The 462,057-nt window shown below is 41.5% G+C and overlaps 76 protein-coding genes, 5 long non-coding RNA genes and 4 other non-coding genes across 143 annotated transcripts; 41 read left to right on the forward strand and 44 right to left on the reverse strand.

The window, feature by feature from the left end:
* Positions 1–5,650: 5,650 nt before the first annotated feature.
* LOC103972288 (auxin transporter-like protein 1) lies at positions 5,651–8,753 on the reverse strand. 3 transcript variants are annotated; one of them, XM_009386578.3, is made up of 8 exons: positions 8,399–8,753; positions 8,114–8,317; positions 7,833–8,018; positions 7,584–7,696; positions 7,310–7,493; positions 7,088–7,185; positions 6,270–6,735; positions 5,651–6,079 (listed from the first exon to the last, which is right to left on the reverse strand). In XM_009386578.3, the coding sequence occupies exons 2-8, from the start codon at positions 8,300–8,302 to the stop codon at positions 5,846–5,848; spliced, it is 1,470 nt and encodes a 489-aa protein (XP_009384853.2). In that variant the 5' UTR covers positions 8,303–8,317; positions 8,399–8,753; the 3' UTR covers positions 5,651–5,845. The 3 variants fall into 3 exon arrangements, with proteins under 3 accessions (XP_009384853.2, XP_009384852.2, XP_009384850.2); XM_009386577.3 differs by having other exon boundaries at positions 8,114–8,328; XM_009386575.3 differs by having other exon boundaries at positions 8,114–8,336; positions 8,399–8,752.
* Positions 8,754–13,913: 5,160 nt separating this feature from the next.
* On the reverse strand, positions 13,914–21,562 carry LOC135597732 (uncharacterized). Its single transcript, XM_065091113.1, has 3 exons — positions 21,116–21,562; positions 14,711–16,860; positions 13,914–14,390 (listed from the first exon to the last, which is right to left on the reverse strand). The coding sequence occupies exons 2-3, from the start codon at positions 16,204–16,206 to the stop codon at positions 14,144–14,146; spliced, it is 1,743 nt and encodes a 580-aa protein (XP_064947185.1). The 5' UTR covers positions 16,207–16,860; positions 21,116–21,562; the 3' UTR covers positions 13,914–14,143.
* A 399-nt stretch (positions 21,563–21,961) lies between these two features.
* Positions 21,962–24,660, reverse strand: LOC103972291 (laccase-22). Its single transcript, XM_009386581.3, has 6 exons — positions 24,510–24,660; positions 24,162–24,313; positions 23,698–23,942; positions 23,486–23,620; positions 22,474–23,397; positions 21,962–22,385 (listed from the first exon to the last, which is right to left on the reverse strand). Exons 1-6 carry the CDS (start codon positions 24,597–24,599, stop codon positions 22,255–22,257), a joined length of 1,677 nt encoding a protein of 558 aa, XP_009384856.2. The 5' UTR covers positions 24,600–24,660; the 3' UTR covers positions 21,962–22,254.
* A 3,367-nt stretch (positions 24,661–28,027) lies between these two features.
* On the forward strand, positions 28,028–28,405 carry LOC135596497 (uncharacterized). The gene has a single exon (XM_065088544.1). It carries the CDS (start codon positions 28,028–28,030, stop codon positions 28,403–28,405), a length of 378 nt encoding a protein of 125 aa, XP_064944616.1.
* Positions 28,406–33,423: 5,018 nt separating this feature from the next.
* On the forward strand, positions 33,424–36,979 carry LOC135597733 (probable anion transporter 2, chloroplastic). The gene is made up of 8 exons (XM_065091115.1): positions 33,424–33,981; positions 34,510–34,736; positions 34,818–35,166; positions 35,712–35,756; positions 35,847–35,993; positions 36,175–36,312; positions 36,464–36,497; positions 36,685–36,979. Exons 1-8 carry the CDS (start codon positions 33,496–33,498, stop codon positions 36,855–36,857), a joined length of 1,599 nt encoding a protein of 532 aa, XP_064947187.1. The 5' UTR covers positions 33,424–33,495; the 3' UTR covers positions 36,858–36,979.
* Positions 36,980–37,865: 886 nt separating this feature from the next.
* Positions 37,866–48,329, forward strand: LOC135585148 (uncharacterized). 2 transcript variants are annotated; one of them, XM_065091117.1, is made up of 2 exons: positions 37,866–38,387; positions 47,329–48,329. In XM_065091117.1, exon 1 carries the CDS (start codon positions 37,998–38,000, stop codon positions 38,328–38,330), a length of 333 nt encoding a protein of 110 aa, XP_064947189.1. In that variant the 5' UTR covers positions 37,866–37,997; the 3' UTR covers positions 38,331–38,387; positions 47,329–48,329. The 2 variants fall into 2 exon arrangements, with proteins under 2 accessions (XP_064947189.1, XP_064947188.1); XM_065091116.1 differs by lacking the exon at positions 47,329–48,329 and adding an exon at positions 38,586–39,244.
* Positions 47,615–48,160, reverse strand: LOC135596498 (O-fucosyltransferase 19-like). Its single transcript, XM_065088546.1, has one exon. It carries the CDS (start codon positions 48,158–48,160, stop codon positions 47,615–47,617), a length of 546 nt encoding a protein of 181 aa, XP_064944618.1.
* LOC135596499 (O-fucosyltransferase 28-like) lies at positions 48,185–50,228 on the reverse strand. The gene is made up of 4 exons (XM_065088547.1): positions 49,553–50,228; positions 49,129–49,220; positions 48,576–48,708; positions 48,185–48,493 (listed from the first exon to the last, which is right to left on the reverse strand). The coding sequence occupies exons 1-4, from the start codon at positions 50,003–50,005 to the stop codon at positions 48,185–48,187; spliced, it is 987 nt and encodes a 328-aa protein (XP_064944619.1). The 5' UTR covers positions 50,006–50,228.
* A 6,248-nt stretch (positions 50,229–56,476) lies between these two features.
* LOC135596672 (uncharacterized) lies at positions 56,477–59,235 on the forward strand. The gene is made up of 5 exons (XM_065088732.1): positions 56,477–56,731; positions 56,810–57,065; positions 57,928–58,161; positions 58,246–58,891; positions 58,983–59,235. Exons 2-5 carry the CDS (start codon positions 56,909–56,911, stop codon positions 59,092–59,094), a joined length of 1,149 nt encoding a protein of 382 aa, XP_064944804.1. The 5' UTR covers positions 56,477–56,731; positions 56,810–56,908; the 3' UTR covers positions 59,095–59,235.
* Positions 59,236–60,006: 771 nt separating this feature from the next.
* Positions 60,007–61,874, forward strand: LOC135596673 (uncharacterized). Its single transcript, XR_010480995.1, has 2 exons — positions 60,007–60,200; positions 60,294–61,874. It is a non-coding gene; the product is annotated as an uncharacterized LOC135596673 (long non-coding RNA).
* A 4,880-nt stretch (positions 61,875–66,754) lies between these two features.
* TRNAV-CAC (transfer RNA valine (anticodon CAC)) lies at positions 66,755–66,828 on the forward strand. The gene has a single exon. It is a non-coding gene; the product is annotated as a tRNA-Val (tRNA).
* Positions 66,829–66,908: 80 nt separating this feature from the next.
* TRNAV-CAC (transfer RNA valine (anticodon CAC)) lies at positions 66,909–66,982 on the forward strand. The gene has a single exon. It is a non-coding gene; the product is annotated as a tRNA-Val (tRNA).
* A 191-nt stretch (positions 66,983–67,173) lies between these two features.
* LOC135585763 (type 2 DNA topoisomerase 6 subunit B-like) lies at positions 67,174–78,330 on the reverse strand. 2 transcript variants are annotated; one of them, XM_065091118.1, is made up of 15 exons: positions 78,203–78,330; positions 77,969–78,077; positions 77,798–77,881; positions 75,802–75,828; positions 74,505–74,616; positions 74,309–74,390; positions 73,657–73,677; positions 72,394–72,590; positions 71,516–71,657; positions 70,436–70,632; positions 70,204–70,303; positions 68,377–68,668; positions 67,819–67,949; positions 67,638–67,723; positions 67,174–67,541 (listed from the first exon to the last, which is right to left on the reverse strand). In XM_065091118.1, the coding sequence occupies exons 1-15, from the start codon at positions 78,245–78,247 to the stop codon at positions 67,352–67,354; spliced, it is 1,815 nt and encodes a 604-aa protein (XP_064947190.1). In that variant the 5' UTR covers positions 78,248–78,330; the 3' UTR covers positions 67,174–67,351. The 2 variants fall into 2 exon arrangements, with proteins under 2 accessions (XP_064947190.1, XP_064947191.1); XM_065091119.1 differs by having other exon boundaries at positions 67,339–67,541; positions 67,652–67,723; positions 70,204–70,323; positions 70,435–70,632.
* Positions 78,331–78,543: 213 nt separating this feature from the next.
* Positions 78,544–82,679, reverse strand: LOC103972298 (probable pectin methylesterase CGR2). Of its 3 annotated transcripts, none has more exons than XM_009386589.3 (7): positions 82,542–82,679; positions 82,125–82,277; positions 82,009–82,048; positions 81,842–81,877; positions 80,992–81,363; positions 79,759–79,814; positions 78,544–78,901 (listed from the first exon to the last, which is right to left on the reverse strand). In XM_009386589.3, the coding sequence occupies exons 2-7, from the start codon at positions 82,248–82,250 to the stop codon at positions 78,755–78,757; spliced, it is 777 nt and encodes a 258-aa protein (XP_009384864.1). In that variant the 5' UTR covers positions 82,251–82,277; positions 82,542–82,679; the 3' UTR covers positions 78,544–78,754. The 3 variants fall into 3 exon arrangements, with proteins under 3 accessions (XP_009384864.1, XP_009384865.1, XP_009384863.1); XM_009386590.3 differs by having other exon boundaries at positions 79,759–79,805; positions 81,836–81,877; XM_009386588.2 differs by having other exon boundaries at positions 81,836–81,877.
* Positions 82,680–86,033: 3,354 nt separating this feature from the next.
* On the forward strand, positions 86,034–89,496 carry LOC103972299 (AT-hook motif nuclear-localized protein 23). Of its 2 annotated transcripts, none has more exons than XM_009386592.3 (2): positions 86,034–87,536; positions 89,252–89,496. In XM_009386592.3, the coding sequence occupies exon 1, from the start codon at positions 86,580–86,582 to the stop codon at positions 87,534–87,536; it is 957 nt and encodes a 318-aa protein (XP_009384867.2). In that variant the 5' UTR covers positions 86,034–86,579; the 3' UTR covers positions 89,252–89,496. The 2 variants fall into 2 exon arrangements, with proteins under 2 accessions (XP_009384867.2, XP_009384866.2); XM_009386591.3 differs by lacking the exon at positions 89,252–89,496 and adding an exon at positions 89,038–89,167.
* On the reverse strand, positions 87,456–89,717 carry LOC135597734 (uncharacterized). Its single transcript, XR_010481392.1, has 3 exons — positions 89,582–89,717; positions 89,392–89,473; positions 87,456–87,576 (listed from the first exon to the last, which is right to left on the reverse strand). It is a non-coding gene; the product is annotated as an uncharacterized LOC135597734 (long non-coding RNA).
* Positions 89,718–96,419: 6,702 nt separating this feature from the next.
* LOC103972300 (ribulose bisphosphate carboxylase/oxygenase activase 2, chloroplastic) lies at positions 96,420–98,790 on the forward strand. The gene is made up of 6 exons (XM_009386593.3): positions 96,420–96,945; positions 97,024–97,343; positions 97,426–97,531; positions 97,611–97,696; positions 97,786–98,258; positions 98,340–98,790. The coding sequence occupies exons 1-6, from the start codon at positions 96,901–96,903 to the stop codon at positions 98,624–98,626; spliced, it is 1,317 nt and encodes a 438-aa protein (XP_009384868.2). The 5' UTR covers positions 96,420–96,900; the 3' UTR covers positions 98,627–98,790.
* Positions 98,791–100,801: 2,011 nt separating this feature from the next.
* Positions 100,802–102,038, reverse strand: LOC135596500 (uncharacterized). The gene is made up of 3 exons (XM_065088548.1): positions 101,951–102,038; positions 101,604–101,864; positions 100,802–101,487 (listed from the first exon to the last, which is right to left on the reverse strand). Exons 1-3 carry the CDS (start codon positions 102,036–102,038, stop codon positions 100,802–100,804), a joined length of 1,035 nt encoding a protein of 344 aa, XP_064944620.1.
* Positions 102,039–104,278: 2,240 nt separating this feature from the next.
* On the reverse strand, positions 104,279–104,359 carry TRNAL-CAG (transfer RNA leucine (anticodon CAG)). Its single transcript has one exon. It is a non-coding gene; the product is annotated as a tRNA-Leu (tRNA).
* Positions 104,360–109,988: 5,629 nt separating this feature from the next.
* LOC103972301 (PGR5-like protein 1B, chloroplastic) lies at positions 109,989–113,906 on the reverse strand. The gene is made up of 8 exons (XM_009386596.3): positions 113,605–113,906; positions 112,807–112,869; positions 112,644–112,730; positions 112,503–112,540; positions 112,303–112,397; positions 111,381–111,454; positions 111,184–111,282; positions 109,989–110,302 (listed from the first exon to the last, which is right to left on the reverse strand). Exons 1-8 carry the CDS (start codon positions 113,836–113,838, stop codon positions 110,237–110,239), a joined length of 756 nt encoding a protein of 251 aa, XP_009384871.2. The 5' UTR covers positions 113,839–113,906; the 3' UTR covers positions 109,989–110,236.
* A 494-nt stretch (positions 113,907–114,400) lies between these two features.
* Positions 114,401–118,235, reverse strand: LOC135585168 (receptor-like cytoplasmic kinase 176). Of its 5 annotated transcripts, none has more exons than XM_018820967.2 (7): positions 117,840–118,235; positions 117,472–117,671; positions 116,528–116,874; positions 116,216–116,351; positions 115,921–116,063; positions 115,717–115,840; positions 114,401–114,995 (listed from the first exon to the last, which is right to left on the reverse strand). In XM_018820967.2, exons 2-7 carry the CDS (start codon positions 117,503–117,505, stop codon positions 114,550–114,552), a joined length of 1,230 nt encoding a protein of 409 aa, XP_018676512.2. In that variant the 5' UTR covers positions 117,506–117,671; positions 117,840–118,235; the 3' UTR covers positions 114,401–114,549. The 5 variants fall into 5 exon arrangements, with proteins under 5 accessions (XP_018676512.2, XP_064947194.1, XP_018676511.2 ...); XM_065091122.1 differs by having other exon boundaries at positions 116,528–116,853; positions 117,472–117,676; XM_018820966.2 differs by having other exon boundaries at positions 117,472–117,676.
* A 2,203-nt stretch (positions 118,236–120,438) lies between these two features.
* LOC103972304 (triosephosphate isomerase, cytosolic) lies at positions 120,439–127,662 on the reverse strand. Its single transcript, XM_009386602.3, has 9 exons — positions 127,504–127,662; positions 126,985–127,060; positions 126,162–126,285; positions 125,753–125,837; positions 125,063–125,195; positions 122,577–122,671; positions 121,582–121,660; positions 121,272–121,354; positions 120,439–120,789 (listed from the first exon to the last, which is right to left on the reverse strand). Exons 1-9 carry the CDS (start codon positions 127,540–127,542, stop codon positions 120,739–120,741), a joined length of 765 nt encoding a protein of 254 aa, XP_009384877.2. The 5' UTR covers positions 127,543–127,662; the 3' UTR covers positions 120,439–120,738.
* An 805-nt stretch (positions 127,663–128,467) lies between these two features.
* Positions 128,468–130,423, reverse strand: LOC135597735 (glucan endo-1,3-beta-glucosidase-like). Its single transcript, XM_065091123.1, has 3 exons — positions 129,307–130,423; positions 128,777–129,041; positions 128,468–128,684 (listed from the first exon to the last, which is right to left on the reverse strand). Exons 1-3 carry the CDS (start codon positions 130,372–130,374, stop codon positions 128,656–128,658), a joined length of 1,362 nt encoding a protein of 453 aa, XP_064947195.1. The 5' UTR covers positions 130,375–130,423; the 3' UTR covers positions 128,468–128,655.
* Positions 130,424–130,879: 456 nt separating this feature from the next.
* LOC135597736 (small ribosomal subunit protein uS9m-like) lies at positions 130,880–135,288 on the forward strand. The gene is made up of 5 exons (XM_065091124.1): positions 130,880–131,649; positions 133,057–133,497; positions 134,547–134,627; positions 134,859–134,953; positions 135,053–135,288. Exons 1-4 carry the CDS (start codon positions 130,980–130,982, stop codon positions 134,948–134,950), a joined length of 1,284 nt encoding a protein of 427 aa, XP_064947196.1. The 5' UTR covers positions 130,880–130,979; the 3' UTR covers positions 134,951–134,953; positions 135,053–135,288.
* Positions 135,289–135,775: 487 nt separating this feature from the next.
* On the reverse strand, positions 135,776–136,661 carry LOC135597737 (metallothionein-like protein type 2). Its single transcript, XM_065091125.1, has 3 exons — positions 136,504–136,661; positions 136,248–136,328; positions 135,776–136,164 (listed from the first exon to the last, which is right to left on the reverse strand). The coding sequence occupies exons 1-3, from the start codon at positions 136,566–136,568 to the stop codon at positions 136,071–136,073; spliced, it is 240 nt and encodes a 79-aa protein (XP_064947197.1). The 5' UTR covers positions 136,569–136,661; the 3' UTR covers positions 135,776–136,070.
* Positions 136,662–141,229: 4,568 nt separating this feature from the next.
* LOC103972308 (putative clathrin assembly protein At2g25430) lies at positions 141,230–144,578 on the reverse strand. Its single transcript, XM_009386606.3, has 2 exons — positions 144,310–144,578; positions 141,230–143,249 (listed from the first exon to the last, which is right to left on the reverse strand). Exon 2 carries the CDS (start codon positions 143,239–143,241, stop codon positions 141,394–141,396), a length of 1,848 nt encoding a protein of 615 aa, XP_009384881.2. The 5' UTR covers positions 143,242–143,249; positions 144,310–144,578; the 3' UTR covers positions 141,230–141,393.
* Positions 144,579–153,193: 8,615 nt separating this feature from the next.
* LOC103972309 (dof zinc finger protein DOF5.1-like) lies at positions 153,194–155,099 on the reverse strand. Of its 2 annotated transcripts, none has more exons than XM_018820378.2 (2): positions 154,668–155,099; positions 153,194–154,481 (listed from the first exon to the last, which is right to left on the reverse strand). In XM_018820378.2, exons 1-2 carry the CDS (start codon positions 154,716–154,718, stop codon positions 153,507–153,509), a joined length of 1,026 nt encoding a protein of 341 aa, XP_018675923.2. In that variant the 5' UTR covers positions 154,719–155,099; the 3' UTR covers positions 153,194–153,506. The 2 variants fall into 2 exon arrangements, with proteins under 2 accessions (XP_018675923.2, XP_009384882.2); XM_009386607.3 differs by having other exon boundaries at positions 153,194–154,487; positions 154,668–155,094.
* A 2,133-nt stretch (positions 155,100–157,232) lies between these two features.
* LOC135597738 (uncharacterized) lies at positions 157,233–162,595 on the forward strand. The gene is made up of 7 exons (XR_010481393.1): positions 157,233–157,445; positions 157,553–159,046; positions 159,135–159,208; positions 160,298–160,384; positions 160,543–160,970; positions 161,061–161,252; positions 162,295–162,595. It is a non-coding gene; the product is annotated as an uncharacterized LOC135597738 (long non-coding RNA).
* Positions 162,596–163,220: 625 nt separating this feature from the next.
* LOC108951740 (uncharacterized) lies at positions 163,221–167,538 on the forward strand. Of its 3 annotated transcripts, none has more exons than XR_010481395.1 (3): positions 163,263–165,546; positions 166,850–166,998; positions 167,212–167,538. XR_010481395.1 is itself a non-coding variant. In XM_065091126.1 (2 exons), the coding sequence occupies exon 2, from the start codon at positions 163,967–163,969 to the stop codon at positions 165,539–165,541; it is 1,575 nt and encodes a 524-aa protein (XP_064947198.1). In that variant the 5' UTR covers positions 163,221–163,320; positions 163,405–163,966; the 3' UTR covers positions 165,542–165,633. The 3 variants fall into 3 exon arrangements, 1 of the variants encoding a protein (XP_064947198.1); XR_010481394.1 differs by having other exon boundaries at positions 167,242–167,538; XM_065091126.1 differs by lacking the exons at positions 166,850–166,998; positions 167,212–167,538 and having other exon boundaries at positions 163,221–163,320; positions 163,405–165,633.
* A 445-nt stretch (positions 167,539–167,983) lies between these two features.
* Positions 167,984–170,130, forward strand: LOC135597739 (short-chain dehydrogenase TIC 32 B, chloroplastic-like). Of its 2 annotated transcripts, none has more exons than XM_065091128.1 (8): positions 167,984–168,404; positions 168,474–168,705; positions 168,790–168,869; positions 168,946–169,099; positions 169,176–169,245; positions 169,323–169,407; positions 169,475–169,521; positions 169,599–170,130. In XM_065091128.1, exons 1-8 carry the CDS (start codon positions 168,287–168,289, stop codon positions 169,776–169,778), a joined length of 966 nt encoding a protein of 321 aa, XP_064947200.1. In that variant the 5' UTR covers positions 167,984–168,286; the 3' UTR covers positions 169,779–170,130. The 2 variants fall into 2 exon arrangements, with proteins under 2 accessions (XP_064947200.1, XP_064947199.1); XM_065091127.1 differs by having other exon boundaries at positions 167,999–168,404; positions 169,167–169,245.
* Positions 170,131–170,478: 348 nt separating this feature from the next.
* On the forward strand, positions 170,479–173,954 carry LOC103972313 (pentatricopeptide repeat-containing protein At1g08070, chloroplastic-like). Its single transcript, XM_009386610.3, has one exon. It carries the CDS (start codon positions 170,626–170,628, stop codon positions 172,507–172,509), a length of 1,884 nt encoding a protein of 627 aa, XP_009384885.2. The 5' UTR covers positions 170,479–170,625; the 3' UTR covers positions 172,510–173,954.
* Positions 173,955–177,738: 3,784 nt separating this feature from the next.
* LOC135597741 (uncharacterized) lies at positions 177,739–182,348 on the reverse strand. Its single transcript, XM_065091129.1, has 4 exons — positions 181,871–182,348; positions 178,894–179,428; positions 178,090–178,370; positions 177,739–177,991 (listed from the first exon to the last, which is right to left on the reverse strand). Exons 2-4 carry the CDS (start codon positions 179,404–179,406, stop codon positions 177,832–177,834), a joined length of 954 nt encoding a protein of 317 aa, XP_064947201.1. The 5' UTR covers positions 179,407–179,428; positions 181,871–182,348; the 3' UTR covers positions 177,739–177,831.
* Positions 182,349–182,979: 631 nt separating this feature from the next.
* LOC103972657 (probable histone H2A.6) lies at positions 182,980–183,240 on the reverse strand. The gene has a single exon (XM_018820571.2). The coding sequence runs from the start codon at positions 183,238–183,240 to the stop codon at positions 182,980–182,982; it is 261 nt and encodes an 86-aa protein (XP_018676116.2).
* Positions 183,241–184,078: 838 nt separating this feature from the next.
* On the reverse strand, positions 184,079–184,534 carry LOC135596501 (zinc finger protein ZAT12-like). The gene has a single exon (XM_065088549.1). The coding sequence runs from the start codon at positions 184,532–184,534 to the stop codon at positions 184,079–184,081; it is 456 nt and encodes a 151-aa protein (XP_064944621.1).
* Positions 184,535–187,527: 2,993 nt separating this feature from the next.
* LOC135586573 (protein SOSEKI 5-like) lies at positions 187,528–189,861 on the reverse strand. Its single transcript, XM_065091130.1, has 5 exons — positions 189,386–189,861; positions 189,067–189,279; positions 188,912–188,981; positions 188,005–188,826; positions 187,528–187,934 (listed from the first exon to the last, which is right to left on the reverse strand). The coding sequence occupies exons 1-5, from the start codon at positions 189,573–189,575 to the stop codon at positions 187,781–187,783; spliced, it is 1,449 nt and encodes a 482-aa protein (XP_064947202.1). The 5' UTR covers positions 189,576–189,861; the 3' UTR covers positions 187,528–187,780.
* A 2,047-nt stretch (positions 189,862–191,908) lies between these two features.
* On the forward strand, positions 191,909–193,942 carry LOC103972318 (uncharacterized). 3 transcript variants are annotated; one of them, XM_009386617.3, is made up of 3 exons: positions 191,909–192,189; positions 192,279–192,541; positions 192,912–193,942. In XM_009386617.3, exon 3 carries the CDS (start codon positions 192,915–192,917, stop codon positions 193,635–193,637), a length of 723 nt encoding a protein of 240 aa, XP_009384892.2. In that variant the 5' UTR covers positions 191,909–192,189; positions 192,279–192,541; positions 192,912–192,914; the 3' UTR covers positions 193,638–193,942. The 3 variants fall into 3 exon arrangements, with proteins under 3 accessions (XP_009384892.2, XP_009384893.2, XP_009384891.2); XM_009386618.3 differs by having other exon boundaries at positions 192,283–192,541; XM_009386616.3 differs by lacking the exon at positions 192,279–192,541.
* Positions 193,943–194,528: 586 nt separating this feature from the next.
* Positions 194,529–197,897, reverse strand: LOC103972319 (probable glutathione S-transferase DHAR1, cytosolic). The gene is made up of 6 exons (XM_009386619.3): positions 197,739–197,897; positions 197,556–197,646; positions 197,322–197,468; positions 196,209–196,326; positions 195,877–196,017; positions 194,529–194,770 (listed from the first exon to the last, which is right to left on the reverse strand). The coding sequence occupies exons 1-6, from the start codon at positions 197,806–197,808 to the stop codon at positions 194,681–194,683; spliced, it is 657 nt and encodes a 218-aa protein (XP_009384894.2). The 5' UTR covers positions 197,809–197,897; the 3' UTR covers positions 194,529–194,680.
* Positions 197,898–198,382: 485 nt separating this feature from the next.
* LOC103972320 (ankyrin repeat-containing protein ITN1) lies at positions 198,383–202,908 on the reverse strand. The gene is made up of 4 exons (XM_009386620.3): positions 202,745–202,908; positions 202,074–202,670; positions 200,729–201,138; positions 198,383–199,441 (listed from the first exon to the last, which is right to left on the reverse strand). The coding sequence occupies exons 1-4, from the start codon at positions 202,767–202,769 to the stop codon at positions 198,608–198,610; spliced, it is 1,866 nt and encodes a 621-aa protein (XP_009384895.2). The 5' UTR covers positions 202,770–202,908; the 3' UTR covers positions 198,383–198,607.
* Positions 202,909–205,406: 2,498 nt separating this feature from the next.
* Positions 205,407–207,751, reverse strand: LOC103972321 (putative leucine-rich repeat receptor-like serine/threonine-protein kinase At2g19230). The gene is made up of 8 exons (XM_009386621.3): positions 207,604–207,751; positions 207,013–207,535; positions 206,438–206,922; positions 206,211–206,343; positions 206,064–206,132; positions 205,923–205,994; positions 205,753–205,824; positions 205,407–205,682 (listed from the first exon to the last, which is right to left on the reverse strand). The coding sequence occupies exons 1-8, from the start codon at positions 207,680–207,682 to the stop codon at positions 205,502–205,504; spliced, it is 1,614 nt and encodes a 537-aa protein (XP_009384896.2). The 5' UTR covers positions 207,683–207,751; the 3' UTR covers positions 205,407–205,501.
* Positions 207,752–208,398: 647 nt separating this feature from the next.
* On the reverse strand, positions 208,399–211,659 carry LOC135597743 (uncharacterized). The gene is made up of 3 exons (XR_010481397.1): positions 210,477–211,659; positions 209,048–209,888; positions 208,399–208,867 (listed from the first exon to the last, which is right to left on the reverse strand). It is a non-coding gene; the product is annotated as an uncharacterized LOC135597743 (long non-coding RNA).
* Positions 211,660–213,074: 1,415 nt separating this feature from the next.
* LOC135586683 (uncharacterized) lies at positions 213,075–224,337 on the reverse strand. 4 transcript variants are annotated; one of them, XR_010481396.1, is made up of 4 exons: positions 221,873–224,315; positions 219,016–221,783; positions 213,268–218,938; positions 213,075–213,130 (listed from the first exon to the last, which is right to left on the reverse strand). XR_010481396.1 is itself a non-coding variant. In XM_065091134.1 (4 exons), the coding sequence occupies exons 2-4, from the start codon at positions 221,888–221,890 to the stop codon at positions 217,723–217,725; spliced, it is 4,002 nt and encodes a 1,333-aa protein (XP_064947206.1). In that variant the 5' UTR covers positions 221,891–222,022; positions 224,204–224,337; the 3' UTR covers positions 213,075–217,722. The 4 variants fall into 4 exon arrangements, 3 of the variants coding, with proteins under 3 accessions (XP_064947206.1, XP_064947205.1, XP_064947204.1); XM_065091134.1 differs by having other exon boundaries at positions 213,075–218,938; positions 221,873–222,022; positions 224,204–224,337; XM_065091133.1 differs by having other exon boundaries at positions 213,075–218,938; positions 221,873–222,022; positions 223,775–224,315.
* LOC135597742 (receptor-like protein kinase HERK 1) lies at positions 213,892–216,535 on the forward strand. The gene has a single exon (XM_065091136.1). It carries the CDS (start codon positions 213,892–213,894, stop codon positions 216,391–216,393), a length of 2,502 nt encoding a protein of 833 aa, XP_064947208.1. The 3' UTR covers positions 216,394–216,535.
* Positions 224,338–228,043: 3,706 nt separating the features above from the next.
* LOC103972324 (histone H4) lies at positions 228,044–228,824 on the reverse strand. Its single transcript, XM_009386627.3, has 2 exons — positions 228,701–228,824; positions 228,044–228,586 (listed from the first exon to the last, which is right to left on the reverse strand). The coding sequence occupies exons 1-2, from the start codon at positions 228,807–228,809 to the stop codon at positions 228,243–228,245; spliced, it is 453 nt and encodes a 150-aa protein (XP_009384902.2). The 5' UTR covers positions 228,810–228,824; the 3' UTR covers positions 228,044–228,242.
* A 3,600-nt stretch (positions 228,825–232,424) lies between these two features.
* LOC135597744 (fructose-bisphosphate aldolase-lysine N-methyltransferase, chloroplastic-like) lies at positions 232,425–244,997 on the forward strand. 13 transcript variants are annotated; one of them, XM_065091137.1, is made up of 17 exons: positions 232,425–232,637; positions 233,049–233,155; positions 233,593–233,656; positions 233,741–233,851; positions 233,930–233,989; positions 234,883–234,990; positions 235,784–235,853; positions 236,179–236,253; positions 237,416–237,456; positions 237,558–237,638; positions 238,524–238,583; positions 241,019–241,102; positions 242,580–242,716; positions 243,417–243,505; positions 243,609–243,757; positions 244,403–244,555; positions 244,665–244,997. In XM_065091137.1, the coding sequence occupies exons 5-17, from the start codon at positions 233,978–233,980 to the stop codon at positions 244,680–244,682; spliced, it is 1,077 nt and encodes a 358-aa protein (XP_064947209.1). In that variant the 5' UTR covers positions 232,425–232,637; positions 233,049–233,155; positions 233,593–233,656; positions 233,741–233,851; positions 233,930–233,977; the 3' UTR covers positions 244,683–244,997. The 13 variants fall into 13 exon arrangements, with proteins under 13 accessions (XP_064947209.1, XP_064947213.1, XP_064947218.1 ...); XM_065091141.1 differs by having other exon boundaries at positions 238,524–238,559; XM_065091146.1 differs by lacking the exon at positions 241,019–241,102 and having other exon boundaries at positions 238,524–238,559.
* Positions 244,998–246,867: 1,870 nt separating this feature from the next.
* Positions 246,868–246,940, forward strand: TRNAE-CUC (transfer RNA glutamic acid (anticodon CUC)). The gene has a single exon. It is a non-coding gene; the product is annotated as a tRNA-Glu (tRNA).
* A 354-nt stretch (positions 246,941–247,294) lies between these two features.
* Positions 247,295–250,758, reverse strand: LOC103972326 (uncharacterized). The gene is made up of 3 exons (XM_009386630.3): positions 248,848–250,758; positions 248,330–248,751; positions 247,295–247,806 (listed from the first exon to the last, which is right to left on the reverse strand). Exons 1-3 carry the CDS (start codon positions 248,962–248,964, stop codon positions 247,560–247,562), a joined length of 786 nt encoding a protein of 261 aa, XP_009384905.2. The 5' UTR covers positions 248,965–250,758; the 3' UTR covers positions 247,295–247,559.
* Positions 250,634–251,825, forward strand: LOC135597746 (dof zinc finger protein PBF-like). Its single transcript, XM_065091153.1, has 2 exons — positions 250,634–250,768; positions 250,924–251,825. Exons 1-2 carry the CDS (start codon positions 250,742–250,744, stop codon positions 251,563–251,565), a joined length of 669 nt encoding a protein of 222 aa, XP_064947225.1. The 5' UTR covers positions 250,634–250,741; the 3' UTR covers positions 251,566–251,825.
* Positions 251,826–251,977: 152 nt separating this feature from the next.
* On the reverse strand, positions 251,978–254,022 carry LOC135597745 (probable RNA-binding protein ARP1). Of its 2 annotated transcripts, none has more exons than XM_065091152.1 (6): positions 253,728–254,022; positions 253,468–253,645; positions 253,220–253,367; positions 252,765–252,804; positions 252,342–252,570; positions 251,978–252,241 (listed from the first exon to the last, which is right to left on the reverse strand). In XM_065091152.1, the coding sequence occupies exons 1-6, from the start codon at positions 253,893–253,895 to the stop codon at positions 252,216–252,218; spliced, it is 789 nt and encodes a 262-aa protein (XP_064947224.1). In that variant the 5' UTR covers positions 253,896–254,022; the 3' UTR covers positions 251,978–252,215. The 2 variants fall into 2 exon arrangements, with proteins under 2 accessions (XP_064947224.1, XP_064947223.1); XM_065091151.1 differs by having other exon boundaries at positions 251,978–252,256; positions 253,728–254,015.
* A 1,719-nt stretch (positions 254,023–255,741) lies between these two features.
* LOC135597748 (nuclear transcription factor Y subunit B-like) lies at positions 255,742–260,137 on the reverse strand. Its single transcript, XM_065091156.1, has 6 exons — positions 259,805–260,137; positions 259,462–259,728; positions 259,268–259,342; positions 259,118–259,171; positions 256,362–256,429; positions 255,742–255,948 (listed from the first exon to the last, which is right to left on the reverse strand). Exons 1-2 carry the CDS (start codon positions 260,032–260,034, stop codon positions 259,563–259,565), a joined length of 396 nt encoding a protein of 131 aa, XP_064947228.1. The 5' UTR covers positions 260,035–260,137; the 3' UTR covers positions 255,742–255,948; positions 256,362–256,429; positions 259,118–259,171; positions 259,268–259,342; positions 259,462–259,562.
* A 32-nt stretch (positions 260,138–260,169) lies between these two features.
* LOC135597747 (PWWP domain-containing protein 5-like) lies at positions 260,170–264,508 on the reverse strand. Of its 3 annotated transcripts, XR_010481399.1 has the most exons (4): positions 264,398–264,508; positions 261,588–264,318; positions 260,496–260,570; positions 260,173–260,324 (listed from the first exon to the last, which is right to left on the reverse strand). XR_010481399.1 is itself a non-coding variant. In XM_065091154.1 (2 exons), exon 2 carries the CDS (start codon positions 264,257–264,259, stop codon positions 262,076–262,078), a length of 2,184 nt encoding a protein of 727 aa, XP_064947226.1. In that variant the 5' UTR covers positions 264,260–264,318; positions 264,398–264,508; the 3' UTR covers positions 261,114–262,075. The 3 variants fall into 3 exon arrangements, 1 of the variants encoding a protein (XP_064947226.1); XR_010481398.1 differs by having other exon boundaries at positions 260,170–260,570; XM_065091154.1 differs by lacking the exons at positions 260,173–260,324; positions 260,496–260,570 and having other exon boundaries at positions 261,114–264,318.
* A 1,404-nt stretch (positions 264,509–265,912) lies between these two features.
* On the forward strand, positions 265,913–268,872 carry LOC103972331 (probable beta-1,4-xylosyltransferase GT43A). The gene is made up of 3 exons (XM_009386634.3): positions 265,913–266,614; positions 267,665–267,923; positions 268,568–268,872. The coding sequence occupies exons 1-3, from the start codon at positions 265,962–265,964 to the stop codon at positions 268,694–268,696; spliced, it is 1,041 nt and encodes a 346-aa protein (XP_009384909.2). The 5' UTR covers positions 265,913–265,961; the 3' UTR covers positions 268,697–268,872.
* A 1,081-nt stretch (positions 268,873–269,953) lies between these two features.
* LOC135597749 (uncharacterized) lies at positions 269,954–272,152 on the reverse strand. The gene is made up of 2 exons (XM_065091157.1): positions 270,637–272,152; positions 269,954–270,474 (listed from the first exon to the last, which is right to left on the reverse strand). Exon 1 carries the CDS (start codon positions 271,990–271,992, stop codon positions 270,988–270,990), a length of 1,005 nt encoding a protein of 334 aa, XP_064947229.1. The 5' UTR covers positions 271,993–272,152; the 3' UTR covers positions 269,954–270,474; positions 270,637–270,987.
* A 3,038-nt stretch (positions 272,153–275,190) lies between these two features.
* On the forward strand, positions 275,191–284,975 carry LOC103972333 (RNA pseudouridine synthase 5). 3 transcript variants are annotated; one of them, XM_065091159.1, is made up of 16 exons: positions 275,191–275,360; positions 275,467–275,524; positions 275,616–275,643; positions 275,753–275,799; positions 275,982–276,072; positions 278,014–278,194; positions 278,398–278,485; positions 278,584–278,665; positions 278,824–278,899; positions 279,076–279,143; positions 279,466–279,535; positions 282,830–282,908; positions 283,242–283,335; positions 284,471–284,627; positions 284,733–284,782; positions 284,870–284,975. In XM_065091159.1, exons 1-14 carry the CDS (start codon positions 275,225–275,227, stop codon positions 284,546–284,548), a joined length of 1,176 nt encoding a protein of 391 aa, XP_064947231.1. In that variant the 5' UTR covers positions 275,191–275,224; the 3' UTR covers positions 284,549–284,627; positions 284,733–284,782; positions 284,870–284,975. The 3 variants fall into 3 exon arrangements, with proteins under 3 accessions (XP_064947231.1, XP_064947232.1, XP_064947230.1); XM_065091160.1 differs by having other exon boundaries at positions 284,884–284,975; XM_065091158.1 differs by lacking the exon at positions 284,870–284,975 and having other exon boundaries at positions 284,733–284,840.
* Positions 284,976–285,264: 289 nt separating this feature from the next.
* On the reverse strand, positions 285,265–286,912 carry LOC103972334 (uncharacterized). The gene is made up of 2 exons (XM_009386638.3): positions 286,308–286,912; positions 285,265–286,189 (listed from the first exon to the last, which is right to left on the reverse strand). Exons 1-2 carry the CDS (start codon positions 286,380–286,382, stop codon positions 285,464–285,466), a joined length of 801 nt encoding a protein of 266 aa, XP_009384913.2. The 5' UTR covers positions 286,383–286,912; the 3' UTR covers positions 285,265–285,463.
* Positions 286,913–291,942: 5,030 nt separating this feature from the next.
* On the reverse strand, positions 291,943–293,451 carry LOC103972335 (transcription factor MYB59). Of its 5 annotated transcripts, XM_065091162.1 has the most exons (4): positions 293,200–293,435; positions 292,819–293,023; positions 292,541–292,670; positions 291,943–292,477 (listed from the first exon to the last, which is right to left on the reverse strand). In XM_065091162.1, the coding sequence occupies exons 1-4, from the start codon at positions 293,263–293,265 to the stop codon at positions 292,060–292,062; spliced, it is 819 nt and encodes a 272-aa protein (XP_064947234.1). In that variant the 5' UTR covers positions 293,266–293,435; the 3' UTR covers positions 291,943–292,059. The 5 variants fall into 5 exon arrangements, with proteins under 5 accessions (XP_064947234.1, XP_064947233.1, XP_064947236.1 ...); XM_065091161.1 differs by having other exon boundaries at positions 291,943–292,670; positions 293,200–293,451; XM_065091164.1 differs by having other exon boundaries at positions 291,943–292,670; positions 292,761–292,916; positions 293,200–293,448.
* A 1,949-nt stretch (positions 293,452–295,400) lies between these two features.
* LOC103972336 (phragmoplastin interacting protein 1) lies at positions 295,401–305,478 on the forward strand. Its single transcript, XM_009386640.3, has 4 exons — positions 295,401–295,968; positions 296,090–296,252; positions 304,331–304,377; positions 304,457–305,478. The coding sequence occupies exons 1-4, from the start codon at positions 295,502–295,504 to the stop codon at positions 304,944–304,946; spliced, it is 1,167 nt and encodes a 388-aa protein (XP_009384915.2). The 5' UTR covers positions 295,401–295,501; the 3' UTR covers positions 304,947–305,478.
* A 262-nt stretch (positions 305,479–305,740) lies between these two features.
* On the forward strand, positions 305,741–309,830 carry LOC103972337 (probable glutathione S-transferase DHAR1, cytosolic). 2 transcript variants are annotated; one of them, XM_018820486.2, is made up of 6 exons: positions 305,741–306,030; positions 306,134–306,224; positions 306,314–306,460; positions 308,011–308,128; positions 308,307–308,447; positions 309,586–309,830. In XM_018820486.2, exons 1-6 carry the CDS (start codon positions 305,964–305,966, stop codon positions 309,673–309,675), a joined length of 654 nt encoding a protein of 217 aa, XP_018676031.2. In that variant the 5' UTR covers positions 305,741–305,963; the 3' UTR covers positions 309,676–309,830. The 2 variants fall into 2 exon arrangements, with proteins under 2 accessions (XP_018676031.2, XP_064947237.1); XM_065091165.1 differs by having other exon boundaries at positions 305,835–306,030; positions 309,601–309,830.
* A 2,205-nt stretch (positions 309,831–312,035) lies between these two features.
* Positions 312,036–318,203, reverse strand: LOC103972340 (omega-3 fatty acid desaturase, chloroplastic). Of its 3 annotated transcripts, none has more exons than XR_670776.3 (9): positions 317,288–318,203; positions 317,090–317,179; positions 316,926–316,992; positions 316,741–316,833; positions 316,467–316,652; positions 316,301–316,381; positions 315,785–315,922; positions 315,241–315,684; positions 312,036–314,899 (listed from the first exon to the last, which is right to left on the reverse strand). XR_670776.3 is itself a non-coding variant. In XM_009386643.3 (8 exons), exons 1-8 carry the CDS (start codon positions 317,776–317,778, stop codon positions 315,487–315,489), a joined length of 1,344 nt encoding a protein of 447 aa, XP_009384918.2. In that variant the 5' UTR covers positions 317,779–318,203; the 3' UTR covers positions 312,036–315,486. The 3 variants fall into 3 exon arrangements, 1 of the variants encoding a protein (XP_009384918.2); XR_010481400.1 differs by having other exon boundaries at positions 312,036–314,654; positions 314,758–315,684; XM_009386643.3 differs by having other exon boundaries at positions 312,036–315,684.
* On the forward strand, positions 312,304–314,390 carry LOC103972338 (zinc finger CCCH domain-containing protein 33-like). Its single transcript, XM_009386642.3, has one exon. It carries the CDS (start codon positions 312,304–312,306, stop codon positions 314,224–314,226), a length of 1,923 nt encoding a protein of 640 aa, XP_009384917.2. The 3' UTR covers positions 314,227–314,390.
* Positions 318,204–318,354: 151 nt separating the features above from the next.
* On the forward strand, positions 318,355–321,304 carry LOC135597750 (acetylornithine aminotransferase, mitochondrial-like). Its single transcript, XM_065091166.1, has 3 exons — positions 318,355–319,161; positions 319,685–320,119; positions 320,595–321,304. The coding sequence occupies exons 1-3, from the start codon at positions 318,736–318,738 to the stop codon at positions 321,135–321,137; spliced, it is 1,404 nt and encodes a 467-aa protein (XP_064947238.1). The 5' UTR covers positions 318,355–318,735; the 3' UTR covers positions 321,138–321,304.
* Positions 321,305–323,678: 2,374 nt separating this feature from the next.
* On the reverse strand, positions 323,679–324,263 carry LOC135597753 (uncharacterized). Its single transcript, XR_010481402.1, has 2 exons — positions 324,125–324,263; positions 323,679–324,039 (listed from the first exon to the last, which is right to left on the reverse strand). It is a non-coding gene; the product is annotated as an uncharacterized LOC135597753 (long non-coding RNA).
* LOC135597752 (xylan O-acetyltransferase 6-like) lies at positions 323,862–325,588 on the forward strand. The gene is made up of 5 exons (XM_065091169.1): positions 323,862–324,427; positions 324,499–324,670; positions 324,753–324,949; positions 325,030–325,170; positions 325,231–325,588. The coding sequence occupies exons 1-5, from the start codon at positions 323,862–323,864 to the stop codon at positions 325,586–325,588; spliced, it is 1,434 nt and encodes a 477-aa protein (XP_064947241.1).
* A 1,525-nt stretch (positions 325,589–327,113) lies between these two features.
* LOC135585232 (AMP deaminase-like) lies at positions 327,114–337,874 on the reverse strand. 2 transcript variants are annotated; one of them, XM_065091168.1, is made up of 20 exons: positions 337,221–337,873; positions 336,138–336,319; positions 334,346–334,553; positions 332,866–333,044; positions 332,737–332,788; positions 332,519–332,646; positions 332,189–332,368; positions 331,989–332,056; positions 331,761–331,903; positions 331,496–331,557; positions 330,940–331,053; positions 329,676–329,816; positions 329,036–329,188; positions 328,798–328,851; positions 328,610–328,720; positions 328,279–328,452; positions 328,122–328,202; positions 327,902–328,000; positions 327,701–327,798; positions 327,114–327,470 (listed from the first exon to the last, which is right to left on the reverse strand). In XM_065091168.1, exons 1-19 carry the CDS (start codon positions 337,621–337,623, stop codon positions 327,730–327,732), a joined length of 2,601 nt encoding a protein of 866 aa, XP_064947240.1. In that variant the 5' UTR covers positions 337,624–337,873; the 3' UTR covers positions 327,114–327,470; positions 327,701–327,729. The 2 variants fall into 2 exon arrangements, 1 of the variants encoding a protein (XP_064947240.1); XR_010481401.1 differs by lacking the exons at positions 327,114–327,470; positions 327,701–327,798; positions 327,902–328,000 and having other exon boundaries at positions 328,279–328,369; positions 337,221–337,874.
* A 1,270-nt stretch (positions 337,875–339,144) lies between these two features.
* LOC135597754 (pyruvate decarboxylase 1-like) lies at positions 339,145–341,864 on the reverse strand. The gene is made up of 6 exons (XM_065091170.1): positions 341,019–341,864; positions 340,754–340,917; positions 340,011–340,661; positions 339,818–339,938; positions 339,546–339,734; positions 339,145–339,461 (listed from the first exon to the last, which is right to left on the reverse strand). The coding sequence occupies exons 1-6, from the start codon at positions 341,538–341,540 to the stop codon at positions 339,291–339,293; spliced, it is 1,818 nt and encodes a 605-aa protein (XP_064947242.1). The 5' UTR covers positions 341,541–341,864; the 3' UTR covers positions 339,145–339,290.
* Positions 341,865–346,817: 4,953 nt separating this feature from the next.
* Positions 346,818–360,646, forward strand: LOC135585235 (6-phosphofructo-2-kinase/fructose-2,6-bisphosphatase-like). 4 transcript variants are annotated; one of them, XM_065091171.1, is made up of 24 exons: positions 346,818–347,065; positions 347,143–347,206; positions 347,316–347,620; positions 348,916–349,131; positions 349,523–349,732; positions 350,595–350,690; positions 351,063–351,161; positions 351,280–351,309; positions 353,977–354,030; positions 354,305–354,358; positions 354,434–354,511; positions 354,831–354,922; positions 355,008–355,065; positions 355,169–355,243; positions 356,152–356,199; positions 356,578–356,675; positions 357,170–357,245; positions 357,782–357,844; positions 357,945–358,036; positions 359,857–359,925; positions 360,050–360,113; positions 360,198–360,263; positions 360,379–360,470; positions 360,555–360,646. In XM_065091171.1, the coding sequence occupies exons 1-23, from the start codon at positions 346,904–346,906 to the stop codon at positions 360,454–360,456; spliced, it is 2,247 nt and encodes a 748-aa protein (XP_064947243.1). In that variant the 5' UTR covers positions 346,818–346,903; the 3' UTR covers positions 360,457–360,470; positions 360,555–360,646. The 4 variants fall into 4 exon arrangements, 3 of the variants coding, with proteins under 3 accessions (XP_064947243.1, XP_064947244.1, XP_064947245.1); XM_065091172.1 differs by having other exon boundaries at positions 350,598–350,690; positions 360,379–360,646; XR_010481403.1 differs by lacking the exons at positions 360,379–360,470; positions 360,555–360,646 and having other exon boundaries at positions 360,025–360,113; positions 360,198–360,246.
* Positions 360,647–360,749: 103 nt separating this feature from the next.
* Positions 360,750–362,508, forward strand: LOC135597755 (uncharacterized). The gene is made up of 4 exons (XM_065091175.1): positions 360,750–360,773; positions 360,959–361,074; positions 361,183–362,106; positions 362,181–362,508. The coding sequence occupies exons 3-4, from the start codon at positions 361,764–361,766 to the stop codon at positions 362,237–362,239; spliced, it is 402 nt and encodes a 133-aa protein (XP_064947247.1). The 5' UTR covers positions 360,750–360,773; positions 360,959–361,074; positions 361,183–361,763; the 3' UTR covers positions 362,240–362,508.
* Positions 362,509–363,088: 580 nt separating this feature from the next.
* On the forward strand, positions 363,089–366,167 carry LOC103972348 (small ribosomal subunit protein eS7). The gene is made up of 6 exons (XM_009386651.3): positions 363,089–363,195; positions 364,074–364,157; positions 364,237–364,310; positions 364,395–364,518; positions 365,177–365,359; positions 365,800–366,167. Exons 2-6 carry the CDS (start codon positions 364,083–364,085, stop codon positions 365,920–365,922), a joined length of 579 nt encoding a protein of 192 aa, XP_009384926.1. The 5' UTR covers positions 363,089–363,195; positions 364,074–364,082; the 3' UTR covers positions 365,923–366,167.
* A 4,191-nt stretch (positions 366,168–370,358) lies between these two features.
* On the forward strand, positions 370,359–374,405 carry LOC135585239 (dehydration-responsive element-binding protein 2A-like). Of its 3 annotated transcripts, none has more exons than XM_065091177.1 (3): positions 370,359–370,511; positions 372,663–372,712; positions 373,210–374,405. In XM_065091177.1, exon 3 carries the CDS (start codon positions 373,304–373,306, stop codon positions 374,141–374,143), a length of 840 nt encoding a protein of 279 aa, XP_064947249.1. In that variant the 5' UTR covers positions 370,359–370,511; positions 372,663–372,712; positions 373,210–373,303; the 3' UTR covers positions 374,144–374,405. The 3 variants fall into 3 exon arrangements, with proteins under 3 accessions (XP_064947249.1, XP_064947248.1, XP_064947250.1); XM_065091178.1 differs by having other exon boundaries at positions 370,407–370,511; positions 372,660–372,712; XM_065091176.1 differs by lacking the exon at positions 372,663–372,712 and having other exon boundaries at positions 370,371–370,511.
* A 644-nt stretch (positions 374,406–375,049) lies between these two features.
* Positions 375,050–375,481, forward strand: LOC103972659 (uncharacterized). The gene has a single exon (XM_009387002.3). It carries the CDS (start codon positions 375,050–375,052, stop codon positions 375,479–375,481), a length of 432 nt encoding a protein of 143 aa, XP_009385277.2.
* Positions 375,482–377,472: 1,991 nt separating this feature from the next.
* Positions 377,473–378,230, reverse strand: LOC135596502 (senescence associated gene 20-like; the record flags this gene model as incomplete). The annotated part of the gene is made up of 1 exon (XM_065088550.1): positions 377,473–378,230. A coding segment is annotated over one exon (585 nt), but the record flags the coding sequence as incomplete, so codon positions are not given.
* Positions 378,231–379,947: 1,717 nt separating this feature from the next.
* On the reverse strand, positions 379,948–382,752 carry LOC103972351 (uncharacterized). 2 transcript variants are annotated; one of them, XM_065091179.1, is made up of 3 exons: positions 382,400–382,752; positions 381,934–382,174; positions 379,948–381,835 (listed from the first exon to the last, which is right to left on the reverse strand). In XM_065091179.1, exons 2-3 carry the CDS (start codon positions 382,070–382,072, stop codon positions 380,187–380,189), a joined length of 1,788 nt encoding a protein of 595 aa, XP_064947251.1. In that variant the 5' UTR covers positions 382,073–382,174; positions 382,400–382,752; the 3' UTR covers positions 379,948–380,186. The 2 variants fall into 2 exon arrangements, with proteins under 2 accessions (XP_064947251.1, XP_009384930.2); XM_009386655.3 differs by lacking the exon at positions 381,934–382,174 and having other exon boundaries at positions 382,400–382,742.
* A 2,638-nt stretch (positions 382,753–385,390) lies between these two features.
* LOC103972352 (uncharacterized) lies at positions 385,391–390,091 on the reverse strand. Of its 3 annotated transcripts, none has more exons than XM_009386658.3 (7): positions 389,923–390,091; positions 388,708–388,844; positions 387,718–387,778; positions 387,421–387,583; positions 386,928–387,016; positions 386,173–386,316; positions 385,391–385,711 (listed from the first exon to the last, which is right to left on the reverse strand). In XM_009386658.3, exons 1-6 carry the CDS (start codon positions 389,972–389,974, stop codon positions 386,198–386,200), a joined length of 621 nt encoding a protein of 206 aa, XP_009384933.1. In that variant the 5' UTR covers positions 389,975–390,091; the 3' UTR covers positions 385,391–385,711; positions 386,173–386,197. The 3 variants fall into 3 exon arrangements, with proteins under 3 accessions (XP_009384933.1, XP_009384931.1, XP_009384932.1); XM_009386656.3 differs by having other exon boundaries at positions 387,421–387,586; XM_009386657.3 differs by having other exon boundaries at positions 386,163–386,316; positions 387,421–387,586.
* Positions 390,092–391,650: 1,559 nt separating this feature from the next.
* LOC103972353 (protein transport protein Sec61 subunit beta-like) lies at positions 391,651–394,234 on the forward strand. The gene is made up of 2 exons (XM_009386659.3): positions 391,651–391,766; positions 393,850–394,234. Exon 2 carries the CDS (start codon positions 393,855–393,857, stop codon positions 394,101–394,103), a length of 249 nt encoding a protein of 82 aa, XP_009384934.1. The 5' UTR covers positions 391,651–391,766; positions 393,850–393,854; the 3' UTR covers positions 394,104–394,234.
* Positions 394,235–394,653: 419 nt separating this feature from the next.
* LOC135596674 (protein LURP-one-related 15-like) lies at positions 394,654–395,924 on the forward strand. The gene is made up of 3 exons (XM_065088733.1): positions 394,654–394,914; positions 394,993–395,220; positions 395,348–395,924. The coding sequence occupies exons 1-3, from the start codon at positions 394,678–394,680 to the stop codon at positions 395,570–395,572; spliced, it is 690 nt and encodes a 229-aa protein (XP_064944805.1). The 5' UTR covers positions 394,654–394,677; the 3' UTR covers positions 395,573–395,924.
* Positions 395,925–396,285: 361 nt separating this feature from the next.
* On the forward strand, positions 396,286–396,737 carry LOC135596504 (protein LURP-one-related 15-like). The gene is made up of 2 exons (XM_065088551.1): positions 396,286–396,528; positions 396,582–396,737. Exons 1-2 carry the CDS (start codon positions 396,286–396,288, stop codon positions 396,735–396,737), a joined length of 399 nt encoding a protein of 132 aa, XP_064944623.1.
* A 3,215-nt stretch (positions 396,738–399,952) lies between these two features.
* Positions 399,953–401,282, forward strand: LOC135597757 (protein LURP-one-related 15-like). The gene is made up of 3 exons (XM_065091182.1): positions 399,953–400,270; positions 400,349–400,579; positions 400,707–401,282. Exons 1-3 carry the CDS (start codon positions 400,025–400,027, stop codon positions 400,950–400,952), a joined length of 723 nt encoding a protein of 240 aa, XP_064947254.1. The 5' UTR covers positions 399,953–400,024; the 3' UTR covers positions 400,953–401,282.
* Positions 401,283–406,762: 5,480 nt separating this feature from the next.
* LOC135597756 (protein LURP-one-related 15-like) lies at positions 406,763–408,422 on the forward strand. Its single transcript, XM_065091181.1, has 3 exons — positions 406,763–407,449; positions 407,528–407,755; positions 407,882–408,422. The coding sequence occupies exons 1-3, from the start codon at positions 407,204–407,206 to the stop codon at positions 408,248–408,250; spliced, it is 843 nt and encodes a 280-aa protein (XP_064947253.1). The 5' UTR covers positions 406,763–407,203; the 3' UTR covers positions 408,251–408,422.
* Positions 408,423–413,431: 5,009 nt separating this feature from the next.
* LOC103972663 (protein LURP-one-related 10-like) lies at positions 413,432–414,643 on the forward strand. The gene is made up of 3 exons (XM_009387005.3): positions 413,432–413,729; positions 413,808–414,035; positions 414,163–414,643. Exons 1-3 carry the CDS (start codon positions 413,484–413,486, stop codon positions 414,397–414,399), a joined length of 711 nt encoding a protein of 236 aa, XP_009385280.2. The 5' UTR covers positions 413,432–413,483; the 3' UTR covers positions 414,400–414,643.
* Positions 414,644–415,112: 469 nt separating this feature from the next.
* Positions 415,113–420,918, forward strand: LOC135596505 (protein LURP-one-related 15-like). Its single transcript, XM_065088552.1, has 3 exons — positions 415,113–415,355; positions 415,409–415,555; positions 420,718–420,918. Exons 1-3 carry the CDS (start codon positions 415,113–415,115, stop codon positions 420,916–420,918), a joined length of 591 nt encoding a protein of 196 aa, XP_064944624.1.
* A 561-nt stretch (positions 420,919–421,479) lies between these two features.
* Positions 421,480–422,990, forward strand: LOC135597758 (protein LURP-one-related 15-like). The gene is made up of 3 exons (XM_065091185.1): positions 421,480–421,888; positions 421,967–422,194; positions 422,657–422,990. The coding sequence occupies exons 1-3, from the start codon at positions 421,646–421,648 to the stop codon at positions 422,873–422,875; spliced, it is 690 nt and encodes a 229-aa protein (XP_064947257.1). The 5' UTR covers positions 421,480–421,645; the 3' UTR covers positions 422,876–422,990.
* Positions 422,991–423,152: 162 nt separating this feature from the next.
* On the reverse strand, positions 423,153–430,426 carry LOC103972356 (probable potassium transporter 9). 4 transcript variants are annotated; one of them, XM_009386661.3, is made up of 10 exons: positions 429,790–430,426; positions 428,869–428,971; positions 428,454–428,688; positions 428,128–428,373; positions 427,992–428,045; positions 426,748–427,008; positions 426,392–426,444; positions 426,178–426,301; positions 424,480–424,734; positions 423,153–424,368 (listed from the first exon to the last, which is right to left on the reverse strand). In XM_009386661.3, the coding sequence occupies exons 2-10, from the start codon at positions 428,905–428,907 to the stop codon at positions 423,326–423,328; spliced, it is 2,310 nt and encodes a 769-aa protein (XP_009384936.2). In that variant the 5' UTR covers positions 428,908–428,971; positions 429,790–430,426; the 3' UTR covers positions 423,153–423,325. The 4 variants fall into 4 exon arrangements, with proteins under 4 accessions (XP_009384936.2, XP_009384939.2, XP_009384937.2 ...); XM_009386664.3 differs by lacking the exon at positions 429,790–430,426 and adding an exon at positions 429,677–429,776; XM_009386662.3 differs by lacking the exon at positions 429,790–430,426 and adding an exon at positions 429,459–429,621.
* A 4,826-nt stretch (positions 430,427–435,252) lies between these two features.
* On the reverse strand, positions 435,253–436,417 carry LOC103972357 (pathogenesis-related genes transcriptional activator PTI6-like). Its single transcript, XM_065091184.1, has one exon. The coding sequence runs from the start codon at positions 436,220–436,222 to the stop codon at positions 435,347–435,349; it is 876 nt and encodes a 291-aa protein (XP_064947256.1). The 5' UTR covers positions 436,223–436,417; the 3' UTR covers positions 435,253–435,346.
* Positions 436,418–441,033: 4,616 nt separating this feature from the next.
* LOC103972359 (uncharacterized) lies at positions 441,034–449,229 on the forward strand. Of its 3 annotated transcripts, none has more exons than XM_009386668.3 (9): positions 441,034–441,280; positions 441,721–442,006; positions 443,157–443,240; positions 443,458–443,520; positions 443,779–443,841; positions 444,473–444,532; positions 446,899–447,042; positions 448,006–448,098; positions 448,582–449,229. In XM_009386668.3, the coding sequence occupies exons 2-9, from the start codon at positions 441,779–441,781 to the stop codon at positions 449,044–449,046; spliced, it is 1,200 nt and encodes a 399-aa protein (XP_009384943.2). In that variant the 5' UTR covers positions 441,034–441,280; positions 441,721–441,778; the 3' UTR covers positions 449,047–449,229. The 3 variants fall into 3 exon arrangements, with proteins under 3 accessions (XP_009384943.2, XP_009384947.2, XP_009384946.2); XM_009386671.3 differs by having other exon boundaries at positions 441,035–441,280; positions 443,157–443,219; XM_009386672.3 differs by lacking the exon at positions 448,006–448,098.
* A 1,545-nt stretch (positions 449,230–450,774) lies between these two features.
* Positions 450,775–455,238, forward strand: LOC135597759 (cytochrome P450 714B3-like). Its single transcript, XM_065091186.1, has 5 exons — positions 450,775–451,486; positions 452,873–453,099; positions 453,174–453,421; positions 454,253–454,613; positions 454,701–455,238. The coding sequence occupies exons 1-5, from the start codon at positions 451,204–451,206 to the stop codon at positions 455,157–455,159; spliced, it is 1,578 nt and encodes a 525-aa protein (XP_064947258.1). The 5' UTR covers positions 450,775–451,203; the 3' UTR covers positions 455,160–455,238.
* Positions 455,239–455,494: 256 nt separating this feature from the next.
* Positions 455,495–458,261, reverse strand: LOC135597761 (protein YCF54, chloroplastic-like). Its single transcript, XM_065091187.1, has 3 exons — positions 457,969–458,261; positions 457,040–457,272; positions 455,495–455,957 (listed from the first exon to the last, which is right to left on the reverse strand). Exons 1-3 carry the CDS (start codon positions 458,212–458,214, stop codon positions 455,765–455,767), a joined length of 672 nt encoding a protein of 223 aa, XP_064947259.1. The 5' UTR covers positions 458,215–458,261; the 3' UTR covers positions 455,495–455,764.
* Between the last annotated feature and the right edge of the window lie 3,796 nt (positions 458,262–462,057).

A 462,057-nucleotide genomic window follows, 5' to 3' on the forward strand; every position in this document is an offset into this window, starting at 1 on the left:
GGCGCGCCGGCCACTTGGGTACAGGAGATGTTACGCTTCAAGCAGGACGGGACCCTGCCCGACGATACAACTACAGCTCGGCGCTTGCGTCGAACGCAGGCGTGGTACACCGAGGAAGGAGGACGGCTGTACAAACGGTCTTTCTCGCGCCCCCTGTTGCGCTGCCTGGAGCCGAGCGAAGCCTGGACGGTTCTGTCCAATATGCACGGAGGGGCTTGCGGGGAACACATAGGCGAGCGAGCCCTGGCGCACAAGGTACTCCGACAGGGGTACTACTGGCCGACCATGCGCCAGGACGCAAAAGCTCTCGTGCGGCGATGCAGCTCGTGCCAGGAGCACGCCCGTACAACCCGACGGCTGGCGGTCCTGTTCACCCCCGTCGAATGTGCCTGGCCATTCGCGCAATGGGGACTGGACATACTCGGGCCTCTCCCGCCCGCCTCCGGCCAGCAGAAGTACATCATCGTGGGAGTGGACTACTTCACCAGATGGGTCGAAGCCGAGCCCCTAGCGACCATCACGGAGTCGCAAGTGAAAAGGTTCGTATGGAGAAACCTCATAACCCGTTTCGGCCTGCCCCAGTCCATCGTCGCCGACAATGGACCGCAATTCGCCGGCAGGAAATTCCAAGAGTTTTGCGCCAAGCACAAAATTCAACTGAGGTTCAGCTCGGTGGCTTACCCCCAGGCGAATGGGCTAGCTGAAGTAACCAACCGGGCCATCGTCGACGGACTCAAGAGAAGGGTATCCGCTACCCGATCGGCTTGGATCGACGAGCTCCCGAGCGTCCTGTGGGCGCTTCGCACTACCCCCAAGACCCCGACCGGGGAGTCTCCCTATAGCCTCACGTTCGGGACCGAGGCCGTGTTACCACCCGAGGTAGCCGTCCCGACTCCGCGGACGGCAGACTACAGCGAAGAAGCCTCGGGCGAAGGGCTCCGATCAAACCTGGACCTGCTCGAGGAAAGACGGGCCGACGCACACCAGAAAGCCCTTTCTTACAAAAGAGCCGTAGCGAGGGTCTACAACCGGAGCGTGCGACCCCGGTCGATAAAGTTAGAGGACCTGGTCCTGCGCAAAATCGAGGTCAGCCACCCCACCCAAGTAAGGGGGAAACTGGCCCCAAAGTGGGAGGGACCCTATCGGGTCATCGGAGTATCCCGACCGGGGACATTCAGGCTCGCAACAATGGATGGCGACCCCGTGCCCCGGACTTGGAACATACAGAACCTTAGGAAATATTTCGTCTGAAGAAATAGACAACACGCAAACACAGAAAATCGGAGGAAAAGGTCATCTTATTAAAAAGAGGGGATACAGAAGCCAAAACCCATACACAAAACCCTCACACCCTCGACCCGACATACAAAAACGACCCTCACTCCTCACCCGGAGACTTCGGGCGGTTGTCGAACGGCACGTCCTCCGGCATATCCACCTCCAGGTCCACGGGGTGAGAGGCGAACGGATCCCTTTCCACCTCGGAGCCGGGAGGGCACGAACCGAAGCGACCCAGGGCGATCCTGTATCCATACTCGTAGGATACTCGCCCCATTCGGGTCAGTCCGAGCTCAAAGTTCTCGGACTTCTTGTAAGCTTCGATCGCCTCCTTGTCCTTCGACGGGCGGAGGCGAACCTCCTCAGCCAACGCCTCGGAAGCAGCGCGGGCTTCAGCCTCGGCTTTCTCCGCCCTCTTGGAGAAACCAAGCGCCTCTGACTTCGACTGGCGGAGCTCGGCCCGATCCAAACGAAGGAACTCCTGGAGCTCCTTGACCGAATCGCCCGACCACTCGAGCTCTGCTCGTAAACGCGCCACTTCTTCCTCGGAACAGGTCGCGCGTTTTTCCGCGGCCGCTACCGCCTCGGGGCCCGACCCAGCCCGAACCTCCTCTAGCTGACGGCACAACTCGGAGTTGCGCTCGCTGAAGTCCCAGATTATCTGGCCAGCGTCGCGCACTCGGTCCATCAGCGCCGTCGAATAATGGAGGCCCTACCGCAAGAAAATAAGGGTCAGCGCACAGTCGCAGGGATACCCGGAGTTAGCGAAATGCTTACCAATGTCAGGAACCTCCCCGCCTTGCTGAGCATGGTCTCCGAGGGCAGAGAGTACAGGTCCCGAGCCAGGTCGGGGTGGAGCACGCCTCGAAGGAAGGCGGCCGAGGGATCTCCCCCGGCCCATACCCGGTCCCCTCGGGACAGCCCCTTCCATCGGGCGACCAGCGGGTCGGAAGCCTCCCCTATCGGAAGCTCGCCCATCACCGCTGCCCATAGGGGCTCGTCGGCCCCCGCGCGTAGCCCGCACAGATCATCCACCGTGGGCAGGTTCGCTCTCTTCCCGGCCGCCCCCTGGCTAGGCCCTTCAAATCGGGAAGGCCCCTCCTCCCGAGTGGTCCGCTTGGCGCCCACGACTGTTGGAGGAGCGGTCCCCGCCTTGGTTTTCCCTGGACCCGTCGTCCTCGCCTTCTTGGACGGACGTCCCGTAGGGATCTCCAATGGGGCACCTGCCGAACCGGGCACCGGGTCGGCAGGGGAACGCGGAGGGGAAGCAGCGGACTGGCGCGGGGAAGAAGCTGACGAAGAGCAACCACCACGGAGGGACAGGAGCTTCATTCCTGCGAAGAAAACAAGCGAAACCGTCACAAACTGTGGAAACAAATAAAAACGTGGAGAACACCCTCTATAAACATACCCCCGAAAGCCGGGCTAAGACCCGCCTCGGCTAGCCACTCCTCGGTCATAGCTCGGATGGCCTGAGAGCCGGGAAGGATTGCCCGAAGCCTCTTCAAATCCCGACACTCCTCGTCGTTCAAAACCGGGACGGTGTTATCTATCACCCTCACCGCCCACCGAACCCCGAAGCCCCAATCCCTCGGCCAGCTGACGTAAAAAAACCGCCCCTTCCACCCTTTATTACTCGAAGGGGCTCCCCCGACGTGGAAGCCAGCCCGGGCCGACACGAAATAGCCCCCCGACCCCTTGAGAAGGCGGAAACAGGAAAGAAAGAGTTCTCGGGTAGGGGTGATGTTAGCATAGTAACACTCCCCCAAGAACGCTACCAGGTACCGCCATGAGTTAGGCGTCACCTGGGAAGGCGAAATCCGCCAGAGAGATAGGCAGGAAACAATAAGGGGGTGAAGGGGAAGGCGCAACCCAGCCTCTAGGGCATCTTGGGTCAGCGCAAAACCTCGGGGGATCGGGTCATATGACCGCTGCCCCGGATCAGGGGCAACCAGAACAAACTCCTCCGGGATGTAATAACGCTCCCGGAGCTTTTCCAGCGACGACCCGCTCACCACCGAGTCGAGGTCGTGCGGCCACATTAGCGCCTCAAGGGCTCGCGCCGCCTCCTCATCCGGGGAAGACGGAGGCATGCTCTCCCGGACTCTGTCGAGGGATGAAGGCGAAGAGACAGGCGAGAAGGACATTCCTTACCGGCTTTTGGAACGAACAAGAGAGACGACGAGGGAGCGACTGTGGGATGGTAGCGTGGGAGAGGAGAAGGAGTGATGGCAGAAAGAAACGACGAGGCCCAAGACTCAGCAGCAGAAGTCATAAAACGGGCAGGATACGCCATTTATGTAAGGAAAAACCCGCCGAAAGAGACGTCCCTTCGTCTCCCCCTAGCGGCCGACAGCTCATCCGCACACCCGCTCGCATCAGGGAAGACCAACGGACACCCCATCATAAATGCGGACCCAAAGCCGCTGCAAGAAACAACGTGGAGAACGGCCACTACGACTTCTCAACGCCTAAAAAGAACGACGATCTTGCCACATGCTCCCCGAGACCACCTCCTCGGCGCGGCCAGCCCGCCCGAGACGTGCTCCTCGGCCACATGTTTCCCGAGACCACCTCCTCGGCGCGGCCAGCCCGCCCGAGACATGCTCCTCGGCCGCATGCTCCCCGAGACCACCTCCTCGGCGCAGCCAGCCCGCCCGAGACGTGCTCCTCGGCCGCATGCTCCCCGAGACCACCTCCTCGGCGCGGCCAGCCCGCCCGAGACGTGCTCCTCGGCCACATGTTTCCCGAGACCACCTCCTCGGCGCGGCCAGCCCGCCCGAGACGTGCTCCTCGGCCGCATGCTCCCCGAGACCACCTCCTCGGCGCGGCCAGCCCGCCCGAGACGTGCTCCTCGGCCGCATGCTCCCCGAGACCACCTCCTCGGCGCGGCCAGCCCGCCCGAGACGTGCTCCTCGGCCACATGTTTCCCGAGACCACCTCCTCGGCGCGGCCAGCCCGCCCGAGACGTGCTCCTCGGCCACATGCTCCCCGAGACCACCTCCTAGGCGCGGCCAGCCCGCCCGAGACGTGCTCCTCGGCCGCATGCTCCCCGAGACCACCTCCTCGGCGCGGCCAGCCCGCCCGAGACGTGCTCCTCGGCCACATGTTTCCCGAGACCACCTCCTCGGCGCGGCCAGCCCGCCCGAGACGTGCTCCTCGGCCGCATGCTCCCCGAGACCACCTCCTCGGCGCGGCCCGCCCGCCCGAGACGTGCTCCTCGGCCGCATGCTCCCCGAGACCACCTCCTCGGCGCGGCCAGCCCGCCCGGGACGTGCTCCTCAGCCGCATGTCTCCCGAGACCACCTCCTCGGCGCGGCCAGCCCGCCCGAGACGTGCTCCCCGACCAAAGCACCTACGCAGCGCGCCCTGCTCGCCCCGAACATGAGTCCCAATCGCGACCCACGAAAAGAACCGTCGCTTACCGATCAAAAGCCATGCCTCGAATCCCCACCGTCCGATGCCGAGTCATGGCTTCCTTTGGGGGGGGGGATATGATATGGCAAAAAATGGTAAACCCCACCCTCGGCGACTTCCCCCGCACGTGGACAGGCGCGGCGCCCCAGGGAGAGCAACGAGGGCAACAGTCTGCGTCCGGACGTTAGCCTCACGGAGCCCGCAGCCCCTTCAGTTGACCCAGCACAGTAGGACGAGACAGAAGTGGGTAGCGGTTGAAGCTCGCCCATACCCTGCGATCCCCCGTTCCCATACGCAACGTCCTCAGCGATGTCGGACGCCATCAGAGATACGGCCCCGACCGACGGGATGGCGCAGCCGAGGATGCCGAGTTCCCATATAAACGTCCCCAAGCCAGAAGGGAGAGGTAAGGGGCTGAATTCCCCGAACAACCGCCATCGCATCTCTCTAACTTGACCGTTGGAGGGGTCGGGTCGAGCGAACCCGACCATTGTGCAGGTATCAAGCCGAGGTCTCCCGCCCAGGACGTGCCGGCGATCCCCGCTCGGGAAGAGTCGCCGCATCGCCCCGAGTCCGAGGCCGCACCCAACCATCCCGGTGGAGACGAGTACCGCCCCAGGAAGATCCCCGCCATTCGGACCCCTGAACGAGCCGAGAGGACCTCCCGGGTCACGGCTAAGAAATAAATGGTGTTTATACTAACTAAAAAAAGGTGTTTACACTAACAATTTCTACCCTCCATTGTCTGATGTATCATAAAGATTTCAACTGTTAATGGTTTTAGCCCACCACCGATTGGAGCAGAGAAGGAATGAATCATCATGGGAGGAGGATGACAGCTCTACATTTATGTGGCTCGTATTCAGAAAGAAATGGATATGTATATATATATATATATATATATATATATATATATATATATATATATATATATATATATATATATATATATATATATATTCCTGCAACACGATTATTCCTGCAATTTAACGTTGAACAACCAGACAGAAGAAGTTACAACATGGGAGGAAACCATCGTGTAGTGCCAAAAGAATAGAAACGCAGGACAAAGCATTCAGCACAGCCTCTCGTCCAAGCATTCCTTCCTATGTTTCCGGTGAAACGGAGAACTAAGTAGAGGTGCATCAGTTCAAAGCTGGCGACGCTGCTGTGGCGGAAGGGCAGGGGGAGGAGGATGGGGGTTGGGGCACTGGTAGCACTTGGCGAAGAGCCCAAAGGTGTCGACTTGCCTGACGAAGTTGGTCATGCTGGCCCATCCGCCGAGTCCGAAGCCGACGACGAGCACCCATCCCACCACCAAGGCGTTCACCATGTACATTCCCGTCCAGCTCGGCAAGAAGAATGGGGGCTTCTCCGCAGCATTCTGCAGGGTTTAGGAGGAGATTTAGATCTGTCTTATTAGGCGAGGTTAAGATGACGGAAAGCAACCGCGGATCGTCGTCATGTCTCCATCCATGTCGATGAAGGACCAGATGAGTGGACTGGTATCCTTGGACGGTTCATCTTAACCACGTAGAACAACTGAGGGCAGGCAGGGTAAGAAGGACGGGTACCTGTCGTGCAGATGGTGTCCGGTAGGTGAGCATATGTGCCAGAGCGGGAATAATGTACACGGTGAAGCTGACGAGGAGAGCGCCCACCGCGGAGTTGATGGGGCCAAAGAAGGGGAAGATGATGGCCAGGAACCAGATGGGGATGACGACGGGAAGCCGGGCGAGGGCGCGCAGGCAGACGCTCTTGGCGTCATGCATTCCGATCACCTTCTCCCACACGTAGTACAGCGGGGTGCAGGCGAAGCCGAAGGTGATGAACTGGTGGATCAGCATCAGGATGACGGCGGCGTCCCTCCACCTCGACTTGGGCAGCAGCGAGAAGGCGTTGGAGTGCGTCAGAAGCTGGTCGCCGAAGGCCCAGTAGGTGGCGGCCGCCGATGGCAGCGTCAGGGTGAACACGTACACCGTGGCCAGCAGGTAGATGTGCTTGAACTTGTGCGGTTTCCACATCGCGTGCATGATCTCCCTGCAGAGATGGAGGAGTTACAGAGTAAATAAATTGAGGGATAGCATGAGCAATGCATGTTCCTGTAATCAGATCAAATTCTTCGGTGGTCCTCTGTTTTCCTTCTAAATTACGTTATCTAATTCCCAGGTAGTTCCTTTCTCTGGTCGATCACCACCCGGCAGACTTGAAAGTTCAGATTCCCACTGCGACGCCTTCCTTCTGCGATAGAGACTTGTGGACTCCGACTCCGGAGGTAAAGGATGATCGAAACTTGCATCTGACGAGTTCTGCTGCTAATTACAGCCGCCTAAGGTAAGAGTGATGAATCATCGGAGCAAGATGGGGCCGATGGAGGAAAGCGAGCACTCACACGGTCACGGCGTGGCCGCCGAAGGTGTAGAGAATGTTGGTTGCGCCGGTGAAGTAGAGCACTAGCTGCGTTGGACCCGAGTGCGTCACCCCTTCCACCTGCATCATCCATCCGGAACAGAGCATCATCGTCATCATTCCTTCTGTGAGCTTAATTAAGTGGGCAATCAAATCAGCCACCAATCAGATCCTACGCTACTGTTCTCGTTGTGGATGACGTTACCTGGCCGTGGACGGCGGCGGCAATGGTGAGGTACCAGGCGGTGTAGGTGGTCATGCCGAGGCCGAGGAAGGACCATATCCTGTAGTTGTGGAAGGAAGGTATGAACACCGTCGTGGCGCAGCAGGCGCCGAATATGTACGTCCACGTCCTCTTGTCCAACCGGTCGTTGATGTAGTATATGTTGCTGCTCCATCACCGACACCGATCAAGCAAAGCTTTCATGCGTGTATGACCTAGCGACGCATCTCGACCCGAAAGAGGGGGAAAAAGATACCTGGCACAGGCTATGAGCTGAATGACGGAGCCGAAGAGGAGGAAGGTGCAGTTGAAGGCGAGGCCGGCGGCCTTCCAGTATGGCCCCAGCAGCCCATCCAGCACCTCGAACCACTGTCACAAATAAGCACTCCTCTTAGTCAGTAGCAGGAAGAGGAACCGAGGGGTTTGTCGACTTGGAATCTTGACGAGGGAAGTGGTCGGAGAGGAGTGAGAGAGAAGGAACGGGAGAGGCAAGGGGGGACCGGACCTGGATGACGTGATTCTTGAAGCTGACGTTTTCCTTCTCCTTTCGGGCGCGGTACTCGATGTAGAGGACGCTGATGAGGTACGCCGTCCAGCTTCCGAGGAAGCCATAGAACATCTGCAGGATCACCCCGGACAGCATCCCCAGCTGCGAGAACGAGTAGGGCAGCGTCAACAGCACCTGCGCCACCTGCAATTGACACCAGCTCCACTCGTCAGCAGAGAGAGAACGGAAGAAACAAATGGAATCTTCGTCAGTTTGTGATCAGTGTGGGTATGAAGTACTTGATTGGAGGCGCAGCTGAACCAGGCGTCCCAGGCGGAGCCGCCGTGCCAGAGGAGGCTCTTCATGCTGAACACGGAGGCTGTCTCGCCGCCCCGCTCCTTGTCGCCACCTTGCGCCGTCTCATTGCTGAAGGTAGCAATGTCAGTCGCCGGGATGGCTGCTTCCTCAGCTTGCTTCGGCGGGAGCATCCTTGACAGTGATCGCTGCAGAAAACCTTCGAATCTGCTTCGAGTGACAGTTTTGCAGGACAGCAATCGAAAAAACAAGGAATCAAACTGAAGTACCTTAATTCAACTGAAGCAGAGAGACCAAATGGTGGGTCGAGTACGGGGAGGAGGTGAGGAGGTGAGTCCGGGTGGTGTTGTCAGCTCTTTAGCTGAAACGTACTGGAAATTACTCGTGTCCTCTGGTTCTCGTCATCATGGTATCAGATGGAGCTCATGGTTTTTGGGTTTGATTCCGCTGCGGGAAGCAAAGGGAATAGGGAAAGGGGAGGAGGAGAAACAAATGGTATTTGATGGCAGGATCCAGCACTCTCCCTCCACCCTTTATGGTCAGCAGCGGTGCGACTCGGCTTCCTCTGTCCCAACGTTTCTTAGGCTGCAATCATCTCTCTCTCTCTCTCTCTCTCTCTCTCTCAACTGTTCGCTTGATTGACGACTCCACTATTTAATATCTCAAAGGGTAGGAAACGAAGAATATTAGGTGTTTGAGCTTCTTCTTTCATTTGACCATTTTGATCTTTTACACACACACACACACACACACATATATATATATATATATATATATATATATAATTTTAGATTTTTTTGTTTTATTCTCACGTAGCATCATTTATTTTCTAAAAGATGATATCACATTTGTTATGTCGCGATGGTCATCGTCCGTCTATCATGCTTTTGTTCATTGGTATCGTCATGCCCTCGTCGTGATCACCTTTAGATTATTTTTTCTTGATCTATTCTTTATTGTATGAGCTCCTATGATCATGGAGATAACTCTTCAAATAAGCTCTTTATTGTAATAATAAATTTTATTATCATTAATAATTATCTTAAAGGTTTATTTTTCTCTCCTTTTATCATTTTTGCTAGTTTTTTTTAGGCTAAGCATCTTATCATAACACTTGTTGGCATAGATTTAGTCAGGCTTAGATCGATCAACGATATTGCGAAAGAAATAAATGAAACACGGAGTATGAGATGATCTTAGCTCCATTCAAGATAGGTGATACTATCTACAAGACAGATAGAAGAGACGCATATGATTGGTCGAAAACCCTCTATACTCGAATCAAAGAATATTCTATAACATTGCAAGGTTGTAAACAAAAGGAAAGAGAGAAGGATTTATATTTAAGCAAATATGCGGGTTTTTTTAATCTATTTTAAGCCCCTCAATATCTCATGTGATGTTAAGAGATACCTTCTCTTAGCCGATATCATTCTGAAGTTATCGTACTTCTAACGCCAATGATTAAGGTATCATCATTTTATTATCGTTTTAATTATGAGCTTATTGCACCAACATACATCCTAACTACTTCGAAAAGAGAGTGACATTGTTGTAAGATATTTTAATTTTTTTATTATTATTATTATTCATTAAATGAGGTATTTTTGGAACCAAATTCAAGCATTAATATTTCATCAGCGGGTGTTGTGATTTGTTTGTATTGTAATCAAAAGTTACTACCGAGGACATAAAAGAGAGTAGGATCAAATGAATTGATTCGACGGATCGAACGGGAACAATTGACCGACTGTCCTTCTCCCTAATTGGAGACTGTTGTAACCTTTGTTTTCTTGGATGAAAGCAGCTTATAGATCATTTTCTATTGTTAATAATAATACAGCCACAACACACCACAACAAGAGTACCACACCACGTTATCCTTCGGCTCCGAGCAAAGCGGCACTCGCACATCTCCTTTCTTTCTTCCTTTTTGACTCACCCGACGGTGTCATGGCCCCCATTAACTTGTCTTTTCTTACACATACTTGCTCGGTGATTGGAGACGTGAGGCCATTACTGCCTGCAATAGCTATTTAGGGAGGTGGGAGAGACTTTAATTAGGAGGTAAAGACACATCGATGGCATCGTTCGAAGAGTGATGACAATTATGTAGCAAGTCCCGGTCGTCGACAAAGGCATGTGCATGGCAACTTGATGTTGATGCTAAAGCGTGTCTTTTCTGTCGCAGTATCAAAAGTCTCTGAGGAGGATTGACTATTAGCATTTGCAAGATCGATCACATGACTTGAGGAGACGAAGCTGTGAAGGGTATGTATCGTATTTTTTTGTCGCTCGCTATGTTCGTTCATTTTGTGGTGAAGCCTTTGTTTAATTTTAGCTGAAATTTATTTTTATTTGATCATGAAAGCATCAAACCTATAAAATTTGTGTCCCATCTGATTTTTTTTATTTGATATCGGTGGGAATGTTCGTCAGAAATCCTTTTATAGTTGATTCTGAAGATCATTACTTTCGATATCGACAATGATTATAGAGAGTAATTATGTGTTGCTCGTACGAAGAATCTAAGACGTGATAACAATTGGTTTGATTTAGTTGTGATATTGAGGTGTCGGCTCGTTCAAATAACAAAATCATACGAACTCATATAAAACCAATAATTCCTTATGAATTCATCCAAAACTAATAACTTATCAATTAGTACTAGTAGGAGGGTCAATGAGACCTTGACTTATAAGCATAACTATTCCTTTCTATCGTGAAAAAAGGATTATCTAAAATGAATAATTCCTCGTGAGTCATCGTACTCTCACTTACTTACGATAAATAGTAATTTAATCGATGTAATTCAATTATTAGATCCGAAGGGTTGAAAAATTGAAATGAACCAATTTTCGATAGGTTATACAAACCGATCTAATTTTATAATATAACAAAAAAAAATACTTAATTAACTTTAACTTAAATTATTATTATTATATGTTTAAGAGGGGCATTATGTCAATGATGAAATTAGGATTGACGTGAGAAGTAAACTAAAATCGAATCGAATTAGTGTAATTATCATAATGTCTTTTTGTTGATTGATGTTATCATGTTATACAACAACAACAACAACAACAACAGCAGAAGAGTATGGGGGAGAGGTGGGCAGTACTGTAGTTGAAATCTGCAGACTCTGAACATGAACACCACCCTGAGAAAGCACCAAAGGGAAACACTGTTCTCGACAGTGGTCGTATGGGGATGCGAGGAAGGCACTAAACCGCAAGCTCATTCGCATAATAACAAGTTAATATTAATGGCCTTCGTCTGTATCGAGCTCTTACAGCTGTGCCTACTACTTGAGCTCTTCACCAGTACTGTACTGGCCGTGGTCGTGGACGTGGAACGCGGTCGATGGCCACCACCTATGCATTGTTTATAGTGTACGGATGGTGGGGGGGGGGGGGGATCTTCCTTCTTCGTTGATCTCCACATTTCCTTCTTGTCTTCCGATGAATCTAATTTCGAAGCTACGTTGTGAAGATGTCCCATGCTAGCTAGCTATAGACTCGGAGCTGAACAAGAAGAATGCGTGTTTATGGCCCCCTTGAGAACGAGGGAGAAGAGCAGTACAAGCGACAATAAATGCTTAGCCTGTGTAGATCATCGATCGATCGATGGAGCCAGCAGGGAAAGAAACCCACTCTACATTTCGAGTCTGGTGCCACAATACGACTCATGCGCACAGCACCAGTGGACGGATGCTGGCGAGGTCATCGGCCTCCTCGCAAGCAACCTCATTTAGCCTCTATGTGGATCAATCCGGAGAAGGTAGTGACGAGAGGAGGCAACAGAGAGAGGTCGTCCTCGTCCTCGTCCTCGCCATCTGTTCATGGGCGACAAGGATACGTGCCCACCATAAGCTTTTAGTGGCCGCAGATGGTCCGTTTCACTGTTGTAGCCGAAGCTGCTGGGGTCAAGCCATTGATCATCATCTACATCTGCTCCAGCCAAAACCAAAATGATGCATGCAACATGCAAGAACCAGATGAAGTGGTCCAGCCAAATACCCAATATACGAGGAAAACATGGAGTGCTTCTCCATCCTAACAAGTGCGACTTACTCGAACATTGGGCGGATTTGATCAGTCATATCGACGACTATACGCTGGGTGGGGAAAACAAGCACGAAGAACACGGAAACGGGACATCGGTCAAAGAAAGCACTCGCGTTCAATGTTCATCCAATCGGCATTCTATTCTTAATGTTCATAACCATTAGACCGACTGCTCTCTGCCTCCTACCATTATTCTTTAATTCCAAGTCGTCGTCGTCATCCATCTGAATGAGCCCAGTCGAGCTTCGTCGGTCATCGGTCAAGACATTCATGTCTCGTACCCATCACTCCCATTTCCATGTCACTCCACTCCGGCACTCATCTGGATTCCCGGACCACTGAAAAGAAAAGAAAGGCAAGGAATCCGAAAGAGGAGGATTAGTTTATGGCCTATTTGCCTAATCTCCCGTGTAATTCTTCTTGTCCCAATCTGTAGTGGTTCTGCGGCCAGTGAGTTGTTCTATGATTGGCTCAAGGAATCCGAATTCGGTGTAGGTAGTTCTTTTGCTAAAGCCTATCATTATTATGTATGACATTACTGTGGAAGCACACGTAGATTGCTCTGCTCAATAATAACCCTTCTAAAAGGGACAATAGAGGAACGTGAAGAAAAGAAAGACGACGATAGTGTGTCTAATAGTAACGACAACGATAGCAGTCAAACAACAACAGCGGTGGTGGTAAAGAGGGCAGCGACTACTCTAATTCTTAATTCAATATTTTAGATTTTTTTTTATTATTAAAGAAATAAATACTACGTTGTATCGAGCTCAACACTTTTTGAGTTGATTTAAACCTTTTGAAACGGGATGATTCACATACTCATCCATGCCTAGCCTAAATTGGTACGCACCATCCATTTCATATTATTTTAGACGATACAATAGTCCTTAAAATCCAAAGAAAATAATGAACGCATAATTTACAAGATTCAACACTCCTCACCGATAATGAAAATGAAAGGATAATTATTTTTACTATGATAATAATAAAAAAAGTATAAATATGAACTCAAATTAGAAATGAACCGCTTGTCCATCCTCTCTAGATCAACCACCCGAAGAATCTTAAAAAGTATTTTTCTCTTAGCACCACCTCCTATCACCGAAATCATAAGATAGTATATAGAACATCAAACCTTAATGTTCTTAATCCACTATCCTTGGAGCAATCTAGTTCTGGAAATCCAAAACTATAATGAATATGAAACACGGATGTAGGAGCCAAGCATTGGGCAGTGATAATACTGAGATGAGTCGGGCCTCATAAGAGGCCCATGGACATCATAATATCTATGTGCCCCAACAAGACCCACATCGAAGCCCTCTTAAATTTCAAGTAGCCGCCTCGGTTTCATGAAGTTGGAGTCGGATCATTCGATGGTCGGCGATGGAGTTCCATATCCATATGGAATTCCACTAAGGTGGTTCACCGTGGCAGGACGCAATCAGCTGCGTTCCTATGGATAGTTTCACCAAGCAGTGCCCGAGTCCACACACACACACTGGGCACTGTCAGCATTGAGAGAGATGACAGTAATGCCAGATCCAAGCTTCCCTTTCTGCCGATAACAATTTGCAGTGGCTTAATCATGATGGAAATTGTCCACAGGTCAAGGAGGAGGAACACATCACCGTCGAATAGATCACAAAGGCAGGCCACCAATTTCCTGCTCCTGATCGCAAGAAAACGATGCTGAACAGACGAGGAAAAAGAATTCTACCCAATTTGTCATTCGATTAAATCGTCATCTTATTTAATGCAATGCGCCAAAATATATGTACATATACACACTCGCTATACATCGAGATGAAAATTTGATCGATCTATCGAACATATATATCATCAGCTTATTTAATGCAATGCGCCAAACTGTATGTATATATATACACAGACACTACACGTCGAGACAGCAGTGCGTCGTTTGTTTCTTGGTATGGGTTGATGTCACTGTTGCCATGCGTCGTCGGTGTCCAAAGGATAGCAGGTGTCCTCAGCGCCCGTGCTCCACAGGAAATGGGCGTAGTTGGCGGTGTGGAAGGGGTTGCTGGGATCCGCAGCGATGGCTTGCAAGTAGGTTTCCTCCGCGGCCGCCATGTCCTTCCTCGCCAGCCACAGGAAGCTCGCGTACTGACTCAATGCCTCCGCGTCGGCCGGCTCCAACCCCGCCGCTCTCTTGAAGTAGTATTCCGCCCTGTCACATGTCCAGAAACCAGTTTTAGTCCTCTTCATTCCGGCACTCTAGCTATCGATTACTCCACCGTCCCACAACAGAAGATTCTGCACTGATGATTCTACACATCAACAGGGCTGGGTGTCACGGGAAAAGAAGCAGAATCAATAGAAGATTCTGCAACGATGCTGCCTATTCTGAGTAAAATGATTTCGGACTTATCAAACATTTAAGACTACTACTACTACTGCTTTGGCTACTCTCTGATGCAATTCGACGAATAGCTTCCGAGCGGGAAAAACAGAGGTAGTGTATGTACGTTGAGGAACTAATCAGGTTACCTGTCGTGATCGTGGAGCACCAGGTAGAGGAACTGAGCAAAGTTGGCAACCAGGAGAGCGTTCTCCGGGTCCTGCGACAGGGTCTGCTGGTACATAATCTCGGTCCGCAAGTATTCCGAGTAGTCGTCGGGCTCCGGCTCGGCCGTGACGGGCGACACGAGCCGCCACAGCGTCTCCTGGTCCATGAGCGCCTCGTCCCTCGTGCTCGCTTGTAACCTCGACACCTCCTCCAGTATTCCTCTCCAAACCCTCACCTCCTCTTCCGCCCTCGGCGCCGCCACCAACGCGCCATCACCCCTTCTTCCTTCTCCACTCTCCTCGATGTCCACCACCCTTGGAGCCGTTGAAGTGCCGTCGGCGAAACTCGTCCGATACGAGAAGCGCTCGTCATCCGACCGCCCATCGCCCGTGGCCCCCGAGACCGGCTTCGCCTTCCCACCGCCGCCCGGGCCGCTCCCTCCGATGGAAGCGGTCCTCCCGATCGAAGAGAACGTCTTGATGGAGGAGCGATCGTGATGGTTCAGGTGACGACGATCTTCCACCACGACTGTCGTCTCGACTAGTGACTGTGCCGGTGGATTGGGCGCAGCCATGGCGGCGGCGTCGAGGTGGCCCATGGAGTAGACGGTGAAGTTGGCAAGGAGGAGCATGACCGAGACCATCAGGGTCGGAGTGCAGGAGAAGATCTGCTGGAAGAGCCAGACGAAGGAAGAGTTCATCTCTCGCTGGACCCGCGCGAGGATCCCCTGGAGGTCCTCGCTGGAGATAAACTCCCGCATCTGGAGCGTGTAGCTCTGGAGCTCGCGGATCATGAACACCATGGAGGAGAAAGCCCGGTTCACGGAGCAGAAGGGCGACTCACTCGCCTCCCGGAACCAACCATCCTCCCACCGCTTCTTCCGCTTTATGATCCGCAGAGACAGCGGCAGCTCCACGCTGTTCGCGTTCTTCTCCACGATCGCCGGTACGATCTGGTCGAGCCAGTCCGGCGGTTCCGGCCAGACGGGGAGCCGCAACGGCTCGTGCTTCGTCGACACGCTCAGAGAAAAAGAACTAGGGCTCGAATCAGAGGACGACGCAGGCGAGACGAAAGCAGCTTCCTCGATACCCTCTTCATAGCCACCACCTCGTTGCTGTTGGAGTTCAATAGCGAACTCTTGGGGCTTCTGAATGAACAGCTCATCGTTCTCCTCCTGGTAGTCGTCACCTTCTGCCTCGAAGCGCTGGAGGCTGCCGCTGAAGGCTCGGCGCAGCGCTCGCTTCTCACCTCGCCTCCTGCGAATGTCCAGCAAACGGACCCTCAACAGCTTGGCAGAGACGGCCCCGAGGAAGGGCGAGGCGAGGACGCGATCGCGGACATGGACAGCCGAACCCTGCCGCTTTCTGCAGCCGAGGGACGGGCCCGCGGCAGGGAAGGCGGCGGGGGAGGGCGTCAGGGAGTTGGCGCGCGACATCCGCGACCATTGGAAGCACGTCTCGGCAGTTTGAACTGCCATCTCCGCCAGCCCTCGCCTTCCACCCCTAATGTCCCGAGTCACCCAATGGTAATTCAGACGGAACCTATTTGGCAACTACATAGGAAACAACAGACGCAGGCTGGCAACCAAATTCCTCTCTCCCACACAAGAAGAGTGCAGTTGCTCTCCGATTTCAGTCGAGGCTCATTTTGACCGCATGAGATATCTAAAGATCCTGCGCCGCCTCAAGTCAAGGGCCAGCTGTTGGCTCTCTCCTGTATAGACATACCACCAAGTTGTTTTCTCAAGACACCAAATTCACAAACAAAAGAAAATTTTCCACTAGAACACACAGCACGCGGCCTGGGCTGCGCTCGGTTTTTTGCCCCTCACGTGATCTGCATGCCCCCCTCGGTCCCTGGTCTACTGTCGACCGCTCGCTACACGCGTCTATTTCCTTTCACGGGGGTTCGGTAGTTGACAGTGAGTGGCGTGGCCGTGCCCCGGGTCGCGGTTAAAACGTGAACCTGATCCACGCGTCGCTCCCAGCACAGCCGAGCCTTCGAACCGACTTCAATGCGCGGTTGACGCGATTGCTTCGTTCCCCTCCCAACCGTGCAGCTTCGTAAAAGGAAGTGCTATTTGGCTGCAAGCGACATCCGTGCTACTTCCCACTCGTCGGAGCATGTCGACCTGTTAACACGGTCATGTTATTTAAAGGATTATACAGTAAGCATATTCAACAAATTGAAGGATTACTTTTCGCAGAAACGCGCACAATCCGACCGTCCATTTTTGTCATGATTTCCTGCTATGGATTGCTTATCATTTATTAAATTTTACATTTGGCTGAATCAATCAATATATTGTTTTCATGCGCAACAGCCAATGAGGTAAAAAAAAATATCTGATGGCCCAATGGAGAGAGAGAGAGAGAGAGAGAGGATGGAGATCAAGGTTCACTTGTACCCAGCAGCCCACTACCTGACACTAGAGTATCCAATCTTGATACTGTCCAGATAAGGATGCAGTACAAGTTGGCATTGCCTTAAAGGACGGATAAAACAATAAATTCGAATGTAATAACGTCACTGGAAAAGACACGGATGTTTATGAATTCTGACAAGACATGTGACATATACATATTCAAATTAATAGTTTGATGCATATAAATCTCCATATCGTAGGAACATATAATTAGATGAATAAGTGAGCATCTTTGATGAGAAAACGTTAAAGCACATGTAAAAAAAAGATAAAATAAATCAACATAAAAATATCAATCAAATAATAATGCTTCCTACACTAATAAAAGAATTAACCTAGCATATTTTGAATAATGAAATGTTAACTGGAGCTAAAGTCAGACTGATATTCGTGTCCAACAGATTTTGAGTACCTAAACAAGGATATAAATACCGATATCCATCTCCAACAAATTTGTGCAGATGCAATCATATCCACTTTCAGTTAATAAGAATGTTATTTGATCATCAAGTGCAAAGTCGACTTACCTTTATTGTTCGGAATAAAGAAGAAAATTCTTGTCACAATCATCAGAAATGTTAGCAACTATGGCTGCAAGGAAAAAAGAGCCTAATAACATCATCAAAAAGATTAAAGTGTTAACCATGACAAAATGAATTATTTTGCATTATTCCTTATGGTTAGTATTAATGAAATTCAAATAACTAAATGCTTAATAAATTGGGATTTGAAGCACTTATGTGCAAACATTTCCCCCCTCTTTCTCCAGTAATCGGTTTCTTTGTAAAAATATAACCTTATATCAAGCAACCAGTCAAACCATCTAATTAAGTATAAGCTTCTTTGACATCTGAATTCCAGTAGTCAACCTTATATGTGACATAAAAAATAGTTTTCATCTTTATTAAGTGGACAATGTCATGGAGTATTACAAAGTCTGCACCGCAGCTTAAAGCATTCAAATTGGTGGTTTACCTGGAATTTGTTATTCCGAGTGGCGTTACCAACAAAAACATCAAAATTAAAATGGCCATCATCAACAGTGCCGTCAGTTTGTCTGCTACCAAAGACTTGAACATTATTAACTGCAGCATCTACACTAAATTAATTTGACTTCTATGTGACACCTATTAAAATGTTCCATCTAATAGGCTAGATGAAATGCCAAAGACTAGGAGTACTAGTCTCAATCCACACCAGAAGAAACTGCCAGGACGTCCCTTTCACAAATTCATGAACCTTACAGAACCAGCTCAAACAAGCAATTGTTTCTTCAACTAGTGATATGTATACCCAGGAAACATGCATATAAACATTCGTCACTAGTCCTAGACACAGGTTGTGGTACAAGAGAATGAATAAAAAAAGGTGTGGGAATCGACCCTATATCGACTGCAGGCACTGACAAACAAGTCGATTTAGCGGAATCCAAGCAAACTATTTGGATATATCAAAAGCTACTATTCTGGAACAAAAATTCAATTTTTCCTATTAACTAATGAATTTTCTACATAAAGAAACATGCACTACCAAGAAAAAAAACATGTCAGGGGACAAATCTTTTGGCTAATTTACACATGACCCGAGCATAATAATTTGCTTTGGCATACATCAACTCCACATGCACTGTCGATGTAATAAATTTTATTACCTTAACAATGTAATTAGAGGATCTATTACACCACAAGTCCTCTAATTTTCAAAGTCAATTACCAACCATGTCCACTGATTAAATGCATGACAGCACAGATTTAGAAAGTCTTCAATTGTTAATTAATTTATAAGTTGCACAAAGTGTTTTTCCTTTCTACTCTGGGCTCTGAAAGTTGGTCTATAACTATAGATTCATCATAGAAAAGAAATAAAACATAATAAATCAAGGGAAAGACAAATAGCTTAATCGAGTAACATAATGCAAGATTATGAACAGAACTAACAGCTGGGAAACAAAATCAAAACCTGTTTCCATTGAGTAGTGATATCAATTGATACCACACAGCTGACTACTTTTTCTTAGGTTGACTAGTAGTATTAATTGATATCAGCTCATTTCAAACATCATATAGTTATATTGGTTTCTTCAATACCTTCAATAAGTAGAAGACTTCATGATTTTAAATAATATTCATTCTGCTAGAAGAAATTATCAATCCATGTTCCTTCAATCAACTATTTTCTTTCCACTAGCAACAATTTTTTGTAGTTCCAGTGTGCAAACACTCTTAAACACATGCACATACATATATTTAGAAATTATACACATGCATATTTGGTTTATCGTATAAAATGCATGTATTAATATGCATGTCTTCCAGTCTGTCTTTTTGGCCCCTGTTAACAAATTACAAAGATACACATGTATGCACTGAGAATCAACACTCAAGACCGTGTATGACACGGCAAGCAAGTTGCTTCAAATTCATGTTACTGCAGAAGTGTACTTCTTAAAACATATTAAGAATTAACAAACAGTGAATATGGTATCAATTTGCATAGAATTTACTACTAGATCAAGATGCTATTTTATGGCCAAAAAACCAAGCAAAAATATAAAGTACAACATGAAATTTGTTCCATACCCTTAAGGATATCACACACACATTACTGTCAGGTTTGCAACAAGTGAAGAAACTGCATTATCTTCAAATTTGACGAAGCATAAACCAAAAGGCAAATTGGTAAACAAAAGGAATACAAGAATATGGTACACCTGTTTTTGGTTGCATAATCTTTGGTAGATGCACCCATTTGTCAGGTGTATAAATCAATATATTTTCATAGTATTGAAAGCAGCATGATGCAGATATCCACCCACATGGACCATCAACCTCCACAGGTAAAATATTCTTTTTCAACTCAGCAAGCAAGTAGTTTCCAAGAGAAACTAGTAAGAAAAGATGGTTTTAAGTATTAGCTTCATAGGCTCCATTAATCAGACCTTCAACAAAAGAAGTAAAGAAATGCATGGACAGAGGTGTAGCCTGGATTTCATATTAAGGAGCTAAAAAATATAATGATTCCCTGGTATGTTTTTTTTTTTTAATTCCATGATGTTATGTTTCAATTGGAAAGAACAAAGACACACATATATGCGAACAAGCTGAAGAAATAAATTGAAGAGTCTAAATATAGAGGTTCTCAACCAGTTAATAATAATCGCAACAAATTTCGCTAAACCAACTACATGCCACCAAAATACCTCAAACCATGACATGAAAGCTTTGGCTAAATTGTCAGCTACATGAAAATTTCACAATGCTATATCACCCAATGTAACAACTTATCATGTACTTTCTCACTGTTCCTATTGAACTCGATTTGGTGATCTTTTTGTGGTGTATATTGTATGATTTACATAATGTTCATTAGTGGCGGACCACAATATCTTTATTGTCTATTTCTCAACCGCTTCAAGAGGCGTTTATTCCCCCCACTCGATTGTATCTCCAATTTCATGAACATGATTGACTTGTACCATCCTGATAAAGGACGACTATATCACTAAAACAAGTATATTCATGCATTTACGAGACCAGTGCAAGCAGATAATGCAGATACTTTTTCTTTCTGTGGATCCCAGTTCCTCTTAATTATCCAATCCTTAGTCCTTCAAAATTTTCCTTAGCTAATTCCTTTTAGTTCTAGGGTTTGCTATTTAATCAAGATCTTCTTAAACTTCACTCGTAGCCAATGAACAACAACACAAGTTTTGTTCGTCTCTAGATTAGTTTGTTTCCATGGTCGTTTTTCCTAATGCGAGATACTAGCCCTCAATCATCTCAATTACTTCTCAACACATAACAAATCATTTCTTGCCTACGTATTTACAAAGCATGATCCCCCATTCCCCCTCCTTGTTACCAAGAAATTTTTAGGCCTTACGTGAAACAACCGGCAAATCTTCACGACAACAAGTACACAGACAAAAGAGATGAGCATAAAGCGTGTGTGATTGCGGTACCTTCTTCATGCTTCCCATTTCTCTGTGGCATTCAGTACAACATCTTCTAATCATGGTCAAGTTTAATAATGCCCTAGATTTCTTTGGAGCCATAAGATCGAACCAGAAAACATGTATCCATCCATCACAAGTTTCATAGGATCAATTAGTACCGACAGATCTGACAAAGGCTAAAGAGGCGAGACCAAAATAGAAGTAAACGGAAGCGGGGACTAGATGAATCAAACCCTTGTCAACGAGAAACCAGCGATGCATCCGGAACTCGAGCATAAATAGAACAAGAAAGAAAGAAAGAAAGGAAGGGAAGAGGATCCACGAGGAGGTCGACAACGGAGCAGGGGGTCTGAGGCAGACTCAAGTCTCAGAGGCGCCGGCAACTTGGATCGGAGGACTCGATGATCGCGACGATGGAGGCGAAAGGGGAGGAAAGGCGGGACGGAGAGCGAGAAATATGGACTTCGCTGACGATGGCCCGGTCCACACGATCCTTAGAACGATTCCATCTTGAACCAAACCGTCTGGGCTAACTACCACTTGATCTTTTGGACCGGGTTCAAACGAGGCTGAAATTTCTAAATATATGTATTGTGACTACTAACAGTATGATTGATTCGCATATATCTTATTGATGACCGGAATTTCAACTTTACCATCGTACTTATATATGAAAATAATTATATTGTTGGTATTATATATATATATATATATATAGAGTTTTATTGTTCCAATCCATTAGATTACAACCCTTTTTTTAATTCATTTTTATCGAATAAATTATTTGGTTTAGAATTACAAAGCCGTTGTTGGCTCAGAAATAAAGCGTCAAAGAAGATGAGGAAGCAAAACTGCACAAGCCATTTTGTTGCACTTGAATTATTATTCCACAAGTTGTCTGGAGTACAATCAAAAGGGTGGGAGGATCCACAGACAAATTGACTACTTAACACACATTACCACAGAAAAATAACAAAGGTGCAAGAGATGCATACATACGTGTAGTCACACTTGCAAACACAACTACGACAAAAAGAAGAAACCCTTCTCGCTCGGAACCTGACAATCGCCGCTGTGGTCATCGGGACATGCAGCTTTCCTTGGTCACGAGAGAGGGGGAGAGAGAGCGTCCGGAAGCTACTTGCCTAACAAGCTGGAAGATCCTTGGGGGGTGGCTGAAGGGACTCGTTTGGTCCTTTGCCATCTTCCACGACGAACGCCATTTTAAGCCCCCATGTCGTGTGCACCTCGAAATGACAGTGCAGAAACCAAACACCTGCATCGACGCACCCGGTGGTCATGGAGCGTGTCCAATGTTCTCACGGAGTAGAGAGGAAGAGAGGAGGAGCAATGGTGTGAAATACCTGGGTTATCCGCCCTGAATCTTATGGCGGTCCATCCGGCGGCGGGAACGGCCATGGTGTTCCTCTCGATGGGGTCGACGAGATTGAACTTGGAGGGAGATGTTGCGGGGTCATAATTGCCGACGCCCCTTCCGACCACGAAGAAGTTGTAGCCATGTAGATGGATGGGGTGGCTCTCCGGTCCTATGATTCCGGTGTCCTGGAGAACGAGTTGCACCGATGCGTTATAAGGAAGGCGATAGAGCCTCGTGCCGTTCATGGTCTGCGTGTTGTTGGGGCCACTACCCGTGTAGTTGAAGGCTATGAGCGGCTGCCCGGGGAAGTCATTGGTGAACACCCCACTCATGTTGAAGTAATGCGCCTGGAGGAGCGCCGTCGTGGGCATCATGAAGGTCACGTTGTTCATGGCCGCCACCACCCGGCTCCCATTGGTACAGGCGGGGCACGGGTTCACTCCGAGACCCACGGTGAAGAGAAGAGAGTGATCCACGGTGGACGGCACATTCGCAGGATACTGCTTCGAGTTCAGGCTGCGGAGGGAGTCGATGAATTGGGACGCCAAGGAGGTGGAGTTCCGAGGAGGAAGCTTGGTGGTGGCGATGGCAGACGTAGAGACAGCGTCGGTGTACTGCACCGTGGCCGTCCCCGTGCTGTTATCCACCGCGACGAGCGGCGAGTCCATGAAGGGGGAGGCGGTGACCAGGTATCTGCCGGCGCCTTGGTCGGCGGTGAGGAGGACGTTGGTGGTCTGGCCAGGGGCGATGAGCAGGGTGTCGATCGTGAAGGGCTTGGTGTAGGTGGCGTCCACTTCGACCACGGTCATCAGATGGCCGGCGACCTTGAAGAAGAGGTCGTCATTGAGTGCCGCGTTGATGATCCGGAGCAGATACGTCTTGCCTTGGTCCACTCGCAACGTGAACCCATCTGCGGACACGGAAAGTTTAGCATGATCAGACCTTGACGCCTCGAGGCATGCATTCATCTGTTCAAACTACGATGGTTCGCATATCACCTCGTGCGGAAGAAGCACAACCGGAGACAGGCCCCGCGTGGCCATTGATGGTGTGGGCATCGGACACATTGGGAGCGAAACCTGACTGCAGAGCTTCGTTTATGACGGCTTCAACGTCCGATTTCCACCACTCCGCTGAGATCAAGTTCAAGCAGCAAGTTAACGTCTGCATCACGTAAATATGAAGCACCGAGTCAGAGTTCAACCGATACCCATGATGAGGACGACTTCTTTGTGAGGCGCGGGGAAGGGATAGGGAACGCCGCGTTTGGGGAGGATGACGATGGCGCCATGGACCGTAGCTCTCTGCCACATGATGTGGGCGTGCCACAGCAGCGTGCCGCGCTGGCCCGTGAGGGTGAAGTTGTACGCGTAGTTCTGGCCCGGCTGGATCGGACACTGCGTTACATAGGCTGGGCCGTCAGCCCAGCCCGTCGTGAGCTGCCTAACCCCGTGCCTGCGAACAAAAACAGTGAGAGCGTTCGACGGAGAGGAAGCGGGAAGCATTTCGTCGAACACACAACGGCATTAGGAAGGAGAGAGAGGAAGGAGAAGACAGGAAAGTCGGTACGGTTTGCTTAAACGGTGCGCAACGCAGCTAAAAAGGGAAGTTCATGTCAGGCGTTTGGTGAAGTGAGTTGGTGAGAGCTCGTTGGAAGGGATGGAGACGGCTCACCAGTGGATGGTAACGTTTTCCTGGACGTGGTTGGCGACCTTGACGACCACCGTGTCGCCTTCTCTCGCGTACAGAGTTGGCCCAGGGAATCGGCCGTTCACGGTGATGATGGACTTGGGGGAGCAGAGCCGGGTGAAGTTCTTAGCCACCACCTGCGTAGAAGCCGGACATCCATATATAAATGTAGATTATACGTTTGATAGATTATGGACCAACACGCGTTTGTATGTCCATACGGTTAAGTACTGCTTGTTTTGGTCTCCATGAACGGAATCCAACTCAAACGCAACCGAGTCCTGTTCCTGAATGAAATCAATGCCGGCGCGTTCAGAAGGAGATCATACTCACATTGAACTTGTAGTGTCGAGTCCTTCCCTGGGTCAGCAATGGGAGCAGGAAGAACACCAAGATGAGAGCCCGCCATGAACAAGGCTCCATTCTGCTGCTTCTTTCTCTCTCTCTCTCTCTCTCTCTCTACCGAGAAGGTTGGGTTTGTGTGCATGGAACGACCAGGCAAACGCAAGCCTATAAAGGGATTCGGGATTGTAGATGCCATGTCGTTTTTAATTTTAGGTGGAGGAGCCTTGATCGACAAGGTTTTGGTGGGATAACCACAGACTACATCTAGATTTCTTGAATCCCACATAAAGTTCACATACACATCTCTCTCCAGAGATATATTACTTCTGGAATCGACTTCATCGCAGCGGCAGGTCTTTTTCCATCGGACACTCTCATAGATGAACAAAAAAGTGGGTCTTTTGCCAAATAGACACAGAATATTTTCCAAGGACGCTTCTTGTCATTTATGGTTTCTTGCCAATGGAAGTAGTCGAGTACTACAGCCAAGTACGTGTGTAATCCTGTATAATGACCATGAGAGGATGCCACAAATGAACGTAGGAATATGAAGTCCCGTAAGGAGGGCAATCTATCTGTTAAAGAGAGATGATAGATGGAGATTAAGCTTTGTCGCCATTAATAATAGCTTCTTCGCAACCAGGGGAAGCGTCAACTCGCATGGTGTACACCTCGAAACGTGTTGAGCGAAGAAGAAAAGGTGAAGCTGTGGCGTGCTATTTGACGCACGAGAATGGGGGTGAAATCACAGTCATCTCGTCAGCTGATTTGCCATGCGTTCGAGGCAGTGCTCATCCGCAAGTGACATCTAACCTTTCAAGACATGGATGGGGCAATACTTTTGTCGGCTACATAAAAATGATAACAATTCCCTTCTAAACGGTATTAACTTCAGCATACTCTTTGGGAACGAGAAGAGGCTCTCTCTTGTCTCATGTTGGAGTCCTAAAGCCACTTCTTGCAGGGATGCAAACACATTACATAAACGCCCTCAATTCAACCTCTCATCCGCACACATCATATCTCGGTTTGGATGAACATTATCTTAATCCAATATAGGTCCGATTAAGTATATATTTTTATCATATTAAATGATGTACATAAGATCTATCATATCGATTGGTGCAATGCATTAACAAACACAAATGGAGATGATTAATGCTTTTTTTTTGACATATTTGGTAGGTATAGTTAATTTATAGGTTGAGATTTACAAGAGGACGAGACACATCGTTTTGTTAAGAGATTATAGCCTTTTAAAACTTGTGTCATGTCTTTATTGGAGAGCATACAATTGATATGAGATGTGTCAAGGTTTCTTAGATTATATCATCTCGAGACAGATTAAGATCATGTGAATCAACCTATTAGACACTTTGGTATACAAAGACGTTGAATCGTTTTGTTTGAAAGAGTTGATGTAGTAAGGTTTCAATCTTGTTTTTATCTAAAATATACTCCCATATCAATATCAAAATTTATTTTTTTTTCTTTAATTTTGAAGATATATTAATCTCTCTTTAATGTTTTCAATGTTAGGGTGATATGCTTTTAGTGAACAAAATGAGGAAGGCGGAGGGCTAAATGTGCCAATATAGGTTGTGGATCGTGCACTAACTCCACCTCGGGATGTTAATTGTTACTTCATCATCTGGTACTATATTTATGATCCATGGCATTGGTTAAGCGAGACCATATTAATTTTAACATGATTAATATGAAACAAATTGGTATTACGGGAAAAAGGGAGAATGGAAAAAATTGAAATGTACAGTATGAGAACTGCAAAATTAATTATAGTTGCTTCAAAAAGGAAAATAATGTATATAGTAAAAAAAGAAAGAAGGGGAAATGGAACTTAATGTCATGAACTTGAAATGATAATGGATAAGATGCATGGGATCTTTTATTCAAAGTCTATTCAATCAGTGGGTTAATGCAATAATGTTTCATTTCTTCTTCCTGTAGCTTCAAATTTTGTTCTTTTCTTGTTGTTCCTGTAAGTAGGATTGAGTTAGAGATCATGTTGAGAGTTTTGGGCCACAAAGGTGGTGCTTAGGAACATATACATTACTGCAAAAACAAAGCAGCAGGAGAGATTGTTGTTTGCTAAGATTCCAAGCAAAATCTAAATGACTTTCATTAGATTGCAAAAATAGTGGAACCATTGCATGGCAGATGATAGGGATAATAATGGCGACATGACGTGTCACGACGTCGGCCTCACCTGGGCGCCGCTCTGTCCGAGGAGGAGGGCAATAATACTGACTCAACATGCGCTGATGTCATCCGCTCTCAGACAACGACTTCATCGTTGTCTGACCCCGCGCGCTTGACCAAGGCAGAGGAGGACGACGATCGAAGCTCGCCCATACTCCGCGGCAGTTCGGTTCCCCACGCAACGTCAATGGCAATGTCAGATGCCATCAGAGGTACGATCTTGCCTCCCGCAGGCAGGCACATCAGGTAACACTAAACCGCCCTATAAATACCCTCGAGTTCTAAACTAAAGGGGGGGACACTTCTTGACTAAGAAAAACTCCTTTCACATCATCTAACTTAATCGTCGGAGGGGTCGGGCCAAGCTTCCGACCCGACCTGTGTGCAGGAACAAGGGCGAGGTTGCACCTTCCCAACGCCGCGGCGAGGCTTCACTCCCCCACGCTACATCCCACCCGGACCATCGCAACCGGCCACCACAGCTGACCCGAGGAACGCCGCGAAAGATCCCCGCGCATTCGGACCCGAACCAAGCCGTGTCGGCCCCGAGGCCACGACATACAGTTGTTTCCCGCAACATTTTGGCGCTAGAAGGAGGGCCCCGAATGTCGAGTGATCAGCAGATCCACTCTGGCGAACCCGCAGCCATGGGGTTGCGTCCGAGCGACACCCCAGAGGAACATCCCCTACGTGATGAACCCCGAGACGAACGCCCTACCACGACATCAGAGTGGCACTAGCGGCTGTTCAACGACCCGGGTTTGTCGCCACCCGATGCCCCCGTTGGCCCGTCGCCTGTTTCGCCCGAAGTCTTCCTCGACCTCGCTCGTCAAGTCTGAGCACTGGCGGGCGTGGTGCAGACTATCATCCCACTCGTCTCCCAGCCGACGCCCCCACATGTAACCCAGCCTCTGCAACAGTGAGAGCCCCCTACCCGGACTCATGCACCACCTCCCGAGCTCCCTACTTCGCCTCGAAACCGAACCGCCCGGCCCGGGAACCGAGAGACGAAAGACACGTCGAGTCGCCCAGAGCCTGAGGTGCTATCCACGGACTCGACGAACGCCCTACGAGCCCAGTTGCGCCTCGTTAGTCAATGCCTCGACGAAGTGCAACAGGAGGTTCGCAGGTCAAAAGGAGAGCACGGAGCGGACGGACACCAAGGGTCCCCGTTCGCACCCGAAATACAAGATCAAGTGATTCCACCACACTTTCGGCTCCCTTCGCTGGACGCCTATGACGGCGCCACTGACCTCGCGGACCACTTAGCCGCGTTTCGCGCCCAAATGGCGCTATATGTGGCTTCTGACGCCTTGATGTGCAGGGTGTTCCCAATGACCTTGAGGGGGCCGGCCCGCGCATGGTACAACGGCCTGAAGACCGGGACCATCACTTCCTTCGACCAGCTCGCCAGGGACTTTGAGCTCAGCTTCCTAGCCTACGCCCGACCGAAGCCGTCCATGGCGTTACTCCTCGGACTCAACCAAAAGGAGGACGAGCCCCTCTCCCTTTTTGTGAACCGTTTTACGACGCAGATCCGAGGGCTCTCGGACGCTCACCCCTCTCTGTTGGTGCAGGCATTCATGAAAGGCCTGCGACCTTCCAGATTCCTCTGGTCCCTCGCGGAGCGACCTCCCACTACGGTGCTAGAGATGCTCCAGTAGGCTAACCGGTACATCGCGGCCGAGGCCTGGGCGCCCGAGACGAGAAGGGACGACTTCCGACCACAGGCTCCATAAGAGAGGCTAAGCACTCGCGGTGGCCACCCGACATAGTCCCTGGAAAAGAAGTCTAAGCCTTGCCTCAGCCTCTTCCGAGCGAAGGTTCAGCCTCTACCTGGCTACCTCCCGGCTCAAGGTTAGCCCCGGCTTAAACCCTTCTAAACCCACACAACTCGGCCGAAGATTGTCGAGTCCCCCCTCAGGGCAACCTGTCGCCCGAGAGACACCTCTCGGTCTGATGCCCGAGACACACCTGCGCGGCCAGCCCGCTTGTGTCGTACTCCTCGACGCCATCTTCTCGAGACACGCCTCAGAGCGACCTACCCACCTAAGCAGTGTCCCTCGGTCGTAGCCTGCCTGCGCCGAGCTTCTCGGCCAAACACTGTCGAGTTCATCTTAGAGCGGCCTGCACGCCTGAGCGGTGTCCCTCGGTGCAGCCTGCCTGCGCCGAGCTTCTCGACCATACACCGTCGAGGTCACGTCAGAGCGGCCTGCACGCCTGAGCGGTGTCCCTCAGTGCAGCCTGCCTGCCCCGAGCTTCTCGACCATACACTGCCGAGTTCACCTCAGAGCGGCTTGCCTGTCTAAGTGGTGTCCCTCGACCGCAGCCTACTTACGCTGAGCCCCCCTATCGCAGTAACCGACGCACACTTGAAAGCCCTCTCTTATAAAAGAGCGGCCGCAAGGGTCTACAACCGGAAGGTACGACCTCGACCCAACGCGGCCAGCCCGCTTGCGTCGTGCTCCTCAGCCACTTTGTTCCCGAGACACACCTGCGCGGTCGGCCCGCCTGCGTCGTGCTACTCGGCCGCATGACCCTCGCGACCACACCTGCGCGGTCTGCCCGCCTGCGTCATGCTACTCGGCCGCATGACCCTCGCGACCACGCTTGCGCGGTCTGCCCGCTTGCGTCGTGATCCTCGACCGCATAATGCCCGAGACCACACCTGCGCGGCCAGCCCGCCTGCGTTGTGCTCCTTGGCCCCATGTTCCCGAGACACACCTGCGCGGTCGGCCCGCCTACGTCGTGCTCCTCGGCCACTTTGATCCCGAGACACACCCGCGCGGCCAGCCCGCCTGCGTCACGCTACTTGGTTGCATGATCCTCGCGACCATGCCTACGCAGTCTGCCCGCCTGCGTCGTGATCGTCGGCCGCATGATGCTCGAGACCACACCTGCACGGATAGCCCGCTTGCGTCATGCTCCTTGGCTCCCTGTTCCCGAGACATACCTGCGCGGCCAGCCCGCCTGCGTCGTGCTCCTCGGCTCCATGCTTGCCGAAGCCACGGATGCGCGGCCAGTCCGCCTGCGTCGTGCTCCTCGGCTCCATGCTTGCCGAAGCCACGCATGCGTGGCCAGTCCGCCTGCGTCGTGCTCCTCGGCTCTATGCTCCCGCTTGCCCGCCCGAGACGAGCTCGACCTCATGTCGCCCGAGACTACTGCGACACCAAAGGACAAAGCCATGCCTCGGACTCCCCCCAATTGCAAAACCGACGCATAGCTTCTTCGGGGTGGGGGGGAGAATATGATAGGGGTAATAATGGCGACATGACGTGTCACGACGTCGGCCTCACCTGGGCGCCACTCTGTCCAAGGAGGGCAATAATGCTGACTCGACATGCGCTAACGTCATCCGCTCTCAGACAACGACTTCATCGTTGTCTGACCCCGCGTGCTTGACCGAGGCAAAGGAGGATGACGACCGAAGCTCGCCCATATCCTGCGGCAGTTCGGTTCCCCACGCAACGTCAATGGCAATGTCAGACGCCATCAGAGGTACGATCCTGCCTCCCGCAGGCAGGCACATTAGGTAACACTAAACCGCCCTATAAATACCCCTGAGTTCTAAACGAAAGGGGGGGACACTTCTTGACTAAGGAAAACTCCTTTCACATCATCTAACTTGATCGTCGGAGGGGTTGGGCTGATCTTCCGACCCGACCTGTGTGTAGGAACAAGGGCGAGGTTGCACCTTCCCAATGCTGTGGCGAGGCTTCACTCCCCTACGCTACATCCCACCCGGACCATCGCAACCGGCCACCACAGCTGACCCGAGGAACGCCGTGCAAGATCCCCACGCATTCGAACCCGAACCAAGTCGTGTCGGCCCCGAGGGCACGGCATACAGTTGTTTCCACAACAGTGGACAAGCTGGACTTCGTAAATATTTTGAGTTGGTTAACCATACAGAAGCACAAGTTCCTACCTTAGTAACATGAATCATGATTATTGTACTGTTAGGGAAAGATTAGATATGTGGAGTTCCAAAATTATGAAAATTATAAATATCAAAAAAATTTATACGAATCTAATAAGAAATAATTTAATATCAAATATGTTATAAATAATTTATCAATGCAGGAGTGACAGAATACTAAGCAAATCATGAGATAAGATTTACGTGAAAAAACCGTCGAAAAAGATCACGAGTAAATAAGATCAATCTTTTACTATAAAATAATAGGATTACAATATTACTCTCTTTAGATTAACCAGAGGATATTAATGTCATATAAAAACTAGATACTCAAATGACTTTCAAGAAAGGAAGAAAAATTAAGCAAATTTAAAGATATACACTAATCGATTCAAAGAATATGATATCTATTTGCATATCAGAAAATCATATAAGATTAGGGTTAGGATTTTTTAATTAACTCATGAGTCTCACCATTAAGTCATAGATAAGACTACTCAACAAATCAAGCTGCTTTTCCTTCCTATGATAGTCACTTTTTAGGTCTTTGCCATCTGGACTCATATAAGATTAGGATTAGTATTTTTTAATTAACTCATGGGTCTCACCATTAAGTCATAGAAAATACTACCCAACAAATCTCTACCTCACACCCTTGTCGGAAGAGCCTCCATCTCTGCTATCTCTCTACAAGTAATTAGTATTTTTAAATACAATGATTTAGTCACTATATCTAATTTATTTTTATCAATATAGATTTTCTCAAAATGCAATAACTATATCACTAGTATATCTCAAATCTAATGATACCTAACATCTAACATCGATATGCTTAAATCTGAAATGAAAAATTAGATTTTTACTAAGATAAATAGTACTTTGACTATCAAAATATAAAATAAATTTCTCTTGCTTGACCCTTAACTCTTGTAGATATTTTTTTATTCATAAGAGTTCTTTATGAGTTTCTATTGTAACTATATACTCGGTTTTAGTAAAATATAAACTAACATATTTTTATAATTTTGAAGGTCAAGATATTACACCTCTCGAAAATGATATCAAGTAACCGAAGATAAACTTTTTATAATTAATATCACTGATCATATCTATATTTGTGTAGCCAACTACCATAAGTTTTTTAATGTCAAAGCACAAACATAATATAGAAATTCCTCTAAGATACTTAAAAATCTATTTAACTATTGCCTAGTATTTTTTTATAGGATCAAAGAGAAATCAACTAACATAGCAACTGTATGAGTAATATCCTGACCTTATGCATACCATGGCATAGATCAAACTGTTAATGACTCAAGAATATGGTACTCTGTTTATATCATCTTTATATTTATCACTTATAGGATACTTCTCATAACTTAATTTGAAATGATTTACAAGTGAATAAAAATAAAGTTTTGACTTGCTCATGTTAACTTTGTTAAGAACCTTTTCCATATATCTTTCTTTAGATAACTAAAGTTTAATATTCTTCTTGTGATAAATAATTCTTATACTAAGAGTATGTTTAGCCAGATCCAAATCTTTCATAGCAAAAGTGTTGCTCAATTCTTTTGTTAGATCTATAATTGTTTTTAGTATTATGACCAATAATTAAAATATCATCCATATGTAATAAGAAAATAATAAAATTATCATTAAAAAAATCTCATATGGACTATGAATAGAAGTAGTTATCACACCCATGATTTATTATAAAAAAATCAAATATTTTATATCGCTATCTTGATGAACTTTAATACTGTACAAACTCTTTTTCGACTTGTACATCAAATTTTGAACTCCTAAGGTTAATAGCATATATTTAACTTTGAATCCTTCGTATTGTTATATATATATATATATATATATATATATATATATATATATATATATATATATAAATATAATTTTCATACTAAGTTGTTCAATTTTTATATTTAAATTGATAGTTAACCCAATAACAACTCAAATAAAAGACATATGAATACTTATTTGTTTCTATGACGATGTATTTTGAGTTTTTCTAACTTGAATAGAATAAAAAATAATAATCTTAAGAGTTCTATCACTTGAGTCATGGATGGCATCGCCCAATTATTAAAATTATTTCTGATGATAATGTGGTTATCTAAAAATTTTTTTTTCCCTTTCTCTATTCCCTTATGCTAAAATTGGATTTCATTTTAGTTAATTCTAGATTAAATCTTTTATATTTATGTCCTCTGGAATACTCATCGAATAGAAAAGGGATAGACTTCTCGTCCCTACAAAACAGATGGTACTGCGGCCTCCAAGTAAGTCCAGTGCGCACGCTGAGCACACATCTCACGTTCGGGAAACACCATTATGCGATCCCCCAATCGATCTTCTCACCTACTCCGACGATACTATCCTTCTAACGCACTCGTTCATCGACTCCTTAACTTGGATGATGATCATATCATTCCATACGAAAACCAGCTTTGTTCTTCCGCCGTTGGTTGGTACGGCTCAGCATTAATTGTTGCGGATGATGAAACGAGGTGGACGCGTTCTGTCCTGCCAACTGTCACTCGACACGCTGGCTCTACGACTGCGCTGTTTGTTGGCGCTGCGGTACGCGTCCGTTGTTCTTGAATGCGATTTGTTAGGTAGGTGGGGTGGGTAGGTGCGGCCGAGGCGACCGGTGTGGGGGGCTAATCCTCACCGTCAATTTGACCCGCCTCTTCATCATCGGACCGTCCCGTTCTCCTGCCACCCCCCCCACTATTAAGCGGCGGCTTCTTTTCTGTTCCGAGTTCAACCCATCGGTTCCGCGGTCGCTCCCCGCCCTCTCCTCCTGCCCTCTGCGCCATGGCGGTGGCTTCCCTTACTCCATCGAAATCCTTATGTCGTTCGCATTCCCCGTCTTCTTCGAGGTCCTCACCGGCGTCGATATCGTCTTCCATCGGGTTCTCGGATGGCCGTCGTGGCTCCTGGGCGCGGATCGTCTCCGGGGGCTTGGATTTGGCAGGAAGGAGTCATGCGCCAGCGGAGATGCTTGTCGGTAGCACTTCCAAGGAGGCATCGTCGGGGATAGATGGATGGAGGAGCAGGAGGAGGAGGAGGAGAGGTGGTGTTGGGGCGATCATGTGCAGCGCCGACGGGATCGGGAGTGGGTTGGAGATTGAGCAGCAGCAGGGCCTGGCGGCGGTGGTGATCCCGGAGAGGGCGAAGGTGTTGGCGCTGGTGGCGCTGGTCATGTGCCTCTGCAACGCGGATCGGGTGGTGATGTCGGTCGCGGTGGTCCCCCTCGCCTCCCAGTACGGATGGAGCAGCTCCTTCATGGGAATCGTGCAGGTTCGTTTCCTCGGTCCTCCGCCTCCTCCTCCACCTCCCTCTCCTCTCTTTCTTTCTTTCATTTCATCCGCCATTCACTTACATAATTCGTTCGTCTGTTTCTGAATTAAAAGCGAAATAGAAATGGCTACGCCAATCCTTTTCGGTTTCGATGATCACAATGTTTCGTATCAAAAGCGTTCTCACCTGCCATGCATTTTGGGTTACAACTTAAGTCACGACCGAGTCGCTATTGGCTGATGTGGCTCATCCATAATGTAATGTTATGGTGAGATCAAACACAGTAAGTCAAAGACCTTGAAGCATAGCTATTGACCCCACGAAGCCCTCTGTGGCTGCATTCATGTGAGAGATGACGCCGCCTGAACAGTTTTCTGGGGAGATTCGTGTGGGCTTTGCCGGGGGCGAAACACGAGGAAATCATACGTTTATTAAAGGCCACTTACGCTTGCATCGTCTTTGAGTTTGACCCTCAATTGCTCCCGATATTTCAAGGAGCTCTTCTGACTTTTCTGATGTCTTTGGCAGTCGTCGTTCTTGTGGGGTTATCCGATCTCTAACATCGCCGGAGGAGCACTTGCGGACAGATACGGGAGCAAGCGAGTGATGGCGTGGGGCGTTGTGTTTTGGTCCATCGCCACCTTCCTCACTCCGTGGGCCGCCAGACACTCCACCGCCATGCTCTTGGCGATTCGCGCTCTTTTCGGCCTCGCAGAAGGCGTCGCCATTCCATCCATGAGCACACACTTGTTCCGGTGAACCACCTCTCTGTTTACGCTGACGGAAGCCAACTCCTTGGCATTGTACTGATTGACATGCTTTTGTTTTTGCTACAGATGGTTCCCGTGCAACGAGCGAGCCAGCGCCGTCGGCATTGCCATGGCTGGTTTTCATCTTGGAAACGTGATGAGCCTTCTTGTGTCGCCGATTATATTGTCAAGCGTTGGGATCAATGGCACTTTCGCCTTCTTCGCATCCCTTGGTTTTGTCTGGCTATCAGCGTGGACTGGGAGAATTCCAAACGATCCTCGCGATAGCCCTGACATCAGCCACTCTGAGCTGCAGTTGATTCGAGCTGGGAAGATCGATTCGAAGACGGAGAGTAGCCAACTTCCGCCCCTACGCCACTTGTTCTCAAAGCTACCCGCTTTGGCTGTCGTCCTTGCCAACGTCGCCAACAATTGGGTAAGCTTTTCTTTTTCTTCCCAAAAAGAAAAAAACTATATTAAGTTATATTAACTGAGATAACGAGTATACAGACACTTGTGCCCTGGAGATCGGCGCAATGGGAGAAGGCCAATGGCTAGTCTCCTCTCCAAACAAAAAGATATCCGTTTGACCTCGCATGATTTGTAAGCTAATTAACACTTTGATTAGCCTCTCTAAACTCATGGGAGATTATTATATTAGTAAACGAGTTCATCAGAAACAATGTCTCGCACTAGATTGGTATTAATTCACGGAGGGATAGACTCCTTCAAAATGTAGACTGTAACCTCAGCGTCCAAGTGGATCTAGATTTTCTGCGCCCCATCCCTAGCAGTCTGACTCACTTGTCCACACAGTCTGACTCACTTTTGATGTTAAGGATCCCCTACTGCTGAGTCTTGTCATTTTGACCCTCTATACAATAGTCTAAATCTGACTTCAATCAAGTCCTCATGCATGGAGCTAGCTTCAAAACGTAGAGAAGCAAGCTGCTTCTAACATGATCTCTGTGCGCCTTGCAGGGCTACTTTGTGCTTCTATCATGGATGCCGGTGTATTTTAAGACTGTATGTACCAGAATCCCTTCTTTATTCTGTTATAGTCTTTCTCTGCTTCCTTACTGATTATTTCCGCTCTTGCCTTTTTCCAATTCTTAGGTTTACAATGTGAATCTGAAACAAGCGGCATGGTTCAGCGCTGTTCCCTTTGGAGTGATGGCCTTATCTGGTTACCTTGCAGGAGCTTCTTCAGACCTCATGATCAAATCTGGTTCCAGTATAATACATGTTCGAAAGCTCATGCAGGTTTTACTTCCATTCTAGCTGAAATTGTACTCTGAAACAGACACTCTACTTAATGAAACAGTAAATTTTTTTTTATTGTAATTTCAACATCTACGAGGAACAAAGATAAATATGATCATAATGGCAATAAATATTGTGACGAACTGATTCAAGTATTGCTTTTTCTGTTGCCATGTTGCAGACAATCGGTTTTATTGGGCCAGCGGTGTCATTGTTGTTGTTGAGATATGCCCAAACACCAACATCAGCTGCAGTTCTCATGACCATGGCTCTGAGCTTTAGCGCTTTCAGCCAAGCTGGTTATTTTCTAAACATACAGGTATTCTTGAAACTCTGTTTCAATTACAAATTCTCAACTCAGTATGGTGATTGATCTCCATCTACTTCTGTAGAAGCTTAAATCTGTGAATTTATTTGGTCTATCATGTACTGGCAGCTCATTTGAGCTTTTCTGTTGTGTGTTTACACAGGACATTGCTCCAAAACACGCAGGATTTCTTCTCGGTAATGTCATTAAGTCCAGCACCATCTATTGATTTTTTGAGTGACATAAACATATTGGTTTAAAGTAAAATTGCCTATGCTGTTGAACAACATGGCAGTTCTTAAATCGATGAAGTGAACAAATAACAGGGATTTTTTTTTTCTATTTATACAATCTAATTACCTCTGTGTGGTTGTTGTTGATCAGGGATCACAAATTCTGTTGGCACACTGGCAGCTATAATCAGCACTGTAGGGGCAGGCTTGTTCGTGCAGTGGATGGGATCATTCCAGGCCTTCCTCACACTCACTGCAGCCATCTACTTTGTCATTGCAGTTTTCTACAACCTACATGCAACCGCAGAGCAAGTTTTCTTCTAATTCTTTAATTCTTCCTCTAGTGTTGGAACTGTTGTAGTCATCTTCATAAGCACAATAACAGTAGGTAAATGTAAGTAGAACCAACAAATATGGTTGTAAAATGAAGTTGTCTACTTGGGACATTCCTCGCGAGGTGAGCAAAATTCTTTATACACTACCAGTCCAAACAGCAAATTCCGCAGATAAATTTTGTGTAGAAAGAAAGAAAAGATCAAGTTATGATGGTCCAGAATCAGTGGGTTTTGTGAAGATGTGCAACTGATTATGATTTGAATAATGTGAATAGGAAGCCAAACATGATTTTTGATACTCAATGACACATGTACCGAGAATTAGAGCAGTTAAAAACATGAATATTTTGTTAACTTATTTCCTCTTTTTGTTTTTTTCACTCTAACCTTGTCATAGTTATTACATGTAAAATCCAAGACAGGTGAAAATGCTAGAAGATGTGTATGAATTAAGAGCATAGCTAGTCATTTATCTTTCTCATTTAAATGTCATTAAATGCATTTAAAATCGACCATATAATACTAATTGTAGATGAATCAACAATCTCCAAATTCGATTAGATTACATATTAACAAGGTGAAAATTATACTAAGATACATGACACAAGTAGTTAATGGACCCTATTGACGACGTCATTTTTTATATTTTTACACTTTTCAATAAGAAGCCAAATTATGAAGTCCAAAAAAAATGTTCAACTTATTAAAGATTTAAATTATCGTTATCTGAAGAACATCATAAACAAGAGTTTAAATTCGAAATCATCCTAATTCTATCATTGCTCATTTAGGTCTTCATTCGTGTGTGTTCGTCAGATAGCCGATCCATTTTTTTTGTGTTGTGTCTACTTTTATTAATCACATGTAGGATGTACAACGATAGAAATGTAGATGTGACTTGAAATGACTTTAGATAGATGAATATTAAATTCACAATTTATGATTATTTTACAAAATAATTCTACATTTATCGGTGAGAATTAAAACGAAATTAATAATAATTACCACGTCACCGAATTAAAGACAATGCTCAGCTCCAAGGCCCGATGACGTCTGGTAGAGAGATGAGGGTGGTTCTTTGTTTTTGATTTGTTGGTCGCTCCCGACACCCGAGTACGAGCGAGCGAGCATGAATTGCCGGAGCCTGGAGGAATACTGGGCCTTCTACGTGAGCCAGCACTCGAAGCCGTCCACGCGGCGGTGGCACTTTGGCGGCACCCTTGCCGCCCTCCTCTGTCTCCTCCTCGCCGCCCTCCGCGGCAGCTGGGGCTTCCTTCTCCTCGCCCCGCTTCTCGGCTACGGCCCCGCCTGGTACAGCCACTTCTTCGTCGAGGGCAACCCGCCCGCCGCCTTCGACCGCCCGCTCTGGTCCTTCCTCTGCGACCTCAAGATGTTCGCCCTCATGCTCGCCGGGCGGATGGACCGCGAGATCAAGCGCCTCGGCAAGAGACCCCTCCTCTAGGTCTTCTGATCCCCCATCGGATCACATCACGATCCTCCGCTTCTCTTCTCGTTGTTGGTAAACGATCGACCATCCCATCAATCATTACCTCCCTTTCTCGATTTGTGGCCCGTCTAATTAATTCCTTCTATGATCGCCGCGCACCTGATCATGATGATGATGATGAATAATGGTCTATCTCTGATTCGATTTTGCCATTACTTTCTTCTTGATTCTCCTGCTTTCTGCTCACAATGTTTTTTTATTGCTATTTAGATGATCGGGATGAGTCCAACTGGATAGTATCCTGTTTGAAGCTTGTGATTAGCACAGTACCGTTCGCCTTTATGTTGTTTTAAGTATATTAGATCACACCGCTTAGGAGAGTTGCTTGTTGGAATTGGTATGTTAATTTTGGTAAGAGTAGGGTAGCAGGATTGACGGACGAGGAGACCTGAGGAGGCGTCTGCATCTAGGGCACAATTTTGCTTATTCTTTTATTATTTTGAAGTAAGAACTTTGTGTTTTAGAGAGGAGAAGTTGTTCTTTGTATCAGATGTGTTCATTAATCTTAGTATAAAATTAGTTGCATCTAAGCATGAGAAATTGATGATTGTATTACCAATCAATGGTGCTTTGCCTCTGATGGTAAGCAATGTTCACAGTACTCTTTGATAAAGACCTCTTTGACTTTTTGGTATGCGATGGATTAGAAGCATCCTTTCTGGTTTAGGCATGAAGAAAAATCGACTTTTCACTTATGTTCCATTAATTACCTATGATAATTTATATTTCTTTTATCAGAGGAGATGCTTCGGAGTTTTCTCTTAGTTCATTTAAGTTCTTGTGAGAAGGTTACAGTAGACCTAATCAACAAATATATGACAACTTGTCAATAGATTTCTATAATGAACAACTGAAGTGATTTTTCCTTTTGTCTGCTTTACTAGATCATTCTTTGAGACTTTTACATCTTGTTGTCTCTGACTCTTACATTCATTAGGTTACTCGTCTTATATTAATTGTTCCCGAATCGTCAGTAGAGATGCTTTCTGCTTGTTTTCTCCTGGTACTTCATCCGTGGACAATAATTTTAAATGTTTATGACCACACTAATCTACATGGGCACAGATACAAGAACGTGATGGGCATCCAAATGACTAATTCGGAAGGGAGATTAAATGGAAATGCAGGGTATGTGTGAGAAGATTAATTTATTGAGAAAAAAAATATAACACTTGAATTGTAATGTTGTGAGAATGTGAAATGTTGACATTTATGTTCATAAGAAGCCTTAGACTGATAAAAGATCCAGTTTTTATCTTAGCATGTCGCATTGAGTATTGAAATAGGATAACTAGAGAGTTTGAGAAACAACTGACTCATAGATTAGCGGATACATGTCTGACATGTCTTGTGAGTTTAATCAAAAGAATCCATATGTTAATGGCCTAACAATGTTGTCGTTCGATACAGTCAGGTATTTGTATGTCTTTCAATGTAATCTCGAAATACAATCTTTTTCCAACTCTGATTCAGATTTTGTCTTGGTTAATGTGTTTTACAGGAGTTACTCTCTGTACTAATATAGTTGAGACAATCCTTTTATGGTTATACGATGACGTATTCTTCATTTTTGATTTCATATGCTAACAACGTTTTAGAAGCATCGATTGCAGCCATAATATGAGCGCCATCTGAATTGCTATGGCCTAAACAGTAATGCTGCTGATCATGAATGTTGAGGGTTGATGTTTCGAGTCGATCCACTATTGGTTCTCTGGTTCCTTCCTGTGGTCTGTACTTAATAGTTGCAGAATGCTGTATGGTTAGTCGTGCATCTTGTATAGTTAGTGTGTTTAACGTTATAGACCGTATGCTCGAGATTATATATTAAAAAAGGGTACACTCTGTCACGACCTTAGCTGGAATTGCCTAAGGCGTGAGGCACCCTTGCGGCCAAAGACTCGAAGCTAGCGTGCGTTGCCAAAGTTGCGGGTCACCCGTGCGGCAAAGACGCGAACTTAGCTTGCGTTGCCTAAGTCGCGCTTCGCCCTTGCGATCTTGCTCCGCAAGGATCCGCCACTTTGTAACCTCTCGCAGGTCCCGAAGGACTTGTAAAAGAGAAAGAAAGTTAGATCGAAAGAACGAGCAACGGACAAGTCCCGAAGTCTCACGAAAAGGGAAGCTTTACAAGCAAATCGTCGAACACCTTGTGTGCACAAGAGAAAAGAGGGAGAGGGAGGAAAACAAGGCTTTCAAGGATGAACGAACAGCTGCAAGCCCACAAACAGCCGCTCGCCTGGTCCCAGGCGCAACACCAAGTTCCCGTAAAGGTCACGTGCGAACTTGCGAAAGAGTGTTCAACGCCCGGTATATAACCGAAGCCCCATCCAGCCATGTGCCACCCGGGGGTTCCTGGGTGCTGAGATGGCTGACATTTTGGTGAGCGGAGGCAACACTCCGCTCACCTCCCGCGGCACGCGAAAACGGAGCCGTTTTGGGCTGTTTTGCTCGGTTCGGTGAGCGATCGCTTTTGCAACGCTGCAGCTGGTTCGAACTTACATATTTACAGCAAAATGACCCAAAACCATGAGAAAACATGCTGTCAAGCAACTGTACATGCGGGTGTGAGCAACGAACGGTTCGTTGAACGGAGTTGTTGCGGGTGCGCGACGACCGTTCGTGACATTCTCCCCCACTTAAACTGTCGACGCCCTCGTCGACGCTTGTTGGTAATTGTTGATGACTTCTTCTTCATGTCGCAGGGCGTCTTCAGGCTCCCAACTGGCTTCAGTTCGGGGAAGCTTTCGCCACTTCACCAAGTACTCTGTCTGTTCCGCTCCGCTGGGTAGCTTTATCTTACGATCCGCCAGAATGGTTTCCACTCGCTTCTCGTAGGAGGCTGTGATGGGAGGAAGCCGAGTTGGAACACTTCGAGAAGCGTCTTGCGGATCCGAATGGTAGGCCTTCAGGTTGCTGGCGTGAAGAACGTTGTGAATTTTGAACCACGCCGGCAGCTGCAACTTGTAAGAAACATTGCCTACTCTGCTGATAATTGGGAAGGGCCTTTCATACTTACGCACCAATCCTTTGTGAACTCTGTTCCTGAAGAATTGGAGTGATGCTGGTTGGAGCTTTACCAACACCAAATCGCCAACTTTGAACTCTTGTGGTCGCCTTCCCAAGTCTGCCCACTTCTTCATCCGTTTTGCCGCCTTCTCCAAGTAAGCTCGCGCAATATCGGCATTTCGATGTCACTCCTTTGCGAAATGATAGGCTAATGGACTACTCCCAGTATACCCAATTGCCATAGTGTGCGGAGTCGACGGTTGTTGTCCTGTGATAATTTCGAAGGGGCTCTTGTTGGATGCAGAGCTCCGCTGCAAGTTGTAGGAGAATTGGGCGATGTCCAACAACTTCACCCAATCTCGTTGATTGGCACTCACGTAGTGCCGGAGATACTGCTCCAAGAGCGAATTTATTCTTTCAGTCTGACCATCCGTCTGGGGGTGGAGGCTTGTAGAGAAGTATAACTTTGACCCCAACAATTTGAATAGCTCGGTCCAGAATCGTCCCAGGAACCGAGCATCCCGATCACTAATGATATTGTGTGGGACTCCCCAATACTTCACTACACCCTTCATCATCAGTCTAGCCGCCTCTTCAGCTGAACAATGTAGGGGGGCAGCAATGAAAGTTGCATACTTTGAAAACCGATCGACCACCACGAGTATCGATCCAAGTCCCCCTACAGGTGGCAAACTTGATATGAAGTCTAAGGAAATGCTCTCCCATGGCCTTTCTGGTACGGGCAACGGCTCCAAAAGTCCCACCGGCTTCCGCTGCTCCGCCTTGTCTTGTTGGCAAGTAAGGCATGTTCGAACATACTCCTCCACATCAATCCCCATCTTTGGCCAGTAGAAGGCCCTCTCCACGAGAGCCAACGTTCTGTGAATGCCGGGGTGTCCAGCCCAAAGGGAATCGTGACACTCTTTTAAGAGTTCACGCCTCAAATTGTCCACTCGGGGAACATAAACCCTATTCCCTTTTGTGTAAACAAGTCCCTCCTGGACCCAAAATCGTCGTGCCTTGCCTTCTTTGATGAGCTGCATCAGGATAATTGCCTGGGGATCACTATACAGTCCATCTCTGATTCGGGAAAGGAAGTTGGAGTGTAAGTGACTTGCTTGGCCTCTGCCCTCTAGTTGTGCAGCATTCACGCATTCCACTTTCCGACTCAGCGCATCGGCCACGACATTCGCCTTCCCGGGCTTGTATTCCATTGCCATATCAAATTCAGCCAGGAAGTCCTGCCACCATGCTTGCTTTGGGGAGAGCTTCTTCTGAGTTTGGAAATAACTCAGGGCGATGTTGTCTGTCCTCAGCACAAATCGCGACCCGAGAAGGTAGTGTCGCCAAACTCGTAGACAGTGAATCACTGCTGTCATCTCCTTCTCATGCACTGGATACCGCCTCTCGGTCTCGTTGAGTTTGCGGCTCTCGTAGGCCACCGGATGACCTTCCTGCATGAGTACTCATCCAATAGCGAAGTCCGAAGCATCTGTGTGGACTTCAAAGGGCTCTCCATAGTTTGGCAATTTGAGCACTGGTTCTTCTAGGACAGCAGCTTTCAGGTCTTGGAATGATATCTCACATTTGTCCGACCACTTCCAAGGCTACTCCTTCTTCAGCAACTCCGTCAGTGGGGTTGCCCGCTTCGAATACCCGGCAATGAAGCGTCGATAGTAGTTGACGAAACCAAGGAAGGATCTCAACTCTGGCACCTTCTTTGGAGTTCGCCATTCCGCAACTGCTTGCACCTTCGACTTGTCCATCCGAATGGAGCCATCACCGATTCGATGCCCCAAGAATAGGATCTCAGTTTGAGCAAAGTAGCATTTCTCCCTTTTTACGAACAACGTGTTCTCCCTGAGAACCTTGAAAATCGTCCGAAGGTGCTTGACATGCTCCTCGAGCGTTTGGCTGTAGACGACGATATCGTCCAAGTAGACGACCACGAACTTATCCAAATACTCCTTGAATAGCTGGTTCATGAGAGTACAGAATGTGGCCGGAGCGTTGGTTAAGCCAAAAGACATCACCAAGAACTCAAACGCTCCGTATCTGGTCACACAAGTAGTCTTTGCTTCGTTGCCTTCAGCAATGCGCACCTGCCAATATCCCGACCGAAGGTCGAGTTTTGAGAAATACTTCGCCTTGCCCAATTGATCGAACAAGTCCGCAATGAGCGGGATGGGATACTTGTTCTTCACTGTTACTTTGTTGAGGGCTCGGTAGTCGACGCATAATCGGAGGCTCCCATCTTGTTTCTTCTGGAAGAGAACTGGAGCTCCGAAAGGTGCTTTTGAGCTGCGGATGAGACCACCGCTTAGCAGTTCACCTAACTGCTTTCTGAGTTCTGCCAACTCTGGCGGGGGCATGCGGTAGGGTGGTCTCGCTGGAGGCTTCACTCCTGGCTCCAGCTCGATACTGTGATCCATGCCTCTGCGTGGTGGAAGAGTCTTCGGCAACTCGGGTGGCATAACGTCTTTGAACTCCTTCAGGACGTTCGCCACCACAGCAGGTTCTTGAATGGCCTCTTCGTTGAGTGGCTCTAGCTTCATAGCAGCCACGAATGTCAGTTCGCCCTTTCGCACCCCTTTCTTCAATTGTAACGCCGAAATATGTTGGGGCTCCTTGGTTCCTCTCCGAGAGACGGGAACCACGCAGGGGTCATTGCCACCCATCATACATAAGGAGTTCAAGAACGGCATCGGCACCAACTTCGCCGCGTGCATAAATTCCATTCCAAGAATCACTTGGAAGTCGTCCAGTGGCACGGCCATCATGTTGGTGTTTCCGCTCCAAGTCCCGATTTTGATAGGAACACCCTTCGCCAACCCGGAGATTCGCCTGGCCTCCGAGTTCACCGCTTTCATTCGGCTTGGGCTCTTCTCCAAGATCAACCCAAGTCGTTGTGCTTCACGATCGGCTATGAAGTTGTGGGTAGCGCCCGTGTCCACCATTGCACAGGTCATTTGGCCATTCAGCTTGATGTCTACGTACATCAACTCACCACTTCCTGCTTTCTGTTGCTTTGTCTTGTTGTTCTCCCCCACTTGACCCCTCATAGCGTTCAACAAACGCATTGCTCCCATTCGGGGTCCTTGCGACTCTTCGTCATCGCTGCTGGATTCTGAACTGCTCGAGCTAAGAGCAACAGCTTTGCCCTTGTCCGATCGGGGAGGGTGGATGGAAGCCGTCAAAGCATTGAGTGCCTGTTTCTGTGGGCACTCCCTTACCATGTGCGGTCCTCCGCACAAGAAGCATCCTCCAGGTTTTGAGGCCTTGCCTTTAGGGTTCGGCCCTTTGTGGGAGCTCTTCTTCTTTTGTTCGCCCCCGAGCTCCTTCCCTCGAGAATGTTTTGGAGGGCGATTGCTTGAAGATTGTTTCCTTCTCACCGGGTCTTCAGAGGAAACAAAGTCGGTGAGCCTTTCTGCAGCTGCAATTGCCCCGACCACATCGGTAACATTCCTTCGATTCAGCTCTTGTTGGGCCCATGGTTTCAAACCATCAAGGAAGCTGAACAACTTGTCCTTCTCGGACATGTCCTGTATGTCCAGCATTAGTGCAGAAAATTGCTTCACGTAGTCTCAGATGGTGGTACTTTGGCGGAGTTGTCTCAACTTCCTTCTTGCGACAAACTCTGTGTTCTCCGGTAGGAACTGAGTTCTCAACTCCCGCTTCAAGTCTTCCCATGTGTCGACTCGACACCGACCTTGTTGGATCTCCTCCCAACGAGTTCGCCACCAAAGTTTCGCATCTCCGTTCAGATACATTGTTGCTATAGAAACTTTGGTATCTTCAGAATCGGGCCTCGTAGCTCGGAAGTATTGCTCCATGTCGAACAAAAAGTTCTCGAGCTCTTTGGCATCTCTAGCCCCTCCGTATCCATGGGGCTCAGGTGCCCTCAAGTTTTGTGGCGGTGCAACGCGGGTGTTGCCTCCTCCCGCATTTAGCGTTCTTGTGAGCATAGCCACCTTTGCCGTGAGTTCCGCCACAACATCCTGTAAGTGTAGCACGGAGTCCTTGGTGTCATCAGACAGTTGGTCGACTAGGGCCTCGACCTTGTCGATCCTGGACTCTGCTTCCTCTTGCGAGCTCTCTACCCCAACAAGCCTTTGTTGGCCATGGTAGAGTTCCTCCATGCTCGCTTCCAGAACATCCAGGCGGGTTTCCGCTGTCGTGAGTCTCTCCTTATGACTCTTTTTCCCCGTTAGCGCACCAGATTGCGCTTCCTCCGCTTGCGGAGAGTTGCCAACTTCTCGCTCATCCTGTTCGCTGCCGCGATCCTCGTGAGCGGCTCCAACAGCATGAGAGCGAGTGTGCACATACAGCCCACCTGCGGCTGCTTGGGGCAAGGTTCCGGCTTGCCCCGTCTTGCTTGATTCGCCACGATGCTTTGCCATGGCGAAGTTGCGAAGTTCGTTCGCTGTTCGATCGAAGAGCTTGCCCGCTCTGATACCACAATGTCACGACCTTAGCTGGAATTGCCTAAGGCGTGAGGCACCCTTACGGCCAAAGACTCGAAGCTAGCGTGCGTTGCCAAAGTCGCGGGTCACCCGTGCGGCAAAGACGCGAACTTAGCTTGCGTTGCCTAAGTCGCGCTTCGCCCTTGCGATCTTGCTCCGCAAGGATCCGCCACTTTGTAACCTCTCGCAGGTCCCGAAGGACCTGTAAAAGAGAAAGAAAGTTAGATCGAAAGAACGAGCAACGGACAAGTCCCGAAGTCTCGCGAAAAGGGAAGCTTTACAAGCAAATCGTCGAACACCTTGTGTGCACAAGAGAAAAGAGGGAGAGGGAGGAAAACAAGGCTTTCAAGGATGAACAAACAGTTGCAAGCCCACAAACAGCCGCTCACCTGGTCCCAGGCGCAACACCAAGTTCCCGTAAAGGTCACGTGCGAACTTGCGAAAGAGTGTTCAACGCCCGGTATATAACCGAAGCCCCATCCAGCCATGTGCCACCCGGGGGGTTCCTGGGTGCTGAGATGGCTGACATTTTGATGAGCGGAGGCAGCACTCCGCTCACCTCCCGCGGCACGCGAAAACGGAGCCGTTTTGGGCTGTTTTGCTCGGTTCGGTGAGCGATCGCTTTTGCAACGCTGCAGCTGGTTCGAACTTACATATTTACAGCAAAATGACCCAAAACCATGAGAAAACATGCTGTCAAGCAGCTGTACATGCGGGTGTGAGCGACGAACGGTTCGTTGAACGGAGTTGTTGCGGGTGCGCGACGACCGTTCGTGACAACTCGGTGCACGAGGCTCTCGCGAATGCAGAGTCTGGGGAGGCTCAAGATTATACATTCTGCAGTTCAATTGTTGCTTTGCTACCCTTTGGATAATATGTTATATCAATTACAGTCTGTTCAATTGTTGCTTTGCTACCCTTTGGATAATATGTTATATCAATTACAGTCTGTCTGGGATTTTGAAGTGCCTCATGTTTTAATCAGACCTGCATGCCATTAATTAGTATTCATGTTTTATTACTGGCACCTTTTCATCTCAATTGAGGCTTTGCTTAGTTTCATCATGGAACAGCATGAGAGCTTGTAGCTAAATATTTTGCTTAGTATCCACTTGTGATCCTGCTGGATTTTATTTGATTGCCGTCTTTTCTCTATTATTCAGTCAATTAGAATCATGTTGCTAAATATTGATAACATGCAGAAACTGTGTTTATAATGTCTACAGTGATAAAGGCAGTCCTTTTCAATCCATCAGACTGCAATTACAGAGCCAATTGGTTGCAATCGAATTAATTAGATTACGCAGAAAGAAATCATTCCTCACAAAAGAAAAAACAAAAGCATTGTGATTTGTTTGCTCCTTCTCTAATTCTCTAGGATCATCAGGATTTAATTCAGCCTACTTGCAGCAGATTACAACTACAGTCTGTGAGCAAAATTTGGTAGAGGGTATTTTATACACCTGATCGTTGTTGGATTGCAGGACTCATCTGCTGGCAACTCGAGAGCTTCATCATCTTTACAGTCCGTGAGCTTCTCAGAACTGCCTTCCCTTCCTCCTCCTCCTCCTCCGTCCTACCTGCTTTTGTATTCCTTCGTGCACAAACAACCGGGAAGAGGGTTGGCATAAAAGCACTCCTCGTGTCGTCGTGTTCGATGGACCTTCCTCTCGTACGGCCCCCCGAGCCTGTCGGCGTGATCCCTCTTCACCTGCTGCTGGAACTCCCCCCAGCTTATTCCACCCGAATCCAGCTGATCCATCAGCTTCACTAGCCTCTGCCTGAGAAGACATTTGCTGGTTGAAGACAGCTGCTCGGTGGCGAAATCATGGAGCAGAACGGCATCGCGTACCTGTCCGGGTTGATGGTCTTCCGAAACCCCGCCAACCTTCGATGCCCCTGCACTGCTTTGGCCATGTTGCCGTCGTAGGTGTACACGAACACGTCGCTCCTGAGGGCGACGATGTGGTCGAGGGCGGCAAGTCTGTTCTGGTACATCTGCAGCGGCGCCAATTCCTCGGCGGATGCCAAGCTGCGGTGGGTGTGGATGTTGGGGTACTCTGCTTTCAACGCGCCCATGCTGTTGGCGCCGTAGATTTCTCCGGCCACGATGTAGATGCTGGTGGCGAAAGGGTAGCCCATTGCCTTGAGGAACATGGCGGCTTCGCGCGGTGTCATCGGACACCCTCCTTGGACTCGCTTCTCCCTGCTGTTGATGTCCTTCTCCTTCCAGTGCCTCACGCTGTACCTCATCACTCTCAGCTCTTCCGCCTCCGCCGCAGACAGGTTGTGGCTGCAGCCGGTAAACGACAGCATGTCCTTCTCGTATCTGCAACATCGTCATTCTAAGTTGTGTGTCCGAACGAAGACGAAGACGAAGTCGACGTCGACGTCGACGTAAACGCTGTTTAGAGCTTGCCTTAGATGGAGTGCGATGTAGTGATTGCTGCCATTCCTCAACCTGTCAACAAGTCTCCGTCCTATCCGTTCGATGTCTCGTGTGTATCGAAGTGCTTGGTAGGTGGCACGGCAGCGGAGTCTCTGAATGGAAGGCGGGAGGCCATTGTTCGCGAGGCGCGAGTCGGTGTGCGTGAACTCTATCACCTTGCGCCTGCTCAAAATATTACCAAAGCTTCTGAAGTAGGAAACCTGCAACACGAGCAAGTGTCCTTCAGTGGAAGCAAGGAAGAAGAAGAAGAAGAATTCCCCTACCGGGTAAAGCAAACTTGACCTTAGACCACGAGATGGGAGCTCTCTGAAGCGGCTTGATCTTGGCGTACTGTCGTGGGAGGGAGTCGACCACCACGATGTCACCTTTGAGAGCTTCCTTGAAATGCTTCACATCAAATATGTCTTTGAATTCACTGCAGAGCTCAGCAGGAAAGAATCGTCTGAGACTGTGATGCCAACAAAGAGGCTCCTAAAACCATTCGAGTACCTTGGATCTGTCCAGAATGATTTGTGGTCTAAGAGGGGCACCACGAGCGTTGCGTTCATTAGTTTTGCTATGGCAACCATGTCACTTATCTGCAACTCGAATTTTTTTCTTCTTTTTTTAGTATTAATCTCATAGAATTTAGCTCGAATTTAGAAGAAGAAGAAGAAGAAGAAGAAAGAAGAAGAACACGTACTCCCATTCTCATCTGATTGAGTCCTCCATTAGCATGGACTATTAGATAACCAGCTGTCGCATTACACGTCTCTATAACGAGCATTTCATCGAATGTTATGGATAAAGTTGACCGAGGAAGAATCGTAATTCCAAAATTACAATAGAAAAATACTCGGCATTGCGAAACTTACTGCAGTCACCCTTTGGACGAGATATGCATTGTTCGTAACCATTGTTGTTTGGATTCATCCATATCTCAGGAATCTGTACACAGAACAAAGAAGAACAGCTTCAGAGTCAATGCTAGAAAGTTTATTTATGAGTAATTTCGAAAGGGCTGAGGAACAAATCATACACAAGAATTGAATTATAAGTGGATTAAGATGTTAATAAAATAAATATTTATACAAGAGAGAGTATCTTAAAATCAATGATGCAACGATGGTGATGGTGATGGTGATGGTGATGGCACGACCGAGGCCCTTGGCATTCCATGATCATTACTAACCCAATGCCATCAACTCCGTTGATTGCAGAGAACATAAATGCAAGCATATGTATATGCGTAGGCTGATACGAAAGCAGAATCCGAATACCGGAGGATTTGGCCTTCTCTTTATCCTGGTCGTGTTCTCCAGCGTCCAACTCGACCACTCGTCACGAACGTTGCCGATCTGCACCACCACGTCCTTCCTCTCATGGGAAACACCGACGCGTGCAGTGCCTAAGAGCACGGTGGCAGCCAGGACCAGGAGGAGAACCAGCGGCAGCAGCCTCATCCAGACGTTAATACTCCCCCATCTCCCCCCGCCGCCCTTGCCATGCCTAAGCAGCAGCCTCCGCGAGACGGTACGCTTCAGTGCGCCTATGGGTCCTGCAGCCGGCGCGTGATCGTGATCGTGGGCGTCGGCGTCCTCGTCTTCCTCGTCGTCCGCGACGGTCCTCTCCGGATCAGTGAATTCCGGCAGCCGCCGCCTCGTCGGGCCGGAGACGATGGGGTTGTTGGTGGTTGCGCTCGAGGGAATGGCGCCGGCGGCGATCATCACCATGGCCGGTTGCACCAAGGGGGGTGGCCGGGAGTAGGGATTGCAGGTGGCGAGCGAGGGGTGGAGAAAACCCCGGGAAACTTCACGGTGATCGTTGGCGTCCGGGAACCGTCGCCTCTCTCTCTCTCTCTCTCTCTCTCTCTCTCTCACTGGTTCTGGTTTTGCCGCGAGGGTGGGAGAGGTGTTCCGGAAATAGAGGAGTTGGGACGTGGAGAGGTCAAGAGAAGCGCTCACTCGGGCTCACGTTTCTGCTTCTTCGGCGCGGGTATTGACTACGCCGTCTCGGACTAGGAGATGTAACCTTTAGTCGTGTGTATTAATAGCCAACTCGAATCTTAATTTAGGAATATTTAATACTCACCCCGTCCGCCTATTTATATTAGTTTGTACATTTGCTCGTTATCTTCCGGAAAGAATGAATGAAAGAATATACGATCTTGAAGCATATTTCATACAAAAATTACATCTCCGGCAAAGGGGCGAAAAGTAATATCTGATCACGGCATCCTTTCATAATATAATAAGATCTTTATCGATTAAAATAATTAATATCTCGAGGAAGCATTTTACTCCGGATTTATAAGCTACTCGCATCCTTCTCTTTAGAAGTTTTGAAAATCATCATCCGTGGGCTACTTCATTGTGACTATGGAGCCAATACAACCCTCACTATATCCCTTAAGGCTTAGCAATATACTGAACTTATTGCACCATTCAACATCCTATAAACATATCCTTCCCATACCGAAGAGAAAGTTTTAATTTTTCATGGTGTCTTAGGATGACCATAGATATTTCATCATCCGCATATAAGCCCTTATATGAGTACCGAATTCTTTGAGTTAATAATTTTCCTTACTTCTGTGAGCTTTGGTCGTTGAGTAATCCATCCCACTTTATACTATCTAACCCTTTACCAAGCACCCCCGCTTACCTTGAGCACCATCAAGTTTGGTTGTCAACGTTGAGTCATAACTCGAACTCAGCCATCCCAACTTTTGTGCCCAATGCATTCTTCTCAGCTTCCTTGTCCTCATGGTTTCTTTGGCGTGAAAGGTTGACCATTCCTCTAAATGCCAAGATTGGATGTTCGCTCCCCTGAGCGACTCATTTCCTTATATCTCAATGCCTATTTCCCCCAAATGGTTGCGTGTATTGGCTACCCTCAACACAGCTCCATTAGGTCCTTTAAGTTTGCATGCCAATTATTTCTATATGTGCTTGTCTGGCTCTGATATCACTATCACGGACTTAGCTGGTTTTGCCTAAATCACACGACCCCCTTGTGTGTCTGTTCGTAAAGGGCTAATCTCCTCGAAACCTTCTATGGTCCTTTAAGTACATGCAAAAGAGAAAACGGGTTGGAAAAAACATTTTACTCATGATTTATAAGCAACCATTTTAACAAGCATTTTATAGGCAATGCAAATTATAAATATAGACTTCACAAGCTCTAAACGGTTGTACAACAAAGGGTCCAAGATAGTCCACTATAGATCGATATCCTTACAAGTGCCCACGTAACATAACATTCATTTACAAGCCTAAAATGACCACAAAAGCCAACTAAAATATGATTGTCAAGCCTACTGTTAGCCCTCTATATGCTTATGCTGTGCAACGCACGAATAAAATTAAAAGACAGACATACATACACATTATATTGAATACTCTATTTATAACTTTGTCCATAACACTACACTTTCACCATAGTAGATTTATATTAGTGTGTGTCAAGTTTTCTAACTTATACACATCGAGCACATTTGATTATACTTCATCTTAGTAGATATATCTTGATGATAAACCTATTAAATGAATTGAACATCGTGTTCTGAACCCTCTAACATGTGCCCCGGAGCATGTCTTGGGGAGGAGGGGACAAATAGTAGGGAACATATTGAAGATTAAGCACCATACAACACTTGTTTCCAAATGGAGGCTGGAATGTAAAAAAAATATCTCAGTCACTTACCACATGTCCACTCCCATGGACAATAGTTAAAGGGAGGTGGTTCGGGTCTGTCTCCCCCTTGTCGCCCATGTGGACAATGTTGAATCCCGGATTTTCATGATGAAATCAATTGATGAGTTTATAGACTAATAAACATTTAATATAAGTGACGTAGGAGAAACTTTGATCATGGACTTGAATTATCGAAAGGCAAATCGTTGAAGTAGGAAAATCAAATTGTGAGTCGGAGAGCATCGTATCAAAGATTGGATGTTGGGTTGAAGGATGAGTCGATGTGCTGGAGGATGGATTTCGTGTCATAAGTTTGAGCATTAGGCCAGAAGGATTAGGTATTGCACCAAGAAGATTGAATGTTGTAGAAGATCAATATACCAATAGATCGGGCAATACGCCGAAGGAAATGATGATGCACTGAATGTTCGGATGAAGTGCCGAATGAATAGATAACATGTCAGACAACATGCTCAAGGCTTCATGATTATAATTAAAGTTATTATATCTTGATCGAAGTTATTCAAAACCAACGTCTGAACTATGCCAACTTAATTAAGAGCCCATTAGACTTGAACCAAGGTCGAATTGGGCCTTGGAAGGCCAATTCAGTGACCTAGGGTTAGGCTGGGTGATGGCACCGCTAGGCTCAAGTGGTGGTATCGCTTGACAACTGGAAAGTACTGTTTATGCTTTTTCAAGAACCTCGACGGTAGTACTACCCAGTAGCATGGTAGTACCACCCAAGCTGGTAATGGTACCACTAGAGCCTAGATTCCCAAGCTCTATTCGATGGTAGTATCACTCGACGCCGACAGTAATACTGCTAGTATCTCGAAAACTCATGGATTTAAATTTTTGGCTCTATTTTTGAAGCTATTTGGGGTCTATAAATATCTCACTCATGCTTGCTTGGTATAAGCATAAAAACTTATGAATTGAAGTGTATAAACTCTATTGAGTCTCTTCCTCATTAAGTTTAGAGGTTATATTAGGAGGTGCATGATTTCTTTTGTAAAAGAGAGATGTAAATATTCTCTCTTGAAAAGAAAAAAAAGTTGTAACAAGAGTAGTTGATCTTCACCCATTAAAAAGAAGATTGGTAGTGAAAGTCAATTACCTTGAGAGAAGAGGAATCGAGCGTGGACGTAGGTCGGGACGACCGAACCATTATAAATTTGGTTTATATTTTTTTATACTTTTCTTTACTATTACTAACTGATTTAGTTGTTTACTATCTTTACTCATATTTTAAGTTAAATATATTTCTAATACGTATTTTTCTATCAAAATGTTTTAAATCGAAACTTTATTTTGAAAATACTAATTCACCCCCTCCCCGCTTCTTAGTGCCTTTACGATCCTAACAGACAAAATACCAAAGAAGGATGCTAAGGTAGTTGCAAGCTGTCTCTTCTACATATAATGTACAAGAGTTAACCCCTAGTGCTATGCCGAGTGACTCTCCTTTTAAGAAAAACTCATACCCGAGAAAGGACTTCAGACTAAATTGAATATCAGAGGGATTATATCGGGAAACTTCTTCCAACATCAATCTTAGTGCAGACGATGCCTCGGAAGCTTAGCCCCCCTCCTCGACAGCACCTCGGAGCCACTCCAGATCTACTTGGGAGCCACTAAGAATACTCTTGTACCTTTAGGTTTGGACCACATCGGATTGACTCGAACATCGACAACAATATGCTCTAAGAGTATTGATCACCACGACATAAAATAAAATTAATTTTTAAATCTAAGTAAATAGTCTATAGATTATTTTTATAAATAAATAGTTTGAATGATTACCTTCTTCACACCCAAAGTTCTATATTACAAGTTCTATATTACGACTCACAGTATTAATTATACAGTAATTTAAATAGTTTTTAGAAATTATCCTTATTCTTATAAATTAATATTAAAAAAATCGTCCAACACTCATTAGAAATTTAGTCAAAAGTTTGTTAAATAGATTAGCCAATCAAATCATTTCTTGATATTCTAATTTCTAGTAATTAGTTAGCCGAACTCATACACTTAAAACATCCTTACATTAGTTTCTTAAAATTTCACTATCTAGTCTTAGCAATTTAATCTACTATGCTTCTCTTGTTTCATTTTTCATAACAATTATCTTTATCATCAATCTATATTCACGGAACATAAATTTATAATTCTTATATATAATTCTTATGCCTTCTATTAACTTCATGATTTTTTTTACTACTTGATCGTTCGAATCTTTTATAATATAATCTTTTTACTTTGGATTCTCGAACAATAATATCTAAATCAAAATTTTCTTTTGATTTAATCATTGAAAACACCATGAAGGCTGATAAATAACATTGAAGGATACAAATACTTATAATATTAAAAATATCTTCTCCTAAAACAAATTTTAAATCTGTTTACATTTATAATATTATTTTTAGGATCCTTATATATTGTAATACCTATACTATCCTTTTATAATATAATCTTTTTTACTTTGAATTTTTGAATGACATCATCTAAATCGAAATTCTTTTTTGATTTGATCATTCCTTCACACGAGGGACATAACCATTTATTACATTAAAAATATCTTCTCCTAAAATAAATTTTAATATTATAATTGTGTCTCTAAAATATTGTCACATTTATAGTGTTGTTCTTAACATCCTTAATTATAGTAATATATATACTATTTCTCTTTTAACTTTTTTTAATATACTAAAATTTAAATCCAACATTATCAATCATGTCTAACTTTAGTAAGAATATTATTAGCTTTATAAAAAAATATTCTGTTAAAATAATTATGTTTTAAAAGGGTGTGCTAATATTACAAGTCATTTCTTTACGAATTACGACTTAGGATACTAAGATTCGAACAATAAAAATAATTCCTCTTTCCACCGTATCGATGAGAGTTGTATGCAAACACAATGCAGTCCTTGGGTAATAGTTTTGTACAAATACTTGACTCTATATTCTTGCCTCCAAGTTAGGGTTAGCACGTAGAAGGATGTAACATATCCTCGACTTCCCACCACCATCCTACCAAACAAACAAATTAGGATAACTACTCAAAACATGCTACAATCTCATGGGTGTAAATTAAAAATAAATAAAATCTATAAGATTTGTCTAACCTTAATGTTGTTATCTTGGTGCCATTGATCGGAGAGTCAACACAATCCAATTTTATTCTGAAGGCGCAAACAAGTCCACACAAATTATGTGGGTATGATTTGAGCAGAAAGCTAGGGTGATAGGTGGACTCTTGAAGTGTTGTTGGCTCACGGTGATTGACCTGCGATCATCCCAAGGAGCACCTTGGCCTTGTTTGGAAGCACTCTGTATCGTTTCGAGGTGCTCCTTAGATGCACCAGGGTCCTGCATAAGCGATCAGAATCGAGAGATATCCCGATCAAACTTTTTTTATGCTTAAGTTAGTAGAGTAATTAGAGAGGGTTTAGTATGGCTCATAAGAATTTAGGTTGAGCTTGCTTGCTCCATCTGGTTTCGGGGGCTAACTTTTATACCTGATTCATTAGTGGACTAAGGCCAACCGTTCTTCTTCCCTTGAGTCTCTTGTATCTTTAGGGGCTCATTTACATCAACGATCAGTGAATATATCTTCTTAACGATTGCGTTAGGAAAGGATGATTGAGGGCCCATCATTTATCACGGTATGAGCTTGCCTGAAATGGACAAGATATGGGGCTTGGTGTCAAGCGCCCGAAGAGAAAGGCTGGGCCACACCGTCTAGGATTAATGCTCTATGTGATTAAGTGCTCGAGTCCTTCCAAAATCATGGCCAAGAGCGACAGGTCAATGGCATCCGAGGACATGATTAAGGGAGAGGCTGAGAAGATGGGCTTGGTTGTCATGCATTGATTGTCAACTTGTACGATTTCATTAGGGATCGTGCTTCGGTCAATGGACATGTGAGGGGGCGGCACAAGCTCTTACGCACATGTTGACTCTAAATGGCGGCTCACGATTGGGCAAGTCAGCGATGCAATGCTCGTATTATCGCTTTCTCTATTACTTAGAATACTATCCAAAAAACACGATCGGTATACATTGCGGTTGGAATATTAAATGTCATCCAATCATAAAAGATGAGAATACACCCCTCATAGTTTTAAATTATACACAATATTATTGTTTTGTAGCATTGTATCCAACCTTTTGTTATATTTACGAAAATAATGAAATTTTTTTTGTCCGAATTCTATTCGCATATATAATACAAGTGATATAAGTAAGACTTCTTTTTGTTCGATTTTCTTTTTTATTTTTATATTTAAATTCGTTTCATGTCTTTGCCTCAACAATACAAAATAATATTATTGTGTATTTGTGGATGAACCAACGTCTCTTAATGTGGGTTGCGTCGTCCCGGATAAGACGTTTTAAATTTGGGACGCTCCCGCTCTTTCCATCACCTCCGCCTTCCATATTCCCACTCTCCCCCTTTCCTCCCTTCTCTCCTACTCTTTCCCTCCTCTTTTAACCCACTGCTCCCACATATATACCTCTCGATCCCTCGTGATGGGCTCGTCTCCCGTTGTATCGGTCGATAGCCAGCGATGGCCAAGCACGGCGGCGGCAAACACAGGAAGCCGGAGAATCTCGGCAACGGGAGGATCACCCCCGTCCAGATCGCCTTTATAGTCGACCGATACCTCGCCGACCACCACTTCACTGCCACCCTCGCCGCATTCCGTTCCGAAACCTCCGATCTCTTCTCCAAAACCAAGGTCAAAGAGGTACCGTTTCTCGTCCATCTCTCCTTCCCTTATTTGTCGTCTTGCCGTGGTAGCACTAAGCTCGGGTGGGCGGTGCAGGTGCCGAAGGGGTTGATGGGACTGGACGAGATGCTGGACGAGTACATCAGCCTCAAGGAGTAGCGGGTGGTGTTGGATGAGGATAGGCGGAGGGTGGAGATGGCTTTGCAGGGGATGCAGGAGGTGCTGCGGTTGTACCACTCCACTGGGACCGCACATCTCCCCCCGCAACCTCTCCTCCCTTCCCAGTTCGTGGCCGTCCCCTTGACCCCGATCCTTCCCGCATTGTACTCCGGCACCAGCGGATCCCCTGCAGGTACATAACCTCGGGCTCCAAATCTATCCATATTCATCTCCTGTTGTTTGTCACCGATGCTATTCAACTGTTTGCTGTTTTGCTCCTAAGAAACGGTAAAAACAGCAAGGAAGATATAGGTCTGCATTATTTGAAATATACATGGCACCAATCGATGTTCACGAGAGATGTATGAGTGTATAAATGCTAGTAGTTGGGTCAATTTAGGTCTATCAGTTGAAATATAAAGGTTAATCGACATGTTGACGAATTGGCAATCGCCAATTCATGATCTACTGTTGAAAGCAAACCTTGGTACAATGGTAAGGCTGCTCTTTTTTGGCATGAGAGACCAATTCGAGTTACAGAAATAGACTCTCTATATTTAGAGGTAAAACTGCACATATACATTGAGTATCCTTAGATCTCGTATTGATGGAGGCCTCTGCATCTCCCCAAACCTCTTGATGGGAGCTTTTTTTTTTATGAATTGATAATAGCAATGACAATAATCTTTTGGTGTCTCGTTGAGAAATTAAAAAGTGATGATTATGACTCCTCAAATTTGATCCGTACATTTGTCCCTTCTCAAATGTTTTTTTTGTGCACGACATAGGTCCATCTTTCAATATTTATAGAGTAATGAAGTCAATCTTTTTTGAGTTTGTTTGGATCTCCTATAGGGCCATTTATTCTATTGTTGCCTCCTCAAATTGGGCAAAAATCATGGATGTAATGGATGAATTTGGCATTTCAAATTTTGAAATGGATCCATTTATGCCATTGTCTGCTTCATGAGAGCCTGTTTGGAATTGTTATCACTTTGAAATGTATGATTTCACTGAAATGCTCTTGATGGTTGTTTCATGTGCATGTCATACAGTAAATAGAACACCAGTCGTGAAGTATGCACAACCATCCATCAAGCTTGCTCACAAATTAGAAGCTAACAACTCATCACCGATGCCTAGTTCTTCGAATGGCAGCAAGAGAAAGGCCTTGAAGACGTCTTCTTCGAATGGCAGCAAGAGAAAGGCCTTGAAGTTGTCTACAAACTTTCCTTTAGACCCGAAGAAACAGTGTACTCAATCACCTGCTGCATCATCTGCAACTGGAGGTGGTAACATCATTTTTAAGAGCACTTTTGTACACTTTACAATGTTCTTGTTCACAAGAATTTATATTTTCCTTGCACCTTCAGATGTTGCATTGTCCTCTCAAGAAACAGTGGCCATGAGAACTTTTAAAAAGGTTGATATTTCAGCTTCCAAGTCAACACCAACTAATTTTCCGACAAATAAGCCTCCCGTTCGAGGTTTGCCTGTGGGAAAAGTCTTGTTCAGTCAACCATCTGATTGCCAGGTCGATTCCTCCCCCAGAACACCTCCACAAGCACTCCAATCTCAAGCTCATGAATCAGATTCCCCATCGGACAATACACCTTTAGCGATCACTGATGGTGGCAACTCCAAGCAGCAAATTGTTCCATTCAATTGCTCCACATTTGCTTCTGAAACTCTCATAGTCAGCCCTATAAAACATGCAGGGTGTTGTGCTGTTGAGAGAAGCTACCATATTTCTGCACCCTACAATCTAAATTCAAAGAGCAAAAGGGGGCATATAAAAGGGAAATTAGACTTTGATAACCCTGACATCGAGACAAGTTCAGAAGAACCAGTTGCTGTTGACAGTTTGACACCTTCAACCGAAGGGGAAATGTCTGGGAACTTTGAACTTGATCTTCCGGATTTAGACATCTTGACTGGTGATTTCTCCTTTTCGGAACTTTTAGCTGATATCAATCTTGACTGTGATGGACAGCATTCATTTGCTCATTCAGTTCTAAGGTAAAGACTCCATTCTTGCGTTACTTTTGGAAAGTCTTTTCAGTGTCTATCTTCTTCTTGATTCATGTTTGACTTTGCAAACTAATGCCAGCCACGAGGATGATGCTGGAAATGGATGTTCAAAGTCAGATCAATTTGATTGCTCTTCCGCGACACCAATCGAAGTGGTCTCTAACAATGATGCGAACATTCAAGGTTATTAAACTCATTCTTCATTTGAAATGCTCACATACTTAAATCTCACCTGCCATTCATTGCATTCCATGAAACCAGATCCAGATTGTGTAACCTCTGTGAAAACTGTAACTACTTTTGCCAAAATTGCAAAGTCCTCTGCTTCTCTTCATCTATCACAAGATTGATTGAGCGTCACCTAGTAAGGTCTCATTGTGGATCAATTTACAATTAGAAGTGGAAGATATGCTTCATATGATCAAAAAAATTCACCAGCAAATGAATAACTAGTCTGCAAGTGCTAACTGAAGTAATTTTCTTTATCTCCCATATTCCATGTTCAATTTATTCTTTCTTACTCATTTGTGTCTCTGTACGCTAAGAATCATTCAGAGTTTATGGGTTATTTCTTTTCAATGGATGAATTCTTTCTGTCTCCTTTTTTTGCATGTGTTCTTTGGCTCAAATGGATCTTTTCTGGTTGATTTTATTTTGGAAGTGATCCTTTGAGGTTCAAACATCGTGGAAAAAGGCTTTTGCTAGCTTTTATGAGTCTGTTGAGCTCTTGTACTTCTCAATAACCAAAAAACATAAAACTATAATTTCCATTTATAAGGTCATTAATATTTGATCTTTTCCTAAGGCTATTAAGATAACGAAGACACGATCAGAAACTTATTTGTTTAATTTGTTGGTGCCCTTCTTACGTTCGTTTTAGTTACTTGAAGATAGCCAGAGGATAACAATGATGGGAACCTTTTATTATGTAACAATATAACACATATAAATACACTACTATACGTGGAATCTGATCCGAGTTTGGATTTTGATATAATAATAGACCATATCTCATAGTCATCAATCAACATATAAATGATTAATAATCAAGCTGATCTGTGGTCACCAGACCGGTTCACGGGATTTCCGGTCGGACTGGCGGGTCCGGTCGGTCCTTATACATCTCCACTTATCAGGTTAGTCCACAAATCTCGAGGTGTGATGGACGGTTTTGATACTTGGAAGGTCCGAATTGTTTCCACCGGCTTGACGGCCCTATAAATCGTAAACCCCGAAGGGTCTCCGCTGATCGCGTTTCTTTGGCACCCCCGGCGACGACGAATTCCTTGCTACTGAGGTCTTCCAATCCCCTGCCGATCTCTCTTTCTTGACTCTTGCGTCGGAGGTTTTCCAATCTATATCTGCTTCTTTTTGCTTTTTTATCCCTCAGGCAAAGCTTCCTCGCATGGTTAATCCGAGCGCCCGCGCCCCCTCCAACCAATCTCGAGAAAGAGAAGGTGCAATATCTTTCTACCTCGTTTGATTCGAATTCGGATGAGGGAAAAGGAATCATAATTAGCTTCCTGTTTGTTTGATATCAAATCTGGTTTCCTGGACTTGTCAGATTCTTGCTGCATTGACAAATGCCTGGTTTTATGCTCTTAATCTACTCTTTTGTCAGCAATACACGCTTTGATTTTTAGGGTTTTTGATGAAATCTGGCACATTTCGGTTTGTGTTTATAAATATGGAGGCCGGATTCATCTCATCAATTTAGCGGACTAGTCATAGATCCTTGTAACGTGGCCGTGAGTCTGGAAAAGAACTGTCGTCTACCGGGCTTCCGACCCCCATGCCTCGGGCAGAGGCAGGGTCGAGTTTCCCGATCTCTCTGCCTTGGTGAAGGTGGGGGTTGGGCTTCTTGACCTCTATGCCTCGGCGTAAGCTCGACCTCTCTTAGGCTTCCATGGGCAATGGAAATGAGGGGCGACAGTGAGATGACATCGGCAGTAGCGATGAGTACTGCTTCAGGGGCTCTTCAGGTGGTTGCTTGAGCAATTGAGGCGATTGCCGGAGGGGAAGCCCTTTGATACCTTGCAGGCGAGCCTCTTCAGAGGGAAGTTAGACGATTTCGACGCAGCAGATTGATCATGTTTTTGCATTGGAGCCATCAAATCTCCAGCTCAAGAAACAGAACAACCGATAAAGATTACTCCCACGAAGGCACACGATCTAATCCGAGGCAACCAAACCCTTTATCACCTTCTATGATTCCAATCGAATTGACCCCCTCGGGTCGAGTGGCAACATCGCGAAGATTAGCAAAGGAGGCCTGGGGTATGCAAGGCCTGCTGCGTGGATGTGTGAATCGAGGGATACGAACAGCAGAAGACAGGGTGCGCGGCAACCGGTGGCGAGGAGGGTCGAGTATCCACCGAGGAGCGATGGTGGGCGGAAGAGTTGGATCGTGTGGTCTCTCTTTGGATGCGGGAAATTTTCGGGTCGATGGGTAGCGCAGCAAGGAAGCACTATCTCTCTATGCCTCAGTGAAGCGGGGGTTGGCTTCATGATCCTCTGCCATGATAAAGGCATGTGTTAGTTTTTCTAGCCTCCATGCCCGGGCGAGGAGGGTTAGGTTTTTTCGATCTCTCTCCCAAGGCAAGGGTCAGGCATAAGTCGGAGGTTGAGTTTCTGGACCTTCTTACTTCGGGCGAAGGTGGAGTTTGCATCTCTTTTCTTATTACGTGGAGGCCTAATTTTTCTTGAGATCTCTCTCTCTTTTTTTTTTTTTTTTTAATTTATGAACTTTTAGGCTAATGAGTTACGTTGGGTAATAGCCTACCCACCTTGAGTAAAGGAGGGAGTCAATGTTCGGCTTCAATGTTTCGGACACTCTTTCTCTTATGTTTCTCATTGTGGCATACTTACTCTTATGTGGGTCGGGTTTTTTCGACTCATGTGTCTTGGACACATCTCGCTTTGTGCCTCCCGTCATAATAGATTTTTTCTTATCGGGGTCATGTTTTCTCAACTTATGTGACTCGAGTATATTTTATCTTGTGCCTCTTGTCGTTGCATGGTTCTTATTATGTGGGTCAAGTTCTTATTACACCTTATCGAACCCAACTCTCGATGAGGCAATTAGAAGAGGTCGAGCAATGTCTCACCAAGAGTTTGGTTCGATACAACTCTAAGCTTATCGAACAAGTTGCAAGGTTTTTAAAGGAGGTGATTCTTGTCTTATCTTGTGAGGTGTTGGCCTTTACTGAGTCATTTAGTATGCTTACCCGACTTAATCCTTTCTTTGTAGCATCATCGGCCTTGTCCACCTGACTTGTCTTTATCTTGGTAGGTCAATGTCTTATTTTGGATGTAGGGGCCCAACAGAGTTGGTGTAGTCATTTCAAACAATGAAACTTTCTTTTCTCAACTTGCAAAACCTATACCCTGAATATATGTATGTATGTATGTATGTATGTATGTATATATATATATATATATATATATATGTGTGTGTGTATATATATATGTTATATGTATATATATATTTATGTATATGTGTATATATATGTGTGTATATGTGTATATATATGTGTGTATATATGTGTATATATACACATATACATGTATACACACACATATATATTTGTATATATTTTTATATATTTGCAACTAGCGTCAAAGATATTGCAGTCCAAGGCTTGACTCTCGGGGCATAGTCCGAAGGAATGCCTTAGGGGTAGAATTTTTTTAAGTTTATAATGTATCATGCCTTTGAAGGCACCGTCCCTTATGATGTCCCAACATAATAGGTTTCGTTTCGGATAACTTCGATAACTTGATATGACCTTTTCTAGTTTGGCAATAATTTACCTCGAGATTTAATTGGGTGTTTGACTTCAACTTTCTGAAGCACCAGGTCTTTTCTAGGGGTGCTTCAATCAGTGACTCCAACTCAGGACTTGAGACTAACTTGGTGAGGTCTCGGTGGTCCATAGGTGGCATATCAGGTTGGGCCCTTTTCGGTATGGAGATCGTCGTCAGGTAGCAATGGAGTGACTCCCTTGGGTTACTTCACAACTCTCTAATGTCGATCCTCATTGGAAACTTCATGATGTAGTACTTTAACACTAACGCCCTCAGTTTGTTCAGTGTGGGTCGGCCTATAATCGCGTTGTATATCGAGGGGATATCCACCATCATGAAGTTACCTAGTATTGTTTTGGAGCAAGCCTCGTTTTCGAATGTGACGTGCAGGTTCATGATCTCGAGAGACAAGATAGAGTCGCCAGTGAACCCCATCAATGAAGAAATTATAGAGGTAAGGTTGTTAGTTGATAGCTTGAGTTTTTAGAAAGCATTAAAGTAGAGTTTATCAACATAACTATCTATGTCAATCATGATCCTCTTCACTCGAGCGTTAATCATTAATACATAAATTATCTAGGCATCGTCATGATTTAAGTCAAGATACTTTGTTTCTTTCTCCTTGAAGGTTATCTCTTAAGTTATCTTTCATCCTTTGGTATTTTTTAATGATAATTTAGGCATAAGCCTTACGACCCAAGGAGTTATCTCCCTCAGAGGCAGATCCTCCAATGATAACATCAATATACCTCTCCACCAACCCGAGGTGAGGGTTCTCGGTGCTTTTAGATGAACTACCCGAGGTGTCCTCAATATATTAGTTCTTCATTTTGTGCTTTAAAGTCATAACAATCCTCCACGTCATGATCAAAATCCCGGTGAAACCGGTAATATTTAGACTTATCTCTTTTTGCCAATGGGTTTTCATTGGGTAAGGGTCTTTTAAGAGCCCATTCTCTTTCAGTTCTAGTGAAATTTAGAAGGGCCAACTTGGACCTTGGGTGAGGTAACTTGGGTCATTTGTTTCTCCTTCGCCATAGTGACCTCAGAGTTGGGATTGATTGTGGCTACTCTTTTTTCAACCTCTTATGTAACTCCTTACATGAGACCATTACCCTGGTGGTGATGTATTAATTGGCCCTTTGAAGTGCCTCTTGTAAATTGTTGATGGTATCTCTATCAACGATTGGAAGAGACGAGTGGGCTTTAGCCCATTCAGAAAGGTTTATATTATGAGTGACGGATGGGCATCTAGTATGCCTCAAATCTCACTCACGAATCAGGTGACGAAGTTTGTGAGTGTTTCTTCCTCCCTTTATCGGAGTCTGAGAAGTGTTGCCATTGATGGCCATAGGCTTATATTCCCGAGGAAGTGAAGTTCAAACTCTTTCATGAGTAGGGCAAAAGAATTGATGGAAAGTGGCTTTAGATGGGCATAACATTCTCGTGTTGGGCCTCTTAACATGGTCGGAAAGGTGTGACACATCAGTGCATCCGAAGTGTCATACAATGACATTTGGGCACGAAAAGATATAATATGCTCCATCGGGTCAGCACTACTATCGAATGTCTTCAAGGATAGGAGGCGAAAGTTCATTGGAATTGATTCATCTTGGATTTTTTGAGTGAACAACGATTGACTCAAGATGGGGTCGATCATCACTTTCCCTTTTGATTATTAGAACTCCTATCGCATCTCCTCCAAATATCAATCCATCTATTGTAGTTGGATTTCTAAGGAATCCTCCATCTAAGGAATCCTCCATCGATTGGGTCTCGAATTCGGGCAAGGTAGAGTGGTGGTGCAATTCATTAAATTTCATGATTATGGACCAAAGTGCCACTTGGACTGATAGTTCGATGGGTCTTGGGCTCTTATGGGATGTCAGCATTATGTCGGGTCGGGGAACCTTGACGGGTGTCGATCATGGTGGAGTCATTGATGGTGATTGTGCTAGTGGCATTACTTATTTAGGTTAACTGGGGCAAAAGTGGAGCAACGACTTGTAACATGTTTGTTAGTGTCTATACTTTCTGAGTGAGATTTAAGAATACCTCAGCGGGAACTAAGCAAGTGGCTTAGGGTTGTCCCTAATGGTGAGAGAGTTATCATTGAGTAAATGTCAGTATCATATCAACGTTTGTATCGAGGTGGATGCACCTATGTGTGAAAAGGGTGGTTGCTGTCCTCTTAGGTGAAAGTACTATGAGTTGAGGGCAAAGCCTCTTCACTCATTGTGAGAGTTAATTGATGGTCGTTCCTACGATATCGTGCCATTCTTCTAGTGCCAAAATGATGAGAGAAGAGGTCATTAATATCTTAGTCAATCCGACATGGCCTAGACTCATATGTATATGGTTGTTTAAGATGCATTCGATGTGAAAATATTGAGCTCTCGATGTATCACTTACATGAAAATCGAGGTCGAGAGAGGTTTTCCAACCCTACCCATCTAACGGCCAAATTAGTAACCCGATATATATAAGTGGAGACACGAGTAGTAAAAAAAGGTCAGCCCTCTTTTCATTATATTGGAGATGAACTTTTATACCTGATCGTAAAAGAGTAAAATATTTTATGAAATATTCTTAAGAGGGGCAACCTCTAACTACCTTTAACAACCTCCAATTCGCCTCTTCTTCATGTGAGGGAGGGAGGGCAACCCATAACCGCTTGCCTTTGACTCTCGGATAGAGTAGTGGAAAGAAAAGATTCATTAAATAATAGACTATTGCATGCCATCTTTGGCGATGAATCAACAATTCGAAGTGTGTATTCTTGATGAACCAGTGTTTATATATAGCTGTAGGAGGATTTGTTTGGGAAGTAATAAAACCCTTTGACATTTCTTCATCTATAAAGAATTCTCGATGTGAAAAAATAGAGACAAATGACTGATATTTGAATAGGAAAATAAATGGATTCGTAGGTCCCAAATGAATTGGCTTATTCGAAAAAAGCTTTGTTCTTTGAAAGATTTATCTCATTTTAGGTACTAGTATATGGTTCCACTGTACAAGAACTCCGAATCATTCTCTTGAAGCTCATCATCTTCGTGATAAATGATTCACTTGCCTAAGCCTAGTAGGGAAAAGTGTCTTTCAATACAACCACATAGTTTGCCACGGTAATTTTTGTCTTCTTCTTTTACTTTGGATACTACATGACGATTGCATATCGGATGATAATTAATTGACGATATACTCCCAAACAATATAGAATAAGTTAAAAATTGATGACCCATATGTTTGTTCTCCAGGAAGAATGAAAAGGTTGTAAACGAAGGATTACATAATGCAAAAAAAATCTGTAAAAAAGTTGAACACTATTTGAAAGAAATCTATTAAATTAATGATTATATAACTACTGTTAGTCATATTAATAATATCCTTATTAAAGATATATGACTTTGATAATTACGTGAAAGGATTTGACATAATAGTCTTTGTTTAATGATTTATTAAATCATGAAGTTTATTTATGTTAGAAGGGTAAAGTGGAGAATGTCAAAATTAATACCTCTCAGATGACCATTAGGTTTCATATGACATTTAATGATGATTAATAAATTATTTAAATCTTATTGATGTATGAGAAAAGATAAATTTAATTTGAATTGTCATATCTATTAATAATAAAATGTGTGACTCGTGTCTTTATAATAGATAAATTCTAACTCTGATTTAATGTCTTGATAAATATATTATTTCTATCTCTGTAAGTTCAAAATTAACTCCTCCCCATTCATCTAATAGAGGATATGCAATATAATATGCCAAATCAAGGGATAAAAAAAACCTAAAATTCTATCTGAATATCTATCAATAAATTTGATTTCCTCTTTTAAAACATATATTGATGGATCAATGTATATTTTTTGAATTTAATTAATTTCATGATAATTATTAAGTCTAAAGATCATGAAATATATGTTTTCGATCTATGGAACCAAACCCGCTGTGGGTTCATCTTTCAATAATTAACCGAGATAGTAATTTTATTATATTCAAAGATTTATCAGAAGAATTAATCACCGAGTTTGTGTCTCGGTGGTGTAGTTGGTTATCACGCTAGTCTCACACACTAGAGGTCCCCGGTTCGAACCCGGGCTCAGACATTTTTTAATTGGTTTTATAGTCTATATAACTGTTAATCGATGACTAATGATATTATTTTAATTAAGAATGAAGCACTGATGTCTGGGTGGTGTAGTTGGTTATCACGCTAGTCTCACACACTAGAGGTCCCCGGTTCGAACCCGGGCTCAGACATTTTAATTGGTTTTATAATCTATATAACTGTTAATCAACGACTAACGATGCTGTTTTAATTAAATAAAATATTTTAATACACTGCCAACCTGTCCATTTATGTCAGATTGCGGCGGCTCGGGGAGATTTTTGTTTTTTTTTTTCTTGTTTTAGATTCGTATATTTCTATCGACAAAACACTACAATCAAAGAAAGGCAAATCCTTTTTAACAGTGTGCACAACGAAACCGGTCCATTTATATCAGGCCAGGCTGCGGTTTCCAGTGCTCGGTCTGGACCGACCTGTCTGATGACTGCAAAATCATTTTACTGGGGAAAAAAGAAAATGTTATTCCTACATCAAGCTGTTTTCCCATTGCTGTATCGTTGTTAATTAAGACACCGACTGGGTGTCGCGATGGTGTCTCTTGTCTCTCCTGGGATCATCAGTGCAATCAATCCTGGAAGATCTGGGTTAATAGTTTTGAGCTCTTTGGAGGAACAAGGATGTTTTTGTCGCTCATGAATCCACTGCTGGAGTGTCAACGTTGCCCTGAAACAACAGGAATGGATGGCGAGCCTGCATTCCACCATATCAATGATTAATCATGCGTACGAGAAGAAAAATAAATAGACTTCACGTTCTTGCATGTAACAACAAGTGATGAGCAATTACCAACTGGTACTAACAGGCAGACTACGCTTCTTTACATACGAATGATTAATCGTTGATATGGTGGAATGCAGGATCGCCATCCATTCCTGTTGTTTCAGGGAACGTGAAACCATGCGTATGAGAAGAACAGAGTGACGAGCAAATTAACAACTGGGTACAAACAAGCAGACTCTACGCTTACATGCAAGAACGTGAAGTCTATATGCCATGCCTCTGTTATACGTTCGATAGCAACGGAGGTTTCTAAGCTGTCAGAGATCCAGATCTTATTTGCTATGTAATATTTGGCTCTGAGCTCCATGTCGAAATTTACTGCAATATGGAAACTGGAAATTAGTTCATTCCTAAACATGTATCCATAATTGTGGCCAAATTATCCATTGCGCAGGAGTTCCAAAGCCCAATTTTCCTGCCAAGTTATATATCAACCGAGTCTATAAGCTACATGAATGCTCTTCAGCTAGCCAAACAAGGGAGAGCACGTGCATTTAAATTCCTTCCGAGGAAATAAATCCCAGCATCATGATAAGACAATGCTGTGTAGATGAGGTCCTTTCATTGAGTATAATACTTGAGCTCTGGTAGTAATCCGATCTATTGGCTCGAAGCCACATCCCTCATTCTGGAAGTAGAAGCTATTTATATCAAGTTATTAGTAGATGATAAATCATAACATTTACAAGCTTATCTTAATTGGATATAGCAAATCACCTAAAACTCACGATAACTCAACTCGTACCTTCCTCAGAATCATCATCTTTTCCTTCTGGACAATGTTCTTTTAGGTGGCCCTCACATTCAAAAAGGCAGGGAGCACTTCCCCTTTCTATCTTCTTCTTCTTCTTTCCATCATTCATTTCTATAATCCTAATAATCTTTTCCCTGATGCAAGAATCAACTGTCTCCTCAGTGCAAGCATCATTGGATTGCAGTCCGAGAAGGGAAGCACATTCACTATGGAACTCCGGATCATTGGATGACAAGATCAAACCGGCAATTGTTCTTGAAAGGTCAGGAATGTGATTGCGGATCTGAAGAAACGGTAAGAACCACGTAACATACAGTAAACAATTAGAAGGGGTCAAATGAAAGAGAATAAATGACTCAGGTAACATGAAAAAATAAAAGTCAAGCGCGTAAATAAGCTCCTTGTTTTTGGTTGTTTGCATTCCCAATGACCTCCAACATCGGTCCCATTACCATTGCAACCTGAGTCCAACTCCGCTGTAACAACAACAAAAACAAAATCTAACCCAACTGCTCATAAATCAAGCCCCTATCTCATTGTTTTTATTGCTTCTGTGCCATTTAATTAGGTTCCCTCTTGGCATGGATCAGTAAAAACTTCACGTCACAAGATTAAAGGTCTCATGCACTGGTTAATCACAATTCAAAGCACCAGAGAACATGATAGATTCTTTAAGGTATTTAAGCCTTGTACAGAGAATTATGGATAAATGTATCCTGAGCTTTAGACTGATTCTCATGCTGATCCCTGTTCTAATATCGCTAATTAAAAAGATAACCCTCTTCCATGGTATAATGTTTCCTTGTGTCAACGCAACAGGTATAAGGTTTGGTACCAAGATCAAAAACTGTGAGGAGATGAACAGAGACCCAAGGAAACTTTACAAGAAACAATGATTAACTAGTAAAATTACTCCAAATAATGCTTAAAGGCAGATAAGAGTCCATATACTCAGCACCAAGTAGTTGGGACATCACAACTTATTCCTTACAGTTACGTGCAGAACATAGTACATGCATGCAACTAATTTTATACTTATGAATGTAACCTATTCTATGTAATTTCATGACAGGTAAAATATTATCCTTAACACAAATATAGTACAACAACAACAAAGCCATAAGCCCCAACTATTTGGGGCCTTAACACATTGGAACAAAAACAATTTCTGTTAGGTGTTCATTGTCAACTCATTTCGTTTCAGTTCAGATTCTGAAAAAATGAACAAGTTTAGTTTGATCCAAAATTTTCCTCCACACCAAACAAATTGGCCTGTGGACACCCCTATTTGGAGGTATAAAATAACAGACTAACCCCAAATTTGCTTAATTTTGACATCAATTGCGATGATAACAATCAGGTGTTGTGTTCACATGTATGAGATGGATATTCTCATTATGATAGTATGTTTCCTGTTTGAAAGTTTGCACAAAACCTAACTAGTGATATGATGGACTTCCATCTTAACTTGGCAATAGTGGACTTACTCACAGGGAGCTTGCTCACATGTAAAAAATGCTGCATTAGTATTTTCCAAGTCGTTAGATGCAACTACAAAACTATGCAATATATGTGTTGAATGGTACTTTTCATGAGAAGGATCTTGTTCTACTTGGCATATCATCAGTACAATTGGCTACAAAATTTCTAAGTAGGAATGTCTGGTCTCCCAAAGTCCAGCCTTGGCAGCGACAATCTTGGTAATTAGTTAACAGGAATTATATGGAAATCTGATATTTGCTAGAAGCAGAAATGCATGCTAGAAACTCATATAGACCAATAAAGCATCATGATTAGATGAAGGATGGTGAGATATACCTTGACGGAACGAAAGCTGAGAAGAAGGCCTGCATATTTTGCCTTCAAGTCATCCAGGGCAATCTTAACTGCTTTCTTGATGAGATTTCGATCAGCTGAAGTGCGTTCTTGAGTCACAATTTTATTTAATAGGTTAAGGAAAATTTTGCTCAAATAGCAGGATGAGCTTGTAAAATAATGAAGATCCTAAGAAGTATGAACTGACAAGAACAATACATCCTAAATTGGATATCTTTGATGGTAACAATGGATGGCAATATCCATGTAGCCAAATGATGGCATGTCCACCCATTCAAGCACCGCATTCCCATCTCCATCCATGATAATTTCCCTTAATCTTAAACCATAATTTTGCCAATTTATGCTTGTCAATGCATCAATCGATGATTGAGTGACTGAAAAGGGTGTGAATTCTTGGAAGTACATAACCTGAACAAAATTTGAATATTATAATTGTATGGGATAAAAGTTCAATCAAATCAAGTATAAGCATAGATTTCTCAGCATGCTGTGGCAATTGGCCAATCCTAGTTTCCAAGAAATAGTTGAACATAAGAACAAATATCTATAAATATTTAAGCTCCTGAAAGAGTTCCAAGAAAAAAAGTGTGATAAAAGATATGGTGAAATATTTCAAGCCAATGAACAATAAAAATCATAGTGAATTTTATAAGATCTCTTTAGGTGGGTCTATAATTTTCAAAGACCTGTTTCAACTCATTCATCTCTACTCTGGTCATGCCCTTGATTTACAATAGAACATTGTATAGTGACCTAACTCATGAAAGAAGACTTGCCCAGAAAGTTAAATTTCCTTTCTCTGTGTGTCCAAGCAGACATCAATTATCTTGAAAGGTTAAAATCTCGAACCAAATAAGCAATCATCAACCTAATAACTTTAAAGCTACACCACCACTCCTTTTACTGTTAGAACTAAATTTCACCACTTATAGTTCTCAGAATCATAGCATAGTATAAAAGTTAAATATCATATTTACAAAAATGTCAAATTCATGTATCACAGCAACTGCCACTGGTTTATTAGAAATTATCAGCTTTAAGACGCTGAAATAATTCAAAATTAAAAATTAAGAACAAGAATTCGAATTTCAAATGTATGAAATAGTTTAACATACAGGTGCATGAATGACTTTGCAATCTGTCCCAATCAAATTCCATTGAATAAATCAGCCACACAGATACATTTCAACTTTAAATATTCAGATAATGGTTTTACTTAAAAAGTTAAACTAAGTTCCACAAGGAAATATTTTTGTAATGCTAAATGGAATGAAGGGATAAAAATATAAACCTGTGAAGTAGCATAGCTCAATCGCCACAGACAACATTGTGATTGCACAGATGTTATCACTATTGCCACTTCCACTATCCGTCCAGAATCTCTGACATTTTGGATGTTGCTTGCAACCCCAGTTCCAAACTTTAAATGATCTCTATTTGGAACAAAGAAAACAATCTATAAATTACAGTAGCTAGAATTCTAGGATAGAGATTTTGGCAATTGATGAACAATTTTTTTCACATTCGACATTGCACATAACATAATAATTGTACAATAGTTTATAAACAGTTTATAATGAACAATAATTACATTGTATTGGGTGAAATAATTTGTCAAACCAGACCTAAGCCATTGGGGTTTATGGGTTAAGGTCCAATTAAAAAAAAATTGATCCTTTCAAAAATCAGGTTTGGATCAAACATGTGCTTCCTTAAGGTTCACCCTGATCTAATGCTGATTATTTTCTGAAGCAAATTTTATGAAAGCCAGCCAACCTAACTTATTAACCACATGTACAAGCTCAGGTCAAGAAATTTTGACCTGTTGGTGGATCAGATCAGTTTTGGGTCAGCACTATCTGTCCTTAATACCTCATCTCAACCAAAACCCGTTGACACTTCTAATGTAAAGTCTCAGAAGTTAATACAATAAATACAAAATGACATTTTGGTCCTCTTAAATCAATGACACCTAAGGGAAGCATAGGATAAAAGAAATAGTGCAAATAAAAAAACGGCATCTATCCTTTCTGCCAAAATATATGTAAATATACAAAAAAAACTCCAGAAACAGATGAACACAATCTCTAACAAGTATGTTTACCAATTACAATGTATAAAGATTAATCAGCATTTGGAACAAAATGTAACTGGCATGTTCTAGACTACCTGCTTGTGAAACAAAGCTGACACTCTTTATCTAAAGCATTTCTGTGCCTGAGAACATAGCTCTGAAGGCTTAAAAGTAGCCGCTCGTTATTTGACAATGAAAGGGGCAGGTAAATGTCATCAGTTTCTTGATGAAGGTGATTGTATCGCAACCCAAGGTTTTCTGTATGCTCAACTGTGAGATCCACAGCAAGATTCTGTACAAGTTTGAGTAGTTATAGTCATCAGACTTATCCTATTTCCAGAAATTGATGTGCATGCCAAAGAAAAAGATATTTCAATAGGACCCTAAAATCAACAATCTATTGAAAGCAAGAACAGGACTTAGCATTAAAGCCCAAGGAAGAAAACATTGACATGATTAGATATGAATGCAAAGGAGTTTTGTGCAATTCCACAAGCTACTATTTGGTGCCTACATAAGGAGCAAGTTGAATCTAGTGAATCATGCAGAACTAAAACATTCACGATTCAAATAAGTAAATAAATCAGCATGGTTGATGTGATGACCATCAGCTTACAAAAATGAAATAAATGGTTCAAGATTTAGGGCCTTAAGTTAAAAGAGTCTATATGCAATTTTCAAATGATGCATTAAGGCAAAGACCTCACCTGATATCATAAATAAAATGCAACCAGTATGAATGGACCATATCAGAAAATTGACAAGTTCACAGCAACGTATTGGGATCATGAAGTTATTGTCCAGGATGGCTATCAAAGCTTGAAAGTGCAGTAAGATGATGATGACATATAGCATTTGTAGTTGTCTGAACTCACAATCATGTGGCTTAGTATAATATAGCGGCAATGAGAACAGGCAACAGTCAAAGTCATTTATAACCACAATACTTCACATCATCCTACCTTAAATTCGCCGATGAAAATTTTCATCAAGTACTACAGATATTTGAATCCTTATTTTAAGTTAGAAGGTATTCCATAAACCTAAATTGGTAAACACTTCATCGAGAAGAGGAATCCTGAAATCACTGAAAAGTAACACCAAGATATGTTTATATAAGCTTTCAATCTGTCTGACCCTTGCACCATAAATCATGAAACATGACCATCTTAATGACAATGTTATGAAATCCAACGAAGTATCCAGCAAGGCTGGAGTAGCATGATAATAGCTTGAGGTAACTAAGCTTGTAACACTTGGAAGCATATTACCGATACTGAAGCACACTAAGATGCAACTGAAACAAACAGATGTCAGTTCCCAATTAGAACAGGAATCAACTACATGGATGAACTTACAGGTGTCTTCAGTAGAAATATCTGCAAAAGCAAAGGACAAAGAAACACTAGTCTGAGAAAAGAGGATGATTTAATACAGGATCAAATGCTTGAAATGTATAACTGAATCCAGAAGCCTGTAGCTTTCCCTGATCAAATTAAAATAACATATGCTAAGAAACTAAGAAGTTACAATTCCATCAAATTTATAATTTCATTAAGGAATATGACAAGGGATGCTGCCATTATGCTATACCACCAATCCCAAACCATTAAAATAGGTAGTTGTGATTTAAATTGAAGTTCTAAAATGAACCATCCAACGTCACATAGGCTAGGCTAGCTTGGTTTTCCATGTCGACTACATTCAATGCTGATGATGTGGAATGGTTTTCACAAAATGCAAATGCTGCCAACTTTCTAGGATCTAGATATTTTAGGAAAAACTGAAAAAGGGCTGTTCTAGGGTGATACTAGATATCATTATATGGTTTGAAATCAATGAAAGGTATGTAATCTTGCTTTTCAACTTATATGCTGGATCCAGAACTATTCATTCTCTTTATTTTTGTTCATGTTTAAGGTAAATAGAACTGTCTCATCATATAGCATTTCCATTATATTCACTTTGTTACATTCAGACTAGATTTAAGTAGCAGGCACAGAGATGAACCTTCTGAACAAAGGGAAACACCCATGCCATGAAGTCATCAATGTTGTCTTCCTCTGCAGTAGAAAAGCAAACTTCGGTCCCACTAAAATGTAGTTTTAGATGCATAAGTTTAACTATCCCAATGATTTGCCAACATCAAAGAGATGATCGTATTGGAAGGTGCAACGGAAATACAGAATAATCTAGCAAAACTTGCCTGAATGTCCCATGATTCTTGCATGTGGGTGGTAATGTATTCAACCTTAATTTAGAAGTTAATGCTTCTCTAAGATTCAGATGGTAGTTATGTATATCTTTGTCTCTTATTCCTGGACCAAAAGTTCAATACACAATATGACCAGTCTATATCTACAACATTACTGCATAAGAATAATAGCTGGAGTAATTGACTATTCATCAAAGTACCTTACTTTACATATTAAGGTAAGCACATAGCTGAACATGCAATTGATGTTTGCAGCCATATATAAAAATATAAATGATTGAAGAACTGTTGGTACAAGTTCAACATAGTCAACGAAAAACACTTAAATGTCTAAGAAAAACCATCTCAAGACAAATGAGGCATCATAGGAAATAGCACTAATGACATGTAAGAGAAGTTTGACACAGGATCCATTAAATGCCAAGAATTTGAGCATAACACTTCAGTGTAGTGTTACCACTTGATTCACAAAGTTCTAAAAGTTTTGACTGCATGTAAACTGCAATTTGTCAGTATAGAAGACGATAAACTTTAGAACATCTCCAACTTTCAAGAGTTCTTAATTTTATTAATAATATTTGACTGATATGGTCAATTATCTAAGTACTATCAGGTTGCATATTTTCTTTATGTTGTTGGGGAACAGCTTTTTCTTAACCACTGGAAGAGCTGCAAAATGTCATAAAGTCAAAGAGGAAAAGATGTTTGATGTTCAAATATTTAATAAAGTAGCACATGTTTACATATGTTCATTCTCTGATGGTCCTTCTGATCTTCACCTAATTGTGTGTAAGATGTTTCCACAGCATGTCAATTCTTTTAAAATCATTAATAATGCATAACTCCATATAGCAACCAAGTCCAAGACCTGAACATCAATAAAATTAACTGAAACTTACATGGGCTGCAAGGTTTCCTGATTATACTGATAAGAATGGTGAAGATGCAAGAGAACTGAAAATGTCAGGGTCAATGATGGTTGCTTTATTCGGTGACATGGGATATGCTAGTGTGCCATTTGTTGCACTTCCATGCTAGCTTATCTATGGAGTACTCAGTAGAATCAGAAATGCATCATAAGGAATAAAATCATTTACAGAAATTCCTTAGAATTACAGACTCAAGTTAACAAAATTTATAAAGGCCAACCTTACTATAAATGAGCATAGGAATTTCATAGACCATATTTTAATTATTATCAGAAAAGTAAGGATCTAAGCAAATTTAATTCTGGTATGATGAAATTTCTAACAAATTAAGTTGTTATTTAAGCAAAATAACAACTTACCAGTAGTTGTTATTGACAGCATTCCATCTGCAAATGAAAAAGAAAAAAATAGTACATGGTAAATAAACTGATTGAATCTTTATCAGAAAGGCAAAATACATAAAAAAAAATGAAAGAAAACAATTGTACGATTTCTTACAAAATATGCAAATCCCTTTCATCAAGAAGGCCTTTCAAACTTACGAAATCACTCTCTTTTTTTATATGGAGACATGCTCCACAACAACAGAGAAGGGAAACACTTAAATTCAACGTACAAATATAAGGAAGCCCATATGAAGGAATGAACTGTATGTTATAGATAATCCGCATCTTAATTTGAAGCAGTTACAAGAACCAGTAGTTCAGCAGTAATCAATGTAATTGAAATCTTACTCAACTTTTACTCCAAATTTTGAAATTGGGAGATTAACAGGCAAAAGGACAAGGGGAAAATAACATCTTACATTATGCAGAATTTCATTCAAGAACTTGGATGTAAGAAAAACGAAGTAGCTGGTAGCCATTGTGAGCCAAGAAGTTAGTGCTGAAACATAGTTCAAAATTTGGATAACGAAAATTTTAAATTCTGGGACATTTGACTGATGATTCATTTGTTGTGAATGAATTGCTTTACCTTGTATTCTTTCAAATCAGATGCCTTTCATTTGGTTTGAATGAATTGCAGAATGTGCTAACATATATGATTACAGGTGTTTACTACATGAATGGCTTTACCTTTTAGAGGCACTAATGAGAATGTTGGGTGGCTTTACCTTTTACAGCAACTGATGAGAATATTGGGATTTATTAACATGTACAATGACACGATTAACCCATACACTCAAGTACCCAACAATAAAGCCACTCTATGATTATGGCCTGAAATTCTCAATGCAGAAACCAACTTCAGAAAAACAACTCCTAGAAATATATTATAAATAAAAAAGTTTTTCTCTTACACCTATTCTTGTTCTTCACTGTGTAGTTAAATTATCAATTTATGTCATCTCTTATGGCAGGAATAGAGTTACTCAAAGGAATATCTTCAGAAATTTGTTAGGGCTGATGCTCCTGATTCAATGAATACAATGAGAGTTGATTTAGCTGAAAAAGTTGAAAAATGATAATCACAGATTACCATTTTTTTTGTTCAAGTAGTATCTATGTTTTTACTTCTGCACCACCTTTAAATTCAGCTAAATGTCAATTGGATTGACCCTCAGCTATCTTCTGCCATCCCTATCCTCCTCATGACTCTCCCTCAGTTCTCCTTTTCTTGTTTTATCGGTGGAATTTGTTTGTTGCATGTTTTTTTCCTAATCAAGCTAGGAACCATGAAATAAGAACTCATGTTACATTTGTTAATACCAAAGATTTGAGTATTGATTCTCTTGTATCATGCCAGGCTGCAATTCAACTTGCTGCAAGAGGCAGAAGCAACATATGATACAGATGCATACCATTAGACATCACATTATGCCACAAGGGATCTGGCATGACAACCTCCCACTAGATGGCATGTGCAACCTGTATCTTCAGTCTAATATCGCTAAGCTTATTCCACAATGTACACGTACATGACAATCTGCCAGTACATGACGTGCAACCTGTACCTTAAGTTCAAGTTCCCTAAGTGTTGAACCTGCCAGCAAACCATTACTCCAGAACGTACACTTACTCCCATTTTACTGGATGGGTTTCACCAACTATGGTTTTTTAACCTATTATTATGTTTCATCAGTTATGCAACAAATTATGGGCATTTAGTTATGGTTTACAAAACCTCTTATTACCATCCTAAAGAACTAAAGGTGTATAGCGATGACTCCCAACCTAAAGAACTAAAGGTTTACGAAACCTCTTATTACCAACCTAAAGAACTAAACGTATGCAATCATCAAATGACAGGTAGAACAATCATATAGCGATGACTCCCAACAAGATGAGAGGATATTTAAGTTAGATGGAAGTTAGAAATCACAATCATTATTCTAGATCAACTATCGAGCATTACCCCATTTGTCGGATGAAACGGAACACATTCCCCGGTCCAGGTCCTGGAACTCCACCAAGCTGCTTCCGACCCCAGTGTCTGAAACTGGTCATTCATATAAAATCTGAGATGCTTCACAGAAAATTCGAACTACCGACTGAACCAAAATTATACTGGCGTTCGGGCTCTCACTAGAGATGCGCATGAATGGAGGATTCGACACGCGGAAGCATCTGATCGAGACCGACAGTCTGCAGAGAGTCTCCGCGATCCGGCATCTTTGAACCGCCAGATAGATCAACTGCGGAGGGTAAAGAAACCAAGAATGGGGCAAAAGATACCGCAGATAATATTACGATGAAGAACCAAAAACACGGAAAATGAAACGCGAAATCCAATTCGTAGACGAAAGTTGCCGCGCCGTACGCTCCTGAATAGTCTCCGAGTAGAAGAAGAGAAGTCGGTCGCCATGGGAGAAGGTTCTCCTTTACCCTTTCCGTCCTCTGCACTTATACCCGATGCATACCGATGAGTTGGTTATCCTGGGAGATGTCTGTGCGTGTGTGTGTGTGTGCATATATATATATATATATATTCAATAACAATAATAATCATAATAAATTATTGTATTGCAAAATTATTATTGCTATTATTATAATAATATTGATATTATTAGTAACTTGAGATAAAGGGTATTATGCATGTTAAGGTTTGATAGTTCTTTATGGATGTAAATAATAAAAGAATGTCATGTGGTCATGTAAACGTACCAAAATACATGTTTTATTTAACTCATAGGCTTAAATTAACTAGTCCAAGTCATACAATTACATCCAACGGAAATCTAAAACCTCACAGAGGAGACGGTGCTCCTAAAACTCCAATAGTACAGTGATACTTCGAGTGGTTGAATACAACAATTGACGGTGCACAAAGTACTTTGGCAGTGTCCACAGCATAGCAGAAACGACCCATCATCTATGAGACGAGGTGAAAAATCTGGCAGCTCGGTTTGTAAGAGCTCTTGCTTGCAGCCTGCTCAAACTTCTTTGTGGCAGCTTCATTCTCTTGTAAGCCAGTCTGAACAAAATATCGTATCCACCAGGATGAACTCCGCAATTTAACCTACAAACCAAAGCACCGAATTATCACCCATTCGGAATGCTTAACAAAACAATGGTAAGACTGCTGCAACTAAGCCATGGTACCAACACGAACAAACACTATTTTTATTGTCAGATTAAGGAGCTTAAAGCGATGAGAGATTAATATAAAGAACCCTGTAAATTCACAAGTATCTCGATGCTGACTAACATTTTCAGCATTCTCGAAAGAAGTAGGCCGCAAGACTGCATATTACCTTGACCGAGATGGATAACAGAAGCACTGACAAAAAAGAAAATCACCTTTTTTTGTGTAAAGTTCCCATCCCAAGCTTTGTCCCTGCTATTCGTGACCCCAACAGACAGTTTGGTAAGATTTGAATTAAGAATTATTCATCATTAAAGCTCCACAATATATTTGGACTTTATAATGTACTCATTCTAATTTGATCAAGCTCTCCCGCATTCTTTCTAGATCACCATTTTTCAAACTCAGAGCTCTGGCATTGCATTTAGTATAATTTCATCAGTTGTTAATGCTCATAAGATGACCTCCCAACTTACTGTTCCTAAAAAGCTAGACAGGCTTGCTGTATCTTTCGGCTTTGTTGGTCCACCCCCAGAACAAGATGAATCTAATAAGACTGCCCAATAAAAGAGAGACTGAAGGTTCTAATTCTAATAAGATCACACTGTTAATAACATTATGGCTGACTAAAAGTTGGAAAGCAACATCGTGTTGAAATAGAATCAAAATGGTAGTAGACAGCTGTAAAGCAACCATGACAAGGTCTAAATGCTCAATAGGAAGGGTTGACAATAGCTTCCCCGTAAATTGAAGTACCAGTATAATAGATGTATATTAATTGAAGGACATACCGGTTTTCCAAATTTTGCAAGCTCCAAAACCTTGGCTCTCTGCTGACCTGGATAACCTACAACATTAGGAACGATTCTAGAACAATGAACATTTACTTTAAATTTGAGTGTCTAACTTGAGAGTAGATATAACTTTTACATAAAGCATAGGTTTTTATGTTGCACAAAAATGCCACTATAAGCAAGGCTAAGATGAAAAACTTGACAAATGATGATCGACAATAGAAACTATCCAGATCTTATTGGAATGAAATGCAGTTGCAAATTGCTACAAGAACAAGGAGAGAGGACACTGCCATATTTCATTCTCCATTCAAGAGGATTACCATCCCAACATTCAAGACAGTATTCAAACTTTACTTCTCCAATTTATAGGTTTAAATGAGCTTACCAATTAATTAATTTCCACACTTCTATGATTTTATGTTGGTTATTACTCCAAGTACTGGTTCTTATCCAGAAGGTAATGCATACAAAACCATATGAGAATACAAACCATGTGTTATAACTGTAAGATAAAATTGTCTCAAGACAGTTAAAAGCACCACATAGACAAACCGAAAGCCAAAATGTGGATGACAAGTGGAACCTATGTGGCTTTAAAAGTAAGCTTAGCAGTAAGACCCAAACTCAGAGATCCTTCACCAGATATGATAAATTACACCAGAAGTCCAATTCAACAGCAATTTAAAAACCAAACAAAATGATGAGGCGATAGACATCAACTCTGATTAGTACAAAATGACAATGGAGACAGTAATCCAATCATGCTGAACTAGAAGACAAACATATTCTCTTGCTATTAATCATGACTGGTTTGACAGTGATTTTTTCGAATTCTAACAGAGCTTATTGTTCATGCCGTATAGAAATTAGATATCCTTCCAAATTCTAAACAAAAGTATTCATCATGACAAACAAAAGGTAATCATCATGACTGAAAAGTGTACTCATCCTGAACAATGACACCTAAAACTTATGGATTTCAATAGTACCAAACCAGTCCTTTCAAATCTATATGTATTCCATGTAACAGATACAAGTTCAATATTGATCTTACCAAAGTAAAATCCTAAAAAAAATTTTGATGTTTTAGTTTCCTTACATATTAAACATTATTGTGTGTAACCAACCACGAAAGCAAAAAATAAGGTTTTTGACATACTCTCAAGGTTTCAAACAGAATTTGGAAAATATTGCTTCATAATAGATTAGCACAAGATAAATAATTACCAGCAAATATAACAAGTCCATCAGATGATACTCTTGCCAGGTCTGGAAGCGTCTTGTTAAGGTATTTTGGAGATAAGTAATCCAATGCATCTGAGACAATGACAACAGAAAACGACTTTGGCCTATATGGCAGAGAAAATTTGATATCAGCTGAACGCACAAATCCTTTACGAATAAGCCTCTTGCAACTACTATCAGCATCCTCCAAGTCATATGGTTCCACACCCCAAGCTTCAGTATCATCTTCTTTTAACAATGTAGAAACAACCGCACAAGTGTCAGGCCCTACATGCAAAACCTTGCGCATGGTTTGACCATAAGCCTTCTTCAGAAAAGGTATCGCCCGATGAACTTCTGATGTGCAGGAAGCACCTGCGAATAACGGAGAAAAATAATCCAAGGTCGGAAAGGAGAGGGCAAACCAGACAGTTAGAACTACAGCATATGACATTTGTCAAGGCTAAAGGAGCTGTAGCATCAAGATTCTTGCCCCACATTAAGCTATATAATAAAAAGTGCAATTCCAAGTCGATCTCCACCTGAAATCAACCTTATTGTAGTATGAGGCAAATGGCTTAGCGAAATAGGCATATGGTTACATTATATAAAAATGAGATTCAAAGAAAGTACTGAATACCGTATCAAACCATTCTAGACATCCCAATCAAGGTTTAACTATAAGGAAATAGGATGTGGCTTTCACCAGAACAGCCATACATATGAAAAGATTGAAGGGTGGGTGAGGCAGTACAAAAAGAAGAACCATTCCAAAATAACTCTTGAACAGCCCGGAAGATTTTTTGACACAATACTGATAGGATGAAACGAAGAAAACGACACACACCTTCACCTTTGTGTATTGCTTCCTTGTCACTGGCCAATCCACCTGGCCATTAGAAGGTTAAATGGTCACATCACATGTCAAACGGAATAAGACATCAGCTAATTAACCAGAACGACAGGAAGCTATTGCAAAAACCACATACACTACAAATCTTTATGGGAAATTTCACGTACCAGAGCTGCTGTAGGAGTAACCAATGAGAAGAAAAGCACCCTGCAATTCCAGAAAGAGCATTCTGTCAATTTGCACGATTCTGCACCTATATGAAGAAAGCAAGGAAGCACCATACCAAGAGGACCAGCCCTACAGATAACAATGGCGTGCTCCGTGACTTTGGGTGCAGTGAGCTGACAAGCGGAATGCTTGCGCTGTCAGGCAAGCGTCGAGATTGATTCACTGCTCTTCTTGCTGCCATGGCTTCCAGTTGTCGCAATATCTTATGCTGATGAACAACGTAAACGAAGGGGGAGATCAAGATACCATTCTTACAAGTAAAAAGAAAACCAAAAAGAACTCGTTAAACCTAATATTCGGTAAAGAGAAGAACAGGACCAAATCTACAGCGCTAGGTACATGGATCAAGGGAAATCTAGGCAAAAGGGACACCGAATCCAAAGCGGCGCGACCAACGGAGTTCAAATCTCGCAAGAAACGGGAAAAAGAAAGAGATCGAGGGTTTGGCGTTGTTGAATCAAATGGAAATCACCTGCGCTTGCGGAATCGACGAGCGGCATCGGAGATTTGCAGCGCCCGTTGCCCGCCAGATCTAAGACGAGGCGCTCCACGGACGAACGAACTTTCACTAGTAGAGCACACGCTTTCGACCACTGTCGGCGCATTTGGGACGCGGATCCTCTCCAACTGCACTTTTAAGCAGCATGTCCCAAAATCCACATCGCAACCGTCCGTTGCTGTGGTATCATTTCGGACGTCTTCCGATTGGACAGATCCCGACTTTGACGGCCAAGAAAGTTACACCTTCAAACACACCTCTCGTAACGGATCAATGCTTCGCGACCAAACGCGGACGCGAGATTAATATATCCCCATTAATTTATAGAACTATTAATTATTAATACTCTTAATAATTATTAATATTCAAAATTTATAGTTAAATTAATAATATTAATTATATTTTCTAATTAAACCATTTTATGCCACCCTCTAATCTAACACTTATTAGTATATTTCACCAGGTTTGATTAGAACAATTGGCGGGCTCATCGGCCCATTTGGCCCAACTTCAAATTCGTGCGAGGCTTGCTCTAAAGGATCCGTTAGAACTCAGTCAATCCACATCGGAATTGAGCTGATTCCATCCACTTTGAAAATGCCATCACGTTTTGAGAATCGGAACATCAAAAATCTTCATGATGACTCGCTCAACATTATTGCTAGTAGCATATTTGACAATGTTACTCTGACGCTAATGCTAATTTGATCTCTCTGTTGCTCAGTTCGATCTCCTGAAATATATTAGGTGAGTGTGAGAAAGGTCACACCTCATCTCGATTTATCCATTTTATAGTTAGTCCCTTAGTCATACGAGCATTTCTTTCCTCGAGCAGTTCATTCTTTTAGACACTTAAATCGGTATCATATACTTTTAATTAAAATTAAAATAAATTAAGAGAGATTTTAAGATATTATTTTATAAAAAGAATATTTTGTATCTTATAATTATTATAAAATATGAAAATTAAAAGATTTAGATTCGTACGTTAATGTTTTGGGACCAACGTTTGACCACCCAGGATTTACCGTAGTAAGAGCAGAAAAAAGGACACGGCGACAGCAGCACCGCCCTCTCTGGTCCCTCCCTCTGACCGTCTCTCGACGGTAGCAGGCCTGGAGATGGCGTGCTGTGGATTCCGCTCTGCTTGTCCGCCATGGGCGTTTCACGGCCTCGGTAATTTCTCGCCTTCACGCAGTGCATGCACGTGGGTTTGCCGCGCTTCATCGTTGCCCGCTCCAGCCATTCAAGACTCCCTGACGCCATTACCGAAGACGAACCATGCGACTGTTTCCCAGGATTTACTGCATGATCGTTACCTCTCTCTCTCTCTCTCTCTCTTTCACGCAGACTGATACAACTTTCCCGTGCGTGGTTCGATCAAAAACAACGGGTGTCGAAACCATCAAAAGCTACAGGAGTTGACGATCTGCGAGGGAGGTCGCTGTGCAGTTGCAGCAGCGATGGGGACTGGGGGCCGAAAATGCATTCATGGTGAACACCATCACACCTCCGGCGGTAACGATGGCACCTTATCCACTGCAGAATCCTCTGTGACGCTGGCAGTAATACTGTCACGGTCGTGAATAGAGGAACTCTCGAGAGGGGGGCTGCGGCTGTCAGCCACTAACGGTGGTCTCCATCATTACCATTCTTTGCACCGTAATCAATATCATCGTTATCGTTATTGATGTGTATCTTTTTCCAACTAGTATAGTTTCCGCTACCACAATTAATATCCACCATCATTATCATCAGCGTTGACAGTCAATGTCATTGTTATACCTTAAGTAGGATAATAATTACGATAAGACTCGCGTGACATCAGCTACCCCTGATGACGTTTCATGTCTTTATTGACCTGACATCACCTGGTCAATACGGACCGAAAACGTCTATCAAGGCACATTAACACCTTGCTCAGGCTCGATCCCTCACGTCACGTCAACGACGATGTCAGAAGCTACCATAAGTACGATCCTACTCCCTGCGAGGCATGCACATCAAGCAACGGTAATCCTCCCTATAAAAACCCTCGCACTCTAAGAAAAAAGGGAGGGGTGGAGGGAGAGGACACCAGCATAGATAAAAAATCCCCTGCAATTATTCACTAACTTGATCGTCGGATGGGTCGGGCCGAGCTCCCCCGACCCGACCTTTGTGCAGACACGAAGGCGGAGGTCTCCCACTAAACACTCAAGCGAGGAGTTTCTTCCCAGAGGAAACGATGATTCCTTCCCGATCGGACCACTATGATCAACCACCTCAACCGTCACGAGGATCGTCCCCGGAAGATCCCCCCTCATCCGGACCCGAACCAAGTCACATCAGCCTCGAAGCCATGGCTTAAAGTTGTTTACATCAACATTATTATTATTGTTATTATTATTATCATTATCATTACCATCATCATAATCAATATTATTTAAAATAATAATAATAATAATTCATCAATAATATTTTAACGAGTCAAGGTTACATGTAGCATTCTTCTGACATGTTTCACAGTTGACTTAATTAAATTAGGTAAGCTAACTACGTGTGTCTTTTATCTAATGAATCATGCGCAATTTTAGCTTGATGTGGATTGCATGATGTATTCCTTAATCAGGTCAAACAGGCTAAGACAAATTATCTTCTCAATTATGGATATATTTTATATATTACATGTCAAAGAGCTGTGTTGAAAATAATAATGTGGTTGGTTTGACAACTAAAATCAAACACCTAAAAAATTTCTCAAACACAAAACGACAAAAAACTATATAGTTATAATTTTTTTTAAAATATTATTAGAAATGTTATAATTGAATCGATCTGTCTTGGATTTATAGGAGAAGGGAGGAAAAATAAATAGATGATTGAGAATATTTTAGATACGAGATTAATATATATATATATATATATTACTGTATAAAAGATTATAAATTAAGTGCTGGAATAAATTAAGCAAAAAAAAAACCCGCAACTTTCGCTCGACCGGCAGCCGAAAGCATCGAGAAGACAAAGGAGACAAAGAAAAGAAACGGTGGAGCTGCAATTAATGACAGGCTAAATTGTGGGTTGTGCTCAGTGGTTTGGGTGTTGGAGTCTGCGCTGGCACTGTTTAGGAGACCGGACCGTCTTTAATCCGGCATTAGATTAATGGACGCTTTCCCCAATGGTGGTGGTCTTTGGACACTGCGCGCTTTGTTCCCCACCACATGCGTCGCCCGTTGGTCTCAGACGCACTTCCGGGCTCGCTATCATCATCATCGCAAGCGCACACCGCTGAGAATGACGAAATCAGGATTCCGCTACAGCAAGTACAAGCAGAGTGTACTGCCAAAAGTGTGGGAAGAAAGCATGCAGTAAAAGTAGGAGCTTGCTGGGTAAAAATTAGAGTTTGCCGAGGAGGAGGGGAGAGAGAGAGAGAGAGAGAGGGGGGGGGGTTGGGGGGCAGGCTCATCTTTGTCCTGTCAAGAGAAGAAGGCGGCACCCACCTGATGTTCCCGACCTTTGAGCGACCAGAAAAACAAGGGAAGGAAGCCACTTTGCGCTACAAAAAGAGGAGGTGGATCTGAAGCTATCTTTCCGTGGTTGTCGAACGGACGTGCAATGGTCTACTGTACTGCATTCAGTGTTTGAGGATCTTAATTAGTGGACAGGAACAAGGAACCAGAAGCTGGTTAGGTGGATACTTAGCTAGGTAGGTGTCGGAGTCGAGTTAAGGGGCTGGACGTGTTTAAGGTGCCAACACCTTCACGAGATCTACTGAAGACTCCACAGGAGAAGACTCCACAGGAGAAGACTCCAAAAGAGCCCGAGAAAAAGAGAGAGTGTTCTACGGAAGAAGCGGGAGAGAGAGAGAGAGAGAGAGTTTGGGTGGAGGAAATGGAACGTAGAAGGCAATAGGGGAAGTACCGCTCGTTAGGGAATCCTTTCGATTGTCTCCGCCTTGGCTCTCCTCGGAAGGAGGTGTTAGCTTAGGGAGGAAAGCTGGCGAACCGGTGGTGGGCGGGGAGCGTGGCGATGGGCGGAATAGACCCCGTCGTCGCCACCACTCCCTCGACCCCTTCCCTCCATGTCCGCAACCCCAACGCCCAACTCAGCCCCCACCGCCGAGACCTAGCGGACAACCCCGCTACCCCGAACAGCAGCAGCAGCAAGAACAACAACAACAACAACAACCATGTCAAGGACGACGACGCCGGCACCGGAGACGACCACTCCGGCGGTGGTGGTGGTGGCCTTGACATGGTCGAAGCCGGATCAGGCGGGAGCGGCAACTCCGGACGCCGCCCTCGGGGCCGGCCGCCCGGGTCGAAGAACAAGCCGAAGCCGCCCGTCATCATCACGAGGGAGAGCCCCAACGCGCTCCGCTCTCACGTCCTCGAGATCGTCAGCGGCACCGACATCATGGACGCCATCGCCGTCTTCGCCCGCCGCCGTCAGCGCGGCGTCTCGATTTTGAGCGGCAGCGGCGTCGTCACCAACGTCACGCTCCGGCAGCCCGCCGCGCCGCCAGGCTCCGTCATCACTCTCCATGGACGGTTCGAGATCCTCTCTGTGTCAGGCGCATTCCTTCCGGCGCCGTCGCCCCCAGGCGCCACGGGGCTGACCGTGTACCTCGCCGGTGGGCAAGGGCAGGTGGTGGGTGGGGTCGTGGCCGGGGAATTGGTGGCCTCGGGGCCGGTGTTGATCATAGCAGCCACCTTCGCTAATGCCACCTACGAACGGTTGCCGCTCGGCGACGACGAGTCCGAGGCGGCTGCAGCACCACCGGGATCGGAGGAAATGCAGTTGCTACAGAGCCCAGGAGGAGATGGAGCAGGTGGTGGTTCGTCGTCACACCAGCTGCATGCCGGATTGGCGACCGACCCCCCTCTCTTCAATCCACCGCCGAGCCTGCTTCCCAATGGGCAGATGCCGCACGAGGTGTTCGGTGCGTGGACCTCAACGAGTTCGCGTCATCCGCCATCCTACTGAGTACCAAAACCTCTCTCTCTTTCACATACAACATACATTTCTGTAGAAGGAGAACCAATAGTCATGCTGCTTGTTCCATCTACATCATGCCTTCCATCTTAATACTCTTGCATCATTTTGTGAACTTTTAGACGTGTACTATTGTTAGCTGCAGTTTCTGATGGTTATTTTGGTTTGTTTCTTCTTTCTTTCTCACCATTTCTCTTCAATCTATATATTTTGCCCGAGCGAGAGAGAGAGAGAGAGAGAGAGAGAGGAGGAGGATTTCTGATTAATGTCCACTGCTCCACTGCATCTTTCCTGAGTCGGCTGTTTCCATTTCAAGTTTGGATGAGGATGTTGGGGGGTTGGAGTGCATGCTTCAATGCCAAGAAAGGGAGATGTGCACCCATGCTCTATTAGGTTTGGTCTTTTCTAGGTAAGAAAAAGAACCCATTAGAGACAATGGTGGTAAAACGTTAGGTTGCAAGTTGCAGGAATGGCATAGTGATCCTCTTGGTCTCTTTTCCTTATCTGCCATCTGCGTGGCGTATGAAACTATAAGACTATCAGTTGACTTATTACATTTAGTTTTCTGTTTTCGCTGGGAATCAAACTTTGAGTTTGTATTTATCAGAATTAGAGCTTCATGTTCTGAGAGATTGATCTGAGATCAACTATTGTTATCTCATGTAGCCATCTCGCTTGCTACTGAAGTCTATCCTTCTGAATTGCACAAGCAGATAATCGTATTTAGTTTTCAGGGTCGATCGCTTCGGTGAGGCTACCATTAGATATGAAATGGTATTTGAAACTAGATTGATATATTTTTCAAATAACATTCAAAAATGATTGCTTATGTTTTTAGACAAACAGAATTAGTAACAATTATTTTTGCTCTAAGGATTTGAAGATATTATTTATATGGGCAAAACCAAATTCATCCGAAACACAGAGTTATTTCATGATTTAACCTGCAATTTACATGCGATTGATCATGATTTAACCTACACTTTACACATGATAAACAAGGACTAAATCAAAAGTAAATTTACTCTTTCGGTTTGGAGATAAACAAGTCATCACGCAGGAGCCTTGTGCACCGGTAATCTTGCCGGTGGGCAATGGCAGATTGCATGCATCTCCAACCATTTTACACATAATTGCTTTATAGGTTTTCCTTATGTTTATGTGCTAATATCATGTGAATCTTTTAGCATCATATCTTATAGTTTACATGATCATATTGGTCTGCCCATATACAGAAATGTGTAGATGATGATATGAACATATGTATTTTAACAACTTAAGCCACTTGCCATTATTCTTCAACATCTTGCTTATATTCTCCTCATTTTTAGCTTTAATGTAGAAGAAAATGATCCAAATTCATAATTGGATAAACCATTTCCTGTGACAGTGCCTAGCTTTCCCTATATTATTATTAGCTCCATTCTTGAACTATTCATAATTCAAATAAGTACTTGACCAAAGCTTGTGTTTATTTATGCTATGCATGTAGGTAGCAGCAGAAAGATGAAACTCCAAATCCATGTTGTTTCTGCTACGGAAACATGAGTTCAATTTTAGGCAGCCTTCATCTGTGTCTACTAAACCATTCCTTTCTCAATAAAATACTCTACTAAACTCAAGTGCAACCTTCGTGTTTCTGTTTTTTATGTTTCATTTATCATTTGGTTGCCTATTTCCAATTAAGCGTTGTATACTATTTGCAGTGATCTATATATATCACAAGGTATCATTCATTTCCCTTTGACAACAATTCATGGACGATTATTCATGCCAGAGACGACTGACGACATTCATGCAGATTACTGGTCAAGTAGTTATTTGATGAACAAGAACCGAGTATTACCTGGAAACCATCTGTGGAGGTGATGTTAGATGCAACATCCATTCGCATGATCCTTCGTGGTTGCAAATGAAGAATATGAAACCTGCTCACAGGCAATTGACGAACTCTATTACTAACAAAAATATCAACAAAAGGAAAACTGATGGCTCTTCTTATCGAGGGGTAAGAGTAGTTCTGAGTCACCAGAAACCTGTTGTCTCAGTCGTCTGTGGTCAAAAGACCATCTCCTGCGCTGCTGTCTCAGACCTTATCAAAACAATGTGAGGACAGTCGGTGGAGCTTCTCATCTCTCTTCGCTCGGTTCATTTCATCACATGGTCTCACCAAACCTTCTTTTCTGAAACATATCCTGAAAAGAAGAAAGAAAGCTAATTCATTGCATGTGTTTTGCGGTGTCATTATCAGAAGTTTCCGGGTCGAAGGCCATTAGTTAATAATCTTCTGCGGAAAATTCAAAGGGTGGGTAAACAACAAACTTCCAACTACAGCAGCCGAGAGTCAAACCAGATGCACCCTTATCTTATGAGCGCACTTTGTCAACGAAGTTAAATACGGCACTGGTTCAAGGAATTCCAAGTGAATTTGATGTTCCAATTTATGCCACTTTGGTTTTGATATTCCACTTTAACCGAGCTCCCATCGTCCTTGTTCTATCGACTATTTAGCTTCCCACTCTCTCCTGGAGCGTGTGTGGTGTAGAACACAACTGTCCTTCTCATAATACCAACAACCTCTCTGGGTCCTCTCACCCTGTTGTTGTGAAGCAAGTCTCTGGTGGTGCTGGGGAGCAAGAGAACAAGGAGACGTGATATCAAGTAAGTACAACTGTGTGTATAGGGATAAAAGAAAGGAAGTTGTGGCGAAGGGGCAAGAGACGGTACCTTTCCACACCACGTGCTTGCAGAATCTTTCACATCATTGAGCACAATAAAGGGATGGGTGTCGACATCCGGCGCTTGCCGCTTTCTTATCCCAATGTCCGGTTGCATGCATCTTCACGGCACCTGCACGGCAGAGGAGCGTTGGCCCAATCTGCGCCTCCGACTCGCCATCAACTCGCGCTTCGTCCTGTCCCTGTGGTGGGCCGCCATCTCTGCTTCGGCTTTGTTGTGCTGACCTCGAACAGTTATCGAACGTGTGTAGTTTATCCGGATTTGTGTTGGACGGAGAGAAAACTCTTGGCATGGCAGATCCGAAGGTCTCGTTTCCTCGTGAAACAGGTACAGCCACGGATTCCATTCGTTGCACGAAGGGAACAAAATTGCAGTGAACCTGAAAGCATGACGATAAGTCTTTAAGTACGATAGCGAAAATTCATAGAATTATTTGTGATGTAACTATGCGGCTTGCAAAGACAGGTTTGAGATACTTATTGATACCAAGGCAACTCAAAAAGGAATTACACAGCGCAACTCATATTACTCATACTATGTATAGAATGTCAACTGCAGAGCAAGTGGATTACAGGTTATATCTGCAGCAGTTAATTCTGATTTGAGGTAGTACAGGAGGTCTTGCGCATGGGAGGCTCTACCACGTCTTTCTTGACAGTGTTCCTATCAATAAGTTAACCACAAAGTCGAATCAGTCTTCACGAAGAAGAAAAAAAGGAGCAATTAATTTTTTCAAGTACTAACACTTACCAATGAAGTTACCTTTACCCATTTGGGATCTCAATAGTTGCGATATGACTAGTGATAGGGGTAAAAACTGACCTGACATTGCACTCCGGATTTGACGTAATACACCCCCCACCTCGGACACCCTGTGCGGCACACTGCCCCAGAACGAACGTTAATGACGACACGACATGCGCCCACACCCACCGTACCTAGACCCCATCGGCTGACCGACGCTCACCTCACCCTGCCGAAGCTCGGCTCTCCACGCAACGCCCGTGACGACGACAAACGCCATCAGAGGTACGACCCTCCTCCTGCAGGATGGCCCATCAGGTAACACCAAACCCCTTGTATAAATACCCATCGGACATGGGGGGGGGGGGGATCGAGATCTCAATAATATACTTCTCCCCACTGACTTGATCGTCGGAGGGGTCGGGCCGAGCTACCGACCCGACCTGTGTGCAGGCACCCGACCGCTGTTAAGCCTGCTCGACAAGGCGGAGTTTCCCAGCGAGATCCCCCGCATCCGCCGCCCCGGGACTTCAAAGGGAGTCACGTCTGACCCGAGTCATTTGGAGCCCTGAACCAACCGCGTCGACCCCGAAGTCACGGCTAAAAAGTTACTTACCGTAACAACTAGAGCTTTCGATTCTCAATACACCATATGCACCACAAGGTCACTTTTTCCTGAGGATGTTATCGGATACCAAATACTGAAGAAATATCATGCGAAGGCCCTCGCAGCTTATGATGGATGAGATTTGAACTACAAGGAACTAGCATATAGATCCTAAAGGAAGTATCAAGTACAAGATGTGGCTAGTCAAAGCAAAGTTAAAGCCTTAAAGTAATTCAAGCTCCAACAGAAAGAAAAAAAAAAAAAAGTCTTTATAAAGCTATATATAAATACCAAGAAGACATAGCAGTCATGTGTGCCAAAGTTGCACCACAAATTCAACTCAATGGCATCCCTATTTTGCCACTTTAGCTGTCAAAGTAAAATAGAATGCATAAAACAGTATGCTATACGAAAAGATGTGCTTAATCCTTACGATGATTGTCTAACACAAAGTGGAGGTGATGGAGGAAAACTTTATCTATGGAGACAAACATTTAATGCCTAATGGCCTTCCTTTAATATTTAGGCATATCGGTCTCTTCAGAATCCTAATGATACCTATGAATTTCACTGCTTGTTTCTGTTTTTCTCTTAGATATCTTCACAGATAATATGACAACATGACTCTCTGTATACCATCACTAACCGATTTATGGCATCAAATACAGAAAGTTCCACATAAGAGCTTTTAAGGACCAGCTTATTAGACACTTCTTTGGACACAGATGCATCTCATGTGGTCATCTTGGACAAATGTCATTTATCATGAGAAATACCATTTTCGAATGTTCTTTACCCTTCCGTGACCATATTCCGTTTTGTTTGAAGATCCTGTAACTTGTTTTGTACATGTCTTTTCAGAAGATCCAATTGCCTATCAAAAATATGATTAATGAACATCCATACAGAAACTAGGTAGAATGCGCCATCGGCGATTAATGACTATTTGCACAAAAAATCACGAAAGCAAATAAAGAAAAAGGAGCACATCAAACTTATTTACAGTCACTAACTCAGTGATATCAAAAGCAAAGTTGACTGAAAAACATGAAGGGCAAAAAGATTGTCGTTGTAGAACTTATAAATATGTGATTCACAACAAATAAATTTATCCGTATGCAACTTTATCCATGCAGCAGTCTTTTCACCCTATGCATTTATGAATATTGGTTGAAATAAAAAGTGGGACCCATATGAAAACAAGAAGTGACTCCCAAGAATTCAATTGAACATACAACCAGCATAACCGAGTCCATCCCCAGTCGATAAACCATGTGGTGATTCAAAGCAATATGTACAGATAATTAATTCCATGGAACCCACACCAAAAATAGTGCAGCACATGAGATGGGGATGGGAAACTAACCTAAACATTTCATTGGCTAGTCCACGTTCATACAATTAGCTGATTCCGATGGAAATACAAACCTCATCCAATCGCAGTCAACAAACAGACTCGGAATCGGCAAGCAATCGGTTAAGAGATTCGGAAACATTTTACAGAGAGCTGCTGCAGCTCCCGTCTTCACATTTTTCTTTTTGCAGGTCAGATTTCTAATTGTTGCACCAAAGACTTAACAGGCTGTCTCTGCTACCTGTTTTATCTATTTTATGAAGGACCCACATGGTAATTCTTTAGAGTCATTCGAGTCACTCTACTACTTTTTTTTCACTTCGCACTCCACCTTCCATCCTTGCCATGTTCAGACTTTTCCACAATAGCCATCTTATTTTCTTGCTATCCCAGATTTCTGCCAACAATTCCTTAGATCTAGTTTTCTATGACTTCCTTCTGTAACCTATGTCTAGTGAGACCATCTCCAATTCCTTTTTTTTTGTATAAAGATCACAGTTCACGGATTCTAGTGAAATAATTAAGCCAGAATGTGTTAGAATTTTAATATACTTGCCCCCTGTTATAAGTATCATATCAAGAATATTTAAGAGAATATTCAAGTCTGTTATTAGGGTTTGAAAGATTCAGGCGGCATATATCGGGTTTGATACATAACTTAAGAATCTTAATCTTTTGGATTAAATTATTGTTCAATTTCATGTATATTAACATTGGCTAGTTTGACTTTAGATTCATTGTTAAGTTCAATATGATATCAAAATTCAAAACCAAGATCCTCAAAGGAAAAATAAATGAGTAAAAAAAAGAAAGCTAGATGTTGACCACAGTCAAGTAAAAAAAGAGAACATGTCTAATCGCTCTTTGATATATTCTTATGAATAAAGGAAAGATGTTAAAAGAATATTTATGTATGAGGTGAAGATTAAAAGGACTAGAATAGCCTTGCATAATTAAGGATTAAAAAATCTGTATGATATATTAGGTTTGGCACATAACTTAATAAGCTTAAGCTTTTTAACTGAATTGATTTTTAATCTCATACGTGTTAATTTTAACCAGTTTGACTCAGACACATCATTGATACAACTTATCAACTGAATGATTTCTTTGAAACTATAATAACTAATAGAGTTATGTCATCTCAGAATTTGTAAGTGGTCTATGATCACTTCAATTAATCAAAAAGTTAATTGCTTTGCTGTATAACCAAAAAGGGAGATAGGGAAATTTGTTCAAAACATAAGAAAGATGTAACAATGCAATTGACAATAGAATAGCAGAAGTAAAATGTTGATCACCTCTTACGTTGAGTTTCCTTCCTTTTTAAGCTCATGTTTGCAGAATGACCTCAGGAGCCTGGAGACTGATCGACAGATAATCCATCAAAAGAATACTCTTCACGAATGAATTCATTAGCATGGGTCCTTTGCTTTCTCATACCTGCTGCAGAATTGTTACCATTCATCGAAGACACATTCTCCCCGAACATTAGAATCAGCATGGATGCAGAGATAACTTGAGAATCAAGTTTGACATTAGAGAAGATAAAAGAATGAACTTAACCTGACATGGCTAGCTTGTTTCCCCCAAACATTTGTTATTGGGCTGTTATGCCACCATTCGAATTGTTCTGTGAACTGAGCAGAAATCCCCAAAGCTCCTCAAGAACTTCTTTTCCAGAAATCCCGTGAGTTGGATCTGAATCTGTTTCCCATCCACCACCGGCATAACAACTTAAAATTAAGCATCTGCATTCTGCACAACAATGATATACTTAAAAGCATAGACATCGAGAAGTCCATAAACGAAAGCCAATGAGGGCTTCATCCTCAAACCCCAAGAAGGTCGCCCTACTCGCAATCCTTGGACTTATCACAGTAAATCCATTAAAGACCGAATCGGTTCCTTCGATCGCGAGAAAGAGGATTTCGCTTACCAGGAACAGGAAGAAGCCGCCCGGCGTCTTCTTCCCCTTCCTCTAGGGATTCGATGCGAGGGCCACGAGCGGGTGCGAGAGCGCAGGCGGCAAAGATGGTTTCGAAACGCAGAGATCGCGCATTTATAGTTGGGCTCGCGCGGGGAACATCGCCGTGTGTTGGGCCTCAGATTTGGCCCACTAGTGGATTCACCAGGCCAAGAGAATGGGCTGATCCGTAGAAGTAACATAAGCCCATCGGTATCTCCTGAGGACCTCATAGTATAAGAATACGACTCTTCCATGTATTTGGCATTACTGTCACTCGGGTTGGCTATACGACCAATAATAGATTCGAATTAAGTAATAATAATCATATATGCCCATGTTTTTGGACATATGGTGACTTATTTTATGACATAAAATAGAAAAAAAAAATGAAATCATATTATTGGTGATGAGATATTGATCGAAAAAGAAGAATTCATCATTGGTAATGATCTTATAATTGCATATCTAAGAGTTCATATAATAGGATAGGACAGATGATCATCAAAATTGAAAGAGTATCCTGAGAATCAGGGTTGGAGAAAAGGTGATGATCAAAGTTATTTGGAAGTTTTTGTATGTTTAATTACGTGTGAAATTCGAATATCTCGGAATCATTCTTTAATATGATACTAGGGTGTCAATCACATATTCTTTTAAGTCGTCGATCCGAAGATATATACCACATGTTACCGAGGTATCGACTATATATCGCTGAGTGTCAATTTTTTTTATTTATAATGGTTATTTCTTTTTATTTTCATTCTTAAGTTGATAATAGTATAAGACAGCTTTCTATATACTCCTCACTTGCTCCTTTCATTGCTTTCAACTGCAATCTTCACAATTCTAAGATCAATGTACCATGTAACCAAATGAACTGCCAGTGGATGCAAGGATAAGTCCAGTTTAGAAGAAGCTCTTCGTGTTGAAGTGGCTAAGTGTGGTTTGGTAGTTCAGACAGCAGGAGCAAAAGTAGAGTATGATGTGCACCTTCTTGTTGATTTGCATGTCCTTGGCAATTGTTTTTAGCTTAGCTTATCATCCACCCACTGTTACTGAGCCAGATTGAAGTTGGAAGTCCCAACTCTTATCTAACTTCACTGGAAAGCATGCTCATCCACCAGAGTTTAACCAGGCATGTGTGATGAGCTTCGATAGAAGAACCTTAAAACAAAAGCTTTCTGGGGAGGAAGATGGAGAAAAATTGTTAGGACCTTTTGTGCCATTTCGTTTGCTGACCACACAGATTTCTTGCAAGAATTCCTGGCTCTCATTTCTTCCTCAGGCTTATCTATCATCTGCAGCTTCTTGACCAAGTAAGAGAAGACAAAGTTTTGGTGTCTTCTGATTCTGAGGATTCTAATTGGTAGTAAGGCAACCAATCAAATTTTGTGTTGCCACAGTCCTGCAATAATGACAATTGGTTTGCTGTCATGGCCTTCCGAAATATTTTGCACTCCATTCAATTCTTTCGGGAGGAAAAGGATGCACAAGAAAACATAGGGCCTCTGTTTTCTTAATGCCTTCTCTCTGCATTTTATCTGGTGATGAGCACCCAAAGAACATCGGGTGGCAAAGAAGACATCTGCGCTCACAGCCACACTCCGCTCTCTTCCTCCACCGAAGCCACAGGCATCTGAATGTTCTGATCTGGACGCTGCTCACGTAACACTGTGTTATCGGCTGCGGCGGCGACGCGTGTCCCGACCCTAATCTCGAGCCTGTGGCCCTTACAGTCCATCAAGACGATCCACAGGATCATCATGAGGAAGAAAGAGCTCGGAGATTGCACTCCACACCATGGTTCAGTCCACAGCTTCCCCATATAAAATTGCTCCCACTTCCAACAAGTTTGGCATTCGAGTGGTGCGGCTAGTCTTCCTCGATCTCCGTCCGTCGAAGCTTTTCGTCTATCTGTCTCGCTCTATCCCTCGGCTTCCAGATGGCTGCCGCTGTCTCCACCGTGGGAGCCGTCAACAGAGTGCCGGTACTGCTGTCTTCCGCCCACCTTTCTCTTCGTCCTTGTCGAGAATTCTTGGTTATGTAGATCTGTTTCTTGCTCCAGTTGAGCCTGCATGGCTCCAGTTCGGGAGCCCCGGTGCCGAGCTCGGCTTTCTTCGGGAGCAGCCTGAAGAAAGTGAACTCCGGTCCGAGCCATGGGAGGAACTCCACCGGCACTTTCAAGGTCTTGGCTGCTGATCTCGATGAGTCGAAGCAGACTTCCAAGGACAAATGGTCTGGGCTTGCCTACGACGTCTCCGACGACCAGCAGGACATCACCAGGGGAAAGGGCCTCGTCGACTCGCTCTTCCAAGCTCCCATGGGCGACGGCACTCACATCCCCGTCATGACCTCCTACGAGTACATCAGCCAGGGTCTTCGCCAGTAAGGAACCATTCGATATCTTGATCTATCATAGCTTTCAGCCTTCTTCCTCGTCGGTATCCACTGAACCGTTTGGTCTCAGATACGAGTTCGACAACACCAAGGACGGCTTCTACATAGCTCCGTCTTTCATGGACAAGCTTGTCGTGCACATCACCAAGAACTTCATGGCCCTCCCGAACATCAAGGTAATCCCATCCTACCTCACCTCATGCGGTCGCTGCCATTGATTTCTGGTTGATGTGGATTCTAACTGGGCGGTGACAGGTTCCCCTCATCTTGGGTGTCTGGGGAGGCAAAGGCCAAGGGAAGTCATTCCAATGTGAGCTCGTGTTCGCCAAGATGGGGATCAAGTGAGTGCTTCCTTGAGTTCATGACATGTTGTTACGGCTCAGAGGTCTTTGGTGTCTCTCGTTCATGCTCCGTGTCGAACACTTGGCAGCCCTATCATGATGAGCGCTGGAGAACTGGAAAGCGGCAACGCAGGTGAGCCAGCGAAGCTGATCAGGCAGCGGTACCGTGAGGCAGCAGACATCATTAAGAAGGGGAAGATGTGTTGCCTCTTCATCAACGACCTCGACGCAGGAGCGGGAAGGCTCGGCGGCACCACCCAATACACCGTCAACAACCAGATGGTGAACGCCACGCTGATGAACATCGCCGACAACCCGACCAACGTGCAGCTCCCGGGAATGTACAACAAGCAGGAGAACCCTCGCGTTCCCATCATCGTCACCGGCAACGACTTCTCCACTCTCTACGCGCCTCTCATTCGTGACGGCCGTATGGAGAAGTTCTACTGGGCGCCGACCAGAGATGACCGCATCGGCGTCTGCACGGGCATCTTCAGGACCGACAACGTCCCCACGGAGGACATCGTCAAGCTCGTAGACTCCTTCCCGGGACAGTCCATCGGTAAGCTTCCCAAAAACACAAGATTCACATGATCTGTCACCGACTCATCCGAACGCATGTATCTCCATGGCCAACGTGCAGACTTCTTTGGTGCTCTTCGGGCCAGGGTCTACGATGACGAAGTGAGGAAGTGGGTGGGAGACATTGGAGTGGACAAGGTTGGAAAGAAGCTGGTCAACTCGCTCGAAGGGCCACCAACCTTTGAGCAGCCCAAGATGAGCTTGGATACGCTGATGGAGTATGGCAACATGCTGGTGAAGGAACAGGAGAACGTGAAAAGGGTGCAGCTGGCCGACAAGTACCTGAGCGAGGCTGCGCTCGGAGACGCCAACGCAGATGCCATGAAGACTGGCTCTTTCTACCAGTAACTCCATGATGGTTGCAGGCAAAGCAGCCCATCCGTCTCTTACGATCCTCGATGAACGCAGAGCTGCATGCATAAATTCCAGGCTTGTAGTTTGTGTGGACAAGTGGGCGAATATTATTATCAGCCTCTGTATCGGTGATACATATATTATGTGCATTTTCCTCAGTTTTGGAAGGCCTATTTGTTTGTGATCACAACAATGCATCATCACGGAATCCATCTGCCGCCCCCAATTGCTTGTATGATGGTAATACTAAATAAAATCACATTAAAGTAATGGAGGATTAATTCCATCAAAATTAGCCCAACAACAAGCAATCGATGAAAAGGTAGCAATGCAAATGAAGGCTGATTGGGTCTCCAAGTCAATTTTTCTTCGAAGCACAAATCTCAAAGAAAGACACATCGGAGAAGCACACATCTCAAAGAAGCATCCGAATTTGTACCGGGCCTTAGCGACAATAACGTCGGCCCATGACCCGGCTCGGGATCTGACTCGGCGGTTCAGCACCCCATTCGGAAATTTAGGTCCAGCCCGGTCGATGAACGAGTCGGCTATAACGATCGCTTCGGTCGCCGCAGATCGACGCCTTCGCGAGACTCAGGTTCGGTTTCTCTCCACTCTGGCTCATCTTTCTCCCTTCTCGTGCTTGCCGTGTTCATGTTTCTAGGGTTTGCTTCGCCCGATCGTGCGCTAGGGTTTCGTGGTGTCTTTGTGGGGAGTCTGTTGGTCAATTTGTCGTCGTTGTGACGGATCAAACGAATGGAATGATTAGGTTTAGCAACCTTTTGGCTTCAGATCGTGTTGTGTCTGCTAAATGTAATATGCTTATTCACTCTATCGAGTAATTGATGATGGTCGTGTTAGATCGTTGAAACCTTCACCTGTAAATGTACACAGATATTAGGATATTGATTAGGGTATGTTGTTTATAGTTGAATCTTTATTAGAGTCTATATGGAATTTCAATAGAATTCAGAGATTCTTTGAATTCTTCAAAGAGGATTGTTCTGGTTTGGCAAACTGCAGCCTTCTATAGAAGCTTCAGCTGAAATTTATCAGTGATTTTATCGACTACGATAAAAGCCTATCTTCTTAAGTATTGAATTAGCTGTATTGGAAACCATGTTGTGAGTGCTAAAAACTTTAAGTTGCTCATATGGTTTAATCATGTTAAAGTGTCCCCATTCATGTACTCATGCTGGATGCTGAATAATTTACAGAACTAAACGCATATGCTCAAGAAAAACACTAGAGGTACTCTCCTTTGTTCAACAAAGATTGTTCTATACATCAGCTTTGATGTCAATGGGTTGGACCATTTGCCAGTCTTGTATGTAGTTATTTCTTCTGTCGCCTCGTATGCTTAACTGATTTAAACGGAGAGAATTTAACTAATACCTTTTTATGATATTCTTGTATCACCACCTTGATGGGCAATGCTCTCATTTTTTATTCCTGGAGCTTAAACGGTCTGATGTCCTAGACCAAGTTTGGCTTGAATGCCAAACCTATAACAGGATTTGATGAATATTTGGTGCCTAGAACCTATAGTTTTAACCGTCAGACAATCTTCTAAACAAATGACTGTTCACCTATTTGGTAATTGACTCGACACTATGCAAGTGATTACTTCAGGTGGAGTGGTGTCGCATATCTCAATGAAAAATACTTAGAAAGTTAGAAATATGGTTATTCTATAGATTTCAAGCTGTTGTTGTCTTCAGCTAAGCCGTGTAAACCCATCATCTTGACGCATGTCAGACATCGAAGCTTCTGAAGATGCATACGATCAATTCTATCATTTTAAAGATGCATAGGCATATTATAAAATGAGGCGAGGCAAACTCATGACTCGTCTAAACTCTATGCTGAGAACTATGAAGTGAGAAAGAGAATTACTGTACTATGAAAGCTTGCAAAGGATGATCTTGTAAGCAATAGCTCTTAGGCTCAATCTTGCTAAATGAACAAATGTGCTACCACAGTTGGCGTGGTCTTACCCTCATGAAAATTTAAGACATTTGTATATGATGATACCCTGCTACGGATGCTTCGTGCTCATTGATATACTGCATATCTACCTCCTCAGCTTGTGTATGCTCGAAGTGCCCTTCCATCTGTTTCGATGTATTTCGATGAAAACTTCCAACACTTTGGAGTCTAAACAGTCACTTAATATGTTGTGAATGTACGCACTTGTGCAATTTTCCTACCTGAGCGAGGATCAGCAAGTGGTATGGGCTCTTCCTTTGCCATTAAAGAAGAAACTGGTTCCTTCCTGTTTGATGCAATGCCAACATCAGCAAAGCTATGCCTAACATTCCTTGGGGTTACTGCATCGGTGATGACATCACGGAGTGCTTTGTCTTCCTCCCTGGGCTCCAGCTTTTGCATCAGATACTCTTTCATTGAGACTCCCTTATCCCATACTTGCTTTGCAGTAGTCTCATACCTTGGCCCTGATTCTTGGATCTTGGAGCTTAGTGCTTGGGTTGCCTTTGAAATCATGGTGTAGACCGGAGCAAGCGTCTCCGTTACCGTCTCGCTCAGGGTCTTGTCATTGTCACCACCATTGCTGACCGGTGGTTGAGGTAAGTACTTATCCTTCACCATTGTCTTTTCATTGGTTGGAGTTATCACCGTTGTTTCTGGTGGTGCAGGTATAACCTTTACGTCACCACCATGGTCCGATGCTGGTTGCCTATGCCCATCATTAGCTTGCTTCATCTCTATTTCTCTATCAAAAGCGCTGAGCTGAGTGATTGTTGAATTTTCGCTGGGACTGGGGTAGTGAGTTGTTGACTGATCATCCGAAGCCGAATCTTCATAACTATCAAGTGCCATCTCTGGTTCGTACTCTGACGTCACAGGTAAGAAACATCTGATATGCTTAGATTAAGCCATTATGGTGAATGAGCCAAACACTAAGTTCTCTTAGATTTTGGTTTAAATGGTGCAGGGTGTGGCTAATTACTTGGGGCTCCTTGGTAATTAGGATCTTCCTCGTCTGCCTCGTCCAAGCTAACTCCCCAGGGCGGTGTGACACTATTTTCTTTGCCTCCATGTCTTTTCTTCACAAGCATCTGCCTCCATTTCTTTGCCTTCTCCTTCACCCTCACCATGATCGACTTCTTTGCCTGCTGTTGGTGGTGACTGAAATCATCCTCATCGTTGTACAAGTTTACCAGTGTTGGTGTTGTCGGCGCCAACCAATGTCCATTTGGAGATGATTCACCTTCACATACATTGAATTGCAATGATGTAGCAAAATAAGAAGCAAACGTAGAGATGAGCGGGTAACTATCATGTCAAGTTTTGAACCTTTCCGGGAGCGTAGATTCTTGTTTGGAATAAGCTGTTCTCGTTGAGGGTAGACCGGATATGATCTGCTTCGTTCTGTTTGAGCCATCTGCTGTCCTTCCTCTCTTTCTTCACCCTATTGCTTCTGTTTCCTGGCTTCTCAGGAACATGGAAAGGTCTCAGGAACTGGCAAAGGAAGCATCCAGGGGATTGCTCTGCATTTAACCAGGGTGTGGTTGCAGAAGATCACCAAGTTTGTAGCAGATTTGATGGTCGGGACGAGGTGCAACTTCTTGACCACCCTTTGCTGAGGCGCCTGTAAGAGTGCCATATGTGTGGACCATTGGAGACCTCGCATGAGCTCAGCACCGTATCAAATTCGAATAGGAGTTTGCCATACGTGTAAGCTTGTATAAATCGTGAATGTGTTGAATAGGAGTTTTTCCCTTTTCTTGTGGGAGATCTTTGATTGAAGTTGTGCATTTTATTGGTCTTCTAAGGCACGACATGTTGATGGACTATTTATGAGAGATGAAAAAAAAATTATGCCTCCTCAAAAGAGAGGAAAATTCTATTATCGAGAAAAAAAAAAGACATTGAAAATTGTATCGTTATTTATTATCATTGCATGATGGAACATATTAAGAAGTATGAAAAAAAAAATATATATATATTATATGATGATAGAGGATAATATTGTTGAGGAGTAGGTTTTCTAGTCATACAAGTGGTGGGTTTTCTTCTAGTGAGATTTTGTTGGTGAAGCAAGTAATGAAGTTCAAGTGTTTTCTCCTCCCTTTATGTAAGTTCGAGAAGAATTATCGCCTATGGTCTCGGACTTACATTCTCAAGAAAGTGAAGCTCAAATTTCCTTATGAGTTAAGCAAAAAGTTAATAAAGAGCGATTTTGACATGACTCATCGCGTACCATTTTCGTGTCGAGCCTTTTAATATTGTTAGGAAGGCATGACACATCAGGACATCTAAAGTATCATATAATGACATTTGGGTATGAAAAACAATGATGCGCTCCAACGGGTTGGTACTGCCATTAAAGGCCTCCAACGATGAGAGGCGAACGTTGGCAATGATTAACTCCTCCTAAATATCTTGAGTCAATGACGATCGACCCGAGATAGTGTTGGCAAAGCCTTCCCTTTCGCATCATTGAAATTCTCATCGTATCTTCTCTAAATATTGGTTCATTTGCCAAAGTTAGATCCTCAAGGAATCATCCATTGAATTTACCGATTGGGTTTAGGATTCAGGTAGAGTAGAATAGTGGTGTGGTAGTCCGTTGAACTCCACAATTAAGGAGTAAGGTGCTTCCTCAATCAAAGATTCGAAAGGCCTTGGAAGCCCTTGAGATGTCGGTATTGCATCGAGTGGGAGGACCCCAATGGGTGCTGGTGCCTATGGCGATTGAGCTACTGATCGTAGCTGAGATGGTGGCATCCCCTATTATGATAGATGGGGCAAGAGTGGAGCAACACCTTGCATTATGTCCATTAGCGTTTACACATGCTAGGTAAGGTTCAAAAACGATTCGATAGGGACGAGCAAGTAGCTCAAGGTCACCATGAGAACGAGAGACCCAGGTAGTTGAACGGACGCTAACATCGCATCGACATTTGTACCAATGTGGATTCATCCATGTGCGAAAAGAGTGGCTGCTATCCTTTGAGTGAAAATATTATTAGTCGAAGGCATGGCCTTCTCGATATTCGTTCATCGAAAGAGTCGATAGATAAACGCTCCTGTAACATCAGACTTTTCTTCTAGTATCAAAATAATAAAAATATATATTATTGACGTCTTAATCAGCTCGACATGGTTCGGACTCACATGCAGGGTTGTTCGAAGTGCCTCCACGATGAAAATATCGAGTTTGCAAAGCACCACCTGTATGAAGATCAAAGTCAATGGAGGTTTCTCAGCTCAATCCCTTCGACGCCCAAGTTAATAATATGAAGTATGTGAATACAAATATAGGTGATAAAAAAAAAAAGTCCCTGCTTATTGTGTTCAAGATGTCATTTTATACATGATTGTAGGAAGGTAAAATATTTCGCACGAGGGCAAAGAATACTCTTGTAGAATATTCTTCGAATTTTTATCCACGTAAGCAAACGAATAGAAGATGATCATAACTCCATGTGATGATTAGTTAATAGATTATTTCGTAAGATATGATAATTATAAATGCAATGCAAAAAGTTAAGCCTTAATCTAATAAACTTATTTGATGCTAATTGCATAAATTATATTGCACGAGAATGCATAATAACCCTATACTTTTCCTTAAAAGGTTAAATTTAAAACCAAAAAAATGTTAATTCAAAAAAAACATGTCAAGAATGGGATTCGAACCCATGCCCTTTCGGACCAGTACCTGAAACTGGCGCCTTAGACCAACTCGGCCATCTTGACCCCGATGTAAATGAAGCATCTCAAATTATAATATTGTAGAATATATTTCTGTCATTAACGACACATTTCAACGGACCAAGAAACAGGAAGCTAAGTCTGACTAATGATGAGAGAATGTAATGCTCTTTAACTATGCGGTGGACCAACCCTTGCTCGACTAATCCTAATTTGACATTGCTAGCTGAGAGATTAACGCATTCATCTTCACCTTTCATTCTTCCCACCTCAAATAAACGATCCCAATCATAAAAGAAAGCACGCTTTCTCATGTAATGCGAAGGCTCTTAACAGCAGAGGCCGCCGCATGGAAGTAATCACGATGCAAATCCTGGATTTGACGTGATCCGAGGAGGAAAGCCATGGGTTTTCTGGAACCTTACTACTAATTAATGTGGAGGAGAGGAGTGTTGCCAAAGGAATTTTTTTGGGCCCCTCAGCACATTATTACAATTTCGAAAGTTACAGATCTATGAGGTTAGGAGGAATAATAAGAGTCATTGGTTTAGCATTTTTTTGTTTTTTAACGACCTATCTAGGCAATACTTCACTGAACGTAAACCCACATCTAATTCAATGTGTACTGCAATAAAATTTAAAATAAAATATATTCCAATGTTATATATATAATTAAAGAAAAAAGTTCATATGTTATGCTATTAAAAGAACAAAAAAGCATCTTTGATAAATAATATTTAAAAAAATCATACTTAGATGGTCTATATAGTGGATCAAGAAGATCTAATTTTTTATAACTATGATTTTGAAATTAATGAAAAGTTCCAAGTCAGAAAAACATACATCAAAATTAACATGAAAATCTAAGCTTGTTAATCAAATCGACTGTATCTCATCCTACTCTTTTAAACTTTGTATACGTGAGACTATTCCCTTAAATCTTTTTCAATTTCTGTCTCTCATACAAATGAATTTTTGCTTTAACTATCTTTTATTTATAAGGTTAAGGTAAACTATGATTAGATCTATTTTTCTTCTTCACTCACTCGAGTACGATCAACATTTCACTAGTTCATATTCTTTAACCTTGACTCGATAGCATGTTGAAATTAATCGTGAGTTAACATCAAAGTAGTTCAAGTTTTTCTCTTATTCTTTTTAAGTTATAGATTTCAAACATTCTTTTGTTTCTTTTTCATGAACAAACGTGCGATAAAACCTTTCACGAACAACACCCATTATTACTCAACTTGATTAGGTTCCTCTCTCTCCCTTCTTTAGTACTCTTTCTTAACAAGAGTTGAAAAGCTCAGTTCTCGTCTCCTATCAATCTTAACCAATCTAAGATTCCTCCGCTTAGACACTGTTGGCAGGAAGATGGATTATATTGGCATCTAACAACTGTGGACATGGTGGTTTCTCCATATTTGTTCTACTTTGTGGCTCTATATTTCCATGACCTGCATTATCTAATCTTGACAGCAATGTTTCTCTGGATGTGTAGCAATACCATGTGAGATTGGAACGAGCATCAACGGTTGCACATCACTGTATTTTATTCACACAAGAAGAGAAGTATGGGGAAGAGAGCGGAATAACTTCATGGAGGCCTCTCTTCATAGCCCAACCGCGTCTAACTCCATCTATGGCTTACCGGTATGGCTTCCCGCAACGTAACTCGTTGAGTGCATGCAACAAACAAGTGATATGCAATGCCATCACAACACCCGCTTTCTTCCATCAGCAAACTCTATCGATCCATTCGATGATATCAAGAAGAAAGAAGCAAGAGTCGATAACAGCGAAGCATATGGATCCTAAATGACTCTGCTGAGCAGCCGTGAGCTCACTGCTCATTGCAAAGTGCAGTGAAGCTGTGAGCTCACAGATCCTTACGTAAAACGTATACACAAAAGAGAAGAAACCTACTACTATTTAACTGTGTACTTCTTCTGTCAGTGGTAGTCTCGCCAGCAAACGAGCATCGTGACACAGCGGCGCATGATGTATAACCTCGCCCTCTGCTCCTTCACTTGGTTGGCACACCGGCTGGAGAAGGACCGCGACGTCTTTATCGTCGTCGTCCTCCGCCGGCCTTCCCTTGTGCTCGCCGACCGTTTCAAGAACGGCCCCCCTTCCTCCTCCGCAGCCGCCACCACTCTTCTGCCCCCGCTGCGGCTGTTCCTAATCTCCTTATTCGCCGCCTTCCACTTCTCGTCCATGTAGATCTCGACTTCCTCTCCCACCACGTCTACTATTTCCGATGGAGCAACTAGGGGTATATATAGAGGGAAGGAGGAAATTGGTGTGGATTCGTGGTGGGCAGTGGCCATCACCACCTGGGGTATCACATTTTTATTTACCAAAGAAAAATCTAAATATATGACCTCGATACTCTAATACAAACTGTGCTTTTGACATCAGCACAGAGAAAAAACAAAGATTTCAATCACTCGCCTCCTAAAATTCAGAAAATCTAATTGACCTTTAGTGCATACAAAAATGTGATAACTTGCATTCAGAGAAAAGGAATAAACTATCATGTTCAAGATCTTGCAGCATCCACTTCTAACTAGGACCTTAATTTGGAAGCACAATGCTAGTAGCCTATGAACTGTCCGGCTACAGCTTTCAAGATGCGTACATTTTGTTAATAATATATATTCTATGTAAATAGAGCTTTTCTATATATATATATATATATATATATATATATATATATATATATATATATATATATATATATATATATATATATATATATATATATGAATCATCATGCACAGAGGTTTACTGCGATGTGTTCAAGGATAAAGATTCCTCCCAAGGTTGACCGGTCAATGTTGGGAACCTTCTCACGCAAATGCATGAACATAAACAGGAGAGATGAGATTCCAAAGTTAATGCAGCCATGTGAGATTTAGGCTGGTCTGAATCATGCACTCTGTCAGTGCCTGTATGGAATCTTTGATTGCTTCCATATGCTTAGAAGTTACGAGTTCCCTGAACCATTATTGAGGCACAAGGTTTGAACCTCAGAATCTAGCTATCATGCATGTACTTTGGGAAGGTAATATAACGGCAAACTAGGTTATAGATCATACAAAACTTAACAAATGTGATTATTCATATTCGAAGATCCATTCCAAGATCCACCACGGCACAAGAAGAAGCCTACAGAGACCTTGAAAGGTTATCCTGTACTAATCTCAAAAATATTATTCAATTTACTTAGGTTGCCTTGAGTATCCCTCATATACCGGCCTTTGGCTTGTAGACTCTATATTCACAGCGGGGGGTAATTTACTGGCCCCATAGTTGAGTCTGTTGGTGGCCTGTAACTTATTAATCACCAGGGGATTGTACCTGATAAAGGGTGGCCTTCTCTACCTTAATTTTTTTGGTTCACTTCAGCATAAACAATACTGTGTTCACTCGGTAAAAAAAATAAAATCAAGTTATATTTGCGTATTAAATTTGAATTCTTATGGACATATTTCTCTATGGAAGAAAGCTCTTTTCCGACTTTAAGCATATAAAGAAATATTTGGTTTCTACATTGTTGAACCAAATTTCATCATTAAATAGTCACATTTTTCAAACTTGGAATATCTTAGAATGCTATTTTTTTTTTTTTTTTGGTCTTTTTCATTTAGAACTCCTTTGAGATTCACTAAAGCTACAATAGCTAAGTATCTTTTAAAAAATTGAAATGATAATAAGAATTATTTTTCCGTCTCACCCTTTCATTGTCAGCTTGTCATAAGGTTTGAACCCATCTAAAAGTGTTATCATGAAGCACTTGTTGGCTCCTCTGTGAGTTGCAAGAAGCATGAAGCATGTTAAATGCATGCCCTAAGACAACTAGGCATCGTCAGGACATGAACTCTTTGAGCCACAACATGTATAAGCGAAGGGCTTCATATTTTATGACTGCTTTGCATGTGGCGGCCACGATGCACAACCTCAAAGCCAGTCAAATATAATCAATTATATCAATTACTTTGGTCTCTAGATCAAGTTGTAGTTCTTAAACAATGCAAACACATCGCCCTCGGGGAAGTTGCTTGCTCTTCAAACAAAAATCATTTTCTATCTTCCATTTTTCTTACTCTAGAGTTTGACCTGCCATACCCATTGCAACACTTGTCTTGGGCCGATAGGGTTGATGGCCATGTGGGCTTGGCTTATGCAATGGGCTTACAGACTCCAGGTTGACACAAAGAGCCTCCTTTTTACCTTACAAACCTGAACAAGTCTTATACAGGCAAAAAACCAAATAAGTAGAAGGCAACTAAAAGCTTTTTGTTGTCTAGGTAATCAAAATGGACATGCAATTTTCAGAACTTTGGGGTATAACTGGGGGGATAGACTTACGACAATTAGGCTCGTTTTAATAAAGCAGTAAATTCTTTTAGATTACCCATCGGAAATGTGAGACTAGCAAACATGATTTGGTTAAAATTGGGTTGATTCAAATAGTAAATGATCATCAAACGAAGTGCGGGTCTTTACCTTTCGTGAATTCTAAGGGGAATTAGAAACGAGAGCAGCAGATCGAATAAAAGAATATGCACGCAACGAATTCTCAACTGAAGGCGACGAAACGACAAACCCTAAAATCCAAAAGGAGGAGAAGGAACTGACCTCGATTCGCTAGGGCTTCCTCCACGAAGGAGCGGATCGAGTGGAGGGAGTGGCGCGGCCGGCCTTCTCCGGCTGGATCTGGATCTCACGGCGCAGCTCCGCCATCCGGCCGTCCATGGCTTCCTCCGGTCCTCGCGCAGCATTGCTTCGCCAACGAAAGACCACTTTGGAGTGGTTTGCCGCTTTAAATTCGAGCCACGCCTCCCGGGAAACCCAAACATTTAATGGAGCAGGTCGCAAACGGATCTTATCAGTATGATCCGCATCCGAATTCCCCATTCCCATTGGAGTGCTCTACTATTGTAATTCTTAGATATTAAATGTGATGTGGGATTATTAGTCACTGATATTTTTATAATATAATAATAAAAAAGAAAAAATAATAATAATAATATGATAATAAAAACTTTAATATCTAAAATAAAAAATGACATTTAAAATAACACTTTAATTTCATTTAAATATATCATTTAAATGAAATTAAACTTACTATTATAGAATCAATATAAAACATATCATTTAAAATAAAAAAAACTTAATTCATTGATTCTTTTTTATTATCTTATTACGATCCTTTAATCTTTTTTATATATTTTAAATAAAGAAGAAAAAATAATAAAAATACAATCATATCAGAGCTAAGCAAATAAATTATTTTAACCTTCATCTTGTTAAGTAAATTTTTTTATATATTTATTTTTACCATAATCAATTTAAAAAATAAAATGAGGAATAATCGCATATGACAACTTACAAATTTTGTAGAATTTTCTAAAACAATAAGAAACATTTGAAACTGTCGGATATATCTCAACTTCACTCATCTTTCATTACTACATGACATATCTGTAGAAACCTAAACATCCATGTGTTCTACCAGATATTAAACATATATATGAAACCATGGACCATGAAAGATATCATATGGAAGCTTCTAAGGAAATATTTAGTCCCTTGTACCTCAACACTAATCTTGCAAACAGTCTCAGCATATCATCAGATTTACATCTAGCACAGCACAATGATGTAAGAATGGAAAGGAATTTCTTGTTTCCATACACAATCATAAACATCTCATAGGTTACTTTCCGTAGATTATGATAATTAGAAGTTGAAACCAACAGGAAAGCCTCTGAAATAGTTACATGCACAATGTTGAATCATACAAAGAATAGATTTGTCCATGCTGGTGTCATGTGATTTACATAACAAGCACATCAGAGAAAAACCCATAGTTAAGACGTTTTACGATCTGAGTCGCTTTCGATGATTAGCTTAGGTCTGTTGAACCAGGTATACTCGACCATAAACCCAGCGCTTACCAGCAACCGTGAAGGATTGCTGCATTATAAAAAAAACCAAAATTACAAAGAATCAATAATTGAAAATGAGAATTTTAATCGTCACGGATCGTAACTAATGAAAGTCTAGAAAATGGATTTGGATGGTATCTAATGCTCTACCAACATTGCAGTATCTGTTGATGATCAGATTATCGCATGACCATCATTCTTAAAAAAGAAATGTATCACCAAGGAAACATAAAACAAACTGTGCTGTAAATATATATTATTGATCTCCAAGTAAAATGTTTTCAGTTCCAATAACTCCCTAATTACACATGCCAGAGCGTAAACTTTCAAAAAACATTACCATTACAAAACTTAGTAGTCAATCTTCAGCTAATCAGAAGCTTGATATTCTGTATCAAAATCTAAAATTAGATGACCAGATACTCTTGTATGAAATGTTGCAATAACATGAATTTGAGAATCAGATTCAGATGTGTATTTGGATGTCTGGTTCAGCAAGGAGGGACAAAAGACATGGAGACATACGAATAAAGTTTATGATATACAATAACTACATTTTAATTTTATATGATTGTGAAATCTCAAGAAAAAAAAAATGCCTTCAAAACAAGGGAGATTAATTTCCGATTTCATTATGGTATATCATACTGATCATTATGATTGTTTAACTCTCAAGTTGACATTCAATTTCTACATTCAAAAACATGGACAGGAATAAGTAAACCCACAAATGGATATGCATCTCACACATTTCGGGAGGGTTAATGCATGATTACATAACACCTCACATGATGATTCATATGATGGCAACAAGAAATTAATACAGTAACAATGAGAATAGAGAGTGCCAACAAGTGCATTTTCAGTTTAGAAGCACCCATTCATATGATACAAAGGGAAACTACATACCTCCACCTTTGTTTGAAACTCCAAGGAGCACTCACATACATGACAAGCTGCACGGTGAGGACGTCCGGTCGAGTTTTCTGCCCTAACAAAAGTAAAGACCTGCAGAGCAATAAGATGGATTATAGCATTACATAGTTTTTCAAGCTAGCAGAGATTATGTATTCATAGACTAAGCAAATGATTTAATAGAACCCGACCTCCTCCCCACAGTTCGGGCATGAGCCTTTCATTGCAACCAGTTCATTCCTCCAAAGACCTTGCAATGCTTGGACTAAAATAAAGAACCAGATTTAGCTAGTAGCCTCCCAAACATTAAACAAAGAAAGCTGGGAATTTAATAAACTTAAATCATCCAGAAAGTACAAAGACAATGATGACTGACCTACTAATATGCATGACACATAAGAAAGCATTCGAGCAATGAACACTCTAATGATGATGGATTTTGATTCATCATTACATGCTTTTCAAACAAGCTAATAAAGCCACAAAGAACAATTTGGTTTTTGACAAACACTGGCTAGTGTGTTCATTCTGTCGAGATACAGTAGGTTGACAAATGAATCCTAAATTTACATAACCTCATCCATCCAATTTCAATTTCATTTTTCTCACTTAATCAATAAATACTAGACAATTTCTTTAACACCTGTAAAGATAAGCATTATATAATTATAAACACAATATTATAGATAAGAGAAATGTTATTGGAGGACAGGTTACATAATCAAAAGTTTATAACACAATCAAACAAAAAGGTTTTAACAGGTATGCTACACAACTTTGCACTCTGCATTACGATCTGTGCTTGAACTTTGACCGTGAAACATGCATCAACTTAATACTACCTAATATATGTAACTTTGGATTTTTTTTTTTTTTCAGGTTGAGGTGGACCATGTTGTCTGCAATATGCTGTTTTACGTATTGCATTTTTCACCATAAGTAGGATTGTCTCCCATCCCTATCAGCATCCATCTCCACCCTCCAGCATGTACAACAATGTTCGTATTTGGAAATTTCTGTAAAATTAACTTCTGATGATTGCAGAAACTTTTTTGCAACATCGCATAATTTTAATCTATACATCGCATAATTTTAAACTTTTTTGCAACTTACTTGAAGCAAATGCAAGAGGATAACCAACCAGATGTCCCAGTCCCAATATTAGAGTTTTGTTAACCATCATAAGCGATCCAAATGTCGATATTTCACTGTATAAGTAATATCTTGAGTTAATCGCATCAGCAAAAGCCAGAGTGATGATACAAATGACAGGCACGAGAATTGCTGATGATCCAAATGCGAGTAGCACCAACCAAACACTTGCTAAAGCAAAAGCTTGTGAAGGATCTTCCTGCCCTAAACACAAGTCAAATCAAAACCTCAACCAAGTAAAAGGAAGTTTCCATGAACCAGAAAATAGAGAGGGAAAAGGACACAGGCTAACAAGAATTTACCTCAGCATCTGCATAGGTTGATTGTCGCCTGAGGCTACATCGAGGATACTTAACAACAGATTTTGAACCATACAGCCGCAACTTCAACTGTTATAGAAAATACAAATGCTAAGCAAAAGATAGTGAAAATGGACATGAAGGAAAGACAGCCACTTGATTATACCTCAATTTTATCAAACATCGCATCAACAATCAAAGGTTTACCATTGTAATATGAATCTCGTGCCTACAACATAAAAGCAAGATGAACAAGTAGATGAATTTACACATCCAAACTTCCTAATTCTGAGGAGAACTTCCAAAGATCATAAATAATGGACGTAACCATAAATAACACTTTGCCCAATGTTTCATTTCTTTTGATCAAAATAAAAACAGAGCTCCAGATTATGACTTAAAGTGACTGCAACAAGAAAAAGTAGTTCAATTCATCTCATAGGCAAATTAATTGAATTTCATGCTTCCTGGTACAAAAGAAAAGCCAACGAAAATCATAAAACTAAAGTTCATCTACTTGAAGAAACCTATCAATTAATGAACTCCAACTAAAAATGGATGACAAGAATAATTAGCAAAAGAATGATGATATGACCAAACTTACTTAAATGTATTATGAGGCAGAAAATTATCGAACCATTTTGGAGCATGAAGGTAATTAGAAGCTTTATGTGGTTTATTCCAAAAACAATGAAGCTCATGTTGCAAATTACTGATCGCCCTGATCTGTAGAGCTGAATCTGAATCCTATATAGACTTCAAGATTTATAGTACTGCATGTTAGTAAATTTTACAAACACATTTAAAGAAAAGGGAGTTCCAAATATGCACATCAGTTCTTGTTCTTCTTTATTTAACATCTAGCACGTTTGAAGATTGCAGAATCTCTTCATTGTTATCCTCGAATAGTCCAGTGTGTTATTTGCCTCTTGCAGGATGGACATCACAACAAGAATGCTTTTACCTGCTGATAGAGGGCCTCCAGCATCTCCTTACTGGCGGTCTCGATAGGGCCGACGTAGAGGCAGGAGGGGGCATCCGCCGCGACCGCGAGTACCGGGGAGAACGACCTTCGGCCGCCGCCGCGGGGCCGCGGCCGGAGCCGGTCGTGCGCGGAAAGGGGGCGGGCGCGGAGGACGTGGAAGGCGGGGGCGGCTGCCGCTGCGGAGGACGAGGACGAGGAGGAGGACAGGGGCATGAGGCCCGCTGGCGCCTCCGCGCGTGGAGGCAGCGGGCAGCGCGGTGTAATCGCGTCCGTAGACGCTGCGTTGTGGCCACCATTTAAGAAGCCACGTCTCTCGACGCACCACCACAAGACGATCGCAAGCGTGAGTGGATGTGCGTCTCTCATTGGATATTTCTCTTTCAGCTTTGCGCGGCCAATCATCGAATATATAAATATACATATAATAATATCTGTTGGTTTTGTCCAAAATAATATGTCCAATTAATCTGTGAAAATGATCTTATTTTGGTCTCCCATAAAATATATAAAAGATGAAATTAAAAAATTACCCCACACAAAGAAATTATAATAACTTCTTTTTTTTTTACTTTACTCAAGACATTAGGAAAACATACAAAGTGGATTATCCGATTTGCATCGAAATTATTAACTCATCCATAATTTCTTATCTCAATCGAAACAAAAATAATATTTTGTTTAAAGATTCATTTAAAAAAATCTCACTAATATTTTAAATTTTGATTCTATATTAAATTAGATTACACTTAACTATGTCAAATCTTATGAACATGAATCGACTCAAATTCATTGCATGTATCATTAAAGCTATCGGAATTTATACACTGAAAACATGAGCAATATCAAGAGCATCTGTGAAGAACAGATGATACAGAGAGAGAACTTGCAAGCTACAAGATTATGCCTTTGTGTTCTTCCTATCCCCTAAGTAGGGAGCGAGGAAGCCGATGGCCTTGGATGAGCAATCTTTCTATTCCCTACGTCTTCCCAGCTTCTCCAACGAGGCATGGCAGGCCGTTGGCCACTTGAGTTCTGTTCGGTCTCGGGGTTTCTCTCGGCGTCCTTGCCATGCTGAAGTTGCTCCAATGCCACCACCACTTGATCCATGGTTGGCCTGTGCTTTGTTACCATGGACAGGCACCGGACTGCGAGACCGGCTATTTTCTGGGCTCCTGCCAGTGAGTACTGTGCTCTCAATCTGGAATCCAGGATGCTGATGATCTTTCGCTTGCTCGCAAGATGAGGCTTCGCCCACTCCACCAATTTGTGCTCTCCGGTGGGGCGGTTCTTGTCGATGGCACGTCGGCCAGTCAATATCTCGAGAAGAACAACTCCAAAGCTATAGACATCACTCTTGGCAGTCAAATGTCCTTTGAAAGTTTATGATGCAAATCAACAAGTCAGCACATGTCTCAAGCATCCCTTTCATTAAGAATGTATGCTCACCAAACCTACCTTCTCCATGTAATGTGTAGAAGATTACAATTTATAAAGATGAGAGAGAAATAGTTTACCCAAGGTTACACGTAATGACTACTCGGAGGCACCCTTAAATAATATTTTTATTTCCTCATTGACTTGACTAATATTTAGCTTAAATAACTCCAAGGCTCTAATCTCATGTAAATCACCGATATAGTCGTAATCGGAATGGCAAATAAAGGATGAAACAAGATGCCTAATCACTATATAAGCTACAAGGCCGGCAATCTCCAACATTACTTGTTGATATTTCGCACAAACCAAGTAGTAAGCAAAGTATTGTTTGAGATGATATGTGCTATTGCTTTTGTGGCAATAGTTTTAACCATCACCTTATGTGCAGATTGCATAATTGATCCTATTTAAAAATGAAGCATTCTAAATAGATATACTAAAGCCATGAGAGGCCGAGTTGGATCAAGATAAACTAATGGTAAGTAAAATGACCAACTCATGTGTTCATGAGGAAATTGCAAATTTTATGTGACTTAAATGACTAAACAGATGAGGGGTTTTTGTGAATTACAAATCAGATGACAAGCAAAAGTATTCCAGGCTGTGAAGAAGACACATTCAGCATTTGCAATAATAAAGATGCAACAAAATTACCTGTTGCAAGATACTCAGGAGCAGCATATCCATATGTCCCCATGACCCTTGTAGAAACATGGCTTTTATCACCAGTAGGACCATCTTTCGCCAATCCGAAATCAGAAAGCTTTGCATTATAATTCTGTACATAAATCGGAAACATCAATTCTGAAAGTTGAATGAACGTCCATTTCAATGTTGAAAAACTAGATGACTACATACTGAATCAAGAAGCACATTGGAGGTTTTGAAATCACGATAAATGACTTTCGCCTTGCTGCTATGCAGAAAAGCAAGTCCTTTTGCAGCTCCCAGAGCAACCTTCATGCGGAGGTTCCAGGAGAGTGGCTGATAGTATGAACTCCCTGCATCACCATAAGAGCATACAAACTGAGATTCATACAGATTGAAGTAGAGTAACAGCAAACAGTAGCAATCTCTTAGAAAACAATTCCTTCAAGTAAAACATGAAGAACACATCCGGTATAATATCAGATACAGTCCATGAAGAACATACTCCGGAAGAGATGATTCTCCAAGCTTCCCCGAGACATGAATTCATACACAAGAAGTCTTTGTTCATCCTCCAAGCAGTACCCAATAAGCTTTACAAGGTTAGGATGAGACAGCTGACTCAAGTAATTAACCTCCGCCTACAAGATTTAAAGAAGATGCTATTGAGACTACATGTATCTGGTAAGCTACAGAATAGAATTTGAAATCTAAGTTACCAGCTCAATATACATATCATTCATACATGAGGTGGATCTCAACACTAAGAAATCAGAGAACAAAAGAGAGCAAAGATTTTGCAGGAATCAATACTCACCAACCATTCTTTGTGACCCTGGAAACCTTCCTGGTTGAGTTTCTTCACAGCGATAACCATTCCAGTCCCAGGCTTAGCTGCTGCCAACGTGTGCTCATTGATCCATCCCTTGAAGACTGAACCAAAGCCTCCCTCTCCCAACACACTGTCTGGCCGGAAATTCCTGGTGGCAGTTCTGAGTTCATTGAAGGTGAAGCTCTTCAGATTGGATGACGTCAAGATCTCACCCTCACTCCGTGGAGTCGGCGGCACGGAGGACGCAGACACCCTGCTGCTGGAACTGTTTAAAACGTTTCCCTTCCTGCTCCCATGTGGAGAGTCCTCTCCTAGGCATTCAAATACAGTGTCTTCTAGCAAATCAGACTCAAAAGAAAAAGCCACATACAATGCTTTCATCGTAAACTCTTGCATTAGCAAATCAATTGAATCAAGTAATACAACTTAGCACAATTCATCACCTTACTTAACATTGTGGAACAAAAATACGAGCGGCATACTTTACCAGATAAATTAGCAAAATTGAGCCTATGTTTGAAAGGAATGACTGCTAATAGGCAATTTCCACAAAAGAAGACTTACACGGGAATAATTCCAAGAGAAACACAAAATTCACTCTTCCAACACTATATATATGTGTGTATATAAGGCAGTAAAACAACTCTTATTGAGTTGATCAATATGCCGATCCATCAAATCGATACCTCTTCATACCCCTCCATGACCCTCCAATGACAAACTGAAATGTTGTTTGCCCTAAATTATTTCCAAAATTAGAAATTTAATGATCTCTAAGAACAGATTCAGAACAACTTACTCCCTTCAGGGATGACAAGGTGGGATCTCTGATGTGGTAATAGGAAATTGTGATATGTCACTGCCGTGTTAGCATGACATCAGATAAATGCCCCATATTACTGGTCCACATTAATTAATGGATGACATACCTGCATCTGCATGTCTCCTTGGTGCCAGGATCATTCATCGTGCCACCACTCATCACCTGCGCGGTAGCACATCTGACACCTCTTCTTAGAAGGTTTAACACTAGGCATTAGTGGACGACGGAAAGGGGTCAGGTAGGCTCCTCCGTCCGCCTCCGAACGACGACCAAAAGTGATTCATTGACAAGAGAACGGTGGATTCCCTAATCTACCATACTATCATTAGTAATCCCTCAGAGAAGACAGTTAAATATTGCAACTTTTTTCACTTAATCCACTAAAAAACCATTCAATTTCTATGGAAAACGTCCCAAGGTTATAAGCTATGATCGAACTCAGAAGCTGGATAAAACAAGATGGAACCTTAGTACCTGAAGCGAAGACGTCGTGGGAGGGGTTCTCCGCCTTGACCTTAGCGCCCCAGCAATTACCCATCGGAGAACAACCCAAGCGTGACGACATCCACCGCCTTCAATCTACTGGCAACCCCCGAAAGCTAGGGTTCTCCGCGGCCAAATCTGTGAGGCAAGAACCACCGGATCCGGCGAGGAAGCAGCCTTTTGGCGCAGTAATGCAGCAGGAAGCCGAGGTTAACAGCGATTCGGCTTGCTCACCAAGAGCGGATCTCCGGTTGCGGAGCTCCAAATGAAAGCTGGGATTCAGCGGCGAAAAGGAGCGAGCTTGAATCGAGTGACGAGTGGAGAGGGCGCATAAAAAGAAGAGAGAAAGAGGAAGAGAGAGAGTGATAGGTGCTTCTTTTTGCGCTTTTGGTGTTCTGTGTTGCTTTTTATTAAGTCCGTCACGAAGGTTGACTTCAGAGTCATGGATTGGAGAGTCGTAATTAATAGCGACACAAACTATATATATATATATATATATATATATATATATATATATATACTCTTTCATTAATATTGTTTATAACATATTATTTGATCGCAAGAATGATACACTTTGAACTAAATATAGGTATTAGAGTCATTGGTTCACGTACTCCTCAATCAATATGGGATTAAATGATTTTATCAGTGTTTTCTTCCGAAGGGGAGCAAGGATAAGTTTGCTTGGTCGAAGTGCAGGCATCGAGTCCTCCTTCGATCGATCAATAGTATGATCCGTAGGCTCACGAAGAATTATTCATTTTGTGCGATAGACATACTCGTATAATTTATCATTTACGAAGCATTAGTACGATCATTAGTGCGGCTCATAGGTTTACGAGAAATTATCCGCTTTAGACAATGAATGTATTCGTACAGTTTTCTCCTTTATCATATAAGCTCCGAAAAGCACTTATAAGGGAGATTTCATGAACTTATAAGTTCTTAGTTCCATACTCCTCAATTAATATTTGAACTAAATGATATATATATATATAATCACTGTCCACAACTTTTCCACGTGGTTCTTTCGTCTTTGATGTCAATTCCAGCCTCTGTGCCAGTCTAGAAAGCAATAATACTTCACGTAAATAATGGCAGGAGCAGCTTTACAAGTACGATTACAATGGATCTGCAATCTTATTTGAAAGCTCTGGAGGTGGGTTTACTCTCTGCTACATGACACCGAGATAATATAAAGCTTGATAGGAATTGATATATAGAGGAGAGAGGCTTAAGGTATGGCAACTCTGTCGTATCACTGTCTCCATTAATTGGAGTTTGCTCGAGGGAAGAATGAGGGAGGTCAAAAAGAGGGCTCTGCAACTTGCGGCAGCGGCACGAGATTGCACGTAAGTGTCGACCAAAAGCTGTGGTCTCAAACAAACATGAACACCTCACGAGAATGACATGAAGGATTAGGCCATGGTTGAAGTATCTGCAAATCATAATCTCAAAGATATCGAGATGACAAAATCCGATTACGTTCAGATGCAATGTCCTCAATAAATCCGATGAAAGTGCCATATATATATGTAAGAGTCGTGAAGGAAAGCTGCGTTTGGATAGAAGTGGGGGCAGACAATAATAAAGAGGGGGGGGGGGTCGACTTCGTAAGAGGTTGAGCTGTGTCCCCATGTGAGGGAGCTGAAGCTTTTCTTCCTCCCTACTGCAGAGAGGCGGAGGGAGGAGGCAGCCCCCACTTTGACTTGCTCGATTTCTAGATGACGACAAAGAGCATGCACCATTATTACAAGGGTGCAAGAGATGAAGGATAACAGGAGGAAGCAGGCTGGGGAAGATGATGTGCTTCTCAAGGGGTACGAAGTGGGGTGATGACGTCTCTAACGTGTCTCGGATTCGTCATACTGTGAAAGTAATGAGCAGAACATGTCAGACTAACTCTGTTGGGTCATATCAAATATGTTGTTGCCAGGGGAAATATATTACGAGTTTCCAACCTGTGCCGGTGTTTTTGAGGAATAAGTGATAAGCTTGCAAGAAAGAAATAAAGAGGCGTGCAAGAAAGGGAGAAATCATTGTCGTAGACATTAGCTATAGGGTTGTTGAATTATCCAAAATTAGTGCGTGTTTAAGATATAATTTAACTTTATTATACAGAAATTAATTCTTGCAAACAAATAATTAACTTTTTTTTCCTCCGAAAGCATAGAATTATTTGATATATAATTTAATAAAAAATAAAAAATTTCCCTATAGTTACCGTATTTGGATGTCTAGACATTTAAAAGACTTCCCCTGCTACACATTTGCACGTAGCCTAATTGTTCCTCTTTGTACCATTGATGAAGAAACTAAACTTTCCAAGTCTAAACTACACATTTCCCTACAATTCCCGCATGCAAGAAACTAAACTTTCAAGTCTCTAATCCCTAAAGGCAACGAATGGAAGAAAGAGAAAGAAAAAAAGAGGGGAGAGTATATTATAATACATTAATTGTGAATTAAAATGCAATTAACTAAACGAGGAAACTATTTGCCATTACTGCATGTAAACAGATATAATAAGACAAGTAATTCTCATGGCAAGTTATTTTAATGATCCACTAGCACACGTGAAAGATAGATGTGTCATGAAAGCATCTTATTGCTGTCAGCATTGCCAGCTAAAATGTGGTAAAGAGCAGGTCTCCCAAGTGGTGGAGAAGCTGAACTTCCAATTAGTTGGAAATGATAATTATCACAAAGCAAATAAACAAGTTGTGCCGATTTTTGAGAGTTGCAGAATCTGAAATATGGCTTATTCATCCTTGAGGTGCCTTCCCTCACTCGGTTCTTAGCAAGAAACTACCAGAAAAACCCACGGATTCTCAACACAAAATTCAGAGGTCAATACATGAGCCTCGACTTGAGAGTTAGGAGTGTGTCCTCAGGCAGACGACTTGACTGTAGCAGCATTGATGATGTCCACGAATTCCGGCTGTAATAAACAAATATAGAAAGGAAAGAAGATGAGATCTATAGCCATCGTAACCAACAAATTTAGAGTCAACTTGCTAATTGTAGAAAATTCCAAAGCACATCTCTTCAGTACTCATGTCATGTAGCTACCGTCTGCGACATGCCAGAGATAAAACATGCATCTAGCAAAGGCAATGGGACAGCAAGCATCTTCATAACGTGTGAGGATCATGAAGTTGTCAACTAGTAGATGACTCTTATTCATATTGTGGTTATCAACCCAACCCCCAAAAAACAAGTCAATCTTAGTGCAAGTTGAAATCCAAGCAACTTTTCCCTCTGAAGAGGGTACCAGACATGTTTTTGTGGCCATTCTTAATGCCAGAAAAGCAAATTATCACTCTTGCAGGTTTCAGATAGTGACTAATGACAGCCAAGAATATGTAATATATTTAAGGACATGCAAATCTAGACAGACATGTAGGAAATATAGACACATACCTTCAAAGAAGCACCTCCTACGAGAAATCCATCGACATCAGGCTGTGCTGCAAGCTCTTTGCAGTTAGCTCCACTAACAGAACCTGCAGGAATTTCATTTCTCAGGTTAGCAAAAATTTCACAAGTAATATATAAGATGTTACTCCATACGAGTCTCATCAAAAAAAGGAAACACAAATAAAAGAAACATGTAAAGAATTACTCCCAGTTCACCATGCTCAGTGCAACAAAAAGTGATAAAAAGTATATTCGTCTGGAACTTATGGAGACAAGAGGAGAAAGGAAATCAAGTTGACAATGAACATTTTACCTCCATATATGATCCTGGTTGACGCTGCAACTTCAGCACTCACGTTTGTTTGAAGCCACTTCCTTAATTCCAAGTGGACCTGAGAATCATTGGAACATGTGGCAGAAATGGATCATAATGAACTCTGAAAGAAATGTCTTGGGAAAAAATCAGTATCACAAGACATCCTTGTGAAGTTAACATAGCTCAGCATGGAAAACATGTCCAATGGTGTGAGCCTTATGTTATCATAGTGCTGTTTGGGCACACCCCTGAACTTGGTGCCCACGGTCTGTACTAACAGGTATGGGTGGGCATGACCAACATATGAAGTCCTTGGTGTTACCGAGAAAAAGTTTTTTCTAAGCTGCACCATGCATGAGCATTAAAGATGTCTGATGTTACATATACATATCTAGAAAAAAGAATAATTTAACCCTATGAAATTCAATTATACGTGATGATCATATGTTGCTAAATATAAAAATGAACAGCATATTTTATTTTACAGGAACTTAGTGACCAATTATATTCGAGAAATGGTGGCCGGAAACTTTAAGCACGTTTAGATTGTCAGGTTAGAGACTTATAGGAAGATCAAAAACTTGCAAATAAATAGGCTAGGTTCAAAACAGAATCACTTAGCAACAAGCCTGTATTGTGTTACTATGGCATCAAAAATGCAGAAAATCTTTAACAATTTTTTTTTGATATAACGCATATAGCATGCCAACCTATTTTGGCCACTTTGGACAAGACAAATTTGACTAATGAATGTGAATTTTACATAAAATTTGACAAATAAATGTGAGTTTTAGATCTGCTGTTGAAGTAGCATATGAGACATCACTGTGATCTCCAAGGTAAAGACCTCATTGTCCCAGTAGTCTTAGTGAATATAGATGCAGGTGATGGCATATTTTGGTAAATATTTTCCAAAACCATACACAAGCATTCTGAAGTAATATCCACAGAACTCGAGAGTTGACATGGAAACATGTGCAAAGAACCTATACCTCCTGGGCCTGAGCTGGGGTAGCAACCTTTCCAGTTCCAATTGCCCAAACTGGCTCATAAGCCACGACCACATTGGTCCAGTCAGAAATCCGTTCTGTATGAGAAAAATTCAATTAGACAGGGTACCTAATAGTAAAAAATATTTGGTACAGATGTTTCATCCTACAAAATCAGTTAGACCTACTACATAGAAAGGATACAAGACACCCAAGAATGACAGATGACCCTAAAACTTTTTACAGTTATTAAAGTTTATATCATGATTCCACAAGTACAAGAAGGTGCATAGCTCAATTGAACCAACAGGCAACAGCTTTAATTTATGATATGCAAAGCCATAAATACTGCTCTAGCTATATACAACACTAGGATGTTTGTTGTGTACTTGAAATATATTATTATCACATTTTCTTCTACATAGGAGGGGGAAAATTGAACTACCATTATTATTTAAGTCAAAGAACATTCTAATTCATCCATTGGAGTAGAACAAAATTGTAACTCATGAGACATCCAAGTTATGTAGCTAAAGCATTTGCTTGTTGTGTCAAATTCAAGATTGTGAACATCATACGAAACCAAAGATGACAAAGAATAATTGAATTCTTGGAATTTATTCTTCTACTAAAATATATTGACTGCAGTGATTTAAAAAGCGCTAGGCGCCAAAAGGCGCCAAGGTCCACAAACGCCCGAAGCGCTAGGCGCTCGCCCGAGCGAAGCGAGGCGCTAAATTATAAAAATATATAATATAATTATAAAAAAATATATAATATAATTATTTAAACTTATCTAAATTATAAAAATATATAATATAATTATAACAATAATTTCAAATAAATAAAAATTAACAACATTAAAATCAAAATAATATATTATTAATCTATTAACAGAAAATTAATCACTTCAAAATTCAAAAAAACTTAATATTAAGAGTATACTGAGCCTGATGGAGAAACGAAGCAGCGGCAAGCGGCGACAGCAGCGGCGGCGACGAGCAGCGACAGCAGCAGCGGTGAGCAGCGACAGCGGCAGGGGGAAAGGGAAAGGGAGTGGAAGGCGCGAGCAGCAGGAGGCCTCGAGGGAGGCGCGAGCAGCAGGAAGGCTCGCGGGAGGGCTCGCAGGAGGCGCGAGCAGCGGGAGGGCTCGAGGGAGGTGCGAGCAACGGGAGGGCTCGCGGGAGGGTTCGCAGGAGACGCGAGCAGCGAGAGGGCTCGCGGGAGGCGCGAGCAACGGGAGGGCTCGCAGGAGGCGCGAGCAGCGAGAGGGCTCGCGGGAGGCGCGAGCAGCGAGAGGGCTTGCGGGAGGCGCGAGCAGCGAGAGCAGCGAGCAGCGGCAGCGAGCGACAAGATCGCGATCGGGATCGAGAGCGACAGCGGCAGCAGGTTAGTGTTGGGTTAGGGTTAGGGTTAGGGTTGGGGTTATATTGGTTTAGTTGGTTCGATTGAACCAACTAACAACCGAACCAGACCTAAAATTCTGGTTCGATCGCCTTGGTTTACCTAGGCGCTCGCCCGAAGCGCCCAGCGCCTGGGCTCGGGCGAGCGCCCAGGCGGCGCTTGTTTGAAGCGCGCCGCCTGGGACATTAGCGAGGCGCTTGGGCCTCGCCTCGCCTCGCCCGAGCGCCTAGGCGAGCGCCCGAGCGCCTTTTGCAATCACTGATTGACTGTGCTCCTATTTGATCTAATGCAATTTAGTCAGATAAGGGCAAGCTTGGGTACAACAATAAGATTGCTTCTTTGGGAATGGAGTGAACAAAGTTTGCCCATAAGGATAACATCATGTACATTGATACACCCAGGATCCCACAGTGCCGAGAGACTGCATTAAATTTTCTCATAATTCACTCAGATAGAACTAACCTTTTTCACACAAAATAAAGAAAAGTATACTTCAAAGCATGGTCTGCAGTACCGAACTGTACCGTCCGGTACAGGCAGTACGTACCGGTCCGACATGTTGTCAGTACACGGACCACCTGTTACCGGTCCGAATGCACTGTAGTACTGTAGCAGTACACTAGCAGATCCACAGTACTCGGTACACCTAAGTGTACCGCTCGGTATACCGTACCGTACCGATATCGAGCCCAGGTCGAAACACCGGTACGGTATGGTATTACGAACCTTGCTTCAAAGTAACGAAAGACCTAAAACAACCACAATATTAACAAATACTAGCTCATGCTCTTCCTGGTTACATGCATCAGATCTGGACACTGATGACCACTTAAACATGTGGCATACCTAAATGTTAAATGTAACCATCTCTTATATAGAGTCACAATGTGATTGATACCTAAGCCATGACCTAGCAATAAACTTGAAACCATACTGGAATGACTGAGACACAGTTACTTAAAACTTCCCATGCCAGCAGAATTGATGTAAAAACACATGATACAACACTTTCTTTTTACACTGGATGTGTACACAAAACTCAGCCCACAAGTTAAAGTGACAATAACGCGAGGCGTGCAGAGTACCTGCAATAGCTTTTGTTTGTGCAGCAACTACATCCATCGTGGCTCCTGACTCACGCTGCTCAAGTGTCTCACCAACACAAGCAATCACCTTCAGGCCTTTAGACAGTGCATATGCAACTTTATCTCCAACAAACTGCCCAAGAAAATAAAAAATGTGAATTAGAAGGTATTGAATATCTAAAAAATTTGATGACAACTTCAGCAAATTTCCTTGATAGGCATATTAATGGGGAAGACAGCTAAAATATATGAGATAAAATTCTAGTTGCTTGCTGGCAAAAGTGTATGGTCATTTCCATCACAAGTTGTTAACCAAAATATCCTAGCATATTCTACCAAATTACATTGTATACCAGAAGCTAATACAACTTCCTTTTGTTCCTATAAGTATGCATTATATCATAGGCATCCATAGTTAAAATATTATGGAGAACAAGATCCTATAAGTATAATAATTTGATTAAAAACTAGCATAAAGCTTAATCCAGCACTAAACTGATTTCATCGAGTGATAAAATGTGCAACTAAACTTTCATGTCGATGCTAACTGCTGTCTTTTTTGGAACGTGCATAGAAGTGTAACAAGATCGGGAAAGCAAGATAATATGGCACTTTAGCAAGCTACTAGCTAATTGTTAATGCAGCACATGTAGGATTTGCATATAGCCTTTTAGCACATAGGCAACTTACCTCATTTGATTCACTCAACAAAAGCCTTCGTTCAGAGTGTCCCAGAATGACCCATGGAATGTCAAGGTTGATGAGCATCTCAGCACTGCACAAGGAAAAACAAATATATTCAAATTAGGAGTGCTCAATTGTTTTACAACATTGTAATAACTTAAAGATGTGCAAGTAGGCAATGAAATGGCCATTCAAATAAAAACACCATCAAAGTTGAAAAACCTAAAAATATACTACAGAATGAACCAAAAATAGAAACCTTAAAAATCAAAAGTTCATAACATAGTAAGAATTTGATGAAAAAAGGCCCATAAAATGTGATCCAATGATAAAAATATAAATAAGAGAAAAAGTTGTTCTTATTTGAACAGAGAGCATGAACAAGTTCAAATTCATCTAGGGACAAAAATCATACCTAATCTCACCAGTGTAAGCACCTCCTTTCTTAACCCAACAATTTTGCGCTGCGACATGGAATTCAGGGCGCAACGAGCTTTTTACGAGTGGAAGAAAAACAAATGAAGGGCTAACCACCACATCTGCAGAGATAATAATACATATAATTTAATGCGTTTACAGTGGTTGCACATCGACAACTAGCCTATCTAACAGTTATAAATAGATACAACATGTAAATGACAGCATACACATTCTAATTCCACAAGACTGTTTTGCAGAACATGTGAGTAACTGGAAAAGCAACTCAGCGGATAACACCAATGAGTAACAAGAACTAAAGGTTTCAAAGGCGAAGATATAATTCAATCTCTCAGTCAAATAAAATTGACAATCACTAAATCATCATGAATTTCTTGAGAATCTAGTCTCGTTAAAACTGAAATTTGTGAATCAGATGCCAGAGGGGAGGGAATAGAAATTAAAGTTCAGAAACCATCTGAGTAACACACTGACTAAGTTTCACACCAAACCAAACAAAATTGTTGGTTACCAACCACTCATCTAACATCTCACTAATCAAGCAGCAATGACCTGGAATCTTAACTGAGGATCTTAGCAGTTAATACCGACGATATAAAAGACAAAAATATGAAGAAACATTGAAAGAAAAAAGAAAGCTCAAGTAGATCTGACAAGCAAATGCATAGGATTTCATTCGTGATTAAGTCAAAATAGCGTATAATCCATAAGAGTCTAAACAAATAGAACAAGCAGTATGTGAATATTTCCAAAACACATCCCTAAATATTCGATCAAGATCATAGGGTTCACAACCATACCGACAACATCAGCCGATGCAACTTTGCCATCGTTCAGGATGCTGACAATTTTCTTGACCTCCTCGCTGGTCCCATTCTGCGAATACGGCCCAAATAAAAACACATTTAGCATCAGAGTTCCATGATCTTATATTTTTTTCCCATATTTAGTAGGCAATCAAAATCAAAGAGGACTAGAGAACATGGAGTGGAGACATAAAAAAGGAAACAGAGGTGTCCGAATCCAGTATATCAAGAAGATCGACTCTATTAGTTAAAATTAGTGGAAACGAATAAGATTAATATGAATCAGAGAAGAACGAGAGGAAACAGCAACAAATCATGCCGATCGATGGGATCGGATAACTTAAAGCTGACGATCGATGAAAGACGAGTAAATCGGAGAGATTTCCAGCAACAAGGACTGGCCAAGACCGCAAATTTCACCAGCCAGGCTATTAAGATCTGCAAAAGCGGCAGTAGGGCAAAGTACCAAGCGCGATCTAGAAAAAGGAAGAAAAGGGTAAATGCGACGATTACGCATTTCCAGTTGCCGCCGACGAAGAACTTCCTGGCCATGTCTGAGGAGATAGGCGACGATGCTCAAATCCAAAAGACCTTTCCCTTGGCTTGGTCGAATGGGAGGATGCGGAGGTCTCGGCACTCATATATACGGCGACTGAGACGAGAGGCGATGGAAACAAGGGGATGCATTGGCACGAATCTCGAACGTGCCATTGGCTCCGATGGGTGTCCGCGATCGATCCCGCCCGTCGAATCATAAGGATCAACGATCTGCTGTTTCCACTTGACGCAGCGAATAGTTTTATTATGGATAGATATCTAGACACGTAGATAAAGCTTCGGGGACAGGACCCACATACGTGCCGTCGTGCACAGCTGCCGGCGAGCTGACGGTGCGAGTCCTGCGTGGTGATTGGGTTCTCGGGACATCGATTGCAGGCCGTCGAGGGCAATATAATAAGCTCCTGGCACTTGTAATACAGGAGGAGCCCATCGGATGGTACGTCTGTGGGTTGGATGAACACAGCTCTCCACGATCATTCTATTATTATTATTATTATTATTATTAGTTAAGATCAAGATACAGTTAACATTTTTAGCAACTAAGCTAGTAAACATCTTTAATTTCTTTTAAAAAATATATTAGATGATACTTTGACCTTTAATATTTGGTAAGAAAGTATAATATATCATCACTATATTAATATTTAAGATATTTATTGTAATAATAATATTATTAATTATTATAAATTTATGTATCGGATAAAATATTAAAACGTTCGGTTCGATGCATCATAATCAAGCAAAACATCTTATTGATGATATATCGAGTAAGATATATCTATATATCTACACGATACATCGATCCAAAATATAAGTATTAATGTATAGGATGAACCATAATTGGGCAAAGGATTTCTTATGACCGATGCAACCACTTAGAGCTCGACGAAGACAAACGAAATGTTAGATTGAGAAGAAAACAAACAGGAAAAAGAATTTTTTGTATTGGGAAAAGACAGCTACTTCACATAACATAAAAGCACCGAATACATCATTGCTACCGTATCCGGAAATCATACATACTTAAAGGTAAGTATGATCGACATCATCTCTAAGTCTTACGGAAGGATACTCCCTATTTATGAGCAACAACGCTTCAGCAACTCACGTCTGATATCTGCAGTTCCCGTAACCTGCCACAGTCAAATAATGATCAGCGCTGCAGGAATCAGGACGAACAGAGAGGGAAAGCGTGAGATCAGATAAAACGCATGCGTCTCCTTACTTGGGTCGGTCGAGGTGAGGACGCCGCTGCCGCCAAAGTAGCAGTTGAAGTCATGGCGGCCGGCGGCCTGGTAGTAGGCGTTCATGGCATAAGAGGCGTGGGCCAAGAGCGTGTTGGGGTCGAAGCACGCGCCGCCGTTCTGTATGGCCCCGCAATCCGCCCCGCCGCTGCCGCACGCGTAGTCGATGTTGCTCTGCAGCTCCGCTAGGCTCGCGTCCGCCGTTGCCACGCACCACCTCCAGGAATCACCCGAGGGTGCCGGCGCCTGCAGAATACCACCGTCACTCAAGTATCGAACGGAAGCAAAACTCATTTCTAGCATGGCTGTCCCAAAAAACAGTGTTTAGTGTCGATTAGTTTGAATCAAATATTTAAGATATCATTAATAACATTATGACCGTAAAATTGCACGGATGTTTATGATAAATTTAAATTTAGAAGGATAAATACGAATACGTGTATAAGTATAATATACGCAATTTTATTCGAAGTTGAGGTCTCAAAAGTAAAGTAAAGAGGACAGGACTCACATTGTCGCTGTCGCGCATTAGGCCGACGTTGTAGGACGGGGAGAGGTCGGCGTTGAAGAGCCCAAAGTGCCGCTCCGCCGTCGGCCCGGGCTTCAGGTTCTCGTTGAACAGCGCGAACACGTACGTCTCGAACCGCCGGCCCGGCATCATCGGCGTTCCCTTCCCAGAGTTCACCAGACGTATCAGGTTGGCGTTGTAGGAGACCGCGTCCTCCACGCTCACACCGAGCTGGCCCGGGTCCCCGGCCGACGGCCACCCCGTCTCCCCCACGGCGATCTCTACGTCTCCGTACCCCAGTCGCTGCATCGCCGCTTGCACCGCGTCCAGCTGCGCCACGAACATGTTGGTGTAGTTCACCCCCGTGGCCGGGTCGAACACCCCCGGGTTGGGGCGGAAGAGGGCGTAGTCGAGAGTGCGCGCTGTGTAGCCGAAGTAGGGGTAGGGGTTCACCACGAACGGGGTGCGCGTCCGGCGGTGGAAGTCAAGCATCGGGGCGAAGATGACGCGGTCGTAGCCGGGGCGGAAGCAGCCGGTGGAGGGCGGCTCGGACGCAGAGAGGATACCGAGGGAGTGGGGGGTGGAGACCCTGATCTGGGGGAAGCCGGATGCGGCAAGTGCCGCGGAGAGGGAGCGCATAGCGGGGACGAGATGGGCGATGAGGTTGCGGTCGGAGGTGGCGAGAACCTCGTTTCCGACGGCGATGAGGGAGATGTTGGACGCAGGGTAGAAGGGGGCGACGTTTATGGCAACCCAGGCGGAGGCAGCAGGGGATGGGGCAGAGGAGCGACGGGAGGCGAGGGAGGGGATGTCCCCGTTGGGGACCGTGATCATGAGGGAGATTCCGGTGCCAGCGAAGGCACGAATGATGTCCGGGTTGGCGTCGAAGAGCTTCACGCGGTCGACGAAGGTGCGGTCCTTGAGGAAGGCGGCGACTTGAGCCGGCGGCGGGAGATTGTCCGCGAAGGCACCGTAGTTGACGCCGACGGAGAGGGCCGCGGACAAGGAGAGAAGGTGGAGTAGGAGTAAGGGGAAAACGACGAGCTTCGCTGGTTTCGCTAGAGAAGCCATTGCCGAGGGATTTGGGGCTTTTGGTGGTGAAGCGAGACGGCGAAGGAGGGGATTTAACGAGAGAAAAAGGTGTGCGATGTTCGACTGACGCCTGTGGGCGCTGTCACGTGGCGACGACTTCGAAACGGGGAATACGAACGTTATGTTTCAAGGAGGCTGCCGCGATCCACATTCAAATACGTGGACGGCTGATTGGGGGGTCCCAAACAATAGCTTTATGGACTATGATTTAGTGTACATAAAAGCGTGCGTTATAAAGATTACCAATTCATTTCCAAAGCAAATAATCCACGATGATTGCAGATATTAAATATATAAACACGCAATTGTATATATATATTTGGTAATAATTAGGGGTTTCTTTAATTGGATTAATTAAGGTATTAATAGCAAAAGAAACAGGAGCAAGAGAAAGAGCTTGATGGGCCACAAGGACCATTTGGACCTACCTTTTATGGGCTGTAGAACGGCTCGATAGAAGCCTGTCAAAATATGAAGCTGACGAGAACCGTTAAACCCTAACCGGCCGAGCGCTCCCTCTCTGTTCCTTCTTAGCGCTCCGTGCTTGCTGGTGACGAAGGTATGACCGCTACAGCTTGCTAAGGATGCTGGCCCGATTCGTTTCCCATCGCGTCCCCTTTCGCTTCGTAGCCCTAACCACCGTAGCTTCCTCCCATGTCCGCCGCGCCCCGTCCTCTCCCCCTTCTCTCCGGCCTCCGCCCACCTTTTTTGGTACTCTTACTCCTCTCCCTCTCCCTCCCTCCGATCCCAATTCCACTTTCTTTCCGTCTCTGAGGTCATTCTCGAGCAATCGAGGTGACGATGACGATGGCGACTGGAAGTTTACGTCGCAGTCCGACGAGGTCGGCTCCGTATTCGGGGAGGAGGAGGGCGACCTTACCGGGATCGCTGATTCCGCAGAGGGCGGATCGGAGGCGGCCGCCGCCGGGGCCGACGTTAAGGGCGGGGATCTGTGGGAAAAGGGTATTGTGACGGAGGGTAAAGGGGATATTTTTTACGGCATCGATCGGGAGTTTGTGGCCAAGGAGGGCGGGGTAAGAGAAGGGAATGAGGAATGGGAGACGGCGGAGGGGTACAAGCCGTGGACGCTCGGTGACGATGATGAGAAAGGGGACTTGTTCGGTGTCGTCGAAGAAGGGGAGGCAGGGATTGAGGGAATCGATGACGGTGGTGTCGAGGATTTGGATAAGGCAAGGGCTGATGAGCAGAAGCAGCTGGAGAAGAAAGAGGAAGAACTTTTAGCTGCTTTGAAAGGTAAGAATCACAGAACACATCTCAAGAAAGGATCTTCTTGTTTAATGTTACTCGATTGATGTTAATCTCAACAGTCAATGCTTATGTATGTACCCATTTTCTGCAAGCTGATTTGTAATTATCATTGATCTGGAATTTTCTATGTTGCAATATTTATTGAAAAGGTTTGAGCTTGTCTCTTCAATAATTTGAAGCTTATCCTAGTTGTTTGTTGTCTTGTACTGTCACCTGTGCTGATATTATGTTTGGGAAAGAAACTGCTTCTTTCTTTAGGTTTCTCACAAATGACTGGTCATGTTTATTGTTGGTTTGATGATGAACTTTCTTGCTGTATCGTCTCCCATTCCAATTGTTTTGGTTCTCAAAATGTCTTGTTCCTGTAGCAAGTGGCATGAATGACATATGGCAAGTAGCAGTCTCTATTCAACAACAACTAATGTCAAGTTGTCTTGCTCCTACAACATATAAATATGAAAAAAGCATGAATAATCTGAGACACAGGCTTTTCCATCTTTCTAATGTGTACACAAGAGAGAGAGAGAGAGAGAGAGAGAGAGAGAGAGAGAGAGAGAGAGAGAGGACTCAAAATATATTTTGTGTTAAACATCTTTGTTCTATGGTTACATGTAAATCCATTGAAGTAAGATTATTGATTTAAACCTAATACCTGTGTGAAGGAATTGTATGTTTATCTCATCACATAATGTTGCTTCTTAGTTTCTATTGTTGTTGTCTTTTCACTATTTCTTCTTGTGGAATGATATATTTCTATTTCATCATGGAATGCTGTTTCTTACCTTCTTTTGGTGTTATTGGTGCTCTTTCTTCTTGTGAAGTAAATATGATAAGATTATGAGAATTAAAATGAGAAATAATATATGTTTATTTCATCATAGAACATTGCTTCTTAGTATCTTTTGTTGTTTTATTTGATCTTTCTTCTTGTGAAATAAATGTGGCAATGTTGTGAGAATTAAAATGACATCCGAGGATAACATAATCTATCTTGTTTTTAGCTCGTTTTAGCCCTTTTTTCTTTAGAGTGGTGGAAGTTCTTGATACTAGTTTTCTCTGAGAGATTTTACTCTTCTGTTTTGGTGATCATGCTTCTTTGTCATCTTTGTTCTTTTGGTTATCTAGCAGAACTTTTTTGGTAGTCCAATTTCATATCTTGTTATTTTACTTCTTTCTTTTAATTTAAATATCCTGAAGATAGTACAGGATAACTGTTAGATAGTTGAAGATGTTTGGGTTCTGTTGTATTGTATGTTGGTACTTTCAGAGTAGGACCAATGAATAGATAAGAAGCTCCATTCATGTTAAAGAGACATTGATTGCTTGCATCTTGTGTTTCTCCTTAGTACACAGCAATGCAAACTGCTTAGGGCTAAATGTTTAAAATGGCAGGTCCAAATCGGGCATTTGGAGATCTCATTGCAGCATCAGGAATCACGGATGATATGATTGACAGTTTGATTCTCTTGAAGGATGTAAGCGGTGTCAAGGGTTTGCCTCCCCTGACAGAAATTGAGGACAAAGCTATTGCAAGATTAAATGAGACATCAACAAGAGTTGAAATTGAGCGGAAGAAACAGGAGGAAGTAGCAAAAGCTCGGGTTAGAGTGGTGGATGAGAAGGGGAGAGCTTATGGAACAGGAAGACGAAAATGTAGCATAGCTCGTGTATGGATTCAACCTGGTGACGGCAAGTTCATCGTCAATGAAAAGCAATTCGACGCTTACTTCTCAATTCTTGATCATCGAGTACAACTTCTTCAGCCTTTCACTGTGACAAAAACTCTTGGTCTCTGGGATGTAAATTGCACTGTCCAAGGGGGTGGAGTTTCTGGTAAGCTTTATGACTACGAAATTATCTTTGTTTTGAGAATTATTGTAGATGAACGATCCAATTTTAAGTAGAAAGTAACAGTGATTTAAAAGGGTGCTTGAGCGCTCGCTTAGGTCTCAGGCAAGACGAGACGAGGCTCGAGCCCCTCGTTTAAGGGCCAGGTGGCGCGCTTCAAAGAGGCGTCGCCTGGGCGCTCGCTCCAAACTAGGCACCGGGTGCTTCGGGCAAGCGCCCGGTTTAAATAAGCAAACCGAACCAAACTTTTAAGTTTGGTTTGGTTAAATAACATAGTTTCTTACCTCAAGCCACCCTTCACGCTTGCACGACCCCAAGGAACCCTAGTGTTGCTTCTGCCTTTGTCGTCGACACTTTTTGTCGTTGCCTCCACCACAAATACAAAGGACCAAGCCTTCCTTTGTCGTCAACTGGAGAGTCCGACGCCCCCCGTAGCTTCCTTCCGCTGTCGCTCCATGTGCAGTTCCTTCCACTGTCGAGGGAGTGGATCGCAAGTTCCTTTGCCATCGACGGACACCCTTTGAAGCTTTTGTCGCTGCTGCTGTTGCTGTCTGTAACTTCCTCCATTGCCGCTGTTGTTGTTCGCAACTTCCGCCGCTATCACTGCTGCTGTTCGCAACTTCTATTGTTGTCGCTGCTGCAACAATTTTAAACTAATCCTCTGTTATTGTTAACATTTTTTTCTCCCCTCTAACTATTGTTAATAGTAAATAATATATTGTTAACAGTATATTTTTAATTTAATATCATATTTTATTTAAATATTTTTATTATTTTATATATTTTAATATTTTAATATTTTAGAGCATTTCGTTTCGCTCGGGTGAGCGCCAAGTTTTGGGACCTTGGTGCCTGACGCTTTTTAAATCACTAGCAATTACATGTGTCGTGAGACATACTCCAGCATTGTTATAAATTCTGTTTTTCTTAGTTGACGAACTGAAAGACAAAAATTGTCTTTGGAGATTTAGAGAGGCTATCTTTTCTTGTTTTTAGCTATGGGACTGATGCAACCAACCTCTTCGCTATTGCAGGTCAAGTTGGTGCCATTCGCTTGGGAATCAGCAGAGCCTTGCAAAACTGGGAACCAGGGCTCCGGCCTTTCCTAAAAGCTGGTAAATACTCTTACCAAATTAGTATTTAAGATATGCTGTGATAAAATTTAACAATCCATTTTAAATCCTAGCATTTCAGTGTAACCTCATCCTCATTGTGCTTCTCATGAACCCCCTCTTGGATTTAGTAACCGACCTACCTTCATCGCCCGTGTTTAGATTCGAGTAGTGTGGCATATAGTTGTGGTACTTATTATCCAACTGTTGACATGGCTTGTGTGCTTCATTTAGCTGGCTATTTGACGCGAGACCCACGTGTAGTCGAACGGAAGAAGCCTGGAAAGGCCAAAGCCAGGAAGAGCTTTCAATGGGTCAAGCGATAACAGGTGTGGTTGTCATTCCCTTTCTCACTGGAGATACACTACCCTGTCACCATTTAGGGGCTTACGATGTTGATCTGGAGATGTATCATTTATAATGTGCAGGTTCTTGCACATCTGCTGCTCTCAGCTATTTGGTATCGCTGGCGCCATAGTGATGTTATACCTCTGCTTGTTTTGTAGCCTGTAGCTCAAGAGATCTTACTACTTGCTCATCCACTTGTGATCATATAATTAATTTATTTGAGCAACTGTAGGCATCCATCTATCAATCTTTTGCTTGTCAGCTTTTATGTGGACCTTCTGTGTTTCAGAATAAAGCGAACCATCAATTTTTCGAAGAGACACCATTACTGTTCCAGACTTGAATTGAGGAAGGCAGTGATGATGTCTTGTTGATTTTAAAGGTAACGGTGTAAATCCTTTTATCAATAATGTTTCTTTAGAAAATTATAAGACCTGAAAGTGAATCAGATTATCAATTTATATTTTACATTGGAAATTGTGCAAAATGATATGTTGAACCTCATTTCCCTTCTATCCATCTCTTCCATTTTCTCCCATCTGACAAATTTATTGACAATATTGATCTCAATTTATTTTTTATATCTGAGAAGTTAATGACCTGACAAAGATACACTTTTTGATTTATTTGTCAAGGATTAAAGATTCAATAATCTTTTTGATTTATTTGGCAAGAATTTAATAAATAAACATTCAAATATTATCAATATTTTTTTATACCAAAAATATTGATCTTCTTCTTTATCTGCATAATCCACTTCTCTAAAATCACAAGCTCAGAACAGGAAAGCGATATGCATCACAGGAAGAAAACTTGCTTCTTTTTCAAGTACTAAACGACACACAACACTCGAAACTAACAGCAGACGCACACAAACCACAGACAACAAGATAGAAGCAAGAGAGAGAGAGAGAGAGAGAGGGAGAGGTCTGTTCTCTCTCTCAGCCATGGTGACGAGAACAACATCCTCCGAGGGAAGAGGGTTGAGACAGTAAGCCATGGCCTTTTATTTCCATCACCAAGTCCAAACACAAGTCACTAACCCCACAACACCACCACCGATGCTGCTCCTCTCCCTCTTCAAACTCATCATCTCCCTCATTTGCAGTTGCAGGGATCGCAGGTGCAGTTGGATCCGCACTTGCAGCCATTATCGGACCCTTCAGCTGCCATGTCCAACTCCTCAAAGTTCCTGCAACCAACCCCAAACAATGTTGTCCATCACTCGGACAGTAATCATGTCAAAGATCAACGTTTTCAGAGTTAGGAACAGACCCTTTCTGAGGAACAACCCCCATAACCATGGTTTGGGCGGTGGTATCCCTCTCGGTCAACAAGTCAGGGTACATCTTGCATCTGTCATCCACGATTCACAAACACATATATTAGGAATTTGATTCCGAGGAAACAAAATAGAAGGAAAACAGATCTTCCTACCAAAATCAGAAGAAGAAGAAGAAGAAGAAGAAGAAGAATTCACAAATGTTAGAAATATTTTATGAGATGGTGTTGACTGCTGGTGTTTCGTTACCCTCCGCAGCCGCTGCCGCACTGGCAGCTCGACCCACATCCGCAGTTGCCTCCGCAGCAAGACATCCTTCTTCTTCTACCTTCTTCTCCCCAAACAAAGCAAACCCCTCTCGACAGCCTGTGATGGGAGCGACACCACCGCGTCTGATTTATAGTGGGAAAACGAGACATCCACCGTTCACGTGTCGAAATCAAGTGGCCCTCGATGTCCCCGCCGTGCGCGTCGGTCCCACCATACCTGCATGCAATCGTCGTCTCCCACGTAACTCTATTCCCGTCTCACCCCACGCGAACGCCTCTCTCTCTCTCCGGTTTCTGCAGTTGGAGATGGCAGATTGCGTGGTCGACGTGAATTGATGAGAGAGACTTCCTCTTCACGACACAGTCCTGTCTGCACTCCGGAAAAGAAGAAATGGGCACCGCAATTATCCATCGACGATCGAGCGTGATGGAAGCGATCCGGCACAGTGAAGCCTCCGACCTGAGCTATCCACACAACTGTTTCATACATCATCTGATAGGTTCAGCATCCTCCGCATCACAGCCTGCGAGAGGACTTGTCTCGATCTCATACGTCGAGAGACAGCGGATGATGGTGTGTGACACGATCTGAGACTCGAGCCACCAACACATCACTTCATCCGAAGACCATATCGATACTTGTAATGAGTGGTCTCGAGCCAATGTATCGTATTAATACGATACATCTATTCAACGATCATATCCTTTATCATTAGTACATATAGTAATCCAAATTAGGTTCATATTTCTTATTAATTCCAATATGTTATTTATTGGTATAAATAACTTTAAGCTGTGGCCTCGGGGTCGACACGTCTTGGTTCGGGTCCGGATGATGGGGGATCTTCTTGGGACGACCTTCGAGATTATTGAGGTGGCTGACTGTGGTGGTCCGATCGGGATGGGATCGTCGTTTCCTCCGGAAGTGAACTCCTCGCCTGGGCGTTTAGTGGAAGGCCTCCGTCTTCGCACCTGCACACAGGTCGGTTCAGGAGAGCTCGGCCCGACCCCTCCGATGATCAAGTTAGTGAACAGTCACAGTGGGTTTTTCTCTTTTGTCTCGTCTTTTCTCCCTCCTCTTTCCTCGGAGCGCGAGGATTTTTATAGTGAGGGTTATCGTTACCTGATGTGCCTGATGTGTCTGCCCGCATGGAGCAGGATCGTACTCCTGATAGCATCTGATGACATCAACGTTGGTGTGACGTGAGGAATCGAGTCTGAGTAAGATGTTAATGTGATTTGATCGACGTTCCGGTCCATATTAATCAGGTGATGTTAAATCAACAGATGTTATCAGGGTTTTATCATCATTATTATCCTCATCACTATTTCACTTTTTCCTATTCTTTTCTCGATATTCATAGAAAATGCCACTCAGCTTTTGGTCCACATTAGTGTGGGGAAGATGATCTGCCCTGCATAGGACCTCGCGTCCTTTTTTCTTTTTCGATGCTGTTCTTGTCGCCTACAGTCACACCCACCAAAAGCTTAACTCGTCAATTTTATCTTGTTGGATTGAAGAGTTCAGAAAACGATAACGTTGACTTAGATCCATTCGATAGATGCCTATCAATCACCTAATAATTAGAATATAATAGTAATTCGTTAGCATCATCGTCGACAACGGATGAGTCAGCTCAATTGATTCTTAATTAAAAATGTAGATCCCTTCTATTGGCTCCTCGCAATTGACGTGGAGAGTGGGTGTTATCGGTAGAACGAAGGAATATGTAGGGATAGGCGGTTCGCTAGGAGCGATCCAATCTTCAAGTAATGAAACTTGATTTGAGAAATGAGTGATCCCTTCTATTGGGTAACCTCTTGGCCATGCCTCCGTGCTACATCGATGACCATACATAACAAGCCTATGTCATGACTATCTGACTCGACCCATTTGATGCTTAAGTAAAAAAAAACAAAGGGAGGAGAAAGACAATAATATCAGTTGTGTAATCAATAGAGTAAAAAGTCTATTTTTGTTTGCTTGTCTTGGCTTAGCCTTGGGCTGACTTTTATACTTTAGGGTTAGGTGGAGCGGATAGGCCTTCATCGAGACCCCCTTATCCTGCGTGATGGAGACATTCAATGTGGGCAACTTATCGACGTGTGCTCCAAGGGGCAACGTATGAAGACTATCGAGATGACACCTTCGGTCTGATTTCCCTGTTTTTTAGAGTCAAGCAGAGCATAGTCCCCTTGTTGTTCGTCCGAAAGGAAAGGCCAGTGAAGTTATGTAATGTCGTCAACCATTAATGCAGAGCCAGGTATATTTTTTCGATTGCGAGATCGATGACGAGTGGATTTTGTAAACTCATTTTGGGAAGTCAGGACAAGTGATAGTTGATAGGCGTAATAATGGCGACATGACGTGTCACGACGTCGGCCCCACCTGGGCGCCACTCTGTCCGAGAAGGAGGGCAATAATGCTGACTCGACATGCGCTGACGTTGTCCGCTCTCAGACAACGACGAAGTCGTTGTTTGACCCCGCGCGTTTGACCAAGGCAGAGGAGGACGACGACCAAAGCTCGCCCATACCCTGCGGCAGTTCGGTTCTCCACGCAACGTCCATAGCAATGTCAGACGCCATCAGAGGTACGATCCTGCCCCCCGGAGGCAAGCACATCAGGTAACACTAAACCACCCCATAAATACCCCCGAGTTCGAAACGAAGGGGGGACTTTTGGATGAGAAAAACACGCCCTTCCACATGATATAACTGGATCGTCGGAGGAATCGGGCCGAGCTTTCGACCCGACCTGTGTGCAGGAACGAAGGCGAGGTCGCACCTCCCTGACGCTGCGGTGAGGCTTCACCCCCGCGTTACATCCCATCCGGACCACCGTGATCGATCGCCCCGCCTGCCCCGAGGAGCGTCGCACCGGATCCCTGCGCATTCGGACCTGAACCAAGCCGCATCAGCCCCGAGACCACGGCTTATAGTTGTTTTCCGCAACAATAGTGATACGCTATGGACGGTTTTAGATAGTAAGTGATTCCAAATTTTTATTTAGGTGTTGCTTACGCATAGGAGGAAATTAAAAAGTTAAAATTAATCTTTAAATTTACTAGTCCGTTAGCCAAACTTATAATTATCTTTGTGGTATTAAATAAAAAACAATTAGTAAAAACAAAATAAAAAAGCCTGCCATTTCTGAACTTTGAGGGAAGGCTTGCAGAGGCTGCGAGAGGTCTGTCTGTAGTGACGTGAATGGAGTGCTGAAGGATCGAATTATCTAAATGGGAAAAAGAGTTTATGTTGGTCCGTCTGATGGAGGGACTATATAATGTCTTTGGAGAAACTATTGTTAATGAGGACCAATTATTTTGAGTAATGGATCAATAATTTCATTGGAAAGTAGCGAGGCATTGAATTCGATTCCTCATCATGTGCAGGAAGGCCCACTGTGAACAGTGATCCGTCCTTCATGTTGCCCTGTTCGACAACGAAGAGTCGCTGAAGTCTAAAAAGCTTCGTGATATGATTAGATTCCTCCGTAAGCTGCTCGTCGCTTGCCTGCTACGGCTGACAACAAGTTTTGTTCCTCTCTGGTGGCAAGTGGTGTGTGTGTGCCATCAATAATGGCGTTGGCGGCCCCCACCCTTCCTCTTCCTGTTGCTCGTGGAAGGTAGTGCCTCCTTTGTCGCCGGTACGCTTGCGCCAAGAAAACCCCACCCCTTCGCTTCTGCACTCTTCTAATGGTTCCTCGCTTCAACGTGAGCGGGCCATTCCTAAGAGAAGAAACAGACGATACCGGAAGCAACAATAATCTTTGATTTTTGTGCTTTTCTTTAACCATCAAATTTGATGGTCAGCTCGTGTGTTAAGCTTATATGAGCCAAGAGAGTACGTTCGATGAGTTTTCTTGAATATTTAAATCAAAAAATATTTCGAAATAATAAAATATATGCTCATACGTATAAAAACTATATATTCATCTTAAATATTATTTTATATCTGATAAGATCATTTAATCTCGTATTGATCGAGGAGCACGAGAATCATATCTTTTAGAGCTCATATATTCCGAAAGAACAAAATCGTATGAGTTCGGAACGATAAAGTTATTGAGATTTTAAAAATGATGCCTAAGTTTGATTAGTCTAATAATATATAATATCTTAAAATTTAAGTTTGTTAGATTGTGGATCAAACCTATATATCCATCTCGTTTGACTCATTCAGAAGAAGATGATAATGTGAGAGACTATCTTACTCTCTTTCAATCTTTGTCTCTCACGACTATTCCATCCTACCTGTCTCCCTACCATCAAAATAATCAAAGATTTTGGACTGTGCATAACAGTTACTTGATTCCATGAAGGTGGCATTTTAGTACTCATACAACAGAGCAGCCATCTGCACATAAAAGCTACTGCCACTAGCCATGGAACCCAGTGAGATCACTGAACGAGTAGGCCTTCTGTTTAGCAACCCACAACTCAACTTCGATTGCCGATGGCTTCCCACAGTTGCACTGCGCATGCTACAGAAGGATGTGGATGGATTGGTTGTGCACAATATAAGTGTTTCGCCAGACCACACAACTTCCCCCTGACCTGATCAAAGTGTTTTACGGAGACACGCATACACACAAAAGACCTGATGAGGTTCTTAGCAGGCAATGGGATAAATACCATATGGAGGACTCGAAAGAAATGCACGTATATGGCCTCCTGCAAGCACTGGCTCTGTTAAGCGGCGAATTGATCTGTTAACAACCTTTCTCGATTAAAGGAGAGATGGCGGAAAACATACCATCATAAGCTACTCACTCACAAACCTCAGGACACTGATACAAATGGTGGTTGGCTGGCTGGTCCAAGAAAAAGAGAAAGCAAGGAACAGAATTCAGTGGGTCGGGTAATAGTTAGTATCCACCTGCAGTACCATCAAAAGCTGATGGCATCCCGTATGGCATTGCGGGGTTGGGCATGAAGTTGCTGTTGGGCTTGTTAGCTAAGCCGGCCTGGCCCTGCATCCCATCCCTGGCATACTGCTGCCACATGACCTGCTCCTGTAGCAGCAGCTGCCGTTTCTTCTCCGCGTCTGCTATCTGCACGAAGGGAGGCGGAGGGATGCTAAGCGACGCCGCGAATGGGTCCTGCCCAATGGTCTTCACGGTGCCATCAGGTGCAGGAAGGGCGAGCACGGGAGGGGTGCCGCCTCGTCCAGGCCCAGGCAAGGCCATACTGCTCGCGCTCCCTCCACTTGCCTGGGCGTTTACGTGTTGCCTCACCGCCCCTTGATCGTATATGCCGTTCAGTAGCAATGGATGGAAGCCTCCGCCTAATGTTGCCTTGTGCTTCGAGAGATTGCTGGCTGTCTCCACGAGCATCATCTCCCAGTCTGCTTTCCCTCTTTCGGCTGCAGGGTTTTGCCACGCGGAGGTCACTCCTGTCTCGCCATCGGATGATGGGAATGCTTCCCAGGAACCATCGGAGCCATTAGCTGCCACCGGGGCCTGGAAAAGAGCCAGTTCGAGATTGTCCACAGCGGACGCGCTATCATCTCTAAGATCCACCAGGTCGCCTTGCTGCTCGACAGGTTCCGCTGCGACCTTTGCTGGCTCCGGCGCCTCTTCCTCGTAATCGGGAGGCGCTGGAAGAGCTTTTATGCTGTTCATGGTTTCTTCGGGTTCTTCGTCCCTGGTCTCCGTGGGCGCAGCAGGGAGGGCCTCTCTAGGGGGGCTCCTCGTCCTCGTCGCTCTGTTCCTCGTGAACTCTTCCAGTAACTCCAGAAGCTTGTCGGTGATGCGCTCCACCTCTGGGTACTCCGACGACCTGGCTACTCCTGTGTCCTTGCACCAGGCATAGAAGACACAAAGTTCATCGATCAGCTTGGCGGCACGAGCGTAGGCCTCGAACGACTTGACGCAGTCATGGTAGTCCATGTCGAAGAAGCCGTCGAGAAGTATGGCTAATATCTCGGCTATGTCAGCATATAGCTGGAAGCTCTCACTGAGGAGAGGATAGAGCGCGACGAGGATAATCCTGCTGTGCTGTGCATTGCCTCTGGGGCGGCAGCCGAGGAAGCTATCGAGCACGTTCAGCAACTCGTGCATCCTCCCCAGAACACTCTCTGGCTTCATGCCCTTCAGCGGTGTCCGCGGCTTCTTGTCTTCCCTGTTCCGCCTTCCTCTGTACTCGCCATTGCCATTACCCGGAGAAGATGAGTATGAGGAGCTCACATAATTTCCGTAGGCATATGGATCTGGCAGCGGAGATCTCTGGTTACCACCGCCTCGCTTCGTTTCGTAACCCATCCATCCCAGGCGTCGATCCAGATAAAGAGCGTAGGTGCGGACGAACGTAGAATGGTCCCAGGAATTGGAGTGTGCCTCGTCGCAAAAATGGGACATGCAGAGGAGGCGGGCACCCCTGCGGTTGGCATAGAGAATCTCATGTTGGAACGCAGGATCCCCATCAGTGAGAAGACGATGGACGAGCATGAGCGCCTTGAGGGCCACGACCCAGTCGCGCGTTTTGGCGAGCCTCCTCGATACAGAAGCGACGCAGGCAATGACGTAACTGCCGGAGTAGGATGTCATGTTGAGGATCTCCCTCAGGTACTTCTCGTCGGCGGGCTCGTCGTCGTGACTCGTCGCCTTGACGATGGCCACATCGAGCTCAGGGGCCACGTTACTGGACATCATAGCCAGGCCAATGCTGGTCTGGTCTTTCACTGCCCCCAGAGCCTTCCTGATGCTGGGTGCCATTGTATGATCTGCAAATGCCAATCTCGTTCAGTATCAGAAACAGAAGGCCTAATCTGACTCACAAATCTCTCGAACAGAAGTGACAACAACTGGTAAGCAATACAAGTTGATGTTGCTATCTACGATTCATAACTATTCAGACCAGTTGTAATGTTGTCATTGGAACAAGGAACTTCCCATGTTAGAGATAAAGTGACATGTAGCAATTCATCATCATCATTATCCTCTACAAAAGATAAACTACGGGTTGAATTGATACAATTCAATTCATCATCATAAGAGATGTAGAGGAAGACTTAAAAATGACTTTGACTTTACATAAGAATTATAAATAAAATTTGATTCATTGTAACCCAAAAAAAATTTGTATATAGTCAATGCTGTATGGTTGAAACATCATAGATTATTATTGTATATCCTTAGGACTACGGTTTGAATTGTGGTTTGACATCGTTCAAATGCATGTTTTTGAAGTAATCAGCCCATGTTTGACTAAAAATGTGGTGCTTATAACACCATTAGCATGACGAATGTCATATGAACTACGGACAATTTGTCGAACAGTTAGAATTCGTCAAAAAGTCTATTCTAGATTAGTCATCGCATCAATTTGGCATTTTGAAGGAACGAAAAGCACATAAATTTCATGGATACGGCGCATCTACTTTTAGAGATACAACTGTGGACATTCAAACTGTGATGTGCTGATAACATAGCTTTGGAGTCCATGCAATTCGTCGAACACCTACAATGCATCTACAAGTTTATCCTAAATCATGGCATGCATCATCTCTTATCACAAGTCATTTGATTCGATTAAGATAGATAGTAAAATAAATCAGCAAGACTTGCGATCAACAGCGAATTGGACCGAGATCGGATTCAAAACCGATGTTCTGCTCGAGTATCTTCCTAGAATCTGATCTCAATCTTTATCTAGAAGATGGCCGGTGGAATCCAAACAAGGAGATCTGGATTTTAAAGCTTGCCAACTCGATCTTTGAAAGATGACGATAAACCAATCGAATCAAAAGAAGAGATGCAAGTCACCAAATCGAAACAACTGACCGGATCCTCCTCCGCCGGAGCTACTCGGACGCACCGATCTGCTTCCGGTCCAGCACTCCTTATAGGTCTCTCAGTCCTCGCCCTCGTTGTCTGCTGCTGACGAAGAAGAAGGAAAAGACTAAAGGAGAGGGCAAGAGAGAGAGGTTTCTCCTCTTTTCTCGCTTCCCTTCGTGTTGGATTGGAATCAAAGGGGATGGGGGCGGATCGGAACGAGAGATTTCGGCCGATAAATATCGAGAGGGAGAGAGAACGTTACGAGAAAGAGAGGGCCTTTTTTGATATTATTATCGTTATTACTTAACGCCCTTTATATATATATTTATTCTTACAAATTTGGAAATTACATAATTGCTTCTATATATTTGATATGATGTGATCCCCATATATCTTTTCCTTAATATCATCAACCCACATGGTAATAAAAATATTAGGACGGTTCTCTTTTTTTTTCGGATGATATTTCTTTTTATAATTTCTAAACAGTAATCTTAATTTCTAATATTTCAAAATTTATAAAACTATTATTTTTTCTTGTCTAAATCTTTAAAAAAAATTCATCAACTATTTATAATTTTTATATTAGTTTTTATCTAAAATATTATGATTGATAAAATATCATCGATCAATCGTCATTTAACATATGGCCTCTTCGCCTTTTTATGGATCTGTCCGCATGGACAATGGTCCAAGATAGATATAACTGCATGTTATGTCCTTCTCTTATTGCTTACGTGTAGCTAAAGCCAATAGTGATTATCATAGACGATTGAGGGTTATCTCATCGTTGAATATTTCATAAAATATTTAGTCCTCAGCTATAAAAACTCATTTTAGCGCAATAGTAAAAGATTATTTTTTACAGCTTATATTCACACGTAATTACATTGAGTTATTAACTTTGATGTAAGAGGGATCGAATTAGAAAGCCTCTCATAATCTTGGTCTTCATGCAAGTTACACTTTATGAGCTCAATATTCTTACCTCGAAGGCATCTTAGACAATTTTATGTATATAGGTCTGAATCATATTAGGCTTATTGAAACATCAATGACATCTTCTCGTAACAAAATAAAGTGTAACTTTAATAAAAATTTGTTAGATTTGAATGAGAAAATACATGATGATTTTCTAAAGATATTTTTAGAATTTTTAAAATAGGAGTGACTGTTTTAAAATTATGAAAAATGGGCATCATTAGAAAAAAAACAAAAAAAAAGAAAATTTCTAGCAATCACCCAAAATATTATAATGAGGATAGATTGATTGAAAAATATATAAATAGCTAAAATACTTTTAGTATTAATGTGAGTTGATATAAATGTTAATATACATTAGAACGGCACACATTTTGAATGTGACTGTCTTATATAGAACATAACATTATTTACAATGTAAAGCCAATCCAAACAATTAAGAATTTTAGAATTTGCAGATTTATATTAGTTTAAAAAATAAAAATAATAATCCATGCAATCAATCTCAAATAATTTAAACATGTTATTGTCAGTTTGAAATAATAAATTAAAAGTTTCTTCTTTGTTTACGTTTTTTCTGCGTGAGTGACTGCTACACTTTTTTTTGTTTTGTGTGCTGATGTCGAGATAGAGAATGCATTCTTAGTTCTAAAGTAATATATATATACATATATATATATATATATATATATATATATATATACATATATATATATACATATACATATGTATATATACATATACATATGTATATATACATATACATATGTATATATACATATACATATGTATATATACATATACATATGTATATATATATGTATATATATATATATACATATATATATATACATATATATATATACATACATATATATATATACATATACATATATATATATACATATATATATATACATATACATATACATATACATATATATATATGTATATATATATGTATATATATATGTATATGTATATGTATATATATATGTATATGTATATGTATATATATATGTATATGTATATATATATATATGTATGTATATATATATATATGTATATATATATATATGTATATATATATATATATATATATATATATATATATATATATATATATATATATATATATATATATATATATATATATATATATATATATATATATACTTTTTTGTGTTTTTCTTTTGTGGGAATTCAAATCCTTCCATATTCAAAATTTTAAATTATAAAAAATATGCTACCTAGATTGATTAGTAAAGATCTTATTAAATCATTACAAACAAGTGGAACCAAATATCCATCTTACCATTTTTTTTTTGTAAAAATATTAATTATAAATTTAAATCAAATTGCTTAAAACACCATATATGGTTTCCAAAATTATGAATGATACATGAAAGTCGATATGACTCAGTCATGTAGATATATGTCACGTTAGTATCAATGGAAATAAAAAAATATTCTATAAATTAAAAATGATTGAGAGTATTTTTCTAATTGTAAGCACTGAATAGAATATACTTTGTATATATAAAAAGATGTATTCTACTAATTTTAACATTAAAAGAATCAAATAGAGAACGCATTTGATGCCGATCAATCCTTACATAATTCAATTCTAAAAACCATCTCTTCAACCAAAATACATATGAATGATATATCTATTTTGAGCAAAAGCATTTGAAGTATCCAATATGACCTTCTTAGCTAATAACATATTTATGCACCTGATGCATTCAACTTGAGCAAAAGCATAGTGGCTTCATTTGCCGAATTATTTTCATGTATTGAATGAGCCCCTAATATTATTAGAAAGCTACAAAATCAGTTGTTTAGATCTATCATATCATATTACATTAATGTTAGTCTTGATTAGTTTCACCTAGGCTCACCCATTGCACTAGTATACTTTTTTTGGGGGGAGAGAGGGTTCTCTACCAAATGGAAAAGTAGGTAATACAAGCTAATTAGTTCTTTTTGTAAGGCTCAATATTGGTAAAAACAACTCAATAAGTGAGCTGACTGATGAAACTTTATGAATTTGACAACCATAGTATATTTGTTTTCCTTTTGTTTTAGATACTTCTTCAAATCCTTTTTAGATACTCAATTGACAGTGGCAACACTGGATGATGAGATGAGGCTTTTCCCAACAAAGGTAAAAACCAAAAATGGAATAGTTGACTCATAGCAAATTGTCAAAAATGACAAACCTACATTGTCACCCATGGAAAAGTTGACCATGGTTTGACTTGTCTTCTAAATTGTGCTCCTGTCTCCGGCTACTTGTGTGCCTCCACCTTGAAACATCTGATCTTAACATGGGATACTCTTTCTCATAAAAAATAGCCACTGTATGTGCTCCAAGAATCCGTGAAGCATAGCAAGTGTGTGGTGAGAACTTCAGATGAATCCAAGCATCAGAAATGTAACGAAGGATATGGAAACCGCAGCAAAGAGTTGATGATGATTGCCATCGGCGTGCAGTCGATATGGAAACTGCAGCAAGGTGGTGAAATGATGAGTCGTGGTCATCTTCTTTCTCCAGAATACATGCAGTCGGAGTCCATCAGTTGTGCGGAGGGGGTTGAGGAAGCATCAGCGTGGCGAGGAATGGCACCACGAGAACTGCTCCTGTAATGGAATCCCGAGTCTACATCATGACATGCCTTTAGATGAACTCTCGGGCGGAGGAACTGATATGATCTTAACCGAACCAGTGCTACTATGTTGGTCGTCGACTCATTCAAACACCACATGGCGAATCAATCGTCGAGTACTTCCTTTTCCTTTTTCCCCCGTCTTGAATTCCCTGCAACTTTTGCTTTTCTGAGACCAGCCAGATCTCGCAGCAGATGCAACCACAGGTCGCTTTGGACGCAAAGGGAATAGGCGATGAACAGCGAGTATGTGTGTGTGCAATGGCAAAGCGTTTGCTCTCCGTCTGCTCCTGTCTTTTCCATCTCCAGAGTGATCATGACTCCATGGAAATCCACTCGACCTTTAGACTCGCCAACACCAAGTATATGAATTGCATCATAGCATTATAATATGAATCACATGAGGTGCATGAGATATGGAAATTTGATTCCCACAACCGATAGGTGTTAGTTTGGCAAGTCCCATAGTCCCACATTGGGAAAATCAGACTTGTTGTCTCGTCTTGGAACTATAAATAAGGGCCTGAGCTTTGATGTTAGACACACCACGAGAAGTACCACAGACACCACGAGAAGTACCACAGACACCACAAGAAGTACAGCAGGCATCACAAGAAAACCTGCTTATGGTTTGAAGTCTTCTTGTTTAGGAAGCTGAAGGTATTTTATGGCCTAGGAACATTTCCTAAGGCATTTGTAAGTGTCCTTTCCTAAGGCATTTGTAAGTGTCCCTCTTTTATAGTAGTAATTTGCTCCTCTTTCTTCCGTGGATGTAGGTCAAAGTCAATTGACCGAACCACGTATATCTGGTGTTATGGTGTTTTGTTTGTTCTTGTCGCTTTATTCTTTCCGCTTTATTATCTTGTTGTGTTACCAAAATTATCCTTTGGTAAATATCCTGGGGCTAGCTCTAACAAACTGGTATCAGAGCCTGGTTCTGGGATCTTTTGGCAACAATGACAATATCAAAGATCGTTGTAGAGAAATTCGATAGAAATGTCAACTTCGGCATGTGGCAACTCAAGATGGAGGCCATTCTGGTTCAAGACGGAGTTGATTTGGCACTTCAGGGTGCTGAGAACATTCCAGATGGTACGTCAAAAGAAGATCTTGCGGGTATGGATAAGAAGGCCCGATCCAGCATCATTCTAAATCTCTCTGATGAGGTTTTACGGGAGGTAGCTACGGAGACTACGGCTAAGAGCATGTGGGACAAACTTAAAGCCTTGTACATGAAGAGGACAGTGGAGAATCGTCTCTACTTGAAGCAGAGTCTGTATATGCTTCGGATGGTTGAAGGTACATCTATACTCTCGCATCTTGATAAGTTTGATTCTTTGGTTATGGATTTAGAGAATATAGATGCAAAAATTGATGATGAGGATAAGGCTTTGTTGCTCTTGTGTTCTCTTCCCCAATCTTTTAAGCATTTCCGTGATACTTTGATTTATGGAAAAGAAACAGTTTCGTATCAGGAAATTAAATCTGCACTAAAATCTAAGGAGCAAATAGACAGAGATATCACTGGGGAAAGTAAAGGAAATCAGGCTGAGGGTCTGGTTGTCAGGGATAAAATGGATAAAAGAGAATTTGACAGTAGTAGATCTAAATCTAGATCTAAATCCAGACATAGAAATTTGGAATGCAGATATTGTCATAAAATGGGGCACATTAAATCTGATTGCTTTAAATTGAAAAATAAATTAAAGCAAAAGGAAAAATTTGTTGAGAAAACTATTGAATCCGCTGAAGCTAGTGTAGCTTCTGATGAGAATTTTGGAAATATTTTCTTTGCTACTGATGACAGGACAAAGTCTAAAAATGAATGGATTTTAGATTCAGGTTGTTCTTATCACATGTGTCCCAATAGGGATTTGTTTTCCACATATGAATCTTGTAATGGTGGAATTGTTTTGATGGGCAATAATGCCGCATGTGATGTTGTTGGTAGAGGAACAATCCGAATTAAAATGAATGATGGTATTGTGAGGACGCTCACTAATGTTAGACATGTTCCTGATTTGAAAAAGAATCTCATCTCTTTAGGCACCCTAGAGGCCCTTGGGTGTAAATACACAGCTGAAGGTGGAGTTATGAAAGTTTCTAGAAGTGCCCTTATTGTTATGAAAGCTTGTAGGTCTGGTAGCTTGTATATTCTGCAGGGAACTACTGTCACAGGTTCAGTTGCAGTTTCGTCATCATCATTGTCTGATTCTGACATCACCAAATTATGACATATACGTCATATGAGAAATATTCGACCACCACAAAGGTATGCAAATTTGGTTGCATATGCTTTGTCTGTTGCAGAAGAAACAAGTGAAGTTGGTGAGCCTACTTCCTATTCAGATGCAGTTTCTTGTGATAATTCCGCTAAGTGGTTGATTGCTGAGGGAAAAGTCCTTGTTCAGAAAATTCATACGAAGGACAATCCAGTTGATATGCTTATGAAGCCTCTTCCGGTTTACAAGTTCAAGCAGTGCTTGGACTTGGTTGGTGTTCATTGTTGGTGATTGCCCGTTGGGGCTTTTATGAAGAAGGTGGAGCAAGTTTTGTTGGGACATGCCAAGGTGGAGATTTGTTAGTTTGGCAAGTCCCATAGTCCCACATTGGGAAAATCAGACTTGTTGTCTCGTCTTAGAACTATAAATAAGGGCCTGAGCTTTGATGTTAGACACACCACGAGAAGTACCACAGACACCACGAGAAGTACCACAGACACCACGAGAAGTACCACAGACACCACAAGAAGTACAGCAGGCATCACAAGAAAACCTGCTTATGGTTTGAAGTCTTCTTGTTTAGGAAGCTGAAGGTGTTTTATGGCCTAGGAACATTTCCTAAGGCATTTGTAAGTGTCCCTCTTTTATAGTAGTAATTTGCTCCTCTTTCTTCCGTGGATGTAGGTCAAAGTCAATTGACCGAACCACGTATATCTGGTGTTCTGGTGTTTTGTTTGTTCTTGTCGCTTTATTCTTTCCGCTTTATTATCTTGTTGTGTTACCAAAATTATCCTTTGGTAAATATCCTGGGGCTAGCTCTAACAATAGAGAATACTACTAATCGTCCCGAGTGTCTGAATTGGAAGCATCTGTGTCAGGGCTTGTGAAAACTATATTGTTGGTGTAGGCCAGTGGGGGATGATGCAAATGAGGCCAACCATGCATCATTCCGGTAAACAATGGAAAAGCTCACGCATCCCATCAGCTCCCACACCCTGTGCAATCAATCACACCGTGTGGGCTCCGTCCGAGCAACCCCAACATTCCAAGATTCCACCATCAAATCAAACAATGACAGCAGAGCTGTCCTAGGAGTCGATTGATATCCACTTGTCTACCTCTTCTTCTCCTCTCCTTTCTTCACCTCAGCACACACAAAATCTAGAGTTCTGTAGCACTAATTGGTACTGTCATTCACGGAAAATCCTTGTCATCTTCCTCTTGGATTGGCCATCGTAAAGTTGGCGGTGGGTAGAGTCATTAAAGTTAAGCCGGAAGAGTGGTGTGTGTGGGTCTCTGTTTGAGGAGTATTGCCTCTGCATACCGTGCCTTGGCGTAATCAAACTCAAAAGGTGTATTCATGGCGAAGGCTGTCTCTTTCAGCATCATTTTCTCAGTGTCCGGGTGCGGTTTAAGACGAAGCTGGGTTTATTGACTCGAGAATACTTGGAGGACTTCTCATGGTGGCGGCCTCTTCGCCCTCCACCACCACCACCACTAGTAAAGCTAAAGCTGCCCTCTCGTCTTTGCTCTCCCTCTCTCTCTCTCTCTCTCTCTCTCTCTCTCTTTCTTACACACATATGTATGGCATTAGGATTGCTGGCCAAACCAGACAATTAAGGCTTGCACTGTTGACATACATTGTCATGCACAGAATTCCGAGCTCCCACACAGTGCACACCTCTACTGTGGATTGCACTTCTCGTGCTTGCCCTTGTGGTGCTTTTGCGACCTTGGCTTTCTCCATTCGCTCACACCAACACACTGTCTCTCTTAGGTTTCCACTTCTACCATCTGACAACCAAAACCCAGGGAGGCTTCTCTCTTTTCTCTCTTTTCCTTTTATTTGTACATCGCCTCAGACTCCCTTTATTCTCTTAAGGGCTACGAAGAGGAGGGGGAGACCGCCTTGATCTTCGGGAAAGCAACGAGAACCCAGATTCCCTGAGGCATGCACCCCTTAAGCTAAAAGGACATGGATCTTTCGGCCATTTCACCCTTACACCTTCCTTTACCTCGCATTTCCTCCTCCTCTCTCTCTCCATCTCTCTCTCTCTCCCTCCTTCTCGTTTTCCATCGTTTCAGTGCATGACTGCGTGCTCTTCCACTCTTATCACTAACGAATTCTTGGTGGGATGCATGGATTTTAGTGAGATCTTGGCTTCTTCAGCTTTGTTCTATACCACAATCCTACATACATCAATATGTGTGACGCTGAGGAGTGCAAAAAAGGAGGAAGAGAGAGAGAGAGAGAGAGAGAGAGAGAGAGAGAGAGAGGGGATAAATAGTTGTGACGTGTTCGAGGAAGAACACAAATCAAATCCAACACCACACTGCGAAAAATAAAGTTCATGTCTCTCTGTCTCCCATCTGCATGCGTGCAGATGTTCATGGATCCATGTATGAATGAGAATACACATCAATGCATTGACATACTCGAAACATTAATATGAATATATATATATATATATATATATATATATATATCCATCATAAGATCACACATGTGAGAACCTATCATTTGCTGATACATAGCACTTATGACCACTGATTAATCCATTGAAATGCAGAAGTTAAATGGACAAATTCCTTGTATGGAACGATTGAGGTTGTCAAGCTTACAGTGGATGGCAATGCATGGGAAGACATGAATACACATGGATTCCTGCATGGAATGTTGGTCAAAAGCTGTTCTACTTGGCTATATCTCAAAAGGTGAGAACTAATGCTTCATAAGAGCTTTAATCTGAATGGAATCACACAGAAGTGCAGCAAAAGGCTTCAATTGGAAACACTGCCGCTTTAAGCGATATAATAGATCTAGAAGTTGAAGAAGATGAGAGCTTCTCAATGGAATTTTCTTGGTTGTGGAGATCGATCATCCAGGTGTTGAAGTTCATGAACAAAAGCATTGTCATGAGTTTACATGTAACTTCATTTTCCGTATCGACTTCTAGCAATGACATATATCATGGCATCTCTGTGCAAAATGAAGTATTATTGTCCATGCCAACTCAGGATCGAAAAGCTTCAACACTTCATGCATTAAGATTCTATAAGCGGAGTGTAAGATACAACAGCACATTAATTAGAGAACATGAGGAACAACACCAATCCAAATAATCTGAAACAAGAAACCTACCTACCATTGCTAGAGCTTCTTTTACAGAGGTTTTGCTAACAGATGCATGCCATCCACCATATCACAAGTTAAACCGGTTTTTAGTACTCTACTGCTTCATCTTCTTCCTCCTCCAGTAGGTCTTCTTGAAGCCATTGCAAAAAAACTAAGCTTCCACGTTATAGAACCATCAGTGCAGAGGACATCGCATTAGAATATGTTGCTAGATGAAGAGTTGAATCCGGAGAGATCTGTCATCCATCCTCCGGTGCTACTGCTGCTGCCTCCGCCGCTCCAGAATTGGTCGTTGCGAGAAACACCAAGATACGGTCTCGGAAAACCAAGCAGCTGTTGGCTGTCATCCATCTTCACCGAAGCCAGTTGGGTGATGAGTCCGGAATTGGTCGGTTTTGTTTGAGCTTGCCCTGTCGATGAACCACCGATGAACCCACCACCATCACCGACGAAAGAGAATAGCCCGGAAGCCGGTGTTGGCGCAGGTGCCGGCGGCTGTGGGAGGTCCAGTCCGCCTATCAGAGAAAACTGCTGCATTTGCTGAAGCCTCAGGTTCTCCATCCCGACGCCGCCGCCTGGGGCGCTGCTGCCGCTGCCACCCAGCTGGTAGTCCAACGTTTCCACGGGTTGGATGCCTGAGAAGCTCACACCAAAGTTGGTCGCTGCGAAGTCGGGAAGCGGGTGCAACGAGGCCATGAACGGCAGCTGCGAAGCGAGCAGCGTGGTGGATGCGATTGCACCACCTACGCCCGACGACGTGGCCGTGGAAGACGAGGAGGAGGCACCGGTCTGGGTGGTGGTATTCGAGGACTTCGAGGAGCTACCACCGGCGGTGGACTTGGTCCTCTTGTTGCGCCGGCAACCGCCGCCGACGGGGACGTTTCGGAGGGCCCCCCCTCGCGTCCAGTAACGCCGGCATGTCTTGCAGAAATGGCGCGGTTGCGACAAGGAGTAGTTGTTGAAGTAGCAGAACTTGGTGTTTGTGGAGTCGCAACGCGGGCACTTGAGCCCGGGCTCCGGCTGCGGTATCTTTGCCAGCCGTGCTCGGTCCGCCATCGACCCAGGCCTCATCAGGCCAGCCATACCACCGTCAGGGCGCGGCGCTGCCAATCCTGGTGGAAGCTGGGAAGCCTCACCGCCACCGCGGCCGCTGTTTCCCTGCTGGTGAGCCTGTTGCTGCGGCAACGAACAAGCAGAAAACAGAAAGAAAGGGATAAAGCACCAAATCGGAGCCACCGGTGTATTCAAGCAGAGATCTCGAAGCAAAAGGATGAGGATTTTTGGGCTCTTTCGTTATACCTTTTGGACATGGAAGGCGTCGGAGGAAAAGATGAGACAAGGAAGATGAGAGCTCACCTGGTTCCAATTAGGTGGATCAAGAAACACAGGAACTGATGGGAAAACCATGGTTGCACTCCGTTCCTCCACCACACCTTCTTCCTTGGCGATCTATTTCTCTTTTGTCAAAAGGTTGATGGGCTTAAGAAGTGGTGGAGGGAGTTGCAGAGAGCACAAAGGAGGAAGGGAAGGGAAGAGAGATAGAGAAAAGGAGAGAGAAAGGAAAAGGAAGGGTCTTATTTCTCTCCTGAGTGGCTTATATATTATAATTGTCATGGTTGTGTCTGGTTGGTAGAGAGAGATTCTTAGCCTTTAAGCTTTTAGGGTGATGGCATATGCAGGAAGGGAGAAGGAGGGAAGTGGTGGCCGCTTCATGCATGACAAAGGTAAGGTAGAAATGAGATGAGAGGGCTACATCCTCACTGTAAAAGAATATAATGGAGAGACAGATGGCTATTCTACATGTTCTAAAGAGAGAAAAAGGTGGGAGGGGAGGGGGAGGGGGAGGGGATTAAAGCTTGTTCTGTCCCTGGTAGTAGTATCTGTAGGCAGAAGATAAATGAAGATGCAGGAGTCTTAAAGCTTGACATGTATATGTGTGCGTCTCCACATGTCATGTGGGTGTCGACAGCACCACAGTGTAGATGATTGACATGCAGTCGATGATGTGTTCCATTTATTCCACCGTACATGATGGATTGCTTGAGTGATGAGCACTTCAACCTTCTCCGTCTGTCTCATTAAAGTGGATGGTTTTAGGGTTATCTTCCACTATGCACATTCTATTCATCCTCTTGCTCGTGCTATGATCGATCCTTTTTGTTGGTTCCAATTGTATAAGCTCAATAAGAGATAGTGATTAAATGACATGGAGAAGCATAAGAGGCGTGGATTCTTAACTCATTTAGTTTTTAATCAATTTTTAATATCCTACGCAAGTTATACGACGAATATCCTGTGACAATATTTTTTCTAATTTATTATTTTTTATTTATTAATAAATAAATTAGTGATGTCGATATCGAACTCACTTATTTTTTTGATAATAATATATTTTTTTTCTAACGAATTAATATTATATCATTACCTATAAATTTATAAGTCTCTCTTAATACAAAGTGTATTTGAATAAGAAGACGATCAAAGAAAATAAGAATGATAAGAACTAAAATAAGCTAAGTAGGAAGGAAAATATGACTATTTGATGTTTTCTTTCCTTTTGTTTGGTTTTATTATAATTATAATGGGTTAGTGAAATCATAAGAGTCGAGGATCTTTGACTTCTATTGTGTGCATGTAATAAACCTTCTAAGATTCGTACATCCCATGATGTGATCGTATGTACCACATCATACATCCTCCGCCCACAATGCATGCCTTATCCATAGTGATACCCAATTATGTGATCATACTAAAGAATTGGGTGATGTTCCATTGGGTAGATATAAAAAAACAATTTATTGTTCTTTTGTATTAGTAACGATAATTATTTCATTCTCAATTTCATTTTTACCGGACAAATTATCCTACGTTACCGATCTGTACAAATTGGAAAGACGTGTGAGACGATTCCGCACAACGGTGGGCCCCACGCCGCAATTATGGGGCGGGCCCACGTTATGATCCAACCAAGTGATGGCGCCGCGTCCCCGCGGGGCCCGTGCCGGGGTACGTACGTGCTGCGGAAGTAGTGGGTCGGCGGATGGGGTCCACCAAACGGAGGGCCAAGATGCACGGGAAAGCACCCCCGACTCCTACGGGCTGACCCGCACGTGTCAGGATCTTACGGTGATGATGAGGTACATGTAGATTTGTGCACCAAGCAATCTCATCCGTCGGATTCCATTTTCGTGTACCGGTGGATTTCTAAACCTAATTCAAAATCTATTTGGAGCTTATTATTATTTCAGAAATTATCGTGATATATATTTAAGCAAACTAAAATATTAGATAGAATCTTTGAGTGATTTATCTAAAAAAAAACTCTTTTTTCTTTCTTTCCCAAATAATATCTTTATTTTTTCTCGAAAATATCATATCTTTAGCCTATCGTCACCATCCTCATTCTCGCCTTTGCCTCTTCTTCGATACCCCTATCTCAAAGGTAACGTCTCCATTGTGTTGCCTCATTTCACGCCCATCACCTTCCATCATACTCACTTATAATCATGAAGTCCTGTTCGTCATCTTTGTATTTTTTCATTTTTTCTTATGCTGTCTTTGTCTTTATTCTTGTTTATGGGATAAAACCAATTGAAGTGATAAGCGAGGAAAATAGTCAACGCTAACGATATGAAGGCGACAATGAGAAAATATTTTTTTTTGTAATTATAGAAATTAGAGATATTATCTTAAAAAATATATGCTATATGATAAAAAAAACAAAAAAGAGCTTTTTTTAAAATGAAAATCACCCTTATATTTATTATTTTCATATAATAAAAAACCATATAAATCTTTGGTGGATTATGTTAAATTTTTTATAATTTAAATTCAATTTGTATTTTTTTTTCATATAATTTGAAACCCAAATCCATCTTATTTAGGCTTCGACGGGCGGGAATGCAGCTAACGCTAGTAGCGTCATCGTTCATCCGCTTACCAGACGAAACAACATATTACAGTGGACGCGATCGGGAAGAGCGAGTCGACGCATCATCTCCTCTGCTTCTCCGACATATGACCCGGAGAAACCCTAGACCACAGATCTCCGGAGCAGAGCTGTGATGGCGGGATTCCTTTCCAAGCTGAGACGGATCCACCACTCGGTCTACACTGGACCCTCTTGCTCGGATGGTAATCTCGATCTCTCGCCTTCATCCTTGTCAAATTTCTCATTGAATGAATTGGTGTCTCAAAGATTATATAAAAAGAGTCGCTTTCTTCTTCTTCTTTTTCGTTAGAGGTTTGGGGAGAACCTGGTGTCAGCGACCATTACCATAGCTTGGATCAAGATTGAAGTCCTTTTGAACCTTTGATTTCTTATGAAGCACCGGCGAGAAGGCTTTTCTTTTAGGGGAAGAACTTCACTTTTCCCCCTTCTTGAGAGACACGGACTCATGTTCTTGTAATTGGTAAAATAGATTTGGTTATCGGTACTCATAAAGACCGATTGTTGTTAGTATTATTACTGAGATAGGATAAATGCCAGAAGAGCTTCTTCCCATGCTTATTCCTCTCGTCTCCTGACACATGGTAAAATGCTTATTTCTCTTGCCTTATGCACTACATTGTCCATGCCTTATATTGAGGTAGGTAATTATTCTCTGGTTTCTTATAATTAAGAACAAACATGTTACACTGGAATCTTGGAAGAGACAAAGGGCTAGATGGATTAAACAAGCTGATTTTGTCCCAAATAGAAATAAACATAAATCTCAAGTACACAGCGAGAGGACTTATGCTCTCTGTGTGATCCCTATGCTATAATATGCGTTCTAGGCCATAAATCTCATGTGGGTTAGTGCTTTTCATCCAATTTTGGTATTGGATTTTATTGTTGATCCTGCAGCTTGTTCTAAGGTGATTGTTTTGTGATCTTCAAATCATACATTCCATAGGGGACTTCGGATATTCATGCATACAAAAACCACATGATTTTAGCACGTTGTACCATGGACAAAAATTTTAGATTGACTCCACTGCTCATTGGAAATAGTTGTTTATGTATGATTGTCCCCCAACTTTCACCTTAAGAAACTGATGGATTTGTTTTCCTTTTTACCAATTTTCTACAATTATTGTCATGAGACACGAATACTCAGAGTCTATTGGATAGGTATGCTTGGCCAACCAATATCGAGGTCAAGTTACGTGAGTGAGTAGGAGTAGGCACTCATGTTATTTTCTGCATTCAATTTTTGTTTTAGATATTTGAGGGTGCAGTAAGTGTCAAAATTTTATGAAGATGAGAAAAGTGATGGAATGATCGAAAGCATTTGGGATGAGAAATTCAAATTTTGAACTGATGAAACACACACCTTGTGGAAGAGTTTGCCAATATCATGATTATCAACTTTTTCGGATATGTAAATTCATTTTACTTTTGAGGTTGCTATTGCTGTGTAACCGAATTCCAAAATTTGATTATATTTTCTAACATATTGATTTTCTTTAGACATGATACAGAAACAATATGCTGCTACTTTAGTTCAGTCATATTTATCACGCTTAGCACAATGCAAATTCTACTTCACTTGACTGGCACTACGTTGTTCTTAAGCATATCAATAACACTAGTTTTCTTGAGCGTAAGTATTAGATTGTTCCGTTCAGTCTACTATAGCCACTGAACTAAACATTTTCTCCTGTACCATTCTCTTTACAGATCATTAGGTGTTCTTTCTTCTGTAAGCAAGAGGCACTTGGCTTTGCACCTTTCGGTTATTATGGTTTAGGTATGAAGTTTCCAGTTAGATATGATGTGTCAATCCCTGCCCCTGCTACACTTACATGATATATTTATTTGTTATTTACAATGTCCAGGTACAGCACCTTTCAGTTACTGTGCCCCATTGGCATCACAAGTGAGGTTGCCGAATGCATTGCCTCACATCAAGGTACTCAAAACATGGGAATCAATTTACCTGTTTCAAGTATGTTTGTATCTTATGTCAATTTTAAATGTTTTCTACCTTTGAAATCAATACTTATTGTGTCACATCAAGATACTTAAAACATGGGAATGAACATAACTTTATAAGTCCTTTTAACTTTAGAATCAATATTCCTTGGTCATTTTTTGTACATGATCAAAGTTTGAGAAGTTATTGTATTAGGATACCCAACACATGGGTGCTGCTTGGTTTAAAGTAAAAGCTGATTACCTGTAATGCCAAATTTCTGTAGGGTTTATCCTAAAGCTAGACACATAAAATAATATTGATAGATCAGTAGTTCTCTGGCAACTGACGTATACAGTGGAACCCCCAGCACCAAGTTTTAGTTTTTCTTGCCTTGTTGATTTTATATGCGTGGAAAAAAGATAAGAATCTTCTAGTTATTGATAGATTGTCAAATTGCAAGAATGGAATTCATAATAGGGGGCCTACTCTTGTGTTAAATAGGACTCTGTTGATTACCCTTTAGTCTCACACTGACCTCTACTCTCCTTGATTCTCACTTTAGTGGTTGTTATCAATCTTCCTGTTGGTCTGTTCCACATAGCTTGTTCGCATTAGAAAAAGGCTAATTATGATAGGTTATACTATATGTAAATATGACACAAACACACACACATGGAAAATCACAGACTTTAATGCTTTCAAATAGTATATCCTATTGTGTGTCATCAGAAGTAAGAAAAAATTGAAACAGAGAAGTTCTAGTAAATGAGGTCAATGTTGTAAAATTTACAAATAGCTATACAGGAAAAACTTTGTTTCAAAAGCTTCTTATCACTCCCTTTTTTTGCTGGAACAGAGTGCTCTGACATTAAACAATATGCATAAGACAATGACTTTATTTCACTAGATATGTGAGTGTTCACATGACAGTGTAACTTCTGTCACTAGTGCATTACTGATGAGGCTTTTTCTATTTCTTTCTTCTTCTCGGGACATCTGGAGGTTTGAGAATGATCATCAGGGTTACAATTTTAACCAATTTCTGTACATGTTAAATGGTTTTTTGCTTTTTGGTTAGTGCAGGTATTGCCATTTGGCTAGCTTCAGTAACACAAGGTTTCCACTCTTCTTTTTGCTGAAGAATTGCTGCATTACTCCTGCTTGCCTTGAGTAATTCTGAAACTCCCATCTTTTTCCCCCCAGAATATAGTACATTCCCGTGCCATATTTAAAAGTTTGGCATAATTTTAGACTGAAATTTTGGCTAGTAACGGACAGGAAAGAAGTACTGCTTGGTGTTCATCTGATAGGATTCTTGCTGCTTCCAGTTAGTGTGCTATCCAAGGGAAGTAAAGCTGATTGGAAGATAAGGATTTGTCGGTTCACTGGCTCAATCTCATCACTGAGGACTGAGACAAAGTTGGTGGTGGCCAAGCATTTCTGTGGGCACTCTGTGTGTGGAGCTCCCACCCCCATGCTCCGCACCTTCCTGGTAATAGAGATGCGAGGTCATGGTCATCATACGTCTAGACTCTTGCAAGCCACATACAAAAGCAAGATAGTTATGTGGGGGAGCTCCACATTCACAGTCGAAACTAATCATGCACGGGCCCAGAAAAGTATCTGCAGAGACGTATTTGATTCTTCCTCTTCTGTTTGGTTTGCGACCTGCTCTGCTCATCAGGATCAGTAGATAACTGTACATGAGTGTCAGATGGCATATGCACTCGGAATATTCATCTTCATTAGCATATAGGTATGAGTCAGTATCTCGATTACTTTTTAGTGGTATAATTCAATGGTTGCAACGTTCTCATCCACATATTTATTTGGCTCTACGTTTCAGAAGCCCAGGACATGAAACACAGACGCTGCATGTAAATAATGGAAGAAGTCTGCATCCAAATGTGCAACAACAGAGGGCAAAAAGGCAAGTGGTCCAGCAAGAAGCTTGTCAAGACTTCAAGTTCAACTTGTCTTTCCCTTCTGTATGCTTCAGCTGGTGGTATCTCAACTTTATGTTCTCCAAACCAACTCGGTGAGATACCAATATGATCCATCATAAGACTTATCTAATAATAAACATCTTAATGATTATATTGACTTCCTCGTAACCATAAGCAATGTCATCCGTCAATTCATAGCATTACAAAGTGCACCAGACTATAAAGGAAAAGGACTCTGTTTCTGTTCCCTTCCATGTGTTGCCTGGTGCCTGCCCATAGTTTAGAATCCTTGGATCTAATATGGAGATACAGTCCAAATGAGATGATGTGGAACAAGTGGTCGTAGCCTTTATTTTTTACCACTCTAAGTCAGTAGTCTCCTTCTAAACAATGACTTAAGGATAGGCTTTTAGTTTCTTCCCTTCTGGGGATGTTGATATTCTTACATTGCACCTTTATTCATGGTCATTTTCTTGAATGCTGTGACTATTGACTTGTTTGGGGATGAACTGCATCCATGGATCTCACTGTGAGGAGTTGTTGGCTCTGCTTTTGAACTGTCAAAGCTGATATCCAACATGGAGAGTGCAATAGATATAGATCGACTGGCTCTGAATAGCCTACAGATTCTAGACCGGGTATCAATTATTGAAAAGTGCACCAATGATTCATGAAGCTTTTTCCGGGGTGGATAATAATTTCAACTACTCAACAGTGATTGATTGATCACACCATCATCAGTAAGCTTTTTTGCAATCTTTCACTGAAGGGTCTCTACAGACCCATATATATTTTTTTTCACTAGTGTTGTAGTTCCCAGCATGTTCAATTTCCTGGGAATACCAGATGACTTTTGATTCCTGTTTTCTGAATTATTCTTGTGTCTCTGAAACTCTGTGGAGATCTTATGAATTCATCACTTCTTAAACCTGTCCAAAGTAGCTATGCTACTGATGGTCTTTTATACATGCTGTTACATGAAGAACATTCAACTCTGTTGATTTCTAGTTCTCATAAACTTAGATGCCCACAGAATTATGATTATGCCATAAAATTGTAGCATTATAGTGAATATGTTAATCATAGATTTCTCATTTAAGGTGCTGAGCCTTTGCTTCAACTTTGAACTTGCAGATTTTGTTGGATTAAAAGTAAGCTGATGTGTGCCCTTACAACCATTGCTTGCACTAGTTATCAAACTGCTTGTTGCATCCAAAAATATTCTTTGGTAGGTACAGAAGCACAACTTTGAGACACCAAAGGTTGCTTACTGCATGCAGCTTATCTACTTCGCAGTTTTCAGCTTATATAAGCAGCTGGAGAAGTTGGAATAGCACTACAGGCATCTTAATATTCTACTCTTGTCTTAGACTGAGAGGACTGGTTCTCTATTCTATTTGGAAATATCTTATAATTTCTATCAATAATGTTTAAATACCAAGGTTTTTGTTTTTATTTTATTTTCAATTTGTGAATCTCCCTTGGTGTTGTGTTGTGTTAAATCATTTATTTTCTTTTATGAATGACTAAGAACCATGTGAGTCAGATACGATACGAGTATTTAAATACATAAAATATTTTTTTTCAACATCAAATTAATCCTAATTTAATCATCAGAGAAAATTCACTAAGCAAACATTCTACAATTATGGATCATTCGCATCGTAAAAAAAGCTACATCAAAATTTTTTATCATAATTTGTGTCATGAAAATACGACATCGAACATTATGCTCTCTCGGAGTCATTCACATTGCAAAGAAATCATATCAAAAATTTTCATTCTAATTCATATCGTAAAAATGAGAATCCTTATCCGACACTAGTTTTACAAGATCATTCGCATGAAAAGAAAAAAAAAATCTGAATTCATGGACTGATCATCAAATTTTGATACTAGCAGGATTTGAGTAGTATATGTTTTTGTTGGGGGTGTTTAAGAGTTAGACCTCAACGCTCATAACCATCCTGCGCTACACTCCACCAGCACGAGTCCCTACCAGCGTATGAAAGCGTCCTATCTATTGCTCACATGCCGAGAGATAGGCACATTAGACCCATCTCTTTTTGACCAACACCTCTATAATTGAAGAGACGGCCACGCAACCGACCCAAGCCGGCGTCGCAGTGACAGACAGACTCTCTTCTTCTCTCTCTCTCTGTCTCTCCCTCCCCCCCCCTTTGCAGATAAACCAAACAACGAGCGGAAGCAATAATAATAACTCCCCCGCTCTGATTTTTGCAGCACACCCCTCATATGGAGGCGGCGAGCGCAAAGGAAGCTTCAAGAGGCATCCTCCACCACCCTTCGCCGCCGCCTCCCTCGATCTTCCGAAGGTAATCTTCTGCGACTGATCACTCTAACTGAGGCGCGCTAGGGTTAGGGTTTGGGCCAGGCCTCCTCTCGATCGGTGGCTGGGAGAGGATGGGGTCGGATCTGATCCTACTTACTCGGCTATTCCCTCCCGTTTTTGGAGGGTTCCGGGGGGTTTATTAGCGGCGGATCCCGGAAGGTGTCGACTTTCTTTGTCTTTTGTTCCTGTTCGATTCCTCTTTCCTTGTTCTAGGGTTCGCTCTTTTGATCGTGAGTGATAGTGGATGATAGAAAGGGTCTTCCTTTTTGTTTTTTCGAAAGGGAGAAATTTGTTATAGTTTTTTTTTTAATTGGTGGTGGGATTTATAGGATGGAATTGTGAGGATTTCATGTGGTTGTGGATCTCGAATCTTGATAGATAGATAGGAGCCGAAGAGGAGAGAAGAGGTGATCGAGGGAAGAAGAGACGGAGAGGGGCGAGCGAGAGCACGCCATGGGGGAGTCCCTTCTTACTGCTCTCTCCATGGACCATCACCACCACCACCACCACCACCACCCCTCGACCCTTCTGTCCATGGACCCCAGCGGCGTTTCTCAGCCGTCACTCGCTGCAGCTTCCGCCCATGACGACTACGACCATGAGCTTCTGGGCCAGCAGCGCCCGCAGATCACCCTCTCCGGCCCTCCTGACATCAATCTTCCACTCGCCGGTGACCGCTCCCCTCCCCAACAGTCGTGGAACCCTGTCTCCTGCGACATGCTGGATGTCCGCCTCGGAACCCAGGTGTATGACGCTGACACCGCGCTCAACCTCCCCAAGGTTGGGATCATTCCTGCCGGGGGGCGCAAGTGCGCCAAGCGAGGGGATAGCATTTGGGGTGCATGGTTCTTCTTCAATTTCTATTTCAAGCCTGTGCTCTCTGAGAAGTTCAAGGGCAAGATCATCCATGATGCAAATGGCTTCTCGGGTTTCGATAAGTCCGACCTGTGTCCTGATGTGTTCCTTGTTCAGCATGACATGGAGAATATGTACATGTGGGTGTTCAAGGAGCGACCGGAGAATGCACTTGGAAAGATGCAGCTGCGGAGCTACATGAACGGGCACTCGCGTCTTGGGGAGCCTCAGTTCCCATTCAGCGTCGACAAGGGCTTTGCAAGGTCACATCGGATGCAGCGCAAGCAGTATAGGGGGCTGTCAAATCCACAGTGTGTCCATGGAATTGAGGTCGTGTGGTCACCAAACCTTTCTATGGTTTCCGAGGCGGATTGCAAGAAGTGGGTGGATCTTCTTGGGAGGGACCTGAATTTCTCGATTCCACCGGAGGCTAGTGATTTTGGGTCATGGAGAAATCTTCCGAGCACTGATTTTGAGCTTGAAAGGCCACCACCTCCTTTAAAGAATATTTCTCACCTTAATTCGAGGAAATTGCTTAATGGCACAGGCCTTAATCTGTCAACACAACCATCTCATGCAGGTGGAGATTGTATGGACCTTTCACCAAAATGCAGCAAACGCAGGAAGGATTTTTTCCCCCACGGGACAGATGAGGACTGCTGCTTGAGTAACAACTCATACTGCCAAGATATGGAAATTCGCCCTGCTGAACCGTCATGGGTAAATGAGTTTACGGGTGTTATGAGGCATGCGTGTGGACCGGTGACTGCTGCGAAGACAATATATGAGGATGAAGAAGGGTATTTGATCATGGTTAGCTTGCCTTTCTCTGACCAGCAGAAGGTGAAAGTCTCTTGGAAAAACAATCTTACTCATGGAATAGTAAAGATATCATGTGTCAGTACTGCTCGGATGCCTTACATAAAAAGGCATGATAGAACCTTCAAGCTGACAGATCCTTCCCCGGAACATTGTCCTCCAGGGGAATTTGTGAGGGAAATACCTCTTGCTACACGAATTCCTGAAGATGCCAATCTGGAAGCATACTACGATGAGACGGGAACTGTTTTGGAGATTATGATCCCTAAACATCGAGTTGGATCTGAGGAACATGAAGTTCATGTGTGCATGCGCCCTCCTCATCTTGGATCCAATGAACTTTTGTTATCTTGAATACGGTAATGTGGTGTGTAGTTGTGGCTATGGTCAGTTTCATTGTCTACTAACACGTTTATGATAAGAGGAACTGATGCATTTAAAGTTTATCCTTAGCATGCATGCGGCCTTCTGCAACTGGCTTTTGCTGATTGACTTGGTGCTGTCTTTTGTTTGTTTGGAAAATAAACTGGGATGAGACTGGAGCTGCAGGCATACAGTATATAAGAAAAGTGGTATTGTCTAATTATAACTTTGTGGACTTCTCACGTCTGGACTGGGGAATTAAGACAGATTATAAATTCTTCTGTTTCACTTTGCCCCTTACCTGATTATTTTGTGGGTAAAGCTCTGCTTTTGGGGCTCGTCAATGTGTTTACATCCAAGTCACACTAGTCTCCACAGAACATGTTGAGTCAAAAACTGTATAGTTATTTGTATTCGGTACTTTAAGGTGGTAGTATTATGATGTTGATTCATAAAGGAACTATCTTTTGTATTTTCTAATTCTGAAACTGTCAATAGTTTGGTATCATTTAACAGAAACTTTTCTAAGTGAAACCGCTGAATATCACTTTACAGTATGTTGCTTGTTTCCTTCTTGCGGTGATCATAAGTTTGCCGTCGTCGGATTAACCTTGGTACATGGACATAGGTTTATGATTTGCAAAAAGATGCAATTACTGTTAATCAGATCTGAGAACTCTACAGCACTTGCTAGCTGGAGTTTTTCTGTCATTATGATATATGATGTTCAGTTGCTGCAGCTTTCTTTTTTTCCTGTAGAAGTATGCCAAACCGGTGCCTGTAATTTGTGTGCCTTTTTCCTGTACAAGTGTATCAAACCAGTGCCTGTAATTTGTATGCTTCTTTTTTTTTTTGGGTAATCTTCCTGACTATTGTTTGGTCACTTGAGATTTCTTTATAGATTAATGTTTTTGTTAGAATTGCTTGTAGTGATGACATGACTTATAGAGACATTTCATTGTCAAATGTGAGGTTACAATGAAACATTTGCATTCAGATCTTACCTATACTTTGTATTCCTTATTAACAAACGAAGGATCAAACAAGTGCAGAGCTTTGTTTTGTTGTGTTTGGAATTGAGATAACTTGTCGATATTTGGGACCCAACAGATGAGTATCACCACCATGTTTAGTAGGGTCTATTTTCTAACTGGTATACTCTATACAAGAAAGCTTCCTTTTAAATATGATTTGGTATTTATAGTGTGGAAATTAGGAATGAATATAATGTGCCAACTCTCAAAGAATTGCTAATATTGCCTTTAGTTAATACATTTATTTGTTACATGTGAAATGCAGATACATTAACATCAAAAGTAGAATGATGAATGTGCTGGTTTAATGGTATGGAGGATATCATGGTGGAGCCTGACTTTTCTGCTTCCAAGCAGAATCAATGATATTTAGAAAGTAATTGGCAAGATGGATCACTTTCTTCATTTGCCTAGGTATGTGATCTTTTATGGTACAAGCTTTTAGTGTCTGGTTATTGGAAATCCTTTATATTGATTTAAGATCAATGTAGTTGTGCTAATAAAGGTAGAAACCATAATCTTTATTTCTTTTATGAGTTTGCCTTGGAAGCAAACTCATGATGCCATCATGATGAAAATTGATGAGAAAAAGAGGGAGAATGGTTACTAAATTCTTAATTATGATAGACCACATATCAACTGAATGTGGCTCTGCAGGTGAGCAGATACAAGTTTCTCAAGTGCATCGGGATGGCTTGCAGTATTATGATCTGAGTTTGCTGGTCACAGGCAAAGACTTGTGTGGTCTCATTTTGGTGACGCAGTCTGAGATAAGATGGCCACCGAAGCTTAAAGATGGTACACGAGCCAAGAAGGTTTGATGACATTTGTACTACTGTAGGTTGTTTGCCATGTCCGGCTCTCATCCTATTTCTCATGCTTTGCCGTTCCCTGTCTGCCGTCGTGGCGCTGTTGTTTGTTTGCTTTCGATTACAAGATCCGTGCTAACCACAGCGATGATCGTCTCTCCCGCTCGGACTGAGATTTCGAGAAGACGAGTGCTTCAAGATTCGTGAAAGAAGAAATCATACGACGAGCGTTTGTGATGAATTCTGTTAGGACGTTTAATCAATACCCTCAAACAGTTAATCTTTTTTGAGAATTTGAGAAGAAGAACGCTTCAAGATTCGTGAAAGAAATCATACGGAGCCTTTGTGATTAACTTTGTTACGTCGTTTAGTCAATACCCTAAAACAAGTAATAATTTCTTTTTCCCAAAGGATAGGTAGTGAAAATTTACTTTCTTTTTTCATGAATTTTGTCATCAATCGTTGATATTTTTTCATGAATATATATATATATATATAGAGAGAGAGAGAGAGAGAGAGAGAGAGAGAGAGAGAGAGGTTGGCAATTAGATGCAACAACCCTTCCAACTCAGATACTAATAGAAGTAAGTGTATGACCATGGATCAACCATGTATATAATCAATTTATCGTAAGGATTTGGTCTAAGTGGATACAAAGTAGGTAGATTTGACGTAACAAACCCTCCCAATCCAATGGAATATGGTTTCTTATATATATATAAGTTGGTAGAAGATGGGTATCTCGTGACCTACCTTCCTAATGCCTCATGCTCGCTCTCTCTCTCTCTCAGCTTCTCTGCTATAAATGACTTGCTTCCCTCGAATACATCTGCTGTGTTCCTTTCTTCCTCTTAATCGCTCCCCCTAGCTCGTCAACACAAAGGCTTGCTTTCATGGGAATCTTCTCACTAGTGACAGGGTTACCAGGGCCAAGCGGCTTCGGATCGTCTTCCACAGCAGAGCAGGTGACCGAAGGCGTCGACGCATCCAACCTCACCGTCATCATCACGGGTATGCTTCCTTCTCTCCATGATAAGCTTCCACTGGTTAACCTCATGCAGGAAACTGTCACGTCCACAGGCGGTGCAAGCGGCATCGGCGCAGAGACCGCAAGAGTCTTCGCACTTCGCGGTGCCCATGTCATCATTGCAGCCAGGAACATGGAGGCTGCCACTGATGCGAAGCAGCTTATCCTAAAGACCACTCCATCTTCCAGGGTGGATCTCTTAGAGCTCGATCTCAGCTCACTGAAGTCTGTGCGTGCCTTCTCGGACAAGTTCCTCTCCATGGATCTTCCCCTCAACATCTTAATGTACTCCCCGTCTTCGTATCATGAGTTACCCCTCGTAGCTTTGATGTTTCTGGCACTGACTTCGATTCCGCACTGTGCTTGTAGAAACAATGCCGGCGTCATGTTCTGCCCTCACCAGCTCTCTGAGGATGGAACAGAGATGCAGTTCGCTACAAATCACATAGGTGATCTACATCTTTCTCTCAAAGCTTATCACAGGGAAGTTTGAAATGCTTTGTTCCCTCAATCTTTTGCCATCAGGCCACTTTCAGCTGACGAATCTTCTTCTTGAGAAGATGAAAAGCACTGCGAGGAAGACAGGAATCGAAGGTCGCATTGTGAACTTGTCGTCTGTGGCTCACATATACACCTATGAAGATGGAATTCGATTTAGTGAACTCAATGAAAAATATGGGTATGTTAATTGGTTATTAGAATCATCTTTTCGGAGACGACTGATTTGGTAAATGGACTGTTGTCAGGTACTCCAGCAAGAAGGCATATGGGCAATCTAAGCTGGCCAACATATTACACGCGAATGAGCTGTCCAGGCGTCTACAGGTACTGTGGCGATCAAATGTTCTTAAGCCTCCGCATTTGGTACTCGAAAAGCTGAGCAGAGCAATCTGCTGTGACAGGAAGAGGGAGCAAATGTTACAGTCAACTCAGTTCATCCAGGACTCATCATGACGAACCTGATGAGGCACACCTTGTTCCTGATGAGTATGTTCTTATACCAAGCTCTCGATCATGTCCTCCTCTTTCTCTGAGCCGTCTTGTTTGCTTGCAGGGATGCTAAAGATGGTCTCATACATCCTGTGGAAGAACGTGCCGCAGGTACGACCCCGCGGATTGCTGAAGCCATGTAGGCACCTGTGGCTGTGTGCTCACATCGTTATGTTTCGGCGGTGCAGGGAGCAGCTACGACTTGCTACGTTGCGCTACATCCGAGCGTGAAGGGCGTGTCGGGGAAGTACTTCGTCGACTGCAACGAGGCGAAGCCGAGCTCGTTGGCCGGAGACGAAACCCTGGCGAGGAGGCTGTGGGACTTCAGCGAGAAGCTGGTTAAAGCCAAAAGTTGTGACCGTCGGTGATGAGAGATGCACACAGAGTTTGCTGTCTTCAACTATTTCGTGGGACTATAAGTGATGAGAACGAGATTTAATCATATATATATATATATATATATAGTTAAAAGACTCTAGGCAAGTAAATCTCTAGGCAAGTAAATGTCGTATAGGATCACCAAATCAATATTAAATTATAACCGTGTGGGTCTAATCTATTAAATTATATTTAATAAATAATAGATAAATTCTTGAGAAAAAAAACTCGTTGAGAATTTTTTATATAGCATCTCAATCTTTTTTTTTTTTAATTTTAAAGATGACAATTCTACTCTTGTCGACCATTATCTTCTGTTCAATATTATGATTCTTACATTCAGGATGTCACTAACACTAGAACACTTTATAAGTGAGTTAGCATTACGTGTGTTTGTACCCATTAGTCTTATAGAAATCCTGAGACGGTGCATTCATGGGTTGCAACAACGAGCCTTCTACCTGAGATTAAAGGGACACTGATACCTTCGCCCTCCCCGACCTCCCTCTCTCCCTTTCTCCTCCTCCTCGATCTTCATCGTCCGATGTTAACGACTTATGTTTGATCAACGGTTTAACCCAAATCCTATTTTTCCCTTCAGTAATGAATTACAAAAAAATAAATAGAATAAAACCCTTCATTAATCCATTTTCTATCACTTGCTTAAATTGCGGTTAATTCTGATACGGGAAATGACAAGCCCATGAGAGCGAGAGACGACAGGCGGCACGAGTTTGAGACACGAATCACGACGACTGCCGCTGCCGTCCAGCGCTGGCCCTCCTTTCGCGCCGCGATCCAACCACCCTCCTTCTAAGATGCGCCGGCGACCTCACCATGCGCCAGCTACTCCAACTCCACGCCAACCTCATCACCTCCTCTCCGCCCCCGGACGCCGTAGACCCCAACGTCGTCGCTGTCAAGCTCATCTGCGCCGCTGCCGCGCGCTCCAACCCCCGCCATGCCGCCCTCGTTTTCTCTGCTCTCTCCGCCCCCAACCTCGTCGCCTGGAACTCCCTCCTCCGGGCCCTTGCCCTCCACCACCTCCACCCCGTTGCCCTCCGCCATTTCCGTCGCCTCCTCGCCGCCGGCTCCCCCCTGCCCGACGAATTCACGTTCACCTCCGTCCTCAAGGCCTGCGCTGGCCTCCTTTCCAGGTCGGACGGGGAGATGGCCCACGCCCTCGTCCTGACGCGCGGCTTCGAATCCAACCTCTTCGTCCGCAACTCTCTCGTCGACATGTACTTTAAGTTCGGCCGGCCCGACGATGCACGACGCCTGTTCGATGAAATGATCACGAAGGACGTCGTTTCTTGGAACACTCTGGTCTCTGGGTATTGCTCTTGTGGTGACATCGCCATGGCGCGGAAGGTGTTTGATCGGATGCCTGAGAGGAGCATGGTCTCCTGGTCTGCGATGATTGCAGGCCATGCTCGGTCAGGCGACTTGGGCGCTGCTCGTGAGGTCTTTGATCGAGCAAATGAGAAGAGTGTTGGTTGCTGGAATGCCATGATCTCGGGGTACGCTCAGAACGAGAAGTTCTCAGAGGCCATTGCACTGTACCGCAGGATGCTGCAAATCCCGATGGCGCAGCCCAATGAAGTTACACTTGTGTGTGTTCTATCAGCCTGTGCCCACCTAGGTGCCCTTGATTTAGGAAGGTGGATCGATGGATTCATCAAGAGGAGAGCCATGGGATTGAGCCTCTTCTTGGGGAATGCACTATCGGACATGTATGCCAAGTGCGGGTGTGTAGCCGAGGCAAGATCAGTGTTCGACAAAATGGCAGAGAGGGATGTGGTGTCATGGAGCATAATCATCACTGCATCGGCCATGCATGGCCATGCCGAGGATGCAATATCTGGTTTCCACAGAATGTTAGAGAGTGGCGTGAAGCCAAATGACATCACATTCATGGGCATTTTATCTGCTTGCACTCATGGTGGCCTAGTGGATGCAGGGCTTTGTTATTTTGACATGATGACTGAGGAGTTTGAGATCATCCCAAAGGTTGAACACTATGGCTGTGTGGTGGATCTTCTCAGCCGTGCTGGAAGGCTTGATGAAGCTGAGGACTTGATAAATTCAATGCAGGTGGCACCCAATGTCATCGTCTGGGGTGCTCTGTTGGGTGGTTGCAGGATCTACAAGGACATAAACCGAGGGGAACGAGTAGTTCAACACATACTGGAGTTAGACCCTGGGCACTCGGGCAGCTATGTGTATCTAGCAAACGTGTATGTTTCGATGGGAAGGTTGGAAGATGCAGCGAAGTTTAGATTAATGATGCGAGAGAAGAGGGTGGTGAAGACACCTGGTTGCAGTTGGATTGAGGTAGACAACATGGTACATGAGTTCTTCATGGGCGATCGTTCGCATCCACAATCTGAAAAGATATATTCAATGATCAGTACATTGAGCTTAAGAATGAAGCTCGCAGGATATGTCCCCATCACATCCTTGGTTTCACAAAGCATAGATGAGGAGGAAAAGGAGAATGTGCTGTCGATGCACAGCGAGAAGTTAGCTGTAGCTTTTGGGCTCATCAGCACAAAGGATGGTACCACAATTCGAGTTGTGAAGAATTTGCGGGTTTGTAATGATTGCCATGAAGCCATGAAGGTCATCTCAAGAATTGTCTCACGGGAGATTGTTCTGCGTGATCGAAGTCGGTTCCACCATTTCAAGGAGGGTCAATGTTCTTGTAAAGACTACTGGTAGTGATCCTTAAAGACGGGGCAACAATTTTCCACTTTGAAAGAGGGAAGTCAATTGCTGTGCCAGAAAGTTAAAGATTGTTCCAAATTTTGATACCTACAGATGTCTGCAAAGCCACATTTCACGTATTGATGAAAGTGATTACTGACTTGATGAAGGGAGTGCCAATACGGTTGAAGGATCTTTGAGAACAGCCATGGAATGACTGGAGTTAGATCCTGGACATTAGGGCAGCTATTTATTGCTGGCACAAGTGTGACTTGGGTGTATACTTAATGCAAGCGGAAAGAGTCACCAAGATACCTCCTGGTCGCAATTAGATCAAGTTAAGATAAATGCGGCACATGAATTTGTACAGGGATCTATTTATATCTCATGAAAAATGATTAGTTCCCAATATGTTGGAAGTTCCTCAAAGCATAGGCAAGGGTAAAAAAAAGGAGTATGCTCGATTTGGCTGTGATGAGAAGATCGTGTGGAGTTCCGGCTCATCAGCATGACTGCTGAGAGATGGCTACCGAATTGAAACATGAAAGATGTGTCAATTTGTAGTGATGACTTTGACGGTTGACTCAGAAATTAGTCTAATTGGAGCCTTTTGGTTGAGATCAGCTTTCAGCATCCAAAGGAGAGGGAATCATCCTGCAAAACGTTACTGGTAATAATTTTAAAGATGGATCATCCGTTCTACCATCAGAAAAAGCAGAGGAACTTCTGTTATTGTAGAAGATGTTTAACCTCAGAAGTTACACATCCATCAGGCAGTTTGGCACATCTTTACTGCTGCTCCTACGACACAGCAATGAACTTAGTGCTCGATTTTTTGATGAGAAGATGGTGTAGATTTCCGGCTCATCAGCATGATTGCTGAGAGATGGTAACAGAGTTGAAACGTGAAAGATGTGTCAAGTTGTAGTAATCACTTTGAAGGTTGACTCGAAATTAATCTAATTGGAGCTTTTTGGTTGAGATCAGCTTTCAGCATCCGAGGGAGAGCGAATCATCCTGCAAAACATTACTGGTAATAATTTTAAAGATGGATCATCTGTTCTACCATCAGAAAAAGCAGGAACTTCTGTTATTGAGAAGATGTGTAACCTCTGAAGTTAGACATCAATCAAGCAGTTTGGCACATCTTTACTGCTGCTCCTACGACACAGCAATGATCTTAGTGGTGGTATCTTCGGCCTCCGTTCACATCACGCATGGAAGAGCCATGACCAGACTGGAATATTAAATTAAACTTTATGATTATTAGTATTTTAATTTAAAGTTTTAGTCAAGATAGGTATCATTATCATAATTGAAGTCATAACTTTGTGAGCAGAGATTGTAATATGAGCCTTTAGTTTTCAAATTTTTTATTTTTCCTCTATAATTTCTTGATCTTCATGAACTTTTCAAGAAAATTTGACCAGAGATGGTAATATGAGCCTTTAGTTTTCAAATTTCTTTATTTTTCCTCTATAATTTCTTGATCTTCATGAACTTTTCAAGAAAATTTTCAACATGATATTGGAACAATTATTTTTCCTAATAGGATGGATTTATACATCAAATCTTATGGCATCCTACCATGGATGGTCATAATGTATTCGGATCGTTTATTGTTTTTATTTATTTATATATATGTTTGGTAACATGTTTTATCTTGTTTTTATGTATTATTGCTTGAAAACTATAAGCAGAAATAGTTTGCAAAGCTCTAGAGCAACCATTCACTAGAATGAGTAAAATTATCTCAAAATAGCTCAATTTTTATTTGTTATGGTCTATTTTCTATAGGTTGCGATGTAAAGAAAAACATCAATCATCTTAGTATCTCAAAACCCCTTAGGTAGTACCTAGATGGTGGTTTGGGATAGTATTGGGCATTGGTTGAATTCACAAGGTTTCATGTTAGGTATAGAGCGTTCAAGTTATTAGTAATGCTTTTCAGCTTAACGAATGCTTTGGTCATATTATGCACTCTCATGGACCAACTATGTAATGAGTATGTGGAGAAGTTTGTGATCATCTATTTGGACGATATCATTGTTTACAGCTAAACACTTGAGTAACATGTCAAGAACCTTCGAATAATTTTCAATGTTTTTAGGGATAACATTTTTTTCATGAAAATGGAGAAGTATTATTTTGCTCAAATAAAGATTTTATTCTTAGGATATCGAATTGACGAAGGTTCCATTCGAATAAATAAATCAAAGTTACAACCTGTGGTGGAGTAGCAAACACCACAAAAGGTACTAGAGCTGAGATTCTTTCTTGATTTCATCAACTATTATTTGTGCTAATGTAGTTGTGCGCTCATAGTGCACAACTCTATTGATGAAGTTGCTAAAGAAGGAGTAGCCTTATCAATGCTTAGACAAATATGAAACGACATTCTAAGACCTAAAGATTGTTGCATTAAAAGAACCAGTACTCAAATTGATGGACTATAGGAAACCTTTTAAAGTCCATACAGATACTTTGAACTTTGCTATTTGAGGAGTACTTATGCAGAAAGGTCAACTGGTGGCCTACGAGAGCCGCAAGCTCAACGAGATCGAGTGGTGGTATCCAATGCACGAGAAGGAGATAATAGCGGTGATTCACTGTCTACAAGTTTGGCAATACTATCTTCTCGAAATACAATTTGTGCTAAGAATGAACAATATCGCATTGAGTTACTTATAAACTCAAAAGAAGTTCTCCGTAAAGCAAGCATGGTGGCAGAACTTCATGGATATGATAATAAAGTACAATCCCAAAAGAGCAAATGTGGTAGCCAATGCATTAAGTAGAAAAGTGGAGATGATAAATGCCATGCAATTGGAAGGTGGAGGCCAAACAAGTTAGCTATATCTAACTTCCTTTCCAATATTAGGAATGGATTGTATAGTGATCCATACATAGTAACCCTAATGCAACTAATCAAACAAGATAAGATACGACGATTTTGGGTCCAAAAAGAACTCATCTACACCAAAAGGAGTAGAGTTTCTATTCCTTAAACGGACAATATAAGACATGAACTTTTGAGAGTGTCATAGTTTCCTTTGGGTAGGACATTTGGGTATTCACTGAACATTAGCTCTTGTAAAGAGGGCATTCTATTGACCGGAGACGGGGACTGATATGAAAAAATATGTTCAGACCACTTATTAATAAGATAAGATAGAGCAACGAAAGTTGATGAGACTTTTGGAGTCGTTGCCTATACCAGAAAGGATGCAAGAGAGCATTTTCTTGGACTTCATATCAAGATTGTCGACAATAAGAGAGAGTTAGTTCGATACTCGTGGTGGTTGATCAATTTTCAAAATATATAACATTCATTATTTAACTCCTACACTACTCAATAAAGAAGGTGGTCAAATTGATGATGAAGAATGTGATTAAGTATTAAGAGGTCTCACACGATATCATTAGTATTCGAGATGTGTGATTCTTAGGGTGATTATAGATTGAACTATTTAAATTACTGAGATCTAAGTTATTCTTTTTCACAAGTCTCCACCGGATAACCAAACTATAAAAAATAAATTCACTCTGTTGAGCAATATCTTTAGCACCATGTGAGTGCCAACTAACGAGATTGAGTGAAGCTGTTTGACATAGTCCAATTCTCCTATAACTTGCAATAGAGATCTACATCTAACAATAGCCCTTTCGAGATCATTATGGGATAGCAGTTGTTGATTTTTCAAACCTTAGCGATCAATTATATCGAAAGTAGTCCGTCGACTTATCACTTTACTTACATGGAGAAGATGACTAAAAGTTGAAGAAGTCGGTATATTTAAGAAGGCGTCCATAGGGGGTTTAAAGTCAATGACTTAGTGTTATTGAAACTCCAACCATAAAGTGCACAAGGAACTCGTGCAAAGACCCTTCTGAATTATCAATAGTGTCAGCAATGTCTTCTACAAGTTGTTACTATCGATCGATGTAGCTCAAAATTCATAATATCTTTCACGTAAATGACTTAAAAGCCTACCACTTAGATCGATAAGATGTTTCCTGAAGCGTTCCAACTTGGCTACCATTGACCTTAGCCTCCTATAAAAAGTGAGTTGAAATCATTTTAGTAGATCGTAAGACAAAGCTACACAACAAAGCAAAGCAGATTGAGTACTTGATGAAATGACAAAAAAATCCCCAAACAAAAGCTAGTTGGAAGTACGAAGACACCTTATGACATGAAAAAACGATCATTAAGGACTACTAGTAAGCATCGACAAGGGTATTAATAGTTTAAATGGGAAAAAATGTCACAGGCAGTTATTGCACACCCATAACGCCTTTGTCAATAGACTAATTGTCGCTTTTATTTGCTTATACATATGTTGAACGACATTTTTTATCTTGTTTTCATGTGTTTTTACTTGAAAATTATAAACAAGAAAAGTTTACCGACAGTATAGAGTTTGCAAGACTATAGAATGACCACTAACTATAATTTAAAAAAGCCCTAAAATGATATAGTTTCGTGCGAGCCTAAAATTAGGAAGAAAAATATCAGTTATCTTAGTAACTCGGAAAAATATCAATTATCTTAGTAACTTGGAATCCACAATCCGTGGCACCTAGCTAGATGGAGATTTGAGGTAATGTTGGGTGTTAATTAAAATCACACGCTCAACACCCGATGAACAATTATTTGCATGGCTTATTTTTTTGTTTTTTCTCTTATACATTAAGTATTTATTGAATTGCTTATAAGGCTCTTAATTTATTGAATTGCTTATAAGGCTATCATCTTCACGATACATCACCCATCGCCCATATTTGAACTACTCAATTTGCTCTTTCCAGATCATACCTAATCTTTTATGATCCGATAATGTAAAAATAACAATGCCAATACTATTGGAGTGCGTGAACAGATCAGACAGACACCCGTTTGGGTGCAAATCCACGGGCTTCTATGATTGCATTAGGAGAACTAATAAAATCAAGATATCATAAACATCTTAGTTTTACTATTAATCTTGAAGATACAAGAAATTTTGTTTTTTCAAAAAAGGACCGATCTATTGGCAAATCAGAAACATCAAGAACAGATTGTTCCAAGCAAACCGAATACTGGTGAGACATTAAGTTCTCCAAAACATGGTCCATGACCAAACAACAACATAAAGGCCTCGGTTCTTAGTTCCTGGAACTCGAAATCACCGTAGCATTCTCATGTTCAACCCACGACAACAGTAGATGCAACTAATGACAACCACAGGCAAAGAGAAAACGGAAACCAACCGATGCATGCTTGCACTTGACATGCTTATTTATCTACAATCATCAGCAATATCTTGTGCGAAACATTACGGTGGCGAAGGCCTCTCACGTAGCCTCCGCCATAGATACATGCACTTTAGTAAGCGCCTCCCTCAAGAAGGTGTTCCCGCACTTGGAATCTTGCTTACTGACTGCATACTTCAAGACTTCCATGCTGGAATTGTCGTATCCATTCGGCGGGGACATATCCCCAGTGCTTTGTGACCTGAAAAATATAGTGATTTAAATCTTAATTTCAAGAGCATTGATGCATAAATTCATGCCAAAGTTGTCATCATCTACCAAATGAAATCAAGAATTAACCTCATATCCACAGATTCAGCCATATTGCCTGCGCTGCTCCTGTTTGTACTCCTCCTCTCGGTATTGGTTCCCCGTGCCGATTTGCCCTTGTGCTTGTGTTTATTGCCATCTTTTTTCTTTGCTCGGGGGCGTTGGTGATGGCTCTTCTTTACAGTGTGCGACACTGTCGTGCACGGTGGATCATAAACCTCGGGGGCCCATTTTACACGTAACTGCACATTCGAAGGTGATCCATTCTTCGCACGGCTTCCCTTTACGGCAGAAATGAGTTTTGAAGGAGCCTGGAAAAACACAGTTCAATCAATATAATTAGGAAGTACTTCTACACGAAACATTATCATCATATGAAATCTTTTAAAGTGAACCTCATCCTAGAAGGCATCAACCAGAAAAGTAGGAATTTATATAACCAAGACAGCATTGTTTGAAATTGTATGTAGCGCCATCACTTGCATCTAACACCAATCCTAATGAGACTACTACCAGCAGAACATTCCATAAATACATGAACAATCATATTTGCATGCATAGAGTATCTTCTCCTGGGACCAACAAGGAACCCAGTCCAAAAGGAAAAAAGTAATGACCTTTATCATCATAAAGAATTCTCTGCTAATATTTTCACCATATGAAAGTAAATTTCCTCAATATGATTGCTCCCTAGGAGCAATTTGTTCTTCAGTGCAATATTCAGGATGTAATGGCAGCAATAAATTGGCAAGTTTAGTAATGATACATCATCAAGAATGCTTGCATAGACTAGGACCAACTGATACTCAAATTATTTAAACAATAGAGACTCACAGGGAGAGAAACTGAACGTGCATATGTAGGATTATTAGATGCAGAAGAACACTCTTGTTGAAAAGCACTGCACGGCATCCCACAACCACCATCTATAGAGAGATCAACAGGGTCCACCTCCACTGAGGAAGGAAATGTTGCAGATTTAGTCAAGGCTTTCTGTTTCTTCACATCCGACGTAGCAAAATGATGTAACTCTTGGTAAGTCTCAAGATGCTTTGCTTCGAGTACTTTCTCATCTGAGGTTGCATTATCAGATAACTGTGCTTGAAGATCACCGACAGGCAGAACCAAAGAAGGAGCAACATCAGCCTCTTGAACTGTTAACACATCATTTTCGCTAATAAAAGGATCACTCGGGGTCCCCTGCAATGTAAGCTTAGCAGTTTCTTCTTTATTCCAGCAAACACACTCTTTGTTTTCTACATTTGATTTCCCGTGGCTAAGGCCATAGACATATAAGCCACAACTAGTATCTCCAAGAGGTGTATCAGCATTACAGACACTGTCCATCCAGCTGCTATTGTATCAAAAGCTGACAAAGGGTTCATATTAATGGTTTCACCATATGTATATTTTATATCAAGAACAATAGAACTACAACAAGAAATTGGCAGGAATATTATGCTACACAAGTTTATTTGCTAAACATGAAGCATGGTGTAATGTACATATATTAACTCTCTGTTCAAGACTACAAAAACTCATATAACTACTATTCAGTGCAAAATTGATTTTTGCTTGGAAGAGATCAATACAATATAATTACATTTACTCATAGAAGCTCCAACACTCAAACCTCAATCAAATAACAGAACCAACCCTCACCTAATCGAGAAGATGCAATGAGCAACCTCAGAATAAACTGAAACATGTCAGAAATAAAATCCAGTAAAAGAAAGCAAATAATGTTTCTGTTAACAAAAAAAAAAAGAGTTCATGGCGTTGATCAAAATCAGGCAACCACAAGACAGAGGCTTGTGACCGAATCATACTACTTGTGTCTAGAACATCAAATTTACAACACATAGGACCATAATTTTACATGAATGTTACAAACTAGGATTTTAGAAAAAAAACACAAATGACATTTAGTTTTGGTTGGTAACTCTGAGTTTCTTTGTCATGCACTAAATTATACAGGCAGTTTAGGCTGGACTTGGTCCAAACATTTGGCACGATGATCTGGGAGTTTCATTTGAACAACCCAAAATCCATTGTGCTTATTGTTTATCCTTTTCTGGCAACAGTTTATCATGAAAGTAAAGCTCAATCTTGTCCAAGGAGGAGAAACATGTGAACATTCTGTACTCAAAATGTATCTACTTACCATGCAACCTGACAGGATTTAGGCACACATGCTGACTAAAGTAAACGAGCGTGTGAGAGAATTATCATAATTAAAAAATTAGACTGGTTTTAAACACTCTCAGTCATAAAAAAAAATCACTATATCATAGATATATTCACCAGACTGGGAAAACAGTATATTTAATCTATACTTCTCACTAACAAGATATCCAGAAATCACCTAGTAAGATAAACCAAAATCAAAGTTGAGTAAACTAACACATTTTGGAAAAAAAAATAAACTGTAATAATAATATTGAAAAAGTTTATTTATCAACATCTTCCTGTCTAATAAATGTACAAAGAGTAATACATAACATGCATATGCACATATAATCAGTCACCTTATCCATCCCAGGATTTGCATCATCAAGTTTGATGTACTGATATCACAAAAGACTTTTCTCGAAGAATTAAGAGCAAGTTAGCAATGACTCTTCACACAGTTTTTATCTTGGGCAACAAAACAACTCCAGTTGTTTAGTGTATCTGTGCATATTCTTAATAAACGAATACTAATAGACCCATGATGAACCATTGGACCACTGGAGGCCCCAGTGCAGTGACCCAGATCATTAAGTCGATCTCCTGGCCGAGGCTGGATAGAACACTTCCTCTTGAGAAGGTAACCTAACAGTTATTTTTCACATTCAACAGGACAGATATGCTACATACTATTTTTAAACATCACTGATATTTCATATTCAATATATTTCATTAAAAAATGTATTGATTTTAGTGAAAATAGATGTAAATATAAAAAATTATTCCTATTCAAGATATTTGACTAAATCTAGCTGTATGCTAAATACGACTATGACTAGCATACAAACATATCCAAGAATCAATTGTACTGGGAGCATCCTAATAAAGGACAGTTTAAACCAAAATAAAGGCAACCTTCCAGTTGAAATAGCTGTCTCTTTGTAATTTATTTAAGTTAATGCCAAAAAAACAAATGGCCAGTGGAAGATTAGCAAAAGAAAATAAACAAACAAAGTTTCATGCACATGCACCTTCCCTTTGTTGTGGAAAAACAGTGTGAGAAGTGAGTGTGTGTGTGTGTGTGTGTGAGAGAGAGAGAGAGAGAGAGAGAGAGAGAGGGGTTGGGGGGGTGGGGTGGAGGAAGACAGTTTAATCAACATCATGAACCAGCTTGCTGAACATATCTTTTTACCTGTTGTCATGAAACAAATGTTTGCTAATTCCATTTTATTTTTATTTAGTTCTACAATAAGCAAGCCAACCAAATTCTTGGTAACAAAGTAATCATGAACAGATGCCTACTCAGTTTCAATATGCACCAACTACTTACCTGGATGCTGCACTCAGAAAGGCGACATTTTGGGTTTTGCATCAAGGAAAAACGCATGTGAGAGACATTCGTTATAGAGAAAATAGAAACGGCCTAAACAACATACCTCAAATGGAGTGAACATAACTACAAGATAATTACATCAGTGCTAACAGAGTCTGACACCAAAGAGCTAAAATTGAACGACAAAATGAAGCCTGCCGATCATATATACCAAACAACAGCAACGAGGACAGATCATCTGCCGCGGGAAATACAAATAACCCGTAAACAATACAAAAGAAGAAAGATCAGGAGAATATCATCAGTTACCTCAGCCAAGTTAAGAATCCAGACCCGGTCAAACACTCCTCCAAGTCAGGATTCGTCGCCGACAACCAGTATAGGAAACGATCCAAGATATGAAAGAAAACCCTTCCAAATCAAGCAAAAGGAAGACACCGAAAACGAAGAAAGCCAGGAAAGGAGAGATCAATGACCCTTAATCGACCGCGACGTCGCACTCGGTCCCTACTGTTGACTCAAATTACCGCGACGACTCCACTTCTCGAGCTGTTTAAGGCGATGAGAGCAGGAACCACCGTTGAACGAAGTAGCCGATGGGATCATGGCGGCGCGGCGATGGAGAAGCCCTCCAAGCACCGAAGGCATGGTCGATGCCCGCGGAGGGAAACAACACTCGATCGAGATCCGACGAGCCCTAATTCGACGGCACCCGATCCAAATTAGCCCATTCAACGACAACAGAAGCCGAAGGGATGGAAGACAATTGGGGCAAACTTGGTTATCTTGATCGACGGAAGGGAGCTTTTATGGCAGGCTTAGCGTCCCGGTCAAGACCACCGGCAAAATGGGGGTTCAGCTGTTACGTCTGACCGACACGTAGCGTTTCGGCTAAGACGAGGAATAGTAATAGGCAATCCTGGAGGCCGAAGTCGTACACGTGTACGTTGCACCGTGGTGGCTTCTGCCTCGAACGGGTGTTTTCTCGGCCGTTGGTTTCTTGATGTGCGGCGGAGGTAAGACACGCAGAGAGTTCAGATATTTTGGGATGGTGGTAACGTTTGACGAATCGAGATGGAACAGCGTCCGGATGCGAGGACGAATCCGGACCGACCACAGGAGATGGAGTGATAAGTCGCGGTGGGCGCCATCTGACGCTGCGCGATGAGGACCGATTACAGCTCTTCTCCTCCTCCTTTGCGCTCTCAGCTGACTTTGAGATCAAGCAAAGCTTCGCGTATGTATCGGCGTCGATACCATGCTTAACTTCAAGTCTTACTTGGGGTGGCAGTTCTCACCGTGGCAACACGAAGCTTCTAAAAGTGGACGCGCACCGCGGACTCGATCATCTCGAGCAATTTGGGCTTAGAGTGAAGTAGAGCTACAAAATAAGAACGAGGAAAGAAAAGATCGGTCTTTTAGCAGCCTTCTTGGGCGCCCGACTTGGGTTCCTCGGAGACCTCGTCCGTCTTCTTCGGCAGCAACACCTGGTTGATGTCGGGGAGCATTCCGCCGTGGGCAATGCTCACGTCCGCCAGAAGATCCCAGTGAAGACGAGAAGTCGAAGCTTCATGAATCCACTCATCTATCACATGAGACGCGAGACCGACGCGTTGGGCGTAGCGACCGTCCGGGAACTGGATGTCGTCCTTGACGGACCGGGAGACACGCTTCTTCATCGGACTGCCGCCCCTCCTCCCACCAGCTCCCTTCTGCACTCTACGTATATGGTCGATCTCATATGTTGATCTATAAACTGATACACTGAGCTCTAAATCAATCTTCTTCACTTGCGTTAATGACTGAATCCTAGGATTAGGTTAGCAGGCTTATCTTGACCTTTGAACTCTTATCTGTTCATCAACTATCTATGACTTTGCAGAGCAGAAAACGTAGTTGACGCAGAAAGAGATTAAGACCACGTTTCCAGACCAGCAGCAGTGCGTTGTATGCATCGAAGAGTAGCGTCTTTGACGTAGGGGACAACACATCAACGTCGTGCATGCATGAGGCTGACGAGACTTACGATCTCGTCTTCGGACGCTTTGTATGTGAAACGATGGAAAGGTTTTAGTTCAGTGCATGTTGTTATGTTCGTGAGGTCGTGCGACACACATCCAATTCCATGGCGTGTTCTGCTCTTGCATGAAAAGAGTGGCAGTGTGAATCCCAGTTAGGGAGGCAGAGGAGAACACAGCGGGAAAAGTCGCAGGCAAAGAACACATGCAACATTGCGTGTCTCTCAGTCATCACCAAAGAAACATTACACAGCAAAGGAAATGAAAGAAGCATAAAGATTCTATTAAAGATCGAGTCTGCTTACAATAACATTAGATGTATTTTTTATGCAATCTGTAAGCCATTCATAAACCCAATTAAAAGGCGGAACAGCAAATTTTACCTTTAAATATCTCCACATGACAACTAGTCATATATATGTGGCGATTAACAGTCAGCGAAAGCAAGCACACGCCGTGGCTGAGTCCATGGTGGACTGATCTCAAACCCAAAGATCTTCTACCGGCAGTCGCGCTCGCCCTCGGACGGTGGCGCGTTCAGATCCAACCACAAGGCCTTCTCCTCGCGCGGTTTCTTCTCTTGGAGGCAGGAGCCCTGCGGAAAGCTGTTGGCCGTCGCCCTGTGTCTCCGCATGTGACCGCCCAAGGCCTGACCGATGGCGAACTCGAGCCCGCAGACGGAGCACTCATGGACCCTCGCCCTTGCGAGTTCCTCGCGCCCGTTCCCGGCGACCCGTGGCTTCTTGTGGCTGGCCCGGTGGCCTCCGAGTGCTTGGAAGGACGGGAACCGGCGGTTGCAGGTCTTGCACTCGAAAACTCTGTCTGCAGGGGATGTGCGCGCCGAGACGTCGACGATCTCCTCTCCGTCGCAGCCGCCGAAAGAGAGGAGAATAAGGACATTAGCCACGTTCATGCTCGCCGTCTCTCCTTCCTCCCCTTCTGTATATCTCTTCATATCTGGTTCTACTACGGTTCTCAGATGGAAGAAGGGAAAACAAGCAGTCGCTACTTATAGGCTCTACGAAGACGAACTCCTTCCCGTATGTAAGCGCTGACTATAGCAATTAAATAGGGAACACGTAAGGATGAGATGGTGATGACAGCAGCAAGGGAGACGTCTCTGTCCTGCGGAGTTAGATGGAGGAGAGTGACAGCCAGCTAAGGAGACAACAAGCCAATTGGAGAACATCGGATTCGATTTGAACTACCATTACAGTAGGAAGAAATATATGATTCATGACTCTTTCACTGAATTGAAATCCGGAACATGATCTATTGAGTGACATGATTGTTATGAAGCCATGCTTAGCAGTCGGACATGAGAGAGAGAGAGAGAGAGAGAGAGAGAGAGAGATCAGACTGTGGACTTGATGTTAAAAGCAAACCAATGCACGCGACATCAAGCAGCCGGATATTAATGCCACGTCTAATTATGCTCAAAAGCATCCAAAGATGTTTCTCGTGTTTGACATTGCGCCATTCCAATTACGATCCATATATACTGCACAATGACGACACACAATGGCATCAACCATGGAATCACAACGGTCGAACAAATGTCTCCTCTTCTCCATTAACCAATGAGATGGTTCCTTGCACTTGTGGGCTTCTCAATGCTTACACTATGGAAGAGGAAAAGATTCATCGCAGACTAAACGAACAGATTAAATGAATGGTTAAAGTCTTTTTATATTACAACCAGTTGGCTGATGCTGAAGCAGCTTCAGTTCACTGCTGCTGATGCATGTTGCTTTCTATTGGTACGACGACTCGGTCACCATCAAGCAAGTCTCTCTGCATTGATTCATTGCATCTCATCACAGTAAGTGCTGCGGGTGTCATTGAACAGCATCAGAGTAAATGCGCTTTCTCCCATGAAAGCACGATTTGGGGTGACAACTTAGTCAACGGCAGCTGAGAAGGTTTCAAAAGCCAGGATGGAGAGGGAGAGAGAGGCTGGACAAGTTAGATCTGTAGATGACATGACTGGAGGAATACATATGTGTGTGTAGGGAGGAGAAGCTCTGCACAACTTTGCTACTCTGAATTCTGTAGTAAATAGGGTAATGTCAGCAGGGCCATATGGTGAGGAACAGATATTTCACATGAAGAATATGGTGTTACTCTCTTCCGATTCCTCGCCAACCAGCAGTAGGTAGCTAATCTTGGATGCTACCGTCCATCTGTGTCTTGATTCGTCATTCTTAATGCCTTCTATAATACAGTAATATCTGCTAAAAGGTTAAGAATGTGATCGAGATTCCAACATCACAAAATCGTATTGTTCATGTAAAATATGAGATATTTAGGTTTTGACTAAAAAATAAATAAAATGTTAAATAATAATTAAAAAAAGTGAAGTTTAGAAAAAAAATATTGAAGATGTCTAAATGTTGCCTTAAGGCGAAATCTCATATGTACATGTGAAATTATATCGAGATTTTCATCCTAAGATTCAATTTATATTATCGATCGTATGAATACGATCCCGAAGTGATTTGATTAGCTTGTTGGAAATCAAATAATAAAATAGATTTAAATTTAAAAATTATTTTTTTTATGAATTGTTGATTGTCTCAAAAGTCAAAGGACATATCCTTTCATATATAAGCATCAAATTATAATATTAAAATCATTTCATTTATATCTTTTTTTTATGACAAAAGTCATGTCATTTATATATTTATGAAGACTATCATTATGTATTATATATTTTTTTAATTTTATGTTTAGCATCCATGATAAGAGTAAGCATATAATCATAAATCATGCATTTAAATAATTGGCATACATACTCAAAATTTCAACTACAAATATGTCAACAAACGTGTAAACAAATTCATGCATACCAATATGATATAAAAGTCACCCACATTTATAATGAAATTTAATATATCAAGAAAGTATATTACATGATATGCTTTGCTAATATGCATAACATTATTTCATAATGCATGATATATATATTTTTTAAATCTTGTAACAAGACTTTGATAGACATAAAAAATTATTAAAGTCCCCACAATTCTAGAAAATTTTAACATCATGAAATTAACATAAAACTCATGATATGCATTGCAAATGATATTTTTAACATTTTTCATGATTTTACAAATGCATAATATTTATCATATTTTCATATGTGTATGTGTATGATAATTTGTCATGAAAAATATTTATTTATTTTTATAGACCATGGTTCCCCACATTTCAAAGGGTTATTGTTAGAAAAATATTATAATCTCAATGCCATGCATCAATAATAATTATATAATTAAGAATATTGCATGACATCTGTTTCGCGAACCTTGGGCCGGGTGGCTAACACGGGTTGGTCCGACTGGCAATGTCTAGGATTATCCTGATGGCGAAGATCTTGATTGTCAACCCAATGATTAACTTAAGTATTCGAATAGAAATACTCGACATAATTTGACGATCTCTAATGTAGAACGAGATTGACACGAGACTAACAAGTGATTTTCAACTCAAACAATTTGACTTAAATTTATGTTTATAATTTATATTAAGAATAAATCATTTTAGACTGTGATTGTTCGAAGTTCATGAAGAATATATTTATAATTTATATTATTATTAAATATTTTTTTAAATAAATTGATTGTTATATCCCCAGTTAAATATTATATATCTTATTTTTTATAGATTTTTAAGAGACCATAACAAATTTCGAAGATGCTGATAATTTATGAGCGGATAATAAAGATGTTGTACGAATTAAAAAAATCAACTAAATCCGTAACAAAATTTTAATATTAATGAATATTAAATTAAATATTAATTTAATTAAAAAATAATATTAATTTCATCAAGAAACTTAAATTTATTTATAGATTAAACGCTATCATTTGCCTAAGTTGAAGATTTAACTTAACCAACAACAAGCCGGAGAGCTAAACACCTAAAGAGAAAGAGACGGTGGTCACAGAGCAACAACGCGGTCGACCAATTCCATGTTCCTCGATGCAAACAAAAGAAACAAGTCATGCAAGCAAGCACATTACTTTTCCTAGAATTCCTCTCCGGTTGGCGTAACTACGTGCCTTCATCGGCACGGCAAACGAAAGCATTCACAGACATGAGACGAATGCTCCTCGGTTGCAGCCCATGTCTTCTTTTTAGGCCGATGCCCATCGTTTCTTTCTCATTCTTCTTCGTACGGTCGCTTCAGAGTCGTCCATTACTCCTCGTGGGGTTCGTCCTCGATCCGCGCGCACACGCGCGAGATGGGGACGGTAACTTCTCGCCGCTCCGTGGGGTTCGTCCTCTTCCTGGGGATGCATTTGGCACGTACGCCCTCGATTTCCTTCTCCGTCGGCTCCAGTTTCGAGCTCCTGATCGCACGTTTCGACAGCATTACATGTCGATTCTAAGAGATGTTGTTGAGGTGACGCAAGCTTTTACCTGCACGCGTTGTAGGAGGAGGACCTCTTCAGGGCGAGGAGCTCGGCGCGGCCATCGCTCGCCTTCTTCTTCGTCTCGATCAGGCTCCCGCTGAAGTACTCCTTGTCCTCCAGCCTGATCCCCGCGAAGCCATTGCTCGCCATCAAGCCGTCCGCCTCCAGATCGGACCCTCCACGGGGCGCCGGCCTCTCCTTGCACTGCGACGCCGGCTGCGTTGGCGGGGACAGCGAGAGCCCCTGCTGGTCCTTCACGTTGATGGAGCCGCAGGAGAGTAGGTGCATCAGCACCGCTGACGCCCGCATCCGCCCGCTCGCGTATCTCGCCACCGTCCGGTCGTGGTCCTCCGTCCCGACCGCCGCTCGCCCGTCCGCTTTGATCAGCGTCTCCAGGGTCTCCGGGCTCGACGACGACGGAGGCGGCGAGATCTCATCGCTATCCAGCTCCGTGATCTCAGCTCGGCCCCCGGCATCCCTCGTGGAGGCGGCCCGCCGTCTGATCCTCCGGTCGTCCGTCTGCGTTGACGCGTCCGCCGCCATGAGGCCGCCGGTCTGGGCCGGCACGGCGGTCTTGTAGACCTTGTATTCGTTGATGTCGAAGGAGCCCCAAGGCGCCTTTTTCCTACTGATCTGCAAGATTTCGGGGTCTTCATCGACGGATTTGCGGATCGACAGGGTCTTCTCGGAGGCAATGGTGTCCTGGGAGCTGGGAGAGGAGATGATCTGAGGGAGCTCCGACCCCTTGAGGACGTACTCATGGCCGTGCGCCGGGTGGATCAGATCGCCCTCGGAGAGATCGTGCCACACGAATCCGTTCTTGTAGCTCCTGCAATATCCCAAATCATCCAATGAGAAGAAGAAATTCCAAGAAAAGGGGGCCAAAGTCGTGGAAGAGAATGGCGCAACGGTACCGCTTGGAAGACCAAGAGTAGAGATCGGCTATTCCCTTGCCTCTCAGGAAGTTGAGACGATCGATCACATCTGTCGACGAGAGACGAGACGTCAACAAACAAGAGAACACCAAGAACAGGAAAGAAATTGGGTTTGTGGGAGATTTGGGATATACCTCTGAGGTAGAGACCGTCGCCGGAGGAGAGGGTGACCTCCATGAAGTGGGGGTGCTCCAGCTGGCCATTCCTGGAGAGGTAGTACACCACAGGGACCTTCTTCGGCTTCGGCTCCTTCCACACTTTGGTCCTCTCGGGACTCGTCTCCTGGTCCCTCCACTGCCGCATTGTCTCCATCCTCCCTCGCGAGGAAGCCACCGCCATCGCTGCTCCTAATGCAAATGTAACAGCACGAAGAGGATTCAGAGGTCGAACGCGAGAGGGAGTAACGAAGAAGAAGGGAAGAGTGACCCTTTTATAAGCATTTGGGTCGTGCACCTGTCGGGAGTTCGGAGAACAGAGCTTCGTTTGCAGTGAGCAGGAAGGAAGGGGAAGGAAAGGAAGAGGTATTATAAGCAGGAAGAGGGTGTGAAGGGAATAAGGATCTCGTGCACCACCGTCTCCTCTCCACCTTTCCCTTGCCCAAAACGAGGCACGAGGCGACTTCAACGGCAGCAGCGAGAAGCATCAGTTTGGAAGGAGCCGCCGCGACCACCGCGCATAAAGGCGGACGTCACTCCCTCCCTTTGACCATGGCCTTCCGTCCATTGAATTCTGCGGCCACCATTAAACTAGAAGACACTGCTGCCGCTTCAGCTCCGCGCCAGTTGGCACGTCGAAGCCTGCGATGGCGCTGATGGAGAGTCGGCACCGGTCTTCGGACGCTACTCATGCGGTCAATAGCGGGTCACATTGATACACACGGGGAGGAGAAGACGAGTGGAAAAAGGACCGGTCGGTAGTCAACGATGTCGGCTATGGGTCCAAGAAGTCGTCGCTGCTTGTCGGCGTCTCCATCTCTCACCTCTTCTTACCCTCTGCGACACCGTTGACCGCACGTGGAACGCCATCAACGACTGGCCCGACATACGTGCAGCTATCCTTCGCTGCTTTGCATCCATATGCTTGCATGCAGGTGAAGTTTAAATAATAGAGTTGGAAACTGTAGAAATTATATTAAATATGACAATTTATAATCTCTCATTCTGTATTTAATTATTTATATAAAATATTATATGAGTTTTTATTATTTCTAATTATAAAATTGATTTAATATTCTAATGCGAGCATGTAACATAAGCTGGGATACCTGTCCTAACGTAGGCCGACAGCCCAATCCAACATATGGCCCGGTAAAGCCTTCCATGCCTCGCCTTGTCTGTTCTCTGTCACTCCATCCATGCCAATCGCGTGTATATATATATATATATATATATATATATATATATATATATATATATATATATATATATATACTTGTTTGGTGTGACTTGGATTGGGAGGACCCTGCCATTAATGACGAGGCACGTGGCTCCGACTACAAGTCGTGCAACGCGCATCCCACGGCTCGCCACGCTGGTGAGCATGGAGAAGGCGAACCAAAACCGCGGGCACCGGAAATCGAGACACACCATGTGGCCACACGACCCCGAGCCAAAATGTGGCACCATCAAACCCACTCCTGAAGCATCTCCCCGACCACGAAGTATGACGCCGATTGGGCAACGACGTGCGGAAGGTTGTACCTCCGTGAAGAATTCGTGCGCGTATGGCCAAGGGGGGACGTGGGTCCCGATGATAGAACGGACCCCACCGCACCGCGTGGCCATCGCCCGATCGCTCCTTAATCCAATCCGTAATTAGAACAGGCGTAGGGTTAGCTGCTAAGACAGAGACCGGTAAAGCCGTTGGGGTGGTTTCATAATGCATGGGGATCGGAGATTAAGGAGGCTAACGTCGATTGGATGCATGAGGGGAGTTGGGGTGTCCTAAAAGCGTGGGGTGTGGTGGACCATTCGGCCTCTTTTTAGTGGGCGTGGTCTTGCGCTTTGGGGACCTCAGCGCGTGAGCCGAGGGACCATTGGATCAGTGGTTATCCTCCTTTTTGTCGTCGAGGCCCTACTGCTCATCGCACTCCAACGCTAGCTCGCCAAAATGCAGTATGGGGGGGAAGTAGCATTGCAACAAACAGCTTGCGGGCAACATGGAAGTGTCAATATTTAGTTGGCATTGCAAAGTCTTTCATCGTCATCTTTAATGAAATATATTATCTGCAAGCCAAACAAGCCATGACTCAGAGTGACCGGTTGTCACGATTCGGTAGTTGAAGCATAGTATCGTGAGTTAAAGCTGAAACCATCAATCATCATCGCGGCAATTATCACACGAATCACCTTTGAATCAAAGGCATGGAACAAAAAATATGACATATATAATTAGTGCGTTAGTCTCCCATGCCACTGTAACATGCATAGGTGCTATCACTAGGCTCCATTAAAGAGAGAGAGAGAGAAGCATCAAAGATGGGAAGATCCAATTAACAAGACGACCCGGGATCTGGATGTCTCACGAGGCTTGTCTTCTTCTCACCGGAAACTGGCCGCCGCCCTCCCCCTCCCCAACTTTACCCTACACATCAAGCCATGGCCCCAATGCAAGACAAAAGCCAAATAAACTACAGCCCTTTGTGTAGTATCTCATGGCTATTCGTGCCATATGAAGGCAACATAAGAGGGAAATATTCACTGGTGGGAAAAGTATAGAAATGCTACTACATCCACACCACACCATTGTTTCTTGTAGACATTGCTTTCCAGTATAAAGTGACCTAGCAATGGCTAGTTGGAGACCCAACCAAAAAGAATATGGCACTAGAGATATCAACTGGAGGATTAAATCTTCCTTGGACATAGTGGCAGTGTTGATTACCTAGTCAACAAGCTAAGGAATAACCTGATCTATACTCAACTTATTGATCGAGACAAAGAAGAGGTGAGACCTTGCCTACTGTGTAGACAGTGGAAGAGGTCATGCGTTCATATGTAGGGTGAGAGAACTCCCACATAACATAGTCACATACCTTATACGTTACATCTCAAAATAAAAGCTCTTCCCGGACGAGTACTACATATTCTTTTGGTCTGTGCAAACTTGCTGCCAGAGACTTCACATGAGCAACAAGAGGCCCACGGAGGGGCAGAAGTAGAGTGTACGAGGAGCAGCGGCAGATTGTGTGCATCCCTGTGACTCTTGAAGAGGTCACCATGGATGCAAGCTTGCCTTCTGTTTGGAGTTCCCATGAGGTCAGCCACTCTCTCTCTCTGTGCCTAACATGTTTTGAGACATGGGTTCTCTTTATTTTATGGATCAGTCCTTCTGAAATGGGATTTAGTAAGTGTTCATGGGGTTGCCTTGACATGGCCACCGGACCGGCGACGGAGGAGGTGCGATCTGCTGGCGGCTGGTCGAGCGGCTACAAGGGGTTCCCTTTGTCGTAGAACGCGCGAGTAGCCGCTGTTGCAGTGTTGTTTCGTGAGCTTCGACGGAGAGTGGAGTTTGGTGCTCAAGTGTTCGACCGATTGACCCCTAACTAGCAAACTACGAATCCCAAAACCTGTTAGAATTATGCTGGCATTAGCCGTGTGATGCCAACCGGTGAGTGAAACATTGACCTCGATCATCATTAGCCCGTGGCCTTTCTCTGCAGGAAAGATTCTTCCTATAGAACTATTCTATGTGGATGATGTGAACCTGTCGAACACCGTAGCTTTAGATATGTTGCCTGGTACAAGAAGTTGGTGCGAAGTCCCTTGTCATAGACCAAAATCCATGTTCTGCAATAGTTGCTTTGATTCATGAAAGTTCTCTTCTTTCAGCGGATATCTGTTCACATCACCCAACGAATGGATTTTGCTTGTTGGGTGATGATGAAGTCGAAGCATCAGATTAGAAAAGACCTCCACTGAGTCATTCTCTGCCATCTCTTCTGCTGAATCTTCTTACCGTACTTTCTTTGGTCAAACAGATCATGGAGGACCTCAAGCACAAGCTTCTGCTTGCCACCATGGAACTGGAAACGCTACGGGCCAATGCCAAGGAAGAGATGAGAAAGAGAGAGGAAGATATCGGTCACTTGATCCACCTCCTTCAGGTGATCACCAGAGAAAGAGATGCAGCAAGGAATCAGCTGCAGCTTCTGCTCGACAGCATCACGCGGCCTCACACCGCGGAGCTCTCTCCGATGCTATCCGGCACTCTCCAAGAGGCAGCAACGGCATCCGATAGCCTCTCAGGAACTCCCACCCATCGTTCCTATGGCGCGTCCCCTGTTGCTTCTCCAGAACTGTCGAGCATGAAGATGGCCGATCCCTGCAACATGCCGAAGAACAATGGGGCAGCACTGAGAGCGAAGGAAGCTTCTGCGGTAATCGACGGCCTTGTCATAAAGAAACCACTGCCGGAGAAAGGGAAGCTGTTGCAGGCCGTTCTGGAAGCAGGTCCTACGCTGCAGACGCTTCTCTTGGCAGGGCCACTCCCTCGGTGGCGCAACCCTCCGCCACCCCAGCCATTTCAAGTACCCCCGGTGGGTGTCAGTGCCCACAAAGCTTCGTCACCCAACCCGAGAATCGCACCTGCCGTCGGCTTGTGCACGATCAAGAGACCACTGACCTCGCCATGCATGAGCAACTACGGCAACCTGGTGCTGAAGAGACAGAAGACTCGGTTCACCGGGGGGTACTGCACGATGTGAAGGAGACGGTCTTCTTCCGATTAGGAATTCTGTATCTTGACATGTTCATAATGCATGTAAATAGCACGAGTTATTACAGGTGAATCGAGTCGTGCTGTAAAGCTGCCCTGTTCTTTCATGGATCTCAGACAGCGGTTTGAGGGAGGAAAAGCTGCTGCGTGTGATTGCCACCACCACCACCACCACCTTCACGATTAAGGGCTGGATCGGAAGTGTCCTTTAAAGCAGCTTCTCGGCCTCATTCTTGTTCTTTTCTGCCTGCTTTCCCTTTTGCTTCAACACGCCTTTAGGCTCTTTTAGCTCCACGTCCTCCGTTGTTGAACTCCTTTTTGAGGCACCATGGCGGATGTAATCATTATGCAGCTCCCCAGCAGAAGGCTAAATATTCTTCTTTTTTTTATGTATTTATTGTAAATATACTTAAAGACGAAGAAGAAGAAGAAGAAGAAGAAGAAGGTGTACGCAGCATCTTTGCATCACTCCTATGGCGTGTCATATGACACACAACTCACGTAAAATAAAAGAAGACAAAGATAACTTGCTGCATTTTACGTAGAACCAAAACTCGCAGAGAGGCACGATAGGATGTGCACACATATCGCAGGGCCTCATGGATGGCATGCATGCTCTCAAGGCACAGCGCCAGCACCACCACCGTCTTCGGAGACGACGACGACACCATCTTCTCAACTACGTGTCTCTACTTCTTGCATGCGTCCGGCACGCAAAGCCTCTTCTTGTCGGAGAGCGAGTTGGCGTTGAATGCGTCAGAAGTCAACGCGAGGAATGACATCCAAAGAACTGCTCGGTTGATTCCTAATGAAACAGCTGTTGATTGTTGCCTAACAAAAGATACACAACCCGAATACGAACACGCACACACAAACACGATTGTGAACGACTCTAATAGATTCCTGACAACCATAAAAGGAGCTCTTATTTAAGGTTCTACACGGGATAACGAAGTAGCTAAAAGGTGAGAGACAGAAACAAACAGGGGAACACGCAGCAGGAGGCCATATTCCTGACAAACACTACACAGATCAAGCAGTAACTTTTGGTGCCCATCCGGCAATCACGTGTTCCTCCTTTGGAGGCTTCGTCTTCACAAACGACTCCCGGTTGAAGAGCAGCTGCAGAAATGTCATTACCACAATCAATTGATACGACAAGCTTCTGATGTCTCATCAACAGTGTTAACAATATCAATTAAGTTCGATCTTATCAACCAGAGATCAAACAGCAGTTGTAGGTAAGTATAACCCCTTAAAGGAGCCTCTTCTAACCAATGTTATCACTCACCTAAGCTTTCTTCTTTTGCTATCAACCTAATGTATCATCAATTTTCCATGGCTATGTGGAACAACACATGAGGGTCGAGTGATCTAAGATATGAACCATGTATTTCTTTTGCCATCCAGCAATCAGAAATGACCAAAAGAAAAGGGTTCGTCGGCATGAATTGTACACCCCGTAGATGAATGGTACCATGATATTTTCGGTTCAAGGTTGTGGTGAGTTACTCTTCCGCCAGTAGAGCTAACGAAAATAGTGTTTAATGTGCATTTAAATTAAACAAATTAACTGGCTATTCATGGATTTGAAATTTAAATGCCATGAGAATAATAACAGGGCTTAAATTTCAAAAGAAAGATGTGATCAAATAATCAAGTTACGGTGCAATCTTCCCAAGTGAAACTATACGGTTGCCTGTGCATCAGCTACCAACTTGACATAATTATTCTACGTAACATGCTAATCTCCGTGAATACTAATTTATTATAGAAGATGCTTCAGAGAAAACCATTTTCCAATCAAGGAGGTAAGAAAACCAAAGCAACTTATCGATTGGTAGACTCCCCAAGCAACAAACACAAAGGCCTTGCAGTTCCCGTAAATCCTTCGAAATGTTGATCTTACAAAAATTGCTTGACTACTATAGAACACTAATATGCCGAAAGAATCTAAGGCTTAGTCACACTAGAAATTCAATCTATAAAGATGCTAAAAAAGAGACACAAAGGTGAAGATTCTATAATCCAGTGTAGAAGAGAGAATAGCTTAAAATGGGGTGTAAATTGACTGATTAAATGCAAAATATCGGAGAAGCGAACCACACAAGATGAATCCCAACTCAAAATGGTTACCTTCTACTTTAGCACAACAGTATATGCAGAAAATGTCACATTCGAAACTGCAAAAAGAACACCTCAACATAGACGGCAAACTTAAATTGTACCTTAATGTAAGCATGAACATAGGTAAGATTCTCTGGAACCTTCCATCCTTTGAAATGATCAAGCACAATTACGAGATGGTACAACTTAGGTGCCAAGCTCAAGTCCACAGCTGATACGTTCTCGCCATTGACATATGGGCCCTGCCAACAAAATATATTATCCATGATTTGAAGAATTAGAGACAAATATAATTGAATGAGATCTTAATGTGGAAATGCATCTCCCAGGAAGAACCAACTTCAATTCAACAAACTGGATAGAAAATTTTCATCGTAGATGCACATAGATATGTAGAAGCCTAGCAAACATTGAAGGCTCTCTTTCTACTCACATGCTGTTTCAGATGCTCATCCAATGCATGTAGCTCATCAAGAAGAGCTTGTTCCGACCCATCATTAGCATCCTTACTTTTCAAGAACTTTATGAAAGAGGAAAATATTTTTGATCCCCTGAATGAGAATAATCAACAAAAAATTAACAACTGTAATAATAGCATAGTTACTAAAAAGACCTATTTTCTGAAACAACTAGCATCACAAATGTTGCACACACACCATAAGGAAAAGAAGTTACATAACCACTTGCATAATTTTGAACATAAAAAACATAATGAAATTACCACAAAACAGACTAAAATCCTTGTAGGTTAAAAGTGGATTCATTTTTAAAACGAAAGAATGGGAACACCATCATGTAAGTTACTATCAATATTGACTTTATTTTTGCAGTCAATACGTAAAGGAACCATATAAATTAATTACCCAACTATTCCTTCTTTTTTTTATCTGTCTAGGATTCCACAGAAACTTATATAGGAGGCATCTGAAAGTGAAGAATTTCATGCTCCTCTTACATCCTAAAATTTACCCCTTTGGTCTCTTCTTTCCATTACTCTTTAATAATCCTAACGTTTGTCTTATATTCTTCATCCACTGACTCTGAAACCTCTCCAATTCAAATCTGCCAAAGATCTGAATGGAACTGAACCAGCCAACTGAAAGATTAAAAACGAAGTTCAAATCATCTGTACTTAAAATACTCGATAGAACTTGGTCATCCAACACCAAGTCCCACAGAGATCGGTATCCTACGGGATATCAAGGACAAAATAGTGAAGATGCTATGACTACTCCTTGTTCTGCAGATTGACCAGGGAAGAACGATCTTTAGTAAGAGCTCCCCTTATGGCAGGAGGTCTAGTCAATTTTCTCCACTTAGATCAGGTTCATTATCCATGGAAAACAAGGGAAAACATTGTCCTCTGAATCAAAAGTCGTTCCAATAAAGTATAAGAAGACAAAAAAAAAAATGCAGCTCTGAATCAAAGGCCGTTCTAATAAAGTATAAATAAAAATTGCAGCTTTACGCTTAGACTGATGAGAATTCCCGAGGAGTACAAACGAAAGTATAAGAAGCCAAATAAAAATTGCAGCTTTTGGCTTACACTGATGAGTACTCCGGAGGAGTGACGAGAGAAGGGTTCGGATATTTCTCCTCTAAGATTTGGGTGATCACATCGGAGTCGGGAACCCACTTTCCGTCATCCAACTTCAGCACCGGCACCTTACCCTCCGGGCTTATTTCCAAGAACCTAAGACGACATCACAGATGAACCACGGATACCTTCCAAGACACAACACAAAAACCCTAGTTTTAATAGAAAGCACGAACAATTTACCAATCCGGCTTGCTGTTGACGTCCAACAACTTTATATCGTAGGGAATCTTCTTCTCCTCCAGCGTCAGAAGAACCCTCTGGCTAAAAGGGCCTATTTTTTCCATCGGATAAAAAAAAAAGCGGTGAGCCGACGGCAGAAGGGCGCGACGAAAGAGAGGCTAAGAGAGGGGAGAAAGAGTTTACAGTCGCCGAGGGAGTCAGGAACGCCGACGGCGGCCTTGACGCAGACCTCGACGGGCTTCTCAGCGGCCATTACGGTGAGCGGATGAAGCAGCAGCGCGAGGATCGCAGGTACGGATCACCGCGATCCGGATACTTCGATGGCTATTTATTTAAAAATTCGGTTGTGGTGTTCCTGCGGAACACATTGGGCGAGTGAAATCACCACACCGATGGGCTATCGAAAGGAAGACGATCAATAGAAATCTCTTTTCTTACCAGCGGGATCTGTACACGATTAAACTAACTGCATCGTATTGGACGACCTAGTGGCCCCGTATGGAGACCTCCAATCACAAAGCAGGTAGCGATTAATTGTCGGAGAAGTGAAACTAAATTGAGGGATGCGACAGGAATCCAAAGAAAGCACGCGAAAAACGTGGGTCGATCTGCGCCACGTGAAATGAAATCTAAAAAACAATTCTTTGGACCCAACCTAAGATATCTCGTCCTACATTATTAATCATCATTGGTAAATTACAAAGGATTGGTGAAAAGAGACAAAAAATATTTAGGAGAAGGCGGCATGCTTTAATCCAATGATTTTTGTCAAAACTTGTAAGTTTATATATTTCCCTTGTGATTCTGTCAAAATTGGTCAAACCCCATCCAACCAGAGAAATCAGTGTAAAGATTAAGCAGAGAGTCCGGTTCTACAGCGAATGCTAAGATAACTCAGATAAATCTCCTTAGTACAAATGGATGGCACGAAGCCATACAGCCGTAACGTAAGTACGACATACATTAGCTGGGATTCTTCCTAGTAGAGTACGTACAGTAGCGAAAAGTAGTCGAAGGCAGCAATTGAGGTTTAATGACGATGCAAACCCGATTCAGATGGCATATATTCTATCGATCTCGGAATCAGAGAGTTCAGAGTTGTGATGCCACGAGCTCGAGGCGCTCCTCCTCATGGATTTCTCCCTCTTCCTTATTGATCGGGTCCGCTTTGATTTCACCACATAGAAGGTCATGGTGCCGAGAACACCAGCCATTATCACACCACCTATCAGTGTCACGAGAATGGCAGCCCACTGGAAATGGCGACCCACAACAATGTATGATGAGGCAATGAAGGCAACAGTAGTGCAGACGGAGGCTAACCACATCAACTTGTTGATGATCTCCACCACTCGCCGCTCCGCCTTGGTTTCTCCCCGGACAAGAGTTATCTGAACCACCACCACGGCCAGCGACGTGAACAGTGCGATGGCATTGAAGATGAAGAAAACCTTGAAAGACCCCTTCTGCACGACTACTGCAACTCCGGTGTCTTGGGTTCCACCAGGCACTGTAAAAATGGCCGCGAATGCCACCGTCGCAAAGAGCACGGCAACCACAGTAACGGAGTTAGTGGCATTGTTAATGCCCTCTCTGTGAAGTTTTCTGAGCTCCTTGGCAATCCCATGGACGTTTTTGTTTGTTTTCCTTGTCTGCTCAAGCTGTATATGAACATCCTGTTTTATCTCGGTCACAGTCTTCCGCAGCTCATCTCGTGGCTGATTCAGTTCATTGGCCCTACATGCTCCACAACGAGATAAGCACTCCTTGATATCAGCAGACTCTTCAGAAAGAGGTAGACCTTCGACAATGTCAAAAGCAGTTTTATGATCTCTCGTCAATGCATTCACATTTGTGTCTGGGAGGAGCAGTAGAAGATTTACAATCTGCAACAAACGAGAAGGGTTTGAAATGTGTGAAAGAACACAATGTACTTGCTTATGAAGTAGTTGATTATCTGTACTAGAAACGATGCTCATAGTACTTTTAACAGACGTATCAACAAATCTCTCAATAAGACAAGACTGTAGAGACAACTAAATTAAGGTCACGTACATGTAATAAGAAGAATTAATTACTTGAGAATTTTCCATACCGATAACTGCTCGACTAATCATGATTTCCCCAAGGAAGATAAAAGTTTTTCATAAAACTCACTAGCAGGTTAAGTACATGATGTATATAAATAATTGACAGGAAGTAATTGAGAAAAAATGGACAGTTTTCTTTAACAAGTCTTAAGAGTGTTGGTCGACATCCGAGTATTTGGCCCAGGAGAGGCATCAAGAAGGATCCACGTTGCTCTTGTTCAGGTTACACCCATATCTAAATTACAAAAGCTTCCCAAAAATATTTGACCATTGCTACCACATAGTTCACATCAAGTTTTACTTCTACGTCAATGCTACCTCATAGTTCATATCAATTTGTGCTTCTATGGTCATTTGCTACCACATGGTTCACATCAAATAGATGCTAATTTTCACCAACTGGTCTTGTTCTGATGATCGGTTCTCTCCATTTTAAAGAGGTTCTGGGTTGGAATCTTTGTGGAGGTGGTTCCTGACCTAAGTCTCTTTTATCAATTTTACGGAACAGGATGGACAAATGGAATATCAAGTTATACTAGCTAATAGGCAAATAAAATAAAACTTCAAACTACACTGCCTTTAAAATGCCTTGAGAGTTACGATAAGACAAGAAAGTGCATGTGCCAAACACACATGCAAACTTGCACAAGCAGGTAGCAGAAACATAGGCACACAAACATATACATGCATTCACACACACATAATAGGCACACATACAGCACATAAACTAGCAATTTAATGCTGATTAATCCACTGTCTCAAGATTTTGTCACCCTGACTCACTGACTGCTTCCTACAGGTTTTGAAGAAAAGGCAATTTTCTGTAGAGTTCATAGGCAGGAGGTAAACCTACTACAAATGTCCTATAAAGGTCCTATTTCATTCCTTTAGAAATGCCACAGAAGGGGTTACTCCATCACAAGTCAAAGGAAACAGCTGTCAAAATAAGGAAATAACCAATGAAGCCAATCCAAGAAAACTCAAACAAGCACATAAGAAAAGAACCAACATATGCATTCACATAATAATTCAGAGAGCAACTCAATGCAAACGCAACCAAAAAAGTGCACCACAAGGTAGTACCTCTGCACGTTTTTTTCTTGTTGCAACATGTAATGCTGTGTTCCCAGCTCGGTCCGGTAGCATCACTATAGCTGGATCAGCATCCACAAGGGCTTTAACAACTTCAGAACTAGTTCCCTTCACTGCCATGTGCAAAGCAGTTTGACCCTTCTTATCAGTCCTTCTGGCAAGCTGTGGATCCTTCCCAAGCAATGCTTTTACTATTTCGACATATCCCTGTCGTGCAGCAAAGTGCAGAGCATTTTTTCCATTGTTTTTTGATAACTCTATTAAGCTAGCATCCTGTTCTAGCAAGAGATTCACAACTTCTGTATGTCCTCTTGTTGCTGCAGTTATAAGGGGAGTTGCATTTGATTGACCAAAAGTTTTGATGAGCGTTGGGTCATGATCCAAAAGTATCTGTACAATTTCTGTACATCAGGTATTAGTTAGATCTGCTAATGTAATGAACAGAAACTGAGAGAAAAACCAACAAGCGTAGAGTGATAAGAAAATAGCATGTGACAGCACTATCTTTGCATGGGAACAACTGAAAGTAACAAAGATATTATAGAAATTAGGAAACCAACGATTACACAAGACATATGTTCATGGAGACTTAGAAGAACACCAAAGTATCTTAATGAAAAACAGAAACACAAATGTATCCGTAAAACAGTGACAAACAAAGAACAATCGACTTAAATGCTGATGTCGAGTTGAACTTCACGGGCAAGGACCTTCAAAATTATTTAGATCATTGTGCGATACATGTTTCAGGTGTTGCACCATCTTGAGAATAAGATAGAACCAATTGCTCCAGTGAAGTTATAAATGCACTCCAATTTAAATTGTTAACAAGTCTCCACATATCAGAAACCAATGAAGGGCTTATCACCAGCAAACCACACAATAACATCAAAATGTCATTCACATGACACCAAAACAATTGTGCTTCTCCTAAAAGCTTTCCTGTTAGTAATTTTCTTGAACAGTCTTAAACGGTTGAGCATGAATCTTTCCGAGTTTCAGAAGCAACTGATACGAGTTGACCTCCCTCAACCCATGAAGAAAAAACCTTTTGAAGTACACGAAGGAGATTCTTTCCAACACATCCCTTTCCATAAAGCACATCCTTAAAGAGTTCAGACTGTAAGCACTAAAGACTCATGTAAAGATGAAGAGAATTATTTGGCATCTGTCAGTGTTCAGTAGAGTTTCCTTCCTACATACTTTCTAAATATCAGTTGTTTAGAGGGTTGTCTCTTTGTACCCAAAAATTGCAAGAAGAAGCAGCTTTACCAAACCTAGGGCTGCACGATAACAGCATAATCGAACAAGATTTAGTATGGAAAGCACGCCTCACCTTGGTGTCCTTGTCTAGCAGCGACATGGAGAACATCGAATCCGGATCTATTCTTCCTGGTGAGGCTCTCCCGATCGGAGTACTTGAGCAGCTCGACGACCACATCAAGAAACCCCTTCTCAGCCGCGGTGAACAGCGGCGTCTCCTCCACCTCGTTGACGTCGTTCACCACGGCCGCCCGTATCTCCGCCAAATCGGCGTCGAAATCCGCCCCCATCGCCGTCCCGGTCATCTGGGCGTCGATCTCGCCGAGGATCTGCCGCACGGCCGCGAGGTCGCCGCGCTGCGCGGCGAGGTGGAGCTCCGTGTCGTTGTGCCGCCCGGTCACCTGCTTCACGTACTTCTTCTTGCCCAACGAGTCCATCCGCTTGCCGGAGTTGGAGAGCACCAGCGACGGCGACGCCGCCTGGTCCATCCGCTTCCCGGAGTTCGACAGCACCAGTGCGGGCGTGGCGGGCGCCGACACCGAGGGGGACGCCGCGGCTTCCTGGTCCATCCGCTTCCCGGAGAGCGACAGAGACAGTGCCCGGATGGGCGACGAAGACCGATGGCTAGGGCTTACGCGGGCCAATCCCGATTCGAGGTCCCTCTCCCCTCCTTCGTCGAGAAACATACAAATCAAGATCCGAATCAGGGCAGGGTAATAAACGAACGGAGATTGCGAGAGGCACCTTTGTCGGTTTGAGGCGCCATCATCGTCGTTGGCGCCGTCCTCCTCCTCCTCCTCCTCCTCCGGCCTTCTCCTCGCCAGCACTAACGGGCGGAACCCACGCCAAGGAAAACCGGCATGGCGAACGTTTCCTAGCTAACCACCTTACGCGATAGAGTAAAGTGGCGAAGGGAGGGGTGGCGACGCGCATAATTATGGAGTTCAATTTTGTCGCCACAAAACGAACCGAGCGTCTCACCCACCCGTCTCGTTCACCCTCCCTCCTCGCCCATAGAGAGTAAGACCCACGAGGGCCCCACTGTTTCGTCCACTCGGAGAACAAGTCAAGTCGACGCGGCACTGGACAGTAAAATAAGAGCTAGTTTTCCAGCAACTACCGGGGCTTCTACTGGATAAAATAGATGGGATCCACCCACGGCCTATTCTGTCGCGCTGGGTACGGTTGTGGGTATGTATCTGTTCGCCGCCTAAGTATATGATCGCCGCCGAACGTTCCACATGGCCGCCTCAGGTGCATGCACTTGGCGTCGGGCTCATATTGCTACGACAAAGGCACCCTCGGCGTCATAAGACGAAGCCCACGTGCTAAGCATATCTTAATTAAGGTAATGCAATTGGCTTAATATAAATTAAGCTGCCGTACCAAATCATTTACCCATATATCCAAATTATTTATTCCTAGAAAAAGAGGTAAAGTCACGACTTAAAGAACAAATCAGATGGATCGCATGTCATCTAATATTTGGCATTTGTTTTTTGTTGGGTTCACTTTGAGTCTCAAAGTACGTGGAAACACAGTTTACGTGACATGATCCAAGTCAACGGAGTAATCATCCACTTATGCTAGTCATTATTGCTGATAGAAAATATAAAATCAGTTAATTGATGTTAATACCATATCAAATCAATATCCTCCTATCCATAAAAATAGAAGCAAGAAGGTAATCGGGCTGTCGAGCTTTGTAAAATATTTATAGAAATATTTTCGGACAGTCAAAAGATAATTCAAGTTTGTTACGAATTAATTTTTTTTATGAAATATTTATAAAAATATTCTCAAAATATCAACAGATAATTTAGAATAATTATGAACTAACTTCTTTGTGAAATATTTATAGAAATATTTTTAAAATATCAAAAGATAATTAAGATCGGTTATCAGTCAGTTCTCTATGAAATATTCGTAGGAATATTCTCGAAAGATCAAAAAATAATTTGAGTTATTTACAAACTATCTTCCGATCTTTATGAGGTGTTCTTTTTTCTTGATGTTAATATAAAAATACGTCTGACTCGATGTTTTTATATTATAAAAAGAAATATAAAACTCGGTATTAACTTAAGTATCGAATGAATCGACTTAGAATACCCTCCTTCGATTTTAAATTTTTATAGAAAATGAGTTTGGAAAACTACACTCTACTCTCGACAACTTCTCATCAAGACAACATCTAACATATGTCAAGATGTAATGATATTTTTCTTCAATAATTATCATTTAATGAAGAAATACCGATGTTAACTAGTCATAGTCATGGAGTATAATTAGAGGTTTCTTTTATACAATAAATATGAATGATTGGTTTAAGCCATTTTAAATGAAACATAATATAGTTTATTTAAAAGAATAATGAATGCTTTTTAAAATATTAAAACAATATATATATATATATATATGTTTTTATATTATTAATGAAAGAATATTAATTAGATATGCAAGAGAATGAATTTTAAAATGATTATATATATATATATATATATATATATATATATATATATATTCAAATCACCAATAAAAGATTATGGATAAAATCAAGGGCTGATTTTATTTGAGTATGAATTATTAATCTAAAATAATTAGAACAAAGTTAATATTAATAAATATATTGCATTTGATAAATCTATTCAAATTTTATAAATAACCTCCAAGGCGAGAGTAGATGGGAATATTACGACTTTTCCATCCTATCTTTTCATCGTCAACTTGTTGTAGTGTGTTTTTCTTGATCGAGGGCTGCTTCCTTGACCAAGAAACCGGGTAGATGTGGAACGAACGAAAAGAAAATTTTAAGTCCATCGAAAGCTTCCATCCACCGTTTGATCGGAAGCCCACGGGAACGCGATCGAAGTTGCTTGTTTCGAGTCAAAGTAAACGCGCATGGTAGTCTTTTCTTCCCTCCCCACGTCTAAAAGGTTGGGGGTGACACGACCTGTCATCTTTTTTCTTCCCAGGAAGGGAGGCTGTGATCGACTAAAATTAAAACTCTCGATGAAATGGACTCGAATCTCGAATAAATATTCTTTTTGGGGACTCAACTACATACTCCTTCCAACGGTAATCAATGTCTTTCCGGTCGCCTGGAAGATGAGAGCTGTCACTGTCTTCTATTAGAATATCGAGTTTTGATAATGTAATACAGATTTTGACAGCAATCCATACGAAGAATTATCTTTTCGAAAGAAGTCGTTTTGAATCCCAAATCGAAGTCGAGGGGGATTCCCACCGACGAAACTTATGCCACTGTTGATGGTTACTAGAGGCCATGTACATTTGATTTTGTCAAGGAATATATTGTTTCAATGATGATGCAGTAGTCACTATTGATGATGTAGTGGTCAGATACTTTTCTATCAGATACTTATCATGGACAAAGAAAAGAAAGATGATGCCAGCACTGTCTTAATAGCGTTGGCAAGTGATCCTGTATTATTGTCCGATCGGATATTAGAAACAATTACAAAGCCTGAAGATGACTGGTTAGGCCATCAAAACGAGGAGGAACAGAGAGATCACAGCCTCGAGTACGACAACCAGATTCCTCCTGCTCTTCTTCAAAGACGTGGAAGAGGATTTGGTAGCCCGAGGTGTGCTAGGCTTACCCATGGAGCTGTCACATGGCTTCTGGTCGGAGCACGACAAACTCGGGTTGCCGCAGATGCTACACATACAAAAGATTCTTCAATCATCTCTATCAGTTTCTCACTACAATGAGTTGCAGGTTTACTTACGTCAACTTGATCTTCTTGTTTTCCGTGAGCGAGGAAGGTACAGCTCCGCTTAGTTTGTTATCGGCCAGGTTCCTTCATGAACAAGCAGAAGAAGCAATGGTTGTTATCTCAGGAAATCAAGTGAAACAAAGAGAACACATGCAGGAGAAAGAAGTGGCATGAAGGCTCACAGCTCCTTTAGATCTGGTAGCTTGCCCAGGAATTCTGGGATTCTTCCAGTGATATTGTTGTTGCTCATATCTCTGTGAAGCAATGGAAACTAAGTCAACTGATGAATGGTGTTGTCGATTACAGGATACACCATTGCTTACATGGTTTGGAGGGCGGTCAACGTGCTGAAGTCAGGAAGATCTCCCGAAAGCCCATATCCACTCAGATATCTGCAGTGGGAACGATCAATATTCTACATGCAGTGCATGAGGAGAGGGACAAAACTGAGTTGCCAACGAGAGTCTTACAGTGCTGTGATTCGTGGAGTCGGATCCGAACTGCAACCCACCCAATCAGCGTTATACTTCGCAGGGAGGCATGGATCGCCGGCCCAGTCACCGAGCACCTCGAACTTTTGCTGCAGGACTATTAGAGCCCCCACTGATGCATCCATGAATGGTGGAGAAGACGTCAGCCTTCGGTCCATGCATGCGTTCATTCACGTAAGACAATTGCAGAGGTCACGATAACTGACCGTCGGATTCGTCGGTTCCGTTGCTCAGCCCACCTCGAACGACGAAGACCTCCATGGCGCTGATTAGAGGCGGAACCGTGGCTTCCGGCGTGGCCGTCAGGGTGATATTGGTGCTTGCCGAAGCGGCCTTTAGCCCGATGAGATACTCGGCCACACTTTGGTAAGGTGGATTAACTGCATCGATTAACGGATCGCCGTCGACGTAAACCTGGAATGTGTTGTTGTCCTTGGAGCCCAGGTGGCTCATCTCCGCGAAGTAGAGGTTGATGTAGGCAGGGACGGGGTCGGTCGGCAGCAGTTCGGAGAGGAACAAGACGACGTCAGTCGACACGTTCGCAGTGGTGATGGCCTGCAGCAGCACGGCTGCCGGAGGCTTGTCCTTGACGGCGGTCGGGTCCATGACGGTGGTGTCACTCTTGGTCGTTATCAGCTCGTCGGAGGCGGCAACTGGATCCCATATGCGATCGTATGCATCACTTGGATACCTGATGATTGCTTCTTGCTCGTCAAGGTTGACTTCAGCAACATTACTCCATGGGAAGGGGAAAGCTAGAGGCGGCGACTTCGACACGTACCTCACGACTCCGGGAGCGCCGAACGCCAACCTCCCCTTCAGGAGCAACGCGAAGCTGGAATCGACGCCCTCGTACATGTCCGTCTCCAGCGTCCTTACCTCGATCGCGGAGACGAACGGCAGCTGACCCTGCTCCAACTGGGCCACGCACACGGCCGTCCCCTCCGCGAACACGTCATATATGGCTTCGTGGAAGACGACCTGGTCCATGGACGCCGCCACCGTCTCCCAACTGTTGGCGTCGAACTGGAGAGCAAAAGTCGGCGGCGAGGATTTCTCGTCGTAGTTACCGTAGTAGAAACTGGCCCGGACGAGGACCCGCCCGCCGCCGGGGACGCTCACCGGGTAGCAGTTCTTCTTCCTCGACGAGAACACCCTCAGTGTCCTCATCGGCTCCGGCACCGAGTCCGGGTTCTGCACGACTCGGTTCTCGCCATTACTGACGTACGACTCGTCGGTCTCCCATGCGATGCCGTTCTCGTCCTTGTAGGAACCAGACGCGCCGCAGTCTATGCTGGTGAAATCTGTGATGCACGTCACCCAAAACACAGTCAGTACGAAGAAGTATGGAGACAGAAGTTTCAGTACTTACTGGAAGCTGAAGCTGATAAGGCGAGGAGGAGGAGGAGGAGGAGGAGCGGGGGAACAAAAGGGAGGAGATTGGTTGCCATTGTAATGCTCAAAGCTCATAGGCTGCCTTCATACTTATGCACTGGATGAATGGGGACTTGATGAGAAGTCAAGCTTAGAGTTCTCTCAGCTACGTTAGCTTCGAAGACCTTGACTTGTTTGTATAAAGCAAGTGGACTTGATGATCGGTAGACTTCTCGGTACCGTTGACTTTTCTTGCAGCAGAATTGGCTTAACCAGGCGTCTCTGGTCCACAGTCTATGCCGCCCATCGGGCCATCGAGTACCATGAAACCTGCCTCGTGGAGTGAGGTAGAGCTCCACATTGCACATGCCTGCATTAATGATCTGCCCATGTTATTTTACTTAGTTCACAATCTATTACGAACGGAATCAGCCAAAGCAAGCTTAGCATCGAAGGGTGCCAATCCTTCTTTGCAACTCAAATCATGGAAATATAATCTCAAATCACAAGCATGACAATCATCATAAACTATCAATCTGCTTTAATGGCTTCCATTCGCATGAAAGTTATGTATGCATCCATTCTTAGAAAAATTCATGAGTTAAATATACTACTTGCACCTCACATTGTTATATAGTCAAACATATACATAATCCCACGCAATTTCTTCTATATTGCATGTCACCAGGTTCCAAGTGGTAGTATTTGGTAAGTACTATTCCACTTGGCTATGATAGATAGTATATAATCATCAGTATCCATAAATTAACAAGCTACAGTAGCTCAAATGAAAGACAGCTCAAGTGTTTTCGTAAATAAAAAAGGGATAAGTATTCCAAAATGACAGCATAATGGTCTACCAGATAACCTTTTACTACTCTACATACAGTGCTTGAGCCTGATGACCTACGGGTACCTGTATAAACCGAAGCTAAATGAAGTCCACTCCATGTGATGCCAAATCATTAGGCTTCCACAACATGCACACTGACTAGTTGCGATACTGTCATCCGTACAAAATCATATGTATTTAGCAGGAAAAAAACCAAACACTTTTGAGACTCGAGCAAGATGAACAGGAAAAAAACTAATAATGTAGCAAGATGAATGCCAGGAGAAATTCTTACAATCGCTTGAGACTCGAGTGACATAGCATCATCATCAGATCTAGCTGCAGCCTCCTAGGATCTACCGTAGGTAGGAGCGCTACAAACTGATGGATGGGATTTGTCTTGGTCTCTATGTTCATATATTCGACAAGCCTGCTAAATGCACATTATAGCAGTCAGCAAAAGCAACCGAACAGTCATAGAAGATTTCTGTATTGTAAGAATTACAAGTGCTTATAGAAAATTGCATAAACAATTCACCATGTATTCAACTCCAAAATCCTCTAGGAACAAAAGACGATGTTACTAGGTCAAATACTTAGATTGACTTACTTTGTTGATTTTCCTGTGCAATGAACTCTTCTACATTCTACATTTCCACTGTTTGCAGTGAGTAATCTGCCTCTTGGTTCTGCACTCCTAGCCAAGTGGTGTGAAGTGTCTCTTATGCAGAGCTTTGTTCTAAGATTCAACTGCGATCAAAACCTCCTGCGGTGAACCTACTTATGAATGTGGAATTTGGAGCAAGAAAAAGAGAGGTCTATGATGTACACACACGACAAGATTATCCGTCAGTAAGAAAGTGACCTCTGACTTCACAGAAACAAACGAAAATATCCATATAAGTTGCTTCATTTCATACATAGCATGCACATATAATGAGGCTGCAGGAGTTGAACTCTTAATGTTAAAGAAAGATTTAATATGATACAAAAAGCAAGTTACATTGAAACTATATTGATCAACACAATACCTGACATATGACATCCTGAAGTTGGTGAAAGCTAATAGCTTCTTTTGAAATATCATCAGAGAAAACAGATGGCATAGATGAACTTTTCTCCACAGAGGAATCTAAATCCATTGTACAAAGATCTAGCCCTATGTTATATCTGTAACTACCAATCTCTTGTTCAAGATCACCATGCTGCTTCTGAACTGAATTAGCCAGCTCCAACGGTCCCGTGCTTAGTGCTTCAACAACTTTCAGCTTCACATATGGAGACTTTGACAAAGAATCAGGTAAACTTTCCATGCTAAATGAATTGTTGATGATAACACGAGCTGGAACTTGCTCAGAAGTTGAAGGAGATTTTGATCACACGATGCTGTCTAAAAGAGTAGATCTTGCTTGTTAAACGATTTTTCTTTTGAGAAGTATAAGATTCAAGACCTGTGAAAAGTTCGCAAACACATTTTGTATCAATGTGGCAAGAAACAAAAGCATGATTCACAACTTGTCTAATTGAAATATAACTGTATCCCTCTGCTTCAGATGATTACTGACTATCAAGCTGCTGCATCTGCGTCTTAAATTAGAGAGGCTCAAACCAACAAACTAACCCAAAAAAAAAATCAAACAATATCCATAAAAAGTTTATCATTTAATTTTAGCAATATATGATAGTGATATGCTGATGAGCGCAAAAAGAGAACCACATGGTTGCATTATGATAAGATGGCAACATTCTCGAGCCAAGAATACAGAGAAGACGGCAAGTATCTATGATAAGATTATGCTATTGCTCAGTACAGAGAAGAGTAAAAACAATCTATCGGATCCCAAAATAATATTTGGAGTAAAACAAAGTTGCTCCAATAAGTACCCATGAAGCATCTTCTTCAAATCCTGCCCTTCAATACCTTAATTCATGATGATTAAGAGAAAAACATGATGATAATTTCTGGACCATCTCAAACATCTTCTACCCAATGACCCAAAATCAAACAACATAAGAACAAGATCAACAGAAACCCTAACCCTGAATCGAGGAGGAGAAAGGAGAATGAATCGCTCCTCGTATCGCCCGCTCCACCGTCGTCCCATCAAAAGCCATCTCCCCTCCTCGCCTGCTTTGCCGCTGGCCTGCCGTTACAACTGAACAAGACCGAGTATAACAACCATCGTAACGGTTCTTGGGAACATCCGATGCGTTGTTTGTTGTCGGTTGTGATGGTGCGGCGGTGGAGAGTTATTTGTCGTGTGACATCGGCGTCTGGCTTGCGATCTCTTGAATTGCTGGCCGTAGAGTTGCACTGCGTTGGGGAACACGTAGACGGGACATGAAATCCTGCGGCACAACGATGGGGATGGATTGTGATGGGACAAGTGGCTTAGCACAGCCTACCGATTAGGCTTAGTATATAATACCCCTTTAGTGGACGACAAAGATATTAAGATATAAAACATAAGGATTGTTATTTGATATATAAATAATAAAAATATATACGTAATGTTATAATAAGGCATATTTCTAATCTTGGCCACGTTGTGATCCATGTCACGTCACACCCCTGCAGATTTAGCACAAGGGTTGTCTTTCTCCCACGTCGAGCCGGAGCCCGTACAGGGAGGCATCCTCTCGGCAAGTCCCATCCTGGAAAGCTCAGGACGACGCTGCATGGCGTCGTTCCGTGTATACCAGGCGATAGTCATACGAAGGTATGAACTCGTCACTCGGGGGGATTGGTCGCCACGCTAAATCTGCGTACGACCGATCCTCGGACAACAGTATAAAAGCCCCTGATCGACATCTGATTATGAGACGAAAAAAGAGGAAAAACAATTGACTTAATCTACAAGGGACCTAAGTCGGGAATCTCTCGACCCAGGACTTGTGTGCACGAATGTGACCATCCCGACCCCTAGTCCAGCTCGACCTCGACGCTTTTATCCAATCGATCGAGAGACGCTCTCCTGAACATAGAAAACTCCGGACATCGACCTGGGGACCAAGCGATGCTGAATCTTCGACCAGGATGCGTGAGTTCACCAACACGTTCAAATGTATTTAACCTCCATACGATACAATAATTGATTCAGCCATATGAAAATTAATATACGGATCCAACTCAATCTACATTATCATATCTAATAATTGATGCTACATTATCATATCTAATATCAAAGGAAACAAATAACTCTTATAAGCATTAAACTATGATATCCAATACAACAGTCATAAACTACATTATAAAAACACCTCTCATGTATGTTCCTTAGAAAAACTTTGTCAGAGCATTTTATTCTCAAGTAGACTTGATGCCTAGTCAAATCTTCAAAACTTTAAATACATCAAAGCAACTTGATCTAGAACACCACCTAGGCATTTTTTTGCATAATTCAACCTGAAGAACTGACATTATGTCACTCTACATATGGTATGACTTCGGATAGATCCGAATCAGTATCTAAATCAAATCATCATAATTGGAACTAACAATCTTATAAATAAATATAACTGCAGTTAGGCAATCCAACCACAAGAATTTGGATGACAGCTTTTAATCTTGACATGGATATGTGATTCAACTAGACAATTTAGTATGAATGTGTGGTGTTTCTGATATATATATATATATATATATATATATATATATATATATATATATATATATATATATATATATACCACCTCTACCTATCACCATTGTTATCATGAAACCCGAGCTTGTGTTCCTCATTATCATTCTTGCCCATGTCACAAGTGGTCACCGGTCCGTCGTCCTAACTCTCTTCTCTTATGTCTCATCAGACATACCACTCTGACTATGATCATAACCTCCTCCACCTGTGCTTCCATCGCTAATCCCTTTTGTTGTGGGTAAGGATAATAAGGATAAGGTGTACAAGGTGAATTCAACGAGGGTCCATAGAGATAAGGGCAACTTCGATGAAGTAAACGAGAAAGGAGTTAGGAAGATAGGGTCAGTTGTTACCTGTGCCATAAGCAAGAACAATATGGGTGAGACATGTAAGAGTGAGATATGTAGAGGTAAGGATGTTGTAGGAAGATGAGAGCAATGATACAGGTGAAAGCGATGAAAACGTGTGGTAGTACGTAGCGCTAAAAGCCAAATGCTATCTGTGCATGAGAAGGCAACACCAATTTCTCCGGTATCTGCGATGGCAACCAATATCAATATCTCAATCTCCCTCTCTCCACCGCCGTCATCACCGAACCACATGGGTGCGTTGGGTAACGAAGCGAGCATAAGGAGAGGTTGCAGAGCTCACGCAACCGCGTTCGGTGCGTCGTCGCCATCTCGCCTGCATCCCGTTCTTTCGTACCCAAAGAAACAACAAAAGAGGAGAAGCTCGGCGTGGCTTCTCCTACTTGATTTCACATGATATCACTCCTAGGGACGAAGCTGGCAGCCACCGCATCCATGTTGTGTGCTGGTCTGATAGGTTGTCATGGGCTTCCGGTCACTAAATTATTCATGAATTCGCATATTTTGACGGTGGTGTCCTTTTCAGATTGTCCCAAATTTTCATGACGGTAATGATGATGGTGTAATATCCGAAGCTACAAAAACGCAAACAGATGGTGGGCACATTGGAGGAGAGAAGAGAAGGTCAATGCTAACCTCAGTTTTCTGTGTTCTCTCTGGATGGAATATGACAGCTTGATCCTGAGATGCGCAATCAATGGTCAGAGAGATGCAACAATGGAAGCCAGACATTGACCATGATACACATCTACATGCAAGAGTGGCAACCCACTCACTGGGAACACCTACTCCCCTTTTCTACGAATAAGAAATCTCACCTTCCATTCAATACTTAGAGAAGAGGAGTGGCTGGTTATCCTACTCCGTCTTCCAATTCAGCCTTCCTTGAATCCAGCTTTGGAGCATTGACACGGCTCTGTTCACCGCTGCTTCTCTGAATCCAGGCCCATCGGATCCATCATGGGAAAGGAGCGATCTTTGTTTTGCTGAGCCACTGTGTTGCAGATCTGCTGAGACTCTTGAGCTCCAAAGGTGTAATCTTTGCTTCTGCTTTTCCGGTATAATCCTCGCTGTTGCTCTTTTCTGAGTCCGATTCCGATCGCCTCAAGTTGTTTCTTCTTTATTCGGTTGCTCGCAAATTAGGAGTCCCCTGCTCCGCCTGTCATCTTCTCGGTCTTCTTCACCGTAGATCGTAGCGCCCCGCCCAAGATTGGTTCTTTTGGATCTTTTCGATGTTCATTTTCATGAATCTTGGTGCCATTTGATGTTTCGATCAAGAAAAAATGGGTTCTGGTTTGAAGTTGGATTATTAGGCTTGTCCTGTTCTCCTCCTTTCGTTTCTTGCCCGTGAGTTGGGCTCTGCGGCTCAATTACATCTTCTTCTTCCTCCGCCTTGACAGCATTGGCGAAAGAACCCCCATCTTGGCCACCGTTGCTTCGTGATGGCCCTTGGAGCGATCGAAGCGAGTCTCATCTTCTTCATGATCACTGCGATTCGATGCGTTCACTGCACATTTACCCCCGCAGACAACTACCTGATCGACTGTGGCTCGTTGACAAATACAACCATCGGCAGCAGAGTGTTCGTCGCGGATGTCTCCCTCTCTTCCACCTTGACACCCTCCTCGAACAACTTAGCCAACGCCTCGCTGAGCTCGATCCCTTCTTCCTATGGCGCCGCCCTCTTCCAGACCGCCCGGGTCTTCCCAGCACCCTCCTCCTATTCCTTCCAAATCAAGGCGCATGGAAGACACTTCATCCGCCTCTACTTCTTCCCCTTCGTCCACCGGAGCTACAACCTCTCTGCTGCAACCTTCAGCGTCTCGGCTCAAGACGTGGCCCTCTTCGACGACTTCCAGCCGAAGGCGAATGCCACGGCCGTCAAGGAATTCTCCCTGAACATAACCAGCGACACTCTCATCCTTACATTTGCACCAACAGGAAGCTCTCCCCTTGCTTTCGTGAACGCCGTAGAAGTCGTCTCCGTTCCCGACGATCTGATCGGGGATGCCGCAAAGACTGTCCAACCTCAGGGCACCTACCGGGGCTTATCAGGGCAGCCATTGGAGGCGATGTATCGGATCAACATGGGCGGGCCGCAGATCCTCCCCAACAACGACACCCTGTGGAGAACATGGGAAACCGATGGGAAGTTTCTGCTTGCCAGTGGTCTCTCCCAGCAGGTCATCTACTCCGGAAGAATCAATCATGTGCCGGGGGGAGCCACCCAGGAGACCGCCCCTGATGCCGTCTACGCCTCAGCCGCAGAGCTGTCGGATGCTGCCCAAAACACTTCGAACTCCCTCTTCAACGTCACATGGCAATTCGATGTGGACGCCAAGTCGAGCTACCTGATAAGGTTTCACTTCTGTGATATCGTCAGCAAGGCGGCCGGCGACCTGCTGTTTAATGTCTACATCAACACCTGGCTTGCAGCTAATGATCTCGATCTCGCTACCATTACATTACACAGCTTGGCCACAGCTGTCTTCATGGACTTCGTTGTGGAGGCAGACGTCGGATCTGATAAGCTTAGCGTCGGCATCAGTCCTTCCACCTTGAACGGTGACGTGCAGAACGCCATTCTCAATGGCCTTGAGATAATGAAGATCAATGGCTCCGCTGGTTCTGCCGTGGTCGTCACGCCGCCCGGTTCCAAGAAGCACTTTGGCGTCATACTGGGCTCGATCCTCGGAGCAATCGCGGCGGTGGCCATCGCCGCCATAGTTGTTTGCTGGGTCCTGAGGAGGAGGAAGCTCGCGAAGAAGTATTCCAAAACTTGGGCTCCTTTCTCCATTAATGGCTTCACTTCTCATAGCGCAGTAAGCGGGACGTCCAATGGAACCGTCTTCACGATCGGGCAGAACGGAAGCCTCGGCTATCGTTTCTCCTTCGCGGTGCTGCATGAGGCGACCAACAACTTCGACGAGGATTGGGTGATCGGGGTTGGAGGTTTCGGGAAGGTATACAGGGGAGCGCTGAGGGACGAAACGAGGGTGGCGGTCAAGAGGGGGAACCCGACATCTCAGCAAGGCCTCAACGAGTTCCGCACTGAGATCGAGCTGCTGTCGCGCCTGCGCCACCGCCACCTGGTTTCTCTCATCGGGTACTGCGACGAGAAGAACGAGATGATTCTGGTTTACGAGTACATGGAGAAGGGCACGGTCAAGAGCCATCTCTACGGCTCCAACCTCCCTCCTCTCAGTTGGAAGCAGAGGCTGGAGATCTGCATCGGATCAGCGAGAGGACTGCACTACCTTCACACCGGTCAAGTCAAGGCGATCATCCACCGCGACGTGAAATCTGCGAACATACTGCTCGACGAGAATCTCCTGGCAAAGGTGGCTGACTTCGGGCTCTCCAAGACCGGCCCTGAGCTGGATCAGACGCACGTCAGCACCGCCGTGAAGGGGAGCTTCGGATACCTGGATCCCGAGTACTTCCGGAGGCAGCAGTTGACGGAGAAGTCGGATGTGTACTCGTTCGGGGTAGTCTTGCTGGAGGTGCTGTGCGCGAGACCGGTCATCGATCCCACCCTCCCGAGAGAGATGGTGAACCTGGCGGAGTGGGGAATGAAGTGGCAGAAGCGGGGGGAGCTGGAGCAGATCGTGGATGCTCGGGTCGCGGGATCCATCAAGCCTGAGTCGCTGAGGAAATATGGGGAGACGATCGAGAAATGCCTTGCGGACTCGGGCGTGGACCGCCCCTCCATGGGAGACGTCCTCTGGAACTTGGAGTACGTGCTACACCTGCAAGAGGCAGATGCCGATGCTTCCCAGGTAGACAGCATCAATGGCATTGCAGAGCTTTCACCACGGCTTCAAAACATGGATGCCTTGGAGAGCACACCGGCAAGGGAAGCTGGTACGTCACCGCTCAATGATCTGACGGAAGTCTCCATGAGCAAAGTCTTCTCGCAGTTGATCAAGTCAGAGGGGAGGTAACTGGATTAAGATCTGTCATCACCAAAGTTGTTTGTACGAGGATTTGATCTTTGTATCCTTCGTTCTTTCTTCCCCCTTGTTTTTCTTGGTGTTATGTATACAAGATTTGTAATAGTAGCTTCTCGGCGTCGTATATGTTCAATATGGTTGATTGTTTGCAAGTAGACCATTTGTAATTGAGTAATGCAGTCTCACAAACTCCTTCAGCTCCATAAAGAGAAGAGAGAGATTTAGTTAGGATTTACCTGTCCATAGAGCTCCTTAAGTCGGACAGATGCCCCATCATGAAAGGTAGAGCTCCTTAAGCCAAGATCGGCTCCCTACTGAGGAGGATGGAGGGTGTTGGAACTGATTCAGCCATGTCAGAAAAAGACTACTATAGAGCCCAGAAGAAAAGTGCGGATTCAGGCACATCATGGTCGCTACACGGAGACGTGTCCACTGCCATCACTGTGGTCCAGAACTCATATGCTTGATGAGAGTATCCAGTTTAAGGTACTAAGCTGCTACAGGTTTAGTCAGTCCATGCTGCAAGTCTATCCAGTATCTTCTTATAACGCTGACAATATTCAATAGAGCTTCCAATAAAGAACCAGTAGTCTGTAGAAGATCTGGTTCTATAGAAGAATGACAATACCGGAAATTATGCATGATTGATTATGTGGCATAAATTTATTATATTAAAATCCAGATATATACATACGTTGCAGGTGCCAGTCAAACAGCAAACTTTCTGCTCTTTTCCTCTTTTCCTCCTCTTGAGGTTAATCCAAATCAGCTAAAACATCTCTTTTGGATAATCCAAATGATTGTTACAAGCCTTAATTGTGCGACTCAAGTAGATTAAAGAAAAATTAGGATTCTGTAGATGTATGCAAGATATAATATACCGAGTCAAAAGACAGTGATTCATTTTCGCTCATCTTCTGACCATTAATCTTTGGCAATGAAGAAAAAGAGCTAAGTATATTTCCCTGACAAGTTCTTGAAAAGGATACGATCAAACTGCTATGCCATGTCTCGACATATATTTTTCCTTGGTACCAACCAATATTTTTCTTTTATTTTTGCAGTAATGCCAACCATGTTGGTGCAACATATTAGTCCACGAAGAAGAATTAGGATGATGGCTTTAATACCCAAACTTGCTCATGCTGATAAATGAGCATCAATAACTTACCCAACTGAGTCATGCTGATCGCCTTCTATTCGCACCATTCTCCATGAAGGACCAAATCTGGGCCACCATAAAAGAGGGAAGTCAAGCCGAAGAGCTGGCAACCAGTTTTCTTGGCATACATGCTAATACCCTGAAAACAACCTACACTATTAGAACTTTCTCCTTTTAGGCCTCATATCATTGAAACCACCTTCATGCCATCCTTGTTTTCTATGATATCTGTAATCTTCACCCTGCTCCTGTGTTCGAAATATGTTAGTAGCATTTCCAAGTCGGTTCCTTATGTGACTGACGAAGTCCCTTGAGCTGCCCCTAGCAGGAACCACTTCACCCACTGGGAAAAACCTGTTAGGCATATGACAACCATCATCATAAGGAAGAGCATCCTTTCCAATGTCACCAGGATCACAACCTGGATACAAAGGTTGAACACGTTCACGCCTATCATAATAATCCCTTCGATCAAAATGATCGACAAACTCTGGAGGTCCAAGGTAGTCCTCAACAGTATCATGTGGCATCATGTCAAACCTCCTTAAATTCCTCTGAAGAACCCCACCAGGCCTGTGAAAGTTAAGATCATCAACAGGAAGCATGTCTCTCATGTCAGCAGGAAACTGAGGATAAGGCGGCGAAACATTCCTTCTGACTATTCCATCTTCAGGAAAACAAGGTTGTGGATGGGGTGATCTCGACATACCAACCCTGACAACGGGTGATGGACCATGTCTTATTAGCTCTTGATGTCTATCAACTACCATTTCAGGTGATCTTCCAGGTGAAGGCCACATACGAGGTGAGTGTGCTCGATAGTACTGTACTGGATGGAGCCTCCTCCGGAGAGGTGAAAGGCTCCTTCCCCATGTCATGAGATCATTCTCAGTTGGCTCATATTGCAGGTTCGGGCGTGAATACAATACATTATCTACCATTTCACCAGGTAAATTCCCAATCATATTGTCCTCATGAGCCAGTAGAGTGTCATCATGGATTTTTCTCCCAATGAACCTGTTCGACGTAGTGTTCTTTGCTAGGAATCCAGCACTTCGGGCAACCAGCAATGATGGTACCTCTTGGTGCCCTGGCAACTGCCTCCAAGATGGAAAACAAGATGAATTATTTGGCTGATCATTTATTGGCTTTCTCAATAATCTACCAGCATTCCCAACAGAGCCAAATGGAATTTCCAACCGTTTACTCAGCTTCGGGAGATGGTGCTTCCCTGAATTATTAAGTTCTGGTGCATACTGGGTGTCAGAATCCCGATCAAAATACTTGTTGCCATGCCTTCTGGTGCTTCTGTAGTTAGAATCACATTTATCAACACGCTGTCCTTGATTCTTCCTACTTTCAACTTTTGAAGGCCTACAATATTGAAGAAAAATAATAAATTGCAAAAAAAAAAAAAAACTAGCAACAACAACAAAAGCAAGAATTATCACCTTCTCCCTTCAGAATACAATCTGTCTTGCCTCTGCTTAATAATCACTCTCTCCTCAGTCCCTGATGGAACTGTCCAAGCAGAAATAGGCCTCCTCTGGCCAAATGACTTAATAGTAGGTGAACTTACCTTTTCAATCTGTCTATTCTTACAGCTAGCATCGGCATTCTTAATGTGGTTATGCCTACCTGCATCATCAACATGCTTATTTACAATGCCACTGACATCAAAATCTCTCTCTGGCAATTCCGGATGCTTAATAGATGCACTGGCATACATACCGCTAATCTGCCATTTGCCCAAGTTATTCCGATTGGTTTTTGCAATCGCATCGAAGGAATTTGACTTCATCTCTGAGACCTTGTCCTTTCCAAGGCACATCTCTATTCCTCCATGACAAGGTTTTGTAAGCCTCTTACTAGAAGATGCCCTTAGCACTCTAGTGACTGATAATTCATGCACATCTGTTGTCAAGTCACAACTTGTCTGTTTTTTATCATCTTTCATATTCCCATCAATATCTTTGGCACTATGACCACTCCTTGCCTCCTGAGAAACTATTTGTTTTCCTTTTTTATCCAAATGTACTTCCACCATGATGGGAACACTGTTTGAACTAAACAAGGCTGTAGCAACATCTCCCTGTACCTCCTTTACATTCTTGCATGGAACCTCATTGGCACAATGTGACATATATCCATGTACTCTTTTCTCGTCATGGTCACATGAAACCTCATTTGCACATTGTGGCACAGGATCTCTAGGATCAGCACCTTTGTCCTCAAGATCACCACCTTCAGATCTACTGATCTCATCTCTTGAACACCTTAGATGATTAGAAGCATCCAACTGTAGGTCATCGTCATTAGGCTGCTCTGTCTGAATCTCAGCAGGCAAGTCCATGCTGTCCTGGTCTCCACCACTTGATACACCACTTTTGTCACTAACATGGAGATCATCTCTAGCAACTACTTTCGGTGAAGTATAATATTCACCACCTGAGAAGTCCATTTCAGCACTACCTTCGGACATACCATCACAAGCCATGGGTTCTTCAAGATCAGAAACCACAGATTCATGATGCAGTGTAGAAGCTACGTCAGCAGTTTCAGAAATTTCTGTTTCATTTGTAATAAATCCTTTTGCGTCAGAAACGACGGAGCCTACAACCATATCCAATGGTTTAACAGTACTTTTTTGTGAATCATGGTGAGTGCAAGTGTCCGTAAGCATAACCTCAGCTTTACAAGGTATACTAGCACCTGATACTGCGGTGCAGTCTAAGGCTAGACAAGTGCTTTCACCTGATTTTATCTTTAAATTATCAGGGATAACTGGGCTACCATCATGAAGCACAACATTAGAGTTCAAAACCACAGCCTTAACCTTACTTAATGGGATGTCTGTACAACACGATGTTAATTGATGACTCTCCAACTCCAGATTTGATGACTTTCCCTCAAGTTCCTGAGGTGCTTCTGATTTCCTCATTCTGCCTACTGAAGGTTCCTGATCAAAGGGAACAGCTACGCTGGAAGCTTCACCCTGAGAACTTTCATCACATGGTTCAGATTTCACAAGGCTAATACCCACTGGTTTTAGACTACTAAGTTGAAAATTTTCAGTTTCTTTTTGACTGTTGTCCTCACATGGTTCAGGTTTCATAACGCTACAAGATGCATCTGAAAGATTCCCAGTCAACGACAGACTTAGATCGGGAGGCACTATCTTTCCCCATTTAATTCGTAACTCCGGCCGGCTAGGTGGTCTAAGCTGCAATTCCAAGCCACCTTCATACTCTCTATCGTCATCAGCAGGCATTCCCAGATCTGTCAATCTGGGGCTGCAATGATTTTTCTCAACCATAGATGTTCCTAATGTCAAATCACTCCCAATGGTCCCTAGAGTAGTTTGGAAAAGGCATCTGTCAATGTTTTGCTGGTGCATGGCCCTCTGATTTAACCTATTATTGATGTCGTGTTCTATAATTGAATCATTTATGCTGGCATCCCATACTTCCATCGGAACATTCAAATCCCAATTTACTCTGTTCACACAGTGATGAGCAGAACCATATTTTGGATCCAAGTCATTGTACATGGTTGGATTCAGATGTTGTGACCCCTTGACCAGAGGCAGATCCATTGAACACATTTCAACTTTCTCTCGCTCCAATGAGTTGTAACCATGATATTTCTTATCATTACATGATGTTAAACGCATATTGGATGTTGTTTCAACGCCTCTAAATGCAGGCACATCACTTGAAGAAAATTTCCCTTCAATATGCCTGTCACCTATAACCATTTCAGATATACCGAGTTGTGCTAACTGTTTTCCTTTTTCCATACTCAAGCTAAGGGATGATCTGTTATCTATGTTCGGATCTTCCACCATATTTGATCCCTTGAAAGTACTTGTGGCTTTCTTGAGTTCCATGTTCTCATGATCAGCTTGGACAGCACTTGAATGAAACATTGACATGTTAGGACCATAAAAATAAGATTTCTGACCAGATAATGTGGAGGAAGACTTTAGGAAGTCTTTAGGAATGGTATTGGTGTCTAGTGCTAGAGCAGCACCATTCTCTGAAACCGAAGATTCTTCTTCGAGAAAGAACTTTTTAGGTTGCCCCCGACAATTATGGGGCATTGTACATGTTTCTTGGGACAGAGAAGATGAGCACTGTGACAAATGAAACAGCCTTTTTTTTATTGGCATACCTGAAATAGACTCACCAGAGTGATGATCTGAATGGTCAGTTTCAAACTGCCAAAATAAAATCCAAAAGTTAATATTCAAAAGGTATAAAGCCTACTTTACAAATTGCATAATATCAATATAACAAGAAGAAACACCTCTTTATGTAGCTGCATTTGCTAAGATTATGGCTGACCAAGAGAAAACCTATCTTAATTCTCTTAAACGGAGTGAAACATAGAATGATCTATGCTGATGCAGTATCAACTAATCTATTATCAGAATGTGAAGGTGCACCACCATCAACCCTAAAAGAGTACACAAACATGAGCAGATAAGTATTAGATACAGTGATGAAGCCAAAGCTGACAAGAGAAATATAGACAAATGATGCCATTTAATGTCATTTCAATGATGCCACTACAATATAATCAGCATCAACAAAATTATTGTACCAAATAACCATACAATGATGATTTGTAATTTTATTAATACTAAAAATAAATGGATGGTCCTATTAAGATGAATAAAAAATAAGTTTCTATAACTAAAAAGTTTAGGAATCTTGGATTTAAAAGGAGAAATTGATGATAAGGTGGGAAAATAAATCAAGAGTGTTGCATGATCATCATGTGCTCTTTAAATTAAAATAAAGTTTTAATAAGATAGCTTTTAGACAACTTATGCTCCATGAAACACAATATTGAACGGTTAAGAAACAACATTTATGAAAAATCAGTATATCCGGATAAGAATGTAAAGGTGAAACTACTAGAAAAGATAGAATAAAAAATATTTTCTTTGGGTGAATAATTGGACGAAGCTCCGAAGTCCGAAAGAAGATAAAATGAGGAACAATAGAACCATGGTTTCAAATATTGTCCCAACTGGAATTTACTGGTCCGGCAAAGCATATAGTTTCTCATCTCAGTCCAATAACCACTTTAAATCTTATGCACATAGTTTTACATAGATCTATAGCAACAAGTAAAAGCCACTCAAATGCTTTCCAGGCAGAAGACAGTTTCAATCCAGATTCTGAACGAAGGAATCATGATATGGTCTTTAAAACCTGATCTTCCCCATGCCTCTCCTGCAATTGCCTAGTTACCTGTTATAACCACTTACCCAGAAAAGGCATTACACAAGGACACAAACTTACAAGTGCTGATATCTGGAGCCTAATTTAATGCAGAACTCGTTTTCCACTCCTTATGCAACCCTGTGGACAAAAGCTGGGATACTCGATGAGAGCAAGAACGGAACACTTGTCCTCAAGATGATCAGGAAATTCACCTGCTACTCTCTCAAACTAATGCATACAAGCTAAGATGTGGAACAGGACTCAGTATCCAAATTGTTACCCTCCATAAAATAGCGCATATTTCTTCACCACTAAATTAGATTTATATAAATAAAAAACAAACAGTTTCATGTGATAAGTGGTTCAACAAACCAGTATTAATCCATAATTTCTGTACATTATCAGATCTACCAAAGGCACAAATATCCATCACTCAGTTACCCAAAAAAGTTATGCCTGTCAAAACAACCAATAACCTTATAGTCCGTCAAGGTAACACGATCCATTTAAATGAATGTCAACTGTCAATTAGTAAATTTTGTAACATCTGCCCAAAAGTTCATGATGCTGAAAAACCATTCCTTAAAATACGCGTCGATTCTGGAAAAAAAATGAACAAGATCACAATCCAAATTTCACGTTCCACATAGGTCAGGAGTATCATGACTTTTCATTTTTCCTGACCAACATCAGTGACTTATGTTCCTGCCAAAAATCTTGTATTCATGGGACCAAAACCCAGGGCCCAAATTATTTAAGATTCCTTGACTTGTCAAATGAAGTTTTATTGTCCTCTAGATTTAACCAACAAGGTATAGCAAAAAGAAGGCCAGCCATAGCTTCCTCGGCACGATTCCTCAACAGCTAGCTACTTAAACAGTAGCAACAATAACACCATGAGAAGAAGGCGAAATAAAAATATGAACCCGATCTTTCCATTTAACTAATTAGAATTATGAACTTGTTGAAAGCTTACACAAGGACTATCATAGCAACGGCCACCAAAGCTGCCGATTCCCCTTCTGCCTTAAAGGACTATCAGATCATTGCTTTTCTCAACTCAACTTTCAAAAAGATGAAATCGTAAGACCAACAGATCCGGCGTAGATTCCCAGCCAATCGCTTGAACCATAACAAATTTCTCTTCGGCTTAGGTACGGATTATTTCGAATCTCACGCCAATACAGCATCCAGTGCATCCGAGCCGTTTACTAAACCCAAAAAGAACCCCAAACCTTCCCAGGGAAGAAACTGCTCATGCTCGATCCGCCCGTCCTCTTCCGCTGTCTTTGTTCCATGCAGATCTCCCCCACAACCTTCTCCGAAACAACTCAAAGACCCCCCCAAAAAAACCCGAAAAAAGAAAGTCACAGACGAAAAGATCTGCACCCGGCACGACTCTTACCTGATCGGATCCATCCGCGCGAGAAGAGACGGAAGAGATCGATAGAGAAAAAAAAAGGGAGATGAAACAGCCGTGTAGAAGCGGCAAAGAGAGAAGCCAAGACGTCCCCACCTCTCGACAACTTGCCCTCGCGGTGGTGGTTTTCAATCGCTTTCGAGCTCCTGCACTCACCACGTATCTAAACGGGTGGCGTGCGTCCACCGTCTCGTGTCGGTTCCCTATTGGTCTGGTGGGGGATAATATATACCGGCACGGGTCACGATATGGAGGAATGGATCACCGTTATTGCGGTTATGAGCCTTTCACGTGGATTAAGGACCACATCAACTGCTAGATGAGTCTAATGACGGTTAATTAATCACCAATTGAATGATATTATACGTATCGCATGTCCCCACAAAATCGAATCTTAATTCAATTAATTGCCACGACACTTGAAATCTATAAGACACCTTATTTCACTTGAAGCTATAAATAAAAAAACTAATTATTATTATATATAGTTAGATCTCTTTAGTATTCAGGATTAAAAAATTCATATTAAAATCTCTATAGTTATAAAATAAAACATCTAATTCTATTTAGTACAATGTTATTAATTTTATTAATGAATATATAAAAACGATGGATAAAAAGATAATTTCATTATTTTAGTTATGTTTTCAATGATAACACACGATAACATTGGGGTTATGAATAGCTATTTGGGATGATGAGAGAATAACGATAAGAGGTGACATGACGATGCATATATCGACTTTTTGCATCCATCAATACAAATGTTTAATGACACTTTCGTCATTTTGCATCTACATTGGCGTCGCTTAACAACTGCGATGGTGCTGACGTAGATGCAACGAAAGGATCATTCGACATCTGCATTAGCATAATATAGATGCAAAGCAGCATCATCCTTCCCCACATCGTTGTATTTATGTAGCGAATTGCTATTCTACATATACATTCACATCAATACAAACATAAAGCATCGATATCTATGTTATCACCTCACCTCTCACAGGGCCTCTCCTCATCTATAACAGTCACCTATGACCCCCATCAACCAAAGTCTCTCCTCATCTACAACAGTCACCTATGACTCCTATCGACATCATCGTTCATCATCATCCAAAACGTAACTAAGATATTAAAATTACCTTTTTGCTCGTTATTTTCGTGATTCTATTGATAAAATCGATGACTTTAAAATAAATAAAACTAAATATTTTTTATAATTCTAAAGATTATAATATAAATTTATTAAATCTAAGGACCCATATACTAAAAAGATTTAAGGGGGTACTTTATAATTAGCTCAAATAAAGATCTCTACTTACCTGCATTTATTTATATATGGGGTAGAACAATTCTAATATCAAATCAATAGCTACATGACCTGTAGGGAATATTTTACCTGCGCACTCTCAGAAATACTTTATCCAAATTCTCATGCAATTAATTTAGTTTATCTTTTGTCTAAATAAATTTATTAATTTAGAAAGTAAATATTAAAAATACAAAAGTCATATTTGAACTTGATTAAAAATTAGATGTAGAATATAAAAACTTAAAGGATCTATCTCCATAAAGATCAAAGTCTCCACAAATGATAGGTACAGGTATGTAGATTACCTTTCTAGCTCTAGCAGACCTCTAATTAAGAATCCGGAACAGAAGATAAGCAAACCCCCCGTCTCAAGCATAATGCTAACCTGCAATATTTTCCCCTCAAGACTGCAACTTCATTAGACCCATAGATACAAACCTGTTGTTTTAAAGCAATACAGAGAACGAAAGAGCAATTCTTTCAGACCCATGGGATTTACTTTGCACTTACATCAATTCTCAAAAGTCTTTCCCAATCGCATTCCTTTGTTGTAGACACTCCCAGTATTCCCAGTAGAAACCTGGAAAATCTGGATGAACTAGGGTTTTAGCAAGATGAAGATTCAGCAGGATGAGACAAACCTAAAAACAATATGCATTTTGTTGATAAGTACATGTCACAGAGACAAGACAGAAGAGTTACACACGATCTCTAAATGAACATTCAACTTAAATGCAATATGCTAATCAACTTCCTCAGTAACATATGCCTGTAAGTGATAGTTCTACTAAACTTCTAGCACAATGATAATATTTGTTTCTGCAGCAACAAAAACGGTCCAGAAACTAGAAGCAATGTTGGTGTGAAAACAAGAGATACAACAGCGTAAACAAAGAATATAATAAGTCGGAAATCAGAGTAGAAGAGCACAAGTAATGGTTCCTTCAGAAAAGGTTGTCCTTCAGAAGAAATACCAAAGAAATCAAATATGTTCCATCTTCAGATCGGCAAATAACTACTACCCAGAGAAAGCCAAAACGAACAAATTAGTCATAATCAGCACTGGAAAAAGGAAATAAGCACAAATTAGCCAGACCTTCAACTAGTGGAACAACATTGTTTGGAAGAGATACGAGCCCAAGTACATCGTGCCATAACCATTGGCTATATCCGCAACAGGGCTTTTCTTACAGTAAGTGATGGCACAATGCAATTGGATTGGAAACAGAATAAGCTGAACTGGCCAGCATCTTTAGATCTTATCAGAAGAAAATTCATTCATGGTCTTAGCCAGAGGTCTTAACCAGACAGTGTCAAGTACACAAGTCAAAGAGAAGCAGCAAAGTAGAGAAACCGATAATTCTGCTCAATTGCAATATCCAGCACTAATTCTGTTCAACTAGCATCAGAGTCATGGCTTGGCAAGAATAGCCTCAAATATTCATTTGATCAAGTTAAGCAAAGCATCTAAATGGAGAAACGAGAAAATATAACAAGGAACATTCAACTTTTGCACCTACATGTATTTAGCAAACAGTGCATACCATGAAGACTGCCACAGCAACAATTTAGCTAAAGTAGCTGCAAATAGTGAGACATTTGCATCCACAAATACCATGGAAACTTAAAAAAGCAAATTACTGAAGAAATCTAATAAAACTAAGTGCTCATATTGCCAGACAATATTTAACAGCAAGATCAATGTGATAAGTAAATCCTCAACACCCAAGCCAGAAAGACTATACCCTTTCCTACAAAGACACATACAACATCATGACAGTAATAGTTATCCTGCAGCATAGTCAGTGTAATGGATGTTGATCACATTGATGGGAAACAGCCTGAGACCTTGAGTTCTTTCATTGATTAAACCACTGATATGATTCACACAAGTGGAGACTCAGACAGTAAATGACCTGCACTACATGGAGATGAAGAAATTATGCATCAGGTATTAACATGTATTAATTTCACTTTCTCCAATATTTTCTTCTCATCATTGGACTATTTTTATAGAATTGGAGATATCAACCTAAGTAGTCAAAGCATTCTTAGAAATAATTTAAAAAGCATTTCAGACTACTCAACAAAAACATAATTAAAAGATTGTTGCAGACAATAAGTCAAAAGAAATTGATTTAATCAAAAAAGATTTATATGCAACAATATACATGCCAAATATCCATGAAAATAATCAAGAGGATACACTGATGAATCAAGAATCCACCACAACACATATGATGATCTTCCACCACAACAGATCAATTCTTGCAGCAAGAGTATCATAATTGTGTACAACTAAATCGCAAAAGAAAAGATCAGAAACTTGAGGTTTCTGATCAATGTCAAAGTAAAAAACACAGAAACAATCCACATGAACATATACTTGATTCAATCTCTCACACATTTAACCTGAGAAAAGACAGTAACACACATAGCCTAATTAACAAGCTTAAAAATCCTACAAGAGATCAGAGGCACATTTATAAGCACTCAACGACAGCGAAGATACGTCAACTATAAGACCTCAAAAAGAGTCATTATCATTTACCAGAGGCAATAAGACGTTTGATAAAGTTGAGAAGCGATTCCAAATCATTACTTACACAAACCACTAGATAAGTTATTCTAACATATGAGACCAACATAACCTCCGACCCAATCCTTCGTTCCCTGTTTCTTGACAGCAAGACTTCTAGCAGAGATGAAGCCCTAACCACCAAAACCATAGAGAGTCCTTCCCTGCCTCTTCAGAGCATACACGACGTCCATGGCGGTGACAGTCTTCCTACGAGCGTGCTCGGTGTAGGTGACAGCGTCACGGATCACATTCTCAAGGAAGATCTTGAGGACGCCGCGAGTCTCCTCATAAATGAGGCCGCTGATGCGCTTCACGCCGCCCCTCCTCGCGAGGCGCCGAATCGCTGGCTTCGTGATGCCCTGGATGTTGTCGCGGAGCACCTTACGGTGGCGCTTCGCCCCGCCCTTGCCCAAACCCTTGCCGCCCTTTCCTCGCCCCGACATAGCCACCAAAACGAAGCAAAATCCACAAGCTCCTACAGCAAATCAAGGCGCCGTGACGTTAAATTTGAAGCAAGAAGGAGGATTTAGAATGATATTCGAGAAACCAGCGATCAAACGAAGAACGAGACTTGAGTTCGTCAGCTCACCTGAGACCGCAAGAATTGGACAGCTCGAAGCGACGGCATTGGGTTTAGGTTTCGGTGGGTATTTATCGTGGAAGAGAGTAACGAGGCTGCGAAGATGAATCGCGGACATCGACGCATTTCAACCGTTGATCAACGACGAATGGACGGATATGGATGGATCTAACTAATAGACACGGATTGCTGAGATGGCGTGTGGAACGTGATGAGCTGGGCGTGTGCGATTGGCTGATATTGACAGAAACGGATCTCTGAGTTGGAAGGGTCTAGTCACTGTAATAGAATTATAATATTTGTTTATTATCGAACCAAAAATAATGTCACTTTATTCAATCATAATATAACTTCCTCTTTTTCCCTTCTTTTGCCGTTCATTAAAAAAATAATATTTAAATTTAAATTTAAGACCATGTGAAAAAAAATTAGTGACTATATTATCTTTTACTTTGGAATATGTCAAAACCTTTATAATTCTTATACAACTACTAAAATTATTATATAAATTATATTATAATATCTCAAGACCTATAATAAGGTTGATAGTTATGATTAGTATGAAATTTTAATTAAATGAAATTTCGATGTAATATTTTTAAATAAAATCATACTGTCCCAATGACAAAAACAAAAACATTGCAATGTTAGTTTAAAAACATGAACAATCGGAAAAGCTCCCAAGTTTAATCATTTTCTAGCATTTCAATCATAAAAAATTCTTTTATTGTGGTCAAGCATATCTGAAAATATCATTTTACCTCTATTTTCGTACTTTTTGTCTTATGTCTTTTCCTCGTTACGTCACCTCCACCGTTGTTCCACTTATCTTAGTCAATGTATAAGTAACTCTTCGAGGTAGAAGGAGGTGGTCGATAAGGGGTAGAATAATTGTTTTAAAAATAAATACTCCGATATTTTGTTAAAAATTAGAGTGCTATATGGGAAATTATTAAAGTTAGAAGCTTTTTTTTTAAATTTTGCTATAAAAACTTTATAACTATGAATATTTTTTATCAGCATAAATTATCAATAAATATATATCATTATTTGTTTAAAAAAAATTATCTTTGGGTTTTTCTCATAAGGCATCATAAGTTTAAAAATTTTATATAGAATCTTTTTTTAAAATGATAATTTTGCCCCTACCGATCACACCCCTCCGTCACACCTCTACTTGTGTAGGTAATGCTGACTATCCTCCTCCCCTCTTATTATTGCATATGCCTTTATGCCCGAGTTAGTCCCATTAAGCGATCCTCTTCGCTCTCTTTACCGTATATGCTTCTACTCAAGAGTCGACGGGCGAGTGAGGGATGGTCGACCAGGCACGACTAGGGTTAGATCTACGATAGATTTTTTTTTAAATTACGGGGTAAAATGATCTTTTCAAACTACAAAGTAAAATTTTATGAGAATTTTTTTAATTTAGAATGCTCTAAAGAAATCCAAAATTAGAGTTTTTTTTCTGAGAATTTACCCAAAAAAAATATTATATTTTTTAATTTTAAAAAATATTATGATAAAAATAAAATAAGATTTATTATATTTTTTTTATGTCTAAATGTCTTTATTTTTATTTGGTGTGAATGAAAAATCAAAATTAAAATCTTTTATGAAGCATAAAATCATATAATAAGGTTGATAATCAAAGTTGGCATGTTGACTGGTTCATCTAGTTGGGTTTGGATAAGAAAAATACTTTTTCTATCATTTTAAGAAGTCGATCTCTCTCAAGGCAGTTTGGAAATACGAGACATGATATAGAAAAAAAAAACTCAGAATTCATGGCTTTTCTTGAGAAATGACATATATTTTAGTATTTGAACTTTTAGATCATAAAAAGACAATTGCAATAATTCATAGTAATTACTCAAGATGGAAATACTTTCTTTTACTATTCATTCATATTATATAATCACGTTTCATAATCATTTGCTACAGAGAATAGGCAGTCATTTCTTTTACTATTTGAAGTATGACAACAAGCAATGATTTTTTATATCTTTATTTAAATGATTTTTTATATCTCTTTAATTATTTTTATGGGTGATTTTATAAAAATATATATATATATATATATTTCATTTTTTATGCAGATAATTTTCTTTATCAAAATTTCAATAAAAGGTGCTAATTTTTCTAGAAATTTTGATATTATAAAAGAAAGCCTCTCTACTGGAAATTCAAAATCCACAAAAAAAAAATGGAGAGTGACTTTTCCGTAGAATTTACTTTTCTTTGATCTCATCAATCCTAAATATCTTAATTGATCTGCCTTTGTTTAAGTAATGAAATATATCTTCCCAGAAAGAAGAAAGAAGAAGAAGAAAAGAACGAGATGGAGGAAGATTAGAAGGAAGAGAGAAGCAATGTGTGAGTTTAGGAATTTTAACCTAAATTCTTTTGTTGGTTTAAGAAAAATTTAACAAATATATTTGATTAAAATATGAAAAAAATATAATTTATATAAAAAAGTGTGATCGATAAATTTTGAATAGGGAAAAGTCATCTTAGAAAGAAATTTATGTAGATTTTTTTAGTACAATGTCTATTAACTTTGGTTGATCGCTCGATGAAAAAAGAAAGAATGATTCGACTCGGTTTAGACATGACGAACGGTAATATGTATCAACTCGAGATGTCGATGATCGAAGAGGAAATAATTGATGGCTAATTTTCTCGATCTTCATCCATTTAAGCATAAATTAATAATGTTCGGGGTTTAGAAAAAATTACTTGTACGATCGAGAGAAGAATGAGTGAGGGAGAAACAATATTTGCTCAGGCGGTCTTTATTGTTAAGATATATGCATCAATTGTCAGATTCGGAAAAGATCATTTTATCATATATTATAATATCGATAAAATAAATAATATGAAATGAATGAGCTAATTACATACATATTATCTTCTAGAGTTAGCCATATTTAGTATTTTTATATGTTAAAAAATTATATTGACATCCTAAAATATCTATGTTTATTTATTCTAATGATATTAGTTTTATTAATATATATTTATATATAATAAATTTAATTGTGGTATATGATATTGATGGTGGTGGCACACACTAGTGCAGTCGTCGCCCTTTGTCTCCTCTCCTTCTCGGGCTCACTCCTCTCATTGTCATCATCGGTTGTGAGGGCTATGGTCAATAGTGACAACGATAGGGGTGAGCATGAGGGGGAGTAGAGGCAATGGTTAGAACTCTCATGATCACTTTTGCCTCATCCATCTACTTAAGGGGTGAGTGCGAGGGGGAGAGGTGGATGGGACAAAAACGATCGTAAAAACTCTAATAAACGTTGATAACTATTGAGATGAGCATGAGAAAAAGAGGAGGTAGAGGGTGACGACACGACAACTATATTGATGTTAACCCTGGTGACACCATCATCTATCACAATCAATATTGCCAGTTACTATTAAAATGTTAAATTTATTTATTTTTATTTATATTTTTATTAGAAAAACTAAAGTAGATGATTTTACATTCATAATTATAAACATATTAATATATATATTTAAAATATTGGGATTGAAATACGAAGGTGAGTAACTTAATATATAATTAGTCCGAAATGATACACACATATATATATATATATATATATATATATATATATATATATGTGTGTCATTTTTAATAAATACCGAATTATATATATATATATATGTGTGTGTCATTTCTAATAAATACCGAATTAAATAATGATAATAATGAAAAAATTTTGCCGCTGGGATAGCGTCTCGGTCCGCACACCTTTGTTCTCTCCGCGCGGCCGTAGCGGGCGCCATCCAAAAGTAGTGTCAGCAGATGCGAGTCGGCGTTCGAATCGCACGGCTCTCTACTTCCCTCTTCCGTTCTCCCCACTTCCCGCTTGTCTCTTCTACCTTTCGCCGTCTTCGCTGCAACCATTCCCCTTCCGCCGCCTCGCCCGAGGTTCGTTTCCCTTACCTCCTTCCTCCCTCTTCCCATCTCCTTGCCTTCTTCCCCTGTTACTCCGTACCTTCTTTCTGTATTGAGCGCGCGTGATGTGTGGGTTCTCTTGGATCAAATTTCTCGAACACCTATCGCCCTCGCATCCATCGCCTCTTGAGTTCTGGCCTTTCTAGAAATCTGGGATCAATGTGGTGTTTCTGTTGGATCAAATATATACAATAAGCCTTCAGGATTCCACTTGATACCCGCCATATCAGCCGTCCGAGTACAAGTAAATTGGTTTGGTTGATTAAGATTTAGGGTTAGACAAAGGTCGCATAAACTGCAACTGATGTTTCTTAGAAACTATATATATATTTTGGATTGCAGCATTATGTAATGAGTTATTGTAACCTTTACTTTCCCTTAAAGGATTGCGAGTTAAATGAAGAAAGTGACGAATTCTTGTGATGGTTGAGACAGAAGGCAGGTTCTGAGATATCCTCAGTGTTGTCACTTGGAAATTCCGTCTATGGCAGGTTAATATGGAGTTTTATATATAAATTCTTTAACTTTTTATTTTCTGGCACATATAATTTCAGCATTTGCGAGTGACAAAGTTACTTCTTTTACTTATCACCTGTCATGCTCCTTTATAGGTTAATACTTTGTCCTATACGAAAGTGATATTTTATGTTGCTAAGCAGGCGCAATTAGGCTTAGGTTGCAGTTAAATATTTAGGGGCAGTAATGAGTTGTAACTTTGAAGACGTTATTTGAAATTAATGATTTTTTTAGAAGCAATAGCAGCCAATTAGGAATGTTACCATTATAATGGGGTAGCACTTCTTGGTTCTGTGCATTTAGAGTCAGACAATATTTAGGGTCTCATTCACTCTCTTGTTGGACTGGTTCTCTTTAAGGATTTTTATCAGTAGATGCTCATTTATTTAAAAGGTTGTTCTTTTAATTTCAGGTCATTATTTGCTTCAAAGAATATAAAATCTGGAGAATGCATATTAAAGGTTCCTTATATCGCAGTATGTTCCTGCTAACATAATATTATACTCAAACTTTCTTTTTCTGACGTTTCTCTCTTAACATCTTTCCTTGTCAATATGAAGCAAATAACTTCAGAGAACATCTCTGGGGAAATCAAACTGTTACTTCCTCGTGACATTGAAAATGTATCACGACTTGCAGTAGTTCTTTTAGCAGAAAAAAAACATGGAGAGGTATTAAGCATTAAGTCTTTATTATGATCATTTATTTTTCTAAACTTAGTTCTGTCACTATTCTTTTTGTCATTGCAGTATTCTGGATGGGCGACCTATGGCAATAGTCTTCCTTCCGTAGATGAGATGCATAATGCAGTATGTACTTTTGACTCATAAGAAATGATGACTTGGGAGAAATAGCTACTAACCTATTTGCTTGCTTAATTCACTTATAAGGCTATAGAGTGACCTAATCATCACATCACTTCATTTGCTTAATATGATTTTGGTCTTCATTTTTAAGTAAAAGTGTTAATCCTACTCAATAGAGGGTTGTCTTTTTTGGCTATGGATATGGATGCAGAATTTGTTTCATCATTAAAGGTAGTTACAAGCTATCATTTAAGAGGTGTTTAGTATATCATTTCTTTTTAAGCTCTTCTGTTCACCAAGGGAGACGACATCTAGTCTGAAAAATTTGTGTCCTAGTCCTTATATATTATATCTTCGTTTCTTGGTGTCTTGACTCCCTGATGTCAGTTTTTTGTTGAGAAATAATGATATCTGCAAGTGCTTTCATCTCATTTTCGATTGGCATTCGCCGGTAAAAGGGATCCTATTGAATTTGCATTGCATGAGATGTTTAAGACCAAGGAATATTGTTATGAGGGATTATTCTAGAATGAATAGAGTGTCGAATATGCTCGACTGTAATTTAAATATTCAGCTAAATATCTCTGCTGTTTTCCATGTTGAGGCACGATAAGCATCTGATGTGATTCTTTTTGTCTAAAATTAGTGCTTAAAAATGCAGAAGTTGCCATTGCGTCAGATGTCAAACACAAGATTTGATCATTAGAATGAAATTTCTTGCTTTGATCAGTTAGTGATCTGTCTCTTTCTTCTTACCTAGCATATGAATTGAAAAACTATCCTCTACCTCTTCCTATTTTCTTTAAGCACTAAACAAATATACCAAAATTTGATCTTTTTTGCTTTCATGTGACTGCCTAGTAAGGCAAAGTCTTAATTACATAATTATATTCCAGATTTTTTGGAGCAAAGATGAACTTGAGATGGTTCAAGAAAGCGCAATTTATCAGGAAACTATCAACTTGCAAGCTCACATTAAGAAGGAATACTCAGTGCTTGGACCAGTTTGTATCCAGGAACCTAGTATTTACATTGTCGATAATATGTCATGGTTGTTCTCTTTTTATAAAGTTCAAGTGGAAATGTTGTAGCTTGATTTTTTAAATGGTTGGTGCTCATACATGTTCAATCCTGTTTTCTGCTTAAAGCTTTTTCGTGCTTATTACCCACCAAAGATTGAAGTGTGAAATAGTTGATGTTCACTTGAAATCTTCTGATTATAATCATTGCTGATATATTATCCTTAAAGCTTCCCCATATTACTAGCATATTTTCTCAGTTAAGTTGTACTAGAAATGAGAAACTTAACCTTTCCTTTGTCTTTTTCTTTTCCTGACCGCTGCTGGATAAGAGAAATTAATATGCTTTTTTGTGAGATACTATAGTCATTGCCTTGTATGTCTGCTGGTTCAGTAATGTAACTGCTAAAATATATTGTCATTGACTGCCTATTCCTTTGCAAGATCTGTGTTGAACAACAAGAAATGATACTATAGTAATTTCTGACTGACAATAATCATTTAAGTAAAAATAAAAAATCAATTACATTACTATTGTCATTTCTTTCACTATACTCATTAGCTTGTAATCTTTGCAAGATATGTGTTCTAATTGATTTTGAATATCATTCTGCTTGTAAAATGATTGTGTCAAGGTTTATTTACAGTATGCAATATCCATCCTATTCTATGGTCATTAACCTTTTCACTTTTCCCTTCTCTAATCATAGATGGACAAGAGAGTGACAGCCACACATTAGATATGATCATATTCATCCTGTTTGGGCTTTATTTTCAGGTTCTAGAACAGTTCCCTTATGTTTTTGGTGATGTTCATTTGATGGATTTCATGCACGCGTATGCTCTAGGTATGTTCCAAAGAGAGAAGGAAATTATATTACCAGAAATAGTTTGAAATGACTCCATTATTTTGGAATGTCTGTTTAGTCTCTACAATCTCACATTCTCTTGCTTTTTTTTACTTTAAATTTAGATTTTAGGTGTGAATTTTCTTAATTTTTTATTCGGATATGATTCTTTAGTAGATACGTATATGGAATGATTACACCATCAATCAACATACTCACATTTTTTGGGAACTTGATTATTTGTGTCATGTTGAAATTTCATGTATTTTTGAAACATCTGAATGACTCGATTTTCATGTCAAAGGTTTGTGATTTGTAATTCTAGGCATTTATTCTGCAATTCTGCATTTGCAAAGGCACATTTTTCAAGGAGCAAATGTGCAGTTCTGCTACTTGAAAGGTGGTTCCTACTTTTCTATTTGTACAAGAAGCATATGATTGGTGAAACAAGATATGCACCTATATGATCCTTTTCTCTTTTTCCTTTTTTTTACATAATAAATCTTCCACGCATACATCTGAAGTCACTTATAGAACTCTTGTTTTGACATGATCTAGTACTACTGGTACTTTTTATATGCTTAATGTTCTTGTCGTGATGTCGAACTTTGGAATCTGTATCACAGATTTCTTTAATACCATGCATTGCATTTCATCTATGCCTGCCTTGTATATCATCATAGCTAATCTACTGTTCAGACAAATTTTCAGAAAATGTTGCTGTGACCTTAGTTGTTGCTGTGACCTTAGTTTTATTCCTTTCTCCTCTTCATCTATTGGTTTCCCTTCTATTATATCATGTAGATATTTTCATTGAATGTTCAAAGTCTTCAACTATTTATTAGCAGATTCTTCAGGCTACTGTCATTGGGTTTAGTTTCTTGCCTAGTCTAGTGGCTTTGTTTTATGAGTTTGTATAACCATGGCACATAAGGTAATTAATTCTTGCTTTCACAACTTAATCTTTGGATGTTTGTAGTCTCTCTCAAGTCTCAATAAAACATGACTCCTTGTGTGAGCAGGCTCTTCTTTCTTAAAAAACATATTTTATTCCATTTATTCCTACAGAGTTTGGTGTGAGTATGAAGTTTGACTTTGTTGTTCTGCATTTCCACTTCCCACTTGTTAAATGATCAGATGACTGACAATACATCCTAATTATTTGTAGGTTGTCAGCATTTTTCTGGTGCAACTTTTTTGGACATGTTCATCTGCTTGTGTCTGAATCTCCATGTGATTTTATAATTTTTCCTTGTAGTTTGTACCACCTTTCTTTTTCCAATATCTTATATCTCTTTTGATTATTGGTGTTGTAAATGTTCTTTTGTGTTGCCGAAGCTTTATTTTGAATGCCTTAGTGTTGTTTGGGCAAGAAGGATTTCAGGCTGATATGGCAGACCTCTTTGGGTTAATGCCGGTTAAGCTGGGTGGCACTTGATGAAATCTACAATTCCTGACTCATTATTCGTTTCACACTTTCTTTTTCTAGGCATCTTATTGCTGCTTTCTTGTTTTCTGATGTTCTAAATTCTGAGGCTGGCAATATTAATGGACTGTTGCAGTTACCTCACGGGCATGGGACACCTCCAAGGGTGTATCTTTGGTATGGATTTCACACTGTACTTATTTTTAGAAAATGGTATTTTAATTTACATAAGTTCATGTTTGCTTCATTTTCTGAACCTGAAAAAAAAAAAAATTTAGATCCCATTTGCAGATTTTCTTAATCATGATGGCACGTGTGATGCAGTCTTACTAAGTGATGTACACAATGAAATTTCTGAGGTACCTCTGTCCTGTTGCTCAACTGCTTGTGTAATATTCTCTGTTATAGTTGTCTATATCATTTTTCTGCAAAATTCTAGACTTTGTGAATCAATGGCTCTTGGAAAATTAGGAGATTTTTGGGAATGAAATGTCTTCCTGCAGAACTTAAATTTAGTTAACATCCGAGATCAAATAACCATGGTTTTTAATTTCTTCTGGTTCCGTTGGTATTTATTAACCCAATCAACCATTGGGAGGCGGACCATTTGGAACAGAGTGGTCCGCCTAAGACTGGGTCATGAGGGCCTTCTCTCCACTACCACTGCCCATGTGCCCTCCGCCTCTACTCCTGCTTGCATGCCCGGTGCCAATTGCTGCCCATGTGCCTGCTGTTGCTTAGGTGCCAGCCACCTACTGCTGCTCATGTGCCTGCTGTCCACTGCTGTGTACGTGCCTGTCATTGCTCGTGCACTTGCTACCTGCCACCTGCTGCCAGCACATCTCCTCTTCCTCCACTACCTCTCGTCCTACTTCTCTTCCGACACCGCCTCCTTTCTCCTTCTCCTCCTTCCTTCTTTCTCTTCAGAACGTTCCAATGTACTATGTATCAGTATTCTGCCAGAAAAGGACCAGATTCGTACTGGTCCAGCCATGGACCAAGATGAGTCTGGTATTCGAAATTGAAAACCTTGCATATACTTTTTCTTTTTATCATCAATTAGGTCATTTTTAAGATTATCAACTTCAAGAAGATCTACATTGGAAACTTCTAAAATGCCAGAGTAAATATTTCCTTTTTAGTCATTTGAAGTTGGTGAAGCTTCTCATAGAATGTTACACAATTTTTCTGTTATTGCTCGTACCAAATTCTGACTGATATATTTGGGCTATATTGTCGTGCAGGTTATTGCTGATCGGGACTATGCTGTTGGTGAACAGGTCAATTGTGTTCAATACTTCAATGTATTATTTTTTTCAATTTTTCATCTTAAATTATCATTAGGTTTTGAGTTTTGACAATGGTATATGACCATATCGGTGAAGTATGAGGAGATCAACTTAAGTTAGCCTTTATCCCAGGCAATAGTTTACCTTGCTTTGGAGATTTTTAAAGCAAAACTCAGTTGTAAAATGTAGCTTTCCTTGTTTTTTAAATGCTGCAAGCAGTTTGTTCTTTCTTTCCAGGTTGTTATCTTAAAAAATTGTATATTTCCTTCTTGTTTTACAGCACAATGTCTGTTTCTTTGCCATCCTCTGCATATGTGCTTCTTTGCCATCTAGAATTCAACACCACTTGCCAATGCAGAATGGATGTACCCAAATTTTCAGTAGTTTTTAGTGGTAAAATAAGAAGAAAATTGATGATGTCTAGATGGGGAAAAAAGGAAGCAAATGGATTCAAAGGCTTCTATGTATGTTCAAAGTTGTAGTTAGTGGGTAACAGTAGTTTAAATAGGCGCTCGGGTGCTCGCCTAGGTGCTCGGGTGAGGCGAGACGAGAGTGCCTCAAGGCTTGCTCAGGTGGCGTGCTTCAGTGAAGCACCGCCTGGGCACTTGCCTGAACCCAGGTGCCGGAAGCCTCGAGCAAGCTCCTAGTTAAAGCAAAAAGCTAGCTTAGTTGGTTTGATTGAGCCAACTAAGCTAAATAGCTTTACTAAAGCTACACATGCAAACCCAACACACCCTCGCGACCTCGACCCATTAACCCTACTTCATGCGCAACCGTTGCCTCTGTTGTCGACACACAAGACCGATGCATCCTTTGTCGTTGACAGACGGGTTCGAAGGTCTAGCTTTCGTGCACAGTTCCCTCTGCCACAGCTGTTTCTGTGTGCAACTCCTTCCACCGTCGAGGGAGAGGACCGCAACTTCCTCCGCCACCGACGGACACATTTGAAACTTCTTCCGCCCACGATGTCGTCGTCCATAGCTTCCGTCGCCACTGCTGTCACCATCCTAAGATTTCTCCATCATTGCTGTTGTCGTCTGTAGCTTCCTCCGTCGTCATTGTTGTCGTCTGAAGCTTCCTTCATCCCTGCTGCTGCCATCTACAGCTTCCTCCATCATCGCTATCACCATTTGAAAGTTCCTTCGTCATCATCGTTCTCTCCCTTCCTACTTTCTATTGTTGGTGGCTCTTTTGTCCGCTCTAACTGTTGTTAACAGTGTTAATAGTGGATTAAATACTGTTTATTAATTACATTTTATATTTTTATATTTCAGAGCGTCTCGCTTCGCTCAAGCAGGCGCCTAACGCCTTAGGCATTTTGGGACCTTGACGTTTTTTGGTGCCTAGTGCTTTTTAAATTATTAGCGGGTAAGACCTGCCTAAAGTAATCCAAGAAGAGTTTGGAAAGTTTGCTACTTTATTAAGAGTTTGATGGAAAGATGGATGGAGACAGATTTGGGCAGTCATTCATTTCTTCATTTTTGTTTTTTGTTTCTATGTCTTTGAATTTTAAGCTATTAGATTTGTAATAGTTGCTACCGATAGAAAAGCACATTGGTTGATGCTAAACCAGCAATCATGTTTATAGCGTATATTTAGGTTCTGATCTTGAGTTATATTGTACAAGCTGAATTGTCGCCACCTGACAGTGGAGGGACGTATAGCTCTATAATGAGGACGTGTTTTCTTGCTGGATCATATCAATTTTTCCTAGATGCACTGTCACTGACTGAGAAATCTCTTTTCACTGCCCCCTCTTTTTTTTTTCCCCTTCCGCTCTCTTTGCTAGTGGATTCAACCACATAACATAGCCACTGCATCAGATCAAGTTGACTATGATATAACATGTCATCAAGTGAGTGATTTGGTTATGGCAAGCAACAATCGGAAACTTGTTTATGTTTACATTCCTCAGTCTTAGGGTATACATGAATCTTTTAGCCAAAGAAGATCAAACATATGAGTGGTGAAATATTATCAGTGGATGTATAAAGCTGCCTCAAAGCAGGTCCTTGATGATGTCTTATTTCGTTGATTATACTGTTTAACCAATTCATTGGCTTTAAATAATATAATGTTAGAATGCTAATAATCTCATCATTGCTTGCTATAACCCTTTTGCTGGTATTTGATTGTACAATTTCCATGACATGCAAAAAGCTTGAGTACATGAAACTGTGTTAATTAAATCAACCAACCTAACTTAGCGACTGATTTCTTAACAGGTGCTCTTTAAGCAGTCTTTATTTCAAGTAACAATGGACATCCTTTAACATGACTCTTCAAGAGTAATCTTACTTTTCTATTAATGCTCTATGCTGTCACTTCTATAAGTAAGATGTTCATTCACAATATATTTATAAGCTGTTTCTTGACATGTTGCTTTGGCTTTTAATTTTACACCAACTAATATTTGATAACCCACAAAAGATCATTTCTTTGACTTTCAGGTGATGATTAGATATGGCAAGTTTTCTAATGCTACACTGCTTCTGGATTTTGGTTTTACTCTTCCATACAACAAATATGATCAGGTTGAGTCTTTATTTTCCATTGAGACATATAGTGGGCCATAATTTAAGTCAGAAACTTGGATTTGGTTTGGTTTATAATGTGTTGCTATGTTTTTTCCTTTTATTTCATAACTAATTTGTATAATTGATCTTCCTCATCAGAGTTAGCTGGCATACTCAGGTAACTGTTGTTTTTTTTTTTCTGGTAATCATAATAGGTTCTTTTAAATTTAGAAACTATGATCCAATTTGTTTAGATACAGAAGTTTAACACTTAAATTTCCTGCTAAAGAAAGGAAATGCCTGTTTAACTTAAAAAACAAAAGAACATGCTTTCACTATTATAACTGATAGATATCAGAGTATGGGTGACGTTGCAGTAGTTTTCCTGAAAACAAACAGATTGAATAATTGTTTTTGTCCCCGAGTATCATAATTGTGAGGATCGGGCATACTAATCCCTCTATAGAAGTAGTTTTTAGTGGTCATAAATCATATAATTTGAGAAATTCTTGCTTGGTCAGTTCATTACATCTTAGTTGATGCAGAGCCTTTTTTTCCTCAACCTGGAGAAAACATATGATATCAAATTGACAATATGTAGTAATAAGAATTTAGATGGAATTATACAACTTAAAAGCTAAATCAAATGTTATATGAGAACTCCATGGTTGCACTTTTTCTTTTGATGGTTGAAGTTATCCATTTTTTTCGCCATCTCTTCATCAGAGAAGTTATCAAATGAAATGTCTGTAAGATGTTCAATTTGGATGACTGAGGTTTATTTTAATATTTATCATCTAGTCTAGTTATTTCATGCCCATGATGGCAAAATAAGGGTTGTGATACTATTTACACTTGAGGAGAAAGAGCTGGTGGCAGCTGTAAACTGCTAGTGGTGGGCCGGCATTAGTAAGGCTGAAATATGTGTCATGCAAAAAACTAATTAGTTTGTGTGAGGAAAGCTGAACTTTGTTTGATGGAGAAAATATTAGAATATGTGGAACCACTTTAAAAATGCCATTCTAGTTCTTTATTTTATTTCTAGTGAATTCTGCAAACAACAATGAAACACCCTTCTGCCAACTCTTCTCTCTTTCCCTCCTTTTATTTCAATTTGTATCTGTGTACAACCATTGCTTTTCATTTGAATGCAGAATATTTCCATACAAACTTCTATTGTGAATGAGATCAGCTAAGAGTTCAGATATCAGGGAGTAACTAGTTTACAAGTTCCAGATGCTGTAAATCTCAGTGCCTTGTAACTTCATAATTTCCTGGACAATTTTACTTAAGGAATCAAGGTTATTTCGAACATCGATGCAATAGTAACCACCATGAAAGTATTACTAAGTTTCAGCATCATTGTTATTCTTTGTGACAGTACTAAAATCGGCAATTATGTTTAGTACCCAAAGTAGCCCTTACCATTGTCCATATTATGAATTTGTTCCTAGATTAGCACAGAGAATAACAGAAAAGTGCTTACTGATTTCAGGTCCAGCTTTTGTTGGATATACCTTCACAGGATCCCTTATATGGAATGAAGTCTGAGATTCTGAAGAAGCATTGTTGGCCAAGGACGACCACAAATGCTGATAAATCCAACACTACTGGAAATTCCTTTATTGTCAAGTTGGTGATTTGGTTCATCTAGTTATTTATCAATTCTTTTTGTTCGAGTGACTCATCGTGTTTACAATTGTTTTGATGAAAAAAAAGGACTTATCAGAAATATAACCCAGTTAATAGTTGAGTGGAAAACATCATCAGTTAGATTTCACACATGGAAGTGATGAAGAACATTACTCGGGAGTATTCCATACACCACTGGACTGAGCCTCACGTGGTTTCTATTAGGGTATGATTTTAGGTTTTGCATTGAATCTTGGGTCTTGGCAACACCAAACCTTTGGTGGGAGAGGATGACATTCCAGACCATCTCACTTTCGGTTTGGGAGGATAATTGTGTTGGTTTATAGGGATAGATGAGTTGCCATTAATTTATGCCAAGACATTTCGGTTCACATGGTTTCAATCCTTTAATTTATTAGGTTTTAAATTATTCGGTTCCGTAGGAGATCTTATAAATGATTCATTTATAAGGTCTTAATTGCTCCTCTTTGTAAGAGTGAATTTGATATTATACCCTTTATGGTCATATTGCTGATTCTACAACTCTGTTGTTGGTCATGATGATGCATTTTAGGGCTGTCTTATATGAAGGTTTGTTTGCATAGCAGTTGACATTATGCTTGCACTCACAAGTGCATATGTCTCAAGGTTACAAATGAACTATAGGCAACTCAAAAATTGATCTCATTGTCTACATTAGGGAAGTCAAATCTGCTAATGGAAAAGGGAAGGGTATTCCACAAGCCCTCCGTGCATTTGCCAGGGTTCTATCTGCTACATCAGTTGAAGGTCATAGTCATCTTTTACCACAAAAATGTGGATTCCCATTAGAATTATTTCCTTCTGCTTGATGAAGATAATCTTTATTTCTTGATAAAATTTGTATCTGCAGAACTACAATCTCTGGTCACTGAGGCTACCGAAAATGATGGTCGGCTAGCTCGGCGCCCTTTAAAGAGCAATGAAAGGGAGATTCAGGCACATCACATCTTGTGTTCTCGACTTCTGCACATGATTCATGGTCATGATGTTGCTCTGAAGGTAAATTAAATTCCAGTATACAGCAAGTTATTGTATGATTGGAAGTTGGAATGTTTATCCTCCACAAATTATGTCTGCATTAACATTTACGGACTACATAACGGCATATGGATGCTACTATTAAGAAAAAAGAAAATTTGTTCCTTCACAAACATATGCACATGAAGTTAAATAATTAAACTCCAATCCTCTAGGTTGAAAACAAAGATTACCTGTTAAAGATATGCTTGATTGATCATTTGCATGACCATGATGTTCAAAGATCTCTGTTTGTTCTGCAGGTTGTCAAAAACAGATGATGGTAGGTTAGTACATATAAGCTTTCATATATTTTAGGATTGATTTCTTTTTTCCTTTTATTATTTTATTATTAGCAACATACTATTTCTACCTTTGTTACATACAGTGTTGGCCGATAGCTTCTTTTTTTCTTGTTGGTTCTATAAAGGCTTCAATTGACATGGAAACTTGGGTCCTTATAACACACGGGTTAAGAATTACATTAACAGAATCAATGATGCCATCATTCTGTGTAAGACCTCATAGTCCAGTATAGCAAAGTCCTAATCTACTCCTGACATACTTTTATAGTCTGTGTTACTTGTTTTCTGTCGAGTCATTACTAATGTTTACCTGTTTCAGCAGGAACTTAAATTTGTGGATGCTTTTGATTGTAATAACCAGCAATCTCTTAGGACTCGAATGGCAAAGGATCTTCTTAATGGAGAGCTTCGAGTGATGAAGTCCACCTATGCCTGGTTGACAAATTACTGCACAAGTTTGTCGGTGCCTAAGGAGGTAAGCTTGTGCGGCAAAGAATTTTCGTTAACCTCGTTGGGGGACGGTGAACTTGGTTAATTTTCTCACATTCAGTTACAAACTTTTTTTTTTTTGGTCTTTTTTCCAGATATATACTTCATCTTGAGAGTTGCATGATCTATGTCAACACGACACTTGAGTCCAGAGTTCATGGGCAGAGAGTTCCTGGGCAGTGATGTATGCATGTTCATTCCGTTTTTTGAGAAACGAAGAATTAGAGTCATTTTGTTGCTGTATATTTTAAAGGAAAAAGAAAGAAAGAAAGAAGATTGTTGTGCATTAATAGATATTTATTTGGTTTTTGTTTTAGATGACAACTATTTGTTTGGAGGTTGCTAAATCAGATTTTGATTGTATGCGGTGAAAATTGATTCAGATATAATTTGATTCTTTTTTTGAGTCGGTCTCGAGCCAAGTTTTACGAATTCGATCCAAATCCTGTAAGATTGTATAGAGACATTCTCAACAATGCCCTTATGATGCTAAGTTGTATATACGGATAAAATTGTAAACAAGGTGTTCGATGTAATGCTCGCATATGTCTTTATCTTTAGTTTTGTTCATGTTTTGCTAAAGGGTCTGTAGTAGGCTTGACAGTTCTATTTTATTAGCTTTTGTGATTGTTTTAGGCTTGTAAATACATGTTGTGTGTAATCATCGTGTAGAGATAAAATTATCTAGAAATAGGCTCTCCAAGCAATTATTATGGGAGTTCTCTGGCTTCGTAGAGTGGTGTGGAGTGTTAACCAGAACAATACCTAGGAGCTACTCAAGTGGCATAAGGTTGGATGGGCTTTTGAGTAGTACTTAGGGTTAGTTTGTTGTTTTATTCTGCAATAGTGTCGTGTGGACACTTATGAGGACTTTTGGTTGTGGTGGTCTATCTTAAACCGTTTGTTTGGTGATTGTTCAGAGCTTGTGAAGTTTATGTTTATAATTTGTATTGTCTATCAAGTGTGCTGAAATGGTTGTTTGTGAATCCCGAGTTAAATTCTTTCTCCGACTCTATCTTTTCTTTTGTATGTCATTAAGGAACCATAAGAGGTTTTAGAGATATTGACCATTTGTAAATGAATACGCAAGAGTACCGTATTGTCACAAACAGTCGTCGCGCACTTACAACAACTTCGTTGAACTGTTCGTCACTTTTGCATGCTTGAATAGAGACATGACAACTTGTTTTACCTTGGTTTTATGTGTTTTGCTTGTAAAAATATATGTTCGAATAAATTGCAGCGCACAGTGCGATCGCTCACCGTGCCGGGCCAAAAAGTCATAAAATGGCTCTATTTTTTTGTGTGTCGCGGGCTGTTTTTTGCAGCCCATTGCATTGTACGAAATGTTAGCCATCTCGACACCCTGGAACCCCCCGGGGTGGCACAGGGCTAGATGAGGCTTCGGTATATAGTCGGGCATTGAAAAATCTTCACAAGTTCGTATGTTGACTTGACGAGAACTTACTTTCGCGCCCGGCACTCGGTGAGCAGTTGTTTGTGGACTTACAACTGTTCATTCTACCTTCTAAAGTCATTGTTTTCCTACATCCTCTCTTTTCTCATATGCACATAAGGTGCTTGCTGAATTGCTTGTAAAGCTTCTCTTTTTTCAAGACGTCGTGATTTGTCCGTCGCTTGTTTTCAATCTAATCAACTTTCTGTTTTATAGGTTCTTTAGGACTAGTACGAGATTGCAACTAGACTGAACCTTTATGGACGCATATGTCGTAAGGATGCCTCAAGGCAATCCTAGCTAAATCCGAAAAGTTAGCACAAGGGTGCGTCATAACTTAGGCAACTCAAGCTAAGTTCGCATCTTGGCTGTAATGATGCCTTACGACTTAGGCAATTTAAGTTAAGTCTGTGACAGTATGATTTAAGCAAAATTAACTAAGTTCATGACAAATGGTATTAGAGCAAGTTAAACATACTTAATAACACTTGACGTACAAACATAGTAGATTTAGCGAGGTTACGTTAAGGGCAATCAATATGCGCGACCATATTGGAGAAATAAGCCTTCAGAGATATAAAGAAAGGAATCATTCAAAAGAGTCCGATTTGAGATTCACGTTTAAAAGAATGATCAATCTTCTATATAAGAGATATGATAAGCGAGTCGGGAAGAATGCAAAGCACACGAAGAATCATTTCATTCTTTAAAATTTTTATAATCTTAATTCCCATCGACTGTTTTCATGAATCCTCGATCGGTGTGCTCGACGATGATGTCAATCATAGTTCGATCTCTTTGATAATACCATATAATTAATATTACTTTTCTTACAACGTGATTCCGTTGTAGTCTAGTTGGTTAGGATACTCGGCTCTCACCCGAGAGACCCGGGTTCGAGTCCCGGCAACGGAATGTTTATTTTTGCCACTATTTTTAAATAAATTATTTAAAAAAATGAAGAATTTTTCGAAAAAATAAATAACATAGATATATATATATATATGTATGTATATATGTATATATACATATACATATATACATACATATATATATATATACATATATACATATATATATATATACATATACATATACATATACATATACATATATATATATATATACATATACATATATATATACATATATATATGTATATATATATATATATGTATGTATATGTATATGTATATATACATATACATACATACATACATACATATATATATATAAAGAGCAACAACAGTGTACAACTCTCAATCCAATTCCCATCACACAATCAAATACAATATATAACAGGAAGACTAAATGTTCCCTCAAAACACTTGCCTTGACAATATACATGTTTTGATTTCATCTGTTATTGTAAGTTCAATCATTTTGTGAACCACAAAACCCACTCAAGTCACTCATAATGCCTGTGAAGTCAACACACCAATGCCATAAACCCAAATTCTTGAGCAGACCTGATGGAAATCTATACTCAGGTCTTCCGGTGCATGTCAACCGGGGTATCGGAATTTGTTGAGGTCTAGTGGAATGTCTTGCAGCACAGGGGTGCTCGATGGAAGTCCTCCCTTCCATCAGCAAAAAACTCTGTGGAAGAGTATATGTCAGCCCTCCTCCCTAAAGCCTGCAGCAGTTGCTCTTTGACATGTCTCAGTGCAAGAAGAACACACTGCACTGTGTTCTTCATCTCTGGCTCACCTACCTCTATTATGTCCAGCTGCTTGCTTACTGGAACCAGAGCCAGCATGTTGTCTTCTTGCCTCCCATCACTGCCAGTAAATTCAAGATTCAAAAGATTAGCAAGAATCACATCCGGAAATAACTAGTAATTGTTCAAAACTAGGGATAAACCGGTTCACAAGACTCTTACCGACGCAGGATACGCGATAATTTCTTACACATGATTCCTAATTGTCTATACAGAATTTCTTTTGATTTAATATTACTACTGAATAATAGATTCAGGATATCTAAAACTTTTACTTATATGAACTTCTTGTTCATTCTTCTTACCTATATCGCCAATCTCTACTTCCTACACTTGTCTGATCAAGCAAAATACCGGCACTTGTTTTTCCACTACTAATTACACCATAGTTGTGGACAACCAATTGGAATCAGATGTCAATGTACACAGGAACGGAAAAAGCAGACCAGCAAAACAGAGAAGTATATTTGTGGAAGAACATTGGATATCTTCCATAAGGTTCCTCCTCTACCCTACCGAGCCTCAAGCAATATCCAATCCGATAAGCTTTATGCACCAAAGGGAATCATAAAGACGAAACATACCTCAAAGCAAAAGAAGTGCATTCTTTGGGACTAAAACCTTCATCTGCCTCAACAATGTTAAGCTCTTCCTGATACTGAGGTTTCATAGTCCAGCTTCCTTGCAGAGAGAGCAATCGATGATCCAGTTCCCCTGGCAGACTCCCCAAGACATCATCTCCAAGAAGGTCCTCTGATCCTAAAGAGCTCGGCATTGTTTTGGCATCACTTAGCAGACCACATTGTGCCGTATCACCATCTAATCTCTGTTGGCCCAGGAAGGACTGTGAGGATGTGGAACTCACAGAGCTTAAAGGAATGCCCATTTGGCCCCTGCCATCCAAAAGCTTCAGAGACTGCAGTTTCTTCATGGCATGCTTCAGCTTCTTCTCTGCCCTGTCCATGCATTTGATCTCTTCAGCAAGCTTTCTTTCCAACTCTTCCAACTGTGACAACAACCAGTTACGCAAAGACAGTACAAAGAAAGATCAAAGCAAAAAGGACCTGGTGATGTTTCTGGCTGAGACACATATGGCACGTACCCTTATGGCCAGTTTCTCAGCTTCCTCCTTGGCAGCCTTGGAGGCCACTCTCTCGGCCAGCAGCCTCCCTCTCAAACAGTGTATAGTCCTCAACCTGCCATCCTCCGTTTTCTCCATCACACCTCGCGTGATGCTAAAGAAAAAACGAAGCTACCGTCATCTTCTGCCACCGGCATTGCCTGTTCCATACAAGCAACATGCTGTCCGTTCGACTCAAACTCCACTTAGTCGAGTGACTTATAGTAGCAAATGGTGGGGGAAGGGAAGACAATTAATAACAGAGGTCAGGTAAGTAGGCCTGGGAGTGTCTTTTGCTCTTCCACGCTTACTCTGGGACCAGGAACATTTAAGAGACACAGGGCATATGTGCTTTACAGGACAAAGAGCTGTGTACTTTTTGGCTGAGGAACACACAAATCTACACAATCTTGGTCACAAAGGGTTCAGAGACCAGTGTGATCATGTGAGTAGAGTCCTGTAGTTTAATCCAAACTGGGATCAATATGCTTTAGTACCACTCAATTATCCACTTGCTCGCCCTCTGCTGCTGCTCTTTCATTACCATGCCATATTGCCACTTCTTTTTTCTCGAGCTCAAATGACAGGCACAGGAAATGAATCATGATTAGAATTGTTGGATGAGGATCTTACTTTACTGGCTTGGCTTGCGGTTGAAGCAAGGGGCCACATCCTCATCACATCCTCCTCCGGCAGCAGTTCATTCCACCTTCCTTTTTAACCTCTCAATCCTTGGCCTGGTGCTGAGCTCTGCAGTTGCAGGGGATGGCGTTACCCGGAACAGTGCGACCATGATGTGGTCTCGGATCTAGTGGACCGGAAAGGCCGGACAAGGCCAGGTTGCAAAGGCAGTCTGCAGGAAGAAGCCATGAGACATGTTGTTCACGGGCTAGGATGGGACAGCAGCATGTGATCCTTGCAATGCAAAACCATCTCGCACTAGATTGACAAAGCAATGTCGTCGATGATAGTGCATTCAATTTGTCTTCGAGATACAGCCAAGATTCAAATGCTTGAACTTGGATGTGGAATGATCCGACAAAGTTGCAGCCGACGAGTTCTCACGTTAGCCCCCATTAGGCTGTTACTGCATTACTACAAACACCATCCGTGCGTGCATTAATCTCCGCTCCATATAAGCAACTCGCCTCCTGATGAACTCGTCGCAGTTCTGCGTTCCATTTGCTATCGCTCGGCAATGGGAGTGCCAAGTTCATGAGGAAAAGGGAGGGCAGGTGAAAGGTAGGGTCACGGAGAACAGGGTGTAGCCCAGAGGATGTGGCGATCCATCTACGAGGATGACTCGGTCATGCGCTACTCCACAGACGCATCCTTCGCGTTCCATTCGATCGGAATGATCCTCTCGTTGTGCTTCGGTTCCTCGCTCCCTTCCGACGCCAAGGCAGAAGCAAGCGAAGCGTGAGCTCCATGTCCTGTTTCAGTCACGAGACAGTCGCCGCCACCAGCAGCAGCAGCAGCAGTAACAACGCTCGTGATAACCTCTGTTGCTTGCGTCGGGTCGGCGCGAGTAAACACGTTTCGTCGTCTGATAGAATGCCGCCGCGGGACCCGCCCTGCGGTGCTCTCGCCACCGCCAATCGTTTGTTCCCTCGACGCCTTTACCGAACGCCCAAACTTTGACCTGTCAACATCCAGTGGGGCCCGCCGGATGTGATTAAACGCTTACGTTTCGTCGATGCATGCGTACGTACGCAGTCCTGCATTCCCTCTGTTCGAGTCTTCTCTGCTCTTCTCTCCCTCCTCTGTCAGTGCTTCTTCCCTGTGTCCAATTTAATATAGGGGCTGAGCGAAGTAGCAGAGTCTTCCTGTGGGCTGCGCCATCTCCGGAGGAACGAAGAAAGGATTGCACGAGCTCATGGAGGCGCCCAAAGCACATCACCAGGTAAACAACATGTAGCTCAACACTATTAATTGTTGTTGAAAGTGTTGCTCTCTTTCTTTGTGAATTAGCATGTAAGTTGTGAAGTGCTGAGGAAGTATCGCGGAATACGGTAATCTTATTGGCATGCCTTTGATACACGGTTGGCTCTCCCACAGGTAGCTATGGCGAGCATTCCACCACCAGAAGTTGTGAGGGGGTGCCCAAAGGGAACAACAGCTGTCGCAGAAGCACTGCAGCAGGAGGAGATGGTAAGGCCACCGGTACCGGAGCCATCCCTCGAGTGCCCCAGATGCGAGTCCATCAACACCAATTTCTGCTACTACAACAACTACAGCCTCTCTCAGCCCAGGTACTTCTGCATGGGCTGCAGGAGGCACTGGACCAAAGGAGGCTCTCTGAGGACCGTCCCCGTTGGAGGTGGCTGCAGAAACAACAAGAAGTCTTCTTCTTCTAGGGGGGCACGAGGGCAGCAGGCCTTCGACACCGACTCCACTCCGCCTCTCTGTAACGCTCTCCTACCCTCACTCCTGGCCATAGCAAGTCTCCAGAAACAACAGAGTGCCCATCAGGCTTTCCTTCTTGGAAACCCTACCCCTGAGCCCGGATGGTCTGCAGGGTTCCCTGACATACTGACGACTGCCATTCTCGACGGCACCGGCGACCCAAGTGGCTTTCTTTACAGCATCAACCGTGGTGGGTATGGTGATGCGGATAGCAACGAGGAGGAGCAGCAGCTGCTTCTGCCCTTCCGTGGAGGGTTGGGCGGTGCAACCACGACAACTTGCTGCAGCGTTTGATGTAGAGGATGAGGACGACAAGACGTTAATCGGATCATTACTGCCATAGTCGCATCGACAGACGTGTTAAGCCATGAATCAATGCGACTCCTTATTTCATGCTCCACGACACATTATTTTGTTCTCTTCACCACATATCCCACGCGATTCGAAGGGGAAGGAGACATGCATCAACAGTAGTGGGTCGTGGGATCGGACACAGGACGATGCACGAAACCTGAGCTTTCGGTGAAGTGACTTGGAATCTTGCAGGGGGTAGACTCCAAGCATAGCAAACAAGAAACGCTACACAGATCCGAGTACATTTTGTCGGTCGGGTGCAAATCTCCATGCACGTGGGAAGAGAATATTTGCATTTGGGGCCTTCCCATGCACGTCACGCTGCCATTCTTCCAAAGAGAAGCTCACTAGATAGATGCTTATGATGTTATTGGGGACATGAAAGTTGCATGCACCACTTTGATTTGACTACAACCATCAAAAGTTCACCACAAAATAAGCTGGTAAACGAAAAATGCCTTTGTTACAGATTGTGCATCTTTGGATGCAGGTTAGAGGAATCAAAGAATCCCAAGACCTAATGGTAATAATGAAAGAACCCCTTCATCAGATGTGCAGGCTGTCTCAGGGCCTCTCTCTTCCTGGACCTCTTAGCTCCCTCCTTTGACTTGTCCCACTGCCACACAGCAGACTGCACAGGTATCAGTCGAGATGCAGCTCACGTACGCTATGCGCTTATTAGATCAGCAAACAGAGATGAGACTGTCCATGTGTACCTGCACTGGGAGGAGGGATGGCAGCAGGCTCGGACATGATGGTGGGAATGGTGGCCACCGCAGCAGTGGCGGCGCTGGCGGGAGGGAAGAAGTGGGCAGGTACTCCCATGCCCGGAGATTGATGGTGGTAGAAGGGGTGGTACATTGGCAGAAACCCATTGGGAGCAGCCATTCCTCCTTGTGCTGGATAAGAAGAGAGCTGTCCCTGGAAGTGTCCTTGGCTCAGCTTCTGTCACCAAACCAGGGAAGTAGCAGCAGGTCGACATACATATAATATTTATCAACACATTATTGCAATTATCATTTTGTTTAGTCAGATTTCAAGTCATTAATTCTTGCTGCCATGTTCATCTTGTTCTCCAATGTAAAATGAGATGCCAAGGAACATGTGAATGCATGCTGGTGAAAGGGTGTTCGAATTACCGCATCGTAGCCCAAGTCTGTCATGTAGTTTGGGGAGTACCTGCAAAGATATATACAATATGATAAGCTTCACATCCAATACATTAGATTAAATAGCTTATCTCATTACATATACAAGGGGGGGGGGAGAGAGAGAGAGAGAGAGAGAGACCAAAATCTCTCTTCTGGAAAGCGTAGTGAGGAGCAAGTAGTGCATGTGCAAGGCACGTGCAGGACGCTGGGGGAACCGAGAGAGGCTTCAAGCACTCTGGAACACGATAACCAACGGAACTCCGGCAATCCACTGAAAACAGAGGGGGTCCCAGAAACTGGTACCCACTCTGTGGCATCCACGTGGTCAGCCAGATAACGATAGGTCCGGATCTGCCACGTGTCTCTGGGCCCCGCTTTTAATGGAAAGAACGATGCTAGTTCTGTAATATTCGTAAGAGTGAGGGGCGGAGTCGGGGGCGTACCCGTAGGCGGCGGTGGTGGCGTACAAGGGAAGGAGGCCGTGGTGGAGATGGAACGGCGATGGCAGCGGCGGAGTTCCCGAGGAGTGGCGGTAGTACCACTGTGCTGCCGGTGGCCCCGACGACACGGACCTCGATCCCACCGCCATGCCTGCATCGCCTCACGCGACAAACACCAAACACCACAAGATCACATTACTAACAGAGCATCACAAACAAGAACGCTGCGGCCAACGGCAGGGAGTACGTACCAGGTGGCTGGTGGTGGCCCCCGGAAGGGAGCGGCGCCGTGGTGGAGGGGGGAGAGGGGCGGAGGCCGCCGCGCTTGGCGCCGAGAGAAGCGAGGTTGCAGTTAGCGCGGCGGCCGCTGATCACGGGCGTCGCGTCCTCGCACGCCTTCTTGGCCGCCTCCGCTTGCTTGAACGTCACCTGTTCAGACGCGCATCCCAAACCGTGACTTCCAACCCAAACGAGGTGAACAGCCGCGCAAGCGTACGTAGATCGAACTTACGAAGCCGTAGCCCTTGGATCGGCCGGTGACCTTGTCGGAGATGATGACGGCCTCGAGGATCTCGCCGTACTTCTCAAAGTGCTCCCGAAGGGCATCCTTCTGCGTTTCCCACGCCAGCCCGCCCACGAACACTTTGGTCAACGTCGTCTCCGCAAACTGCTGCCCCATCGATGTCTTCCTCCTCCTTTTCCCCTCAGCTGCCGATGACCAACCGAGAGAGGAGCAGCAGTGAGAAGAAAGAGGAGGAAGGAGGCTATATAAGAAAGAGAGCTTCGGATGGCATGTCTTATGAGGATTGGAGAAACGACAGACGACGTGGGAAGCGGGGAACGACACGGCACGGCGGGCCTACGGACGTGCCACCCTCTTCCTTCGACTCGAAAACCATTGCCACCCACCATTACGGAGCCAATAAGGTAACACGAGAAAGACACGCAAGCCGTGATATGCGGTGGGATGCTAAATATCCGAGACCGACGGCTGTGATGAAGAAATGGCGATGAAATTAAACGTCGAATCCTCTCGAGTGTTTTCGTGCAGCCTTTCGGCCAAAAGAGGCGACACAGTAAACAGAGGGTGTGCAGGAAGCATCAAACTATTATCCATGCGTATTCTCTCTGTGGGTGCTCATAACGTGGACGGCTGTACGGCGGCGCAATCTACAGAAGGGAAGGCAGAGTTAGAATCGGAGAGAGTAGTGACTTTGTGAGGTTTGACCGAGAGACGAAGACGGTGCATGCATGGCCGTGAGTTTGGCTGGAATCACAGAGAAGTGAGCTGGCGGAGGGGACAAAAAAAATGCATTATTAAACAAGGAGGAAGCTTTCTGGATTATAAATTTTAATCCCATAAATTATTGTATCCTTTGTGGTGTGTGGTGAAGGCCAAGACAGCCTCGTGCCACCGCATGATGGCTCCCGGTGGCCTCCTCTTCCTCGATGATGACCAACGAGATGCTCATCGTCCTATATCCCCAACTCTTCTTCTTCCATCTCTTTACTCGGTCGCAAACTGAGGTGATACTGGTGAGCGTGCTACTGACTCCTGGCACATGCCCAGCATGTGGCCAGGAAACCCTTTTCAGCTGTATGGAGATTAATTAGTACCAGCTTGCACTGGAAGAAAGGCGATGGTTCCGAGTCGCAGTCCCAGCAACATGTGACTGAGAACCACGTTGTGGAGTGCCAACACACTTAGTTGTCTGCCACACGGACCTCATCGGTGCGATCACGCTGCTCTATACCTGCGTGCCACTAATGGACTCTGTTTGGTGCGGTAAGTATGGCTTGCATAAACTCATAACAGCTGGTCATCTCCCTACACCTGTGAGTGATGCGGTCACGTCCAAAAGACCAAATCTTTTGGTGCAACAGGATCTACAGATTCCTTCTCTCTATTTCTGTAGCCGTTTCGGATAGCATGGCTGGTCAAACCATGCCTCGGTGCATGGTTTACTTACATGGTACGGTGACAACCAGGCGTCGAGTAAGAGAATGCATCCGAAGCTAACTTGTTACTAACCCGTCCAAGTTTTCCATGAATGCCCAGAAAGTTAGGAGCACCAGTCACTACCCAAGCAGGTGTCCTATGACGATGAGCAGAAGACACAAATATAAAGATAAGGTTTTAAATGGAATCGTTCACATATTTCTGAGGCTAGATTACGTTGATGCAAGCGTATATCATAGCACCATGATTCAAGTGAAACGAGGAAAGTAAATTATATATTTACATTATGAAAATTCCGATACATATCATGAAATTTTATGAGGACGGTATATCTCAAAAAGAAATATACTGTGCCTCAAGCAGATGGTATTGTGCCCTGCACAAAACTGCAAATTTTACAACTGTTCAACCTTAAATTGGAAACTGGAAAAGCTGCATAACAAAACAGTAACAACAACAAAAATTCATGTTATCCGTGGGTTAATGCGCGTACCACTGTTGAAAAGGAAGTAACAAAAGAAAAAGGAAAAGAAAAACCAACACAAGCATAATTGCGCAAGACAAATTAAAGAGTAATAAGGCTTTTATCTTACAAAACAACTTAAATCTGGGGACCTTACAAATGATATATATATATATATATAAGACATTTGTTGCAACAGGAAGCATTAACACCAAGTACAGACATTTGTCCCGCACTTTTGCAGACAAGAATTTTTCTCTATGCAAAAGCAGCGATGCCGAATGGTAGGAAGTGTGGAGCAACTATATCCTGACAAATAATTTGTGTCCAGTCAAACTTCAATTAATAAAGGTCACTAACTTTTATAGCACCAAGTAAAATAATGGTAGTTCACTACAAGTTTATTCATAAAGTAACAAATCTCAAACTATAAATCTAAGAAACGAATTTTAAACTGTAATAATTAGCTAAACTTTGTAAAGGAAAAAAGGACCTGCACAATCTTTTTTCTGCGGAGAAGTGTAACTTCTTTTTAAGAAGTTAAAAATATTAAAATTTAACTTTGCATGAGTACACATCTTTTTAAGAAAATATTAAAATTTAACTTTGCCATGATCTCTAGAGAAGGAAAATGAAACCAGAAACTTCATCATTTTAGTCTTATTTGCAGCATGAGTAACTCCATTCCTAAGTTAACACACAGTTTAAATCGAAAACATTACCTGCATACAGAGGCTCTCATGGAACATAAGCAGATAAATCTCCAAGTTCAGAGATCCCCATTATGGAACTACATTGTGTAATACAAAAAAAAAAAAAAATCAATTTCATTGTCTCAGGAAAAGTTTATATTTGGTGGAACATGAAAGATGCAACACAAGTTTTATCTTAAATCACCAAAACCTTCCAATTTCTAAGTATTACACATTAAAAATATTACAGCCACAATTCTCCAAATAAGTCACACATCAAAAGCATATATAATGCACATAAACTCAAGATATTGTCATACACAATTTTCTGTCAAAATTTGAGATGAAAAAGAACCACAAACACATGTACAGCATGTCCTGGTTTATGATAATTCTAATTATAATGTCATTCCTAAAGCCATGTGGTATCAATCACCTAAAAAGAGACTGATCAGAAATCCAACAGCTTGGTTATGAATCCATGGAGCAACAAAATTGAATTAACTATGTTGCAGCAGTGCTGTTTCATATCTTAGGATAAGTTGCAGATTCACTAAGAAGTTGTTTCACCATATGAAACGAGTGTTTACACATGCCACAATATGCAGGCGATTACTAACTAGGCTGTCTTTGTCCAAACTTTAGAAAACAGCAGGTTTCGTTGTATAAAAAGGAAAGACCTACATTGCATGTAATGGTTCTGGTGACGTGTGAGGACAATGAAGTCAGGCACACATTAACTTATCTCACAGGCCACTCAGTTACGATAGTTAAGGTGAAGGGCCTGAACAAGTGGTCAAGAAGGCCTCACAGAAGCTTTACGACACAGATTTAAAGAGGAAGGAATTGGATTCTATGCCAGGTGGATGAAACATCAAATTAGATTTATCTTCTCACCTTATTTAGGCCATACAGAATTAAAAGAGACCAAGGAAATCCACAACCAGAATCACATGAATAAGAATGAAATTAGCCCTCTCTAATATTTAAAAAAAACACGTACACTTGACACTGGATAACGAATGTTACTCTCTTGACATAGATCCTTTCTTATTTCTATGCTTCTAATCACCACAGAACTTCAGGATGTTTATGTAAATAAAGAAAACACATGGAACAGAGACAAGAAAGAAAGGTCCCAAGGTTTTTAAGACTGCTGTTACTTCTGATTTGACAGCGAAGGTCCTTGATTAAAGAAGATTTTGCATGGCCTTGACATGAAATAAAAGATAAATAGTACCAACTGGAGTAGATTCAATGTGGTCATCTATATTTATCGAAAAAAATCTTGTTTCGAACAAAATTCACTTGAACATATTATTGTCAGTTTATTCAAAATGGAGGACCAACAACTCAACCATTACCACACCTGAACTGAGATACTAGAGACCAAACTTTTAGAATGATCCTTGTAGCAAGTAGGATGACAATATTTATTGAAGTTTTGAGATGACTAAGGCACCCAACATACAAATCCATATTGAGGAAGAATGAAGCGACTGACTTTCATGTAAATAATTATTAGAAAAAAGTATAGCAAAAAATGAGATTTGATGCCCCTAATGCGATTGGAGATGCTGCAAATAAAGAACTCAATGGAGGGAAAAGATACATGTAGCTGGCCCAACTAGTTGGGATCCTTGGGCATATAGTACAGCTCATGATTCTTGTGTTGAAACAATTAAGCACATGAGCAATTAGACACACACCTAAACAATGACTCTGGTTATGCAAGACTACATATATCATTAGCAGTTACAAGGTAGAAAAAGAAATTATAAAGGAATATCTCCACTAGATTGTCACTCTTAACACACACATGTCCAAAATAATGCTCCCAACTTGTAAATACAAGATACTTTTGTTAGTCGATTGGTATATTTAAGCTACAATGTCTCAATCTCATCTGCAATTATTTAGCCTGGTCAACATGTAACTGCACAGTTGCAGCCTTGCAAAGAGGTAATTAGACAGAGTCCAACAAGAATGATCAACCAGTAATAGATGACTTTTTCAATTGAAAGGAAATATATATGATATTAAATTCAAAAAATCGAAGAAGCAAGATAAAAAAGGTAGTCCGGTGCAAAGACTCCAGCCAATACAGGATTTTAGAAGGATCAGTCTTGCTCCTGCAAGTGGAGAAAATGCTTCAACAAAAAGGATGGCCCAAGGGCCCCATGTATAAAACCTTTGTCAATGTGATGTTTGAAGAGGGTTAATGTATGCAGCTATACCCTTACAGGTAGAGGTTGTATTCCCATTATAAATATCCGAAAAGCAAGATACGATCACCAAATTATCAAGCAAGACTGAAACCAAGTGATATAGCCCCCAATAGTAGCCAAATCTCTAGCAAACAACAAATACACAAGTACATTCAAGTATTGCATGCTAGCATACCTAAAACTAGCAAGCATTAGTCAGTAAGTTGCTCTTCCGATCAAAAAGATCATTTATTTCCAGTGTGTGAGAAACTAACGAAAAGAAATCACTTTTTGACTCTGCCCAGTCATTGACCTCAAAATGATCATAACTTCATGTAAAATGTTCGCCCATAGTACTTGGTCACATTTAACATCCACTAACCAAGAATGGGAAATTGTCAAAGAAATTATAAAGACCTCAATGCAATCGAAGCCATTGTTGCACACAAAAAGTTCATAATGAAATATTAGTGAAGATGCCTGAAGAGTTCAAAATCTTAATATAACGAATTTTTTTAACACAGACATAAATTAAAGAGTTTTAAAAACTTTAAACAGCCACATGAATGAAGTAATGACCTGAGGATTCATGTAATCCATGCCTTGTGTATAAGAACCTTGTTGAGGAAGAGCCTACACATAACCATTCATAAATAAGTTCAAATTAGTACTACAAACAAAGCAATAATCCTTTAGAGAAGCAGAAAATTAAATCAGAAGAAAAAGTACGTGGTACTCCATTCCTGTGCTTGTTCCAGATTGTTGAGCCCCTCCTAATTCTCTCCTGACAGAGCCCTCTCCGCCCTGGGCAGACAATTGACATATCATCGGAAATAGATCTTCATGCAACATAATGAAAGATAATGCTTCCCCCTTTTCCGATCGGGAGAAGAATACTCAGGTTAAGGGAAAGAAATAATTACCTCCAACTATACCACCATATCCGCAGCAATGAAATCCATCCAACGGGCCGAGAAAGAACAACACAAAAGATTATCAGGTCAAGAATGATCTCTAAATCCACTTAGAAACGAAATGCAATCCGAAGGAAGCAGAGTACCTCTCGGTATTTCTGGAGGTATAGCTTCAGCGGCTCGATGTACTCCTCAAACCCCAACGTCGCCATCGCCCACAGCAGATCGTCCCCATTGATCGTCTTCCTCTTCTCCTTCTGGCATCTATCGCTCGCCCTACATCACCACCGACCAACACGATCAAAGGCAAGCCACCGAAATAAACGAAGGGACAAGACTCGTCCGATCTCACTCGCTGGTGACGAAGCTGATGAACTCGGAGACGCACTCCTGCATCGTCTCCTTAGCGTCCTTAGCGATCTTGGCGTTGGCGGGGAGCGCCTTCTTCATGATCCGGATGATGTTGGCGATCGGGAGGAACCGATCCTGCTCCCGTACGCCAGCCCCCGCTCGAGGGCTATGCTCGCCGCTCTCGTGGCTCCCGCCTCCGCCTCCAGGGCTCGCCGGTGGAGCCTCCGCCATCTGCAGTTAGGCCGGAACCCTAGATCCATCCCAAGAAGAAGGTCAAGGAAAGAAACCCCAAGAAGGGGAGAGGTCGGTGGTCGTGGCGGTGGTGGCGAAGAGAGGAGGTGTGCGATTATTACCTTTATTTGGTTCGTAGTTGGCGCGTGGATTTTTTTTTTTTTTGCCTTTATATTTTCCTTTTCCTGATGGGTCTCTCGCGTTCTCTGAGAGGCGGAGGGTGGAGATCGGACGCTGGAGAAGAAACGGGGAAGGAGACGCCAAGGATGTGCGATGGGAACGAGGGGTGGCTTTATAGTTGGCAGCAAGCATTGTAATGCCCGGCAATTACGGGACGAAATCCCCCAATAAAATTATTTTAAAGTCGTGCCCATAAAAATAAAATAAAAATAAATATATATATATATATATTGCTGAATAAAATAGATACATACTATCTACTGTTTCTAATAATATGTTACCAGGGGACGCTACATGCTTCGCACGCGTGGCTCTGCAGCTCCACAGACCACGTAGCTGACCAATCATTGCCGATCCTACAAATTTGAGCGTTACATACACACAAGTCAAATTGTATCTTTCACAATTTTCGGGCAAATTACATGTACTACCAAATTTGGAATTAATATTAGAATAAGAATATAAGATAAGCTTAATAAATCTATGAGCATAAGATTTTAGATGAATTAATAATAGCAAGGAATTGAATTTGGTCTGCCTTTGTCCACGCCTGAATTATCAATATCAAATATGATATCAATGAGCTTAATATTCTAAACATATTAACACTAGGAAATTACATATACTAAGCATCCAAACAAAGCATTAAAGCGCATCAGTTTCTCCAAATCTCCAACTCTATCAGAAGAGAGCTCAGTTCTAATAATATAGCAATAACAAACGGTAAATTTCTAGTACCCAAGTCATAAAAAAAAAAGGTTTTAAGAGAAAAAAAAAAAAAAAAACAATATGCACCAGGAACACAGATGAATCAAGATCCAAAGTGATCAACCTCAATTAGAAATCAACATGAAATTCCATCTTGAATAGGTCACCCACATATTAGTGACATCCATAAGAATCACGGAAACACAGCAATATTCATCGATCTATCCAAATGAAAATGAGCTCTCGGTTGCTACAGCTTCCATCAGACTTTAGTTTCTAAATTACACATATCTTCCCTACATGAAACAGCTATTCAAGAGAAGGTACTGCCACTTAAGAACTTAGTCATGACATCTTTCATGATGAAATATATCGTTAATGCATTTGTATAACTCTGAGCCATATAAATTCCACAGAACAAGTAGGACACTATGACCCCTCAAAATAACTAAAATATTAAAAAAAATTATTCTATTAGAAAGAATGACTCTGCCTAACCAACTAATCAGGGGTAATCCATATACTTCAATGTGCATGTTATCAGAGACTTGCTCCATTGTCTCCTTCACTGATACCACAGCATACGCAACAATGGAAACATAGGTAAGGAATGTGATGCCATGACCTAAGATATTTGCGTTTGGTTGAGTTTCAACAGGGAATACATCTTATTTGCAGTCGCTGAATGGTGCTACTTCGAGAAGCTTTTGATGACAACTCAATCTTAAGCTTGAAGCTAACAAGGGTGGTTCCAAAGATGTTATATTTTCCTGCACCACGTAAAGCAACTTCTGCATCACTGAGCCTCTTGAAGACAAATTGGAATGATTTTTCAAACTTTATAACTTCCGTTTCTGCTTCCCTAAGAGATCCAAAATACCCAAAAGCCTTGTTGAAATCAGCTTCGGTAGGAACATCATCTGACCCACTAAATGTCAAAGCCAACACAGTCGACATGCACTCATTAACTTCTACCTTCCAGTTATTGCACGTTATTAGGATTTGTGCCATCTAAAATCTGTCCATTCGGTTTTTCACTATCTGCTATGTGCATGTAATTAGGATTTGCAGAGTCATCCAGTAAATGCTGTCCCTCTTCTGATATAGAATTCAAGGCAAGGTGAGGTGCCAATTCATCTACAGGCTGCTACTTCTATTGCAGCTTCCCCTGTAATTCAACTTCTCTTTTTTGCTCGGTTGATACCACTTCTTCCCCTTCAGTAACGACGACATCAGACCAATGTGATTCCTGTACATGGTCGGATACCGTTTCCAAAGAGGCTGACTTGATATCTGTGGATTTTCTTGTGCCCCTCTTACCTGAACTACAAAAGACTCGGCTTCTAAACTCAGTGAAGAAACTGAACATTACAGGTAGAGAATTGTACTCCTCAGTCGGATCGCATGCGGCTACAGAGAGCTCGGCAAGCATCTCGCCTGAAGAGGAATAGTCCCTTGGGACACTTTTGATTCCTCTTCGAGTCTTTTTTTGTTTAGAAGCATCACCAAAATCATCTTTTCTACCACTTGCTTTAGTTGAGCTTTTTGTTAATGCATTACCATTAGACTTAAGCATGGGGGGTGACCCTGTCATCTGTCCTGCCACTTGATGCATGCATTCTCCAACCTTCAACTGTTTTCCATGTCTGGAAGTCTGTGACTTGGTTCCCAGATCCACTAAAGAGTCAAGCTTTTTCTTCTTGCCCTTCCCTGAATCAGCGGGATCAAAATTGGCACCCTTATCATTTTTGTGTGAAGAAGCATTTCCTCCATATCTAGTGTTCTTATCCACATCATGATGATCATTGTTCTTTTCCAAGAGCTCAGATAAGCTTTTCTTTTTCCTACCATGCTCAAAGATGTGTTTCTCCTTTCCATGTGAACTTCCTCTAACTCTTGATTTTCTTTTGCCCGAAACAGCATCTGAAGAAGTTGGAGTTGAGGGATCACCGATGTCTTCACCAGATATCCTTTCCATGGATGGTGAGCCCTCGATATCGTTCTCCAGTTCTTCAACAAGAACAAATACAGGAAGCTCAGCATATCCCATTGAGTGATAAAAGGCCTTCAACTGAGACTTGACTACCACAAACTCCAATTTATCAACCCCACCATGTGGGAACTGTGCTAATGTTTGGATATAGTCAACAAGTCTAAGAGGCTCAAAAGAGGTTGCAATACAACACCTGTCAACAGTGGAGCCACATGTTCCTTCCTGAATCCCAGCATTCTCAATCTTTTGATCCTCGAGGCTAGCATAAATTTCATCCATAAAACAATAGCATGTCATTCCCATCTCGACACGCCTTGATACCTCTTGAAGTGCAGCACTCACAGCAGTTACAAATGCATTCGAACTGCTCTGATTCTCCATTTGTGAAAAGTATGTCCCAAAATGCTTCAATCGTGACTCATCACACCAAGCAAATGTCTTGTCTCCAAAAAATGCAACCAGATGATGATCTTTCTTCTGAATGTTCGACGCCATTTTGGATGCATCACAAGGATAAAAAATCTGACCAGGACACCAAGGATGGCTCCTCACTTTACCCCACACCAAATCAGAACCGGCAAACACAGCCTTCTTCTCATCTTGGAAGGGAAAGAGGCAACCAGCATGTTCAATAAGTTCGACAATGGAAGGCCGAGGCCTCCCTCTCTTTCTCCTTCCCTTGGATTTCTGGTCACTGAGTGGCACATCTTGATCCCCACAGCTTCCTGTCACTGCACTAGCATTGAGATCAACCACCGGACTAATAGCATCTCCTTTATCTATTGATTTCTGAGGCCTTCCCCTCTTCTTACTTGCCGCCATCTCTTCTTCACCGACCTTCACATCTTCGTCTCCAGGACTGCTCGTCTCCATGCCAACATCCGTAACGACAATATTATCCACCAGCTTTACATCAGCTACAACAGCGTCTGCATGCCGAATTCCAGCTTCCACATCAACCTTCACCTCATCCACATCAGCCATAGCACCATCTCCTTTACCTTCTGCGTCCTTCTTATCGACAATATTAGTTTCCCCACCAGGTGTGCCAGCCTCGGTGACGACCTTCACACTGCCAGCATCAATTAACCCTCCTCCAACAACTTCGATCGATTCTCCGCGATCTGCATCCACCGCATTCAATTGCTGTCCAATAACGTCTGCATCGCCTACCACCGCAGCATCTTCCATCGCCCCACCGTCCGACACGCATTCGACTCTCAACGCGTCCGAACCCAAATCCACTGCATCGGTTAGGGTCTCCGTCTGCTCGCTGGCGATCGCGACGCAATTGAGGTCGAGGCTACCGCGTCCGGCCTCGCCCTCGGAGGGATTCGAATCCATATGGACAGGAAAAGCGAAAACCCTAGAAAAAAATCCGCAATCCCCTAAATTCCACAAACCTGGAGAAGAAGAAAGATAAATCACGATCAATTCGAGAACAGAAGAACCACCGACGGGGGGATTCGGTCTTTGATTTACCTCGGGATTGGTTTCGCCGCCCCAAACGAGAGGAACGGGGGATTAGTCGGGACGACGAGAGACCCGAGGAGGCCGGACGAGAATGGGCCGAAGACAGGTCGGTTCACGGTTCGTTGCAGTTACCGCGCTGACGAGTGGCTTCTTGTAGAGCACAGGTGGGTCGTGGCGGGTGACGTCACTGGGTATCGTCACCGCCCGTGGTGGTAATCCTCGTTCAAACTTGTCCCGATCGCCGCCAAAACCAGCGCTTTAAATTTCGCGCATCCGAGTGCGTACGTGGGGATTCCATTGTTGCATGACGTGTAGTTCGCAAGTGCCAATCGGGTCGGATCCACATATGATCCAAACCGATAAGATCAAGACTCGATACCTGACAGTTCGGGTCGGATTCTAACGATTCATGGTGACGTCTAAGAAGAAACATAGAAGCTTGGCTGGTCAACCATGCCATCTGTGTTTTAGGCAAGAAGGAGAGACATGATTAGGATGTGGATGAAGGCAGCTGGCATGACAATGACCATGGCATCCCCATGGTTTGACCTATAGACATTATTCTACTTGGGGCTTAACAACACCATGGTCAAACATATCCATCGAATCGAATCATCCTAATTGACCATGGTCAAAATCAATTGGAGTGCTGTCATCACATGTCGATCCAATACAAGTCTTTCCTAATCCTTCTTACTATCATTGAAAGTGTGTTTGCTAAATCATTTTGAATATTAAACAAAATTGTGTGTATGCCTACTTGTTGACTATTTTATTGTGATTAGTCAATAAAACTCGAATTTGGATAGGAAAGGAGGGAATGACCAAACAGTTTGACTAGATGAACTCCACCTAAAATTTTGATCCTGCAATTCCTGTTAACGGTAGATGACAAAGGAATGGTCCCATTGTGATTACTCTCTCTCTCTCTCGTTCTAAACAGTAGAGAAGCATTTTTAATCTATAGACTTACGTAATCAAATAGGAATTGACTTCCTCGCAAGAATGCTCGGTGATTAGGCACACTTAGTCAGCATCGAGACATCAAGAAATATTAGGCAGTCACCCATTTGAATGCATCCCAAAGTCAACGCATCAAACGGAGAGGAAATATTGGGTAAGAGACTTTTGTCATATTCCTTAGAATATTCTTCTAATCATGTTAGATTAATATAATCATTCAAATATTATTTTATTCTTCTAATCCGTTATTTTTTAAACTCATATGCTTTATTTTGAAACGGATAAAATCATATGGTACGTCAAACGTGAGCCTACAGGACGCATCAATGACCGATTGATCATTTAGCTATGAACCCTTGATTCCTCTAAATGATTCTCTCTATAGCTATATATATATATATATATATATATATATATATATATATATATATATATATATATATATATATATATATATATATATATATAATTTTAGATCTCCCCAGTAATTCTATATCGACATATTATATATATATATATATATATATATATATATGTATAGAATTATAGTTCGTATTGTTTTGGCTTCGGTACAATTGCATTCTCCAAGTCGTCTGCAACGGGGTGGGAGATGGGATCGGTGGATCGACCCAAGAAGAGGGGTCGCCTGTGGAAGAAGGCGGTCGTGCACTTCGCTCTCTGCTTCGTGATGGGCTTCTTCAGCGGCTTCGCGCCGCGCAGTACCGCCATCCTCTTCTCCGGCCGCCACGCCGAGCACCGCGTCCCCGCCGCACGCACCAAGTCCGTGGAGCGCCTCGTCGTCAACAGCACGGTCGAGATCCCGGGGTCTTCTTCTGGCCGGGGACAGGGCAGCCACGACGAACCTCCTCCGCCCCTGGAGGTGGCGGGGGCGCGCGAGCCGCAGTCGCCGTCGCAGCGGCTGCTGATCGTCGTGACGACGACCCGGGCCGGTGACCGGCTCCAGGGCGCGCTCTTGCGGCGGCTGGCGCACACCCTGCGCCTGGTCCCCCCGCCTTTGCTGTGGATTGTTGTCCAGGACCACGCCGACGCCCTCGCCACCGCCGCGATGCTACGGACCACTGGCGTGATGTACAGGCACCTGACCTTCAAGGAGAACTTTACCGACCCGGTGGTGGAGGCCGATCACCAGCGCAACGTTGCCCTCAGCCACGTTGAGTACCACCGACTGTCTGGGATCGTGCACTTCGCCGGCGCATCTAACGTCTACGATCTCCAATTCTTCGACGAGATCAGGGAGATCGAGTATGACCCTTTTTTCCCTTTCCCTTCTTCCTCTTTTGGTTATCTCATCCATTATAGTCTGACCTAATTAGCTGCAGGGGAGTAGTTTACATCACAATGGAACCTAACTCGATTAGTAGTAAGGAAAACTAAATGACGGAATTAGTACAAATTTCTCCTGCATCGAAAGAGAAGTTTCTGTCTTCATCAATTATACCGAAGAAAAAGAAAACAAGTTTGTTTCTTTCTACTGCTGATCATCGAGAGAACTTTGCACTTTAGCTCAAATATCTCATGCTCACAATCTTTTCCTTTTCATGATGACAAGGGGATCAAGTGTGATGATATCATCATCATCGAATCCTTCTTCTAATTTGTGCTTTTTCTCCTAGGAATTCTGCTTCGTATCCCAAATTAAAACAAGGGGATATGCTCCTTCATCGATGAGATAACCCTTGACGTCTTTCACATGCTCCTTCATTGATCCATAGAAACAGAACATGATTTTGCATGCATTCCTGCCCTGTCGACTACAAAAAAAAGGTAGTATCGAGTCTTCATCCATTGAAGAATACAATCTTAGTCCATGTTGACACCTCTTAGTTTGGAATTTCATTTGAGCTTGAGATCCAATATGTGGAATGACGAGTTCCACGAATTCCAATTCCAGGAAATCATTTCTGTGACTAGATTTGCATGTCCGAACAAATCTGTATGGATTTGCAATTCCATCTCCTGGTCTTACAAAGTATAAGAGCAACAAGATTTCCTCTTTCTTTCTGAGTCCTAAATTCATTTCATGTCTGATTGTCTTTCGAATGTCAAAATTGGATTCTGAAATCTGATTCTACTGATTTGACATGAAGAATCTCAATGGAATTCCTCTGTGGAATTGGTTCCGATATTCTAGCTTTTAGTTCAGCATGTTTAATGTTATAGCTTTCAATATTCTTCACCGGTAAAATTCCAAATTGTTTTACCATTGTTTCATTGACACATTCCTTCTGTGTCCCTCTCCCTCTAAAGCCATAATATAATTAGTTTCTAATTCCTTGTAAGTCAAAATTTCAGGTCATTCGGGACATGGCCAGTAGCAGTGGTATCAACAAACAAGAAGAGAGTGGTGGTGGATGGTCCAATTTGTCATTCATCGAAGGTCAAAGGGTGGATCTCGAAGGACTTGAGCAATGACAAAAGGTTGCTGGTAACTAGCACAGACATGAATCCCAAACCTCCAAAGATTAATATTTCAGGCTTTGCATTCAATAGCTCGATGCTATGGGATCCTGAGAGGTGGGATCGCCCTACCTCATTGCCCGACACATCCCAGGTTAGTCTCTAGCATGATCTCATAAAATTCACAGATCATTATCGTCAGAAGAAGCTCCTAAATTAGTTTTGTGCTTCCTAATTGGTTGGTTAAATTTCTTATTTGTCCATTTATCTACCAAAAGCACCTAAGATGGAACATTGTGTTATCGGATACAAGAACTCTGCTTTACCCTGGCTTTATGTTCAAATAGCAGGTTTAGATGTTCTTTCCTGCTTTGGTATCTGTTGAATAAGTTAGTGACTAATGACACCATGTCTGTAACTCCATGCATCACTTGTATCTCTTTCATTCATCTTATATTGACTTCTGTTGTCCCATTTTGGCACATAACTGACACATGTATTAGATTCTTTTCAGCAGTAAATCACACATTAGTCCTCTAATATCTGAAAGGTTATCAAATGTCAACTGCCTAATTGACAGCAACCTTTCTCAATCATTAGCCCGAGAAAAATGGTTAACAAAAATTTTACCCTTTCTTTGAATATGAACAAGTCTGGCATAAGAGGCCTCTGATTAGGACCAGCAACATGGCTTTTGTCTCACTTGATGGTGGCCAATCCACTCAAAAAATTCTCACACCTACTACTACACTTGTCTCTGCAGCTTATCACTTACTTCTTTGGTGATTAAAATTTCAGGATTCAATCAAGTTTGTCCATGAAGTCATCCTAGAAGATGAGACCAAGTTGAAGGGCATTCCTGCTGACTGTTCTAAGATCATGGTGTGGCACATGACCAGAGGAACTCCTCGGCCCATACACCATTAGGATCAAAGACCAAAGGTAGGTAAGGTGAGAAACCCAAAAGGTGGGGTTGTGTAAATTAGGAGATGAATTGTTGTTAGTTGTGATATTAGTAACTTTTTCTTTTGGGGAAGGCTAATTGGGCACCTCCCCAGCAATATTAATTATCATTACTTGTTGGTATTGTTTCACTTGGTTAATGCAAAGCTTGCACTTGTCGGCAACTCAACTTCCGAGATAAAGAATTCAAAGCTGAGAGAGAGATCATTCGGTCTCTGTTGCTGTGCGTCATGACTTGGGACATGAATCAAGTCGCGACCGGCTCATGTGGCGCGTGCGGCAGACAACTCAGCTCGCACGGCGTGCACGACTCAATCTACGGGAACCCCGATACGATCATCGTAGAGGTAATATTTTAATGGGAGGAGTTGTGCGCGTCACGAATCAAGTCGTGATCACCACTTAACTCGTTGTAGTGTTTGGCAAAACAAAAGAAAAAATGAATAAATATTTTTATATTTAATAGCCTAAGAGCTCGGATTATACAAAATGCACAAAAACAGAAAAGAATATAGGCAATTTTCCTAAAATTTATCAGAATTTTTGGGTTTTTATCTAAAAACACCCCTTCGATTTTTTTTTTCTGTTGAAAGTGCTCTTAAATCCAAATATCTCCGAACAACCCTTTCTCTTCTCACTCCAAACTTTTTTAAAGAATTTGTCCTAATTAATTTGACTTCATATTTTATATTTATATTTAATAAATAATATTTAATGATATCTTGCAAAAAAAGTTAATTAGTACTTGGGTCTATTGCGATTTTTGCACTTTCAAAATCTACATCGAAATCATTATATTTATGAAAGTGAAACAATTCATCTTATTTTTCAATTATTACTATATTAAACTTGATATAACATATTCTAACATCGGTCCCACGGACAAGACGGTTGCCATGGTGGACTTAGCATGTTATTCCGAAGCTAAGGTGGTGCGTGAAGCCATCTCAACATCCTGATATTGAATAAGATAGCCACTTACCATCTAAACTCCCAACACACAATAACGAGTACAGAACCCACCCCCGAGAATAGTGCTAGGGGTAAGCCTATAAACATTTACGTACGGAGATCCCGACGACCATTAACACCTACGTCCATCAACACACGGGTACGGAAGTCATCCCTAAGAACAACATAGGGGATTGGGACTTTAAACATTTACGTATAGAGATACCAGCAATCGTTAACACCTATGTACATTAACACATAACAACGGGTACAAAAGCTACCCCCGTGAACAATGCTGAGAGAGGTGGATACACACAATCACACCCCAACTCTATGCAGCAGAGCCTTTTTTAACTTAAATGTCGGAGGGATAAAGTCGAGGATCCTTCTTCCGATTTCGATCTGTGTGCAAGCACCCAACAAACAACCAAAGAAGATATATTCGACCTTCGTAAGAAAGAATAAGACCTATGCCCCCTCGATCAAATCTTGGGTTAACGTGCTCCAACTCAAAGATTGTGCTGATGATCTTGCGCCCTTGGGACATACCTATGTTTGCTGACACCTTGGCCACAGCCTAAAAAGGTTCAAAACAAAGCTGACATTGAGACGTTGAAACCTAGCGTGAACCTTCCTTTCCGTGTGATTGTGTGCTTTGAGGATGATGCCTTTATTCGTAGATACATGAATAATGAAGCCCAAGTCCGCTTAGCTGACGATATCCGCTTAGATGGCCTTACGTCATCTTCCCACAAGGGAAGCCTTCGCCGCATTGTCTTCCTTTCCTCGTGCTGTCACAAGAGATCAAATCAGGTAGGACACGGCCATGGCCACACTCAACCTATGCTTCTCTGCCCACGCTGGTCTACCGGCGTCGAGGCGAGAGTCGGTGATAAGAATATAAGATTGCAATGTCACAGGAGAAGACTCGCCTGATGACAGACGACACTGACCTTCTTAGTTTACTCCTTTTGAGGAGTACGGCGACGCGTAGCTTCTTCTTTCCGTAGCCACATGGTTGTCTCTTCTTCTTCTTCCATCCCTAAAAGTGATGCGAACACACTATGGATTCCCTTTCCCTCGATTTCCACTTCCCTCGGTCAGCCGAAAGAAAGCAAAAGCTTTCCTCTCAAGTATCTATGTGAGCACAAGCCACATCAACATCAAATTCATGGTCTCAAGAGTCTTTAAGATTCGCGCCCAGGGTGGTTACAGATCAGTGAAGGCCTTGGAGTCTTTATGATTCGCGCCCTGGGTTACAGGTCAGTGAAGGCCTTGGAGTCTTTAAGATTCGCGCGCCAGGATTACGCGTCGGCGAGGGAGCCCCGCTCCTCGGGAGAGGGGCTCGGGCGACGACGCCGGCCGCCGCTGCTGTTGCTGCTGGTCCAGAAGCAGTACGACGCTTCCGGGAGCGTTAGCTTCGCCGACGTCCGCCGAGCGGGCTCCGACTTGCTCCTCGGCAGCACCAGCGGCCGCTGCGACTCGGATCCCCTCGCTTCGACGTCGTCTTCCGCGTCCCCCTCTTCCTGCTGTTGCTGCTCCTCGCCTCGGCCACTCGCTTCCGTGGCCTCCTCCTGCTGCTCCGCTGCGGGAGGTTCCGGGGCCGGAAGGGGGGGCCCCGCGAATCGAGCGGTGGCGAGTGAGGACGCCCGGTTGTGCGGGGCGGATCGGCATCGCATCAGTAGGAGTGCGTTCTTTGGCGGTACGAATACCCTGGTCTCCTCCTGCTCGGGCGCAGCTGTCTCCTCCACGTCCTCAACCACTTCTCGATCCGGCGTCGCTTTCCCATCTCCGACGAACTCCGTTGGTGGTGGCTGCCTGACCGGTTCGGGGTTCCGCTGCTTGTACGCCCAACTCCCGCCGGTTCGGATACGAGCCCATCCTCGCCACAGCGACCGTCGGCCTCCCCCGCCGCTTTTACCCCCCGTGGGCCTCTTCCGGACGGCGAACAGGCTGCAGAGAAGAGCCCCATGGAAGCATCGGCACGGCATCAGAGACGACTTGCTTCTCGCCTTCTTGCACTTGGGCGTCTTCGGCTTGGCCGACCTCTTGCTCCGAATCCGGACTTGACCGATGCAGGTGACCTTGGGCGACGAGGGCTCCCCATCCTCCGCGGCCGTAGCCGCCGCCGAGGACGAGCGGCCGAGGCTCCCGCTGCGGGACACGAACATGGGGCTGGACCGGGCGGCGGAGGCGGAGCGGCCGCGGCTCCGGCTACCGCTGGCCTTGCGGGAGAGCAGGCCGGGCGGCGCCGGGAGCTTCTCCCTCCCTGGGCTGGATGAGACGATGACGCCTCCGGGCTTCATCATCCCCGGAGAGACGAGTAGCGAGGGTAGCTCGAGGGCGAGTTGTCGACCGACAGGGTTGGGGAAGGCAGCGATGGGGTGGTGGCGTGTAGCGTGTACGAGCTTTAAGGTCAGTGCTTGCTGAACTGTTAGCTGTACCAGCTGCCCTCTCGCTTTCTCTCTCTCTCACGGCTCGCGGTAGAGGAAGAATACTAACCACACGCGAGCGTGAGAGCTTTAAGGATAGTGCCATAACGAGAGGCAGAGTAGGTGCACGAGTGGGTGGCTCAACTTGGGGTTATTCTATTCCGAAGGACCCTTTTCTCCATAGTTGATTATATTTACCATTAAGTGTTTTCTGATGGTCAATAAATTAGCACTTTAAGCATCTAATGTCGAGGTTACAATCTATAATTACTACCATCGGATCTAACACGAAGTTGGCCGAGTCATGGATTACATAATGTATATGTTATTTTAGGAATATTGGGAGGGGAGAAGAGTTATCTATCAACAATCGTAAAATTGATATAAAATTAATATAGTTCGACACTCTTTGCTTATATCGATGAAAAAAAATTAAATTAAATTTTCTATCATGTAAAATTAATTTTAAATACTCACCTCGAAGGTGATGGTTTTCGGGTTCGGAATTTTCCGTGACAACTTCGCAGTCAGCCACGTGGGGCTTGAAGCGAAGTTTTCGGATTATGGTCGCAATAGTAATTTCGAAATCGTTCAAGAAAGTTACGACGATTTCAGTGAGACGAGGGGCTTCGCCCATTCCATTACTGCTTCGCAGCCAGCCACGTGGGGCTTGGAGCGAGGTTTCCGGATTGGGGTCGTTGACTGCAAAGCGATCACGAAAAATTTCGGGCCCAAAAACCATTGCCTTGGAGGTCGATAGTTTCAACGCGACGTAGTCAGGCTGGCAACATGCGTGACCCATGCAAGAGGCTCTATCCATCTTATCGCTAATCGCGACATGCAAGTAGGCAACGAGGACGCACTCAACACGGGTGCCATCAAACCAATGCTAAAGCACCTCAAGACTTAAACATAAATCTTAAATATATATATTTTTATATTTTCTCTCACACTGTGCACTTAAAACATTTTCTCTATTTTCTTTGCTCTTTAACGAAACTTAGATACTTAGAGGTATTTATAGTAATAATTTTTAATTAATTAATGATTTATCTTTCCACTTGAATCCCTAATCTTAAACCCAGTTTTTCCCCCAAAAAAAATTGAATCAAAGCTTATCCAAATAGTTTGAATCATCTTAAAGCTTCAAAAAAATAATTATCAATAAATACTAGATTTATTTTATATCGAGATCGAGATCGAGAGAGAGAGAGAGAGGTGATTGTGGAGGTATAATTTATATTCCGTACTCCATTAGCAACTTGGAAGTGGAACTGTTGATCAACATTGCTTGCTTCCCAAAAGTGGCTTTTTGGTGTGGTAGCCAATGCTACTTTATAGTTTTGGGTCTCTCTTTGACCTCCAGTTTGGACTAACATTCTTTGAGCTCCATGTCTATATTATTCATGTCCTGCCTTGCTCTGTGCAAACATTTCCTTTTGTCTATGTTTTGTCCCACTGCCACTGACGTGCTCAAACTTTTCATTTAAATTCATCGCTCGGAGAGGGGATGAATCACTATGCATTCAGATTTTGTTCTTGCTGGATGAATCATTGATCAATCATGAATGATAAAAGATCATGATTTTGATAAATATAAAATGATAATTTTGTTTGTATACTCTAATCCTCGATCAATCTATAATTTTAAAAAATAATCATGAATACATAATTTAAATTTAGTATATAATTAAGAATTTTTTTTTTCAAAATCTTTATAGATTATTTTTTTCAAAAAATAATCTGGCATTGCACCAAAAACACAGACCCATGACTCCTCCTTCTCAATCTCCTAGTGTGACTCATCTAAAGCATATTTACTTCACCTTGCTAATCTAATCAACTTCCTCTAGTGATCGATCAACTTCTTCGACAATCCTTTATCATTGTGCAATTATGCTTGGTGGGAATTTCCTATGCTCTTATCTACTACTCAACATCTTTACCAATATCCCCGTTCCTTTCTCATAAAAAATTGAACTACTCAACATCATGGGCATTCCCTATGATAATATCGGTGCCAAATACTTATGCACCAACTCGGTATTCTACTCACTCATAAAATGCATTTTCATCGATTTCCACTTTGTCAGAGATCAAGTTATTAGACATTAACTACATATTTCTCACATCTATACTTCTGACCAACTAACAGACTCATTCACAAAGCTTCTTGCCCGTAGGATATTTCAGTCGCATAAATCCAAGATTAACATCCTTGATGAAAGCTCAATCTTACAAGCATATAATAGAAGATCATGATGTAGATAAATATGGAATGATAATTTCATATTCCTTGCATGTTTTAATCCTCAATTAATCTATGATTTGAGGGTCAATCATGATAGTGTCATGAGTACTATATGAGTCGACATGATTGGTCCACTATCGAAGGTGCATGCTCATCCAGGTATCTCTTCCTGATTGATGTGGGAGACTTCGTGAGGTAACATCAGACTGACAAATCAAAAGTTATTCTATTGGTGAGGACTCGGTTCAGGATGGCCATATAGGTAGATCGGGATCTTCTTGAGGTTGGATTGTCCGAGTGTCCTCGGACAACCAACCATCCTATAAAACTATATAATACGCCTGCGCCGGAGGTTACCCAACATCGCAACTCCGATGCTTAAGCCGGCAAAGGAGAGAAGACAATTGTTTAAACAGAAAGACTAAGTCAGCGTGTATAGAGCTCAGTGTGTATAAAGATATCTTTTTATAATAAATTATTTAATCAATGGTTGAGTTAGGAAAGCGTAATAATATCATTTAAGAAATACAAATGATATAAGCCTCATCCGATTTCTTTTCATCGATTCCATCAGATCAAATCAAGTGACTCGACAGATCGCTGGTACATGCAAAAGCGAAAAAGGTCAACCAGCCATCAGCGTTGTTTTCGGGTCGGATTCGAGGATTATGCGGACGCAGCCCGAGAAGCTTACGGATCTAAAGGAACGAGAACCATGCCCCAAATTTAAAGTCGGATTCAAGTGGGACATTGGGTCCCATCCGATACAAACGCTTATTGGATCCAAATTGAGGATCAACCCGCGCCCGCTAACCCCTTTTCAAGCCCTTCGAGCCTCCGCTGCGTCGCGGCGCTCGGATGGCGGCAGTCACCACCGGCCATCATTCTTCGCCTCCGCTGCCACCGCAGCCGCCTCTCTATTCCTTCGGCGTACCGTGGCCTGACCTCAACGAGGGTTTGCTATACACCGACGTAGTCCGATCCACCGGCAATGGTTTCAATCTCGCATTCTTCGACTTCCTTCCTTTGCCGCTCCTTGGTGCTATGGATTTCTTCTAAAGTTCTTGTTTCGTTTCTTTTGTTCACTTCGATTCGAATAGCTACGACTCTGATTGAGTTCTACTCTTCCAAGTACAAGAACTCGGCTCCTTTGCAAGGGTTTGTCGGACGTCGAAACCCTACTCGTATCTTCTCTTTGTCCTATTGTTTTGGGATCGGGGCTAATATGTTTTCATCTATTCTTGGGCAGCTGGCTTCAAAGAATTCGCAATCGCCAGGTTTTGGTGACCTTCCCATCGTTATTTCAATTGATTCGATTTTCTGTTTCTTTTGCATTAAAAGTATTTCTATTATGTTTGATTTTTTGTTCAATCCTTTGGCTTCCAGATAACAGTTGATGGTGTAGTAGTAACGGATCCCTGTTTCGCACTCAGGTAATTATTCTTTACCACTTTCCTTCTTGATTTATGATCCATTTTAGGCTTGCAGAGAAGCATCTATCCTCTTGAGTACTGCCATTTACCAAGGAAATATGATTCGTTCTTTTTTTGTGAGTACATACATGCGTGTTCCTGAAGATTAGTTAATAATTTCACTCATGACCTTACTTGTTTAGAGATGGTGCTGAAGTTGTTTATCATCGTCTTCCTTGGAAGGAGCCTTTTGCGCCTTACTTGCTAGAAGTTCTTTATGAAGATAACGACATGGTGAGCACTTCCAAAGTTTTATAAGAGAGTAAATTTGATAAGTTAAACTAGTATTTTTTTTCCTGAATTGTGGGTAAAAATTAACTGGTAACTTTTTGATCAACTCTACCCTGATTGCGCTAGTATATTCTGATGACAAATGCACTGTTGAAGCTGGAAGCTCATTGGGATCTGGAATCGGTCAAGATCATTGTGCTCATGTTGATAATGAGATTGCAAGACTTAATGCACAAGAAATCATAAATGATAAAGGGGCAGTAGTAAATGAGCGATAGGTGTGGCTGTTTTTGAACCATGTTCTTTTCTTCTTGGATTGTCATGCAGACATGGCTATTGAAATGAATTAGTGTCACTTGTGTGGTATTATTATTTCTGATAGCTGTCAGATTTGTCATATGCTGGAGTAGGTTTAACAAAAGAAAGATATGTGTTCTCCTTTCTACTAAAGAGAACAAGGATATCTTTTCCTCCAACAAAAGAATTTATGTATAAGAGCTTTCATATACCCAGCACCATAGCAGCAGCAGCAACAACAACAGTTCCAAATAAGAGCCCTAATGTCATATACAAATTAAATAAGCTGCTTATTCTTTATGATTTAGAGTTAGATTGGATCAAGAGTCTTATTAGGAAAAGCATAAGATAGAATTCTGGAATATTGGATAGCAAAGAGGGTATAGGTTATGGTTGATGGGTCTTAGAAGTAACCTTGATCTTGTGAAATCATAGAATGAGTAATTGATGAGTGTTGTATTATGAAGTCATGTTTGGCTGCCATGCATCCATCCTCACCTCGTTATAATCTCTTTTCTGATCTCCATGTATTCCTTTGATTCTTCTGTGTGTTAGATTTAATTAATTATCCCTGTTCCTGAATAAACTTGTGTTCATTGAATTTGTTTAGATCTGATTGTTCTTGCTTGCTATTGATAATAATCAGTGCAGCCATGTGAGCCCTTCCAAGTTCATTTGAACTTAGTTCTGTTTTTAACTTTGTTTTTCATATACGTCCAGTAATATATGCTTGGGTTTTGAAGTTGTGATCATTGGATTTTCCTTGATATCTGATAAGCAGTACTCCCAACTGTTTCATATGCTGTTAAGAGGTGCTTTTATTGCTGGTTATTGAATGAGGCATTTGTAGATCTAGTTTCTTGTTGCTTCCTGGACTAAAACAAGTACCTATCTTTCTTTCTATAAACAATATTTATTTTTGTCTTTGATAATTTTGGCGACAAGGCAGTTAGCCATAAAGTGTAACAGGTCTTATGATGTGCTGTGCAAACAAAACTTGTGAAATGTCAGCATATCAATTGAGTATTTATAGACATTTCCAATCACATGCCTAGCCCTTACAGGTGATGATGTGCACAGGTCTTGTTGTTGGATGTTGAGCATGTACTCATGCGATAGTAAATTAATCAATAGAGAAATCATTTTGTTTTCTGAGTTGTTCTATAACTATTGGAGTTCTGATTTCTGGTTTGAGTTGTAGCTTCTGTATTAAATTGAGAGTAATTGTTGAGGACACTAGTACTAACTTCAATGAATCATTAATGTTTCCAAAGATTAGCTCAGAAAGTAGCAGCTTTACATTCAATTGACCTCTAAAGGATGGAGATGTCATCTGCTACTCTGGTTTGGAGTATGCTCCAACATCCAACAGGAGTTTCACTTATGATGGCATTAGTTGGTTGCAACAAATGAGGGAATGTAGAGTTACTAATAATTAACCCTCAATGAGTTAGAACTACATATTGAATAAATATAAAAGGCATGAATGCTTCTCCTGTGCAGTTGATTTATCACAAGAGAGGAAATTGTCATGATGCTCATTTTAAACCATCTTTGGTACAACATTGAGCAACTATGTTGATTAGAGAAATTGGAACTTTGAGATATGAGGAGATCTATTAATTATAAATTCCTTTTTTTGCTTAGGTTGCTATAAATAAACCTTCTGGTCTGCAAGTTTTACCTGGAGGACTTTTTCAGCAACGAACAGTTTTAATGCAGCTCCAATGGAAAGAATGGAATAAAGTTTCATCTGATTGTTCCAAGAGACGAATGACTCAAGAAACACATCCTGTGCCTGTACATCGCTTAGGGAGGGGCACGTCAGGTTTGGTTTAGTAGCTTGTACCTGTACCTTTTAGACGAATTTATAAAGTATTTTGATTCTAATTCTATGTTTCTTTTTGTTCGAATGATCTCAAATAAAAATGAACCACAGTCAAGTTCTACCTTTATTATTGTTCTAGTCTCCGTTGTCAGTTGAAATCAGGTTTTTAATTTAGTTTCTTAAGAATTGTTGCTGCACTTCAGGTATATTACTTTGTGCAAAGACAAAACTTGCTAAGACTCGTCTTTCAGCTTATTTGGCTAATGGCACTGCATTTGCGGGAGATGATGGGTTAAGCAGATCTTTTTTTTATGGATTTATGGTTTGCATTTCTAGAATTTTTTTTCTAGTTACATGTGTTCTTATATCATGGAGTATTGCACTTGTAGAGGCGAAATGGAGCTTAGCAAAGCACGAAGAATCTCAAAAGTTTATCGAGCATTAGTTGCAGGTGTAATTGAAAGAGATGAGGTAAAGTCTTTCCTTGTGGGCTTGAACATTCCTACAAGATTTATTTCCCTAGACTAATCGATTGAGACAAGAGTCCAGTTCCAAATTACAATTTTGCTTAGGTTGTAAATTATTTCATGCTTTTTCTTATATTTTGGACAGTTCCTTTTCCATTTCAGTTTGTAATCAAGCAGCCGATCGGAACAATGCATTATCCTGGAGTAGCAAAGGGGCTATATGTAGCTTCTTCATCAGGTTATTTATCTTTCTAATCCTTATTTGATTCTCGTTATGTAGGAAACAAGTTTATGTTTCTCTATGTTTTGAAACAATATAGTCTGTCAAAGGGGGTATTTTTATGTCCTAGTTCTATAGTCTTGTCAGAAATATGTATACATATTATTGTTCATTGTAAATTGATTTTAATCCAGGGAAGCCAGCACTTAGCAAAGTGCAAGTTCTTGAGAGAGATGCTCAGAGAAACCAAGCGGTGGTCCAGGTATATTGGTTGGTGTGTTATGATATTTGATGTTTCTTATAATTTCTTTTTGTTCTATCCTCCAACATCAAGAATAATTATATTAATCTATTAGAACTACATGTGGAGAGGTTTAGTAACTCTTTTGTTAATTCCCTTTTATGTTTTAACATTCATTTGTGATGGCTGTCCAGTTTTATTTCTGGACTTCTTTTCATCTTATTTCTTTCCTTTTATCATTCTTCTCACATCAGAATCATAGTGCATATAAAGAAGCTAAATGGTTTCACAATTGGGATAACAAATGTTTGTCATTTGTTTGGCACTATGCCTTCATTAATAGGTTGAAATACATTCTGGAAGACCACATCAAATCCGAATCCACCTTGCATTTGCGGGGCATCCTCTTATAGGTAAGTTCATGTAGAGTTTTGTTTAAAGTAAAAGAGATTTAGTCATTTGTTCTTCCTTTTTCCAAGTTTCTTATATCAGCCACTTAAATAGGAGAAATACTGTTTGCATGCAACAGATGATCATATTTGGACAATCTGTTATAACTTTATCTGTTAGTTTTTGGTGTATATGTTATACGGATTTCAGTTTACAGCAAAGAGGCATGCTAATAGTTCCATTCAAGGTTTGCCTTATCGGTCCGAACCGGCATGCCTACCCGACAACGACACGAAACATGCCACCCCATACCGATGTGCCGAGTGTGGGCACGATGGCATAGAAAAAAAGGCTAAAAATTGCTCCGAAATTACCTGAAAAATAGAAGAAGAAAAAAACTTAGATTAGGGTTTTTATGTTGGAAATAAATATAAATTTAGTATAATTTCAGCAAAAAATTATAAATTAAGAAATAATAGTAGCATATATCTTTTTCAGGTTTCGAGGAGTGGCTTTGTGGCACGTTCCAGATCGTCCTTCTATTGATATTGAATTATCTAGAAAAATAATTTAAATTGTTAGATTTTGAGTTAAACTTTAAGATTTATAAATGGATCGATCGATGGATATACCTAGTTCTACCACCAAAAAGTATGACGAGACTCCATGAGCAATAGATCGAGGTCCTCAATCCTATGTATATGTGTATCAATATGATGTTTGATGGACCCAATCCTGAAATTGATCTCATGACATATTATACTAATATATTGTATGTCATTGGTGCATCAATGTGGTGATGGTTATAGTCTAATCGTTGTGAACCACATGTGTATGAGGCGGCTCCTGAGGCAAATACGATTATGACATGTATTGATGCAGAGGTTGGAGAATGTCGGAAGTTTTACTTTCACTACTAATCTATTGCTTCATATCATAAGATCGATTACCATATTGCTGCTTAGAGAAGAATGACCAACTATCACCATACTGTTGTTAGTCATAAGATTCTCCATAATACGATGGTTGGAAATACGACGAGCTCCGCTTTGTGTCTATATCATGTAGGCTCTGTCAAATTTGCTCTAAATAATCTACTACCTCCCCATTCCCTTTTTGTGTATAAACTTGACCGGTGCCTCATCAAGCTCCATAATCTGAATCTTGGGTAGTGTGTGTAAAATACTGCTCCTACGTTCATAAACCACCTTCAAATTGTGTAGACGTGACCATCGACTCCTAGGCGTCGCTGCCATCGTCGATTGAGGCATTGTCGTCCACGTCATTGTCATGTCTACAGACTGGGTGGGTTGCTGAATGCGATTGAGAATGTGCCTTATCGTCCGACTCAATTCTTTCCAGTGTTGTGACTGATGCTATTGCCTTTGCATGTTGGGCGGACTACTGTGACGGTTGGGTGTCTCTAGTTCCTCGAGTAGTCTGACTCGATGTTGTCTAACTCTTTCCGTCACGCTCTGGCCGAAGGGGATCTTCCTCGGGATCTTCCTCCTGTTGGGGATGTGCAAATGTGAGAAAAAGAAAAAGATGCGAGTAAGAAAGAGATTGAGAGAGTAGAATAGTTTGAGAGAGTGAAATGGGGGTGAATGAGGGGGTATAAAGGGTTTAAAAACTCTTAGATCTGGTTTAAACTATCAAACTGACCATTTGAATTCAACAAATCCTAACTCTTCATCAGTAACGGGTGTAATCTGATCGTTCCGCTCAGTATAGACCCTGTATCGCCCGATATAGGGTCCCTTGTTATGGACCGCCCAGAACAGGGTAGTCCGCGTGCTGATCCCTTGTCGGATTAGCATGTACCGCTTGTACCACCTGGTACAGGGTGGCAGGGCAAACCTGGTTCCGTATCAGTGTAGGTGCTGGTTACTGAGTGCTATGTTCATATGCCCCTGATATGGTACGAACCACATGCTTATATATTAGGGAGCCCTGTGCTGATGCATTATGAACCATCATGAACTGCTACGCATTATTTGTGTATATTTTTGGGTGAAAAGGAGCTGCAAATATAACTTAGTTAATCTATGGCAACATAATCGAGGTACATCAAAGGATCAATCTGGCTCTTAACCTCTGTTAACATGATCAGGATGTAGATAGTAAAAGGGTTTCTGTACACTACAATGGTGACAGAAGCTACTATTTCAGTGTTGGTTTCAATATGGATTTGTCTAATGTGTCTTGTCGTAGCCCCTTTGGCACCCTCTTCAATAGCAGAGCTTCAGAGGTTACCAGGAATCTGTGATGAGTATCATTAGGTTAGATTATAGAAGAACCTACTATAAACCCTGGTGACTGATATAATCTGGTGCAAGTAAGAAGCTACAAATTTCTATGTATTATTCTAATGCATATAGAAACTCTACTAGATAGAAAATTACGGATTCTATCTTATGACAACTATAGAAGTTCTTGTTTGCATATTAGTAAATGTTTTCTTTTCATGAGGAAAATATACCATATAGAAAAATGAATTCTTGTTGCAGCATTACGGGTGCATGCTGATAACTTGCTGGTATTAAATGTGTTGGTGCCATGTCATGCTCATACTTCAAAATATGGCTGCAATATAAGGTTGTCAAAGTATTGCATAATGTATATGCAATAATGTGGCTGCATATGTGTGGCTTGTATCAAATTATAAGTGCAATACACAATTAAGTGTTAAGTGTAAACAATGAAATATATTGTTAAGTCTAAATAATAAATATGTAAATAAGTTTAGATCAAGTTAGAAACGAATATATATATATATATATATATATATATATATATATATATATATATATATTCATTTAAGAAGCAATTTATGTGATAAATTATAAGAATCTAATAAAGCTGTGTGATAAGATATATTGTCAGGAACCAAATTTTATGGTATTAAAATAACATGGCAGTGAAATAATGTTAGTGAGGAAAACACAGATAGGATACTAATGTATAGATAATAAAACAAAATGGATTATAATAATATTGATGAAGCATAAAGCATACATGTGACTGCATTTCATATTTATGTGGTGGACTACATCTGCAGATGTATTTTCATGTCTGTGTGGATGGCATAAGTGGCCACACAATTGCCAGTTCTGGAGTTGGTATTTCTCCGTAATTATTGTTTACATGTGCTCATGAAATATTTTGTTTCTCCATGAGTAGCTTTCCTTTTTTTTCACTATTGATCTGTACTTGAAATTATTATGCTACATAAGACGCTCGAATTCAGGCATAAATATTTTCATTATTGTAACATGAATTTGACATAGTTGGCTTTTTAATCCTTTCCATTTAAACAGGTGATCCTCTTTATGATATTGGTGGGCAACCTAAAGCTTTTGAGCCAGAGTCTTCATGTGATTGTGCTGCAGATGATGGGTATATCAGTCTATTTTCTAATAGCATTGTGATAAACTGAAAAGATTTTCAATTAAATGGTATAATCTGTATTGTTGTGTGGGTCACATGTTGCCCAAATAAATGAAAGATTATACATTAACATAATCATTGATCCTTTTTTAACGGTTCCAAGAATTTGTGACTTAGGCAGGATGTTTTTTAACAACTCATCATTAGTTTAAATACTATTTCTAAACTGTTAATTGACATTTTTCCTCCATTCAAATCAAGATATCTTTGTTTGCATCCTATGTATTTTTGAAGAAATATTTAACTCTTGTCTTGATTTCACTACTATTATTCCACTTTCAGAGGTTATCAGAAGCCAATTCAAGCTGTACCTGGAGATTGTGGCTATTACTTGCATGCATATCAACTTTTCCTTTCTCATCCGGTCACAAATAAGGTAACTGTTGAATTATGTCTTTTGGGCATTTAGTAGCTTGAAGATAATTTTCATGGTTTGAGTAACACATTCTTCATCTGGAACTAGGTGTCATTTGTAGCTTGAAAAGAACTCAAAACACGCTGCACTATAGAAGTTTTGCTTGTGAATGAGGTTGTACACAATAATTATACTGTCATATACCAAGATGATTTAGAAATAAATCCAATACTAGTTTACATGATATAGTGGAATATATGTGGGAAGGAATCCGACACTGGTACATGCCTTGGTCATGAACCTTGTCAAAATAGATATGATACAGTGCAATAATTCATATTTGGCTACCTTGGGTAGCCTGGTACATTTCCAGACATTACCAAGGCTTAGCAGGGTTCAACACAGGAAATTGTTTAGATTGTGTGGAACCAAGGTTGGAACATGGTTAGACCAGCATGGCTCTGTAGGGTGAGCATGGCAAACTGTGGTTATTATGTCCAACCAGAATTTGTGAGAATGGCATAGCTGTGCAAGGCGCAGCACATTAAAGTGCATAGTGTCGACCGAGGGTTTGCACGTGGCCAGGCATATTTGATGTTTTGCATATCCATTCTTGATTTCAGAAATGATGTTTTTCGTTTATTGCACTTTGAAAATTAGGGAAAGCATCACATTGAAAGAAACTGCATTAGTTATTTGAGAAGTTCGATAAGTTAAAAAAAAAAAAAAAGAGGTGTAAAATTAAGCTAACTCATTGGTTCATTATGATTTTGTTTCATCCAAGATTTATGGCATGCGATGCTTAATAGATGGCGTACCTCTGATTTATCATTTAGGATTGACAATCATGTGGTAACCATATCCAGACAATTTTTTTTCTCTAATTGAGTGAATAAAATAAGGAACCGCAACATTTCTGAAAATATATATTGTCAGCAACCGAATCTACCTGACTTTGCAATTGTACCCCATCTATTCTGAGACATTTGTTTGAAGTGGTTATGTTGATTATTTGATATTAAGCTAAAATCAAGCAGTTAAGTTTTCCCCTATTTTGAGACTTTGATTCATTTTTCGATGATTTCTAATGCTAGTCAGATAGAAATCACGAGATCTAACTTATCTGCGTTGGTTTGTTCATGTGGTCTTTCATCAGAGAATAGAAATTACTGCTTCGCTGCCACCCATCCTCCAAACACAAGAAGAACGGGATCAAGAAAACCTGCAGAGATAGCCATGCAACCACTGCTGCTGTTGAGGAAGGATCATGTTTTTTATTGTATAACTTACCATTTGTAACAATCCCTCAATAGGTATGTTCCGTATGTGCTTTTTTACATCATATCTATCCAACTTGTTCATGCTGCCATACTAATCAGACTTGCCTCCCTTTTGCTCCCTGGTTTTTGGTCTTGCAGGCTAAGTGAGCTTAGAGACGTGTTTTTTATCTCTCGGAAAGGTTGCGTGTGTGCGTCTTTCTCTCTCTCTACTCTAATAAATTGAAATGTATCCGTTCTTTTGGAGTATTGTGGTTGTGACTTCTGGTCCATGTAAGCTATGTGTGTGCAGCAACCCACATGGCAACGGAACGTGGCATGATCATTACTCGTGGATGATGATGGGGTTGGACCATTCGACCACCAAATGGGGCGCTTCATCCACTCCTTTGTCGTCCCACCGACCACGCCACTTTGACCAGCGTGTCGTGTCCCTTCGCCTTCGCCGCCGAGAGGTCACGACGCTGCTCTTCCGCATTATTAGTTATAGTTATGTGAAGCTAATCTCTCTCCAGAAATCAACAACTTCCCAAATATTAATCGATGATATATTTTCTTAAGGTATATGATAACAACAGAACAGCTCCTCGTCGGGGCCAACTAATCCTCGTTTCGGCGCAACCTACGAAATCAATGCCCCTCTTCGGATTTCCAAGGTATAGAATTAAGCATCTAAATTGAAATTTCCACTTTACGAGAAAACTTTATAGCATCGGTAAGCCAGAAAGCACGGTCGACGACATGAAGAAACCAACTCCTGCCATTTACATCATAAACATTATATATATATGTATATATAATAAGCTGAAGACTAGTGCCTCCTAACCAGAACTGGATCTAAGCTACTTGGAAAGCCATTGTCATCATCTCCTTCACGTACATTGAGTCTTTTGCCTCTTCACATTCCAGGTGTCGTAGCTTCCCATGCATGGGGAGGCCATCGTCCTCTTCGTCGTGAACGAGCCTGTGCCACCTGATATGTTCAGCACCGCAGAGTTGATCTGATCGGGTACGATCTTTTCGTCGAACAGCGACGCGTTGTGAAGTCTGACAGCAGCCACCGGGGGAACTTGAAATTGTTGCAGCGGCGGAGGATTGCGCCACTGGGGGAGCGGCCCTGCGAGGAGAACCGTCTGCAGCAGAGGGCCTGCTTCCAGTACAGCTTGCAGCAGCTTCCCCTTCCGCGGGAGCGGTCTCTTCATCGCAAGGCCGTCGATTATGGCGGAAGCCCGGTCGTACTTTTGCTGCTGCGGGACGCCCATGTTGATGCTCGGCAGTTCAGGGGAACCAGGAGATGCGCCGCCGCGGCCGTAGGAATGATGGTTGGGAGTCGCCGAGAGGCTGTCGGACTCGGTCACGCTGCAGCTCCCTCGAGTCTGGGTGGGGGAGTACTCCCCCGTGTTAGGCTGCGAGATCTTGCTGAGCAGAAGCTGAAGTTGATCCCTGGCCACATCTCTCTCGTGGGCGATCACTTGGAGGAGGCGGATCAACTGATCGATGTTCTCCGCCCTCTTCCGTATCTCCTCCTTGGCGTTGGCCCGCAGCGCTTCCAGCTCCGAGGTGGTGCACAGAAGCTTGTGCTTCAATTCCTCCATGCTCTGCTCGAAGAAAGCAAGCACAGCAAAGAAATCCGTAAGGCAACAACTCATCCTTCATCTACGGCAGTCGGCAAGCAAACTCCATGGAAGAAGACCTGGCAGAGAGAGACGTACTGACCTCATGAAAACCCCAGACGGAAGGAAAGCCAGCATCCATGGTGACCGCTTCGAGAGTCCAATGATCCAAACCCATCCCCGGCAGGATCTACAAAAGCACCGGCCTCCTATGGGACCTTCGATTTGCAGGGGGAGGAGGGGGAAGAGAAGATAAAGACTCCTACTACTACTACTTCTCAGAAAGGGAGGAAGGGAAGAGGAGAGAGGAGGGATTCTTGTGTTGCTATTTGAAATGGGAGATAAAAGGTAATGGGAGGTTGCCATCCAATGATCCTTATATAGATGAACTCAGGATTCCACTCCGTCCTTTAAGGCTGCCTGTCCCACGAGTGTGACCCTCTCTCTACAACTATGGACCCGAATACATGGCAGGAGGCAAAGCCTTCGTAAAGAAACCCAGTATTCTCTGTGGGATATGATGGGATCGTAAATAGATTCCCCACACACAGCATTTTGACATGGCATTATGATGGCCGCCATAACAAGCCCGAGAGAGGGTGGTGGAGTTGGCGTACCACCGTCTTCCCATACGGCAGAATGGGACGCGGACTTCATGTCTATCCACCGTATACTTCTTTTTGACTGCTTGGTGTTGTCATGCATCCCAAGGATTGATTTGATGGTGGTGGACAGCAGCATTTGTATGTTGTTGCTCCGGTAGCCATCAATTTAGTGTTGCCATAATTCTTCTTTGCCTGTGTTTTCTATAATAAAACGTGAAACACAATTTTTGTTTCTCTCATTAGCTCATTGATTAGATGAGTGCGAGTAGTCCATGGTTACTTGCATAAATCATGTTTCTATCTACTGGCTTAAGTTTTTAGACGAATAATATTTAAGAATCGATAATTGTTAATCTCGAAAGCTAAACTAATAATTTATTTTGGTATCATAATAGTAATTATGAAAGATCAATGCCTGGCTTCTAGAAGAATTTTAATCGAGAAAAAAATAAATGAACAGAAACAAGGAATTCCTTGAGTTGACCTGTGTATTCACTGTGCATTTCTTTTCCTCGGGTCTCTACATAGCCAATACTACTAGATCACAATAAAGAAGCAATTCAACGCACAGAAACAGAGAGAGAGAGAGAGTTCAATACGAAATGTTTTCTTGTGGTTGATGTCGTTGGCGTTGGATCCTTGAGGAAGGAAGAGACCTCAAGGAAGCCGACAAGATGCGTGGGAGAGCGCAGCATGTGGGTGTAGGGAAGTAAGGGTAGGGCTCTCGCCATGGCTTTGCTTTTGTTTATGTGGGACAAGCGGCGGATGCAACACATAAGATGAGAAAGAGAGAAAGAGAAAGAGAGAGAGAGAGCACAGGCACCGGGTAGGGTGGGGTGTACTTTTATTCGTTTGTCTTAGGGCTTCCGGTGGGGGACACCGGTTGATGTGTAAGTGTGAGGGGAGGTGGAGTGCGGTGTGGGAAGAGGACAAGCTTCGTGAGACATCAATATCCGGGGGGGTCTTGTTCATTGGATCTCACCATGCTTGCCTTGGCTCTCTCTCTCTCTCTCTCTCTCTCTCTCTCTCTCTCTCATATTTTATGGGGTCTTGGATGTGGGCGCCGGTGTTGCACCTTCCCTATGTCTCTTGTGGGTTACTATTCTCGGCTGTGGGCAGGATGATGATGAGGTGGTGGAGGAGGTTTAACATTCTGCATTTCACCATTTCTAGGTTTAAAAAAATCAAAAAGTTAGTCATTGTTTCTTAGTTCTATTATGAATTCTATTATTCATTATAAACAATAATTCATCTGAATCTATTTGTTCGTATCGATTTATCAGAATCCAATCTTATCCTTTTTTTCTCATGTTTTTTTCTGATTAATCTAGTAGATCAAACAGAAAGGAAAGGAACACAACAACATCTCACGAAGAGAAGATGAAGAACATGAAGAACTGGTCCACTGCATTGGGCTTACGATCACCCTGAAGGTGGCCACATCACCCCTGCACCCAATTAAAGAGACGCCGAGTGGGACCCCACACACACACACACGCACGCACGCTTCCCATGGACCCCACATCGCTCGCGGAGACCCGGCGCTGCGGTCGACCGGAGAGGGGACGCCTTCCGCTGCCTCGCCAAATTTAACCTCCCAACCGCTTTACCCGTCGACCTAATCATGCCACCCACAGCCCTCACGATATAATACCGCCACCTCGAGGCGGAGACAAACGCGTTTACGTATCATTTCGACGTGCAGCCCTACCATTTCTTTTTTGGCTCCTAAAAAGCCTACGTTATAAATATGTTTTTGGATTCTTACATGAGGCACTCCGGTGACCGTCCGGTGGGGCCCCGAGGTTGGCTTGTGGGTGGGGTGAGCGTTTTGAGCATAATTAATGGGTGGGCAGCGGTACACGTCTTAATCATGAGGCGGCGCGATGTATGCGGTTGTCCGCTTCCGGGATCACATGGGAGAGGATTAGATGCGCCCCATGTGGGCTCGTCCAATAGCATCCAGCCACGTACCCCCTACCCCCTGCGGCGCGCAACCGGACAAAAAGGGGGCGGGCGGGGCATCACACGCGTCGAGACGACCGGATTCTGCGGCACGTGCGCGGCCGGATCCGGCAGCACGTGCCCCGCCGTTGAAGCGCGGCTGCGTCGTATTTATTATGCTGCATTGGTTCGGCCGGTCCGACCGTCCCCAACCGCAAAAAAAACCGGAAAATAGACACTTAATTGATCCAATCAAAATATTTATTGTTTATTTGATGCTAAGAACTGTGCTCAGCTCATCTATCTTTTTCTTTTCTCATGTTGTTCTTAAGTAATCTTTTGTGTTTATTTGTTGGATTCGTCTTCTAACCCTTAAAATCATTTTTTTTGGGGAGATGGGAGTGATGGTGAACCTGCATAATCCATGGAGGAAGACAAACTCAACGCCTCTGATGGATCGTTCAGCCCATGGGCCTGTTGGGCTTTCCTGAATATATATATATATATATATATATATATATATATATATATATATATATATATATATATATATATATATATATATATATTGGGGACTCCTAGACATTTGTAATTTAGCTTAGTATAATCTTAAATATGTTGGGATCATAAAATATTTTTGGAATTTTGGAGGTAGTATCATCGAAGATCAAAGAATTTTGGAGGTAAAATTATTTTTATATAAAGAAAAAATAATGGTGATAAGTTAAGATTTATTATTAAAAAAATATCTTGTATACCTCTACGTTTTAATATGAGAATTTTACGAAGACAACTAGCAATATAATTTTCTGAATAATAGAAAAAGAGAAAAAGAAAAAGAAATATAGTAATCAGATGATAATGTGAAAAATAAGGATAATTATTATCCTAAAAAAATAATGTTCCTAGAATTAAGGTCTTATTGTCTGTGATGGAATCTTTGGATCGGAAACGCAACTTATGGCTTTGCATCCGTTAAGGTGAGAAAAGAACTCAATTCATTGGTTCGTGCATTATAGAATAAAGTATAAAAAGATATAAAAATAATAAAAATCACAATTGCATTAAATCAAATATGTGACATCATCTGTCCTTCTAAGGAGTTAATATTTTTTATTTGATTTTTTTAAAAAAAATATTTTTCTTTGGTTGATATCGTAGATCGATAATTGTCTATCTTTAAATAGATAAATATTTAACATATTCAAATACCTTTTTTTTTTAATATTTACTTCTGTTTCATCGTTCCCACGAAATAGAGAATATTATTTTCTAGACTTATAATTTATGATTGATTCGTATCTTTTCGATATCACACGAAGTAAATTCAATTCAAATCAAACACAAGACCAAGTTGGAGTTCCTCACCTTCGTGTTGTTATTATTATTATTAGCAGGCAAGTCTGCTTGGGAAGCTGCCGGGAAATTTCGCAAGGGTTAAAATAGGTTCCAAGCCGGAGGAAGTAAAGTACAAAGTTTCGGTAGGAGATAGCGGGCGGTCGCATCTAATCCATCTGCCCAATTCTTAATCACTTATATCAGCCACTCTCCATTCCATCATCCATTGCGAAACAAAAGTGCACGTCATTGTCAATCATTATCATACTACAAAATGTGTGTCAAGACAAGCTAGTCATTGCCAGAGTCCACCACGGGAAGCTTCTTTGCATGAGACTACCATTTGCAACATGGTTTAGGTAAAGGAATACTGTTCGATACCAACGAGTCTAAGCTTTACGAACTATCAGTCACCTCGCGAAATCAATCTCTCTTCTTTACTCTCTCTCTCTTTTTCCTTTTGATGTGATCGATCTTATGTATCAAGTTGCTTGTGCACTAAGACGATCGATCTTGTTTGCATGGAAGAGAGAGGCCTATCTATCTCTCATTCGATCACTGTTTGGGTTACTATGCATCAACAGAAATAGAATTGCGACCTCCGTCTTGTCCGGTGATGAAGCACTAGCTCTAAACTAGTCAGAAGATAATGCTAAGAAAACACAGCAGCAGTTCTACAGCCACTAGAATTACAAGGCCTGAAAGCTTTCGGGTGTGGTGCATTTCCTTATCACTGTTTGTTCTTGGTGGCTGATCGGAACCAGTGTCTCCTATTCCCCAACTTGTCTTTTCTTTTCTGCAACCATGTTCTTCCCCCTAGTTCGACCCCTCGATCCTGTTCCTTCGTCAGAGAGCAGTTCGTGGAAGTCCTTCTCGAGTCTCACTCTGTATCCTCTCACCGTCCGTCTCTTCTCCGAGTAGTATAAGTGGGGACTAAATGAAAGTGCATGCATGGATGCATCAGTTACAGCCATGGTTTTGTGCTGCCAACAAAGGAGTGCCAAACACACTACTACAGACCAGATTTAGCCCAAGCATTGGCTAGTAGCCTTGCTAAGGTTAGGATTAATAGAGGGTTTGGGGATGATTAATGTCTACAACTTTATATCTAAGAATTGAATATTGATATCTAAGGTGGTAAAGGAGCAATTTTATCACTTTCGTTTATCTAAAGAATTTCAAATCATTCGGGCAAATATCGATTTTGCTTTAGTATTTTTAGATTCAAAAAATAAGTATATCGATCATGAAAAGAAACTCTATCTATATCAAAGTTTTGATACACAAAAAAAATAAAAGTTCTTCGATATGCAACAAGTTTTAGTCTTGCTAATTCAAGAGACCATTTTGTTCCTTATATCTTATTATTCTTGATCGTGAAAGATTTTAATTTCTTCTCTAGATATGGACACATAATGTTATGTCGATTAATTATCTATATTTTATATTTTATTATTCTCTCGGTATCACAGTCTTCCTTCCTTTTACGATCTTATTATATGATATTTCGATACGAAGTTTCTTTTGACCTTATTTATTGTTGGGTTTTGTCTTTCCGAATGAAAGCTTAATTATATTGCATCGTGATTTAGTTTTATATTAAAAGTAAAAATTTTAAACGAGTTTATTATTATATATAATTAATAAATATTTTGATCAGTGATTCAAACTCACAAATATCAATGAATATTCTATACTTACTAACATTTACTGAGATAGTTGACATGCTTCTTTTTTTTAATCATCCATATATATACTTTATATCATATTAGGCTATAACATAATTTTTCTGAATTACCATATTCATTTTAGAGGATTTATGCTTCATCAGGATATAAGTATTCCATTCCACAAGCTTGATCTTTATCAAGAGACATTATTATTAGTAAAGCTAGCTTGTGCTACAAACCATCTCAGCAATGGAGAGTCGAAGAGAAAGGATTAACTAAAGCCACTCCTTCTCATTAACTAGTCACTGTAGTGGAAGTCGGAGATCATGAGATCATCCACAGGTAGTACTGTGGCCATCTTGTACTCATCATCTACCTTCCACAGTGACTCAGAGCAGTCCTCCCACATTGGACAGGGCAATGGAGGACATGCCAAACCGCATTCTTCGGCGGTCAACCCACTGACCGAGTCAGCGGCAGCGATCTCGTCCCATATCTCGTCCATGCTGTATACCTTCACCCCTTCACTCTGCACCACACCTTGTGCCGCTGCTGCTGGTGAACACGACGAGGAGGAGGAGGAGGAGGAGGAGGAGGAGGACGACGGGGACGCGCTCCTCTTCCGCTCTTGCGCCTTCCTCCTCATATGCGTCCTCCAGTAGTTCTTGATCTCGTTGTCGGTGCGTCCCGGAAGGCACCGGGCAATCCGAGACCACCTGCGGATCGTACACTGTGTGTTCATATAGTCGGAGGAGGAAGAGTAGGGTTGGAGGCCAAACCTGTTGCCCCACTTGGCGTGGAGTTCGAGCACGAGGTGTTCTTCCTCGGGGGTCATGCGGCCGTGTATGAGGTCGGGGTGAAGGTAGTTGACCCAACGCAACCTGCAGCTCTTCCCTGTCCTGTTAAGACCTACAACACGAAGCCATGCATGCATGCATGCATGCAGGGTTAAGCACGGAACTTCCAAGCATCACACAGGTCCCCCGCCACAGCTCAAACCTGACACCTTGGCCAAGCAATCCCACCGACGCTCACCGAACAAGCGCACAAAGCGTACCAGTAGCGAGTCCTCCTGCTCCGTCCACGGCCCCTTCCGTATCTCCTCCGCCTTGGGCGCCATAGCTAACCTCGCCCTTCTTCTCCCGTCGTCTTCCCCTGCTTTCACATATATAGACGGAGGTGATGTCATGGCTGATTCCTGCACTCGTCTGATTCCATGGCGGCAGCTCGTTAACCTCTAGTGGATAGTGGATGCTAATCCACTGCATGATTTTGGAGGCGCCTTTAGCTTGCTAATATATTTGTGGATCGTGGAAGCCACAAACTAGAGGCCAATCACCCAGCACCATCCTCATGTTGCAGTGCCGAGTGCTGACTAATATAGCCATTTCTCGACTCAGAAGAAGTTGGTTTCGCCCTATCATAATCGATGCCGTACCTGTTCTTTAGCTCCACTGTCCGCGTCAATCTTCGGAGCTCCACTCGAGGGACTTGCTACGTACATCAACTTCCATTGGCAGCCAGCAGCTGTAAGCTCGAGCTCGCCGGGTACGATGGTTGCACTGCGTTCATCTTGTTGAGCTCTCTGCAGACATCAACATCCCTAAATAAGATCGGAGGCCGCCGATCGCGTCAAACGACCGTACTGAATCGTGTCAACATCCCGGAGTTTTAGTGCGTGCACCGACTCGAAGGAAACGATAGAACTGGAGAGTGCCATGACTGCGAGGTTGACACGCTACCTAAACCGTAGAATATTCTGTGAACGCCAAAGCAATGGAACTCTCGAGCCTCCAAAGATCCAAAAGATGAGGCGGCATGACGTGGAAGTCACCATTCCAATTAGATGTCGGACTTCCTTGTCTGCGTCCGGAGACATGGTACGCTCATCATCTAGAAGTCAGACCTCGATTCCACGTTCAGAAATGTCGATCCAGTCCATGAAATGCGTGCTTAACGCGACTGAGATGGGACGTATCGGCATCCCACGTTGATTATTGTACGGAAAATCACATAAACGTTGTGGTGTGGCTTTAGGGAAAAGGAAGAGCCGTCTGAGTAGCTGCAGATAAATATTCCGACGGGTTAATCGGTTTCTGAGAGAGCAAATAGATTGTCGGGGCGTGTGTTGGAAGGCACCGTTTGGAGGAGCACCGCAGAAGCACCTGACCGGACCGACCTCCCCTCCCCGCCTTTGTCTCTTCGGTGGTGGCCGTGCCTTTAGGAACCCGGAAAAGGCATCGAATCCGCTGCTGCAATGTCGAAGAGGAAGGACGGCCGGACGAACGGAAGGAGGAGACTGGACTGTTGTGATTCTTGAAGGCCATCTCTCCATTCCCAGAATCATCTGTTTGTTTCTTTCTTATACACTGTTATTTTGGATTAGACTCATGTAGATAAATATTTATATTTATAATATATATATATATATATATATATATATTTATTTATTTATTTTATCTCATTTTTATATAATTAAAGTATTTACTTTTTTAATATTATATATAATTAAATTTATATATATTTTAAATTAAATATACGATCCAACCAGTTGCATTGGTTGGACTATATCCAATTGGTCTATTCATCTAATCAATGATTAAGTGACACAAGGCAAAATAATAAGAAATCAACATATCAATTTTTAATAATAAAAACAGATATAAATTTCTTAGAAAAGTCCTTTTTTTTCTCAAAAGTGCTTCATGTTTTTATTTTTATTTTCAAATTATCTACTATTTTAAATAATACTAAAAATACCTATTATCATTTTCGATGATACTATTTCCATCCATTTCAGATATATCGTATGGATCGATCCATAAAGTGCACTAATCCAAGTGTATACCATAGATTGAGGGTGATTTAAAATATTTTCAAGTATAGGTATTCTTGTTATGATGAGTAAAATAATGCTAATTTGTGATTCTCATTTAGATGATTTTGTAATCATATATATCAAAATCGTAACGCATTTTGATTAGACTTATATTGTTCTTCAATAGTATTAAAATTTTTTTGTTAAAAAAGCTATTAAAAAGTACTATAAGCGATATATATATATATATATATATATATATATATATATATATATATATATATATATATATATTATACGTTGCTTATAAATTATTATGACATCAAATTCTTAGACTTATAGTTAATTTGATTATTTGTTAGGAGTTTTATTTAGATAATTTATAGTGTTTTATAATATTTTTATTATTATAGTCAAAACAATGTAATGGATCGATTTTCGATTCTCGCTTGAATAATCAAACTATTGTGTAGACCATATCGATTGGACCATATAATTATACAGATCGATCCATTCACTAAGACTACTCCATCGTCCACTTCGACTACTCCATCATGAAAGATATTATCGTATTATTTGAAATAAGATATTATTCGAGAAAAATAAAAAATGAGAGTAATTCGTCAGAGAGATTTTTCAGGAAAATCGCCCAAAAAAGAAACATACACTGTTCATTAAAATTTGATCCTCATTAATGTGAATGTTTATAGAATAATAACACAATGTGGAGAAATGAATCCATCAATTTGGGCCGGGCTCAAACTACCCATAAAAGCCCATTCATCACGGTTCGGCTTCTTTTTCCGGCCCTATTCGGCCATTCCTTCTTTACCGAGCAAAGCTTCTGTGGTTTGCCGCGCCGCCGCCGCCCAATCTGTTTCGCCTTCGCCTTCCCTCTCGCTCGTGTGGCTATTCTCCTCCGATGGTCCTCTCGAACAAGAAGCTCAAGCAGAAGCTGAGAGACCTCCTCGCGGAGTCCCAGTCGAGCGCCACACAGAGCACCGCCCCGAGCGAGGACGTCAGCCAGGAGTTGCAGACCATTAAGAGTGTCTTAAGCTCCAAGTCCAAGAAGCGACCCAAGCGGCGGAAGAAGCCCTCCCATAGAGCCGAGGAGGGCGACGAAAACAACGATGCGGGCCCTCCACCCGGTGGTTCGAATGAGCAGCAGAAGAGCAGGAAAAGGAAAAGAGATGGGGGTGGCGGTGGTGTCGCGGAGGAGTCCGTAGAGAACGGCCAAGAGGGGAGCGCAAGAAAGAAGAGAAAGGAAAGGAAGAAGGAGAGGCGGAAGAAGGACCAGGAGCATAACAAAGGCCACGGGGAGGAACGTGAGACCGCAGACGTGGACTGCGGCGAGAAAGGGACAGTGGAGGCGAGCAACCTCGAGCAGAGGTACGATTGAACACCCTTATTCTAAATCCGATCTTTGCTTTGAAAAGATTTGTTCTTGATGTGATAGCCCGAAAGCTGTTCGATTCGGTGCTCCTACTAAGTTTGGTTGTCTATTAAGCAGTGGACATAATGCGAAGAAGGTTTATGTTGGTGGCATACCCTATTACTCGTCTGAGGATGATATCAGGAGCTTCTTTGAGGGCTGTGGTACTGTGACCGAGATGGACTGCATGACATTTCCTGAGAGCGGAAAGTTCAGGGGCATCGCCATCCTCACTTTCAAGGTCGGCTTAAACCCTAACTTTTCAATATTGGATTTGCTAAAATGACTGGATATATTTGTTCTAAGTCGATTTATTTCAGTTTGCATGGTCTAAGTCAACTAGTTTCTGATATATGTGCCTTTTCTCCTGAATTGATATTAAATTTGTATCCTGATTTCTGCCAATTTATCTGATATGTAACAGAAGGATGATTCTTGTTAGCCATGAGATGCATGGTCAACTTGTACTGGTTCTGCACTTTGTATCGGGCTTCTTTGTGTTGCACATATTGGACTATGTTTGTCATATTTGTGGAAAAAATATGTAGGTCATTGTTCAATAGTTTTAGGTGTCCAATGATTGCTAGTAAATGCATTCTCTGCACTGGTTTTATAACTTAACAAAACGTTCTTGCTTCTACAATCTGATTTGAACTGCTAAGACAACTAAGCTGAATTACATCGGACTTTTTGTATTGGTTCTGCAATTTGTATCGGGCTGCATTTTGTTGCACTATTGGACTTTGTGTCTTATATTTGTGTTGTGTGTTCTTTATAATATGGTGGTTTATGGAAAATATCTTTGTGTCTTCTATCATGCAGGTCGTTATTCACTAGTTTCAGGTGTACAAAAGTGATAGCAGATGTGTTTGTACTTCGGTTATAACTTTGCAAAACTTTCTTGCATCTTTAAGTTGACTTCAATTGTTAGACAACCATGCTGAATTATATATTTTGTTATCCAACATATGTTAGCATGAGAAAGATGCATCGAATGAATATTGTCAAGATGCTAGCTCCTCTACTTTTGGAGTATTTGATGATTATTGGATCCTCTTTTTGTCCTTGCCATGGAAAATAAGTACATAGAAGTTATGTGCCCATTGGAATGTTTTCATGGTAAATCATGCCCATTGAAGTGACATTGTCAACAGAAACTTGCACATAGATCACTGTAGCAAGGTTGGACGAGAAAAAAAAAAACATGGAATCTGCTGAGTATTCCATTGCTTTTGTAAATAAGTAATCTTTAGTTGTGTTTCATTGTTTACATCTTTCAAGCCATACATACCAGGGAAAGTTTGCCCTTAGCATGTATATCTTTTTAAAGCTACCATTATCATTTTAACCACTCTGTCACGAACGATCTTCGCGCACTCGCAACAACTTCGTTCAACGAATCGTTCGTCGCTTTTGCATACTTGTACAGAGACATGGCAGCCTGTTTTGCCTTGGTTTTGTGTGTTTTTACTTGTAAAAATACATGTTTGAACAGGTTGCAGCGTTACAGTGCGACCGCTCACCGTGCCGGGCCAAAAAGCCCCAAAATGACTCCATTTTTGCGTGTCACGGGCTGCTTTCTGCAGCCTGTTGCAGTGCCCAAAACATCAGCCATCTCAGCACCCTGGAACCCCCCGGGTGGCACAGGGCTGCATAGGGCTTTGATATATTGTCGGGCGTTGAAAAATCTTTATAAGTTCGCACGTTAAGTTGATGGGAAGCTTGCTTTCGCGCCCGACACCCATTGAGTAGTTGTTTGTGTACTTACAACTGTTCGTTCTACCTTCTAAGGTCCTTGTTTTCTCCTTCTTCTCTTTTCTCTCTTGCACTCAAGGTGTTTGCTGAATTGCTTGTAAAGCTTCCCTCTTCGCGAGACGTCGGGACTTGTCCGTCGCTCGTTTTCAATCTAATCAACTTTCTGTTTTACAGGTCATTTGGGACCTGTACGAGGTTGCAACTAGGCCGAGCCTTTGCAGACGTATATGTCTCAAGGGCGCCTCATGACTTAGGCAATCCCAGCTAAGTCCGAGGTGTTGGCGCAAGGGTGTTTCACGACTTAGGAAACTTCAGCTAAGTTCGTGACTTTACCGCAAAGGTGCCTCACGACTTAGGTAATTCCAGCTAAGTCCGTGACATTGTGGTATCGGAGCGAGCAAGCAAGCAATTCGAGCGAGCAGCAAAGCAACTTCGTAATCTCGTCATGGCCAAGCATTGTGGCGAATCGAGCAAAAGGCGGGGCAAGCCGGACCTTTACCCCAAGCAATCGCAGGTTGTTTGTAAGTGCAAACTCGATCTCATGTCATTTGAGTCGCTTTGGAGGATCGTGACAACGAACATGATGAGCGAGAAATTGGCTATTCTCTACGAGCGGAGGAGGCGCAATCTGGAGCGCCAACCGGGAAGAAGAGCCATAAGGAGAGACTCACAGCGGCGGAAACCCGCTTGGATGTTCTTGAAGCGAGCTTGGAGGAACTCTACCAAGGCCAACAAAGGCTTCTTGGGGTAGAGAGCTCGCAAGAAGAAGCTGAATCCCGAATCAATAAGGTTGAGGCCCTAGTTGATCGACTGATGGACGATACTAAAGACTCACTTCTAGAGTGAAAGCACTCACAAGGGCACTAAATGCGGGAGAGAGCAACACCCGCTTTGAATCGTCACAAAACTTGAGGGCACCCGAGCCGCATTATTATGGAGGTGCCAGAGATGCTAAAGAGCTTGAGAATTTCCTGTTCAACATGGAAAAATACTTTCAAGCTACAAGACCTGATTATGAAGAAACCAAAGTTTTGATAGTTACCATGTATTTGAATGAGGATGCAAAACTTTGATGGCGAACCCGTTGGGAGGAGATCCAACAAGGTCGGTGTCGGATGGACATATGGGAGGACTTAAAGCGGGAGTTGAGAACTTAGTTTCTACCTGAGAACACATAGTTCGTCGTAAGGAGGAAACTAAGACAACTCTGCCAAAGTACTTTTATTCGAGATTACGTGAAGCAATTTTCTGCACTAATGTTGGACATATAGGATATGTCCGAGAAGGATAAGTTGTTCAGCTTCATTGATGGTTTGAAGCCTTAGGCTCAACAAGAACTGCATCGAAGGAATGTCACCGATGTGATCAGGGCAATTGTTGTCGTAGAAAGGCTCACCGACTTTGTTACCTTTGAGGACCCGGGAAAAAGGAAACAATCTTCAGGAAATTGGCTCCCAAAATATTCTCGAGGGAAGGAGCCCGGGGGCGAACAAAGGAAGAAGAGTTCTCATAAAGGGCTAAGCTCAAAAGGCAAGACCCCAAAACCTGGCGGATGCTTCTTGTGCGAAGGGCCGCACATGGTGAGAGAGTGCACACAGAAACAAGTACTTAATGCCTTAACAGCTTCTATCCATCCTCCAAAATTGGACAAGGGTAAGATTGTCGCTCTTAGTTAGAGTAGTTCAGAATCCAACAGCGACGATGAGGAGTCGCAAGGACCCCGGATGGGAGTAATGCGTTTGTTGAACGCTATGCGGGGTCAAGTGGGGGAGAACATGAAGACAAGGCCACAAAAAGCAGGAAGCAGCGAGCTGATGTACGTAGACATTAAGCTCAATGGCCAAACGACCCGTGCGATGGTGGACACGGGTGTTACCCACAACTTTATTGCCGACTGAGAAGCAAAGCGACTTGGGCTGATCTTGGATAAGAACCCAAGTCAAATGAAGGTGGTGAACTCGGAGGCCAAGCAAATCTTCGAGTTGGCAAAAGGAGTTCCCATTAAGATCAGAACATGGAGCGGGAGCACCAACATGATGTCAGTGCCACTGGACGACTTCCAAGTGATTCTTGGAATGGAGTTCATGCACGCGGCGAAGTTGGTGCCAATCCGTTCCTAAACTCCCTATGTATGATGGGAGGTGACGACCCTTGTGTGGTTCCCGTCTCTCGGAGAGGAACCAGGAAACCCCAACAGATATCAGCATTATAACTGAAGAATGGGGTATGAAAAGGCGAATTAACATTCGTGGCTGCTATGAAGCTAGAGCCACTCGACGAGGAGGCCATTCATGAACCTGTTGTGGTGGCTAACGTTCTGAAGGAGTTCATAGATGTTATGCCAGCCGAGTTACCGAAGACTCTGCCGCCACGCAGAAGCGTTGATCATCATATCGAGCTGGAGCCAAGAGTGAAGCCTCCAGTGAGACCACCATACCGCATGCCCCCTCTAGAGTTGGCAGAGCTCAGAAAGCAGTTAGGTGAACTACTAAGCGGTGGTCTCATCCGGAGTTCCAAAGCACCTTTCGGAGCTCTAGTTTTCTTCCAAAAGAAATAAGATGGGAGCCTCCGACTATGCGTCGATTATCGAGCCCTCAACAAAGTGACGGTGAAGAATAAGTATCCCATCCCGCTCATCGCGAACTTGTTCGACTAATTGGGCAAATTAAAGTATTTCTCCAAACTCAACCTTCGGTTGGGGTTCTGGCAGGTGCGCATTGCTGAAGGCGACGAAGCGAAGAGTACCTGCGTGACCAGGTACGCAGCATTTAAGTTCTTGGTGATGCCTTTCGACTTAACCAACGCTCCGGCCACGTTCTGCAGTCTTATGAACCAGCTATTCAAAGAGTATTTGGTTAAGTTTGTGGTTGTCTACTTGGACGATATCGTCGTCTATAGTTAAACGCTCGAGGACCATGTCGAGCACTTTCGGACAATTTTTAAGGTTCTTAGGGAGAATACTTTGTTTGTGAAAAGGGAGAAGTGCTACTTTGCTCAAATGGAGATCTTATTCTTGGGGCATCGAATCGTATGGATAAATCAAAGGTGCAAGCTGTTGCGGAATGACAAACTCCAAAGAAGGTGTCAGAGCTAAGATCCTTCCTTGGTTTTGTCAACTACCATCGGTGCTTAATAGCAGGGTATTCGAAGCGCGCAACTCCACTAACGGAGTTGCTGAAGGAGCAGCCTTGGAGATGGTCTGACAAACGTGAAGCAGCATTCCAAGATCTAAAAGCTGCTGTGTTGGAAGAACCGGTGCTCAAATTGTCGGACTACGGGGAGTCCATACAGATGCTTCAGACTTCGTTATTGGGGGAGTACTCATGCAGGAGGGTTATCTGATGGCCTACGAGAGCCGCAAGCTCAACGAGATCGAGCAGCGGTATTCGGTGCACGAGAAGGAGATGACATCGGTGGTCCACTGTTTGCGAGTTTGGCAGTACTACATTCTTAGATCGCGATTTGTGCTGAGGAAAGACAACATCGCTTTGAGCTATTTCTAAACTCAAAAGAAACTCTTCCCAAAGCAAACATGATGGCAGGACTTCCTGGCTGAGTTTAATATGACAATGGAGTACAAGCTCGGAAAAGCAAATGTCGTGACCGATGCATTGAGCCAAAAAGTGGAGCAAATGAATGCCATACAGTTGGAGGGCAGAGGCCAAGCAAGTCAGTTGCACTCCAACTTCCTTTCCAGGATCAGGGATGGACTGTACGGTGATCCCCAAGTAGTAACCCTGATGCAACTCATTAAGAAGGCAAGACACGACGATTTTAGGTCCAGGAGGGATTTATTTACACAAAAGGGAATAGGGTTTATATTCCTCGAGTGGACAATTTGAGGCGTGAACTCTTAAGAGAGTGCCATGATTCCCTTTGGGTTGGACATTCACAGAACCTTGGCTCTCGTGGAGAGGGTCTTATACTTGCCGAAGATAGGGACTGATGTAGAGGAATATGTTCGAACGTGTCTCACTTGCTAAGAAGACAAGGTGGAGCAGCGGAAGCCGTTAGGACTTTTGGAGCAGTTGCCCATACCAGAAAGGTTGTGAGAGAGCATTTCCTTGGACTTCATATCAAGCTTGTCGATAGTAGTGGGACTCAGATCGATACTTGTGGTGGTCTATCAATTTTCACAGTATGCAACTTTCATTGCTGCAACCCTACATTGTTCAGCAGAGGAGGTGGCCAAGTTGATGATAAAGAATGTGATGAAGTATTGGGGAGTCCCGCACAATATCATCAGTGATCGAGATGCTCAATTCCTGATTCTGGACTGAGCTATTTAAATTGTTGGGGTCTAAGGTATATTTCTCCACAAGCCTCCACCCTCAAACGGATGACCAAACTGAAAGGATAAATTCTCTCCTTGAGCACTACCTTCGGCACTACGTAAGTGCCAACCAACGAGAATGGGTGAAGCTGTTGGACATTGCCCAATTCTCCTACAACTTGCAGCGGAGCTTTGCGTCCAACAAGAGCCCCTTCGAGATCATTACAGGACAATAACCGTCGACTCCTCACACCTTGGTTATCGGGTATATTGGGAGTAGTTCGTCAGCATATCACTTTGCAAAAGAATGACACCGAAATGCAGATATTGCGCAGGCTTATTTGGAAAAGACTGCCAAAAAGATGAAGAAGTAGGCCAACTTGGGAAGGCGACCGTAGGAGTTCAAAGTTGCCGATTTGGTGTTGGTGAAACTCCAACCAGCATCACTCCAATTCTTTAGGAACAAAGTACACAAAGGATTGGTGTGCAAGTATGAAGGGCCCTTCCTAATTTTCAGTAGGGTGGGCAATGTTTCATATAGGTTGCAGCTACCGGCGTGGCTCAAAATTCACAATGTTTTTCACGCCAGCAACTTAAAAGCCTACCACTCAGATTCGCAAGATGCTTCCCGAAATATTCCAACTCGGCTACCCCCCAGCAGAGCCTCATACGAGAAGCGAGTTAAAACAATTCTCACGGATCGCAAGATAAAGCTACCCAATGGAGCTGAGCAGACCGAGTACTTGGTGAAGCGACGAAAGCTTCCTCGAACTAAAGCCAGTTGGGAGCCCGAAGACACCCTACGACATGAAGAAGCAATCATCAACAACTACCCACAAGCGTCGACGAGGGCGTCGACAGCTTAAGTGGGGGAGAATGTCACGAACGGTCATCGCGCATTCGCAACAACTTCGTTCGACGAACCGTTTGTCGCTTTTGCATGCTTATATAGAGACATGACAGTCTGTTTTGTCTTGGTTTTGTGTGTATTTTCTTGTAAAAATACATGTTCGAACAGGTTGCAACATTATAGTGCGACTGCTCATCGCGTCGGGCCAAAAAGCCCTAAAATGGCTCCGTTTTCGCGTGTCACGGGCTGCAAAATGCAGCCCGTTGCAACGCCCAAAACATCAACCATCTCAACACCCTGGAACCCCCCGGGTGGCACAGGGCTGGATGGGGCTTCGGTATATTGTCGGGTGTTGAAAAATCTTCACAAGTTCGCACGTTAACTTGACGGGAACTTGCCTTCGCGCCCGGCACCGGTGAGCAGTTGTTTGTGGACTTGTAACTGTTCGTTCTACCTTCTAGAGTTCTTGTTTTCTCCTTCATCTCTTTTCTCTCTTGCACTCAAAGTGCTTGCTGAATTGCTTGTAAAGCTTCCCTCTCTATGAGATGTCGAGACTTGTCCGTCGCTCGTTTTCAATCTAATTAACCTTTTGTTTTACAGGTCCTTCGGGACTTGTACGAGGTTGCAACTAGGCTGAACCTTTGCGGACGCGTATGTCGCAAGGGAGCCTCATGACTTAGGCAATCCTAGCTAAGTCTGAGGTGTTGGCTCAAAGGTGTTTCACGGCTTAGGCAACTTCAGCTAAGTTCGTGACTTTACCGCAAGGGTGCCTCGCGACTTAGGCAATTCTAGCTAAGTCCGTGACAACTCGGGGCCCTGTTTCTACTTAGTTTTTTTTATTACTTTGAATTGCCTCAATTAGAATCTTTAGAAGTCAAATTAATGGCAAGGTGAAAATTGTCTGATAGTATTTCACTGGGAGAATGTATGGTCAGTGGGATGCTTTACAAGTGTTTTAGATTTTGCGTAAAAGCTGAACTTTTTACTGGTATTTGAAATTTGTATAAACATGTAGAGGGCATACATGCAGATTTTGTGACTATTTGGAGGCATGTGCATCAATCAAAAGTTTTCAGATATGTATATGCAAAAACTAAAAGTTCTATTTGGGCGATGTTTCTTTTTTGTTCAATAGTTGTACAAAGCTTGCTGGTGTGACAAGGTTACTTCTTGCTTTGTCAGATTTATGCTTTCATTGCCTATATGAATCTTACTGATGAAATGCCTCCAAGGATTCATCTAGTGTTATTTTTGGGTTAGCCTCAATGTTATACTGACTTGGATGCATTGTTCCGTCTATTGTTTGCATGGTAGCCATTTGAGTTAAATTGTGGTTGATATAAAATCCAGGTCTGCACCGATACATTTGCGAGATGTACACATGTTAACATGCTCATTCACTGACAAAAGATTCTCATTGATAACTGCTGCCCTTTTTCAGACCGAAGCTGCCGCAAAAAGGGCTCTAGCTCTTGATGGTGCTGATATGTAAGAACTTTTCCTGCAGTCATCATTGTTCTGTTCTCTCTCTTTTGCAATTTCTAACTATGCTTTCAACAAAATTCAGGGGTGGATTTTATTTAAAGATACAACCTTACAAGTCCAATCGTTCTCATAAATCAGAGTTTGCACCCGAAATTGTTGAAGGCTATAATAGAATTTACATAGGGAACCTTGCATGGGATATAACAGAAGATGACTTGAGAAAGCTCTTCTCTGATTGCAAAGTCACATCCATCCGATTTGGTACAGATAAGGCCACAGGCGATTTTAAAGGCTATGCACATGTTGACTTTGCTGATAATGTCTCCTTGACTGTCGCATTGAAGCTTGACCAGAAGGTTGTCTGTGGGAGGCCTGTTAGAATCAGATATGCAGTTCCAAAGAAGGAAGTTGAATCAAAGTCTTGCTCAAAGCCTATCCTCAAGAAAGATAAGGATAGCAAGATTGCTGGAAGTACAAAAAAGAAACGACGAACATGCTATGTATGTGGTGTTCCTGGCCATCTGTCTTCTTCTTGCCCAAAGAAAAGTGCATCTGCAGGCGTTGAGGAATAAGTGATGGATAAGTAGATCCATTAATCACCATTTTTGTGAATGCTAGTTTGGACTTGTGCACTGAATTGCTCTGCAGAGGTTTTCTGATTTGAGGTAAATATTCCTGTAGGATGTGTTTACCAGAATGTTGTCAGCACCAGAAGCTCATTGCTATAGTTTCACATTCAGCTAACTTGCTTCCAACCATAGCAGAAGGGCTACCAAAAATGTTCAGTACAAAAAGGTTCAACTTGTCAAAGCTGTCCACTGTCAATCTAGGTGAGTTGACTTGCAAACACAACTCTTTAACAGTGTCTCCTCGGAGACTGGAATTGAGGAAGAGGAACATGTCAATCTAGGTGAGTTGACTTTTGGATAAGTGTATCCAGCTGACCATCCTAGCAGAGTTGGTTAGATATATTCCCTTCGCAAATGTTTATTACCTTTGCAAATGTTTTCCATATTGTTTTCCCTTCTCTCCTTTTACTTGTTAAGCAAGACAGATGTCTGATGATTGGTAGCAAAAATTTTAGAGGTTTTCCTTTCATTTTCACTGTGGAAATAACATATTTGTCCCTATATCCATTTAAATATTTGGATCATTCATATGCTACTCTCATTAATCATCAAGTAATGCATTTGTATAGATACACGATATACCATAGTTCCCTACCTACTTTATTAGTGGAGGAAATCTATGGGACCCACACAAATCCATTCGTGGGACCACGATAGTTCTGATTACAAGAACGGGTAGCTCAGAGTCCAATGCATGGCGGTTAGGTGAAGTATCTGTTGAGCATCACGTACTGCAAAGAGCCTATCAACGCGAACCACGTGCGCCGATCTTACTTGCCCAATGAGATCCGCAGGAACACCACATCCGAACTCTTTATTAGCTTTCCATCGAAATATCCAAACGCAGACGCTCGTCGTTGCTATCTCTGTCCGCTCTCCCCTCTCTCGCTTCATCCCTTGCCCACTACGCCGTCCTGCGCCAAGGCTTTCTGCCTTCGCATCGATACGTCCTCGCTGGCAATGGCCGCCGTCGCCGCCGAGGTCTGCGTCAAGGCTGCCGTCGGCGCTCCCGACGCCCTCGGCGACTGTAAACCCTCCTCCTCTCTTTCTCAATCCCTCTCTTGATGCGCTTTCGTCCTCCATATCTCGTCATTGATCTCTTGTTGGGTTGCATTTGATGTGTAGAAAAGGTCCCTTTAGTCAGAGAGTTCTTCTGACGCTGGAGGAGAAGAAGATTCCCTACGATACGAAGTTTATCGACGTCAGCAACAGGCCGGATTGGTGAATTATTTGGTCTTCTGCCTGAAAGTTGGGTCTCTAACTTGTGTTCTTGAAGTAAATGGGGTTGTTCATCCTTGATTTTGTCTTAGGTTCTTGGCAATCAGCCCCGAGGGTAAGGTCCCAGTGTATAAGCTGGACGATGGTAAATGGGCTCCCGACTCGGATGTGATCACCCAAATTTTGGAGGAGAAATTTCCGAACCCATCGCCTGTCGCTCCGCAGGAGTACTCATCAGTGTAAGCCTGAAGCTGCATTTTTTATTTGTCATCTTATACTGAAGATGTAATAGGTCCTTCAGGAAATGGATGTGGAAAGGCACATTTGTGCTTTGAGGGCCTTCCGATGGTTTTTGATTCAAAACCCTAGGTTTTCCATTGCTTTTGTGGATAATGAACAAGACTTAAATAGAGAAGATGTTGGAAACCTCCTGCCATAAGGAAGGGGACTCTGCCTGCTTTTGACACCTTGCTACTTAATTTGCAGAACAAACAATAGTTGTAGCATCTTCACTATATTGTCATTGATATCCTTTAGGATACGATTTGTGGGAAATGCTGTCGGATGACAAAACAGTACCAAGTACTATTAAAATACAAATGAATGGGCCTTGTTTCAAATCTACTGGTCGGTTTGTTCGGTTCTATGCAGATTTTAGCTGATTTGGATTGGAAGCACTTTTGACGTTTTAGCGAAGGATTTATGGAGACCATAGACTGGACAAAGAGTAATAAAAGGAAGAGAGAAAAGGGGCAAATTTTAGTCTGGAAGACAAGCACAGAATTCTTCATTTGCAACTGCCTGCCATACTACTTTGTAGGGAACCCTAGTCAGATGACAATGGAAGGAGTAGTTGGATAATTGGTTAATATGGATACTACACGGCTGAGTTCAACAAAAATAAATTTGATGGGAACTTACTAGAAAGCGTTTTCATTTCTTTCATTTGAAAGATGAGTCCCCTCAAACCCATAAGCCTTTTTACGTTGTGTTTGTATTAATTTCATTATGTTGTTTTCATGTACAAAATTATGCTAGTGGTTTGAAACATCTTTTATTATGGTGTGTGCGACAACAGATTTGTGATTTTGTCTCGCTAGTTGTTTCATAATGTAGGTTCTTTTAGTATCAATGCTAGTTAATTTTTGTTTACAATTTTTGATATGGGAAATAATGGCGACATGACGTGTCACGGCAAAAGCCCCACGTGGGCGCCACTCTGCTCGATGAGGAGAGCAATAACGCTGACTCGACTCGCGTTGGCGACACTCGCTATCAGGCAACGGCTTCCAACCCCGCACGCTTGACCATGGCAGGGCGGGACGACTACCGACCCTCGCCCATACCCTGCAACGATCCGGTTCTCCACGCAACGTCAGTGACAGTGTCAGACGCCATCAGAGGTGCGACCCTGCCTCACACAGGTGGGTACACCAGGAAACGGTAAGCTTCCCCATAAATACCCTTGCGTTCTAAACGGAGGAAGAGGAGGACACACACAAGAGCACACCCTCTTCCACCACCCTCTCCACGTCGCTAACTTGATCGTCGGAGGGGTCGGGTCGAGCCTCCAACCCGACCAATGTGCAGGTGCGAGACGAGGTTGTCTCTTCCCCGACGCTGCGGTAGAGCTCCCCCCCTGACGGGACATCCAGATCGCCGAGGGTCGGCCACCAGAAGGACCCAAGGCACGCCACGCAAGATCCCCGCCATTCGGACCCCTGAACCAGCCGCGTCGACCCCGAGGTCACGGCTAAAAAAGTTATTTACCATAACAATTTTCATTCAGGGGATCAAAAATATTTTCTTCTTTCATAAAGTTCTTGAAAAGCAAGGATGCCAATGATGGGTTGGAACAAGCTCTGGTTGACGAGCTACATGGATTGGATGAGCATCTGAAACAGCATGTGAGTGTAATGAAGCCTTCAATGTTTTCTAGGTTTCTACATATCTACGTGCATCTACAATGAAAATTTTCAATCCAGTTTGTTGAATTGAAGTTGGTTCTACCTGGGAGATGTATTTCTCATTCAATTATATTGGTCTCTAATTGTTCAAATCATGGTTAATATCTTTTGTTGGCAGGGCCCATATGTCAATGGCGAGAACATATCTGCTGTGGACTTGAGCTTGGCACCTAAGTTGTTCCATCTCATAATTGTGCTTGATCATTTTAAAGGATGGAAGGTTCCAGAGAATCTTACCTATGTTCATGCTTACGTTAAGGTACATTTAAGGTGTTCTTTTTGCAGTTTCAAGTATGATATTTTCTGCATATACTGTTGTGCTAAAGCAGAAGGTAACCATTTCGGGTTAGGATTCATCTTGTGTGGTTCACTTCTCCAATATTTTTCATTTAATCTGTCAATTTACATCCCATTTTAATCTATTCTATCTTCTACACTGGATTATAGAATCTTAACCTTTGTGTCTCTCTTATTCAGCATCTTTATAGATTGAATTTCCAGTGTGACTAAGCCTTTCTTTCAGCATATTAGTGTTCTAGAGTAGTCTAGCAATTTTTGTGAGATCAACATTTCAAAGGATTTACACGGAACTGCAAGGCCTTTGTGTTTGTTGCTTGGGAGTCTACCAGTCGATTAGTTGCTTTGGTTTTCTCACCTCCTTGATTGGAAAATGGTTTTCTGAAGCATCGTCTATAATAAATTAGTATTCACGGAGATCAGCATGCTATGTACAATAATTATGTCAAGTTGGTAGCAGATGCATGGGCAACCTTATAGTTTCATTTCGGAAGATTGCAGCGTAACTTGATTATTTAACCACGTGCTTGCAAGTTATTTAGAATTCTGTAGAGCATTTTGTGTTTGAAATTTAGGCCTTGTTAACATTGTCATGGTATTTGAATTTCAAATCCATGACCAGCCCAGTTGTTTTGTTTTATTTAAATGCACATGAAACTCTATTTTGTTTATCCCTATCAGCGGAAGCATTACTCACCACAACTTGGAATAGAAAATACCATAGTACCATTCATCTATCCAGCACATATCAGAACATGGTAGTGCCAACTCTGTACAATTCATGCTGAGACACATTTTTCTTTTGGTCATTTCTGATTGCCGGATGACAAAAAAGATTCATGGTTCATCGCTCAGATCACTCAGCCTTCATGCGATCCACTGACATGGAAAATTGATGATACATTAGGTTGGTTGCAAAGCAAGAAAGCTTAGGCGACCGATAACATGATTAGAACAGGTTCCTTTAAGGGTTTATAATCACCTACAACTGCTGTTTGATCTCTGGACAATAAGATTGAACTTATTTATCTTGTTAACACTGTTGATGAGACATCATAAGCTTGTCTCATCCATTGATTGTGGTAATGACATCTCTGCAGCTGCTCTTCAACCAGGAGTCGTTTGAGAAGACGAAGCTTGCAAAGGATGAGTACGTGACTGCTGGATGGGCACCAAAAGTTAATGCTTGATCTGTGTAGTTTTTAGCGGGAAAATGGTTGAATTGCTTTAATTAGTGTGTCGAATCTGTAATGCGCTTAATGTCCTTTCAACTGCTGCTATTAACTCTTGGGAAAACGCATGTTATATTAGCACAATGATAAGGCCATCTGCTGCGATTGAGGTATGTATGATAGCATTCATAACCCTTCCCTTTATTGGATTCGGACAACGGAGAGTATGAGGCTTTAATTTTAATGGATGGTGGGATTTGAGGGGAAGGCAAGCGGATGGCTACAGATTATCTCTTATAGGCAAACCTTTTTAGCATTTTGGTATCTAGACCTAAAAAATTTACGGTGGAATTTCTATAGTTATGAAAGTAAAATTTCTAGCTTTATTTATTCTTGATTTTATTGATGAAAGTATAAAAATAATAGATAAAAAGATAATTTCAACGTTTCGGTTATGTTTTTTATGATGGTAGATGGAAGTATCTTTAGGGGTCATATGGGTAATTATTGTGGATGAGAGAGAGCGATGGTGAGAGGTGAGATAAAGGGAGAGGAGGAAGAAAATAACGTAAATGTCTATGTTTTACATTTGCGTTGGTGTCGTTCGATAACTGTGTCGACACCAATGGTGATGCAAAGTGACAATGCTTTACAATTGTATCGACGTCGCTTAGATATAGAGTAGCATTGTTTTACATTTGCATTGGCACCGATGCAGATGTCGAGCGATGTCGCTCTTCCCTGTAACATTGTTAGGATTGACGTAGATGCAAAACTGTGTCACTATGCATCTGCATTAGCATCGATACAAATGTTGAGTGGTCCATTCGTTGCTCTACATTTGTGTTGGCATTGATGCAGTTACCTAGCGACGTCGATGCAGATGTTGAGCGTCAGCATCTGCATCGTCCACTTCCTCCTCTTCCTTTGTCTCATCTTTCGTCGTTGTTCTCTCTTCTCATCCATAATAATCACCTGTGACCCTCAGTGGTGTCATCATTCGTCACTATCAAAATCATAATTGAGGTATTAAAATTATTTTTTTGATCATCGTTTTCATCGTTTTCTAGAGATTAAAATATTAAGGAGATATAATTATGAGGAATAATATATAATTAGTCCGCCAAAGAAGTTGATGGTCGAATATCATCTATTTCAAGTCTATCATAATGTATGTCCACCATAAAAAAAAGACGGCATCATATCCCGATTAGCTTACCGAACACTCTAAGTGTATAATTTATATCCTTTATATAGCATGGACAAAAAAAAACAGCATCATCCGATTAGCTTGCCGAACACTCTAGTATATAATTTATATCCTTTATATAGCATAATACTGACCGAAGCAATTTGACATATTATAATCCGTCACTTTTTAGCTCCATATCAACTACTGATTCGAAAACAAATACATGTATGTGTGTATGCATGTGTACGAATGAATAAAGTCAACCATTCAATTCTCTTTTGGAATCTAATCGTTGGGTGTGATATGACTATGTTGTCCCCTCGGCCTTGAATTGTGTTAGATTTGAGAGGTCTGACCGAAGACCACGTTAAGGTTCATTGATCTGCTACGCTCAACTGTCTTCCCCACGATGGTGTGCCATTGGATCACGATTAGCTCAAGCGGGGGGCAAATGTAGGATGAGCAGACCGTGGAATTTGTCACTGTTGCTCGGGATTCGATGTTCGACGCGGCCACGCCATTGTTGATGCCACCCGATAGCGTAAACCTTACTCGGAAGATGGGACCCACGTGGCCCAGATCTATCCTCCAATAAATGGTCAGGTAGTCCTTGGAGTAATCGATCCCTCCACACGCGGGCGCAGAAGTGAAACGGTCGCCCGCTTTCGGAAAGCTAAAACACGGAACCCACGCGGAAGGGGTCGAGACACGCGTGTCATCACACAATTCGCGCTTGTTGCGTCAGCAAGGGCCCCGCACGCCCCTCACCCACTACTTCCCGTCGCCTTCCTCGACGACGACATCAACTGCTCGAAACGCTGGGTCCCAGTTGGAGATCCAGTACCCAACTTCCACGTCTGCAAACGACGTTAGAAGACGCCGTTAGCTCTCCGTTTGGACATGGCCGCCAAACCAAGGCCTCATCTCATTTCGGTTGGGAAGAAGGCGACCTCCTTCCCGGTGATCGCCTCTTTGACCGGAAAGACGTGTCTCGCCTCTTCCCCCCCTCTCTTCCCTTCCCTTGGGGATTACCGCGACTTAGTTAGTATTCCCAGTATACCCAAACAAATCATATATCACATGTAGGTCCCTCGAAAGGACTTTGTTGTAAGAATCGCATTCGATTCGGATTTCATAAACGTCCTCAGACATTTATATAATGATGGATCAAGGGCTTCCGAAGGGGTAGATGTGAAGTTTCGGTTGAGCATATGTTGCTTTGTGTAATTTACACAGTACGACTCCCGTCTACAAAAGGTTCCAAAGACCAAAGACTTCCTTGCGAACGCCGGACTTTCCCTTCCATTTGTCCGTTCATTCCTCTCTGCTAATCGTCTCTCCGCCTCCCGTACGCATTCCTTCGCTGCTCTGCTTTCGTTCATTTGGCTTCTGGTCCTCTCTTTTTTTGGTTTCTGATGGCGTTCCCTTGTTTTCGTGTAGGTAGAAAAGAGGGCATGTGTAGCGGCCACCGGAAGCTCTCCCCGCCTTCGGCCAGCGGAGAGGCGAAGCAGCCCTCGTCAGAGACGGCGGCGTTGCTCCTCGAGATCGCCGCCTCCGACGACCTCGCCGCCTTCAAGCGGGCGGTGGAGGACGAGGGCCACCCGTTCGATGTTGCCGCCCACTGGTACGGCCGATCCCCTAGCCGGGGCATGGGCTACCAGCAACGCACGCCGCTTATGATCGCGGCGCTCTACGGAAGCACCGGCGTGATGGGCTACCTCCTCTCCGCCCGGCCCGCCGAGGCCGCCCGCCGCGCCGCCTCCGATGGCGTCACCGCGCTCCATTGTGCCGCCGCTGGTGGCTCCCCCGCCTCTCTTGAGGCCGTGAAGCTCTTGATCGGTGCCGATGCGGACGTCGTTGACGCCCTCGACGCGAGTGGCAACCGCCCCGGGGACGTCGTCGCGCGGCAATCATTGAGCACCGTCGCCAAATCCCTCGGAGTGATCCTGAAAGCTCCTCCTTTCCCCGGGCTTTCATCACCGGGCAAAGAAGAGCAACCGAAACAAGGGGAGAAGAAGGAATATCCACCGGATTCGACGCTTCCGGACATCAACACCGGGATCTACGGCACCGACGAGTTCCGCATGTATACCTTCAAGATCAAGCCGTGCTCTCGCGCCTACTCCCATGATTGGACGGAGTGCCCCTTCGTCCACCCCGGCGAGAACGCCCGGCGCCGAGACCCAAGGAAGTTCTCCTACAGCTGCGTGCCGTGCCTCGAGTTCCGGAAAGGTTCTTGCCGGAATGGCGACGCCTGCGAATACGCCCATGGCGTGTTCGAGAGTTGGCTCCACCCGGCGCAGTACCGGACTCGGCTCTGCAAGGATGAGACATGCTGCAACCGCCGGGTCTGCTTCTTTGCCCACAAGCCGGAGGAGCTGCGGACGGTGAACCCCTCTGCGGCATCAGTTGCGGGAACGTTGTTGTCCTCTCCAAGATCGTCGTCGCCGGCTCTTTCCTCTTTGGACATGGCGATGGCCTTGACGCTGATGCAGCAGCCAGGCTCGCCGATGTCCCCTACGGCTTCGTCGGGTTTAGGGGCTGCGGCGGCGTGGATGAATCAAGCGGGCGGCTTGATGACACCTCCGGCCTTGCAGCTGCCGAGCAGCAGACTCAAGGCGTCACTGAGTGCCAGAGAGTTGGATTTCGACCTCGAGCTGCTCGGACTGGAAGGCTATCAGCAGAAATTTGTGGATGGAATCACAAGAACAGCCTCGCCGCGGGCCAACCGGGGAGCAAACACCTTGGTTGCCGCCGCGGCGGCCGCTCGAGCTCCAGAATACACTGACTTGTTGGGGTCTGTGGATCCATCACTGCTGACCCAATTACAGGGGCTCTCTATGAGGAAGACGGGGGGAGCTCAGTTCCAATCCTCCTCTGGAATCCAGATGCACCAGCCTCAATTGCTGTCTGGATACGGAGGCAGCCAGTGTTCCTCCCCTCCTGTGAACTCGACATCCTCGTTCGGGCTCGACCACTCGATGGCGAAGGCCATCATGAATTCCAGGGCTTCCGCGTTCGCTATGCGCAGTCAAAGCTTCTGCGATCGTGGGGCGACCGCAGGCCGCCAATCCATGCTCTCGGCCATGACAACCGCCGCTGCCGCGGCCGCTACGCCATCGCTGCTGTCCGACTGGAGCTCACCAGACGGCAAATTGGAATGGGGCATTCAGGGAGAGGAGCTGAACAAGCTGAGGAAATCCACATCCTTCGCCCTCCGCAGCAACCATGCCACCTTTGGACGGGTAGTAGCTTCGGGGCCGAACGAGCCGGATGTGTCCTGGGTCCAGTCTCTGGTGAAGGATGGGCTTGACGCGAGCGAGCATCATAACGCGGACATGTTCTCTCCATGGGCGGAGGAGAAGATAATGGCGTAGAAGATGCCATTTCCTTTGGTTCTTTGCTTCTTTACATTCTTTGGAATCCATTATATGTAGCAGTAGTATGCACAATAAGAGTGCAAGTTCTTTCATTCATCAAGCAGATGGATTTATAGACGCAACATGTTATGTATATGAACAAGAAGAAGCATTCTCTTTGACTCCTTTGCTCACTCGTAATCTAAGGTTTTATGAACTGGAAGTGTTGTCCACATATGTCATCGTGTAAAGCTGCTGCACGACATATATGGTTGGCTAGATTTGTTCTATGGAGAAACAAACTTCAGTGCTGGCCGAGTAGATTTGCGCTGTATGGTGCTTTGCTAGCTCAACATCTTTTGTCACTGTTCTCAATGACCTTCTCAGTGGGCACCATCCAACACTACATGCTCTATTATTGTTGGTATGGGCATTTATTCAAACACCTTGCGTGCATGTCCACAAACTTTCGTTGGTAAAGGTCGATAGAGACACCGAAACATAAAAAAAGGCAGAGGTGATATTAGAGAGAGAGAGATAGCAGAATACCACTTTATTCTTCCTTTCTCTTGCTGGGGTTGATGCTGCAGAACAAATTCCAGTGTGCAGACCTTTTAGCCCCTCGAACGTACACCATTCTCCATTCAAGGCAATTTGAGGTGATAGAACCCATCACACTCCATTTCCTGGTCTGTGGATCACAGCATAAAGATCTTGTTGCATTTATGTTCAACAATATTGGACCATATCCTTTTAATCAAGAGAAAAAAAGATGGGCCACATGCAGCACATAAAAGAAAGGATTTGTATCACATCAAAAAGTTGGTGAAGGTGATGTTTCTTCTACCATATGTCAGGCATCATCCTTACTGGAAATGTTACATTATGATGCATTGTGATGGAAGATTTCAAAAGCATGTTAATCAACAGACAAATGCTCTAGAGATTCTGCAGTTTCCCATTACTGTCATAGTGAACCTAGAAAATAAAAATCACCATAACTCTTAGAAGCAAAGAAAACTGCATTTTTACCTATAAAAATTAAATGTTAGCTGTGCTGATGACATCTTTGTCGCAATATGAACTGATATGAATGCATGCTTAGTTATGTGGGATCGCATGATTAACTGGCAGAGACCTCTCTTCCTTTCGCCCGAGGAGAGAAAATATGCGTCTCGAGAGGAATCCATGAGCAAAAATCCAGCTTTGCTGAATGTGCAGGTTTCATCGACCATGTATTATGGTATTAGCAGTCTGATGGATTTCATTGGGATGACATCAGTGTCTGTGCCACTTTGCTTCTGAAGCACCATTCAATCGAGGATCAGTCTGATAGTAGACGACGTCTCCAATGTCACTAACAAAATGATCACATCCCAAGCTTCTCATTAGGACTCCAAATAGGTGAAATGGCAAAGGTCCAGATTTTACTGGTTCCCTGTAGTATTTTCCGAGAATTGGTTTTGCCACCTCAGTCTGATGCAAAAGAGCAAAGATTTATAAGCAAGTCCTGTCGGATAAGTCCATGTAAATGTCTATGCGAGCAAAACTAAGGAGAAAATTAAATAGCACCGACCGCCTCCACTAAATGGTAATGTGGTATCTGCGGGAAGAGGTGATGTATCACATGAGTCCCAATATCATGGTGGATATTGTTAAGCCATCCATAATCTCGATCTAGTGTCGTCAATCCTCCTCGAAGATAACTCCATTCCTAGAACATATAATTAAAAATGATTAGCATATTATACACATCATTCTTGATCAAGAACAACCAAGATTCCATCTCAATTATCTATCTAGCTTTGAGTAAAAGAGAGTGCTTTATATCGAATGAACGATCGGCTATATGGATCTTCTTCAGCGGCATAGCTCTGCTGAAAGTAAATTCTTTATGTATAACAATAGAAGTATAAGTTTGACATGATTAAAGAGAAAAATAGGAAACTTGTTCTAGGCTTCTAGCACACAGAAATGCATCGCAAAGCAATTTCATTACCGAAATTAAAGGTCTGATATCTTGGATACTACAAACTTGTTCTAGCCAAAAGTGATGCATGCAATTTTCCCGAGTACAACAACAACTTCATACCTTTCCACGGAACCAAGGAAGTTTCTCCTCATGTCCATGATGATGCAAGTATGTCACCAGATCCAGCCACATGACGAAAATCTGCAATTCAGCATCGGTACCATTCAAATCATCCAAAAAGCTTAACTTCCAGATATATATATGTAAACGTACAAGAAAAACCTACCCAATATGGAATCCCATAAAGCTTAAGCATCTGAATAGGACCCATCAAATAGGTTAACCCTGCAAGTATCACCACCATCGTTGCGCAGCAGACCGTTGATGTAATCACATCCTTCTTCTCATTAGAGACAAATAAATCACTACTAGGATGAAAATGTGAGCCAGATTTCCCTGGACTCCTTCTCCACTGTCAAGAGTTATAGATTAAGATTGAAGTCAATTTAGGTCCAAGATACTCAGTAGGCCACACTACAAGAGTCTGCGTGGCTGCTCACCAGGTATAAGGGGTAAGCAAACATAGGGAATGGCAATGTGAAGCGAAGCTTTCGCGTTACAGCATTCAAACTCCTATATAACTTCTCAGACAACTGCAATGGGACCACGATAAAGAAAGCCCATCATCCGAATCCTTCAAGGGAAAACAACAAGCAATCTCTAGAACAAGGAGTGAGCTACCAACCGGATGCCATGACTCGTCGTTCTCAACATGCCCATGGTTCTGGTGATGCGTCCTGTGGCTAATTCTCCTGCAAGGCTCAATGCATTGTTCGTGTTAGACACCAGCATATACAACGTTTGACCCATCCAGGTTCAGAAAGCTTAGATTGGAGGATAGGAACCTACCATCCATGGTATGGCACGAGAATGGAGGAATGGAGCAAATGCCCAACCGCGCTGTTAAGCTTTCGGTCGTTCGAAAAGCTCCCATGGCCACTACCAAGGATCGAAGCTTCGTTAGCAACCCAACAAGCTAAAGAACTCGAAATTTACAGAGGGTAAACGAGTAATGGTTGAATCTGGAGTTTGGTATTTGTTCCATACCAATCATGCCCGAGAACGAAGAGGGCCCAGAACATCGTCCCCTGAGCTATCCAATAGAGCGGCCACATTATCCAGTTATTGAGATATGCTGCCGCCACCGCGAGCCCAAAGACGACCACCACGTCGCGCACCACGTAGCTCATCGATCGCCACGGGTCCTTGACCCAGCAATGCCTGGGTATGGCCTCTCGGATCTCCGCCAACCCGAACGGCGGTGGCGTTCCAGGGTCGAACGCTTCCTCCTTCACGCCACTCCCCATCGCGGAACCCTCCTCCAAGGGCGCCACCTGCAACGGCGCGCTCATGCTGAGCGCCCAGTCCCTGCGGCCGGCGAGACCGACAGAGCAACAGAGACAAGAGGTGGAAGAGGGAAGACGGGTCCTCCGCAGACGCTTGAGGCTAGTGGCAGGCGGGATGCCGGATCTGGGGCGAGGCAAGGCGGCGGGGAGAAGCCTGACGCCACAGCCCTGGAAAAGAACCCAACTCGCCATTGCAAAAATGGCTCCTCTCCGCTGTTAACCGTCCCCTTCTCCCGCAATAGCTGCTCGTTTCCTCCTCCCTCGCCTCTGCTTCCAGTTGTGGTTCCGTCGCAGCAATGGTTAGTAGAGGTGGATTTGAGATTGAAGGAATCAATTACAGAGAAGAGAGAACAGATCAAGGATCGCCCCACAAATCCAAAAAGGGAAGATTATAGTGGGAGCATTGGAGTCAGGGAGAGGCGTCAGATACAGAGAACAAGAGGCGAAGAGCGTACATATATATAAGGTAGAGACCGCGAACGGTGTTTGAACCTTGGACGGGATCCAGCACTTGCGGAACGCCGTCCCTCCCACGTGCCTTACCTGCGTCATCGACGTGGAACCATCTGGTGCGTTGATCTCCCACGGCATGCTTCGGATCCAATTCCACGCACGCCAATCTATTGATCCAAAACAATGGGCCGAGGACGCCGGAACTGTAATCTGCCAATGGGGACGTAACACGTGGTGGAACAAACCATAACATAATCTCTCAAAGACTATTACGGCCAATTTGTATATATCGTATATTGTGCAATCGGTCAATACCCTAACGCACTCATTCCTCTCGAAACCCTAATCTCCCAGGTCCCAAATATTGCCGCCCAAACCCTAGATTGGATGCTCCTCTTGCTCTCCCTTCTCGAGCTTTCAGGTTGCTCGTTGTTGGAATTTGTGTGTGGCTCATTTCCTTGACTGTTTCTTCGATTGCAATAGTTGTGGGATACGATTGTCCAGACACATTTCTCAATCGATCCATTCGCCAAAGAAACCTTCTTTGATTCTATATTTCTTTGGAAAAAGGGCCGATTTTGTAGAGATTTATATAGATTTAAGGAAAGAAAGCTTTTTTCACCCAAGATTTTGGCTAATATATATAGTTAGGAGTGTAAGAGATTAAAGGAGAGATTTTTTTTCTGGGAAAGGGCGATGAATTCTCTACAAGCAACGCACTTGTTTCTCGTTTTTCCTGCAAGAAATCTCCCTCGAGTCTTTGAGCTGGACAAAGGTAACAGATTCGCATGTCGAGTTAAATCTCCAAAGGTTTCCTCATGCCTGGTGTCGGACGCACAGCAGAAGGTGGAGACTTCTCTGGAACCGGCATCGAGGGAGAGCAAAGAAGTGATGGAGATGGAAAGGAATGTGTTTGTGGGAACGTATGCCCGAGCTCCGGTGGTGATCAAGAGTGGCAGGGGATGCAAGCTCTACGATGTGGATGGGAAGGAGTATCTGGACATGACGGCCGGGATTGCGGTGAACTCTCTTGGGCATGGTGATCAGGATTGGCTGAATGCGGTGGTCGAGCAGGCCAACACTCTTACTCATGTCAGCAATGTCTACTACTCAATTCCTCAGGTATGGTCAGAATAGCTGGGCTGTGATTTTGTTTTGATGAGATTCTTAAGAGACTACAATGGATTGCAGCTCGCCGGTATCATATGGTGGGAGTTGTTTGAGCTTATCTTGTACCATATTCTTTTGGCTAATTGATTATTAGGTGCATTGGACTCTTTCAAATCCATGCAGATTGCTGATAGTACTTTGGGATTTTGTATTAGATGCTAATTGACTAATTAATTACTTATTTGTTTGTTTCCTTACTTTTGTCTCTTAGATTAATAATACTTAAGTGCTTAGAAGAAATCTCTCTTGTTTACTTCCATGGTCATCTTCTTGGAAACAAAACTTTAGTATTGTTGGTGTTTTTTTGTGTTCTTAACATGAATCTATCTCTATGTTCTTGTTGCCGAATAACTAACTATTTTTCCTTACCCTTATACTTAGCCTATTTTTTATTGTGTAACTTAAGTGTAAAAATTCACTTTGTCCAAATTTCATAGTTATTTGTTCTTGTATTGTTAAAGTGAATATATTGCAGGTGACTCTTGGAAAGCGCCTCGTGGAGAGTTCTTTTGCGGACCGTGTTTTCTTTACAAACTCTGGAACAGAAGCAAATGAAGCAGCCATAAAATTTGCAAGGAAATTTCAAAGATTTTCACACCCTGATAAGAAACTTCCTGCTACAGAGTTTATTGCTTTCACTAATAGCTTCCATGGAAGGACAATGGGTGCTCTTGCCCTAACAAGTAAAGAACAGTACAGGTTACCCTTTGAACCTGTCATGCCTGGGGTCACATTCATAGAATATGGAAATAGTGAAGAAGCCAAGAAAGCGATACAACCTGGCAAAATAGCCGCAGTTTTTGTTGAACCCATTCAGGGTGAAGGTGGAATTTATAGTGCCACGAAGGACTTTCTACAGGCTCTACGCACAGCCTGTGATGAGGCTGGTGCTCTCTTGGTATTTGATGAGGTAGGCAGCCACAATTTTTGTTCACACAAACAATTAGATCTTTTCTTTTTGAAACTCTTATTGGTTGCATGCAGTAGCTCTTTGGGACATTATTTATTTTACATACTGGCAATTTGAATGTGTCGCTGGTATGTTCGTCCATGTCTCCTTTTTAAGAGTTTGTAGCCCATGTCAATATTGCAAAGGATGATTTGCTCTTAAATGTTCTAATTCAGTCAGGCACAAGCATCCATTTGGGTGTCATAGTTCCATGTATTAAAATAGTTGCTGATAGAATTGTAACTTAGTTGGAATCTATTTCCTTATTTCGCCATGAGATCAACAGAGTATGCATGGATTATCGTCAAATGCTTAGGATGCCACATTTGCTTCTACTACTTTTTCTTTTCAATCCTGTTCATATTCCTTTATATGCTTATATACACTGTTGGGAATCAAGCTTCTTATCGTGTTCTGGTTACATTCGTTTTTGCAGGTGCAATGTGGATTGGGCCGAACAGGTCATCTATGGGCCCATGAGGCTTTTGGTGTGATGCCTGATATGATGACCCTTGCCAAACCCCTTGCTGGTGGTCTACCAATCGGTGTCGTCCTCACCACCGAAAGGGTTGCTGCTGCCATAAGCTCTGGAGATCATGGGAGCACTTTTGCTGGTGGACCACTTGTTTGTCATGCTGCCCTTGCAGTTCTGAATAAAATCCAGGAGCCCAGTTTCTTGGCCAGTGTAACTAGGAAAGGACTCTATTTGAAGGAACTACTACTAAAGAAACTGGAAGGGAGCCCACATGTGAAAGAAATACGTGGTTTTGGGCTTATCGTGGGAATCGAGCTGGACGTCCAAGCTTCTCCTCTTGTTGATGCTTGCAGAGACGCTGGCCTTTTGGTGCTGACGGCTGGAAAAGGGAATGTAGTCAGGCTGGTGCCTCCATTGGTTGTATCCAAGGAGGAGCTGGAACAAGCTGCCGAAGTTCTAAGTGCATGCTTGCCTTCTCTCGACGGTAATACTTCTAACAAATAGCGGCTTCAGGATGTAAAATATGCATTTTGTATGTACTGTTGATGGTGTCGAACCATTTTAAATCTTGGTTATAAGATTCTAAATGTCCTTATCAATCTTGTGTCTCTTAGCAGAATATGAAACAATCATTTTATGTCCTTCAAAATATTACAAACTTCTTACATTCATAGGCCAAATATGTATACACAGTGCTGTCTTTCCATCTTGTTGGATGCATGGTAAATTAGATGCTTCTCAGTTGGGACTGGGTACAGTTGGCAACTTGGCATATCTGATCTATGGTGGAGTTAGGTATGCATAAGAAAAAGATTGGACTTCAAACAAGAAGCAATAGTTACAGATTGTAATTATTGGAATAATGAAGGGACATAAATGCAACAGAAAAGGGATAGATATGCTCCAATTGATGCAACAGTCCAAACTTATCAGACTTTGATGAAGTAGGAAGTTGAACATAGTGATGGATTGTTCCTAACTTTGCTGCATGCCAACTCATAGTGACTGACCATCAAAGGCCATGCCAACTAATACTTTGGATTTCTTAAATTGTATATACATTTTTTAATGAGGAATACTAATTTGTAAAAAAATAAATTAAATGCATTCTTGTAATATTGTTCTAAATTTAATCAAGATATATTAACAATATGTAGACCCAGCTGAGATAGATGACATGTTATCTTCCATAGACAATGATGAAGTCCAACATCTCAGGATCATAATTCAAACTTGAACTGTGCATTCATCAATGCATAAGGATCTATGAGTACAGTGAAGAGAGTTATACAGAAGATTCATAAAGGACAAAAAACCTCATTGGCAACTTTTGAACTGTGTGAGATCTATTTTAGGTTTGCTTTCAAATTTTAAGGATCATAAAGCAGTATAGTTTATTTTGTGCTCTGATGAGCAAAAACAAACAATGATTGGTTTATTTATTTTTTAAGAAAAAAAAATATAGAGTTTTGACGATACCAGTAAATAAAAGATTATTTTTGTAACTTAAATCTTGATCATCCAAATCAGAAAAAATTAAAATAAACAATATTATTGTGTATTAATGTACTAAGTTAAAAAAAGGAAGGATGTCGACAAAAGTATTCCATGAATATTGCTGCACGGAGTTTATTAGAGTGGAAAAGGACCATCGACTCCACCTACTTTGCAGTGTCAAATTTGGCCATCTCCATTTGATACCAACAGCTGCAGCCACATAGGGTTTACATCCCAGTGATGGTAAACACCAAACTTTGTCTGCATTCATCAGAAAGACTAATTACATATTATATTGATCTTTATATTTAACAAATTTATATTGAAATCCTTATAGTTATGAAATATTTAACTTTATTTATCCTAACATTATTTTTTAACATAAAAATGATGGGCAAAAAAATAATTTTAATATCTCAATTACGTTTTTTGGTGATGACGGATGACACGATACTATTGAGAGTCATGAATGGTTATTATGGTTGCGACCGATGAGAACGACGCAATAGTCGATGAAAACGCTAAAGACTTTTGTGGCTTCTTGCTAGGGAAGGAGAAGAATGAGGAGGGACGGCAATGATGAAAGAGAGGAAGAAAGAAGAGGAAAAATAGAACAACATAAATGTATAGCGGTGTTGTCCTTCGCTGCATCATTGTCGATGTGCGCAACGTAGATGCATCAGTGTCGATGCATATGCTGAGCGATCCTTTCGTCACTTTGCACCTACGTCAGCACCGATGTAGTTATCTGAGTGGCCCTTTCATCATTCTGCATTTGTGTCGATGTCGTAGATGCAAAGCAGTGTCGCTCTTCCCCACATCGTTTTCAGCATCGACGAAGATGCAAAAGCGGTGCTGCTTTGCATTTGCATCTACACTAGCGTCGATGCAGATGCCGAGTGATCCTTTCACCGCTTTACATCTGCATCGCATCGACATAATTATCGATCGACCCTTTTGCCATTTTGTATCTGCTCGATGTCAACGTAATTGCTGAGTGTCACTAACGCAAATGCAGAGCGTTGGCTTCTACGTTGTTATCTTCCTTCTCTCTCTGTCTTACTTATCGTCATCGCTTTTTCTCCTAATCCACAATAGCCATCGATGACCCCCAACAGTGATGTCATCTGTCACCACTAAAAACATAACTGGGATATAAAAATTATCTTTTTCTCCATCATTTTTATATTATTTCTTACGCATACTATATATATTCCATCAATAAAATCGATGATATTAGGATAATAAAGTTAAATATTTTACTTTTATAACTATAAAAATTATAATATAATTTTTTAAAAATTTAAAAATCGAAATACTTAATAGATCTAATTATATTACCCAAGAGGTCTAGCTACATTACCCAATTAGGTAATACGCAATTATACCTCCACAAGGACGGACAACCTCCTTTTGATCGGTCCCCTCTTTGTTGGAAACCTACTCGTTAGGCGTTTGACTCTTCTTCCTCCCATCTGCATCATCCAATTTGTCTCGGTTGACACTCTTCCCAAAATTATTTGACTCATTTGATTAGGCCGTGCGATATGTGAGCTAAATCTACTTGTTGAACTTTTACCACATTTGGCGTTGGGAGAGAATAATTACTCCGAACAAACAGAACAAGTTATTGCATGTGCAATCTTGAATTCATGCGGCTCTCTCCTTTCTTCTCCCACCGATTCACGCCACTTCCTCCTTCCTCTGCAGCACGATAAGCTCCCACGTGAGATGCGATCGCCCTCTCACGGAAGCCTCCTCACGATGAAGCGCTCGCTGTTGTACGGAGGCCGGAGGAGCGGCAGGAACCCCGTCTTCGTCTTCGTCTTCCTCTTCTCGGTCTTGCTTTTCGTCATGCTCAAGTACAACGAGCACGTTAAGTCGATGGCCGAGTACTCCTTCGGCAGTGCTACGGCCAAGACTCAAAGATTAGCCCGGCAAAAGCTCCATGTGGTTCAACTAAGTCGCATGGATGGTGCAGAAGAAGAGCAAACCGTGTCGGAGAGGACGGCGAGTGACTCAGCTGCCAAAGAGCGGCCGCAAGCCGTGCGGGTGCCGTCCGTCAGGAATCCGGTGCAGGAGCCGGAGCAGGCGAAGCCGCAGCGCGCAGTCCTCGACGTGCCGGAGAGCTGCAACCTCTTCGACGGCCGGTGGGTCTACGACGACGTCTCGTATCCCATATACAAAGAACACGAGTGCGCGTTCCTGACGGAGCAGGTGACGTGCATGAGGAACGGCCGCCGCGACGGCCGCTACCAGAAGTGGCGGTGGCAGCCCCGCGACTGCAACTTGCCGAGGTATAAATGAATCCACGATGCCCGATCGCTTGAATCCAGGAGACGCATGAATTATTTGGTTGCCTGTACAGATTTGATGCGAAGGTGATGCTGGAGAGGCTCAGAGGGAAGCGCCTCATGTTCGTGGGGGACTCGCTCAACAGGAACCAGTGGGAGTCGATGGTTTGCCTGGTCCAATCTGCCATCCCATGGGGCAAGAAGACTCTCACCAAGAACGCCTCCCTCAACGTCTTCCGAGCTGAGGTAGCACAAATCTGCAGCCAGAACTCCTGTGAATCTCTGATTGCAACTGGAGCAAGTCCTTGATGCCGTTGCACCGTCACAGGAGTACGATGCCACAGTGGAGTTCTACTGGGCGCCGTTCCTGGTGGAATCCAACTCCGACGACCCCAAGGTCCACAGCATCAGAAACCGCGTCATCACCAACTCGATCGCCAAGCACGGCAAGCACTGGAAGGGAGTGGATTACTTGATCTTTAACACCTACATCTGGTGGATGAACACGCCCGAGATGAGAGTCCTGTGAGCAGCTCTCCACCCGACATAACCTTGAGCTTAATGGCTGGTCCACCGATTAGCAGCTTCTTATTCTGTGGCGACAGGCGAGGAACGGAGTACGGCAAGGTCGATCGGCCCGTAGCCTACAGGAGAGTGCTGAGGACGTGGGCGAAGTGGGTGCGCAGGAACGTGGATCCCGAGAAGACGATGGTGTTCTTCATGAGCGCGTCCCCCAACCACATGAGGTAGGTCCGCAGCTGTACCTCGTCTCGGGTTCTCTCCAATCACTCGGGTGATGGCGACAGGAGTCAGGACTGGGGCAACCCGGACGGGGTCAAGTGCGCGATGGAGACGATGCCGGTGACGAACACGTCGCGGCGGCTGGCGATCGGCACGGACTGGCGGCTGTTCGCGGAGGAGGAGAGCGTGGTCCGGTCGATGCGGCTGCCGGTGTCGTTCGTCAGGATCACGGCGATGTCGGAGCTCCGGAAGGACGCGCACACGGCGGTGCACACGCTCCGACAGGGGAAGCTGCTGACGGCGGAGCAGCAGGCCGACCCCGCCACCTACGCCGACTGCATCCACTGGTGTCTCCCGGGCCTTCCCGACACCTGGAACGAGTTCCTGTTCGCCCGCATCGCTTCACGGCCATGGCGCACCTAAACACGCAAAACTTGTAATAATCATTATTACATCATTACACATAAATATTCAATTAAAATAAATGAAAAAGATCTTTGGAAATTGGATGAACTTAGATATCAACAAGAGCTGATGGTTCATCGAAGCAGGACTAGAACAGGGGAAGGTCTTTGCCGATCGATGTTGAATACAATAAGATACTGGCTTTGTCTGCTAGCCATTATTGAAGGCAGGTGATTGTGCTACGACACGCAGCTGCATATTATTTTGCTGGGTTGGGAGAAACACTTTTGGTGTTTTGCTGTGCGTCTTAACACTATTTTGAGTATAGACAAAGACCAAGAAAAGACTTGCAACTCACTTCATGGCTTGCGGAGTGGACGGCCAGTGACTTCATGAACATTCCAATTGCCTGCAACTGTGAGACACCCATCCGATAGCTTACTCATTCATGATAAGCACTGATTCATGAACAAAAAACATTACTGGCAGAGAAGATAATTACCACAAGTCAAAGGATGCCTCCGCTTGTCTCTGAAGCAAATCAGGCAGACCTGTGTGTGGAATCTGTAGCACATGAAAGAAATACCATATAGTTGTGCACGGAATATGAAATTAAAATGATCAATGAATAGGTTAAAGATGTACCATGTCTGATGAACCCGACCTTGTTCATAGATCTAGACAACCTTATGATCTTTCTGCAGCAAATGAGGCAAATCCACACAATATCCAGACTTCACCAGGAAGCTTTTGGTCTGGTTCTCATGAAAAATGTTGCATTTCTTGAGTCCCAAAATTTTAACCAAGTCATAGTCAGATTCCTGCAATCGAACATTAAATAAAACATGCTTCAGTGGAAATAAACCATTTAACTTGCATGATACAATCTCAGACAATTTGTAAAAGCCATTTCCAACTGTACATATGAGAACCCTACAATAGCATCTGCATGTAGAATTACTTCTCAGACCTGCAATTGACATTTTTACAAGTGTCTGAAGATTTCTAGTAGCACACCTCAAACTTTGAAAGCTTTGAACAGTAGATGAGCCTTGACAATGCCATCAACAAGAACTTCAAAAAATGGCCTTCACCCTCCAAGAATAGACATCATATCAAGTTTGTTCTTTTGCTGTATATGAGTGCCCAAATTTGGAATATGCCTTGAAGAAAATGAAACTTGAATATATCATCAACCAACACATCACAATAAAAGGCTCTTCAGATACATAATGATCCTGCAGCATACTGCCTTTGTGCCGATTTCTGCAGGCTTTTTAAACTTTATGAAGCTGACAGAAAACTTTGTTGTGTAGAAAACAATCAGAACATCTCAGAAAGGCTTTCTTGTATTTGAGACAGGTGACGAGTGAGAAGCCAGAGCAGGGGTAGAGGTGTCCGGGCACCCATTGACACGGGATCAAAGAACCTTACACCCAAAGTTATGGTTATTTTCACAACTCGAATCCTAATCACTTACATCACAAAAGAATAATCTCACTATGACGCAAAAACGCACCCTCTAAGCAAAAGCAGAGGAATATAACACAAATTAATTGCCACATCATTATATTTTGAAATAAAAATTATTTATTCAAGTGTAACAGAGCCAGCTCCGATGAGATCTGAGCCAATACAAAGGAGCTGCCTAGGAAGAGCTCGGCTAGAATCCCACAGAAACAATATCTCTTCCATACCCAGCCATACAATGTGCAGTTTGGTTGACTTGTGGTATGTTTGGTATATCAAGTCAAAATCTGTGCCACGACTTAGACCAATGACATTGTATCACTGTCTCTTCCGTCGCAATTTGGATAATGCATCAGCCAAGAGTGTTCCTCCTATCTCCAATTTTCAGATAATCGATACTCCGCTCATGTTCAAGATCTCTAGATAATTCCTGCACCAAGCAAAGTTCTTCAATTTGAAATTTAGAACATAGAAGAACACTGAGTCCAGATGGCAGATCACTCCAGAATAGAAATTTTGATCAACTGATGGAAAACATTATAGTTAAAAATACCATCCAATACAACTGAAGTAAGGTAATCTATGTAATATAATTTATTTTTAAGTACCATGTTCAACAGAAATATATAAGAACAAGTATTGATTAAGCACTTAACTCACCCTCTATGTTGACTATAATCAAGCTGAGCTTACTTCTCCACTTCTTTTGGTAAAACAGCCTTCCCTAAATAAACTTGCCGCATCTCTTCCCTCCATATCTGCAGGTATGGTGTTTATCGAACAAATACAGCAGGATGATATATTTGGATGGATAAATGGATAGGCAAACAACATAATTAAGAATCAGGGTGGAGTTACTACCATGTCACGAAATTCAAGTCGGATATGAGGCACATTTGTCTTATGGATATCATTCCCATCAGGACCTCTCCTATAGTAATTCTTCCCAATCCAATGCGACTACAAAAAACAAATCAACACATTAATAATATCAACTGAAACATCCAACATGGTAGTAACTGGCACTCCCTTTCATATTCACATTGCAAGCCTCAGTTGATGTGTTGAAACATATTCCTACCTTGAGAGCATGGGAAAAACCAGACTGGTAAACAGAATTTCTGGCAATTTCACACAAGTCACATGAGCTTAGCTTCCACACCTGTAAAAGAATAAGCAACATATCAGGAAAGCATCTGGAATATTTCAAATGGAGTGAGGCAGAATGAATGGATTACCGAAGCTGCAATACTGTACTCCTCCACCAAGGGTTCTTTTGTAAGGTGGATTTGTAGAGGGTCATCCGTTGAAAGAGAAACATTTAGACCTCTGTGGAAGAACATTGGCAAAGGATTTCGATGATAATCAAGAAACAAAGAGTTGTTGCTTAGAGGAGACATTGCCAAACCAATCTGATAGCAAAAGTTTAGCTCAATATTAGTTTGGTACATGCAGACAAATACTAGAACATAGTATAGCAAACTTTCTCCTCTGCAGTACAAATCCCAACAGCGAGTCTGAGAAGAAAAACATGGAAAACCTCGACTAAATCTAATTAGCCTCAATTACCTGAGCAAGATAATACAAGTACTGAAGGACTGGGGACTTTCTTAGATTGATCCCATGAGCAATATTATGAGCACACAGAAAAGTTGCAGCAAGGTGGTCAATGTCACCAGCCTGCAGATAACCAACATCAGTGGTTACATGCTTTTTATGTAAAAGTGATAAATTAACTGGTCCACAATAACATATACCTCTCCAGAATGAGGACGGAATTTGATGGTTGTCATGCCTTTTGACTCACGAAGCTGAAAGCGTAAATGGCAAGGGAAAAAAAAATCAAATTGGGAACAAGATGCAAGTTTTGAATGCGAGGATACATGGGTATATTATCTATATGGAACTATAAATAATAAAATGTCATCCAATTTCTTCTAGTTACGCAAAATAACCATTTTTTCTAAGAGAGGAGAATGGAAATATAACAAGAACCTTGTTCAGTGTGTACAGGTTAGCATAACAATAATATGCATAATACGAGAATGCAGGGTTAAAGACATTCGTCCATTGAGCTGGTGTCGGCATATGCTTTGTTGGACGTCTTTCAGGTTTGCTTTCATCATCCACCAAATCCAACCCCACAACCTGATAAACAGATAGCAGCAAATAATCATGATTTCCTGGAGGTCCAGGAAATAATTATTATATTGAAACCCTAAATATAAAGGACAAAGAAGAAAAATAATTTCAGAAAGCCAGACTAGTCTGACCCTGAACTAGAATATGAGGGAAAATGAATCAATTCACGAGACATATTAAATGTCATACTCATGCCACAACCATTGGACAATGGCAACAAAAAATGCCTTGCCCCAAAAAAATAATCTTAATTTGAAGCTAAGCAGAAGTTTTGTTCTGAGATAATATATTTCTGATCAAGTTTATGGGACTGTCAATATTGTAGGTTATCGATCAAGGGTAACATAAAAGGGAATGCTCATGTAAAATCTTACTAACTACAGTAATGCACCACCCACCATACCACAAGGACAATGCCAACCCTAACAAACAAAGCTATATCAAACAAAAAGTTAACATGTCAAGAGCGAAAAGCGATAAAACAAACAAGTACCTGTTTTAAGAAAACATGTAACTGAGGGTGTGAATCTGGGTCAACTGTAACCTCAAAAAGGGGAAGAAAAATATTGTCAAGAAGGTTTTGAAATGATGTAACTATACCCATTTCCTTGTATACATTGTATAGCCGTGGAATCTGCAAAGGATAAACAGTTGATCGTACTTCTTAATAATTTAAAAATTATGAACGGAATCAAGTAAAGATGAAGGTTAACCATATAGTTGTAAATAATATATCACCCAAATTATATTAAAACATAGGCCACTTAAGATGTCAAAAACTTGATTAGCACACTGCATAAATGATTTTTAGATCTCTGTGCATCATCTTGGAATTATTAACTTGTATAAAGCAAGCTATCAGCAATATAGCAACTTTAAAAAAATTTGAATATATCAATGCAGACCAAGATGCTAAACCTTGTGATTCATGCCTGATAACTAATAAACTAAAACATCCATCCCAGCATCATTAGGCAGATATTATACAAGCTTATAAAAATTAAAGTCATGAATATGTTTCAAGGTGAATGGCACAAATCAAGTCAAATCCAAACTTTCAACCTCCACTTTCTTAAAAAACTAATATGTTAGTCCAAGTCAATCTCTCATACCATGCATGTCCTAGTGTATTGAAGAGTTGCTTGGGAGAATTTGTCTTATATGATTATAGCTCGAGTCATGAACTGAGTTTAGAAAACATTGCAACTATAAAGCTTCTCTATGCACATTGCATGTGGCTAGAGCTCTAGAGTCAGATTCAAAGAAAACAAAAAGAACATGGTAATGTGTGTAACTTGAAAGATTGGTTCTTTTGAAACAAGGCAATATAAGTAATAAATGAGTAATAATGCCCTTTCAATTTTCACAATAACTATTTGCTTTCAGACCCAGCCTTCTTAATGTCGAGTTTCCTTTTTTTTCTTGTTACTCCTATTTTTCTTCTAGATAACAAACAGAAGAACCACCTAACAATTACTCATTAAAGATTCGACAACTGGTCAGCCAGTGTCTAACCAAGATAATATTTAAGGCATGGATGAAATTTGAAACTGCACATTCTTCTCGGATATGTAAGGCAACATCATTAGCACCTAGAAAAAGGGGAAACGCAATGCTGATCACAACCAAGGTTGCAAAAGACATAAAATTAAGTTGAATAACTTGACTTCCGTCTTGTTCTAGTAACACCTTAATACATAGTTCAATACAAAATTGTACAAAGAAAAATACTAGTAGAGAGAGGTGGTAGCAACTACCTGAATTAACCAAACAACATTTTCACTGTACAATTCATTATTCACAATCCAACTAGCAAGTTGGTCCCACTCGCTTTGTTTCCTTCCATATATTGATAACCTATATTCAGCCATCTGAAAGAACATGATGAGGATAGATCTAAGGGTAAAAAAGATCATGCATCAAACGAAACTGATATATTATGTTGCAAAGTACTTAAAGTAGCTTCCTCCCCCAACACTGCAGTGAAAGGAGTCTCATAGCTCTCTCTATGTGTTTTTCTAACGAAATAGTGTAACAAATTTTTTTTACATTCATTCGGATTTTAAAAAAGATACGAAGCAGCATAACACAGGAAACTATCCAGAAGAACATGTATGAACAAGGATGCAGTCATGCATGTATCACTAGTTCATGTATGCAAGAAATTAGGGATGCATGTATCACTAGTTCATGTATGCAAGTAAAACTAGTTCATGTATGCAAGAGATTAGGGATGCAAATACTATTCCTGGTTAACAAAAAAATTGTCATATAATAATGAATCAGAGTTCAAGATCTGTTATAGCAAACCACCTGGTATTTACTAGCAGCAAGGTCACAAAAAACTTGTTTTGTCAGCTCAGCCAGGAAACGCCCTAGTATAAGGACAATATAAAGTGTGTAAGTTACAATATAAAGTCTGCATCAAGTATTAGGGATCTACTTTACTGAAATCATGTAAGCATCAAACATGACTCAACCAATATATCAAATATAAATAAAGTAATTGAGATCTTAAATCAAACTTAGCTAGGCTAGAATTGCACTAAAATAAATTGTGGCCAACAACAATGAATACCTTGTATGAGATTATCCTGCTTCAGAAAAATCTCCCTTAGCCTACTTTGGCCACAAGGATTGTATTTAAGGTTAAACTTGTCAAAACGATGAAATGTGCTCTTGTCTGCATGGACATCTAAGAGATCGACATTAAGATCATACCTGTCTCACAAGACAAAAAACATGTTCTTGTTAATTGTATAACAAGAAAAGGCTTGAAAATAGAAACTGGTAGTAGACATAGTACCCAGTCAAGTCCAAACTCTCAAAAACCTCCTTTAGTGTCATATACGTTCCATCTCTAAAAATCACAACCTAGAACAAACCCGACTGAGAAATCAAATTCAATTTAACAATAAGGCAGTCTAAGTTTCCAACTATTCACAACAGGTCCTTTTTTTCCAGAAAGAACAGCATAAGAAGACAGCAAGAAGTTAACCTACAAACCTCATCAGGTTCTTTCCTCAACTTTGACTTTATAAATCTCAATAGATGCTTCTGGTTCATGCATGCTGAGTGATGAACATGGGTGTCAACTTTCCTGACATTGTAAAAATCACGATGTGGTGCACTTTTCTGTGCAAGAAATTCTCTATCCGCATTGAGCATCAAATGAAGATTAAATTTCTGCAAAGAGATATTGCATTTAATATATCAAAAAAATAAAACAAGTATAACCAATATCCAGCCATCAGGTCTTTATGAAGAAAATTGGATTGTACAATTGAACAGGTACCTTCTCAAAATAATGTACAACAAGGAAAAACATCAGTGTACCTGCTCAAGAAGAACCAGACGGTGATGGCATAATGTTCTGATATTTCCAGCTGCAATTACTCGGAGAATATGATGCAAGTCCGTAAAAAATGTTGTAGCATCAGCCACAGGAAAAAGTCTTTCCTTTGCTGAGGCAAAAAATAGAATATTCTGACTCAAAATAATAACATGGATAGGCAACAAATGTTACAAAGTTAAGCTTTAGTCAGAATTCTTACAATCTTTACAAGCGTAAACATGAACAACCCCATCTACCATACAAAATACATGCTGACACACACAACAAAGAGAATTGCTTAAGATTTTAGAAAATAAAGTTTAAAGACTACACATGGAAAAAGGCTTACATTGGTTTTCTGCTCAGGCATATAGAAGAACGGATTAGGATTAGCCTTTGGTGTACTAGGGTCGGTTATGACTTCTTTCTCCCAAGGAGCACGTTCCTCTCTAAAGACATAAGTTTCTCGCAGCTCAAGACAGTTCTGGAGAATTTTGTAGACCTCAGCTTCATCAGCAGATGGTGTCTCTATGTTAAAAGATCACAAAATGGAAAATAGATTAGGCTAGATACCATACATAACAGGGAAGAGTAACAAAACAAGTTGTGTCCACACCTACTCATGTATGAACAAAAAAAAATATCTAAGTTTCATCATGAGACAATTATCTTAATGACAGCGGCTTATATAACAAATATTTGTCAACCTCCACAACCAAATAGATGACCATATATTAGTAGGACTTAAGAAAAAAATCCAACAATTTAATAGCATCTTTGATGTTGACGATTGTGTTCAAGGATGGAACTTCTGTTTTCAATTTTGCATCATCTATGCAATTTGAGAGGATACTACCTAAACAATATTCACATTGCATGAACAAATAATTGGTCTGAGAGGATAGAAATTCTGCATATATGTTTGATTGATCATTAGATTATCAAAGATATTTTACAGGATAGAAATTTCCCTCTTTAATTGGTCTTCATTGTGGATATTCCTCATTGCCTTCTATGCTACCACCTACATACATCTCAACATCCACATTGTTTGGACATACTTCTATGATATGCTATTATCTTCAGTGCATTTTGACCAATGAAGCATAACTTGCCTAATAAGTTACTTTCAAATTTTTGCTTATATTTAAATAGTCCTCGATGCTTACGCAGAACAGTGTTCCTTTTCATGTTCACGTTGTGAGCTATCATCCAATGGGACACTAAATTATCTACCCGCTACATTGGAAAAGGAGGGTTCATTTCTTTCTTCATCTTTCAGTCTGTCGCTGAGCAAATCTAACAAAAAACAACAGTGAACAAGGCTTCCCTGGGAAAGCCAGTGTAGCATAATACATCTATTATTAGATAAGGTAAAAATTAAGGTACAAAGGAACATTTAGACTACAACAAATAGAAGTCATAATTTTCCAATTATTGGGGATCATCAAAGTATCTCTAGTTATATCGAGTATTCTGGAGTCTTAACAACTATTCATTGTTTCTAATAGAATAACAGCTAGACTGATGCACTAAATAGTAAATATATACTTGACACCTTTTTATTGGGTTTCCAAGGCCAAGGCCATCACCAGTATGTCACATTGCTCAAGATCCTATCAACAATATCTATCTAGATATCAGAAAGAACCCCTATCAACAATGACAAACGATTTTGGAAAAGTGCTTCTCGAGATATGAAATGAAGAAAGTAGTTAGTTCCATCAACTTACCTCTGCTTGTTTGTAGAATGACAGACTTAAACAGGCTAGAACAAAAACAACAAAAGTATATGAAATATATGAAGTCTGAGGGAAAGGAGGCCATACCAGTCGGGGTAATTTTGAGTCTGACAAAGGTTTCTTGTTCAGGCTCTTTTCTAAGAATATCGGCTGCCACTGGGTCAGGTGGTACACCATGTAGATCACCAGATACACTATGAGATCGAATCATGCTCGATGCAGTTAAGGACTTTGGATCCCCATTCACAGCAATATGATCAGGCAAAGCTTGGTATAAGCTCTTACCTTCTTCCCCCTTTTCACAACACATTAAAAATACAATCAGAGATCACCCAGCATTACAGCAAAAAGAAACTGAAAACGTATTGTAAGAGTTATAAATAGGATATCACAGAATTTAGACAAGAAAAAAACAAGTGTTGACTTAAAAAAATCAAGAAATATACTGAAAAACACTATATATATATATATATATATATATATGTGTGTGTGTGTGTGTGTGTGTGTGTGTGTGTGTGTGAAGATTGTAAGATCACAACCACATTAAGGGAAAGCATGAATCAGAAGTCACAAAATTGTGACAGCACTAGTAAAGTGCCATTGAAATGCTAACTTTGTAGCAAGTTAAGACCCGTATGATAAGAACAAAAAAAGTTAATTTAACACAAGGTCTAACAGGACTTAAGGAACAAGGATCAGAAAAATCCATATATTTGAAAAAAATATAAACCGTAAAATGCACCAAAGAAGTAAAACCGAGAAAGATAGGTCATGAAGTAAGCATGAAAAGTAGTCCTAGGGAACAGACACCAGAAAACCAGTCGTCTGGAACCAAGAAAACAAGGGGTAAACTTAAGAAAAGCCTGCAATATATAGTGATGCAAACAGACAAAATTCTTACTGCAACAACAATATATGGATCTTTTGCATAAAGATGTCTGTGGTCAGACTACATGAATCTTTTCGCGCCACTGTGTCTTAAGTAAAGAAATATCCCCAAAATCAACAACGTTCATATCTTTTTTTATTATTTATACTAAAGTTTCTTATCACTGGCTACCTCTCCTCATACCAATGGTCTTAACTTACCTTGTTTAATCACGATATCAGCTGTCTTACTTTGAACATGTCCATAATATTTGAAATGGATTGATTCCCCTCATTTTATATTCTATCAAGACTTTACCTAATTGTCCGTAAATAGAAATATTTCTTATTCTATCTTTTCAAGCATTACATAGTATTTACATCCACCTCATATCATCATCTCAGCCACACTGCTTTTGTACATGTTAGTTGGCCTTAAAACTGTATTATAAAACCTCTGAAGTAATATTTGTAGCTTCCACCAAGTCTAAAATACAAGTCTCAAATGAAAGTCTCTAGGAAATCATGTCAAAAATCACAATGAGAAGGCAGAAACACAGAAATTCTGTAGTTTTTTAACCTTAGTTATAAAACATGGACCCCCTGATTACTTGTTCTAGCAACATGATGACAATGTACTTGGCAATATACCCATGTATGCGCTCATGTGTAAACCTTGATGCATGCTCAGGCACGTGAAAGGAATAGGCAGGTTGCATGTGCTTTTCCAGTCCCCAGATGCTACATGATAGGCACATAGCTTGACCATCTTAATCAGATAAGTCTCTTAGATTTATAAACAGTGTGTTCTTTGTGAAAAGTACCAGACAACAATTCACTCCGAGTGACTGTTTTTGTCAAAAATCCTTTTTATATTTGAGTACGGAATCATGTTGTGTAATATCAACATTTATTGGAAATGTAAAAGCAAACTAAAAGAAACATGACTACAATAAAAAATAACTACTAAAAGACATAATCATTACAACAATGAATACATGAATGAACTCACTATAATTCCATTTGCATGCAAGTAGGCATTGTCAAGTTTACTATCATTTGGCAGATTGTCTTCTTCCTCTGATCCCTCTTGGCTCTCGAAGGCACTAGCACTAGCAACAGGTGATTTAGAAGTCGACCTGATGCCATGTCCACCTCTTTTATTTGAGATTCCATGAAGAGACTGCACATTACCTGATGCATCACAAATGGTTTGCCATTAAACCCATACAACAGAAAACAGTCACATAGGTAATCTCATGCAAAAATTTCTCCCCCAGAAAGAAACCAAAATAACAAATTGCTAACACATTTAAATGGATGGAAGTCCTGATACAAATCAAACAAGAAAACAGAGGCCAAAGAATAAGAAGAGATTTGAATAAATCAATAAAACAAAAAGAAAAGGAACATCAAAAGATCAGGATTGATGGCTTTGAGGAGTTAATTGCCCTACTTGATTCTACGTGTTTGTACTTTTGGCCATACACATCCAGGCACAACAAAACCCAACTCAGTAATCATATACCAATAAAGCCAAAAATTTTAATTGGGTATTCTACACCAGCCTATGGTGGGCTCAAAGTCCTACTTAAGGATCAAAAAACAAGAACAGAAAATGCCCAAGGAGATATGGATGCAAGAGTTAGAGAGGCGTTCTCCATTCCAAAGGGATGGCCACAAATTGTAGCCAATAACAGTAGCATCACTAGAGTGTTGAGATATTATATAGGCAGAAACTTCAGGTCGAATAATGGATACTCATTTATTCCACAAACACATAACGGAAAGAAAGAAAAGAGAACCCAAATAAACAGCTGATATTTATGTCTTATGGATTGCATGTTTGCAATTTCCTTGACAAATTTAAACTTCTTGATTAGCTACATCACCAGAGTCACCAAATTACTTACTGTATCGTTACAAAAGCACGTACTATTAATCACAAGTCTAATTAACATCGTTCTAACCAATGAGTTTGACACAGTAAGCCTCAGATGATTCATCGCGTACATAAAACAACAGTTTTTCTAAGCGTGAAAGATGATATCCCCTCACTCCGGAGAGAAAACAGAGAACAGTGATCCATAAGTACCTTCCGGGACGGTTTGCAGGCGAGGCAGCCCCACAGGAATCGGAAAGCCCCGTGAGTCTAACTCCGCTGCCGCTGCCTCTTCTTCTTCCTCCTCCTCCTCCTCCACCTCCTCCCCGTCCAGCGCCGTCGCCGCCATCACGTCCGGCAGCGACGCCGAACCCCAGCCGCGTCGGTCAGACCCGGACCCACTTCGCCGGTACCCGTACCGGCCCCGCCTCAGCAGGCCCCGCTTGGGCTCATCATCGTCATCGCCACGGCGATCACGGCCGCGTTCCTTCTCGACGGCGCGGGCGAACTCGAGGAGCTGGCCGAGGGTTTTGCGGTGCACGTAGTAGGCAGAGACGGCAACGAAGGATGCGCCTACGAGCGCTGCGACGGCGAGATGGAGGGCGTACGCGTCCATGTAATTTTCCTTGGAATCGCCTTCCAAGTCTCGTTTCGGCTTCACCAAAACCCTAAAACCAGAGGAGCGAGGAGAGAGCGAGAGGCAACCGAGTGAGGGGTTTGGTGTTTAGAAGAGGAAACAAGGTAGCGAAGGGCAGATGTATTTATAGACGCCCGAGAAAGCAGGGGAGACAAGGGAGGCGCACATTCCGGTGGTACAAGACGTGGAAGAGCCAGAAAACGAATAAGATGCCGATGGCGTCGGCACCGCACCTCCGCGATTCTCGAATCGGATTTAAAACAATTAAAATTAAAATTAAAATAATAAAAATATTCTTCTTCTTGTGATGTTAAAAAATATAATATACTAGTAAAATTAATATATATATATATATAATACATATTTAAAATAAAATAGATGGATTTTCCCAAAAAAAACACTCCTCTTAGAGGTTACTATAGATAACCTTATCTTTACTTATTATAATCTTATTTTTATAAAATTTAAATATTTTTAAAATTATCTTTTTCATAAATAGATTTTATTCTTTTTCTTCTTCTTCTTCTTAAGGATAGGGTAAGTAAAGCAAGACCTAAATGCAAGCTAAGGGACGATGATTATGAATTATGAGAAGCGATTAAGATATAAGTTAGGGGCGACGATCGATTACAGGGTGCATCAGTAGGGTGTGTAGGTGTGGAATGTGTGGAAGGAAAAAAAAAGGAAAAAATCAAAATTATAAAGGTTATAAATAATAAAATATTATTTTATTAAAATTTAAAAATAGATTATGAATAATAAGAGTATTATTAATACTAAAAAAAGCTCTAAATGACTCTTTATAGTATTTTTCTAACACTTTAACTATTTCATTTATCTTTTCAAAATACTCAAAAAAACAATCAGTCATCTACTCATGCTTATAAATCGATTTTTAATCTTAATTTTTTTACTAAATTATGTTTTTTTTTCAGTATAATAGAAAACACTGTAACTCTTTGGCTAGTGGATTTTTTTTGTGAATTCTCATTCGAAATCATGTGGAATAATTTCTGTTTGCTTCCAGACATTTTGAGGTTAATCTGAGATCAATCCAACGCTGTGGCTAGTGGATCGGAGGTGGAATCCAATGCTCATATGTCGATCGAAGCGATCCCGTAGGCATTTGCCAACACTGCGAATGTTCGATGGCAGTGTTGCTTGGTTGGATTCGGTCGGAATCCTATGCACGCAAAAGCGGCAGTAAAGATGCCATGAGTATGCCATACTCTACATGAGTATGTACCTAAAATATTATTTTGGATATAGCTAGACCGATTAATATGCTATGGTTTGCCCCTTCTTTACCAGCAAGTCCATCAAAGATGTCCTTTTGGCCATCAATTACAGAATAAGCTCCAAGAAGAAAAGGTCCCCTGTTGAGAACTTGGCAGTCTACTGGGCTGTTCCCTTTCTTGAGATTCGGATTCTCGATCTTAGCTTCCTCATCTTTGAAAGAATATAATGTTATATTCGAGAGAATGTTTTGGATCAAGTGTATTTATGTAGAAACAGATGATTATTATTGTATTAGAAGATTAAAAGTAGTCTCATGACATGCATCGTGACAAAGACACCAAGAACATGAGAAGATGACAGATTACAGATCAAGATAAAGAAGAAGATGACACTGGGATCGATCACTGCTACTGGGGATTTGGTGCCCTGCTGTTGGCAGAACAAACCCTGGAGCCCCACTCCAGCAGCTCTTTGCTGGTATCATCCTTGTGCACGATCACCTCTATGAAGCACAGGCAGTCCTGCTTGGCCCCCGCCGCCGTCGCGATCGCTTCCTTGAGCTCCTCCTCGTACCGGACCTGCACACACGCAGTTCAGATCGATGAATACGTTTGGAGATACGGCGAACGCTCTGCCGTCCGAGTACCGAGTGCTGTGCTCACCCTCGTCGTCCAGCACTTGCCCTCGCCGTTGTGGATGGCGTCCACCAGGCCGGCGTAGTTCCAGTTCTTGATGACATTGTAAGGTCCGTCGTGGATCTCCACCTCGATGGTGTACCCGCCGTTGTTGATGAGGAAGATGATGCTGTTCTGCTCGCACCGCAGCATCGTCGACACGTCCTGAGCTGTCACCTGCAGTCCACGCAGAGGTTAGCGGATCAGAATCCGCTGATTCAGTACTCGCCATACGAGGGCATTAGGATCAGAAGCGGCACCTGAAAGCTTCCATCACCGATGCAGGCGATCACACGCTTCCTGTTCTTCACAGCCTGCGCGTACCCCAGCGTCGCCCCCACAGACCAACCGATGGATCCGTACTGCATCTGGAACTCGTACCTGAGGAGCAAAAGCCGAGTTAGTTCTTCCCCCAGGAAGGGATTCATCTGTCAGGGGATCGAAAGCTCCTACCCGCAGCCTTCCGGCAACTTCAGTTTCTGGCAGTTGAACCACGAGTCGCCAGTCTCGGCGATGACGGCGGTGTTGCCGGACAGCATCTGCTGGATGTGCTTGAAGAGCACGTTCACCCTCAGCGGCTCTTTTGGCTTGCACTCCAGCGGCTGACCGTCGGGCACGAAGATCCGGTGGTAGTTCTCGTATGCGGTGGTGTTCTTCTTGAGCCGCTTGGCGAGCGCTTGGAGGAAGTCCTTCATGAGGATGCAGCCGAAGGCCGGCCCGTTGGCCACCACGACGCGCTCCGGCTGGACGATGATGGCTTTCTCCTTCTTGAGGAGCAGGGAGTAGCCGACGGAGCTGTAGTCGTTGAAGATGGGGCCCACGAAGACGTAGGCGTCGGCGGACTCGACGATCTCGGCGCAGAAGGACGTGCTCACGGCGCCCCAGTAGGTGCCGATGAACCGGGGGTGGTGCTCTGGGACAAGCCCCTTGGCAGAGGGCATCACCGCGATGGGGTAGCCGCAGGCGTCCGCGAGCTCCACGAAGGCCTTCCCGGCCTTGGCCACCCGGATCTTGGGCCCTCCCACCAGCACCGGCTTCACCGCCTTGTTCAGGAACTCCACCGTCGCCTCGACGGCGGCCTCCAACCCCATCTGGTTGCTCAATCTGACAGTTCGAAGAAGAGGATCCAAAAATCAACCGACCTGTGGATTCTTATCGAACACGAGGGAGGCGAAAGCTGCGACGAGGAAGTCTACCTGGGGGAGAGGAAGAAGGGGACGGGCTCGAGGCTGAAGGTGGGGTGAGCGATGGCGGAGAGATTGCAGCTGATACTGATGTAAACGGGCTTGCTCTCCTTTAGCGCGGTGGAGATGGCGGTGTCGATGAGTTCGTGAGCGTCGTCGAGGTGGTTCACCACTGCCTGTGCGCAGTCCAAACGCATCGGAGACGTCACAAGATTCGAACTGCACGCTCAATACAAGAAAAAGATCCGAACAGAATCGGCTTTTTATTTATGATTACCTGATAGCAAGTGATGGTTTGGAAGCAGCGGAGCTCCTGCGAGAAGTCCGGAAGGCCGATGGTGTGGTGGAGGACACGGTTGGTGCCGTAGTCGTTGGAGTTGGGCCCGCCGACGATGCAGATGACAGGGAGGTTCTCGCTGTAGGAGCCGGCGATGGCGTTGAGCACGCTGAGGCCACCGACGGTGAAGGTAACGGCGCAGGCGCCGACGCCGCGGGCTCGGGCATAACCGTCGGCTGCGTACCCGGCGTTGAGCTCGTTGCAGCAGCCGACGAGGCGGAGTCCGGGTTCGGCGATGAGGTGGTCGAGGAGGGTGAGGTTGAAGTCCCCCGGGACGGCGAACACGTCGTGGACGCCAACCTGGACGAGGCGCCGGGCCAGGTGGCGGCCCAGGGTCGCTTCCGCCGCCTCAGCCTGCGCCGCGGGGGCGATGGGGTGGCAGTGCGCCGTCGGCGGGCTGCCCACGCTACCGTTCGCCATGGTCTCCATCGCCGCGTCCACCGACCCAATCCTAGTGTCCATCGCCACTGAGCGCGAGACCGACTGTGTGTGGCTAAAACAAGCTATTTTCTCTCTCTTAAAGAACAATCCTTTTTCTTTGACGTGTGTTCTTCTCAAGAGACCGACGACGAGCTCTTATACGAGGGAATTAGGTGGCTTTTCATTTCGTGTGGGTTCATTTTGGTGGGCAAAACCAGAGAGCGGTTTCGGCGGGAGAAGCATGGAGGTCACAGGCTGCTTAGGATCAACAGCGATCGACAAGAAGACGGCGGAGATGTACCCATGGTCGGAGAGGAAAACCACGTAGCCCTTTGAAACGGAGAAAACCATGGTTTTCTTCTGTCGGGGTCTCGATGGTCCTCGGCACTGTGTCAGGTTGACTGCATGGGAAACGCAGCAAACTTACGTTTGAGGGCGTCGTGTTACAGAAGACTGGACGGGCAGATTCAGGAATCTTTTACTGCTCTTGGTAGATGAGCGACACGTTGAAGTCGGTCAACAGTCAACAGTCAAATATCGAGTGATGACGTAAGTATGATGCCATTATACTTATTATTATGGGCCAAATTATTATTCTTTTAAGACGAAAGTAAACATTTGAGTTATATTTGGATTTATGATTTTTTATTAATAATAATAATAATAATAATAATAATAATAAAGGAATTTGATTTTGGAACGTTGTTATTAATATAGTGAAGGTGGTGGTTTGTGTTGTGTAGTTGGCAGGCGGGTGGCAACTGCGTACGTCGGTGGACGACGCGGCACGTGGCGGACAGCGGGGTCGGGCGCCGCCCCCGTTTGAGCCCAACCCACCTCCGACGCGGCCAACTCTGACGAGCGCACTCGGTCGCCCGTGGGTAGAGGGAAGACGGAACGAAGGACGAGTGCGGCCGCTGCCGGCTCGCAATCCAACGCCCCCAAATCGGTGGCCGCGAACGCAGGTTTTGGTTCCAGTGTGCGCCCCTCGTCTCTCCTTTTCCACGCTATGAGATGAATACAAGCGATAGAGTTCACCCTAATTGAGCGTGCTGAGGTTGTCTGATCAAAGCACATGGAGATTTATTGTTCCTAATAGTTTGAGAGGTGATAAAAGATATTAATGGAGTTGCATTAACATGAATTCAACGGAAAGATTTCTTCTATCAATATCGATTAATTGATAAAGATATCTTCAAAACTTACCTCAAATAGTTATGAAAGATTATGAAAAATTTATCTTCTATCATGACTCTGTAAGACTGAACTCCTGTTAATTACATCGATCATGGACCAATATAAAGAAAATATCTCTCGGACGAGAGGTTTTGTGAGAGAGTCTACTAGTTAATCAGTCGTATGTATATGAGAAATACATAGTTGATGTCTGACAATTTAATATCAGACGAAGTAAAAATCGATGGTAACGTGTTTCATACATAAGTGAAATACTGAATTGGTGCATAAATAAGTGGCTTCCATATTATCATGATATATTATAAGAGTTAGGATGGAGTTGATATCGAGTTCCTTTAGTAGATTCGTGGCCCAATTGAGGTATGCTGTAGTGGTGGCGATGACTCAATATTTAATTTTAGTTATGGATATTGCGATTGTTGTTTGCTTCTTTGAACTCTAATTGATTGGATTTGAACCAAGGAAGATTATACCCCAATGTAGATATTCTATCATCAATGTTCTTTGCCTAATCAATATCGACAAAAGCATGGAGATGAAGTGATGAGTGTTTACGGAGAAAAAGTTTATGATTGAGGACCCCTTTGAGATATCACAGAACTCGTTTTATTACAGACCAATGCATAGTGGATGACCGATACATGAATTGAGATAATTTAATGATTACAAATGAGATGTCGGGACATGTGAGAGATAAGTACTGTAAAAAATTAAGTACTTGTCGGTATTATATAGAATATGTAGTAGGGCTGCCATCATATAACTTAAGTGATTCAATAGCAAAGAGTGGAGTGGCAACCTCTTTGGCGTATTACATGTTCGTCTTTGATGATAAATCTTGAATATACTTTTTTTTAGAGAGAAAGAGTCTTGAAGTTGTGTATATTGCTTCTATTCTTAGAAAGTAGTTATCAAGATTCTTAGATCTTTGATTTTGATGGAGAATTGATTTGCCAATTGCATGAGAAATCCCTTGATCTCCATAGAATTATTGCTTATGACGATAATATCATCCACATACACTAGTAGATATATTGTACATCTATTTTATTATCGTAAAAATAATAAAGTATCAAACTTAGAATTTATAAAGCTAGTTGATGTTAAAAATGAGCCAAGTTCGGTGTACCATGCTCTTGGAGCTTAACGAAGTCTATAAATAGCTTTTTGAAGTTTACAAAATATATTGTGCCCTGGATATTTAGGATTGATGAATATGGAAGGTTGCTATATAAATATATATTCAGTTAGAGTCTTACGTAAGATAGCATTGATAACATTCAGTTATTATAAGTGCCAACCTTTTGAGATGGCTAAAGTTAGGATAAGTCGGATTGTTGTTGGTTTAACAATATGACTGAATGTCTTTGTGAAGTCAACACCAGGTCATTGATGAAACTCTTTGGCTATTAGACGTGCTTTATATCTAACAACGGATTCATTTAGATTCCGTTTAATTCGAAAGACTCATTTATATCCAATGATATTTTTTATGTGATGAAATGGTACAAGGGTATTTTTAACACATGACTTTATCCTAGTGTGGAGATTTTTGAGCTTGAGTAATGATGGTGAGTTTAATGGGCTCAGGTGGAGAGTTTGTGATGACATGAAGGTCAAGAACTTGACGTGGTTTGAAAACACAACTTTTGGAGCATATTGTCATGGGATGTCATGTGCAATGGGATTGTTAGGTTGTGCGGTAGGTATAGGTATTCGTGGAGAGTCACTGATACATATCTTGTCACACTAAGGTACTTCAGTATCATTAGGTCCAAGAGAAAGCAACGACGGTGGTTATGTTTCTAAGGGTAGTGCTTCATCAATAGGATTAACTTATGAAAAAGTAAATGTGTATCATGATGGGAAGGATTGGACGGTGTGGTGAGAGGCCTGTTTGACGTTGTTTGAGGTATACTATGATGTATGTTTGTTGGAGTGACTCGCATGACTAGAGACCCTTGGTTTTGGAAGGGAAAATTAGACTTTACAAAAGTGATATGACGTGATATAAAAACTTTTTGAGTTTGAGGATCGTAGCATCGGAAAGCATTATATTTAAGATAATATCATATGAAGATACAAGGTTTAGATCTTGGTGTTATCTTATGTGAGGCATAGGGGCATAGCCATGGATAACAGAGACAACTATGTATTTTGAGTTTTTGAATGTTTGAAAGTTTATAAAATAATTTTTAAATAGTGATTGATATTAGAGAACTGAAGTAAGCATACGATTAATGAGGTAGACTGTAGTTTGAAAGGCTGTAGGTTGGTGGCATTGAGGCTTGATGTAGAAGGGCGTAACCAATTTCAGCTATATTTATTTGACATGGCCAAGGAGGGTGATTTGATGTGTTGTATACTACAAACTAAGATTCAAGATGTTAGAGTTCGATATTCACTCATTGTAGACCGAAAGAAGTTCTTGACAAATTTTCTAAAGTGAGTAAAAACCATGGAAACTTACCATATGTACTTAGTAAAATAATATATGAAAATTACATAAAATATAAATTATCAAAAAAAGTGGTTGGAGCAAGGCCCCAAACATTTATATAAATAATTTCAAATAGTTTAGAGTAGGATATAGAATATGTTCTAAAAAGTAGCCGATGACTTTTATTACTAAGACAAGCATTATAATTAGTTACGATGCTACTTGTTATCAAAGTTAGAAGTGAATAATAAAAAAATAGTTTTTGTTAGATAGAGGATGAGGGATGACATCGACACCGGAACTATTACAGCTCCGCCGATGAGGAATTACATAGAGGCTTTGCTAGCAGAGAGCTCTCGGTATCCGAGATGAGGTCCTCGATGAGAATCACTACTGTTCCATGCTATGCTTAGTAGCGATGACAGTGATGAGTAGCAAGGGGATTAAGAGTTTTCGGTATCCGAGATGGCTCGGTGGAGCAAATCCTTGATACGCTTTGGCTTGAGAGGAGACAGATAAATAAGATGATATACTAGTTCCCAAGGAATGATCAAATGAAAGGTTTTGCAGTAGATGAGACAGAAAGCTTGTTAGAGTTCCCCGGAATGAAAGGAGAAGACAGAGAAGAAAAGCACAATTGAGGGGTAGAGTCAGTGCAAAGGAGTCGCAAGAGAGTATATTCCAATGTCGGTGTGGAGTCGCAAGAGAGTATGTTCCAATGTCGGTGTGGGTCCGCTGACCGTGCAGGGGAGAAGGCTACCTGTTAGTAATTGTTATCACTGGGAGTAAATCTTATTCACGACAAGAGACGCTCTAATACAAATTAAGAGGTAATAAATGAGATTATATTTGTATTAGGTAAAGGTAAAGATTTCTTTTATCAAGATCGATTAGTTGAGAGAGATTTCCTCAAACAGTCGTGGAAAGTTAAGAAAATCTTATTTTCTTGCTCTTTTATTTTTGTTTCGTAAAGAAATTTATCTCAAACCTTCATATGTAATATATTATTATGAGACCAATTATTTTAGATGTAATATTTTATCAAATGACATATATTAAAGTCTTTAATAGGTTGAATATGAGATCAATATTTTACATACAAAAACTTATTATTAAGTTAAATTATGACTGTTCATGTGTACGACGATTTGGAACCAAATTAGATTTTTCTTCATGTCTTTCTAAAATAATGTGGTCTCGGGCGAAATAGAGTCAGAGCCATTTTTAGTTATTAATAATATGAAAATATTAATGCGATAAACGTTTTTCATAATTTTAAATAGTAATTTTCTAATATTTTATTATAGACCAATCAAGATTTTTATCGACTAAATAAATCTTCAAATACAGGAAAGATGTTGAAGTAGAAATAACAATTATCATGTACTATTTAGTGTATTTAATACCCACCACAATATTAAAGAGTGATCTACATCACCGATCGAAGCCGTCCATCCATCACATCATCTATCATCTGCACCGTCCATTAGATTGGATGACCAGATCTGCTCTTCTCTTTCCTTCAGCAAACATGATCCCATCGACGTCCCCCATTTTCTCTCCCCCTCTCTCACGCTCACTCACTCGTCGGTGGGCCCAATTCAATCCGAGGTGGAAACGCCCACTCACTTCTCCGTTTCCCCGCTCGCCGGTTACATCGCGTTTCTTCAACGTCACTCGCTGCCATACCTCCGTCACACCGACTCTTCAACTCCCATATCCTAATCGCGTCCACTCAACTCCATCTCCTGACCAAGGCGTTCCTCCGATGGGGACAAGCGCCTCCAAGAACTCCGACAGCTCCCATGGCGGCCGCGACGGCCAGCTCTACGTCTCCCTTAAGATGGAGAACTTCAACATCGGAGGCGATCTCATCCCCCACGTCTACGGCTCCGCCCCCATCACCGGTTCTTGGGACTCCGCTAAGGCCGTAAGATCAACTACCCTCCCTCGCCTCTTTCCTATCTCTCTCTATCTGACGCTTCTTGATGTTCGATGATCCCTTAGCTCTCGATGGCCCGGGAGTCGGCGTCGACGTGGGAGCTCGGCTTCGTCGTGCCCCCCAATCACGGTATGGACGAGCCCACTCCGGTTCTTGGATCCGATTGCCTCCGTTATATTGCGTTTTCATTGTTCTGTTTTGGTTGCTCGGCCTTGTTCTTGTTCCTCTTCTTCTTTAGAGACGCTGGACTTCAAGTTCTTGCTGAAGCCTAAGTACAGTAACGTGCCATGCGTGGTGGAGGAGGGGCCGAGCCGGTTGCTCACTGGAGGGATGCTGCAAGAGGAGGATGCCAGGTCGGCGCTGTTCAAGGTGGGCGGATGTGAGGAGGTTCTTGAGTACAGGTTGTTCATTAAGGTGGACATAGTGTCCCCGTTCGATCTTGCAGCTAGTTGGAGGGCATATCAGGAGAATCTTGAGCCGTCGAGGGTACGAGGGATTCCAGATGTCAGTATCAATGTTGCACCCGATAATATGGGTTCGGAGGTACTCCCGGAACTTACAAGCTCCAGTTTGATGCCTTTTAAGAAGGCAATTTAGCATAATAAAAATGATCTTTCTATTTTACCATAAATTTCATCCTGGATGACTCTAACAAAATCTAGTCAACGTGACCATGAACATGGTTTTCTTGAAAAAAAAAGAAAGACTAGAATATCAGAAACAAATGGAAATGCTATATCTAATGTCATCACCAGTATGCTAAGATCCAAGGACAAGAATCATTCCCAACTATTTGGGTCATTTGCCAGAATTTCTTTGGGTTTTTGGGTTCTATTTATGACTTTTAGATTACCATGATACAAAGATAAAATGGAAAAAATTCTAGTTCTTAGGTAAAATGGTTATACTTTAATGATTGGTGCATATTGTACATGACAATTATGTGTAAAGGCTATTGTGGAAATTCCCAAGTGATCTGTCAGTTATTAACCCTGACCGGGATGTGGTAATTTTTGAACTCATATGTTACTAGACAAACATTTTAATTAGCGTTCTAGAAAGACTTTGTTCCATTATGATGTGTTACTATCAATTAGCATATAGCAGAAACACTAACTCAATGAAACCTTTGTTTTATTTGATGGATTCACATCATCAGTAATTATGGAAGGCTTATGATAAAAAAATAATAATGGTGAACTTTGTTTTATTCTGATGTGTATTGTGATGACATCTTTAGATTTTTGGAATTTTTAATGTCAAGTTGACAGTAGTGTTGCATCGATAGAGACCCGAAAATCTGGTTCAGATTCATATGCAAGTTTGTTCATCAGGCAACAAGGAGATGGAAAGGTAGATTTGGGATACCCTAGGAGAATAATAGTCAATATGGAGTATGCATTAATTTTTCGAGGGGCATGCAGTTGTAAAAGGTGGACTTTTAAGAAGTTTTAAAGATGGACAAATCACTCACATGGTATCTAAAAATGCGCAACCGTAATGTTGAGTTGTGATCTTGCTATGCAAGGGAACAACATGACTGGAAAAAGCTTCAATGATGATGATTTTTTTAAATCTTGATTATGTAATGTGAAACTTTTAGATGGAGAGAAAATATTGCTGAGTGAAAATCTAGATGTTGCAAGACTTTCTGTTGTTTCTGTTCATAAGTGATTCTAGTAATCTCTTGGTTGATACTGCATTTCTTACCAGGTCTGTCGTAGCCAAGGTAGAGTTTGATCCTGTCATTCTCATCCTTGTCTAGTTTCTGCTATATGCTAATTGATGACTTGTTCTTCATTGCTATAATTTTCATATTTATCCATCTTTTCCACCAGAATGGGCCAGCATCCACTTTGGAGCTTGATTTAGAACACTATGTTGTTCCAGCACCATCTTCCAGCGTTGGTGTAGTTTATGCTGCTAATTTGACAGAGACACCAAGATCCTTGGTTAATACTGGAATTTCCTCCAAGAATGATGCCTCAAGTGGAAGTTCATATGACTCGAGTAAAGCTGGTGTTTTTTCACTTGACCATTCCAACAGCCAGAAGGTACTTGCAAGTTGCAACTCTTCTCCTAGTTTTCAGGTTTTCCATGAGTCAGAGACCTACAAATAATATTTTTTGGCCTGCATATATAGTTGCACGTCATTTCTTTTACTGACCTTCTCGTAAGAAGTCAAATGCAAGAGAGTTCTTCAATGTTTCATCTGATGCACTGTTCAGTTACCCTTATCTACTTTTTGGCTTATTGATGGTATTGCTCAAAATTTTGTTTTTCTCATATCAATTTTTTTCTCATTTTCAAGCAGTCAGTATACTCTGTATGTAGGTGTTTTGCTTGATAATATGCTTGCTGTCCAGATGTATTCTAATGTTATTGCTAGTAGTTTAATTAGGAAGCTTAGAAATAACTATCCTTTTTTGTTTATTTTTTGCTAAGGATATGGATTCTATGGTCTTGGATCCTCCCAAACTTCTTCCAGCTCCTGGTATGGTTGAATCGAAGTCGGTTGGCACGTTTTCACCATTGCTAAAGGAAGATGGCCAAAAAGGACTCTTAGTTGATAGGGGTGTGGGCTCTCCTAGACTTGTTAAATCAGCTAGTGCAGGTGCATTCACATTTGATCCCAAGTTGGGCTCTGAGACAAAGGTTTGTTCATGTTTGCAGAAAAATCGACATCAGCTTTCTGCATGGTTCTTTTGTTATACCTATCAATTTTTTACTGTTAGTCGATCCATGAGTCTCTTGTAGTCTGTATGTTCATCTCAGCCTGCAGGACACCACTCCTGCATGGTTGTCATACCTGTCATTTTGTACCATTGCTTGACCATGTGTGTATTTTAGTTCAGTTGTTCATCTGAGTCTGTAAACAACTACTCTAGGATATGCATGTCATTCCTGTATCCCCAATAATTCTACTGTTTGTCATAACTGATTCCTCTTATTTTCTTCAGGGTGGGTAACAACTTGTTACACTATCTGTTTAAGCTGTTTACATGGTCTGATAGGCGTGTTAAGTCCACAAGCACACTATCTTGCAGTAAGAGCTTGTTACACTCTCAACAACACAAACAACAAGATGAAAGTTTTAGTGATGTTAATCTGTATGAAAAAAGGTTGCCCAAGCACATCGTCTGGGCAAGTTGAACCTTGAACTGGCATTATACTGCTTGTGCTTACAATTCAATTTGGAAGTTCTTTTATTATGCTAATCTGTCTTGGCTGAAAGAGGGTGCCCAAGCACATTGTCTGGACAAGCTGAACCTTGAACTGGCATTATACTGCCTGTGCTAATGATTCACTTCGAAAGTTCTTTTATTACGATGCATTTATTTAAAGTGTCAGAACACCTCATATTGGACGTTTCTCATGAACTTATTTAACTATGCCATTAGACAAATTTCTAGAGAGTATATTCATCAAATTTTGCTTTTCTCTAGCTCGGAGAATTTGCTGCTCATGTAACTGTATGTCTAATGTTTCTTATATTTTCTATTTTACTAATTGGTAGAAGGCCATGCCAGCAGCAGCTGGAGCAGTTGCAGCCGCAGCTGTAGCTGATCAGATGCTTGGACCAAAGGAGGATAGTAGGTTGGCCATTGTGTTGGTAACAACATATAAAATTAAACTTTTCTTTTAACTGGAAGTATTTACTGCCATTATGCCATATATTATGTTATTTCATGTCTGCTCCAATTGTACAAATTAAAAGAATAGAGATATTGAATATGACAAATACATGTAGCAGATATGTATAAACCTCAAGCTATCCCATCCTCGTCGACATTTATTTGAACTATCCATTAGGCCATTCGGTGACATAAATCTGATAGTCTACTTTAGTTAAAAACTCTATCCTATATCTTATGGCCATCTTCAGCATACCTCTCAGCTTTCACTCTCGATTTTTGTGTAACATGTAGTCTTTAACAGGTTTTTGCCAATGCTTTGTTCTATTTGTTATATTGTGATGTTATAGGTTGGTTTGCCAGCCCGGGGAAAGACCTTCACAGCAGCCAAGCTTACTAGATATCTGCGTTGGTTAGGTCATGAGACCAAACATTTCAATGTTGGCAAGGTGAAGACTGAGCTTCTACATTCTGCCTAGTGCCTATGTTACAGAGCCAATTCTTTATCTTGATTGATCCAGTTTATACTACTAACTGCTTTTGTTTGACTTGCAACTTGGTCGACAGTATCGCCGCCTTAAGCTTGGAACAAACCAGGTATGATAAAAGATGTGTTGTGCTTTTCTTTTATGTTAACTGTTTACCAAAGCATTCTTTTATGTTAAATCTGATTTCATAAATTAACTAGCAGTGAATCTATTAATATATGTGAAAAGAATAAAAATTGTATCACTTGAATCTAGTCAAATAAGAGGTCGTGGCCATTCATCAGGAGGAAAGAATAGTTCTGCAGGCCCGCAACATATTGGATTGGCAGCATTAAGAGAAATGTGCAGGCCTGCAGCATAAGGGATTGGTGGTGTTAGTGAACAATAGTACCGTGGCTGATGAGTCAGCACGGTTAGGTCTGCGGGTCGATGTCGGGGACTTCTGGTGGAGTGAATGGGATGATGAGGTGGCTGCGCCTCTTGAGCGTCTCGGGCGTGAGTCGGACCGGCGGGGTTGGTCGAGCTCAGGTGAGTGGATGCGGGTCAGCGCTCTATGGTCTGCCGACTAGAGTGTTGTTTGTGGTGGGTCACGTCCTTCCGTCCCCGGGGTGGTAGGCAGCTTTTCTTCGCGACGTGGCCGCGCCCTCGGGAAGGGGTGCTAGTTGGCGTTGGTCGGGATCCGGGCCGATGGATTACCCTGCTTTGCGCACCGGATGGCGATTCCCTGGTGGAGACGTTCGCCGCTCGGGGGTGATTGCCTCCCTGCAAAAATGGCATTCGTCGGGTGTTTCCCGACTTTGGCCCCTCTGACGAGCAAGTCAGTCGAGTATTCTTTTTTTCCTGCCTTTTTTCGTGTCCCCTAGGCCGAGCGTCGTACAGGGGTTTTTATACCAACGTGCGAGGATTGGTTGCGCCTCGGTTCGGCGTGGCCGCTGACTTTCATGGGGGCGGGACGACTTCTCTGACGAGTTGGCGTCTTTGGGGGTGCCTGAGCGGCATCAGACAGCACCGCCCCGAGCTCTCGGGGTTGTCATGTCACATAGTGTATCGGTACGGAACCCGACGTGGCGTGCACCTCGGGGTTCTGATGGCATATGGCATCGGGTTTGTGGCTGATGGGGTGTGACGCCGCTGGTGATTCATCTGGGGCCAAAATATGCCCTATCAGGTGGCATTAGAGGGAATGCTGTTCAAGGGATGGATTTTAGATGGGAACAAAGAAGTATATGCCAACAACATTCTTGGGATGTGGATGGGCAAGGCAGCTGCAGAGCTAACAACATAAATGAATTACAATCTAGAACTTGATGCGCTCAAAAGACCATTGACGTGGCAAGTACTCATGTAAACTACACAACCCACACTCTCAGTCATTTATATTTGGAAAAGAGCCCTTAGGAAACCAAGATGTTTTATTTTTAAACCATATAATTTCTATAATAGCAATTATATCTCTTACAATTAATATTCATGTGTTTTCACAAAAAAATAAACATTTACTTTGACTTTCCTTTTTAAATACAAGTATACAACAACAAACCGCAATGTCCCACATGAATTTTTTTTTTCATCAAGTTTTGTATAAATTCATATCCTTAATTAAATCAGGAGCATTTTATTTTTATTTATATTTTCTAGGAAAGTCTCCTTAGCCTTTCTTCTATCTCTCCTCATACTAATATTAATCATATCATCTTACTAAAGTGTCCATAGATCTCTTTAAAACATGCCCATGCTATGTTTATTTTTTTGGATGAAAATAAAATTTATTTTTCATAAAAAAAATTATATATCCATCTTAGCATTCTTATTTTAGCAACATAATATTTTTGTACATGTTGCATCTTAATCATCCAACACTTGCATTCATAAATTCCATAAAGCATCACTGCCTAGTAATTATTTTATTAAAAAACTCTTTTTAACATAAAGAGTAGCTGTTAATGCTGTTAATCGCACAAAATTTCCGATGCACCTTTTCACTTTAACCATCCAATTTTAATCCATGAAGTATGAATAATATCGTCAATCTATGAAGTATGAATAATATATAAATTGCTTCATCTTGTTAAATAATTGATCTAAAATTTTGATCTATGAAGTATGAATAATTTCGTCATTGATCGCTTCATCTTGTCCAATAATTAATCTGAATTACTTGAAGACTTTACTTGTTTGGAACTTTTTGTCCACCCAACTTAACTATATCATTTTTTATTATTAAATTTACATATATATTCGATCTTAGTAAACATATTGTTTCTTAGATTTACCACTATAATTAAAGTTAGAAATTAATTTTATTTAAACTGTCATCACTTAAAGTAATTTCATTTACAAAGAACATAATACTAATTTCATTGTAGGTATTTTTTCCTTGTGCAACTATTATATATATATATATATTTATGTATATATATGTATGCATATATATGTATGTAAGTATATGTATATGTATGTATGTATGTATATGTACATATGTATATATATATATATATATATATATATATATATATATATATATATATATATATATATATTCTTTTATGTATATATGTGTGTGTGTGTGCTATCCTATGTTTTTAAGAAACTTACTAACCACTGTCGGTGTTTTTTCCATGTGCAACCTATCCTTAACTATGATTTTATTCAAATTTAAATTCATTTATTTCTTCATCTGTTTCTCATGTTATAATCTTTTTACATTTAACTATTAATAACAAATTGTCCATTCTTCTTTCCATAATAATTTATGTCAGAACATGCCATTATGCAGTCTGCTGATTTTTTTCGTGGGGACAATCCAGAAGGTTTGGAGGCTCGCAATGAGGTAGCAACACGCAATTACAACTGCTATTTCTCTGCTATTTCTTTTATTTTGACTACAAGTTACAACAGTACTGAACTTCTTCAATTGTTAATCTTTATGCTCGTTGTTATATATATAGCTTTTAGTTGCACTTCTGATTAGGCAAGGATGAGTATTTTTACAACAACTGCAGAAGAGTTTCTCCTACTAACTTGATTCAAAATTTAATAATAAAGCAAAAAACTTCATTCAACTTAACGGCTTACTTTGCCCTGTACTTTTTTAATATCTCTAGGTGGCTGCTTTAGCTATGGATGATATGATAGCCTGGATGCAAGAAGGAGGTCAGGTATAGTGCTAGTTTTGTTGTGATAAAAAAGGTTCAATGGGATAATTGGCTCTTCTCTTTCTGGTTGTACTATAGGTTGGTATCTTTGATGCAACAAATAGCACCAGAAACCGAAGGAATATGCTCATGAAAATGGCTGAAGGAAAATGTAAGGTACCTTTCAAGTGTCTGCTACTCTTCTTGTCATTATTGCCTCTTCTTTGTTGACTTTTAATATTCCGCTTGATTTTCAAGGTATCTCATATTCATAATTGATTCAGGTAGAACATATAGCATAAAGGCTTAGGTTGCCATTTAATTGATTCTTGGTCCTTTCATTTCACCTATCACATGTGATTTCCAAGTGAAGAGAATATATATTCCCTTCTACTATCTCCACATTTTCTGTTTCTTTTGTCTGTTTTTTATTAAAATTTTGTTGAATCCAGCCGTGATACTTTTGTTTGTTTACTCAAACCTGTCCTAATTGCAGATCATATTTCTGGAAACAATTTGCAATGACAAACACATAATAGAAAGAAATATCCGCCTGAAAATTCAACAAAGTCCTGATTATGCAGAAGAGTGAGTATCGGCATTCAACATTTTGTTTTTGATATATATGTGTCAATTAGCCATGGTGAGTGGTACATTAGTTATTATTCTGCAGACCTGATTTTGAATCTGGAATGCGGGACTTCAAAGAACGCTTAGCTAATTATGAAAAGGTTCCAAGCTCATACCTTTTGTTCTAGCCACGTTTATCAGGTAGCATCTTTTAATTTCAGATGCTTATTAAGTTTAAAATAAATGATATATAGTCATCTGTAGGTATATGAGCCGGTAGAGGAGGGTTCTTATGTCAAAATGATTGACATGGTCAGCGGACAAGGTGGCCAGATACAAGTGAGTTTAATTCTTCACTCTTTTATTTGAGTTATAATTTGTTTTGCTTGGATACATATCTTTGTTGTACCTGAGCTTCATCTTTTTGGGCTTAGGGATTGCTCTATCACAGCATCAGATCACACTGGTGACTTATAGGCTTGGGGGCATGTGCTTGTCACTGCTTAGAACAACCAAATATGTTGGTGGCAAGGTGCCAGTGTTATTGCTACCTGCCTTGGCTTGGTCACCCTTACGTAATTTTTTTGCTCGAGTGTGTTGTTGGTTGAACCATAAAACACAAAACTTTCTACCATCCATTATAAATGCAAATGCATTTTGGTTTTCAAGTATTCTAATTGTTAGTACCTTCTGATGAGAATGCAACAATAGTGCTCTGTCCAAAGACAACTGCATTAACACCTCTGAAGGATGAAACCTTAGCCATTGTAGATCATTGGCATTAACTCAAGGCACTTTAACTCTCTTATAGCTGTCTTACTAACTCACTTGATTAGCATTTAATAACCTCCATCAAAGACAACTGCATTAACACATCTGAATGACGAAACCTTAGCCATTGTAGATCATTGGCATTAGCTCAAGGTACGTTTAAGTTTTAACTCTCTTATAGCTGTCTTACTAACTCACTTGATTAGCATTTAATAACCTCCATCAAATATACTTTGCTTGTCATATTGTATCTATAAGTTGATTGCTGTAGTCCTCACTGGTAATTTCACTAGTAAAATCCATATTAGTGTTTAATATTGTTCTGCTTATTTCTTAACTTGGTGCAAATTCTGAACCTGCCTTTTGACTTTACATGACTAAAGTATTTATTTTGCAGCATATAATGCTATTATCTTTTATTTTGTTTAAATTTTTTGATGACCTTTATTGCTTTAAAACTTAAATCTTTTATTCAGGTTAACAACATCAGTGGTTATCTTCCTGGCCGAATTGTCTTCTTCTTGGTAAGCACGTCAATATCAAAATTGTACATGCATTCTAAATCGTAGAATTGATGGTACCAACAGCATCAACCTGTTGATAGAATTATCCATGCTTAGGTAAAATGTGGTTGTCACGACATACAAAACATCTTCTACTGAAATCATTAGTTCAGGTATGTAAACAGAAAAGGGAGAAGAGAATGACCCACCCCGAATGTTGGAAGTAACGTTCAATATTCATGTTTGCATTGGTTGTCCTGTACCAGTACACTGTTCATATACTGAACATAACCATTTACTAATATTGCTTGTTTGAAAGTCATAAGAAACCAAAAATACTCAAGTTTTCTTTAATAAAATCTTTTGTCATGTGTCATGCTATTCAGACTTACAATGCAGGTGAATACTCATCTCACACCCCGGCCTATTCTGCTTACTCGGCATGGTGAAAGTCGAGATAATGTCAGAGGAAGAATTGGAGGTGACGCCGTTTTGAGGTTAACTCTGTCTTAATCTTTTTAATATCCTCCAAATTGCTGGATTTTATAATTTTAATCTTAAAATAACATACTTCATAAAGCATCTATGTCTTGGAAGTTCCGGTGGTGTTAGTCTCAATAAAACTCTCCCATTTTTGGTGAAAAGTGGACTTTGAGGTTATCTCATTATGTACCATGAAGGAAAAATAATAATATTTTATACATCTCTGGACACCTGAGATTTTTGTACATAATGCGAAATACTCAACCATATGTTTGGTCTTTGTTTTCTTTTTTCTATTCATATGGAAACATTCTACTGCTATTATGATAATTATATGTCGTTTATATTTGATATCCCAAAGATAAGTTTCAGCATGCTATGTGCATGTATCTATCTTCATAAGAGGAAATTCTAGTTAGTGTTCATTAGTTCTTGTGAACCTGATTTAGCATTTATACTTGAAAACGGAGGGCTTATGAGTGTCATTAGTTTCGACTTTTTTGAGCAGCGAAGCTGGTGAACTTTATGCAAAGAAACTTGCAAACTTTGTTGAGAAGAGACTGAAGTCTGAGAGGACAGCTTCTGTAAGAATAACATTTGTGCTTTAGTTCACTTTCTTTACTGAACCTTTTGTACTGCTCAATTCCTAAATTGCTTCTTTTTCCTGGCCAATATCAATTTATAACATCTATAACAAGCTTCAATATTTCCTTGAATTATTCATCATCTTTTTTATGCAGTGAGAAAGTGAAGAACTTACAGGGATCTTTTTTGTACCTTCATTCTTCACCCTCCTTTTTCTTTGTTTGGATAGTTAGTACAAGAAAGTGTAGAAGAAAGCACAGGGAGCTTTTCAGATATTCTTTGTACTTTCATTCTGTGAATCTTCAAGGATCCCTTATATTATGTCACCTATGATGTTAATGAGAAATGTCTCAGAATCTAAGTCTAATATTTTGTTTATTGTCTCAAATTTTTTTATCATGCCTGCCGTACTTGTCATTACAGATTTGACAACCATATAGTTAGATAAATAATCACTTAGCTTGTGACTCTTATTCATATCATAATAAGTTGGCTGTATTTCATATAAATTCTATTTATTCTTTAAATGTCTTAGATATGGACTAGCACACTACAAAGAACAATACTAACTGCAAGCCCAATTGTTGGATTCCCAAAGGTATATTCTGATATTTTGATTCTAAGTTGAAGTCACATGCACTGTTTCCTTTTTATCAGTTAATATGATGGTAGTTTAATGTTATTGTTATTGCTTGTAGATACAATGGCGCGCTCTTGAAGAGATAAATGTTGGAGTTTGTGATGGAATGACTTATGAAGAAATAAAGAAAAACATGCCTGAGGAATATGTGTATGTATCAAAAATGCCGTCTTATGTTAGTCATATGTAGAGTAGTAGTCCTCTGGTAATGGTTTATATCACATAAATCTGGATAGTTCTTGCCCTATATTGTACCTAAAATCTATTGGAAAATCATGAGGCTTCTTTCTGATAAATTTTTTTTTTTAAGAAGATATTTTAATGTGAAAAGGTAAAACAAACTTGTGTTTGCTTTAGCAACATGGATAGGAGATTTGACTTTCTACTGTTTAGGTGTAGGGCATGGTTTGCAATATCGTACCGTACCACTCGGTATCGACAGTAGTACCAGTCTGATAGAGGATCGGTATGGGTGGTACATCGGTACATCTTAGTGTACTGTGTTTTGGTACACTTAGTATAGTTTGGTACGTATTGTACCGACAACTGATCGGTAGATCGATATGGTACGATATTCAAAACGTTGATGGATGGTAAAAATAGAATTATTATACATTATTGACGGGAAAGCAAGAGAAGAGGAAAAGGAGGGTGGTGGGATCTCAAATTAAATCACTAAAAAAAAGAAAGTTTCTTACTATCTCTACAGTGATGCTGTTTTCCTGGAGAGCTTTTATAAAACCAAGTACACAACATTGCTTCTTGTCATGTTTTGAGTATTTCTATAGTATAGTATCATGTTTGACTATTTCATGCTTTAGACATTTTATATCTAGTGTATGTTGCATTTTATGTTTTTTTTTTGTATTATTTGTTTTTTCAGTTAAAGTGGTAGTTTTGAGACAGCAGCTATTAATTGTGCATAAGCTGTCACCGTCTCTAAAGTTGTACAAAAGCATTGCATATTCAAGACGGTGAAATATTTAAACTGTCTATCTTCCTGTTTTCGTCATTATGCGAGGTGAATTTGAGTTGCCAATTATCTTATTTTATCAACAGTTGAATTTGTATGAAACTTTGAAGTTCGCCTTTGGCATAAACATTAGACATCTTTCCAATTCTTCTCTTAAAATCTCATGCAGATAAAACATTTTCTGAGCCCAGAACCGTTTATAACCAATCATTATCGTTTTCTCCACAACTATCATTTTTTCAATGTTTTCTTGTTCTGTTTTTATGCTGTGTTGTAACATCATTGGCACACCGTTTTGTTCTTTCTTCTGTATGTCTCATGAATCAATGTGATGGTCCTACCTCTTTATCCACTTGATTCCATATTTTGGCATTTTAAGTCTAATTGGCATGAACTGAGGCCAGCTCTGAGTTTGGGCCGGGAAAAAATTTAAATCCACAAAGCTCAATTTTAGCCCTTGTAGCAATCAGGCTCTAGCAAGGTTCTGGTATAGCTCCACATCATATCAACTTGCTTTATATGGCCAATTTATGCTCTTGAAGCATATAAGAGCCGTAGGGCAAGTGTTGGTATTATAATAAAGTTGCACTTCTGCGATCTAGGTGACCATCGTTACCATCATAGAAACAAACTTGCTACTTTTCAGGATAAAATTGTACGCATCGATCCATAGATTCTTTATTGGCAAAAGCCTTATGTATTGGTCAATCTTAATGCAGATTGAGCTGCAGAACAAAGTCATTATTTTAGACTGAATAGTACAATCCAACTTAATGAAACCAATTTATTTTTCATGGTGTATTTTTTAACTGAAATTGAACTTATCAGTCACTTTTGTACCTCTTTATCGTAAAGACACTAATAAAACATACTATAAATAGCATCACATATGGTTTCCTTTCACTTTCAAGAATACCAGTATACCCAGTTATCACCATTTGATCCTTTAGGCATTTGTTAGAACTTCTTGTAACTTCTTCACATGTCAAAAATTCAGATCTCGTAAGAAGGACAAGCTTAGATATCGATACCCTCGTGGGGAGTCATACTTGGATGTCATTCAAAGGTTTGTTTTAGTGATTCAATTTGATTTGTTGACTTACTTTTTTTTATTTATTCACCAGAGGATCTTATATGAAAATGCCTGCATGATTCTCCATTCAAGATGTTAATACGAACATCATTTTCAGACTGGAACCTGTAATTATTGAGCTCGAACGACAACGTGCACCAGTTGTTGTCATTTCTCACCAGGTAATTTGCTTGAATGCTTAATTGTCTATTGTATGGATGTTTTGCGTGAAGTACTTAATTTTTTAGTTACTCCATATCTTATAGGCCGTGTTGAGAGCATTGTATGCATATTTTGCTGACAGACCACTAAAAGAAATTCCGGACATTGAGGTAAGTCATTAGTTGATTGAGGCTTTGCGTGTATGTTTCAGCAAACATGAAACTTCCCTGGGTATGTTATTGCAAGGTACATAAGTTCAGACTAGGTTCTTTTTTACCTATGTAGGTGCCACTTCACACAATAATTGAGATACAAATGGGGGTTACCGGTGTCCAAGAGAAAAGATACAAACTCATGGATTAATTCATTTCCATAAGGTGTAAACATGAGTTAACATTGCTTGTAGCTGGCTCTTCCATCTTGCATTTTTGTTGTAACATTTATATAATTATGATCGACAGACTGGCTGTCTGCTTGAAAGGAAGCAACTCCAATCACTTTCTTGGTGACATTTACCACCTGAATGGGAAAAAAAGAACAGTTAATAGCTTCATCTTTTGTGTGCTTTGTTCTTCAAGCAACGAGACATTGTGTATTTCATAGTTATAGCAGGTAGCATTCTTGGAGTACCAAACAGACTTAGAAGAACACTGAATTTGCTGAAGAGGTCTTCTGGAGAGGTGAATCCTTTGCCCCTCTTAGATGAGACCTATATTGGTAAAAAGCATAATCGATCAGTTACCATCCAAGTATGGAGAAATTATATACAGCGATTCTATCTATTTTTGTTGTCTCAGATTAAGATTTCCTTGAACTTCCATAATTGAAGTGTTTGATGTTAAAGAAATTCAAGGATGGCATGCAGGTACCTACGTTCAAGTACCACTTCGTTCGTTCCACTGATGGAAGAAATGAGCTTCCCAAAGGATCTGAAGTTATCTTTTTTGTTGATATCCGTGGAAGATTACCATGACTGTCCAGGTACCTTTTTGACACCTACAGTGGGATCTCTTCTTCTTCTTCTTCTTGTTTTGGTCTCTCATTTTCCTGCCTACAAGATATGTGTTTTACAAGTCCTCACGATCGCAGCATATATTTTCTACTACATGGTGTTGTGTAAGCATGCTTTCTGCAAAAGCATGTTGTGTGGCCGCGACCTGGCAACGACGGACTATGGATCAGGATCGCTTTGGCGGTAGCCTCCGCAAGCGATGGCTTCAAGAGATGCTTTGCGGAACTCCTTTGATGACATGGTCGGTTGGGATGGCAGGTAGTGCACATCATCTGACGAGCTGTGAGCCATGCTGATGATCAGATCAGATCAGGTTCAAACAGATTATGCAGGAGAGCGGAGGTCTGCTTAATTTTTCTGGAAACCTTCGTTCAAACAAGTGTTGTGACAGCCAACACTTGGTTTCGAAGGAGAACGAAACCGACCTCTCGTTGCCGCATGCATGTCGGCATCGAGGCATTCCACCGTCCTACGTACACGTGCAGAGAAGATAGACATCCAAGAGTCGGTGGCCAGGCTACGCATTCCAAAGCACGACAGAGAGCCCAAAGACAAAAGCGTGGGAGTACGTGTACAACCTGCGGGAGTTTCCCTCCCGATGTCGCTACTATTTAGTTGATCCAGGAGAGCGAGCGAGAGAACGAGGGGGATAAGAGCCATGGAGGATAGCGTTGATGCGAGCGAGAGCTTCGTCTCTCTTTCATCCATTCTGAAGCCAGAAGATCCACCCAACGGAGGGCCTGCAGTAGATAGCGATGAGGAAGCAGAAGAGATAATGGCGGCCAAGAAGCGAGATTCTGTAGACTCCAGCCTCAAGGGAGCCGAAGAGGTTGACGATGGTGTCGGGTTCATCGGTCGTCTTGTGTCTAACTTGACCGTCTCCGTTCCGGGCGGCCCTGTCGAGGGGACCGAGGATAATCACAAGAAAGAAGAAGAAGAAGAAGAAGAAGGTGGAGGGCTCATCAACCGTCTCTTCCCCTACTTGCCTGTTACCATGCCAGGTTCTTTCATTTACCTCTTTCTTAATGTTCGTTCGAAGAGCTAACTAATCCGTGCACGTCTTTCGCACAACCAGACGAGCAATCTCCTTCAGCGGATGAGGCCTCGCTTCTCATCTCTATCATCGAAGACTAGGGATAATAAAGACAAAGAGGAGATCAACGTAATTGTGGTTTCCATTCTGCTTGTATATGTTCCATCTCTCAGGTCAACTTTTCTCTTGAGAGGTCTACTTCCAATTCCATACAGTGAAGTATCTATCATCAGCTGACAATTTGTTGCTACAAGGCTGGTGGCTTGTCACCCATCCCTATGCGCCATGCAAATGATGTCTAAGCTCCATGTAAATGCCATTTTAATTCCAGTTAATCAATGTACTTATGCGTGCTGGAGATTGGACCTCATGTTATTGGATACTTTATGATGTTTACGCAATGACACATGAAGACGACGACATATGGATATGGTGCCTATGCGACTTTTGGTGGATGGAATTTGATGAAAGGCAAGAAACAATGAAATCTATCATGACAATAATAACAACCCAAGGTTTTACCGTGAAAACCCAATTGCAGTGTCTTCATTTGCAAAATAAATACTCAACACTTGATAAACCCCAAAAAGCGAAAGAACTCTTTACCATGTCTCGATAATTCGAGTATTTATTTTATGTATATGAACATAAATACATACTTACCGACTGCTACTATTGTAAATAATGTCTATTAGTGGGATGCTTTGTGGACAGACGATTACGTAATCGCATACCCGTTGATCTAGCCTCCGGGGCCCACCGCTTTTCTCTCGGGGTCATCTTGGCGGGTAATTGTGGCGCGTTTTTTATGACCCGGCCATCCATCCGAGTTCGTGAGCGGACCGACCATCGACACCCTGCCCGCCCGATCTTTATCCGACGGTTAACATCTGCTCCTCCATTGGACGGTTCCGATTGCACCGATCATGGAAAGCACCGAACCGCGACGCGTCTTGCTCATAAAGGCCGAGCGGGCGAGGAGCGTTTCGGCCTTTAAACCCTAGGCGGCGGCAGCGGTCTCGTCCTCGTTCTCTCCACCCTCGCCGCGGGCGCCAAGGTACCGACTGTTTTCACCCTCGATCCATGGCTGCGGTTCCAATCCAAAAGCATAGACTGATCTGATGACCGATTCGGTTCTGATTCTTACACTAGAGCGCATCAAGAGGGATTTGAAGTCGGCGTCGTTTAACTGTTTTGAACTTCTGATATGCCGATTACCTTCTGTCAAAGACTTTAGCATAATATAAATTGGATTCTGAGATCATTGACGTGCATCTATTCATCCCATGTCGTAGCAATTAGATGTGATTCGTATTGTATCGAACCATATATCGTATACAGTTAATCATGTTATGTCATCTGGTACTTTACTGGTTATCTTTATGTTTGTAGTAGCTTAGAACATTATTTTTGCACACTGGTTAAAGTCTGCTGCGTCTCATTTGTTATGATGCAAGATTGCCACTTGTTATTCGACCTTTTCAGAAATTTACGATTAACATGTATCGAGAATGTAAATGTATAAATCCTCTCTCATCGACGGGCTAAAGCTTTTAAATGGATTGACAGCTATTATTAATAAGTAAACATGGTATAGGAAGGTTTTGTGGCATCATATTTCACGCTGTTGAGCTTGGGCGGTTCTACGAGCTGACATGTGAAGGAGAGTCTTTAGCTATAAATATATAAGTCCTATTTCATTCATGGGTAACGATTTTTGATGGATCGGCAGCGATATCTTTTGCATCAGATAAGACAAATTTGTGATAGATGGTCATATAGCCCGCCCTATGCCTATGGCTGAGAAACAGAAAACTGAAGAAGCTTATGTAGAGTCCTCATATGTTTACCATAGCTCATCTTATACCTATTTATTTAAAGGAAAAAAAACTGTTTTTTGTTTTTATTTTGAATCGCTTCTGTATCCTTTTGAAGGCTATCAAAATGTTTACTGCAAGGAAAAAGATTCAAAAGGAGAAGGGTGCTGAGCCGACTGAGTTTGAGGACACTGTTGCACAGGCTAGTTGTTAATCTTGGTTTTCTTGTTCCTGATGGTTCCATTTAAATATTTTTAGCGAATAGTTTCTAGTTGTTGCAGGCATTCTTTGATTTGGAAAATGGAAACCAAGAGTTAAAGAGTGACTTGAAGGATCTTTACATCAACTCAGCAGTGTGAGTTTATCGACCTTCCTCTTATCTTGTGTGGACAAGCCTCAAGCTGCTTATTTTTCGTCATTTCATGTTCTTCTGATGCAGTCAAGTTGATATCGCTGGCAACCGGAAAGCTGTTGTTATCCATGTACCGTATAGGCTTCAGAAAGCCTTCAGGAAGATTCATGTGAGGCTAGTTAGAGAACTGGAGAAGAAGTTTAGCGGGAAGGTAAGCGAGGGTTGGATCTTCTTTATGTTGTTGTGGTTAAATGATTTTAGGTCAAAGTCGAATTAATGAGAGTGCCAGGTGATCTTTTGTAGCAGGAAACATTTTTATGAACCACATATGATTATTTATTAATACAACTTCTAAAGAACTTCTGGTGATCTGAATAATGCCTTTGCATGGGTGCTATTGGAATATATGTGTTCAAAATACATAGTCGAGTTGTTCAAAACCTCATGACAAAATTCCATGGCTACAATTCATGAATATTAAGATAGATAAGGCTGCATATACTGATTGATGGGAGTCTTGTGCACTTGTATGTTCTTTTTTTTTTTTTCCTTGGCATATTCACCTGGTTATTAGGTCCAATATGCTTTATGTTAAAATGTCTCATTTTTCCAATATGCACATCAATCAACGCAGCAGGTAAAAGCTTATTGGATTTATTGACTGTTATTACAAATTTTTTTATTGACATTATCTTGTATTTGAGTCTAATTCACAGTGGTGTCACAGCATCTTCTCATTAGCAACCTAGAACATGATGTCGAAAAGTTCTATTATGCTTTGTCAATTTTGAAGATCGCCTTTGTGGTTTTTCAGTGCGATTAAACACCTTTGTACCTTCTAAAGTTCATTGTGTTGCTTTATTTTGTAGGATGTGATTCTCATTGCCACTCGAAGGATATTGAGGCCGCCAAAGAAGGGCTCTGCTGTTGTGCGCCCTCGCAGCCGCACTCTCACTGCTGTTCAAGATGCCACATTGGAAGATGTGGTTTATCCTGCTGAAATTGTTGGAAAGCGCATAAGATATCGTCTGGATGGCTCTAAGCTCATGAAGGTGTGTCCCTTGTGATTAATTCCATAGTAGGTTGAACAGATTTGATGCCATCTATATCTCCTATCGGAATTTGTTGGATGATGTTGAGCATCTCTATGCTGTAATCATCAGTCGATATGGTCTATTTTGCCATCGTATATTTCTTTTGAATACTTATTAGAATGACAGTCAAGGCATTTTTCTGCATCTTCTTTTGACCTGAAATGGTTTATTACTATTGTATAATAAGTCTTATTATGGTGGTGTTACATTTAGTGCTTGTGTCATTTCTGTTCATTCCATTAAATGAAGGTTTAAAGTTGTTTTATTTAATCCATTTTTCTTTCCTGGCCTTTTCTTAGTGGCATATCACAGACTGCAATTTATTTTGTTAATTTTTGTGTTTTACAGTCCACTGAAGAAAATGTTGTCTCTAAGTTAAATAAATTTTCATTTATCAGATTTTCCTGGACCCAAAGGAGCGAAACAACACGGAGTATAAACTGGAGACCTTTACAGGGGTTTACAGGAAGCTATGTGGGAAGGACGTGGTATTCGAGTACCCAGTCACCGAGTCCGCCTAGAATTTTTATGATGTTAGAGTGTTGCTAAATTTACGTATCAGAGGACAAATTTGTTCCTTTAATTGTGCCATTTATTTTGTCAATCAGGAAGGTGCTTGGACCTCATGATGTTTAGGAATTTGACATTTTTCGCACAAGTTTATTCCATTTTATTTAAGCTGGGAACCGACAGGCGCAGCAAGCAACTATTCAGAAAATTGATGTTTTATTCTGAGGCAAAGCATTTAAAATTGTGTTACCATATATATGTAGTATTTTGCAAGGTCTGTCATATCGAAGTGTATTGCCCGTATCGGGTGGTATATACCGATCTGACATGTTATCGATATGTGGATCGTCCGGTACCGTTACAGTATTATATTCTGTTATAGTATTATACTGTAACACTACATAGTATGAAAAAATATAAAATTGTTTGATACATTAGAGTGTATTGTTCGGTATGTTTTGATGTATTGCTTGGTACATCGGTATCGTATTGTATCGAGTCTGAATCGAAATATCAGTATGGTACAGTACGATGAATCTTGATATTTTGTAAGATTTATCCCTTTCTTTCTTATGCATCTTTGTTTGTGTGAAGTGCATGTATTATTATTTTGCCAGAGCAACCGAAAAATGATCGTGACTTTGACTCTGTGATTCGAGTGGAGAAAAATGTAATTCAAATTTTGGATCTCATTTCATCGAATCATGGATTCATGCATTAATAAAGAATTTTCATTAGTGTTCTTCGTATCGTTTGACCATTTCTATTCTTCTGAGCTTTGCAGGAAATGGAACTATCGACTCTCGGGCGTTCTGGCGATTTTGTTTCCTGAGTTGGAGAAGTCAACTCAATAAGGTTCCCAACTTGCCCTTCTCCCGTGATCAAGTGCAGGTCTCAAATGACAAGTTGCTGAGGCAGTCAAATCGCCACTTTGATTCCCACTAACGGGCATCTCAAATGACAAGTTGCTGAGGTAGTCAAATCACCACTTTGATTCCTCACAAGATTTTTGTGATTTCTTTGAGGTAGAGAACTGAAAAGAGAGATAAAATCTCGAATAGACAAAAGTGGAATCCTGAGTAGATCGATTGATGGAAGATATGAATGTTGAAGTCACGAACAACCCATGTCCAAGATTATGTTGCCCACGAGAGTACCCGTATTCATCGACTTTGTTTTATTGGAGAACTCGAGAAAAAAAAAATTGAGAAATCGTCCATATCTAAGTATTGCGAGGGAAAGAGTGTGCAATCAAGCACAAGGCCAATTTTAAAAGTCAAGACTCCAAAACCCGATAGGTGCTTCTTGTGCAAAGGATCATATATAGTGAGGGAGTACTATATATAAGAGGGAGTACTTACAAAAGCAAACACTCGATAAGTTAATAGTATCATTTTATCCTCCTGGATTGGACAAGAGTAAAGTCGTTGCCCTTAGATCAAGTAGTTTGAAATCCAATAGCGATGATAAGGAGTTGCAAGGACCTCGAATAAGAGCAATGCGTTTATTGAACGTATTGTAAAGTCAAGTGAGAGAGAATATAGACAGGAAGTAACAGAAAACAGGAAACAACGAGTTGATGTACATGAATATCAAGCCAAATGGTCGAACAACCTGTGTGATAGTGGACATAAACGTTACTCACAATTTCATTGCTAACTAAGAAACAAGATGACTTGGGTTGAACCTAGAGAATAACTAAGTTGGATGAAGATTGTAAACTTGGAACCTAAGCAAATCTCTAAGCTGACAAAGAGGGTCTCTATCAAAATTGGAACATAAAGCGGAAGAATAAACATGATGGTGGTGCCACTAGATGACTTCCAAGTAATCCTTAGAATGAAGTTAATGCATGCGGTAAAGTTGATGCCAATATTATTCCTAAACTCCCTATGTTGGATGGGAGGCAACAACACTTGTGTGGTTTTAATTTCTTGAGGAGGAACGAACGATTCACAATAAATATCAGCTTTATAATTAAAAAATAGAGTGCAAAATAGCAAATTAATTTTTATGATCGTAGTAAGGCTAGAGCCATTTGATGTGGAGGCCACTCACAAACTTATTATAGTAGTAGACGTTTTGAAAGAATTTACAAATATTATGCCACTTAAGTTATTGAAAACTCTACTATCATGAAGAGGCGTGGATAATTGTATCAAGTTGGAGCTGAAAGTTAAGCCTCCTTTGAGACCTCAATACTGTATGACCCCTCCAAAGTTGACAAAGCTTAGGAAGTAGCTCGATAAACTACTAAGTAATGATAAAGAACAAATATCTAATCTCGCTCATCATAGACTTGCTCGACCAATTGGGCAAGATAATGTATTTCTCCAAACTCGACCTTTTGTTGAGATACTAACAGATGCATATAACTGAAGGTGACGAAGCGAAGACTACTTGTGTGATCAGGTTTGAAGCATTTGAGTTCTTAGTGATGCCTTTGGTATAACTAATACTCCGATCATATTTTTACACTCTCATGAATCAATTATTTAAGGAGTATTTGGATAAGTTCATGATCATCTACTTGGATAATATTGTTGTCTATAACCAAATTCTTTAGGAGTATGTTAGACACATTCGAATAATTTTCAAGATTCTAAGAGAAATATTTTGTTCGTGAAAAGAGAGAAGTGCTAATTTGCTTAGACAAAGATTTTATTTTTAAAACATCAAATCGATAAAGATCTATTTAGATAAACAATTTGAAGGTATAGATTGTGGCCAAGTGCCGAACACCAAAGAAGGTATCAAAGCTGAGATCGTTTCTTGATTTCGTCAATTATTATCAGTACTTTATAGATGGATACTCAAAGCGCTCAGCTCCATTGGTAGAGTTGCTGAAAAAGGAGCATCCTTGGTGATAGTCGGACAAATATACTAGAAGAATCAATACTCAAATTGTCATACTATAGGAAGCCTTTCGAAGTCTATACAAATGTTTTGAACTTTATTATTAGAGTACTTATGTAGGAGAGTTACTTACAAGCCTTTCGAGAATGACGACACCACCTCCTCGAAATATAATTTATGCTAAAGACAAACAATACCTCATTGAGTTACTTACAAACTCAAAAGAAACTCTCCCCAAAGCAAGTATGACAGTAGGTCTTCTTGATTAAATTTGATATGACAATAGAGTATAAACTCGAAAAAACAAATGACATGGTCTATTCATTGAGTAGAAAAGTGGAGCCGGTGAATGTTGTGCAATTGAAAGACAAAGACCATGTAAGTTAACTGTACTCTAATTTTTTTTAAGGATTAGGGATGGACCATACAGTGATCTCCAAGTAGTAACCTTGATGCAACTGATTAAAGAAGGTAAGACATGATAATTTTGGATCCAAGCATATATAAAAAAAGAAATAAAGCTTATATTTCCTGAGTGGATAATTTAAGATGTGAACTCTTAAGTGTACAATTTCCTTTGGGCAAGACTTACGTATATTCACCGAATATTAGTTCTCATACAGAGGGTCTTAACCAAAGATAGGACTGATGTAGAGGAATATGTTCAAACGTGTCTTATTTGCCAACAAAATAAGGTAAAACAACGAAAGCCAATAGAACTTTTGGAGACATTGCTTATGCCAGAAAGGTCGTGATAATGTATTTTCTTAGACTTTATATCAAACTTGTCAGCGATAAGAGGACTTGGATTGACACTTGCGGTGATCGATCAATTTTTAAAATATACAACATTCATTGTTGTACCCCTATACTGCTTAATCGAGGAGGCAATGAAGATGATGATGAAGAGTCAACGATGTATTAAGGATTTCAGAACAATATTATCAGCGATCGAAACATATGATTTTTGATACGATTATGGATGGAACTGTTTAAATTATTATGATATAAGTAATACTTCTCTATAAATCTCTATCCTTAAATGAATGGTTAAACTAAAAATAATAATTCATTGGTAATATGAATAGATGTTTTATCTCACTAGGAATATCTTTCTTTTTCCTGGAAAAAAAAGTGATATTTGGTAATTTGTGATTGAAGGCATCTTTTTCTGTTTGGAAGTGAAAAAAAAAAATCATATCCCAAATAACTTCATTATTAATTTCTCAAACAAAAGCAATAAAAACAAAAATTTCATTGCTAGTCCCAGAAATATTTCTTATTCCAACAAATTGGGATCGACATGCGTTGTCCCCGAAAATTCCTAATTCGAGTCCCAAAACGTTATCCATTGTTCGTCGACCGTAGTCTTTCCTTTGCCCCCATCAAGCAATCCTGACCGTTTGTCCGAGATCGCACGGCTGTCGTCTCACAAATCTGATATAACTCTCATTGACCGTCTACGTGTACGGTTACATCGAAGAGATGTGCCGTTGACGGCAGGCACCAGACCTTTCCCGAAGCTTCCGCCAACACGTGTTTCGAATCCGACGTTTTACCTCGTGACGCGTCTCGTGATTCCCGACCTTCCTACAAATATATCGGTGTCTCAACCGAATTCTCCCTCCGATTCTAAGAAACGAGAAGAGGGAAGTACGAAGCAACTCGAGATCGCTAAGGTTGAGGGATTCGAGCCGTAATCCGAGAAGCAGCAGCAGGAGGAGATGACGATGGAGTCCGATAGGTAAAGGGAGAATCCTTACGTCAATTGTTGATTGCTGTTTCGGTTTTTCTTGGTTGGCGTCGATTTCTTCTCTCGATTTCGACGATTCTTCATCTCAAAATTCAGTTTTTAACAGATTTGGGGTTTTGATGTGATCTTTCTTTTTACCTGGAGCAAAAATCTAGCCATCTTTTCCTTGCGGTAGGGGCAATAAAGAAATCGAATGCGAAAATTTGTTTTTTTTTAGGGTAGGGTGATTGACGCGTGTGAAGCCTCGGAGGTTTTGGATTTTGGTTCTCGGATTCAGTTTGGGTCTAGAAATTAGGGCTTTGCTTCTCTAGGAGTTAGAATCGTCCGAGAGGATTTAAGGGGGCGCGTGAGGTAGTTACAAACTGGATCTTTCTCATTTTCTAGTTAGTGAACAATTGATTGCTCTTTTAACTCTAATCCTGATAAATATTTTGATTGGGTAATCACAAATCCGAAAATTTGAAGCTGTTAGGAAAGGGCGAAATATGTATTAGGTTCCAACATCCTCTTTCATGTGCAAAACTAGATGAGGCTTATCACATGAGAGTCAATCCATGTGCATGCGTAAATAGTTTGAAGAACTTACAACCTGCTCTGATAACCATGATAAAAGTTTTGATTGGATAATTAAGAAATATCAAAAGTTTAAGCCGTTGGAAATGGGCTTAGTATGTATTGGGTTCCAGCAAGTCTATGCTTGGAACCAATGCCTTTGGTTGATCTGGAATTCTTTCGGATCAGAACGTTGCAGTGCAGAAGGGGTTTTGAGGTCAATGTGGGGTAATGGTAGCATGCTACTGATGGAGAATTGGTTTTGAATTCTGGCTTTGGTTTCGGTTCATGATACAAAAACCAAAGATTGGCACTACAGGTTCTGGTGAGCATGTTCGGTTGTTTCTATTGAGTGATTTTTATTAAGGTTTTATATGAAGAATAGAAATGTCTTACAATTGGCTCTTTATTTCACTATGTCTAGGAAATATGGTCTTGCTTCCCTAAGGGAGATTATGAACAGGTTGAAAGATATGCCAAGTAAGTACTTTTCGTGCTACAGGGATGAACTGAAGCCATGATTGAACGGAACACAAAATGATTGTTGCATTCCATGGTTTTCAGAATTTGGAACTGCCCCGAATTGGTCGTATGTAGCTGATGGTTTCTTGTGAATTTTTTGAAAATCATTGGATTTCCTCCCTTGGTTCGTCCTCGCGTGCAAAGGTGATTCGAGGGAAGCAAGTAGATGACCATCCTTGGTAAAATTTCTTTGGAAAACTTGGACCTGGCTTTACCAAAGGGGTTTTCTAGTTAGTAGTTGTTGAGGACTTGTAAGCATTACATGTTACACTTGAGGCTTCTTGGGATAAGCTATTGAGGCTTTTGTTGTCCAATAGTATGATACTGGCTTGTTATTTTCTAGGGTCAACACAGGCTTAAAATCGATCATGGGAAAATTTTTCTTGAGCTTAAAGTTGAAGGGCTTTGATCTTGAGAGTAGACCAATTGTGGGATCTACGGGTTCCATTTTCATGGGAAAATTTCTCACTACCTTCCAATTAGAATTTTAGAGAGAGCTCCTGGACAAACTGGTATGAGATTGCCCACCATAATATTTTTCTCGTTGAAGTTAGCTGGAGTCTCTTTGAACTTCATCCTTAAAAGAAATGGGCATTGTGAGATATCGTCGCTCACTTTGGCTTGAACCTTTCGAGTGGGTGAGTTGGAGGTCATTAATCTAAGCTGATTTGAACTGCATCACTGTGTTTGTTCTCTAGATTATAGGACCCAAGCTTTGTAGCTTATATACTGGAAATCTGGATTCTGACTGATTCATCCTTTCTTTTGAGAATCGGAAAATTAGTAAAAACCTGTTGTCGGGGTTGAAATAATGATGTTGAGACTATAGGAGCTTTGTTTTTGGTGGTCACATTCTCCTGACTTGAAGAAATTCATGGCTGAAGTCATGGTCCTAGATTTTTCTGTTTGCTTTTGGAATTTGTTTTGTTGTTTTCAGTGAGTTGATTGAATGCTTTTCAAGTAGTTGAAAAAAATCTCTTAATTTATGCTCTTTATGGTTATTTTTGCCAAATCACATTCTGTACTTATTTTTCTGCACTTGTCTTATGATCTTTTCTGCTGAAGTAGAGTTGGGGCGCGCCAGGTGATTGCTTGCATTAATTCCGTGGAGTATCTAGGTATGATATTGAAAATGCCTGTTTCTTTAATTCCAAAGCAGTCATTACAAATCCTATTACATGAGTAGTCACATTGGTTTTCATCTCCTAATCCAGACATAAGTTATAAGACAACAGGAAAAACTATTGTATTTTGGATGTATATTACTCCCAAGACACTTCTAAAATTCAAAACTTCAAGCCGTTTGTATGTGGCCATTCACCTGTGCCAGATGCTATATTTTGCTTGTTGAATGTGCTTTCATATTTTTCCACGAATTCTGGAGTTTTGGCATGGGAATCAAAATTCCTCACTAACCCACCTGCTTTATTTATTTACATTCTTGGTAGGCGAATGGCCAGGTGCTTTGATTTGCATCCGAATGATTTTCTCATGTTGAAGATGATATATTTATCTTCATTAGTTATCAGTTTCCTTCTGGTTTTGTTTATTGTTTATTTTTAGTTTCTTGCTGTTCTGTTCAAGCGCTAATTTGTTTGTTCTTTGCTTCTTTCAGGAAAAAGAGAGTACGCAGAGGGAGGAATGGCTCTCATACCGTGGCGGAGACGATTGCTCGGTGGAAAGAGCATGGTCGCCAGCTTGACTGTTCCATGGATGGTGAAAAGCCAATCCGGAAACCACCTGCAAGAGGTTCAAAGAAAGGTTGCATGAGAGGCAAAGGAGGTCCAGAAAATCCTAGTTGCAGATATCGAGGTGTAAGACAGCGCACCTGGGGCAAGTGGGTTGCTGAGATCCGAGAACCAAACCGGGGTGGCCGCCTTTGGTTGGGAACCTTCCCAACTGCTACCGAAGCTGCTCTTGCTTATGATGATGCAGCAAGAGCGATGTATGGCAGTTTGGCCCGTGTCAATCTACCTGGAGCTGTGATGAGCAAGTCATGTGAATCAACTACGACTTCACATCATTCTGATGCTATCGATGCCTCCATCTCCAGCACGGGTCACATCAAAGTTCCAAGCATCGAACCGAAAGATAAAGTTCATTTTCCCAAGGCCGAATTAGACGACGAGGAACTAAAAGGTGAGGTGGGATGTGATAAGGAGCCTTCATCGACAGCTGATGCTTTAAACATGGGGGTTTGTCAGTATGGAGATCAGACAGATGCACCTGACGATGAATTCTCCGTCGAGGAGATGTTGAGGTTGATGGGTGATGATACCGAAGTCAATGTTCCCGATCAGTTTGGTACAGTCCATGCAGATACGAACTGGCAATGCTTTAGTCCTTTAGGCATGTCGTCGGGCTTCCAGAATCCAGATGCTACAACGTTAGGGTCTTTGTGGCGCACCGAGCAAAATCCTTTCGACTGTAAGGACAGTCTTCTATGGCCATGGGTTGATGACCGGGACAAAGGCCCAGAGGAGGCCACAGAGACTTCAGAGTTTGGGGTCTCTTATGGGGACTTCCTTTCAAGCCCGAACATATGGTAATCATGAGAAGATTCCTTCTTCTTCTTCTGTTCGATAGAATGACTCGTTCTCTTGAGTATTTTGTGAGAGACGGGTCGTCGTATAGTCTTCATGGTAAATGTGTTTGTGTGTTGTGTGTACATATCTTATCATTGTAGTGTACAATAAATAGATTGCTGTAATATAAAGATTATCTCGTCTTCACCGCATGTAATCATGAAGTATAGTCATATAAAGAGAGATGGGGTTGGATTTGTGTAAACCACTAATCCCTTATGATTAATGGCTCCGTTTTAATCTTAATAGAGGGTTTTTATTTATTTTTTCCAAAAAATAAGTAGAATTTAAATCTATAGTCTTACGATGAACTGTCAAAATCTTTTACCTAATCAAACACATTTACCATCAATCGAGACTCGGCATATGGATAACATCTAAATCAGTAACAACATCGGATCCTCAAATTAGTGATTTGTGTTGTCTCCCTCCACTCTCTCTCTCTCTCGTTGACTTTGACCATTCTTTGACGATAAGGCATATAAATCTTTCGAATCAACTCTACTTTTGTGCTTGCATGAGAAATTACAGACGAATTAATACTGACTTTGTCTGTCCGATTGCAGAAATCATAAAAAGGATCCACCAAAATGGTCAACTATAAAAAGGTCAACGATCGACCAATATAGACAAGTGTTCATTATTTCATGAGGTCAAACAGTGCTGCCATGTTTAATTAGTAGTCAGATGAGCAGCTCACCTTTTGATGCGCGTTACAATAGCGTGCATGAAATCCCACGTAACGAAGCTTAGGACGTGACTTCCAACGCGATCTACTTGCCTTCTCAGTTCCACTCCCTATAATAGCCATGGTCGTCCCACCATCCAACGAAGGAAAAGGAGGAGAGAGATAGAGATAGAGAGAGAGAGATGGGCAACAGCCTCCGGTGTTGCTTGGCCTGCGTCCTCCCGTGCGGTGCCCTCGACGTGGTCCGCGTCGTCCACCTCGACGGCCAGGTCGAGGAGTACAGCCGCCATGTCTCCGCCAGGGAGGTCCTGGCGGCGAACCCCAACCACGTCCTCACCAACCCGCGCACCCAAAGCGTCGTGCGTCAGATCCTGATCGTGTCGCCGGACTCGGAGCTCAAGCGGGGCCACTTCTACTTCCTCGTGCCCGCCTCGACGTTGCCGGAGCAGAAGAAGAGGAGCCGGCACACCTCGTCGCCCGTGACCAGGTCACAGAGCGACGATAATTATCCGACCGGGATCCTCTCGGAGAAGAGATCCGTCCATCGTCGCCGCCGAAACGGCCGGGTCGGAGTCTGGCGACCGCATCTCGAGAGCATCTGCGAAGACTCGTGAAGGGAAGATGTAAGAGGAATGTACCTTCTGCAATCGTATGTATGGGATGGTGCTTCAACCATCAATGCCAAGTTGTACAGAACCGTGTTCTTCAACAAGGAATCGGAACTGTGTTCTATCTTGTCATATGAACACTTTTTTTGGTCTCTCATATTGCAAACTACACATCACATTGTTTCTCTATTGCAAACTGTGTTCTACCTTCTCCTTTATTATTTTCCATCGTCACTCTATAATGATTTCTTAATATCCACTATTTTTCGAGAAAATTTTCCAACAAAAAACAAGTCCCATAATTGCTCGAGTAGTGGGAATAAGTAAGCATCCAAATGGTGGAAGCAAACTCAAGCAATTGACAAGAGATGGTTTGCATGTATGTTAAAGGTTTACAGCTAATACTGTGCATTCTTTTATAGAACCTATTTTGACCATAACTCTAAGGATAAAATATTTCTCAATGATTGCTTCTCTCTCTCTCTCTCTCTCAAACGCATATTTTAATGGCCAAGGTGATGTTCTTGAGAATATGTTGCTCTTCGGTTTCCAGACAAAACAAATCAGAGAGACCTAATTGCACATCAAATGGTGTTGTAGGGTTTTCAGGTGCATCCTGTTGTCTTGTTCGAGTGTGCCTTCAGGTGGGCAAACAAATAAGGCTATCCTCTTGCCCTTTCCGTCATCCCTTAGGTATGACTGCCACATTACCTAAGCTTTTAGGTAACGAGAGTGATTGTGGCTGTTTGATTGTGATCATAATGGTACAGCAGTAAGTAGAGACGTACTACTTCCTTGTGATGTGGATACACGGACAGACACAGTCTTATTATATATGACATATATGTGATTCCTAAACAAGTGACATCGGGAACAACTTGGTTGTCATGATGCTCTTTGGCCTGCAGTGAATTGATATGTCTAAGACAAGATCAAGAACATATTCTCGGAGCTCGCGTTGAGAGTTGATCATAAAGATTACAGCATCTTCTTCCTCTTTGCTTCCTCCTTGATTCTTTCATGGATGTGAAACGCATATATGTGCCAGTGGGAGAGTGGAAGCACACTTCGAGAGGAATATACCAACATGCATATTGTTCGTATCCGCGTCGGTCATCTGCAGCAGCTGATAGCATCTTCTTATCAGGGATGGAGGTGTGTGTGATGTGAGAGTCAAGCGATCGATAGGTTCAAATGGACGAAGGATTAATCGCCTTACATATCATGCTCGTAGCATCCACCACTGATTCGATCCTCCCCCAAATCACAAGGGACTTCTGATCATCAAAGAATATGATCCGCACAACATATATTGATATTATGGGCTTCGTATATAAATATGCTTTATGGGTGGGACGATAATATTATCCACATACAAGTCCAATATCAATATGTTTCTTTTTTTCTTTCTTTTTATAACATTAGAAATTCTCGACTGATAATAAAGTATGGAGTTTATTATATATAATAATTCGGAGTTCCCTCTCGATAAATATTTTTATTTTAAATTTAACTAAAGATATCGTCTTACTTGAAAAACAATTGCTAGGAAATATATTAATTAATAGGATTGACATATATTTTGGGATTTCAAAAACCAATGTCACAAGAGAATAATGAATCATAGAGTTTGATTCTTTTATAAATATCATATGTGTATTAAAGAGGAGAGTAAAAAGTGAGGAATGCTTCGTGTTTTTTTTTTACAATATTTCTAAATAAATAGAGAGAAAAAATAAAAAATCTTTTGAGTTTATAAGAGAAGGTCTTTTGCTTGAGCGAAGATGATTTTGAGTTTATAAGAGAAAGGTCGATGATTCGAATGTCTTGTTAAGAAGAATTTGATTTTTTTACTTTGGATGTGGACAATAGTCATCGAATCATATGAAATCTTATATCAATTTTTAATATATTTTTAATTATTAATCTCTGAATATTGTCTTGATTTTGGGGCTCCCAATATTAATTGACTCAAATTTAGCTTAAAAAACTGAATATTAAAAACTAGCATGCATTGTTTTACTCAGCTATTAAAAAGGATACATCAAACAAAGAAAAAGAGCCACACAGAAGAACTATTGTGATCACACACACACACACACACACATCCAAACCCAACACCAGCAGAGCTGCAAACATAAACCCTAACCCTTATCCAAAGACAATGAGATTATATTGCTAGTACGAGGCCAGGAAGTGATTTCCGGGCTCGCTGGTGTAGTCGGCTCTCCCACACGGGCAGGCATTGAGTCGATCCGGCAGAGTCCTTGGAGGAGGAGGAGGCGGGGGAGGAGAGGGCCGAGTCGCCTCCGAGGCGGGTGACGGTGAGGGAGGTGTTGAAGTACTCCCGCACCTGGGTGATCACGCCCTCCGGGTCGACTGTCCAGGCGTGGACCCACACCGCGCCGGGGCTGCACCCCTCGGCCACCACGGTGGAGCCGAAGGACGCCACCTCCTGCGGCTCGAACTCGAAGGCGATATACTCCGCCTCGCCGGTGAGGAGGCGCTTCAGGTGCTGGTGCTCCGGCTGGCCATGAAACCACCACTCCAGGTCCGGCGCCAGCAGCTGGTGCAGCCTCCCCACGTCCCGCCCGTTGATGGCCTCATACAAGTCTCGCACCGTCCCTTCCGGGCTCTCCGCTACTCGGCTGCCGTTCGCCAGCTTCGGTGGTGGCCTGTGGGTCTCAGCCGCCGTTAACGAGGAAGCAGGAAGCTCCGGTCTGGGATGGCAAGCAGTGAGGCGAATGGGGTCAGCTTATATAGGCCGAGGGGGGCGGGGGGGGGGGGGGGGGAGGAGCTGGTGGGCTCCACTCGGCTACTCGTCTGGGTTCCCCAAGCATACGGTACCCGGCGCAACCTGGTCGGCGGTCGGTCGGTGCGTGTGCGCACCGAAATCGCTAGTGCTGTGGGGGGGCAAAATAGTAAATTACTGTAGGAGGCAAAAGTGACGTGTGACGCTTTGACGCTCGCTTCGTATGGTGGCGTTCGGTGAGTTCATTAGCTCAGCAAGCGGGCTGTCAAATTAGGTGCGTCCACGTACGCAGGGCTCCACCAAACTGGGATCTCATTCTTCCGAACGTTGCGTCCTCGCCAGATCGGTCAGCCACGTCGAGTCAAAACCGTAGACCCAACCAATAGAGATGTGCCACATCATCAACCTATATATATATATACATATATTTACATCCCATTATTTTGGGTGTGAAATGCCCACTTTGGATCGATGCACATCAGATGAATCCTATGATCTTATTCATATGGATGACACCACGTAGTAATGCGTGCATGTAAAGCCATCGGTCCCCTCTCGTCAATCGATGGGTGGCAATGAAGTTTCCTTCCACTTTCTTCACATAAGCACTCAATTCTTAATCGGTGTAGTGCTGCCCGCCACCCACATTAAATTATTAGACGTATAAAAGCTAATAATTGATTATTAATTTAAAGATAATATTTTACGAGAAAAAAAAGGAGTTTTACTCGATTTAAAATCCCTCGTGCGTGTAAAATGAAAAATCAATCTAAAATTAATATGTAATTTGGCTAATAAATTATATTAGAATTGGATTAGCCCGAATCAGTTCGATGGTTCCGAATCGAACCAAAACGGGTCATTCGATTTTGGTTCCTATTATTTAGATAATCGAAATCGTCAGTCTTAAAATTAATTTTAGAAATAAATAAATAATTTTTAATATATTTTTTAAAATTATTTTTAATTAAAAATTACGATTCCTAGCATCCAAAAACTAAGAGCGTATGTTTGTTTTGAAGGAACGAATGGGCATTGGCCTTTCGAGTTCCGATATGTTCTGACTGCGAGGAATGATCAGTCTATTAAATCGAGGAGAACGAACTCAGTGCAGCATTGCACAGAGATCATCTTGTCATTGCAATGCTTGTCATTTTCTCTCCTATAGTGCCTGAATCAGTTAACTCCATGGCGACAGGCATTCATCACCCCCCCTTTCTATTGGTGATTAATTTATCTGATCTTGCAAGGAAAAAGAAAACAAAAAGGAGAGTTTGACTTTTGGTGAAACATGAGTTGACAGTTGAATAAACAAGGAAAGATCAAGCGAAATCTTCGTATCTGGTAATAATGGATCATATAAAAATAGGGAAAGAGGTTTTGTACATGGAATGAGACATCAGCAGCTATCTTGGTTTGTACAAAGGATCCTCCTATTGCAGAGACCAGTGAGAGAGTTTGGGCAATTGCACTTTGATGCATGGAATTGACAACAGGTGTGCTGCATTTGCTAGTGGAAGAAGAACAGTGACTATTTGCTGCCACTTGTGCTCCTCCACTATTATCTATCTGACATTTTAATCCCTGCAAGTGGAAAAACCAATTGATTGGAATTTTTCCTTGTCTTCAATTCATAAGCACAAATCACAGTCTTGTTTTAAGGGAGTCATTCACATGATTTCATTGAATTCCATTAATTGCTGCACAAGTAAATCACAGCTACAGAATTATAAGCTCTTTATTATTTGTAAGACCAAAATTATGTTACAGAAGGATTTGGGAAAGCTTTGTAATTTGTAATTCTGCATCTGACTGATGGACTCAAACATGCCAACAGAGGAGAAGAAGGCCCTAAATCTTGCACCGGGAGCAGATGCCCAGTTCATGATGATGATGGATCTGCTCCTGTACGCGTGTGCCGGCGCTGAACGAGCGTGCATGCTTGTTTGCGTGAGCTGTCTAAGCTTCGTCCAGTTGGATCAACGCCGGAGTAGGTGGTCTCATCGCATGGATCTTCCCGCACGTAGAGGATCTGGTAAACGACGGCCATGTCGAAGTGGCATCAGCGTAAGCTTGCAGACTCGTGGGGTCGACTTTGGGTGGGCAGGAGTAGCTCCTTCGAGGGTAGTCATCGCCGCCGCTGGATGTGACCATGAATCCCGACCCTCCTTCCCGCGGCAGAGGAAGCAGCACCGGCCGGCCTTCCTCGTCCGCCGCCTTCCGGCAGAGGCTGTCTTCCTCGACGTCATAGAAGTTCCCCGTCCTCACCTCCTGAGCCAAAGAACACGACCAACAGAGCAGCCAATGCACGCAGTCCGTCACCGAGGGGTACCCGCAGCAGAAAGGATTTGCGGGAAGCTTGAATCGTTTCCTCATCTGAATCCTCCAAAACCCGCCGTAGAGCAGCCCGAAAACACAGACCACGATACCGAAGATCCCCACGATGTACCTTATGGTGTCGTCGTCGATGTTGAGGGCGGAGACGCTGAAGACCAGCAAAGGGGCGACGACGAGCAGTATGAAGGTGGCGATATGGACGTACATGTTGCCGAACCCAAGCCGCTCCATGTTCCACCCGAACACGCAGAAGGTGCAGAAGAAGGAGGCGCAGCACACGGTTGGGTCGTCCCAGCAGTCGAACAGCCCTCCGATCCACTCGGGGCTGGTGACCACCACCCGCCTGTTGTATATCTTCAGCTCCGGCTGATCCCGTTGGCTTCGAGATTCGCGGACGGATTGAGGCTCCTCGTACTTCCTTCCCAGCGGGCTGAAGACCGTGTAAACACCGGCGATCACCGGAGCTGCGATTCCGATGCCGATGCAGAGGTTCTCGGCCCAGTCCGGCCTCGTGTCCCTCGTGTACCCCCAGTAGAGGCCGCAGAGGACGTACTGGGCGAAGCAAGTAATGTGGAGGAGGAAGACAACCAGCATTATGTGAGCCCTCTCGTGAACTCGATGAGATCCGTCCTTGCAGTACACCGTCCTGAGCTCCACCCTGTCGACCGATTTCCACCGGAGGAGAAGCACCAGGTGGTGGAACAGCTTGGGGTGTTGGTATATGCACATGATGGTGAAGAGGGCGTTGAGAATCTGGTTGACGATCTCCGTCCATTTCTTTCTGTTGGAGCTGCTGGGAATGGCTCCGTTGAGGATCCCCGTCATCAAGAGGAACAGCATCAGAAGCCCTGCCGCCACAAAGATCAACCAGATAAGAAGAGCTACGTTCACAGGTTTCTTTATCCAGTTCTTGAAGTATCGGATCAGAGCTCCCCAGTTGATCTTCCTCACAAACGGCACACGGAAACGACGCAGACGGCGGCCATCGGATGGATTCCCACTGCGTCGCAAGAAGGAAAAGGGTGAGAGTCTTCCGACGAACCCGAACCGGAGGAACCAATCTTTCGATGGGTGAGCTTTGAGGAAGTCCAGAAATCTTCTCTCGTGGCGGTGGCTTTGATTCAGCAGCCCCTGTTCCACCGTGGGAACGTAAATGGGAATGTAATCCACGAGCCGCATTCTGGTGCCGGTTGAATCGGCATCGAGATCTACTTGGATATCGTTCTCGTGTTCGCCACGCTCGGCGGAATCCATCTTCCTCTGCTTGCGTTCTGCAGCTCCACAACGGAGAGAGAAATCCGTAAGACTACCATGTAGAAATCGAACGTAAAGAACCATAATTTCCAGCACAAAGAAACAAAATCTCAACTTTGTTCTTCTGAAACAACATCGAAGTCAACTTTGTCATGCTCAGATAGATTTTGACTATTTCCCCAGCCAGGAAAATTCTGGTCCAAACAAGGTAGAAGTAGTTTCAGGGACTGCAAGTCAATCTTGTATACCAACATTCTATCTTGGAGTTGTTTTCCTTTTTGCTTGTCTTGCTGTGTTCGACAACAGGAAATCTCGCTCTATGTCTTCTCTTGCATTAGAAGATCTCTCCATTTCCTCTGTAAATGGCATTTGTCCTAATTATTTTTTATCTTACCGTTCTTCCTTCCCACAAACACACGCGCACACACACGGCACAAACAAAAGGACTCTTATTTTTGTGGTATCGTATGGATCTGCGGTCTCCAGAGGGAGACAATCTAAATCGCACCATGCTATGATGTATGCAAAGAAAATACCTACCAAAAGCAACAACAAATCATGGAAGAGGAGAATAACAGTACCTGATCCTTTTGTTGGGACAGGAAGAAGAGAGATGTATGCACTTCAGCTTTCCCCCTCTTCCTAACTTTCCTCTCTGCTCTGTTCTTCGATCATCCCTTCCTTGTCTCAAGAACAAGATGGCAGAGAGGGGGACGCATGCTTCGCCATGGCCGTTCTGGTTGCAGAGACCTTGCCGTGTTTACTCTTCGTTCCTTTTCCGGTGGACGCCATAATATAAGGAAAGTGCGGAGCGGCCACTGTCATCCCTCCCTCGCATGGTCAAAGCAAAGCTGATGGGTCTGGGGATGGCAGGTGGTGCTCTTTTACTGGAACGAGAAGGGAGACTCGAGAGAAGTCAGACAAAGACTGACCGAACAATGGAGTTGTCTTTAGAAGAAGTCTGTGACGGGCCAAACACGGCCGGGGCAGCTGCCGTCTCTAATAAATTGCCGAAAGGCGATCGAAGAAGACCATGACCGCCAGCTTTGACATCTCCCTGATTTCAATATATATATATATATAATTTTCATCATAGTTGATCGAGATTTGAGATACGCATAAGGCTATAAAATATGCGACGACCAAATCCTGCGATCATTTCGAGCTTACGAATTTGTATTGTAGTTTGTTTGTGCAATCCCATATTCAAATATGATTATAGTATATTTGTTATTGTCTTGATGTGGTCAATTGGAGATTTAGTGCATAGCTCGATACTATCCCAAAGGCGTAAGCCTCTCTCGGAGGTCTACTTGATAGTCACAAAGATGATTGGAGTAGAGAAAGGTTTGACTATTATAATCTCAAGATGTTACTTGTTCGCACGAGGTGAATTTCATGTTGGACCAAGGTGGTTTGGGCTTCTTCGGGGTTCAATGAGTCGAGATATATCTTGGTTTCGTCGGGATTCCTGCACAAGCAATCAACATCGGGTGAGTTCTCAACTTGACCTTTTTGATGGTAAAATTAGTATTAGAGTGGGGAATAATGAAAGTTCTTCCTTCTCTTCCTCCTCGTTTTAGGTTTTTGAGGCTCGCTTTTATACCCGAGTGACCGATTAGGGTGGATCCACATGTCCTTTAGGAGCTCATTCATGTTGACGATTGGCTGATATACTTTGTTATGATGTGTCGTCAGCGAAGGACTAGGTCGTTGTTCGTTAGGGTTGACGTTTGTGCGGGATAAGCGGATGATGATCGCTTGTGCCAAACGATCGAAGAAAAAAAAATCATCACCAAGAATTAATACTTTCTACAGTCAAATAATCAGAAAAGAAGAAGAAAAGGTTCATCACCATGGATTAATGTTTTCTACGATCAGCTCATACGATCTTTCCTGAAATCATAGTTGGCAAGTGAGAAAATATCGCTTTTCTAACACTCATCGTAGGGAAAGAAAGGCGCGTAGATTCTTCAACCCACATCACCCTATGAATTATCATTCATTCATTCAATATTCTCCGTATCAATATTCATTCATCACAATACGAATGAATTCATCCATCAAGACAGGATGCCATACTCTCCCGTGTGGATTAGCGTGGTGACAGTTCATCGTTCGAAGAGACACAGGGAGCTCATTCACTCTGCAACAGGGAGTGCGGGGGCACCTCGAAATGAATGCTGTCTGAGCTCGGACAGGTGGCTCCCGCTCACTCCCTACATTATGAGATCAGCAATTACCTCGACAGTAACAATTCATTACTGTTTTGCGCCATCGCGATCGGTAACGTAAGTGTTCGTCGAAATGCCTGCTGGTTTCCTTTTTTCTACGGTGAAGACGAACACCATCCGCCGTCTTTGAAGGGTTCGTCACGGGCGACGAATGCCCTGCTGCTGCTGCTGCTGCTGCTGCTGTTGGTGCACGGCTACGCTTTCCCGAGCTAGCTTGTCAGCTGGGTGTGGAAGTATTCGCATTTATTGGACGGCTGCAATGTGACGTACGACTGCTCCCCAAGGAAATGAAGCGTCGTGAGCAGATTCCATGGAAGCGGTGCTCGAAGTCACAATGCTGAAATGGTCGTATGCCATCGGTTTCAAGCTCGAAGACTTTTCTTCGATGGCTTCGTGGTGGAGCAATTCCACATAGTTTTTGCCATCCGTCAATCAGCATGCCTAAAACCAACTATCTCTTGCCCATTAATGAGGATCTGTAATAAGTCAACAGAGATTATAAATCTTTTAGGAGATGTTGGAGGTTGGATCCATGTCCTGATTTATGTGTGTGTGTGGAAGATTTCTCTATATTTATATGAAAGAAATTTCGGTCTTGAGTTTAGATTACGAGTTCTTTCTTATGTTTTATTATTGATATATAATAAAATTATTAAGATGGATGTAAGCAAAAGAAATAGATTTTGTATTTACTTGTATATATTATTAATTCTATGCAAGGATGTGAGGATAGGCATGGAGAGCCTGTGTTTGTCAAAATACAAAGAGAACTTTTTTGTTTGCTTTGTGTGCCGAATTAATGAGGTAGCTATGGCAATGGGCATTGCGTCTTGTAAAGGAAATCTAAACATTAAATTACAAGAGTAATGTCAATGATAGGTGGGTCTCTTTTTTCTTCATCTGATGGAGGGTTTGGAGTTCCATCCCTCTTTTGCACAAGTCAGTATGATATGATAGAAACAACTGTTGTTTGGTAGCATGGTTTAATTCTTTGATCGGATACAATAATGAAACCATGTCTTGAATCATTATAGGATGACCAACACAAAAAGAAGACTGGTGTGGAGTCCAATATCATTTCTTACCATGCTCAAACTAGTGCTACATACCCTAACATATAAAAGATTTGCCAAGCTTTTCTTTAAGGTTAGGAATACTTGCTCTGGAATGAGAGGTTGACCTTGACTTTTGAATTGGAGACTCGAATCTAACCCACTCTTCTAGAATATGAACATGAAAGCAGACTCTTATCATGATCAAGTCAAACTTTTCATCATCAAGAAGAATAGAAAAAAAAAAGAGTCTGACTATGCACTACTGGTTATAAAGCAAAGAACAGGCTTAGAATGCCAACATTGTTCTGATTAACACAGTGATTTTACAACACAACAGGATCTATGAAAACATTATGGATCCAGTTGACACAAAATATCAAGATCATGAGTAACAAATTCATAGGTCGATAAGTTACTCATTATTTGTGCAAGCGCAAAGCAAGAATATGTACACAAGTCAAATTTTCGGTAAAACAAAGATTCTACCAAACATCTTAATCTGTGAACACGACGCACTCACATAAACCAAGTGATGCCTTCACTGGTCTCCACAGGGTGTGGGGCCGGCCACAGTGGGTTGTATACAACAAAACGTATCTGTAATCTGCAACAGAAGAAAAGCATTAAGAGACGCACAATCGTGTACAATCTACTGTGCATCTTTGACAGCTGAGAGATCCTTTAGACATACAACAAATGGATCCAGCATTTAGGTATGCACCGTCATATTCAGCAAGAATTAAATGAAAGAGCTATTCTTGTTCCTGAATTTACAGAAATGGTTTGACAGTCACGATGGAAGCATAAAACTTGGAGCTGGCATTAGGTAGAACATTCAATTTTGCACAGAATAGACAAACAACAAGAGATGCTATATCAAAAATAAAGAAGGCAAAAGGAATCAGGTTGTTGGGGACATAAATGGACCTAGATTTCCTACTGTTTGATCAACTCATGATGGAGTGGAGTACAGCACACCTCTAGTAAAGCTTCTGCAAGTCTTTTTAAACACTTTATTCAAACATATTAGTTGCATACTGTGACCAGTGAGATACCTGCAATTACCTCATAAAAAATTTAAATCTTGATACTATGAACAACACTTTGGTGGGGGTTCTTTCTCAGGTTCATCATCTACAACAAGAATCCCTCTTTTCGGTGGAGCAGGCAGCAAGCCATTGGTGCTATTCTTTTTCTTCTGCAATAATCCTTCATTTGAGCAAAATAACAGCACGTTATAATACTATCAATCACAAATGATACTGATAGAGGTATACAGAAATGCAAAGGCTGAATGGTAGCTTTAAAAAGTTAAAAAGTCTTAAGATTTAGCATCACTGGAAAAGCATCTGCCTGCTTCCAAATTTAAATGATCAACAATAATTAAAGTTACTGTCACAATTTTCATGAAACCTATCAGAACATTGACATGCTTTTGCATAAAATACACAGTACAATCTAGCCCAATAAATAAGGACTTTCCAGAACACAAGACCTCTGTCATTGGATGGGCTACACATGAAAGAATGTTTCTGCAACTTTTTAGTTGAACGTTGATCTCAATTATAACCTCAATGTCTTAAGTTGATTGGTCTCTTCAAATATACACTATTGCAGATTGTCTATAGTATATTGAAACTTCTAGAATGTAATCTGGAATTATACTAAAATGAACTTGAGGACGAGATGAGTGCCTGTCTCATGTAAGATGATAGGTAATTTCTATTGTTATGATGCATCACAAGTAACGGAAAAAGTAAATTTGTCTATACCAGACAAAACACTGAAGTAATTCTTAATTATGTGAATGGGTAACTCACGTGTTGTGATATCAATAAAGACTTCATCTACTCCTGTTCCAGACTTGGCAGATGTCACAAAAATCTTTGATCCAATCGTTGCTGCATAGCTGCACTATAAAGATAATATATCAAACTGACAAGCTATGAGTTCAAAAAAAGGAGAGAGTAAAACATTTCTATGGCAACTGAAATTTCCCGGAATAATCCATAACCAATCACTATTGATCTTGCGAATTATAGATAAAAGTAGTAACACAATGTGAATCCAGAGGTGGAAAAAAGTTATGATTTATGACTTTATTAACATACCATGATGGAATAACTTGTAACAAGATCACTCTTTCACCATGTCATGAATCATAATGTGAAAACAAGACTTTGAAAAATACCATTCATAACTCTATTAAAACTTACAAAGAGTTCATAACATGTATGGTTGCAAACAGTATGCTATCTTGGCAACTCTGATTATATTTTCAAGATTTAAGGAAAAGGATTGAATGAAGCAAACCTTTCAGCTTCTTGTATATCATACTTCTTTGATCTAACTAAATCACTTTTATTTGCTGCTATGGCCATGACTATATCCTTTGATGCCATCTGCTGAAGTTCCTTAACCCACTTTCGGACTCGAAGAAAAGAATCATTGTCTGTGATGTCATATACTAAAAGTGCTGCTGCAGTTATCAAGAGACATTTAGTGAGGTATTTATTATCCACAATCACCAAAAAAATAAAATAAAATGTTCATAATTCTCTAAGGTAAATTCATCAATGATGCTGAAGATAGAGTTTGCAAGATACATACCATCAGCATCGCGATAATAGATGGGGCCCAAAGCATGGAAACGTTCCTGTCCAGCTGTATCCTGCATAATAAATATGATCATTCTAAGCTTTGACTGCAATAAAAAAACCCATAAATTGGGTGCTTTTTGCCTTGTTAATATGAATATGACTCTGTTGTGTCTTGCAAGGCCCATTCATGACTGGCACCTAAATTTATAATTCGATACTGATCTGCATCTTTTGGCTAGAAGTGCACTGGAAAATTTGAGCAACTTCTTGCTATATACTTTATGCTATATGCCAAATAGGGAAGACAGTGTAGTTTCATAAAACCTAGAAAAGATCTTTGCATAACAAAACAAGACTACAGAAGTAGAAAAGTTCTGAACCTCAAAATTTTCTTTAGAAAAACATTATATCTGATACAGGAACATTCGATGTTGAAACTATCTGAAGTTGACACTGTTTTTATTGCAACAATGTCCTTTCACAAAAACAATATTGAATTTGCATCTAGAGAGTCCTTTCTTGCATTAGTTTTGCAGCATGCTAATCCCACTGCTTGCAGCTAAGAACATTTATTGAGAAAAATGTTCTGCTTGCTTTAGGAAAACCTTTTCCTTTTTTGGTTGTTGATCAAATCTATTGTTCCTCATTCTTAAACATAAAGCTTCTCCTAAGTAATAATCAAAATTATGGCTGCTCCACCTTATCTCAAAAAGCAGCATTTGAACTTAAGATTTTCAATGAAGCTATTTAAGAAGGTTATATGCGAAGTCATCCAAATACAAACTAACAGGTGGCTAAGTCAAAATCACCTTATTTTTTTATCTAGTTTTTTCACAAAGATTTAATTGAAAAGAACCAGGGTCATGTTTGAAAAAATAATTAGTGGTAGAACTTCACAGAAAGCGTGAGTGATGAGCCATAGGACCAAAGATATGTCCACTACTAGCCTAGTGCTTTACATAAACCAAATAATTAAAAATAAAAAGACAAGAAAACGCACCCATATAGACAAGGTAACAGGCACACCTTCAATGACAAGGTGTTTTTTTAGATAGAAAGCTTGCACTGTAGCTTCTTGTTTCTCGGAGAAAACATTATTTACATATCTCAATACAAGGGAGGTTTTCCCAACTCGACCTGTAAAAAAAAATGTACATTATGAGATTCATAAAACAGAAGATTAAATTCTCAAAGAAATGTACTGCCCTACAGCATGTAGGCCAACTGCATGTGTATGCTGACCCCTTACTAACAAAAGCAATTACTAGTGCCGCGGTGTTCTTCCTTTCTTTATTTAACTATGACCTCATATTAGTAAAGAACAATAAGTAGTGCTGGAATATTTGTCTTGATTTCTACTCACTACTCTCTTTTTTTCGTCCTTCCTCTTGAATCTTTATATCTAAAGGTTGTGAGAGCATATTGTTTTTCTTCCTAAACAAACTATCAGGATATCTGCAGCTGTTTGCAGTCACGTCTAGTCCAATCAGATTCATCCTTATGGACCTATTTAAGACTAAAATACTCCAAATCAATTGCAAACAACTTTGAAGTCTAACCACCCTGAACAAAACCTGCACTTTGCACCTCCGAAACACCATGACATGAACCCACCTAAATGCAAACATGAGATCATACATTTGGGTCTCCTTGCTTAGACTAATAAGTTGTCTTGATAGCATGCATGTACACGATGACTGATGATGCTAGGGGCATGAAACATAAACATTGTCTCAGAAATCTCATAAGCTTCCTTCCATCTTTTAAAATTCAGTACATACATATATCACTCATATGTGAATATTTCCTAATAACAACCTGCAACACCAAGTATGACATAGATATGGTCAGATCAATGGTGGGAAATCCAATCTCCAAGATCCCAATTTGGCTACAGACTGCACCTTCACTATGTCGAACTCGTGCATAAGACATCAAGGAAGCTAATATTGATCCTTTACAAAAACTTAGTTGCCAAGTTCATACAGGAAAATTCACGGAATAATGGCCCACAAATTTGATGGACCACATCTACATCAAATCCAATCCCAGACTGAAACCCCAGAAACCAATCCAACGAACAAGTATTCCGCAGCCACCTGAACGGCGCAAGGAAACCCTACGCCGACTCAACGCTCAAACATATTCAACCAAGATTCAGACGAAAAAGAAAAGAGGTAGACAAAGATTAAACAGGAAGGGGGATTGGAGTTACCGTCCCCGAGGAGAACGAGCTTAAAGGTGAGATTTGGCGGCCGGGAGCTCATCCTCTACCGATCGAAATCGAAGGGTCTTCGGACGGATCGGAGAGTCTCGCCGCGTCTTCCAATCGCATCAATTCCTTTCCTTCCGCAAGGGGGAACGAACCGACGATTTGGTCGAGAGGCCGCTTTTGTGGGCCGGATCGAGTAGGCTAAATGAACTAAACTTTGAAACGGGTAGAATTCTTGATCCGACCCGAATCCGATATTAAGACCTTTTATCTCTAATGCACCAACCTTACTTTTTATGGGATTTTACCCCAAAACCTTAATATCAATATTTTTATTGTCAATTTACATGCCTGCCTTATTTATTATGATATTTATTTGAGATAAAACTATTGAATCTCGAATTTTGATGATGAAATCAATTGATAGAGTTTATGATCTAATCTACGTTTTGAATAATTCAGGACTATCTTCGATCATGAATAGATAATTAAAACATGAAGAATCAATGTTGAGGCAAAGTGGAATATGTCAGAAGATTGGATGTCGAGCTGGAGGATCGGTTGACTTATCATCATATGGCTTCGTACCATGAGTTCGGGGATCAAGCTTAGAAGAGCGGACATACTGTCAAAAAAGATCGAAGTTGTGAAAGTCAACATGTTGATTGGGTAAAAGACCACAAAAGAGGATGATGCGACAAAAGATTGGATGAAGCGCCAAAAAACCAATGACATGCAGGACAACATGTGATTAATGCTTTGTAATAATTATCTAAATCAAAATAGTTTTGAGTTGTAATTAGGTTGGAATCATGCTAACTCAATTAAAGGCCAACTTAGCATATTATTTTGGGTTAAGAGAAAATTTCATTCAATGACCCAAAAGTTGGGTCAAGCGATGGCACCATCGGTTCAAGCGGTGGCACTATTAGAAGCTCAGTTTTTGAGACACAATCTCCCAGATTATATCAGGCGGTGATACTACCCAAACACAATCTCCTAGATGTGTTAAGCGATGGTACCGTCAGGACCCAGGAAACCCGATATAAGACCTTTTTTAGCTCCAATTTTGAAGTCATTTGTGATATATAAATAACCTGGTTATTCCTACGTGGAGAAGCAAGAAATTGAGTTGAAAAAAGGGGGAAAAATCCTTATGAAAAAATTGTAAATCTCTTAGTATAAAGTCATATCTTCGTAGTAGTTAGAAGTTCTTCTAAAGAAAAAAGTGAGGACTAAGTGTAAATGTTATCTCTTGAACTTGTGAAAAAGAGAAAGAGTATAAAATGATAGTTAATCTTCGTCTTTTAAAAGAATATCGGTAGTGGAAGCCGATGGCCTCGAGTGAAGAGGAATCGAGAGTCGATGCAGGTCACGATCGAACCACTATAAATATGATTTGTATTTCTCTTATGTTTTTTATTTATATTGTAAACTGATTTACTTGTTTATTATTTTCACTATCTCATGAATGTGCTTTCAAATCAAGCATCTTTCTGATCAGTTTTCATCGAACGAAAATTTCCAAACCAACGTGATTTTATCGTAAGCACTAATTCATCCCCCCCCCTCTTAGTGCCGACTTGGTCCGAACAAAAAATATTATGAAAATAATATTTATCTTCTTTTCTTACCAATTATCCGAAATAATATATCATTAAAATAAATATATCTCATTTTTCTTCCCCAAATAAATATAATTTCATTACATGGGCTTTTTAGCCCGGCCCATTTACAGCTCTATTAGACATGCCGCAAGTCAAATACCCACGAAGGATCGGGATCGTCTCTTGGGCGGTATCCTCGTTGGAAACCCTAGCGTTTTTTCGACCATCAGCTGCACAAAGGTACGATTTTGATCGCAGCCACATGCATCCCGTCTCGATCTTTTCTGTTTCACCTGATCAATTTGGCACCTTGGTCTGAGGACGCTTTTTACATTAGAAATCTGGATTTTTAGGATCGGTAATTCCGACGTCTCCTTAATTCACTTATATCATTTCTTATCCTTGAATTAAAGGACTGATTGATCAGATCTCTGATATTTGGGTTGATGTGATGGTAGGAATTCACTAATCCGTTGATTTTCTTCGATAGAAGTGTGTGAATTTCGTGAGAACATATACTATTGTTTTGGGTTGTCAAGTTTATCTATGGAGTATCACAATATGCTCTCAGAGGGTAGATCTGTTTGCCCTGGTTAAGTAATATTTCTGGAATTACATTGAGATCCTAAATAACCTTTTGATGCTTTCTTTCAGTGCTTGATCTTCACCACCATTTGCTAAAAGACAATTTTGAGAACTAATATGTTTGGTTAGAAATTTGTGTGGTTTACTGAGTGGCGAGAAAATTCTAGGAGAAATCATATATTTGATTTGGTGGCTTTAGCAAACAATTTGGTTAATGAATTATGAACAGTCTCCAATATCTGTGGCACTTATTAATCCTTTTTTTTTTTGTTGAGCTATTTGTTTGGTCGATTGGTTACTGATGAAGCTGCATGCTTTACAGGCATCCTATCTGTAGGTATTTTAAGTATGACAGGAACTACTTTCAGTTAGATGTATTAGATTGTTAAATGTATCCGTAGAATTTATGAACATGATGCATATACATTGATGTTAAATAAAATAAAGTTGTTAGCCAAGCAGGGAATAACATTAGAAAGACTAAAAATAATTCTGATGGATAAATGATTTAAAAAGTGCTAGGCGCTAAGGTCCCAAAGTGCTTGAGGCCTTAGGTGCTCGCCCGAGCAAAGGGAGGCACTCTAAAATATTAAAATATTAAAAATATATAATATAATTATTTAAATAAAAATAATTAAATTATAATTAAAAATATAATTATTGAAATAATTAAAAAATAGGTGCTCGATCCGTTGAGTCTACGGCAGAGGTAGCGATAGAAAGCGTTGGTGGCAGAGGCAGAAGCAGAGCTAGGGTTCCTCGGGGTCGTGCAGGCATGAAGCGTGACTTTTGAGGTAAGAAACTACGAACCAAACTAAACTTAAACCGGTTTGGTTTGCTTAATTGAACCGGGTGCTCGTTCAAAATGCCCAGTGCCTAGGTTCGAGCGAGCGCCCAGGCGATGCCTCATTGAAGCGCGCCGCATGGTCCACACACGAGACGCTCGGGCCTCGCCTTGCCCGAGCACTTAGGCGAGTGTTGTAGCTCTTATTTAAATCACTATGACAGACGACTGAAGCCCTTTTATTTTTTGGCCATTCTTTTTTTCATTTTAAGATAACATCTTATTATCAGTCTTTCAAAGTTGATCACGTCTAACAAAAGATTTTGTAATGATGGTAATGATGGGTGTTATTTAAGATTAATGGTTCAGCAAATAGTGGTCCATGTGAGCATAGTTTAGACATCTAGAGGCTTGTTTTTGGCCCGAAATCTAGTCGAAATCTAGTCGAAATCTAGCCGAAGCCCCAGGTGATTGTTTTACGACCACATTGGTTGCGATGGAAATTATTGTTGAATGGTTATTGACCTCAAGTTCCTTCAAAATTTTCTTTTTCCTTTATTCATTCACAAGTCCTTGATGGTTATTTTAATACTCAAGTGGCTAGGCAAGATTAGCTACAACAGGAGCAAATAGTGTATCATGCCAACAATATTTGTATCAGTGGAATTTTTGTTCATTTTGCACTATGGAGATGTACTTGTTACCTCTAACCTCCTTTGGGTTGATATTTATTAGTGTGAAATTCTCTTTTTCTTGTTTCTTTAACTGTAATAAAAAACTAATACATGATTGGTTCTGGCCATTAGCAATCCAATCTAATGAATGCATCTTTTGCATCATAAACATGTTCACTGCATTCTTCTGCTGTTTTGGCTCCATCGTGAACACACGATCTTTCTCCATATTTAAGATTGTGTTTTGTATGCTTTACTTTTTATTATTTTTTTGCGACAGTCGAGATGGTTGCCAATGGCGGAGCACCACCAAGAGGTAGTGCAGCAGCAGCTGCCAGCTTGCGCAGACGCAGGCCAGGTGGTGGTGGTGCTGGTGCAGCAGGAGGAGGTGCGAGCACGATGCTCCAGTTCTACACCGACGATGCTACGGGAGCCAAGATGTCTCCCAATACTGTTCTCTTTATGAGCATTGGATTCATTGCTGTGGTTGCTCTTCTGCATGTCGTCGGTAAACTCTATTTTGTTCGTCACTAGAGCTCCATGTTTGCGTCCTGACTTTTGATCTCCCTAAAGGTGCACTCTTGATTTGAGCAAAACACAGACAATGTATTGGATGGTAGGCAATGTGGCAATTTTATTATCAGAATCCTTGGAGTTTGCCCCAACTGCAGCATTTTCGTTCTATAATTGACATTACATACAGCATACTTGTTATTTTGAAGTCAATCCAACCTGCTGTGAGTGTTGAATTTGTTTGTGCTTATCATCAGAATGTTGAACACTGTGAATGAAGTAAGCCATTGAATTGTGATGAGGGTGACGAGGGGGAACTATGAATGTTATGATGGTAATGATGTTTCCGTGTGATTCGAGTGATAGTCTTCTCCTCCAATTCAAATGTAAATGCACGAGAAACGCGGTTTGGCCACTGATTTGGATCCACTCGCCCACTGAAAGATAATTCCATTTCTTGCAATCATATCCAACATATGATCAAAGTCAAGTCTAAATCCTAGTTGTTTTCGTTGACCTTCCAATGTCACTTCATTTATACGCCAACAACGCAACGACCGAAATGAATGAGAGAGAGAGAGAGAGAGAGAGAGAGATGAGTTCAAGTTCTCAGTTTGCTGCGCCGTCCGGTGCCATCGTCGGCCCACGGTTCTGCGTTCCGTATCCGATCGACCTCACGTTCTTCATCGATGCCGCCAAATGTGACCACCTCACGGTGACCGACATCAACGGCAACGTCGTCTTCAAGGTCGAAGCCCATAAGTGGAGCCTCAGAAGCAGGCAGGTGGTCGTCGACGCCTCCGGCAAGACTGTGATTTCGATGCAGCAGAAGGTCCACCTCCTCATCTCTGCTTCGCTTCCTTCTTTCTGCAAAGTTCAAGACGTTGACTCTGGTCGTTCTGTCATGCAGCTGAGCAGCATCCATGACCGGTGGCAAGTCTTCAAGGGAAATAGCTCAGATCCTAAGCATATGCTGTTTAGCGTCAAGAGGAGTTCTGCTCTCCAATTCAAGACCGAGTTGGACGTGTTCTTAGCTGCCAACACGAAGGAGGAGGTGTGTGACTTCAAGATCAAGGGAAGCTTCCGCAAGAGATCATGCACTGTGTACAAGGGCGACTCTTCCATGGTGATCGCGCAGGTACTTACCTTCTCCAAAACAAACTGTACAGCACACAGATCTCAGCAGCTTTAGATTTAGATCAAAACATTGATTGCAAGTTTTATGTGGAGTTGCATTGTTAGAATTGTGTGATGTGGCGATGCAGATGAGCAAAGAATACAAATTGGTGAATGGATTGGTATCCAAGGATGCTTTCGGCGTGGCCGTCAACCCAAACACCGACTACTCCTTCGTTACTGCTCTGACCATAATTCGACATGAGTTCTTTAAAGAAGACACTGTAATCTCTCATGAAATCTCAGATGAAATCTCAGACGAAATCTCAGATGGAATCTCATCTGTAATCTCAGCTGCACTAGGTGGATCCTAATTCTCCATGCCTGCTAGTATAACAGCGAGTGACTTCCTCTGCAGCATGAAACCACAGATGGATACTTGGTGAAGACTTGGATGTTCATGCAAGACTTGGGTTGTAGTACTTAATCTTATGTTCCTCCTTTTGTGTTATCGTGGGATGGCTATATATGTACGTAAGATTATAGTAGTTTGCACCGCAGCTGAACCTGTTTAGAGATCATAGATATATATAACAGGGAAGTGAAAGTGAGGTGGATATTGGGTCTCTTCTCAGCCCTATGCACTGTTTAGAGATCATACATAAAGCTTGTTTGAAGAGCTCACTGCCACTTCTTTCAAGCATTGAAGATTCATGTTTCCTGATCTTTTCGGTGTTCTGTTTATCCTTTTTGTTATTAGGAGATTTATGTGTATCTTTTGGTTAGGAATCTCAACTAAATATTATAGCTGATCATGCTTTTTCAGTGGACAAAAGAAAATGAAAGCTACTTGACATCGTCAACACTGAAGAAGAACCTCAGATTTATTAGGCTTGTCTGCTTGCACTGATCCACTCTCCGAAGAGGTCTTTGAGAGATGATGGGCTACTTTTCTTTTGCCTCCTCACTTGAGTTTGTGTCTCATGTCATCTATTTGCGTCATACCTTAAACAAATACTTGAAACGATCCACTTGATCTTTATCCACCAATTCAGCTGTAAGAGAGAGAGAGAGATAGAGAGAGAAGATGAGTGAATCGAGTCCTCGGATTTCTCGGCCCGACGCCATCGTCGACCCGCGGTTCTGCGCTTCGTACCCGATCGACCTCACGTTCTTCATCGACACCTCCTGGTTGAACTGTGACCGCCTCGCCGTGACCGACACCAACGGCAACGTCGTCTTCAAGGTTGAAGTCCGTAAGCGGAGCCTCAGAAGCTGGCATGTAGTCGTCGACGCTTCCGGCAAGCCTGTGATCTCGATGCGGGAGAAGGTCCACCTTCTCACGTCTGCCACACATCCAACTTTGGCTGTTCCGTCATGCAGCTGCGTAGCGTCAATGACCGGTGGCAGGTCTTCAAGGGAGATAGCTCTGATCCTAAATATCTGCTGTTTAGCGTCAAGAGGAGTTCTTCTCTCCAAGTCAAGACCGTGTTGGATGTGTTCTTAGCTGCCAACATCAAGGAAGAAATCGTAAGATGATAATAGAGACACTTCAACAACTAAATTCTCAGAACTTATATATATATTATTCAATAAAATATTATTCTCTGATTATAAAAAGATAAATTCAATACTTTGACTCGATAGTAACTCCTATCTTGATTAAGACTTTTAAACTTAGATCCTATCTAATTGCAAAGCTTGATTTAATATTTGAATATATTCTCTTAGATTAAAGTTTGTAAAAAAATTTATGAAAAGCCTTGAAACTTGATGCAATCTTATGTTGTTGCTATGCGTAATGTTTTTTAGAATATCTAAATTCTTAACCTTGTATTCCATAATAGTTTTCGATGTGCTCGATTTATTCTATCTTATCTGTTCTAATAAATTGTAAAACTTTAATTTATTTGGAATCTTAGCTTTCTTGAACCAATCCCTAAATATGAAATCAATCATAAATATCAGGCTTTTTTCCTCGTAGAATATTTCTCAGATTTTATAAAATTTTCTTATTTTGATCAACAACTTATTTTGACAGGTTAACAATCAACTTTCTAATTTTTTTTTCTATAGAGAGGTAAAATATATTTATGTTTTTGATGGAAATTAAATAATCTAATCCAACATAATCATTTACTCCAATAAAATTAATATTATGCATATGGTAGATTGTATTTTGTACAATCTTAACGTCTTGTATCTTAGTAAGAATATTATTGAAAATTAGGTATCTTCACTAATTTTTTCTATTAAGATATTTTCATTTTCTTCTAATTATATGTCATGCATTTTTTTTTACTTCAAATAATACAGAAGGATATATACCTCTTTTATAAATATCTTTTAAAATTAATGAGACTTATGTCTTAATTATATAGATTCATAAAATAAGATTTTCATCTAGTATTAAACGAGAGATCAACTTTAGTACTCTTTTATCATCCATTATTCTTCGGAGAGTAACACAAATTCTATATCATTTATCATATTATTACAAAGAGTAATAAAATTTTTATATAATTTAATATTTTTTTTTAAATAATCGAAGATAAATTTTTTTAAAACTTTTTGATACAAAAAAATAATAACAAGATCCAAAATAACATATAAAAGTCATTATCCATACCTTCGATCTTCTCTATTGTATGTGAATTATTTTTTCTATTGATCGTCTCTGTCCTATTATAATCTAATTTATCGATTGCTTTTTTAATTATATCCTCCTATTTTATGATTATCAGATATACTTCTCGTGGATATTGTGATTAATTTTTAACTATATTATCTTAAGATCTGATTTCTCTTTCTAATAATTTATTTCTCTTTTGTTTCTTTCTAGAGTTTTCTCTCTCTTTAGACTTTCTGTTACTTCTCTCTCCTATGATTTTCCCTATATAACTATTTATATCTCTAATATACTTATTTTTTCTCTCAGACAGATGTAATTCTCTGGCTTAATTATCGAATCTCATATTTTGATAATAAAACTAGTTGATAAAATTTATGATTTAATCTGTATTTTGAGTAATATAGGATTAGCTTGGATCATGAAGAGACAATTAAAGAAGAAAAAATTAATGTTGAGCCGGAGTGAAATATGTCAGAAGATTGGACGTGAAATCGGAGGATCAGTGGATGTGTTGGCAGAAAGCTTCGTGCCATGAGTTCGAGCATCGAGCCTAGAAGAGCGGACATTGCACCAAGGAGATCGGATTTGCGGAGGTTAATATTCCGATTGGGCAAGAGGCCGCAAAAGAGAACGATGCACCAAAAGATTGAATGAAACGCCAATAAACCAATAACATGTCGGACAACATGTGATTAATCATTTAGAATAATTATTTAGTTCGAAATAGTTTTAAATTGGAATTGGGTTGGAATTGAACCAACTCAATTAAGTACAAATTGGGCCTAAGTTAGGACTGAGTTGGACCTAATAGATGGATCACTCAGCCACTTAGAGCCATGCCAAGCGGTAACACTGTCGAGGGTGGACGATGAAACCGCTTGAGGCTTAGTCTCCTGATGATATTGTCGACAATTAATGTGGTGGTATCGTCCTATTAGGTGATGGTATTGTTAAAGCCCAATCTTCGAGACTCTATCGTGATGGTACCATCTAATATCAGACCGGCAAGCGATGTCATCTCGAAGGTTCATGAATGACTTGGGTTGCAGTTCTTTTCATCTTCCTCCTCCTTTTGGGATATTGTGAATTGGCTACAAATTGCGATGTCAGAACGGACATGGTTGTAGTTCTTTTATCCTCCCTCTGCAGTATCAAAGGCTAAGCAATGACTCTATGACATGCACTGTTGACATTACCAATCATTATTATGTAAAGCAGGAGGTAAGCAAAAGTCGTCCACGGATCTATCAAACATTATTTTCTTACAACATAAGACTTGCACCGTTGACGACACTATCTGCTGAATGCCACAAGCAATTTGCCATACAGTTGCATGACATGGTTGTTGCAAACATGCAATTTGCCTTACAGCTGCATGACGTACTTAAGAGTTTACAAAACCAGATCACAGGACATAAACCATCCCGACCTCGAGAAGGGATGCAGGAGGCACACGGAGGGCCACATCAGGCCAGGTGGTGGTGGTGGCGGTGGTGGTGCAGCAGGGGGGAGGTGCCAGCACGATGCTCCAGTTCCACACCGACGATGCTACGGGGGCCAAGATGTCTCTCCCAATACTCTTCTCTTTATGAGCATCGGATTCATTGCTGTTGTTGCTCTTCTGGATTGTCGTCGGGAAACTCTATTTTGTTCGTCACAAGAGCTCTATTTTGATCTCCTTAAAGGTGCACGCACTCTTGATTTGAGCAAAACATAGACTGGTAGGCAATGTGACAATTTTATTATCAGAATCTGCAGCATTTTCGTTCTATAATTGACATTACATGCAGCCCAACCTGCTGTTAGTGTTGAATTTGTTTGTGCTTGTCATCAGAATGTTGAATATTATTGTGAATGAAGTAAGCCATTGAGTTGTGATGAGGGTGACGAGGGGGAACTATGAATTGTTTTTTATGGTAAGGATGTTTCCTTATGATCCGAGTGATAGTATTCTCCTCCAATTCAAATGTAAATGCACGAGAAACGCGGTTTGGCCACTGATTTGGATCCACTCGCCCACCGAAAGATAATTCCATTTCTTGCAACCACATATGATCAAACTCAAGTCTAAATCCTTGTTGTTTTCTTTGGCCTTCCAATGTAGATTCATTTCTACGCCAACAACACAACCACTGAAACGAGAGAGAGAGAGAGAGAGAGAGAGAGAGAGAGAGAGAGAGAGAGAGAGAGAGAGATGGGTTCACTAATTTCTAAGGTTGCTGCCCCGTCCTGCGCCATCGTCGACCCGCGGTTCTGCGCGTCGTACCCGATCGACCTCACGTTCTTCATCGACGCCGCCTGGTTGAACTGTGACCACCTCGCGGTGACCGACATCAACGGCAACGTCGTCTTCAAGGTCGAAGCCCATAAGTGGAGCCTCAGAAACAGGCTGGTGGTCGTCGACGCCTCCGGCAAGCCTGTGGTTTCGATGCTGCAGAAGGTCCACCTCCTCATCTCTGCTTCGCCTCCTTCTTTCTGCAAAGTCCAAGACGTTGACTCTGGTTGTTCTGTCATGCAGCTGAGCAGCATCCATGACCGGTGGCAAGTCTTCAAGGGAAATAATTGCTCAGACCCTAGGCATCTGCTGTTTAGCGTCAAGAGGAGTTCTGCTCTCCAATCCAAGACCGAGTTGGACGTGTTCTTAGCTGCCAACACGGAGGAGGAGGTGTGTGACTTCAAGATCAAGGGAAGCTTCCGCAACAGATCATGCACTGTGTACAAGGGCGACTCTTCCATGGTGATCGCGCAGGTACTTACCTTCTCCAGAATAAACTGTACAGCACACGGATCTCAGCAGCTTTAGATTTAGATCAAAGCATTGATTGCAAGTTTTATGTGGAGTTGCATTGTTAGAATTGTGTGATATGGCGATGCAGATGAGCAAAGAATACAAATTGGTGAATGGATTTGTATCCAAGGATGCTTTCGGGGTGGCCGTCAACCCAAACACCGACTACTCCTTCATTACTGCTCTGACCATCATTCGACATCAGTTCTTTAAAGAAGAAACTGGAATCTCTGATGCAATCACTGATGCAATCACTGATGTAATCACTGATGTAATCTCTGATGATATCTCAGATGGAATCTCTGCAATCTCAGCTGCACTAGGTGGATCCTAATTCTCCATACCTGCTAGTATAACAGCGAGTGACTTCCTCTGCAGCATGAAACCACAGATGGATACTTGGTGAAGACTTGGATGTTCATGCAAGACTTGGGTTGTAGTACTTAATCTTATGTTCCTCCTTTTGTGTTATCGTGGGATGGCTATATATGTATGAAAGATCATAGTTTGTAAGATTATAGTAGTTTGCACCGCAGCTGAACCTGTTTATACATATATATATATATATATATATATATATATATATATATATATAGGGTCTCTTCTCAGCCCTATGCACTGTTTAGAGATCATACATAAAGTTTGTTTGAAGAGCTCACTGCCACTTCTTTCAAGCATTGAAGATTCATGTTTCCTGATCTTTTCGGTGTTCTGTTTATCCTTTTTGTTATTAGGAGATTTATGTGTATCTTTTGATTAGGAATCTCAACTAAATATTATAGCTGATCATGCTTTTTCAGTGGACAAAAGAAAATGAAAGCTACTTGACATCGTCAACACTGAAGAAGAACCTCAGATTTATTAGGCTTGTCTGCTTGCACTGATGCACTCTCCGAAGAGGTCTTTGAGAGATGATGGGCTACTTTTCTTTTGCCTCCTCACTTGAGTTTGTGTCTCATGTCATCTATTTGCGTCATCTTAAACAAATACTTGAAACGATCCAGTCTTCCACTCGATCTTTATCCACCAATTCAGCTGTAAGAGAGAGAGAGAGAGAGAGAGAGAGAGATGCAATCGAGTAGTCGGACTTGTCGGCCCGACGCCATCGTCGACCCGCGGTTCTGCGCTTCGTACCCGATCGACCTCACGTTCTTCATCGACGCCTCCTGGTTGAACTGTGACCGCCTCGCCGTGACCGACATCAACGGCAACGTCATCTTCAATGTTGAAGTCCGTAAGCGGAGCCTCAGAAGCTGGCATGTAGTCGTCGACGACTCCGGCAAGCCTGTGATCGCGATGCGGGAGAAGGTCCACCTTCTCGTGTCTGCCACACATCCAACTTTGGCTGTTCCGTCATGCAGCTGCGTAGCGTGCATGACCGGTGGCAGGTCTTCGAGGGAGATAGCTCGGATCCTAAAGATCAGCTGTTTAGCGTCAGGAGGACTTCTTCTGACCAAGTCAAGACCGTGTTGGATGTGTTCTTAGCTGCCAACACCAAGGAAGAAATCGTAAGATGATAATAGAGACACTTCAACAACTAAATTCTCAAAACTTACTTGTCTCAAACCTCATCCTCATATACATACATACATACATACATACATATATATATATATATATATATATATATATATATATATATATATATATTCCCATTTGAATTTATAATAAAATATTATTCTGTGATTATAAAAAGATAAATTCAATACTTTGACTCGATAGTAACTCCTGTCTTGATTAAGACTTTTAAACTAAAATTCTATCTAATCGCAAAGCTTGATTTAATATTTGAATATATTCTCCTAAATTAAAGTTTACAAAATAAATTATGAAAAGCCTTGAAACTTGATGCAATCTTATGTTGTTGCTATGCGTAATGTTTTTTAGAATCTCTAAGTTCTTAACCATGTATTCCATAATAGTTTTCCATGTATTCTTAACCATGTTATTCTATCTTATCTGTTCTAATTAATTGTAGAACTTTGATTTGTTTGGAATCTTAGCTTTCTTGAACCAATTCCTAAATACCAAATCAATCATAAATATCAAACTTTTTTCGTCATAGAATATTTATCAGATTTTATAAAATTTTCTTATTTTGACAGGTTAACGATCAACTTTCTAAAATTTTCTTTTCCTATAGAGAGGTAAAATATTGTAACACCTTTGATTAGTCTCATATCGAAAGTGGATAATATTAAGATTGACTTATAAGGGTCCGATGAGTGTACTACTATCAACTTCAGCTTAAGCATTTTGATCAGTAGTTTAGACCAAACAAAGTTAATATGCCAGTTAGCTCTAATCCAACATAATCATCTACTCAAATAAAATTAATATTATGCATATGGTAGCTTGTATTTTGTAGGATCACAACGTCTTGTATCTCGGTAAGAATGTTATTCATACGAGGTATCTTCATTAACTTTTTCTATTAAGATATTTTCATTTTCTTCTACTTATATGTCATGTATTTTGTATTTTTTTTTACTTCAAATAATACAGAAGGATATATACCTCTTTTATAAATATCTTTTAAAATTAATGTGACTTATGTCTTAATTCTATAGATTCATATAATAAGATTTAGTACTCTTTTATCATCCATTATTCTTCAGAGAGTAACACAAATTCTATATCATTTATCATATTTTTACAAAGAGTAATAAAATTTTATATAATTTAATATTTTTTAAAAAATAATCGAAGATAAATTTCTTTTAAACTTTTTGATACGAGAAAAATAATAACAATATCTAAAATAACAGATAAAAGTCATTATACATACCTTCGATCTTCTCTATTGTATGTGAATTATTTTTTCTATTGATCCTATCTGTCCTATTATAATCTAATTTATAGATTATTTTTTTAATTATCTCCTCCTATTTTATGATTATCAGATATACTTCTCGTGGATATTATGATTAATTCTTAACTATATTATCTTTGTTGAATCTTGTATTTTGATGATAAAACCACTTGATATGTGTTTATGATTTAATCTGCGTTTTGAGTAACGCGGGATGCTTCGATCAGGATGAAACAATTAAAGCAGGAAAATCATATTGTGCCGGAGGAACATGTAAGAAGATTAGACGTCGGACCGGTAGATCGATCGACGTATCGATAGAAGGCTTCGGGTCATGGATTCGAGCATCGGGCCAAGAAGAGCGAGTATTACGCTAAGGATATCGGAGTTACGGAGTCAACTGGCCGATTGGGCAATAGGCCGTAAGAGAAGACGATGCGTCGAAGAATCGGACGAAGTGTCGAGGGACCAATGACATGCCGGACAACTTGATTGCTTAGGAGTAATTGTCTAGATCGAAGTTTTGCTTTACTTGTGCAGGATTCACTATGATGCTTGAAGACATAAAGCAAGTCTACCGGAGTCGAGTTTGATGGGTGTTCGAGAGTCCGAAGATTCGTTGGAGATGTTGTTGTCACCAATCGAGAGGAAATCGGGGACTTGCCGAAGTTTTCGGAAGTCCGCCGGAGAGATCGTCAGAGGTTCGCGGAGATCACCGAGAAGGATTGGCTACTTGTCAAAGACTCATTGAATTCACCACAAGACCCGAGAGCCTATTGGGAGTCTACCGGAAGAAATCCGAGGGTGTATCGGAAGTCCACCAGAAGTTAGCCGAAAACCTCGCCGGAAGGAAACTTGATGTTATCGATTAAAAACTTGCTTAGGGCTATATCTTAATTTTATAGTTTATATGTAATTAAGGTTAGGATTAAGGGTTAATCCTATAACCCAATTATAGGCCAATTGAGCCCAAGTTCGAACTAGTTTGGGTCAAGTTTGAAGCCCAACTAATGAGCTAAAATAGTTTAGGCGGTGGCACCGCCTAGAACTCGAGAGTTCTAGGGGTGGCACCGTCGGACTGGGCGGTGGCACCGTCCAGCACCCGAGAGGTTCGGTGGTGGCACCGCCAGCATCAGGAACCCAAGAGAATTCAAATTTTGGAACCCAAATTTGAATCCTCTTGGGGCCTATAAATACCCCTCAATTCTTAGTAGAGAATATAACCTTTTAGAAGCAATAGATTGCGATAAAAGCCTTAGCAAAGTCTTTAGCAAGTCTTATTTTCAATTGCTTGAGTGCTCACCTCCTTTTTTCTCGTTGAAAATTTGTAAGAGTGTGAACCACTGTAAAAGGTTGTAAGAGTGGTATTTGTTCTTTACATTCAAAGTGATTTGTTAGTGAAAGTTGGAAGCCTCTTCGAAGAAGGCTTCACAAGTGAATATAGGTCATTTTGATCGAACCACTTTAAATTGGTGTGTTCCTTGAACGTGTGAGTTCTTACTTTCCTGGAATTGTTATTTACACTACTGCTAGCTTTCGGTTTTCATCTACTCAAGTTACTATCGAAACGAAATCTCCTTGTATTTATGAATTAGTTTTAAACTTATAAGTTTTAATCCATCGTACTAATTCACCCCCCCCCCCTCTTAGTGTCACTCCGATTCTGATTTCTATTTCTAATAATTTATTTCTCTTTGGTTTCTTTCTAGAGTTTTCTCTCTCCTTAGACTTTCTATCTGTTACTTCTCTCTCCTATGATTTTCTCTATACAACTATTTATCTCTCTACTATACTTATTTTCTGCTTCAAACATATGTAATTCTCTCTCTCCAGTGAGATCTTGATTAAGGCTGTAATTGTTGAATCATAATAAAATCAATTGATAGAGTTTATGATTTAATCTGTGTTATAAGTAATGCAAGATTAGCTTCGATCATGAAGAGACAATTAAAGTAGGAAGAATTAATGTTGAGCTGGAGTGAAATATGTCAGAAGATTGGAGTCAAATCGAAGGATCAGTCGATGTATCGGCAGAAGGTTTCATGCCATGAGTTTGAGCATCGGGCATAAAAGAGCAGACATTACACTAAGGATATTAGATTTGCGGAGGTAAACATGTCGATTGGGCAAGAAGCCGCAAAAGAGAACGATGCACCAAAAGATTGGATGAAACGTCGATGAACTAATGACATGCGAGATAACATATGATTAATCCTTTATAATAATTGTTTAGTTCGAAATAGTTTTAAGTTTTAATTTGGTTAGAATTCGGTCAACTCAACGAGGGGCCTATTGGACCTAAGCTAGGACCGAGTTGGGCTGAATAGATAGATCACTCAACCACTTAGAGTTATGTCAAGCGATGACACTACCCAGGATGGGCGATGGAACCATATGAGGCTTAGCCTCCTGACGATACTATTGACGATTAATGTTGGTAGGTAGTGATAGGTGATAGTATCGCTAGAGTCTTGACGATACTTAGAGCTATGCCAAGCGATGGCACTGCCCAAGGTGAGCGGTGGAACCGCATGAGGCTTAGCCTCGTGGCACTGCCCTGTTAGGTGATAGTATCGCTGGAGTCCCGTCTCTATCAAGGTATAGCCCAGACCGGCAAGCGATGTCATCTCGAAGGTTCATGGAAGACTTGGGTTGCTGTTCTTTTCATCTTCCTCCTTTTGGGTTCTTGTGGATTGGCTACAAATTGCGATGTGGTTGCAGTTCTTTTATCCTCCCTCTGCAGTATCTGACATGCACTGTTGACATTCCCAATCATTATTATGTAAAGCAGGAGGTAAGTAAAAGTCGTCCAAGGATCTATCAAACATTATTTTCTTACAACATAAGACTTGCACCGTCGACGACAATATCTGCTGAATGCCACAAGCAATTTGCCATACAGCTGCATGACATGGTTGTTGCAAACAAGCAATTTGCCTTACAGCTGCATGACGTACTTAAGAGTTTACAGAACCAGAACTTACCAAAAAAAAGAGTTTACAGAACCAGATCACAGGACATAAACCATCCCGACCTCGAGAAGGGATGCAGGAGGCACACGGAGGGCCACATCAGGCCAGGTGGTGGTGCAGCAGGGGGGAGGTGCCAGCACGATGCTCCAGTTCCACACCGACGATGCTACGGGGGCCAAGATGTCTCTCCCAATACTCTTCTCTTTATGAGCATCGGATTCATTGCTGTTGTTGCTCTTCTGCATTGTCGTCGGTAAACTCTATTTTGTTCCTCACTAGACCTCTATTTTGATATCCTTAAAGGTGCACGCACTCTTGATTTGAGCAAAACATAGACTGGTAGGCAATGTGACAAATTTATTATCAGAATCTGCAGCATTTTCGTTCTATAATTGACATTACATGCAGCATACTTGTTATTTTGAACTCAATCCTACCTGCTGTTAGTGTTGAATTTGTTTGTGCTTGTCATCAGAATGTTGAATATTATTGTGAATGAAGTAAGCCATTGAATTGTGATGAGGGCGACGAGGGGGAACTATGGATTGTTTTTTATGGTAAGGATGTTTCCTTATGATCCGAGTGATAGTATTCTCCTCCAATTCAAATGTAAATGCACGAGAAACGCGGTTTGGCCACTGATTTGGATCCACTCGCCCACCGAAAGATAATTCCATTTCTTGCAACCACATATGATCAAACTCAAGTCTAAATCCTTGTTGTTTTATTTGGCCTTCCAATGTCGATTCATTTCTACGCCAACAACACAACCACTGAAACGAGAGAGAGAGAGAGAAAGAGATGAGTTCACCAAGTTCTCAGTTTGCTGCCCCGTCCGGCGCCATCGTCGGCCCATGCTTCTGCGTTCCGGATCCGATCGGCCTCACGTTCTTCATCGACGCCGCCTGGTTGAACTGTGACCACCTCGCGGTGACCGACATCAACGGCAACGTCGTCTTCAAGGTCGAAGCCCATAAGTGGAGCCTCAGAAACAGGCAGGTGGTCGTCGACGCCTCCGGCAAGCCTGTGATTTCGATGCAGCAGAAGGTCCACCTCCTCATCTCTGCTTCCCTTCCTTCTTTCTGCAAAGTCCAAGACGTTGACTCTGGTCGTTCTTTTATGCAGCTGAGAAGCATCCATGACCGGTGGCAAGTCTTCAAGGGAAATAGCTCAGATCCTAAGCATCTGCTGTTTAGCGTCAAGAGGAGTTCTGCTCTCCAATTCAAGACCGAGTTGGACGTGTTCTTAGCTGCCAACACGAAGGAGGAGGTGTGTGACTTCAAGATCAAGGGAAGCTTCCGCAAGAGATCATTCACTGTGTACAAGGGCGACTCTTCCATGGTGATCGCGCAGGTACATACCTTCTCCAGAATAAACTGTACAGCACAGATCTCAGCAGCTTTAGATTTAGATCAAAAACATTGATTGCAAGTTTTATGCGGAGTTGCATTGTTAGAATTGTGTGATATGGCGATGCAGATGAGCAAAGAAGACATACTGGTGAATGGATTGGTATCCAAGGATGCTTTCGAGGTGGCCGTCAACCCAAACACCGACTACTCCTTCATTACTGCTCTGACCATAATTCGACATGAGTTCTTTAAAGAAGACGCTGGAATCTCTGATGAAATCTCTGATGAAATCTCAAATGAAATCTCAGATGAAATCTCAAATGAAATCTCGGATGAAATTTCAAATGAAATCTCAAATGAAATCTCAAATGAAATCTCAAATGAAATCGCAAATGAAATCTCAGATGAAATCTCAGATGAAAACTCAGACGAAACCTCAGATGGAATCTCATCTGTAATCATATCTGCAATCTCAGCTTTACTAGGTGGATCCTAATTCTCCATGCCTGCTAGTATAACAACGAGTGACTTCCTCTGCAGCGTGAAACCACATACGGGTACTTGGTGAAGATTTGGATGTTCATGGAAGACTTTGGTTGTAGTACTTAAATCTTATGTTCCTCCTTTTGTGTTATTGTGGGTTGGCTATATATGTAAGAATTCATATTTATTGCACCGCAGCTGAACCTGTTTAGAGATCATATATATGTATAACAGGGAAGTGAAGTGAGGTGGATATTGGGTCTCTTCTCAGCCCTATGCACTGTTTAGAGATCATACATAAAGCTTGTTTGAAGAGCTCACTGCCACTTCTTTCAAGCATTGAAGATTCATGTTTCCTGATCTTTTCGGTGTTCAGTTTATCCTTTTTGTTATTAGGAGATTTATGTGTTTCTTTTGATTAGGAATCTCAACTATATATTATAGCTGATCATGCTTTTTCAGTGGACTAAAGAAAATGAAAGCTAATTGACATCGTCAACACTGAAGAAGAACCTCAGATTTATTAGGCTTGTCTGCTTGCACTGATGCACTCTCCGAAGAGATCTTTGAGAGATGACGGACTAATTTTCTATTGCCTCCTCACTTGAGTTTGTGTCTCATGTCATCTATTTGCGTCATCTTAAACAAATACTTGAAACGATCCAGTCTTCCACTCGATCTTTATCCTCCAATTCAGCTGTAAGAGACAGAGAGAGAGAGATAAGATGATGCGATCGAGTAGTCGGACTTCTCGGCCCGACGCCATCGTCGACCCGCGGTTCTGCGCTTCGTACCCAATCGACATCACGTTCTTCATCGACGCCTCCTGGTTGAACTGTGACCGCCTCGCCGTAACCGACACCAACGGAAACGTCGTCTTCAAGGTTGAAGTCCGTAAGCGGAGCCTCAGAAGCTGGCATGTAGTCGTCGACGACTCCGGCAAGCCTGTGATCGCGATGCGGGAGAATATATATATATATATATATATATATATATATATTCCCATTTGTATTTATAATAAAATATTATTCTCTGATTATAAAAATATAAATTCAATATTTTGACTCGATAGTAACTCCTATCTTGATTAAGACTTTTAAACTAAGATCCTATCTAATCGCAAAGCTTGATTTAATATTTGAATATATTCTCTTAAATTAAAGTTTGTAAAAAAAATTATGAAAAACCTTGAAACTTGATGCAATCTTATGTTGTTGCTAAGCGTAATGTTTCTTAGAATCTCTAAATTCTTAACCATGTATTCCAGAATAGTTTTTGATGTGCTCGATTTATTCTATCTTACCTGTTCTAATCAATTGTAAAACTTTGTTTCGTTTGGAATCTTAGCTTTCTTGAACCAATCCCTAGATATAAAATCAAACATAAATATCAGACTTTTTTCGTTATAGAATATTTATCAGATTTTATATATTTTTTTATATTTTGATCAACAACTTATTTTGATAGGTTAACGATCAACTTTCTAAAATTTTCTTTTCCTATAGAGAGGTAAAATATATTTATGTTTTTGATGGAAATTAAATTATCTAATCCAACATAATCATCTACTTCAAGAAAATTAATATTATGCATATGGTAGATTGTATTTTGTACAATCTAAACGTCTTGTATCTTAGTAAGAATGTAATTGAAAAATCTATTATATACGATGAGTTATCTTCATTAAATTTTTCTATTAAGATATTTTCATTTTCTTCTACTTATATATCATGTTTTTTTTTTTACTTCAAACAATATAGAAGGATATATACCTCTTTTATAAATATCTTTTAAAATTAATGAGACTTCTGTCTTAATTCTATAGATTCTTAAAATAAGATTTTCATCTAGTATTAAACGTGAGATCAGCTTTAGTACTCTTTTATCATCTATTATTTTTCGGAGAGTAATACACAATCTATATCATTTATCATATTTTTACAAAAAGTAATAAAAAATTTATATAATTTATTATAGTTTTAAATAATCGAAGATAATTTTTTTTAAACTTTCTGATACGAGAAAATAATAATGAGATCTAAAATAACATATAAAAGTCATTATCCATACCTTCAATCTTTTCTTTTGTATGCGAATTAATTTTTCTATTGACCGTCTTTATCCTATTATAATCTAATTTATCCATTGCTTTTTTTATTATCTCCTCCTATTTTATAATTGTCAGATCTACTTCTCGGCTACATTGTTATTAATTCTTAACTATATTATCTTAAGATCTAATTTCTCTTTCTAATAATTTATTTGTTTTTTTCTAGAATTTTCTATCTCCTTAGACTTTCTATATCTATTATTTCTCTCTCTTATGATTTTCTCTATACAACTATTTATCTCTCTAATATATTTATTTTCTCCCCGTAACAAATTTAGTTCTCTCTCTAATGAGATCTTATTTAAGGCTCTAATTGTTGAATCTTGGATTTTGATAATAAAACGGTAGAGTTTATAATCTAATTTATGTTTTGAGTAACGCAAAACTAGCTTAGATAATAAAGAGACAATTAAAATATGAAGAATTAATTTTGAGCTACAGTGGAACATGCCAAAAGATTAGACGTTAAGCCGGAGGATCGCTCAATGTGTCGATAGAAGGCTTCGTGCCATGAGTTTTGGTATCGGACCTAGAAGAGCGGAAATTGGGATAAAGAGATCGGAGTTGCAGAGGTCAACATATCGATCGATCAAAAGGCCACGAAAGAGGACGATGTGGCAAAGGATTGGACAAAGCGTCGATGAACCAATGACATGTCGGACAACATGTGATTAATGCTTTGTAATAATTGTCTAGATCGAAGTAATTTTAAGTTGTAATTGGGTTGGAATTAGGCCAACTCAATTAGGGGCTCATTGGACTTAAGTTAGGATTAAATTGGGCTTGATGGATGGCTCACTCGGCCACTTAGAGTCATGCTAAGCGGTGGCACCGCCCACGTTGGGTAGTGGAACTGCTTGAGGCTCAACCTCCCAGCGGTACTGTCGGTAGTTAATGTTGCCAAGCAATGGTACCACTAGAGGCTAGTCTCGAAAGCTCTGTCATGTGGTGGTTCCGCCTAGTATCTATTGGGTGGTGGGTATCATGAAGACCTAGGATGAGACTAGTTTTGGCTCTAAGTTTGAATCCATTTGGGACCTATAAATGCCTCTCTCATCCTTGCTCAGAATACTCAACTCAAGAATTGAGAACAAAAACAAGGAAAAACTCTATTGTAATATTGTGAGAGTTCTCCTTCTCTAGTCTAAGTGTTGATTTCTATTTAAGAGATGAGCGAATGGGGGTATAAAGGTTTTCTATTGAGCTTGTAAAAAGGAGAATAGAGTTGTCAAAAGGAGAATAGAGCTTGTCATCCCCCATTGAAGGAAGACCATTAGTGGATGCCGGTGGCCTTGACGGAAAAGAAATCGGTAGTGGATGTAGGTCACGATGATCGAACCACTATAAATTGGTGTGCTTTCTTTCTTCGCTGTCATTTACTTAGTTTGCAATTGCTTTACTTCCTCTTACGAACGTTTTTAAAGTTAAATACTTTTTAATATGGTTTTATCGTACGAAGTTTCGAATTATCGATGTAATTTTATGTACGCACTAATTCACCCACACTAAGTCTTAGTGCCGACTCGATCATAACACTAATGCCTTATTGAAAAATCTCTTCATGAGATGATGGGCATCAATAAATCATATGGTATAATAGAAACAAAAATAAAAATATTTTAAAAATTAAAAACTCATATTAAACATGTTAACTTATAATCTCTCAAACCTTGAATATAATCAACACTTCTACCTCATCACTTCTCTCATTGTTGTTAAATCATTATATGAACCCTTTGTTAATAGAAGGATAATTCAAAACTATGATATGTACTACGTAAGGCTTGAAGGTTCATGAAAGACTTGGGTTGCAGTTCTTTTCATCTTCCTCCTTTTGGGTTGTTGTGGATTGGCCACAAATTGCGATGTCAGAACAAACATGGTTGTAGTTCTTTTATCCTCCCTCTGCAGTATTAAAGGCTAAGCAATGGACTCTCTGACATGCACTGTCGACATTACCAATCGTTATTATGTAAAGCAGGAGGTAGGTAAAAGTCGTCCAAGGATCTATCAAACATTATTTTCTTACAACATAAGACTTGCACCGTTGACGACACTATCTGCTGAATGCCACAAGCAATTTGCCATACAGCTGCATGACATGGTTCTTGCAAACAAGCATGACAAGATTCCCACGTACTTGAGTTTACAGAACCAGACCACAGGACATAAACCATCCCGACCTCGAGAAGGGATGCAGGAGGCACACGGAGGGCCACATCAGGCCAGGTGGTCGTGGTGGCGGTGGTGGTGCAGCAGGGGGGAGGTGCCGGCACGATGCTCCAGTTCCACACCGACGATGCTACGGGGGCCAAGATGTCTCTCCCAATACTCTTCTCTTTATGAGCATCGGATTCATTGCTTTTGTTGCTCTTCTGCATTGTCGTCGGTAAACTCTATTTTGTTCCTCACTAGACCTCTATTTTGATCTCCTTAAAGGTGCACGCACTCTTGATTTGAGCAAAACATAGACTGGTAGGCAATGTGACAAATTTATTATCAGAATCTGCAGCATTTTCGTTCTATAATTGACGTTACATGCAGCATACTTATTATTTTCAAGTCAGTCCAACCTTCTGTTAGTGTTGAATTTGTTTGTGCTTGTCATCAGAATGTTGAATATTATTGTGAATGAAGTAAGCCATTGAATTGTGATGAGGGCGACGAGGGGGAACTATGAATTGTTTTTTATGGTAAGTGATAGAAGATAAGATTTTTCCAACTTGATAGAAGATAAGATTTCCTCAATTATATGAGGAAATATCTCTATTCTATTTATTCTGTTGAGGGAAATCTTTTCTCCTAATCTTAATCTATATAAATAGGAGAGGGAACATGTTAATATATTCAAGCTAAAGCTATTTCATTTCTACAATAAAGCTTCTTCAATTATTGTTCTTATCTTCTATTGATCGAGAAACGCGGTTTGATCGAGAAACAATAAAGCTTCTTCAATTATTGTTATTATCTTCTATTGATCGAGAAACGCGGTTTGATCGAGAAACGCGGTTTGACCATGGATCCACTCGCCCACCGAAAGATAATTCCACTTGCAACCACATATGTCGATTCATTTGTGCGCCAACAACACAACGATTGAAACGAGAGTGAGAGGGAGAGAGAGAGAGAAAGAGAGATGGGTTCACTAATTTCTAAGGTTGCTGCCCCGTCCTGCGCCATCGTCGACCCGCGGTTCTGCGCGTCGTACCCGATCGAACTCACGTTCTTCATCGACGCCGCCTGGTTGAACTGTGACCACCTCGCGGTGACCGACATCAACGGCAACGTCGTCTTCAAGGTCGAAGCCCATAAGTGGAGCCTCAGAAACAGGCAGGTGGTCGTCGACGCCTCCGGCAAGCCTGTGATTTCGATGCAGCAGAAGGTCCACCTCCTCATCTCTGCTTTGCCTCCTTCTTTCTGCAAAGTCCAAGACGTTGACTCTGGTTGTTCTGTCATGCAGCTGAGCAGCATCCATGACCGGTGGCTAGTCTTCAAGGGAAATAGCTCAGATCCTAAGCATCTGCTGTTTAGCGTCAAGAGGAGTTCTGCTTTCCAATTCAAGACCGAGTTGGACGTGTTCTTAGCTGCCAACAAGGAGGAGGAGGTGTGTGACTTCAAGATCAAGGGAAGCTTCCGCAACAGATCATGCACTGTGTACAAGGGCGACTATTCCATGGTGATCGCGCAGGTACTTACCTTCTCCAGAATAAACTGTACAGCACACGGATCTCAGCAGCTTTAGATTTAGATCAAAGCATTGATTGCAAGTTTTATGTGGAGTTGAATTGTTAGAATTGTGTGATATGGCGATGCAGATGAGCAAAGAATACAAATTGGTGAATGGATTGGTATCCAAGGATGCTTTCGGGGTGGCCGTCATCCCAAACACCGACTACTCCTTCATTACTGCTCTGACCATCATTCGACATAAGTTCTTTAAAGAAGACACTAGAATCTCTGATGTAATCTCTCATGTAATCTCTCATGTAATCTCAAATGAAATCTCAACTGCACTCATATCTGCAATCTCAGCTTTACTAGGTGGATCCTAATTCTCCATGCCTGCTAGTATAACAACGAGTGACTTCCTCTGCAGCATGAAACCACAGATGGATACTTGGTGAAGACTTGGATTGTAGTACTTAATCTTATGTTCCTCCTTTTGTGTTATCGTGGGATGGCTATATATGTATGTAAGATTATAATATGTAGTTTGCACCGCAGCTGAACCTGTTTAGAGATCATATATATGTATAACAGGGAAGTGAAGTGAGGTGGATATTGGGTCTCTTCTCAGCCCTATGCACTGTTTAGAGATCATACATAAAGCTTGTTTGAAGAGCTCACCGCCACTTCTTTCAAGCATTGAAGATTCATGTTTCCTGATCTTTTCAGTGTTCAGTTTATCCTTTTTGTTATTAGGAGATTTATGTGTTTCTTTTGATTAGGAATCTCAACTATATATTATAGCTGATCATGCTTTTTCAGTGGACTAAAGCAAACGAAAGCTAATTGACATCGTCAACACCGAAGAAGAACCTCAGATTTATTAGGCTTGTCTGCTTGCACTGATCCACTCTCTGAAGCGGTCTTTGAGAGATGACGGGCTTATTTTCTATTGCCTCCTCACTTGAGTTTGTGTCTCATGTCATCTATATGCGTCATATCTTAAACAAATACTTGACTCGATCCAGTCTTCCGCTTGATCTTTTTCCTCCGATTCAGTTGTAAGAGAGAGAGAGAGAGAGAGAGAGAGAGAGAGAAGATGAGCGAATCGAGTCCTCGGATTTCTCGGCCCGACGCCATCGTCGACCCGCGGTTCTGCGCTTCGTACCCGATCGACCTCACGTTCTTCATCAACGCCTCCTGGTTGAACTGTGACCGCCTCGCCGTGACCGACATCAACGGCAACGTCATCTTCAATGTTGAAGTCCGTAAGCGGAGCCTCAGAAGCTGGCATGTAGTCGTCGACGACTCCGGCAAGCCTGTGATCGCGATGCGGGAGAAGGTCCACCTTCTCGTGTCTGCCACACATCCAACTTTGGCTGTTCCGTCATGCAGCTGCGTATCGTGCATGACCGGTGGCAGGTCTTCGAGGGAGATAGCTCGGATCCTAAAGATCAGCTGTTTAGCGTCAGGAGGACTTCTTCTGACCAAGTCAAGACCGTGTTGGATGTGTTCTTAGCTGCCAACACCAAGGAAGAAATCGTAAGATGATAATAGAGACACTTCAACAACTAAATTCTCAAAACTTACTTGTCTCAAACCTCATCCTCATATATATATATATATATTCCCTTTTGAATTTATAATAAAATATTATTCTGTGATTATAAAAAGATAAATTCAATACTTTGACTCGATAGTAACTCCTGTCTTGATTAAGACTTTTAAACTAAAATTCTATCTAATCGCAAAGCTTGATTTAATATTTGAATATATTCTCCTAAATTAAAGTTTACAAAATAAATTATGAAAAGCCTTGAAACTTGATGCAATCTTATGTTGTTGCTATACGTAATGTTTTTTAGAATCTCTAAGTTCTTAACCATGTATTCCATAATAGTTTTCCATGTATTCTTAACCATGTTATTCTATCTTATCTGTTCTAATTAATTGTAGAACTTTGATTTGTTTGGAATCTTAGCTTTCTTGAACCAATTCCTAAATATGAAATCAATCATAAATATCAAACTTTTTTCGTCATAGAATATTTATCATTTTATAAAATTTTCTTATTTTGACAGGTTAACGATCAACTTTCTAAAATTTTCTTTTCCTATAGAGAGGTAAAATATTGTAACACCTTTGATTAGTCTCATATCGAAAGTGGGTAATATTAAGATTGACTTCTATCGAAAGTGGGTCCGATGAGTGTACTACTATCAACTTCAGCTTAAGCATTTTGGTCAGTAGTTTAGACCAAACAAAGTTGATAGGCCAGTTAGTCCATCGGCCCAGGTCATGACATTTGGTATTAGAGCCGACCTAGCATTTAGGCATGGTGAGGGGGCTCGAGTAGGAAAGGGCTATCCGTAGAGAGAGTCAGAGGACTTGTCACGACGTGGAGCCACCACTAGACTACGCCTCACATGTACTATGCTAGGGTTTGATCTGGGTTATGTTGGGTCTTGACGACGACGTTAAGCCTTTGAGTGAGGGTGATTGTAACACCCTTGATATATATATATATATATATATATATATATATATATATATATATATATATATATATATATATATATATAATATTCCCATTTGAATTTATAATAAAATATTATTCTCTGATTATAGAAAGATAACTCAAGACTTTGATTCGATAGTAACTCCTATCTTGAACATATTCTCCTAAATTAAAGTTTGTAAAAAAAATTATGGAAGGTCTTGAAAATTGATGCAATCTTATGTTGTTGCTATACGTAATGTTTTTTAGAATCTCTAAATTCCTAACCATATTCCATAGTAGTTTTCTGTGCTCGGTTTATTCTATCTTATCTGTTATAATCAATTGTAAAACTTTGATTTGTTTGGAATCTTAGTTTTCTTAAACCAATCCCTAAATATAAAATCAATCTGATGAATACTGCATAAATATCAAACTTTTTTCTTCATAGAATATTTATCAGACTTTATAAAATTTTCTTATTTTGATTAACAACTTATTTTGACGGGTTAACGATCAACTTTATAAAAAAAAAAATTTATAGAGAGGTAAAATATATTTATATTTTTTTATGAAAATTAAATAGTATAATCCAACATAATCATCTACTTCAATAAAATTAATATTATGTATATGGTGTTGAATATCAGATTTTGATGATGAAATCAAATTGATGTGTTTGTGATCTAATATGCACTTTAAGTGACGCAAGACTGGCTTCGATTAAGAAGAGAAAAATTGATTGAAGTAAGAGGAAACAGATGTTGAGCTGGAGTTATACATGTTAGGAAATTAGACGTCGGGCCATAGGATCGATCGATGTGTCGGCAGAAGGCTTCGTGCCATGAATTTGGGCATTGGGCTAAGATGATCAGATGTTACGAGAAGACAACATGCCGGTTGGGCAATACGCCAAAGGAGAGGACGATGCGTCAAAGGATCAGACGAAGCGTCGAAAGAACCAATGACATGCCAGACAATATATGATTCATGCTTTGTAATAATTTGTCTAGATCGAGTTAGTTTAGGTCTAATTGAGTTGATTTAGAATGTAATTAGGTCAACTCAATTATGGACCAATTGGGCCTATGTTAGGATTGTTTTGGGCCAAGAGAAAGATTCATTTAGTTGGGTTAAGCAGTGGCACTGCCAAAGACTTTGTCTCAAAGACATGGTCTCCAAGACTATATCAGGCAATGGTATCACCCAGTGTTAATGCTGCAGGCGGTGGTATTGCTAGGAAGTAGAAAACCTAGGATGAAATCTTTTTTACTCTATTTTTTAATCTATTTGGGGTCTATAAATACCCCAACTATTCCTGCATGGAGTAGGAAGATTTTGAGCATGAAATTGAGTTTAAAAAGAGAAAAAAAATACTTAAGAAAAATTGGAAACTCTCTTAGGATTTAGGATCACTTCTATCAGTGTTTAGAAGTTTGTCTAAAGGGAGAAGTGAGGTTTAAGAAAGAGAGGTTATAATGGTTCTCTCCTATGCCTATCAAAATGAGAAAAAGTGTAAAAGAGTAGTCGATCTTGACCTATTGAAGGAAGATCGGTAGTGGAAGCTGGTGGCCTCGAGTAAAGAGGATTCGGGAATAGATGTAGGTTATGACGATCGAACCACTATAAAACTCTATTTGTATTTATATTTTTCTTTTCATTCCCTTACTGCAAACTGATTTATTTTTACTATGCTTACGAACACTTTTTAAAGGTAAACATATTTTTGATATCGACTTTTCTCAAATGAATCTACAAACCGACGTGAAAAATCTATCATATATGATGAGGTATCTTCGTTAACTTTTTCTATTAAGATATTTTCATTTTCTTCTACTTATATATCATATATCATGCATTTTTTTTTATTTACTTCAAACAATATAGGAGGATTTATACCTCTTTTATAAATTTCTTTTAAAATTACTGAGACTTCTATCTTAATTCTATAGATTCATAAAATAAGATTTTCATATAATATTAAATGAGAGATTAGTACTCTTTTATCATCTATTATTCTTGGGAGAGTAATACAAAATCTATATCATTTATCATATTTTTACAAAGAGTAATAAAAATTCTATATATTTTTTTATATTTTTAAATAATCAAAGATAAATTTCTTTTAAACTTTTTGATACGAGAAAAATAATAACAAGATTTAAAATAACAAATAAAAGTCATTATCCATACTTTCAATCTTCTCTTTTGTATGCGAATTATTTTTCTTATTGATCATATCTATCCTATTATAATCTAATTTATCGATTGCTTTTTTATCTAGTTTCGTCCTATTTTATGATTGTCAGATCTACTTCTCGTTCCTATTGTGATTAATTCTTAACTATATTATCTTAAGATCTGATTTCTCTTTCTAATAATTTATTTCTCTTTCGTTTCTTTCTACAATTTTCTTTCTCCTTAGACTTTTTATCTCTATTATTTCTCTCTCCTATGATTTTCTCTATACAACTATTTATCTCTCTAATAGATCTAATTCTCTCTCTAGTGAGATCTTGATTAAGGTCTTAATTGTTGAATCTCATATTTTGATGATAAAACTAATTGATAGAGTTTATGATCTAATATGTGCTTTGAGTAACGCAGGACTAGCTTCGATCATTAAGTGATAATTAAAGCAGGAAGAATTAATCTTCGAACATGTCAGAAGATTGGACGTCAAGCAGAAGAATCGGTCGATGTGTCGGCAGAAGACTTCGTGCCATGAGTTCGGGCATCGGGCCTAGAAGAGCAGACATTGCGCCAAGGAGATCGAAGTTACGGAAGTCAACATGCCGATTGGGCAAAAGGCCACAAAAGAGGATGATGTGCCAAAAGATTATACGAAGCATCGATAAACTAATGACATATCGAACAACATATGATTAATGCTTTGTAATAATTGTCTAGATCGAAATAGTTTAAGTTATAATTGGATTAGAATTAGACTAACTCAATTAGGGGCCAATTGAGCCTAAGTTAGAGTTGAGTTGGGCCGGATGGATAGCTCACTCGGACACTTAGAGCCATGCCAAGAGGTGGCATCGCATGAGGCTAAGCCTCTCGACAGTACTATTGGTAGTTAATGCTTCTAAGCGATGGTACCCACCAGAGCCCAGTCTACGAGGCTTTGTCAAGTGATGGCACCGCCTAGTGTCAGATTGGCAGGCGGTGGTACCGCTAGTACCCGAAGACTCGAGATGATACTAGTTTTGGCTTCAAGTTTGAATCCATTTTGGGTCTATAAATATCTCTTTTCTCTCTACTTAAAATACACCGAGAACAAAAATAAAGGAAAACTCTATTGTAATCTTGTGAGAGTTCTTCTCTCTATTGAGCTTGTCAAAAGGAGAATAAAGTTATAAGGGTAGTTGGTCCTCGCTCATTGAAAAAAGATTATTAGTGAATGCTGGTAGCCTTGACGGAAGAGGAATCGGTAGTGAATGTAGGGCAAGACGATTGAATCACTATAAATTTGTGCGCTTTCTTTCTTTGTCGTCATTTACTTAGTTTGCAACTGTTTTACTTCCTCGTTACTTTAGCTGCATACTTTTGACGAATGTTTTTAATGTTAAACACTTTTTGATATGGTTTCATCATACGAAGTTTCGACGTAATTTTACGTACGCACTAATTCAGCCCCGTTTCAGTGCCGACTCGATCCTAACACTAATGTCTTATTGAAAAAGATGATGGACATCAATAAATCATATAGTATAATGGAAAAGAATAAAAATATTTTAAAAAAAAAAAACTCATATTAAACATGATAACTTATAATCTCTCAAATCTTGAATATCAAAACATAATCAAGGCTCTCCCTTATCTCTTCTCTCAATGTTGTCTAAATCATAACCCTTTGTTAATAGAAGGATAATTCAAAACTATGATATGTACTTGGTACGACTTTTAAACCAAAATCCCATCTAATCACATAATTTTCTCGCCTTTAGATTTGGATCAAAGCTTACGGTTCTTCCAACATTCGATTACATGAAATGGAACTCAGGGATCTTGGCATTCACTTCTGGATGCAAAAAGGCTTGTGGAAGATAGGTGGTCTAGTTCAATATATAATCATTTTTATGCAGAAATCTTGTTTGATATTAATCGATCCGAAAGGCCACTCTGTTAATGTGAGGAATTAAGGTAGGTTTGGCTTAGAAACCATTGCAAGTTGATAGAATTGTGTGACATGTCAATGCAGATGAGCAAAGAATACAAATTAGTGAACAGCTCAGTATCCAAGGATGCTTTCGGGGTGGCCGTCAACCCAAACGCCGACTACTCCTTCATTACTGCTCTGGCCATAATTCGACATGAGTTCTTTAAAGTAGACATTGTAACCTCTGATGAAATCTATGATGAAATCTCATTTGCAATCTCAGCTGCAGTAGGTGGATCCTAATTCTCCAAGCCTGCTAGTATAACAACGAGTGACTTCCTCTGCAGCGGGAAACCACAGATGGGTACTTGGTGAAGACTTGGAAGTTCATGGAAGACTTTGGTTGCAGTACTTAATCTTATGTTCCTCCTTTTGTGTTATTGTGGGTTGGCTATATATGTAAGAATTCATATTGGGTCTCTTCTCAGCCCTATGCACTGTCTAGAGATCATATATATGTATAACAGGGAAGTGAAAGTGAGGTGGATATTGGGTCTTTCTCAGCCCTATGCACTGTCTAGAGATCATACATAAAGCTTGTTTGAAGTGCTCACAGCCACTTCTTTCAAGCATTGAAGATTCATGTTTCCTGATATTTTCGGTGTTCTGTTTATCCTTTTTGTTATTAGGAGATTTATGTGTTTCTTTTGATTAGGAATCTCAACTATATATTATAGCTGATCATGCTTTTTCAGTGGACTAATTCCACCTTTCCCCCTAAAGAAAACGAAAGCTAATTGACATCGTCAACACTGAAGAAGAACCTCAGATTTATTAGGCTTGTCTGCTTGCACTGATGCACTCTCTGAAGCGGTCTTTGAGAGATGATGGCCTACTTTTCTTTTGCCTTCTCACTTGAGCTTGTGGCTCATGTCATCTATTGCGTCATCTTAAACTCGATCCAGTCTTCCGCTTGATCTTTATCCTCCAATTCGGCTGTCAGAGAGAGAGAGAGAGAGAGAGAGAGAAGATGTCGGACTCGAGTAGTCCGATTTCTCGGCCCGACGCCATCGTCGACCCGCGGTTCTGCGTGTCGTACCCGATCGACCTCACGTTCTTCATCGACGCCGCCTGGTTGAACTGTGACCACCTCGCGGTGACCGACATCAACGGAAACGTCGTCTTCAAGGTCGAAGCCCATAAGTGGAACCTCAGAAACAGGCAGGTGGTCGTCGACGCCTCCGGCAAGCCTGTGATTTCGATGCAGCAGAAGGTCCACCTCTTCATCTCTGCTTCGCTTCCTTCTTTCTGCAAAGTTCAAGACTTTGACTCTGGTTGTTCTGTCATGCAGCTGCGTAGCGTCCATGACCGGTGGCAGGTCTTCAAGGGAGATAGCTCGGATCCTAAAGACCTGCTGTTTAGCGTCAGGAGGAGTTCTGCTCTCCAATTCAAGACCGAGTTGGACGTGTTCTTAGCTGCCAACACGGAGGAGGAGGTGTGTGACTTCAAGATGAAGGGAAGCTACCGCAAGAGATCATGCACGGTGTACAAGGGAGATTCTTCCACGGAGGTCGCACAGGTTATAGGCCTCGAATTTTGTCGGAATTCTTTTATGAGAAGATGATGAGCATACATATCTGTCTCAAACCTCAAATCCCGAATATCTAAACATGATTAAGGCTCTACTTATCTTTTATCTCAATGTTGTGTCTAAATCATTATATGAAACCCTCTATTAATAAAAGGATAACTCCAACTATCATGTGTATTCCATAAGACTTTTAAGCCAAAATCCCATCTAATCACATAATTTTCTTGCCTTTAGATTTAGATCAAAGCTTACATTTCTTCCAACATTGGATTACATGCAAAATATCTTGTGGAAGATAGGTAGTCTAGTTCAATATAAAATCATTTTTATGCTGAAACCTTGTTTCATATTAATCAATCCGAAAGGCCACTTTGTTGATGTGAGGAATTAAGGTAGGTTTGGCTCAGAAACCATTGCAAGTTGATAGAATTGTGTGACATGTCAATGCAGATGAGCAAAGAATACAAGTTTGTGAACAGCTCAGTATCCAAGAATGCTTTTGGGGTGGCCATCAGCCCAAACACTGACCACTCCTTCATAGCTGCCCTGCTCATAATTCAACATGAGCTCCAGCTCCATAATGAACACTCTGAAGCCTCAGGTGCAGTCGTAGGAGAAATCTCCGATGGAATCTTCCAAGGACTCGCAGCTGCATTAGGTGGATCCTAATTCTCCCAACCTGCTAATATAACAATGAGTGACTTCCCCTGCAAAATGTAACTATAGATTGGTACTCTGTGAAGACTTGATGGTTCATGAATGACTTGGGTTGCAGTTCTTTTCATCTTCCTCCTTTTGGGTTCTTGTGGATTGGCTACAATTTGCCATGTCAGAACAGACATGGTTGTACTTCTTTTATCCTCCCTCTGCAGTATCAAAGGCTAAGGAATTGACTCTCTGACATGCACTGTTGACATTACCAATCATTATTATGTAAAGCAGGAGCTAGGTAAAAGTTGTCCGAGGATCTCTATCAAACATTATTTTCTTACAACATAAGACTTGCACCGTTGACACTATCTGCTGAATGCCACAAGTAATTTGACTTACAGCTGCATGACATGGTTCTTGCAAACAAGCATGACATGATTCCTACGTACTTGAGTTTACAGAACCAGATTACAGGACATAAACCATCCCGACCTCCAGAAGGGATGCAGGAGGCATACGGAGGGCCACGTCAGGGCCCCGACAATTCCTTCTCAAGAAGTTGTAAGCAACGTCGATTGCCAGCTTTTTCATGATCGATGATCCTGGCTTTGCTTGAACATGAGAATGCCCCAGTATAAAGGTACACCCGAATTCACGCGCAGCCAGTAGATCCTCAAGCTCTTCCCTCACGGCCTCCGACAATGCTGAGTTATTGTTCTCCTCTAGGAAGAATCTGACCTTCTTTACTGTAGTCTCGGGTGCCAGCTCTATTGCATTTTCCTCAGAAGGAAGCTCAGTATTATAATCGAGGTGGCGGCGTGTGAGCAAATTGCTCCCAGCAACAGTAAGTCCATATTCATAACCATCCACTGACTCACTAGACTGATGTCCACCGAGTGATGCTTCGAGCCATACAAAGTCAGATAAACTTGCAATGAGCTCAGACTCAAAAGCATTAATGTCCTCCTGGACGTCACGGTACCCATACCGGACAATACACCTGTAAGAACGATGATTCGGTGGTCCGACACGCCCCACAAGATATCTTTCAGCAGGAGGCACAAACGGAACAGGAACAGATTTCACACACACAAAGACCAGGATGCGATGGAATGCAGGGAGGTTGGTGACAAAGTGGGAGAAATTGGCAGGCACGCCAGTGATGAGATCAGTGTAAACAAGGGCAATGCCAGGAACACGAACGATACCAAGTTTCTCGCCAAGGGCAAGAAGCCAATCCAAGGAGACCTTGTTGTGTAAGTCGAACTCATATTTCTTGATTGTGGCATAATGCCAGACAAACATGATAATCATGAGAAAGAGTGCAAGTAGGATAGGGAGCCAGGCACCCTCAAGGAACTTGATCAGGGAAGCAGAAAAGTAGAGGACCTCGATGGAGCCGAAGAAGAGAAGAAACACAAGGGCCAAGAATGGAGACTTGTGCCAGCAAAGGATCATGACTAGGGAAGTGAGGCATGTGGTCACCAGCATAACAGTGATTACTGCTAGTCCTGCATTGTGCAAACAGGAACGTAAGGAATCCCTGGAGTGAAAAAGATAAAAGAGTGCTAAGTGGAAAATGGCAACAGACATCAAATTAATATCTAAATAATTAAAAATACCAGAAGCATTTCCCATGTGCTTTATGTCTCTGAATCCAACGGCAACAGCGATACAGAGGATCATCAGCATCCAATTGACCTCTGGTATATAGATTTGACCATGAATTTTTTCAGAGGTGTGAACTACCTTGACTCTTGGAAAACACCCGAGTGATTGGCTCTGATTAATGATAGAAAATGTTCCGCTGATAATTGCTTGGCTCCCGACAACTGAAGCTAGTATTGCTATTCCAAGTACCGGCCATCTTAAGCATTCTATAGAAACAATATTAAAATCTCTAAGCAAAATTCTGGGTTTTCCATATTGATTAGAAGTGTCATGCACATTTACTTGCAACAGTCATAATCAGATAAACATAAAGCCAAATTTGCAGCATGTTTTTCACTATAAGACCAGGAAAGTCGGTGTCAAACCATCAAGTTGAAATGTATACTAAAATAATTAAATTATATTCATTACACAAGCTCTCTCGTAGATTCTTTTCTAAGATGCTGGCTGAGAGTAGCATGGTAAAAACAAAAACGCTAAAGAACAATGATTTTGATTATATTTAAGATATAGTGATTGACTCTGAATGTATCATATCTGTTCTCCTAATAATACTTTAATATAATGGCAGGAAACTTTAAATCGGATCAATTCTATTACTTAATGTGCATAGTTTTTTATTTCTAAGCTGTTATCCTATCATTTAACTATATTTGGAGACAATTTTTTGATTACTGATGCAAATAAACTCAAATTGTCCTATCATTTGCTAGAGGCACAGTGGATTATCCATTCTTCTAAGACAGATTCAGCTATTGACCTAAGTATTCAGCCTTTCTGCCTTTCTCAACATAAGTTCAAAATTTCTGAAAACACACATGAATTTCAAATTCTTTTAATACAGATGCATATTTCTTGAGGTAGACTACAAATGTTGCTTTGCCCATCGATTGGATACTTGTTCACATCCTCTCTCTTTAAGACATTCTTAATGAGTATACTTCATCCTTGGACATGTCATACAAATCAAGAAACATAATTTTGCTACATTAATTCCTCAAAAAGTAGTAGATCTTTGAAGTCATTTTGAAGTTGTGAACTCCTATCCTTTACACAATACTTTCTCAGAATCTCATTTATTGCTAGTCAGTGCCAAGTATCCTTTTACACCCTGATTTCCATTTTTGATTTCCTTTTTAATTATTATATCATTGAAATCTAAATTCATTATAAAAAAGCCTTTCATACATTACATGTCAGACCTAGTTCTTTAGTCATAATCATTGATTGTTAGATACCCAAGTACAGCACCAGACACGTGATAAACTTAATCCTCTCTCCGACATCATATAGTTTAAACCAATTATCTCTGGGGTTAGGTCTTTAACTAACAGTGACTTCATGCTAGTTCACCAGCAATCACACTCATAATGCTGTACATCCTCTCTCAAAGATACTGAAGTGAAAAGATCTGTTTGACCTCTTGAAAACAGCCAACCGGACTACCAATCATGCACCCGCAGGAAGTTACCTAAATCTGACTTATTAGATAAATATTGTCATATAGAGAACACTATAGTACTTGATATTATAAATAATTTAATGATTTTAAAATGGAAATATTACTTTTGTAGTAGATTGTTGCTCCATGTCATTTATGTTAAGCTATATGTGTGACAAGCGCATTACTGTGAATTAAGAGCACATACCTGGAACCGAAGCATAAAAGCCAATCTGGTAACTGGTATAGATTCTATGATGCTTCGACAAGTAAGCAGCTTGACCCATGTATGCCAAAATGAGCGAGGGATAAACTACGAAAGTGAAAGCAACCTAAGATAGGCATAGAAATATAAGATCAATTACAAGTTGATAGATGAAAAAGAAGATAAATTAATAAATTTCCAAAAAAAAAAAAAGAACCTGAATTGCAGTGTACGAGAAGTGACCGAGGTCTGCAAACATTGCCTCTGATCCTGTTATTGTAGTGCTTTTGAAGTAAGTCAGGAATTGTTTAATTTAATGTGTTCAAAATTTAACTACTGGTAAAGTTATTGGGGTTTAATCTTCAATGGAAATAATAAGAAATCACTAGTTCATAGGTTTTCCATAACTACAAATGCAAGGGTTTGAGTAATTGTTGATGTGGGACACTTGCATTTATTCTTTTGCATAACTATATTTGGATTCATGAGATTAACATATTCATAATGCCAGAAAGAAGTCCTAAAGCAGCTACTAGTAGATTATTAATGAAAAAGATAATATTTTGAATTTACCTGTTATGCACAGTAATATCCCACCCAATGACATCCAGCCACCCTTTTTTGTCTTTTTCAAGAACTTAAACATATAATATGGAGAAAGTGCTTGATAGACATGTTGGTTCCAGCGGATGATATTGTATATGCCAAGGCCGCTGATGCACAATAGCCAAGTCAGAACAACTGGTGCAAACAGAATTCCAACCCGATGTGTACCATAGTGTTGAAGTGCAAACAAACATACTAAAATGAAGCATGTTATTGGTACCACCGCATCTGCATACATGGATGTTTCATCAGACAAGATATTGATCTATGATTTATATGGTTTCTCATAACTAATTTGCATCAGACACAATTACAAGATGATTTTATCTTAGTGCAATTCAATTTCATGGGCTTATCAGTCTGTGTTCTAACTTTCCTTGGACTCCTTTAGATATCAACCAACATTAAATTTACAGCTAAGCACTGGCATCATTCATGTTGTTCCAGAGGACAATTTTAGAAGCATAATTCATTAATTGACTAACAATCTTAAAATAACATTCTCAGATCAAGTTAGTTACTTCAAACAGAAGTATTCATATTTGCTATATTCAAGGTTGTGGTTGTTTTAGTTTCTGCTCTATTGGCTGTTTCATGCAGAATAATATAAGTAGAACAAGTCGTAGGTTTGCAAAGATAATATTCAAATAATGAGGTCATTGATGATTTAATTGGCATTTTGCTACAACCAAATGGTCAAATCTATCAGAAAGTTGCATTCAAATAACAGTAGTTATCAGAGAATTACAGTTAGATGGCCATGGTCCACACTCCGTATGTAAAACCTGAACAGAATTAAGGATGAAGGAGAATATAGACACCATAAGGGAACCCTGAAGAAAGGAACTAAGAGGAACAAAAGGCTCAGAAAGAAGGAAAATGGCTCTTACACAAGGATAATTAAATCCTTGAGTTTGTGAAGATTTATGCAGCTTAGATTTGAGCAGAAGCTCTACACCAAAAAGGAACAATAGATAAATGACATGATATATGGAGTTATCAAGCTAATAAGGATTTTCCTGCATATAACAATCTAGTGATTGTTTCAACATACTGTATCACACCATGAAAAAGGTGAAAGTATTGAAAAGGGAGTTTGCAACTTTCTCATTCATCGTAACGCTAGTGAAACAGTCTCTGTTACACACCCCCAAAAAAAAAGAAGCATCCAAAGAAAAAAAAAGAAGCATTCATGAATTAGCTAATTTTACATTCATGGTGATGCTTGGACATGGACAGCTCAAGCCCTGAAACTGCAGAAAAAACTGGAGACAAAAGGAGAAGGTTAGCAGAATCATAAGGTATCTTTACAGAAGTATAGGAAAGCAAAATGATGATCGCACGTACCTGATATGGCTGGAGTGAGAACTCCATCACCAATTACCATACAGGTACCGAGCATAACTACAATCAACAGAGCAACATGCAGGCTCTTGTGCTTCTCAAGCCAAATTTTGATCCTTGACCTGTTTGTTGTTTCCGGAGGGTGCTCATATTTGTAAGTAGAGAGATCTTCATCTGCAACCTGTCTGTTTGGCAGAAGGCTTACGTTTGCATGTCGACATATCAAAGAGTACAATGCAAAAGTACCTCCTGCAAAATAATCAATTAGACATTGAAAACAGGTCAATCTCATTGCTGCAGAAAAGATATCTCAATGGCTACAGACTTACCCTCGCCATTGTCATCAGCCCTTAGAACTATAAAGACATATTTGAAGAGAGGAACTAGTGTAAGAGTCCAGAATACAAATGACAGTGCACCAAAGATCTCTTCATTTGTTTCTGAATGTGTGATATCTTCCGCAAATGTACTCTTGAAGACATATAGAGGAGATATACTCAAGTCTCCATAAACCACACCCAAGCTCTGATATGCCAGAAACAGCATGGTCTTCCAAGAATCTTTCTGAAAATCAACTAAAGTCTTTCAGCAAATAATCTAAATTTCAAATAAGAAGAGCAAAACACCAATGTCTTCATCACCAAAGTTTGTCACATCCACTTGTAAGTCGCAATCACTATCACTGTCTCAAGAAATCTGCAAGAAGAAAGTAACAACAGAGACTAATAAAGCAAAAGGCTAGACCTTCTGAAATATCGGGATGCTCCCAATCTCGGGATCCATTGTTCAACTGGAACTTTATTCTTCAGGTACAATCGCTATCTCAGAGCTACTTTCACCGGAAGATCTGCATTATGACAGCATAAATATCCGAGAATTGTAATATAAGCAAACCACAAAAAAGAAGATTTCAGACAATTTATTTCAAAGCTCAGCAAGCAAAGATAACCTCCCACACACATAATGCTCTGCCCAATCCCAAACTTAACCCTAACACAATCAATCTCCCACAGAATAGTCCCTTGAACATCGGCTTTCAACACAATTCCTCTATTGTTAAACAAAACAATAAAAAGTGGGTTACCTTATCATGTCATGCTGATCAGAAACTAAGGAGAAGAAAGTTTAACATTGATAGAAATGAAGAAGCCATGTGCAACATAATCTACCAACACACAAAGTTCAAATGTTGCTACTCCCACATGGCCAACTAAATTTTTATCAGCTCCACAGACTTTGCATCAAATAGGTAGTGGATTTCAAGGTAAAAGAAGGGAGAAAGGATAGCCAAAATGTCAAAAGCAAGGAAAAAGATGGCGGGGCAATGAAAATACCAGAAGTTGGAGGAAGAAAGCAAGGGGAGCAAATCCACATGAGCTTCACAGGCACACTCGTCATATCCAACCACAAAGGGTACTGGTAGCATTAATGTGGTGAGACTTTGCAACCAGAAAAAATCTAAATTAAATATGTCTTTTCAACCAAAAGCTAGTCATAAAATCCACTTATTTAGCAATTTCAACACAATGGATATCAGATTATTCGAACTCACTGGCCCTTCGAAAAGGTAGTTCAAAGAATCATAAAAATGCGATTTTTACGACGAGTTTTCACTCAAGAACGAAGCAATGAAAGCGAGAACGCCGAGAAGGGAAGCACACACACCATGTGGATGGAGAAGAGCGGATTGGAGAGCACTGGGGTGGGCCAGACCGGTCGAGCACCGCTGCTGCATTGCGACACGACACAGCCGAAAGCGATCGTTACCACTCGCGCCTAACGCACCAGGACCGACCAAACCCTAACCTTCCAAATCCTCGCCGTCGCCTCTCCTCCTCTCGCCCGTTGCTACTTTCTTTGTCCTTATCGCTGCCTTCCTTCCCCTCACACGACAGCAACACCAACGCAGAACCTAAAAGATCGAGACTTGACCATCTTCTAGCACTATACTACTCTTTAATGGAACAACTGACAAGTCCCCGATCAAACGCCTCGGCGGTCCTTCCTCATTCCCCTCTACTCGCCTTCGATATCTTCCTATCTCCTCGAATTAATGCGAGACCTGCCACCAACTAGAGCCATTAAATAGCCGCCCACCCATATGGCCCTCGAATCGCCTTCCAAAATCCCATCTTTACGAAGAAAGCTCGGCGAAATCTAAACCCCATTGCAAGGATTTCAGCTCAAGATAATCATCCAAGCAATGCTTTAGGAGATTCAGCGATCCATTCCCTCGCCATTATTGCCGCTTCTCCGACGGGTTTACCGAGAGTGAGATCTGTGAACAGGCCGGGGAGAAGCCGGGACGAAACAATTGTTTAACGACAATTATTGGTACTCATTTACACTTACCCCTCTACGTACCCTTCTTATTATTGGAAACGTCGTCGCTGCCTTGTGCACGATGCAGGTCGGGTATCAAGTGAGTAGAAAATAAGCGGGTTGGAAAAGTGTGCTCGTATTATAATATATCGCTACGTTATGTCGGCACCGCAAAATCCGAAATGTCGGAATAAATGTCTGGTGATTGGGATCACGCTTTAATTAACTCAAATCTTATCGTATGCGTATCTTTTAGCGGTCTGTAATTGGACCAAATTTAATGTTTGTATCATTATATACATGAACAAGAAATATCTCATTCCAAACAAAAATTAATTTATAGTTTTATTTTTTGGTGTTATGTTGTGCTCTTATCCTAGACTGATAAAATCATTTAATCTCACATTGATTAATGAGTATGGGAATAAGCATTCATAAACGATCGACCAAATGATCCCATATCGTATGTTAATAACATAAAATCATCTTTATCAGTAGTACATGCCAATCAGTAATCGATAGTACTCTTTTCGATACCAAAGCACGAAACGTATACATACATATGTATATGTATACCGAATTCTCTTTTTTACCGAGGGAGCAACAAAGGAGTCCGTCGGAGATCGCTAATTGATCGCCAAGGTTTGAGAATTCCCTCTTCCCGCCCCTCCTCCAATCGCTGCATGCTTCTTGCTTCTCGATGCGCTAAGGGTACCAATTTCGGTTCCGGATCGTGATCTTTCGCTCTCAAAACGCGCTTCGGATCGGTCAGATTGCTTGAGATTTGTCCCTTTTCTTGCCATTCCCGTCAGATTGGTAAACTGATCCGATTTGCTTGCTTTCATCTTCTGTTCTGCTGAGGATTGGATGAAAAGCCTCGTCTCTTTCTTTTCTTTTGGGGCCTTTTGCGGATTTGATGTGTACTCTGATGTTACAGCTTTATGTAATTTGATCTGTTCTTAGATCTTTGGTTGGGAACGGTTTTCGGAGAAAGAAAACAGGGGATTGTGTGATTATGTACTTGGATCTTGGTGTTGAAGGTGGGGGAGGAGTAGGTTAGTCGGGGATCTCTCAAGTATATCCCGTATGTTCTTGGGGTCTGCCTTTTCCGAGGAATGTATGATTAGCTTGTGAAACTGGGGGTCCAAATAGCTCGAAAGAGTTGTAGGTGGAAGGAGGACAACCATACGGTTGGCCCTTTTCTCGAATTACCACAACTCGATTTAGTCCTCGAAGACAAATTCTAGGGTTCTAGCGTTTTTTTTCTTCACATTACCTGACCTATGACCATTCAATGAAATTATTTGTACTCTGATCGAGTTAATTTTTTGGTGCAGTTCTAAAGATGGAATTTTCATGATGCCTCACAATTGAGATTCTGGTGGCCAGCATAGAACCAATTGAGACCTTCGCTTGTGACAAGCCACCAGGTCAGTAACGTAATAAACTTGGGTTTTATCCTCTTTTTCATCCTCAGCACGAAGGGGCATTTAAGCAAGAGAGTTTACCAACGTAAAAGTTCCTGAAAAAGAATGTGTCAACTTTGCCTTGACTTCTCATCAAGATATCTCAGTTATGGCTTCTTTCGATCTTATCCTCCTATGCATGCCATTGTGGTTGTTTCTGATAATTCTGCAAGTATTTCTTTTAATTAGAATTGATGCTCCGTTGCCTTCAACAGAATAGAGAACACTTCCAGTTTTCATTGAGGACCTACAAAATAAAACTATGTCGGACAGCACCTTTTGAAGTGAATCATGATCTCATAAAATTTCATTTTAACGACCTTTTATACCTTCCATACTACAATTCTAATTGGCTTAATAAACTTTCTAAATCAAATTATATCCACATTGTGTTTTATAGATTTTTATTTTTTTTTGTTGCTGCAAAGGGTAAGTGATGAAGGCAAGATTCAAGCTCAAGGCCTTGCGATATACTATTATTGTCTTCACCAACTAAACTATGTGACACCTTCAGTTTTATAAATATTAATACAACTCAATATAGGATTGTAAAAACATCCGAAATAGCCTATAATGCGAATGATGGAAATTTTGTTGAAATTTGACTCTTCTCTATAATATACCTTAATAGGATCTTTATCTTGACCGCGCATTTGGTTTCTTTTCTAGGCTATGCATCACAGTTGGTGTTTATTAGAAATTAGTTTACTTTTCATATTCAATACAATCTGGCACAAGTAAACTAGCACTGTTATTTTGACCCTTCAGCTTTGGCCACTTGTAGACCCAAAGATTAGAAATGCTTTCTAGCAAAGCTGTAACTTACCAAATGATAGTTTTGCTATCATGGCCTGTTGAATTCATCATGTATCTTTTCCTGCTGTGTAGACAAAAGATTTTATAAAAGGTGGACATCTGTGTTTTCGGATCTATAATCATGGCTTGTTCAAGTGATAATCTTTTCTGAAGTAATTGCTTGTGAACAATACTTGGAAGTGCGACTTGGTAGAAATTAGACATTATCAGAGAGGATCTTGCTCGCATATATGTAGCTGAATTAACATCTGTTGTTGCCCACCTTCATGCAAATGGTATAATGCACTGGGACCTCTAGCCTGAGAATGTTCTCCTGGATGCAGATGATCATGTGAGACCTTCTTTCTCTTGTTCTGCTTTTTTTCCAATCTGCTGTCTTTCTCAATTTTCCCAAGAATGGGTTTCACTAGATCAAACTTCCAATCTGCATCTTTCTCAAGTTTGTCATGTTCTTTTAGGCCATGCCAACTGACTTTGGTCTGGCAAAGAAGTTTGATGAAAACACTAGATCAAACTCCCTCTGCGGAACACTGGTATATGGCACCTGAAATCGTTCCCCGAAAAGGGCCATGATAAAGCTGCTAATTAGTGGAGTGTTGGAATTCTTCTGTTTGAGATGCTGACAGGGAAGGTTGGTTTTTCCTCACCACTCATCGCATTAGCATTTTATGCATGTTTAATGTTTTGGTTGATATGCAAACAATCTTTCTACGGAGCACGTACATTAACTTTTATGATGCTTAATCTGGAGATGTGGGCTTGCGTCTTGAAACTACTAGAAGAAATGGATCTCTACATAGTTTTGATGATGGTTATGCTTGCGTTCAAGTGGAAAGTTCTTAGGCTATTATTTTTCCTTGGTCTCAATTGCTGCAGAGAGAAGCAAACAAGCGCCTTGGAAGTCGCAGTGGCCCTCGCAGCGGCGGCAATGAGATAGAGAACCATAAGTGGTTCAAATCTATTGCTTGGAAAAAAACTGATGCAACGGGAGATCCGGCCTAGTGTTTCTGGACACGGTTGCATTTCCAACTTTGACGAGCGATGGACGACCATGCTGGTGTTGGACTCACCGATTTCCGGCCCAATTGCTGGAGAAAACGACGTACGTGAGGTCCGCTCCTTTTCTTCAGAAGCCGAGTACTATCACAAGAGATTCCAAGTGCTCACCGTATCCGTTTTGTAGGACAACGGTGGATGAATGATGCGCTTCTGTCTTGTTGCAGCACCAAAGATTACTGCTTATGAAATTGAGAAAGTGGTAAGACAGAATAAAAGGAGAAAATGTAAGGATGTAAGCCACACTGACAGCTACTCTTTCCATGAGATTGACTCCTCGTCAATGGGCTCTTGCTCTCTTAACCCGTTCTCCACGCAGGTGAAGAAAGAACACTGAATCTGGACTAGCTTGTCAAATCAGTCCTACTAGGCCGAGGAAATAAAACACAGCAATAATTTCGCCGTGCCGGGGTCCAAGCTAGGCCACCAGCTAGCGGCAGTGAAGAGGCTTCTCAGGCCATCCCACCCGAGAAAGAGACTTCCGTGGAGGTGTCCAAGCCAGGCCGTTCTACTTCATCGACGTCGGCATCAAAAGGTCATCCCCGTCTCTCTCACCCCGCCAAGGTGAATGGGTTGGCTCTTCGTCCTGTTCACTGAGATCTTCTGTGCAACAGCTCGCACGTGTTTGCCAGGCGGGCTGCTTCGACCATGTGTCATTTCCTCCTCTCTTTTTTATGCGCACAGGCGAAGGGCTGACGGAGGAAGAGGATAATGTGGGTCCGACCACATGGCGAGGCGGCTGCTGCGTGCGGGCCACAGTGTTACGGTGACCCGTCAAGAGCTGAAATCTGGATAGAATACGATGATGGATTTTTTTTTTTTTTTTTGGCCACTGCAACATCTCATTGATGGTTGAAAAGCCCTTGAATCCGAAGTAATGGTATGTCACCTGACTTCTTTCGTTTTTAGTAATAATATATAATCAATATTTGGTTTAAATTTATTCTTATCATACAAAATATATGTTTTTTTTTTTGCAAAGGATAAAGAAGGAATTTTTTCAAATGTCCTCCTTTTTTTGTATCCTTTAGTTGGAGAATGCTTCGGTCACGTCTGACATCACACGCTTGATTCCACTGGTTTGCTCTCCGGGGACGTGAGATCAACCAAAGCAAATTCCAGGCACGCGATCAATAGCGGAGGGACCTTTCCACACGTGGCTGACAGATGGCGCTCCGCATACCAGTCTAACGATCGGACGGCTCCGCGAGGATCATGGAACGACAACCCTCCCGACCACACGTTGACCACGTTGACGAAGCCGAAGAGGAGGAGGATAAAACAATCCACGCTGGGGGCCCATTCCCGTCGTTTTAGGCGGGTGGGTTTTGCTTCCCCGGGCCCCACTCGTGCCAGCCGCCGCAAAACAACGGACGGGATGGCGCCACGTCTGCCGCAACCCTTGCCGCACCACAAGAGCCACGCCCGACAGATTATTAATATATGTCACCGAATGAGATCATCATCGTGCAGTACGACTCAACGACAATATCTCTTCACAACAGACATACAGTGCAATGGTAACATTTCCGCCGCTTACGGTACTCGCTTGGTATAACACACTAATACTCCGGTTTTAACTGGATGAGAGATCGAAAAGACCCCTGTTGAAGGGTAGTATTGTCATTTAAGACATTGGAAGCTGCAGCCTCGAACAGGAAGAAGTCCGCGTCGAACTCGGCGAACTCGTCCCCGGCCGCCTCGCCGCACGGCCGTCTCGGCAGGTAGAACTCGCCTGTGTACTGCGGCGGGTCGATGCTGAACCCGAAGGCGTCGACGTCGCCGTAGCCGAGGAAGTCGAACGGCGTCTGGTCGGCGCCGTTGCGGAGGACGGAGGTCGGGGAGGGGAACGGGTTGTCCGAGGCGTCGTCCCTGGCGGAGGAGGTGGATTCGCTGCCTTCGACGCCAGCCGACGTGTCCTTCACGACGGGGAAGTTGGTCACGGCCTTGGCGCCCTTCAGCCTGACGGCCGCGTCGTCGTACACGGCGGCCGCCTCCTCCGCGGTGTCGAAGGTACCGAGCCACACCCGCTTCCGCCGCGTCGGGTCGCGGATCTCCGCCGCCCACCTGCCCCAGGGCCTCTGCCGTACGCCTCGGAACCGCTTCCGGCAGCTGGGGTTCACCGCCCTCATGGGCGGCCGCCGTTTGAGCGGCGCGCGGCAGGGGTCGGCCGCGATCCCGATCTCCAGGACATGCCTCTTCACGCGGCGACATGCGGTCCCGGAAGGCCCCTCGTCATCGCTGGAAGAGGAATCAGTAGCGTCGGCGTCGGTGCAGTGGATGAGCACGAGCCTCTCCCGGCGACCACTCGTCGCCGCCGGTACCGTCTTTCTGGTGGTGGTGACTTTCTCGGAGAACTTCACCGCGGCGCCGAGGACCGTCGGATTCATAGCACGAAGCCACGGATCAGACGGCCGGCGGCAAACTCGCAGTATCATCAACCACGTCAAAGCCAAAAAGAGACCCCCCCCCCCCCCCCCTCTCTCACTTCAACGACTCCCGATCGAAGTAACCAGAAGCGAGTTCATCCTCTTTCCGGATCACAGACCGACAAGGTTTTAACGAGGGTTTATTCCGGAGACCAAGCAAGGATAAGGAAGGAGGAGAGAGAAGGCGAAGCCCGAGCGAAGCAACGGGAGACGAGGGGGGCATTTAACGACGGTCGAACCCTCCAGGGGCTCATAATTATGAAATACCCAAACTACCCCTAATCTGTCTCCATATGGCCAAAACTGCGCCACCGATGAGTACGCGCTGCAGCACGAATCTCGAAGTGCACCCGAATGGCAACCAAGCATATAAAATACTAAATATAAGAAAAGGAATGGAAGAGCGGACGGAAAAGGCATCGGCTGCAGGGCTTGGGATTTGTCCGCGCACGTGAGGTGACGTTCACAGCACCAGCTTTGTGTCGCGATACAAGCCACGAGAGAGCAGGAAATGACCCTTAAAAAACTAATGGAAAGTTCCACGAATGCCTCCAACTTTCCGGATCCGACAGAGAACGAACGCTTTAGCAGATCCGGCGCGTCATAATGTCAGATTCGCCAACCTATGACTCACGATGTTCCAGGCTAAATAGTTGGCGGATTCAATCATATGATATATATATATTTTTTCTTTCTTTGGATATTTTTTATAATTAATCTAAAAAATAAAATCAGAATATTCTAGAAGGTGCCATGTTAGCTTACTAACATTAAAAAATGTTATTTAAATAAAGTATAATTAATTAAAAGTATCCTGTCCTGTGCATCGATGAAGTAACATCCGATGGATTCTTCGTCCGCCGGTTGAGAGATTTTACATTGATGTCAGTCCACAACCAAGGAATCTTTTCAGGTCAGCAGTGTGAGGTGGAAGACCCGCACAAAGATTTCTTTCTTCAAAGTTTCTCTCGCATGGAAAGTACAAATAAGTTATTCATGACTGATGAAGGGTGATCAAAATGACGGCCTACTAATTATGAGCCTTCCACTAATTAAGACAGTGGTAGGCCACTGTATGTCTAGATTTATCTCTTCTTGTGAGACATGACGGATGCGACAAGCCTCGTTCATGATTAATTTGCTCCTATTTTTCACAAAGAAAAATATGTTAAAATTCTTCTTAATAGAAAGATTGATAGTGTTTATATTCGTTCTAATGACTCATTAATCTGATGAAGCTGAATCGTAGAAATCTATGGTATGTGTAGTTTTTGCTAGAAAAAGGAAGAAATCTAAAAGATACTGTCATCTTATTCGAACAAAATTAGATGTACAGTAGTCATACAGTAATGGCAGGCAAGACTGTTATCAATGTCAAAAAAAATCAGTGTTGTCGGCGCTGAGATCACATTAGAAGATCAAGCTGATGTTGAAGACTTTCGGTGATTGGGTTTGGCCTGGAGAAATGGTCATCGACTCCATGACATACAGCATACTTCAGGCTCACGGAAAGTGCCAGGAATCTTGCACCGTGGCTGCATGCATTTTGCATACACTAAAAGATCAAGCAGATGACCGAGAGGTTGAAGAAAGCGCAGAGAGAGAGAGAGAGAGATCACTGCATCGTCTTAATGGGGTCACGGCTGGTTCAGATTCATTGGAGGGGTGTGCCAAATTGAGAAGCGAATCTAAGTGGGGAAAGCATTTGCTTGATCTTGTGGTTGTCCTTTTCATGGCAGGGTAAGATAAAAGAGTCAATCGAGAATCAATGTCATACCTTATCTGAAACATTCTTTTGTCTGACATGAGTACACAGATATTACAATCTTAAAAACGTGGTTGAATTAGTCCAAATCTATCTTCCCATAAATAAATAGTAATATTCTTTCGTGTTGAATAAAAAAATATTATAAATTAAAATACTTGTATAAATATAAAATTGAGATATTATAAATTATTTATCTGACTAGTTATATATATATATATATATATATATATATATATATATTCAACCTGTTCAATTTGAAGTTACACCGAAGAGAGTCGTTCTTCTTTCTCTCCGATTCATCCTACTATTTGATAAGGGTAATAATAGCGATAAGACTTAGGTTGACGTCAATTGCCCCAGATGATATCTCGCAACACCTGGTCAACACGGACCGGAACGCCGACCGAGGCACATTAACATCCTGCTCAGGCTCGATCCTTCACGCTACGCCAACACCGCTGTCAGACGTTACCAGGAGTACGATCCTATTCCCTACAAGCGTGCACATCAGGAAACAATAAGCTTCTCTATAAATACCCTCGTGTTCTAAACGGAAAGGGGAGGGAGACAACAGATAGAAAACCCCCTGTGACTATTCACTAACTTGATCGTCGGAGGGGTCGGGCCGAGCTCTCTCGACCCGACCTATGTGCAGGTGCGAAGACGAAGGTCTCCTACTAAATGCCCAAGCGAGGAGCCCCCTCTTGGAGGAAACGGTGGAGGAAACGGTGACTCCTTCGCGATCGGACCACCGCAGTCAATCTCCTGCAGTCTCAAGGGTCGTCCTAGGAAGATCCCACATCATTCAGATCTGAATCAAGTCGCGTCGACCCTGAGGTCACGGCTTAAGGTTGTTTATACTAATACTATTACAACTCTCTAACTATCATAATTAAAACAGATGGATACTATAATTATGATTTATTATACATCTTTACCCAGTAAAATGAAACAACATTTATTAGGGTAGGTAAAACATGAAATGATATCCAACTAATGCCCGACATTACTTTAGGCCCAAAGACTAATCCATTAGGAAAATAAATATTATTTTTCACATTAACTATATGAAATCTATGTAGATGCACTCTAAATGGCAAATGATCAAACTCCAATCAAGCTTATAAATAGCAGAAAAATATATTAATATTATGAAAGCTAGCATGATATTTTTGTAAGCATAAAAATCATCGTTATTCTATTATTATATGAAAAATCAAATAATAATGTATCTAAATTTACGATGTGTACCTTTTGATGACATTCAAAAAGGTTTTATCCGATTAATGAGAGTACACTATTGTCGAATCCAATGACTATAGCGATGTAGATATACAAGAAGAAGTAGACTAGCCTTCTCGTTTCTTTTTATCCTTCGTAGGACCGTTATGAGAGGTAGATCATGAACAAAGGGGAGATGAGAATAGATATATACTCTCTCATTAATCAGTTTATATGACTAAGAGAAAATGAGAGAAGATTTGTAATCTCTTATTAATGTCAGTTGCTGCTTGTGACTAGGCTAGCGACCACTGGAGGTCGTTGCCCACAATAATACTATCATCGATAGTAAGCTGTCGATAGTAATTTGTTGACCAAACTCAAAAAATCTTACATCATACATAAGTAGATGATAAGACAGAATAGATAAAAAAGTAAATAAAAAAATAGACAAATCTTCAATGCATCGTAAATGAAAGTCAAATAACACCTTTTCGTGAGCGAAATGTACTAATAAATATATGTAAAGTATTTAATTTTAAGCCTAGCTTTGATACTAATTATAATTATAAAAAAAATCATCATTATGCTACTATTATATAATTTTTTGATACTAATATTTGAAATCAAATAACTGTAGATCTAAATATATGGTGCGTAAATTTAGATATCATTCAGAAATATTTTATATGATGTGCAGGTGCACCGTCGTCGAATCCGAAAGCTATCGTAACGTCGATTTACAAAAAGAACTAGATTCATATTCTCTTCTCTTCCTATATTTCACAAAACTTATAAGAACTAGATTAAAGACAATCAAGAGATATTCATGTGACTAAGGAGAGATAAGAAAAGCTTTATAATATCTAATTAATACCATATCTTCGTCTCTTTTTATCTATGTATCTTGAATATCCATTTATTCATATATTCACACGTTATTTGTTTAGTATCTTATCTTTTTATAAACAAGAGTAAATAGTCTAAAATAAACAATTAGAAGAGATCCATCGATAATCTCCTAATGAATTCTAGAATTTATTTTCTATTGATCGATAATCATAACTAAAATACAATCATATATATAATATATATTACCTAATTATATAACTATATAATCTAACAATATTTTATGCCTACATCGTGTTGGATATACACAGTTCGGATTAGTTTTACCTAGTCAAAATTACAATCTTATAAATTAAGAATAAAGGTATGTGTAAGAATATCCATTTATTCATATATTCACACGTTATTTATTTAGTATTTTATCCTTTTATAAATAAGAGTAAATAGTCTAAAATAAACAATTAGAAGAGATCCGATAATCTCCTAATGAATTCTAGAATTTACTTTCTATTGATCGATAATCATAACTAAAATACAATCATATATATAATATATATTACCTAATTATATAACTATATAATCTAACAATATTTTATGCGTACATTATGTTGGATATCCAACCGTTCATATTAGTTTTACCTAGTCAAAATTACAATCTTATAAATTAAGAATAAGGGTATGTCTAAATATTAGTTTAAAATATTTTTTGATATTTTATTGACAAATATTTGATATTTAGACAAATAATTTGACTGATTAGCAAAAAAAATTAACCCAAATTAAGAGGCTATCTTTATTCCATTTGCAGTATTCATTGTGATGGAATCATATCGGTCAACTCTACCTCGTCCTAAGAAGAAATTATTTGGTTGACCATTTCCAACCACAAATCTGATGGCCCCCACTGAACAGACGGTCGAGATGGGGCATGACATGTGCATTAATCGTTTGTATGCCGCTTTGTCGACGTTTCGCTCAAACCCTTAAATACTCCCCCTCCCTCTCTCTCTCATTCTTCCCCAAACAAAGACAGATCTCGTAGCCCTAAAGAGCACCGACCTTTGGGAATTCGATCTCGGGACGCGTCATTCAGTCTTCGATCGATCCGGGACGGATTGCGACCTTCTTGATCGGTTCTAGGGTTGGGTTTCATCACAATCTTGATTTAAGTGAGGGAATCTCTGCACACTTCGGGGATGATTGATCCCTAGATTCGTGTTCTTTCAAAGGTTTGGATCTTTGGATCTGAAGATTTTGGATCTTCGGTCGTTCTCTGATGTAGATCTCTTTCTATTTGCTTTATGTTAGGCTGTTTTATTGAACTGTGAGTTGCGCCTTTCTTTCCCTGGGTTCCCAAGATGGAATGTGTAAGTTTAGTCGTTTGTTTGATGTGAGGCGTTTGATTGGTTTCTTGTTGCTTTCCACCCTTTCCTGGAAGGGATTGGTGGAATCTTAAAGATTTGTATACATTGCGTATATATGTGTTCCAGTTGAGTTAATCGAATGACATGATATGTTGACATTTCTAGATCATTGGATAAGAGAATATATCTGGCAAAAGTTTTTTTTCACTAAAACATGATATTCTTGTTTAGCGTTATATATTCTTGATCTATCTATGAGTAAGAATATTTGCAAGCATTGCCTCAATTCTTTCTTTTCTGTATAGATTGTGAATTCGGTGCTGGAGTGAGAGAATCGAGTGTTTCTTGCTGTGAAGCTAAACAATGGATGCAAAGAAGAAGAAGAACAAGAAAAAGAAAGGCAACCAGAATAAAGTTGCAGAAGATGCCACATCCAATTCTGAAAAAGTGGCTGTGCAGGAGTCAAACAATGGTTCTGGTCTGGAGGAAAATTGCAATGCACATAATTCCACTGATGTCCATGGTCAGAATGTTGGAGTGTCTGAATCAGATATGGAGCATGACAAGAACAAGATATATGAAGAGAACTTTGTAAGTCCAATGCTGTTCTGTGATCCATTTACATAGTGTTATTGATTAAACAATTACGAATTTCTTGTTGCTCATCATCAATGATTATATTCTGACTTGAAAACCATTTGTAATAAGCTGCACAAAATAACCTGAATATTGTTTGAATCTCAATCTAATGTATTGCGGAGATAAGTTCTTTCTAGTGGAATTTCAATATATGCTGCTTAGAGTTATATTTGTCTCATGTTCAGAATGGATCCGGTCAGAATCCAAATTTAAATTAGACGATTGTTCAAATATAAACTTGTGATAGGTTATTACGTTTATATACCCTAGTAAGGGCACAATTACTATCAGATACTTGTCATGCTAATTTTTTTGACTTGTACTCAACATATATATTTGTTTTATCTGATAACAATTTAAAGGGTGTACCCAATGCATGATGCTTCCACCAATGCAGGGAGCATTAATTTATGCACCTTACTTCTAATTACGAGACCTCATAGAGGCGCAACCTTACCATTGTACCAAGGCCTGCTTTCATATTACAACAATCTCATTTTCAGGATTTAGTACTATCCGTGCTATGTGGAGATCTTCGTTGGCTGATACCATTTGTTAAAAAAACATCACAAACATTCATTGCATTAGTAAATGGGAAGAATTAGCGCTGATACCATTCCAAAACATGTGAAAGAAAATTCTTCTTTGAATGGTTGTAGACCACAAACTAAGCTAATATTTGCATTGTACTGTGGGATATCATGAAAGGGACCGGGTATTTTCCTTGTCTCTTCAAATATACTTTATTATGTTTAATGGTGCTGATTTTTCACTCAAGTGCACGAATATCGATTGTAGACCATAAATTAAATGGTTGTAGACCATTTAAAATTCTTCTTTAAATGGTTGTAGACCACAAATTAAGTTACTATTTGCATTGTATTGTGGGATATCATAAAAGGGACTGGGTATTTTCCTCGTCTCTTCAAATATACTTTATTATGTTTAATGGTGCTGATTTTTCACTCAAGTGCACCAATATTGATTAAATGGGAAGACTTAATGATCAACACTTTCCTGAGAGTGGTTTCAGTCACATTTACTATATGACATAAGGCTTAATCTTTCTTTGAAAGATCTCATCTTTGTCTATATTTTACAGGCCAAATTACAGGAACAAGTCAGAGAGTTGGAGTATGAGAAAGCTTTGTGGTTCCAGAAACAGGCAATCTATGCCCCCCTTAAAGTTAGAATTGCTGTTATAATCTCTGCAATAAATTTACGAAGAAAGAATAAGAATCTCACGCCATGCATATATCAGCCATTCTCTCTTTTTTTTTTTTTTCGTTGTTAGCTATACCTTCATGCACTTGACAAATAATGAATAATATGGCATGATAGATCATTTTACTGTTGTTAACTTGTCTTGAAACGGATGTTTCTCATGCTCCTACCACTTGCAGGCCAACTTGGAGGAGAAAATTAAAGTTTTACAGGAAGAAGTAGACTTATGTGCGCAAAAAGAGGTAATTACTGATTATCATGCAAAATGCCATCATCGTGTGCCTCTCAAACTTGCAATTTTCCATGCGTTCAGTGTAGGTGTAGAATCTGTGGAGGTTTCAGCATTTGGTTTTTCTTAGCGATTAAGGTTTCGCAAGTGAATTCCATATGTGTAGCAAACATGAGTGTGTCCCTGTTTTTGTGGATACAGTTCATTTTTAGTGCACTTGCATCTTACTCCAGGCTTTTGATTAAGGACTATTGCTAATATGGGTATGCAGGCTTTTGTAGAGGAGAAACTCAAGAATGTCGAGAGTTTCAAAGACAGCTTGGTTCTAACAGAGGTAATTATCGAATCACTATGCCTTTAAATGAAATATATTCTCCATTTTTCCAAGGTAGTTCCTTCTGATATCTTTAGAACAGTAATTTGGCTAGTTGTTCTGACCTGTTCTTGTTGGCATATTCACATTAATGATTATTATTTTAGATTTACAGTGCCACTAGTAGGATGACAAGATTTGCCGAATTAATGGCATTGACTGAGCATTAGTTTAGTGTCAAAGATGCCATTATTCTTTTGCAGTTGATACAATTTTGCTGATAGTCATTCTTGACGTATCAATGCCTATAATTATATTCCAGTTTGCTTGTATAATTGTTATTATAGATCCCATGGGAAAGGTCCATGATTTCTTCTTTGACTAATTTTATTCAAATTTAAACTAATAACAATGAAATGCCATGTACTTCCTATTTCTTCTGAGATATCATTAATAATTTATCAAGGATTTAATAATAATTTATCGACGGTTTAATTACTGGTCCTTACTGTGTATACCATAGCATCATGTAAAAAATGTATATTTATGGTTCTCATTACTCATACTTTTCCAACAAGCATCATCTTTCTAGAACTTCATGATGCATTCAGTTCTTATGGTAGAGTAATGACTTAAATTTTTGACTATTTAGATCTCATTGAAGGAAAGGATTGCTAGGGTAGAGGAAGCTAGCACTGCACTTGATACACAGGTATGTAATTCAACCAGCTCTATTCTTCATGTTGGCAGAATAATAAGATTTATGGATATAGATACCATGCCATTAAGATATTTAGACTAGGCTAATTTACTTTGTATCCTAGATTTTATTTTTATTTTATGATTTTCTCCAAATTATGTCAGAATGTCATTTGAGAGACAGAAAGAGCACTTGAGTGCTGATGGATGTTTTCGTTTAAGTTGTTAATGGATGTTATACACAATATTTACTATTGTTTTAACATCTTCTTGTTATTTCACTCGTTCAACAAGTTTCTGTTCTGAATGGTGAAAGTCATGATTGAACATCCATGCAAGAATCCTTGATTAAACATCTAGACTTAGCTTTATGAAATCCTCATGATCCTGCAACGGTTTTGACTTGTCAATATATGCTTGATTATGTTACTATTAGGATACATCATCCATCAAAACTGAAGAATTGTCATCTATAGTGCATCATTAGTTTGCTGTTATTTATAGTAGGCCTGAAAAAAAAGATAAATGATGACAACATGTAGTGTTGATACCCTTAGAAACTTCCTAAACATGTATTTAAAACAAGTTTTGAAATATTGTAGTGACCCTCATGCTGTTTGATGGTTGGCACAGCCACAAGAATTGCCAACATAAGTGTTGGCAGAACCCAAAGGCAATGAGAACAATAAAGAAAAATTATGCTTGTTATCCAGCCTCCTTTTTGCTTCCCCACATTCAACTCCCCACAACAAAGAAGCAATGTAAGGCGGTGAGGGCCCAAAAGAAGTTAAGGGCTTGCAAGTCCAGTTTAAAGATTCCTAGTGTCCAGGACCTTGATCAATTTGGTTCACAATCGAAGGGGCGGTTGAAGCTTGTTTGAACACTTGTTTGTGCAGTTCTGTTCATTTGTCACTAAGGCCCACAATTTAAGTTTCAAAATGAAATGACTCAGATAGTTTCACATGGTAAGAACTGCTTTTTTAGCAACACTTATAGGCTTAGATTTATCTTGTTTTAAGGATCCACAAATTTAGGTTTCAGTAAACAGATGGCTTGAGAAGTTATGTGATGAGAGCAGAATTTCTGGAGAATTGAATCAATATATCAGACTGCTCAACTTAGGGAAGCACACTCGTTACTCTTATTGGTGTTTGATTATATCATAAATAAACCCCTTATTGCCAATGGTTACTTTTGGGGGAGGGACAGAGGATGATGTGGCAGCTGCATACATAGTGATTAGGCCTCATGGAGTTACAAGAAGGTTGAGGTACAGATCATCAAGACCAGATACAACTCTCTGATGCTCAATTTTGCACTTTTTAGAGAAAAGGTAGCAACCTCAAAAGGGAATAACTGCTGATCTTGTGTTTAACTTGGCCTTGAGAGTAGAACTCCTTTAAGTACAGAGGGCTTGTCAGGAAAAGGAGAGTGTTCTTTTTCAAGGATGTCATTGTAGGAAATTAGGTGGTGATAGTTATCCTTCATATGATCAGTTCTTGGGTCTTTGTTGTAGAGGACCATTCATCAACTTGAGGGCCAAGAAACATGCATTCATGGATAACATGGCATGACCATAATGTGACGTTAGGATGTAATGTTCGCATTCAGCCACCCACAACAAGTATAGCCTGTCACATCATTTTCAATTTTGGAGCTGTCCCTGTCTATCTGATAGTGAAAGAACCACCTAAGCTAAGACAATTCAAAACAGTGTTTTCAATTTCAGGAATCATACCTATGCTGGCCTATGGCCCGACGGCCCGGACCATTCTGTTCCAGCATATCAACAAATAGTATGCCAGAATGTATCATGGTACAGAGAAAAAGGGAAGAGGAGGTAGTGGCCGAGGGGGGGGTTGGGAGGTGTTGGGTTCAGGATTAAGAAATGAAACATCAAAGAAAGGAGCTTACCACTTAGTTCATAGGGCTTACTAGGCACTAAGCCCTGTACCATACATGGACCATTTGAAATTTGAAATTGGACGCTCCGCTTGCCGTTTCATGCCTGACTGGTAAGTATTGACCTGTATGTACCTTCCCAGCCAACATTGATTTCCTTGTCTCAGAGTTTCATACACGCATGTAACCTTGAGCAACAAACATAGAAAATCATGATGAAATTATACCAACCATATGCCATTTGTAAATGCAAACTCTTATTGTTATGGTTTATCCACTTGTCACCGGTTTTTAAAATCTCAAGTCTTAGGATTCATGAACTTGTTGACCAGGTTCAATTTCAATCAGTATGTCCTCAACTATATTCTGTCTCTGATGTTTCATGTTACAAACTTCTTGTGTATTCACAGAGTAAGTTTCTCAAACTCTTTAGAATCTAAATTTCTGATATGACTATTAAATAACAAAGCCTGGCAGGTAAAAGAGTTGCAAGGATTGAGAAACACTTTTTTCGAAGAAAATCAACAGTTGATGGAAAAGGTGACGGGCTTGGAGCAAAAGATTCAAAGCATTGAGGAGAGAGCTCCTTCACATGAAAACTTGACTGAGACGATGACAAAGGTTGCTTTTTTATGCCAGCTTTTTAGTCTAAACTATTTACTGAGTTTATTAATAAATTACCTTAATTTTGTGGTATTAATATGGTTTGCCATATCCTGAACTATTCCACAACAGTGAGCTATCCCTATTACCCAGGTTTGGTTAAATTTGGACTAGGTTCTGTTCATGGGGTCTCAAGGTGTCATCTGCTGATTTAACAAATTTTCATATATAATTTGAATTATTCTAGATCCAAATAGATCTATAATGGATGATAATTCTTGGAATTATTCCACAGTTTTAAATGTAGTGACTATAAATATGTTTGTCAAAACACTTCTTTTAATCGATGGTCATAATTATTTAGAGATGCTTGGGACTCGGATGAAGACTGATGGGGTCTTAGAAGCATCGGAAAGGAAACCCACATATTCTAAGATTTATATGTGGATTTTGCCCTCATAGAGCTAACCGGTGAAAAGAACAGTGTGGCCGACTCAAATATAAGCAGGAGAAGGCTTTTTCTCTAGTTGTTATTATAAGCCATAAATGCATTCACAGGAAAAAGGATGGTTCTGGTAACTTGAGAACAATTCTAAATAAGCTTTTGGAAGATGCACTTCTAAGGTGCAATTTGACATGGTATTCTAGCCAAATTGTAGTAAGGACTGGTTTAGATGGCTTTCATGCCCTGTTGGACATCTATAGATCAGCGATTTGAGTTTAATTTTCAATAAATTTCAGAAGATAAAATTGCACCTGAGTAATTTTCATAAATAGGAAGGAAAAGCAAGGGCCTAGAACTGAAAGTCTGCAGGATTTGAGTTTTGTGCATTTGTTTTCACTATGAAACTTATACTGTTGGCCATGTCGCTTCTTTTAGCACTATTAGTATACAGAAATGACTTGTCTGAAAATACCAAATCATGTTTAGCCCCTGTTAACTTCTAGATTTGGACTACACTTAACAGAATATTGTTGCAGCTTCCTGAAGATGATTTCTCTGCACAACAAACAGAAGCATCCAGTGCCCTGTTTGGTGATCAAACATCTGGAAGTACAGAGCTTTCGGAGAAGGTTACAAGTGAAATGCCAGTCTTCAATTCCTTCTTATTCATTTTTATGTATTTATATGGAACATGATTTATGAAGTTCATATTTTATGAAATAAGAGTACTCAACTTCCTAGTGCTACATTCTTGGTTCACATGTTTTGATTGATCATATTGACATGCCAAATTGACTTGGCCAGACTATGACCCTTCATGTATTTAAAATTATCTGATCAGATTGATAGACCAAAAATTCTTTCTTGAGCCTGATTCTCATTAAATGGGATCAAAATTGGAGGAACAACAATACACATTACTTGAATCTTCATGGTCATTGACTTAACCGTCCATGTTTTGCAATATACATAATCTTTTTTCCTTTAAAACATTTTATAAGAGTCATCTCAAGGAATAGGACTGGTGTAGCTCCAAGTAGATTGACAATCTGTTTGATTGGATCTCTAATATTGTTCCTGTTGAATCTGAAACTTTTATTATTGTTATTCAGGTGAATGAACCATACATTGTACCTGAAAAACATGGTGGTCATCCTTCTGGTACTGACCTTAATAGGGTCGAGATGCTGGATAGAGCTTCCTCTCCAAGTCATTATGTATCAGACTTCAGGGAAAAGATAAAGGATTCAGGTGAAACTGTTCATCCCTCCGTCCAACTGCAGGAGAACTTTGGTGCTAATAATGGCATCAATGACTTGGATTCTGAAACTGTTAACCGACCAGGACCACCACCATCAGATGAGCCAAGAGGAAGTGAACCCGCAACAGTTCCATTTGATGAAATTCAAATTCACAAGGAAGACTTAACTGGAGTTAAGAATAATGAAATAGCAGAGGCAGTTCCTCTCTCAGACGCCCCACTTATTGGAGCCCCTTTCCGGTTGATTTCTTTCATGGCCAAATATGTTAGTGGCGCTGATCTGGTGAAACAGAACAGCTCGAGATCTGGCCACTAATTTGTTTGAGATTTATTTTGTGCAAGAGGGAATCTTCATATGTTATGTCCCATAATTATTTTTTTTCACTTGTTTTGTCATTTTCATTTCACACACTAGTTTTTCAGAATGAGAAAGATATCCAGCACTTGAACCTGTAAAACATTTGAGGATAAAAGAGCTACTTAAAAAACTTTTTGCCAACATCGGTCTTTTCTGAGGACCTGGTTGAGCCACATGAGTCTTTGTTTCACTTAGATGGCTCTGTGATAAGTATCATGTCCACTGATTTGTTTGTTTGTGTAAGCATCTATAGCGGAATTTAGGCAGGAAAATGATGTGGCTTAAATATTCAATGCTAGTGTCTCCTTGGTTTGGTTTGCTCTCCCTTCTACTCCAGAGGAATGTTTGATGATATCTTTTTGATGACTGCTTCACATGGACAATTGTTGCTGTCACTAATCATATTGGTTCGAGCACTAGTCAAGTTGTCCTAGGCATCTTTATCTCTTTGTATGATGGTGTTGTGGCTGCAGGTCATATAAAGATAAATGTTTCTCTTGGATGTATGCCTTCCTTGTCACTGTCCTATTTAGTTTGGCACACCAGTCTATGCCTCAAGACAATATCTATTTAACAGAGTAAAAGTAAAATAACTTAATTCTCGAATATTATTAACTTGGTAATACAACATTTTAATAGATGTGGCTGTAGTTAAGATTTAATCTCTACCATAGCTTCTATAGGGACACTAGTATCTTTGAGGACTGCAGGAAATAAATGCTTCCAGGCTTTACACTGCAAGGTAGCCTGGAAGCATTTATAATTTGGGCTTTTCTTGTGGGAAATAAATTCAGTGTTCTTAAGCCTCATAGAAACTAATAATTTAGAAGTGATAGGATGATTTAGACTCTCTTATGATCAGTTATCTCTCTATCAGATCCAGATTTAAAAGTGATAGGATAATTATTAGAAGCCATATTGTTTTTGTGTTATTGCACTGGATGAACAATTATTGAGTAAGAGATACAGGAAGACTTCATCAAAAGGTAAAACATTAGGATGTGAAGAGATGAAAAAAAGGAATGAAATTAAAAACTACATTTATGTTCCAATTCCTCTAATTCAAATCAGTGTTGTGTTCTCCTCAATACAAAAAATAGGTTCAGGTGTGAGATGAGTCACACCCATTCAACAAGAGGGCCAATGGAGACAAACATAATGTTTTGACAAATCAAAAACCTTGTTATCTCCATAATCTAATCGCTTCTTCATTCGGTAATAAAAATTCTCGATTTGTACTTGAATTCACATGCTTGGCACTAAAAATCTTGGAGCTTCAGAGTTGACTATTCATATTTGATCTTCCCATGTTGGATCTGAACTCAAAGCACATCCATCGTTCATGACAACAAGAACCAACAAGACTGCACTCATAGCACATCTTCAGATAAGGGCTTCATCGAGCTGCTGTCTCCATCTCTGGAATCAGCTTTCAGCTAGCTACTAAGGCATGCAGAATACCTTTCTTTTTGCCCAACCCAAGGCATGGACAACAAGTCTTCCTAGCAATGACTAAGATAATGGTGCATGACATGAATGGTGCATAGAATATTGTGATTAAGATAGACTCTGTTGGGAAGGTACATTTCCAACTGTGACTTCCCCACCCCCCCCACCCCCCAGTACTTTTTAACTGGTTCAGCCTAATCTGCTCTTAAATGCACCAAAAGATTCTTCCCTGCATCTAGACAAACTTGTCCTAATCAAATTATAAACCTATGTGACCAAGTGAACACACAATTATGAGCATGGTGCAAGTCCATGGATTCATATAGAGTAACAATGGTTCATGTGGTCCACTTACTTGCATAGGGCTCCTAAATGATAAGATGGAACAGCTTTCTGAGAATAGAGTCTTCTGTTATCCCTGTGTGTAGCCGAAGCCGAGGGCTTGTTATCTAGCATGGATCCCATCTTCTTTTCCCTGTTCCCATGCAACACACTGTTTATGTACTCACCTCATAAAGCAGCCCATTTTTCATCAGTATCAGTATTATAAGCATAAAAGCAGCTGTGTGTGTGTGTGTGTGTGTGTGTGTCCCATTTTTCATCAGCATCAGTATTATAAGCATGTAGGCAGCTCAGAGAGAGAGAGAGAGAGAGAGAGAGAGAGAGATGGAGGTGCCTCTGCAGGTTTTGCTTTCTCTGTGTTTGATAGGAGTTTGCAGCTTGGTTGTCTACCTCTACTACATCGCGTGGCTGCGACCCCAAGGCATCCGCAGCAAGCTGAGGCAGCAAGGGATAGCAGGGCCGCCGTCGTTGTTCCTCTATGGAAGCTCGCTGGAAATGAAGAGGCTTCTAATGGCGGAAAGGACTCGAGGAGGCCGAGGAGGAGAGGTAAAGCATGGGTTTACGCAGCATGTGTTCCCTCACTTTGAGCAGTGGAGGAAGGAGTACGGTACGCAGCATCATTCTTTCTCCTTTTTCCCCTTCGTACTTTGAGTCCTTTTAGTACGTAACCTTCGGACTCTGTAATGATTGATAGCTAAAGAGCGCAGGAACTGAGACATCGGTGGATCTTTTCCTTCACTGTTGTATGCATCACCGAAATTACCGCAGTCGAATCTTAGCGATTCACCTTCTCGCTTAACTCGTTAGATGCAATGATATCGAATCAGACTTCAAGATGGCATCAGAACGAAAGATCTTATGCATCGTCCGTCGTCCACACACGAAACAAGCGATAAGAGTTTAGAGCTTTAGTATCACAAAACGTCGGTGAGTTTGTCCTAATTGCGTCCACATAATATGCTGCTTGTCCTAAGTTTGCTGTGGCAATTCTACTTTAATGATCGTATCGTATAATAGGTAGTCAAATCATGTCTCACCTACGGACCTTAAGATTTTAGACGCAAGCGATGATGTCGATCAGAACTCTATGATTGCATCAGAACGAAAGGTCTTATGGATCGATCATATCATCCACGCACGTAAGAGGAGAGGAGCATTAAGAATCTGTAGCTACACAACAGCTTTGCGGTCGACATCTTTTAGCGTTAAGGGGTAAGGCTGTCTGTTGTGGCTCGATTCAAGGAATACACGTATAGGTTTAGCTTTGTCGAGGTACCTTAGCACGTCGAGGTGACAAAATACCATCGTGAGGAAACCAAGATGGACACGTATCGATGTTGAACTAGTGTTGTTTGTTCTTTCCTCGTCATATCCCATCTGCAAATATCGATAGAAAAACCAGGACGTATATCGCCATATCTCTATCTCACCGATGGTTTGTGTCTCTTCCTCGTTCCAGAAGACATGGTGTCCCCTTTCTTTTTCGCCTAGCGAAGACACTGTGAAGAGAAACAAAATAGAGACGTGATGGATGGGTTGGTTTGTGGAAAGAGACCGAGGAATATAGCAGGGAGAAGAGGAGGGAGGAGGAGGATGTGGAGTCGTACAAGAAAAAGGATCCTCCTGCTTTCAAGTGCTAGGTGGAGCATGATTTGAGTAGATGAGTGGAGAAGCCGAGTCGACATCCATACCTGTAAAGGTGCAGCACATCGTCGTTGACGTCCCACAAAGGATCTCCATTTATGTTTATTCTCCTTTGCGTTGATCATCGCTTTACCCAACATGATTCGTAGAACATATCTGTAACCTACCTGATTGGTGAGACACCGTCAGCTGGTGGCTTTTCGCCTTTGGATTACTGTTCATCAAATCAAAAAGTAGACTGGGTTTTCTAGTGCCGGAACAGTAGTATCTTACATAACCTGACAATCTTCTTCCATCGTCACATAATTATATTGCTGTTGCTGATAAGACATCAGCTTGTTCTTATCAGGTCCAGTGTTTACGTACTCACTGGGCAACGCAGTAGTGTTGCATGTCAGCCATCCAGATTGGGTGAAGGAGATCAGCCTCTGCTCATCTCTCGACCTGGGGAAGTCTTCTTACTTGAAGAAGAGCCATGAGCCTCTCTTCGGTCAAGGCATCTTGAAATCTAGTGGTAAATCTTGGTCTCACCAGAGAAAGATCTTAGCACCAGAGTTCTTCTCTGACAAGGTTAAGGTACGGAAAGATCACTTCCTCCCTCCCAAACATTCTCATGAAATGGCGTCGGCATGTCATCCGACCAAGTGCAGGGCATGGTGGAGCTGATGGTGGACTCTGCCTGGCCATTGCTCAAGTCATGGGAGGAGAAGGTTGAGCTCAGCGGAGGAACCGCAGCAATCAATGTGGACGAGGATTTGAGGCGCTACTCCGCAGATGTCATCTCAAGAACATGCTTTGGGAGTAATTACAGCAGGGGGAAGGAGATCTTCTTGAAGATTAGGGAGCTGCAGAAGGCTGTTTCGAGTCCTAATCTATTTGCAGAAATCACTGGTTTAAGGTAAATTCTATTGGCCCAATTTCCACTATATAATATATATATATATATATATTGAATTTTTCTCTTTTCACCTAATAATAAAAATACCTCTTTTTCTTTATTTTCATATGAAACAATCCAATTTCAGTATTTTTTTTATATTGTATTATAGTGTTTTCAACAATATCATCATAATGTATGTAGCATAAAAACATTATAATGTAATATGTGTTTTTGTCTAAGTAGTGTAACGAAGTATAAAAATATTATAAAACAATATTTTTGTTTTAATAAAAATTATATATAAATATATTTTTTTTATATCATGTTAGGATATCTACTTATCCTCCTCCTTTTCCCAATGTTTCGTTTCCTTACTCGTGTCTCAACAAGTTATAATTTAATTATGCATTAAGGTGAGTATTGTTTGGTAAAATTATATTTCAAAAGTTCATTTAATATTTTATAATAAATTTACCCTTTTAATTTTTATATTTATTTAATAATGCATACATATTTTTTTATTTAAATTAATAAATAATAATAATAATATAATCATATAATATAAATTTTAAAAAATAAATAAAAAATAATTAAATAGAAATCATAATGGTTTCTTAAGAAATCATTTTTTATAATCATATAATTTTAGATAAAGTCAAAAAAAAATTATATTAACATCCTACAAAAATAGTATCAACATTTAAGCATCTATTCTATTGATATTTTTTTATACTAATCAGGTGATGTAATTTAAATAAAATTTATTATTTATTAAATATTAATTAAATATTTAAAATATTCAATAACTTTGATACTAAACTTCTTTATTTGTCGCCGTCGTTCTCACAGATTTCCTACTAAAGGAGGCCGAGAAGTGCACCGGCTGAACAGAGAAATCAGTTCCCTAATCCTGAAGACGGTGAAGGACGGCAATGGCACCGAGCAGTACACTTCGCAGAAGAGCCTACTCCAAGCCATCCTTCGCAGCGCCGACGACGATCTTCCCTCCCCCGCCACCCCCGACAGCTTCGTCGTCGACATCTGCAAGAACGTTTACTTCGCCGGCCACGAGACCACCGCCGTGACGACGTCTTGGTGCCTCATGTTGCTCGCTCTCCACCCACAATGGCAGGCTCGCGCTCGCGCCGAGGCGGCGGCGGTCTGTGGCCACCGTCCACCGGACGCTAACTCCCTCCAAAAGATGAAGACGGTAAGCGAGCAGCGTTAACCCTGGAGACGACAGCTACAGATCTCTCTTCGATCGTCTCCATGTTAACGTCGTTTTGCTCGGTTGCAGCTGACCATGGTGATCCAGGAGACGTTGAGGCTGTACCCCCCTGGCGCATACGTGGCGAGAGAGACGATGCAGGAGATGGAGTTCGGTGGCGTTCGCATCCCCAAGGGCGTCAGCATCTTCGTGCAGTCGTCGGCGCTGCATCACGACCCCAGCATCTGGGGGCCGGACGTGCTGGAGTTCAACCCTGAGAGATTTGCCCGGGGGGTCCTTGGCGCTTGCCAGCTCCCGCAGACGTACCTCCCCTTCGGCGTCGGGCCGCGGACGTGCCTCGGCCAGCACTTCGCCATGACCGAGCTGAAGGTCCTCCTCTCCCTTATCCTTCTCAGGTTCAGCATCTCCTTGTCGCCAAACTACCGCCACTCCCCTGCACTGAGATTGATCGTAGAGCCTGAACATGGAGTGGAGCTCCTACTGAAGAAGGAAGAAGACCTGGTAACCTCATCAGGTATCTATCAATGATCGAACTACACTCTGTTCTTCAAGAAAACCATGGTAATACAAGTCTTGGTGAGAATCTACAAGTCACCATAATTAAATCTTCCACAGAATCAGATTGAAATAGTTTACCGTATGCACTAAAGCTCAAGTAAATTCTGATCACAACTAAATGGTTCACAAATCTATACTTTTGTCGGTTTGCTATGATCGAATAGCACAATAACAACAACAAACCGCCCCGACTATTTAGGATCCATCACTTGTGATCGAATAAGACAACTAAATTATCTGCACTTTCAAGAACTTCAGTTATAGAATCAAAACACTCTTTGATTCCACAGAGTAGTATAAGAAAGTTGCAAACCGAATCAGTTTTTTCGGCAACTAAATGCTTAAATCCATCAAGTTTTTCCTGTCATTTCTTGTAGTGATTACAGAGAAGTCGATCAGCAATAGCTGTTCTCTTTAATTTCTCCACTTCTTGTCCAAACCATTTGACAGTAATTGAAAGCTGGGGAAGTTCTATATAATCGGAAACAAAAGACCACTCAAAACCTGGCCAATTTAGCCTAAATACTCTGCTACATGCAACAAACTAGAGATTGTGTTGAGACCAAATGTTGGATCTATGATGAGCTTTTGCTGGAGCCTGGTGGCAGAAAGGGCTCCCACCATCCGAACTCGTATTTTGGATATGGTGCCGTCCACTTTTCTGGCTTCTCGAAATTTAGATCGATGGAATTGTAGGCAAGAGCTTCCTCTAGAGTGTCTGCTTCAAAGCTGTCTGCTAAAACTCTGTCCAGTCTCAGCTTCATAAACCTGTGAAGAACCATTCTGAGCAAGTAAGCAACTTCAAGATGGAGCATATTATAGAATGTTGACCGTCTAATTTCTAGATATCTTCTTAAGTTATGTTGTCAAGGCAACTTTAGACAAGATGGATTGGCTTAAGACCTAAAAGATTGATTGACGAGTACCAAGACTGATTTTTTTTTTTCTTTCTTTTGTAGTTTAAACTCATTCAACAATTGGCAACCAGGCAAAATTCTCTACATAAATGTTTATTTCAGGCATAATATATATCTTAAAAGGCACAAATAAGTGAAACAGCTGATCAAACACTCCCCCACACATGTTAAATTGAAGAAAGCAGAGTGAAAACTAGCAAGACATTCTTGCATCGAAATTGATGATCTATTCACGCTTTTCTCTCGATCACTTTTATCAATCTTCAGAACGTGGTAGCTTGAGGCACCAGTACTACTAGTGTTTTCCTGTAAATTTAACCACTTGAGGTCTATCCCTCTTAAACAAAGTTATTGAGCAATGAGATCGGTCACAGAGAATCTAAATGTAATCCTGATTATTTGATCAAGAGGTCTTTTCTAGGAGCAAACCCAGCTAATTTCCCAGTTAATACAATAATCCGCTCACATTAATGCATGACAAGACAAGACAAGACAAGACAAGAAACCAGAGAGCATAACTGGCTGTCTCATAAGCTTCAGAGCATCAAAGCTGCTAATCTGATAGTCAGATATTATTACAAGTTACAGTAGCTGCCAATTTTCCTAGTTCATCTTGTAGGTTTTCCTTGCTTTGCAACTACGGCACTTAAGCAAGTAAATGAATGCTACCAGAGTTCATGAAAGTTGCAGATAACAAGAAAATTGAAGTATATTACGATGCTTACAGTTCCTAAGTGGCTTCTGTGACAGAAATATTATGTCCTTAGTAGGTGTAAACTATATTTCCTCCCAAATTGAACAAACATTCCTATGAAGGTGAAGCTTTCAAGCTTCCAAAAGATCAAAACAGACTAGAACAACAATCATGAAAAGAAGAACATAATTGAAATGAGCAACGGCTAACAGATAGAAGTAATTTGTGAGGATAATTACGTCATCCAGGGTCCATCTGTGGAGACAAGAGCCACAGCAGGTCTATTTAATCGCTTGGTGATGCCAGGGAACTTGTCTAAGAACTTGGGCTCGATGACAATCCAGAAGTCCTGCTCCCTGTTACGCTCCCCAAAGTTTCGGCGCCGCTCATACAGTAACTCATTGAAGTGTTCCTCCTCGTCGAGCATGAATTTTGCATTGGCCACCACAAAGTCGTACCTCCTTGGTTTTTCCTACAATTTAGAGTTACACATATTACAAAATCCTTGGAGAAAAAAGCAACAATTATTCTCCGTTTACTGAATTCTTGATAAACTCATCCAGAAGGTAGTACATCTCGAGAAGTTGCGCAACTATCCTAATCTAATTCTTCAAGAACTGCCAACTTCAGACAAGGTAACTAATATAGGAAAGGAGACTTCCTATCAAAGGGGAAAGTTGTTGACTTATTTTGCTATCGTACAGAAAAATAAACTAAAATGTGTCATCTTTGTGCATCAAATATTTCAGGAAAGGGATTTCAGCTTTCTTCAAATTAACCTACTAAATTAAACACAAAGGGCATCTCTACCAGGGAAATGCTGATATATCCTAATCTCACCAAATGTGTAGCATTGTCAGTTCTGTGCATCAATCAATCTAGACAAATTCTTTCAGGAACTAAAATCAAGAAAATATAGTTTTTATTAGTGGGCAAATTGAGAAAAAGAAGCAAAACGTATCAACTCTGTGCGTCAACTACTTGATAAAAAGATTTCAGCTTTGTCCAAGAAACTAACTAATTAACCACAAAAAAAAGGATCTTTACAGGGAAACGCTAATCCATCCCAATTTAAATAAAGCTGTAGCACGTTTCGATTGTATGCGTCGATCTACTTAAAAGAAACCAACTTTGGAAGCAGATAACTCTATTTCGATGGGCAGGATACCTCTTGGGCAGGCTCCGATAATCCGATCCGATCGGAGTCCACGGCCACAGCTCCGACGGTAGGGAGGGGGGAAAAGTAGAGCTTTTCTTGGAGGCGGGGAATGCTTCCTCTGCTGCTTCTGGCTTTGAGGTGGGAGGAGTTGGGAGGGAGGGGAAACGAAGGCCTACGGTTGAAGGAGGGCACTTTGGTTTGGTTTGGCGAAAAGCCAGCGGATGGGCCGAGGGTGAGAGTCGCAGGAGCCACCATTGCCCAGCTCGAGGAGGAGAGGAGTGTAAGTGGGAAGAAGGGTGGCCTTATCTCTCATAGTACTTGATTAGATAGACGTTAACTCGGCCTTCCCTTGAGATTTCGATTTCGATTTACTTTATTTTTAATTTTTTTAAAATATCCATTCAATTAGTATTTGAATGGATATATTTATAAATTTTGAAGGATATTTGATCGTTAATTTTTTTTAAAAAAATTTATGATCGATCGATCCGGAATCGAACTGAAGTCGTCGTCGATTCCAAATTCTAAGAACAAAAATCATCGAATCGTTAACTAAATTCCATATGGATTCTTAATTGATTCGACTTCAATTGAAATCATGATCTCGTCTCGACCGATTTATATGAGTCGCCCTTATCATTCTCGGGATGGTCGTGATTCAAAATTCGATGATTTTGATTTTAATTTATTTAATTTTATTTATTTTTTAACAAAATTATCATCTAATTAATATTTTTTAAAATTATTTTTTAAAAAATAATTTATGAACTGAAGTCACCTATTCCAAATTGCAAGAACAAAAATCATGGAATCCTTAACTGAATTCGATATTGATTTTTAATTGATTCGACTTTAATTGAAATCGAACATGATCTCATCTCGATCGATTTCTATGAGTCGCCCTTATCGTTTTCGGGATGGTCGTGATTCAAAATTCGATGATTTTGATTTTAATTTACTTAATTTTTATTTTTTAAAAAATATTCATTCAATTAATATTTTTTTTAAATTATTTTTTTAAAAATAATTTATGAACTGAAGTCACCGATTCCAAATTCCAAGAACAAAAATCATCGAATCATTAACTAAATTCGATATTGATTCTTAATTGATTCGACTTCAATTGCAATCGAACATGAAGTTGACGTGCTTCATCCATCTGAACCCATATAAATTCTTTCAATATTTAGGTTCGAGTGTTTTGGCTGACACATTTGCAGAAGAACAAGTGCACAGAGAACCAACCGCCCGCATGAGGAAGGACCATTGGTTGCAACAAAGTTGTGGGCATCGATCGATCGATGTGTATTCTGCCAGCTTTTCGAATGTTGTGCATTGGTTTGTCTAATACGAGAGAAGAGCGTAGCCCAATTTCATATTATGCTATATAGTTAGTTAGTTAGTTAATTAGTTACATTTAGTATTTTAATTTTTATATTTTAAAATTTATATTAATATTCTTATAATTATGAAAGTAAAATATCTAAATTTATTTATGCCAATGATATTAGTTTTATAGATAAAAATATAAAAAAATAAAAGATAAAAATATAAATTTAATATTCGATGACGAACGATGTAGTAATAAAAATATAAATTTAATATTCGATGACGAACAATTGTCGTCGACGCAATTGCTTAGTGATGATGATAAGGTCCACTCTCATTGCGATGCCACCTGCCTCTGCGAGGAGCATGTCGCTGGCCTCATTGCCGCTCACCCCACGCTGCTCTATATTTGCATCGATGCAGATGTAGTTGCTGAGCGACAATTGTATTGGCGTCGACGCATATGGTGGTGGGCGCCTCATTGTTGACATGTTGAGTGGATCCCACTCTCGATCCAAAGCTGGGGTTATCGAAGCTCTTACCGCTCCATCCACTAATACAAATGTCGCTTGGCAACAGGGGTCGAATCCTAACCTCGATACGAAGTTGGGGTTATCGGAGCTCGTGTCGTCCACATCTGCATTGATACTAATGCATATGTTGCTCAGCATCAAGTGGAGCGATAGAACTTCGATGACCCAACTTCAAGTCTAGGCTAAGATCTGTCCCCCATTGCCGAGTGACATTTGTCTTAACGTTGACGTAGATGCAAGCGACAACGAGGGGAGCAGGGGGAGAAATAAGAGCTCTAACGACCCCAGCTTCGAGTGGAGAATGGGATCTGCCCAATAGATCAGTGGCGAGGCACTCACAACCATCTGCATCGATGCTGATATAGTTGCCAAGCAGTAATTACATCAATGTCGATGCATATGGTGGTAGTCATCTCGTCGCTGACCTCTTGGGCGAATCCCAATCTCGATCGAATCCAGGGTCATCGAAACTCCTACTGCTCCTCCCATTGTCACCTGTATCTACATTGACACTGATGCAAATGTCGCTCGACAATGGGGGCTGCATCTCGACCTCGACATGAGGCTACGTATCTGGAGCTCCTGTCGCCTGCATTTATGTTCACACCGATGCAAATACCGCTCAACATCAAGAGAGTGATAGGAGTTTTTGTGACCCTAGCTTCAGGTCAAGGATAGAATCTGCCCCTCATTGTCGAGCAACATCTGCATTAGCATCGACGTAGATACGAGCGACAATGGTGGGAGTGGTAGGAGCTCCGATGACCCCAGCTTTGGGTCGAGGCTAGGATTTACCTAACGGGTCAGCGACGAGGTGGCCACCACCATCTATGTCGACTCCAACACAATTATCGCCCGTAACTACGTAAATGTCAACATAAATATAGAGCGATCTAGGACGACCAATGATGAGGTCGATGGCATGCTCCTCATGGAGGTGAATGATGTTGTGATGAAAGCAGACTTTATCATAGATATAGAGCAATAAGGGGTGAGCAACGATGAGGTCGATGACGTACACCTCACAGAAGCAAATGACATTTTGATGAGAGCAGATCTTATTGTCATCGGAGGTAGCCATACAATAATATCGGCATCAACACTAGCGATGCTATCGTCCACCACTATCGACATCGTTTGCCATCGATCGTTAAAATTATCTTTGTCATTTATTTTCATATTTTCGTCAGTAAAACTGATATCATTAGGGTAAATAGACTTATATGTTTCACTTTCATAACTATAAAAATGTCAATATAATTTTTTAAAACATAAGGATAAAAATGCTAAAGGTAACGTATATGTAATTAATCTAAAGAGCACCAACGAATATTGTGATTGATATTTAGTAAGTTGAATTGATTTTATTTTATAAAAAGAAATTATCAATCTCAACAAAAATTCATTTTGGAGTTCGATTAAATAAAAATACAACCTTGTTGATATTTTATTTTGCTAAAAAATCAATGGATTTGACTGTCCATAATTTTGGAGTGAGAACCATGATCCCTCAAGTATAGAGAGCAAAGTTGATGCCAACTTCTTTATCACAAATACTTTTTCTATTATCCTGCAAATAATATAAGATACTTTATAGGAGCATTTGAGCTTTTATACTATGGGGTATCCGATCCAGTTTGCCGGTGGGTTCGGAATATTGCTTTACGATTCAAAAATATTTAGAATCTTAGTGATGATGAAACGCATGATAGATTTTTTATAATAGGATTATGATTCACAAATACTTTCTTAGTTGTTAAGATAAGTATACAATCAAGAAATCTCGAGTCCTAAAGATATATACTTATAGATTGATATTATCTTTGATAAAATATAAATAGATCGATGGACGATTTTTCTTATGCCCTTCATTTTTTTTTATTTAGTATAATTATTTTTCTCAAATATCCTAAATGCTCCTCGTTAAATTCATCGTTATTTTGCTTTTAACTAATTATCTCCGTTATACCTCTCATCGACATATATCATTTTGATTTTATGATCATTCATGTTTTTATCATCAAAAATAAAAAAGAAAAAGAATATGATTACGATGAAACTGATGAGAAACCTCAACTATGACAAACCTCACATAGGTGACGAGAAAAAAATAAATAAAAATTTACGATAAAATGAATACAATCATGATGGGTATAGGCGATAGATAATAATAAGAGATATTTGGGGTATTAAAAGAAATATCAAATGAAAGAAAATAAAAAAAAGAGGTTTTTCT

This window comes from Musa acuminata, chromosome BXJ1-11, assembly GCF_036884655.1.
Source record: "Musa acuminata AAA Group cultivar baxijiao chromosome BXJ1-11, Cavendish_Baxijiao_AAA, whole genome shotgun sequence".
In the NCBI taxonomy this organism is placed as follows: Eukaryota; Viridiplantae; Streptophyta; class Magnoliopsida; order Zingiberales; family Musaceae; genus Musa; species Musa acuminata.

Coding starts and splice junctions, on each gene's coding strand:
- LOC103972288 (XM_009386578.3), bottom strand. CDS start 8,302: ATGCTCCCGCCGAAGCAAGCTGAGGAAGCAGCCATCCCGGCGACTGAC. Junction 8,019..8,113: donor TCAGCTGCGCCTCCAATCAA/GTACTTCATACC, acceptor TGTCAATTGCAG/GTGGCGCAGGTGCTGTTGAC. Junction 6,736..7,087: donor GGCGGCCACGCCGTGACCGT/GTGAGTGCTCGC, acceptor CCATCTCTGCAG/GGAGATCATGCACGCGATGT.
- LOC135597732 (XM_065091113.1), bottom strand. CDS start 16,206: ATGGCAGTTCAAACTGCCGAGACGTGCTTCCAATGGTCGCGGATGTCG. Junction 14,391..14,710: donor GTGCTCCACGATCACGACAG/GTAACCTGATTA, acceptor GACATGTGACAG/GGCGGAATACTACTTCAAGA.
- LOC103972291 (XM_009386581.3), bottom strand. CDS start 24,599: ATGGAGCCTTGTTCATGGCGGGCTCTCATCTTGGTGTTCTTCCTGCTC. Junction 23,621..23,697: donor AGAAGTCGTCCTCATCATGG/GTATCGGTTGAA, acceptor ACTTGATCTCAG/CGGAGTGGTGGAAATCGGAC. Junction 22,386..22,473: donor ATTCAGGGCGGATAACCCAG/GTATTTCACACC, acceptor GCGTCGATGCAG/GTGTTTGGTTTCTGCACTGT.
- LOC135596497 (XM_065088544.1), top strand. CDS start 28,028: ATGGCGCTATATGTGGCTTCTGACGCCTTGATGTGCAGGGTGTTCCCA.
- LOC135597733 (XM_065091115.1), top strand. CDS start 33,496: ATGGCGGTGGCTTCCCTTACTCCATCGAAATCCTTATGTCGTTCGCAT. Junction 35,994..36,174: donor ATGTTCGAAAGCTCATGCAG/GTTTTACTTCCA, acceptor GCCATGTTGCAG/ACAATCGGTTTTATTGGGCC. Junction 36,313..36,463: donor GTTATTTTCTAAACATACAG/GTATTCTTGAAA, acceptor GTGTTTACACAG/GACATTGCTCCAAAACACGC.
- LOC135585148 (XM_065091117.1), top strand. CDS start 37,998: ATGAATTGCCGGAGCCTGGAGGAATACTGGGCCTTCTACGTGAGCCAG.
- LOC135596498 (XM_065088546.1), bottom strand. CDS start 48,160: ATGCTGTCGTTTACCGGCTGCAGCCACAACCTGTCTGCGGCGGAGGCG.
- LOC135596499 (XM_065088547.1), bottom strand. CDS start 50,005: ATGGTGATGATCGCCGCCGGCGCCATTCCCTCGAGCGCAACCACCAAC. Junction 49,221..49,552: donor AGAGAAGGCCAAATCCTCCG/GTATTCGGATTC, acceptor TTCTGTGTACAG/ATTCCTGAGATATGGATGAA. Junction 48,709..49,128: donor AGTAAGTTTCGCAATGCCGA/GTATTTTTCTAT, acceptor TGAGCTCTGCAG/TGAATTCAAAGACATATTTG.
- LOC135596672 (XM_065088732.1), top strand. CDS start 56,909: ATGGCTTTGCAGGGGATGCAGGAGGTGCTGCGGTTGTACCACTCCACT. Junction 58,162..58,245: donor TGCATCATCTGCAACTGGAG/GTGGTAACATCA, acceptor TTGCACCTTCAG/ATGTTGCATTGTCCTCTCAA. Junction 58,892..58,982: donor TTTGCTCATTCAGTTCTAAG/GTAAAGACTCCA, acceptor AACTAATGCCAG/CCACGAGGATGATGCTGGAA.
- LOC135585763 (XM_065091118.1), bottom strand. CDS start 78,247: ATGGCGACCGACTTCTCTTCTTCTACTCGGAGACTATTCAGGAGC. Junction 74,391..74,504: donor AAGAATCATGGGACATTCAG/GCAAGTTTTGCT, acceptor ACTACATTTTAG/TGGGACCGAAGTTTGCTTTT. Junction 67,724..67,818: donor TAGACTTCACGTTCTTGCAT/GTAAGCGTAGAG, acceptor CTGAAACAACAG/GAATGGATGGCGATCCTGCA.
- LOC103972298 (XM_009386588.2), bottom strand. CDS start 82,250: ATGGCAGCAAGAAGAGCAGTGAATCAATCTCGACGCTTGCCTGACAGC. Junction 82,049..82,124: donor CTGTAGGGCTGGTCCTCTTG/GTATGGTGCTTC, acceptor CTGGAATTGCAG/GGTGCTTTTCTTCTCATTGG. Junction 81,878..82,008: donor TTACTCCTACAGCAGCTCTG/GTACGTGAAATT, acceptor TCTAATGGCCAG/GTGGATTGGCCAGTGACAAG.
- LOC103972299 (XM_009386592.3), top strand. CDS start 86,580: ATGGGCGGAATAGACCCCGTCGTCGCCACCACTCCCTCGACCCCTTCC.
- LOC103972300 (XM_009386593.3), top strand. CDS start 96,901: ATGGCTGCCGCTGTCTCCACCGTGGGAGCCGTCAACAGAGTGCCG. Junction 97,344..97,425: donor ATCAGCCAGGGTCTTCGCCA/GTAAGGAACCAT, acceptor GTTTGGTCTCAG/ATACGAGTTCGACAACACCA. Junction 98,259..98,339: donor CTTCCCGGGACAGTCCATCG/GTAAGCTTCCCA, acceptor GCCAACGTGCAG/ACTTCTTTGGTGCTCTTCGG.
- LOC135596500 (XM_065088548.1), bottom strand. CDS start 102,038: ATGGCTCAAACAGAACGAAGCAGATCATATCCGGTCTACCCTCAACGA. Junction 101,865..101,950: donor GAATCTACGCTCCCGGAAAG/GTTCAAAACTTG, acceptor ATGTATGTGAAG/GTGAATCATCTCCAAATGGA. Junction 101,488..101,603: donor TAATTACCAAGGAGCCCCAA/GTAATTAGCCAC, acceptor CTGTGACGTCAG/AGTACGAACCAGAGATGGCA.
- LOC103972301 (XM_009386596.3), bottom strand. CDS start 113,838: ATGCCCCTGTCCTCCTCCTCGTCCTCGTCCTCCGCAGCGGCAGCCGCC. Junction 112,541..112,643: donor CAACCTATGCAGATGCTGAG/GTAAATTCTTGT, acceptor TGTTTAGGGCAG/GAAGATCCTTCACAAGCTTT. Junction 111,283..111,380: donor GCCCGAACTGTGGGGAGGAG/GTCGGGTTCTAT, acceptor ATTGCTCTGCAG/GTCTTTACTTTTGTTAGGGC.
- LOC135585168 (XM_065091120.1), bottom strand. CDS start 117,930: ATGTCGTCACGCTTGGGTTGTTCTCCGATGGGTAATTGCTGGGGCGCT. Junction 116,875..117,839: donor CCACGACGTCTTCGCTTCAG/GTACTAAGGTTC, acceptor ATTTGCTAGAAG/ACACTGTATTTGAATGCCTA. Junction 116,352..116,527: donor AGGGTCACAAAGAATGGTTG/GTGAGTATTGAT, acceptor TAAATCTTGTAG/GCGGAGGTTAATTACTTGAG.
- LOC103972304 (XM_009386602.3), bottom strand. CDS start 127,542: ATGGCCAGGAAGTTCTTCGTCGGCGGCAACTGGAAATGC. Junction 125,196..125,752: donor TGTTGAGTGAATCAAATGAG/GTAAGTTGCCTA, acceptor TTTCTTGGGCAG/TTTGTTGGAGATAAAGTTGC. Junction 122,672..125,062: donor ACAAACAAAAGCTATTGCAG/GTACTCTGCACG, acceptor TTTCTCATACAG/AACGGATTTCTGACTGGACC.
- LOC135597735 (XM_065091123.1), bottom strand. CDS start 130,374: ATGGCTTCTCTAGCGAAACCAGCGAAGCTCGTCGTTTTCCCCTTACTC. Junction 129,042..129,306: donor TAATGCGCGACAGCGACAAT/GTGAGTCCTGTC, acceptor GGTATTCTGCAG/GCGCCGGCACCCTCGGGTGA. Junction 128,685..128,776: donor CCTCACCTCGACCGACCCAA/GTAAGGAGACGC, acceptor TGACTGTGGCAG/GTTACGGGAACTGCAGATAT.
- LOC135597736 (XM_065091124.1), top strand. CDS start 130,980: ATGCTGGCCCGATTCGTTTCCCATCGCGTCCCCTTTCGCTTCGTAGCC. Junction 131,650..133,056: donor ACTTTTAGCTGCTTTGAAAG/GTAAGAATCACA, acceptor TTAAAATGGCAG/GTCCAAATCGGGCATTTGGA. Junction 134,628..134,858: donor CCGGCCTTTCCTAAAAGCTG/GTAAATACTCTT, acceptor TGCTTCATTTAG/CTGGCTATTTGACGCGAGAC.
- LOC135597737 (XM_065091125.1), bottom strand. CDS start 136,568: ATGTCTTGCTGCGGAGGCAACTGCGGATGTGGGTCGAGCTGCCAGTGC. Junction 136,329..136,503: donor TGCGGCAGCGGCTGCGGAGG/GTAACGAAACAC, acceptor CGTGGATGACAG/ATGCAAGATGTACCCTGACT. Junction 136,165..136,247: donor GGGGTTGTTCCTCAGAAAGG/GTCTGTTCCTAA, acceptor GGTTGGTTGCAG/GAACTTTGAGGAGTTGGACA.
- LOC103972308 (XM_009386606.3), bottom strand. CDS start 143,241: ATGGCACCCAGCATCAGGAAGGCTCTGGGGGCAGTGAAAGACCAGACC.
- LOC103972309 (XM_009386607.3), bottom strand. CDS start 154,718: ATGGTTTTCCCATCAGTTCCTGTGTTTCTTGATCCACCTAATTGGAAC. Junction 154,488..154,667: donor ATCCACCTAATTGGAACCAG/GTGAGCTCTCAT, acceptor TCGTTGCCGCAG/CAACAGGCTCACCAGCAGGG.
- LOC108951740 (XM_065091126.1), top strand. CDS start 163,967: ATGGGGGAGTCCCTTCTTACTGCTCTCTCCATGGACCATCACCACCAC.
- LOC135597739 (XM_065091127.1), top strand. CDS start 168,287: ATGGGAATCTTCTCACTAGTGACAGGGTTACCAGGGCCAAGCGGCTTC. Junction 168,706..168,789: donor CTTCCCCTCAACATCTTAAT/GTACTCCCCGTC, acceptor CTGTGCTTGTAG/AAACAATGCCGGCGTCATGT. Junction 169,522..169,598: donor TGTGGAAGAACGTGCCGCAG/GTACGACCCCGC, acceptor TCGGCGGTGCAG/GGAGCAGCTACGACTTGCTA.
- LOC103972313 (XM_009386610.3), top strand. CDS start 170,626: ATGCGCCAGCTACTCCAACTCCACGCCAACCTCATCACCTCCTCTCCG.
- LOC135597741 (XM_065091129.1), bottom strand. CDS start 179,406: ATGGACAGTGTCTGTAATGCTGATACACCTCTTGGAGATACTAGTTGT. Junction 178,371..178,893: donor CACGTTCAGTTTCTCTCCCT/GTGAGTCTCTAT, acceptor GTGTTTTTCCAG/GCTCCTTCAAAACTCATTTC. Junction 177,992..178,089: donor GCTGAATCTGTGGATATGAG/GTTAATTCTTGA, acceptor TATATTTTTCAG/GTCACAAAGCACTGGGGATA.
- LOC103972657 (XM_018820571.2), bottom strand. CDS start 183,240: ATGAAGAAGCGTGTCTCCCGGTCCGTCAAGGACGACATCCAGTTCCCG.
- LOC135596501 (XM_065088549.1), bottom strand. CDS start 184,534: ATGAAGAGATATACAGAAGGGGAGGAAGGAGAGACGGCGAGCATGAAC.
- LOC135586573 (XM_065091130.1), bottom strand. CDS start 189,575: ATGCTTCTCGCTGCTGCCGTTGAAGTCGCCTCGTGCCTCGTTTTGGGC. Junction 188,827..188,911: donor TACTCTTGGTCTTCCAAGCG/GTACCGTTGCGC, acceptor GGGATATTGCAG/GAGCTACAAGAACGGATTCG. Junction 187,935..188,004: donor TCCTCCTACAACGCGTGCAG/GTAAAAGCTTGC, acceptor ACGTGCGATCAG/GAGCTCGAAACTGGAGCCGA.
- LOC103972318 (XM_009386616.3), top strand. CDS start 192,151: ATGGATGCAAGCTTGCCTTCTGTTTGGAGTTCCCATGAG. Junction 192,190..192,911: donor CTGTTTGGAGTTCCCATGAG/GTCAGCCACTCT, acceptor TTGGTCAAACAG/ATCATGGAGGACCTCAAGCA.
- LOC103972319 (XM_009386619.3), bottom strand. CDS start 197,808: ATGGCCGCTGAGAAGCCCGTCGAGGTCTGCGTCAAGGCCGCCGTCGGC. Junction 197,647..197,738: donor TCCTGACTCCCTCGGCGACT/GTAAACTCTTTC, acceptor TGGAAAAAATAG/GCCCTTTTAGCCAGAGGGTT. Junction 194,771..195,876: donor ATGTTCATGCTTACATTAAG/GTACAATTTAAG, acceptor ACATTTCTGCAG/CTGCTCTTCAACCGGGAGTC.
- LOC103972320 (XM_009386620.3), bottom strand. CDS start 202,769: ATGATGGCGCCTCAAACCGACAAAG. Junction 202,671..202,744: donor GGCGCCTCAAACCGACAAAG/GTGCCTCTCGCA, acceptor TTCTCGACGAAG/GAGGGGAGAGGGACCTCGAA. Junction 201,139..202,073: donor TGCTAGACAAGGACACCAAG/GTGAGGCGTGCT, acceptor CCTGATGTACAG/AAATTGTACAGATACTTTTG.
- LOC103972321 (XM_009386621.3), bottom strand. CDS start 207,682: ATGGCAACCAATCTCCTCCCTTTTGTTCCCCCGCTCCTCCTCCTCCTC. Junction 206,133..206,210: donor ACTCCACGAATCACAGCACT/GTAAGACTCTCG, acceptor TTCCCACTGCAG/ATATCTGAGTGGATATGGGC. Junction 205,995..206,063: donor TTGACCGCCCTCCAAACCAT/GTAAGCAATGGT, acceptor ATTGCTTCACAG/AGATATGAGCAACAACAATA.
- LOC135597742 (XM_065091136.1), top strand. CDS start 213,892: ATGGCCCTTGGAGCGATCGAAGCGAGTCTCATCTTCTTCATGATCACT.
- LOC135586683 (XM_065091134.1), bottom strand. Junction 218,939..219,015: donor TTGTATTCTGAAGGGAGAAG/GTGATAATTCTT, acceptor TCAATATTGTAG/GCCTTCAAAAGTTGAAAGTA.
- LOC103972324 (XM_009386627.3), bottom strand. CDS start 228,809: ATGTCCGCGATTCATCTTCGCAGCCTCGTTACTCTCTTCCACGATAAA. Junction 228,587..228,700: donor TCCAATTCTTGCGGTCTCAG/GTGAGCTGACGA, acceptor GATTTGCTGTAG/GAGCTTGTGGATTTTGCTTC.
- LOC135597744 (XM_065091137.1), top strand. Junction 237,457..237,557: donor CCTCCAAGGGTGTATCTTTG/GTATGGATTTCA, acceptor AAAAAAATTTAG/ATCCCATTTGCAGATTTTCT. Junction 242,717..243,416: donor GGAAATTCCTTTATTGTCAA/GTTGGTGATTTG, acceptor TGTCTACATTAG/GGAAGTCAAATCTGCTAATG.
- LOC103972326 (XM_009386630.3), bottom strand. CDS start 248,964: ATGGAGAAAACGGAGGATGGCAGGTTGAGGACTATACACTGTTTGAGA. Junction 248,752..248,847: donor CTGAGAAACTGGCCATAAGG/GTACGTGCCATA, acceptor TTGTTGTCACAG/TTGGAAGAGTTGGAAAGAAA. Junction 247,807..248,329: donor TGCACTTCTTTTGCTTTGAG/GTATGTTTCGTC, acceptor ATTTACTGGCAG/TGATGGGAGGCAAGAAGACA.
- LOC135597746 (XM_065091153.1), top strand. CDS start 250,742: ATGGAGGCGCCCAAAGCACATCACCAG. Junction 250,769..250,923: donor CGCCCAAAGCACATCACCAG/GTAAACAACATG, acceptor GCTCTCCCACAG/GTAGCTATGGCGAGCATTCC.
- LOC135597745 (XM_065091151.1), bottom strand. CDS start 253,895: ATGGGGCAGCAGTTTGCGGAGACGACGTTGACCAAAGTGTTCGTGGGC. Junction 253,368..253,467: donor GGGCCACCACCAGCCACCTG/GTACGTACTCCC, acceptor GAGGCGATGCAG/GCATGGCGGTGGGATCGAGG. Junction 252,805..253,219: donor GCCACCACCGCCGCCTACGG/GTACGCCCCCGA, acceptor ATATCTTTGCAG/GTACTCCCCAAACTACATGA.
- LOC135597748 (XM_065091156.1), bottom strand. CDS start 260,034: ATGGCGGAGGCTCCACCGGCGAGCCCTGGAGGCGGAGGCGGGAGCCAC. Junction 259,729..259,804: donor ATCAGCTTCGTCACCAGCGA/GTGAGATCGGAC, acceptor GTGGTGATGTAG/GGCGAGCGATAGATGCCAGA.
- LOC135597747 (XM_065091154.1), bottom strand. CDS start 264,259: ATGGATTCGAATCCCTCCGAGGGCGAGGCCGGACGCGGTAGCCTCGAC.
- LOC103972331 (XM_009386634.3), top strand. CDS start 265,962: ATGGGATCGGTGGATCGACCCAAGAAGAGGGGTCGCCTGTGGAAGAAG. Junction 266,615..267,664: donor GACGAGATCAGGGAGATCGA/GTATGACCCTTT, acceptor TCAAAATTTCAG/GTCATTCGGGACATGGCCAG. Junction 267,924..268,567: donor CATTGCCCGACACATCCCAG/GTTAGTCTCTAG, acceptor TTAAAATTTCAG/GATTCAATCAAGTTTGTCCA.
- LOC135597749 (XM_065091157.1), bottom strand. CDS start 271,992: ATGATGAAGCCCGGAGGCGTCATCGTCTCATCCAGCCCAGGGAGGGAG.
- LOC103972333 (XM_065091159.1), top strand. CDS start 275,225: ATGGCGGCAGTCACCACCGGCCATCATTCTTCGCCTCCGCTGCCACCG. Junction 278,486..278,583: donor GCATTTGCGGGAGATGATGG/GTTAAGCAGATC, acceptor TTGCACTTGTAG/AGGCGAAATGGAGCTTAGCA. Junction 278,900..279,075: donor ATATGTAGCTTCTTCATCAG/GTTATTTATCTT, acceptor ATTTTAATCCAG/GGAAGCCAGCACTTAGCAAA.
- LOC103972334 (XM_009386638.3), bottom strand. CDS start 286,382: ATGGGTTTGGATCATTGGACTCTCGAAGCGGTCACCATGGATGCTGGC. Junction 286,190..286,307: donor CCGTCTGGGGTTTTCATGAG/GTCAGTACGTCT, acceptor TTCTTCGAGCAG/AGCATGGAGGAATTGAAGCA.
- LOC103972335 (XM_065091161.1), bottom strand. CDS start 293,265: ATGTACGTAGCAAGTCCCTCGAGTGGAGCTCCGAAGATTGACGCGGAC. Junction 293,024..293,199: donor ACAGTGGAGCTAAAGAACAG/GTACGGCATCGA, acceptor AAAATCATGCAG/TGGATTAGCATCCACTATCC. Junction 292,671..292,818: donor AGCAGGAGGACTCGCTACTG/GTACGCTTTGTG, acceptor TTCGTGTTGTAG/GTCTTAACAGGACAGGGAAG.
- LOC103972336 (XM_009386640.3), top strand. CDS start 295,502: ATGGTCCTCTCGAACAAGAAGCTCAAGCAGAAGCTGAGAGACCTCCTC. Junction 295,969..296,089: donor GCGAGCAACCTCGAGCAGAG/GTACGATTGAAC, acceptor TCTATTAAGCAG/TGGACATAATGCGAAGAAGG. Junction 304,378..304,456: donor GCTCTTGATGGTGCTGATAT/GTAAGAACTTTT, acceptor AACAAAATTCAG/GGGTGGATTTTATTTAAAGA.
- LOC103972337 (XM_018820486.2), top strand. CDS start 305,964: ATGGCCGCCGTCGCCGCCGAGGTCTGCGTCAAGGCTGCCGTCGGCGCT. Junction 306,461..308,010: donor CCGCAGGAGTACTCATCAGT/GTAAGCCTGAAG, acceptor ATTTTCATTCAG/GGGATCAAAAATATTTTCTT. Junction 308,448..309,585: donor ATGTTCATGCTTACGTTAAG/GTACATTTAAGG, acceptor ACATCTCTGCAG/CTGCTCTTCAACCAGGAGTC.
- LOC103972338 (XM_009386642.3), top strand. CDS start 312,304: ATGTGTAGCGGCCACCGGAAGCTCTCCCCGCCTTCGGCCAGCGGAGAG.
- LOC103972340 (XM_009386643.3), bottom strand. CDS start 317,778: ATGGCGAGTTGGGTTCTTTTCCAGGGCTGTGGCGTCAGGCTTCTCCCC. Junction 317,180..317,287: donor TTCGTTCTCGGGCATGATTG/GTATGGAACAAA, acceptor GATCCTTGGTAG/TGGCCATGGGAGCTTTTCGA. Junction 316,834..316,925: donor ACGACGAGTCATGGCATCCG/GTTGGTAGCTCA, acceptor GTCCCATTGCAG/TTGTCTGAGAAGTTATATAG.
- LOC135597750 (XM_065091166.1), top strand. CDS start 318,736: ATGAATTCTCTACAAGCAACGCACTTGTTTCTCGTTTTTCCTGCAAGA. Junction 319,162..319,684: donor TCTACTACTCAATTCCTCAG/GTATGGTCAGAA, acceptor AATATATTGCAG/GTGACTCTTGGAAAGCGCCT. Junction 320,120..320,594: donor CTCTCTTGGTATTTGATGAG/GTAGGCAGCCAC, acceptor TCGTTTTTGCAG/GTGCAATGTGGATTGGGCCG.
- LOC135597752 (XM_065091169.1), top strand. CDS start 323,862: ATGCGATCGCCCTCTCACGGAAGCCTCCTCACGATGAAGCGCTCGCTG. Junction 324,428..324,498: donor CGCGACTGCAACTTGCCGAG/GTATAAATGAAT, acceptor TTGCCTGTACAG/ATTTGATGCGAAGGTGATGC. Junction 324,950..325,029: donor ACGCCCGAGATGAGAGTCCT/GTGAGCAGCTCT, acceptor CTGTGGCGACAG/GCGAGGAACGGAGTACGGCA.
- LOC135585232 (XM_065091168.1), bottom strand. CDS start 337,623: ATGGACGCGTACGCCCTCCATCTCGCCGTCGCAGCGCTCGTAGGCGCA. Junction 328,721..328,797: donor TCCGTCCTCATTCTGGAGAG/GTATATGTTATT, acceptor GGTTATCTGCAG/GCTGGTGACATTGACCACCT. Junction 327,799..327,901: donor GACTTGAATTTCGTGACATG/GTAGTAACTCCA, acceptor CCATACCTGCAG/ATATGGAGGGAAGAGATGCG.
- LOC135597754 (XM_065091170.1), bottom strand. CDS start 341,540: ATGGACACTAGGATTGGGTCGGTGGACGCGGCGATGGAGACCATGGCG. Junction 340,662..340,753: donor CCCTTCTTCCTCTCCCCCAG/GTAGACTTCCTC, acceptor TCGAACTGTCAG/ATTGAGCAACCAGATGGGGT. Junction 339,462..339,545: donor GCAAGTGCTGGACGACGAGG/GTGAGCACAGCA, acceptor GCGTGTGTGCAG/GTCCGGTACGAGGAGGAGCT.
- LOC135585235 (XM_065091171.1), top strand. CDS start 346,904: ATGGGGACAAGCGCCTCCAAGAACTCCGACAGCTCCCATGGCGGCCGC. Junction 347,066..347,142: donor CTTGGGACTCCGCTAAGGCC/GTAAGATCAACT, acceptor ATGATCCCTTAG/CTCTCGATGGCCCGGGAGTC. Junction 351,310..353,976: donor TTAAGCTTGGAACAAACCAG/GTATGATAAAAG, acceptor GCCATTATGCAG/TCTGCTGATTTTTTTCGTGG.
- LOC135597755 (XM_065091175.1), top strand. CDS start 361,764: ATGGAGGATAGCGTTGATGCGAGCGAGAGCTTCGTCTCTCTTTCATCC. Junction 362,107..362,180: donor CTTGCCTGTTACCATGCCAG/GTTCTTTCATTT, acceptor TCGCACAACCAG/ACGAGCAATCTCCTTCAGCG.
- LOC103972348 (XM_009386651.3), top strand. CDS start 364,083: ATGTTTACTGCAAGGAAAAAGATTCAAAAGGAGAAGGGTGCTGAGCCG. Junction 364,158..364,236: donor TTGAGGACACTGTTGCACAG/GCTAGTTGTTAA, acceptor TAGTTGTTGCAG/GCATTCTTTGATTTGGAAAA. Junction 364,311..364,394: donor CTTTACATCAACTCAGCAGT/GTGAGTTTATCG, acceptor CTTCTGATGCAG/TCAAGTTGATATCGCTGGCA.
- LOC135585239 (XM_065091176.1), top strand. CDS start 370,492: ATGACGATGGAGTCCGATAG. Junction 370,512..373,209: donor ATGACGATGGAGTCCGATAG/GTAAAGGGAGAA, acceptor TGCTTCTTTCAG/GAAAAAGAGAGTACGCAGAG.
- LOC103972659 (XM_009387002.3), top strand. CDS start 375,050: ATGGGCAACAGCCTCCGGTGTTGCTTGGCCTGCGTCCTCCCGTGCGGT.
- LOC103972351 (XM_065091179.1), bottom strand. CDS start 382,072: ATGTTGGTATACAAGATTGACTTGCAGTCCCTGAAACTACTTCTACCT. Junction 381,836..381,933: donor TGTTGTTTCAGAAGAACAAA/GTTGAGATTTTG, acceptor GTGGAGCTGCAG/AACGCAAGCAGAGGAAGATG.
- LOC103972352 (XM_009386656.3), bottom strand. CDS start 389,974: ATGAGCTCCCGGCCGCCAAATCTCACCTTTAAGCTCGTTCTCCTCGGG. Junction 388,845..389,922: donor GCTCGTTCTCCTCGGGGACG/GTAACTCCAATC, acceptor TTTTTTTTACAG/GTCGAGTTGGGAAAACCTCC. Junction 387,587..387,717: donor CTATTATCGCGATGCTGATG/GTATGTATCTTG, acceptor TGATAACTGCAG/CAGCACTTTTAGTATATGAC.
- LOC103972353 (XM_009386659.3), top strand. CDS start 393,855: ATGGTTGCCAATGGCGGAGCACCACCAAGAGGTAGTGCAGCAGCAGCT.
- LOC135596674 (XM_065088733.1), top strand. CDS start 394,678: ATGAGTTCAAGTTCTCAGTTTGCTGCGCCGTCCGGTGCCATCGTCGGC. Junction 394,915..394,992: donor TGATTTCGATGCAGCAGAAG/GTCCACCTCCTC, acceptor TCTGTCATGCAG/CTGAGCAGCATCCATGACCG. Junction 395,221..395,347: donor CTTCCATGGTGATCGCGCAG/GTACTTACCTTC, acceptor GTGGCGATGCAG/ATGAGCAAAGAATACAAATT.
- LOC135596504 (XM_065088551.1), top strand. CDS start 396,286: ATGAGTGAATCGAGTCCTCGGATTTCTCGGCCCGACGCCATCGTCGAC. Junction 396,529..396,581: donor TGATCTCGATGCGGGAGAAG/GTCCACCTTCTC, acceptor TCCGTCATGCAG/CTGCGTAGCGTCAATGACCG.
- LOC135597757 (XM_065091182.1), top strand. CDS start 400,025: ATGGGTTCACTAATTTCTAAGGTTGCTGCCCCGTCCTGCGCCATCGTC. Junction 400,271..400,348: donor TGGTTTCGATGCTGCAGAAG/GTCCACCTCCTC, acceptor TCTGTCATGCAG/CTGAGCAGCATCCATGACCG. Junction 400,580..400,706: donor CTTCCATGGTGATCGCGCAG/GTACTTACCTTC, acceptor ATGGCGATGCAG/ATGAGCAAAGAATACAAATT.
- LOC135597756 (XM_065091181.1), top strand. CDS start 407,204: ATGAGTTCACCAAGTTCTCAGTTTGCTGCCCCGTCCGGCGCCATCGTC. Junction 407,450..407,527: donor TGATTTCGATGCAGCAGAAG/GTCCACCTCCTC, acceptor TCTTTTATGCAG/CTGAGAAGCATCCATGACCG. Junction 407,756..407,881: donor CTTCCATGGTGATCGCGCAG/GTACATACCTTC, acceptor ATGGCGATGCAG/ATGAGCAAAGAAGACATACT.
- LOC103972663 (XM_009387005.3), top strand. CDS start 413,484: ATGGGTTCACTAATTTCTAAGGTTGCTGCCCCGTCCTGCGCCATCGTC. Junction 413,730..413,807: donor TGATTTCGATGCAGCAGAAG/GTCCACCTCCTC, acceptor TCTGTCATGCAG/CTGAGCAGCATCCATGACCG. Junction 414,036..414,162: donor ATTCCATGGTGATCGCGCAG/GTACTTACCTTC, acceptor ATGGCGATGCAG/ATGAGCAAAGAATACAAATT.
- LOC135596505 (XM_065088552.1), top strand. CDS start 415,113: ATGAGCGAATCGAGTCCTCGGATTTCTCGGCCCGACGCCATCGTCGAC. Junction 415,356..415,408: donor TGATCGCGATGCGGGAGAAG/GTCCACCTTCTC, acceptor TCCGTCATGCAG/CTGCGTATCGTGCATGACCG. Junction 415,556..420,717: donor CCAACACCAAGGAAGAAATC/GTAAGATGATAA, acceptor ATGTCAATGCAG/ATGAGCAAAGAATACAAATT.
- LOC135597758 (XM_065091185.1), top strand. CDS start 421,646: ATGTCGGACTCGAGTAGTCCGATTTCTCGGCCCGACGCCATCGTCGAC. Junction 421,889..421,966: donor TGATTTCGATGCAGCAGAAG/GTCCACCTCTTC, acceptor TCTGTCATGCAG/CTGCGTAGCGTCCATGACCG. Junction 422,195..422,656: donor CTTCCACGGAGGTCGCACAG/GTTATAGGCCTC, acceptor ATGTCAATGCAG/ATGAGCAAAGAATACAAGTT.
- LOC103972356 (XM_009386661.3), bottom strand. CDS start 428,907: ATGGATCCCGAGATTGGGAGCATCCCGATATTTCAGAAG. Junction 428,689..428,868: donor GCATCCCGATATTTCAGAAG/GTCTAGCCTTTT, acceptor GTTGATTTTCAG/AAAGATTCTTGGAAGACCAT. Junction 424,735..426,177: donor CTTTTATGCTTCGGTTCCAG/GTATGTGCTCTT, acceptor TTGTTTCTATAG/AATGCTTAAGATGGCCGGTA.
- LOC103972357 (XM_065091184.1), bottom strand. CDS start 436,222: ATGATACTGCGAGTTTGCCGCCGGCCGTCTGATCCGTGGCTTCGTGCT.
- LOC103972359 (XM_009386668.3), top strand. CDS start 441,779: ATGGATGCAAAGAAGAAGAAGAACAAGAAAAAGAAAGGCAACCAGAAT. Junction 442,007..443,156: donor AGATATATGAAGAGAACTTT/GTAAGTCCAATG, acceptor TATATTTTACAG/GCCAAATTACAGGAACAAGT. Junction 448,099..448,581: donor GTACAGAGCTTTCGGAGAAG/GTTACAAGTGAA, acceptor ATTGTTATTCAG/GTGAATGAACCATACATTGT.
- LOC135597759 (XM_065091186.1), top strand. CDS start 451,204: ATGGAGGTGCCTCTGCAGGTTTTGCTTTCTCTGTGTTTGATAGGAGTT. Junction 451,487..452,872: donor GCAGTGGAGGAAGGAGTACG/GTACGCAGCATC, acceptor TGTTCTTATCAG/GTCCAGTGTTTACGTACTCA. Junction 453,100..453,173: donor TCTTCTCTGACAAGGTTAAG/GTACGGAAAGAT, acceptor GACCAAGTGCAG/GGCATGGTGGAGCTGATGGT.
- LOC135597761 (XM_065091187.1), bottom strand. CDS start 458,214: ATGGTGGCTCCTGCGACTCTCACCCTCGGCCCATCCGCTGGCTTTTCG. Junction 457,273..457,968: donor TATCGGAGCCTGCCCAAGAG/GTATCCTGCCCA, acceptor TCTAAATTGTAG/GAAAAACCAAGGAGGTACGA. Junction 455,958..457,039: donor ACAGATGGACCCTGGATGAC/GTAATTATCCTC, acceptor GGTTCTTCACAG/GTTTATGAAGCTGAGACTGG.